Source organism: Microtus oregoni, unplaced genomic scaffold (assembly GCF_018167655.1).
Source record: "Microtus oregoni isolate MIOR12 unplaced genomic scaffold, Mior012 000043F_ref0000047, whole genome shotgun sequence".
Taxonomy (NCBI): domain Eukaryota; kingdom Metazoa; phylum Chordata; class Mammalia; order Rodentia; family Cricetidae; genus Microtus; species Microtus oregoni.
In genome coordinates this window covers 2,125,775-2,639,232 of record NW_024543210.1, presented here as the reverse complement: position 1 = coordinate 2,639,232, position 513,458 = coordinate 2,125,775, and the positions used below count along the sequence as shown (strand labels likewise).

Below are 513,458 nucleotides of genomic sequence, written 5' to 3'. Positions count from 1 at the left end.
CTAACCTACATGGGAAGTAGAAAGTAAAAAAAGACAAGATCTCCTGAGTAAATTGGGAGCATGGGGACTTTGGGGGAGGATTGAAAGGGGGAGGGGAGCAGAGGAAAATGTAGAGCTCAATAAATATCATGTGAAAAAAAATTTTAAAAAAAAGAATATTATAAGACAGGCAGTCATGGCACACACCTTTAGTCCCAGCACTCCAGAGGCAGAGGCAGGTGACTCTCTTAAGTTCGAGGCCAGCCTGGTCTACAAGAGCTAGTTCCAGGACAGCTGGGGCTACATAGTGACACCAACTTGGGGGGGGGGGATATTTCTAGGTTGGAAGTCTTTACACTCATAAATGATTTTGAAAGAATAGCAACAATAAAGTAAGTTTAAAAATTTCTTCAAAAAAAAAAAAAAAAGGAAAAGAGAAGAAAACTACCTGAAGGAAATCCTAGAAATCAATGCATCTACCTGAAGTTACCGAGAGTCTACCTCCAGGCAAGTTCTTTTGGGTTTTTTTTTTGGGGGGGGGGGGTTATTGAGAAAGAATTTCTCTGTGTAGCCCTGGCTGTCCTGGAACTCATTCTGTAGACCAGGCTGGCCTGAACTCACAGAGATCCACCTGCCTCTGCCTCCTGACTGCAGGGATTGAAGGTGTGCGCCACCACTATCCTGCTCAGCCTGCTTTTTCTTATGTAATGGACCACCTACACATGGGGGCTGGGTCTTCTCACATCAATCACTAAGCAAGAAAATGCCCATAGACTTGCTGGCTGGCAAATCTGGTGGAGCCAATGCCCTTTTCCAGGTGATAAAAACCAACCAGCACAAACCCTACCCCAAGAATCCAATTTAATATATATATTTACTTATTTATTATGTATACAGTTTCTGTCTGCATGTATGCCTGCAGGCCAGAAGAGGGCGCCAGATCTCAGTACAGATGGTTGGGAGCTACAATGTGGGTGCTTAGAATTGAACTCAGGACCTCTGGTAGAGCAGCCAGTGCTCTTAACTGCTAAGCCATCTCTCCAGTCCCCCAAGAATCCAATTTTTAAAATGTCTCAAAGCAGGTTGGAGAGGTGGTTCAGAGATTAAGAGTGCTTCCCATCCAGTCACGGGACCTTCAAATCCCCGCATCCATGGTGGTGCATGCCTTTAATCCCAGCACTCGGGAGGCAGAGGCAGGCGGATCTCTGTGAGTTTGAGGCCAGCCCAGTCTACAAAAACTAGTTACACAACAGACTCCAAAAGCAACACAGAGAAACCTTTCTCGAAAAACCAAAAAAGAAGAGGAAGAATTAGAAGAGGAAGAGGAAGAGGAAGGAGGGAGGGAGGGAGGGAGGGAGGGAGGGAGGGAGGAAGGAAGGAAGGAAGGAAGGAAGGAAAGAAGGAAGGAAGATGCCATGGCAGCTCAGCATTGGTGCTTGCTTACAAGCCTGAGATCCCAGGCTCAGCCCCTCACACAGCAGAAGTTCCCAGGAAGGGATTCTCACCAATCCACCACCAGCTCCTGTTCAAAGCCAGATGGCTTGTCCTTGCACTGACGCACACTCTGAGATTCCCTAAGCCCCTCACCGGTGTGGGAACTAAGAGGATTAATTTGAGTGCAGCCTGCAAATCTGAGATGGGTTCTCCTGGCACTGCTGACCTGGTCCACCCATCTCAAGATGCTTCGGGCAAAGGCCTGTCCACAATGAAGTTGCTACCAGAGTTCTAGTTCTCAGTCCAAGTAGCTTTGTCTAGCGGAAATTCCTCAGGGGAAAGGACAGTTTATTTAGAAGCCCCTCCCCACCCTGGCTTTGCTAATCCGGCACATTAATTTCAAGATGCCCCAGAATACTCCTATGGGTTCAAAGACGGGCAGAGGGTCCCTGCTCTCTGACAGTGGAGTAGGTCAATCCTAAGCATCTCCTAACCCTTCCCAAACCCCACGCTTTGTGCCCAGGGCAAATGAAGGGACCCCCTCCCATCTATCTATCTCACAGCAAGATCTCCTGTAAGGAGTAAGCTCCTGGAAAGGGCAGGAGGGCAGGGTTACCTACCCTGAGGAGTCACATCTTCATTCTCAAAAGATTGTGACCCCCACGTAGAATCGAGCAAAGCCTTCTTTTACAACCCTTCCGCATGCCCACCCTACCCTGTCCTTCACAGGTGCCCTTGTAGGGACAGTAGCTTCAGAAGACTGTCACACCCCTGGTGGAACACAGGTAGCCACATCTGTCCAGAGATCCAAGCTGCACCACACTTACTCTGAAAGTCAGCCCAGATTTAGCCTGCTATACAAGAGACCAGGAGCAGGCTGTGGTGGCACGCGCCTTTAATTTCAGCACTTGGGAGGCAGAGGCAGGTGGATCTCTGTAAGGTCAAGGCCAGCCTGATCTACAGAGTGAGTTCCAGGACAGCCAGGTCTACACAGTGAAACCTGTCTTGCAAAACCAAAAAAGAAAGAGAGCGAGAGACTGGGCCTGACAGTAGCTGGACAGGGGCCACTAAGTCAGGCCTCTAGGAACGTGGCGGCCAGTGTGACCTTGGGTAGATGTTCATTTAAAGCAGTTCACTGGCTTCAAGCTTCTGGTTTGAAGGGCGCAGGACTATCATTCTAGACTTACCTCCTGGATGGGATGTTCATTTTGGTCCCCAAGTTGTCACCCGTGAGTCAAGAAGAGAGGCAGTTGTCCTGTGCTTCAGGCCTGTGTGAGGTCACAGGTATCTCCATGGCAACCCAAAGTGCATGTTCCTGGGTCCACTCAGGGCCATAGGCCCTAAATCCCAGCTCCCACCACCCCTCCCTTAGTTTCCAGTGCCCAGAGTCCCGCTGTCTGCCTGCCCCTGCCTCATGTGCAGTCCCACCATCCTGTAACAGACCTGGTCTTCACAGACACAGGGACCCTGCACTCACCAGAGAGGCCTCTGTAAAGCCAAGACTTCAGGCCATCTTCCACACGGTTGGCCCTCCCCTCCAGCTGGTTTTGTCCCGGACAGTCACTCTGGCTTCCCTCAGACCACTCCCCTGCCAGCCAGCCACAGCTCTTCCGCGGGATGCTGCAGAAGCTGGAGCAAGTTACTATCTGCCTCCCACACCGCCATCCCCCAGCTGGCCTGGGGACTCTGAATCCCAGTTTCGGAGCCAACTTGAACTTCCAGGGCTGATGGATGAGAAAGGACATCCCTTGAACACCTGTGCATTTAAAGGTGGCCCCCCAGTTACTCTGAGATCGCAAGGATGGAGAGGCATCAGGGAAAGGTGGGACGAGATGAGGGAGTAACTCAGTAACTGAGGGAAGGAGGCCTAAGGAAATAAGAGTAATCTCAGCACTTGGAGCAAAGGCAGGGAGAGCTCTGTGAGTTCCAGGCCAGCCTGGTCTACAAGAGCTAGTTCCAGGACAGGCCCCCAAGAACACAGAGAAACCCTGTCTCAAAAAAGTTTTTTTTTAAAAAAAAATAATAATAAAAGAAAAAAAAACAGCATGGGGCTGGAGAGATGGCTCAGTGGTTAAGAGCATTGCCTGCTCTACCAAAGGTCCTGAGTTCAATTCCCAGCAACCACATGGTGGCTCACAACCATCTGTAATGAGGTCTGGTGCCCTCTTCTGGCCTGCAGACATACACACAGAAAGAATATTGTATACATAATAAATAAATAAATATTTAAAAAAAAAAAGAAAGAAAAAAAACAGCAATAACAACAAAAAAAGTGGACCATAAAAGGTCCCTTGGGAAACTGGATGTCTAAACAAGAAACTGGGGTACCTGCAGCCAATGACACCCATCTAGTGAGCCCACTATTGAGGTCCAGCACCTTGCAAGCTACAGGCCAAAGCACTAGTAGGCTACAACTGGTATTAGATACTCTGTAGTGTGGTTTTACTCTTTTGACTTTTTGCGGGGCCCACCACCTAGCTTCCAAATAAATCACACACTGAGACTTATTCTTAGTTATGAATGCCTGGCCTTACCTTGGCTGGTTTCTTGCCAGCTTTTCTTAAATTATCCCAACTACCTTTTGCCTCTGGGCTTTTTTCTTTCCTTATTTCTGTATATGCATATCTGTATCTCTATCTCCTCTATATCTAAATTTATCTTTTTTTTTTTTTTCAAGACAGGGTTTCTCCGTAGCTTTTTGGTTCCTGTCCTGGAACTAGCTCTTGTAGACCAGGCTGGCCTCGAACTCACAGAGATCCGCCTGCCTCTGCCTCCCGAGTGCTGGGATTAAAGTCGTGCACCCCCACCACCTGGTTTGTTTGTTTATTTTAAAGCAACTTTTATTTTTATTTTTTTCAAATAATTTAACTTTATTTTACGTGCATTGGCATAAAGGCATCAGATCCACTAGAACTGGAGTTTCAGACAGTTATGAGCTGCCATGTGGGTGCTGAGAATTGAACCCGGGTCCTCCGGAAGAGCAGCCAGTGCTCTAACAGCTGAGTCATCTCTCCAGCCCGGCCATTCAGCTCTTTATAGACCATCAGGTGTTTTAGACAGGCAAAGAATCACAGCTTCATAGAGTTAAACAAATGCAGCATAAACAAAAGCAACACGTCTTCACATGGTTAAACAAATGTTCCGCAGCATGAACAAAAGCAATACACAATACAAAGATAATATTCCCCAACATTACTCGGTGTCTCCTTTCTCCTTTTTAAAAGATTACTATTTTATTTTACTTTATGTGTCTGGGTGTTTTGCCCACGTCTCTGCATACCACAGCACCATTGATGCCAGAAGAGGTGTCAAGAGTCTCTGCAACTGGAGTTAGATGGTTGGGAGCCGCCATGTGGATGCTGGGAACTGAACCCATGGCTCCTGAGAGCAAGTGTCCCTAACTGCTGAGCCAGCCCCACTCCATGTTTTTCCCGCTAGAGAAGCAGCTAGCACCTTGACTAGGCCAGCACATGCTCCACCCCCCAGTGAATGACACCTCTGGCTGACTTAATTTCTGTTCTCCTTTTTCTGCACCTTTTATTCATTCTTTGCCAATTTCATCTGTGTATATACAGCGTATCTTGATCTTAGTCACCCCGGTTTCTTCCTCCCACCTCTTCTGACACCCCTTAACATGTCCACTTACCACTTTGAAGCCCCCTGAGTTTACCTAGTGCTGCAGCTGGACTGTTAGCTAACCTTTCGGACTTGTCTTGCTGGGGTTTTGTTCATGGGTGCAACAGCTGTCTGTGCAGAGACCATTTCACAGAACTTCTCCCCCATCCTCCAGCTCCTATGCTCTTTCTTTTTTTCTTTTTTCTTTTTTTTTTCTTTTTTTTTTTTTTTTTTGGTTTTTCGAGACAGGGTTTCTCTGTGGTTTTGGAGCCTGTCCTGGAACTAGCTCTTGTAGACCAGGCTGGTCTCGAACTCAGAGATCCACCTGCCTCTGCCTCCCGAGTGCTGGGATTAAAGGCGTGCGCCACCACTGCCCGGCTCCTATGCTCTTTCTGTCCCTCTTCATATTCCCGGACCTTGGGGAGTGTTGATAGAGAAGTCTTACTTAAGGCTCTCAACAGTCACTGATTCTCAGCACTTTGACCAGTTAGGTCTGCACCGCTGCCCACGCAGGAGGAGAAGCTTTATCTGGCTGAGGTTGAAAGCAGCACTAAGCTATGATATAAGCATAAAGTCTGATGAGTCCATTTAGCATTTAGATTCTTCCCAGGGCCTATGAACTCATAAGCCAGTGGTTCTCAACCTGGGGGTTGGGACCCCTTGGGGATGTTTCACAGGAGTGGCACATCAGATAGCCTGCATATCAGATAGCTACGTTATCATTCATAACAGTAAAATTACAGTTACGAGGTAGCAATGGCATAACTTTATGGCTGGGGTCACGACAACATGAGGAACTGTGTTAAAGGGTCACAGCATTAGAAAGGTTGAGAACCACTGTCCCGGGGATGATTTCTCTTCTGCAGGGCACAGCTTAGATCTGATCTGTCACCTTCACACTGCGCCAGGGTTGCCTGAGGTCTCCCCTCCTCCCCCACCTAGCTCTATTCTGCCCTGCCATAGGACAAAGCAGATTCTTTATTAACCAATGGTAATAAAACATATTCATAGCACACAGAGGGGAATCCCGCATCAGTCTTCAACAGGGTCTTACCAGTTGGTTATGGTGGGCAATAACTCGTTTGTTTGAAGGGCATTTGGGATCTCCTTGACCAATTATTTGGTACTTTTAATATCCTTTTTTTTTCTGGTTTATCAAGACAGGGTTTCTCTGCACTTTTGGAGCCTGTTCTGGAACTAGCTCTTGTAGACCAGGCTGGCCTCAAACTCACAGAGATCCTCCTGCCTCTTCCGCCCAAGTGCTTGGATTAAAGGTGTGCGCCACCACTGCCGGCTTTTGCACAGTTTGTATATGCCTAGAGTGCTTGTGGAGGACTGAAGAGGATATCAGATCCCCTAGAAATGAAGTTACAGACGATTGGGAGACACCAAGTGGGTACTGGGAATCAAACCCTGGTCTACTGGAAGAGCAGCCAGTTCTCTTTTGTTGTTGTTACGGAGCCTGTCCTGGAACTCACTCTGTAGCCCAGGCTGGCCTCAAACTCAGAGAGATCTGCCTGCCTCTGTCTTCTGAGTGCTGGGATTACAGGTGTGCGCCACCACTGCCTGGCTTAGCCAGTGTCCTTGAACACTGACCAATCTCTCCAGTCCCTAATAATTTTTTTTCTCAAAGCTAAGGATTCTGATCCCCAATAATTTTTTAAAAATAGGTTATTGGGTCTCATGGAGCCCTGACTGGTCTTGAATTCACTATGTGGCCCAAGGTGACCAGGCACTTCTGATTCTCCTGTCCCCCACTTCCGAGAGCTGGGATTATAGACATTTACCATCAGTCATATGGTGCTGAGTATACCACTCTGTGGTGGTGGGACCTGGAGGATGGAGCCTAAAAATGAGATGAACTAAAGTCTCAGCAACAGTCAATTTGTTCAGAGCATCAGATAGTTTATACTGGGGGTTAAGACAGGTCACCTGAGCCGGGTGATGATGGCGCATGCCTTTAATCCCAGCACTCGGGAGGCAGAGGCAGGCGGATCTCTGGGAGTTCGAGACCAGCCTGGTCTACTAGAGCTAGTTCCAAGACAGGCTCCAAAGCCACAGAGAAACCCTGTCTCGAAAAAACCAAAACAAACAAACAAACAAACAAACAAAAAGACAGGTCACCTGAGTCAAGTCCTCATGAGTTCAAGCTGCACATGGCAAAAACATGTGTTTCCATAGAGGTACATACACAACTCACCATAGCCAGTTGTAATGAATAACCTGGTGAGCTCGCTCCTATCTGCTACACTTGGAAGGGGCACGAAAGCACAGTCAAAGAACAATTCAGTGTTCTGAAGAAACTGAGGCCCCCGGTGTGAATGTGGGGGGGTCTCCTTCAGTTGAAACATTTGTTTTAGAATTTTTTCTTAAATCGTGTGTGTGTGTGTGTGTGTGAGTGTGTGTGTGTGTGAGTGTGTGTGTGTGTGTGTATGAGTGTGTGAGTGTGTGTGTGTGTGTGTGTGTGTGTGTGTGAGGGTTTGAGCATGTGATGAGGCACGATGGGGAGTCGGAAGACATGGACTTCCAGGCACTTGTGAGTTGCCTGATGCCAAGTCCTCTGCGAAAAGTATGCGCAGTTAATGCTGAACCACCTCTCCAGCCCGTGCATTTTCTGTCTGGTAGTTGGTTTTTATTAGTTTTGACAGGACTTTATGTGGTCCAAACTGGCTTCTAACTTCCTGCGTAACTTAAGATGACTTTTAACCCTTGTTCTTCCTGCTTCTACTTCCCAAGTTCTGGGATTACAGGCCTTTGCTATTTTGGTGTTTTGTTTTTAAGGCAGCATCCACTATGTAGCCCTGACTGGCCTTGACATCACCATGTAGTTCAACCTGAAACTCATGATGGTATCATCCTCCTGCCTCAGGCTCCGAGTGCTGGGATTACAGACCTGCTATCACACCTGGCAGAAAATACATTGAATGCATTTAATTTTTCTATATTGCAGTGTGTGTGTGCATGTACACATACATGTGCCACGTGTGGAGGTCAGAGGACAACTTTCAGGGGGTCCCATTCTCTTCTTCCATCATATGGGCTCCAGAAATCAAATCAAATTTAGGGCCAGGTTGCCAGGCTTGGCAGCAAGTGCTGTTACCTGTTGAGCCATTTCACTAGATCCAGAATGTGTTGGGGTTTTTTTGGTTTTTGGTTTTTGTTTTCCAAGACTGGGTTTCTCTGCGTAACAGCTCTAGCTGTCTGGAACTAGCTCTGTATCATGTTAGCCTCTAACTCACAGAGATCCGCCTGCCTCTGCCTCTCAAGTGCTGGGATTAAAGGCATGTGCACCACCATCACCTGGCCCAGGAAGTGCATTTTAAGATAGAGTTTGATGGCTGGGCTTAGTGGAGCCGTCCCTTTAACTCCAGCACTCAGGAACCAGAGTCAGACAGATCTCTGTGAGTTTGAGACCAGCGTGAGCTACAGAATAAGTTCAAGATGAGCCAGGCAGTACTACATAGTGAGACCTTGTCTCAAAACAAAAAAGACAGCACCAAAGTAAACATGATATGGCAATGCAAGCATACTCTGTCCTTCTGAAAGTGATCTTGGCATCAGCATAGAACAACTGAGAAGTTACAGTGCTTCCCCTGAGTGAGACCTTCCCCTGAGTGAGACCTGGCTTGAACTAGAGAAATGTTACCTGCTTGATCTTAGGAGAAACGTATAGATATGTTCCGTGTGGTTGGCATGGAAACTAGACAAGTCTGGTATTCTAGCTGATGGGAAGGAAATAAAAGGGATAGAGCTATCCTGAGCTACGCTGGAGAGGCATCCAGACAGAACTGAGGGATACACAGAGTATTGGGTCTCTCTTCTAACACACTTGGGAAACTGAAGAAGAGGATCTTGAGGCCAGTCTGGGATATAGTGAGACCCTGTCTCAAAGTAAAATGGAATAGAATAAAGCAAGTGCTGAAGATCAAAAGAAATTAAGGGTTGGAGTTGTAACTCCACTGGTAGAGCACTCACCTAGTGTGCAGTCCCAAGCAGCACTGTGGGGACACAGTCCAAGAACAGAATCATGCAATGGGAATGCTGAGTGCTTGTGAGAAAACTCGAAAACTTTTTTTTTTGTTTGTTTGTTTTTCGAGACAGGGTTTCTCTATAGCTTTGGAGCCTGTCCTGGAACTAGCTCTTACAGGCCAGGCTGGCCTCGAACTCACATAGATTTGCCTGCCTCTGCCTCCCAAGTGCTGGGATTAAAGGCGTGCGCCACCACCCAGCTTATTTTTATTCTTTTGGTTTTTCGAGACAGGGTTTCTCTATAGCTTTGGATCCTGTCCGGGAACTAGCTCTTTAGAACATGCTGGCTTCGAACTCAGAGAGATCCACCTGTCTCTGCCTCTTGAGTGATGGGATTAAAGGCATGTACCACCACCCAGCAGGGGTAAGTTTTAAGAAGAGAAAAAGGAGAGTCTGTGTTAGGATGGGCAAGGATGCAATGGTATATTTTGATTGGACATGTAAATTAGGTGAACCAAAGGGTTTATTTATTTATTTATTTATTTTGGTTTTTTGAGACAGGGTTTCTCTGTGGCTTTGGAGCCTGTCCTGGCACTAGCTCTTGTAGACCAGGCTGGTCTCGAACTCACAGAGATCCGCCTGCCTCTGCCTCCCGAGTGCTGGGATTAAAGGCGTGCGCCACCACCGCCTGGCAAGGGTTTATTTTTTGTTGTTTGTTGAGAAGGGTTTCTAGCCCTAGCTGTCCTGGAATTTGCTCTATAGACCAGGCTGGCCTTGAACTCAGAAATCCTCCTGAGTCTGACTACAGAGAGCTGGAATTAAAGACATGCACCACCACTGCCTGGCTCCAAATGGGGTTTTTGATTGCTGAACTTCAATGATAGCTGGACCTTGGTAGTCAGCTTCAGGAGGAAGTGGACAAATAAGGGAATAATCGTTGGTGGCTAGCTTTAGAAATATCATCTAGTGGTTTTAGCAAGACAGAGGGGATGGAGAATGCTGGCCAGAGTCCCTCCAGCGACACCTCCAGTCCCAGAATTTCCACTGGTCAAGTGTCAAGGCTTTGAAGCATGGTGCAGACCAACACTTGGCCGTCAGCTCAGCTTCTCGGCTCTGCAGTAACATACTAATCTTTGCCCAGACTTCAGTGGTGCTATTAATACAGTGACTCACCAGAAGTGCAGCTTCCTGGAATGTTCTTCCCAAGGAAGTGATGTTCCTTCCCATGGAAGACAACTATGTAAATCATGAGCACACCCAGAGCATTTAGGGGGAACAAAGCTTCCTAAATGATACAAAAGCATGCAATCAATTGCCCTCTGCACAGAGGTAAAGTATCAGTGTATTTACCCATTAATTCATCCCACAAATACCAGGCGCCTGCCTTGTGCACCAAGCCAGCAGTGAACAATTTCTGTCCACACCTTTATTTTTTCAAGACAGGGTTTCTCTGTAGCTTTGGAGCCTGTCCTGGAACTAGTTCTTGTAGACCAGGATGGCCTCGAACTCACAAAAGTCTGCCTGCCTCTGCCTCCCAAGGGCTGGGATTAAGGTGTGCGCCACCACCACCCGGCACCTTTCTTTTCAGTTGACAGTGGTTTCATTACAGTGTGCAATGCTACTATGGACGGTACAGGGTAGGTTGGGGTGTAGCGCTGTGGTAGAGCGCTAACCTACAATATGAGAGGTATTGGGTTACATCCCCAGTACCAAAGAGAGGGAGGGAGGGAGGGAGGAAGGGAGGGAGGGAGGGAGGGAGGGAGAGAATGCAAGAATATTCAGGGGCACATATCACAAAAAGATTTTCTCAAGAGAGTGGCATCTAAACAGAGGCAGAAAATGAAGAAGTGTTAGGCTGGAGCACAAAGGCAGAGACCACAGCAGCCAAGTTAGTGCTCACTCAATCAGGCCTGCTGTTTGTGGGTAATGAAATGTTTGAAAATAGTTGTGTGATCTGGACATGACGGCTCACACCTGTAATCCTGGCACTGAGTGTGGAGAGTCCAGTTATATAGCAACTTCAAAGACAGCCTGGGCTACATGGAGGTCTCACAAGAAAAAATAAGCTATGGTCCCAGCCATGGTGTTGAACACTTAGTCCTAGCACTTGGAATGTAGAGGCAGATGGATTTCTTTCTTTTTTTTTTTGAAACAGGGTTTCTCTGTGGTTTTGGAGCCTGTCCTGGAACTAGCTCTTGTAGACCAGGCTGGTCTCGAACTCAGAGATCCGCCTGCCTCTGCCTCCCGAGTGCTGGGATTAAAGGCGTGCGCCACCACCGCCCGGCGGCAGGTGGATTTCTTTGAGTTTGAGGTCAATCTGGTTTACAGAGTGAGTTCCAGGACAGCCAGGGCTACATTGAGAAACCCTGTCTCAGCCGGGCAATGGTGGTGCACACCTTTAATCCCAGCACTTGAGAGGCAGAGGCAGGTGGATCTCTGTAAGTTTGAGGCCAGCCTGGTCTACAAGAGCTAGTTCCAGGACAGGCTCCAAAGCTACATAGAAACCCTGTCTCGAAGAGCCAAAAAAACAAAACAAAAACCCAGCAGGGCGGTAGTGTCACATGCCTTTAATCCCAGTACTTGGGAGGCAGAAGCAGGTGGACCTCAATGAGTTTGAGGCTAGCCTGGTTTACAAAGTGAATTCCACAACAGTCAGGACTGTTACGGAGAGAAACCCTGTCTCAAAACACCAAAAATAAAAGACAAAACCCCCAACAACAAAACCTAAGGATGTAATTCAGCAGTGATAGAGCACTTAACATTCATGAGGTCCTATACTTAATGCCCGAGACTAAACACACCAAAAACATGGAATGATGGTGTATACTTGTAATGCCATGCTTGGGAGGACAAGAGCTCAAAGATATTTTTAGCTATGGGAAGTTCAGATTAGCCTTGGCTGTTAAGACCCTGTGTCAGACCGAAATTAGATCCTTTTGCTGGCTAGTTTGTGTCAACATCTGAGAGGAGGGAATCTCAGTTAAGACATCTGGAGGAGCCGGGCGATGGCGGCGCACGCCTTTAATCCCAGCACTCGGGAGGCAGAGGCAGGCGGATCTCTGTGAGTTCGAGACCAGCCTGGTCTACAGAGCTAATTCCAGGACAGGCTCCAAAGCCACAGAGAAACCCTGTCTCAAAAAAAAAAAAAAAAAAAAAAAGACATCTGGAGGAAATCAGATTAGTATGGGGGTAGGTCTGGAGGATTGTCTTGATAATTGCTATGCAAAGATCCAGCCCATTGTGGGAACACCATTTCCTATGTAAACACATATATTGCCCCCAAAATATAGACAGAGGAAACAGTTCAGCCCAGGAAAACAGGCAAATGGGCATTCACTACGCTCAACTGTAGATGTGATAGGACTAGCTGAAGTTTGTGCAGCTGGATTTTGCAAAATGGTGGTCTATATCTTGGTAGTCTAAAAAAGAGGCTTAAATTCCAGCACTTGGGTAAGGGCAGGCAGATCTCAGAATCCCATGCCGAACTAGTCCACAATTTTAGTATTTGTGCTGCCGAAGCGAGCACCCGAACTAGTCTACAAAGTGAGTTTCAGGACAGGCTCCAAAACCCTGTATCAAAAAACAAACATAACAGAGGTCTCCATAGGCAGATGGTGGCAGTACAGGTCTTTAATCCCAGCAGAGGTAGGCACAACTCTTGAGGCCCCTCAAGGTCTAGTTTTTTGTTTAAATATTTTATTATGTACAGAATTGTCTGCTTGTATGCCTGCAGACCAGAAGAGGGCGCCAGACCTCATTACAGATGGCTATGAGCCACCATGTGGTTGCTGGGAATTGAAGTGCTCTTAACCACTGAGACATCTCTCCAGCCCATCATTGGCTAGTTTCAGGACAGCCAGATGTTGTCAGTTGAAGGGGGGGAACCCTAAGATTGAGCTGTATGCAAGCCTGTAGGTCATCTTAGTAATAGATGGGGGAGCCCAGCCCACTCTGGGCAGTGCCACTCCTGGGCTGGTAGCCCAGGTTCCGTAAGCAGGCTGAGCAAGTTGACAAGAGTAATAGATACCCTCCAGGGCCTCTGCCTCCAGATTCCTTCCCTGTTGGGCTCCCGTCCTGACTTCTTTGATAACAAAGCTGTGGAGGTGTAAAAAAACAAACCCTATAATCCAAGTTGGTCATGGTGTTTTCATTGCAGAATAGTAAATTCCTAACTGTAATTAGGTCAGTAGACATGAGGACACAGCTGCTTCTAGTTTGTTAAACATCTTTCAAAACAGGGTTTCTAAAACAGGTTTTAGATACTCTGTACAACAGGCTGGCCTCAAGAGATCCACCTGTCTCTACTGAGTGCTAGGAAGGCGTGTAACATGTTTTTATGTAACTATACTGAAGGTGTCTTTACTGTATTAACTGCTAAGTATATGCACATTGTGCAATACCACCATCACCCGACTGCACTCGTATCAACCCAACTGTCTCCTTTTCTTTTACCATTTAACTTTCCAGATTCTCAAACCAGAGAAACCCTGTCTCAAAAAGGCAAAAATTATTTTTGTTGCTATTTTTTGAGACAGGGTTTCTCTGTAGCTTTTTGGTTCCTGTCCTGGAACTAGCTCTTGTAGACCAGGCTGGCCTCGAACTCAGAGATCCGCCTGTTTCTGCCTCCCGAGTGCTGCGATTAAAGGTGTGCACCACCACCGCACCCTGCTTGTTGCTACTTTATAACTGCAATTTGAGTCTTTAACATGTGTTTTTCCAATGGTCTTAGGTGACATCTGTGAAAGGGTCATTTTACTAACCAAGTTGATAACCACTGCCTTAGATAGACTTTCAAAAACTAAAATGTGACATGTAATAATGGTCCCTTAGTGCCTGATTCTACGCTACCACCCTCCCCAACCCATGCATTCAGATCAGGATCCTAATTTTATACATTGCTACTATTTCTATTTGCTATCTTCTCTATCCAGGGCTGCTTGTGTTAATAAGGATGAAAATTAAGATCTTGCACATAGTACATGCACTAGAGGATAGCTCTATCATCCCTACAGAAGTTTCACCTTGAACTCTGGACCCTGTTACCTACCTCTTCCTAACCCAGTTCCTTTAAATTCCTTCTACAATGTTAAGATTCTAGTTAAGAGCCAGCGGTAAGGCAGGCAAATCTTGAGTTTGAGACCAGCTTGGTCTACAAGAGCTAGTTCTAGGTCAGGCTCCAAAGCTACAGAGAAACCCTGTCTCAAAAACAAAAAAACCTAACAGTTCTATTAAGATTATGAGATTTGGAAAGAAACTTGATACATGGTCACAGAATTAAGGACTATATAGAACACCTAAACACTACCAGTTCTACCAGATAGCATACCAATACTAGACTTCATCCTGAAAATTTAAGGCTGGATATAATTTGGTATGTCAACATTTGGATGAAGATAAAAAATAAATACTTCTCTTGTGCCTACTAATGTACCACCTCACCCACACCACAAGTACCCAACTTTATATGAGATTTGAGAGCCCAGACTGACAGCAAACTCAACCATACAAAGATGACCTTGAACTCCAGGTCCTCCATCTACAAGGGATTGGCATAAATATGCCTTATTTATCAAGTGCTAGGACAATACCTAACCTAAGGTATTGTCCTAGCCTAAGCCTAAAGTTGGGCTTGAGAGTTAAATGGTTTTGAAAGATCTCAATATACAGTGAGGGCAGCCCAGTATTAAACTCTGTTCCACTGGGCAAATGGAGCAAATAAAAACCCAAATCCCCACATCTACTTAAAAAAACACACAGATGTCACACCTTTTTTCTCATCTGTATTTACCTTTTGAAGCAGAATGTGATTGGGCACTCTATTTCCACTCACAAGCCTTGCTCAGTTACAAGACCTAGGGAAGCTTAGGATTTTGTTCTTGGTACAAGCCACATGGGGAATTCCTGTTGTTTTAGCTTGTGTACTTACTTCTAAGACTAGTACATGCAGAATTATAGGGGATGAAAAATTTTAAGATGAAACTTAAGCCATCTTATTTTTTTTCTGTTTAAACATGAAGTTATCTCAGAACACTTCCAAGTGAAATTATTTGGTCTAAAATAAGGGATCCAGCTTGATAGACAGCTAAACACTTCAGACCACAAAGTTAATAGGTTACATTACGTCTTACAACAAACGTTCTACCAACCTATTGAATCAAACCTATAGTATCACAGTATCACACCAGTAGAAAGAAATTTTATCTTCCCCTTAAGTTTTCATGCCACACAGATGTCTTAATGTCAACAAAAATAAACAAAAATCCTGGGAAATATATTATCAGAAGGAATGATAATAAGCATCAAACATAAGAGTTCTGGTGAAGCTTAGTCTACTTCTTCCATGCGTGAAGTGTCGTCATCTCCTTCCAGGGGTGGCATTTCTTCAGTTACAGCAGCACTGGTATCATCCACAGTAGGATCATCTTCATCAATACCTGTTTTGGGGATAAAGTGTTACAGTTAATTCCAACTAAGGAGCCTCAATCATCCTGTAGATCCTGTTAGCGTGTGTCTGGGGATCTTCCAGACTGAAGCCAGAAGACAGGAGTGCAGTTTCATACAGCAAGATGACCATATCCTTCACAGATTTGTCATTCTTGTCGGCTTTAGACTGAGCATTAACAAAACCTCATACCAGGCAGGCCAAGTATATATGCCTATAAACCTAGCACCTGAGGGGGAGAATCATCGAGGGGCACCTTCAGCTGTATACACACACATGGCTGGTCTGGGCTAAATGTGACTATGCTAAACAGTAATAATCCATTTTTGTCTCACAGCTCAAAATGAACATATCCCATTCAACATGTTTCTTTTCCTTGAAACATGTAGTCTGCAGCTTACCTAGACCAAGCTTGATCATCCTGTAGATCCTGTTAGCGTGTGTCTGGGGATCTTCCAGACTGAAGCCAGAAGACAGGAGTGCAGTTTCATACAGCAAAATGACCAGATCCTTCACAGATTTGTCGTTCTTGTCGGCCTCTGCCTTTTGCCGGAGGGTTTCAATAATGGAGTGATCAGGGTTGATCTCCAGGTGTTTCTTTGCTGCCATGTAACCCATTGTTGAGTTGTCTCTGAGGGCTTGAGCTTTCATGATTCTTTCCATGTTTGCTGTCCACCCATATGTGCTTGTGACAATACAGCATGGGGATGTCACCAATCGGTTTGATACAACCACCTATAATGAAATCAAGCCATGACTAAGGTCTACAAAAATTGACCAGAAATAGTATTTGCAAATATAGGCATCAGTTATGGAACCCATCAAACTAAGTATTTCTAAGATAAAGACCAAGCAACTAGCCAGTGATAGCAACACAGGGAAACATTCACATACCTTTTCAACCTTTTTCTCCAAAATATCTTTCATAATTTTGCAGAGGTTTTCAAATTTTGCCTTTTTTTCTTCTTGCTTCTTTTTCTCCTCTTCATCTTCAGGAAGCTCCAGTCCTTCTTTGGTAACCGACACCAAGGTCTTGCCTTCAAATTCTTTCAGTTGTTGCACACAATATTCATCAATGGGCTCAATCATATATATTACTTCTAAGCCATGCTTTCGGAGGCGTTCTACAAAAGCTGAATTAGCAACTTGGTCCTTGGTCTCACCTGAGAAATATATTGTAGTTACATTTAGAAATGGTTTCAAGCTGGGTTATGATGGTACATTCCTCTAAATCCCAGCACTTGGGGGAAAAAGGTTTTCATGTTGCTGGGTAATGGCACTACCCGCCCTTAATTGCAACAGAGGCAGGCAAGATCTGATAGCTAGGGCTGTTACAGAAAAGAAAACCAGCTTTTTTAAAAAAATGGTTTCATTTACTCAAGTTTTCTACCTAGCAACAGGCTTAATTACTAGACTGGACATTCTTACTTACAGAAATGCTATACTGAGTATCACACAGGTAGAGAGAGCAGATATTTACCTGTAATAAAGTAGATGTGCTTCTGGTTTTCCTTCATTCGTGTGCAATAATCTTTGAGAGAAACCATCTCATCTCCAGAAGCAGATGTGTAGTATCGCAACAGCTCCGAAAGCTTCTTCCGATTTTGAGAGTCTTCATGAATTCCAAGCTGAAACAAAAAAGCATAAAAATATTTCCCATATATACAAATAGAACCAGTCTTCTATCCCAATTCTTGGGAGGCAGAGGGATTTAAGTTTGAGGTCGGCCTGATCCATCAAGTTCCACACAGCCAGAGTGCTACATAGTAAAAACCAACCACCAACCAAAAAACTGGAGCTAGTTTTTAAATGCTGCCAGTAGCAGGAAAACGTTGTCAACACCAACCTTTATATTTTTTGAGAACTGCTCGTAAAACTTTTTGTAGTTCTCTTTATCTTCTGCCAGCTCAGTGAATAGTTCTAAGCATTTCTTGACCAAATTCTTCCTGATAACTTTCAAAATTTTGCTTTGCTGCAACATTTCACGGGAGATATTTAGAGGAAGATCCTCAGAATCCACCACTCCTCTAATGAAATCTGGGGAGGAAAAGACCAAAGATAAATTGTTCTGAAACTCTAACTGATGTTCATTTTTTTCCTCCAGGGGATTGAACCCAGAGCCTCAAGTTAGACTAGGACTCTGTCAATAGGTTACCACTGTCAGTCCCCCAAACCAGTGCAGACCCCAGAAGTAATGGGATTACTTTTCTTGACTGTTGTTAACAGTGCTTTTTCTTTTTATTCATACTTACTCAGATACTCAGGAATTAACTCTTCACAGTTATCCATGATGAAAACTCTGCGCACATACAACTTGATGTTGTTCTTTTTCTTTCTGTTTTCAAACAGATCAAAAGGAGCACGTCTTGGGACAAAAAGGAGGGCCCGGAATTCCAATTGTCCTTCAACAGAAAAATGCTGCAATAGAATGAAATACTTTTAACTGCAAGACAAAATGAACTTACTTCTCCACTGAGCTATTTGACAGATACTCGACATAAAGGGGTTATGAAGATAATCCAACCCGACAAACTGTAAAGACAGACTGGCTTTAAGCACTCAGTAATCACTCACCTTTACTGCCAAATGTTCTTCCCAATCGTTGGTTAAGCTCTTGTAGAACTCTCCATATTCTTCATTAGTAATGTCATCAGGATTTCTGGTCCAAATAGGCTTTGTTTTGTTGAGCTCTTCCTGATCAATGTACTTTTCCTTTATCTTCTTCTTCTTCTTCTTGTCACCATCCTTCTTTTCTTCCTCTTCTTCATCGGAACCGACATCTTCTATTTCAGGCTTGTCGTCAGACTCCTTTTCTTCTTTTTCCTTCTCTTCCTCTTTATCTTCTTTTTCTTCAGCTTCATCATCACTGACTTCCTTATCACGTTCCTTCTCCACCTTCAAAGAAACATGTCAACATCTGCATTGTACATTATACACTAAAGGATAGACTAAGGAATGAATTAACTAGTCAAACCCAAGTGGCCTAGACTTTCTCAACAGCCCTTTTCAGTGTACAAAGACCTACCGAACTGGTTCCACATAGGCTTCAAGCTATCTCTAGTAAATGTTAGGTTCACTACTACTTTTAAGAACTAGGATCTTTTTGGGGAGAGGGAAGGGGAGCAGAGAAAAACAGCACACCAACAAAAAAAGGCAAAAAAAAAAAAAAAAAAAAACCCACCCCAAACTAGGATTTTAGTCTAAACTATCCTATAGAAATTTACTCTGCAGCCGGGCGGTGGTGGCGCACGCCTTTAATCGCAGCACTTGGGAGGCGGAGGCAGAGGCAGGTGGATCTGTGAGTTCGAGACCAGCCTGGTCTACAAGAGCTAGTTCCAGGGCTGGAGAGATGGCTCAGAGGTTAAGAGTACTGACTGCTCTTCCAGAGAGGTCCTGAGTTCAATTCCGAGCAACCACATGGTGGCTCACAGCCATCTATGGTGACATCTGGTGCCCTCTTCTGGCAAGCATACATGGAAGGAATGTTGTATACATAATAAATAAATAAAGAGCTAGTTCCAGAACAGGCTCCAAAACCAGAGAAACCCTGTCTTGAAAAAAACAAAACAAAAAAAATCTACTCTGCAGTTGAACGTCAAACTTACGAAGAGAGTAATGGGATAGCCAATAAACTGAGAGTGTTTCTTCACGATCTCTTTTATTCTCCTTTCCTCCAAGTACTCAGTTTGGTCTTCTTTCAGGTGTAAGATGACCTTTGTTCCTCGACCCATTGGCTCCCCTGGGGGGGGAAAAAAGGTAAAGGCCTAAATTTAAATGGCTATTAGTAACCTTAGCGATTGCTGGAGTATTGAGATGAATGAAAAACTAAAATAATGCATCACCACCTCACTGTTCCCAAAAGCAAACACTACAGATTCAAAGGCCCCACACCCCACAGCTTGCACCAGTGAGCTAACATTAGCTGTACAGTTCTGTACTTCCTCTAGCAGCCCAGCTCCTCCAACTCTCCCTTTAACAATTCTGTTGGAGGACTTCACATCTCACAGGGCGCTCGAACTCTGCAGTTCTCCCAGCTAACACAAACTCTGGCCTTTGCCTACCTGTGTCAGTCCTCACTGTGAAAGATCCCCCGGCTGAGGATTCCCAGGCGTACTGCTCATCGTCATTGTGTTTGGTGATCACGGTCACTTTCTCAGCGACCAAATACGCAGAGTAAAAACCAACACCAAACTGGCCAATCATAGAAATATCTGCACCAGCCTGCAAAGCCTCCATGAAGGCTTTGGTGCCAGACTTGGCAATGGTACCAAGGTTATTGATCAAGTCAGCCTTGGTCATTCCAATTCCAGTATCCACAATGGTGAGGGTTCGATCTTGTTTGTTGGGAATGAGATTAATGTGCAGCTCCTTCCCAGAGTCTAGTTTGCTAGGGTCTGTCAGACTCTCATATCGGATCTTGTCCAGAGCCTATTAAGAGAGCATGAAAAGCGTCAAGCATAAAGCCAAGCTCCCAGGTGAAATTTTTACTGCACCAAACCCCAATTCCCCAACGGTAAGACTCACATCTGATGAATTGGAAATGAGCTCCCTCAGAAAGATCTCTTTGTTCGAATAGAACGTGTTGATGATCAAGGACATCAACTGGGCAATTTCTGCCTGAAAGGCAAAAGTCTCGACCTCTTCCTCCTCCATTGGTTGGTCCTGGGTCTGGGTTTCCTCAGGCATCTAGAAAGGGCACAGCGCTGCTGTGAGCGTCACGGTATGCCTACAGTCTACAGCCGTGCTAATGACTTCCCACTCTGGAAATGTATTTTAAGACCAATATTCCGGATTAGGAAGGGGACGAAAGAGGGGAAGGCGAGAGGGGGAGGATGGATGACAAAGGGATGACCTCATTTCAGAATGCAGTAATTACGAGGCGCATGTGCGCGCCTCCGGGAGGGCGTTCGGACCCAAGCGGCCCCACGCACGCCGTCCCCAACGGCCACCCTCCCCCCCACAGCCCTCCGCTATGGCGCCTCCGTCCTCCGCCCGCGCCTCAGGAGCACCGGCGAGAGCCGCGGTGGCCTCGGCGTGAGGCAGGAGCCGAGCGCTAGCCTCGCCGCCGCCGCTCCGGCCCAGCAGCGCTCGCCGCATCCTGGGCCTGGGGCTGAGGCGTGGGGGCCGCCCGGGGCCTAGGGTCTGGGGCCATGGCCGCCCACCTCCGCGGGCTGAGGGAGCACGGAACGCGCCCCGGCCCCAGCCCCGCCGCCGCGCCGCCCGAGGAGACCACCTCGCTTCCCGGTCCCCACTAAACCCTTCGGAGAGGCCTCACCTTTGCTGAGTGACCACGCAAGAAACGAGACTATCCGCACCACGACACCGAAGCAACTGGCTCGCCGCCCCCCGCGCCGGCCTTATATAGACGCGGGCCCGCCCAGCGCGCGCGGAGCTTTTTCCAGAAGCCTCCCGAACCTTCCGGAAGAACCCTCCCCAACCGCCGCCGCGGCCGCGCGCCTGCGCCTGCGCCCTGGCAGGGTCCCGCCCCTCCGCCGGGAGCGCGCAGAACGAACGCAAGCCCCTCCTCCACAGCTAGGCGCTCTGCGCCTGCGTAGTGAGATGCCATCCGGGGCCGCGCGCCGCCGGGAGAGGCGCCATGTGTCGGGTCCGTCTCCTAGGTGCCCGTGAAAGGGACGTTCTGTTGTGAGCGCGCGGTCTGTGTGGACCTGCGGCCCGGCCTGTTCGCCGCATATGGCCCTTGCACTGGTTTGTGCTCAGTGAGAAGCGGAAAAGGGCGCCTGCCCTGGGGTCCTCATTGCAGACGAAGGCCCGCGGCAGGAGGCTGCGGGCCCCTGGCTTCCGCCCGGAACCGAGGATCCGCTTGTCGCAGCGGGCGGGCCTCCCAGGTCCACTGCGTGGCTGCCGCAGTCTGAATTTCAGGGCTGTTCCCGCCGGAGCCTGTCCCCAAGCCTTACTGTGGGCAGTGCATGGTGGATTCTCTAAATCCGGCCGTAGTGCCTGGGGCTTTCTCTTTAACCACCAAATTTCAGAGTCGTTCTGTCAGGGATTTAGTTAACAAACCGGTGCTAACCTTTTAACTTATCGTAATTTGGGGGCTGGAGAGATGGCTCATCCAGCAAAGGCGCTAGAGTTGGATACCTGGAAGCCACATGGCGGAAAATGAATTAGCCCTCAGCACCGTACATCCACGTGCTCCCCCCCCCCCCCACACACACACACAATGTAAAAATAAGCATAAAGGGCTGGAGAGACAGCTCAGCGGCTAAGAGCTCTTAGTGGTACCAGCACACTGTCAGGCAGCTCACTGGCACCTGGACCTCCGATTCTAGGAGACACAAAGTCTGCTAATGGCCTCTGCGGGCACCAGGAGCGGGACACACATGCTGCACTGACAAACATACAGTCTAAACACTCAAAACTCATTTAGAGCAACAACAAAAAGCCTATCTTGATTTTTGAAGCACCCTTAAAATGATTAAGATGACCCAAAGGTAATTTCCACCAGGCTGTGGTGCACACTTTAATCAGAACACCAGACGGAGGCAGGTGTTCTGAGTTTGAGGCCAGTTTGCTCTACAGAGCAAGTTCGTAAAGTAAAACTCAGTCTCGAAAAAACAAACAAAAACCCAAACCAAAAACAACAGTAATTTCTTCTTACAGGCTTTCCATATACTTTTCTTTTGGGCTACCCCCACCTCTATATCCTTCTATTTCCGTATCATTTCCTACCAGCAAAACACAATCATGAAGAGTAGGGAAAATGCCACTGTGGACAAAAATACAATAGGGAAATCCTCAGAGAAAGGAAGAGGATTGCCCTCCTTAAAGGAATGAGTCCCTCCGTAGCTGTTAAGAACAGACAGATGGCCTTCTCGCCCCACTCGAGTGGGGGTGATATTTAAATACAAGCAGCTTACTGTGTTGAGGTGGTAGTTTTTGTTCTTTTTTAGTTTATTTATTATACGAGCGTTGGTGTTTTGCCTGCATGTATGGCTGAGGGTGTTGGATCCAATGAAACTGGAGTTAGAGAGTTATGAGCCACCATATAGGTGCTGGGAATTGAACCCTGGTCCTCTGGAAGAGCAGCCAGCGCTGTGAGCCACTGAGCCATCTCTCCAACCCCAAGGTAGTAGTAGTGGTTTTGTTGTTGTTGTTGTTGTTTTTTTTTTTTTTTTTCTGAGACAGGGTTTCTCTGCGGCTTTGGAGCCTGTCCTGGAACTAGCTCTGTAGACCAGGCTGGTCTCAAACTCACAGAGATCCGCCTGCCTCTGCCTCCCGAGTGCTGGGATTAAAGGCGGTTTTGTTGTTGTTGTTGTTGGTTTGTTTTTTTTTTTTTTTAACTTTTTGACACAGGCTTCCACTTTGCAGCCTTGGGTGACTTGTGTTAATCCCAACAAGAATTTAAAAACAAAACTTAAAAAAATCAACCATGTGGTCACCTCCCATCTGATTAGGGAGAGGTCAGAGCAGTCAAGATATTCTAAAAAACAAATCAAGGTCATGGGTTGGGGAAGGTAAGGTTCCAGGAAACAGAAAGCAACTCAATTCTCACAATAAATAAAAACTTATTTTTAGCAAGGTGGTGGTGGTGCATGCCTTTAATCCCAGCATTCAGGAGGCAGAGGCAGGCAGATCTCTGTGAGTTCGAGGTCAGCCTGGTCTACAAGAGCTAGTTCCAGTGAGTTCGAGACCAGCCTGGTCTACAGAGCTAGTTCCAGGACAGGCTCCAAAGCCACAGAGAAACCCTGTCTCGAAAAACAAAAACCAACAAGCAAAAAACTTATTTTTAAAAATAATAGCTCCTGCCTTTAAAATAGAGTCAGGCAGGTTCCTCGCTTGCTATGTAGACCAGTCTGGCCCTGTAGACCAGGCTGGCCCACTGTCTCCTGAGGTGTGCACCACTGTACTGGGTGAGGTAGTCTTCACAGTGTCGCTTTCCCTAGAACTAGCCATTTGTGTTGGGTACCTGGACCATTAGCTGTTGGCCTTAACCGTGTGTAGCAAGCATCACAAATCAAGCTCCAAGATACAAAGGAGAATTTTGCTTCTTATTTTTGGCCTTTTGGTTTCCACACCAGGAATTGAACCCAAGGCTTCCTACATGCTATGCTAGGCAAGCTAGGTCCTACCACTCAGCTATATCCCCAGCTCTCTCTTCATTCTTATTTTGAGACAGGGTATCAGTTGCCGGTATTGGCTCTGAAGGAACGGTAGCTCAGGCAGACTGTGAATTTGCTATCCTCTTAGCTTTCAGGTGGATCTCTGTGAGATCAAGGCTAGCCTAGTCTACACAGTGAGCGCTTTGCCATCCAGGGATATGTAGAGAAACCCTGTTTCAAACGGAACAAAACCAAAGGCCATAGCTCTGGGGGCCAGAGAGGTGACTCCCTGGGTAAAAGGCTTGTCATGCAGTGCTGAGCTCAGATCTCTGGCAGCCATATAAATGCCAGGTGACCGCAGAGGCAATACCTAGTCCAAGAAAGACCACAAACTGAGACACCACCCGGGAATAGACCATCCAAAGGAAATTCCTAGGGTTCCAACCATTGTAGATAGGATCACCTGCCAGCACATACCCATCGTTTTTCACCAGGACACCCCTAGACAAATTGAACCGGTCACCCCACACCTTGCTAATGTAACTTTTCTGGGTTTTGTCTTTAAATAGTGTCCTCTAGAAGGGTGGGGTACCTCCTCTTGCTGCTGCTGTGCTGACGAGGTCCCTGCTGGCTTGTAATGCAATGTTCACACAATGAACCTTGCTTTTGCATTTCGGTGAGTCGGTCTCCCTGGTGATTTTGGGGGTCCCCACGGACTGGGCATAACAGTGATAATGGAAAGGAAACCTTCCCTCTGGAATCTAACTGAAGTCCCTCACCAGTTGAGAGTCAAGAACTTCAAAACAATTGACAGCATTTGCTGTGAAGGTTGCCTCCAGAGACAATATTCCTTGATATAGAGATATTTCAGATAAGAATTTCAAAAAGAGGGGCTGAATTGATAGCCTAGAAGCCAAGAACCCCGAACTTCCAGAGGACCAGGGTTCAGTTCCCAGCACACACATGACAGCTCTCTTCTGTCACTCCAGTCCCAGGGGATCTGACTCCTCAGGCACTATACATACATGGTACACAGACATCCATTGAGGTAAACACTCATACACACAAAAATAAAATCTAAAAAAATGTTAAAATGAACCATCCTTAAGACCTAAACATTGAGCCGGGCAGTGATGGCACATGCCTATAATCCCAGCACTTGGGAGGCAGAGGCTGGCAGATTTTTGTGAGTTCAAGGCCAGCCTGGTCTACAGAGCTAGTTCCAGGCCAGGCTCCAAAGCTACAGAGAAACAAAAAACAACAACAAAAAAAAAAAAAAAGAAAAAAAAAACAACCCTAAACATCAAGCTGCAGAGATGGCTCAGCAGTTAAGAGCATTGACTGCTCTTCCAGAGGATCCAGGCTCAACTCCCAGCACCTATGTGGCAGCTCACAACTGTCTGTAACTCCAGTTCCAGAGCTTTTGATACCCTCACACAGACAGACGTGCAGGCAAACACCAATGCATATTAAAACAAGCATACAAAGCCCTAAGCATCTGTATGACCTCACACTTTCTCTCTTCCCCTGCCCTCTTTTCTGAGGGGATTTTTGAGACAGGGTTTCTTTATGTAGCCCTGGCTGTCCTGGAACCCACCCTGTAGACCAGGCTGGCCTCGAACTCACAGATCTGCCTGCCTCTGCCTCTTGAGTGCTGGGATTACAGGTGTGCACCACCACTGCCCAGCTACCTCTCACCCTTTTCTAGATATGAACCTGAAATGTTCTGGAAATCTCAGACTAGACTAAAAACTTTGGTATATGGTAAAAACACCTGAACTGTGCCTGCCACTTTAGTGGCCTGTGGTTTTTAGCTTATATTTGTCATCTTATACAGTGCACCCCAGGATCTCACATAAGTTCTTCAGCACCCCTTTGAAACATGACTCTAGAAGCCACTGAGGATATATATATATATATATTACTTGAGATAATTCTCCTGGGAACTCTACACCTGTAGACCCAGCCAGGACAAGCTCAAAAGAGGCCTGAGTCTCAGCAGTTTACCCTAAGGTAATACCTGGTTCCAAGAAAGACCACAAACTGAGGCCACCCAGGCACCACCCAGGAACAGACCAGCTAAAGGAAATTCCTAAGGTTCCAATCATTGTAGATAGGATCACCTGCCAGCACACACCCATCGCTTTTCACTGGGACACCCCTAGACAAATGTCAGCCAATCAGGAGTCCTGAACCTTAGAAATCCCTCACCCCCCCCCCTTTGCTACTATAAAAACCCAACCCTAGCTGAGCTCGAGGCTCTTTGACCACTCCAATACGATGGACACTTGGAGAGTTTGAATTCGCAAACTTGTGTAAGAATAAAGGCTCTTTGCTTTTACATACAGAACTCAGTCTCCTAGTTGGTTTTGGGGGGATTCCATGATCATAACAACACCCATACTTGCCTGTGTCTTGAGCTTTCGTGAATGCCTATTAACTCCCATGCTTAAATGTATGTTAAAATTCTTAACTGCCTTAAATAATTCTCTTAAATTCTTAAATTCTCACTGTCTTTGATATTAGCTTGTCTCTAAATTTTTCATCAGTGAAGAATCCAGTTTCACCTAAGTGTCGTTATCTGAAAGAACTCAGGCAGCTGCAGGCCAGGCAGAAGCATGAGATTGTGGCCCATGTCCCAGTGTGGCTGACAATTATTGAGAACTAGATGGACTTGGGCAGGCACAATGACAGTTCAATGGAAAATAAGGGGGGAGAGACTAGGGTATAAGCGGGGTCCAATACTGGGGTATGCCCTGCTACAATGTGGGTGTAGAGAGAAGAGTTAGGATCTCCCCCCAACCTGTCTCTTTGACACCCCCCACCCCCCACCCCCCACCCACACCCGTCATCCTGTCAAGTAAGTCCAGTCTTATCTACCAGTGCTTATCTGGAGGCAGGGATAGGACAGTTGTGCCTGAGTCCCGCAATAGCAAATGCTCCAACCTCCAGTAGCACCCCTTAGAAGCTCTGAGAGAGGGGGGAACACACCAGAAAGAGGTGAACAACCAGTGGGGTTAGCTTAGCCAGGTTCTTCAGACCTGTGGGCCCAGAGGTCTTGGAGGAGACCTACAGCTTCTTTTTCCAGAAGGCAGCATGTTCCTCAAACCTGCTGAGTCATCCCATTCCTCAATCCCCTCTGCTTCCCTGAGGGCTGTGGGGCCTGCTGTGATTTTCCTTTGAATTGCTCTTTTTCCTATACTCAGGAGCTACTTTGAAACAATCCAAGCCTCTAGGAACCCACCCGAGGCCTTCCCTAGCCAGCTTTTGCTGGGCTGATTTGTGCCTTTCTCAGCTGCCATTTTTGGAAGCAGAAACCCCTCAGACACCATGCCCTCACTATCTAGGCTGTCAGCCCCAGGTCCCCACTAGCCAGCTCATTCCTCCTGGCCCCAGTATGGGACCCAGCCCACATATGCTCTGACTGGGAGAACCCCTCCTCTATCCATCTCCGTGTTAGATCCAAACCTGCAGGTCTGTCACCAGGTCACGACAGTACTGTCCACACTGGTGTGTGCTCAGTTTAGGACGGCCTGGTGGGACAGCTCTGTCAGCCCTGACCAAATTATCTGGCAAGCTTAAAAAGAATATAGAGAGTCAGGACCGCGAGGGGTCGGTCCACCAACTGAGGCAGTGTGCATCTTCTAATGAGAGCTCACCAAATCCAGCTGGACTGGGTCTGAATGAGCATGTGATCAAACTGGACTCTCTGACTGTGGCTGACAATGGGGGCTGACTGAGAAGCCATTGATAAAAGCACTGGGACTTGTTTTTACGGCATGTTCTGGCTTTTGGGGACCCTAGTCTATATGGATGCACAGCTCCCTAGGCCTGGATGTAGAGGGGGGGAGGACCTTGGACTTCCCACAGGGCAGGGTTTCCTGCCCTCTCTCAAGCAGGGTGGGAGGGGGAGGAGGGAGTGTGGGGGAGCGGGAGGGGATTGGGAGGAGGGAAGGAAGTGTAAATAATTGAATGGAAAAAAAAAACCTGTCTCAAAAAATAAAATAAATAAATAAATATTCCAAAAGGAAAAAAAAAAAGAATATAGAGGCTGGATTTGCTCAGTGGTAGAGGAGATGTTGAATTCGTGCAAGGCACTAAGTTCCAGCCCCAGCCCAGAGGCACACAGGTGCACGCAGAGCGAAGAAATGCGTTCAGGGAGAACCAGAACAGACTCTAAAGGGGACGTGGGCTGCTGCATAGCTTTCTGGTTTGTTCTAGTCTCTTCTTCTCTTGAGTTCCGTTTTTTCACCACTGCACAGGCTCTAAAGCAGCCCAGGTTTCGTAATGTTTACCGCTCTTGAGGCGGTGGGACCTGGGAGAGAGGGGCCTAAAAATCCAACTAAACAAAGTCTCACGGAATAGCCAGCTTTATTCGGAGCACCAGGCAATTTTTACTCTGAAGGTTAAGAAGCGTCACCGGAGTCGGATTTCAATCACAGGGACAAGCCACACCTGGTAAAAACACATTTTTCCTATAGAGGCACATAAATAACAAAAGCCGGTCATCGTGAATAATCTGAAGAGAACTCACTCCTATATGCCACACCTGGGAGAGGCACATAAATAACAAAAGCCGGTCATCGTGAATAATCTGAAGAGAACTCACTCCTATACGCCACATCTGGGAGCGGCACAAAAACACAGCCCAAGAACAATTCCTGTTTTTGAAGAAACAGGTCACAGGGGTCTTGTTTTCTTGAAGTTTTCTCACAAGCACTCAGAATTCCCCTCACAAGACTCGCTTCTTGGACCGTGTTCAGATATTGTAAACCCAACAGGGCCATTCGACATCTTCGCCACTCCTTCTTTTATTCAAGGGGCTACTGAGCTGACCTCTCTCCACCTTTTTCCTGACTTTTTATTGAGTTCAGCTCACACTAGGTGCCTGCTCCACCTCCCTAAGCTCACCGGGCTGAAGTGAACGTTTAGGTTGCCATCTCGTTATCCTAATGGCCACATCCAAACCCCGCAAAGGGCAGGCCGCTGTGCAAGTATATAGACCCCGGCAGCCCTAAAAGGAGGCGTGGTTGTTTAGCGCCACCTGCTGGCCAGCTGTTTGAGGACTTCCAATTGGAACCTTAAGGGAGAATCAGAGACTTAATTGAGCTCCAAAGGAGATGACTGTCGTTGGGGTCTTCACTCAGAGGAGTACAAAGCAAAGCTACTGGTAGCTCACTGAGTAAGGATAAGGCGCTGTGTGTGAGTGTGTGTGTGTGTGTGTGGCGGTGTTGTACCCAGATCATGGAGTCCCCCCAAAACCAACTAGGAGACGGGGAGTCCTGTATGTAAAAGCGAAGAGCCTCGATTCGTATACAAATTTGCAAACTCAGACTCTGCGTCTGCCCAGCATATTGGAGTGGTCTGAGAGCCCCCAGCTGAGCTGGGGTTGAGATTTTAGAGTAGCAAAGGTAGGGGTGAGGAATTTCTAAGGTTCAGGACCCCCGATTGGCTGACATTTGTCTAGGGGTGTCCTGGTGATTTCTAAGGTTCAGGACCCCTGATTGGCTGACATTTGTCTAAGGGTGTCCTGGTGAAAAGCAAAGGTATGTATGTGCTGGCTGGTGATCCGATCTACAAATGGTTGCAATGTTCGAGGAATTTCCTTTGGATGGTCTGTCTGTACCTGGGTGGTGCCAGCTTATGGTTGTCCTGGAAACTGGTGCTGCCTGCTACAGCAGCTATGTGACCTGGGCACCAAGTATGGCCAGGTTGCCCTGGGTCCCACGTGACCTGGGCCCCATTATGTGTGGCCAGGTTGCCCTGGGCCCCACGTGTGTGTATGTACATTAATTTGCATGCAAGACAGCCTAGAATTTTTGATATCCTTTCTGCCTCAGCCTCTCCAAAAGTGCTGGGACAACAGATATCCAACTGCAAGGTTTTGAAAGCAGCAAGCTTGGCTGAATTAGGTAGTGCGGAGAATATACCCCCAGCTATGCAAGAAGCTGAGACAGGAGAATGACAAGTCCCAGGCCTGCCAGAGCTATAAAGTGAGTTCTGGCCTCCCACACACCTAGAAGTGATCTGCTATTGAGCTATCTTCCTAGTCCCCTTTCGCGTTCCCATCGGCTGTTCATTGGGCGCGGGAGTGGAAGGAGTTGAGAAGAGGTCCAGTCTCCACCACTGAGCCATATTTCTTTTCCGTTTCCCTTTGAGACATGCTTTCACTAAGATGCCTGGGCTTGTCTGGAACTTTCCGTAACCAAGGCAGGCAATGAAATTTTAATCTTCGTGCCTCAGATGCTTGAGTCGTAGGGATTATAGACCTCTGTTATAATTTGGGAGAGGCAAGTTGCATGAAAAACAGGTCTCTTCCTTGAGAATCATGAAGGTATAGCCAGTAATGACCTCCCTTCTTGCCTGCCTACCTGGGCAATTCTGTACCAAACAGTTGTGAATGTATGGGTAGACATAGACAAGCTGAACACATTAGTGATGCAAACACCAGACATCTGTACTCCGTAGCCCCAAGCCCCGGGTTGACATGCAAACTGCCTTATCCTTGCTTCTCAAGTTTCCCCATATCTGTCTGACAGTAAAACAGTATCGACTTCCTGTGATTATTTCGGGGATTACATTTCCTGATGAGGAATGAATGTGGTCTCTGAACTAAGTCACTGGAACAGGATGGAGTTACTCAGAAGGAGCAAAGCTACCTAGGTCAGGCAATGCGGCCTGTGTGAGGGAAGCCATGGCGGGACCAATGAGGAATTCACGGGCGGCAGCTGTCTGCTGGCACAGTAAGTGGCTGTGGGCCACACACTGGGGGAAAGGACGGCAAGAGCAGAGGCTAAGAGCTGTTCCTTGGGGCTCAAGAGACTGTGTGAGGTGTGAGGGAGCAGCTGCGGAGTGAGGTGTGAGGGGAAGGATTAAGGGGTTCTTGATTGTGGAACTGAGGGCAGGGCCCACTAAGCCTGAGAAGTTCTAGTATTGTAGGCCATAATTTGGTCTTGCTTCTGTTATAGGGGTCCTCCTAATGTCCACTTCACACGTTAGGGTTCAGTGTCCACAGTGAGGCGGTGAAGAGACAGGACGGAGTGACTCCCCCAGGCGGGTAGATGCCTGTGGTTGCTTATTTCCCATCTTTCTGGTAGTATCAGTACTTTCGTTTCTTTGGGCACGCACCTTGCTAAACCGTACTGTGTTAACTCCGGAGGGGTAAATGATCTCAGAATCTCACCCTGTGACAGCCCCGCCAGACTTCAGCACAACTGACTCCATGGTGGAAGTACCATGCAGATAAAATCAGCACATAGATAGCACCACCTGCCAAAAACAAAGACCCAGGCCGGGCGGTGGTGACGCACGCCTTTAATCCCAGCACTTGGGAGGCAGAGGCAGTCGGATTTCTGTGAGTTCGAGACCAGCCTGGTCTACAAGAGCTAGTTCTAGGACAGGCTCCAAAACCACAGAGAAACCCTGTCTCAAAAAGCAAAAAAAAAAAAACAAAGACCCAGTCCATCAAAGTCTGTAGTTCTGGGAAAGTCTCTCAATGTACTAACCTTGTTTTTTGGTTTCTGTGGTTCTGCTTCTGGCTAACTGTTCTTGGTGACTGACCTATGTTAACCCAGAACATGGCTTTTGTGCTCCTAAGCTCACCCTGAGGAAGGCTTACTGCTACACTGGAATCACAAACACCCAGTGTAGGTACCATACCAGTCAGCCAATAAAGACTTTCTATTGGTTTAACCCCCCATGTCTGAGCAGTCCTCTCTCCACGACAACCCCACTCAGTAAGTACCTGCCCCGGCCCTTCAAGTATTCCTGCTTGGAACAGGATCAGATGGGAACAGGACCAATCATGTTTGCTTACTTCTCATTTTTTTAATGTGTTTATTTTTATTTAATGTGTATTTGTGTTTGCCTAAACATATGTCGGTGTGCCATGTGCAATCTGTGCCTGAAGGAGGCAGAAGCGGGTCAGCTCTCCTGGGGCTGGAGGCACAGCCAGGTGTGAGCCACCATGTGGGCGCTGGGAATTGAACTCAGGACCTTTGAGAAAGCCACCAGTGCTCTTGATGGCTGAGCCATTTCTCCAAGCCATCCTTTCCCCTTTGGGATTCAGGGTTATGAGGATGTAAGCCTGGAGCGGTGGAGGCTCTAAGTCTGGTGTCGTGGAGGATGAAACCACCAGGGAGGGAAAATCAGGGACAAGAAAAGGACAGTGAGAAGCTGGTGAGGGTCCGGTGCCCTGGAGGCTCAGCCTCTCCCCAGCATCATCTGCAGTTTAGCTGCAGGCTGATAATCTCTTTTTCATTTAGACTGATGAGAGCCGGGCTCCCGCTGCTGGTATCCATAGGAGTTCTGAGTGTAAACATCCTTCATCATTCCTGGGAATTAGTTGGGCAGAGGTAATGGCAAAAGATTAATTAATTTTCTTTCATAGAGCTCTGTGTCTTACACACTGAGGAGAGGGAGCCTTATTTGCTAGCGAGGCCGGACTCTTGGGTCAGATGAGAAGCTAGTCAGCGAGTGTTGATGCTGTCTGTGCTCAGTGGCAGACTCTCTGGTTGTCTGATCAGTAATCTTCAACAGCCTCTCCCTTGACAGCTCCACTGTCGGGGCTGGAAAGCTGAACCTCAAACTTGTTTTCCCAGCCTCTATGGGGCTAGAGAAGACCACGTGACCCTGCCCCAGGCAATAGGACATAAATAGGAATTGGGTACTTTGCAGGGAAGGGAGACAAGGGACATGTTTTAATGAATTTTTAAGTTGCCTCAATTTCTTTCTACATTTATTCGGCGTTTGTTGTGTGTATGCATGCCACAGCATGAGTGTGGAGGGCAGAGGGCAGCCTGAAGTAGTCACCTCTTCCCCCATGGGAGTCCTGAGAGAAGAAACTCAGGTTGCCAGGACTGGGGGGGGAAGGGCGTTCATCTGCTGAGTCCTTTTCGCAGTCCACCTCAGACAATTTTTTGGAAGATGGCAGAGATACAAAGATAAAAGGAAAAAACAACTGTTCACACTAGCACACACTTGTAACCCTAATGCTGGGGGTGGGGTAGGGGCAGGAGGACCCAGAGTTCAACGCCTTGGCTACATAGCACATAAAAAAAGAAAGGAAAAGGAAGGAAGGAAGGAAGGAAGGAAGGAAGGAAGGAAAGATTAAATTAAAAGTTTTTAACTTTCCTGAGATAGAGACTTGCTATATAGATATAGAGGTTAGTCTTGAACCCTGGACAACCCCCCCCCCCCAACCCCACCCCCCCCCCCCCCCCCCCGTCTCAGTCCTCCAGGTGCTGGGATTAGAGGCGTTGCCACTGTGCTTGACCCCTGCATGGTTTTTGTCTCACCGTATAGCCCAGGCTGGCCTGGAACTGCCGACCTTCTGAATGCTGGGGATTCCAAACAGCAACCACTGAGCCCAGCCTGACCTAGTTTTCTGCATGCCAGGGACTGGTTATGGGCTGGAGACAGAGATCCACAGGGCCAGCAGTTCCTGTTCCAGTGCAGCAGCTCACTGTGGGAAGGAGACCCAGGAAGAGGTAATTGTGTGCCCTGACATAAGTGTGATGCTAAAAATGGCTTAAGGTGTTATGGGCACAGTGAGGACCAGGGACGGTTTCCTGAGGGCAAACATCACTTGAACCAGCTTGGTGGCATCAGAGGGGCACACCGAATGGAGGGAACTGCACAGGCAAAGGTGTGAAGCCTTGTGATGGGTTCCATGGTAGCTACCACACACGGAGCCCAGGGGAGAGGTAGCACGCCAGTGTGTGAGTGTGACCTCCAGTTGGTAAGGGACAATGGAAGAGCCAGCCAGTAATTCTGAGATACCTCTTATCCTCTTAACTCCACCTCCCGAGAGCTGGAACTACAGGGGTGTGCCACCAAATCTTGTTGTTTTAGGAGATTTTGCTGTCAGGTGGAGTTTGCATTTAAGAGATACAGCCTACGCACAAGGAGACGGAAATCTGCTGTAGTGGTCCAAACAGCAGCTGGGGACGCTCTGTGAGTGAAGACATCTGGCAAGCTCTTGGCCTTCACTGCTTGTATTGGCATTGGAGAACCCGGCCTCTCCAGTCTTCAGAAACAGCCCTCCAAAATGATGCTTGTTGATGTCTTATTTGGTTTTGTTTTTTCCTACACAGGGTTTCTCTGTGTAGTCCTGACTGTCCTGGAACTCACTCTGTAGACCAGGCTGGCCTCAGTCTCGCAGAGTTCCGCCTGCCTCTGTCAGGATTAAAGGTGTGCATGCTACCTGGCTGCTGCTGACTTCTAAAAGCACTGCCCATACAATCACGCACTTGCTCCCGAGAGTTGATTTTTATTTTGTTTTTGCTTGTTTTTTTGTTGGTGCCTGGGGTACAACCCTGGGTCTCATCCCTACTAGGCAAGTACTCTACCACTTTGAAAGGAATACCCTCAACCCTAAATCCATTTTTTTTTTTGATTTTTCGAGACAGGGTTTCTCCGTAGCTTTTGGTTCCTGTCCTGGAACTAGCTCTTGTAGACCAGGCTGGCCTCGAACTCACAGAGATCCGCCTGCCTCTGCCTCCCGAGTGCTGGGATTAAAGGCGTGCGCCACCACCGCCCGGCCCCTAAATCCATTTTGCACAAAAAATCTATTTACAATCAAAGTGTTAGCTTTGACTTCAGTACTCAGCAAAGAGCCATCAAGACTGTTTTGTTACCAGGCGATGGTGGCACACGCCTTTTAATCCCAGCACTCGGGAGGCAGAGGCAGGCGGATCTCTGTGAGTTCGAGACCAGCCTGGTCTACAAGAGCTAGTTCCAGGACAGGCTCCTCAGCCACAGAGAAACCCTGTCTCGAAAAACCAAAAAAAAAAAAAAAAAAAAAAAAAAAGACTGTTTCGTTCTGTTAATCTGAGGTGGGTTTTTAAAGATTGTACAGACCGGGCAGTGGTGGCACATGCCTTTAATCCCAGCATTTGGGAGGCAGAGGCAGGTGGATCTCTGTGAGTTCGAGGCCAGCCTGGTCTACAAGAGCTAGTTTCAGGATAGGCTCCAAAGCTACAGAGAAACCCTGTCTTGAAAAAACATATTGTATGTGTGTCGAGGAGAGATTGGATCTTATGGTACTGAAGTTACAGGCAGTTGTGAGCCACCCGATGTGGGAGTTTGGGATTGAAATGAGTCCTCTGGAAGAATGGCAAGTACCCCTATTTGCTGAGTCATCGCTCTAGTCCATGAGGGAGGGCATAGGGTAGGAACTTTTTTGTAAAGAAAGTAAATTCCCAGTTTTACAATGACAAATTGACATAAAGATATAAGGAGGAACTTTAGTGAAAACTAAGTGCTCAACTCCCATTGAGCTGTTTTGAGGAATGGACAAAATATAAAGGCTACCCTGGTCTACATAGTGAGTTTCAAGATAGTCAGGGCTACACACAGAAACCCTGTCTTAAAAGAAAGCAAAAACATGCTGGGTGGTGGTGGCACATGCCGGGCGGTGGTGGCGCACGCCTTTAATCCCAGCACTCAGGAAGTAGAGGCAGGCGGATCTCTGTGAGTTTGAGGCTAGCCTGGTCTACAAGAGTTAGTTCCAGGATTTGATATATATATTTTTTAATGCTACAAGATCCCCAGTGGCAGTAGGCAGCAGAAATACTGTAGGTCCCAAATGGTGGTAGCAGACCATGTGGTGACAGGCAGCAGGCCCTGGGAGCAGCCAGTCCCCGGCAGAGATGGCTGCTGATCCCCCAGTGGCTGGTCCCAGGCAGGGAGACACATGGCGGGTGGGCAGGAGACATAGACATGGATAGACATGACTTGCAGAGTGAGGTTGAATATTTATTCAGGGGGTTGTGGAGGGGAAAGGGTGAAGGGAGGACAGAGAGAGAGAGAGAGAGAGAGAGAGAAAGAGAAAGAAAGAGAGAGAGGAGAAAGAGACAGAGAAGGGGGAAGTGGAGAAGTGGGGAGAGAGGCAGAAGCAAAGCTGCCTCTCTGAGAGGAAGATGGAAAAGAGAGCGAGCTCAGGCCCGAAGATGAAAATCAGCCTGCCTCAGTGGATGGGGGAGGAAGTAGGCGTGGCTGTCTCTTAAAGAGATAGAAAACCGTAACACAGGACAGCTAGGAATGTTACACAGAGAAACCCTGTCTTGAAAAACAAAAGCAGGGCTGGAGAGATGGCTCAGAGGTTAAGAGCATTGCCTGCTCTTCCAAAGGTCCTGAGTTCAATTCCCAGCAACCACATGGTGGCTCACAACCATCTGTGATGGGGTCTAGTGCCCTCTTCTGGTCTGCTAGCATACACACAAACAGAATATTGTATTCATAATAAATAAATAAATATTTAAAGAAAAACAAAAGCAAAACAACAACAAATAAAAAATACTTAAATCCCAGTACTAGGGAGGCAGAAGCAGGTGGATCTCTGTGAGTTGGAGGTCAGGCTGCCCTACAAAAGTGAATTCCAGGACAACCAGGACTACATAGAGAAACCCTGTCTTGAAACAAACAAACAAAAACAACCCCAATAAACCAATAACAAACAAGCAAACAAACCACAACAAAAAAGACACACTGGGGCTGGAGAGATGGCTCAGTGGTTAAGAGCATTGCCTGCTCTTCCAAAGGTCCTGAGTTCAATTCCCGGCAACCACATGGTGGCTCACAACCATCTGTAATGGGGTCTGGTGCCCTCTTCTGGCCAGCAGGCATACACAGACAGAATGTTGTATACATAACAAATAAATAAATAAATACATATTTAAAAAAAAAGACACACTGTCACACACAATGACTTCAGGAAGCACACACACTAGCAGCTGATGCGCTGCAACCTGCTAGGGCCTGGGAAGGAGGGATCTTCACACATGAAGTCCATGCAGGTCTGCTGACATTTTGGGGGCTCTGCTCACCACTTTTCCTTAGGTTAACCCCTGAGTTGCTGGTTTTTATGATTGATGATTTTAATTTTTATGAAAATGGGTACTGAATACAGGTCTTGTGCATGCTGATTGTTGTACTGAGATCTCTCCCAGCCCTATTTGATTTCGGAGCAGGTATCCTGTAGATTGGGTTAGCCTTGAACTCACTGTGTAGCCGAGGCTGACCTTAAACTCCTGATTCTCCTGTCTCTGTTTCCTAAATGCTAGGATTACAGGCGTTTGTCACAGGTAAACATCCAACCTCCAGCTGCAGGAAGAATTGAGCATTTCGTGTGCGACTCCAAGGAGAAAGGACTCCTTACTTGGGTCTGATTTCCTCTAGGCTTCTCCTTGCTGCCTCGTCCAGTGCTAGCTGGACTGCTTCTTCACTGAGCTAAGTCACAGCTGTGCTGAGACCTGTGTGTCAGAGCAGGTGACCGAGTCTGGAGGGAGGTGGTGTTTGGGCCTCAGGATACCACAACGCTTAGTACAGACACTGAGAACCATGGGGGCGCAGTTGGCTAGGCTGTGGCAAGGAGGAAATGATGTCTGTTTCCAAGGAGGGGCGTCAAGATATTATAGAGTGGGAGGAAGATTCTGCGGGTCAAGGCACGAGGTCTGGGGACCTGAGTTCAATCCCCAAAGCCTTATAAAGGGAGCAGGAGAGAGACAAACCTGAAAGTTGTCCTTTGATATCCGTAAGTGTACACACATACACATAGAATGTTTAAAAGATCAATGGGATTGTCTACATTTCTTCTCCTGGTTCATTCCAGCCTAGCTCCAGCTCTCAGGTCAGAATGTGTTTCCTAAAGGCACGGTCATAAGTACGTCCTTATCTGGCTCTGAAGGAGGGCAGGCATATCATGACTGTAAGGTTCCTACAGGCTGAGTCCAGGTCAGAATCTGGGGCACCCCACAACAGGCCATCCCACCCAGACAGAGCTCTGGGGCACCCCACAACAGGCCATCCCACTCAGACAGAGCTCTGGGCACCCCACAACAGGCCATCCCACCCAGACAGAGCTCTGGGGCACCCCACAACAGGCCATCCCACCCAGACAGAGCTCTGGGGCACCCCACAACAGGCCATCCCACCCAGACAGAGCTCTGGGGCACCCCACAACAGGCCATCCCACCCAGACAGAGCTCTGGGGCACCCCACAACAGGCCATCCCACCCAGACAGAGCTCTGGGGCACCCCACAACAGGCCATCCCACCCAGACAGAGCTCTGGGCACCCCACAACAGGCCATCCCACCCAGACAGAGCTCTGGTCCAGGAATCCTTCTCACCATGTCTTCTCAGCATTAGAGTCCAGTTCAGTATCTGTGTCTTTCTTCTTCTCTCTCTTTCTTTCAACAGTTTTACTACGTAGCCCTGGTTTTTCTGGAATTCAAGTTGTAGATCAGGTTGGAGAGGAACTCACAGAGGTCTGCTTGCCTCTGTCTCCTGAATGCTGGAATTAAAGGCATGTGCCACCACACTTGATATGTTGTCTGTCTTGAGTTTTTAAATCTTTTCTTTTAAAAAAAAAAGATTTATTTAGTTATTATGTATGCAGTGTTCTGTCTGCATATATGCCTACAGGCCAAAAGAGGGCGCCATATCTCAGTATAGAAGGGTGTGAGCCATTGTGCGGTTGCTGGGAATTGAACTCAGGACCTACAGAAGAGCAGTCAGTACTCAATCTCTGGGCCATCTCTCCAGCTTTGTCTTGATTTTTTTCCAAAAATAATCTCTTTATTGTGTGTATGTGTTTTGCCTGCATGCATGCCTGTGCTCTTTATTTTGTGTATGTGTTTTGCCTGCATGCACGCCTGTGCTTCACTTGTGTGCATGTATTTTGTGTATGTGTTTTGCCTGCATGCACGCCTGTGCTTCATTTGTGTGCATGTATTTTGCTTGCACGAGTGTCTGTGCACCACTTGTGTGCCTGGTGCTTCTGCAGACCAGAAGAGGACATCGGATCCCCTCGTGGACCCAACCTTAAAGATAGCTGTGACCGGGTGGATGCTGGGAATTGAACTGTGGTGCTCTGGAGGAGCAGCCAGTGGTTGGAACTGATGAGCCATCTCCCCACATCCAAGTTTCTTTAAAAAGATTCTTTATTTATTACTTTAGTTTTTGGTGTTTTATTTATTTTTTTAATTTTTTTTTTTTGTTTGAGACAGGGTTTCGCTGTAGTTTTAGAGCCTGTCCTGGAACTAGCTCTTGTAGCCCAGGTTGGCCTCAAACTCAGAGATCCACCTGCCTCTGCCTCCTGAGTGCTGGGATTAAAGGTGTGTGCCACCACTGCTCAGCCAGTTTTTGGTATTTTCAAGTCAGAGTTTTTCCCTGGGTAGCCATGGCTGTCCTGGAACTCACTCAGTAGACCAGGCTCATAGAGATCCACCTGCCTCTGCCTCCCAAGTGCTGGGATTAAAGAGGCATGTGCCACCACCACCTTTTTTTTTGTTTTTTGTTTTTTTGTTTTTTGTTTTTTGAGACAGGGTTTCTCCATGGCTTTGGAGCCTGTCCTGGAACTAGCTTTGTAGACCAGGCTGGTCTCGAACTCACAGAGATCCACCTGCCCCTGCCTCCCGAGTGCTGGGATTAAAGGCGTGTGCCACCATCGCCCGGCACCACCACCTTTTTTTTGTGTGTGTGAGGGGTTGAGACAGGGTTTAGTTGTCCTGGAACTAGCTCTGTAGACCAGGCTGGCCTCGAACTCACAGGGTTCCTCTAGCCTCTGCCTCCCAAGTGTTGTGCGCCACCATTGCCTGGTTGTTTTGGTTATTTGTCTTTAGACCAGGCCAGTGTGGGCTTCACCAAATAGCTAAGGGTGGCCTTGAATTCCAGGCATTCCTGCCTCACAGTTCCAAGTACTGAGGTGTCACCACACTCAGCAACTCTTACTTAAGAGTGTTTGAATTTTTGGTATGGTTTTGTTGTAACAAGCAAGGGTTCTAGTCTCAGGTATCCTAAGGATGGCTTTGAGTGTCAGATGTCTGGCTTCTGCTTCCTGAGTACGAGCATGCCTGAGATCACAGGCATGCACTACTGCACCTGGCTGGCTGTGTGTGTTTATTTTGGTTTTTGGAGACCTGGTCACTATGTAGCCTGGCCTGGCTTAGTATTTTCACTAATTCTCCTGCCTCAGTCTCCTGAGACCTGGTATTATGGGTATGTTATTGTTAGGAATTTTTTCTAACACAAAAATCCCAATCAAGCCAAATCACAACAAGCCAAATTAAAAAATATCCAGGTTTAATGAGATTCCTGCGCTCTCCGGTGGCCCAGAGGGGGGCAACTGCGAAGCTCTTAACACTGAGGGTGTGGTCAAGATTTTGGCGGGCTGGGGAGGGGTCAAGACTTGGCAGGCACTGGGACAGGGCCTCCAAAGATGGAGGCCAGAGACAGGCGCTTATAGTCACCATGCCCAGCTCACAATGATTCTTAAATAACTTGATCTTTTAAATTAAACTTAGAACAATTTAAACAAGTTTGGAAGAAAATTCTGTTTAGACTTGGATTATATTAATTTATTTTTAAAAGATCTTATTTTTATGTGTGTGTGAGTATGTGTGCATATCTCTATGTGTCGTGTGTGCAGGCTGTCTGTGAAGGCCAGAAGAGAACATTGGATCAGGTACTCCGTAGCAAGAATGATAGGCAGTTGGGAGTTGTGGATCTAAACACAGGTCATCTTCAAAAGCAGCAAGTGCTCCCAACAACTGAGCCATTCAGCCCCCCATTCAATTTTAAAAGCTTTTATCTATCTATCTATCTATCTATCTATCTATCTATCTATTCATTCATTTTGGTTTTTCAACCCAGAGTTTCTCTGTAGCTTTGGTGCCTGTTCTGGATCTAGCTCTTGTAGACCAGACTGGCCTCGAACTCACAGAGATCCACCTGCCTCTGCCTCCCAATGCTAGGATTAAAGGCTACTGCCCAACTCAGAAACTTTATTTTTGAGAAGGGTATCACTGTGTGGCACTGGCTGGCCTGGAATTAGCTATGCAGACCAGAGGACACTGAACTGAAAGAGCTCTCCCTGCCTCTGCCTTGGGAATGCTGGATTCGCAGTGTGGCCACCAGACCCGGCTGGCTCCATCGATTTTGTGCTATTACAGTCTTCCCAACAAATTTGCTACTCTACCCCACTAAATGGAAAGCCAACCATAAAAAGCCCCCACCAAAGGCAGAGCTTATTTCTAACTTTAAAAAGGATGTATCTTATTATTTTCTGTTGCATGAGTGCCACCAGGTGGGGCAGTGGTGGCGCACGCCTTAAATCACAGCACTCAGAAGGCAGAGGCAGGCGGATCTCTGAGTTTGAGGCCACCCTGGTCTAGAGTGAGTTCCAGGACATCCAGGGCTACACAAAGAAACTCTGTCTTGCTGGGCAGTGATGGCACATGCCTTTAATCCCAGCATTAGGGATGCAGAGGCAGGTGGATCTCAGAGTTCTAGGCCAGCCTGGTCTACAGAGCAAGTTCCAGTATAGTCAGGGCTGTTACACAGAGAAACCTTTCTTGAAAAACCAAAGGAAAAAAAAGAAAGAAAGAAAATAAAAAAGAAAGAAAGAAAGAAATCAACATGACAAAATTCAGATTTGCAGTATAAGGGAAAATCTCTCAGAGAAAGCAGCCATTAAGTTGTAACCTGAGAAATTAAGATGAGCTGAATGAACAGGGTGTCTGACACCTGTAATCTCAACACCTGGGAGCTGGGAGCAGGTGAGTCAGGGGTTCAAGGCTAGCCTTAGCTATATGAGACCCCATTCAAAAAGCTAAATCCTTCCCTAACACACACAAAATCCTCCAAACTGACTAAGAGGAATACAGACTGAAGAACATACGAGCTGAGGTGATTTTTAGAGTCAAGTCTTGCAGGATGAGTGGCATGTGACTGCCTCTGGTGAGGGGGAGGGAAAGAATCTGATTTATGTCGAGGCTGAAGGCACAGGTATGGCAGGTATGAGGAACCACAGCTGCCAATGCTGGGTAAGAGAGCGTGGAAAGGAAACACCAAGAGAATCAGGGGCAAAAAGACAGGCTGGATGGAGGACAAGCAAGCTAGGAGTTCCAGCCAGTGTATGTGAAGTATTTACTGTGTGCTTGCGGTTCTCAACCTGTGGTCACGACAGCCTCGGGGAGAGCAAAATTGAACAGTCCTTTTACAGGGTTAGCCTAAGACCATCAGAAAACATTATAATTCGTAACAGTAGCAAAATTACAGTTAAGAAGTAGCAATGAAAATAAGTTTCTGGTTGGGAGGTCACCATGATATGAAAAACTCTATTAAAAGGTCACAGTATGAGGAAGGTTGAGAACCACTGGCTTTGAGTAAACTGGAGGATTCTTCTTTATTATTGTGTGTGTGTGCGCACACACACATACCTCAACAAGCATGATGTGGAGCAAAGGACATCTTTGTGAGTCATTCTCCTTTACCTTTCCACAGACTCAGAGGATCAAATTCAGGTCACCAGGCTGCAGCACTGTGCACCAAGTGCTTTGACCGGCAGAACTATCTCACTGGTTCTCATGGTTCACAGTTGGTTTTGACACTGAGTGTCAGCAGCCGATGCTGGCCTTCCCTCCCAAATGGTCAGACTGCAGATGGGCACCACCACTCCCGGCTCATGTGCTGGGAAGCAGTTCCAGGGCTTTGTGCATGCTAGGCAAGCACTTTACTTACTGAGCTACATTCCCAGTCCTGAAATACATTTCTAAATGACCAAACGCAGCTTACATCCTGACAGATTCCCAACTAACTTCCCAGAAATCTGTAGCAAGAGGTCTGTCAGGTTTGGTGGCTGCTTCTCAACTCCCTGGCTGCAGTGATGCGGCTCTGCAGAGAATTACTGGGAACTTCCTCTAATTATATATAAGTAACACGTCAGTTTTTGTTGTGGAGGGGTGCTGGTAATTTTCTTTTGGGTGCCGATTTTTGAAAGCAGGGCTCTGCTCGTGATTGGCAAGACTACCAGCGAGCCACATCCCTTCCCAGCCAATGTTTTGGTTTAGTCTCTGTCTGTTTGTCTTTTTCTTCCTCCCTCTCCCTTTCCATCTATTTCTCTGACAGGGTCTTATATCAAAGCCCAGGCTGACTGGAATTCACTACTTAGCTCAATGGTTGGTCTCAAACTCACAGTGATCCTCTTCACCTCTGCCGACAAAGTGCAGGTATTTCAGGCACTCACCCCCCTACCTCCCTGGATTATAAAATATTTAATTTAAAGCTGGGTATAGTGGAAAGGTACATAGTGAATTCCAGGACAGCCATGGTTATAGAGACTTTGTCTCAAATAATAACAATAGTAATATAAATTCAAGTGTGTGCCTGTGTACATATGAGCACTAAGCCACTGCATGGGTGCTGGGAATTGAACCTGGGTCTTCTGCAAGAACAATAAGAACTCTTACTCACTGCGTCATCTCTCTAATAACCTTGCTTTCTTTTTTTTCTTTTTTTGTCTTTTTGAGTCAGAGTTTCTCTTTAGCTTTGGAACCTGCCCTGGAACTTGCTCTGTAGACCATGTTGGCTTTGTACTCACAGAGATCCACCTGCCTCTGCCTCCCGAGTGTTGGGATGAAAGGCGTGCGCCACCACTGCCCGGCTAGCCTTGCTTTCTTGATCCATTCTGACTGCAAATAAAATGGAATCCCAAACCAGTTTTAATTTAATTTGTATTTCCTCACTGCAAAGGATGCTGGGTGTAAAAATATTTATTGGTGCAGGTGTGGTAGCATCAGCCCCTGTCCCAGCTTCTTGAGGCAGAGGCAGAAGGATCACACTGGGTCCAGGAGTTCTGGGCTGTACTACATGCACTGTCGCGATCAGATACACAAGTTCAGCATCAGTATGGAGACTTCCTCGGGGACCACCAGGTTGCCTAGGGAGAGGTGAACTGGCCCAGGTAGGAAATGGAGGAGGTCAAAACTCCCATGATGATCAGAAAAACATTTATTGGTCACCCATGTTTCTTCTTTGAGAACTGTTCATTAGCCCATTTATTGGTTGGCAATTTTTTTTTTGGTTGGCAATTTTGTGTTTAATTTTCTGCAGTTTTTTTTTTTACACACTCTAGGCAGATATTTTGTTTCTAGCAAGATGATAATTTCCGAAGCACAGTTGGGAAGAATTTTTCCGTTTTGGAATCTGATCATTTTGGTTACCGTTTCTTTTGCTGTGCTGAGGCTTTTTGATTTCACGCAATTTTATTTGTCAGTTCTTTGGGGCTATTTCCTGCGCTACTGGAGAACTACTCAGAAAGGTTTTTGCCATAGCTATATTGCTGCTGCTGTTTGAGATAGGGTCTGTGTAGCACTGGCTGGTGTAGAACTCACTATGTATACCAAGATCCTCACGAACTGGAGTCTTCACATGGGTGCTGGGACTGAACCTGGGTCCTCTGGAAGAGGAGCCAAAGCTTTTAATCACTGAGCCATCTCTCCCAGCCCTACTTTGTTATTTTGATTCTATGGTTCTACAGTATAATTAAAAGTCGAGTATTGTGATACCACTAACAGTGTTGTTTAGAATTACTTTGGCCACTCATAGTCTTTGTGTTTCTGATGAATTTTAGGGTTATCATTTCTTTTCTCTTTTATGTGCATTGGTGTTTTGCCTTCATGAGGGTGTTGGATACCCTAGGACTGGACTTACAGACAGCTGTGAGCTGTAGGTACTGGAAATTGAATGTGGGTCCTCTGGAAGAACAGCCAGTGCCCTTAACTGCTGAACCATCTCCAGCCCCTGGAGTTATCTTTTCTAAGACTGTGAAGAATGCCATTGGAATTTTTGGTGAGGATTGCACTGCATTCCTTTTGATAATATAGCCATTTTTTTCTTTTTGAGACAGTGTTTCTCTGTGTAATGGCCCTAGCTACCCTGGAACTAGCTCTTATAGACCAGGCTGGCCTCAAACTTACAGAGATCTACCTGCCTGCTGCCTCTCAAGTGCTGGGATTAAAGGCATGCACCATCACTGCCTGGCAATAATATAGCCATTTTTTTTTCTTTTTTTTTTTTTTTTTTGGTTTTTTCGAGACAGGGTTTCTCTGCGGCTTTGGAGCCTGTCCGGGAACTAGCTCTGTAGACCAGGCTGGTCTCGAACTCACAGAGATCCGCCTGCCTCTGCCTCCCGAGTGCTGGGATTAAAGGCGTGCGCCACCACCGCCCAGCTAATATAGCCATTTTTACAATATTAATTCTGCCGATCCAGAAGCATGGAAGGTCTCTCCAATATCTAGTGTCTTCTACAATGCCTTTTTTCAGTGTTTTAAAGTTTTCATTGCAGAGGTATTTCATGTTTTTGGTTAAATTTATTTCTAGGTATTTTATTTAATTATTTATTTATTTAATTATTTATTTGTTTATTTGTTTTTTTCGAGACAGGGTTTCTCTGTGGCTTTGGAGCCTGTCCTGGAACTAGCTCTGTAGACCAGGCTGGTCTCGAACTCACAGAGATCCGCCAGCCTCTGCCTCCCGAGTGCTGGGTTTAAAGGCGTGCGCCACCATCGCCCGGCTTTATTTAATTTTTTTAATTAAAAAATTCCTTTACTTGCGGTTAGTTTCCCATCCACATTTAACCCAAGAGTGTTTTTAAAAATAATTCAAAAGGTAACTATCAAAGATGCCAAACAAGTCCTTACTAGGTAACTATACAAAAACATTCAGAAGTCAGGTTCTAAACTCATCAATGTCCTTATCTGGATCCTGTTCGGCAGCCTCTTTTTCTTCTTGCTGTTTCTTCCAAAGCTTGGCCGTTGCCAGAAGCTTGAGGTTAGGCTGGTTGGCAGCATCGTCTGGAAAGATGAAATCATTCTCCCCACCCGGCATCGGACCCATGGTCGGCTTGGACCTCTCATCTCTTCTTGACCTTCTCTGGCATGAGTTTGTCTACTCCTTCCTTGTCTGATACTGCTCCAAATTCATCTTCAAACCCCCCAGGATTCCAGCACTATAAGTCTCTCTTCCTTTTCTTCACAGTTTCTCATGGTTTTATTTGCCTCTTCATAAATCTGTCTGCATTTAGCCTCGCTTCCTTCTTTCCCTGAGGATAACTCAAACTGAACAAAACTGATCTGTACCTTGACATGCTGTGTTCGCTGAAGCAATTGTCGGTCTTTACTGTGTTCTTTCAGTTTCTTCCTGCTCAATTTCAGAATCAATATATGATTTCCAAAGTACCTCTGGCATGTCTAAGCATGGCTGGCTGATGGCAAATTCATAGATTGCCTGAGCTCTATCAATATCACCAAGGATTGTCTCTAGTTCTGCAAACGTAATCCATGAAGTACAATTTTCAGGTCCAAATTCCAAGAACTTCTCATAAACCTTCCGACATCTGTCAAATTCTCGAAGCTATAGTTCCAGTTCTATATAACCTTTGAATAATTTGCTCTTTGGACATTTACCTATGCAAGTCCCCAAAGCTCTTCTGGCAAACAGCAGATTTTCCTGTCGTGTTTCAAACTGTGCATAGTAGTATAATCACATTTTGTCAAATGTGAACTTTTTGTGAGGAATTAGTTCCAAAGATGCTTGATATACGTGTCTTGTCCTCTGGGGATCCTTGGCTTCCAGCTCTTCATAGAGCGCATAGTTGATCCAAAGATAGACCTAGCGCTTCCAGTGGCTCTTCTCCTGGCTGGGCGGCAGGCTGCCAATGGCTCCCTCATAGACATCCCGCATAGGGTCAGCTTCTGCGTCACTTTCCACCAGGCGTAAGTAATCAATCCATGCACCGTAATTGTATGGATTAGCTTTAACTTCCTCTTCAAACTGGAATCTCTGCTTGCTCCTGATATTTTCAATACTCCTGCCGTTCCCAAACTTCTTCTCAAAAATGGTGTAGTTTTTAAAGAGTTCTTGGGCCTCTTGTTTTAAAATTCTATCCAGGGCATATTTGTGGATAACTTGTACCCTTTCAATTTTTTTTCTGATTTTCCTTAAATTTAGCAAAGGCCACATACAGATGTTCGTCCATATGTTGATCTCCAAAGAACTCAACTGCTTTCTCGTAGACTTTCCGCGCATGGGCAAAATAAGCATATTTCTCTTCAAATTGGGCATATTTGATCTTCACAGTGGGGTGCACGAACACAAGGCGTTCATAAATGGTACGGGCCCGCTGCACGTCTTTGTACTTCAGCTGGAAGTTGATGTAGGAGTGCCAGGCCCGCTCCTCGGGCTGCCATTCCATCCAGCGCTCAAATACCTGGCGGGCACCAGCGACATTGCCCAACATCTCCACGCACGTGTACTTCTACCAGAACTGGTCAACTCGCGGCAGATTTTTATGGCTCAGTCCCAGATATTTCTGGCATGGTTGACCTGGGAGTTCTTCATTTCCGTTTCTGCATATTTCAACCAGAGTGTGATATTCCGATCGTCTACATCTAAAGCACGCTCGTATATGGATGGAGCCCTTTGAATTTCCTTTAGACTTTCCTCCCATTGTGCGTATTTTATTCAGTTACTAATCACAGTCCTATTTTTTCTTATGTTATCTTCAAAAGTCTTCCTTTTCCGCAGTTTATAATCATTTGGTTATTGTGATCTTCTGCTGAGGCGGAGGTGGAAGGAGCTCGAGTTCTCTTAGCCTCTCTTAAGAGCTGCTTGCCAGATATCTGTACCTCAGCCGGCGCTTTGGCTTTCACCTTGGCCACTTTTGGAATCTGCTCTTTCCCAGCCGCTGTAGAGACTGCCACATATGCAGCCCCTGAACTGGTGCAGCCTCTATCACACCCGAACCTCAGAAATTAGGTTTGAGAACCGGCCCACACCGGAGAGCTGGTCCACTCTGGGTATTTTCTTTTATTATGAGATATGATCTTATTTATTTAGCCTTGAGGCTGGTCTTGCATATCTGTAGCGGAGGATACCCTTAAACTACTGACTCTCCTATGTCCTTCCTTCCTTCCTCCTTCCTTCTTTCTATTTATTTATTTATTCATTCATTTTTGTGCTTTCTCATTTCAAAGTGGGGAATTTTCTGCAAGGCAGGGCAAACAAACATTCTACCAACTGAGCTAGGTAGCACGAATTCTAGTTGTTCTTAATAAAAACCTGGAGTCAGATACTAGGGAGAGAAAGCTGTGAGATGAGAGAAGCAGTGCCACCAGCCACTAGAGAGACCTTTCACCTCTACTAAATCCTCAGACCAAAAGACTCAGACTCAGCCTGCCCTGAGCTCCTCTCTCCTCCTGCCTTATAGTCCTCTCTGCCCATCCATATCACTCCTGTCTCCACCTCCCTACTGCTGGAATTAAAGACATGGGATCCTAAATGCTGGAATCACCTTTATGTGAGCTCTGTTTCTCTTTCAGACAGATTCAGTCTCCTGTAGCCCAGGGTGGCCCTGAACTCACAGAGATCTACCTCTGCCTCTGCCTCTCTGCCTCTGCCTCTCTGCCTCTCTGCCTCCCAAGTCCTGGGATTAAAGGTGTGTGACACCACTCCCTGGCTTCTAATGGCTTAGTTCTACACTGTGATTTTCAGGCAAGTTTTATTTGTTACCTAGACCAAAACAGATTATATTTTTTGGACTTTATAACGAATTAAGTGTTTTTCCTATTTTTTTCCCATTTTTATTTTAAGCATTTAGAAACATACTGGTTTTTATGTGTCGATTTTGTACCCTGCAATTTTAGTGAAAATATTCTTCAGGTTTAAGATTTTTCTGGCCGGGCAGTGGTGACATATGCCCTTAATCCCAGCACTCAGGAGTCTGAGGCAGGCAGATCTCTGTGAGTTTGAGGCCAGCCTGGTCTACAAGAGCTACCAGGACAGGCTCTAAACTGCTTGGTGATTGGTTCACCTTTTGGACACTCCTCTCATCATACAGGATGGATTTCTGCTTTTTCTCAGTGGCTAATTCTACACCATTTGTAGCTTTAATTCCCACTGAAGGGGCCCCTTCAGCTGCAGCAGCCAAAGCATACTCAACCTGGACAAGTTTCCCAGACGGCTGAACGTTGTCAGTGAAAAGCTGTAACCATGCTCTGCCACCCTTACCCAGGAAGTCAGGAAACAGCAATGTAAGAAATTTTTAAAATAGTCTTTTCTCATTTTACATAGTTATCTCTGTTCCCACGCCCTCCTCTCCTCCTGCCCCACTCTTCCTCCCCATCCAGCCATCCACTCCTCAGAAAGGATAAGTCTTCTCACAGGGAGTCAGTGGAATCCGACATTTCACTTCAAGGCAAGACCAAGCCCCTCCCCCACATCTAGGCTGAGCAAGATAACCCCCCAAAGATAATGTGCTTCAAGATGCCAGTTCAAGCACTAGGAATAAACCCTGGTCCCACTGCCAGTGGCCCCACAGACTGCCCAAGTCTGACAACTGTCCCCCACGTTCAGTAGACATAGATAGTTTGGTCCTATGCAGGATTCCCCCCTCCCTCATCCCCCTGGCTATCAGTCCAGAGTCAGTGAGCTCTCAGTAGCTCAGGTCAGCTGTCTCTGTGGGTATCACCATCATGGTCTTGACCCCTTTGCTCATATTATTGCTCCTCCCTCTCTTGGACTGGTCTCTGGAAACTTGGTCCAATGCTTTGCTGTGGATTTCTGTATCTGCTTCCATAAGTTGCCATTAAGGTAGCCATCAATCTGATTGTAGGGGAAGGCCTTTTTAGGCATCCTCTCCACTGACTTAAAAATAATGTGCCAGGCGGTGGTGTCGCATGCCCTTAATCCCAGCACTTGGGAGGCAGAGACAGGAGGCTCTCAGTGAGTTTGAGGCCAGCCTGGTCTACAAAGCAAGTTCCAGGGCAGCCAGAGTTACAGAGAAACCCAGTCTCAACAAACAAACAAACAAAAAAAACCCCCAAAAACAAACAAACAAACAAACAAACAACAAAAAAAACCAAACGAAACCCAGTGTGTGTGAGCCATGGTGGATGATGAGGTCCCAGTGACAACTCAAGTTGCTGGCACTCACCGTTACCTGCTGAACCATCTTTTACCCCAACTTCTTATTTGCATTTCTCTCTGTCTTATAGCTGTGAAACTTCAGCACAATTTGAACAAGAGTGGAGAAAGTAGGCATCCTTGTCTCTGTCCAGATCTTAGGACGATGCTTTCCGCTTGTCTGCACTTTCCCTGTTGGCTAAAGCTTCGTTACATGCAACTTTCTTATGCTCAGGTATGCTCCACCTGTTCCTAACTTCTTCAAGACTTTGCTTTTGTTTTTTGGTTTTTTTTGTTTGTTTGTTTGTTTTTTTTTTTGAGACAGGGTTTCTCTGTGTGGCCCAGACATTTTCTTTACAAGTGAAACTCTGGGAATTCAAAATTAACATTCTTGCCCATGAGCTTCTTTTTTTAAAAAAATATTTATTTATTTATTATGTATACATTATTCTGTATACATTATTCTGTCTGTGTGTATGCCTTCAGGCCAGAAGAGGGCACCAGACCCCATTACAGATGGTTGTGAGCCACCATGTGGTTGCTGGGAATTGAACTCAGGACCTTTGGAAGAGCAGACAATGCTCTTAACCTCTGGGCCATCTCTCCAGCCCCACCCATGAGCTTCTTACATACACAAGGAAAAGCCAGGAAAAGTTTCAACCTTGTGCTCCACGCTGTTCTGTTGCGCTTTGTCTAAATGAACCTTTATAAGCTGACGGCTTGCCAGAAAGTTGTAAAAGACTTTTCATTTTGAGTTTGATGTGGGTTCTGGGAAGCAAAGTCAAGTTTGCTGCGAGAGCAGCATGTGCTCTTTACTGTTCTTTCCAGCGCCCATGACTTAAAACATTTTATTTTGTGTGTGTGGCATGCACACGGAAGTCAGAAGGCAACTTACGGGAGTCAGTTCTCTTCTCCCGTGTCCGTTCTGGATGTTGACTCCCATGTCAGGCTTAGCAGCAATTGCTTTCAGCCACCGAGCCATCTCAAGACTTTAATCACGAAGGAATGTGAAACTCAGTCAAGTGCCTTTTTTTGTAGCTATTGAAAAGATCATGTGATCATTCTGTCCCAACATGTATTTATATGATGCGTTCCCATATACGGACTTGCATATGTTGAACCAATCCTGCATATCTGGATGGATACAACTGTGTAAGTTTTTCTGTGCAACACATATGTTCAATGCCTGCAGTGGCCAAAAGAGGGCAATAGAGCTCCTGGGGCTGGGATTTTACAGATAGAACTGCCCTTTGGGTTCTGGGAATTGAACCCAGGTCCTATGGAGAAGCAATCTGTTTTTTTTTTTTTTTTTTTTTTTTTTTTTGGTTTTTTGAGACAGGGTTTCTCTGTGGTTTTGTAGCCTGTCCTGGAACTAGCTCTTGTAGACCAGGCTGGCCTCGAACTCACAGAGATCTGCCTGTTTCTGCCTCCCGAGTGCTGGGATTAAAGGCGTATGCCACCACCACCTGGCACAATCAATGTTCTTATCTCCATCCATATTTCCTGCCCTAGTTTTGAATTTTTGTTTTATTAAAATGGCTGGGTTGTTTTGAATTTTATTTATTGGTGTGTGTGCAAGTGCAGGTGCCCACATGCCATGGGGCCCTTGTGGGGTAACTTCTCACCTTCCACCATGGGCTACGGGCCTTGAACTCATGCCATCAGGCTTGCGGAACAACTGCTTTTATCCACTAAGACATCCTCACTAGTTCTTTTAAAAGTCCTATTTATTTTTGTGTTTGTGTACACGAGTGGTGACTCCCATACCCTCAAACAACTTTCTGGATAACTTCGTTTTCTCAGTGTATTTAATCTGTGGTAGGATGCTTATGGGGCAAAAATAAAGGAAAACATGGCCCATAATAGTGACTGTATAGAAATCACTGTTTTCTGTGCTCTGCATGTTATGACTTTGAGGGCGGCCCTGTACACTCCTCATGGGGTTTCACCTCCCCAATGGTAGAAGTGCGCGGGAATTTAGTGTGCCAGGCACGTACCTTCTGTAGTCTTCTTAAACAAACACAGCTGTGAAAACAACAAACAAACAAACAAACAAACAAAAGCTCACTCTGTGGTCTGGGCTGGCTTCAAACTCATGGTGATCCTCCTGTTTCAGCCTCTGAGTGCTGAGATTACAGGTGTGAGCCATCATATCCAGTTTTGTTTCCTATTTTCCTCATATTTTATTGATTTTTTTTGTGAAGTAAGTTGTCATTTTAATTTTACATGTTACTGTGTTATGTGAGGAAAATTTCATACAAACATTGTATCTTTCTTGTTTTCAGAAAGAGGGTCTTGCTTAGGTAGCCCCGACTGGCCTGGAACTTGCTAGGATTCCCCTGCCTCTGGGGCAACAGGCATAGGCACTGTGCTCAAACTGCGTCCTTTCTTGCTTTGTTTTGTTTTGTTTTAAAAGTTCAAGGACAGCCTGGTCTGGGGAGTGAGTACTATAACAGCCAGGGTTACACAGAGAAACCCTGTCTCAAAAAACAAAAACAACAAAACAACACAACTATGGCTGGGCCGGGGAGATGGCTCAGTGGATAAAATAACTTGTTACCCGATCCTGACAATATGAGTAGCGCCTGTAATCTCAGCCCTGCTAAGGCGAGAGGAGAGGCTCCTGGGCCACAGGGCCTGAAGTACACTGTGACAAGACCCAGCCTCATCAAGGTGGAAGGCTGAAAGTCATCCTCTGACTGCCACACGAGTGCTGTGATTGTACAGGCTTGCACAAGTGCGTGTGCTCACACACCTAAACACAAGTAACTGGTTGAGGGGATGTGGAAATGACTCAGAAGATAAAGCACTTGCTATGTAAACATCTGGACCTAACTTCAATCACCAGTACCCACAAACAAGTCAGGCATAGCTGTGTGCCCGTAATCTCATCACTAAGGAAGCAGAGTCAGGAAGCTCTCTGGGGCTTGCCCACTAGCCAGTCTAGACCTTGTAGAACTAGCTCTTGTAGACCAGGCTGGTCTCGAACTCACAGAGATCCGCCTGCCTCTGCCTCCCAAGTGCTGGGATTAAAGGCGTGCGCCACCACCGCCCGGCTATATAAGTATCTTAATCAGAGGTAGAAATGTACACTGCAATATGGTAAATATATACAATATATATCAATACAATATATGTCAATACATAAAAAATATTTTATTTTTTTAATATTTATTTATTTATTTATTTATTTATTTATTCTGTATACAATATTCTGTCTGTGTGTATGCCTGAAGGCCAGAAGAGGGCTCCAGACCTCTTTACAGATGGTTGTGAGCCATCATGTGGTTGCTGGGAATTGAACTCAGGACCTTTGGAAGAGCAGGCAGTGCTCTTAACCTCTGAGCCATCTCCCCAACCCCATAAAAAATATTTTAAACAGAGGTAGAAACATGCATGCATACAATAGTCAATATAATTTAACTTTGTATCAATATACAAGAATCGATACCAATATATTTGTCTAAAAACAGTAACTCACAATTATAAATCTATTATCCCATCATCCCTCTTTTTTTTTTCCAAAATGATCCCTGAGCTTATAAAATTCCTCCCCCAACCCTCAACCGTATACTAATTATAATCAACCCCTAAATGATGTCCCTAAACCCAAGGGCAAACTTTACTGGGAGAGGGGACGTCGTCCTCTAGAATTACTTCCAGCTGTCATGGGGGCGACGTTCTTTCTGGGGATCCTGTGAAAGTAAAATGATGGTTAAATTTCAAGATCAATGTCTTTTAAAATTGCAAATAGTCTCTGAGTATTTTGTGCAGGTCTGGCCAAAATGTTGTATAAGATGTGCACCATTTCAGCTAACCAAGTTGGAACTGTCTTGTGCAGCTGGTACCCAAAGCAGGTCTTGTAGTAGCGCTATCAGTATCATGACGTCATATCAACCAGGTGGAGTTGTTGTTATGGGGCCCCATCTTCTTCCTGGAAACTTCAAATGTCACTTCAGGAAAAACTCATTGTTCATTGTGAAAAACTTAAACATTAATCATATAGACATATATATATTCACTGAAAGGCATGATAGATATATTCAATGAAAAGTATGATAGATATGAAGAAAAGCAAAGATGTTTTCTAAACTCATATTTCTTACTGTCCCATATCATGGCTCTTGACATGAGACAGGTTTGGTATTTGCTGTATGTTCTTGTACAGCCTGAATGGCTGGTGAACTTTTTCCATAATACCTCATCATATCTTTCCCAGAATTATGAGTTCCTGGAACTACAGGAATGTTAATCACGGTATTCCATTGCTGTAGCAGGTCACGGCCCCATAAATTTATGGTAATATTGGCTATATATGGCCTCAGTCTTCCTATTTGTCCTTCGGGCCCTATGCATTCAACCCATCTTGTGCTTTGTTTTACACGAGATAGGGTTCCAATTCCCAGAAACTGAACATCTACCTCTTGAAGAGGCCAATTTGGATGCCAAGATTCTGGGGTAATGATACTTACATCCGCACCTGTGTCTAATAAGCCTTCAATAAAAGTGCCATTTATACAGACTCTTAGCTTTGGTCTTTGATCGTTAATAGAGGTTAAAATAAAGCGCACAAAGATGGAAAATACACAGAGAATCTTGATACTGTATGCTATTATGCTCTCTTTGAATTGTTTGAATGCTGAGGAAGGAGCAACAGCTGCTAAAACATATTTGTTTTTAAATGCTGCTGAACTAATCCAACATAGATATTTTGAAAATGCCTTGACTTTGAAATTTGGATCTAAGGACATGATGCTTTGGAAAGGTGTTTCTTATTTTGTTTTCACAGAGGGTGAGAGTCTGTGGATTGCTTCTATCCCAATATGGTATGATGGACCACGCACTCCTGAAGGGTTGCTGTGAACACCTTCAGAAAATTGCTTCGCTCAACTGCCAACTGAGATGAAACTAGCACACAGGTTATACCATGAAAGACCTAATTAACGACGCCCTCATTCAGCAGGAAGCAGTTTGGAGAGAAAAAACTGCGCCCATGTTCCCAAATATGGTTTATAAACGTTCTTTTACATTTAAAGGGGGATATGATAGAGATATGAATAATTTGCATTGATATGGATTTTGCTTTAGTGATTTAAATTTAAGGTCAATTTTGTTATATGTATATGTATTTCTGATATTGATTAAGGTATTGTGATTGTGTAGTTCATGTAAAAATGTAATGTATATAGGTTGTTAATGGATAATCGTAATAGTCAAGTTTGTAGTCATGTTAGTTAAGATTTTCTAGATGTACATAGATATATTTTAGATAGGCATTCTTCATATCTTTCAAAGATTATAGAATATGGCATTTTAAATGTTTTAATAACTTAGGGTTTTTCATGACAATGAGACATGTCTGCTCCTAGCAGCACCAATCTACTTCAAGAGGAAGATGGGCATCGAAGAGGATCCTTATGGAGTTTGATAGCCATTTGGGCAAGAAACTGCTCTTGCCTGGACTGTTGCATAAACTGGACACAAAGAACCTGCAGAGAGAGGACTGCTGAACTTGCCTAAAGGTGAGATGATCTTTCGGGGTTCCTGATTCATGAAAGAATCTGCAAGACATTCTTCAGGACAAGCAGATAGTGACTGCCTTTGAAATTTCCTGCTTCATGGAAATGTCTCTGGATACTATGGGCCTGTAGGCTGAAGATGGATGCCCCAATGGTACAGAGGAAATTTGGGTGACTGTCCAGGCAGCGAGATATCTCTGTCATTTCTAGAGTTTTGAAAGTTGCTTATTTCTTGTTTGCTTAGGCAATATTGTATCTTTCTGGAGTCTTTGATGGAGTTGAAGAATAGTTAGTTATAGTTATAGTTTTCCTTAGTTATGATAAAGATAAAATAGATATAAATATTGTAATTTTTACTTGATAACTGTTTTATTATATGTAATTTTGTTATGTTAAAGTTAAAGCCTTCCTTTTTTTTTTGTTTAAACAGAAAAAGGGGAAATGATGGAGGAAGGTCATTGGTTAAAAAATAAAGAAACTGCCTTGGCTCATTTTATTGGTTAGAACATAGGTGGGTGGAGTAAACAGAACAGAATGCTGGGAGAAAGAGGAAGTGAGCTCAGAGACGGCATGCTCCCCTGTCCCGGGCAGACGCGACAGCTCTGCTCTCTGAGGCAGACGCATGAAGCTCAGACCCAGGATGGATGTAGGCTAGAATCTTTCCCGGTAAGACTGATGCTACACAGATTATTAGAGATTGGTTGATCGGGATATGAGAATTAGCCTGTAAGGGCTAGAGTTAATGGGCCAAGCAGTGTTTAAAAGAATACAGTGTCCGTGTAATTATTTCGAGGCATAAGCTAGCAGGCGGCCGGGGTGCTGGGGACACAACCCCGCCGCTCCTATTACTACACATACCCACATACAGACACATTTAATTATGAACAACAAAAATAAATTTGAAAAAGTAAGATGAAGAAACAACTGAGGAAGACACTTGATGTCCACCTCTGTCCTCCACTAGCACATGAATGTGTGTACACACAGATGTATACCACACACACATACACAATATACACACACAAACATGTATACCACATACACATGTACACCATACACACAAACATGCACACCACACACACACATACACACAACTTAAAAAACTGGTTGAGTCAGTCTGATTTGTTCTAGGCTACCTTAAAATCACAATCTTTCTGCTTCAATCTTCCAAGTGCTGAGATTACAGCCATTTATTACTGTGATGGTTACTCTTTTCTTAAAAAAAGATTTATTTATTTATTATGTATACAGTGCTCTGTCTGCACACCATAAGAAGGTATATCTCATGACAGATGGTTGTGAGCCACCATGTAGTTGATGGGAATTGAACTCAGGACCTCTGGAAGAGCAGCCAGTGCTCTTAACCTCTGAGCCATCTCTCCAGCCCGTGATGGTTACTATTAATTTTCATTTTGACTGGATTAAGAGCTACCCAAAGAATTAGTGAAGCAGATTTCCTGGTTTGTCTGCCAGAATATTCCCAGAGAACTGGTAAGTAATGCCTTGAATATAGGCAGCATCATCCAATAGGCTGGTTCCAGATGGAATAAAAGTGGAAGAAGAGAGGGGCTGGGGCTGTAGCTCAATGGTAGAGCATTTGCCCAGAATGAACAAGTTCCTAGGTTTGATCCCAGCATTATAAACACAAAGGTTTTCCAGCATGGTAGGCAGCACATGGCAATAGGAGGATCAAGTTCAGGGTTCAAGTTCAAAGACGTCATTGGCTAATAGCATGCTGTAGGCTAGTCTGAATTACATCAACTCTGCTGGAAAAAAGACAAAGGAATAGGAGGAAGATGAGAAAGACAACTGACACAAATATCCAAGCACCACTCTTCCTGGACGAGGGCTTCTATTTCAGTTGCTGTCCCCCAGGAACACCTCCAGCCATCTACGCTCATATTAATGGCTCCCACCCATCATCCAGGCCTTCACTAGGTCCAAGCTTGTAAAGCTAGCACTTGGGAGGCTGAGGCAGTTGAATTACCATGAGCTGGAAGCCAGATAGGGCTATAGTAATAGCCTGTCTCAAAAAAAACCAAACCAAACCAAACCAAACCCAGGCACGAGATGGACGAACTATGATGCGAATTTACCTCAGCCTCTAAGTGTACCTGCAGTTAAAGGTGTGGCTTACATTGTGACCCAGGAGGTGATGGAGGAAGGTCATTGGTTAAGTAATAAAGAAATGCTTGGCCTCATAGGTTAAAACATAGGTGGGAGGAGTAAAGAGAACAGAATGCTGGGAGGAAGAGGAAGTGAGGTCAGAGGCCATGCTCCCCTCTCCCGGACAGACACACGCGATGAAGCAAGCCGCCAGGTCAGACATGTAGCCAGGTAAAACCGGTGCTACACAGTTTATTAGAGATGGGTTGATCGGGATATCAGAATTAGCCAGTAAGGGCTAGAGCTAATGGGCCAAGCAATGTTTAAATGAATACAATTTGTGTGTTGTTATTTCTGGTGTAAAACTAGCCATGTGGGAGCCGGGCTGTGGGAAGAGGCCCGCAGCTCCTACTACAAGGAGGTGTATCACACTTCTCTGTTCCTAAAGAACTTTAGAGTTTAATTCATACAAGCAGGGGCCTGGGGAACAGGGATTGGGAGGAAAATAGATTTTAAGGTGTATGATAGTGGTGCATGGAACATGAAATTAGCTGGGCTTGAATTTATTGGTATGGGTCCACTGAGCAGAGATTCTGATTAGTTTACAAAGAGAGGCGCTAAAAAGGCAGCGGAGGCATATGGCTTTAATCCTAGAATTTGGGAGGCAGAGGCAGGCATCTCTCCAAGGAGGCCGGCCTGTGTCAAAAAACAAAACAACAACAAAACAAACAAAAGAAAAGAAAAGAAAAAAAAGAAAGAAAGAAAGAAAGGTAGGTAGGTAGGTAGGTGCTAAGAGCTTATCTGGTTGGCTTAGTGTAGGGCCAAAGGTGCTGTGAATGACCTGAACATGCTGGATATGCCTTGGTTTACTACTGATGGAGGTGTTTTTGGGTTTTTTGTTTGTTTGTTTTTTAAAAAGAGACAGGGTTTTTCTGTGTAACCGCCTTAGCTGTCCTGGAACTAGCTCTTGGAGATCCGCCTGCCTCTGCCTCCCGAGTGCTGGGATTAAAGGAGTGCTCCACCACCGCATGGCCTGATGGAGGTATTCCAAGATCCAAAAACTGGAATGGTGGAGTGGATGTGTTGTATAAAAGCTCCACAGTGGGAGGGTCCAGATGTGCCCTTATTGCTGCTTTAAGAAAGAGATCTGGGAGGAGCATCAGGACCTGAGGAGCTGTTGCTGCTCTCATTCTGACAGACCTTACAGTGAGAGCCACATACAACCTTGAAACTTAAATGCAATGGGCACGCTGGAACCTGGTGTGGTGGGACCCAGTGGTAGTATCCTATCACCAAAGACAAGGGGGACAGCAAAGGTCAAACAATGATTGAGTATTTGACTCATATAGACCTGTGGTGTTGGCTAACTGATCATCGTGTTCCCACAAGTTAAAGAGGTAAGAAGCCTACTGAATTATTTGGTCTGTATTAGGCAGACATTCCAGAGAACAAAATGATATTTTGGATCATAGAGGCAGAGAGATACAGGCCCTCAAATAGTTCTCAATCTTGAGCCAGTTTGTGGATCCAGAATTCTATGAATAAAGGTGATGCCAGGTCCTATGAAGGACATTTCACTGTCTTGTCCTTCCCTAAAGGGACTTGTGGTCTTTTACCAGGGAGACTGTGTAATGAGGAAAGAGAACACTAGCTCTGCACTGATGTTGACTTAGGGAGGAGCCAAACAGCACTGTAGCCCTCATAATTAGTCTTTGGGGGCTGGAGAGATGGCTCAGTGGTTAAGAGCACTGCCTGCTCTTCCAAAGGTCCTGAGTTCAATTCCCAGCAACCACATGGTGGCTCACAACCATCTGTAATGAGGTCTGGTGCCCTGTTCTGTCATGCAGGGATACATACATAATAAATTAATAAATCTTAAAAAAAAAACAAGTCATTGCTTAAAAAAAAAATTAGTCTTTGGAGGTCAGGAAACCAAAACCAAGTGTGTCCAGGGGGACTGTGAACCCATCCTGCAGTTATTTCTTCAGTCCCAGAATGCCTAATTGGAACAGTTATACTTAACGTGGCAAAATTGTTTTATTTGTTCTCTAACCTGTACCGTGAGGGCTATTATGATGGAAAAACCAAATGGAAGCCATTACGGTTACCTTTACTAGGAAAAAATGTGACCCCTAGACAATACTGTATTTCTGGTGGGATCAGAACTACAAGTACTACCATTAAGGGCTTGAAAGAAACAGAATGGCAGTTCTAACAGGCCTATTTAACTTTCCTATTTGGACTCTGCAGATCTTAGCGAATGCCACTTGATTACTGGAGACTTAGCTACATGGTGAACCCAATTTTAGTTGCTGTACCAGATGTGGTTTTCTTGCCTGGGTAGATTAACATGATATGCAGCTTCTGACCTGGCAAATGCCATTTTTTATATACTTGGCTATGAGGCTCACCAGAGGAGATTTGCTTTCAGCTGCCCAAGGTCAACAACACACCTCACTGACCAACCTCAGACACAGGAACTTACAGCTCTGTGTTATACAGTTTCAGGGATCTTGATCATCCTTCTCTCCCACAAATTATCACACTGGTCCATTACACTGATGACATCATGCTAACTGGATCACATGAGTCAGTCAGCAGCTACTCCAGACTTTTTGGTAAAGAACTTGTGTGTAGGAGAATGGGAAATAAATTCAACTAAATTCCAAGGGTCCACTCTCAGTGAAATTCCTAGGAGTCCAGTGCTGTAACACCTGCTGAGGTTTTGCAATTTAAGGTGGAGAATAAATAGTTGCATCCAGCCCTTACTTTAACTAGGAAAAAAGCACGGTAGCTAGTCTACTTGAATTTTGGAGGCAGCATATTCCTCACTTGGGTATGTTACTTCTGTCCACATACTAGGTAACTTTGAAAAATGCTGGTTTTGAAATTTTTTTATTTATTTTGTTGTGAGTGCACGTGCTCCTGTGCCATGATCTGAGTGTGGAGAGCAAAGGATAACTCTTGGGAGTAGATTCTCCTGTTAACTTCTGGGATTGGGAATCAAACTCAGGACAGCAGATCTGTCCCCATATATCTCTACTTGCTGAATCACCTCACTGCTCCCCTCCTTTGCAGGGTTTGAGTAAGGCCCTGCTGTTATCTGCAGATAACTACTCTCCTTTTAAGAGGGAGTTCTTGGGCAGCTATTGAGAACTTAGTAGAAACTGAATGCTTGACAATGGGCCGTTAAATTACCATGTAATCAAAGCTGCCCATCATGAACTGGCTGCTATCCATCTGATCCACAAAGACATAGAATCAGACATGAACATCAGTAAGCCATTATCAAAAGTTAGAATGGAGCCGGCGGTGGTGGCACAGGCCTTTAAATCCCAGCATTCGGGAGGCAGAGGCAGGCGGATCTCTGTGAGTTTGAGGCAAGCCTGGTCTACAAGAGCTAGTGCCAGGACAGGCTCCAAAGCTGCAGAAAAACCCTGTCTCAAAAAACAAAACAAAAAGTTAGACTGGGCTCAAGAAAATCCTGAGGCCCCTGTGAGTTACTCAGAGTGATGCCAATGCTCACATTTCTTACTCCCACATCCATGCCTTATGGAGTGTGCCCTATGATCAGCTGACAGAGGGAGAGAAGGCTAGTGCCTGATTGTAGATAGTTGTGCATGTTTTGTGAACACTAATGGGAAATATAAAGCAATTGGAACACTATGACCCATCTCTGGGCATTCCTGAGGGACAGTGGTGAGGAAAATCCCCACAAGGGGTAGAACTTTTGTGGTGCATCTTGTTAAACATTTTACTCAGAAGGAAAAATGGACAGATATGTAAATATAGACAGATCGATGAGATTTAGCCAATGATTTAGGTGGTTGAGCAGAAACTTAGAAGATCATGATTGAAAAATTGGTGAGAGTGTGTGTATAGACCTCTCCAAGGAAAAAAAGATGTGAAGATATTCGTGTTTTCTTGTAAACTCACCAAAAAGTGATCTCATCAGAAACAGCCTGTAATCAAGTAGATAAGATGACCTATTCTGTGGATAGCAGTCAATTATTTTCCCCAGTTATCCCTGTCATTGCCTAATGAGCTCATGAACAAGATGATCATGATGGCAGGAATGAAATTTCTTCAAGGGCTTAGAAAAATGTACAATGTGCGTTTGAATGAAAATGGTCTCCACAGGTTAATATATTTGAATGCTTGTTTCTCAGTTGGTGGAACTGTTTGGGAAGGATTAAGAGGTGTGGCCTTGATGGAGCAGGTGTATCACTGGGTGTGGGCTTTGAGGTTTCAAAAGCCCACACTTTCCAGTTAGTGCTCTCTGCCTCCTACTTACGGTCAAGGATATAGGTTCTCAGCCACTGCTACAGTGCCATGCCTGCCTTCTGCCATGCTCCCTGACATGACTGTCATAGACTATAACCCTTTGCAACTTTAAACCTCAAATTAAAGGTTTTCTCTTTTAAGGTGTCTTGGTCATGGTAACAGAGAAGTAAGAGTTCTACTCAGGAAGGGGGAACCTGGTTGTGACTGGCGCTGAGCAATCTGCCAGCAGCAGAGGCCAAACCCTGAGCCTAAGACAGCATCATTCCCTCAGGTAGCAGTTGATTACACTGTACCATTTCCACCTTGGAAGCAGCAGCACTCTGTCAAAAATACCATGGACTTATGAACTACTTATCCACTGTAATGACACTCCACACAGCACTCTTTCTAAGGTGCTCACCTCACAGCCGAAGCAGCGCAGTGGTGGGTTTACGATCCAGGGCCTCACTGGCCTTTCTATGTGCCCCATCCTCACCAGAAAGCACTGGCATCACAGAATCATCTCCGTCTTGAGCCACAGCAGCTGCAGTCACTCGCACAGGAATCTCACAAGATTGGGGCCACTGACAGTGCTATTTTGGAAGGCGGGGAGGGTGCACATCCCTGTCTGTAGGATTGCTATAATTAATAATTGCTTATAGAGAGGACACTGTTCCATTGTGGCATGGATGCCCTTGTTTATGTTCTTGTAAGTTATCTTTCACCTCTGCTCCTAAAAGTGATCACAGTTAAACTCACTGGTTCCCAAGCTGGACTTGGGTGAAGTTCTTTGTCATCCTCAGTCAGACTCCTCAGGAAGATCACGTACTATCCTGTGCCTGGACAGACACGAGAGCCAATAACAGATTTGGGAAGATCAGCTGCATGGCTCCGACTGTGAGTAAGAAGCCAGGCAAGCTGAGCCGTCTAAGGATGGAGCAAACATGGGGACAATCCTGACATGGCCTTCTTTCCCTTTATGCCACCGAATGGCATACCTTCTGCTCTGCCCCTGCTGTGGGTGAGAACACGTGCAACTGAGGTTGAGCTGTCTGCCCAGAGTTAACCTGTCTACACAGAAAGTGGAATTACAATGGGGAGCAGACAAGCACAGAGTGTCCTACACATTGGCCCTTGACTTGGTGGGTAAACTGGACAACATGTCAGACTGAAGTACTGGCTTTTCATACCTTCTTTTTTCCTTTTCGTTTTTTAGATACAAGTTTTCTCTATATAACAGCTTTGGGTGTCTTGGAATTTGATTTGTAGATCAGGAAGGCCTCGAACTCAGAGATCCACCTGCCTTTGCCTCCCAAGTGCTGGAATTATTTCCTTTAGAGGAGTCTAAAGTAGCCCAGGCTGGTTTCTCAACTGGACTGTGTTACTGACAATGTCCTTGAACTACTGATCCTCCTGCGCCCCCTTCCTAAGTACTGATATTTCAGGTATGTGCCACTGTGCTTGATTGGCTTTGAGTTCTCCACCCTCCTCTCTCAGTCTCTGGAAACGACAGGCATTCCAGGAGTATGCTACCACGTCTGGAAAAAAAAAAAAAAAGACAGAATAAAGCCTTAATATAAGCATTAAGACATGCTGGTTGTCTTAATTTTCTTTCTTTCTTTCTTTCTTTCTTTCTTTCTTTCTTGCCACCAACTATGTCCCAAATCATGACATGGAGACTTATTGTTTTATTAGTTTTGAATGCTCAGCCTAGTTAGCTCTTTTAAATTAACCTGTTTCTCTTTGTATCTCTCTTATTTATCTACTTACTCACTATGTATACAGTGGTCTGTCTGCATTATGCCTACAGACTAGAGAGGGCACCAGGCACCAGATCTCAGTACAGATGGTTGTGAGCCACTGTGTGGTTACTGAGAATTGAACTCAGAACCTCTGGAAGAGCAGTCAATGCTCTTAGAGTTTTGGGATTGGAGAGATGGCTCAGAGGATAAGAGCCCTCTTCTGGCGTGCAGGCATACATGGAGGCAGAATAATAAATAAATAAATCTTAAAAAAAAAAAAAGAGTTTTGCTATGTGGCCCTGAGTGGTCTGGGAGTCTTTGTGTAGACTAGGCTGGCCTTGGCATCTATTGCCCCTCTCTCCTAAGTGCTGAGATTAAGGCATTAACATCATGCCAGTGGGATATTGGCAACTGAATATTATGGTTGAAGGTAAACAAATTTTTTTTCAGTTTCTGCTTATTGAGGGTTTCCCTCCCAAAGTATATTTTCTGCTATTAACTAGAAAACCCAACCGAATACTTTTCAGATAATTGAGGCTGTTATTTATCCCTCAAGATGTCCATTATAAACATCTGTTTTTGGTTCAAAATAACATAACTATGGGAGATTGGGATTGCTCACTGAACATACCCTAGTATTTTTAAGAATTCTGATCCATATTTGTATTTTAGAAAAAGACAAATAACAACAAAATGAAATTTAATGTGTATTCTAAAAATGTATTAAGGATTTTCTAAAAAACTTATTTACTATGCATACAGTGCTCTACCTGCATGTCAGAGGGGGGCACCAGATCTCATTACAGATAAATGTGAGCCACCATGTGGGTGCTAGGAATTGAACTCAGGACCACTGGGAGAATAGCCAGTGCTCTTAACCTCTGAGCCATCTCTCCAACCACACATTAAGTATTTTAAACTGGGTGTGACGATCACATCTTTAATCCCAGCACTCAAAACCCAGCAGGAAGAATTTCCTATGGAGTTTCAGGACAGCTAGGGATATTTAGAGAGATAGTTTCAGGCCAGGTGGTGATGGCACATGCTTTTAATCCCAGCACTTGGGAAGCAGAGGCAGGTGGATCTCTGTGAGTTCGAGGCCAGCCTGGGCAGCATTTGGGAGGCAGAGGCAGACGGATCTCTGTGAGTTCAAGGCCAGTCTGGTCTCCAAGAGCTAGTTCCAGACTGGCTTCAAAGCTACAGAGAAACCCTGTCTCAAAAAACAAAAAAACGAGAGAGGAGAGAGAGATACAGTCTCCCAAAAGAAAAATTAACTAATTAATTACCGAACTAAAAGGATTTTATTGTAGTGCTATTTTTGTCAGCATGTATGAGCGCTACGAGGTGTTAGTGTCATGCATTTCTTCAGCACTGGCACAGTTTCTATCGTTTATGTTCTTGCTTTCTACTACACAAAATGTTTATGATTCAAATTTTAGAACTTTTTTGGAGGAGCGGTTTTGAGACAAGGTTTCTCTGTAGTTTTGGAGCCTGTCCTAGAACTAGCTCTTGGAGACCAGGCTGGCCTCCAACTCACAGAGATCCCCCTGCTTCTGCCTCCTGAGTGCTGGGATTAAAGGTGTGCGCCGCCACTGCCTGGCTGCTTCCCACTTTTTTACGATGAATTTTTGTTAGTTGGAGTCTTGCTCCGTGGGCAAGGCTAGCCTCCAACATCTGGGCTCAGGCTATTCTTCTTCCTGCACCTGCAAGTACCATGGTTTGCTTCACTGATTTTCACTTTACAGACATGACTTTTCAGGAGTACTCCATTCTTCATGGAATAATTTTTTTCCATTCTAGAATTCTGTTATAATGTTTATTACTTTAGAAGCATTCATATTCCAGTGCACATACCCAGAAATCGATATATCAAATGGTACTTGTTTAATGCAACTTTAATGTGTGAGCTTGTCCTTAGTATTTAAACTTTGAACGGAATATTCATGTAACTTTATGGTTCTCCTAGCAAACAACTTTAAGTTCCACTTGAGGCTTTAAAAAATTCATTAGCTTTAGCTGGGCGGTGGTGGTGCACGACTTTAATCCTAGCACTCGGGAGGCAGAGGCAGGTGGATCGCTGTGAGTTCGAGGCCAGCCTGGTCTACAAGAACTAGTTCCAGGACAGGCTCCAAAACTAGAGAGAAACTGTCTCGAAAAACAAAAACAAAAAACAAAAAATTAATTAGTTTTACCTTTATTACGCGGTATTAAGTACTAGACAAGAATATCATGCACAGATTCAATGTCGAGGTCCCGCAGCTAGGGGCTGTGACCCTCGCCCCTTCCTCTAGAAGTGACGGAGTGCCGATGTTAGCACAGGAGACACAAGTGCTAACACGACCAACTTTTTCAAGAACCAGTCAGTGCTCACCGGTCAGGTTTCAGGTGAGATTTGAAAACACAAGTCCTGTACATTTATTCTCTTCTTTCAACTCCGCTTTCAAACAAGCGGAAACAAAACCGTGGGGTGTAATAAAATCCCGTCCTTCTCTACTGCGAAACTGCGTCGGGGAGGCGAAGAGGGGCTCGGGACCCGGCACCCATCCCAGCTCACGCGGGAGGGCGAGCACAGCTGGGATGCACAGGTCCAAACACCGGACTTCCCCACCCGTCTCTCTCACGGTCCGCGGGACAACCAGCCGGCCGAGGTGAAGGCGGCGTCCTCCCTCGGTTTCTCCGGGTGAGGGTCCACTCAGCGAAGGTCAGAGCACCCACAGACTCAACTCACCTTAGCAATGCTTAACTTGAGCACTGCGCGCTCGCTCCCACAGGCACCGAGAGGGCGGCGCCCCAGGTGAGCACGCGTGCGCAGTGGGACCGTAAATCAGCCCTCCCCCTTCGCCTTGGCCCGCCTTCGAGGGGCGGGCTCGCGAATGGGCGGGGCCACGAGGAAGGGGGTGGGGAGTGGAGAATGAGCGGCCGAGGACGGCGCCTGCGCGGTGGGCGTGATCCGGGCACTTAGGGCAGGATGAACGCTGCTTTCCAAGATGGCGACGGAGGGAGGAGGGAAGGAGATGAACGAGATTAAGACCCAATTCACCACCCGGGAAGGTCTGTACAAGCTGCTGCCGCACTCGGAGTACAGCCGGCCCAACCGGGTGCCCTTCAACTCGCAGGGATCCAACCCTGTCCGCGTCTCCTTCGTAAACCTCAACGACCAGTCTGGCAACGGCGACCGCCTCTGCTTCAATGTGGGCCGGGAGCTCTACTTCTATATCTACAAGGGGGTCCGCAAGGTACCGACCCGAGCGTCACCGGGGGCACGCCAGCGGTGCGGGCCGAAGCCGGGAGCTGGGCGGTGACAGCGAGGCCGGGGTGACCGGTGGGGGCGGCCAGCGCTGGTACTTTTGAGTGGGCCGGTAACTCCGCCGGGGTACTCCGGAGTGAGGCGGGTGGCGGCAGCGGTGCCTCGAAGGGGAAGGGGCTCTGGAATTGGGGCCGGAGAGACCCTGGGAACGGTAGGGTCCGTCAGGTTCCGACACTGCCGGGGAGCGGGCCTGAGTCCCCGGAAGAGGTGCGGCGGCCGTCTTAGGTGGCCTCGCTTCCCTGGAGGCTCGAGAGTCCTACACTGAGTGAGAGGACCGGGGCGCGAGGCGGCTCGGAAAGGTCCGTAAGGCGGAACCGGGACAGGGAGGCGGAGGACTTGGAGACTAGGTCAGAAAGGACCTGCTCGGCACGCAGGGCTACTCCACCTGCTGCCGCACTGACACTTCCTCGGAGCCTCTCCTCCCGGTGTCAACACTGTTTCTAAAGTCCTTCCCGGGAGGACTGCTGTCATTGTCTTCGCCGAGGGAACCTTCTCCCGAAAGATTTTTGAAGAGGGTCATTCTGTCCCTTGTATTATGGCAGGGCTTGAGTACTCGCACATGGGAGGTGGCAATGATGTTTTCAATAGGCTAAGTTGCTTCAGAGGTGTTCTGTGTGAGCGTGCCTAGATTTATCTTGTCTGACGAGTCAGGCTATGCCCCAAACAGGGAGGGATGTGCCTTAAATGCTACTTTTAAGTAACCGGCCAAGAACTTAACAGTAATTCTGGGAAGCATGTCATCGTGTTTTAAAATGTCTCGTTAAAAGCAGCAATTTATTGACGCTTTTCTTTCTGTCATTGGCAATGTAACTATGTTCTGAGAGTTGCTTGTTTTTAACTTTTGGCTGTTGAGTGAGGAATGAATGTACCCCATAGCACCTCGGATGGAATGTGACAAGGTGATGAAAGATTAACTTATAAATGCTCAGTTAGTGGGAAAATAAATTGTTCATATCTAAGAGTACACATTACCAAGGATTAATATATCCAGAGGTTTTTTTCTTTTATGTTATTTTGTATGGTTATGAGAACAAGGAAGGATATAATGGTATGCAAATGTTGCGTGTTGTTTCTTTAGTCCAGGGTGAATCTTTGATTTGGGCTTAGTCAGTGTACTACGGTGTTGGGTGATTTTTGCAAATAGTTGGTTGACTCTTCTCTCTTTTGTGATTGGAAAATTTGCGGTTTATAGTGTAGGAGCTGAAGTTTTAGTGTTGACTTCCAACTTTGTTATTGACTCATTGGTGACTTTTGAAACTTTTCCTTGCATTTCTTTAAAAAGGAGAGGGTTCCAATGCACATTAGAATTCGTAATATAATAGCTACAATGGTCGTTAGAGTCCTGACACACTCAGTAGATGTAAATTATAGAAACAAGTACTAAGAGTAACTGTCAGAAAAGAAGCTGCTATCTCAACATTCCTTCTTTGAATACCAGATTATTAAGGTTTTTCTCTGGAAATAATTTTTTTTTTGGTTTTTTTCAAGACAGGGTTTCTCTGTGGTTTTGGAGCCTGTCCTGGAACTAGCTCTTGTAGACCAGGCTGGTCTCGAACTCACAGAGATCCGCCTGCCTCTGCCTCCTGAGTGCTGGGATTAAAGGCGTGTGCCACCACCGCCCGGCTGGAAATAATTTTAAAGGACTGTGTTATCTAAGCATGTTTAGGGGCTGGGGAGCTGGCTCAGTGATTTAAGAACTTGCACTGATCTCGCAGAGGACTCCAGTTTAGTTCCCAGAACCTGTGTCAGGCTATTCCCCAGTACCTGAAACTACAGGTTCAGCTGATACCCTTTTCGGAGTTCTGAGTACTCACTTAGAGCACACACACGTAATTTAAAAAAATAAAATAAATCTTAGAAAAATTAGAATTAGATCCTACTGTGGTTGTGCACACCTGCAATCTTGGCACTCAGTTTGTGATTTTTGTGGCCATCCAGGACTATAGTTAGCAGATTGAGGCCAGCCTGGGGTACAGTTAACAAGTTTGAGTCAAACATGGGCTATATAGCAGGAACCTACCTCAAAAAAAAAAAATCCAAAACCAGGTGGGTGTGGTGGTGACAGCACGCACCTTGACAGGTGGATCTCTTTGAGTTCAAGGCCAGCCTGGCCTACCTAGGCTCATTTGGGCTAAGTAATTAGAACCCATCTCAAAACTAAAAACCAAAATAATGATGATATAAAAATGCAGTGTGCTTCAAAGTTAAATTCACAGGGTCTGGAAGATTGATTGCTCAATAGAATTAAGAGTGCTTGGTGCTCTTCAGAGTCCAGATCCCAGCTCCCGCATCAGGCAGCTCAGAGCTGCCTGTAATCACTGCTCCAGAATATTCAAAGCCCTTCTTCAAACCTCTTTGGGCACCTGCGTACATGTGGCATTAACATATATATATATATATATATATATATAGAATGAAAAAGTTTAAAAAGTGAAATTTACGCCATGCGGTGGTGCACATACCTTTAAACCTAGCACTGGGAAGCAGAGGCAGGCAGATCTCAGCCTGTTCTACAGAGTGAGTTCCAGGGCTGGCTCCATAGCTACTGAGAAACCAAAAAAAAAAAAAAAGAAAGAAAGAAATTTACTTGCATTAATGATTACTAGTTTGGGTGTTGCTTCATTTCCCCCATTTTTTTTTGTGCCCCTTCCCCCCAGTGTTGGGTGTGGACAGAACCTCAGGGCCTCTGTCATTTGTTAGGCAAGTGCTCCCTTGCTATGTTAAGCATCCAGCCCTGAAAGTCTTTTCTGGATCATTCTTATGACAAACTTCATCTGGATCGAGTAGCTCTGGTTTGCATAGTAAGAAAAAGACCATTTGTTTAGAAGTATTCTTAAAATGGTGTTCTAAGAGCTTGAAAACTACACTACAGCTTTCTTGAAAACATGTCTGGAACACTTCCACACGCCTTTAATTATAGCATTTGGGAGGCAGAGGCAGATGAATATCTTAGTTTGAGGCCAGCCTGTTCTACAAAGTGAGTTCCAGGACAGCCAGGGCTACACAGAGAAACCCTGTCTCAAAAAGGAAAAAAAAAAAAGTCTGAAATACATAAGTTGCCTTTAACTGGGTGATTTGAGTGCTTTGATACTTTGTGTGTATAAAATTTTATCAATCTTGAGATACATTTGTATTTTTGACATTTAAACTCTTCTAGCTGTTGCAATTGAAGTTTTTCTTTCCATAAGTGAGTTTGTACTTATTGTCATTTCTGAATATAAGTGGCTTTTTGTTTGATGAGGTCTTAAATAGACCAGGCTGGCTTTGAACTTATCAGGTAGCAGAGGATAATCTTGAACTCCTGATTCTCCTTTCTTTTATCTTTCAAGTTCTAGGCCGGGTGGTGGTGGCATATGCCTTTAATCCCAGCACCTAGGAAGCAGAGGCAGGTGGATCTCTGTGAGTTTGAGGCCAGCCTGGTCTACAGAGCTAGTTCCAGGACAGGTCCCGAAGCTACAGAGAAACCCTGTCTTGAAAAACCAAATAAATAAAATGCAAAAAAAAAAACTTAAATAAATCAAATTCTAGGAATATAGATACCACAGGATGGTGGTGAGTTTTGGCTCTGATTTTAAAATAGAGCTAATAATTTGCCCTGTATAAGGAGGGTTGACAATTAGAGGCCACCCTTCACCATATAACCATATAGTGAGACCCTATCTCAATAAAGCAAAGTAGTCAGTTAGTTAGGAAGTCAGAACTTACTTTTAGGGTAAGTAGTAAATAGGTCTTTTACTGGCTATTTTGACATGTTTTTTGTTTTTTCAAAAAACTTTCTTCAAGAAATATAAGTTGTGTTTGTGTGTGAGAAAGAGAGAGAGAGCACAGGCGAACTGGGGCTCAAACCCAATGGTCTCATAATACATGTTAGGCAAGAACTCTTGCCACTGAGTCACATCCCTCAGCCCAAGACGGATGAAATTTTACAATTATTTAGATCACCTAGAAGCCCCAATTTGGTTGAGATTTACAACTAAATTAAACATGTGTAAAATGGATAGTATTGAACCCAGAGTCTTAATGTATCCTGGGCAAACACTACCACTGAACTGTCCATTCCCTTTGCGCACCCCCCCCCCTCAATTATATTTTGAGATAGGGTCTTACTATGTAGTCTAGGCTGACCTTGAATTCATGTTCTGCCTGTACAGGTCCTGGGATTACAGGCATTCACAAGCTAAGTGTATGTGTAGCACGAATTCTAATTGGTTTTAATAATAAAAACCCGGAATCAGATTTTGGAGTTAAATGCTGAAAGATCAGAGAAGCAGAGCAGTCAAGCGCTAGTTCTTACCTCTATTGAATCCTCAGACCAAAGGGGTGATCCTTCCTGTCCCTACAAATCCTCAGACTGAATGCTGCAAGCTCCTGTCTCCTCCCGCTTTATATTCCTTTCTCCACCCAGCCATATTACTCCTGTCTCAACAGCCCTAGTGCTGGGATTTAAGATGTGAGCCACCACTGTTTGACTCTGTTTCTCTTGGATGGATTCAATCTCTTATAGCCCAGATGGCCTTGAACTCACAGAAATCTGCTTGCCTCTCCCGAGCACTGCAATTCAAGGTGTGAGCCACCACTGTCTTGCCTCTGTGGCTAATTAGTGTGGCTAGCTCCACACTCTGATCTTCAGGCAAGCTTTATTTGTTAGAGCACACACAAGCAATCACCACATGTGTGTGTTCTCTTTCTTCAGAGGAAGCATGGGGAAGTAGTCCAACACTGAGGAGTACAATATGGGCTCTTTTAAATGCTTAGAGATCGGAGTCTAGCAGTAGATGATATAGGTATAGGTAATTTCATCTCCCTCAGAAAACCAAGGCTAGGGAGGAGATACGTTTATTAGTGGTTTTCATTATAAGGAAACGGAAGCACATGTGAGCATAAAAAATTATTTTAGACAGATCACACTTTTTTTTAAAAATTTTCAAACAGAGTTTCTTTGTATAACAGCTCCGGCTGTTCTGGAACTTGCTTTTAGACCAGGTTGGCCTAGAACTCACAGATATAAGCCTGCCTCTGCCTCCTAAGTGCTGGGATTTTATATATATATATATATTTTTTTTTTTGTTTGTTTGTTTGTTTGTTTTTCGAGACAGGATTTCTCTGTAGCTTTGGAGCCTGTCCTGGAACTAGTTCTTGTAGACCAGGCTGGCTTCGAACTCACAAAGATCTGCCTGCCTCTGCCTCCTGAGTGCTGGGATTAAAGGCGTGTGCTGGCCTTTAATCAAGCCTTTTAAATCCATACTGTAGGTACTTCAGAATTTACCCAGTGTTGAGTTACACATTATCTTACTGGGCTTTTTCCCTTCCTTCCTTCCTTCCTTCCTTCCTTCCTTCCTTCCTTCCTGATTTATTTATTAATTATGTATATATACATTGTTCCACCTGCATATATGCCTGTATTCCAGAAGAGGGCACCAGATCTCATTGTATAGGATTGTGAACCATCATGTTGGTGCTGGGAATTGAATTTAGGTCCTCTGGAAGTGCTCTTAACCTTTGAGCCATCTTTCCAGCCCCTACTTTTTCTTTTTTGACATAGGATCTCACTGTGTAGCTTTGGTAGGCTTGGAACTCACAGAGAGATCCGGTTGCCTCTCCTCCCCACCCCCCAGTTTTGGGTTTAAACATGCCAGGCCTTCACTGAATCAGCCTTATGCGGGAGATGGAAACACCTTTGATTTCTTATGTTCTGAGATAAAGTTTGTGAACTTGTTTTGCTTAGTTGAAGACAGCATGAACATCAGTATTATGGTGCACTAATCATTTCAGCAGATTTGAGTGACTACCGTAATCCTAGTAATATTGAGCAGGATGCTATGAGAGATGAGAAAGACACCTCCCACGGAACTGTGAACTACTAGCTTTTAAATATTTTATGAATTATTCTATTATTTTAAAGATTGTTTTAGGAAAAAGATCCCAAAGGTAACTATTTTATTGGACCTGTCTTTTTATTTTGTGGAGACTGTTTTTTTTTTTTTGGTTTTTCAAGACAGGGTTTCTCTGTGGTTTTGGAGCCTGTCCTGGAACTAGCTTTTGTAGACCAGGCTGGTCTCGAACTCACAGAGATCCACCTGCCTCTGCCTCCCAAGTGCTGGGATTAAAGGCGTGCGCCACCACCGCCCGGCAGTGGAGACTGTTTTTATATCAATGTGAATGAATGGTCTTCATTCAGATCTCAGTTTAACCATCACCTCCTTCGCAAATCCTTATGTGAATTCACAGGTTAGATCAGTTCCCCTTTACATGTTCTCACAGCACCCTGTACTTTGCCTTCCTGACATTTTCTCAGTTTGTAATTCCCTGTGAGAATATCTCTTTTGTAGACAAAGCTTCCTTACAGCGGATTGGGCTTTTCCTGCTGTCTTCTCTTTGCCCATTGCAGTGCTACATCATTGAGGCAGGACCTTTGCTGCCGTATCTCGAGTTGAATGACTCAATAAAGCTGTGTCTACTCATGCAGAACCTTCAAAAGGTGTCCAAGTGGGTCTAAAAGTAATATGGGTAATTTTTAGTAGTTCATATCTTAAAAAATTTCCCAGTACTACCAATAGGTAATAAAGTTAGAGACAGTAAACAAATGCTACAGATTACTTTATTGTTGTTTTTGAGACAGGGTTTTAATTTGTAGCCCTTGTAGGGCCTCCAGGCTCACTATGTAGACCAGGCTGGCGTGGAACTCATAGTGATCTGCCTGTATTTGCTTCCTCAATGCTGGGCTAAAATGTAATACCTCCACACCTGACTTGCAGATTGCTTTTATGTATTGCTATCAAATCACACTACCTACAAGACTCATGTACTAGGAACAATTGCTTTAAAGTTGTAGTCTGTGGGACATGGTGTTACACTCCTGTAATATCAGCAGTTGGAAGGGGAGGCAAAAGGACCAGGATTTTTTTTTTTTTTTTTTTGGTTTTTTCGAGACAAGGTTTCTCTGTGGTTTTGGAGCCTGTCCTGGAACTAGCTCTGTAGACCAGGCTGGTCTCGAACTCACAGAGATCCGCCTGCCTCTGCCTCCCGAGTGCTGGGATTACAGGCGTGCGCCACCACCACCCGGCAAGGACCAGGATTTTAAGGCCAACATTGGGTACATAAGACCCTGTCTCAAAAAGCTGAACCAAATCAAACCAACTATATTCAGATTTACTCAACATGCAGACCAAACCTCCTTGCTCCTTCCTCCCCTCCTATTTCAGACTCCACACCATGAATGTACTGCTCAGGACTTTATTGATGTGATGATTCCTGTGGTACATGGGAATTAAATTTTGATGGGTCTAAGACCTGTTATCTGTTAAGATTGTATGATTACATACTCAATTTTAAAAGTGAAAATAAATTCATCTTTCCATTGGGGAGATGCTGCTAATGTTTTTAGGTTCATTGCTTCTTTTTTTCCCCCAAACAAGGTTTTTTCTGTGTAGCCCTCCCTCCCTGGCTATCCTGGAACTTGATCTGTAGACCAGGCTGGCCTCGAACTCAAAGAATCCCTTGCCTCTGCCTCTATAACCTGGCAGTTCATTGCTTCTTTATTTTTTAAGTTTTTTTTTTTTATTATGTATACAATATTCTCAGTTCTTTGCCTGCAGGCCAGAAGAGGGCACCAGCTCTCATTAAAAGATGGTTGTGGGCCACATTGTGGTTGCTGGGAATTGAACTCAGGACTTTTGGAAGAGCAAGCAGTGCTCTTAACCACTGAGCTATCTCTCCAGCACACCAAATTTAAATTAAGAAGCAATGAACTGGGGCTGGAGAGATGGCTCAGTGGTTAAGAGCACTGCTTGCTCTTCCAAAGGTCCTGAGTTCAATTCCCAGCAACCACAATGTGGCCCACAACCATCTTTTAATGAGAGCTGGTGCATTCTTCCTATATAAACAGGCAGATCACTGTATACATAATAAATAAATAAGCAAGTTGAAAATACTGTGACTTCTAGGTCTTTATGCTAGTTAAGGTTTATACTTGTGTGCTTGAGTGAAGTTGGAGCCAAAAGAAGCAGCTGATGCCATTTAAGTTTTATTGAGGAAAGTGGATGGTGGACTGATTTGGAAGAGGAGGAACATTTTGTCTTGTCAAAAACTGCAGGACCACCTGTTGGTGATGTTGGAAAGATGCATGCTTTTTATGGAGGGTGAACTGGATGCCACACACACTCCTCCTGGCTTTAGATACTGGATGGCTTTAGGATGTCATATTCAAATCCTCTGTTCTTTTCTCCCTCCTTTCTCTCCCTCCCTTCTGTCCCTCTTCTTCCTTCCCTCCCATCAGTGTTTTTCTTTATCTGTATAGGTGATTAAACCTAAGCATGCTGCGCGAGCATTCTGCCTCCGAGCTATCTGCCTTTTTAAGTTTTGAGTTAAAAAATATTTTTAAGATTAATTTAACTGTATTGTTTTGCCAGCATATGTGGTTGTGCACCATGTGTGTTCCTGGTACCTGCGAAGGGTACCAGATCCTCCAGAACTTGAGTTAAGGATGGTTGTGAACTACCTACCATGCGGGTACTGAGAACTGAACCTGAGTTCCCTGCTAGAGCAAGAAGTGCTCTTATCTGATGAGTAGTCAACTATGTAGCCCCCTTCACCTTTGTTTTGGGTAGTTTTTGAGTCAAGGTATTAGTAACTTGCTCAGTCTCTTGGCTTTGAGCTTTTTTTTTTTTTTTTTTTTTTTTTTTTTTAAGACAGTTGGTTGTCTTGGAACGTGCTCTGTAGACCAGATTGGTCTTGAACTCAGGATCCACCTGCCTCTTCTAAATGCCTTGGCTTAATATTTTTTTTTTTTAAATTAAGTTTTGTGGTCGTTGTTTGGTGGTGCTGAAGGGAGAGAAGATGGGAAAAGAACACAAGGTCTTGCTGTATAGCCCGGACTGGGCTAGAGTTCGTGGCAGTCTCCCCACCCTAACTAAATTCTTAGGTGCTGGATGGATAGGTATACACCATCACACCAGGCTTACTTTAAGAAATTTTGTACATAATCTAGTAGGGCACACATTGAATTGCTTTTTTTCCATTGAGAATTGCTTTCTGACTTCTGAAATAGTGATTTTTTTTTAAACTTTAGAATCTTGCATCCTGAGTTATTATTTAAAGTAGTAAATACCTCTCTAGAGAACCTTGCATCTCTTGAACTCAAAGAGGGGTGTAGTAATGAATGATCCCTGAGTAGATTTGAGCAGCAATAAGAAGCACACAGTGGCCTGGAGAAATGACTCCATGGTTAAGAACACTACAACTCATGCAGAGAACCCAGGATTGATTCCTAGCACTCACATGGCAGCTCGCAGTCATCTGTAACTCCTGTCCCATGAGGAGTCTGACACATAAACAAATAATTCTAAAAAATCAAGACACAGAAAACATGTATGAAATCAATAAAAAAAAATCATGAATGTCATGTTTTTTCAAGTCTGGGTTTCACTTTTTTTTTTAAAGCTCTTGCTAATCTGTAACTCCTTGAACTCACAGATATCTCCTTACCTCTGCCTCCCAAGTGCTGGGATTAAAGGCGTGCACCACCACCACCCAATGAATATCATTCATTTTTTTAAGGCTTATTTTTACTATTTTTAATTATGTACTTGTGTGTGTGTGCACGTGCATATGAATGTGAGTGCTAGTAGAGGCTAGAGGCATTGGATTCTAGAGTTGGAGTGTTCCTGGAGCTGGAGTTATGTACATGGTTGTGAGCTGCTTGACTGGGTGCTGTCAATAGAGCACAAGTTTACACTCTAACTGCTGTGCCATCTCTCCACCCCCTGCATGCTGGTCTCACTGCAAGTGTTGTGAAGCATGTCTGTCAATTATTACATGCGTGTGTAGACCAAGTTCTGCCTTCAAGAAGCTTGTTGATGTAGGTACTATTTTGTGATTAATGCTAGTGACATAGTGGCACTGTGTTAGGAACAAGAACCATCACAGTGGACTTGTCATTATCTGGTTTGGCTGCAGAGCTAAAGAAACTTTTCAAATTAGGTAGTAATATGCCTGCCATACAAACAAGATCCCCAGGACCCCAATAAGAAGGCAGGCCTAGTAAGTAGTACTGTACCTGTAGCCCCAGTACTAGGGCGGGAAGGGAGAGATGGCAAGACAGGCAGATTCCCTGAAGCCCACTAGTTCATCTTGGAGAATCGAAGAGCCTCAGGCTCAAAAAATTTGACCATCTCAAAAATATAAAGGTGGTGAGTGGTCGAGGAAAGACACCAGTGTCAACCTCTGTCCTCCATCCAGTGCCCACATGCACTAACAGACGAATACATTGCACACACAGATTTTTTTTTATATTTTTTTATTTATTTATTATGTATACAATATTGTGTCTGTATATGCCTGCAGGCCAGAAGAGGGCACCAGACCTCATTACAGTTGGTTGTGAGCCACCATGTGGTTGCTGGGAATTGAACTCAGGACCTTTGGAAGAGCAGGCAATGCTCTTAACCACTGAGCCATCTCTCCAGCCCTGCACACACAGATTTAAAGAGCAATGTGAAGATTTTTGTATTTGATGTTTTAGAGAACATTTCTTTTCTGTTTTATTAGTGGGATTAGTTTGTACAGAATTATGAACTCTGGTCCTATTCGATTATTCAGCAGAAGGCATGCACCACCGAATCCTTTTTTTTTTTTTTTTTTTTTTCCGAGTCAGGGTTTCTCTGTAGCTTTGGAGTTCATCTTGGAATTCACTCTGCAGACTAGGCTGGCCTTGAATTTACAGAGATCCACTTGTTTCTGCCTCCCCAATGCTGGGATTAAAAGCATGCACTACCACCACCTGGCCTTAACCGAGTCATTTTTAGGTCCCTATTTTAATACAGTTTTGAGCCATAGTTACCAGTTTAACTAGTTGCTATTCTCCAAGGTTTATTATATAAGAGGTAAATGATTTATATTGTAATGGTTAGTGATGAAATTTAACAGTCTTTTGAAAACAAAAGATAAAAATTGAAGTGAAAATAGAGTTAGTGGGCTGATTGATTGGTTTATGAGTTATATACCTGAGTGTTTTGTAATGTTAGGAGGTTTTTGTAATAATACTAATAAGAAACCCACTTAGAGGGATGAATTAGCTTATATCATTGAATATTAGGCTGGGGAACCAGCTCTATTTGCTAAGATAGACTTATTTATTTATGTATTTTGGGGTTTGCTTTCCATCAGCTTGCCAGCCTAACTGCTGTGGCTAGATGCTGGAGAGGTGATAGGCTCTCATCTACCAGACAGGAAAGTGCTCTACAGACAGATGCTGAAGAGAGACATGAGCTACATTGAGGGTCTAGACTGGTTCGGGGACCTAGAAGGAATAACCCGTTTCCTCTTTTAGACTGACCTTGAGGGCAGAAACCATATCTTATTTATCCATATCCATTAGACTTCTACTACGTAGAGACAGGATCAGTATTTAACTCAGGCTCGCCTTAGACTTGACAATTCTGGTGGCACACGCCTTTAATTTCAGCACTCAGGGATAGAGGCAGACTGACCTCTATGAGCCTAAGGCCAGCCTAGTGTACAGAGTAAATTCTAGGCCAGAAAGGAATACAGAGACCTTGCCTCAATGAAGAAGAAAGGAAGGAAGGCAGGAAGAAAAGGAAGGAAGAAAGTAAGGAAGAAAGTAAGTTGGTTTATATAGTTCTCTAAGGACCCCTTTAAATGAGTCAGGTGATCTTCCCGTCCCTTTCAGCAGCCAGGTGTGCTCTCTGTTACTCGCCATTCGCCATTCGTGGAGATAGGCCAGCCCCCTTCAAAACGTTTAGAAATTAGTCAGCCGTCTGGCCTCTTGTACTATTGGATGTCTTCTGGGTTAACTCAGGAGGAAGCAGTGCCTAGTGTCCTGAATGCCTGACACTGGCTTTTTTGTTCCCTATCCTGGAGTCCTGGGGAGAAAAGTCCATACTTGACCTTCCAGAAAAAAATCCTGCTGCCCTCCAGTTCTTTCCTGTTGGATGCAGGAGTTGTACCGCTCCTTTCATTCCCCCTTCCCCTAGTCCTGGTCTAACTGTACATGTAGATAGCAAATTGAGGGAAGTAAGATCTCAGCTAACTAAAAAATAGTATCTGTTGTCCTCCTGGCTTCCCATGCTGTGCCCGAAGTCTTGGGTTTCCATGAGAGAGCTCAGAGGGTGGAGGTGGAGTGGCCTCTCAGAGCCTGAATAGACCAGTCACCTCTTGTGTCCCTCTAGAACCTCTCTTCTTAGACTTTGTCGTTTTTCTTTCTTTCTGGTGGCTCTGCTCTGACTTCTTGGCTGCCTCGGCTTGTGGTAGACTGTGTCGCCTGTCTCATGGTTGTCCCTTCGCTAGTGCCTATAAATCAGGTACTGCGATTTCATTTGTACTGTATGGCCATCTTGCACTGCGACTTCTTGGTTCCATGGTTTCTGTGGCCACCCTGAGGTTCCATGGTTTCAGTGGCCACCCTGAGGTCCCAGTCTACCTCTGGCATGCTCTATTGTAGTGACGCTTAGGGTCTTACCATCGGCTGGAGCATTTCAGCATCAGAATCTGAGTTTACACAAAGCCTTTACCTTTTTAGTGTGACTTTGGCTCTCAGTGTCAGATTCAACATGGCACTGGCTATTCAACTTCTTGCTGCCAAATCCACTGGCTACCATTCAGCTTTTCAGCAGCACTTGGCACCACTGTTTATTTACTTATTAATTATTAATTTTATACTTTTATTTATTTTAGTTTCTGTTTGGTGGGACATGCACACACCACAGCATGTACGCTTGTTAGGGGACAATTTCTGAGAGTTGGTACCTTCCTTCCACAAGGTGGATCCTAGGGACTAAACTTGGGTCTTTAGGCTTGGTTGTAAATGCCCGCCTTATCTGCTGAGCAATTTTACTGGGTGCCTGTTTGTTTATATATTTATTACTGTTAAGTTAGAGTCTTACTGTATAGCTCAGGTTAGCCTTGAATTTTTCTCTGTAGTCCGGGCTGCCCCATCTTTCCCTCCCTCCCTCCCTCCTTCCCTCCCTCCCTCCCTCCCCCCCCCCCTCTCTCTCTGTTTTCTTATTTTTTTTAATATTTATTTATTATGTATACAATATTCTATCTGTGTTTATGCCTTCAGGCCAGAAGAGGGCACCAGACCCCATTACAGATGGTTGTGAGTCACCATGTGGTTGCTGGGAATTGAACTCAAGACCTTTGGAAGAGTAGGCAATGCTCTTAACCTCTGAGCCATCTCCCCAGCCCCTCTCTGTTTTCTTGCCTGCTTCAACTTCCTGAATACTGGGATTACAGGTGTGTTTCACCTTGGTTTAACACTTGAAAATTTTACTTTACTGCCAGTGGTGGTGGCACACACCTTTAATTCCAGCACTCGGGAGGCAGGGACAGGCAGATTTCTGTGAATTCGAGGCCAGCCTGGGCTACAGAGTGAGGATCAGTACAGGCTCCAAAGTTACACAGAGAAACCCTGTCTCGAAAACCAAATAAATAAATAAATAAATTTACTATTATTATTGTGGTGTATATGTGTAGGAACACGTGTGCCTTGTGGAGGTCAGGGTGATTTTCAGGAATTGGTTCTTTCCTTTCCACTGTGTGGGTTTCAGGTTAGGGACAGCACTCAGGCTTGTGCAACAGCCTGCTGATCGGCTCACCCTCCCACCCTCCCCTCCCCCACCCCCCATTTTGTCACTTTAATCCTGAATTCACCTTTCTGGCCCATGCCTCTTTGGCTTCTTTTCTTGGTTCATTTCCTACTGTCTAGATTTTAATTGTTGGGTTTCCTCAATGACTTAGTCTTAATTCCTTTCTCAATTCTATTATGTTTCTTGGCTACATTTGAAATCATATTTCCCTTTTGTTCCTGAAATAGTTTGTTTATGTTCTTTTACCCCCAGGAAAAATGATTTATTTCAGTAAATGAACCCAGTGGGTATTTCTGTGAGAGCACAATTTAGTTAGGGCAATTAAAATTTGAACTAACATATGCTCTGGCCAATCTCGGCCTCGATCATCTTCAGCTGTAGATCTTCCTTCTTGATAGTGAGTGGCCTTGCCAGTTCTTTCTTCAGCTCCCGTTGCCATCTGCTTTTTGGGCTGTGTGTCTCTAGTCCTAGTATCCATCTCTGTGTTAAAACTACCTTTCCTCCTGCTCTAGACCTTGACTTTGGCCTAGGTGGTGCTAGGCCCTGTCACTGACCTGAACTTTATCCTTCTCATTCAGATTTGTTTTTCCCTAACAGATTTACAAGATTTGCTTGTTAAATATTTTTTTTCAAATTCAGTGTGGTGGCTAATGCTTATAATCTCAATACCCAGGAGACAGAGGCAGGAAGATTGCTGTAGGTTAAATGCCAGTTTGAGCCACATAGTGAGACACCCCCACCCTCCAAACACACACCCACCAACAAACATCAAGCTCATTTTTCTGTTTTATGCATGCTGCTGTGTTCTCTTTATTCCTTTAGTTTTCTTTAGGTTACTCTCTGTGTTTTTCCTTAGCTTACTGAATAAAAACATGTTTAATCTTTTCTTGTTTTTAAATGATAGGCTCAAAGTTCCTGTGAGCTTTATTGCTTTAGCAGCCTCCCATGTATTAGGTAAGTGGTAACAAGTATTTGGGATCTGAGTAGTTTTTTATTTCATTTCTTACTTCGTCCTTAACTCCTGATTCTAAATAGACAGTTTTAAGTTTCTATTAATGTGCCTTTCCTTTTAAAATTAATAAATTGATGAGTGTGTGTATGGCGTGTTTGTGCATGTGCATGCTATGGTATGTGTGTAGAAGTCAGAGGACAGCTTTGTGGAGTTCGTTCTAGAGCTTGAACTCAGGATGTCAGAATTGTATAGAGCCATCTCCCTAGCCCATACGTTTTTCTAATAGTTAAAGTTTTAAAAAAAAACCATGTTTATTTACTTGGTAGGGGATGAGGAAGGACACATGCATTACATGGCATACTAGTGGAGGTCTGAGGATAACTTTTGGGAGTCAGCTCTCCTATCATATGGGTCTTAGGAAAAGAACTCACTCTTCAGGGTTAGTGGTGAGCACCCTCACCTGCTGAGCCACCTCACTGACCCTTGGTGTGTCTTTGTCCTCTACAAAACATTTGAATTCCATTGTCATTGTGCTTCTTTCTCTCCCACTCTCCTAGTTTTACTGTTTCCTGCTGATTCCCATTTGAAAGTATGCCTTGAACAGACCTGTGTGTGTTTGCTTCTTTACTCAGCTCTCCTAGACAGCCTCTAGTCCCTTCTTGCCTCTTCTGTCCCTATTCTTCACAGTTACTAGAATCGTTATAGATGTGAATTCGATGTCATTCCTAGACTTGAAGCCATTCAATGACATTTATTTGTTTGTTTATTGAAACAAGGTCTCAGGTGGCCCAGGCTGGCCTCGCATGGGCTGTGTAGCTGAAGATGACCTTGAATTTATTATTCTCCTGCTGACACCTCCAAGTGCTACACTGCTTAGAGTACTGACCCCTGTTGAGTCTACCATGAGAAAGAAAAGGGGAAATGATGTAGGAGGTCCTTCTGTCTGTGTGTTGCTTTCACTGGTTAATAAAGAAACTGTTTTGGGCCTGTTAATATGGCAGAACTTAGGTAGGCAGGGAAAACTAAATGGCATGCTGGGAGGAAGAAGGGCAGAGTGAAGCGATGCCATGGACCCGCCACCGGAGATAGATGTTCTGAAGCTTTGCTGGTAGTCCACGACCTTGTGGCGATATACAGATTAATAGAAATGGCTTAAATTAATATGTAAAGTTAGCCAATAAGAAGTTAGAGCTAATGGGTCAAGCAGTGTTTTAATGAATATGGTTTCTGTGTGATTATTTTGGCTCTGGGTAGCTGGGACAAACAAGCAGCCTTCCTGTTAAATTTTTGCCAGGAATGTAGCTCAGTGGTAGACTACTTGTCTACCATGCCCAGCACGCATGATTCCATCCCCAGCAATACAGATGAACAGAAAAAACCCCCAAACCATGACCTATTCATATTGTATGAGCCAGCCCTTGCCTTCCTTATTTGCAGCTCTTTCATTTTCTTGCTGACTTACTGGCTTCCATTTAATCCCTCTGATTAGCATTAAACTTCTTTATACTTATTTTTATGTGCTATTTTCTCTGCCAGGAGTGTTGTTTTCCTTTTTTCCCTTCGATCTTCTCTAAAGGGGAGCTACACCCACCCTTTATTATCAGAGCAACAACATGAACTGTGTTCCCTCTGTGACTAGATCATTTCCCAGATAGCTACAAGGCTAGCTAGCTCCCTCACCTTTTCTGATATCTGCCTGTTGTGGTTTGAATGAAAATGGCCTCCATAGGCTCATGTTTGAGTAAATGGTCCCCAGTTGATGGAACTGTTTGGCAAGAATTGGCAGATGTGACCTTGTTGGAGGATGTGTGTCACTGGGGTATGCTTTGAGGTTTCAAAAGACTCAAACCATTCCTAGTTTCTCTGTCTTCATTTTATGAGTCAAGATGTAAGCTCTCAGTTGTTCCTGCCTCTGTGCCTTTGCTCTATCATCATGGGCTCTAACCCTCTGAAATGATAAGCCATAAATTAATGCTTTCTTTTATAAGTAGCCTTGGTCAATTGTTTTATCACAGCAATAGAAAAGTAACTAAGATAGTACCTAAATGTGATTCTGCTATTCCTTTCCAGACAGGGACTACATGAGGTAGGAGTAGCTTTTCCTTTCCACAGGGTTTCATTCTGTAGTCCAGGCAGTCTTAGAACTCATTCTGAGATGACTTTGATCTCATGGTAATCCTTTTGCATTAGCTGAGATTATGGACATGAGCAGCATAGACAGCTTAACTTTTTCGTAGTCCTTATTACTGTCTGATTCTCATCTAACTTGTTTGTCTTTTCTACAGGAAGAGGTAGTGATTATTATCTTCACTCCTGAGACCTAACTTAGAAGGAAATGTATCAGCTCAGGACCCCCAAGACCAAGTTCTCAGCACAAAGGAAATTTATTTGTCTTGGAGAGACAGAGGGCAGGGGTAAGGGACAAAGACAGGAGATTGAGGAAGAGGGAAGGGTACGGGAACAAGGAAAAGGGCACAGGGTTATTTGTCCTGGAGGGACAAAGGACTGCATCTAGATAGAGAGGAGACAGGTATGGCACATAGGAAAATCGTGGTTTATAAAGGGAAAGAGAGAAACCCCATGTTAGGATGAGGAGTTTAATTTTTGTTTTTGTTTTTAAGTCAGGGTTTCTCTGTGTAGTCCTGGTTGTTATGGAACTTTCTTTGTAGACCAGGGTGGTCTTGCATCTACAGAGATCCAACTGAGTGCTGGAATTAGAGGTGTGCTCCACCATGCCTTGTTTGAGTTGTTAATTTTATTTGGACATGTTAATTAGGTGAGCCAAAGGGCACTTTTGATTGCTGGACTTCAGTCCTTTGATAGCAGAACCTTGGTAGTCAGCCTTAGGAGAATGAAGTGGCCAAATAAGGGAATAGTTCTTGGTGGCTAGCTTTAGAAATATAGTGGGTTTTTAGCAAGACAGAGAGAATGGGAGAGAAGGACAAAGCCTGCTAGAGCTGTTTGCCAGGCCCGAGTAGAATTCAGCGAATACTGGTTGAGTGAACTGTGAAAGAATTTATCTGAGGCGAGTTAGTAAGACAGTCTCTGTCTAGGATGTAGGTATTATGGGTATTATGGCTTCTTGTTAGGCCTGTTTTGTTCTTTAAATAGTCAGTGCATTTGCATGGTTCAAAATTCAAAGGATATTAAAATGAAAAGTCTCTCAAATCTTGGCCCCATGCACCATGTTCTCTTCACAGATAGCCAGTACTGGAGCTAAGGATATGGACATGTGGCTTCATGGGTAGAATAGTTAATTGCTTATTATTTACACCAGAAATAACCAGCAGTAACTCATAGGTATATTCCATTTATATCAAAATGCAAATTTTAGCATCAGGATGTTTATACCTTGTCTTATTTTTGTTTTGTTTTGTTTGAGAACATTTCTCTGTGTAACAGATCTGGCTGTCCTGAAACTTGATTTGTAAACTAGACTGGCCTGAACTCAAAGAGATCCACCTGCTTCTGCCTCCCAAGTGCTGTAATTAAAAGCATGTGATGAGTGCACAGTCTTAATTTAATGAAATCCCTCCCTTGATGGAGATTGAATTATGCAGCTTATTGTAACCTTATATACAGCCATTTACCATGTGGGTGGAGTATCTGATAATAAATTATTCTAAGTAGAATATATGGGTCAAAGATATACATTTGTGATTTGGAGCTACACAGCCACAGTACCTTGTGCAGGGTGTACCAGTGTTGACTTCTGGCGCAGTGCGGCAGATGAGACATGGTGTCAGTGGAGATATTATGTCTCACGGTTGGAATCACACTGAGTGCATGTTTAAGAGCCTTTATATTTCCTTTTCCTCCTTTTGAGACAGGCTCTTACTTTGTAGCCATTGACTGACCTGGAATTCAAAAAGTTCTGCCTGCCTCTGTTGTCCACCACACCCCATGCCTGACACTGTTCTGCAATTTTGAGACATTAGTCCAGGCCCACCTTGTTATGTATATAGCTCACACGGGACTTGAGCATTTCTGATCCTTCTGATTCCCTTCTTAGTGCTGGGACTAAAGGGATGTGTCGTCACACCTCACCGAGAATCGTGAGTTTTTTGAGTTGTCCAGGTCTCCACCCATTCTTTTCTAGTAAGATTTTTGTCTTTTGTTTGTTTCTTGAGACAAATTTGCTCTGTCTTGGAAAGCACTATGTTGCCTAGGCTGGCCTTGAACTTGCTGGAAACTTCTGCCTGCCTCTCAGGGTCTCAAGTGATGAGAGTTACTGTGTGAGTCTGGCTTCTAATTGTCTTTTAAATTTACTGTTAGTATTTGTGTTTAATTTGCTGTTAGTATTTGTGTTGTGAGTGCATGATGTGAGTGTTGCATATATGGAGGTCAGAAGACAGCAGTGGTGTTGATTTGTTTCTTCCACTTTTGCCTAGTTCCCATTGTCTTTCTTACTGTTGTTGAGTTTAAAACAGTGCTGGATATACAACCTATGGCTGAACTTTGCGTCAAAACAAATTTTGTGAATGTTCAGGATGTAAATGAAGGTGGAAAGATCAGGAATAAGTGTAGTAATGGCTAAATAACATTATGTACCACATTTAAGGTACATAAAAAAAATTGAAGAAAACAAGCCAGTTTTTTCTTCTCCCTGCATTGGGGCAAATACCATTTGAGATCTCTTTACTAATTCCTGATTCCATCAGGGAAGCTGATTGTAGTTAGAATGAGGATTCTCTTGTACCTTTTGGGCAACAGTTTGCTCTGAGATTGTAACATTCCATCCTGCAGAGAAGCTCCTTCAGCAGGAAGATAACTCAAAATAGCTTCAGGAAGCCCCTAAAATTACCAGATTCACTAGGCCCCTCCCTTCAGAGTAAACAGTAAAGCTGCAAAGACAGACCACACGAGCTGCTTGGGAGAAGCACATACCATACTAGTTGTCTGGAAGAGGCTTAAACCACCCGAGGCTCCTGGAAAGGGCTTCTCCAGCCCGTAGAGGTCCCTGCAGGCTGTGAAGTGCGCTCCAGGTTCCCAGCTTTTTGTGAGTTGTCTGTCACCCATGGTGGAGTGGCTTTGGTGATGCAGCTGTCTTTGAGTCATTTCTGCTCCTGTAAGTGATGCCTCATCCATACTCCTGTAATTAACCCCAATAAAACTCACTGGTTCATCAAATTGGTCTTTGGTATTTGTATTCTGCTGTCATGGGTTCCCCATCTTCGGTGAATAGGCATGTGTTGCATCTCCCAGGAAAATTTGTGTCACAGAAGAAAAGTTTTGTCACACAATAGCATGTATATTCTCATGTGTTGTCGTCAGTCTTCATGGTAGAACGGAGGTCTAGTGTAGCTCTAGTGTTTAGACTGTGTTGTGTGGTCACCTGCATCAGAGCTGGTGATAATTCTTTCCTGCTATGCTCTTTGCTTCCTGTCTTCATGTTCATGTTGCTTAGCCTGGACTTAACCATGTCCAGTCTGTTTTTAGTCACCATTTTTATCAACTTGCCTGCGATGGCTCACTTTTCTAATAACATCAAATCCAAGCTGAGCCTACTAACTAAGCTCACCTGCCAGTGGCTTCCTCAGAATTTCCCATTTCTCTTGAGAAGATTGTCTCACCGAGATTGAACTGGTTGTGCTGAAATCATTGCTGCCTTTACACACCTCTTTTGTACCCATGTCTTAGTTTTCTCTTAGGCACCTTACCACACCTTTCTGCTTGCCTGTAGTACTTTGTTTACTTCTTACATATACAAAAACTCCCAGTCTAGCTGTTAAGAGAATTTTCTGCTCTTGTAGAAGACCAGTTTGGTTTCCAGCACCCACATGACAGCTCATAACTGTCCTTAATTCCAGATTAAAGGACACCCAGCAGCTATGTGTCCACTCCAGCAGAACTGTTTGTTGGTAAAGAAATAGACCTCTTGGAGCTGGAGAGATGGCTCAGAGGTTAAGAGCATTACCTGCTCTTCCAAAGGTCCTGAGTTCAATTCCCAGCAACCACATGGTGGCTCACAACCATCTGTAATGACGTCTGGTGCCCTCTTCTGGCCTGCAGACATACACCCAGACAGAATATTGCATACATAATAAAGAAAGAAAGAAAGAAAGAAAGAAATAGACCTCTTGCAGTTTCAGAAGTCTTAGTGATTATAGCCAGCATTGGCCCATCTGGGTTGCAGGTTCAGCCCTTTGAGATTAATCCCCACTTCAGACCCAGTTGCAAGTCAGCAGAGAGCTTCTGATGTATTGACTGCAAAGTCAAGTTTCCATAACTCTCTCCCAGGTTGGATTTATTATTTTTTTGTTTGTTTTGTTTTTCAAGACAGGGTTTCTCTTTGTCCATTATCTTGGAACTTACTTTGTAGATCAGGTTGGCCTTGAACGCTCAGAGATCTTTCTGTCTGCCTCCTGTGTATTTGGATTAAAAGTGTGTGCCACCACCACCCTGATTGATTTATTCTTAGGAAAACACGGTTTTCAACATTTGCTAATTTATTTTAAAGGGTTAAAAATTTTCTTTATTTACATTTTTGGTTTGTTTTGTGAGTGTGTGCATGCCATGAAAAGCATGTGGAAGTCAGAGGACAACTTGCAGACCTTCTCTCTTCCTGTGGTGTCTGGGGCTTGAACTCAGGTTATCAGGCTTAGCAGCAAGAGCCTTTCTTGCTGAGCCATTTCACTGGCTCTGTAAAAGATATTTTGAGCCGGGCGGTGGTGGCGCACGCCTTTAATCCCAGCACTTGGGAGGCAGAGGCAGGCGGATCTCTGTGAGTTCGAGACCAGCCTGGTCTACAAGAGCTAGTTCCAGGACAGGCTCCAAAACCACAGAGAAACCCTGTCTCGAAAAACCAAAAAAAAAAAAAATATTTTGAAGGTTACAAATAAACAAGTAGATGAGGTGGTACATAGGACAATGTGTGGAAAGGGGCTAAGCCCAGGGCTTCTGAATCAGTGGAGTTGAGGGGTACAGCACTTCCCTGCCAATGGGTGAGTTTTTGTTTACCCATAAACCTCCATGTATTTAATTGTCCAGATGCTCTCTGAACCCTGTTCTTTGGGTTTTTGTTTTATTTTGCCTTCTGTACTTGTTATTGCCCCCCCCCCCCCCTTTTTTTTGAAACAGGATTTCTCTGTGTAGCTTTGGAGCCTGTTCTGGAACTTGTCCTGTAGATCTGACTGGCCTTAAACTCACTGAGACCCACCTGCCTCTGCCTCCCAAGTGCTGGGTTTAAAGGTGTGTGCCATCACCACCCGGTGACTGTTGCTGCTGCTTTTGAAATAGTATTTCACTCCGTAGCCCAGCCTGGTTGGGAGCTTAATATGTAGCCTACCTAGGCTGACCTTCAGCCCTCAGTTATCCTCCTATCGTAGCCTCTTGAATGCTGAGATTACAGGTGTGTGCCACTATGATAGACACTCATTTGTGTTTCTTTGAGTCAGAGTCCTACTCTGTAGCCTAGGTTACTGGTCCTTCTAGTTCTTCCGATTTAGTTTCCGTAGTGCTGGGCTTCTGGCCATGACCTGCCACACCTAGATTTCACTTTACCTGTGTCCCAGGGTGGTCTTGACTTTATGGACTCAGATGATCCTATCATTTTGGCCTCCCAAGCAGTTGGAACTATAAGTGTGTGCCTCTATGTCTGGTTCTTTTGAGATTTCATTGGAGACATGGTGGCTGTTAGTAGATTAGATGAGGAAGCCCAGAACGGCCTGTCTGATGATACTCTAGCAATGCTTCCTCCAGCATATGGATGGCATATCATAATCTCAACACTTGGGGGTAGAGGCAGGAGGATCAGAAGTTCAGGATCATCATCAGCCACATAATTAAGACCAGTCTGGGCTTACACGAGACTCTGTTTCAAATAAACAAACCAAAAGAGAAATAGGGATCTTATCATCTGTTGTCAGGCAAGATGGGCCATGGAATTAAGATTAGTGTTTCTTATACTTTCCTGGGGGTTGGGAATGAGATGGATAGAGACACACATGGTAACAGGTACTCTGTTTTATGAACTAACTTGTACGTTCACTGATCAGACTTCTAAATTGATTTTATAACTTTAAAAAATTACACTATTGCCGGGTGATGGTGGTGCACGCCTTTAATCCCAGCACTCGGAAGGCAGAGGCAGGCAGATCTCTGTGAGTTCGAGACCAGCTTGGTCTACAGAGCTAGTTCCAGGGCAGGCTCCAAAGCCACAGAGAAAAACCCTGTCTCGAAAAACAAACAAAAAAAAAATTACACTATATCACCAAAAGCAATCTACAGATTCAATGCAATGCCCATCAAAATCTCAACAAAATTCTTCGAAAGAACAGTACTCAACTTTATTTGGAAAAGCAAAAAACCCAGAATAGCCCAAACAATCCTGTGCGATAAAAGAACTTCTGGAGGCATCACAATCCCTGACTTCAAACTACGGAAAACAGCCTGGTATTGGCATAAGAACAGGCAGGAGGACCAATGGAACCAAATAGAAGACCCAGATATCAATCCACACTACTGCGAACACCTGATCTTTGATAAAGAAGCAAAAAAATATCAAATGGAAAAAAGAAAGGATATTTAACAAGTGGTGCTGGCATAACTGGATATCAACATGTAGAAAAATGAAAATAGACCCATATCTATCACCATGCACAAAAATCAAGTCCAAATAGATCAAAGACCTCAACATAAAGCCAGCCACACTGAACTTTATAGAAGAGAAAGTGGGAAGTACACTCAAGCGCATTGGCACAGGAGATCACTTCCTAAGTATAACCCCAGCAGCACAGACACTGAGAGAAACAATTAATAAATGGGACCTCCTGAAACTGAAAAGCTTCTGTAAAGCAAAGGACACGGTCAACAAGACAAAATGACAGCCTACAGAATGGGAAAAAAATCTTCACTAACCCCACATCAGACAGAGGTCTGATCTCCAAAATATACAAATAACTCAAGAAACTGGACACCAAAAGATCACATAATCCAATAAAAAAAAATATGGAGTACAGACCTAAACAGAGAACTCTCAACAGAGGAATCTAAAATGGCTGAAAGACACTTAAGGAAATGTTCAACATCCTTAGTCATCAGAGAAATGCAAATCAAAACAACTCTGAGATTCCATCTTACACCTATAAGAATGGCCAAAGTCAAAAACACTGATGACAACTTATGCTGGAGAGGTTGTGGGGAAAAGGGAACACTTCTACATCACTGGTGGGAATACAAGCTGGTACAGCCCCTCTGGATGTCAGTGTGGCGATTTCTCAGAAAATTAGGAAACAACCTTCCAGTAATACCACTTTTGGGTATATATCCAAAGGATGCTCAATCATGCCACAAAGACATGTGCTCAACTATGTTCATAGCAGCATTGTTTGTCATAGCCAGAACCTGGAAACAACCTAAATGTCCCTCTATCGAAGAATGGATAAGAAAAATGTGGTACGTTTACACAATGGAGTACTACACAGCAGGAAAAAAATAACGACAGCTTGAATTTTGCAGGGAAATGGATGGAGCTAGAAAACATTTTTTTTTTTTTTTTGGTTTTTCGAGACAGGGTTTCTCTGTGGCTTTGGAGCCTGTCCTGGAACTAGCTCTGTAGACCAGGCTGGTCTCGAACTCACAGAGATCCGCCTACCTCTGCCTCCCGAGTGCTGGGATTAAAGGCGTGCGCCACCATCGCCCGGCTAGAAAACATTATTTTGTGTGAGGTAACCCAGACACACAAAGACAATTATCACATGTACTCAACTCTTAGGTGGTTTTTAAACATAAAGCAAAGAAAGCCAGCCTACAAACCACAATCCCAGAGAGCTTTTTTTTGTTGTTTGTTTGTTTGTTTATTTATTTATTAAAGATTTCTGTCTCTTCCCCACCACGGCCTCCCATTTCCCTCCCCCTCCCCCATTCAAGTCCCCCTCCCTCAGCACAAAGAGCAATCAGGGTTCCCTGCCCTGTGGGAAGTTCAAGGAACCCCCACCTCCATCCAGGTCTAGTAAGTTGAGCATCCAAACTGCCTAGGCTCCTACAAAGCCAGTACGTGCAGTAGGATCAGAAACCCATTGCCATTGTTCTTGAGTTCTCACCCAGAGAGCTTTGACAACAATGTGGACACTAAGAGAGACTTACATTCCCCCTCCCTCTCGAGAATGAAGAGCAGTCCAGATTCCCTGCCCTGCGGGAAGTCCAAGGTCCTCCCACTTCTATCCAGGACCAGGAAGGTGAACAGCCAAACAGGCTAGGCTCCCACAAAGCCAGTTCTGTATTAGGATCGAAACCTAGTGCCATTGTCCTTGGCTTCTCATCAGCCTTCAAGTGGGGGGGGGGGAGGGGGAGAGGGGTAGGGGAATAGGGGGAGGAGGCGATGTGTGGGAGGAGGGGGAGGGAAATGGGAAACGGGGAGGAGGCGATAATTTTTCAAAAAATATAAATAAATAAATTTAAAAAAAAGATTATGGTAGGGGCTAGTCCCAGTTTGGGGGGGGGGGGGGATAAGATCAACAGCATTAGTGATTAGGTCCTGAAGGGCCTGTAATAAACCTGGGAAGAGAGCAAAAAAAAAAAAGAGAGACTTACTTATGGGAAGTAGAAAAGTATAAAATGACAAGATCTGAGTAAATTGGGAGCATGGGGACCTTGGGGAAGGATTGAAAGGGGGAGGGGAGCAGAGAAAAATGTAGAGCTCAATAAATATCAATAAAATAAAAAGGTTACAAAATCTATAATAAAAAGTTAACTTAAAAAATTACACTATATCAAGTTCAGTAAATCATAAATAGCTAGAAAAATTTTGCTTACTTTGATTGTGTTGTAGTTTCAAATTTTACATTTTTAAATATACACATTTTTCAGCAGGCAACTGAACAGGAAATATTTTTAAAATGCAAGGGATATATTATTTGTTTCTAATTCTTGGTTGAATGCATTTAACAACTAGATATTTGTGTTATTTACTTAAAATGGTATATAGATTTGGATTTTGTGGGCATGGCCCACCATTCTTGAATTTCACTGAACTTGACCATGTTCCAAAACAGTGATGTCAGGAGCTACCAGGTTTTGGAGTATTTCAGATACTGGATTTTTAGGTTAGGAATGCCTGACTAGTAAAGTCTATGCAAGTGTTCCCAAATCTGAAAAAAACCTCAAATTTAGACCACCTCTGAACCATGGGCATTTAGGATAAGGGATTGGCAATCTGCAATTGCTAATGCCTTTATAGCACTTGCTTCATGCAAGGCATCTAGTCATTTTATAGACTGTAACTCCTGCAAACTCCTCAAGCCATATCTGCTAGGACTGTTGTGTTACCTCCCCTTTCCCTTGGTGCTATAGTGTGGAAGGCAGGTCGCTGGTTCAAGCTCACAGGTCAGACCTGGGTCTGTGTATCCTGATTGCTGCTCTATTTATTAATCACTCTTCTGTGTGTACTGCCGGTTTTCATCCAGGTCTTCTCTCCAGATGCCACTGTAATAGTGTCTCTGAAGTAGAGTGTATTTATATTGTTCATTTTGGAGTTTTCCCAGGTTAGGGTCTGTGTGGAGAATACATCTGAATCTACCACTCGGAGAAATCGATGGTTCCTTTTAAAGTGTTGCCAATCATGTTGTTTGCCAGGGATTGAGGCCCAGCAGTGTATCTGGCAGTAAAGGCAGGTGGCTTCTAGAATGGGACAGTTCCTGAGTGTGAATATCGGTCTGATGTGTGCCGAGTCATTCATTCCTGGCTGACTCGTGCTTTTTTCCTTCTTTGCTTCCATCATTATTCACATGGTGTGAGGTTTCAGGAGTTTGTGAAAACAGCATAAGTACTTGGACTTGCAGTGCACAGCAAGAAAATCAGACGGTGTTGTGTTATGTGTTTTCACACTGTCTGGGATCCTTTGTGAGGGACAGATCAGGTCTTCCCAGACCATTGTAAAGAGGCCTTTTCGGTCATAGGTGCTGTCTGTGGCCTCCTGCTTCTTGCAGCATTAGCCTTTGCTGGGTAGGTGTTGTTACCCCAAGCTGAGCTTCTTAGCTTTTTATAATTTTGCAGCATAGTTTTATTTTATTTTTTAAATTTTTTTAATTTATTTATTTATTAAAGATTTCTGTCTCTTCCCCACCACCGCCTCCCATTTCCCTCCCTCTCCCCCATCAAGTCCCCCTCCCTCGTCAGCCCAAAGAGCAATCAGGGTTCCCTGTCCTGTGGGAAGTCCAAGGACCACCTACCTCCATCCAGGTCTAGTAAGTTGAGCATCCAAACTGCCTAGGCTCCCACAAAGCCAGTACGTGCAGTAGGATCTCTAGAAACCCATTGCCATTGTTCTTGAGTTCTCAGTAGTCCTCATTGTCCACTATGTTCAGTGAGTCCGGTTTTATTCCAGGCCTTTTCAGATCCAGGCCAGCTGGCCTTTGTGAGTTCCCGATAGAACATTCCCATTGTCTCAGTGTGTGGGTGCACCCCTCGCAATCCTGAGTTCCTTGCTCGTGCTCTCTCTCCTTCTGCTCCTGATTTGGACCTTGAGATTTCTGTCCGGTGCTCCAATGTGGGTCTCTGTCTCTGTCTCCTTTCATCGCCTGATGAAGGTTAATATTCAGGAGGTTTGCAGCATAGTTTTAAAATGTTACCTACTAGCCGGGTGGTGGTGGTGCATGTCTTTAATCCCAGCACTGGGGAGATAGAGGCAGGCAGATCTCTGAGTTTGAGGACAGCTGGTCTAGTGAGTTCCACAGTAGTCAGCTACATAGTAAGACCCTGTCTCAACAAAAGAAAAAAAAGGGGGGGGGGTACCTATTCCTGCCATTCTCATATTTGCATGCAGAATTTAGAATTCTGCATATATTCTATTGATCAGAATTGTATTCGTCGTCATTTGCCTGAATTGTCGAGGTATGATGTTCCAGAAGCCCTCAGGAGCTTTGGAAAATACTGTGGGACTAGGCTTTAGCCATAATTGGTCAGGACACAACCAGCTTGAGAATTTGTCAAAAGGCAAGTAACTCCCTTGTCTCCTGATGCAGGTTGGCTTAGTCAGAACATACTTGTGAGCCTTGTTCCACCTAATGAGTATCATTTGCGTATCCTAGACTCCATGGGTTTTGCAAAGTTTCTGTGTTTATTTTGTGGTATAAGCACTATACTTGCAGGTTCTAACAATTAGTTGTTGCTGTTTGATGTAGTAACAAGAAAATCACAATGAAAGGCAAGGACATTAAGAAGTGAAGACTTTTGTTTGTTTCCTGAGATGGGTCCCAGTGTGGCCTAGGCTGGCTTTCTCCTGTAGCTTGCAGGGAGAGTGTTCTGGCTGTAGTACATTTACAGTGAAAAACTCAGAACTCTAAATTATCTTCAGTTTGATTCCTTGCAGTTTATTTCTTTTGTTTAAGTTGTGTATCTTGAGAGCAAATGTGGAGTTTTTATTTGGAAGTACTATTTCCTGAGGTTTCCTTCTGATCCCCTGGTGTCAGACTGACTGACATTAGTCACAGTGTTAAGTGAATTGCCTTTAAAAAAAAATGTAGCCTGTGTTGACCCTAAAGTTTATATATAGCCATCTTCTGTTCCGAGTGCTGGGATTGCAGGTGTGGGCCACCATACCTGGTTCACGTTAGGCAGGCACTCTGCCAACTGAGTCACATCTCCAGTAATATGTACAATATATTCAGTGACCTTTCCTGCTAGCCCTTTGCTGCTGCTTTGACAACACAACAACATAGTAAGTCTAAAAATGCCACCATTTAATATAAAATTTTTATCTGTGTTATTTATTTATCTTTGAGACAGGATTTCACTATGTGTAGCTTTGACTAGACCAGAACTCTGTATTTAGACCAGGCTGGCCTCGAACTCACAGAGATTGTCTGCCTCTCCTTTCTAAGCACTGTATTAAATTTTTTTTAATTATATTTATTTATATTTTATGTATGAGTGCCTGCATGTATACCTGCATGCCAGAAGAGGGCATCAGATCCCATTATAGATGGTTGTGAGCTACCATGTGGTTGCTGGGAATTGAACTCAGGACCTCTGGAAGAGCAGCTAATGCTCTTAACCATCAAGCCATCTCTCCAGCCCAGCCCCCAGCACCACCATTCCTGGTTTCTGTATTATTTTTTTGAAATTCTGTGTTAACTTACTCTACAGTTCACTGGTCCATCTGTATTGGGTACTTGAAAAGAACATGAGGTTGCCAGACTCCTGTTGCTCAGTGAAGTGCTCCTTGCAGCACATTCAGACATGGTTTTTAAAAAAGACACAAACTAACTGGATCTTGCACGTTCTTCTCCAGGGTCTAGCCTGATAAATGTAGTTCTTACCCTGCAGCAAGGAAGCTTCTTTGCAACTGAGGGCGCTCTACAGCCAATCAAAATTCAGAGTTGTGGAACCCAGTCCCAGTAGACACATTTACAACACAACTTCTGTACCAAAGGCTCAGGGGTCATTGTGGAAGAGGGCTCGGAAAGATTGGCAGAAGAACAGGTCGTTTGCTGTGAGATTTTGGTTTTCTAGGAATGTCAGAAGCCGCACCCATAAAGTCACATCGGAGTGGCTGCCTGAACACGAGCTGAACAAGGAGGACACATGGGACAGGAAAAGGTTGTGTAGGCCTTAGCTTTACACCAAGAGCTTCAGGCAACTGGGGGAGAAATAGTGTTCTCCAGGGAGGAGTACATCATTGGTTATCCAATACCAAATGGTCAGCCCTGAAAAATGTACTTACAGGTAACATTATATAGACTAAGCAGGTTGTAATTATGTATTTAGGAAAGTCTGTGTGTATAAGCATGTGCATGTACACATATATGCATGTAACAACAATTAATGGAAAAAGATCATGAATTTGAAAAAGTGCAAGAAAGGACATATGGGAAGGTTTGGAGGGAGGAAAGGGAAGGAGGAAATGATGTAATCACAACATTTTTAAGAAGTAAAACAAGTCCAGGTTTCTTTCTTTCTTTCTTTTTTTTTTTTTTTTAAAAAAAAAGGTATGGCAGGCAGGGTGTGGTGGCACATACCAACAAATACCAGTACCCAGGAGTCTGAGATATTGGGATTTCCGTGTCTGGCCTGTATGGCAAGTCAGACACTGTCTCAAAAAACAGAAAGAGAAGGCCAAATGTGGTGGCAAATACCTTTAATTTCAGCAATTGCAAGGCAGAAGCAGGAGGATCCCTGTGAGTTGAAGGCCAGCCAGCCAGCCAGGGCTACAAAGAGAGAGCTTCACCTAGAGAGGGCCTGTCTTAAAAAACAAACAAAACTGGGGCTGGAGACATGGCTCGGTGCTTGGGAGCACTGACTGCTCTTCCAGAGGACCTGGGTTCAATTCCCAGCACCCACATGGCTGCTCACAACTGTCTGTGAACTGTAGTTCCAGGGGATTGAAACCGTTATACATACATACATACATATCGGCAAAACACCAATGCACATAATAAAAATAAATCATTAAAAATTAAAAAAACAAAAAACTGAAAGAGGAAGAAAACACATTAAGTCTGCATAGTGTGGTTAAATGGCTAGATGTATGTTTCTATGAGGTAGTCCAGTGTGTAAAAAAAGCACTTGCCACCAAGCCTGGCAGTCTTGCATGGTGGAAGGAGAAAACTAATTCCCCCATTTTTTCCTCTGACCTCTACAGGTGCACACTCTCCTGTAGAGAAATTAATGAATGTAATAAAAAATTTAAAAAGTATGATGTGAGCACTGTGAAATCTCAGTCTGGTCACCACACATCCCTGGGCCTCTGGTTCTTGTAGAATAAGGAAGCAGAGAGGGTCTGAAGGGCTGCTACATAATTGGGGATTTGAGGATTGCTTGTGTTAGTCTGCAACTTGAATTGGAACATGTACAATACATCATATACGTGCCTTGCCAAATATAATAAGAAAAACACTAGCATGACACTTTAAGTAGCATATAGGAACTATGTTGCCTAGTGATTGCTGTTTGTTTGTTTCCTTGAGACAGGATTTCACTGTGTAGACCAGGCTGGCCTAGAACTCACAGAGCTTCTCTGCCTGTACCTCCCCAGTGCTGAGATTTTTTTTTTTTTTTTGGTTTTGTTGTTGTTTTGAGACAGGGTTTCTCTGTAGCTTTGGAACCTGTCCCGGAACTAGCTCTTGTAGACCAGGCTGGCCTTGAACTCACAGAGATCCACCTGCCTCTGCCTCCCAAGTGCTGGGATTAAAGGTGTGTGCCACCACCGCCTGGCTCCCAGTGCTGAGATTTAAAGCATGTGCCACCATGCCCAACCTACTCCCTGGTGTGTGATTACCTTTGATTTACTAGTATTAGCTCAGCACTTTTAGAAAGGCATAGGATTTTCCTTTCCCTGAAAAGTCCTCTTTCAAGGAGAACTTTATTGTAAATTGTTGTTGGTTTGTGATTTGTTGTTTGAGTCAGGGTTTCTCTGTCTAGTCTTGGGTGGCCTGGACTCACTCTGTAGACCAGGTTGGCCTCAAACTTGCTGCAGTACTTGGGCCTTTGTATCCTGGGTGTTGGAATTGTACCAGGGGTTATAGGTGTATGCTAGCGTGTCCAGCTTTTTCAGGGAGAGCCTTAATAATCCCTCACTCCCACCCCCAGCATGCAGTGTTATAGTAAGGATGATCCTTTTGCTTTCCAAGTGCTAGAATTTTAATCTTATTAACAATTCCTGTTTATATTGGGGTCAAAATGCTAGGCAAACATTCTGTTGACTGAGACCTTTCTCTAGCCTGTTTGATGGGTTTGAAACAGAGTCTCACATTTTAGTCCAGACTGGCCTGAAACTCAATGTGTTGTAGTCCAGGGTGACCTTGAATTTGTGGCAGTCTTCCTTTAGTCTCCAAAATACTGGAATTATAGGTGTGACCCACCACATCTTACAAAATAACTGTTTTCTTAAGAGTTTAAAATGGGTATCTTTTTGCAAAAATAAAAGTACTTTTCTTTCCTTCCATTTGAGATATTGGCAGTCTTTTTTGGACTAGAACTACATATCTCTGTGCATATTTAACAGAAGGGCTTATTAAACATAGGTCATTTGAATATGACAGTATTTTAATGTGATGAGATCTGGTGTTAGAATGTGTGCAAATTGAGTTTGCCTAATGTTTATTCATAGTTTTTCTTTAATGAAGAAATTGGTATTTCATTAGCCTAAGTGAGACACCAGGACAGTCATTTGTAATGAGTAACTCTTGTGTACACAAAGTGCCACAGAATGAAGAGGTGATAAAGATGCTGGTTAGCAGCTTATTACAGTACCTGGGCATGGTGGCACTTGCTAGTGGTATTCCCAGCATCTGGGAGGCTGAGGCAGAACAGTCTTGAGTTACAAGTTGGCTTGGGCTACATAGACACTTTTTAAAACAGAAAATTAGGGGGGCTGGAGAGATGGCTCAGCGGTTAAGAGCATTGCCTGCTCTTCCAAAGGTCCTGAGTTCAATTCCCAGCAACCACATGGTGGCTCACAACCATCTGTAACGAGGTCTGGTGCCCTCTCCTGGCCTGCAGGGATACACACAGACAGAACATTGTATATATACACAATAAATAAACAAATAATAAAAATAAATAAAACAGAAAATTAGGAGGGGGGGTGTGTGGACAAAAGAACTTAGAAGAAGAAAAACTATTCTGAGAAATAAAGGAGTAGATTTTAACATTGTTAAGTGTTTTCAGTGACAAGGTGCCTTGGGAAAAATGACATATGATAGCAACAGAAGTTTGTCATTTTAGCAGATAGCTGCTAGCACTACAGGGCCTGGAAGATGCTGGTTTGTCGTCCCAGCCCTCAACTTCTTCCTCTGCTGTCACCCCATCCTCCCTAAGAAACCTGTTTTTGAAGAACAGCAAGCCATTCTGTATGTCGTTGCTGGGAACTGATGTGCCTTTTGTGACTGTGGACCTCTTCCCACTTGAGGCTGACAAAAGGTGATGTGCTCACATCTGACCTCTCATTAGTGGCCTTAGCACTGCTCTTTGGCTCATTGTTTTCCTTCTGCCTAGTTGCCTGCCACACCTCTCACAGCCTTGTTGCTGCTGCACATGCGAAACAGCCCTGGCATGTGCATGGTAGGCACTCACTCACCCTGGTCAGCTCATCAGAGCATGCTGGCAGGCACCTTGCCAAGAATTTGTTTTGGGTAAATTGAATGGATCTGGAATGCCAGGCAGTGTGGGCTGTGTGCTTGTATGTACAAGGACAAAAGAAGGATTAAAACTAAGGGAAGCCACTGCCATGTTCTGCAAAGTCATATTGGAAGGAAAACACACCAGGACATGGTTTCTTCTTAAAAAATGTAGGGCAATAAGAATTATCCTGTCGTCCCCCCCCCCCAAGCCTGTAAAATGAGTAGTGGGTCTTCATGTGTGTTCAGAAGAGGAAATTACTTTCCTCCAGTGCCCCCCCCCCTTTTTTTTGGTTTTTTGAAACAGGGTTTCTCTGTAACTTTGAAGCCTGTCCTGGAACTTGCTTTGTAGATCAGGCTGGCCTTGAATTTACAGAGATCTGCCTGCCTGCTTCCCAAGTGCTGGGATTAAATGCGTGCGCCATCACCGCCCAGTTCCTCCAGTGCCTTTTAAGTGCCAGGTGTTTATGCTGGGAACTGTACTGTTATCACCCCACGTTAATGGGGTCAGTGCATTAGAAGGGAGGTCTGGAGTCTGGGCTAAACTGAGCAGGGTGGACTACACCTAACGCTGTTTCCATGTTTATGGAACAGGAGCTTCAGTAGTAGCTGTTGCATAGGCTTAGACTGCTGGGTAAGGACTGATGTGCAAATATGCTCTGCAAACTCTAAAGGCCTACCTATTTGCTTTGGAGGTTTTGTTTGTTTGTTTTTGTTTTCTGTTTTTACAGATGGGCACCCAAGAAGGCAATTAGTTGTTAGCATTTTAATCAGCAAAAGGATTATGTTTATGTCTGTGCAAGTGTTTTGTGTCTCTTAGGTCCTTTACCTTTATTCTTTTCATTCATTCATTCATTCATTCATTCATTCATTTATTTATTAAAGATTTCTGCCTCCTCCCCGCCACCGCCTCCCATTTCCCTCTCCCTCCCCCGATCAAGTCCCCCTCCATTGTCAGCCCAAAGAGCAATCAGGGTTCCCTGCCCTGTGGGAAGTCCAAGGACCATCCACCTCCATCCAGGTCTAATAAGGTGAGCATCCAAACTGCCTAGGCTCCCACAAAGCCAGTACGTGCAGTAGGATCAAAAACCCATTGCGAGTTCGAGACCAGCCTGGTCTACTAGAGCTAGTTCCAGGACAGACTCCAAAACCACAGAGAAACCCTGTCTCCAAAAACAAAAACAACAACAACAAAAAAACGATTGCCATTGTTCTTGAGTTCTCAGTAGTCCTCATTGTCCGCTATGTTCAGCAAGTCCGGTTTTATCCCATGCTTTTTCAGACCCAGGCCAGCTGGCCTTGGTGAGTTCCCGATAGAACATCCCCATTGTCTCAGTGTGTGGGTGCACCCCTCGCAATCCTGAGTTCCTTGCTCATGCTCTCTCTCCATCTGCTCCTGATTTGGACCTTGAGATTTCTGTCCGGTGCTCCAATGTGGGTCTCTGTCTCTGTCTCCTTTCATCGCCTGATGAAGGTTAATATTCAGGAGGATGCCTATATGTTTTTCTTTGGGTTCTCCTTATTTAGCTTCTCTAGGATCACTAATTATAGGCTCAATGTCCTTTATTTATGGCTAGAAACCAAATATGAATGAGTACATCCCATGTTCCTCTTTTTGGGTCTGGCTTACCTCACTCAGGATAGTGTTTTCTATTTTCGTCCGTTTGTATGCAAAATTCAAGAAGTCATTGTTTTTTACTGCTGAGTAGTACTCTAATATGTATATATTCCATACTTTCTTCATCCATTCTTCCATTGAAGGGCATCTCGGTTGTTTCCAGGTTCTGGCTATTACAAACAATGTTGCTATGAACATAATTGAGCATATACTTTTGTTGTATGATAGGGCATCTCTTGGGTATATTCCCAAGAGTGGTATTGCTGGGTCCAGGGGTAGGTTGATCCCGAATTTCCCGAGAAACCGCCACACTGCTTTCCAAAGTGGTTGCACAAGTTTGTATTCCCACCAGCAATGGATGAGTGTACCCCTTTCTCCACATCCTCTCCAGCAAAGGCTATCATTGGTGTTTTTTATTTTAGCCATTCTGACAGGTGTAAGATGGTATCTTAAAGTTGTCTTGATTTGCATTTCCCTGATCGCTAAGGAAAGTCGAGCATGATCTTAAGTGTTTTTTGGCCATTTGAACTTCTTCTGTTGAGAATTCTTTGTTCAGCTCAGTGCCCCATTTTATAATTGGGTTGATTAGCCTTTTACGGTCTAGTTTCTTGAGTTCTTTATATATTTTGGAAATCAGACCTTTGTCAGTTGCGGGGTTGGTGAAGATCTTCTCCCAGTCAGTGGGTTGCCTTTTTGTCTTAGTGACAGTGTCCTTTGCTTTACAGAAGCTTCTCAGTCTCAGGAGGTACCATTTATTCAATGATGCCCTTAGTGTCTGTGCTGCTGGGGTTATACATAGGAAGTGGTCTCCTGTGCCCATGTGCTGTAGAGTACTTCCCACTTTCTCTTCTATCAGGTTCAGTGTGTTCGGACTGATATTGAGGTCTTTAATCCATTTGGACTTGAGTTTTGTGCATGGTGATAGATATGGATCTATTTTCATTCTTCTACAGATTGACATCCAGTTTTGCCAGCACAATTTGTTGAAGATGCTCTCTTTTTTCCATTGTATACTTTTAGTTCCTTTATCAAAAATCAGGTGTTCATAGGTTTGTGGGTTAATGTCAGGGTCTTCTATTTGATTCCATTGGTCGACTTCTCTGTTTTTATGCCAATACCAAGCTGTTTTCAATACTGTAGCTCTGTAGTAGAATTTGAAGTCGGGGATGGTAATGCCTCCAGACGATCCTTTATTGTATAAGATTGTTTTGGCTATCCTGGGTTTTTGGTTTTTCCATATAAAGTTGATTATTGTCTTCTCCAGATCTGTGAAGAATTTTGATGGGATTTTGATGGGGATTGCATTGAATCTATAGATTGCTTTTGGTAGAATTGCCATTTTTACTATGTTGATCCTCCCAATCCAAGAGCAAGGGAGATCCTTCCATTTTCTGGTGTCCTCTTCAATTTCTTTCTTCAAAGACTTAAAGTTCTTGTCAAATAGATCTTTCACTTCCTTGGTCAGAGTTACCCCAAGATATTTTATGCTATTTGTGGCTATTGTGAAGGGTGATGCTTCTCTGATTTTCCTTTCTGCTTCCTTATCCTTAGTGTATAGGAAGGCAACTGAGTTTTTGGAGTTGATCTTGTATCCTGCCATATTACCAAAGGTGTTTATCAGCTGTAGGAGTTCTTTGGTAGAGTTTTTGGGGTCGCTTATGTATACTATCATATCATCTGCAAATAACAAAAGCTTAACTTCTTCCTTTCCAATACAAATCCCCTTTATCCCCTTATGTTGTCTTATTGCTATTGCTAGAACTTCAAGCACTATATTGAAGAGGTATGGAGAGAGTGGACATCCTTGTTGTGTTCCTGATTTTAGTGGGATGGCTTTGAGTTTTTCTCCGTTTAATTTAATGTTAGCTGTCGGCTTGTTGTAAATAGCTTTTATTATATTTAGGTATGACCCTTGTATCCCTAATCTCTCCAAGACCTTTATCATAAAGGGGTGTTGAATTTTGTCGAATGCTTTTTCAGCATCTAATGAAATGATCATATGGTTTTTTTCTTTCAGTTTATTTATATGGTGGATTACATTGATAGATTTGCGTATGTTGAACCAGCCCTGCATCTCTGGATGAAGCCTACTTGATCATAATGAATAATTTTTCTAATGTGTTCTTGGATTCAGTTTGCCAGTATTTTATTGAGAATTTTTGTGTCGATGTTCATGAGTGATATAGGCCTGTAATTCTCTTTCTTGGTTGGGTCTTTGTGTGGTTTTGGTATCAGGGTAACTGTAGCTTCATAAAAGGAATTTGGCAATGACTCTTCTGTTTCTATATTATGAAATACATTAAGGAGTATAGGTATTAGCTCGTCTTGGAAGTTCTGGTAGAATTCTGCATTGGAACCATCTGGTCCTGAGATTTTTTTGGAAGGGAAATTTTTGATAACAGTTTCTAATTCTTCACGACTAACAGGTCTATTTAGATCGTTCACCTGGTCTTGGTTTAGCTTTGGTATATGGTACCTATCTAAAAAAAAAGTCCATTTCTTTTGCGTTTTCCAGTTTTGTGGCATACAGGCTTTTGTAGTAAGATCTAATGATTTTCTGAATTTCCTCTGTTTCTGTTGTTCTGTCCCCCTTTTCATTTCTGATCTTATTTATTTGCGTGTTCTTTCTCTGTCGTTTAATTAGTTTGGATAGGGGTTTGTAGATCTTGTTGATTTTTCTCTAAGAACCAACTTTTCATTGATTCTTTGGACTGTTTTCTGTGTTTCTATTTTGTTGATTTCCGCCCTCAGTTTGATTATTTCTAGTCTTTTTTTTTTTTTTTTTTTTTGGTTTTTCGAGACAGGGTTTCTCTGTGGCTTTGGAGCCTGACCTGGAACTAGCTCTTGTAGACCAGGCTGGTCTCGAACTCACAGAGATCCGCCTGCCTCTGCCTCCCAAGTGCTGGGATTAAAGGCGTGCACCACCACCGCCCAGCTTATTTCTAGTCTTATACTCCTCCTGGGTGCGTCTGCTTCTTTTTTTTTCTAGAGCTCCCAGGTGTGCTGTTAAGTCTCCATTTTCTTTTTTTTTTTTTTTTTTGATTTTTCGAGACAGGGTTTCTCCTTAGCTTTTGGTTCCTGTCCTGGAACTAGCTCTTGTAGACCAGGCTGGCCTCGAACTCACAGAGATTCGCCTGCCTCTGCCTCCCGAGTGCTGGGATTAAAGGCGTGCGCCACCATCGCCCGGCTCTCCGTTTTCTTTAAGTGGGCACTTAGTGCTATGAACTTTCCTCTTAGCACTGCTTTCATCGTGTACCATAGGTTTGAGTATGTTGTCTCTTTATTTTCATTAAATTCAAGGAAGACTTTAATTTCTTTCTTAATTTCTTCCTTGACCCAGGTGTGGTTCAGTAGTTGACTGTTCAGTTTCCATGAGTTTGTCGGCTTTCTGGGGGTAGCATTGTTGTTGCCTTCTAACTTTAATCCATGGTGATCTGATAAGACGCAGGTGGACACTGATTTTTTTTTTTTGTATCTGTGGAGGTTTCCTTTGTTTCCGAGTATGTGGTCAATTTTCAAGAAGGTTCCATGAGCTGCAGATAAGAAGGTATATTCTTTCCTGTTTGGGTGGAGTGTTCTATAGATGTCTGTTAACTCCATTTGCTTCATTACCTCCAACAATTCTCTTAATTCTATATTAGGTTTCTGTCTGATTGACCTGTCCATTGGTGAGAGAGGTGTGTTGAAGTCTCCTACTACTAGTGTGTGTGGTTTGTCTGCCTTGAGTTTTAGTAATATTTCTTTTACATAAGTGGGTGCTTTTATATTAGGGGCGTAGATATTCAGGATTGAGACTTCATCCTGATGAATTGTTCCTGTTATGAGTATAAAGTGTCCATCTCGATCTCTTCTGATTGATTTTAGTTTGAAGTCAGTTTTGTTAGAAATTAGTATGGCCACACCTGCTTGTTTCTTAGGACCATTTGCTTGAAAAACCTTTTCCCAACCCTTTACTCTGAGTAGATGCCTGTCTTTGTGGTTGAGATGTGTTTCTTGCACACAGCAGAATGTTGGATCCTGTTTTCTTATCCAATCTCTTAGCCTGTGCCTTTTATATGTGAATTGAGACCATTAATATTAAGTGATATTAATGACCAGTGGTTGTTTACTCCGGTTATTCTTATTGTTTTTGGTAGTAGAGTTTGTGTGTCTCCCTTCTTTGAGTTGTGCTAGTGATGGGTCACTAGATGCCTGAGTTATTGTAGGCAGTGTTGGCAATGTTGGATTCCTTGGGTTGTGATTTTCCTTCTATTACTTTCTGTAGGGCTGGATTTGTGGCTACGTATTGTTTAAATTTGTTCTTATCCTGCAATGTCTTGTTTTCTCCATTGATAGTGAACGATAGCTTGGCTGGGTATAGTAGTTTGGGTTTGCATCCATGGTCTCTTAGTTTCTGCAGTACCTCTATCCAGGACCTTCTGGCTTTCATGGTTTCCAAAGAGAAGTCAGGTGTAAGTCTGATCGGTTTACCTTTATAAGTTACTTGGCTTTTTTCCTTTGCAGCTCTTTATATTCTTTCTGTAATCTGTATATTTTGTGTTTTGATTATTATATGGCGAGGGGATTTTTTTTTTGATCCAGTCTGTTTGGTGTTCTGTATGCTTCTTGAATATTCAAAGGAATATCTTTCTTTATGTTGGGAAAGTTTTCTTCCATAATTTTGTTAAAAATATTTTCTGGGCCTTTGAGCTGTGACTCTTCTTCTATCCCTATTATTCTTAGGTTTGGTCTTTCTATTGTGTCCCATATTTCCTGAATGTTTTGTGATGACAATTTGTTGGCTTTGCTGTTTTCTTTGATCAGTGCGTTTATTTTCTCTGTGGTGTCTTCAGAATCTGAGATTCTTTCTTCTATCTCTTGTATTCTATTGATTATGCTTGTTTCTGTAGTCTCTGCTCGTTGACCTAGATTTTCCATATCCAGCTGGTCCTCAGTTTGTGTTTTCTTCCTTGCTTCCATTTCAGTTTTCAATTCTTGAACTGTTTCCATTACCTGTTTGATCATTTTTTTCTTGGTTTCCCAGGGTATCATTTACGTATTTACTCATTTCTTCAAACTTTTTGTTATACTTCTCATCCATTTCTGTAAGGGTGTTTTTTTACATGTTGTTTAAGGGACTCTATTTCTTTCATAAAGTCAATTTTTTCCTCTTCTTCTGTGTTAGGGTGTTCAAGTCCTTCTGTTGTAAGATCATTGGGTTCTGGTGTTTTCATGCTGTTTTTCAGATTGTTGGGTGAATTCTTGCCTTGGCGCCTGCCCATCTCTTATCGATGCTATCTAATGGGGTCTTTTAAAACAGGATCTGGCTTCCCTGCTGGCCAGGGGCCCCGCTTACAAAATGCCCTCGCTCCGTTTCCTGGATCCCGCTGCTGGCCAAGATCCCTCTCACCACTCAGAAGGGTCTTCAGGACCAGGACCAGGCTCCCCGTTTGTCAGGAACCTCGCCAACAAAAGGCCTACCACTCTGCAGGCCAGCCACCAAAACAGAAACTCCTGCTGCCCTCTGCCCTGAGCTCCCGACCTAGTGCCCAAACAGGCTAAACTGGGTGATCCTGCAGCCCCGCAGAAGGGAGGGGGAGTGAAGGAGGCCCCTGGGCACAAGCTGGGGTGGGTCAGGGAGAGAGAGGTTGCAGCAGAGGAGGAGCAGCCCCGCAGAAGGGAGGGGGAGTGAAGGAGGCCCCTGGGCACAAGCTGGGGTGGGTCAGGGAGAGAGAGGTCGCAGCAGAGGAGGAGCAGCCCCAGCAGAGGGTACCAGCCCTCTCAGACTAACTGGGGGGTCAAGGGGGTCGGGGAATGCCCCCGCTCTGTTTCCTGTGTCCCACGGCAGGCCAAGAACAGTCTCCCCACTCAGGAGGATCTTCAGGGACAGGACCAGGCTCCCCGTTCTCCCGTGGACCTCGCCAATAAAAGGCCTACCACTCTGCAGGCCAGGCCCCAAAAAACCTACTTTATTTAATTGTAGTGGGGCGATCTGCTCTCAGAGTGGGGTTCATTGTTTCGTGCTTGGACTATCCCGCATCCTCCACGTCTGTGTGCTGGTCTCCGCCGCTGGGGCCTGTGCCACCTTTATTCTTTTCTATTACAGACATTTAATATATTTTGCCCATGTCAGGCCCACTACTAGAAGATGGTCAGTAATGTTGACAAGATCATGGCCCTTGAAACATTGATATGGGATGTCTCTCTATATGCTGTGAATATGTTTTATTACCTACCATTAGCTAATAAAAAAGCTGATTTGGCCAATAGCCGAGCAGAGTAGAGCCGAATGGGAAATCCAACAGAGATACAGGAAGAAAAGGGGTAGAGTCAGAGAGATGGCAGCAGCCACCAAAAAGCAAGATGTGAGGCAAGCCACAAGCCTCGTGATAAAATATAGGATAATAGAAATGGGCTAATTTAAGTTCTAGGAGCTAGTTAATAATAAGTCTGAGCTAATAGGCCAAACAGTTTGTAGTCAATATTAAGCCTCAGAGTGGTTATTCAGAAAAGGCTGGCAGGAGAGAGAAAAACGTCCGGTTACATACTTAAATGTACAGTTGTTTGGCATTATTTTTCTTGCTGAGATAACTGAGTCCAAGCATACTGATGCTGATATATAATATACTCATGGTTGCATTTTGTGTGTGTCTATCATTTAAGAGCTTGACTCTTTACATATGGGTTTTTCTTTGTTTTTTAAAACAGGGTTCTACTTGTGGCCCTTACTAGTCTGGAACTCACTTTATAGATCAAACTGGCTTTGAACTTGCAGAGAATGTCCACCTCTCTCTGCCTCCTGAGTTCTTTACATAGTATTATACTAATTGTGCAGGTCTTTGGATGTGACTGTTGAATTGAAGGGACTGTGACAGGGTGAATTGTGTGGCTGCTTTACAAAATTAAACTAGTTTTGTTTGTCTAAAGGACAGGTTGGACTGCTGACATCCACACATGTTGTACAGCTATTATTATTTATGTGTTACCTGCTTGCATCTATATTATATATGGATGTAATGAACATATTTGAGAATGTCTGTATGGTATTCTTATCACTAGGCAGTTATCCCACTCAACTCTGAATACTTGTGTCTCCTGTGGCTTAGAAATCTTTAGTGTTTCTTCAATTCCAGAAGATGTGGACTAGAAGGCCAGCCCCAGGCAGTAGACTATATGCTGAATCCTGGCAAGCACTAGAAGCTTCGAGTCTAACTAAATTAAAATTGTGGAACAATCTTTATAATGTACATAATGTGCTTTATTTTTGAGCCAAAGTTTTAAGGTAACACCCCTGTACTCCCCTGCTCCAAGTAGGTATTGTTTGTGACCTTGAAAAGAAAATTTTTATTCTTATTGACTGAGAGGTGATCATGAAGAATGGTGGTGGAGGAGGGCCAGTGAGATCTTAGTAGGTAACAGTGTCAGCCTGGCAATCTGAATGTGATCCTCAGGGAACTAACTACATAAAGGCCGAGGGAGAGAACCGACTCCACAAAGTTGTCTTCTGACCTCCACACTTGTGCTGTGGCATTAGTTGTCTCTCCAGCCCCATCTCATACAAACATACACACATTATACTAAAAATGTAAGATGATGATAATGAAAACAACAGTTCTTCAGATTTTCAAAATGGTGTAAGGGCGACCTTTGGAGCATTTAACTGCTGCTGCCCTTAGCGATATCCTTAGGTCGTTAGTGATTTGGCAGCCTTCTAACCATTTCCTTGACATTTTAAAAAGAAGTTGGGCTTTCACAGTGTATGGAGTATTATTAAAACATGTACCACTAATAATGTGTCCCACAGTGAGGGACCCTCTGAAGGTCAAGGAAAAGACAACCAAGGTCAGTGATGGGAGGAAGCTGCCTTGTGCAAACTGCCCAGAGCAAGTTTCCTAGTTAAAAACTGGAATAGGGGGCCAGGCTGGCAGGCATAGAAGTACACTGGCAATGCCTTAGGGGTAAGGAGGAGTAGGGGCGGTGCTAAAGCCTTCTGGGAGCTGGGATGACTGATCTGTCCTGTCTTGCAGAAAGAGCCCTGGAGGTTTTATATGAGAGTGATTCCACAAGATGGATCTGACAGATTGTGTGTGATAATTGGACAGGCTAGAAGTGGGCAGAAAGATACTGGTACAGAGCCAGGGAGGCCAAACTGGGCCAGAATGGAACAGGCAGGCCTTAGGTGGGCCATGAAACTGTCATTTGGGCAGGGAATGCTAGAAAAGAGCACTTCAGGAGGGAGGAGTGGGATTAGGTGTGAGAAAAGGGATTGCACACAAAGAATACACAGAGAGCACTCTCGTTTGAGCATTTTAATTGTTAAACTTACTAGTAAAAGGACATTTTTCTTGCAAAAGACTGGCTTGCCCTTGGGTGATTCTCAAATGTGGATGGGGAAGGAGATTAAATTCACCTTTATCACTTATACTGCTCCCCCTAACATGTTTAGGATCTGTCACTTAACACATTTTTCAAAAGAAGTCAAATGTTTTTCATACCATATCACATGCCCTGGACAGCCTAGAGGATCAAGTAGCAAGTTCCCACAAAGAGAGCCTCAGCTCAGTACCACGTGATGTGGCATGCTCACTACGCGTAGGCTCAAATTGTGGAACCAGGCTGCCTCTCACAGGCTCCAGGCAATGCTTAGCACCTGTGTTGACTCAGCAGCATTCTGCAAGGAGCCAGGAGGATGGGGTAGCAGTGTGTGCTAGGAGGAACAGTCCTCACCATATTTCAGCAAGATTCATCTGAAAAGGGGTTGGAGAGATGACTCAGAGGTTAAGAGCACTGACTGTTCTTCAAGAGGTTCTGAGTTCAATTCCCAGCAGCCACGTGGTAGCTCATGATCACCTGTGATGAGATCTGATGCCCTCATCTGGTATGCAGGCAAAGTGCAGATAGATTCATCTTAGAAAAGAATTCCCAAGGTGTCCATGGTCCAAGGAAGAAAGGAGATGTTTAAGAAGTCTTACTGGCTAGAACTTTGGCAGTTGACTCTGATTCCCTAGTGGGATTATTTTTATATAATTTAAAAAAGATTTGTTTATGTGCAAGAGTGTTTTACTTAACCAGGTATGGTGGTGTACGCCAAAAAAAGTGTTTTATTTGCATGTTTATGTGCACCATGTGTGTGCCTGGTGCCTGATGAGGCCAGAAGAGGGTGTTGGATTCCCCTAAACTGGAGTTAGTTGTAAGCTGCCATGAAGGTGCTAGAACTTGAACCCAGTTCCTCTGGGAGAAAAGCCTGTGCTCTTTACCACTGAGCCATTTCTCCAGCTCTCTTGTTTTTTTAAGAACTGGGATCGGGTCTCGCTACTGAACCCCGACTGGCCTTGGTTGATTGCCACAGCCTCCTAAGTGCTAGAGTTCAGTTCATGGGTAAGAGCATTTGTTGCCTTTCCAGAGGACCCAGGTTTGATTCCATGGGGTTCACAATGACCTGGATCTCCAGTCCTAGGAGATCTGACACCTCTTATGGGTTCCACCCATATACATAAAATAAAAATAAATAAATTTAAAGAACTAAAAATTCTTAAGCCATGCAAATGATTAAGCATTTAGACCTTGTGGGATTGTTTATGCATTTGGGAACTCAGATTAACTGAGGAGCACAGAGCAGTAGCCAGGAGAACGAGTGGGTCTTAGAAGTGACTGGCAGGATTCCTGAAGATGGCCAAGGAGACTACCCTAACTAGGGGCATGGTACATGAAAGCTGCAAAGAGAGGCCCTGTCAGCTGAGGCTTGGTGTGGTGTGGAGAATAACTGAAGGTAGAGACGAACACGGGACCTGAACCCCTGCATCCCTTCCTAGTTACCGCATCAGAGATGAAATGGGATAATGGGCATCAAGTTCCTGGTGTGGGCCTAGTCTTTAGTAACTGTTGCTTTGTGAGACCAGGGGGGAATGTGGCAGCGGGGGAGATCTTCATGCTTTAATAGATGGAAATGAGGGAGGGAGTGAAGCTTTGAACCTGAGGAACAGACAAGATGGTTGTGGTTACTATCTGAGAGCCTCTGCCTGTGGGGAAGCAGGGCTTGTTCTCTGAGGCTCAATGACAGAAAAAAGCTACCGGTCAAAAGGGAAGACAGCTTTAAGTCTAAGCTTGCCAAGTTATAAGGTCTAGACTTTCTCTGTCCTGCCAGATGGCCTCGAGCTCGGAAGCCATCTGCCAGAGAGTCAGGACCCCTTAACGAGAGATGGAGGCTGGCTCAGGTAGTGACTGCTGCTGTTAAAAGGGGTGTGAGCTCCAAGTAGTGCCACACACAAAGTAGGGAGTAAATAGGACAGAAATATATCGAGCTAGGCAGTGGTTGTTGAGAGAAGATGGGGAGACAGCTGTGCTGTGTGAACTGACAGACTGTGTGGTGAGCTTCTCTTTTGCCTGGGCTAGACTCCAGAGACCTCAAGTACCAATAGTAGAATCCATGAATACTTTCAGAGAAGTAATTTTTGTGTTGGGATGGGTGCCTAGGGAGTGGGGAGCAAGTCCTCTGGGTCCCTTCAGGCTTCACAGTAGTTCTGTTTGGTGTAGGCAACGTGTCGCCTGCTGTGCCATTAGGGAGCAAGGGGCTTGGACAGAATAGCCTGAGGTATAGAGGAAGTGTCCTAGGGGCCAGTTGTGCTTTTGTGTGTCCCACAAGTGATGGAGGACGAGCTTTAAAACACAACCACTGGCCGGGTGGTGGTGGCGCACTCCTTTAATCCCAGCACTTGGAAGGCAGAGGCAGGTGGATCTCTGTGAGTTTGAGGCCAGCCTGGTCTACAAGAGCTAGTTCCGGGACGGGCACCAAAGCTACAGAGAAACCCTGTCTCAGAAAAAACAAAAAACAAAACAAAACAAAAAACAAAAACAAAAACCCCCAAAAAAACCACAACCACTGTAACTCCAGGTCCAGGGCATCTAATACCCTCTTCTGTCCTCCTCAGACATGCCTGCGGTACACTGACACACGTGAGGCAAACACACACTTGAGTTCGTTCTTTCTTTCTTTCTTTCTTTCTTTCTTTCTTTCTTTCTTTCTTTTTGGTTTTTCGAGACAGGGTTTCTCTGTAGCTTTGGAACCTGTCCTGGAACTAGCTCTTGTAGACCAGGCTGGCCTCGAACTCACAGAGATCCGCCTGCCTCTGCCTCCCACGTGCGCCATCACCGCCCGGCTATGAAATATTTTTTAAAGTAATAATTTAGTGATTTGCACTTCTAAATGGAGTTTTATTCTTCAGCTGCCAGTTGTATCTTATTTCAGCCATTTTTCCTTCTGGTAACTTCATTGTTCTGGGATGGCTTACTCTCATTTCCACAGCCTGGGATCTTCTTGCCCAGCTCTTAGGGCCCAGCAGGAGCCTTCTGTCAAGTCTGTCTTGGGTCTCTTTTGGTGCTTTCTGGTTCTGATCTCTGACTCCACCCAGCTGTTGCCTCACAGCAGGTGCCTTCTCATCCGTTCTCCCTGCAGCAAGGTCAACACCCTTTGTTTTGAATTAGTGTCACCTACATTTATTTCAGAGCTGTTTCCTGGGCACACTCCCTTGTTTCACCCTCCTGACAATCCCACAGTAGGTAGAACAGAAAGTCTCATTTGTGGTTTTGGTTTTTTGGTTTGTTTGTTTGTTGATCTCATTGTGTAGCCCTGACTGGCTTGGAGCTTTCTTTAGACCAGGCTGGCCCTGAACTCAGAGATATTGCTTGCCTCTGCCTCTCACGTGCCTAGATTAAAGGCAAGACCTCTTGTGTGTTCTAATAGAGGCAAAGCTGGAAGGCTCGTCTATCTCCTTTGTGCTCATGGCCCTCCCGGGTACTGTGAAATCCTCTGTTTCCAGCTTGTTCAAAGTCACAATTTTGAAGTCCTCCTTTCTAGTTGGTATCTGTTCTTTGGGAGTGAAACAGAATAAGAAGTCATATGGTGTCACAGGCCCCTTTGGAAGAAGGAAGGAACCTGTGGATTTTCGATGGTGCCTGAGGTAAAGAGAAGAATGTTATAAAGAATAGACAGACAGAGCGACACGCAGAGGAATGATACTGTCTCCACCTGTGGTTTTACCTTTTCCTTTTTATCTGCTTTAAATGTGTCTGTGTCTGTGGAGGAGTGTATGTGCAGTCACTGGGCACCGAGGGGGTATGGCTGCCTTTGTTCAACAGAAACAGTTTAGCAGATTGCACTTAATGTGGGACATTTCTTCAAGAAAATAAGCATCTTGGGAAAAGGGGAAACGCATGGATCAGAGTTCAATCCCAGCGACCCGCATAGTGGAAGCAGAACTCTGACCTCTACAGCTTGTTCCTTGGCCTCCACACACTCCACATTGACCCGTGTGTACATACACTTGATGAATGTTAAAAACATTTTTTTTTAGCCAGGTGGTGATGACACACACCTTTAATCCCAGCACTGGGGAGGCAGAGGCAGGCAGATTTCAGTGAGTTCAAGGTTAGCCTGGTCTATGGAGTGAGTTTCAGGACAGCCAGTGCTACACAGAGAAACCCTCTCTTAGAAAAAACAAAAAGCAAAACAACAAAAAAACCAAAACAAGCTGAGCAGTGATATCACACGCCTTTAATCCCAGCCCTTGAGAGACAGAGAGGCAAGTGGATCCCTATGAGTTTGAGCCCAGCCTAGTCTACATAGTGAGTTACAGGACTAGCTCCATAGCTACTGAAAAACCCTGTCTCGAAAACCCAAAACCAAAGCAAAACAAACAACATTTTTTAATGGCAGAGTGGGGATGGGGGAGGAGGGAGTTGGGGACACATTGAAAAGTCACTATTTGCTTTTGACCTTAGAGTGTTGAATATATATTCTCCCCCATCTGCTTACAGTCAACAGAGCTAGGTTCCAAGTCCAGCTCTGCATTAACCAAGCAGGGCGGTGACTGCTCTCAATGTAGGATGTTGTAGGACTGCTGTAAGCAGTAGAGGCCATGGCAGCAGCAGGAGCCGCCCCTGGTGGTGGTTCTTAGATCATGGGCATCCGATCACCTGGGAGACTTGTAAAACTACAGCTTCTAGGCTACTCCCATCATTTCTAATGCACAGAGAATTTGCGTTCTGAGTTTCCAGTTAATGCTGCTGCCTGCCAGTCTGTAGTCCACAGTTTGAGTACCATTAACTCTAGGTAACTGAGCAGTGGGCTTTCAGGTACTCTAGACATACCTGAACTGTATGCGCATAGACTTACTCTGTTAGACTTCTTGCAATGCATTTGGAAATAATGGAATTTAGGATCAAAGGCGTTTTCCTTCTGAAGTTTGGAAGTCCTTGTTACACACATTTGAAGGAGGAAAAATTGTGGAAACAACAGTTCCAAATGAATATTTTACAGATAATCTAACATATCTAGTTGGCTACATATGTGAAATTGCTTTTATAAAACATGAGGTGAATTTAAGTCACAATTGAAGCAGTATTTTAAATAACTTTGCTTTTAAAATTGAAGTTTATAATGGAGTAGCGTATGAAATAGTTTAACTTAGCTTTTCTCACCTCAATATGCTGTTTACTGTATGTATTTTTCTCTTTCCTCCAGGCTGCTGACTTGAGTAAACCAATAGATAAAAGGATATACAAAGGAACACAGCCTACCTGTCATGACTTCAACCACCTAACAGCCACAGCAGAAAGTGTCTCTCTCCTAGTGGGCTTTTCCGCAGGCCAAGTCCAGCTCATAGACCCCATCAAAAAAGAAACTAGCAAGCTGTTTAATGAGGAAGTAAGTAGCACCCTGGGGGCCTGAGCTGTTGAACCCCTGTAAGAACTCTGTTCTTACTCAAGGGTAGTGGGCCTTATTTTACATGTTGAGCCAAGCCATTTTTCATCTGCTCTGCTGTCTTTACCTCGTATTATATCAGTTTAAATGTTGTGGATTAGTGTTCTGAACTTGTTTTTCCTCGAGGTAATTGTTTGTGCATTTGTGCAGAGAATGATCAGCTATCTACAGATACCTTAAACCCTTCTGCATGGGGGTGGGGAGATGCCTCCATGGATAAAGTGTGACTTGGGATTTCCAGCATCCACATAAAAGGCCAGGCATGGCCAATGTGTCTTTAATCCTAGTCTTGGGAAGAGGAGACCGAAGGATCCCAGGGATTCACCAGCCAGTTATTCTAGATGACAGTCAGTGAGCTCCAAGAGACCCTGTTTGAAGAAGAAAAGATAGAGACCAGTAGAGAGAGCTTCAGGATATTGACTTCTGATCTTCACAGGTGTGTGCCTCATGCATACATATGCATAAGCACACATCGCTTCAATAATAGAGGCAAGCATATTGATAACTTGAGGTGTGATTTTTGTTTTGTTTGGTTTTGAGGCAGGGGTCTTATTGTGTAGTCTTGGCTGTCCTGGAACTCACTCTGTAGACCAGGCTGACCTGGAACTCACAGAGATCCTTCTGCTTCTGCAGAACTGTAGGGATTAAAGGTGTGTACTTTATATCCGTTTCTTGATCTTGATATATATATATATATATATATATATATATATATATATATATATCAATACACATAGCAGGCAGAAGTTGTCAAATAGATTGTACTTATTCAAGCCATTATAGTAGATTTTCAGCTCCAAGTATTACCACATATTTGGTAGTCTTTCTTTCCTGTCTTAGCGTGACTTTCCTGGAACATGGCAGAGGTGAAGTAGACTTGATGAGGTAGACACTCTGTATTCTAATCTCCACCTTGTTACTCAGCCTTTTATGAATTGTTATTTGAAGGTGGCTTCATGTCAGAAGGACGAGTGGTTTGTCCTGCTGCCTGGTTTTAGTATCATGTTCCTGGAGCAGCATGCTCTCGTGTCTAATGTAAGAAGTGGTTTTGAGAAGGGAGAAGAAGAGCCCCAAACTCACACAAAACAGCTGTAGTTCTGATTCTTTGTAGTCCTTATGGCATTTGCTGTTTGTGTGTTCAGTACCATCCTGGGTCCTTTGGGTTTACTAGGAATAAACTTGTCCTCTACATTGACAGCTGAAGAGAAACGCTATTTGACTCCATTTCCTTTAAAAATCTTAATCAGAAAAGTATCTATTTACCCAAACATTTTACTAATGCCGTTAGAGGAAGTGATTTCTAAGTAACTGGGTGATTTTGTCTGTCTGTCTGTCTGTCCGTCTGTCTGTCTGTCTGTCTGTCTATGTTGATGAGGACTGGGAAAGATGACCCAAAGTTACTCTTCTGCATTGTTAACAGAAACTGCAGTTGGAATCATTATGGGGTTTTGCTTGTGTTTGGGTAGAAGAGCGTGTGATGGACTGGGAGTGGATTGAACCCCGTGCCAAGCTGTTGGTAAACAAGACCCAAAGGCAGTTCTGACAGAGGATGGCACAGAATGCCACTTAGAGAACAAGAAAGGTTTGTGTGTTGTGTTGGGGGAGGGTGGGGGAGTTAGAATCCACATGACTCTGATGGCCAGACCCCTTCTGTCCTGGTGATGGAGCTACAGGATCCTCCCTCTTCATGATGTAAGCACAAGTTCTTGCCTACTCTTTGATTGCAGCTGAAGTGGCTGTTCGGAATGTGAGACTGTGCAAGCTTTAATGCCAGGTTGGCATTTGGAGCTCGAGATTGAAACCAAGTGCCCTTCACAAGTCTTTGGTGGTGTGAATCCGTTTCTCCCAAGCACAAAGGCTGCACTTCTCAGAGTGCCAGAGATGTTGTAAAAAGATGTCCTTGTGCTACACTCAGCATTGGTGTGAGAGTTGGAGGTTCCTGTTACTTGTACATAGGAGGGTGGATGGTTGGTTTTCACTTTATGGATGAAGAAATCTGCAAAGAAATGCTAAGTCCGCATCAGCAAGTTCATAGAGTTATCATGATATTGCTGGAACCAGAAATTAATTCCAGAACCTTCCTGGTTGTAGGCTTGTAAGCCCCACTGGGTGTGGTTGCCAGTTTGACCTTGCCTTCTTAGCAACTCAGAAGGATGGACAGGTAGAGTCCACGCATGAACTCATCAATAAAGTACTGATGGGATACATGTTACTTGTGTTTTTGGTTGTTTTGAGACAGAATCTCATGTAAATCAAACTGGCCTAGAGCTCGCTATATAGACAGGCTAATGAACTCATAAAGTTCCATCTGCCCTCCTTTCCAAGTACTGGGATCAAGGGTGTGTACCAGCATACCCAACATGTGTATTCTTTAATATGTCGAATAAAAAAGTTTATAGATTCATTTATTTATGTATTTACTTATTTTATATATATATGGATGTTTTGGTTACATACATGTCTACATACCACATTCATAGTACCAAGGAGGCTAGAGGTTATCAGACCCCTGGAACTGAAGTTACAAACCATTATTAGCCACCATGTAGTTGCTGGGCGTTGAATTGATCCTTTACAAGCTCTTAGCCACTGAGGCATATATCTGACTCCCTTCCACCCCCCACTGGTATTTTAAATTTTTCTTAAAAGTCAGATTTATCTGGAAACACGGGGTGGCTTACTGAGAGGCTGAGGTAGGAGGATCACTGGTTTAAAGCCAGTCTGGACTTCACAGAGATCCTGTATCAATAGAAAAAGAAGAATTGAAGAAATTTAGTGAAAGGGCCTGAGAAGTACTTGCAGGGTACAGCACTGGTCTGGATCTTGAGGGCACTTGTAAGGGTAGGATGAAGGCAAGGATGCTCTTCAGAAGAAAAAAAATTAGGCATGGTGTTGCATGCCAGGAAGCCAGCCTGGGCTGCAGAACAAGACCCTGTTTAAAAACAAACAGGCAAACAAACAAGAACAAAAAAGTTGGAAAGAAAACCATTTGGCATTTTCTGTAACATCAAGTGACAACATAATCAAGTCACTGGGTGGAGTTGGTGGTAGTAGCAGAAGTCATCACCAAAGAGAGGAATTAAAACCAAATTATTCATGTCATGTGGAGAAACTTGGACTTAACATGGAAACTGTAGGGGAACTTTAGGCTTTTAATCAGGGGTCAAATGTGTTTTTTAGAACTCGTCAATTTTTGAAGGTAGATTGGACTGAAGGAAGAGACCACGAAGGTAGCACGACCAGTGAGAAGGCGCTAGTGGGTGTCAGGTGAGGGCTGGGGACTTGAACTAGACTTGGCAGTTCTTTACTTGTTCAGCATACCATGAGCACCTGCGGGGCTGTGTGTGCAGCAGATAAACCTGCCCCATGTCACCCTTTAGAGGATAGGGGTATAAACAACACCCACACATGCTAGCGGCCACAGATGGCGACCCACTGTGTTGTGGGAGGAGAGTGCAGACTGCTTTAAACTGGCAGGTGAGAAGCTCTCTTAGAGGAAGTGGTGTGCTTAGAGCTGAACCTCCTAGGAGGAGGCCACCAAAGGAAGGACTAGACAGGAGGCAAAGACAGATCATTCTCTGAGTTCCAGGACAGATAAGGCTACCTAGAGAAAACCTTGTCTTGAGGGAGAGGGAGAGAAGGAAAGAGAAAGAGAGAGTGGGGGGAATCCTATGGAGAGAACAGAAGCACAGTCAGATTGTCATGAGGTGTTTTTAAAGACTTTTGTGTTTGTGTGTGTGTGTGTATGTATGTGTGTATGTGTGTGTCTTTTCTCTGTGTACATAAGTGCAGTGCCTCATGAGTCCAGGAGAGGGCTTCAAGCTCTCTGGAGATGAGTTAGAGGCAGTTGTGAGTTGCCTGACATGAGCAGTAGGGGCACTTAACTTCTGAGCTTACTCTGCAGCTCCCAGGTTGGTGTTCAGGGAACTTACTGTGGAGGGAGATAGTAACAAGTCTGAAGGTGCTGGCTGCTACTGCATTGTGTGAGACTGAAAAGGGGGCAGGGCTCAGTAATGGAGGAAAAGATAGAGGCTGCATCTTGTATTTGGTTCATTTCAAAGATCCGCACATGCTTGCAGGTGTGCATCTGAAGGGCAGGTTGGTTGTTAGGTAGGGATACGTATGGGCAGGGTGTCTCAGAAAGTGCAGGTATTCCTGCCAAGCTGGATGACTTGAGTTCCATCCCTTCCACACATACATACACTGGATGGGTGGGTGGATGGATGGATGGATGGATGGATGGATGGATTGGTGGATGGATGGATGGGATAGAAATTTTAAGGAGGGATAAAAATTTGAGTTGCCAGTTTGTAGTCACAACTCTGAGATCCCAAGCAAGGGTCTATGGGGAGAGAGCTAAGAACAAAAGAATGCCTGAGACTGAGCTGATTGTACTCCAAGACTGTGGCCCTCTCATCCCATTCTGCAAAACATCAAATGGCCAGTTAATGGCCCAAAACCAACACAATTCAGTAGCACCAAGAACACAGACTTTGAATAGACTAGGGTTTAGAAGAACACTCCATTTGTTTGCTGTGTGTCTGTACCTTACCTCTCTTGGGCTGGCAAATGGCAAGAACAGTACCTGCATAGCTACTTGTGGAGCGGGAACAAGGCTAAGTAGTGAAGAAAGCGCCTAAGTGCTGGTCCAGTGTTGAACAGTCTTCAGAGCAGGGAAATGTCAAGGCTTCTTACTAGTAGGTGGGATTGGAAAGAAAGGCTTTCTTGGGAGGCTAGACACTGTTTTGAAGGATAAACCTTTTTTATTTTTAAATTTATTTTTCTAATTTTGCAGGGCAGAAATTCCTTTTGCCTGTGAAAGCCATGTGGTCTCTTTCTGTCTTCCTCACTAGTTCTCTGTGCTCACCCACCTGCTCCATCCATTCATGTGCACACACTTGGCATGCCCCATTTCTAATGTCTGGTGCTGGTACATGAAACTCAGATGTATGAAGAAAAATGGAATTGTAAGTTCTTGATATGTGATGTAGATTAAAGAGAGATGAAATTTTTATATCTGGAAGCAAGTATATGTTTAAAGGTGATTTTTTTTTTTTTGGCCTGCAAATTGAAACTGAGAAATTTAAGTGCTTGTGTACAGAAAAAATGGAAAATAGAGAACAAAAAAGCCAGGAAAACATCACCTATGAATCCTAGTGCTTACTGCTAACCATCATAGTCTGTCTGTCTGTCTCCCTGTCTCCCTCCTTCCTTCCTTCCATCTGTCCATCCTGAATGGGGCAGGAATTGAAGGATTCACACCTTCACTACATTTACGGTGACCTTGAGTTTGCCCTTGGTCACTCCAGGTCTCTGAGCAGAGGGGAGCTCTGTTCTTGTTCCTTACCTTGGACCTGTCCCCAGACACTATAGAGACTTTTGCAGTTCTGCCTGCTCCTGACCAGATGGAAGGAAAAATACCTAGTCCTTTTAGAGTCTTCTGGGAAGTGAAGTCCTCAGCTCCCTCCTGTCTCTGCCTTTTCTAGTCTCTCAAAGTGGATTTGAGGTTTCTGTTGCTTCCTGTATGTGCTTTGCCACACAGTGCATCAAGATGGTAGAGTCTGCCTTTGAAATGAGAGCCACCTTAACTTGTAGTCAATGTTTTGGACTTGCTGGAGCACCCAAGAGTTTATTTTTGTAACTACTGATCATCTATTTGGGGAGGAGATGTCACAAAGGGACAAGAAATACTTGCTATATTATAATAATCAAAACCTTTCTTTGTAAAAGTTACAGAATAGTAACTTAAAGGAATTTTGAAAGTGGTTTTGTTTGTTTGTTTGGTTTGTTTTTGAAACAAGGTTTCTCTGTGTACCTCTGGCTGTCTTGGAACTCACTCTGTAGACAGGGTGCCCTACAGACCTCAAACTCTGAGATCCACCTGCCTCTGCCTTGCCAGGGTTGGGATTAAAGGCGTGTGCCACCACCACCCAGCTTGAAAGTGGGTTTTTTTTTTCTCCATATATTAATAATACATAATAGTGAGTTTATTATGACATTTTATTTTTAAAGGTTTATTTTCATGTGTCTGTGTGCATGTATGTGCACATGTATGCAGGTAATATTGGAGGTCAAAGCAAGTATCAAATTCCCCTAGAGCTGAAGTTATAGGTGGTTGTGAGCCTCCAGGTGTGGGTGCAGGGAGAGGCCATGGGAAAGAAGCACTTTTAACTGCTTTTCCTCACTCCAGCTGTGTCATTGTGACATTTCCTTATGTATTCATGTGTTTTGATATTGTCACCCTTTTTCTCTCTGTTGTCCTTTGCACACTTGCTCATCCCTTTCCACTTCCCAGTGAGTTTCATTAGGATGGCTTAGGAGAACATGGATGTCTTGCCAGTGGCTGCACTACTGAAGACAGTGTCTTTCCTTCCCCTACTAGCTGCTTAATGCATAGCAATTCACAGAGCTGGCTAGGGCGCCATGAGCCCTTCCCCCTTCCATGAGACAGGTGTTAATGAGTCCGGTCTTGTGGAGATATTATGCAGGTAACTATAGCTACTATTTATATGAGTTGAAGACTGAAACCACTAGGTTTTGGAGATGGTGGAGCTGGTAAAGGCCCTTGCCACAAGTTGTCCTTTGACCTGCCATTTGTGAGCATGCGCACACATGCAGACTTTTTTTTTTTAATTGAGAAAAGGAAAAAAAAAAAGTTTCCGCCTCCTCCCAGCCTCCCATTTCCCTCCCCCTCCTCTCACCCTTCTCTCCCTCCCCCCACTCCTCTACCCCTCCCTCTCCAGTCCAAAGGCAGCTGAGGATAGGGAACCTGAAATGACCCTATCCTATAGCAATACTGACGAATATCTTGCATATCACCATAGAACCTTCATCTGGTGATGGATGGAGATAGAGACAGAGACCCACAGTGGAGCACTGGAATGAGCTCCTAAGGTCCTAATGAGGACATGCAAACTTTTTTATTTTTTCTTTTAAAATGGGCCTGGAGAGATGCCTTAGTGGCTAACAGCACTTGTTGCTCTTCTAGAAGGCCCAAATTTGGCTTCCATAGGTACCCTCAGAGAGATACATACATAATAAAAATAAAGATAAATCTTTAAAGAAACAAAGTTTGGAGGTAGGCCAGTGGTAGAATATGCCCTTTTCTGGCAGAGGACACGATTGTGCATTTTATCAGTTTTGGTTTTGCTGCTTTTTTTTTTTAATTGATGGAAAGAAATGAGCAACAATTACCTACAATTATCTACTTCTTAAAGTTTCAACTTTGGTAAAAATGACATCTAATCCTTGGTGGTTTTGAAATACCCATTTCTTTACTTCTGCGGGAGAGCTTCAGCCCTCTCCAATTATCTTTATGTTGCCTTTAAAAAAAAAAACTGTTCTTGCACTGTAGCTTTCTAACAATTGTTATGTGTATATTACAAGCTGATATCTGTATTGTAAAATGCATACTCACCCCCAAGTTGTTTTTTGTTTTGTTTTTGTTTTTGCTTGTCATGCTGGTAGAAGTAAGAAAAATAAAAATGAAATGCCTCAGAAAGCTTCAGTTCAGATTTATTTGTCATGGACACTTGGATGTGGCTGCAGATTTCTTTCTTTTCCCCTTCTAACTAGTCCGGAGGGCCTGGAGACCCCTTCTACTGCAGTGGACATGATGCCCTTTTCTTATGTAGTGCGATTTCTCTTTGAGTTACTCTCTGTATTAGAAGAGGAGTGAGCTCTGGCTGAGTGCTCCAAGGGTTCGTACTAACTTCTGAGTCTGCAGCTCTACACCTGACCCTTGACCTGGACACCGCAGTGTTCTGTTGTGCTTTGGCCAGGAGTTGGGCTGGGTTTTGTTATTTTCACAAAAGTGGTTTTAGAAATGGGCTCTGAGTCTTTTGGAAGCTGGCTCTTTCAAGGAGAGCTCTGTGGTCACCATAGTGAGTATGACAGCATGGCCTTACTGTGCTCCCTCTGGGTAGATTTTTCCAGAATCCTACACTCTACCTAGCTGAACCATCTTCCTCAGAGATCCCAGGATGTCCCAGGTTTGTAGCTCTCCATCTGCTTGACTTTTCTGCTCATTTTCACTGGCTACAGACTGACCTTCCCAGCTGTCTCTGGGGCTGAACTTAGGGGTCTTTATGAACTTTATACTCCTCTCATCGTCCCCACTACATTCACTGTCAACAGACGCACCTGACATTATCACTGGCTAGGTTGGAGACCAGTGACCTCCTGACCTCGTCTCCATTTGACCTTTTGTTCTTTCTGCTAGGATTTCCTCCTTGTTGTAGAGCCTGTGATGCCCCTTGTCTGCAGTAGCACTGTCAAGGAGAATGCAGAGTGAGCTGCACTCACATTTTCAAAGGATGGAAATCGGGCGAAATTAATTTTAAGAATACACTATATTTTTTCTCATACATTCAGATATTTCATTATATAATATTAAAACTAGGAATAAGATCTTTGACAATCTTTTTCCATACCACACCCGCAGAATCTAGTGTATATTCTACATTTATAACACATCTCCCACATGGAAGAGACAGTGTATGGCTTCTACAGCCTGGCCCCTATCCTAGGACCTCACAGTCCTGTGTCTCAGTTCACAGTTGTGTTCCAGGTGCTCCAGCCTTTCCTAATCCCCCGACTGCTCTGTGAGCCTTGACCCTTTCGCTCCTGCCTCACCCCCACCCACCCCTACCCACATGCAGTATGGCTTGGAGGAATAGGCCTTTGTAGGGTATCTTGCTAGTTAGATGAGGGTCTGCTCCAGTGAGAACTCAAAAGCAACAAAGGTATCCACCACCTACACTGGTTCTTAACTCTATTGGATTTTTTTTCTTTGTTTGTTTTTTATTTTTTAAATCAGACATTTTCTAAAATAAAAATGTAACCTTTTTGGCTGGGCTGTGTTAAAAAAAAATAATTTTTGAGACAGTCTTGCCATATCCTAGCTGTCCTGATGCTCCTTATGCAGCCTAGCCACGATGCCCACCTTCTATGTAATTTTTATTCTTATATTTATCAAGTAAAATGTTCCAGATGTTTCTGTTTCTTTATTTGAAAGATAGATGTAAGACACTTTTGTTCTTTCTCTGTTACACTCAAACTAGTAACAACCTAGAACAATTGAAGTCAGGTAACCGCTAGTCAAGGAGTTGTGTTTCCCACTTGCTGTGCAGTCTGCAGTCTGCACTAGGCTGGCGCTCTGTTGCAGGGACACTTGGCTAGTGGGCGTGGCAGGCTGGTCTCAGACCTCAGGTCTTCAGGACAGGGGACAGCTACCCATTTTGCAGCCACTCTCAGTAGCACACTGCTACTTCTACAGGGTCTGGAGCTCCTGCATCTGTTCCCTCGGCTACTCCAGTGTCTCCCCAGCACACTGTGTGCTGGCCTCACTTTGTGCCCAGCTAACTCTCACATATTAAGGGGCTTTTCTTAGCTGTCCTCTTAGACTGAAATTGCCAAGACATTCCATTCCCAGCACTTTGTTTTCCTTTCCTGGATAATTTTTCTGCACAGCATTTACCTCACTACATCTGCCATATAGATAGGGATGGCAGTTTTAATCAATGCTGTATAAATAAATGTCTGACATGTGGTATGTATTCAGTGTTGACTGAGTAAATGAATGGACGTGACTTCAGACAAGTTTGAAGACCTCTGAACTTTTCTGTCTCTTCATAGGCCATACCTTCTGGTAGGGAAAACAGGCCCTGGTGGGAGCATAAATTGTTATAGTCTTCATGGGAAACAATCTGGCTATTCCTCTGGAAAGCTTGTAAAGCTTATACCCCTTTGATCTGTACATACTGTTCACGCTTGTGAAAACTGCCCTGGCTCATGGTCGTTCACACTACATCAATACTGAACAGTAGGGTGATTGAGTGCTTTGTAATTTCAGAGAAGAATGAGGATGCACAGGGAAACAGGTGAGAGTTGATATATTTGTGCTCTATTTGGCAGTGTGTAAGCAAGCATTTTGGGTAGATGAGCTAATCCCAGTGACTGGGGCAGCAGGTCCTGAGTGCAGGAAAGGAGTCCAAGTGAGGCTTTCTGCTTGTAGTCTTGCACATGAATTATGAGTGCTCAGACTTGTGGAGTGTTTGGAGCACTAGGGGGTGGATGGAAAGCCTCTTGCCAACACCTGGCACCCAGAAATAGATCCTCGGGTCGGAAGTGAGGCTTGTCTTCCTGCTGTGCCACGCCCCTGACTCAGATGTGCTCCCTTGGATTTGGTCTGTCATTGCTACACTGGTGTGCCCAGTCCCCAGGGACAACAGTAAGGTCTGCATACAGTGGGTTGTTAGAGGTTTTCTCTGTCAGCTATATCCACAGATTGGCCTAGGGTGGTTGGAGTGCACATTTTAGTGAGTAAAACTTTCTGCACTGCATCTGCTCACCGCTGTCTGCACCTCCCCATCACACTGCACTGCACTGCATCTGCTCACCGCTGTCTGCACCTCCCCATCACACTGCACTGCATCTGCTCACCGCTGTCTGCACCTCCCCATCACACTGCACTGCATCTGCTCACCGCTGTCTGCACCTCCCCATCACACTGCACTGCATCTGCTCACCACTGTCTGCACCTCCCCATCACACTGCACTGCATCTGCTCACCGCTGTCTGCACCTCCCCATCACACTGCACTGCATCTGCTCACCACTGTCTGCACCTCCCCATCACTGTGCACTGCATCTGCTCACCGCTGTCTGCACCTCCCCATCACACTGCACTGCACTGCATCTGCTCACCGCTGTCTGCACCTCCCCATCACACAGCACTGCACTGCATCTGCTCACCGCTGTCTGCACCTCCCCATCACATAACAGCACTTCCTTTCTTACCAGAATTCCAGTGGAATTTTTCTGTTGTACTTTTTTTAAGTTTGTAGGTAAAAATTTACACTTAGTCATATTGCGAGAATCTTTAAATTTTCCACATGAATGGAGTAATAGTGACTGGAGAAAACAAGGCTAGGGTCAGGACATAGTCTGACTTTAGATCCAAGTTACATGTGCAAACCCACCTGGCATAGTCATGGCCCTGGACTCGGTGAGTGTGGAGCAGCCTGGCCTCGTGGAAGAGTTAGCAGTGAGCCTTCACGGTCATGTAGCTGGAGGCTCTTAATTTCTGCACCCTCCTAACACCCTCTTCCCCCATAGGCTGTGATCTAGCTATGAAGATTATGTGACCCCTTGTTAAGAAATCTCATAATTTATGACATTATGAAATAGTCGAATGGAAATCCTGCGGGACAGTGCTGGGTGTTTAGGCAGTTGACATTAACATAAGGCACGTGCCATTGACAGGCAGGTCACCAAGCAGGAAATGAAAACGGTAACTGTGTCATCAAGGGCAGTACGTACTGGCTAAGATGCCTGTCATGCTATTCTGTGCCAGTAAGCAGTGATAGCTCATGCTCCTTGCTCAGACTTGAGAACCTGGAACGCCAGGTCTCATACTGTGGGCATTCCGGCTCCTGTTTTCCCAGCAGAGTCATTTGTTACAACCCATTCCTTCTGAGTCTTATTTTTATGCAGTGAGCTCACATGATTCAGTTTCTTTTCTGTCCTATTGTTTATTATTACTGTTGTTGTACCTAGTGCTGTATATGAAAACCCAGATCCTCATGCACATTGCACCCCAGCTTCCATTCTTTTAAAGTCACATTATCTCATTTCTGTCCTCTTCTGTAAAGGAAACAGCACACATTGCTGACACATAGTCACCAAACCAATCAGGCAGATGGCTGTAGCTCAGGTCCGTACTAGTGTGCCCTGGTGACTCTCTGAGATTCATGTTGGGGAACCCCAACCAGTTAGGTAAAATGTCCCAGTAAAGAGTAAAGAAATAACAGAGAATACCTGGCAGGTATTCCAGGGAGTTCGAGGGCAGGATTGGGAACTTCTGGTGAGCTCTGTTGCCTGTGGAGGGTATGTGCTCTGATGAGTCCTATAGCAGGGTCTGCACAGAGAAGGGTACCCCTTCTGTACATCTGAGTGGCATTTGTGTCTGCTTCTATTTGTTTGGTTTTAAAGATTAGACACTGATACATGCATTTAAAGGGGCAACTAGGTCAGTGGACCAAAGATGAGCACGAAATAGATTGACAGTGGTGGAGTACAGGCTCCCAAGCCAGCCTCCACCTTCAACGGGAATCTGGGAGATGTGGGTTAAAAGACACAGTGAGTCCAGACTGTATCCTATCCAGGAAATGTGTTTTCAAGTCCTGTGTTCTGCTGGTCACAGGCTGCAGATGATTTCCTGTCCTGGAGCAGCCACAGAAAGGCCCATGGCCTAAAGTGACAAAGGCAAAGAAAGCTATGAGGACAGAAACTTGTCCTGTGAGTCCTTGTAGAGAGGGGATGTAGCCGTAGCAAGAAACATTCAGTTATTTCTACTGTAAGGGCCAAAGGCTGTCCCACACCAGTGTGCCTGGGGTCTGGCACAGAATAGGCTCTCAGCAGATATTTATCCATTGATTGATACCCTCAGTAAAAGACAGGGTCCTGACACCCAAATGCAATTCTAGAATGGGCCACAGGCTCTTCACTGGCCTGGCTGACACAGGATAAAATGGAGTGCCTGAATGGGCTCTTTTCTTCTTGCTGAGAAGCAGACAAGCTTTTGTTTGTTTGTTTGTTTTTGTTTGTTTGTTTCTGGAAAGTAGACGGTAACTTCTCCATTGTGATAACTTGTTCTCCTTTGTCTTCACAGAGACTAATAGACAAGTCACGCGTAACCTGTGTCAAATGGGTTCCTGGTTCGGAAAGCCTTTTCCTAGTAGCCCATTCAAGTGGGAACATGTACTTATATAATGTGGAGCACACTTGTGGCACCACAGCCCCCCACTACCAGCTTCTGAAGCAGGGAGAGAGCTTTGCCGTGCACACTTGCAAGAGCAAATCCACGAGGAACCCTCTCCTTAAGTGGACGGTGGGCGAGGGGGCCCTCAACGAGTTTGCTTTCTCCCCAGATGGCAAGTTCTTAGCATGTGTGAGCCAGGACGGGTTTCTGCGTGTGTTCAACTTTGACTCAGTGGAGCTGCACGGTACAATGAAAAGCTACTTTGGGGGCTTGCTTTGTGTGTGCTGGAGCCCAGATGGCAAGTACATTGTGACAGGTGGAGAGGACGACTTGGTGACAGTCTGGTCCTTTCTAGACTGCCGAGTAATAGCTAGAGGCCATGGGCACAAATCCTGGGTCAGTGTTGTAGCATTTGATCCCTATACTACTAGCGTAGAAGAAAGTGACCCTATGGAGTTTAGTGGCAGTGATGAGGACTTCCAGGACCTTCTTCATTTTGGCAGAGATCGAGCAAACAGTACACAGTCTAGGCTGTCCAAACGGAACTCTACAGACAGCCGCCCTGTAAGTGTTACCTATCGGTTTGGTTCAGTGGGTCAGGATACACAACTGTGTTTATGGGACCTTACAGAAGACATCCTTTTCCCTCACCAACCCCTCTCAAGAGCAAGGACACATACAAATGTCATGAATGCCACCAGTCCACCTGCTGGAAGCAATGGGAACAGTGTCACTACACCTGGAAACTCTGTGCCCCCTCCATTACCACGGTCCAATAGCCTTCCACATTCAGCAGTCTCCAATGCTGGTAGCAAAAGCAGCGTCATGGATGGGGCCATTGCCTCTGGGGTCAGCAAGTTTGCAACTCTGTCGCTGCACGACCGGAAGGAGAGACACCATGAAAAAGACCATAAACGAAATCATAGTATGGGACACATTTCCAGCAAGAGCAGTGACAAACTGAATCTAGTTACTAAAGCCAAAACGGACCCAGCTAAAACTCTGGGAACATCCCTGTGTCCTCGGATGGAAGATGTTCCTTTGTTAGAGCCGCTGATCTGTAAAAAGATAGCTCATGAAAGACTGACTGTATTGGTTTTTCTTGAAGACTGTATAGTCACTGCTTGTCAGGAGGGATTTATTTGCACATGGGCAAGGCCTGGTAAAGTGGTAAGTTTTAATCCTTAATGCTGCACCAGATCTAGAACTTGACTAGGTAGTGATTTTTTTTCTTGTGGGAGGGGTGGGATGTACAATGAATGTGAATGACACTTCTTAATGTAAATCTAAATGCATCAGAGCCATAATTTTGGATACTGCATGCCATGTAATTCTGAATCATTTGATAATCCACCTTAGAGCATTTAAAAATATATAATCAGACTAATTGCCAGCCAAGCCAGTCATCCCTCTGGGTATATAGAGTCCCAAAGTTAGCATTCCTGTATCAGACTATTCCGGTTATAGGGAAATCATGACAGTGTGGAAAAATAATGACATTAAAATGCTAACGTCGAAATTTATGCTTTAACTGGGATATTTCTGCGTAACTCCTCAACTAGATTGTTGTGCACCTGGTCAGTGTATGTTCAGTACAGATGGCCATTAATTATCACTTATGGTCCAACTTTTTTATCTTAAATCATAAAATGTTTAGGAATCTATGAAATTTAACTTAGGAACAAAGCGTTCATCAGGGTTGATTGATATTATTTTTACATTGTCTGGCAATCCACAGAAAGAAAAGAGCCTTAATTTTTAAAACCCATTTTAGTCATTTTATGACAATTAAAATTGTTTAATAAACATCGTTTTTCAAAGAAGCAGTTTGTAGAACTCTGATTGCAATTGTGCCCTAAACTCCCCACATGTCCAGAGCCTGGAGTTAGGATGCGGGGCCAAGGACACTGGCCGCAGCAGCCGAGACTTGTGTTAGATGTGCATAGCTTGTGTTTTCCCATAGGGAAAAGGAGGTTCTGTCTGTTTTGCTGGGGGGCGGGGGAGCTTTATTTTAGGGTCAGGAAGGTGTGGCTGGAAGTCAAGGGCAGGCTTCTCAGTTCTGCTTTGTGTGGGCTGTTAGGTTGTCCGGCTGCAAGATACCTTCTGACATGGCATTGGGGAGGGAGGCCAGTTCCCCCACAGGGAAAGCACAAAGCATCCACCCCTTTCGTGTTCTTGAATGGTCGCTGTGAGTCCAGGAGGACTCTTGGAGACAGATGCTGGTGCAGGACTCAGAGCCTACCCTTGGAGCCCTGTGTCCTGTGTCCCCTCAGGAGCAGTGCTGTGTGGCTTGCCCCTGTAGCAGGAAAGTGATGGGAATTGCAGTTTGTTTCCAGCTCCTTAGGTCCTCCTCAGCTGTTCAAGAATTCTTTTAATCTGTAGTTTTTACAGGTTTACTGGAGATTTTCCAGTTCTTTGAGCTGGGTATTTTGTGTCAGAATGATAGTTATTTTGTTAATTTGGAATATTTAGGATTATTTCTGTCTGGTACCCCTTTGTCATTAACTATAGCAGTAGTGACCATTTGTATTGCCCTGAGTAGTGGATATGACAGTAGCAAAGATCTGGCAGCTTTCATGTCCGCAGTGTCAAGACTCTGGTAGACAGCAGCCACCAACCCGGCTTTTCTCTCCAGAAGCCAGACCAGACCCAGGCCCCTTCTCATGCTCCTCCTTGTTCATGGCTAGACCAGTGTCCCCATCCCTGTCCTGTTTAATGTGACAGCCACTGAGACTGTCATGATGATGATGCCCATGAGATGATGGCAGCTTCCAGGGTATCTCACCTATATGCCAAGACATTTTTGTGTCCCTGAGCAGGTGCTCATGTCCCATCTGCCTTGGGAATATACTCCTTAGTTCTTAGGGTTAACTGATCTGAGGGAGCAAAGACCGCCGCCATGAAGACTGAACTTCAGAGGTCAAATTGGGCTGCCAGGTGGGCAGATTAGAAATGAACACTCGATGTGCAGTTTCTGAAATTCACTTTCAAATGCTTCTGAGGCATTGAGTATGCAGTTTCCAAATTCAGGACTTTGTATTTGGCCCAAATAGAGTGGCCAATCATAGGTAAGTAATATTTATGATGAAGATATGCTGATGTCTCAGTTGTGAAGCTATCTGCTGGCAAGGAAGCCATCACATGTGTGCTTGTGAACCCAGCACAGATAATGGGCCCTTATGGATCTGCCCTGGGAGCATGCCTAGCCCCATCTGCTGTGATGCAAGAGTCACTTGCTGTTGGGAATTGGGAGAGCAGAACAAGGGGGAATGAAAACGGGCCTCAGCTATATTGCCTGATAGAGGCCTGTAAATTCTTTTCTGCATCCCTATGATAATGTCACAGTTTGTGATTTGGGGTTTGGTCACAGTCTCTTCCAATTTCTGCTGCTAAGTATAGTATCTGTTAATGTCTATTCTGGAAACCCTGTTTGGGGCCCTCTGCTGTGTCTCTTAATCTCCTGGGCTTCCCTGCCCTGTTCAGGAACTGGTAAGAGTCCAGGGTCAGTTGTAAAGAGGCTGTCTTAGCTGCATGATCTGGCCCAGGCTGGCCCCTGCATGCAGGGCAATGCTGCCCCAGGCCCACTCTGCCCCCCTGACTGATTCCTGCCCCCCTTTCTTTGACAGCCGGCAGAGCAGTTCTGCAGGCAGGAGGACAGAGTGCAAGGTGTTCTCCAAGACCAGAACTAAAGGTGCGGCAGCTCCAGAAGAGGGCGCTGGAGGGCAGGGGCTCCTTCCTGGTGCCCTGCAGACAGAGGTGGTGGGCGTCATGGGGTTGTGTCATGATGGTTTCTGATCTCCAAAGAATGATGCACAGGGAGGGCTACCCTGCTTCCACAGTAGTCACCCAGAGAAATTTGGGGAGCATGTTTGTAGTTTCCTCACCAAACTTGGAGCTTCCTCATCAAAACTTCCCTGTTTCTCCGTTGAGCAGTCTATTTTTTAAATAATTTTTTTAAAAAAGATTTATTTATTATGTATACAGTGTTCTGTCTGCATGTATGCCTGTAGGCCAGAAGAGGACACCAGATCTCATTACAGATGGTTGTGAGTCATTATGTGTTTGCTGGGAATTGAACTCAGGACCTCTGGAAGAGCAGCCAGGGCCCTTAACCTCTGAGCCTTCTCTCCAGCCCTCTGTAGAGCATTTTCATGAACAAGAATGTCTCTGGTGGCTAGTCCCCGGAATAAAAGAGCTTTTGGCAAGAAGAGGGTCCTACAGGCAGGAGTCCAGTCCCCATGGTGTTGCCCCGCGAGGGCCCCGCTGTACAGGTAGAGCCTGCTGTCTGTCCTGCTCGCCCACCGCAGCTGCCAGCTGCACTGTAGCTGTGGTGAATCGGCTCCAGCCTGGTCCCACTTTCCTCCCCCTGCCGTGCCCGGGGACTTAGCCAAGGGACTCGACCCCTGCCGTGCTGGCTCTGCACTTCTGAGCCACAGCCGGGCCCTTTGAGAGGCTTGGAAGTTGTGCCTTCTTTGAAAAGCAAATGTCCCTGAGAGATTGGGTGACTCCTGCGGCCAGTAATTGGCCTCCAGATCAGCCTCCAGGGATAAAGAGCTTTAAGGTTGTCTGTTATGCTGATTGAGTTTAGTAGTGTTTTGAGAGCCACTTAGGTCAGGATGAAGAGTGAATGTTTTTAGAAAAGCCCACATTCTGAAATCAGGTGTGACAAGGACTATAAAACTTGGCAGTTTCTGTGGGGGTGTGTACACATCCCAGCCCAGGATGTCCCCTCTGGCGTTTTTCTTAAAACACCCTGGGCCATTTCTCCACATCACATTCTGAATTTTTAATAAATTTAACATTGAATTTGTGCTAAAATGAGTGAGCCTGCCTTAGCACAATGTGTGTCCCTGTCGGTAAGGTCCTCTCACTTCTCGCTGGAGGGAGATATTTTCTTCTTTGTTGAGCAAGCTCAAAGTGTGAGGAGGAACAAGACACAGGACATGTAGGGCCAGAAAAAGGTCCTGTGGAAACCCCAATGCCACCACCAGTCTATCGGACCACTTGAGAAAAACACTAGGACCAGCGTTTAGTGGTGGCTTTCCAGTGACTGATGTTAGAATGCAGGCTATGCTGTGGGCAGTCATGGCTGAAGGGGTCCATGGTCCCTTATGCCTCTTGGTTCAGAGCCAGCTGCACCATTGAGGCTTGTCCTCTGTTGAGGTCTCATCCGTCACCCATGGAGCCTCCATGCACCTTTCCAAGTAGGCCTGCTCCTGAACTTGGAAGGTTGGAGTTTGGTTTCTAAGGCTGAACATCCGGGGATGCATGGGGGAGCCCCACACCCACCAGGCCGTTTCTGTCCAGAACATGCTGTCTACTTGGGCTGACTGGACCACCACGAGCCGGCTTAGGTTAACAAGGTGCTCATCAAAGTGTTGTGCCGTGTCCCAGGGAGAGGACGGCAGTGTGGCATTAGTGAAGCCCGCGGCTCTCTGTGGAAAAGCACTTGTATGCAACCGTTACCTTGAGACTCTGATCCCAAGTTCAACTGTAAGAACATGCTCTTCTGGTGGAGCAATGTCACATTGATGCAGAACTTTTCATTCATGCTGCAACTGTTACATTATCTTTGTGTCATGGCTCAATTTCTGCCTCTTGAGTTAAAAGTGTGAAAGTCTTGCATTTTAACTTCTGTGTACTTGGCTTTTAAAGATTGTTATTAGGTGACATTGTGTAAAGTTGTATGAGTATTTATCTTCAGTGAGAGTCAAGGTAAATGTGTATTTCCTTTCTTACATTTTCATCTGATCTCTTCACAACTTGAATACGTTTCCTGAAGAGCCCTCCTGCTGTGAAACACAGGACCCGAGCTCCTACTGTTGCAATAACTACTGAAGTTGAATATCAGTGTTGTTACTCCTTAATCCTGAGAACCATGTTTCTGTTCATTGCTTTGTTTTTTAGCTGTTCGCTTGTCACTGTCGCAGAAAAGAGACTAACCACATACTTGACATTCTGCAGTACTGGGGGCTCTCTCTCCTCTGTATACTGACATTGAATAAACGTGTGAATGCATTGTAAATGTAGAGAATTTTCAATAAGTCATTTTCACATCTAAGCTTTACAAAAAAGAATCTCAGTGAGCCAAAAGAGAAAGCTGTTAAGTGCTGTAAAATTAAGAGCCTCGTTAACTTTTCTAGAACTAATAACCATGGAAGCCACCTCTTCCTACTGCTGTGTGGACCGCTGACGCTGAGCTCCAGAGCCGCAGTTGTGTGTGAGCTTGTCTGGATCAGGCCCTGGGTTCTCTTTGAAAAGGATCCAGTGTAATGTGAATGTTAACTCTGGAGGGAGCTAGGCTCTGCAGCCACCTAGGCAGCCTAGGGAGCCAAGGACACTGTGGGCCTCTGTAGGAGCTCTTCCCTCTCAGCACACTCCCACCTCACCCCTGCTGGGCGTCTGGGCTGGGGGGTGGCTTTTGTCTTCACCTAGAGCCCAGTGCAACAGGAGTGACGGAGCAGGCAGCAGGCGACACTCCACGGGGGTCAGGCGGATCAGCCCTGCATATGTCCCTCAGTACATAGACTTCACCAGTCACCCCCATCTCCAGATGTTTACATGCAGGAATTACAGGTGACATGCCGGGGTGACATGGGGAGAGAGAGCTGGACCAAGGTGCTCCCACTTACCCGTTAGCTCTTGTTTCCTGAGACACTGGGTTCTTGCTTAGCTGCCTCTCCTCCAAGCTGCTGTGGTCCTGTGCTCTCTGCCTCGGAGCCCCCACAGATAGTTCCAGGGTGTTTCCTTACTGCCTGACTCTGGGTGCAGATCAGGTTGACTGTGTGCTGCCGTGCAGGAGAGCTGTTCAAACCTGCAGCTCAAAGGGACCCCCCCACACACACACACGAGCAGCACAGGGGGGCTTTTTCTTAGAAACTAATTAGCTTTACAGGCCTAAAAGAGGCTAACGACGTTTTCTCCTTTGTTTAAAGAAAACCATACCATTTGATTTTTTAAGACATAGCTACTGTATACTTGGTGTCCAGGGCTACCTGTAGATGTGGGTGCCGTCAGTGTTGTAGTTAATGGTTCTGTAGCAGCTCTTGTCTTGGAGCCATGCCTCTAAAACCAGTCTCTGCTTTTGGGTGGACTCTGGGCAGCTCCTGCAGAGGGTAAGCCAGAGAAGATTTCCTCTGTGGCAAACTTCAGGGCCCAGAGGGTCACGGAATGAGGGCCTTAGCTGGCCCTTAACGTACAACCTCAAAGAAGCCTTCAGCCACTTGCACGGTTCATTTTCTGTCTTTCCCTGGGTGTCTGTAAAGAGTTTGACATTTCCCTTTTCTCACCAGAGATCAGGTTGTGTAGCCCCTTTGTGCTGCCTTCAGTGTGGCCTCTCAGGGCTAGCTTGTGAACAAGGCCCACAGCCCAGCAGGACCCAGGGTCCCGGGACAGTAAGTCACGACACCGAGTCTGGTTGCTCTGACCTCTTTCTACAGAAGGGTGCTTTCTTTCCAGGTTTTCTCTGGTCTTTGCTGTAGACTGTGTGGAATAGAGTAGTGAATTCTTAGGCTCAGACAGATAAGGGGAACACACCCAGGGCAAAGAGCAGAAGTCCAAGACATGTCTTTGCATGTACAGCATCCGACCAGCTATAATCCATCTCAGCAACATCTGCCAGGGCAGGCAGGAAAATGGACTTGTTCTTTGGTTGTTCTGGTTTCTAAGGCACAGTGTTGTTTTTATTGTATATCCTGGTGAAATAAGGCTTAATTCTATTAGCATTGTATTATTGTAAATTAGAATCTAACCCAAACCCAGACCTGGAGTATTTTGTTGTGTAATTTTAAAATGAAATATCCAGCAATGTTGGCAAATTTGGTGAGACCAGAAGAGCTCAGGTTCAAGAGTTGTCTTATCGCTGGGACTAGGGTCTCTGCTGGAGAGACCTCAGTTTTGTGAAGCCTGTACATAGGGCTAGGCTGGCCCAAGTGCACACACCCAGCAGTCACACAAGTTCTTCCTGGGTGCCATCTCTAATCTTGACTTGCCCATCCCCAAGCAGAGAAATCAGAGGAGGGATGCAGAACCACCACACTCTGGTACGAGAGTGGCTCTTTGCCTTGACCCCGCTCGACACTGCTTCAGTGGGGGTGTGGCCACTTCCCCTTTCACCTCCCAGGCTTTACACTATAGCATGGACTAATGGTGACAGGCTGGGGTGTAGCTTGGTGGAACTCAACCTCCCCCCAACCCCATAAAGGGTATATTTTACATTCTCTTCTTTAGGGGAACAGGCGTTTCATACAGGGTCTCCTGTAGCCCTTGCTGTGGCTGCAGGCCTCTGCTTCCCGCGTGCAGGAGTATTAGGCCTACACCACCGGACCCAGTGCCTCCACTGCAGATTCTGCAGAGACACATCCTAAGAGTAAACAGTGTGGAGGTCACTGTTCTAATGACGAGTAACAAAGCCAGGCGGTCTTGATCTGGGTGTTGGTGCTGGGCTAAGGCCCTTCCCTGCTCTACAGTTTTCAGTTTCTGGTGGCCTGTGCTGGCTTCACACATTCTTCTAGGGGCCAGCAGGCCAGTGTACTCAGGAGCCTGTGACCTCAGGGTCAGGGAACTGGAGGCCAGGTCTATCTGGTTCTCATTTCACCTTTGCAATAGTCTTCCTGTCTATGGTGGAGGGCCCCGAGGTCCTGGCCTCCACTTATGGCCAGGGCTGACATGGCAGAAGTGAACCCCCACTGAGACAGCCCAATTCTCTGACATTTGAGTGGGATTGCAGGAGTTGAAAGGTAGGTAGATGTGATGGGCTGGTTGAGGAGACCCGAGTGTGCTCACCTTGGCCTCGTGGCCAGGACAGTGCACATGATGGAGAGTAAGGACTCCTGAGCACACCGCGGACAATGAGGGCCTTGGGCTAGGACAGGGCAGATTCAGTGAGAGCTGTGTGTCACTGCGAGCTAGAACCCGGGAGGAAACTCATCATCCACAGAATTGCAAGGAAAGGGCACAGAGGCCACCAGAATGGGCATGTTCATTGTCAGGCTCATGTTGACTCTCATGGCAATCAGGAATCACTTGGCCACCAAATATCAAAGATGGGGCCTGTCCAAGTTGAAATGTGCACTGTTGCAAGCAGTGTGCTTCAAAGGCTCTTAACACCCGCCTCTGAGAGTTTTTATTTTATTATGTACTGTAGTAAGTTGGGCTATATTCAGTTAATATTTATTTCCCCTGGTTCCTAAGTCATTAACTATCATTTAAAATCATACGCCTCCCATATGGTTGGCATCACTTGTCCATTGGCAGGCCATGGCCATGGCAACACCTACAGAGACAGGGCAGGCCACCTCTGTCTGCAGTGCTGCTAAAGGCACAGAAGTGGCTGCTGTCCTCGACCTCAGCTTGGGTGGACCAGGGCCTGTTTGCATCTGCCTTCCCTCACTGGCGCGGTGGGTTTACAGGAGGTCTGAGGGGCGTGGCTCTTTGTGCACTGTCTGAACAAGGGTCTGAGGGGATAAGAGCTCCTACAGATGCAGATCAGGCCAGTTGTTATATTCCATCTGTTCTTGCCTCTTGGCTTTGTCTAGACCAATAGATTTCAACTCTGATAAGAAACTGCGGGTCAGATGGCTTGCAGTGGGCCAGCTGTTTCCTAGCTCCCTCCAGCAAGGTGTGGGGTGAAGCTGATGACCCATTTATGACTGTCAGCCTCATTTCTGCACGGAGTCTTTGAAAATGTAGCAGTGTTTACTTAGCATTAAATGTCATTTATAAATAATAACAAGTAAATAATTCTTCGGGACGGCTAAAGGATGTTTGTTTCCACGGAACCCCTACCTCCCATTTTAGTTCTAATGCTGCACTACTGTAATCTTCAGATTCCTCAGAAATGAGCACCAAGCTCTGCCATAACTGCCCGCAGAGTAGTGAGTGCTGAGGATTGTGTGTGCCCTTGGCTCTGAGGCAGCTCTGAGGGCACTGGGAGCTGTCTTACCATTGCAGCTGCAGGACTCCCCACCCAGGGCCTGAACTCCTCTCACGTACCGGTAGGGCCTCTTCACTGGAGGTCAGCTAAACTAAGGGAGAAGGAAAACGCCTTAAGTGCCACTAGACCCTGTGGTTTAGGAACTGGGCTGAGCTGACAAACCAGAGGTGGAGCTGGTGACCCTGTCTGCAGCTGCAGTATCTGAGCTATGCCTTCTAAAGGCTCCGATGGTCCTCAGTAGACACTTCTAACTGCTAGCTGGTGTTGGGGCACAGAATCTCATTCCAGGCACAGGACAGTTCTCTGAGAGGAATTAGCTAGGTGGAACAGAGAGTGTGTTAAAGCCTGGTTTCCGGCCCTTGGAAAGGCATGCAAGCCTGTGAAAAACGCTGGCCAAGGGTGAGTGCCGGGGCTGTCTGCGCTGCCCCCGTGTCTTGCTGGATTAATGTAAACTGCTTTGTTCGCAGGGCTTGTTGTCATCCCCAAACCAGGCCAGTTCTCCAGGTGGGACTGTAGTGTAGCAGCTGCACTGCTGCTCCCAGGCTCCCCCGGACACGTGTGGACTGAGGGAGTGACAGACGACAACGGAGCCATGAGCTGCGCTGGAGCCACATGCAGGCGGCAGGCAGCGGCAGCCTGTAGGGCTGTGTGGAGCTGCTAACCCAAAGAGTTGCTTCCATTTTTAAATCAGTCTGTTGGGGCTGCAGTAAAAAATGAGAAATGGAGTTTTCTTGCTTTTTACTCTAAAATTCAATGTAATTAAATCCCATATATAATATATATACATATATACATAGTGTAAAGTAAAATGTTTCTTGGACAAGAAACCTTAAATTCAACTGTTATGAATAGCACTTGGCTCTGGTTTTGCACTGATCTATTTTATACTTTAGGTAGTCACTAGACAGCCTGGGATGCACTCATGAAGACAGTTGTCACCTTCTGACTTAAATACATAATTCAGAAAGACAGATGCTGCAATCATAGATTTTAAAAAAAACTGTTTGCACTTAAAATAGTTTAATGCTAATAGAAAATGACTTTGAATATGGGGGTAGTGGACTCCCGGCTTCCACCACATGGAGTGAAGATGCCCTTTTTATCTGTTAACGTTTATTTTATTACTGTTGTTTCCAATGCAATCAAGCCTGTATTATATATGTAAATAATGTAATTCTGAAATGGGGGAGTTACTTCACTAGTAATTTTCATCATTTAAGAGTGATATTTCTAATTCACAAAAACATTAATATTAAAATTATCTTGAATATACTATTTGTTTATCCTTTTTTAACTGACGCTGTGTGATTTTTTTTGTTCTGGCCTCACCCATTGGTTGGTATGGAATTGCTCCATCCTTTGTCTGTCACATCCCTTGATCCCTCACTGCCAGTCCAGTGTAAGGCTGACTGAGAAACATGTCTCACTTGAGAATTCTTGGCTCTGGGCCAGTCCTCACAGTCCAGCACACCACGGGAGTCAGGCCTGCAGACTCTAGTGTAAGCACGTAGCCTTTTCCTTATGGTTTGGGGTCTACCTGCTGTCCTCCACCTCCCCAGTGCTGGGATTACAGGTATGAGTTACCAAGCCCAATCTTATATTTTGATTCATATAAAAAGTCACCTCAAATCCTTACATTATGAGGATGAAATAAACCCTTGAATGAGGTGGTTTTACAAATGTATTAAACTGGAACATCTGGTACAGCTGCTTTGGGTGGCAAACACACGGCTCCAGGCTGTGGGTACAGACGGGCTGCTGGGCAGCTTGTCCCTGGGCCACCAAGCATTGTCAGGACCACCAGCACACAGGGTATCCTCTGGCCCGTCCACTCTCAGCCGCAGGGGCCTAAGCCTGCTCATAGCGCCTGCCCTTGCTCTCCAAAAGGGTGACCAGGTGGTGTGCTGCTCAGTATTCGCCCCCTTTCCTGTTGATCGTAGGCAGGTGATACTGTTTCAGGTGAGGTTTGATGTCCTTCTGTGTGTCTGTCTGGTAAAGAAGAACCACAGACACTGAATGGAGACTGAGTCCAGGCCCTAGAGCAGCCCCACAGAAAAGCTAGAGACTACTACCTTCTTGTTCACACCAGCACACTTCAGGGGTCTCAACACAGGGATTCTTCCGTTTGCTCCAGTGCCTAACACTGACCGCAGCGCAGGACTGGAACACGATGACAGTCTGGTCACTCCGGACAGCCTCAGTTTAGGCAGTTCCATCAAGCTGGCTGGCCCTTGTCTTCTGGCACGGCACTCCTCTTGCCTCAGGGGCTGCTTCTTGAAACAGAACACTGATCAGTTCCCCTTCAGGAATCAGCTCAAGCAAAGGACACTCTTTGCCTGATCAAACTGCCTGGCTAGTGCCAGGATGGAAAGTACGGTAAACAGCCAGCCACGAGTGTATGGCAGCCTTCCTACAGCCCACCAGTAAAAGGAGAGCCCCCAGGAATCCTCCTCTGTTCTGCAGATCCTACCAAGCACTGGCCCTCAGCACAGCCTTAAGGCTGTGCTTTGGCCAACTTGAAGTGAGGTGGTGGGCCAGTGCAGGCTTAAAACACTGAGCTATGACTGGGCTTTCTAGGCCCTGTTCACCCCAATAGGCCTTTGTACAGCTTCAGGGTAAGAATTCATTTGTTTGCTTGTTTGCTTTTGAGATAAGGTCTCCCTGTGTAGCCCTGGCTGGCCTGGAACTTGCCCTGTAGACCAAGATCTGCCTGCTTCTGCCTCCTGAGTGCTGGGATTAAAGGTGTGTTCCACCATGCCCAGTAGTTTCTGCATTGTTTAAGTACTAGAAAAAAATGCCTAGCATGTGAAGATTTGTGGAAAACAGTGCGCAGCTCCCTGGAATAAGATTCTTCCACACTGGATGCCCTCATCGAGGTGTGGCTTGCAAGCCGCAGCCAGGAGACAGGCATAGCCTTCAGTAACTAGTGCTCATCTTGGATGTGACTACACAATTGGGGGTGAGGTGGGATGGAGAGATGCCAGCAGACGACATGAGGGTAGAGGGTGACATAGTTGAGCACGCAGTTTGGAGGCCATTTATGGTCGTAGGAGCTGAGGGAGAGGAGATTACCATGTGGGCCTGGGCATGTGAGGCCCCCTGGGAAAGACAGCCATGGGGAATGCAGGAGATACTGCACAAGTACACTTGGTTCCTGGCCAAAGCTCTGGGAGACACTGGCTGCAGTGGCCCCATGTGATCAGAGCTGCCATGCATGGTAAAGATGTGAGAAACAACTGACTGGTGAGAGGCTACAGCTAGAGTTAGATACTAGCTCCAGGCTGTACGGCCGGCAGAGCCAATGGGTACCACAGGTCAGGATGCAACAGGATAGGTGGAAAGGAAGACAGAGAGAGTGCACGGTGAAGCTGTCATGTCTGAGGAGGAAGAATGGCTTCTCAGTACCTCCTGTTGGGCTCATTCTCAGGACATACGTGACCACATTGTGATGTGACCACAAAGGGCTTTGGTGCAGAACAGGTACTTGCACATGGCTATCAGATCAGATCAGATCAGATACCCATGGAATGGTCCCCTGTCTGGGCTTACACACATGTTCTAGTAGGTAGTGAGGCAGAAAGGGCTTAGGTAGTTGGAGGCAGGTCCATACTACCTGGAGCAATTAGAATATTCCTAACATGAGACTGTAATCGCATGGTGTTCAGGACTCAGTTGACATGGTGCCCTCTGGAACGGGTGTGTCACCAACCTCCACACCTTGTGGCCTCCTCAGAAACAAGTTATGTAAAGGTTTCCAGTCTACCCAGCTCACTGATTTCAGCTCATACCTGCTTTCTGCCCTCCTTTGAGAATGACCAGTTTTGCCTGGATGACTCTGGCACCATGGGGTACTTCGGGAAGAAAGCTCTTCTGTGGTTGGCTAGGGTCTGTGTCTCAGCGGCCCTACAGGGGAGGAAAAGAATGTGGCCATCTCTGATAATGGCTCCAGAGCTTAGCTGTTTCCTTCAGCTACAAATATGCCCTTATGAGTGGCCATTCATGCTGTTTTCCACAGAACTAAAGGGTCCTTTTTCTTCCCTTCCTGTACAAATTCAGTGCTGTCTGGGCTGGGAACAAAAGTTATCTTAATCGTGCAGTATTGTATGTGGCCTTAGTAGGGCCAAACAGTCAAATTCAGGAGTGTATAGATGTGTGAGGTTAGGTGCCCTCGGTAAGTCCCTCCCGCCAAGCACTTAGAAAACCCTCTAGAGCTAGGTGGCATACAGACCACTCAGTGAACTTATGCTGACTATCCTGGATGTGCCCCAGGCTCTTCTAGGGATACTAGAGCTTTGACATCTAACCCCAAAGCAGCTCCTTGTCCCATGGGTCTCATAAACCAAGACTTCCCACTCATCATTCGGCAGTCTACCAGAAATCCTACCTCTGCACCTGGAAATAGGGGTGCTGAAGGGCTTGGTGAGCCGCGATTCGGTCATCAGGGTCATAGGCCACCATTGCATGCAGGAGGGAGAGGCATTGCGGGGACAAATTGGTTGTCAGTAGAGGTATTCCTGATCCCTTTTTAAAAGGAAAATCAAAACTCATAGCTCTCGACCTGTATTGAAAGCCCAATGATAATAAATCATCATGCCATTATTAGAGCACTGGTGGCCGCCACCCTGCCTCTAAGGGCCCTGCACTGAAGGTAAGAGCTCACAATCCTCAAGGGAGCAAGTCAGGATGGCTGTGGTAGAACATGTCTACAAGCCTACACTGCAATGTAGCACTATGAGGATCAGGTGTGCAAGGCCAGCCCAGGCTACATAAAGAGTCTGAGGCCAACCTGGACTTTGAAAAAGGGTAACGGAGCTGGGCATGGTGGTGCATGCCTTTAATCCCAGCACTCAGGAAGCAGAGGCAGGATATCTCTGTGAATTTGAGGTCAGTCTGGTCTACAGAGTGAGTTCCAGGACAGCCAAAGATACACGGAGAAACCCTGTCTCCAAAAAAAAAAAAAAAAAAAACCAAAACAAAACCAAACCAAAAAGGGTGATGGAATAAGAGAACACACAACTCCTGAACTCCAAGAGAGAATCCTGCTAAGCCAATGGCTCTGCGAGACCCAACCATCAGTGCAGCTCAACTGCCGGATAAAACACTTGGCTCTGAGCTGGAGGGAGGCTGTACAAGGGACGATTTCTGCATTTCCAGTTCAATTATGCTGTAAACTAAACCTAATAAATAGGGATGTGTGTGCTATAAATGTACGAGACTCCCTTGCCTGTAAAAGCAGAAACCTTACCTTCCCATGTGACTAGAATTAAAGGTGAATAGGAGAAAACAAGGTGGGTGGCTTTTCTACTGACCTTTCTTGGACCATGGGGCTTCTGGGAGATCTTTTCTAGCAAGTTTCCCACTCCCTACAGGCCTCAGCTTCATCTCTCATCAAATTAAAACTCCAATGGGGCTGCAAGGGCTGGGCACATTGTTACCCTCTGACTGCTGACTGCAGCCTCAGGAAGTCATCACAGACGGCCTTTCTGACAAGAAACCTTCTCTCTCACCCAAGCAGACCCAAGTCCCATATAAATGCTCTGGGGACGAAACCCAGTACCAGGCCTTCCTGAGAGACGGGGAGAGCTTTTTGTGACTCAGGAAGAGTAGGGCTCCCTGAGCCCCCAAGAGACATGGCTGGCTCCCCTCTCACAGTGGGTGACTCAGAAAATGTCACGGGGTCATGGAAACAGCTCTCGGCACTATCCCTGGCCTGCTGTAGAAAGGCTGGGGCCCAGACAGAGTGCACACTTACTGTTTGAACTTGGTGAGCGTCTTCTGACAAGGTGTACCAATAACATCATGGATTTTTGAGATCTGGTCCAGTTCATTCACACCAGGGAAGAGGGGCTGCAGGCTGCAGGGGCACAAGGAGGTGTGCTGCAGTGAGGCAGGCCTCCCCCACACAGGCTGTCCCCAAGTAACCTCTGATCTGGAGACTGTTGCTCTTTCTTTGGCCTGGGCTTTCCCTTCTACCCCAAGTATTTCTTTTTTTCTTCTTTCATTTTTTTTGTAAGACATGTCTAAGCTTAATTTTTTTGCTTGGTTTTTGTTTTTCAAGACAGGGTTTCTCTATGTCCTGGCTGTCCTGGAACTAGCTCTGTAGACCAGGCTGGCCTCAAACTCAGAGATCTGCCTGTCTCTGCCTCCCAAGCACTAGGATTAAAGGTGTGCACCACCACCTCCTGGCCTAAACTTATACTTTCTAAAAATGTTTTTAAAGATTTATTTATTTATTATGTATACAGTGTTCTGTCTGTATGTCTGCCTACAGGCCAGAAGAGGGCACCAGATCTCATTACAGATGGGAATTGAACTCAGCACCTCTGGGAGAGCAGCCAGTGCTCTTAACCACTAAGTCATTTCTTCAGCCCAATTTTTAAAATTTTTAAAAATTCTGTGTATTTTTGCCTGCATGCATGTCTGTGCACCATGTGCCTGCTAGGTACCCGAGGATGCCCAGAGGATGACATCAGACCCCTTGGAACTAGAATTATGGATGGTTTGAGCCACCATAGGGGTGCTGGGAACTGAATCCAGGTCTTTCGGAAGAACTTCTGAATCATCTCTCCAGCCCCCTAGGAATTTCTTAAGAGACGGTCTGTGGATCTCACTCCTCAGTCCAGCACCCTAGTTTCTCTACTATGAAATGCCATAAACTACACAGAACCTCCTGTCAACCCACAGGAGTTTGGTTGAGAAACTCCAGGTGGCCGAAGTCAAGTATGCTGGCAAATTAGTTTCAGGAAGCCTTCAGTTCAGAGCTGTTCTGATTTGGGGACATGATCCGTATTCCATGCCACAACAAAAACTTAAAATACAACGTTGGCAGTAGGACTCTTTAACTTCATGGCCAAAGGGGACATTGTGAGAGATTAAAAAACTGCTCTGAGGGGCTGGAGAGATGGCTCAGAGGTTAAGAGCACTGGTTGCTCTTCCAGAGGTCCTGAGTTCAATTCCCAGCAACCACATGGTGGCTCACCACCATCTGTAATGAGACCTGGCGCCCTCTTCTGGCATGCATACTTGAAAGCAGAATGTTGTATAAATAATTAATAAGTAAATAAATAATCTTAAAAAAAACTGCTCTGAGCAGAGGATATGATTATTAATGGCTCGCCTGCGGCTATCTGAAATTTTGCTCAGATGTCACGGGCTACTGTACTCTTAATTATCCTTAAATACCCTTCCAGACTAACTCATGGATCTTAGCACGTGACAAAGAATTGTCTGCTGGCGTTTACAGCCCCAGTAAAGTCACCGCTGGGTTTCCCAAATGACATTATTCATCTATACAGACTAGAACCGAAGAAGGCCTGAAGTGCATGTCCACACCATTATTCCACAGCAGTTAAAAGAACAGGTGGAACTGCTGACCCCTGGGTCCCTGCCTGTGTTGATACTTCACCTCAAGATCCCCCAGAAGCAAAGGCTGCGCCCACCCCTCCCTGGGCCTGATCAAGAAAGATAAGACTCACTTCTGAGTGAGACCCCCAGTCTGTTCTCAGCCACTGTTCTTCCCAGGGATGGTATCAAAAAGTCAGAGGAGGTGTGAGCTGGGGCTTTCTAGAGAAGTCCAATTGTGCCAGGAGGAGCCTCATGCCCACACTGTGGCAGGGTGGTGCTACCTTGTTTCTCTGATCTTGCCTCTAGTCCCTGCATGATCAAGTCCTATCACCAGCCCCACCCTGCCATGGGGCCTGCCAGTACTACTGCCCAGGCCATGCAAGTAAGGGCAAGTACTTAGCAAGAAGTGAGATGAAAACCTAGTCAGTTGCCTGCTGATGGAGAGCCCAGTGCAGTAGCAACTGAGCAGAAACCAGAATGATCTCATCCTGGAACTTAAAGGAAGGAGCTGGCAAGTGCCTTGCCCAGCCTCATCATGTGACCTGCCCACATCACCGCAGGCTCAGGTGCTGGCCCTGCTCTACCTGGCAATCTCGTAGAACACACAGCCAGCGCTCCACAGGTCCATCTTGTACGTGTAGAACCCATCGGTGAGAAGACACTCTGGGGCCCGGTACCACCGGGTAGAGATGTACTCTGTGTAGGGTTGCTTGGAATAGACACTCCGGCATGACCCAAAGTCCCCTAGTTTCAGGACATCCTGCTGTAAGGGAGAGAGAGCAGGGTTGGCTCTGTGTCAGTCTATAGCCACCGTAACACAAACCATTTAAACATATAAACTAGGGAAAATTCAGCATCTAAGCAGCTCACAGCACACTGTGTACAGGCTTTCTAAGAGACTCTAGTGAAGAATGTGCTGGAAGAATACACTGTAATGCAAGAACACGAAGTTCCCTGTGTCTAGAAGGCACCCAAATCCAGATGAGTGCCGTCACCAGTCACAGACACCCTGCTGCAGCAGCTCCAAGGCCATCTGTTCTGGGTGGCTCAGTTCTAGCCTCGCTGCACACAGGCTTCCTGCAGCCATGTGGTGCAAGTCAGTTAGAGGGACCATGCACGGTACACTTTAAATTTGGGTAGTAAGGAGATTTCAAGTCTGAGAAATCTCAGATTTGGAAGGCCCCCAAACCCGCTCTTTCCCAAGCTGACATTCAGCACAGAGAATGGCTATCTTCATTTCCGGTCAGGGAGCAGCTGTCTATTGAGCAAACTGCCTCTTTATATTGCATTCTTCCAGGAGAAAGTCAACAATGCAGGCAGCATTTGCTAAAGCAAGCCTCCTTTTACAAACCTGGAGGGAGAACCAAGTCTAACCCAGGCCAGGGTAGACAGTCTAGGATGGACAAGGCCCTAGCTTCTATTCCAGCACCGCGAAACCCAAAGCCAAACCATACTTTCCAGCTATCTGGAAGAGAAGAGATATCCAGTGAATCCAAGTTTATATTATGAGTCTAGAGAGATGGCTCAGTGGTAAAGAGTGTGTATTGCTTTTGCAAGAGGATCCAGGTTCGGTTCCCGGCACCCACATGGCAGCTCCAGAGGTCTTGAATCTTGGCTTCTAAGGCTGCCTACACTTTTGTGCACATACCCACACTCAGACAAACACATACACTTTTTTCTTCCCTTTTTTTTTCAAGAAAAGGTTTTTCTGTGTAGCTCTGGCTGTCCTGGAACTCACTCTGTCGAGCAGGCTGGCCTAGAACTCACAAAGATTCACCGGCCTCTGCCTACCGAGGCTGAGATTAAGGGCATGTGCCACCACTGCCCAGCCAAACACACATACTTAATTAAAAATAAAAAATAAATCTAGAAAAAAGAAAACTTCAAAACTTTATATTCTGATGGAGGAAGGTCATTGGCTAATAAAGGAACTGCCTTGGCCCATTTTATTGGTTAGAGGATAGATGGGAGGAGTAAACAGAACAGAACGCTGGGAGGAAGAGGAAGTGAGCTCAGACTCCGCCCTTATTACTACAATATTCTACCTTTATTTTGATATCAAGTTTCTATATAAAAGTTTTTACCTTTACTAGTATATTTTCTGGTTTTACATCTCTGTGAAATATCCCGTTTCTGCATTGAGTATTAAAGAAAGAATGAAGAGAATGACTTGCACCTCACTGATCCAAAGTCTCCGCCTAGAGCCGTGTCCCTGCACGCTGGAGGGGGGATCCACCCCTTCCCAGCTACCTGTGCATGTGGTCGAGTGATTTGCATAGCTGGTACATATAATGCATGATCTTTTTCTCTGACAGTGGATGTCTTCTTCCTGTGCAGTCAAGGAAATGGCCAATATGTTTACTAATGCCACACACACACACACACACACACACACACACACACCACTTTATGAATAGGCAATAGAGAACACATGTATAAAACTCCATCGAACTTTGAAACCTTTACTCGGGAAGGCACAGGCACGGCACAGCGTGTGTGTCAGTCAGACGACAAACTGGGAACCAGTGCTCTCAAAACAACAAAAGAAAATAACTTAGTTTTCAGATCTCTAAATCACCAGGTGGTGGTAGCTAGCACACACCTTTAAGCACTTGGGAGGCAGAGGCAGGTGGATCTCTGTGAGTTTGAGGTCAGCCTAGTTTACAGAGCAAGTTCCAGGACAGGCTCCTGTCCCGAAAAACAAAACAATCTCTAAGTGCAACTAACTTTTCATTCAACACCATAATCATTTTTATTAGACTGTTTCACATGACATTATAATTTACTAGAATTATAAAATCAGTTAGGGCAATGAGGACACTAAGAGAGACTTACATAGATCTAATCTACATGGGAAGTAGAAAGTAGAAAAAGACAAGATCTCCTGAGTAACTTGGGAGCATGAGGACCTTGGGGGAGGGCTGAAGGGGAGGGTGAGGCAGGGAGGAGAGCAGAGAAAAATGTAGAGCTCAATAAAAATCAATTTAAAAAAAAACAAAAAATCAGTTAGGGACTGGGGAAGAGGGCTCAGCAATTGAGAGCGCTTACTCTCTTGCACTCCACTGGGCAGCAGTCTCAGGGGGTTCAGACACCCTCTTCTGGGCTCTGCAGCTTACACACATTCATTCAGACACTCACACATACACATAAAACAACTCTTAAAAATATAAAAGAAAACTGGCTGCTCTTGCAGAGTACCAGGCTTTGGTTCCCAGCACCCACAAGGTTGCTCACAACCATTCATAACTACAGTTCCAAGTAACCTGATGCCCTCTTCTTCTGCCTTCCATTTGCATCTGGCACAGGCATGGTGCACAAACATATATGCAGGCAAAATACTTATACACATAAATTTTAAAAGTTAATTGAGATTTTGAGCTGGACGGTGGTGGTGCGTACCTTTAATCCTAGCACTTAAAGGTGGAATTCTGAATTCAAGACCAGCCTGGTCTACACAGTGAGTTCCAGTAACCCAGTCTCAAAAACAAAACAAAAAATCAAACAACAACAACAAAATTTAAGATTTTAGTTAGCTTTCTTAAGCTTGGGGGATTTTATAACCTACTATCTACAGCGTTGGAGAAGTAGCTCAGCTGCAGATCACTTGCCCAGAGTGCTTAGGCTCTAGGGGCATTCCCCAGTACAAAAATAAAACAAACCAACCAACCAAAAAACAAACAAACAACCCAAAAGCCAGTTGTAACTAGTGCCCTATGTCTTTAATTTCAGCACTTGGGAAGCTGAGGCAGGAGGATCCCCACAGGTTTGAGGCAAGCTTGGACTACAGAATCAGATCCTGTATCAAAAACCCTTTTTCTATATAAAGAAAACAGAGACCAAGTATAATGACATAAATGTGAAATCCCAGTACTGGGAGGGCTGAGGCAGGAAAAGCCCCTGTTTCAGGGCAGCCTCAGCATGTAACTTCCATCTCCTGCACACCTGCTGGAGCTGGGCTCTCCTTAGGTCCTGGGCTCACAAAGGAATTAGCCAGAGTCCCTCCCCACCAATTCCCTCTGCCCTGTGCATCCCAGAGCTCCAGCTTCAGACCTACTTCACACTGTTCCACTTATGAGAGTGCACTTGGCAGTCTTGTTCGTTCATGTATCCAAATCTTTTGTCTATTTGTCTTATTTATTTATTTATCCTTTTATATCTATCTATCTATCTATCTATCTATCTATCTATCTATCTATCTATCTATCTATCTATCTACTTTTGGGTATTGTTGAGACAGGGTCTCTCTATAGACCAGGCTGGCCTCAAACTCACAAAGATCCATAGGCCTCTACTTGCTATGTGTTAGGATTAAAGGCCTGCGCCACCATGTCTGGGCAACTGTTACTTTTTTAAATTAACGTGTGCGTGAGTGTGTCTGTGTGTGTGTGTGTGTGTGTGTGTGTGTGTGTGTGTGTGTGTGTGTACATAAGCCACAAGTGCGGTGGAGGTCAGAGGACAACGCATGCCTTTAATCCCAGCACTCAGAAGGCAGAGGCAGGCAGATCTCTGTGAGTTCAAGGCCAGCCTGGTCTATAAGAGCTAGTTCCAGGACAGATTTCAAAGCTACAGAGAAACCCTGTCTTGGAAAAAAAAAAAAAAGAAAGAAAAAGAAAACCTCCAACTCAGGAAAGTCAACAGGTTTGGCAGCAAAGTAAGTTCAGTCATCTCATAAGCACACATCCAGATCTTTTTTTGTTTGTTTGTTTTGGTTTTTTGTTTGTTTTTTTCAAGACAGGGTTTCTCTGTGTAACACCCCTGGATGTCCTGGAGCTTGTTTTGTAGAGCAGGCTGGCCCCAAACTCACTGAGCCTTCCTCGGCCCCTCAAGTGCATGAAGCTGGCTGGTATTATAATCTGAACTGGACTCAGGAGCTTGGGCTGTTGGGAAGTCTCTGCTGTGCACCACAACTATAGAGAGATGGGTTAGTCTCTGCTGTGCACCACAGCCATAGGGAGATGGGTTAGTCTGTGCTGTGCACCACAGCCATAGGGAGATGGGTTAGTCTGTACTGTGCACCACAGCCATAGGGAGATGGGTTAGTCTCTGCTGTGCACCACAGCTATAGGGAGATGGGTTAGTCTCTGCTGTGCACCACAGCCATAGGGAGATGGGTTAGTCTGTGCTGTGCACCACAGCCATAGGGAGATGGGTTAGTCTGTGCTGTGCACCACAGCCATAGGGAGATGGGTTAGTCTGTACTGTGCACCACAGCCATAGGGAGATGGGTTAGTCTGTGCTGTGCATCATAGCCATAGGGTGATCAGTTGGAGAGGCAGATGTTAAGGCCCTCACTCAGGTCTAGGAAGTTCTGAGCATGGGTACAGGATCCAAGAATCTAGTTTCTTAGCTGCCTGGGCCCCAGCATGAGTCCTGGTCAGCTACCCAGCCCTCACTATTCCTTAATCCCTTCACCAAAGCCCAGGGGATGAGGGCAGCTCTTTTCCCTAGGAGGGTGTCCTCATGGAAGCTAAGCACCAGAGGAATGGTGTAAGACCGGTGTTCGAGCCACTGAGAGTTCACACCCATAAAAGGAGTGGGCTAGCCACCCATTGTCCAGTCATCTCACACAGATCCCAGCCCCCCAGGCTCAGTGAATGTCTGATTTCTACCAGTTTCTTCTTTTTGGTCTAAAGAAAGGTCATTAGTAAACCACTGGAGAACCTCCTGTCTGTACTTCCCTCGTCTGCATAGCTGGAGTCTTCTAAAGTACATTTTCAGAGTACTATCCCTCAGAAAGCTCAGGGGAATGTCACATGCAATCTCAGAATGTAAAACATGTAAGTAAGCAGTGACAGCTGTTCACTGTGAGTCGGCATCTGAAGGAAAACTGGCTGCACTGTGACAGGCTCTCCAGCACACACACACTCCCATAAACCCCTGACCTCCAGCCAAAGCATGGCATTCTGATCAGGCTTGGAGGCTGCATGCTGGGCCCAGCTCAGCCCGGCCAATGGCCCTCCATATCGGAGGCCCAGAGGTCATGCCCACAGCATGTGTGTACACAAGCATGTATATATGTAGATACCAGGAACACCTGGTATCTCACAAATGCTCCTAGAGACACATGTCAGAGAAGTGAGGGCCAGAGCAGAGACATGATGTAGGTAGGATGCCAGTCTGAGCAGAGCCTGAGTGATCTGGGCTGCCCTTTTTGTCAGCCATGGCAAATGCAAGGACACAGTCCTTCTGCTTCTCTGCTCTGAAGCCGCGTCATGTCAGGTGACTGAAAATGGAAATATTTCAGTTTTGTTTGAAGAAACTGAGTTTCTTCACCCCTCAAACAGGGCTTGGCTCACTGAATAAGATCAATATAGTGGTCTATTATTTGTGTTTGAGTAAATAAAGCTTGCCTGAAGATCAGAGAGCAAAGCAGTCACACTAGTCAGCCATACAGGCCAGGCAGTAGTGACACATACCTTTAATTCCAGCACTAGAGAGGAATATAAAATAGGAGGAGACAGGCCTCAGGCCCAGTCTCAAGCCTGAGGATTCATGGAGGCAGGATCGCCATTGCAGTCTGAGGTAGAGGGAAGAGCCAGTGGCTGGCCACTTTGCATTTCTGATCTTCAGCTTGAACCCTATTATCTGTCTCTGGGTTTTCATTATTTGTGCTACAGATCACATTGCTAAGAACCACACTGCCTTCTGTAACGCTCTGCTTACATAAGAACTACACCACACACTGGTCACTGAAGACACTGCTCTTCACACTTTACACATGCGACTTAAGCGTCAAGCAACCTTCAGAGGTAGACGCTAAGAGCTCTCCATCTTCGGCCTAATAGTAACGCAGAGAAGCCCAAGGAGGATCCCAAAAGTACACGGCTGAATATGGACTCTGAGCCACATGCTGTATCATAAACAGTAGATCCACACTTCCCCAAACACAGCTGGTGAAGTGCTCAGATAGGCCACTGCTCGACTCAGCCACAACAGACAAACTGCCAAGGTTCAAGCAACATTGTACAATGGAGAGGGGAAGGAACGAAGGAGCCAGGTGGAGTAGAGTGCCGTGGACACTGTCTCCCAGGCGTGACAAGGCCACAGAACTACCGACTGCACTTCAGCCCCCCATCAGTGTCCTGTTATGGAAGGACGAGGAGCTCTGTAGGCCCTCAATGGAGACATTTTGTTCAGTGGTGAATCTTCTGGTAAGGTGCTCCTGTAGATAACCTCTCGCCCGGAGCCGGAGCCGAGCTCCTATAAACAACCGAGACTCACTGGGTCTCACACACAGGAAGAAATAAGCACACCCCTGATGCAAACACATACATGCAAGCAAACACTCAAACACATAAAATAAAAATAAATATTATTTAAAGATATGAAACTATAGCCTAGTCTACAAAGCAAGGTCCAGGTCAGCCATGGCTACACAGAAAAACAGTCCAAAACAAAACATAAGAAAGTACAAGAAGGAAGGGGCTAGTTGTTTTTCTGTTTGAGTTTTGTTGTTGTTTCAAGACAGTTTTACTGTGCTGCCCTGGCTGCCCTGGGACTCACTCTGTAGTCCAGGCTGGCCTTGAACTCACAGAAACCAGTACCTCTGCCTCCCAGGTGCTGGAAATAAAGGCGTGCGCCACCACCACCCAGTTTAAAAGAGGGATTAGTTGGGAACAGGAATGGGATTAGCAGGAGTTAGGGAGGGAAAAAAATGGCAGAGAGGGCAAATAAGATCAAAACACATTATAGACACGTATGAAAATGTCAAATGAAATCTATCATTATTTACAATTAATATAGGCCAATAAAAAACAACCATAATGCCAGGCAGTGGTGGCACACACCTTCAATCCTTGTACAGGAAGGCAGAGGTGGGCGGAGCTCTGTGAGTTCAAGGTCAGCCTGGTCTGTCTGTGGAATGAATTCTAGGACAGTCCAAACCGTACAGAGAAACCCTGTCTCGAAAAACAAAAAACAGGCCGGGCAGTGGTGGCGCACGCCTTTAATCCCAACACTTGGGAGGCAGAAGCAGGCGGATCTCTGTGAGTTTGAGACCAGCCCCAAACCTCAATTAGCTCATCTGTAGCGATGACAGAAACAGGACCAATGGCAGTTTGTTCTCAGCAGTGTGCATGTACTTGAAAATATGGACTCTGAAGCCGGGCTCAGTTCAAGTCTGAGTTCTGCTGCTTACCAGGCAAGGTGCTTTTTTCCCTGCTCTTTGATTTCCTCATCTATAAAGTGGGGATATGAACAACAGGCAGGGGTGCAGGGGATCTTGGGCAGTGTATTTCTATAAGTATTAGAACAGAGCCTGAGCAGTGTGAAGAGCCATGAGCAGTGCAGCAGCAACCTATACTTCTTGTGTTACTAATTCTGGGATCATAGTGTGTATTTCAATAATAAATGCCTTGCAAATGCTGCCAGCTTTTATCCAGATTTTAACATCTAGGGTGCCTGGTATAGCTGGCAACAACTTAGATTCAGTGCAGACAATAGAGCCCCTGGCCTGTGAAAGATACGCAACACTCACGATAAAGGCCATGAGCTTCTATTAGGTATTTACAGAAAAGTGCTCATCATTGTAAAATGGTATCTTTCAAAGCTCAGAAACAACTTGTAAGGACTGTGAGCCATTCTCAATAATGTAACCATTGGTCAAGCATGGTGACATAGGCCTTTAATCTTAGCACCGAGCACTTGGGAGGCAGAGGCAGTTAGATGTCTGTGAGTTTGAGGCCAGCCTGGTCTACATGTCTACATACTGAATTCCAGGACAGCTAGTACTATATAGAGAGAACCTGTGTCAAAAGAGAGAGAGACAGAGAGAGAGAGAGAGAGAGAGAGAGAGAGACAGAGAGACAGAGAGACAGAGAGAGACAGAGAGACACATAGAGAGAATGTAACCACAGCAGCACTCAGAATCCCCCCAACTCTAGGCATAACCAGCCCGTGAACACACTGGGTCCTTCCCTGTACACGAAACACCCTCGGCACTGTCTTCCTTCTGAGCCTCAGGTTTCCTCTTGGCTACTTGCTTTTAGATAGCTCCAAAAACCTCTCATTTTGGAGGTCCTGCGGGCAAGCAAATGAAGCACTATTTTCCCTGCTGTTTTGTTGTAGTTAATCTGACTGGCGGACCATGGTGAAAACAGCTGCCTACTTTCCTTTTTTGGGGGATCCGAAGGCCTCTTTGTGAAAAATCACTGACTCTTCACTTGGGCATGTCACAGTATCCAGGGGTATGTTTCATACTTTAGGAGGATGGAAACGCCACCTTCAGACCATACTGATGCCCTCACTTCTGAACTTGTGTCCCAGAAAAAGCCATCAAGTTGGATTACCTGTGCACAGACGTCTGACTGCTCTACCCCAACACTTTCTCCCACCTACCTCTGTCCCGAAAATAGACCCAGGTACGGTAAACACACTTGAGGATTTGAGTTTCCATCATACTTGGCCACCTTAAGAAAAAATTGCCTTTTGCAAACCTTTCAGTGATTGTCACCCTGCATAGCAGGCAGATAAGACAGACCTGTTTGGGTAACTGTCAACAATGATTATCTGTTGGTCTAACTGCAAGTCTTTCACAGTCTCTGAAGGTAGATATAGAAAGAAATGCTTCAGTTTCTTCAATGACACAATCTCCTGGCTATTGGGAATTAAATAAATAATTTTCTAAATATACCTTTCTCAAATGTCTAAACACATAGCAACACAGACATTTCTCCTCCCCTTGAGCATAAAGCATAAATATAGCACACCCCAGAAGTCAAAAAAAGGTTTCTAACATTAGGTATGTATCTTACAGTATCTTACAGATACAGAGAATTGTCATTAAACAACCAAGAAAGGGACGTGTGCAGGCTCCCTTGTTTTGTTTTCTGAGATGTGCCCTTATTATGTAGCTAAGGACTTGCTATTCTATAGTCTATACTAGCCTCTGGATTCCTGTCATTCTGCCTCAGCCACCGGTACTCTGGGACTGCAGGTGTGAACTGCCATCAGCCCTATACAGATTCTTTAAAATGTAAAGTGTTGGGGATGGGTGTCACTAGGTGACAAAGCACGTGCCAGAATCAGCTGTTTGAGGCAAAGGTTTAAGTTATCTCTGATGCTTTCACCAGAGCGCCATCACAAAGACGGTGTTCACAAGACTCTACGGCAATTGTCTGCTCCTTTTCCATTTCTTTCTTTCTCTTTTCTTTATGTATTTATATTCCTCCAGTACTAGGGATTAGACCCAAGGCTTTTCACATGCTAGGCAAGCGTTATACCACTGAGCTAATATCCTTAGGCCTTTCTTCTTTAACATTTGAGACAGAGTCTTGCAACTTAGCCATGGTTAGTCTTGGCAATCTTCCTTCCTCCATCTCTCAATAAGCCTGGATTACAGGTATGTCCTACCAGGTCTGGAAGCTGTTTTGCTTGGTTCTGCTTCTCATTTGTCCTTTGGGTATTACGTGATCTAGAAAATAGACTGTCTCCTATATCGCTTTCATAGTTGCATTTCATCATGACATCTAACATAACCTTGAAATCAGATACTCAGGGACATCTGCTCAACAAAAGCCAAAGCTCTGCTTCCTGGCACCCTCAGGACACTCTGCACACATCCAAGGCCATAACAGGCCATCTCAGCAAGTGAGCTGTCACCAAACAGTGCTTTACTGCTCAGAGGGAAGGAATGAAGGCGCATCCTGGAATATGACAAATGCAAGGAGGGACGATCCTCCCTATGGCAGTCCAGGGGAGAGCTCGGCTTCTTGGGAGCACAGGAGGGAATGGTGAGCAAGGGAGGAGCTGGGGACAACACACCCTCAGAGTGAAGCCTTGTGAGGAGGGCATGCCTTCAGCCTAGCCTCACCCAAATCACAGGATCTCCCAGAAAGCTTGTGGCTTCTTCAGTCATCACTAAGAGGCTGTCAGAACAATGCCTCCTGGGCCCAGTGCAGCAGCTCCGTACTGCACACTTCCCTGTTACTATAGTCACTACAGCAGTGCAGTGGCTACAACACATAGGGGACCCCAAACATTTCTTACAAGGTCATCTCAGGTTACATTTCAAAATTCTCTACATACCTCGTATTAGCTCATAAATATTCATGTCCATAAGTTCACATATTAGTGCAAGAGAACCAGATTTCCTGTCGCTGCGGAAGAAAGCAGACTTTACTTTTTCTTGTCTTAATCAGAAAACATAGTCAAGTCCTTTAATATGCATTTGTACACGTTTCTGGTAAATAAGGCATTCTTACAAGAGACATTAATGGCCATGAGATTATTAAGATGGCACAGATTTTGACTTTGAATCAACATTTAGGCTAAAACCAATATAAAATACTATGAAAACTCTAAAGCAAAGCTCTAAAATCACCTTTAAAAAAGATACATCATGAAAATAGAACATTAATTACCAGCAGAAAGAAGAGAAAAGCTTGGGAGTTAATGAATTTAGATCAAGCTTTGTGGCTGCCTGATTAGTTTTTCTGTTTGTTTATTTTGTTTTACTGTTTGAGACAGGGTCTCTCCATTATGTAGCTCTGGCTGTCTTGGAACTCATGTACACCAGGTTGGCCTCAAATTCATAAAGCCTTGAATTCATGGAGATCCACCTGCCTCACCTCCCAAGTGCTGGGATTAAAGGCATGTGCCACCATGCCCAGCTACACGTTTAGTTTTGATTGTTCTATGTTATATATTACTTCAATAAAATCAAGATAACTTACAATGGGGGTGGGGGCAAAACCCAAAACCCATCAGAGGAAAGAAGAAAGACAAATGCTATCACTTACACGGGGTCCGGGTTTGAAAGTGAGTGGCGCAGAGGCCTGGGAATACCAACAAGCTTCTGAGTTTACTCAGACCCAAGTCATGAAACTACATTGCCCCAGATGCTGCTCTGTGCACCTCTAGTCTGCCTGGCAGGGCTCCCTTTGCCTATGCAGCCTGTCCTGCACTCACAGAACTTGGCACTGTGCACATCACAAATGAATGCTCACCTCCCATATGTGGCTGAGATGACTTCCAAGAACACTGCAGGCCAAGAGGCCACACAGCTATGACAAGACTCAGCATTTTGATTTTAAACTACATTGTGCCATGACTGACATCTACTATACTTTTGTTGGCAGATGTGTTCCTTTGAGACTTTGATAGGCCAGGTCCCTGAAAGCTGTACATGGCTTCTATACCTAGGGCACCAACCCACAGAATGGCAGGTCCTGGAACCTGCAGCCTGACTTCCCAGCTCAGTGAGTTCAGAAGCACAATGCAAATACAGTGGCGGGTGGGGGTCCCATGGCTGTGGCCATGCTCTGCTTTCTTGATTGACAGGTAAACTTTATGCAAATTATTCTATGAACATGAATGAAAAACATCGTGAAACTGTATCAATTATGATAAGAATTATGATAAGGTGCTATGCATTCATAAGAAAGTAATTCACAACAAGGCATAGAGATCTGACTAAGCTGCAGGAGCCAAACCTTGGAGATACAGGCTTTCCAAACATGGGTAAACCAAAACATTTTCATATCTGGAATGAGACACAACTTGCTCAAGTAAAAATAAAATGAAGTGATAACTGTCACCCTCTCAGCTACGAGACAAATGTTTTAAATGTCTAGCCACGATAAAAAATAATCTTTAGTATTAAGTTTTCTACTTTCGATAACTTTCCAAGCTCAAATATACTTACAAAACCACTTCATGCAACGTAAGAATGTTTGGGTGTGGATTCAGGCGCCTCAGTGCTTGTATCTCTCGTAGATTGTTCACTTGCTCAATACTATTATGTAGGCAAAAATGCACAACTAATTTACAATTAGGTCAACTATAAAATTAAGAGTTATGAAATCACATTTATTTCCCATGATCAAAATGTAAAACCTCACTCATACTTCAAGTTAATCAAGTTTTATTTTTTCCACCAAAAATTTAAATTAAGAATAAATTAGTCATACATCTTCATTATCTTACAAGATTCAAAGTTTCTTTTTTGGTGCTGGGACTCAAACATATGCATGAGAGATGGGAGACATCAAATCAAGGCTTTTTTCTTTTCTTTCTTTTTAAAATTTTTTCAAGACAAGGTTTCTCTGTGTAGTCCTGGTTCTCCTAGAACTTGTTTTGTAGACCAGGCTGGCCTCAGACTCAGAGATTTGCCTGCCTCTGCTTCCTGAGTTCTGGGCTGGGATCAAAGATGTGAGCCAGTACCACCCGCCTTAAATAAAGGTTTTATCATTTAGGACATAAAATTTTATCATCTATTATCACAAAAAGATTTTTGGTTGTTTAACATAGAAATATATAAAATTTTAATTAAATGTGTTGAAAATATTTATTAATAATTTATGTTAAAGAAAATTTACTAACTCATGAGAACTAAGCAACTAAATAAGTGCACACTAGCTGAAAGTCAGCACTTCAAAGTTCTGGGGTACAGAACTCTCATTAGCATGGAAAAAGTCTGCTTTCTCAGCATTCATTTACCTGGAGACAGGTGAGTCCACCCCAGGCTCTTCCTGGATGAAGGGCACTGCATTTACTGCTCACATTTTGAAGCCTATCAAAACCAGTGCACGGCCATGAGCTGGCTATTGGTGCCGAAAAGTCCTTTGAAGAAACCACTCCATTTTGGGCTATGAGGATCACACCCAGCCAAATAACCCATTGTTCCAGAGTCTTCCATCTCTGAGTCTCCAAAAAAAACTAGGGATGTCTATCTTCCTGACTGCTGGCTGAGTTCTGTTCTACCAACTTTTCCCATGTGGAAAGTTCAGCATGTTTAGTTTCTTTGAGAGGTTGTGCCTATCCGCACATTAGTACATTTCTGCTTCTTCTGAAACACATTTATTGAGAAATGCAGGATGCTACCCAGAAAAAGGCGCAGGACCCAGGAAAAATTCCCACAACCAGCTGCATCCCAGAGCTAGGTGTCAGCTGGAAGGCTGAGCAGCTAGCTAACTGGAAGCCTGCTATAGTCCGAGAGTATTTTTGACTGCCTTTCTCTGTTTCCTCCCTTGACCCAGCACAGTATTCAAAGATCTGTGTGTTTACACCTGCCCGTGGCTCCCTGGCTGAGTAACCCCGACCCCACCAACATCCTCTGCCACAGCAAAAGTGCCTCCCTAAATGCTTTTTGTAACTTATCCATTTTTAGTTTATGTGCATTGGTGCTTTGCCTGCATGTCTGTGTGAGAGTATCACATTTTGAGTTACAGACAGTTGTGAGCTGCCACGTGGGTAAATGTGAATTGAACCTGGGTCCTCTGGAAGAACAGTCAGTGCTCTTAACTGCTGAGCCATCTCTCCAGCCCCCCAAATGCTTTTAAAATAGAGCTTCCTACAACGTATTCTATAGAACATAATTATCAGGAATTTTTTATTATTGTTATTATCATTACATTCATCTATTGTATATGTGTACATGTGTGTCTATGTGTGTATGAGCACATGTACATGCACCTGTACTATGTATTCTATAGAACATGATTTATCAGGAAAATGGATTTTTATTATTGTTATTATCATTACATTCATCTATTGTATATGTGTACGTGTGTGTGTGTGTGTGTGTGTGTGTATGAGCACATGTACATGCACCTGTACTATGTATTCTATAGAACATGATTTACCAGGAAAATGGATTTTTTTATTATTGTTATTATCATTACATTCATCTGTTGTATTTGTTCCCCAGACAGTTTCTTTTCTATTTTGGGGTCATATAGACATATATAACTGAAGGTATCTATAAAAATCTAGGAATTGCAAATGAGAGAAACAGGCAATATTTGTCTTTCTGAGACACAAACTTAGCTATCTGTCTGCCTCTGCCTCCGAAGTGCTGGGACTAAAGGCATGTGCGACCATACCCAGCTATTTATCATGAGGAGATTATGTTCATAAATTGCTGAGATATGAATTTTTGGGGTTGGGGATGCTGTTCAGTTTGTAAAGTGCCTGCCTAGCATTCATGAGGCCCCAGGTTCAGTGCCTACCACCACATGAACCCACTGAGTTCACAGAATTATTATCTTCTTGTTTGTTCTCTGCTTATCTAAGAATGCAAAGGTTGTCAATGCAAATGCACAGCTCTCACCTCAAAGAGAGGAAGAGACTGTTTATTCTGGAGTCACATAGGTGTGACCGTGGCTCAGAGAGAGGAAGAGACTGTTTATTCTGGAGTCACATAGGTGTGACCGTGGCTCAGAGAGAGGAAGAGACTGTTTATTCTGGAGTCACACAGGTGTGACCATGGCTCAGAGGGAGGAAGAGACTGTTTATTCTGGAGTCACATAGGTGTGACTCTGGCTCAGAGGGAGGAAGAGACTGTTTATTCTGGTGACCGTGGCTCAGAGAGAGGAAGAGACTGTTTATTCTGGAGTCACACAGGTGTGACCGTGGCTCAGAGTTAGGAAGAGACTGTTTATTCTGGAGTCACATAGGTGTGACCGTGGCTCAGAGTTAGGAAGAGACTGTTTATTCTGGAGTCACATAGGTGTGACTGTGGCTCAGAGTTAGGAAGAGACTGTTTATTCTGGAGTCACACACGTGTGACCGTGGCTCAGAGGGAGGAAGAGACTGTTTATTCTGGAGTCACACAGGTGTGACCGTGGCTCAGAGGGAGGAAGAGACTGTTTATTCTGGAGTCACATAGGTGTGACCGTGGCTCAGAGTTTGACTCAGATACCATGTTCCAATGTGGATAACATTTTCCTGAAGTTCTTATAGTAACAGAACAAAGAAAATCTTTAATCAGTGTACTTTAAAATACAGTAATGGAGAGAAGGCTCAACAGTTAAAAGCACTTTGCTGTTATTACAGAGGACCTGGGTTGGTTGACGGCCACCCGTGACTACAGCTCCAGAGGATCTGACCCCTTCTCTGGCTTCCAAGCGTACCTGCACACATTTGCTACACATACACACACCCAGGCCTACATAAACACACATGAAAATACACTGCTGGGAACATCAGGTAGGCAGGCTCCAGCAAAGCAAAGAGATTTCTGCAATAGGCCTCAGATGCAATCCGATGACATTCTTAGCCTTTGGTGGTGGAAAATCGTGGTCTTTTAGTACATTCCAGAAAGGATTTTTCCAAACAGTAAAAGAGCTGTTGATCAAATGAAGAGGTGAGCAATGAGTGGCTATGTAGGAGGCTAACAACTCTCTGTACTCCAGTTCCAGAAGACCCGATGCCCTCCTGGCCTCTATAGGCACCAGGCCCACACAAATGCAGACAAAACACCCCTACACACAAACAACAACAATAATAAAGACGGGCCGGGCAGTGGTGGCACACACCTTTAATCCCAGCACTCGGGAGGCAGAGGCAGGCAGATCTCTGTGAGTTCGAGACCAGCCTGGTCTACAAGAGCTAGTTCCAGGACAGGCTCCAAAGCCACAGAGAAACCCTGTCTTGAAAAAAAAAAAATAATAATGACGGCAACAACAGTAACAATAGGGGTTGGGGAGATGGCTCAGTGGTTAAGAGCACTTGCTACTCTCGCAGAGGACTGGGTTCAGTTTCCAGTACACACATGGTGGTTCACAACTATTCATAATTATAGTTCCAGGGGATCTGACCTCTGCAGGCACCTGGCATGCATGTGGTGCATATATACATGCAGGCAAACACTCAAACACATAAAATAAATCTAAAAAATAACATAATAATAAAATAACCAAAAGTAAAGAGGTTCTATATTAATATGGGGAAGTTACCAAGTTGTCTTCATAACTTCTTTGTATGTTTAAAATAGTAATTTCTTTGATATAAAAACAAATCCATCTAGTCTAAAACCTCTTACTGCAATATTTCTTGGTTACAATGAGGCCAGCAATCATACAACAGGTTTTGACTCCTTGGTGTGATGTTCCCGGAGAAGCTGAGACTTTAATGTGGGACGAGGCCACAGCAAAGGAAGTATCACCCAGGACCTGGAGAGATGGCTTGGTGGGTAAGAGCACTGACTACCCTTCAATCCCCAGCACTCACATGGCAGCTAACAGCTGTTTCTAGCTCCAATTCCAAGGGGACCTGATGCCCTCATCTGGTCTCTATGGGCATTGCATGCACATGGTACACAGATATACATGCAGGCAAAATACTCACACACAAAAGATAAAAATAATGTAAAAAATTATAAAAGAAAGAAGCATCACACATTAGAAACTATAGCTCTAGGGTCACCACTTCCCACAAAGAGCGGAAGACCGCTTCTGGGGACTAAATTTCTCTCTTCCTATCTGCAGATTGTTTTCCCAATATATTAATACATTAATTGATTCATGTAAATAAGTTTCCAGGTACTCTATGACATTTCGCTGAGGTTTGATTTATAAAAACTCACCATACACATACTGTGTGAAGTATAGCACACTTTTACAAGCATGTTGTCGGTGTTAACACTGACATCACTGTAAACTTGGACAAGAGAAACCCGGTGTATTAAACACTTTAGCTCACAATCTTAACTGGCCAAGGAGGTGTTATAGCCTACACACCTCTAAATGAATAGCAGCTTCCCACTGACATAAGATGTCTATGGTTCCGTCCTGTCTGGTCACATACCTTTCAAAGTGCTGCTTCATCTGTTTACAGGCATAGTAGTTTCCATCTCTCAGGCTCTGCATCTTCATAACTTCAGAAAACGTTCCCTCTCCTATCTTGCCAATTGCTTTGTAGTCTATAAGTAGAAATAAAGCTTAATTTACGCATATATTTCATAATACTTCCCAACAAACAATCTATCTCTGTGTAATTTCTCAACAACACACTAGATCAGTTTTCCTAGCTCCTCACAGTCCCAGAGCTATGTTGTGTTGGCAACAAGGCGCCAACTCCTGCTCTTGCAGTATCTGCTCTCCCTGGAGAGAAGGGATGGCATCACTGTTCCTGAAAGAGGTGAAAGGCTCTCAACAGCTCCAGCAGGAGGAACAGGACATGGGCTGTGGCTCCAGGCAGATGTCAGAGCATCTGAGCAGTCTTCTGAAAGTCACCCCCCCACACACACACCCGGTCCTGCAGAGCACCCAGTCCCTCTGCAGCTGTCTCCTAACATTCTCACGTGACCTAATTTTCTGAACACTATCAACAGCTGTCCCTGATTTTGCAGCCGCTACCACCACCCCCATGCTGGGCAACGGTTTATGCTTCTGACCCAACTGTGTGACACACCTCTCTGCTTTAAATGTTTGGAGTTTCCCAGGTAACAGCAATGTGAGCTTAAAAAGGAATGTGCCTGTGAACGAAGCCCTAGAGGCACATGGCTCTAGTGGCTGTGGAAGCAGCAAGAAGGCGGTGAAGGGCTGCCTGTCCTCGACCAAACGTCCATGGTCTCCTGGCACAGGGGAGGTGATAGGGAGTCAGGTGATATGACTAGACACCTTCACAGGGTGTCTCAAGGAAAACGCAGGCACAGCCAAGAATCACCATTTTCCAAGCAGAAATGGAGGAATGGGAACATGCTGGGAGCACCAGGCCCATGGGCAGGAACAGTTTCTACAGACCAAATAACAGACGGCTGAGACAAAACCCTTTGGCAAAGGGCAGGCCAAGAGCCTTCTCAGTAGGGCTGGGAAACTGCTCAGCGGGTAGAGTGCTTACCTAGGGCAGGAGGCCCCGAGTTCCATCTTTGGTACCACAAAAGACAAAGCCATGTGAGTAAATATGGTGGGCAGAAAGTTACCACCCCAGTGGCAGAGCTTTGAGGAAGCTTCTGTAACTGAGAAGCAGAGGAAGAAGCCAGGAAGAAAGCAAGGTGGAGAGCTGGATCTGCCTACCAGAGAACATGGAGGGGTGCAGAGCAGAAGCAACTGTGGGAAGCAGCTGCACAGAAGCAAGCCTGACTAGGCCAGCCTTGGCCTTCAGACCTAGGGTGCATCCACACAGCAGCCTTGACCGAGGCAGCCCGAAAGGAGGCATCGCATCTGTAGGCATGCACACTTGCATCCTTGGCCAAATTTCTTTTTCTGTTTGTTTACTGAGACAGGATCTTTCTATGTAGCACTGGGTGTCCTGAAACTCACTATGTAGACCAGGCTGGCCTTAAACTCGCAGCAATCTGCCTGCCTCTGCCTCCCGAGTGCTGCGGTTAAAGGTGTGCATCATCAGCCTGGCTTGGAATTCATTCTGTTGTTTTTGCTTTTTGCATTGTTTAAATAATTTTAATTGCTGGGCAGTGGTGGTGCACACCTTTAATCCCAGCACTAGGGAGGCAGAGGTAGAAAGAACTCTGTGAGTTTGAGGCCAGCCTGATCTACAGAGCGGGTTTCAGGACAATCAAGGCTATACAGAGAAACCCTGTTTTAAAAAAAACAAAAAATTTCTTTTTATGTTATGCATATGGGTGCTTTCTCTGCACATATGTCTGTACCACATGCTTGTCTGGTGTCCACAGAGGCAGAAGAGGCTGTTGGAGTCCCTGGGACTGGAATTCATATTTGAACACATAAAATGTACGAGAAAGGGTAGGTCATCTGCAAAGATGTCCAACAAACTATGAATTCAATCTAGAGCATGCCACAACTGATGGGGAAACCAATGTTAGTGAACAGCAGCACCCCAGCGACACCCTCCGCCCTCTCAGAGTGCTTCCTGGGGACAGGTGCGATCAGCTTTTGCATTCTGCTGACTCATTTCTGCCCCATGTGAGCATTCCACACTAAGCACACAATACATGTACAGGTAGGAGGAAGGTGCTGGAAAGAAAGAGTCCACACTTCCGCAATTATTAGTTTCCACTCTCAGGAGACATGCCACAGATAACATTTAGAGACAAAGACAGCTATCATATGTTACAATAGCAAAACTAGGCTTATAAGATCATTTCCAATTTTTTTTTTTTTTTTTTGGTTTTTCGAGACAGGGTTTCTCTGTGGTTTTGGAGCCTGTCCTGGAACTAGCTCTTGTAGACCAGGCTGGTCTTGAACTCACAAAGATTCGCCTGCCTCTGCCTCCCAAGTGCTGGGATTAAAGGCGTGCGCCACCACCGCCCGGCCATTTCCAATTATTAAGGAGGTATTATGGAACAGCTATAAGTTGAAACATTATATTTTGCTGACTGTACTTTCAACTAATAATTAGAAAGATGGGAAAATGTGCAGACATGATGCCAAGAAAAATAAAATAGCAATGAGCTTACATATGTATGCATAAGAAAAACTGAATGCAAAAATTCCATGTTTTGCATTTATATCTAGGTAGGAATAAAGGTGACTTTAATCTTCTTCCTAACTCTTTTCTATATTGTTCAATGCTCAAATACATTTATCTCAAATGTTTGTAAAGATGGGCATTTCTCCAGACGGTGGTGGTGGATGCCTTTAATCCCAGCACTCAGGAAGCAGAGGCAAGCGGATCTCTGTGAGTTCGAGGCCAACCTGGTTTAAAAAAAAAAAAAAGATGGGCATTTCAAGACCTTTAAGAAATCAAGGAACTTGCTTGTGTGGGAGCTCCTTTGGCCAATAGTGTTTTTGTTTTTTGGGGTTTTTTTTTTGGATTTTCGAGACAGGGTTTCTCCGTACCTTTTTGGTTCCTGTCCTGGAACTAGCTCTTGTAGACCAGGCTGGCCTCGAACTCACAGAGATCCACCTGCCTCTGCCTCCCAAGTGCTGGGATTAAAGGCGTGCGCCACCACTGCCCGGTGGCCAATAGTGTTTTTAAGATAGCAGCCCACTTGGACTATTGGGCAAAGGGGCTCCACAGCACTTGCTGACTAAGAACCAACAGAAAATAAAGCGAACTGTCTTAAAGGTGAGACCAGTGTAGAGCGGTCTTCCATGGGCAGGCTGCATATGAGAGCTCAACTTTAGGAGGAGGAATCTAACACTATCAGTTCCAAAGTGTTTCACCACAAGTAAATTGAGCAGGCTTGCTTTGAAAATGGGGGGAGGGGGGTGTCAACTGTGAACTTTAAAATGTTAAGTGCACAAACAGCATCCTAGCTGGCTCCAGACCATTGAACCAGCAACAAACTGAACCCGCTCCCCCACTGATGGCTGGAATAGATAAAGGGTCACTTGTTTCCCCCTGGCTCTGCTGGCAGACACAAGGTCTGGGGTATAAAATAAGAATGACAGGTAGGAAGAGAGAAAGCAAGAGCCCCATGGGAAAACACCAGGAAAAGCACCTTTCCTGCCAAGGGAATCTGACCTATTTCACAGGCCTTCGAAATAAAACATGGCCTGCAAGGAGGGCACAAGACAGTTGGGAAGGGGGCACAGAGCTGTGCTATTTGAACAAAAGCCTGATCCCATGCTCAGTTATCTAGGGAGAAAACCACAAGAGTCAAAGCAGAGAAAAGTAAACCATGGCCTACAGAGGGCTACATCTGGGCTAATTAAAATTCTACTCATTCTTGTTCAATTAAATCTGTGGATGTGGAATTCAAACCTATTAGCACTTGAAAAGTGAGGTCAAACTTGCCTTTCCTGAAACCTGTGTGTTGAGTGTAACACTTTCATTGGCAGTTGCTCCCAGCCACGGTGGGCCAGGCCACACCCACCGTGCAACCCAGACCAGCGGCTGGGTGAGAAGGGCTGAAGAGGTTAATGCTGAGGGCAGCCGGATCTACAGGAAGAGAATTCCACCCACTCAAAGCTTTCTGGGAGATTAAGTAGTTCAAACCACACTGCTAAAACCAGATCAGGGCTCTGAACAAAAAAGGCTGTACCCAATTAATTATTTCTGTGGTGAGCAATATTGTGACCTGAATTGCCAAACATGGCAAAAACACAAAAGGACACAAAATTATTCAAGAGCTAGTAACCATCTAAATTTAAACCACATTTACTAACCCAGGTAGTCTACTACTAGGAATGTATGGCACTGGTAACCCTGCAGCCCCCAAGAAAATCTGTATTGCAATGTGTGTATACACAGAAAACTGATACACTTTAAGAATACTAAACAGGACCAACTGTGTCAAGTCGGGAAGATCCTGGAACTAACAAAAAATTTACTGGTTGAATTTATTACAAAGCCAGCATCGCTTTCATTTATTTTTATTTCAAAAGTTGATACTGGTGGATATGTTTGTAAAAACAGAAGGTGATGTGCATACTAGGAAGAAAATGGGAAAGGGTGACTGAGAAAGCTTGCAGCCCCTATGAAAGCAGTGGCAGCAGCGGTAGTGTGTAAATCTCCCCAGTGAGCACACATGCCAGCTGCTCTTCTCAGAGGGCACTGAATAAACTTCTTTCAAAACACAAATCTCTGATATAATAGCAAATCATTATCACCCTTTAGTAGTATAATTTTGCTTTTGTTTTTGTAGGTATGTCTAAATAATCCATTAGAAAGTCCAGACAGGCCAGTGGTGGTGGCGCAGGCCTTTGATCCCAGTACTTGGTGGATCTCTGTGAGTTCGAGGTCAGCCTGGTCTACAGCGAGAGTTACAGGACACTCAGTGCTATATAGAGAAACTCTGTCTTGAAAACCAAAACAAGGGCTGGAGAGATGGCTCAGCGGTTAAGAGCATTGCCTGCTCTTCCAAAGGTCCTGAGATTAATTCCCAGCAACCACATGGTGGCTCACAACCATCTATAATAAGATCTGGTGCCCTCTTCTGTCCTGAAAGGATACATGCAGGCAGAACACTATACATGATAAATAATTAAATCTTTACTTACAAAAAAGAAAAACAAAACAAAAGTAAATAATAAAATTAATAATTCCAGACAGGAGGCTGGGCGGTGGTGATGCACGCCTTTAATCCCAGCACTTGGAGGCAAAGGCAGATGAATCTCTGAAGTTTGAGGCCAGCCTGGTCTACAAGAGCTAGTTCCAGGACAGCTAGGAGGACTGTTACACAGGGTAACCCTGTCTCAAAAAACCAAAACCAAATATATATATATATATATATATATATATATATATATACACACACATATATACATACATACATATATATATATATATATATAAAATCTCCAGTCTGGATAAAAGATGAGGATTAGATGAGGACAGAAAAAGTCTGAATTTTCCACTTTCATTCTTTCCTTCTCATGTCTTCCACCCACTGGACAGCAAGGCATTCACTCCTAACTTCCGTGTGTCAGACACAATGCATGACACATCCACCATCTCCTCTGACCCTTGAACAAATCCTCTGAGATGGTTGTCACTATTCCTGTTTCTACGTAAGGGCTGAGGGGACTGGAGAGATGGCAGCTAAGAGCACTTACTGTTCTTCCACAGAACCCAGATTTGATTCCTAGCAGACTGGAATGATTTATTCTGATATGGAAACGAGAGCCATGAAGAAAACCAGTGTAACAAAGGTCAGTAATGGGCCTGTGGCTGCCATATTTGCTTAGCTCCGTGCCTGGCAGCTGTGTCCACCTAGCTCCTGGCTGCAGAGTACACTTAGCTCCATGCCTGGCTGCAGCATCCACCTAGCTCCTGAGCCCATGCTCTTAACTTCACCCTAGGACACCTTGCTACTCACTGTGCAAACAATGCACAAGGCAAAGAAAAAGGACAGAAAAACTGACTAAACATGATTGTCACCAAAAACTTGGCCACGATTAATTTCCGAACACACAATGACCGCCAATGATTCAAAATCAAACAAATCATAAAGCTGAGGTGCGTTTAGTACCTAGCCATGCTGCATCATACCGTGACTTTCCAGAGCCTTGGTACTGAACAGACAACTGGGTGCCAGCTCAGCAAACGCCATCATAACCCACAGCACCAGTGAGCCCTTGCTGGGTTCTTACTAAATTTACAAAGATTTCTGTTTGTACAGGAATATAATGAACTGGTTACAGAAAACAAGACTCTTCATATTTTCCTGTCATCATTTCTCAGCACATGAGTATTAGTATTATTTCTGAACTGTACTGTATTAGAACAGGGTTCTCAACCTGTGGGTCATGACCCATTTTGGGGGTCAAATATCAGATATCCTGCATAGCAGATATTTACATTACAACTCATAACAGTAGCAAAATTATAGTTGTAGATACAAGTTTCTGTCCTGTCTGTCCTGCAGCCTGGTCCCGCAGCCATTCAGTCCCAAATAAACACACAGAGGGTTATATTAATTACAAACTGTTTGATCTATTGTTCAGGCTTATTATTAAGTAGCTCTTGCAACTTAAATTAACCCATAACTCTTGTCTATATTCAGCCACGTGACTTGGTATCTTTTCTCAGTAAAGCATTCTCATCCTGCTTCCCCTGCATCTGGCTGGTGACTGACTCTGTGCCTTTCTTCTTCCCAGAATTCTTAGTCTGGTGGCCCATCCTATACTTTTTGTCTGGCTACTGGTCAATCAACATTTTATTAAACTAATATGGGTGACAAATCTTTACAGTGTAAAGATCCTATAATATTAGTTATGAAGTAGCAATGAGATAATTTTATGGTTGGGGGGTCATCACAACATGAGGAATTGTGTTAAAGACTACAGCATTAGGAAGGCTGAGAACCACTGGATTAGGAAGTCAAATTGCCATTTGAGTAGCTGACAAGTTGTACTTCAAAAAAAATTGTTAAATATGGTTGGAGAGATGGCTCAGTGGTTCTCTTGCAGAGAACTGGGATTTGGTTCCCAGCACCTATGTGGTGGCTCAAAAATGACTGTAACACCAGTTCTAAAGGATCCCTGTTCTGACCTTTCCAGGCACTGAATGCACTCAGAAATGACTGTAACTCCAGTTCTAAAGGATCCCTGTTCTGACCTTTCAGGCACTGAATGCACATGGTGCACAGGCATACAAGCAGGCAAAACACCCACACGTATAAGAAAAAATATTTAAAGATTAAGTTTGCATATATAATTTGCATTTTATCATGTATCTGTTTTTAACTTTTCTGAGCTTTTGTTTCTTCTTTTTTAAGTGTGTATAAACGGTGCTTGTGTGTGTGTGTGTGTGAGAGAGAGAGAGAGAGAGAGAGAGAAGAAAGAGAGAGAGAGAGAGAGAGAGAGAGAGAGAGAGGGAGAGGGGATATCATAGCTGAGCTGGGAGGAAAAGCTCTGGTGTTGGCCTAAATCGTCTACCTTATTTGTAGCAAGGTCTCTTGTGTTTACCACTGCATATGCCTGACCTGCAAGCTTTTGGGGAATATCCTATCTCTGCCTCCAATCCCACAGTAAGAATGCTGGGATTGCAGGTACACGTTATTGCATAAGACTTTGTTCTGTTCTGTTTTGTTTTGTTTGTTGCGACAGCAGCTCTCTAGAGTGTAGCCTTGGCTGTCCTGGAACTTGCTATGTAGACCATGCTGGCCTCAAAGTCAAAGAAATTCGACTACCTCTGTCTCTGAGTATATAAAGGTAGTCTTCCAGCCAGGCGGTGGTGGCGCACGCCTTTAATCCCAGCACTCGGGAGGCAGAGGCAGGCGGATCTCTGTGAGTTCGAGACCAGCCTGGTCTACATGAGCTAGTTCCAGGATAGGCTCCAAAACCACAGAGAAACCCTGTCTCGAAAAAACCAAACCAAAACAAAAAAAAAAAAAACAAAAACAAAAAGGTAGTCTTCCTTCCTCCCTCCTTCCCTCCCTCCCTCTATCCCTCTCTCCTTCCCTTCCTTTTTTTTTTTCTCTAGACTGGGTTTCTCTGTGTAACAGTCTTGGCTATCTTAGAACTCACTCTGTAGACCAGGCTGGCCTCGATCTCACAGAGATCCGCCTGCCTCTGCCTCCCGAGTACCACATCACTCGGCGGTAATCTTTCTTAAAGGAAGGAATACAGTGGCACAAGACTGTATAGAAGGCAGAGGAAGAGGGACTGCCCCAACTTTGAGGCTAGTTTGGTGTACACAGTGAGTTCTAGGCTCTAGCCAGGGCTGTCTCAATCAACAATAAAACTAAAAGCAGAAAAGTTAAAAATAAAATGAATACGAGGGATTGATAGATACACATACAAGCATACACAGGACATGGTAAGAGTGGTCACCTCTAGAGCCTGGAACACAAAGGGTCCAGAAGGAAAGATGGACAAACAGAATGCCCAAATGATCACTTCTACCCAGTAAAACAGCTGACCCCAGGTACTCTGGAAGAAAAAGGCGACATATCACCCGACATACGACTTACAAGGTACTTAATTAAACTACAGTTAATCATGAGAAAACCATCAACTGAATCCAAATTTGGAAACCAAAGAAATATGACACCAAAATATAATTTGTGATTCTGGAAACAAAACAACCGTAATGACAATTCCTGAGTTAATGGAAAAGACTGAACTAGGAACCGTATATTGAGTATCAGTTGCAGTGAGGTCCCATTTTCCAAACACATCTGCCATGGGTAATGTGTGGATCAGCATGTGGCAATATGGCCATATGTGACTATGTAGGGAATGCCCTCGTTCTGTGTGAGGGAAGTGAATGTTCACAGGCACATACATGCCATGCTATGTGTGTGGAGGTCAGAGGCAACCTCAGGTATTGGTCTTCACAGAGTCTCTTGTTGGCTTCCGAGTGGCCAACGCAAAGGCTCGTAGGCTCCCAGGGCTTCCTGTCTCCACCTCCCATCCTCCTGGAAGAGTACAGTAATTAGAGACAGGTGCTACTGCCTCTGGCTTTCCGGCAGAGAGGACAGAGCTCAAATTCCCATACTGGTAGAGTAAGCACTTTATCCACTGAGCCATCTCCCTAGCCTCTGGACCTTACATATACTTGCTGAATTAGTAGTGGCGAAATGTTATGATGTCTACAACTAACTCAGTGCAAAGAAACAAATCTGTCAATTAAACAAACAACACCAGAGCAAAAATGAGTATGCAAAAGAAGACAAAATAATGAAAAGACTTAGAAATATGCAGGGTACCCTCTTAATTCTTCTGCACATTTGAAAATGAAATACTTGGGCCGGGCGGTGGTGGCGCACGCCTTTAATCCCAGCACTCGGGAGGCAGAGGCAGGTGGATCTCTGTGAGTTCGGAACCAGCCTGGTCTACAAGAGCTAGTTCCAGGACAGGCTCCAAAGCCACAGAGAAACCCTGTCTTGAAAAACCAAAAAAAAAAAAAGAAAATGAAATACTTGGGAAGGAAAAGATGAATATATAGATATCATGTGTCTATACGTGTGCACTACGAAGTAACAGTATAAAGATCTTTTTAATTGCAGCTTTGTGAGGCATTAATGAAAATGATAACCATGCTGGACTTGGTAGCACAGCCTGTAATGCCAGCACTTGAAATATGGAGGCAAGACGATCAGGAGTTCAAAGCCGATCTCAGCTACATATCTAGTTCAAGGTCAGCCTGGGCTAAGTGAGATCCTGCTCTCAAAGAAAATTCCCCCAAACAAAGCGATAACCATATAAACACTATTGGACAGAAGAAATGAAAATGCATGATAAGGAGTGAATGAGATCACTTATTTTTTAAATATTATGTAATTTATGTTACATAGAAATTACTGCATGGTAATCAAAATATAATACTACAATAGTATAATATATTCTTTTTTTTTTTTTTTTTTCGAGACAGGGTTTCTCTGTAGCTTTGGTGCCTGTCCCGGAACTAGCTCTGTAGACCAGGCTGGTCTCGAACAGCATAATATATTCTTAATAGCAAAAGGAACTGTAATTTTTTGCACCTCTGGCTACAACTACAAAAGGCAATCATAACTGTATAGCTGTGCAAACCAAACAGCCGTTCCAACAAAGCCAACCTGGCTATCAGTCGCACTAGGATTTAAGTTACCCACAATCCCCCAAATAAGTCAATTTTTCCAGTCCCTCTACTTTCTAGAATGACTGCCTCAGTTCCCAACTTTTGAGTGACCGTTTTAAATTCCGCTGAAAGGTTGCTTCAAAAACACTAACTTAACTCAAAAAGACACAACCCAGCTATGATCGCGAATGCCTTTTAAGCCGCTCTCCGCAAAGGGCCGGGAGAAACTGAGCGCTCAGAGCCCACAGCCGAAGGTCTGAGAATTTCAACTGCGACCTAACACGAACGAACGAACGAACGAACGAGTTAATGAATGAAATTACACTCAGGTGCCCAAGCTCCAGCATAACCGCCTTGACCCAGGTGCCTGAGCCGGAACGGCCTCAGGGCGGCGCCGCCACACAGGCCCGGGACCCTCGGCCCTTCCTCGGCCCCACTCACTCTTCATCCTGAACGCGGATGACGGCGACAGTCCGTGGTCGGACCCGGGCCGAAAAGAGACTAGACTGTGGTACCGGCCTTCTGTTTTCCTGAGGCGGCTTCCGGCTCGTGGACCTTCGCGGTGGTCCCTGGCTGGAGAGCGTTAGGATCCGGCCGCCATATTGTATTCCTGTTGCCCTAGCAACCGCCATATCGCCCCCCCGGAGCGGAAGGGGGGGACTGGGCGTGAGGCTGCCGCCCACACATGCGCAGAAGAGAACCACTGCTGTCTGTTCACGCATGCGCAGTGAGACCAGCCACCTCAGTTTGGTCGCTAAGCAACCTTTCTCCCTCTCCCTCTCTCCTTTAAATTTAAATACAGTTTCTTACCTTAGTGCGTTGGCGTACTTGGCGGGGCAGACTCTTCTCAGCTCTCCTGAGAATGTAGCGCTGTGAAACCTGATGCACGAACCACGTCCTTGAGCTTTCACTGACTGCAACACCTCTTGGCACCTGTTCTGTGCCAACACCTACTGTTGAGCCTCTACCAGCGGGGTTTATAGCGACTGTTATGTAAACGTTTCACTTTTTCAGCAAACATTCGTTTGCTCCAAGCACTGTTGCAGGCATTAGGGATATGATGAAAAGCAGTGTGGTAGAGATCCTACGTTATCTATCTATCTATCTATCTATCTATTTATTTATTTATGTCAGGGATGTCTGTTTTTGTTTTTGTTTACCAAGACGGGGTTTCTCTGTGTAGCTCTGGTTGTCCTGGAACTCACTACGTAGAACAGGCTGGCCTTGAACTCATAGAGATCCACCTGCTGGGATTAAAGGCCACGCCATCACACCCGACCCCCTAAATTGTTACTGTGAAGTTGAAAAATCCTCATCCCAAGGGGCTGCAGTGAGGACAAATGAGACATCCCTGGGGCTTTACCCAATTTCTTGCTGGCTTTTGCCTGAGACCTGAGAGGTCTGACGCACCGCAAATGCTCGATAAATGTTTGTCCAAAACCAGGTCGCTTCGGCACCTGCCGCTTCTCTGATATTCCTGTCTGGCTAGGGGCAAGCCTGGTTTTATGCCAGTGTTGAGGATGCAGGACAAATTTTACCCTTGAGCCAGTTACACAGGTAAATGAGAGAAGCGCTTAGCTGACTTGGGCTGCAGAAGCCATTGCGCTGTTGTGGGAGTCCCAGAGTGACAGAAGGCTTGGTCAAGGTCACCTACTGGTGGTCGCTGAGCTCGGAGATTAGTCCGTGGTTTCTAACTCCCTGTGCTTCTGCCACATTCAGACGAGAAACTGTGCAAAAGGCTTTCGACAGTGTGCATGTTTTAGGGAGGAGAGGCGTGTTTCAAACGGGTCCCTGAACAACTGATTTGTTTTAGCAAGTTAGAAACAACATCTGCAAAACCTTTCTGTTTGCCTACTTTTCGTTTTTATTCTCTAACAGTTTTGATATAACACATGTACGATAAAACATTTAAATTCCGATTTCCCGTTCAGCTTTCCATTTCTCTCCCCACCCCCACCCAATAATTAACAAGCAGGAGTTTAGTTTCTATACGGAACATTTCACAGGTCCTAAGACAGGAGTGTGGTCTTGTGATTGCTGAGGGACAGTGGGTCTCTATTCTGGAATTCTCTAGTTGATGGTCTGCCGGGGGGTGGGGGGCAGAAGCAAAACGTGATCAGACAAGCAAGGACTCAACACTTGCCAGGAGCCGCCAATGGATAATGGATGTCTAGAGTCCAAAGGAAAGATAAACAAGGGAGGAAAGACCCTGGGATGAGAGGAAGGAGATCCAACACAGGCAAGGAGGAATGGGATTCAAAGCTTGTGGGTGAAGGCTGGGGAGATGCGCAGGGCAGTGGGTGTGCAGAACAGCCAACCCAGATTATAGCAGGAAGCTCTGGAAGGGAGCCTCCTCCAACTGGGAACAACAAACGAAACAAAATAATACAACTGCTCTCTGATCATGCGTTTGACTGCTTTAAAAAGGAATTCAACAGTCCAATCAAATCAGTGACTCTCATGTAGAAAACTAAGCAAAGAAACACAGGACAACACAAAAAGTTCTACCAGAGAGAAATAAATAGCTGGAGGTGTGCTCATTTAATAGTTTGTTTAGCCCGCATGAAGCCCTGGGCATAGCCCAACCCCCAGCACAACACAGCCTAGGCTGTGAGTGCCTGTATTCCCAGGGAACCGCTGGGGGATGGAAACAGGAGTTAAGTGCCATTCTCAGCTGTGAAGCTAGCCTGCGTTATATGTTATTCTCAAAAAAGCGAACAAGTAAAAATTCAGAATGTGGTCTATTTAAAATGCTGCATATAAAGACACACATTCACTCCCTTAAGAAAACTTAATATTTGGTACCATTTATTTTGCCTAATGGCTTCTGAGTTTCGTGGGTCTCGGGTTCCCCCTAGCGTTCACCATTAGTCATTGCGCCTGGCGGTGTTCAAGCCTTGGGGATGCTTAGTGCTGTCCCCCAACCCGCAAACCCCTCCCACCACCACCACCAGGTTCCGACCAGACCCTTGGGAAAGTGAGCTCGCACTCCCAGTGTCTTCTAAGGTTCGCTTGGCTGCGGCTTTCTGGAGAGCACGACGTGGTGGGGGAAGATGATTTATGGTATAAACCTGGAGATGAAGCAGGGACTGTGAAGCAGATTGCAAACAGGGGCGTAGGGAAGCCTGCCCGCAGTGACATTAGGAGTCTTGCTAAAGTGTGGGGTGTCGGGAAGCGCAAAAGTCACGTGGCCTCAAACTCACCTGCACCACCGTGAACACTGACCCCCCCCCCCCCCCCCACACCCTGCCTCTACTTCTCAAAATCCGGGGTTTTATACCTGCTAGCGCTGCCTCGCCCAGCTATTTACCGGCTTGCAGAGACAGGTTCTGTCCGGAACTTACGTAGAACCTCCTGTCTCTGCCTCACGAGCGAGCCACCTCTCTGAGTTTGGTTTTAGAGGAATCTGTAAAGTGACTTATTCTGGGCACGGGGTTACCAGGCACAAAATAGTTACTATTTTAGTCTAAGTCCGCGTTCTTGCCCGAATTTACACTAAAATGCTAGGGTGGTGGCTCAGTCTTCTGTTTTATTTTGTATTTGAGAAAAGCTTATGTCCTATTCACTCCATGTCTTACTGTACTTAGGAACGATTTATAATGGCATTTTCGAGCCAGACGGAGGGGCGCGTGCCTGTAATCTCAGTATTTGGAAAGCTGAGGCGGGGGAATTGCCGCAAGTTGAAAGTAAGTTAGACGTGAATATCAGACCCTTTTGGGATGAAGTTGAATATCTTTCTAGCCATCGGCTGTCAGAAACTCAGTGAAGTGGACAATGAGTACAAGCTTCGTACAGACGCTAGGGGAAAACGAGGAGTCTTTTGAATACGCTAAACGTTTGGACAAGAGAATGAAGGAAGCCAAAGAAAAACGCCAGGAGCAAATTTCTAAGATACGTAAACTTACTAAGAGTTTCTGCTTCTGAGTCCTGTCAAAATTCAGTCTTTAAGAGCAACAAATAAATAATCAGACAAGAAAGGAAGGAAAGAAGAACAAAAGAAAGAGGAAGGAAGAAAGAGAAAAGAAGGAAGGGAGGGAGGGGAAGAGAGAGAGAATGAATAGGGAGACAGGATTCATATCCGCAAAGGAGGAAGCCAAGGTCCTAGCTGCTGCTGGTGACTGAATGCTGGGGAATTCGGTGGTTCTTTGCATTTGTCTGGATTTCCGTGCCCTAAGTTTGATTTAGCTATACTAAAGGCGCCAGTAGACCTAAAGGTTTCTGGCTGCAAAGATTTTCGGAACTCTGACCTGGGATATTTGAAAGTTTCCTTACTGCAGAGTCAGGCCTTGAACAGGCAGCTGGCATTTTCCTTGGGGAAGTCTGGGTTCTCTGTAGGTGGTCGCCTTCCCTGGAGCCCTGGGTGACGGTTTTTCCTTCCGGTCAAGGGGTAATACACAGAGAATGAGCTAGGGTGAAGCCGTAGCTCAAGGGAAAGCCGGCTGCTTGGAACTCGGGAGAGGAAGAGGAGGAGCCAAACAGCGGGGCACAGGACGCCAGAACAAACCTTGTAGGCGATCTGAGAGGGCCTGTCTCTCGTCTGGCCGGTTAGCTCAGTTGGTTAGAGCGTGGTGCTAATAACGCCAAGGTCGCGGGTTCGATCCCCGTACGGGCCAGAGGGTTCAATCCTTTTACAAGAAACTTGAAAATGAAAGTGACTACCTATCTCAACTCTGAAAGTTGTCTAACCTCCTGCGTCTTGTCGCCGGCCGCAGAAGTCCGCTCTTTAGGACATCATAGGTTAAGCTTCAAATAATCTGCGGTCTTAAACGCTGCTCCTGTCATCCCGGACCTTTTCCAAGGTTCCAGCTCCTCTGGCGACGCCGGTTTACCTCAGTGTTTTTGGAGTTCATGCTGAAAATGCAAGTCAGGACAACGCATTCCGCAGGTATTTCCCGCAAGCTGAGCGGTCCGGGCAGGGCCAGCCAAGGAACGCTAAGGGGTTTTCAGAGATTGACCATAGATCTAGAAACCTTCGCCTCTCTCCTGTCAAAGATTTTCAGCCACTCACTTCTTCCTCTTGGTTCTGAATTTGGAGGCAGAGAACACATTTCTCACGGAATGCTCGAGTCTCTGGGCCGGTCAGCGCTGTTTAGTTTAACAAACAACAACAACAACAAAAACCTCTTAGCTCCTATGTGGGTACAGGGGTTGAATTTTGTTTTCCGTAGCTCAGGCTCACCTTAAACACAAGATCCTCCTGCCCTCACCGCCTGAGAGCTGAGACTACAGTATGGACCTCTACACCTGGCTGCTCTACCCCTTTCTCAAATGTAGAAGAACTCCGAATTAAACAGCAGCAGCTGAAGTCTTGGTAAGCGCTTGAGATGTAGTAAGAACTATGGATTCCATACCAGTGAGTAGGACTGTTGTTATTACAGACAAAAATGACGGACTATTGGCATCCATAATAAGGTGTCTGCACATGCTGTGTCTTGGGTATAAGTTCCTGGTATTGGTTAGATCCAGGGACACAGTAGGGAGTGGAGCTGGGCACAGAGACTAGATCTCGACCTTGCGCCCTCACCTGACTATTGCTTTCTACCATGGGGGAGGGGCAACGATCCCTCTACTGTAAACTTGGCCTTCTGCACAGAAGGGTTGTGGATGTGAAACTGTGGTAACCAAGCCGCGACAACCTTCGTTCGGTTTTCATTTTTAGAGCTAAGGGCCCTTACAGCTGGACCCTGCTGGTGTCCGGTGACCTCTAAGAAGCTGTGTTCCAGCCCTTTTGACATGACTTTTCTGTAGTAAACATGGAGGAGAAGAGATGGTGAAGGGATTGGCTCTTTTTCTTTTTTAGTTTTATTGACTTATTTAGTTAGTTTGTATACCATGTTCTGCCATCAGAAGAGGGCACCAGATCTCATCAAAGATGATGTGAGCCACCATGTGGTTCTGGGGAATTGAACTCAGGACCTTTGGAAGAGCAGGCTATGCTCTTAACCACTGAGCCATCTCTCCCTTGACTATTTTAACTTTGTGTAGGGAGATAGAGTAGATGTGGAAAACCGTGGTGGCCTTAAGAGGTGGGAATGTGCCCCTTAGGAGCTAGAGGTGCCTTTTTGCCAACTGTATGCTTCCTGTGGGGTCACCCTACTCCCAGAGTTTGTGGACTTCACCCTCAGGGTTTGTTTTCTGGCATCCTACCCCCAGCCTGGCCTCTCAGAGCTGGGCGTGGTGGTGGCATACATAGGCACAGCTAGGAAGTGAAGGAAACGCTGGCCACTGCCCTCTTGTGGGGGTGAGGACCTCAGCTCCCTGTCTCCAGGTTTGTTTTCTGCTTTCCGTGCCATTGCCTCGGTTTACATGCTGCTCATCTTCATCCTCACAAAGGTTGAGAGACTCCTGGAGTGAAGCCTTTCTTTCCTGCTGTGTACAAGGAGTTTGAAGAATTGCATGAGGTGGTGAAGAGAATGTGTCAGGATTACCTCAGCAGCTCTGACCTGTGTCTTCAGGAGCCCCTGGAGATAAACAATGATGAGGTGCCATCTCGAGGGGCAAAGCACTGCTCTTAGTTAGCCGAAGGAAGGAGTCTGTGAACAAGGGAGGGTGTTACTAGTAAGACATCTTCATATTTAGCTACTGTGTGGCTTTGTCCTGGCAAGGTAAGTTCTGTTTTATTAATATAAGGGCTATAACCCCTTGTTCCAGAACACTGAAAATTATAATAGTTCAAAGAATATTGAGAACACCACGGGGCTAAACTCACTGTCTCTGCCTCTCAAGTGCTGGGATTAAAGGTGTGCACCAATGCCACCAGTTTTGTTTTTTTTTTTTTTGTTTTTGTTTTTTTTGTTTTTCGAGACAGGGTTTCTCTGTGGTTTTGGAGCCTGTCCTGGAACTAGCTCTTGTAGACCAGGCTGGTTTCGAACTCACAGAGATCCGCCTGCCTCTGCCTCCCAAGTGCTGGGATTAAAGGCGTGCGCCACCACCGCCCGGCTCAGTTTTTTTTTTTTTTAAAAAAAAACTTTTTAATAGATTTATTTTATTTTTGTCTTATGTGTATGAGTGTTTTACCTACATCTGTGTCTGTGCGGCATGTTTGTACCTCGTACCCAGGGAGTACAGAAGAGAGTGTTGTAACCATCAAGACTAGAGTTACAGGTAGTTGCTAGCCATCAGGTAGGTGTTGGGAAGGCCCCAGAGCCTCTGCCAGGGCAGCAGGTGCACTTACCTGTGCTTTCTCTGTGGGCTGGTTTCCTGTACATTAGAGGACCAGTGGTTATGCTTGTGGCTATTCTGACACAATTCTTATTTCATCACCCAGCTGCCTTTGGCTAGATTGAGCTTTCTTCAAAACATTAGTTTGGGGCTAATAGGGTTTGGCTTGTTTTGGATAAACTTCTTTTGGAACTCAGCCCTGGCCCACTGTATGTGAAACAAGCCCCCTCACCAACCCTGACAGACCTGCGCCCGCCCCTGGGTCTGAGTCCTCTTCTCAGAAGACTTAAGTGGTACTTCCTCACTTTCTGGCTCTCACAGTGCTGCCAAGGGTCAACATAGTCCCCTTTATTGAAAACTCAGTTTCACATGTAGCGTGAATGCTTAGAAGGGCAGTATAGAGGCCTGAAGAGATTGCTCAGAAGGAAAGGGCACTTATTGTTCTTGTAGAGGACTCAGGTTCAATTCCTAAAACTCACATGGTAGCTCACAACCATCTATAACTCCAGTTCCAGGGGATCCGATACCTTCTTCAGACCTCCACGGGCAACAGGCATGCACATGGTGCATATGTGAGCTAAACACTCATACACTTAAAGTAAGTCTTGAAAAGAAAAAAAAAAAGAAAGACTGTGTGGCCCCTAGCTGCCTAGCTGCGTTTCCCCCCACCACCACCACCACTCACCTAATGGAGCTGCCTGTCTGCGGTGAGTAGGTGCTGACATGATACTGGTTTCCATGGCGAGCTACCGCAGCCTGTACTGTAATAGGGAGTCTTAGTTACTTTTCTATTGCTGTGATAAAACACTATGATCAAGGCAACTTGTTTTAAAGAAAGCATTTGGCCGGGTGGTGGTGGCACATTCCTTTAATCCCAGCATTCAGGAGGCAGAGGCCTGTAGATCTCTGTGAGTTACAGGACAGCCAGGGCTACACAGAGAAACCTTGTCTTAAAAAGCAAAACAATAGGGGCTGGAGAGATGGCTCAGAGGTTAAGAGCATTGCCTGCTCTTCCAAAGGTCCTGAGTTCAATTCCCAGCAACCACATGGTGGCTCACAACCATCTGTAATGGAATCTGGTGCCCTCTTCTGGCCTGCAGCATACACACAGACAGAATATTGTATACATAATAAATAAATATTTAAAAAAAAAGCAAAACAATAGCAGGGCGGTGGTGGCTCACGCCTTTAATCCCAACACTCGGGAGGCAGAGGCAGGAGGATCTCTGTGAGTTTGAGGATAGCCTGGTCTACAAGAGCTAGTTCCAGGACAGGCCCCAAAGCTTCAGGGAAACCCTGTCTCGGAAAACCAAAAAAAAAAAAAAAAAGCAAAACAACAAAACAATAAAAATAAATATATAAAAAGTAAAAAAAAAAAAGACATTTAATTGGCTTGTGGTTTCAGAAAGTAGAGGCCACGACGGTGGAGCAAAGGCATGGCAACAGAAATGCCTAAGAGGCTCATATCAGAGAGGACACTGAGAAGGGCATGATCTTTTCAAATTTCAAGCCCATCCCCAATGACACAGCTCCTCCAACAAGACCACACCCCCAGTCCTTCTCAGACTGTTCTAGCAGCAGGAACTAAGCAGTCAAGTGTGAGCCCATGGAGCATTCTCATTCAGACCACAACAGTTGGTATGTGCTGGTTGGAGGTTTTTTGGTGGTTGGGGGAGCTGTCATTGGTCATCATTGTTAGTCTGGAATTTTTTATGTAGAGAAGGATGACCTTGGACGCTAAAAAGAATATTTTTATGTATGGGTGTTCTGTCTACACAAATTAGGGTTTTGATTGAGATGATAGCCCTATGACCAACACTTGGGAGAAAGAAGTTTATTTCAGCTTAGAGCTGACATCCCACCTCTGAGAAAAGTCAGACCAGGAAACTGGAGGCAGGAACTGAAGCAGAGGCTATGAAGGGGTGTTGCTTACTGGCTCGCTACCCATCAATTGCTCAGCCTGTTTTATTTAATTAAATTTATTTTTTTAAAGAAAACAAACTATCTTTTTTCATTTTACATATCAATCCCAGTTCCACTCCCTCCCCTCCACCTAACTCCCCTGTCCCACCTCCCCACCCATTCCCAGAGAGGGTAAGGCACATGGCTTTTGGGAAGGTCCAAGGCCCTCCCTACTATATCTAGGCTGAACAAGGTGTCCATTGTTGTCTGAGGTTTTCTGTCCTGCCTGGTTCCAGCAATCGTTAAGTCCCAAAGAAATCACACAGAGGTCTACATTAGTTATAAACTGATTGGCTAGTAGCCAGGCAGGAAGTATAGGCAGGACAACCAGACAGGAAGTAGAGGTGGGTCAATGAGAACAGGAGAATTCTGGGAAGAGGAAAGCCCATTCCTTTCTGCAGTCCTAGCCCAGCCACAGAAGAAGCAAGATGTGACTGCCTCACTGAAAAAGGTACTGAGCCATGTGGCTAACACAGATAAGAATAATGGGCTAATGTAAGTTGTAAGAGTTAATAGGGACGGGGCTGTGGTGGTGCACGCCTTTAATCCCAGCATTTGGGAGGCAGAGGTAGGTGGATCTCTGTGAGTTCGAGACCAGTCTGGTCTACAAGAGCTAGTTCCAAGACAGGCTCCAAAACCACAGAGAAACCCTGTCTTGAAAAAAAAAAAAAAACAAAAACAAAAAAAAAGAGTCAATAGGAAGCTGAGCTAATGGGCCAATCAGCTTATAACTAATGTAGACTTCTGTGTGATTTCTTTGGGACTTAATGATTACGGGAACTGGGCAGGACAGAAACAATCCATTTAAAGGACTAGGTTTCCAAAAAGCCAGTATAAGCAGTAGGGATGAATCCTGGTGTCACTACCAGTGTCCCTGAAGTCTGCCCCAGCCATGCAACTGTCACCTACATTCAGAGGGACTAGTTTGGACCTATGTTGGTTCCTTCCCCATCCGGCTGGATTTGGTGAGCTCCCATTAGTTCAGGTAAACTATTTCAGTGGGTGTCCCCATTATGGTCTTGACCTCTTTGCTCATATTCTCATTCTTCCCACTCTTCAACTGGACTTTGGGAACTCAGCCCAGTGCTTCACTGTGGGTCTCTTCCTCTGTTTCCATCAGTTGCTTGATGAAGGTTCTATGGTGATATTTAAGATATTTATCACTCTGACTACAGGGCAAGGCCAGTTCAGGAGCCCTCTCCTCTATTGCTTAGGGCCATCCTTGTCCTGGGAATTTCTCTAGTGCCAGGTTTCTTATTAGCCCCATAATGGCTCTCTTAATCAAGATATCTCTTTCCCTGCTCTCATCTCTGTCCTTCCTTCATCTCAACTATCCCGTTCCCTCAAGTTCTTCTCCCCTGTCCCTTTCTTCCCTCCTCTTCCCCTTCTGCCTTCTCTTCTCCCCCCACCCCCATGCTCCAAATTTTGTCAGGTGATTTTGTCTATTTCCCTTCTTCAGGTGGATCTATGTATGTTTTGCTTGGGGTTTACCTTGTTACTTAGATTCTCTAGGATCATGAATTATAGGATCATGAACTATATCCTTTGCTTTACAGCTAGTATCTACTTAGAGTGGATATATACCATGTTCATCTTTCTGGGTCTGGGTTACCCCACTCAGGATGGTTTTTTCTAGTTCCATTCATTTGCATGCAAATTTCAAGATGTCCTTGTTTTTTTTTTGTTGTTGTTGTTGTTTTCTCACTGAGTAGTACTTTAATGTGTAAATGTGCCACATTTTCTTTATCCATTCTTGGGTTGAGGGGCATTTAGGTTGTTTCCGGTTTCTGGCTATTACAAATAATGCTGCTATGAACATAGTTGAACAAATGTTCTTGTAGTATGATTGAGCATCTTTTGGGTATTTGCCCAAGAGTGGTATTGTGGTAGGTTGATTCTCAATTTTCAGAGAAACCACTGTACTGATTTCCAGAGTGGTTGTACAAGTTTGCATTCCCACCAGCAATGGACAAGTGTTCCCCTTACTCCACATCCTCTCCAGCATAAGCTATCATTGGTGTTTTTGATCTTAACCATTCTAACTGGTATAAGATGATATCTCAGAGTTGTTTTGATTCGCATTTACCTGATGGCTAAGGATGATGAATATTTTCTTAAGTGTCTTTCAGCCATTTGAGATTCTTTTGTTGAGAATTCTGTTTAGTTCTGAACCCCATTTTTAATTGGGTTAAAAAATTCCAAATAATTTTGGAATTTTGATATCGAATTTCTTGAGTTTTTTTTCAGATTTATTTATTTATTATGTATAAAACATTTTGCCTCCATGTATGCCTGCAGGCCAGAATAGGGCACCAGATCTCATTACAGATGGTTGTGAGCCACCATGTGGTTTCTGGGAATTGAACTCAGGTCCTCTGGAAGAGGAAGAGGTCCTCTTAACCTCTGAGCCATTTCTCCAGCCCGAGTTGTTTGTTTATATATATGACATCAATCCTTTGTTTGATGTGGGTTGGTGAAGATCTTTTCCCATTCAGTAGACTGCCTTTTTGTCTTATTTCCTGTGTTTTTTGCTTTACAGAAAAAGTTTTAGAGGTCCCATTTATTTATTGTTGCTCTCAATGCCTGTGCTAACATATAACACCAGTAGGTGTTATATTTAGAAAGTGGTCTCCCATGTCCATGCATTGAAGGCTACTTCCCACTTTCTCTTCTATCAGGTTCAGTGTGGTCAGATTTATATTGAGGTCTTTAATCCATTTGGACCTGAGTTTTGTACATGGTGATAGATATGGATCTATTTTCATTCTTCTATATGTTGACACCCAGTTATTCCAGCACCATTTTTGAAGATACTTTCTTTTTTCCATTGTGTAATTTTAGCTTTTTTGTCAAAAATCTGGTGTTCATAGGTGTGTGGATGAATATCTGGGTCTTTGATTCAATTCCATTGGTCAACCTGTTTGTTTTTATGCCAATACCAAGCTGTTTTCATTGCTGTAGCTCTGTAATAGAGCTTGATGTCAGGGATGGTAATGCCTCTGGAAGTTCCTTTATTGTACAGGATTGTTTTGGCTATTCTGGAATTTTTGTTTTTCCATGTGAAATTGATTATTGTTCTTTAAAGGTCTGTGAAGTATTGTGCTGGGATTTTAATGGGGACTGCACTGAATCTGTAGATCGATTTTAGTAGGTTTGCCATTTTTATTATGTTGACTTTATGTAACTAAGAGCATTGGGAGATCTTTCCATTTTCTGGTATCTTCTTCACTTTCTTTCTCCAAAGACTTAACGTTCTTATCGAACAGGTCTTTCATTTCTTCGGTTAGTGTTACCCCAAGGTATTTTATGTTATTTGTGACTATTGTGAAGGGTGATGTTTCTCCGATTTCTTCCTCAGCTTCTTTATCATTTATATGTATCAGCCTGCTTTCTTATACCATCCAGGTTAACGTTCCCAGTAATCTGGGCTCTTCCACATTACCTTTAATCAGGAAAATTCCCCACAGTCTTGCCTACAGGTTAATTTTTTTTTAAATATTTATTTATTATGCATACAATATTCTTTCTGTGTATATACTTGCAGGCCAGAAGAGGGCACCAGACCTCATTACAGATGGTTGTGAGCCACCATGTGGTTGCTGGGAATTGAACTCAGGACCTTTGGAAGAGCAGGCAATGCTCTTAACCACTGAGCCATCTCTCCAGCCCCTTTTTGTTTGTTTTTTGAGACAGGGTTTCTCTGTAGTTTTGGAGCCTGTCCTGGAAGTAGCTCCTATAGACCAGGCTGGCCTCGAACTCACAGAGATTCGCCTGCCTCTGCCTCCCGAGTGCTGGGATTAAAGGCATGTGCCACCAGCACCATTGCCTACAGGTTAATTTTATGGAGACATTTTCTCAATTAAAATGACTTCTTCCTGGATATGTCTAGGTTTGTATCACACTGCCACAGAAACCAACCAGTACAATGTATGTCTGTGTACTGTGTGTGTCTGATTCCTGAAGAGGACACCAGGTCTCCTGGGTCTGGAGTTGCACCTTCTTACCTGCCATATGGTGCTGGGAATTGAACCCAGGTCCTCTCGAAGAGCAACAGATACTCTTAACTACTGAGCCTTTTCTTCAGCCTCAACCCTGACATTTTGATTTTCTTGCCTCCACCTCCTGAGTGCTGAGATGATCAGTATTTACCACTGTGTCCTAGGTGTGCAGTGCTGGAAATTAAACTCAGCATAGTACATGGGAGGCAAGCACTATACCGACTTAGTTACATTCCAAGCCTCTGAATATATATATATTTTTTTGAGACAGGGTTTCTCTGTAGCTTTGGAGCCTGTTCTGTTCTGGAACTAGCTCTTGTAGACCAGGCTGGCCTCGAACTCACAGAGATCCGCCTGCCTCTGCCTCCCGAGTGTTGGGATTAAAGGTATGCGCCACCACCACCCGGCTTCTGAATATATTCTTAACAAGGCTTTGGATTTTATTTTTTTAATTATGCATTATAAATATATTGGATTATTTTGCAAAGCCTTTTGCAGATTCCCCATATATGATAATAGTCACCCATGCTGTGATTTATTTTTATTTTATGTGTGCTTTAGAGTAGTGGCTGTGACTGACTTCGTAAGGGGACACTGTTTAGCGTGGGCAGGGCTATACTCACCTAGCCCAATTGTCTGCATTAGTCATGTTCTGCTATCCTTCCTACTGGTCCTCACCCTGTCTTACACCTACGGTTGTTCTCCTTTTAAAGTCCAGTGTAAAGGACATTAGCTGTGTCTACACCTTTACATTTGCTAGATATACATGCATATGTATGTGTACACACACGTGTGTTTTGTAGATGGAAGACACACTGAGCTTCATAAAAACTTTGTAAGGCAGCTGAAACTCAGGTATCCAGATAAGGGGGGAGCATAAGGAGTTAGATGAGGGAGAAAAAGATCACTAAGAATTGATTTTTCAAGACAGGGTTTCTCTGTAGCTTTGGAACTTGCTCTGTAGACCAGGCTGGCCTCAAACTCACACAGATCCACCTGTCTTTGTCTCCTGAGTGCTGGTCAGCATCACCTGACCAGAATTGAAACAGAAGGTAAAAAGAGGAACAACTGGCAAGAAAGGAACCTTGGTTGCCTTAGCATTAGTAAGGTAGGCACTGAGGAAGAGAGGTTCAAGTCCACCCTCACTGACACAGATCCTGCGAGCTTTGGTGAGGCTGGGTTCCACCCTTGCTGCTCCGCACACCTTTGCATCTGCCGTCTTTCTCCTTGTTAACTGCACCTCACTGTACAAAGGAACCGCTTGGATTTCTACTCAGGTGTAGACAGGAATTAACACACTTGCTACACTCTCTGCTCTAAGCAGAGCTTATTTCTCCTGTTTCCCCTAAGGTTGCCAGATCATTAGGAATCACAGAATACCTGAGGAAGAAAGAGACACACCCAAGCAGTGCACCTGAGTGCTCCAGCCAGGAGATGAAGGGAAAGCTGCAGGAAACCAGTGTACAGAAGAGGGAGAGGGAGCAGGCTGTGGTGGTAAGTGGTGCAGAGTTGGCGTCTGTGTAGACGTTGGTTCATGATCTGACCTTTCAGCCACTGCTCCTTGGCCTAGAGGCTGTTCCGGAAAGGTGCCGTTATGCTTTTTCTACTCTCTCTGTAGGCCGGCTACAGTGAAGGGGAGGGGCTGGCCACAGTGAAGAAGGCCCGAACAGCAGCTCTGCCTACAGATGTCCCTGAGTGTCCTGCCGCCATCAGTGGATGTCAGCAGAAGCCTGGGTCCTCCCGCGCTCCAGCCAGCCAGGGTAAACCACATATTTTGTGGGTTGCCCCATGCTCAGTGGTCCCAAGGCACCAGATGTACCCAAGTCCATCACTTTTAGGGGCTGGGGATCCCTTCAGCCCGATTTGAGAGACCCCTCTGGTCTCTTGGATTTTGTCTCTAGCTTCCAACACTTTATTGTTCCATGTTGATGCCCATGTCATAGATGTTGGGGTCTCCTAGAGTCCTTTATTAACTAAGAGTTACTTCATAGTGGTGTCTCAGGCTAGTAGACCCCGGCTGGTCTGAGAGGTTGGGCAGAGTTAGGTCCCAAGGACACATGTATCAGTGGCTTAGCATCTGAGACAAGGCTGCCCCGAACATGTGAGACTTAACACTTGAAAAGAAGACATTTTCGTTTTAGTTCTGGCTGTAATCAGAACCCTCTACTAGGTACTTTGAACATAAAGTATTGCCAGTTCTCACATGTCTTTACAAAGACTTAGCAGCACTGCCTGGTTTCTGGCCTGACGCTAGGGTCTGCAGTGGAAGAGGCCTTGCCCATTTTAGAACTTCCGTGCAGCTCTGCCCTAGGGGAAGGCAGTTGTGTTGGGTGGGAACAGTGACCCCTCTGGCGCCTGTGTGGAGCACCGCCCTCCTCAATCACCTTTCTTTTTTAGCTTCTTCATTTTATAGTTAAGTGATCCGCCTCACGGTTCACTTCCTCTCAGCAAATGGTCCTTTAGCATCTGCAGATGTTCTACATTCCTGGGGCCCAGTGACGGTCCTTGACCTCGAGACAAGGTTCTTAGCTGTTCCAGATGGATAGGTCATCTGGAAATAACCTTTCAGCTTTTCCAGGGGTGGGGTTGGGCTGGGGGTTGTCTGTAGATCTGTTTTGAAAGGCCCCTCTTACCCTTGAGCTCCCCTCCAGAAACCCGCTCTTCTTTCATTCAGTGAAGTCAGCCTGCTAAACTCTTTTGAACAAAGATTTTTAATACAAAATCTACCTTTCTGAGTAGATACAGTAGCCAATAAAAACCTGCTGCCCAGCCCAAGTAGCAAAGAGAGCTGCTTTACTGCTTCTCTGAGGGAAGGTCATTTGGACCAGCTCATCGTGGTGATGAGTGTGTGACTGCTGTTTTTCCCAACTATTCAGGTTCTGCCTCCGCAGCCACTGAGAACCCTTCTCCCTGCTCTGAGGGAAGCTGTGGGGAAATGGCTCCTGCTAGTGATGGAAGTGTGCTGCCTGTAGGCCAGCAGCTGTCAGTGATGGCGTCTGCTAACTTGGAAGCCAGGAGTGTCTCTACAGATCCTGCTCTTCTGTATCAGGATGTCAGCTCTTTATTTCCAGGTAGCAGAGCCCAGAGGGCTGCCCCCAGCCCAGTCATCAGTGTTTCCTGAAGAGAATGCTCCAGAACACACTGCAAAGCAGGATTCTGAGGCCATCCAGAGAAGCAACGGTGTCTGTGGTACCCCATCATCAGGTGAAGAAATGGAGTTCCTGCTTCTTGAAGAATCAGGAAATGCAGAGGCAGGAGACCTCAGAGAAATGAGCCAACCCTACCTCAGTAGGCAGCAGGCCAGCCTCAGCCATGCCCTGCCTAGAGGCTGCAGCCTTTCCACTCCAGAAAACTTTGCCTATGAATGTCCTGCCAGCTGCCTGTGTTTCCAGGACTATGCCCGAGCCAGGGTCTCATCCTGGACCAGATGGGTCACTACCCACTAATGGGGGTCCCAGTGTTGGAAGCGAAGCTGGGAACGTAAGCTGGTTCCTCTCCAGGATGGAGGCAGATGGCCAGAGAGAGCTGGAGACTGTGGCTGCTGTGGGGGAAGCCCTGGCTTCTGAGCTTTCCTATCTATGCCAGGAAGTGTTGTCTCAGGGACAGGAGCAGGTTTCTATTCCAACTTCCAATGGGCTTATTTTGTCCTGTCCAAGTACTTCAGTGTCTCAGAAGAGAATGCTGTCATAGTGACTAACGCAAAGGGTTCTATCGTGAGGTTTGGCCCGCTGGAAGGGGTTGCTTTTGAAGCCATAGAGGCCTTCCACACTGTGGAGGCAGAGCCCTCTCAGTGACCAGGAGTCAAGTCAGGTGTGTGTGTGTGAAAGTATAGGATGTTGTTTTCTGGGGCAGTATAGCCCAGATTGGCCTTGAACTTGATCACCTAACCAAGGCTGGCCTTGAACTCCTAATCTTCTTGCCTCCATCTTCTGAATGATGGGGTGACAGGGGTGTCCCACCATGCTGGGACTTTGAGCTTATATTTGAATGGATTTTACTCATAGAAGGTCTGTTTCAGGCAGTATATTTTTTTTTTTTTTTTTTTTTTTTGGTTTTTCGAGACAGGGTTTCGTTGTGGCTTTGGAGCCTGTCCTGGAACTAGCTCTTGTAGACCAGGCTGGCCTCGAACTCAGAGATCCGCCTGCCTCTGCCTCCCGAGTGCTGGGATTAAAGGCGTGCGCCACCATCGCCCGGCTAGTATATATTTTTCTAATGTGAATACTGATACAAATGAGCTATTTATAAAGGATAATGTCTGTCCTGCTAGCTCTTTCTAAGGAGTTCATCTATCTATCTATCTATCTATCTATCTATCTATCTATCTATATATGATTTGTTGTCTGTTTTTGGAAGCAGCCAAGGCTGGCCTTGAACTCCTGATCCTCTGCCTCAGTCCCCTCTTACACAGCTGTATAATTTGTTGGCTATTGAGGTAAGGACATTCTACTTTTACTTGCCAGCCTTGCTCCCACTTCCGTATCATGCCTGCTCCTCCCTCCTGGTGACGTCCTCTGCACTTTTGGATTCAGTTAGAAAACTTCACAAGCCAGCCATTTTGGCAGCATTCTAATGAGAAGTGAAACAGAAAGCCATTTCTGTTTGTTTTCTTGGCGTCTATGGGGATTGAACCCAGAGCCTGGAAATTGCTGGGCAAGGCTCTATCACTGAGCTCATCCCTAAGACAGTCTCACTAAGTAGCCCAAGCAGGCCTCAAGTCTCTGGCCTTCCTGTGTTAGCATCTCCAGTAGCTGCATTGATGGGCTAGACAGTCAGGGCTTTTGAGAAGGGACTCACTACTGTTGTCCTCTCTCTAATGGTTGCTGCCTTTTAAGCTATGGCTATTCTAGTCAGCTCTGCAACTCTGCCGCTACCAGCAGTGGCTAGGCTGCAAGAGCCACAGCCTGAGGTTCCCGCAGGCACTGACTCTTTTAAAGCTTTTTTGATTTCCATTTGACAAATACATTTTTTTTTTGATTTTTTTTTTAAAGTTAAGGCATTCTTCAAATATCCAGGCTGGTTTATTTCAACAGTCCCTCTTTCAAATCCAGGTCTCTTAGAAGCTGTCCTTTGCTTTTCAGCAATCAGAAAATTCAAAATCAGCACAATACAGGATCTAGACTCCCTGTTTGTATCCCATCCTTATGTGGCTTTTTTTCTTTTACATTATTTTTACTGTCTCTTTAAAGACTTTCTTTCTTTCTTTCTTTCTTTCTTTCTTTCTTTCTTTCTACAGGGTTTCTCTGTAGCTTTGGTGCCTGTCCTGGAACTAGCTCTGTAGACCAGGCTGGCCTCGAACTCACGGAGATCTGCCTGCCTCTGCCTCCTGAGTGCTGGGATTAAAGGCCTATGTCACTGTAGCCTGGCTGACTTTATTATTTTTAATCTACTTATTTCTTTCTATGACTGCCTATACCCATCTTTTTTCTTTCTTAAGCCTACACACATTGTAAAGCACACTAGAACCTGTTTAGAGTTTTTTTTTGTCTTGACCTCTTACTGCATATCTTTTAGCCTTTCTGAGCGTGCTCTAGCAACTGGCTCAGACTACTCTCAGGTTGGACTGTGAAAGCCAGCCCTAAAGCTGGTGGGGAATTCCTGACTGAGAACTGCATCAAACCTTCCTAGCTGTGGAAACCAGTACTTGCATTGCTACAAGTAGTTTTTATTTAGCTTGTCATTTCTAGTTTCTATTTAGCCCTGCCTGCTGAACGTCTTAAAGGAGCCATGTCCTTTGTTTTTTTTTTTTTTTTCTAAATTTTCTCAGGGCCGGGCGATGGTGGCACGCGCCTTTAATCCCAGCACTCGGGAGGCAGAGGCAGGCGGATCTCTGTGAGTTTGAGGCCAGCCTGGTCTACAGAGCTAGTTCCAGAACAGGCTCCAAAGCCACAGAGAAACCCTGTCTCGAAAAACCAAAAAAAGAAAAAAAAAATTCCCAGGCCCTGCATGGAAATATGGCCCCACACTGGGGAACATAACATTGTGTGACATTTTATTTTTCTGGTTTTTTTGGGGAGGGGTACCACCCAGCTCCCAGATAAATCTTACGCAGAGGCTTATTCTTAGTTATGAATGCCTGGCCTTAGCTTGGCTTGTTTCTTAAATTATCCCAGCTATCTTTTGCCTCTGTACTTTTATCTTTCCCTATTTCTGTATTCCATTCTTTACTTCATTCTCTGTGGCTTGCTGTGTAGCTGGATGACTGGCCCTGGTGTCCTCCTCTCCTCTCATTCTTCCCAGATTTCTCCTATTTATACTCTGCCTGCCAGCCCCACCTATCCTTGTTCCTGCTTGCTATTGGCTATTCCGCTCTTAGACAATCAGGTGTTTTAGATAGGCAAAGAATCACAGCTTCACAGTTAATTAGATGTAGCATTACAAAGGTAACACACCTGATAATAATATTCCCCAACACACTACCTAGACCAGACTGGCTTCAAACTCAGAGATCCACCTGCCCCTTCCTTTTGAGTGGTGGGATCAAAGGCATGCACCACCATGCCCAGCTTCCTTCCAGTCCATCCTTTATATGGATTCCAGGGCTGGAACTCAGGTCGCCAGACTTGCAAACCAAGTACCTTTAACTACTTAACCATCTCACCAACCCACCACTTAAATTTTATGTTCACCATTTTTTTTTTTACCCTTAAGACTGGGTCTTGCTATATAAGTCAGGTTGGTCTTGAACTTAGGATCCTCCTAATTCTGCAGGGTTGGGATGCCAAGCTCTATCTACTTGGATTTTTTTGATGAGGAAAAGACTTTTGTGATAGTATGATTTACTGGCTTTTACAGAAACCTAAAGCTCATTGAAAGTCCAGGCATTTTGATGTCCCAGCTGTAAAGAAATCTCAGGATTTCTTTGTATAGTCCATGGCTATACTGTGGGCCAAAGGGAAGGTCATTTGTCCACATTAGACAGGAGCATTGGTTCTCAGCTGTCCTCTTCTCTTCCCTGGCACTTAGGAGAGACCAGGACACCGAGATAATGCTGCAGGTCAGAGCTGGGGATCATGGCTGTTCCTCATGCAGGTCCTGTGCGTAAGCATGACTGCTGTTCCTGCAGCCCTTGCGACATCCCCAGGCACTTCCTGTTCTCAATAGATCGCAGGGCATATCGTAGGGATAAACAGGCAGGTTTCCTAACAGGAACTGGGGGCATCCAAGTGGCTTAGGCAGAGCTGTGTCCTGTGGACTGGGCCACTTCTCAAAAGCCCAGAGCTTCTCCACTGTCTAAATCATTAATCTGCATTTGGAGTATGTGGACATTTATTATATTATCTTCAATACTTTCTGATTTTCCTGGAAATGCTTTATAATAGCAATTTTAAAAAGACAGCACCAGCCACCCTTTTTCTCAAGGTATTCACCATGAATTCATCCTCAAACCCTCTCAATCCAGTTCAGGTAAATCCCAAGCTTTTTATTTCCTTCTCTGTTAATTGGGCAGGATTTGAGATTGTAGAGGACATATTTGTGTGACTCACTACTATGTTCACCTTGACGTACTATACTGACTTCTGATGACATCCTTGTTCTGTTCCGATACAGTACTCTGCAGAATCAATATTTTATCTTTAGTTCCTTTGTTTCTGCTTGTCCTTGGCAGTATTGATCTTTCCATTAGCTCTTTCGAACAACTTGCTAATGGGTGTCTGGGGAACAAATTACCAAGAATACACAAGAGCCGGGCATGGTGTGTCCGTCCGTAATCCCAGCATTTGGGGAGTGGAGGCAGGAGTATAGTGATTCTGAAGTCATTATCAGTTCTCTATCCCAGGATACCTTAAAAAACGTCTAAGAGTACATACTACTCTTAAAAAGGGCTGAGTTTGATTCCCAGCATTTGTTCAAGCTGGACAGCTCACAACTGCTTAAAAGATCCAGCTCCAAAGGCTCCAACACCCTCCTCTGGCTTGTGTGAGTATCTCAAGCTAAACAGATACACAGTATCCAGGCCCCAGACATAAACAGTCATGATCACTGGAATTTTTACCGGCTTGGCCCATCATTTCATGCAAACAGCAGCAATTTTTGGTAAGTGGTTTTCACTTCTATGAAATTCTAAACTCAGTTAACTCTACAGGACTAAAAAAAATCTATTAAAAATATATTTATTAATATATATTATAGAATATATTTAATATATCACTTCAGCCATAGGTGAGCAAGAACTGGTCTCCCAGAGGACTCGAGTTTGGTTCCTAACAACGAGGTCAAGTGTGTGGCTCCAAGGATCCCATGCCTGTTTGTGGCTGCCCTGGTCTTCTGTACATGTGGCACCGACACAGTAAAAGTAAAATCTTAAAAAGTGACAAGATTTTTAAACCTTAAATATTTATGGGATTTTACTTATAATTATAGAACTAAAACATTCTCTTCAAATTTTAAGTCCAGGGTTGGAGATATGGTACAGTGGTTAAACAATTCAGCTTGTGTGAAATCTGGGTTGATACCCAGTACCACAAAAACCAACCAAACATGCTGGGCGGTGGTGGCGCACGCCTTTAATCCCAGCACTCGGGAGGCAGAGGCAGGCGGGTCTCTGTGAGTTTGAGACCAGCCTGGTCTACAAGAGCTAGTTCCAGTACAGGCTCCAAAACCACAGAGAAACTCTGTCTAGAAAAAGCAAAAACAACAACAACAACAACAACAACAAAAAAACCCAAAAACAAAAAAGGTGGAATAGGCACAAAGCAAAAATAGGAAACTCGGGTTTCCTATAGAGGTGTAATATGTAAAGTATACTCAGTTTACAAAATGAGGCCCTCAGCCACTCTTCTTATTTATTTCACTCCATGGTGGTCACATGATGATCTGGGACAGGGCAGAAAGGGAGGACGGCTGCATAAGTGCTTTTGTGTCTGGAGAGGCTGCAGTAGCTGGCCCTCGGGCCAACAGTTCCCACCCTAGTGACTGTCCAGCCAGTGGTCTGAGCCCTGAGGCTGAGGTCACAGGTAAGGTGACAGGTGAGTTACAGGGCCCGGTGCCCTGTTTCCAGGAGCATGCTCTCCAGCTGCAGCTTGCTGTCGCTCTCTATGTACGGCTGGTGGAGCCACATGGACAGGTAGGTCAGGATGAGGTTGCGGTCCACAGTGTGGGCCAGCTCAGCACCAATGGTGTGCTTCAGGAGGAGCTCCTTCTTGTATGCATTGGAGAGCCGGTGGGAGACCTCATCTGCAACAGACCAGGTACTGTGCTGCATGAGAATGCACTCTCCTAGACTCAAGCCGTGCTTTCACAGGCTTCTGGTTAAAAGCCAGAGTCAGAGCTGGCCAAGTGACTCATCTGGTAGAGCACCAACATGCGTGAAGCCCTATGTTCAATCCCTGACACCCCATACACTGGGCGTAGTGGTGAATACTTGCAATCCCAGCATATGGAAGTTGAGCACAGACTGGAGGCAGAAGGAAGGATGAAAAATACAAGATCATCCTCAGCACATAAAACTCTCCTCAAAACAAATCAGAACAGCACTGGGATAAAGAAGGACCAAGCCAGTTGAGGGTAGTTAATTGGTAAGAAACACAATGCCACACAACCCTCAAGTGTAATTGGAGTTTTCTTTGGGCCACCATTCAGCTCCCAAATAAAGACACAGACAACTTATTGTTAATTGTGAATGCTTGGCTTTAGCTCAGGCTTGTCCCACTAGCTCTTTTAACTTAATGTAATCAGCTTCTATTCATTTACATTTTACCTCTCTTCCATTCTGTATGTCCTACTTTCCTGCTGCTTCTGTGTCTGTCTAGCTGGCTGGTCACTGGCATGTCCCTGGCATTTCCTTTTCTTTCTTCCTCAAGCCTAAATTCTTCCTATTTATTCTCCCTGCCCGGAAGTTCCACCTATAACTCCTCCCTTGCTATTGGTCATTCAGCTTTTTATTAGACCAATCAGGTGCCTTAAGTAGGCAAGATAAAACATCAACACAGTTTTTCATAATTAAAACAAATACAACACATCTTTACATAGTTAAACAAATATTCTACAACACTCAAGTAACTTGCCATAGCTATAAAGAGTCACCTCATCAATAACAGCTCTTGAAGGACTGAAGCAGGGGGACTGCTACAAGTTGGAGGCATGCTTGGGCTACAAAGTGAGTACCAGTTCAGCCTAAGATATATATTAAGACTGTTTTAAAAAGTAAGGATGGAACTGGAGAAATGTCCTAGCAGTTGAAGAGCACTGGATGCTCTTCTAGGAGTTGGGTTTAATTCTCAGCACTCACACCAGGCAGCTCACAAATACATATAACTCCAGCACCAGGAGGACACAAGGCCTCTGGTTTCCAAGGGCACCCACATTCATGTATATGCATATATCTACACACAGATACAAATAATTACAAATAAATCTTTAAAAAAATAAGCCAACATCAACTAGCCTTGCCTTAAATAATACTGCGTTTTGTGTATATGTATACAAGCTGCAGTGTGTGTAGAGGTCAGAGGGCAGTTTTCAGGCATGTGGGGCCAATGGGGGAAAATCAGGTCATCAGACCCAGAGGCAAGGGCCTCTACCTGCTGAGCCATCTTACCTGCTCCCTTAGCCCTGAATTTGAGCCCAAACCGCCCTTAAAATCGCTGTGATCCTCCTCCCAAATACTAGAATCACCAGCTTGCGCCCATGTGCTGGTTAGTTTTATGTCAACGTGACACAAGATAGCCTTCCATGTTTGCTTCCATGTCTGTCTAGCTGGCTGGTCACTGGCATGTCCCTGGCATTTCCTTTTCTTTCTTCCTCAAGCCTAAACTCTTCCTATTTATTCTCCCTGCCCGGAAGTTCCACCTATAACTCCTCCCTTGCTATTGGTCATTCAGCTTTTTATTAGACTAATCAGGTGCCTTAAGTAGGCAAGATAAAACAAGATATCCATTAAGTTGACCAGTGGGGCATTTCCTTAGTGATTGATGGGGGAGGGGCTGGGCCCACTGTGGATGGTGTCATCCCTGGGTGGTGATATGGGTTCTTTAAAATGGCAGGCTGAGCAAGCCATGGACAGGAAGCCATTAGGCAGCACTCCTCTATGGCGTCTGTGCTAGTTCCTGCCTCCAGGTTTCTGCCCTGTTGAGTTCCTGTCCTAATGTCCCTTGATGATGAACAGGGAATGTGGAAATGTAAGTCAAATAAACCCTTTCTTTCCAAGTCACTTTTGGTCATGGTGCTTCATCACAGCAGTAGAAGTCCTAACTAGGACTGACCATCATGCTCAATTTCATCTTTCTAAATGGTCTCCTTTTATGAGGCGTATCCTTAGCTGATGGCTGATTTATTTCTTTATTTTGCCCTTGAACTGACAGTTTTCCTGTTTTTGCGTCTCCATTACTGGCATTATAGGAATCTGCATTACTACTTCTGTAATTTTTATATTTATATTTTATATATCTATATATCTGTATCTATATATTTTTTTGTTTAAGACAGGGTTTCTCTGTATAATAGCTCCGGCTGTCCTGGAACTCATTTTGTAGACCAGGGTGGCTTCAAACTCACAGAGATCTTCTTCCTACCTCTGCCTCCCAAATTTTGGGATTAAAGGTGTGTGACACCACTGGCTGGCTCATTTATTTATATTTTAAAAGACAGACAGACAGATGGATGCCCCGTTTCCATTCCTAAGGACTAGAGCTAACCAATGCTGTTGTTCCTCTTAAAACCACCCCCAGAGGTGGGTGGTGGTGGTGCATGCCTTTAATTCCAGCACTCGGGAGGCAGAGGCAGAGAAACTGAGTTCCAGGACAGCCAAGGCTACACAGAGAAACTGTCTCCAAAAACCAAAAAAAAAAAAAAAAAAAAAAAAAAAAACCAAAAAACCCAACAACAACAACAAAAAACAAAGACACCTTCAGGAGAACTACTTACAAAAGAAGGCCGTAGGCCATGTGTGAAACAGAAGGGGCCGGTTACTTTCTTCCCTGTAATGGTAATTTTCTAGTTCACAAATTCCCTTGGTGGTTGAAGACAGCTTTTCCATTTTCATTTGTATTTTAGTCTGAAAAAGATATTAATTTAGAGTATGAGAATATTGCTTAGAATTTCTAATCTCAGATTTAATAGCTACAAAATATTTGAAGGCTATGATGTATAGTTCTGGTGGGGCTAAGATTCTAGTAACTCACCCCATTACCGCCACAGACAGATTTCCAGGGTGTGTGAGCAGGTGGGTATTCTGGGTTTGTTACTCAGAGAGAAGAAAGCTTGGTGATTCCCACCCCAGTAAGATCTCTAAGCAGCACTAGTGTTTAGCTCCAAAGACCCAGCAGGCCACCATTATGGAGTGAGATAGGCAGAGAGGCACTCAGCAGGTGCATTTCCGAGTTCATTGCAGCCTCTGTGAGCCTCCTATCCACACAGAGAGCACAATGAGAATCTGAAACCCACAGATCTCCCTCCCTCTGCAGCTGTGTCCTCCGTCAGGAAACACCAGCACCATCTCCACAGTGACAAGAAAGGATGGCACGGATGAAGGGCAGGGAAGCACCCGATTAGTTATAGGAGTGATCACTAAGATAAACAGAATTAACTAGGATTCCATGTAGACTTAGGTAGCAAAGGTTTATTAAAACCAAATATCTAACCCCTGAGTACAGTTAACTGCTGCGGAAGCTCCTTCCGCTCCCTCAGCCAATAGCCTTTAAGATACCAGCCCACTTAGGTGTGGTCTACTCGCTCTCTCCCAGCTACTAGACTCCTTTTCTGGTCGTGCAGAGGGCTGTTGTCTAGGATGGTGATCTGTACATTTTTCCCTTTAAATAAATAACCCTTTTATTAATCACAATTCCAAACTGGTGTGGGATTGTTTTGTGACTTACGCCGTCAGTTAACTGCTATGTGCTTGGGGGAATAAAAGCAATATACAGCATCAAAATCATAATATCTTGTACTTGATCCTCCCAACCACCCATCCCCTGGTTTTATCTAGAGTGGCATACACTAAATTCAGCAAATGTTAATATTTAAAGGTCTCTACTTTCTGCTCAAATCAATTTATGTTTAATATTTCACTTGGCTTAACCTCCAGACGGGTTCAATCATTTCTAGTCTCCGATGGGAAGATTCTTAAGGTTAGGTGAGGAGGCGGGGCCAGTAAGGGATCTGAGCTTTCTGTGCGGGAGGCGGGGCCAGTAAGGGATCTGAGCTTTCTGTGCATCCCATGGCAGATCCCTCCTAGTTCTAGAAAAGCTCAGAAGGATTCGGAGAGGAGGAAAATCTGGGGGTTCCTGACCTGTCATCTGTGTGTGTTTTGTTGAGCTAACAGTGTAAGAACAGTCCACTCATACATAGCATCTGAGTGTCTTCCACTGTAACACAGAACACACTTAAATGGGGGTGCATCTTAAGGGGAAAGGCTGCACCAATCCCCCAAGAAAAGATATGTAAAGCCAAACCTCTTTAATGGCCAGGTAAACAAGAAAAGCAGCATTCACAGTCTCCAACCCTAGCTTTTGGGCTTGAACACAGAATGAGAATACTTTTCCAAGACAGTTTAAGACAAATTCAAACCAGGCAGTGGTGGCGCACACCTTTTAATCCCAGCACTCAGGCGCAAAGGCAGGTGGATCTCTGTGAATTTAAGGCCAGGCTGGTCTACAGAGTGAGTTCCAGAACAGTCAGGGCTACACAGAGAAAACTGTCTCAAAAAACAAAAACAAACCTGAGTCAGGATCGCCAGAACAAAGTTTCTTTCTTTTAAAAAGATTTATTTATTATGTATAGTGTTCTTCTTGCATGTATGCTTAGATGCCAGAAGAGGGCACCAGATCTCATTATAGATGTGGTTGCTGGGAATGGAACTCAGGAAGAGCAGCCCTGAGAGTTAGTGTGTAGAGCTTACTTTCTCTAATAAGATTTATTATTTATGTGTGTGGATGCCTGTGGAAGCCAAAATTGGGTACTGAATTCCCTGAATCTGGAGTTAGAGACAGTTGTGAGCTGCCCGATATGGGTGCTGGGAACTGAACTGTGGTCCTTAGAAAGAGTAGCAAGTGCTCATAATACTTAAGACATCTCTTTAGCCCCAGGGCAACAGGTTTCTTCTTCTTTTCTTGATACAGGGTTTCTCTGTGTAAAGGCCTGGCTGTCCTGGAACTCACTATGTAGACCAGGCTGGCCTTGAACTCACAGAGATCTGCTTGTCTCTGCCTCCCGAGTGCTGGTATTAAAGGTGAGGGCCACCACCACCCGGCTCTTTCTCTCTCTCTCTCTCTTCCTTCCTTTATGGGGAGGGGGGCGGCTAACAGGTTTCCAACAGGACTTTCCTATACAAGGGATCTGGGCACCTTGGGGAAAGGCTAACTCTAGGACAGAGGCAGGAAATATTCAAAGTAAATCCGGAACAGCTTTCAGTGCTAGTTAGGAAGGAAATGTCAGAAACATTCCCAAGCTAGAGCTGTACTGTGGGGACAATATTTCAGCCAGAACTTCCAATGCCAGTGTGCAAACAATCTGAACAAGAAATACAGGACACAATCTGAAATAAGACCTGCTCTGTCCACACTGATAACTAGTGACCACGGCTGCTTCAGTATTGTGTGGCAGTACGGAGAAGTCACCATGACACAGATAGTCTGGGCCCTAAAGTCTAAATACTTACTCAATGGACCCTTCAAGTGGTTGAAACTGCCCAGAACAGTGTACTGGGCAGCATCTTGAGAGCTTCAGGATTTGTTAGGTAGGTGGAAGAGGAGGCTGAGGAGGAGAAAGGGCCTCTCACAGCTTGAACACCCCCATGGTCAAACAAACCCCAAACCGTTCCATTAGGCCTGAGTGACAGTGATGTAGGTGACCTGCACCTTTAGGTCTTACCAAGGCATCCAAGGTGACCTGCAGCTCCTCACACAGCGCTTCAAGTTCCTTATCATATTCCAGATTTGTCTTCTCTCCCTTTCCACTGGAAGCTGGGCTGCTGCTCTCTAATTCAACCTTCTCTTTACTCCTGGACAAAGCAGGAGATAATGGGTACAAATTACAAGCTTTAAACTCATCTCATGCTGGGTGACCAAATGTCTTTATCCCAAGGCTTGAGGAGGAAGAAGAGTTCATAGTCAGCCTGGCTCATAAAAAGAAAAACAAACTGGGAGGTGGTTGCACACGCCTTTAATCCCAGAAGCACCCAGGAGGCAGAGGCAGGCAGATCTATGTGAGTTTGAGGCCAACCTGGTCTACAGAGTGAGTTCCAAAGCTACACAAAGAAACCCTGTCTCAAAAAGCCAAAGGAAAAAAAAATTGTTATAATAAATTCTATAAAAGTCATTAGCCATGTTAGATATTTTACATACATGTTGCAAATGTTATTATAGTAGATGTTTATTTGCATACACATTGAGCATATCCATCCATCACTCAAGTTTGCTATGCTCAGATAGAACTGAGGGCCTCCAGTGTGCTATAAATGCTCTGCTGCAAAGCTATACTCCAGCCCTGGGCATCCTTGGTGTAGGGCTTAGTGCCAGAGTACAAAGACGCATAAGACATGGGTCATTTCCTGAAGGAGTCAAGAGTTGGTGAATGGTTTTTAAACTGAAGTATGTGATCCATACAGTTTGGACATTAAAGGCTTGGTTTTCAGCCTATGGTGATGGTAGGAGGAAGTGCAACGATTAAGGTTAGGGTCTAGTGGGGAGACATCTATCTATGTGATGGTATACCCTTCACAGGATTTTGGGAACTCAATATCTTCTTTCTGGCTCGGCCATAAGCATGCACTATGACGTATGCCACCTGCCACAAGCGCTTACAAAACCAGGAGTTAATCTCTGGTGTTCCTCAAGAGCCATCTACCTTTTTGAAGACATGGATTCCCATCACTAGAACCTGGGGCTCAAAGACTAACTAGGCTGGGGTGGTGGCCTGTCTCTTTCATCTCAGTCCTGGGATTACAAACACACATTGGGGGCTGGAGAGATGGCTCAGAGGTTAAGAGCACTTCCAAGGGTCCTGAGTTTAATACCAGTAATGAGAACTGGTGCCCTCTTCTGGCCTGCAGGTGTATATGCAAGCAAAACACTGCATACATAATAAATAAATCTTTAAAATACAAAGCAAAACAACAAACAAACAAAAAACTCAAACACACATTGGGCGTTGAAGTCTGAATTCAGGTTTTTGTGTTTGCATGGTGAGTTCCTGACTGACTGAGCTACCTCTCCAACTCCTCCTTTGTCTTTTTTTTTTTTTTTTTTAAAGATTGGACTTCACTATGTAGTCCTAGCTGGCTTGAAACTTGCTATATAGTCCAGATCAGCCTCAAACCCAGAGATCCAATTGCTTCTGCCTCCCAAGTGCTGGGACTGAGGGAATGAGCCACCACACTTACTTCTTCCCCACCTCCCAGACAGGGTTTCTCTGGGTAGCTTTGGCTGTCCTGGAACTTACTCTGTAGACCAGGCTGTCCTCAAACTAACATAGATCTATCTGCATCTGCCTCCTGAGTGCTGGAATTAAAGGTATGCACCATCATTTGTTTCCTTTGTTTTTTTTTCAATTTTTAAAAAATTTATGTGTATGAGTATTTGTCTGTCTGTGTATATGTGTACTATGTGTTTGCAGTGCCCACAGAGACCAGAAGAGGACATCAGATCATTTGTAGTTGTAGTTACAGACAGCTGTTAGCTGCCATATGGATGCCGGGAACTGAACCCACTTCCTCTGTAATACAGTAGAAAATACTTTTTCTTATTTTTCTCCTTTACAATGGAGATTTTATTGGTTGAGGAGCAAAGTACACAGTCTTTTCAATTCTTAAAACATGTACCCAAACTCTGAAGTCATACATTGTGTTCACGTACCCAAGAGCCATGTGTTGTTTCTCTGTGATCACATTCCAAGTGATGCTCCATCCTCACGTTTGGCAAATCTTCCTTAAGACCTCACATAGTCAAGTGCTCACAATCCTCAGTCCCACTGACCCACCATTTTATGCCAGGCACAGTGCACACTCAAAAGTTCATCCCTCACAGCACATTATACCCTGGTTAGGAAGACGGGCTGCCATGAGGACAGTTCTGACAGGGCAAGGGCCGAGGAGTAGTTTAGGCAACAGTTCTACTAGAAACACGAGACCAGATATAACTGAAAATATTCCAGAGACAAATGCACAACCAAGACTCCAAATTGCCATTTAGTATGCTTTGTGCAGTAGGATATAAGACGAGCCCCCTCTATGGAATGTTATGGTGACCCCCGAGACAGTCATAGCCTCTCCTGATTCAGTTATCCTGCTATTTTCTGGTTGCACCAAAAAATAAACAACCACAAGTGATTTAATCTCTTAAAAAAATCATTTATACTTAAAAAATCGGATGAAGCGGGATTTCTCCCCACCTTTTAAAAATGTTTCTAGAGCTACTAAAAAACTCACATTTACAAAATAGTTGATAAAAAATATTCCTCTGGATTGTAGAAGAAGGGAGGTGGGGACACGGACAGACATGATGGATGGTTCTTTCTCTTCTCCTCCAGAGGCTGGACTCTGGTGTTCTGCAGGCAGAGCTGTGGTTTGCTGGTCGGTCACTTCAGCTTGTTTGCCTTTGCTCCCCTCTTCCTTTTGTTTGCACATTTTTATCTGATGATTTATCTTTTCCCGAGGCCTTGTTCTGGCACTCGTCCACCTCGGCAGGGGCAGGCTTGGCCGACAGCCTCGCGGAACTAACCTTCCTCTTGGGCATAGTGGCGGCGCTGGATGGGAGGCACATGTGAAGCTGAACCTGTCATGGAGCCACCGTACAAACTCTAGAAAATACTCTTAGCCATGGAGTCATTTTTCTAGTCTCCCCACCCCAACTTTGTCTTTTTTAGGAAAACAAATGAAGCTGGAGGTGGTGGCAAACACCTATAATTCCCGTTCTTGGGAGATGAAGGCAAAATGATAAGAAGTTGAAGGTCATTGCAACTACGTAGTGAGTCTGAGGTCTGCCTGGGCCTACAGAAGTCTCTGTCTCGGGGCTGGAGAGATGGCTCAGTGGTTAAGAGCATTGCCTGTTCTTCCAAAGGTCCTGAGTTCAATTCCCGGCAACCACATGGTGGCTCACAACCATCTGTAATGAGATCTGGCGCCCTCTTCTGGTCTGTAGGCATACAGACAGAACATTGTATACTAAATAAATAAATATTAAAAAAAAAAAAAAAAAAAAAAAAAAGAAGTCTCTGTCTCAAAACTAATAAGGGATGGAGGCTGGAGAGAGGGTTCAGTGGTTAGGAGCACTTGCTGCTCTTTCAGAGATCCCAGGTTCCATTCTCAGTATCCACATGGAGGCTCACACCCTTTTCTGGCCTTTTTAGGAACTGCACCTATGTGATGCACATACATACATGCAGGCAAAACACTCATATGCATAAAGTTAATAAACCTAAAAAACAATAATAAGCTCTGGCCAGAGAAAGAAAGCTTAGTTGCTAGGTACACTGACTGCTCTTCCAGAAGACCCAAGCATCCACATGGCAGCTCACAATCATCTGTAATTCTAGTTCCAGAGTAATGCTCTCTTCTGGCCTCTGTGGGCAGCAGACACACAAGCAGTACACACACACACACACACACACACACACACACACACACATATACAGGCACAATATCCATATATACTAACAAAAAGGTATATAAAAATGAACTGGGTGCAATGGTTCTGGTGGGTGCAACCTGTGATTCCAACTCCTGAAGGAGGTTATGGCAACATAGTGAGGTCCTGCCAAAAATGTAAATAAGCCAGGTATGGTGCACACATGTAACCCCAGCAAGTTAGGAGATCCAGGTAGGAAGGCCTCTGGGTGTTCAGGGTCAGCTTAGAGGAGGGAAACTGTTACAAAAGAAAAAGGGCCAGCTTGGCGGAAGAAAACTGTAACATGAGCAGGGCCAGCTTCCTTGTTGGGGTTTCTGTCCGCCTGGTACCCCACAGCCGGCAAGCCCCAAAGAAAATAATCACACAGAGATCTCTATAAAGATGATTGGCCCATTAGCTCAGGCTTCTTATTAGCTCTTATGACTTATATTAACCCATTATTCTGATCTATTTTAGCCATATGGCTTGGAACCTTTTTCAGCTGGCAGGTCACATGTTGCTTCTTTGGAGTCTGGGCAGGAGTGGGAGGAATGGGCTTCCTCCTTCCCAGAATTCTGTTCTCATGGCCCCCACCTCTACTTCCTGCCTGGTTGACCTACCTATACTTCCTGCCTGGCCAATCAGCATTTATTCAAAACATGATTGACAGAATACAGACAATTCTCCTGCACCAGGAAACTATTTAAAAAAGAACCAAAAAGCAACCAAACAGAATCAATAAATGGAAGGGAGGGAGGAAGGGCTAAATGGTAGGCAGCAGTGGTGTAGGAGGCCCTCTGTATTTGTGTTGCTTTCTTTGGTTGAATAAAGAAACTGCCTTGGCCTTTTGATAGGGCCAAGCACTTAGATGGGCAGAGTGGACAGAACAGAATTCTGGGAAGACAGATGCCATGAATCTCCGGCCCGAGAAGGACGTAGGTTAGAATCTTGCGGGTGGCGGGGGCTGGAGAGATGGCTCAGCGGTTAAGAGCACTGCCTGCTCTTCCAAAGGTCCTGAGTTCGATTCCCAGCAACCACATGGTGGCTCACAACCATCTGTAATGATATCTGGCGCCCTCTTCTGGCCGCAGGCATACATGCAGACAGAATACTGAGAATACTGTACACATAATAATAATAAATAAATAAATAAATAAATCTTTAAAAAAAAAAAGAATCTTGCGGGTGAACCACAGTCACGTGGTGATATACAGATTTAATAGAAATGGGTTAATCAAGATGTGAGAGTTAGCCAATAAGAGGCTAGAGCTAATGGGCCAGGCAGTAATTTAATTAATATAATCTGTGTGATTATATCGGGGTTAAACTAGCTGGGTGGTGGGATGCAGCCCGCTCCCCCTACTACACAGCAGTATACACATGAAATCCCATTTACCTACCATCCCACATTCCTAAGGACAGTATCATGTCTTCCTCTTCCCAATCTTTTCCTAACTTTATAAACAGATATGTAGTATAATTTTATATTTACTTTTACATTTATTTGTGTGTATATAAAAATGGACCCATTTATGCCATGGTGTGATGGGCAAGGATAACTTGCACAGTTTGGTTCTATCCTTCTACCATGTGGGTTGTGAGGACTGCACTCAGGCTTGTGGTAAGCACCTATACTCACTGAGCCATGTTCCTAGCCCAAGGTGTCAAATGTGTAATCCTCCTGTCCCTGCCTTTTCAGCATATCTTACCAATGTGGACCACAACACCTGGCACACATTTGCATTTAAATGTATATATATGGTTCATATTTGTATGTATCATTTTGTCATTCTTTTGGTTCAATATTTTGTTTTACTTTATTTCACCAATAAATTCTCACTCCCTTGATTCTTAGGCCCAATGGTTAAATGTGACAATACAGAGCATGGGAACTCCACATGTACTTACAATAAGCTGACTTTCAAGTTGGCAATATTGCTCGCGGTGGTAAAACCGGCGTCATTGAGGCTTTCCCACTTCAGGATTAAGTTATGCCAATCAGCTGCATTGTCCTTAATTTTCCTTGCACTGACAGATAAGACAGGTTTCCTGGGTGTTGCAATTCCAGGAGTCTTTGCTGAGAGGAACCAAAAGAAACATGACTATTAAGGAACACATGATCACAGCCATTCATAATAAAATGGTCTGAAATGTCACACAAACTGGATAAACCAATGTTCCAGAATCTAAGAGGCTGTTCACAGCTCATGGCTCCATAAACACTTGTCTACTTTTCTTTTTAAGACAGTGTCTCATCTGCAAAGTGGTGATAAAACAGCATCTACTCCATAGGGCTGTTAGAAGTGGATATACGAGTTTGAGGCAGACTGGTCTATGTACTGAGTTCCAGGCTGGCCAGGGCTACACAGTGAGACCCTGTCTCTAAATAAATAAATAAATAAATAGAAGTATATTAGTAATATACGCTGTGAGGGCCTGACATAAAACAACCTGTATCACAAGGCCTACTACTAGTACCCAAGTCTGCCTATCCCTTCTCCAATACGGTCTTTAATTCACTCTTTTGTGCCTCAATGCTGGCTCTGTACCATTCCAACTTGGGTCACACTAATTCTTGTGTGTCTTCACTCACCTAGTTAACTCAGTATTATTTAGGGCCCTGGTCTTTGTTTTAATGGTATTGGGACTGAACTAGGGTTATAGTCCCAGCCCATTTTACTGTATGAGACGGTATCACCAAGTTGCCCAGGCAGGCAGAAGCTATTTTATAGCTCAGACAGACTTTGAACTTTCTATCTTCCTGCCTCTGCCTCCCTAGTAGCTTGGATTGCAGCCTGTACAACCATACCTAGCCCATAGCTCATCTTTTAAATATACTGATTTTTTTTTCATTCATTCTTTACTTAAACAACTAACAAATATCAGTAGGCTACCTTCAATATGTCAAGTATGAAGAACGAAGTGACTGAATGAGACTAGGGCCTTTCCCATGGCACTCACCTTCCAAAAGAGAGTCAAACAACACCCACGGAAATGATCTTAGCCAGTTCAGATCGTAAGTACTATGCAAAAACTGGAACAGGAAGCCAGGTGTCATGTCCTCCAGAGAGTGAGGCAAGAGGATTACTAAGAGTCCAAGGCCAGACAACCACTGTGAGTTAAAAAGAGGCTAATGTGGGCTGTGTAATAGGACTCTGTCTTGTGTTAGCATGAATATGAGGTGTGAATTTATGAATATGAGGTGTGAAGCCAGGGAGAGGGAGTCAGCATGGGCCCTAATATGACCATGAACTTGGTGAGTATAACAGACAGGACAAACCAGCATTACCAGGCTAAAATGGAGAAAAAGAGGCAAATACGGAGGAGCTCATACAAGTAGAGCGGCACATGACAAACAGGACAAACTAAGCACAGTGAAGAGCGGGCAATGAATAAGCTTGGGGCAGAACAGTGACATAATGTCCATATCTTATATCCTACCCTCATTGCCAAAACAAGTAAAAATTGGTTAAAAATACTCCCCCTTGCTGGGCGGTGGTGGCGCACGCCTTTAATCCCAGCACTCGGGAGGCAGAGGCAAGCGGATCTCTGTGAGTTCGAGAACAGCCTGGTCTACAGAGCTAGTTCCAGGACAGGCTCCAAAGCCACAGAGAAACCCTGTCTCGAAAAACCAAAAAAATAAATAAGTAAATACTCCCCCATGAGATAAGAAAGTGGAAGGGGATGCTGGGTAAGAGGGTATCATTAGAGATGGGGGACAGAATCAAAAGAGGGCCAACCAAAATTAAGTATTAATATTAATTACTTATACTTAATTAATATTAAGTATTAAGTATGAAATGCCATAAAGAAACCTGCTACTTTGTAAGTTACTTAAAATGAATAAATAAATGAAAATTTAAATTCTCCTGTATAAGGACCAGATGGTAATGAGGACAGAAGGAACTATTTAAAATTGGACTGGAGGAGAGTAACAGAATTCTTGTCATTTTTTTTTTTTTACTTTAATCTTAAATGTTAAGGCCCCCTCCCATGAAAGAAAATCCTTAGGGTTTTAAGTGGAATATTCCATATGCTAAAGTCTTGTAATGGTGCTCTAAGTGTCAATGTGCACACAGGTAAAATGTCCACTTTTGAGACATGAAATGTGGTAACTTCTATTTGTATCTTGACCTCAAACTATCAGATTTTAAAGATTCGTTTGTGTGCTTCTGTTGGAGTGTCTGCCAAGGCCAGAAGGTGACTTATCTCCTGGAGCCAGCAGTGTAGGTGTTTGTGATATGCCTAATGTGGATGCTGGGGACCAAACTCCAAGACTCTAGAAAGGCAGGAAGTGCTCTTAACTGCTAAGCCACCTCTCCCACTTCAAATTTTATTTTTCGATAATTTAACCTCACCTTCATCAGGGGACTAGAATATTTTGAGACCCATTTTTTTCTTTTTTCTTTCTTTTTTTTTAGTTTTTCAAGACAGGGTTTCTCTGTAGCTTTGGAGCCTGTCCTGGCATTAGCTCTTGTAGACCAGGCTGGCCTCGAACTCACAGAGATCCACCTGCCTCTGCCTCCTGAGTGCTGGGATTAAAGGTGTGCGCCACCACCGCCTGGCAAGACCCATTTTTTTCTGATGCAAAAAAATTATAGCTAAAATTCTATTTGTTATTGACTTATATTAACGTATCTGTAAATTGCAATAAATATATCTACAATAGTTAAATGCAAAAATGAAACAAAAAAAGAAAGGTATTGCCCTGGTCAGTTTCGCTGTTAACTTGATATTACCTGGGGAGAGCCACACTGAAGAAGAGCTGTTTGTGGGGATATGTCTGTGTGATGAATGACAGAAAGGGCCTAGCTCTTGGTGCCACCCTCGAGAAGTGGTTCTGGGCTGTATAAGAAGACTATCTGAGGGCCTGAGGATGGCTTAGAAGTTAAGAGCACTTCCTGCTCTTCTGGAGGACCCAGCACTCACATGGTGTCTCACAATTCCAAGGGATATTATAGCCTCTCTGGCCTCTGTGAACACTGCACACATACAGTGCACTTAGATAAATGCAGGCAAACACTCATACAAATAAAATAATAAATGAAATCTTATAGAGACAAAGTAAGATAGCTGGCTGTGCGTGAGCCTGGGAGGGAGCTGGAGAACAAGCTGGTGAGCAGCCTTCCCTCACTATTCCTGCTTGGGTTCCTACCCATTTCCCTCAGTGATGGACTGTGTCCTGTTAGGGTAAACCAAATAAAATAATCCCTTTCCTTCCAAAGAGCTTTCTAGTAGGGGTACTTTACCACAGCAACGGGAGGCACATTTGAAGAGTTCCATCAAATACCTCGGTTACATTAGGAATCACCGCAGTAGACGTTTGTCATCTATACCTTGGCTGTCATCACATTCACCAGTGAATCTAGTTATCCGCTTAATTTTATATTCCCCGCTGGACTGAGTTCAACCAAACTAGTTCAGTCTCGTTTCCTCCCATATCTTGCACATAGTATATGCTGAATCAAACATGTTACATGGAGGAACTGCTCTTACTACCTGTATTTATCCCTAGGTGGTGGTTCCTAAGAGCGAGGATCACATCGGACGCAGTTTGCAGGCCCCACTTAGGAACTCAAAGCACAGCTCCGAGGTCTAGATACTCACAGCCAAGTAGGGAGCTATCAGTGATCGGTCACAGGCCAGGGCGGTACTGAAGTTACTCCATGAGACCACTGCCATACGCACCAATCGGCACACAGAGACAGCCTTTATTACAAGCTGCAAGCTCCACGGCCGGTGTTCCTGACTGCCGGAGTTCAAGCAAGGGTTTCTGGAGGGGCAGGCATGTTGGGCCAATGTGCTCCGGAATGCTCTGAGCGTCACACCTCTGACAAATACTTCACGTACATCGCCACACTCAGATCTCACACGGGAAAGAATAGGCTCCGGACAGCCCGCGAGGTTCATGCGCGCCCCGCAAGTCACACGGCGATCTCCCGACCTTCCCCCAGACCTGCAGCCTCACCACAATAGGGGAAGCACAGCCCTCGCACGCACCTTCCATGCGGTCCACAGGTAGATATCAACAAGGAGACCCGAGGCCCCGCCCTCGGACTGAGGAAGTGACGTCACTTCCGCTCCACGGGTCGGCCAACACTTGTGGCTCTGTCACTCTAGCTCTCCTCCGCGGAGTCGGAGCTGCTCTCGGAGGCCCAACCCGTTGCCCAGGCAACAGGCTCCCGGCAGCCCCTGCGGCCCAGAGTGCATCCCGCCTCCTCCGGGCTGGCGGGGTTGACGAGTCCTGAGGGGCTGCCGCCGGAGGTGAGTCCGGGAGCGCGCTGGCGGGTCCCCGATGCCGCCGTCGTCCCCGACGCGGGCCCCGCGCTGTTCCTCCTCCTGGCAGAGCCGCCCCTCCCTGTCTCAGCCGTCGGGGCTCCACAGTCGCGTCGCCGCCCCTCTGGCAGCCACCGCGCGCGGCACGTCTGTCACAGCCCGCGTCCGTGCCGGGCACCGGGCGTGGCGGCGTTCGCACACCGCCCGGGGCCGCGGCGGCGCCCCAGCTCCCCTTGCTCCTCCCCTCCTGCCCCACCCTGTATCCCTCTTGCGGCGGGCTCCAGGCTCCTCAGCCTGGAGATTGACGTTTCGTTCTGTTCTGTCCCTCCGACCCTCAGCAGGAAACCCTTCCGTTCGCCCACCAGCGCCAAGCAGCTGGCTTGGGCACCCACTAGGAGTTCAGTAAGTGCTGGTTAAATGCATAAGCGGTTGCCTCCCGGTTAATAAGGACTGTGTGGCCTCGGAGGCGGAATGGGCAGTGAGGGTTAAAGAATGGGATGACCCCGGGGTCAGACCCGAGGTCTGGTCACTGCACTTCCCTTTCTTATCAGTTTGCTGGAGCAAGTGTCAACTTCCTAGCTTTAATTTCGTCATCCGTAAAACGGAGGTGATAAGTTTTTATCTTGGGGTGGTGGAACGTTAAATGGGTCAGTGCATGCACAGTTAAGTACAGGGTCTGGCTGATCGATCTCAATAAAGGATAGTTTGACCTGTTGTCACCCACACGACTCTGCTGGCTTCGCAGCCTTTTTCCTCGAGTCCATTTAAGTCTCTGGCTTTCCAGTACTTTATCGTTTCCCTTCTCAACTTTGCTTCTTTTTCCTACCCTTTTGTGCTTTCTCTTTCTCACTGATATTCAGGGACTTTTCTGTTCCATTTGTTGGCAGAATGTGAAGGGTATTGTTTTGTCATTGACTGGAAAGATCATTTGCAGCCGAGATTTTATTTATTTTTTTATTTTTTTGGTTTTTTTTTCGAGACAGGGGTTCTCTGTGGCTTTGGAGCCTGTCCTGGAACTAGCTCTGTAGACCAGGCTGGTCTCTAACTCACAGAGATCCACCTGTCTCTGCCTCCCGAGTGCTGGTAGATTTTAGAAACTTTTGAAGAAGGGAGCTGCGGAAAAGCCGGGTCCTAGGTATGAAGCTGCTCTAGTCCCTTATCTCCAGAGTCTGTCTAAGCTGTAACCCTTTTTGTACCTTCTTGTATTCAGCTGTAATGCTGATATGCACTGGGACCGTTTTGTTTGCTTTTGTTACCTGACTGACAGCCAGTCACTACCCTCAGGAAGGGTGTAGCCTGGCTCTTGAGATTTCAAACCTGCGAATCCCATTTGATTTTCGGGGTGGACTTGGGAATCAGGGATGGAGAGGATGAAATCTGGTCATTTTTTTCCTAAGTTTAAAAACTTATTTTATGTATATGGGTGTTTTGCCTCCTTGTGTATTTGTGCACCCATGTGTGCAGTGCCTGCAGAGGTCAGGAGAGGGCATCAAATCCCCCAGAACTAAAGTGATCTGTCAGGTGGGTGCTGGGAATTGAACCCTGGTCCTGTGGAAGAGCAGCCCTTGCTCCGAAGGGTTGAGCTACCTCTCCAGCGCCAAGCAAGTTTGTTTTGATGTCTTTTTCATTGTCTTTTTAAATGTTTTTTGTTTGTTTGTTTTTGTTTTTTTCAAGACAGGGTTTCTCTGTAGCTTCGGAGCCTGTCCTGGAACTAGTTCTTGTAGATCAGGCTGGCCTTGAACTCACAGAGATCCACCTGCCTCTGCCTCTACTGGGATTAAAGGCGTGAGCCACCACCGCCCAGCCTTTTCAATGGTTTTTAATGGACTTGTTTTCAGGTTTTTCTGAGGAAGTTATTCTTTGGGTTGAGAAAGTAGCTTCTATATAATTTGAACCAAATGACTCCTAGAACTTAATAGGGAAAAAGGAAAGAAGCAGACAACAACTGTTGATTGAATTTGGAGAGATGAGGAATGGAATAGGAGATAGTTATACAAATAATAAAAATGGGCTTTGGGGTCAAGCCTAGAGAATTCTGCCAGTATTGACCCAGGAACTTGGGAGAGTCAGAGGACAGATAATAGGTGGTGTGTTTTTTCTGCTGTTGTTTTGTTTTATTTTCTGAGACGAGGTTTCTCTGTGTGACAGCCCTAGCTGACCTGGAACTAGCTCTATAGGCTGGCCAACCAGGCTGGCCTCAAAATCATAGAGATCCTACTGCCTCTGCTTCCCTACTGCTGGGACTAAAGGTGTGTACCTTTAGTTTCAGGAGTCGGGATAGGTCTTTCTTTTCTTTTTCTTTCTTTCTTTCTTTTTTTTAAATGAATTGTTGAGGCAGAAGCAAGTTTAGATTGCATGTTTGTTTCCCGTGCATGTACGCTTTGGATCTGGTCGTAATAGTTACAGTGAATCTTTGCTGTAGTCTTGGGGCAGCGTGGCATAGTTTTTTGTTTGTTTTGTTTTGGGGACAGGCTCTCGCTATAAAGCCCAGATTATCCACAGACTTGCCCTCAGCACAGGGTTTTTGAGAGAGAGATTAATACAACAAAGATGAGTACAGTGTTGATTGTACTGTACTCTAGTAGTTGTTTGTGGGTTTGTTTTAGTTCATTGGTTGGGGGTGGAGGTTGGCAGAATCTGGCTGTGTAAACTTTGATTGGTTTGTGAACTGTCAGTGTAGACCAAGCTGGCCTTGAATTTATGGCAATCATCCTTCCTCTACCTCCCATGTCCTGGGAATTCAAGCTCATTTAGGGGCCAGCATGCTGCCTCATGGGGGAAGAGCACTTGCCTTGCAAACCTGGTAACTTGAGTTCAATTCCTGGAACCCATGTAAAGGCAGACAAAGAACTGACTCCACAGTGTTGTCCTCTGGATTTCACTTGAGAAACCATGGTACAGATACACCTACATATGTGCATTTCTCTCTCTCTCTCTCTCTCTCTCTCACACTACACACACACACACACACACACGCACACACACACACACTGATAACAAATAAATAAGAATGTAAAGTTTGCAACTGGAGCAGAAAATGTAGATGGAGATGAAGTTAGATATGGAGCTTTCTTCAGATGTCTGCTTTCAACGCTTGGGTTGGGTTTAACCTGTGAACAGTTGGCTAGCCAGCAGGGACAGAAGCAGGGAAACAACAGCATTTCATTTCTTTTCTTCTTTTTTTTTTTTTTTTTTTTTTTTTCGAGTCAGGGTTTCTCTGTGGTTTTGGAGCCTGTCCTGGAACTAGCTCTTGTAGACCAAGCTGGTCTCGAACTCACAGAGATCCGCCTGCCTCTGCCTCCCGAGTGCTGGGATTAAAGGCGTGTGCCACCACCGCCCGGCCTCAGCATTTCATTTCTAAGACAAATTATTCCCCGATCCTTTGCATTCCACCATAAAATCTTTGTTTGTTTATTTTCAAGACAAGTTTCTATGTATAGTCCTGGTGGTCCTGGAACTCATTCTGTAGACCAGGCTGGCCTCGAACTCACAAAGATCCTCCTGCCTCTGTCTCCTGAGTGCTGGGATTAAAGGTATTAATCTTAATACATCATCTACTGGCCATGGTAATGTATGATTGTACTTCCAGCAGACATGAAGTTAAACTAGATGATCCCTGGGAGTTCTAGGCCAGCCAAAGCTATGGTGTGAGACTGTATATCAAAATAAATGAATAACTTAAAAGCCACACTAAAGATGGATTGTAAGAGCCATTTGTGATTACACTAAATGGTCTTAGCAGATTGTATTTACAAACTTATACACACACGTATATGTAACAATTATAATTAAAGAGTAAAGAAGCCCAGGAGGTGGTGGCTCACATCTTTAATCCTAACACTCAGAAGGCAGAGGCAGGCAGATCTCTGTAAATTCTGACCAGTCTAATCTACAGAGCAAGTTCCAGGATTGCCAGAATGGCACAGAGAAACCCTCAAGAAAAGAAAGCAAGCCTGGCAATGGTGGCGCACGCCTTTAATCCCAGCATTCGGGAGGCAGAGGCAGGCGGATCTCTGTGAGTTCGAGACCAGCCTGGTCTACAAGAGCTAGTTCCAGGACAGGCTCCAAAACCACAGAGAAACCCTGACTCAAAAAAACCAAAAAAAAAAAAAAAAAAAAAAAAAGAAAAAAAAGAAAAGAAAGCAAAACCAAAACAAAACAAAATCCCAAAAACCACACAACCAACAAAGAATAAGACGCTATGGGGGGGGGGTGGCTGGAGAGATGGCTCAGAGGTTGAGAGCGTTGCCTGCTCTTCCGGAGGTCCTGGGTTCAATTCCCAGCAACCACATGGTGACTCACAACCATCTGTGGAGGGGTCTGGTGCCCTCTTCTGACCTGCAGACATACACACAGACAGAATATTGTATACATAATAAATAAATATTTAAAAAAATTAAGGTCAATGTAAAACACTGTCACTTAAAAAAAAAAAAAAAAGAAGCTATGGGGGCAAAAAAGCTGGGCATGGATGGAGGTCCCTGCCCGTAATCTCAGCACTTGGAAGAAGTGTGAGGACCATGGGCTACTGAGACAAAACAAAACAAAACAAAATAAAACAACAACAAAAATTGTACAGGAATACTAATTATTACTTTGTATTGAGTTTAGAGAAGGTCCTTGAGACATAAATGCTATCAGAGCCTCTAGTGACAGGTGACAATTACACTGCTGAGTGCATAATCCTGTTCTGGGTTACACCTGGCTCTGGGTTTGGGAAATGCTCATTAAAATGATGGTTGGATATAGCCCACCTTTCATGTTTATGAAATTGATGGGGGATGGGAAGAAAAATTATAACTTTCTTTTTTTTAAATATTTATTCATTTATTATGTATACAATATTCTGTCTGTGTGTATGCCTGCAGGCCAGAAGAGGGCACCAGACCTCGTTACAGATGGTTGTGAGCCACCATGTGGTTGTTGGGAATTGAACTCAGGACCTTTGGAAGAGCAGGCAATGCTCTTAACTGCTGAGCCATCTCTCCAGCCCCTATAACTTTCTTTTTAAAAAAAGTTTTACTTGATGTATGTATTTGTTTTGTGCATTCCCCCAGTATGTGGGTGCCTATGGAGCTAGGAGAGGGTGTTAGATCCCCTGGAGCTAGAGTTACAAGAAGTTGTGAGCCATCCAAAGTGGGTATTTGTACTCAGGTCCTCTGGAAGAGCAGCAAGCACTCTTAACCACTGATCTGTCTCTCTAGCCCGTAACTTTTAACTTCACTTTTGTGTTTTAAACTGAAAAACTCATAGCCAAGGAAGCATTGCTTATATATTTTTATGCATTATATGTGTCTGCCTATCCGTATGTGTACCATATACATGCAATGCCTGAAGAGGCCAAAGAGGGCATCAGATTCCTTAGTACTGGAGTGCTGCCAAGTTGGTGGATAGGTGCTAAGAACCAAATCCATGTCCTTTGGAAGAGCAGCAAGTGCTCTCACCTGCTGAGCCATCTCTCCGATCCTAGCATTATTTATCTTAAAGACTGGAATAAAAGGGCTGGGGTATAACACTAGCAAGAACAAGGGCCTTGTGTTTGATATCAAGCAGAGAAAAAACAGAGGCAGGGCAGAGGGAAGGGGATTGCATTGAGAATATTCTTTCTCAAGACTAGAAGTTAACATTTTATTTATTCATTCAACAATTATTTATAGACATCTTCTCTGTGCTAAACTGGCATTCCTTCTCACAGAAGAGGTTATTTAGCAAGTGAAGAATCAGAAGCTGTGATGAGGATTATGAAGGCCATGTGGATGGAAAGGAGAGTTTAGATATTCATAAGTGATCTGGCCTGGGAAGGCCTTTCTGTAGCTGAGCCCCCAGGGATGAAAAGAAACCACATCTGTGGGGGAGAGCATTCTGTGTAGAGGGATAGTGAATTCTAAAGCCTGAGTGGGGAGAAGGCGTCCTTGGTGTTAGCGCTTAGAGAATAAGTGAAGGTGAGCTGGAGGGGAAATTAGGGTTAGTAAGTGCCAGGGTTTCAACCTGAGCAGCATTTGGTTCAGAGTCTGGCTTTGCCCACCTACTCAGAACTGTGGCCATTTTCAGTAAGTTATTTTTAGTAGTGTGATTACATTCCAGGATTACAGGTGTGTGCCACCGTACCTGGCTTATATTCCGAACCATTTTCAGATGGGTAAATGGCAACCTAGAGCCATTAAATAATTTCCCCAGGGTCCCACAGCTAATTTTAGGAGATCCTTGGGACTTCAGCCCCAGTCATTTCCCCCTCTGATGTCATTAGCTACTCCAATGTGCTGCTGTTTTTCTGCAGCAGAAAGTCTCAGTTTAGTTATGGCAGTGGGTCTGAACCTGAGGTAGGGCAAAATGGGACTTTAGGCTTGTGTGAAAATTAGGCAGCGTAGGAAATGCAAAAACACTAGTCAGGAGTGTTCGTTGAGTCTAAATGGTTTTCATCAAATGTGTCACAGGACAGGGAGGAAACAACTCTTGATTTCTCCCAAGCCCACCCCAGACATGCCTTCTGTTGGCCGGTTTTGTCAGTCAACTTCAGCCCATTTCCCATCTGCCCATTAGATGAAAGGAACAGATCTGGTGCTGAGTTCTCCCAGAACCCCACCTAAAGAGATTCAGTGGGCCTCCTGGCTGTCTTACTCTTGGGTTCTGTGTCTTATTGACCTCAGAAAGTCCTTTGGAGAAACATGTTTAAAGCATAAATCATTATGAAAGCTGTGGAAGACAGTTTGGCAATGCATTTTACAATTTCGATATCTTTTTTTTTTAATATTTATTTATTTATTGTGTATACAATATTCTGTCTATGTGTGTGTCTGCAGGCCAGAAGAGGGCACCTCATTACAGATGGTTGTGAGCCACCATGTGGTTGCTGGGAATTGAACTCAGGACCTTTGGAAGAGCAGGCAATGCTCTTAACCACTGAGCCATCTCTCCAGCCCCCAATTTCGATATCTTGACCTCTTGAAGCTCCTGTTAGTATTACTAATTCACTTCCACTGGACCAGCCTTTTGCTACCTTCTGAAATATTTACAAGGGTCTGGAGAAAGGGCTTAGAGGTTAAGAGTACTTGTTACTTCTGCAGAGGACCTGGGTTAGGTTCCCAGCACCCATCTCAAGTGGCTCACAACTGCTTGTAACTCTGGTTCTGGCCTCCAATGGTGCCTTCAAGTGCATGTGCATACAGACATGTGTATATACTCAGACACTCACATACACACCATTAAAATTAAAAATAGGGGCTGGAGAGATGGGTCAGCAGGTAAGATACTTCTCTGCTCTTGCAGAGAACCTAAGTTTGACTCCCAGCGTATGGTGGCTCACAATTGTCTGTAACTTCTGTTCTAGGGGATTCATAACCTCTTCTGGCCTCTGCAGGTACCAGACATGGTACACAGATATACATGCAGGCAAAACTCCCACACTTGTAATATTAATAATGATAATAATACATTTTTAAAAATAAAAATATCTTTAAAACCGGTTCCCAACAATATGCTTGGATATGTATCTGCTACTTATAATGGTAAAATCAAAATATTTATGATAAGAGAATTTTAGTTGATCCATATAATGTATTCTTTTTGTTTTGTCTTGTCAGTGTCTACTGTGTAGCCCAGGCTGGCCTGGGATTCACTTTGTAGTTCCCACTGGCCTCTAATTGGGGAGCCTTGCAGACTAGGCTGTCTTGTAGACCAGGCTTGCCTCAAACTCACAGAGATTCATCTGCCTCTGTCTCCTGAGTGCTGGGATTAAAGACGTGCACCACCATCACCCAACAAAAGATGATATTTTGCTGCTGTTCCATTTCTGTCACTCATTCTTTCCCTATCTGTTGTCCTTTCTCATCATTTGTTCATCTGTTCAGTGCGTAGTTGCTGAGTGCCTCTGACATTCCTAGCCTTTTTCTGATGCTGGTCTGGAGGGTGTAAGTGAGGCATTGTGGCCTCTGCTCTCATGGGACTTACAAAGCTGTGTGCGTGTGTGCTCGCGCATACATGCGTGCACGTACATGCTTACATGTACAACAAAGCAAGAAGATATGTTGACAAGCATGATCGTGCTGTGCTGGGGTTGGTGGCCAGGCATATCTTCTGTATTTTAGTAGAGACGCTTTGTTGAGGCCCTTTATGTCAAAAGCCGAATAATACTTAGAGAGATCATTCAAGACCATCAGGTAAGAATGAATTTGATGGGGCTGGAGAGATGGCTCAGCGGTTAAGAGCACTGACTGCTCTTCCAGAGGACCCGGGTTCGATTCCCAGCACCCACATGGCAGCTCACAACTGTCTGAAAATGCAGTTCCATGAGATCTGACACCTTCACACCAACAAACATAATAAAGTTAAATAAATAAAAAAAAGTTAAAAAAAAAAAAGAATGAATTTGATGGCCGGGTGGTGGCGTACACCTTTAATCTCAGCACTCAGGAGGCAGAGGCAGGTGGATCTCGGTGAGTACAAGGCCAACCTGGTCTACAAGAGCTAGTTCCAGGACAGACTCCAAAGCTACAGAGAAACCCTGTTTCGAAAAACGAAACAAAATAAATAAATAAATAAAAAATAATGAGTTTGATGAACCTGATCAGAGGAGGACTAAGGGCTCAGTCACTCAAGCATATAGTAATAGAAAACTCAAAATGTCAGTGAATTAGGCATACAAAAAGTTTCTTGAATTTGTACTGGCTAATTTTATGTTTATTTGGCACAAGCTATAGCTATCAGATTGGAGGAAGCCTCAGTTGAGAAGATGCCTCCATAAGTAATGGGCTGTGGGGCATTTTCTAAATTACTGATTGATGGGAGTGGACTCAGCCCATTATGGGTGATGCCACCCCTAGGCTGGTGGTTCTGGGTTATTTAAGAAAGCTAGTCCTCTGCATCAGTTCCTGCCTCCAGGTTCCTGTCTCTGACTTAATCTAGTGATGAGTAGCAATGTGGAATTGTCAGTCAAATCTTTTTCCTCCCCAGTTTGCTTTTAGTCATGGTGTTTCATCACAGCAGTAGTGACCCTAACTAGGACAGAACCTGAAGATGTAAACTATACCTCCAGGTTGAATCAGACAGAATGACAATGTGCACCTGTTGGTTATATCAGGGTGATGTCCAAGGGCTGTGGACTAAGGGGAAAGACTGAGATTCAAGGTTCAGCTCAGTGGTCTCAACTGAGTCTCTCACTTCAGTGCCGTCTTCTGAAAGTTGGGGAAGAGGCCACCTCATGCCCGGGCAGGGCAGGGCTTCAAACGAGTGCGTGAACTTGGTTAACCACAGGTGCTGGTGAGTGTAGAGTATCTTGATTTAGTGCATGGATGAGCAGGTAGGAGCTGCAGGGTGCGTGGGTTCAAACACTGACATGGCTGATCTCTATGGGAACCAGACATTAACGAGGAGGGGGTTATTTCTTTAGAGTGGGCTTATTGTTCTAATACAGGCTTTCTCGTGTGTCCTACTCAGACAGGTGGGACTTCATTGCTGGATGTTTTTGGTGGAGTCTTTACAAGACTCTTTTTCTGGGGGGGTGGGGATTGAAGCAGAGCTAGAGTCAGTTGAGAAAAGTTGGAGATTGATTTGTTTTGAGATTGTTTTCACTGTAGCCCAGGCTAACCTGAAGCTTACTGTCTAAATTTGAACTTACAGCAATATACTTGCTGCAGTCTTCTGAGTGCTGGGATTACAAGTATTCTTCTGACTATTAAAGAAGTATGAAAATGAATTTAGGCATGACTATTGGGACCATTTATGAGAGAGAGAGGAGAGAGAGGTGCACTTAGGAAAAGGACAGCACATACTTGAGTTCTGGAGTCTTCTCAAGAGAGCTGCCTCCTGGCTCACTTTAGTTCACACTAATCCTGATCTTCTCATGGATGCCCATGATTAATTCCTATAGTTTTGTATCTGTTTGTTGTTGCACTGCCTTTCTGGCTAGATCATAAACTCCTTGAAAAGAATTATGCTTTATGCTCTTCTGTTCCACCACTGTGTTGACTATAGCATCAGTAATTCATTTTTCTTTATAATATCATTATTATTTCACATGTATGGATTTTGCCTGCATGTAAATCTGCAGCACATCCATGCTTTGCCTATAGAGGCCAAAAGAGAGCTTCAGTCCCCTGGAACTGGAGCCACATGATTGTGAGCCATAATGAGGGTGCTGGTGATTCAGCCCAGGTCCTCTGGAAGAACAGTCAGTTCTCGTAACCACTGAGCTGTCTCTATCATCCCAGTTTGTTTGTTTATTTTGTTTTTTTGGGACAGGGTTTCTCTGTAGCTTTGAAGCCTGTCTTGGAACCAACTCTTATAGTTCAGGCTGGCCTCAAACTCACAGAGATCAGACTGGCTATACCTCCCAAGTGCTGGGATTAGATTAAAGGCATGCACCACCACCGCCCGGCTTATTTTAAATTATGTGAATGTGCCTTTGTCTGTATGGTTGGTATGTGCATGTGAGTGCAATATGAGTGGTGGCCAATAGAGGACATCCCGTGGAGCTGGAGTTACAGGAGGTTGTAGGCTACCTGACATGGGTATTTCCCAAAGTTGAGTGAGTATTCTGCAAGTGGGTTGCATGCTTTTAACCATTAAGACATCTTTGCTACCCCCTCGCCTCCCAACCATGATTCTTTCCTGTTGAAAATATCATGTTTCCATTATTAAACATTGTGGCTTTTTGGTATGACGAGGCACTGAAAGAGTTACAATGCTGTATTCTGTAGCCTGCAGGTTTCCCTAGATGATGAATAATCATTCCTTCTGCCTGAAGAACATCGGTGGAAACCTTGACCATGGCATCGATATCAGAACCTGTAACATTCCGAGAATTCTGCCCTTTGTACTATCTCCTCAATGCCATTCCCACAAAGATCCAGAGGGGCTTTCGCTCTATTCTGGTCTACCTCACAGCCCTGGATGCCAATGGGGACTACATTGCGGTGGGCAGCAGCATCGGCATGCTCTACTTGTACTGTCGGCACCTCAACCAGATGAAGAAGTACAACTTTGAAGTAAGTCTTGTTTTCCTTTGCATCTGATTATGTGCCAGCCGTAGCTGCTGTTTCTCCACTGTGTTCTACCTGTGCTACATGGGGCACTTTACCTTTGACTTGCTGGCCTCCAGCTTCATACCTCACTCCAACTAAATATTGGTGTTTTTCTTTCCCCACCTCTGTCAGGGGCCAGCCTCGACAAAAATACCTTTCTTCCAAAGATGAAGCCTGCGAATTTAGAAATATAGTAAAGAATACAAAGACGTGTACAAAAATAATAAAACACAGAAACACATAGGATAGTATCGGGAGGGAATTTCAGTGACTACTGAAAATTCAACCGCGTTTAATTTCCAACAGTTTAATATACCCCTAATTTCAAAAGGTAGGAGTAGAACAAAAGGACTTACATTAACAGACAAATTGAAAGGCCTGGGGTACAGTCATCACTTCTGCCCTTGACTCCTGCCCTCGACTGAACACTCTGTATGCAAACCACTCCCTGAGTGGAATCCCAAGTTATTTTCATAAAGGGAACAGAGCTTAGTTGGATCCTTAGACTTTTGTTTTAGGTAGGAACCAACTACTTCCCTGTTTCAGGAGCATGAGGGCTGGCAACTAGCCACACCTGTTTACAATAGCCATGAGAGAGCAGAACTCTTGATTTACAACTAGGTGGGACTTTTGTTTGAATTAGAAGCACAAAACAAGTCTCTCTAACCTTTGGCCTATATGGGCCCCCACAGACCTCGGTCTCTAAAAATCTTTCCTCATTTTACAAGGACATTTAAATGTTTACCAATTACACCAGGCAGTGGTGGCACACACCTTTAGTCCCAGCACTCAGGAGGCAGAGGCAGGCAGATCTCTGAGTCTGAGGCCAGCTTGGTCTACATAGTGAGTTCCAGGACAGCCAGGGCTACACCAAGAAACTCTTGAAAAACAAACAGAACAATGTTTACCAATTGCTAACAAAGTTTGTTTCTCAGTGTTGTGCCCAGATTACGGCCCCATAGAGAGACCACCAGAGAGGCCCAGACTGTAATAAGCAAGGTTTAATTAGCATAATACAAGTATAATACTGCAGTGAGGTAGAGAGGAGTTGTATATCCTCTGTGGGGTAAGTTTTTAAAGGTGTAACTACAAAGAGGCTTTTTGAAGCTGCTGTTGGCACGGGTGCAAGGTCTTTTGCTCTGTCCCATCCTGCTTCTTTATCACCAGGTGACAGGCTGGCTGGGCTAAGTGACATTGTGCTTGGAATCTCCCGGGTAGGAGTGGGGAAGGCCACTATCTTCCTGGGAAAACATTCTGCTAGGAAATTTCTTCTCGCCCCTTTGAGAATAAGGGGTGAGGGTCCCACACTCAGTATCTAACTTAAATTCTACTCTCTTGAGATTATTCTACAAAAGATTTACGGTAATCATTGACATAGTCCCAGACTATACACATCTTAAATAAAGTGACTTCTATACACAGAGCTCCTGATTCTCATATGTTGACTCAAGAATTTCTGAGTGCTGTATGGGTATGTGAATGGCCTGGTACAGCTGTCACCCTTTAGTGAGCTTCTGTACCTTACCAAGTACATAGCTTTAGTCTTAAAAATAAAAACAAGCTGGGAGGTGGTACCACATGCCTTTTACCCCAGCATCCAGGATGCAGAGGCCAGCTTGATCTATAGAGTTAGTTCTAGGACAGCCAGGGTTATACAAAGGATTCCTGTCTTGAAAAACAAAACAAACAAACAAAAAACCCCACAAAACAAAAACTATGTATATAGTGTTGTTCTTTTTTTAAAAATGCTGCAAGATCCCCGCGGCTGTAGGCAGCAGAAATGCTGTAGGTCCCAAATGGTGGTAGCGGGCCATGTGGTAGCAGGCAGCGGGCCCTGGGAGCAGCCAGTCCCGGGCAGAAATGGCTGCCGGTCCCAGAGTGGTGGCCTGAGCGGTGGCGGCAGGCCATGTGGCGCCAGACAGCGGGCCCTGGGAGCAGCCAGTCCCAGGCAGAGACAGCTGCTGGTCCCAGAGCAGTGGTGGCGGGCCATGTGGCAGCAGGCAGTGGGCCCCAGGCAGAGACAGCTGCTGGTCCCTGAGCAATGGCTGGTCCCAGGCAGGGAGACACATGGCGGGTGGGCAGGCAGAAGACAGAAACATGGATAGACACAACATGCAGGGTGAGGTTGAATGTTTATTCAGGGGGTTATGGAGGAGGAAGGGTGAAGGGGGGGACAGAGAGAGGGAGAGAGAGAGAGAGAGAGAGAGAGAGAAGAGGAGAAAGAAACAGAGAAGGGGGGGGAGCAGAGAAGTGGGGAGAGAGGCAGAAGCGAAGCTGCCTCTCTGAGAGGAAGATGGAAAAGAGAGCGAGCTCAGGCCAGAAGCTGAAGATCAGCCTGCCTCAGGGGATGGGGAGGGGAATGGGTGTGGCTTGTCTCTTAAAGGGACCAAAACCCTAACATTCCCAGGTCTTCCTTATAATGAAAAGCAGGCATGTCAAGGAAGCAGAAAAGGAAGGGCCCAAGGTGGCGGTGGCCAGGTCAGAGGTAATGGGAGTGGGCGTGGCTTGTCCCATAAAGCGACAGGAAAGCACAACATATAGCTCTGGAACCCATGACCTTATGACTTATTCTGAGTTAAGATTCCAGGTGCCCTAAGTTATGCCTGGTTGATAATGATAGTAAGTGGTGACACTGGCATTTGAACTTGGCAGACTCTGTAGTTTGAACTAATGTAGCTTAGCAGTGGCATGCTTGCCTAGATTCATACAAGCCTCTGGGTTCAGTCCTCAGTACTGAAAACAACAATAGCAACAAAACTATTGTAGAGGCTAGAGAGATGGCCCAGCAGTTAAGGCCTTTTGTAGAGGACCTGGGTTCGGTTTCCAGCACCCTCATAGTGACGCACAACCATCCCTAATTCTAGTTCCAGGGAATCTTCTGAACTCCCAAGAGCACCAGCCATGCATGTGGTACACATATGTATATATAAGCAAAACGCTTATACACATATGCATTATATAACTTAAAAAGAAAAACTGTTGCTCTTGTTGTTTTTAGTTAGTTAGGTAGGCGGTTCAATATACCATCCTGATGTAGCCCAAACTAGCCTGGAATTCACCATGTAGCTTAAACTAGCCTCAAGCTTGTGATCCTCCTACGTTGGCCTCTTAAGTTCTGGGATTGTTGGCAAGCACCACCATGCCCATTTCCCATTGCTATTTACTTATTTATTTATTTGGTGGATAATATTTCACAGATTCGACTGCTCAAGTCCCCCAAACATTGAAGATAATCATATTTAATATTTAAACTATAATTACAGATTTAATATATCAAAAATTTCTCAAATCTTCAAACAGTTAACAAAGAAGAGTTATGAATGAAAGATGAACCCTAGCAAAATAAACTGAAGTTACTGACAGAGACATAGAGCTTAAACTGCTAAGGATAAGAAAAACTCTTAGGCTGCACATGGTGGCACCGCATGTAGTTAATCCTAGCACTGGTGTGACAAAGGCAAGTGGATCTCTGTGAGTTCAAGGGCAACCTGTTCTACAGAGCGAGTTCCAGGATAACCAGGCCTATTAGAGAGTCCCCGTCTCAAACAGAACAAACAAACAAAAACAAAACTCTTAAAGATAACTAGAAAAAGTAGCCTATTACCTGTAGGGGGTGGTGATTTGAATGACTGTACATTTCCCTTAGAAATCAGAAGACAGTAGCATATATTCTGAAAGAACTACCCGGCTGAGAATGGTAGCACACACTTGTCTCAGCTACGTGAGAACCTGTGGTAACAGGATCACTTGAGTCCCCAAACAACACAGCAAGACCTCTCTTAAACAAAACTTTCAAGAATTTCCTAGCCTCGAAATGTCTGTTATAAACAAGAGATATCTGGGTGTCATAGCTCACACCTGGAATCCTAGTACTTGACAGGCTAGACAGGCAGATTGCTGTGATTTTAAGGTTAACCTGGACTACTGAGTGAGACCCTCTCTCAGAAAAACCAATGTAAAAACCTGTGATCCTAGCTTTCAGGAGGCTGAGGTAGCCTCCTGAGATTGTGAGTGAGGCCAGCCAGTTCTACACAGCAGTTCAGACCTGCCAGAGTTTTATACAACAAATAATTAAACAAATAGAAGAGAAAGAAAAGAAGGGATGGGAAGCAAAGTTTTCTTAGTTAAAGAAAAACAGAATATTAATTTTCAATATCTGCTCTGAAGTTATTGTTTAAGGAAATCCTTCAGAGGGAACAGCATCAGGAATGAAAGAACAGTTAGAGTAAATTCTTTTTTTTTTAATATTTATTTATTTATTAAGTATACAGTATTCTGTCTGCGTGTATGCCTGCAGGCCAGCAGAGGGCACCAGACCTCATTACAGATGGTTGTGAGCCACCATGTGGTTGCTGGGAATTGAACTCAGGACCTTTGGAAAAGCAGGCAGTGCTCTTAACCTCTGAGCCATCTCTCCAGCCCCTAGAGTAAATTCTTAAGGAAATAAAATAGGTTATTTTTTCTATATTGAGTTCTTTAAGATATATTTGACAGTTGAAATCGATGTGTGTAGATATAGTCATATGAAAGACAGTTATAACATCAGTGGGATATGGTGCTAAGGATCATATATTCTGTTTGCAGAGGTGAAAAGTATATGTGAGTTAGGGATGCAGCTCAGTGTGGTAGAGCACATGCTTAGCAAGTACAAGCCTTTGCACCCCCTGGGTTAAATATGCATATTTATTTACTACATATACAAGTATTTAAGTGCAAATGATTCAAATATATCTAAAAGACAGAAATTGTCAGAGCAAATTCACAAAAAGATGAAGGCAAGGCATAGAAGCATGTGCCTGTTACTTTGTGGTGTGTGTGTGTGTGTGTGTTTGATCCCTGAAGCTCATGGCCAGCCAGAGGTTCAGTTTCAGTGAGAGACCCTGCTGAAAACAAAGATGATGAACTGGGAGTATGATCCTCAGGTAAAGGCACTTGCTGGTTGGAACCCGTGTAGTGGAAGGAGAGAACCAGTTTCTACAGTTTGTCCTTAGACCTCTACATGTGTACATAGGATGTGCTTATTCACACACACAAAATAAACAAGTAAATGTAAAGCAATTTTTAAAACAATTGAAGAAAGACACCCACATCAACCTCTGAGGCTCTACATGCATGCACACACATACTCATGTGTACCCACATGTACACATCAACACTAACAGGTACATACACCATGCACAGTACAACACATACATACTGTACCATACTCAAACAGAAAGAGTGAAATAAATATAGCACTAGGCAGAAATTCAATTAAAATGCAATGATACAAAGTAAGTTAAAAGTAACAGGATAGGGCTGGGATGATAGCCTAGTTGGGGAAGTACTTGCTGCACAAAGCAGGAAGATTCAAATTCGGATCTACAACACTACACAGAGGGATTCTGAGAGCTTGTGGACCAGCCAGACAGTCTAGCTGAAAAGGTGAGCTCCAAGTTCAGCTAGAGATCCTGTCTTAGAAAATGAGTTAAAGGAGCTGGAGAGATGGCTCATCCGTTAAGAGCACCGGCTGCTTATCCAGAGACCTGGATTCAATTCTCAGCACCCACATGGCAGCTCACAACTGCCTGTAACTCCACTTCCTCAGGATCTCACATCTTCACACCAAATGCACATAAAATAAAGTTAAAGTAAAAATTGTTAAAAAAAAAAAAGAAAAGAAAAGAAAATAGGTTAAAGAGTGTACTGGTTAGGTTCATGTCAACTTCATACAAGCTAGAGTTCTTTTGAAAGACGGAACTTCAACTGAGCAATGTACCCACTAGGGTAAGCACTCCCCTCCCCTGCTTTGGTTTTTCAGGACAGGGTTTTTCTGTGTAGGCTGTCCTAGAACTAGCTCTGTACACCAGGCTTGCCTCAAGCTCTGAGCTCCACCTGCCTCTGCTTCACAACTATCTGGCATGGTGCATCTCTTGATTGATGACTGATGAAGATTCCATCTCACTGTAGTCTTTGCTACCCATTGGCTAGTAGTCCTGGGTGCCATAAGACAGTAGACTGAGCACGCCGTCATGAGGAACAAGCCAGGAAGCATAGATGCACTGATGTCTATGGCTTCTGCATCAGCTCCTGTCTCCAAGTTCCTGCCTTGTTCACCTGCCCTGGCTTCCTTCATGATTGACTGTAATAGGGACAAGTAAGCTGAAATAAATCTCCTCCCTTTCCCCATGCTTTTGGGCATAGTGTTTTATCACAGCAATATAAACCCTAACTGAGACAGAGGGCAATAGAAGAGGATATAGTAAGTTCCAGTTCAGCCAGAGTTATACACCCTGTTTTAAAAAAGGCATGGGGAAAGCCATGGAAGCTGGGCGTGGTGACGGTGAGAAAGCCTATAATTCAGCACAGCAGGACCAGAATTCAAGGGCAGTTTGTCTGCTTAGTGAGTCCCAGGCTTGCCTGGGCTGTGTTAGAACTTGATTCAACAACACCACCAACAACAAAGTAAAACGATACACCATGTATGTAAATACTGATCAATAGAAAGTTAGAGTAGATGTGTTAATATCAAGACTGTTTTCTAAGCAAGGAGGTTACAGGATAAAAAGGGATGTTACATAATGACAGTGGTTCACAAAGAAGACATAGGAGTCTAAGTGTGTCAGTCTCTAATGACAGAGCTTCATCATACATGAAGGCTAAAACAAGTCAGTATTTATAAGAAACTTGGAGTCTCTCAGTAATAAAAGTAGAAACTAGGAAAACAAGAATATAGAAGAATTGAGGACTCACCGTCAGCCAGCTTCATCTAAATTGACATCTATAGAGCTGAATACACATTTTAAAAAAAACATAAAAGGCAGGGTATCAGTCTCATTCTGTGGACTTGGCTAGTCTGGAATTTACTAGTAGACCAGGCTGTCCTTGAACTCAGAGATTAGCCTGCCACCATCCCACCTGGGTGCGTACTCTTCAAATACACCTGGGGCATTCACCAAGATTGTGAGTGATAAAATGTTCCACCACAAGTTTAAGTTAGACTGCACTGTTTTGCTGTTTTGTGGAAACATAATTATATAAAGTGTACAGCTTGATGAATACACACATACACACCATCCCTGGTAATCACCTAGATTGGATAAAGAACATGTATATGGGGGCCAAAAAGAGCATCAATCATCTTCCTCTGTCTCTCTTTGCTTTGTTGCCTTGAAACAGAGTCTTTTACTGAACCAGAAACTGGCCATGTTGCATAGGCTAGCTGACCATTGAGGTCCCAGGATCCATCTATCTCAGCACTTCAGGGCTGGGGTTATAGTCATATACACACATTCCTGTCTTTTTTTTTTTTTTTAACTTGGGTGCTAGGGAGTTGAACTCAGATCCCCAAGCTTAAGCATTCTTAATCACTGAGTCATCTCCTCAATCCCTTGAAATAGCATCTTTTTTGTTTCGTTTTTTTCAAGACAGGGTTTCTTTGTGTAGCTCTGGCTGTCTTGGAATTTGCTGTGTAGACCAGGCTGGCCTCGAACTCAGAGATCTGCCTGTCTTTGCCTCCTGAGTGCTAGGATTAAAGGCATGCACCAACACTGTCCAGCCAAATGGCATCTTTTAAAATGAAGTTATGTCCTAAAGAAGGAAGCAGACCTTTAATGTGGTAAATATAGCTAGTATGTGCTTTTGTGAGTAGTATCTTTGGAATTCCACCACCAGCTCCCCATCCCCAGGTGGTGGGAGGGGGCAGATGGAAACACAAGAATTTCTTCTTTCTTATTGTCCAAAAGTATGATGATGATGGACTAGAGTTTCCAACTGTCTGATTTGAAGCTAAATACATGATGTCTCTTTGCTTAGTCTTCAGCTTGTAATTTCTTGGCCTCTCCTTCAGGTTCCTCTATGGTTTGATACCCAAGGGGGGTTCCTAGCTTTCAGTTTCACAATGTCTCCATGCTTATTCTCCCAGCAAATTGAGTCAGCAGCTATCTTTGGAGTCAGTATTCTCTCTCATGCCAGGTCCTCGATTGTGTAAAACACACTGTGGGCAGTCTCTGCCTTTGTGGAGCTACAAGTCTAAAGAAAAGACCAGAAAAATAAGAGAAGTAAGCTAAGTAAAATATCAAGCAAATGAAGCAGAACAAACCGGTCAAGGGGCTAACGGTGTCAAGAGGTGTGGTAGCAATTAGCAGGAAGTCCAAGGAACATCCAGCTGAGAACATGACACTTAACAAACATTTCATGAGCATGCCCAACACAGTATGTTGATCCTCCTGTAGTGGTCCATTCTAGCAGGAGGATTGTAAAGCCCCTGAGCCTGGTCATGTCCATTCTGTTTTTCAGTCCAAAGAGTCAGGGTTCAGAAAGTGATGAATGTTTCATTCAGTTCAATCTGGTATAGTTTCTAAAGTGATGCAGAAATTTGTCTCTCCATGCAGCTAAAGGTGTGTTTGTTTAATGTCTTCCTTTGCCATTCCCTATGAAAGTAACTCCTGGATCTGGTGATTAGAGGCCTATGATGTCTGCTAATTGATGTGTTGGTATCATTGTAACATGGAGGCCCTCACGTGTCCTTACCATGGGTTGTTCCAATTCATTTATGGCTAGGTGTAGTGATATTTCATTTGTATTTTAATAAATAAAGCTTGCCTGAAGTTCAGAGAGTGAAACAGCAGCACTGATCAGTCTTACAGACCAGGCAGTGGTGACACACACCTCTAATCCCAGTAGCCACACTAGTTTGCTATAGAAATCAAGGTGGTGCACACCTTTAATTCCAGCCCTACAGAAGAATATAAGACAGGAGAAGACAGCTCACATACACAGTCTCATTCTGAGATTCCTGGAGGCACAATCGCCATTTTAGACTGAGGTAGAAGTAAGAGTCAATGGCTGGCTGTTTTGCTTTTCTGACCTTCAGGTTGGACCCCAATTTCTGTCTCTCTTTTTTATTATTATTATTAATTGTGCTACAGCTAGGAATTTAATTTTCAAAAATTTTTGATAATGGCTCCTGTCTCCTTATTTAGGAGTCTGAGGCAGAAGATCGATCTGTTTAAAGCCATTGTGTGCTATGTAATACGTTCCAGGCCAGCCTGGGCTATCTGTCTTGGCACACCCTCATTTTGGATTTCTTGGAACTGGAATCACAGATGATTGTGAGCTGTCTTGTGGGTACTGGGTACTGATCCCAGGTTCTCCAGAAGAGTAGCCAGTGCACTATTAACCTCTAACATCTTAAAGTCTTTCCATTCCAACCACATAATAGTTCTTCATTCCCCTAGTTCAGTTTAATTCCAAATTTATGTCTGTGTGTGCATGTGAGGACTTTTGTTGTTGTTATTTTTCTTTTTCAGAGAGGATCTTGTATGCATTCACTGTATAGTCAAGGATATCTTTTAACTCCTGGTCTTTCTTCCTGTGCCCCCCAAGTGCTGGGATTACAGATGTATGTTACCATACTTGGTTTATGTAGTGGGGGGGGGGAGGTCAAACCCAGGACTTTATGTGTGCCAAGCAAGTACTCTACCAAATTGAGCCATGTTCTTGGCACCCCCACACATTTGTTTTTCATGGAAATTAACAAACTGATTTTAAAGTGTAGATGAAATTGTAACAAGTAAAATAGCCAGTATAGTAGTTCAAAAGAACGAGATGTGAGACAATGAGCTCATTGGAAACAAATTACAAAACTTCAGTAGCTAAGGCAGTGTGGCATTAGTACAAACAAGGCACAGAGCCAAGGGGAGACAGCCACAGTGTATTTGGACACTGGAGCCATTGTAGCTGTGTATAGGCTGAGGATCACTTGTCTAAACTATTTGAGACCACTGTTGGTTCCACTTTTTGAGTTTGAATTGGGCTGGAGCTGGGACTGGGCAAGCTGTACTGCAGGATGTTTTCTGATAAATGGCCTCCAGCATTGAATATGGACATAGAAGGAAAATGAGTTTGGATCCTGCTTCACTTCACATGGTGATTTTGTCAGCATTTTAAGTATTGGGGTTGTGTGCTGGCAATCTAGGTGTCCCCCTTCCTGAGTCATTTGCCTCATCCTGTTGTTTAGGCTCTCTGAGCTTCAGGCCTGTGCTTCCCCTTCAGCCAGTATCACTCCTTACTTCATTGTGAGTTAAGGAAGTTGCCAGAGGAGGCAGCAAGGTTGTGTGAGAACTCTTAACAGTTGCTCTTTGTTAGTGAAGAAGGAAAAAGGCAAATTTTATGAAACTCTATCTTATTTGGCCTTCTTAACTATGTCAGAATATTTTGCACATACCAGGTATTTGATATGCTAGCAGGTTCTGCTGAAGTTTAAGCTTTGGCTCACCACAAGATGCTCATAATGAAAGCTTTGTCAGACTTCATGGTTCCCATGAGCCAGCTCACAAAGAGCGCTTTCTCCTGATGTGGTTTTGTCCACATATAAAGGAAAAGCAGCCTGCCAAGGTGCCTGAGAAGGTGGGTGGAGCCAGCCTGATGCTTTGGTGTAGGCCCAGAAAGCCAGTCCAGGCACCTTTCAAATCAAATCTTCCTTAACAGCTTTGTTTCCTTTTGAGACAGTCTCACTTTATTGTTCAGGCTGGCCTTGAACTCATGGCAGTCCTCTTGGCTCAATCTCCTGAGTACTGGGAGTTGCCAATTTGCATCTTCCCAGTCTTCACATTTTTTATTACTAGATTTCTGTTTCAGGAGGTTTTATTGCTAGTCAGAAGACAGCAATATGTGGTATAGGAAGTTGAGAATAAGGGAGGCAGGAGATTTAACACACAATAGATTAGATCACAGAAGGCCAGAGTTATCTGAAAGAAACAGCAAGGTGACTTGATGGGTAAGGACCTGTGACCTGAGTTCAATCTGGAGGACCCACATAGAGGAAGAAGAAAACCTATTCCTGCAAGTTATCCTCTCACCTGTACCCAGCGTACACAGCGTGTGTGCACAGATACACATCCCAAATAAGCAAGGACTGCTTTTATACTAGAAAAGAGAATGACAGAAGGAAGGGACTGTCTGCTGTGTCCACAGAGGGACAGCTCTATTCAAGGTCTGTGCTTCAAGCAGCTCTCATGGTGGAACCCTTGTGGTCTGTGAGCGTGATGTTTGATCAGAAATTGTTCCCTTCTTGCCAAGTATTCCACAGAACTTGTTGATAGACTGTGGGGGTAGAATACGTAGGTCACTCCTCTGGGCATTCTTTGCATAGCCATTCATTTATTATAAAATAACAAGGTGGCTTTTTTACTTAATCTTTAATCTCTCAAATATCGTCATTAGTCAGTCTCCTTGGCTGATGAACAGCAGACACCAAAAAGATGAAGGTTAGGGCCAGACCTTCATGTGCTAAATCACCAATAGGAATGATCCACTCCAGTGCTCAAGGGGGCATATACTTTAGGAAAAGCTATAATTAAAAACAAGGGAAGACTTAATCCCATTTTGAAAGCAGGGTTTTGGTGAGATGGATATGTAGTCAGAGAGAGGTACATCAGAGCTACGGAGATGCTGATGACAATGTCTTCCCAATGTGTCGTATATGCAAGATCACATTTCATATTCACACATGAAAACAGAATTTTAACTGAGTGTGGTGGTACACTCTGTAATCCCAACACTTGTGATACAGCCAGGGCTACACAGAGAAACCCTATCTCGAAAAGAATGAGACCAGCCTGGGTAACATAGGGTCAGTAACAGCCAAGAAGAATATCATATCAAAGCATTTTGTGTTGTTTGACTGACTGTCATCCAGAGCAGCAACATTACCTATATGTCTTTCTGTACCTGTCAGGCCTGACCATATTCTCCTATGACCTCCCTCTCATACTCGATCTATTTGATAGAAAAGTATGAGAATCCAGACTTCTCTACAGATGGGTTTATTTGCCTCTGCAAGTGAGATTACAACACAGGCTCTCTTCAGATTAATTGTCTGGCTGTAGCATCTTTAAAGTGAGAGAAAAACTCAGTGCTTGATGCTGAATGGAGCAGATTATTATTGTTACTGCTTGTAATTGGATGTTTCCTGCTCCTACTGCCCGGTCCAAATAACTGATTCAGAGGCTTAATATAAATTATAAATGCTCAGCCAATAGTTTAGGCTTATTACTAACTAACTCTTATATTTAAATAAACCCATATTGATATTTATGCTTTGCTACAAGGTTTGTGGCTTGTTATCTCACTTTTCTTTTTTTTTTAATATTTATTTATTTATTTATTATGCATACAATATTCTGTCTGTGTGCATGCCTGCAGGCCAGAAGAGGGCAGCAGACCTCTTTACAGATGGTTGTGAGCCACCATGTGGTTTCTGGGAATTGAACTCAGGACCTTTGGAAGAACAGGCAATGCTCTTAACCACTGAGCCATCTCTCCAGCCCCCTATCTCACTTTTCTTAAGATTGATTTATTCATTGTTTTTGTTTTTGTTTTGTTTTGTTTTGGTTTTTGGTTTTTTGAGACAGGGTTTCTCTGTGACTTTGGAGCCTGTCCTGGAACTAGCTCTGTAGACCAGGCTGGTCTCGAACTCACAGAGATCCGCCTGCCTCTGCCTCCCAAGTGCTGGGATTAAAGGCGTGCGCCACCATCGCCCGGCTGATTGATTTATTCATTATGTATACAGTGTTCTGAAGGTTAGAAGAGGGCACCAGGTCTTCCTACAGATGGTTGTGAGCCACCATGTGGTTGCTGGGAATTGAACTCAGGACCTCTGAAACCGTAGGCAGTGCTCTTAACTGCTGAGCCATCTCTCCAGCCCCATTATCTCACTTTTTACATGTCCTGCTTGCTGGCTGCCTGGCATCTTCTTTAACTCCCCTGACTCTGCTCTCCTTCCTCCCATCATTCTGTTTGGCTTTTCCGCCTAACTTCTTGCAACTGGCCTGATAGCTTTTTATTAACCAATGAACATAGTCCACAGCAGCTCCTCCTCTTCTCCCTTATACCAGGGCCTTGTGCATGTACTTTACTACTGAGCACCATCCTTTCATTCATTCATTCATTCATTCCAGTCAGTGCCTGGGAGAAGACATACCCCTTTGGAGTTCATTTGCCAGCCGAGTGATCTGGCGTACTCTTAGGGTGAGATCCTGGGAGTTACAGCTCTTGCAGAGGTTGTACATCCCAGCTTCTCTCTGTGTCTCACTTGGAGTCTATTCTCCTCAGCTCTCCTTAGCTGAGATCTCAAGGCTCTGGGTGGCAGCTAGCAGCTGGGAAGGCAGTCCCAGGGCATTTGTGGCTTCAGCGCTGCTTTCTGCCTGCTTTGGCTGCATTGTCTTTATTTTTGGTGCTGCAGATTTTCCTTACTTTTGTGAAAATGCAGCAGTACATTTCAAAGGGCTCTTTTCTTTTCTGTCTTAGTATCTCCAGGTGTGCTTGCTTGTACTGTGTGAGGTTGAAGCCTCGTAGTCTGTTTCTGTCTAAACCATGGTTGAGTGCTGGTAGTCTGATTCTTGGGGTAATTTTGAAAGACCCTCAGAGAGGACTGAGGAGACCCCTAAACCCAAGGGACAGTCCAAGACCACTGGCTGCAACAGCAAGAGGTTTTTTTTTTTTTTTTTTTTTTTTTTATTGAGAAGTGCACAGGTACCTGTGGGTGTCAGAGTCTATTTGAAAGACTTGTGGCCCTCAGGCTGGGCAGGGGGTCTTTTATATGGAAACGGGTGGCAGAAGCAGGCATACAGAAGCAGATGCATGGTTACAGGGATCCCATTGGTCAGTTCGAATGAGGCGATGGGTTCACTTGGGGACAAGTTCCTCGGGGACATGAAGGTCTGATAATAGCTGACTTGGCTCTATCTAGGGCACATGTAGTTTTTCCCAGAACTTTTCATTCCCCTCCTAGGCCTGATGTCTGACCACAGATATCCTGTTTGGCAGCCTAGGAATACCGACTTTACCTTGAACTTATACTTGTTTGTGTGAAAGCCTTGCAAAATGGCGTTGCAGCAGCTAAGCTGGGGTCTTTCAATTTGGTTCTTAGAAACTATGACATTTATTAATGTTCAATTAATATTAAATCAAGCTTAGCAATAGGCTTATTAGAAAACACATGTATACATACTGCAGTGGAGACTGAATGATTATTTTTATTTTGAAACTATTCAGAAAAATTATAAACTGTTCTAAGTTTGTGCTATGGCAAACACGATCTCTAACAAGCTACTTAGCTTCCCTGTGTACTGTGGTTTTTCTACTTAAATATTCTTAGGGAAAATGTTCTTTCAGTAAGAATTTGTATATCCAAAACGTATTATGTCACCTTCTACCTTAGAAGCAGTGTCAGTGAATTTTTCTGGTGTCACCAGATAATAGAATTCCTTTTATCCTCTTTCCTCTTCACACCCCTAACAGACTATCTATCAGCAAGATCTTTGACTTTACTCAGAGAAGGCCCAGAGCCCAGAGCCTAGCAGATTCTAGAGACAGTCATACTTGCTTGTGGACCCTGACTTGATTCTGACTGCCTTTGACAAGTCATGCAGCTTCTTGGAGCTCAGCCCCTCATTATAACACAAAGACAGCGATAGCATCTCCCTTCATGGTTGACTGTAGATTCAGCAATGCAGGTACAGTGCTTAGCAAGGTACCTATCACAGTCAATAAAAAAGGTTGGCACATGCCTTTAAACCCATTACTCAGGAGACAGAGACAGATGGAGCTCTGCGAGTTTGAGGCCAGCCTGGTCTACATAGTGAGTATGAGTTCCAGGCTACCCAGAACTATGTAGAGAGACACTGCCTTAAAAAAGAAGTTGCTAGGGGGCTGGAGAGATGGCTCAGAGGTTAAGAGCATTGCCTGCTCTTCTAAAGGTCCTGAGTTCAATTCCCAGCAACCACATGGTGGCTCATAACCATCTGTAATGGGGTCTAGTGCCCTCTTCTGGCCTGAAGGCATACACACAGACAGACTATTGTATACATAATAAATAAATATTAAAAAAAAAAAAAGGAGTTGCTACACTGTTGTGTTGTTATCACCATTCCCAAAGATAATGATGGAGTTTGTCAGCATTGTGGCTCTACTGCCTGGGGAACCCATTTCATTAACTGTGCTTTGCTCGACTTGACACTTGCTAATTTGCTAACTTTGTTTCTTTTGCTGGGGAAGGGGACTTGAGACGGGGTTTCATTCTGTAGACCAGGCTGGCCTTATACTCACAGGGATCCGCCTGCCTCTGCCTCTCAGAGTGCTGGGATTAAAGGCATGCACCACCACCACCCAGCAACTCTTGCTAACTTTGGCCTGAACTACTGCAGCAGACTTAAGCTGGTCTTCCTGTGTAGCCCCACTCCCTTGTTCCGCCTGCCTGCTTCTAATCATGCTTAAGACAGACCTGACTGATAACACTAGCAAGATCAAGCATCTTCAAAGGCTCCCTCTGTTCCCTATTGCTTAAGATCTGGATTTGTTAACCTGCATCACCATCTGGCATTGGATTTATTTATAGCCCATGAAAATATCCTGAAGGCTGTAAAGAACAAAATGAAAATGAGCTGTCGGGTACCACCCCCAGCTGCTGTAGGCAGCTTTTTCATGTGCATGTCTCATAGCTCATCTATTAAGAGAACCAGGACTATAACCTACTTTGGTAAACCATAGCTTCACTTGGTCCCTAGAATTTGGAGGGTTTTCTCACATATTTGGCAGGATAACTACTGTAAAAATTACTACATCAGAAATTAAGGGGTTTGCCAAAAGGGAAAACAGTCGTGTGATTTTTGTGAATAAATAATTTCAAAATAAAAGGTAATTTCACAAAGGATTTGAAGCTTGAATATTTGTTTGCTGTGCCATGGATTTAATAAGCTCACCTGAAGATTGAGTCAGTGTTAGTTAATAATATATTGATCTAAGAACTAAACATGCCAGAAATCAGTTAGAAATTCTTTTCAGGTATATTGTTTAATAACTGGGCAATCCTGGGAAAGATAGGACAAGCATCATCTCTTAGTGACTCTGTGCTTGTCCACGCAGACATCTAGTTGGTCTTGGCTCTGAAGTAGGCTCTGGAGTGGACTCTTCTGACTTCAGACTCCCCGCCCTCCCCCCTCTCTTTGAGACAGGGTCTCTCCTAGCCTTGACTGTCCTGTAACTTGCAGGACTAGGCTGGCCTTGAACTCACAGAGATCCACCTGCCTCTGCCTTCTGAGTGCTGAGATTAAAGGTGTGTGCCACCACCACCTGGCCAGACCTTTCTTTTTATGTTTATTTATATTGTTTGGGAAATAACCTCTTGTGAGAACTCCTTCATCACGTTCTCTTTCCCTTGGGTTTTTGAGACAGTCCTGATTATTCTGGAACTCACTCTGTAGACCAGGCTGGCCTCCAGTTTACAGAAATCCCCTCTTTTTGCCTTCAAATGCTGGAATTAAAATCTTGTACTACTACTTCTGATTCTCTCTCAATAAGGGCTCAGTTTATTCATGATTAATCAGCATTTCTATCATTAGAAATGGCGTCTTTAAATTTTTGTTATTTTGGAGATTAAAAATTTTAAATGGAAAATGTGATTTCTGGGAAAATAGTGGATGGTAGGAAACCACTAGGCATTGCTCCCTTTTTTTAGCTTGAAGTTGTTTGTGTAGAATCTTTCTAATTGATTTGAAACTCAAGTCTGTTAGCTTGTGACTTCTAGACAGCTTGATGGTAAAATGTGGTAGATTTGGTCAATTTTAGTTTTTAACATAATAGCAGATACCTATGTTTCATCCCTTGCCCTGTGGAGCAGTTATGTTCTTGGAACACCTTGTGTTTCAGGATCCAGAGTACTGTTGTACCTGTATCACAAGACCCTCAAACAAGACCACCATAGAGCTAGTATCTGATGCAAACACACATACATACCCTAACCCTAACCCTAACCCACATACATAAAATTTAAAAGTAAAATAAATTTTAAGAAAAAAATAGTGGGGGCTGGAGGGATGGCTCAGTGGTTAAGAGCATTGCCTGCTCTTCCAAAGGTCCTGAGTTCAATTCCCGGCAACCACATGGTGGCTCACAACCATCTGTAATGAGGTCTGGTGCCCTCTTCTGGCCTGCAGACATACACACAGACAGAATATTGTACATAATAAATAAATAAATATTAAAAAAAAAGAAAAAAATAGTGGGGCTGGAGAGATGGCTCAGTGGTTAAGAGCACTGGCTGTTCTTGTAGAGGACCTGGGTTCAATTCCCAGCACCTGCATGGCGGTTTATGTCTGTCTGCTTCCAAATCCATGGGATCTCATATGAATTCCTCACACCAACCCACATCAAATAAACTTAAAAAAAATAAAATTTCCATTAAAAAAAGAAAAAATAGTACACCTCTGTTATTAGTAGGGGCATCAAATTGGTAAACATTTGAATTACAGTAAGGTGGCTCAGTGAGTAAAGGCACTTGTTGCCACACCTGATGACTTAAGTGCAGTCTGGAACCCACATGGTGGAAGAAAAGACCCAACTCTAACAGATTGTCCTCTAACCTACACATGCTGTGTCACATCCTCCTTTACACACAAAATAAATAAATGTTAGTAATTTAATATTTAAGCCAGGCGGTGGTGGCACACACCTTTAATCCCAGCACTTGGGAGGCAGAGACAGGTGGATCTTTGTGAGTTCGAGGCCAGCCTGGTCTACAGAGAGAGTTCTAGGACAGGCTCCAAAAATGAAGAGAAACCATGTCCCAAAATAACCAAAAAAAAAATTTTTTTTAATTAGGTAGAGGGAATATAGCTTATTGGTGGAAATTTTACCTAACATGCCCAAGAACATTGTTTCAATACTTAATACTGAAAACACAAAGCAAAAAAGGTCAATTTTTGGCACAACTAATAACATAAATCACTGTAAAAAATACATAAAAGAGCAGGAGAGATTGCTTAGAGAGTAGTAACACTAATGTCTCTTACAGAAGACCTGAGTTCTGTTCCCAGAACCTATATGGGACTATTCACAAGCAGCTGCAGCTTCAGCTCCAAGGAGATCTGACATCTTTGTCCTCCATGGGCACTGTATTCATAAGTGCATGCACATGTGTGTACAAACATACATAATTAAAATAATAAAAATAAATCTTAAAAAAACTCACACTAACTTTACTTTGATAACAAAGCCTGACAGAGATACCAGGTAAAACCATAAATCATCATAAATAAAGATAAAAGCACCATCCTTTGTGAACAAATTACAGATATGCTCAACAAAATGCTAGCAAACTAAAATCAGCAGGCTCAGCAGATATATAACTAAATTATTTATCATGATCAAAGTGAAACTGATGAATGTAAGGATAGTACAGTATATGAAGATCACTGTAAGGACTGGGATGTAACTCAGTTGGTAGGGTTCTTACCTAACATGTATGAATTCTGGGTTTGATCCCTGGCACTGCATCAAACCAAGCAAAGTGGCATATTCCTGTAATCCTTCCACTTGGAGGTAGAAGTAGGAGGATCAAGAAGTTCAAAGGTGCTAGGTGGTGGTGCATGCCTTTAGTCCCAACACTCAGGGAGGCAGAGGCAGGCAGATCTTTATGAATTTGAGGCCATCCCAGTCTACAAATCAAGCTCCAGAACAGCCTGTGCTGTTATACAGAGAAACTGTGTCTCAAAAAAGCCATAAATAAATAAATAAATAAATAAATAAATGTTTCTGGGTGGTGGTGGTGCACACCTGTAATTCCAGTTCCAGCAGAGGCAGAGGCAGGTGGAACCCTCTGAGTTCAAGGCCAGCCTGGTCTAGAGAGCAAGTTCCAGGGTAGTCAGGGTTACACAGAGAAACCGTATTTCAAAAAACTTAAATAAATATAAAGACATGAAAAAAAAACAGAAATTGAAAGTCATCCTCAAGTTTGAAGCCACCCCTGACTCCATGTGACTGTCTCAGAAAATTACAAATGAAGTAATTCGTGTTGAGGAATTATAGACATGCACTGTCACAGTTGTCTCAAAAGCACGGGTTCAAGAGATATTTGTATATTCTTCATAGCATTAGTTACATTATCTAAAGTGGGAAACAGTTTAAGTCTTCATTAAAACATGAGTGGATAGCTGGGTGTGGAGGCAGAGGCAGGTGGATCTTGAGACCAGTGTGGTCTACATAGTGAATTCCAAGTCAGCCAGGGAAAGTGAAACCACATAGTGAGACCCTGCCTGGAAAAAAGAAAGAGGCAGATAAGATAATGGAATACCTGTGGCTTGAAAATGCAAGAAGGATATGGGGGGGGGGGGGAAGGGCATGTGTGAAAATGCTATGAGGAAACCATTGGCTTTATGTGCTAACTTAAAAAAAATGATTAATTAAAAAAGAACAAGAGTGGATAAAGCCAGGCATGGTGGCAAATGAGCAATAATCCCACCATGTTAGAAGCTGAATGGGGAGGATGGGCAGTTTGTTCAAGGTCGTCTTAGGTAGTATAGAAAGACCCAGTCTCAAAAACAAAAACATGCAGGACGATGAGGAAAAAAGATTAATGAACAAGCAAACTGTATGGCTGTATAAAGAGATGATGTAGTGTGGAGCTGTGGGCTGCGTTCCTGCTGCCCAGCTCCCGGCCGCCTGGCTAGCTTATGCCCCCAAATAACAACACACAAACTGTATTCATATAAACACTGCCTGGCCCATTAGCTCTAGCCTCTTACTGGCTAACTCTCGTGTCTTGACTAACCCATTTCTAATAATGTGTATAGCACCACGAGGTGGTGGCTTACCAAGAAGATTCTAGCGTATGTCCATCTTGGGCCGGAGCTTCATCGCGTCTGCCCCAGAGAGGAGAGGCATGGTGTCTGCCTCACTTCCTCCCAGCATTCTGTTCTGTCTACTCCACCCACCTATGTTCTGACCTATCAGGCCAAGCAGTTTCTTTATTAATTAACCAATGACCTTCCCACATCAAGATGAAATGAAGGAAATTCTAATGATTGCCTTAACATGCTTCATAGACTTTATAGACATTGTGTTAGGTAACATTGCAGTCAGAAAAAGACAATAGGGTCATTAGAATCATGGAGGTCTAAGTAAAATGAAGTTGCCATCAATTGGATGGGGAGGTGTTCAGTGGGAGAATGGGGCTTATTGGTTTTGTGTGGTGATATTTTATTTGTGCTCTAACAAATAAAGCTTGCCTAAAGATCAGAGGGCAGAGCTACTCATTAGTTAACCATAGACGTCTGGAGGTCTGTACAGACAGACAGGAAGTGATATGGCTGGGCAAAGAGAGAAATATAAGGTGGGAAGAGACAGGAGCCTGGCCCATTTTTGGTTGAGAAGTTAGCAAGGTAAGCGTTGGCTGTGGCTTGCTCCTTTGTCTCTCTGATTGTTCAGCATTTACCCCAATATCTAGCTTTGGGTTTTTATTATTAAAGACCAATTAGAACACGTGCAACAATTGACACCCAACTTAGGGCATGAATTCACATAAAAGCACATGCCAGAGCTGTACTGGGGGCTCCCGCCATAGTCACCACTCTGCTGGCTCAGCTCCCCCGCCTCAAGCTTCTGAGCGAGTTTGGGACGTTCCTGTTGCAACCTCCCTACAAGTCTTCAGCTGCCACCCAAACGTCAAACACCACTGGACTTACCCTTCCTAGATCAGTTGACTGCCTTCAGGCAGCTCCTGCCACACATGCTTCTTCTGTACAATCCCATGTGTGTTTCTCAGACAGCCGTCTCACTCTCCCTTGTGTCCTCTTGCCCTAGACCCCCCTCCTCAGGCTGCCACTCTCAGCTCACAGCTACATGCTAGCAGCTGCAGCTGTCCTCAGTCAGACTGTGCACTGCCTGTATTCTCTGCTCAGATGTGCTACATCTCACATTTCACCGACAGCAGCAGCACATTTGTGAATCAATTGGTGTTGGTGGAGGCTGCTTGTTTGTTTCCCTACTGACCTGGCTCAAAATAATCACTCAGAAACTATATTATTTGCAATACTGTTTGGCCAATATTTTGAGTGTATTGCTAGGTAGCTCTTACATCTAGAATGAACCCATTTCCATTATTTTATATTTTACCAAGAAGCTTGTGGCCTACCAGCAAGGTTCTGACTGGTGGCTTGCATCTTTCTCCTCTGGCAGCTCCATGACTTCTCCCTGGTTCTGCCTTCTTTCTCCCAACATTCATTTTAGTTTTCCCCCCGCCTAGCTCTATTCTACCTTTTCACAGGCCAAAGCAGCTTCTTTATTCATTGGCCAATAAAAGCAACACATATACAGAAGGACTACCCATACCAAACTGGGAATTTTTTTTAATATTTATTTATTCATTCATTATGTATACAGTGTTCTGCCTGCGTGCGTGCCTGCCGACCGGAAGAGGGCACCAGATCTCATTATAGATGGTTGTGAACTACCATGTAGTTGCTGGGAATTGAACTCAGGACCTCTGGAAGAACAGCCAGTGCTTTTAACCTCTGAGCCATCTCTCCAGCCCCCCTAATTGGAAATTTTTTTTTTTGATTTTTCGAGACAGGGTTTCTCCGTAGCTTTTGGTTCCTGTCCTGGAACTAGCTCTTGTAGACCAGGCTGGCCTCGAACTCATAGAGATCCGCCTGCCTCTGCCTCCCGAGTGCTGGGATTAAAGGCGTGCGCCACCACCACCCGGCTAGTTGGAAATTCTTAAAGGGGAAATTTTGTTTTTTAAAAGAAGTTCTTTCCCATGTTAAAAAATAAGAAACAAGGGGGAGGGAAATGAGAGGTGGTGGCAGGGAAGAGACAGAAATCTTTGATAAATAAATAAATAAATAAATGAAAAAAATAAAAAAGAGAAACATTATTATAATGGAGGGAGTTAGGTCTCTGTGTGATTGCACAATGGATGCGTTAAAATTGGAACAATTAAATGAAGGGATTATCAATTTTACCAGGATTGACATGTTAAGTATAATTTTGATAATTTTTATTGTTGGTTTGATACTCCTTCGTATATCCTTTTATAAGGTTGTTGATAAGAGTGCCAAGATACAGGTCTTAGAAAACTTATTAAAACAGATCATAAATATATTTAGACCCAGACAGAGTAATTTAAAGGGGAACCAATCTCAGCATTGAACTTTAAGGTTAGAGAGGAACAGCCTAAAGCTTTCAAACAGGCAACTTTAATTTATCCAGTAATCTTACAGGAACAACTGCCAAATGATAGATATCCCCAAGGCTGTGCAAGAGCTGAGTGGACTCCTAGGGAAGTTTTGTTTTTTTTTTGTTTTTTGGTTTTTTTTTTGGTTTTTCGAGACAGGGTTTCTCTGTGGCTTTGGAGCCTGTCCTGGAACTAGCTCTGTAGACCAGGCTGGTCTCGAACTCACAGAGAAATATTATATTTCAGGAGATTCAAGGAAGTGATAATCTCATATGGAACGCATTCACCTTTTGTAAAGCAGATGTTAAACTCGTCAACTTGTAATAAAATTATTACTCAAGACTGGAGAGATTTGGTTACAGCAGTCTTGGAGCCTGGATTTCATTTATAGTGGGGGACCTGGTGGAAAGATGAGGCTTCGACTATTGAACAATGACGTAGGGCTAGAGGAATGAAAATCTCCCAAGACCAACTTCTTGGAGAGACAGATTATGCTAACGTATATACAAAGGCAGTCTCTATATGATGACCACACGTTGGGTACAGAAGCTTTGAATGGTTGGGGCAGAATTGGAAAAGTAGGAAAGAAAATTGCGTCATTTACTAGCATTATACAGATCCCAGAAGAAACTTTCACAGGTTTCTTACAAAGACTGACTTCGGCAGTAAATAGAATGATAGACAGCAAGTTCAGAAGCTAGACAAATAAGAATTGAATCTCTGGCTTTTGAAAATAATTATGCACAATGCAAAGGGATAATTAGGCTGTTACAGACAAAACCAGAGAGATAGAATCAGTATTGAATCTCATGACCATGATGATGCTTGGATAGGAAAGGTGATTTCCAGAGGTTTGAAAAAAAATAGAAATGTCAAATGTTATAATTGTGGCAAAAAAGGTCACCTTAAAAGGGATTATAGACAGAGTGTTCCTAGAAACAATGTTTTTTCTTTTTCTTTTAGATTTATTTATTTATTTTCTTTACAGTGTTCTGTCTGCATGTATGCCTGCAAGCCAGAAGGGGGCACCAGATTTCATTACAGATGGTTGTGAGCCACCATGTGGTTGCTGGGAATTGAACTCAGGACCTCTGAAAGAACAATCAGTGCTCTTTTTTTAGAGCTGGCTTTGGAGTTGGAGTATGGCTCTCTCCTTCTAGAAATCCAAGCATTCTTGTTGAAGTAAAATCCCAAATTTCTGTCTCATGACAGAAGAGCCACCTGATATGAAAGAGGAGAAAAGCCAAAATTTTGGAACTATTCTATTGCACTAATCTCTTAATCCTTTAGTTTTATTTTGACTCTTTAAAGCTTTTCTTAAGGTATAACTATTATCTCAGAATTTTCAATATATATATATTTTTTAAAATTTTTGTTATGATATTAATGGTTTTATAGAGTACTAATTAATTCTAGAAAAAGGCCTCCTCTAGTTTCCTGTACATGATTTTGGGTTTGAGTCTCTATTGGGTAACTAGAAATTAAATTTTTGTACTCTGGATGTATGTACATAATGAACTATGATCCTTTAACCTCTTTGAGATCTGCTGCATATCTCATTTAAAATATTTAAGTTTTCTGCAGTTCGCCAATATCATACCTAATAGCGACTTTTGAAGTTTCCAAAAGGAGCATGAGGCCCCACAATGATGATTCCATCAGTCCTAGGCAAACACCACTAAGCTGAAAACACCACCTAAGGATTGGCTTTGGACTACAAACTGCTCAGGACAATTTCTATGTGGCTAGTGATCTAACCTAACAGACTACTCTACCCAGGACTTGAGACAAGCCCTACACTTTCCCATTACACAGAGACTTGATAACCAATGATAGAGCTTCCTCTCCCAGGACTTGGCAATTAACCCAGATTTTTCTTTTTAGGATCCCCTAAAGATACCATTGCCCCCAGACAGTGGAAGTAAATTTGATAACATGACACCCACATTCTCAAGGGCTGGGAATGGGTGGGTGGTTTTTGGTCTTTCATTTGGTTATGGAATTTGTTATTGTTTAGGGGGATTGGTTAAAAGTTGTTATTGGTAATGGTCAGGAAAAATGCTAAACAAAGGGGTTTAGATCCAGGGTTCTTGTTTTGAAAAGAAAAACAGGGGATATAGATATGATAGGATGGATAGGTAGATGATTGAGTCTACTCTGAAAAGAAAAAGGAGGAGATATAGAAATATCATAAAAAGGTAGATTATTGAATCTACTTTTAAACCAAAAACAACTATTAGTTTTAAATATTTTGCATTGATATGAATTTTTGTAATTGATATAAATTTAAGATTATTTTTGTTAGAACATACTGTATGTACGTTTTTAATCTTTTTTTTTACATTTTTAATCTTTTTCAAGGTATTGTAACTATATAACTCACTTAGCAATATATTAGAAATTTCTAGTCCTTGAAAGTTAACATTATCAACTAATTAGGGTATAAAGAAATGCAAGTTAGTAGTTAGTCATTACAATCAAACTTGTATCATATTAGGTATGTTTTCAAAATAAAACAGAGATATATTTTAGATAGACAGGTTGTCTTCAAACACTTCAGAGATCTGCAGATTATGGCATTTAAGATGTTTTAATAACATGTTTCTTTTTTATATATGACAATGAGACATGTCTATGCCTCACAGCACCAGTCTACTTCAGAGAGGATGATGGGCATCAAAGAAACTCCATATGGAGTTTACTTTCTTTGTGGCAAAAGTAAGCCATTGGGCAAGAAAGTGCTCTTGCCTTGACTGCTGACAGTGTACTCTCCAAATTGGACAAGCAGGGCACAAAAGAAAGTGATTGCCAAACTTTGCCAAGACAAGCCCTTAACTATATTCTGCTTAACAAAAAAGTCTGTCAGATATGCTAGGCCTGTAGGCTGAGGATGGATGCTCCAATGTTGCAGAGGAACCTTGGGTGACTATCCAGGCAGCCAGCTGTTTTTGTCATTTCTCATGTTTTTTTTGGAGAGAAACTATTACCTGCTTACTCTGGTAATATTATTTTCTTCTCAGGTCAGATGGATTTGAAGACTTTAAAGTTATAGTTTTCTTTTTTTACTGGATTCAGAACTAAATTCACTAAAGAGGTGTAAAGTGTGTAAAGGTTGAGAAACATTAAAAGATAGTTTGGGTATTGCAAGTTAGAACAGAAAGTGAATTAGGTACAACCTTTTGAACTCATCAAGATAGGATAGATATGGAGTATTTTCTATGAATTTATCATTTGCTAATGGACTAGACTTATTATACTTATTGCCTATATATTGTATATAGTTATTTTACTTATTGTATATAGTTTTTCTTATATTAGTTATAAGCTTTTTTATTTTAGGCAAAAAAGGGGACAAATGCTTGCCTGAAGATCAGCAGGCGGAGCTAGCCACTAGTTAACCGTAGAGGTCTGGAGGTCTGTACAGACAGACAGGAAGTGATATGGCTGGGCAGAAAAAGGAATATAAGGTGGGAGGAGGCAGGAATTCAGCCCTTTTTCAACTAAGGAGTTAGCAAAATAAGAGTTGGCTGTTTCTTGCTCCTTTGTCTCTTACCTTTCTGCATTTACTCCCATAATCTGGCTCTGGGTTTTTATTATTAAGACCAAATAGAACTCTTGCAACAGTTTTGTGGGTTTTGTTGTTGTTTGCATGCTTGTTTTGGTTTTTCATAGCCCTGCATAGCCCTGACCGCCCTAGAACTCTCTCCTTATTCCAGCTTGGCCTTGAACTCGGAGATCTGCTGGCCTCTTACCTCCCTAGTGCTGGAATTAAAAGCGTGCTCCACCACCACCTAGTGGGGCTTATTATTTGGTAGGTGTAAAGTTCCCACTTCACAACATGAAAATAATTCTGGAAATGGATGATGACTATGCATTATGGATATACTGTACCAAAATGTATGCAAAATCATAATTTGGGCTTCTATTAATAGTAACAGTAATAACAGTAAGGCAGAGATCCTAGACTCATTTGTTTTCTGACTTGTACACATTTCCAGCCCGGAATTTATATGCTGCAGCCCAGGGATCTAGTTTCATGTTTCCGGCTTTACATCTAGTTTTCTTTTTTTCATCTAAGTGCCTCTGGTGATTTGTTTTTGGCATGTCCTCCTTCAGGGAAAGACTGAGTCTATCACTGTGGTGAAGCTGCTGAGCTGCTTTGATGACCTTGTGGCAGCAGGCACTGCCTCTGGGAGGGTTGCTGTTTTCCAGCTCGTGTCTTCCTTGCCGGGGAGGAACAAGCAGGTGAGTGCTCAGGTTCTAGCACTGCTTCCCTTCTTGGCAGGGTCCTCATGCATCTTTAAGATGAGAAATCCTCAGAGCTGGGTGTGGTGGGCACACCTTTGATCCTTGCACTCCCAAAGCTGAGACAGGTGGGTCCCACCTGGTCTACATAGTCAGAAAGGTGTGGTGATACTTACCTGCTTAGAAATCACGTGATTCAACATGACATTGTGCTGCTTATAACTAGGTGATGTCTTTGTCCCTGTGTGGGGTATTGATCATAAAGCACAGATCAGTGCTCTTCTTTTTACTTATTTCCTTGTGTGCTCTTTGTGAGGCTTTTTAAAAAATTGTATTTGTGTGTGTATGTGTGTGTGTGTGCGCGCACACACATACACAATGTACTACAGTTCATGTATAGAGGTCATAGAACATCTTGGAGGAGTCAGTTCTCTTTTTCTACCACATGAGTTCCAGAAATCAAACTCACATCCCCAGGCTTGGCCACAGTTACTGTTATCCAATGAGCCATCTTGTTGGCCCATCTCAGTTTAGTAGACATAGGGAACCTTGTGAACAGTTCTATGTGGAAAACCAGCTCCTCCTAGAGGAGGAGTGACATTCCCATAACTGCAGTCACTCACCTCTCCTTTCCTGTGCTCTGTTGTCACCTATAGCTTCGGAGATTTGATGTCACTGGTGTTCACAAAACCAGCATTACAGCTCTGGCTTGGAGCCCCAATGGGATGAAGCTGTTCTCCGGAGATGACAAGGGGAAGATCGTCTACTCCTCTCTCGATCTAGACCAGGTGAGGTGATTTTCAGAGATCTGTAGCATATTGCCGTCTTGCTTCCTTTCCAGCGGCTCGTGCTCTCCACCACTGTGCCTTACACTGCCAAGTGTCACTTACAGAGTTTTCTCTTGGACATCGGCAGCGTTTTATAAACTTCTACAGTGACTAATGAGGTGGCCTGCAAAACCAACAGTAAAAATTGTACGTACTTGAGTCAGACGTGATGCTCTGTAATTTCAGCACCTGAGAGCTGAAGTAGGAGGGTCTTCTTGAGGTTAAGGCCAGCTTGGGCTGCATAGGAAATACCAAGCCAGCTAGAGTTGAATAGTAAAAGTTTGTCCAAATGAATAAAGGAACAAGTTGTACAAGTTTCTAGTCATGTCTGTGGACTGAGGGTAGTGATCCAGTGAACAGAGAACTTACCTCCAGCCAACACAGAAGACCTGTGGGAGAGGTGGTAGGAGGAAAGACTTGACAGTAGCATCATGTTCTACCTCCATCACATGTCACTTTAGATGCCCCATCATAGCACCTGGGCTGTCTATCATTTAAACTTTTTTTTTCACTTTTATTTATTTTATGTGTGGGGCTTGTGACCTTACACACTTTCCACAGTGTTTGTGTGGAGGTCAAAGCACAACTTGCAGCCGTCATCTCTCCTTCCACCGTATGGGTCCTAGGGATCAAACTCAGGTCATCAGACTAGACAGCAAAGCACCTTTACCCACTGGGCCATCTTGGCAGCTTCTCAGTATGTTCTTATTTCCAGGATTCAATCCAGGGGCACAAGCACAAACCTAGCAGACTCATTTCAAATAGGTTCTGCTCCAAAGCCTGTGGCTTTCCTTCTGCAGGTCAGGCTTTATGATGCCCATTTTTTGTTTGGCCATGTGCCTGCCAGATGGACTAAACATTTGATGGACTACCCGTTTTTCCTCTTCATTCCCTGTGTTAGATTCTAAGAACTTAGTGGAATTTGTTTATTTGGTTTTTGTTATGTTTTGAGATACCCACTATGCCTAGCAGAACTGGCTGTTTTATTAGCCCTCTAATTTAAGACAAATTCTCCCTAGTAGTAGTTTCTAAGCTTTCTGGCCTCAGACCTTTTGTGCTCTTAGAAAGATAACCCCAAAAGTTTTTGTTTTGTATGGATTATATCTATAAAATATACCCTATTGGAAATTAAAGCTCAGGCTGGGCGATGGTGGTGCATGCCTTTAATCCTAGTACCCAGGAGGTAGAGGCAAGCAGATATTCTGTGAGTTTGAGGCCAGCCTAGTATACAGAGCTAGTTCCAGGACAGCCAGGGCTATGCAGAGAAATCTTGCTTGAAAAAAACCCAAACCAAAACAAACAAAAAATTACATGGAATTTCCTTTCTCTTCCCTTCCCTTCCCTTCCCTTCCCTTCCTTTCCTTCTTTCCCTTTTTCCTTCCCCTCCCTTCCCTCCCTCTCACCCCCCTCACTCACTCTTTTTTTTTCTTGTATGTGACCTAATGAGTTTAATTAGGGCTGCTTACATAAACATGAATATCAGAGGTTATTTACAATAGCATGGACAATGTACTAGTGACTACACCACTGAAGAAAATCTGTCTCTCCCCAAGCAATCATTGACTGCCAGTAGTTCCTTATGGGGAGGTAGGGTCTTGTGATTCCCTCCCCTGTCCATTTTGTAAGGTTGATGAGCCCAGTCTTACACTGGTCTTGTGTAGATAGTTGTAGCTACTATGAGTTTATGACCGTATTATGCCCAGAAAATAACATTTCACAATACTCTTCCCTATCTTGAGGTGCCTATATCCTTTCTGTCCCCATCTTCTGAGATGTTCCTTGAACCTTGAAGGGGATAATATAGATGTCCTATTTAGGGCTTGGCATTCAATAGTCATGTATTCTCAGCACTTTAACCAATTTTGAATTTTTGCAGTTAACTTCTACCCACTGGGGGGGGGGGCTTCTTTGACTAACACTAAGAGAAGCACTAATCTAAGGGCATAAACACAAATATTTACAAGGTAGTTTGACCCAGCAGTGGTGACGTATGCCTTTAATCCCAGCACTTGGGAGGCAGAGGCAGGCAGATCTCTGTGAGTTCGAGGCCAGCCTGATCTACAAGAGTTAGTTCCAGGACAGGCCCCAAAGCTACAGAGAAACCATGTCTCAAAAAACCAGGGGGAAAAAAAGGTAGTTTTATGGGTATGACATGTCCATTTAGCAAAAGTACAACAATAGCTTCCCTGCCAATGCCTATGACCTTTCCAGCTATGGGCTTTTGACCAGATTTAGAATAGCAGGCATGAATTCCTTCCTGTGATGTGGGCTTAGACCTAAGCAGAAACTGGTTGGTTACCCCTGTAATAATCACACCACTGTTGTACTAGTGCATACCATGCCTGACAGGTATGGTACACAAGGCCCAGAATTGGGTAGGGCTGATGACTTTTTTCTCTTGAAACCTGGATTGCACCACCTTTTGGCTCTCTGAAAACTAGGTGGCAAGGAGTAAGCTTCCAGCTCACTTCTTGATTTCTTTATGCCTGGTAACCTAAGCATGTAGTGTCTTCAGTAGTAGGGACTATCATCTAGTTTTAGTGGGCAGCCAAAAGCACTGGTAGGGTTGGAGAGATGCTTTCTTAATCAATGTTCTCTTGCTCTGAAGAGACACCATGATCAGGCAACTCTTATAAAAGAAAGCATTTAGCCGGGCGATGGTGGCGCACGCCTTTAATCCCAGCACTTGGGAGGCAGAGGCAGGCGGATCTCTGTGAGTTCGAGACCAGCCTGGTCTACAGAGCTAGTTCCAGAACAGGCTCCACAGCCACAGAGAAACCCTGTCTCGAAAAACCAAAAAAAAAAAAAAAAAGAAAGAAAGCATTTAGTTGGGGGCTTGCTTATAGTTTCAGCGGGAAGCAGACAGGCATGGCACTGCTGCAGTAGCTGACAGCTTTCTACCCTAATCTGTAGGCAGTAGGAAGAGGGAGGGAAGAAGAGCTTGGAATGGGTTTTTGAAACCTTAAAGCCCACTGCAGTGACACATTTCCTCTAGCAATGCCACACCTATATGATGAGCCTGTGTGGGCCATTCTTATTCAAACCACCACAGATATCTTAGAGATTAAGAGTGCTGGGTGCTCTACCAGAGGAGCTGGGTTCTATTCCCAGCACTCACAGTGGTAGTTCACAGGTCTCTGTAACTCAGTCCCAGGGGATCCAGCACCCTCTCTGGCATCTGGGAACTAGGCACCCAAGTGGTGCATAGACCTGCATCCAGGCAAAGCACTCATACACATAAAATAAAAAGTAATGGCAGTAGCATATATTGTTTCTAAGGCCTCTGAAGAGAGCACTCATAGAGAGGAGCCTACACTGTGGCCTCAAGGAGCAGCTCTATCACAGGGGGGTTTCTGAAACCCTTGGTGGGTTTTTCCTATCTTATTACATTAAAACTTGTTAGTTTATCTTCTACTTTGAGTAGATCTTTTACCCTTGCATAATTTTCAGTATCAAGTACCAGTCACTTAGTAGAATAGGAATCTCAGAGGGTGCTAATCTTCCAGATGTTGACACATGTATTATATAATATCAGAAGGCGGGGGCTGGTGAAATGACTCAGCAGTTGAGAGGAGCACTGGGTGCTCTTCCAGAGGACCTGGGTTCAGTTTCCAGCACCCACACAATGGCTCACAACTGTCCAACTCTAGTTCTATGTAATCTGACACCTTCTTCTGGGCTGTTGGGGCACCAAGCATACACTTAGTGCATAGGTGTTTGTGCAAACTAAACACCTATATTTCATAAAATAAGTAAATAAATAGTTTTTAAAAAGAAAGAAAAGTACCATTATTAATATCTTCATCATTCTAGTAAAAAATTCTTCAGCTTTTAGAATCTCGTCTAATTTATATAGATACAAGTTTTCTAGATTCTCATCTTCAGTTAAAGATAACAAATACTGAACCAACAGGCTCTCATTGTTTACATAGATAATGTCTGCCAATACCTCCTCATTCCCTGTAATTACAGTGTTTCAAGTAAAAATGGTGTGTGAAAACAGTATCTCATTTGAATTACACTCCTCCCATGGCAGAGATTTGTCCCCTCCCTCCCTCCCTCCCTTCCTTCCTTTCTTCCCTCCCTCCTTCCTTCCCTCCCTCCCTCTCTTCTTCCTTTCTTTCTTTTCTTTCTCTCTATTTATTTATTTTGGTTCTTTAAAACAAGGTTTCTCTGTGTAGTCCTGGCTGTTGTGGAACTTTCTCTTAGATCAGGCTGGCCTCGAACTCAGAGTTCCTCTCTGCCTTTGTCTCTTGAGTGCTTGGACTAAAGGCATGATGTGCCACCACCAGCTACAGGTTTGTCTTTTTTGTTTTTGTTTTTTTTCCTTGAGACCCATTGTGCATCATTTTTCAGAAGGTCTGTGTGTGCACATCCAATTTGTTGATATCTAGTGCAAAAGCACCATTCCTTAGGGGTGAAATTACCATTTTTCTTTATCAAGATGTTCTTCATTGGAACTCATATTTTTAGTGTGAGTGTGTGGTGGTGAATGGTGACCTTTGTAGTTTGGTGCAATGGTCCTGGTTCATAATGAGGTTCCAAGTGGCTCCATACACAGTGTTTCCTGTGCTTTCAGTGAAAGCACTTAGAGGGCATTTTGTTGGGCATGTCACATCTATTTAGCAAAGTGACAGTAGTGATGGAAAGGGCATGCGAATGGAGGGATGGTGTTAGTACCAAAGATGCAAGGAGAAAGACCATCAACCCAAATCATCGTGGCCAAATTAACTAAAGCAAGTGTTTTTAATTTGTGTACATAGGCTGTCTCCCTCTAAAGGTGGGGTTCAAGAGATCAGTGTTGAACATGGGCAAGAAAAGGGTTTTTATAGCACCAAGGTAAGGGGTTTCCAAATGGGCAATTTGGCACACAAATAGGCAAGAGTTACAGGAGCCGCATAACAAGGTTCAAAGGCATGGTTACCATTCCTGGAACAGGCAGTATGGAAGGAACCATTTGTAGTTAAGGTTGCAGGTGAGGCATAACCCAATCCTTGAGAAACAGATTTAATCATAAACGTGAATGAACCTAGTTTATCTTTACTATTAGATGACTTTAAGCCTAAGATGGAGGCAGACTGGTTAATCAGTGACTCAGAGGTTAGGAGCACAGGCTGCTTTACCAAAAGACCTAGGTTCAATTCCCAGCAGTCACATGATAGCTCATAACCATTTGTAACTCTAGTTCCAGGGGATCTGACACCCTCTTCAGGCCTCTGTGGCTATCAGGTACATATATGATTTACAGACATACATCAGGAAAAACACCCATATGCATAAAAATTTTAAGATAAAAGACGTATAACAACATCTCAGTATTCTATGAAATGTTTTTGGCCTGGCATATGCTATGAGAGAGTCTTAGTCTTAGGGACCTAGGGTTATGCAGACCCCACATAGAACAGCTGCTCTGTGGGAACATCTCTTGTCAAGGTTATCAAGTGTTCAGTCTGTAGAGCATGAGACTCTTAATCCCAGGGTCATGGGTTCAAGCCCCATGTTGGGCGCCACTCTGTTGTAGTGTAGAGCAGCAGACCGCTTCCTGCCGCCCAACTCCTGGCTAGCTTATGCCCGAAATAATCACACGGAGATCTGTATTAATTAAATTGCTGCCTGGCCCATTATCTCCAGCCCCTTATTGGCTAACTCTCACATATTGATCTAACCCATTTCTAATAAACTGTATTGCCACTTGACTGTGGCTTACCAGCATGAGCCTAACCAGTGCCTGTCTCAGAGAGGAGAGCCATGGTGTCTGCCACACTGCCTTCTTCCTCCCAGCATTCTGTTCTCTCTACTCCACCCACCTAAGGGCTGGCCTATCAAAAGGCCAAGGCAACTTCTTTATTTAACCAATAAAAGTAACACATAGACAAAAGACCCTTCTACACCAACTTGTGGCTCATCCTCCCCTCTCTTTGTGAGTTGTTTGCCGATGGAGCCCAGAGAAGGACACTGAGGGGAAGAGAGGCAGAAACAGGCTTTTTGATGCTGGGTCTTCATATATAGCCCAGGCTGGCTTTGAACTCACCACAAAGCCTGTCTCAGCCTCCTGAATGCTGGGATTAAAAGCATGTACCACTGTACTTGGATTAAAATTCGATTTCTGATACATGAATGTGTTTTGTATTAGCAGTAAAATGCCTTTAGAAAGTCACTGTGTGTCTAGTAAATGCTATAATCATGTATTTTAATACATTATGTGTGTGTAAGGAGGGGTGTGGAGAATTCAAGTTCATGTCAAGGTCAGAGGACGACTTTCAAGAGTCAGTTTTCTACTTCAATAACGGGTTCCTAGGGTTTGAACTCCGGTTATCAGACTTGTGTGACAAACCCAGTTTGTCTGCTTAGCCGTCCCATCAGCCTTCAATTTCTTTCTAACATCTTTTCTGTGACCCTTCTAGTTGAAGGATAGTGCCCGTAGGGTTGCTTGAGGCTCCTTGTGGAGAGACTGTGGGAGCAGGTCACAGTCACTGCTTTCATAGACAGTCATGCTCTCCTGTGTTAGAAGATACTTAGTATATGTGGTATGGCCTATTTCTATGGATTCTTCATTGAGTTATTTATAAGAAAACTATTAGAGAAATGTGTAGGTTTTTAATATTTCTTTTCAACCCTGGTATATTACGAGATATATATTAATATTACTGTTTTCTTGTTAGTAAGGAATCTTCCAAATGTCATAGCAGTAGGTTAACAATGAATCTGGAGAAAATTAAAATATACTTTTTGTTGGTTTTTTTTTTGTTTTGTTGAGATAGGGTCTCATGTAGCCCAGGCTTACTTCAGACTCACCATATGGTCAAGAATGACTTTGAACTCTTGATCTTCTTGCCTCAAGTGCGGAGATTATAGCTATGCACACCATGCTCAACACCACAGAATACTTTTGAGTTCAATACAGTTAGCAAGACGTATCTGCGTAAGCACTGTGAGGGAGGCTGGGCAGTTTTGACCCACCATGGCCTGGCTCTCTTGCAGGGTATCTGCAACTCACACCTTGTGTTGGAGGAGCCATCTTCCATTGTGCAGCTGGATTACAGCCAGAAAGTGCTGCTCGTGTCCACCTTGCAGAGGAGTCTGCTCTTTTACACCGAGGAAAAGGCTGTCAAGCAGATTGGATCCCAGCCAAGGAAGAGGTAAGCTTCAGGCATATCCATGTGGTTCTCAGTACTGGCCCTTAAGTTCTCCTAGGTTTCCTGGTAGCCAGATGTGAGACCACAGACACATCATCTGGGGTTCCTGGTAGCTTGTGCTTGCCAAAAGTGCTTCATGGAGCCTGATGGGAACAGGGAATCTTCTAGTTGAGGAGATTCAGGGGCCTGGGAGCATAGCCACTGCAACCCAGGACTGAGTCTGAGGAGCCTAGGAGACAGTGTTGTGTGTCCGCTCCAGGTGTGGTTTCTCTCTGTAGCCTTCTCTTGTGCACACTAGCAGGTTGGGCAGATGAGACTGGGTAGCCTAGCAGATGTGGACCTCTCCCATCATGGAGACCAAAAGACAGACCCATGACTAACTGATGGTCTTGCCAATGGCTTTGGAGTCCAGTTCAGAGTACTATAGAAATTTAAGCTGGGGCAGAGTGGCAGTGGTACGTGTCTTTAATCCCAGCTCTTGGGAGGCAGAGGGAGGCAGAGTTTGAGGCCGGCTTGGTCTACAGAATAAGTTCTAGAACAGTCAGGACTATGCAAGAGAAACCTTGTCTCGAAAAACAGAGCAAAGAAATTTAAGCAGGCTTCCACTCATCCTGGGGTCAGAGAAAAGTTTCTGCAGGTGTGAGGACTACGTGCCAAGTAGGAGAGGCTAAGAAGGGGATGGTTCTGGACTGAAAGAGTGTATCTGTCCTTTGATAACTGTCAGAGAAAGGACAACAAAGAGAAGGCTGAGGACCTAGGACTGCCGTAGAAGGAGCATATGCATCCTTCATATCACTGTCCTGAAAGGAAGGCAAAGACAAGATCTCATTGCCCTCTGTAGCGACTTTGTGTGGAGGTATAGGGTAAGGAGGTGAAGGACCTTACCTGGGAAGGAGGTCCGGGAAGGAGCCAAGTGTGTGTTGGAAGGTTGCTGTTAAATAGTTTTGGGAGTTAGAGGGTTCCCATCTTGTACCCTCCTTTCAGTAAAGGAATATTGTTTCCTGCATCGGTTTGGGATGGGATGGCAGTGGATTGGAGAATGTCAAGAGGATTTGAGACAGACTGGAGAGTAAGGAGACTGACAGGCATTGGGAGGGCCTCCCCGGGGCTGGTGGTGCCATTGGTGACAAGCGTGAAGGGAGTGGAGAGTGAGGTCAGACAGTCTGGTGCAGCCATGATCTGTCATTTGTCTTCTGTTTTGTGGCAACACTAGGTTTATTCTCTTCTCTGCTTGGCAGTCTTCCTGTTGGAAGATTCTCTCACACCCACTCTTTGGCTCCTGTGTTCTTTTCTCAATACCTTCTTAATGCCATCAATAGTCTGGCCTCTTTATAATAGGGATCTTCCTGTTGGCCCTGGAAACCTGAGATTATGCAGCCTGGTTCTGCAGAACTGAGTTCTGACTTTATCTCTGTGGATATCCCCTTCTGCTTGATGCCAAGTCCTAGCTCATTGGAAGAATTGAGGACTGTAAAGAAAGTCCTGGCTTCCTTATCTTGTTCTTGGAAACTTTCTGTGCCTGTCATAAGTATGGTATGGTAGGATCTCTTGGCAGCTGGTCCTTTCCAGCTAAATACCTTCTGTCAGCTCCCTCACAGAACCCCCTGAACACACAGACATCCTCAAAGCCAGCTCTCCGTAGGACCCCTCTTCATGATGCCCACCTCTCCTCTGCAAATGCCTGCTGTCCTGTGGGGTGAGCCCTGGTGAAGAGCTCATCTTCATCGCTCACACACATACCCTCTAGCATCACAGTTTTGTAGAAGGTTTCTGCTCACTGAGTACATGTTAAAACACATGCTCTGATAACATACAGTGAACAAAACAGAAGTGACAAAAGAGTAAAGAGGTCCCATAAATAGAAAGAAAACAGACTTAAAAATTGGATCCTCAAACAGATGATTTGACAGGTAAGAAGAAGCAGCACTGGGTTGCCTAACTAGTATTCCTTTGGGCTTTTTTGTTTAGGGGGCCTCACCAGAACAAACTCACTAAAGGCAAGAATCAGACACAGTCCTATTACATAGTTGTCTATAAAAACTCTGTGGACTCAAAACAGTTGATTAGTCTAATGATCTTTGTTCTAAGCTGCATCTGACATATGATATCCTCCCTGGATCCTTTCCACGGGGATTTAATTATTAAACTTCCAGTGGTGCCTAGGGAGACATGCAGAGGAGATTCCCCACCCCCAGATAACTATCCCCCTAGGGGTGATGGGGAGTGAAAGGAGATGGGCTGTGAATGGATGGGACAAGGTGGCTTCTCAGGCAGGAGGCTGAGAATGTCGCAGGCTTGGTTTTGAGCTGTACTGTAGCTTTTTCATTCAGTCTCCACTTGTTCCTGTGTATGGACGTTATGCTTCCTACAGATTAGCACAGGGAGATCTCAAAAGGTCAATAACTATACACTCAAGCCAGTGCCCTTTCTGTTGTCTACATTCAAGAAAGAACTGTTTAGGAAAAGAATCATCAAGGCTTAGAGTTGAGCTAAAGCTCTTCAATTTGAACTCTGGTAGAAACCTGAGCATTGATAAAGATATAAAAATCATAATAATTCAAATACCAGATGGGTAACACAGTGTCAGAGTACTTGCCTAGCATGGATGAGGCCCTGAGTTCAATCTCCAGCCATATGTGAAAGAAAAAGAAAAGGAACAAAATGTCTTAGGTGGGCTCAGTGGTACACACCTGTAGTCCCAGTTCTTGGGAAGTGGAGACAAGAGGATCAGAAGTTCAAGGTCATCCTGGGTTATATAGCAATCATTACAGACTAGCAAGTTCCATGCTAGTATTGGCTTCTTGAGATCCTATTTCAAAACCAACAAATTAACAACAGCAACACTCCAGTAATAAGATTGAATAAATTATTTAGTTTTAAAGATTTTATTTAGAGTTGGGCATAATAGTGCACATCTTTAATCCTAGCCCTCTGTGAGTTTCAGGACAGCAGGGCTGTTAGACAGAGAAACCCTGTCTAGGGGGCAAAGAAAGAGAGAGAGAAAGAGAGAGAGAAAGTTTTATTTAGTTGTTTTTAGTTAGGCGTGTGTGTTAATGTGAGTACAGATATCTGAGGAGGCCAAAGAGGGCATTGTTCCCCGGTTATAGTTTGTAAGCTGCCTTGGTGTGGGTGCTAGGCATTGAATTCAGGTCCACCATGAGAACAGCAAGTGTTCTTAACCACTGAAACATCTCTCTAGCCCCAGAATAAATTATTTTTAAAAAATGCTTCACATGTAACTCAGTAGTAGGGTGCTTACCTACCATGTTCAAGGCCCATGGTCCAATTTGAAGTACCATAAAAACTAAATAAGTATTAGATTTATAGATATGCATACTTTCCCAAACCCATGCATATTCCAGTATCCCAAGGAAACATTTTGTAGCAATATTTATGTACTTTTTAAAAATAATATAAAGCCGGGTGATGGTGGCGCACGCCTTTAATCCCAGCACTTGGGAGGCAGAGGCAGGCGGATCTCTGAGTTCGAGACCAGCCTGGTCTACAGAGCTAGTTCCAGGCCAGGCTCCAAAGCCACAGAGAAACCCTGTTTCGAAAAACCAAAATTAAATAAATAAATAAATAAAAATAATTTAAAGTCAGGTGTAGTGGCTATAGAATCGGAAAGTAAGACAGTAGAATTTTGAGTTTGGGGTCACTCTGAGATATACAATGAGATCTTATCTCAAAAGAGGGATAATTTTAAAAAATTGAATAAATTGCGAAAAAACTATTCAGCAGTCAAAATTAATAAGCACTGTCATTTCCTTTTTTAAGTCAAAGATTAAATCTTAGAAACAATGGTAAGTATTAAAGACAAGTTACTTAAAATTATCAAGTAGTGGGGTGTGTATGTGCACTCTATGTATTTATGTATGTGTGGAGGCGAGGGGTCCTTCAACAGTGAAGAGCACATAACTGTTCTTACTGAGGCCATCTTCTGGCCTCCACTGGCACTTGCTCTCATGTGTATGCAAACACATGCAAAAGCACACAATTAAAAAAAAAATATGCTGGGGACTAGAGAGATGTCTCAGGGTTACAAACACTGGCTGCTTTTCCAGAGGACCCGAGTTCAATTCCCAGTAACCACATGGTTACTTACAACCATCTATAATGAGATCTGGTGCCCTCTTCTGTCATGCAGGGATACATGCAGGCAGCTGTACATCATAAATAAATAAATCTAAGACCGGGTGGTGGTGGTGCACTCCTTTGATCCCTGCACTCAGGAGGCAGAGGCAGGCAGATCTCTGAGTTTGAGGCAAAAAAGAGAGAGAGAAAGAAAAAAGAAAAGAAAAAAATTATCCCCTAAATTAAAAATATTTTAAAAAGTCAAGCTATAAAATTATACAGATGGCATCATTCATTAAAATAAAAGTGCTAAATTGGTGTTGGGGTAAATAAATATGTGCTTGACGACGTATCAATAAAAATGAGAGTGAGAGCTCAGCCGTTAAAGGCTAGGCTCACAACTAAAAATGAGTGATACACATAAAATTTAGTCCATTGGTGTGAATTTTGGCCAGGACAAATTATTAGGAACCCAAAGTGCATGCATGATGCACCTGTTGACTTGTTCTGGTGGTAGAGGATGCGTCCCTGGTGCACATTACATTTATTGCAAACACTCTTTTTTGTTTTTTGGTTTTTCGAAACTGGGTTTCTCTATGTAGCTCTGACTGTCCTGGAACTTACTCTGTAGACCAGTCTGGGCCTCGAACTCACAGAGATCCACCTGTCTTTGCCTCCCTAGTGCTGGGATTAAAAGTGTGTGCCAACACTGCCCAGTACAAATACTCTTTTAAAATTTTTTGTTGTTGTTAAATTTGTTTATTTTATTTATTTAAATTTTTTTGGGGGGGCAGGATTTCTCTGTATAGTTCTGACTGTCCTAGAACTTGTTTTGTATACTAGATTGTCCTTGAACACAAAGATCTGCCTGCCTCTGCCTTTTGAGTGCTGGGATTAAAGAAGTGTGCCACTACTGCCCAGCAATTTTTTAAAAATACTTATTGCTGTGTGTGGTTTTGAACACCTTTAATTCCAGTATTTGGGAGACAGAGGCAGGTAGAGTTCTGTGAGTTTGAAGCCAGTCTGGTCTACAGATCAAAACACCAAAAAAATTATTTTATGTATATGAGTATTGTTCCTGCATAAATGTATATGCAGCACATGAATTCCTGGTACCTGAGTAGGTCAGAAGTGGGCATCAGATCCCCTGGAACTAGAGTTACAGCTCATTGTGAGCCCCCATGTGGGTGCTGGGAACCAAATCGGGGTCCTCTACAAAAGCAACAGTACTTTACCACTGGGCCATCTCTCCAGCTCCCGCATATACTTTACCACTGTACTTTACCACTGGGCCATCTCTCCAGCTCCCGCATATACTCTTCTGTGTGGGTTGGTATGTCATAGTTTTATAAGAATACCAAGCTTGAGAATGGGAAGAGAAACTGGTACACTTGATGGCTTTGGGGAAACTTTGAAAGAGATATGGATGAGCTACTCTAGATGTAAAGCTTGTCATTCAAGAAGCAAAGCAGACCACAGGCTCAGACTTCAGAGCAGCGTTAGCAGGGACGGCCCTACATTCATCACATTCTGTTCTGTAACAGAAATTATAACAGTTGCCTCATGAAATTGCAGCAAGGATTAAAGGGAGAGTGGACGGAAGTATGGGACACAGGCAAGCTGCAGTGGGCACCGTTGATTGTCCTCAGAACCTAGGCTATACAGCTCTGGGTGCTGTGTACTTGTGAAGGCGTGGTGGGGCCTGGGTCGCACAGGGTGCCAGGCGACTTAGTGACTGACACACAGTAGACAGAACAATGATTTGTGTTAGTCTGCAGATTCTTAGAGCTGATATTAGGAGCTGACAATTATATCTCTTCAAGTCAGTCCATGCCTGTTTTGTTTTTGTTTTTGTTTTTTTCTTTCTTTCTTTCATTTTTTTCTTCCGATTTTAGTACTGGGAAATTTGGTGCTTGTTTTATACCAGGACTATGTAAGCAAAGTGACCTAACCCTGTATGCAGCCCAGCCTGGGCTCCGGCTGTGGAAGGCTGATGTCCATGGGACCGTTCAAGCCACGTTTATCCTCAAGGATGTCTTTGCTGGAGGAGTCACACCTTTTGAGCTCTACCCTCGTCTGGAGCCCTCTGATGGGGGAAGTTGCAGCTCTCCTGAGAAACACCTGGGGCTCGTTTCGTGCTTCTTCCGGGAAGGCTGGGTGTTGAGCTGGAATGAGTACAGTATCTATCTTCTGGACACCGTCAACCAGGTGTGTGGGAGAACTGCACCTGCTGTGGGGTCACAGGGCAAGAGGAGGGTGCAGGTCCATAGGTGTTCAGCCGTTGGGCTCCTGGAAAGAGGACAGGAGCAGCATTAACTGATGCTTACTTGTTTTTTTCTTTTCCTTTGAGACAATCAAGGAAATCAAATGGAGCTCGGTAATTTTTGTAGATTTGAAAAATAATTTGCTTTTGACATCCATAGTCCTACTCTCCCAAGAAATTAGATGTTTCTGGGGGAGGTCTTTAAAGCCCCAAATTAAACATGTTCATTATAACCTTTCTAGGTTGTTTTTTAAAATTATATTTATTTGTGTATGGTGTATGTGTATGTTTGCACACACGTGTGCAAACTTGTGATCACACTTGTGTGTCCTAGCACTTATGCAGAGGTCAGAGGACAACTTGTGGAGTTGTTTCTCTCCATCCACATCAGGTCCCAGGGATTGGACTCGGGTCATCTGGTCTGATGGTCAGCACCTTTACCTTTGCTGCCAAGCCTCTCACGAACCCACCCTTCCCATCCATCCATACTTGTCTGTATGTATTCATGTATGCATACTTTTTTTTGTTTGTTTTTGAATTCAGGGTATTTGCGCATGTTAAGCACATGCTCTGCCTCTTAGCTACACCCCTCACTTCTGGGTTGTGTGTTTTGTTTTAGTTTGACATTTTGCAGTATGTGGGGTTGAACTCAGGGCTCATGAATGCTAGTCAAATGCTCTACCACTGAGTTATATCATCAGCCCTGTTTTGTTTTGTTTTTTACTTTTTATTTTGAGATGGGACTCACTAAGCTACCCAGGCTTGTCTTGAACCCTTACTGTAGCTCAGGTAGACCTTAAACTTGATCGCCTTGACTCAGTCTGCCAAGTACCTGGGATTACTCCTGTGCTACTCAGACACGACAGAAACTCTGAGGACTAACTCCCAGGCCTCACACGGGTGGTACCTTTCCAGGAACAGGGTCCCCCCACTCCAGTGTGCTCATCCCCTGTTGCTGTTTTTGGTTTTTTTCTTATTTTACTGTGCTTCTTCTTATCCAAAGTCAGCTATATTATTTTGCCTTTTTCCTTTTCTTTTATAAACTTACTAGCATATCTTAGCAACTTCCCAGGATCGTTAACTCACGGTAGAAAACAAGTTATGCCTGAATCAGGGTGATAAAAGGTCACTCCTAGAATCTGATTTAGGACTTTAAATAAAGTTGTTTGGTTTCAGTTACTTCTTGTTCTAAGATCAGAGCTTCTGGCCTGCCCCCCTCCCTACTCCGCCTCCAGAATCCAGGCCAGGCTCTCTTCCTCCACATGAGCTCTGTGGGCCTGTGGCACAGCATCTTTAGAGAGAGCATCCGCAGAGAATCAAAATCACTTGCCCCCATTGACACCTCCCTAGCTACCAGCCGTGCTTGATGACGCTTGGTGCAGAGGTAACTTGGCGCTGTAAGGGGTCGTCACCTTCTAACCCTTCACTTGTTTATTTGGATTCTCCCATTATAGATGACTTAACTTTTCTCCTGGGTTCCTGTTGAACTTCTTAATTATTGGCTTTAAGACATGTTGCAATTATGCATCAGTTCTTTTCATCTGAGCACTTCCCCTGTGCCTCTCATCGCAGTTATAATTAACTTCACTTCATATGCAGGGAAATGGAGACACTGTGTCCGAACAGACACTGCCTCCACCATCAGAGTCTGCCCCTCCCTGAAGCACCATGATTGGCAGCTTTGGGAACCTAGTGTTTTGTTTCCAGCTTTCTGTCAAGGCTGCCTAAAAATTAGCCTAGGTTCAGTCTTTCCTGCGGTGAACTAATCTTTCAAGCATACTGTCAACTGAAAAGCAAGAACTGGTTTAGATTTGTGTGGACTCAGGAAAGTCCTTTGCAGTACCACCTGCTTTGAGGCAGGCATCTTTTTCCTTCTTTCCTTCACTCAAAAGTCTCCCATAGGAAGACACACAATAGGAGCACTTGTTGGCTGGTGTATCACTCCTAGCCAGTCCAAGAGAGATGCATGGCAGAGGTTTGTGCTGTCGACCATTGAGGAGTCTTAGTCGTTGCTCAAGATGGCAGTGCTCAAGCAGCACTTGCTGAGGCTGAGGCTGAGGCTGAGGCTTCCCAGTGATTAGGAAAGGAAGCTCAGCAGGAGAAAACCTGTGCTGTGTGCATAGCCCACAAGGAGCAGGCTAGGCTTTGGCACAACATAGGTGGGATGCCAGGCAGGTCAGAATGTCCAGACCTCCTGCCCTGACAAGGAGTGTGAGCTTCGTGTCATAAGAAGGCTGAGAGCAGCAGCTCCAGGAAGAGAATGACTGAGAGGTGGGAGAAACTGTGCACCTCAGTGGCCCCAGCATGGCACCTCAGTGCTGAGTTATGTGGCTTATGTCCCAGATATCAAATACTACCCAACTATGGATTAAATTACTTTTAAGAGTTCTCCAGAAACTGCCATAATAAAATCCAACAATTACAGTTATTTGGATTATCACACCTGCTTGATTATGGTTTTGTTTTTATTGCCTTGTTTCATATTTGTTTGTTTTTGACAGGCCACCGTTGCTGGTTTGGAAGGACTGGGTGATATTGTGTCTGTTTCCTGCACAGAAAATGAAATATTTTTCCTAAAGGGAGATAGGAACATTATAAGGATTTCAAGCAGGCCTGAAGGACTGGCATCCATAGGTTTGTATTCACCGCAAGTATGCTGTTCGTGCTGAGTCCTTACCACAAGTCCTGCTTGTGGTAAGATAAATGCAGTTTAAAACAGCAGAGTGCCTTTATTCCCAGCATTCAGGGAGGCGGAAGTAGGTGAGGCCAGCTGGCTCTTCAGAGGAAGTTCCAGGACAGCCAAGGATACACAGAGAAACTCTGTATTGAAAAACAAAACCAAATAACAACAACAACAGAAAGACAAAGAAAGAAGAAAGGAAGGAAGGAAGGAAGGAGAGAGAAAGGAAGGAAGGAAGGAGAAAGAAAGAAAGAAAGAAAGAAGAAAGAAAAGAAAAGAAAGAAGAAAGATAGATAGTTTGGGGTTTGCTTAAACATGGAAGTATTTGGAGGCTTAGGATCCTGAAAACGTTCAGGATGCTTGTCATGGAAATGTCCTCTTTAAGATAAATACCAGGCAGTCTTACTGTGGTGCAGCTGCCTTTAAATGTGAAGGTGTGTGGTTGAGTGAGTAGGGAAGAGAAACCAGAAACCACTTTCCTGGCCCCAGGTGTCCTGTCTGAGGTACTGGGTGTAGTTAATGTCTCTGAGACACAGATCTGTAGAATTTTAAAACAATGAAACTTGTAATCTGATATATATATCTTGCCCTAGACATAGCCTGGCCTTTGGGATTGATGTTTTCCCCTGTGCTTTGTTGTTTGTTTTTGTTTTTGTTTTGTTTTTGATACAGGGCTTCTCTGTGTAACAGCACTAGCTGTCCTGGAACTTGCTTTGTAGACCGGGCTGGCCTTGAACTCACTGAGATCTGCCTGCCTCTGCCTTTCAAGTGCAGGAATTAAAGGCGTGCGCCACCACTGCCAAGCTCATGTGTCTTTTTGACTGCTGTTACATGGCACTTGTGCAGAACATGGTACCTAGTAGATACCTGATAGTGAAAGGATAGCTGCGCTTGTCGAAGTGCACAGCAGTTTCTTGCTGACGGTGTTAAAATCGAGGCCCTAGCCCTGGAGACCTCAGTAGTGCTATGTTGAAGGAAGGGAGGCGCCACTGCGGGGGGACATTTACTGGCTCTTTATCACAGGGACCCATGTTACCCTGCTTTCTGCTTGCATTGACACTGACCTCCTATGTTCTTCTCTGGTGAACCTATCCTATTGGGAATTTCACTTCTCTTCCTTGAATTTCAAGGAATTTGATTATAAGACACATGCATTTTTAATGTCTCTTAAATATTACGGTATAATGAAGGCATAGTATAAATAGGAAATTTAACGTAACTGTTCTTGAAACAGAAAACTTGATAAAGAACTTGTAAAATGGAAATGAGAAGTGCTTTATGTTTCGTGGTGTTCTGTTACTGGTAATGTTTACAAAAGACAACTGCAGTTCATTATTTTACTGATTTTAATATATGAGCTGGCTGAAGCACAAAGGCCCCTTGATTCTCTCTGGGTTTGGGCTATTTGGAGTTACTCAGTTTTTTTTTTTTTTTTAAATATTTTATTTATTTATTATGTATACAATTTTCTGTCTGTGTGTATGCCTGAAGGCCAGAAGAGGGCGCCAGACCTCTTTACAGATGGTTGTGAGCCACCATGTGGTTGCTGGGAATCGAACTCGGGTCCTTTGGAAGAGCAGGCAATGCTCTTAACCACTGAGCCATCTCTCCAGCCCTGAGTTACTCAGTTTTTATCAGGAGAAAGTCCTTGTTGTCCCGTGACTGCTGGTGCCCAGGCTAGCACACTGAGTGATGCACACCGATGTCGCTGAAAGCACCACAGTAAAACTAAACTCTTCTTTCTCAGCAAGAGATGGTCTGGAGACGCGATGTTCAGATCAGGTCCGTGGGCAGCATTTGGAAAAGTCACTTGGGGACACTGTTTGTGAGACAAGACTTCGAGGCTCTTCTGTGGCCAGTTCTGTGGCCAGTGGGCAGCGGAGCAGGAGCAGTTCATTCAACTCCACGGATAGTGGCTCTGGGCTGCTGTTGCCCGGACTTCAGGCCCCCCCTGAGCTGGACCAGGGTGGCCAGCCATCCTCACAGAGATTCAGTGTTATCAGCTCTGAAGACTTTGACCAGGAGCTTATTGTGAAACCCATCAAAGTGAAGAAGAGGAGGAGGAAGAGAAAGACAGGTACTGTCCATGGACAAGTGCACACTGACTCATGCAGCACCTAGGCCTGGACCTTTGGGGATTTACCAAGAAGGGATGATAGTTCTCATGAAAGGGGTGCTTGCTGCTCTTGGTGGAACAGAGGACTTCACACATTGAAAGCACTCGCCCCACAAAGTGACAGTGCACACATACACACATGGGCATCTCTATAGGACTTGTGTTGGTAGTGGTCAAGCCCTGATTAAATGGTCTGGAGTTAGCTTTTTTGTTGTTGTTGTTGTTGTTTTTTGTTTGTTTGTTTTTCAAGACAGGGTTTCTCTGTGGCTTTGGAGCCTGTCCTGGAACTAGCTCTATAGACCAGGCTGGCCTCAAACTCACAGAGATCCGCCTGCCTCTGCCTTCCGAGTGCTGGAATTAAAGGCGTGCACCACCACCAACTGGCGAGTTTGCTCTTTTTAATGTTTAAGATAATATCTACTGTCTTGGGATTTTTATATCTGTGAAGAGACACTATGACCATGGCAACTCTTATACAAAAAAGACATTTAATTGGTGTGCCTTGTTTACAGTTTCAGAGGTTCAGTCCATTATCATCATGATGGAGAGCATGGCGGCGTGCAGGCAGATGTGGTGCTGGAGTAGTATGTAGTAGCTAAGAGTCCTATATCTTGCAGGCAACAGGAAGTAGATTGAAACACTGGACAGTATCCTGAGCATAGGAAACCTCAAAGCCCGCCCCCACAGTGGCATACTTCCTCCAACAAAGCCATACCTCCTAATAGTGCCACTTCCTATGAAGTTATGAAGGCCAATTGCATTCACACTACCACATCCATATATACCATTTATTAGACCAGAGACCCTACAGACATATGCACAGTCATTGAAACAGGGATTTATGCTGGCGTATTTGTTGGACACCTTACATTTTGTGTTGACATGTTACCAAATAGGGGATTTAACTCAGAACTTTTTTTAAAGGTGGATCTCTCTGGGTAGCCCAGGTTGTCCCAGAACTTACTGAATAGACCAGGCTAGCCTTGAGATCTTGCTGCCTCTGGCTCCCAAGGGCTGGGATCGAAGGTGTGCACTACCCTGACTGGCCACATAGAACTTCTTGAGCTACTCACTCCTTGGTGCCTATTGATCCTTCTAGCTAAAGGTTATCACATTATTGAAGAAAAACATTATTGAACTCTTACGCATTTTGACAATTTAAAAAAATTGGCCTATGTTGCATGGTGCTTCATCCCTACCCCACTTTCCTTGCATTTCTTTAAGGAGGCTTCTGGGCATTTCTGCATTTTTGACATGAGATAATTTCTACTTTTTTTTTTTTTCCCTCCAAGACGGGGTTTCTCTTTGAAGCCTAGCCTGTCCTGGAACTTGCTCTATAGACCAGGCTGGCTTCCAGCTTAGAGATCCTCCTGCGTCTGTGTCCCGAGTGCTGGGAGTACTGCCCGGCTTCTTCCTTTTATGGGACTGTGGTCTCTGTAAGTCGTTGAGGCTGGCCTGGAACTTACTATATAGCTGAGACTGGCTTCAGACTCTTGAGCTTCCAGTCTCTAACTCCCAAGTTCCGGGACTATAGAGATTAATTTATGCCTTACAGAATAGCCTTCATTTAAAATATTTCTTTCTTCAGCCAAATGTTTTCCCATACTCTGGTTATTTACATGGATTCATGCCATATTTTGAATTTTCTCATTTTAAATTAGAAGGTGGAACCAAGAGCACCTGCCAAAGTTCCCTCGAGTCAACTCCCTGCTCCGAGTTCCCTGGTGAGAGCCCCCAGTCCTTGAACACAGACCTCTTGTCCATGACCTCAAGTGCTCTGGGCAGTAGTGTGGATCAGTTGAGCACAGGATCTCCAGACCAGGAGAGCAACCCCAGTGCTGAGGTGAATGGGATCATTCAGGAAGACAGTGGCCCTGAAGCATTCAGTGTTCTGGAGGTTCCTGAATCTGCCTCTGACCCAGTGGATGAAGAAAACAGTACTGGAAAGAAAATTTACCAGTGTGAACACACACAGGACATGGGCCTGCTCAATGGAGTGTTGAATTTACCCTTTCAGCCAGGGGAGGATGGGGGAGGTGATGACATCGTCTCAGGACCCGAAGAGGAGCCTGGTGCTGTTGATGGTGTACATGCACAGGTGTGCCTGCGGAAACAGGAGGTGAACACCGTGGAGCTCAGTGATCCCCAGAGCACTTTTTCTGAAGCTCCTCTTCTGGACTCACTTACAGTACCTTCCAGCCTCAGCTGGCCCCCAGGCGCTGAGCAGTGGCTGCCTGGGCTTGGAGTTTATGAAGTTAGCACTGAGGAGGCCAGCCCAGAACCAGACATCCTGGCCCATGTGGACGTCCCTAGCCACCCAAGCTCAAATCCTTGGCATATAGTCACCAATAATGATACAGATCACAAAGAAATACCTGCTTCTGAATGTGACATAGGAAATGTGGAAGGACAGGTGACTCCTCTTGTCTCTGCCTTGGTGGCCAGCACCCATGATCATTTGCTGGACAAATCTTTCCAGGACCAGGCCGTGACATCCAGTGATGAGGAAGACATTTATGCCCATGGACTCCCATCTTCATCCTCAGAGACGAGTGTGGCAGACCTTGGAGCTGGTCGCTCTCTGCAGGACCTGAGTCAACCAGGGACTGATGACACCACACTGCTCAAGACAGATCAGGTCTGTGTGCTGATGGAGGATGCATAGCTAAGGTGGCAGCTGCGGCAGCTTCTTCTTTTCCTTTAAGGGGCATCCTTGGCTCATTTATTTTCCTTCTTATGGAAATCATACTCTTGCAAAACCTGCAGCTCTGAAGTCTGTGTTTGGGGCAATTTCCTTTGCAGAGGCCCTGAATAATTGGAATTGTAGTAATTCTGACCCTGCTCAGTTGACCTCTTACTGACAAAAGTGGTGTCTTGCAAGGTCAGACCATTTTGGGCACTTAAGGTAGGCCGGGCCATTGGAATACCACTGGGCAGAGGACTGTTTGCTCTGGGCACATATAAGGTGGGTAGTTCCTGCCCTTCTCCGCAGTCCATTGACTCCTTGGAACATGAATATGAATTGGGGCCCTTCCCAGAAATGCTGTTTCCTCAGCGTCTGCACAGTGCCCCCGGGACACCCTGCAGAATGAAACCCCTAATCTGCTATGGGGCTTCTCAGCCAGTGTAATTTATTGTTCTTAGGACTTTTATATTAAAAATGATTTTTTTAAAAAACAAAAACAGGGTCTCGCTACATCGCCTTGGCTGTCCTGGAGCTCACTATATAGACCAGGCTGGCCTTGAACTCAGAGATCCACCTGCCTTTGTCTCCCAAGTGCTTGGGTTAAAGTCTTGCACCACCATGCCCAGCCCTAAAAATGATTTCAAGTACTTCTTTTCTTTATCATGTAAATCTTAGCAAATGTATTTGTCTTCAGAACTAACTGCTTACACTGCATCCCCACATTCCCTGCCTTCAGAGCTAAGAGCATGCGATGTGTATCAGTTCTCACCATGTACAGATCTGTGCTGAGCACTAAGTCACTCCTTTAAGAGCAAAACAAACTGGGACACGGGTGCACATTGTATGGAGAAGGAAATTGAAGCTAAGAAAAGTAAAGTGATGTATGCACTAGGTCACATTACAGGTGACATTCGGAGTTGCCCAGGATTCTCTCCCATTCTGTGTTGTCTCAAGAGTGAATGGGCCAGAAGTTGGACTGCTTGTTCAGCATCCTGCATTCATCTCTCAGTGTATCGCTCCTTAAGTGCCCTAAATGGCACTGCATGTGTTCATGCTGGTGAGCTCAGTGCAAGTGACAGCTAGCCGGGCACACGTTTAGAGGACCAGGTGAATGGGACTTGAACCGAGTGTGAGCTGTGGGAAGCCCCAGTAGGAGGTCACCTGATATAGAGTATTGGCTGGCAGATCATAACTGTGGTATATGTTAGGACTACTTGGAAGCTTAGGAAAGCCCTCGCCTGTGGAGAATGATCCTGGACCTCTGAAGTTACCTTCCAAGTTTTGCCACACCTGTTCTTGCTCTAAATAGCAGAAAAGGTTAGAAATGTTGCTTGTTGTTTTGTTTGGGAGGACAAGGGCTAGAAGAAAATTCTCTTTCATACCCTAGCTTCCGTATCAGGTATTTGTGCAACTACATAGAATAGCTTTGGCTTTTGAACAGATCCCTGGCAACATGGGGCCAGCATGACAGGTCATGGGAAATAATGCCTGATAACCTGAGTTCCGTGTCTAGGACCCCTCCCTGTGATGGAAAGAGAGGACCAGCTCACAAGCTGTCTTCTGATCAGCACACGTATGCTATATTACACTCATGTGTGCACATACATAATTACATTAAATTACTGTACTACAAATGAGAAAAATATAGCAACAAAACCTTAGTGTACAAAATTCAGGCAGCGTCTCTTCCACACTTCCCCCAGCTGTTCCCATACAACATGCCAGGTGTCCAAAGGTTAGAACAACGTTTGAAAAACTAATGAGGACAGTGGTAGTTCTGTTCCCATACTACATCTGTCATAATTAAGTACTCAGAAGTTGATTTTCATGTGTGTGTTGATGAGCACGCCCCCTTGTGTAAAGTAAGGTATGCGCTGACTAAAGCCAGGTCTCTATGGTGTGATGTCATGCCCCACCAGCAGGTGCAGCCTGTAGCCTATGTGGAGCATGTGTGCCTGGACAGCTATAAGCACAGCCCAAAGTACAATCGTAAACTTACTTAAAATGCTGAGGGCTTTTGTTTTTTGTTGTTTTGTTTTGTTTTTTGATTTTTTTTGGTGGGACTGGGTAACTCAGTTGTATGGTTTCTGAGTGTGGACTTACTAGTTCTGTGAAGTGGTTGGATACACCTTCAAGCATTACTTAGGAAGGGTGCTGTGCCATGAAAAAGTGTTATCCAGGGATGTTATGGGGTCTTCCATGAGAACCACAGCATCCGATTCAAGAATGTTTTCTAAGGTTGGATCCAAGGAGAGCTTTAACAGTCTGCCCACGTCTCTTGTTGGTAATAGTATGATGACACTGTGTCTCTTGTCACAGAACTCACTGGCCTCTGTCCTTGTTAGTTTGCAGAGAGCTGGATGGGCTACTCGGGTCCTGGCTATGGCATCCTCAGCTTGGCGGTCTCGGAAAAGTTTATCTGGTGTCTGGACTACAAAGGTGGCCTATTCTGCAGTGCCCTTCCTGGTGCAGGGCTGCGCTGGCAGAGGTTTGAAGATGCTGTCCAGCAGGTGGCAGTCTCTCCCTCAGGTTCGTCTCCCAGCTCCCATTTCCCAACCCCCAACCGGGCTCCCAGCTCATAGGCAGCTCTCCTCTGGCAAAAGCATGCTGTCATCAGATGGCCCTTCGTGCCAGCTTAGGCGGGGCAGGTTCTGCAAAGATCATGAATGCTTTCTTTGACACTGACCTAGGGTAATGGGTATTCAGCATACTTGCTTGAATTTTTGGGTTTTTTATTTCATTAATTGCAGTGATAACACATGAACATATTTTTGTAAGCTCTACAGATAATTTGAATATTGAGGTGTTTTTTTTTTAGTCATGTTGGCACACTAAATCCTCATAAAAATAACATGTATTTCTGTTTGTCAGTGTTGCTATAAAGCAGCTGAACTAGTGAAGACAGGCCTGTGGATGTATGCTGGATATGTTCCAGTCATCCGATTTCTTTTTCAGAATTTTTTTCCCTGCCTGCACTAGGGAAAGTCCTCAGATTTTCATGCCATTCTTTGGCATTTTAGTGAACCCAAGGAGACTTTTTAGAGTACAGCTCTTTGGCCAGGCAGTGCTGGTGCACGCCTTTAATCCCTGAACTAGTGCCGTGAATTCAAGGTCAGCCTGGGCTACTAAGTAAGTTCTAGGACAGCCAGAGCTGACACACTGAGAAACCTTGTCTTGAAAAAATGCAGTTCTGCTAGGCTGAGATTATTCTCTTATCTACCTAGACTTATTTACTTGTTTGTTAGTCAGGTGTTTGTTTGTTTTGTGTTTAGACTTGACCTTGCTATCTGTCACAGGCTGGAGTCCATCCAGGCTGCTCAGCCTTCCAAGAGCTGGGGTTACAGGCATAACCCCCACTAGGCTTCATTTGCTTTTTCCTAATGCTGGATATATGTTTATCTGTTCTGAAGCAATGGAATCATGACAGAGAAGCAGAAGAGGAAAGTTCTTGTTAAAATGTCAGCTTATTCAGGCTCATTTGCTCTTTCTCTGCTTGCTTGAAAGTCATTTTCTCCGAGACTGGCTGAGAACGCCATTAGGGGCATTGTGTAATTGTATGTCTTACTTTTTTTCCTGTTTTGGTCACATACTTTTGGAAGCATTCTCTTGGCTATTTAGAAACATTGGTTCTCTGCTGATTGTATTATTTTTTACTTTCCAACCATTCCTTGGTCTCTCTGGTTGAAGCTATCTGTCTCTGTGAGGTTGGTTTTATTTTGTTGTTGTTGTTGTTGTTGTTTTAATGGCTGCCTTCCAGGCTCACATCTTTGGATGCCTCCGGGTCTGTGCTATGTGGTGTTGCAGAGTGAGGGTAGGGGAGGAAGCTATATACATGAGCACTCTGTAGACCTTCTTGGTTAGCTCAGTTCATACTCATTCATTCCTTAGTGATTCTTCACCTCCCCCAATGTCATAGCCTCCTTCCAAGAGCCGTTGACCTGCCCTTCCCCCTTCCCTTGCCTCCTCTTTCTGTTCCTCTGAATTCTTTTCATGACAGCATGCCCACCTAACTCAGTGCATACTTTCCTGTAAGTGGTCCAGAAGAGGCCCTACCCTGTGAGTCCCCAGGGTTAGTATTTGGGCACTAATTGTGCCTCACTTAACTGGTCAAACCTATAGTACTGTCACTTTTCTCCCCGTCATGAGTGGCTGCCTCTGTGCTCTGTGCTGGATTTCTTCTCACATCTAACCTTCAGGTCAGTCCCAGAAGGTAGAAATGACTCCATTTTTCTATTGAGGAAAATGAGGATTGGATACATTTACAATGATGTCCAACAACAGACAGCTGATGGTTTCAGACTCTGGCATGGTGAGCTCTGCCCAGAGTGGAGTTTTTGTGTAGGTGATCTCATGTTTGTTGAGCAGTGAGTAGAATTTTTTTTTTCTCCTAGGGGCCCTTCTCTGGAAGATTGAGCAGAAATCTAACCGTGCTTTTGCGTGTGGCAAAGTGACCATCAAGGGAAAGCGGCACTGGTACGAAGCTCTGCCCCAGGCTGTGTTTGTTGCCCTGAGTGATGACACAGCCTGGATCATCAGGACCAATGGAGATCTGTACCTTCAGACAGGTACATTGTCCTTGTCGTTTGCTGAGTCTGCTGCTAGTCACATTCTGACTGCAGTCATGGGATACAGAGACTGAAAAACCTAGTTAAGTAAAAACATTTCTAGAAGCCCAGTGTTTGCCATGGAAGGGCAGTTCTCCCACCCCATCCCACGGACTGGGCCTGTACAGGAGTGAACAGATGATTGAGTGCAGTGCAGAGTGCCTTGCAGGAGCAGCGCCCTGCGCTTCTGCAGCTACCTACCGATGCCTTTGCATACCCTGCAGTATCCATTCCTAAGAGGAATGAGTGATAGGCAGGACTCGACATCCCCTCCCTTTTCCCCAGCTGGTCAAACCCAGAACCTGTACATGTGTTTACATGTGAATTTGGGGGAAAGACAACAATAAGTAATTTGCTGTAAATAGCAGATTGACTCGTCCTAGGAAACTGCCCTTAGGGAAACCTTTAGCTGCTAGAACGGGCACAGTGGGACTTGTTATTAAAAATAAACTGTAATGAGTCAGTGTTTGTGTACTGTCAGCACAAGGGAAATGTCCAGCAGCGGGCAGGGGTTGTGTTTGGGCTGTCAAGAGGCCATATTGGATTTACACGAAGAATGGTGTAGTCATTTAATAATCCTGATTCTGAGAGCTTGGTTTCATCTTTGGAATGAATCATCAGTCAGGAAAGCTCCTCATTGAAAGCTCATTTCTCATCTGGCTGTCCAGGTGTGTAGGAGCCCCACACTGGTGAGAAGCTCTGCCAGCTTCATGAATGTGTGGGGCTGGAGCCTTGAGTTTAGTTAGTTCTTGTATCTTTGAGTGGAAATGGGCTGCTCTGAAAAGCACTTGCACATCCAGCTTCCAGGGCATTCAATTTTGGTCCTGGCAGAAAAAGCGATACCTTGAGTCTATAGGTAAGGAGCAAGTGGCCTCCTAACCATTATGCCAGAGCAGGCACCAGAGCAATTTCAGATTACCCTGACCCTCCCCAGACCTGCTAGATTAGTGTGGGCTTGGCGAGGGTTTGCAGAAGGAAATCCTGCAGGCAAGTCCGTGCAGTTGCATATGCTGTAGGTGCCTTTGTGCTTGTACTGCTTCGGCCTGCTTGCAAGCCAAGGCTGTGGAACATGAGGTTTAGATGTTAGCTGTTCTGCATGCTCCCTCAGTAGTTGCCTTTGACCTCGTGTAGGTGCATGACACACATTACTGAAAGGCCTCAGAGATGTGAGGGAAGTATTTAGAGCCCTGACTGTCACAAGCATTGCAGTATGACAGATCTCAGGTTTTACCTAGGGAGTGGGGATCTGCACTTTAGCTGGGTAGCCCCATACTGTAAGCAGAGAATGGGAGCAGAGCTGCCTGAGCTACTGGGGCTGCAGCTGCAGATAGACCTCTTGTCACCCGAGGGCCTGAGGAGCACAGCCTTGCTGGCTGAAGGGAAGCCCTCCATGCTCTTCTGCTAGGCTGCTGCTTTCCTCCCCTGGGCTGCCCTGTCTTGAGAACTTCTTAAGCTACTTTGGAACACCAGAAAATTCTGAATTGTATTTCTTTTCTCTCCAAATGATACCCAATTTGCCTCAGACAGATGTGAACTTGAAGCATAATTTACTTTTGTTGTTGTTGTTGTTGATAAAAATCTCAAAATGGAGCCAGGCAGTGGTGGCGCACGCCTTTAATCCCAGCACTCAGGAAGCAGAGGCAGGTGGATCTCTGTGAGTTCGAGGCCAGCCTGGTCTACAAGAGCTAGTTCCAGGATAGGCTCTAAAACTACAGCGAAACCTTGTCTTGAAAAACCAAATAGGGGGGCTGGAGAGATGGCTCAGTGGTTAAGAGCATTGCCTGCTCTTCCAAAGGTCCTGAGTTCAATTCCCAGCAACCACATGGTGGCTCACAACCATCTGTAATGGGGTCTGGTGCCCTCTTCTGGCCTGCAGACATACACACAGACAGAACATTGTATACATAATAAATAAATAAATATTTAAAAAAAAAAAAAGAAAAACCAAATAGATAGATAGATAGATAGATAGATAGATAGATAGATAGATAGGAACAGTGTCTATTATGGAAGCCCATAGATAGCAAAAATACCCCCAATAAAAGAAAATCGCAGATCAGCATAGGGTATGACATGCTGCTGATGAGTCTAAGTCTTCTCCTTTCGCTACAGGTCTCAGTGTGGATCGGCCCTGTGCCCGAGCTGTGAGGGTTGACTGCCCCTACCCGCTGTCCCAGATCACTGCCCGGAACAATGTGGTATGGGCACTGACGGAGCAGAGGGCCCTCCTGTACCGGGAGGGCGTGAGTAGCTTCTGTCCTGAAGGGGAACAGTGGAAGTGTGATATTGTCAGGTATGGGACCCAGCACTGTCACATTTATCTCTGACTAGGCACCTAGGTGAGCCTTGTCTGGCAAAGCCAATACCTACAGGTTCCATGGTGATGTCAGCCTTGACAGGTTGGCCTTGGGAATACTCCATGCTCCTTGCTGGCATCACATTGCAACATGTGGTAGAGCTCAATTGGTAGAGTATTTGCCTAGCATGCCCAAGGCCCTGAGTTCTGTCCTCAGTACTACATAAATTGGGCTAAATGGCACATATCTATAGTCTCATCTCTTGGGAGATACAGGCAAGAAAACCAGAGTGCTTTGGATACACATCTCAGAGAGAGAGAGAGAGAGAGAGAGACAGAAGAAAAAAATAAGTGTATCCCTGAACATTAGAGTCACAGTTCTCATAATGTCCATTCAGAGCTACCTGCTGTCACATGCTTCTGTTGAGAGTCTGTGATGGTGTAGCTACAAATGCTCATTTGCATTTTATCCTAGTCAGTTGAAATTATTTGTTCTGGGCAGCAGGGGCACATACCTTTAATCCCAGGGCTTGGGAGGCAGAGGCAGGCAGATCTCTGAGTTCAAGGCCAGCCTGGTATACGGAGTGAGTTCCAGGACAACCAGGGCAACACAGAGAAACCCTGTCTAGAAAAACAATAAAACAAAAAACAAAACAAAACCAAAATTGTCCTTTATGTATACCATATCAGGATGGTGTTGGTTAGGTTCAGCTAGGCAATAAATCTTTACAGAACCCTTGCTGGGAACCACAGGACTCTGGGGCCTGAGTGTTCCAATATGGTGAAGATGCAACCCTTCCAGCTTAGTGGGAGCCATGCAGCAGCCAGTTGGGTACCAGTTGGTGTGAGAATACTGAGAAAGAAGGAGGGCACATAGCAGCGGGGAGCTGTTGCCTGCCAGTAGTGCTTGGGTAGGCAGCATGCCAAAGCTAGCCTCAACTGAGCCTCAAAGCTGCCAAGGATGTCCCCAGGTGGAAGAAGTAAAGGTTTGATGTAGGCGGAGATCACTTGTTCATTTCCTGGCCGCCCAGACTCCTGAAATAATCACACAGAAACTGTATTATTTGCAGTACTGTTTGGCTAGTAGCTTAAGCATAGTGCTTACATCTAGAATTAACCCATTTTTATTATTTTATATTTTATATATTAATATAAAATATTAAATATATTTAAAATTCATATTTAATATTTTATATTATTGTTTTTTTTTTTTAATTTTCGAGACAGGGTTTCTCCATAGCTTCTTGGTTCCTGTCCTGGAACTAGATCTTCTAGACCAGGCTGGCCTCGAACTCACAGAGATCCGCCTGCCTCTGCCTCCCGAGTGCTGGGATTAAAGGCGTGAGCCACCACTGCCCGGCTATTGTTATATTTTTTATATTAGGTTTGTGGCCTACCGGCAAGGTTCCAACTAGCAACTCATGTCTTTCCCCTCTGGTGGCTACATGGCATCTTGCAATTCTGCCTTCCTTCTCTTAGCATTTAGTTTAGTTGTGCCCCCCTCCCCGCGCCCAGCTCTATTCTGCCTTCTCACAGGCCAAGCCAGCTTCTTTATTCATTAACCAATAAAAGCAACACATATACAGAAGGACTTCCCACACCAGGTAGACTCATCAGAAAAGATAGGCCTGCCCAGAGATAGCTATACATCACAGCATGCAGGGGAAGAGGAACAGGGGACGTAGAGGTGCTCTTGACGTAGGTGCCTGCTCATTTGTGACTGGTAGTTTTTTTTTTTTCTATGAACTTTCCCCACCATCTGGGCTTTTAATGTGTCTTTCCAAAACAGCCACATGTATAGACAGCATGTATTACCCAGCAGTGTAACTTAGACTCTCAGTTTCTTCCTTGTCACTCAATAATTCACTCTTCTGAGCAGAATTCATTTCTTCTCAATGCCAAGCCTGAACAGAGACACTCAGTGAGGTAGCCTTCTGTACATTGTGCCTCCTGGGTGGAAGCTGATGCTGTTTTCTCTCACTCCCAGTGAAAGGCAAACTCTGGAGCCTGTCTGCATAACTCTCGGGGATCAGCATACTCTCTGGGCACTGGACATTCATGGAAAGCTGTGGTTCAGAACTGGCGTGATTCCCAAGAAGCCTCAAGGGGATGATGACCATTGGTGGCAGGTAGGTGATGGTACTTTCTGGCTTAGAGACCCACGGTTTCTGCCTTCTCTTTTTCCTTAAGAAACTGGATTAAATTAGTAGTACTGCTTCTAACATTGGGTAGATAGACTTTCCTTTGGCTGAGTATACTAAACACACACACACACAAACCTTTCCCTCATAGAAAATAGCTTGTAAAGTTTTCTTTGCTTTGATACAGCCTGGAATTTATTTATTTATTTAAATGTTATTTAGGCATTCATCATTATAGGCTAAATAAACCCAGTGACATCCATTTAAAGAAAGACCTGGGTAATAATGATGCTTAATTCTGAACAAATGGTGCTAAGAAAAGAGACTAAACAATAGGTTTGAAACCCAACCCACAATTAAAACTCATCTATCTCTACTTGCTTGAAAGGCCTTTAAGTAAATGATATTTCAACAAAGAACAAAGAACTGAGCATTTCCCACATGTTCCCACAGAGGAGAACACTGTGAGAAGTAAGGGGTGGAATAAAGCCAACTTCCCATGGTTCCAGCCCAACTATGGGTGGATTTTGCAAGGAACATCTACTTTTCCCTCTTGGTACCATGGTACCATTCAAGGTTAAGCTCCTTACCCCCCACATTGGACCTAAGATTGCTCTGACAGATGTACAGTGTGATGCCTTACGTCTATGTCTATAATTAGATATTCTAGGTGATATTTGAGGTTATTTATAATTTAACAATACCCACCATATACTTATAGCCATATATGAACACTCACATGTATACAGCAGATATATATATATATATATATATATATATATATATATATATGCTAAATTCCAGAGGGAATTTTTCATGTGTCCATGTATAATGTGCATACATATGTATATGCATATGTGGGGGCATAGGTGTATATGTGCATGTGTCTAGCAGCCAGAGTTGATGTTGAGGCTCCTACTTGATTGCTTTCCACTTTATCTACTGAGATAGGGTCTCTTGCTGAACCCGAAGCTTGCTCACAGATGTGGCTAGTCTAGCTAGCCAGCGTGAACCAAGAATCTGGTCTCTACTTTTCAAGCACTGAGATTACAAGCAGGTCTCTTTGCCTGCCAGTATTTTACATGAATGTTGGGGATCCAGACTCCAGTCCTGACACTGGTGTGCTCAGCACTTTACCACTAAACCTTTAATCTGTTGGTTTTGCATGTTGAGGTGATATGTTTAAGCCTGGGCCATGTTCTACCATTGTGCTGCATCCCCCTATCCCTAAGTAGCACAAAGAAAACTCTTATCATTTTTTCATAACACATGAACTTTAGCTGGACAGAACTGTCATGAGGCATAGAAGCAGAGTAAAGTAGTTCCTTGCTTCTTTGGCTCTTATGTTTGGCTGCTAGGTGTTTTCTTTCTCTTTCAGTTGAAGACCTGCTTACAATGTCTGTCTGTCTGGGGTGTCACAGGCTTGGTGAGTGACTTTGGTATGGTCACTGCCAGATCTCCCATGGGCACTGGCCCTGGGTTGCATAGCATATGCACTTGAGTCTCTAAGTAGAGCTCATTCTTCAGCACTCAAGGAGTCACAAAACCAGGCTGGACAGAACTCAGAATGCTAAATATGGCCACAGGCTCTGCAATGGGGCTATCTATTCCAGCTTCAGTGAGGACAGCATTCACAACTATCCTGTTCCTTCACAGACAGAAGGGCAGCATTTAGGTGTGATATACTAACTTCTAATGATTTATTTCGTGTTTATTTTGTTTTTTATAAATTTAAGAGCCCTGTAATACTTTCACTTAGTATTTCATTTCATTGTATGAACTGGGCATGTGTCCTAGGAATATTTGGTGTTTATGCCAATGTCTGTGATAAATAAATCCAACAGGCAAAAGTACTAGAGAGAAGATGGAAGATTGCTCAACATATTGAAGTGTCTGCTAAGCCTGATGACCTGAGTTCATTCCCTAGGGCCCACAAGGTGGGAGAGAAGTGACTCCTGAAAGTTGTCCTTCTGCATGTGTGCTGTAGCGTGCATACCCACACACATACATAATACATACATAAATAGAAATAAATGGGATGTAATCTTAAATTACTGCATAAAGTTATGCTGAGCCAGGCTTGCACCTGCTTCATAAAGAGCTCTGACACAGGGCTGGAGAGAAGGTTCAGAGGTTAAGAGCACTGGCTTCTCATGCAGAGGACCTATGCTCAGTTCCCAGCACCCACATGGTGGCTCACAACCCCTGTAACTCCAGCTTCAGAGGTTCCTGTGCCCTCTTCTGGCCTCTGTAAGTACCACACTGGTATACACACACACACACATATGCAGGCAAAACACTTGGACACATAAAATATAAATAATAATTTTTAAAAATTTTAAAAAGAACTCTGTCACAATTGGCTGCCAGTAAGGGAGAAGTTTCCTTCAGGGAGATAGTTGTCCCAAAGTGTCTCTAGAGCTGTCTGTACAGAGACTTTTCAGGAATGTTGTCAAGGGTTACACATCAGAGCCAGATGGCTTCCAGAATCTTGGGATTATCTTGCTTAAGCTGATGTAATTGGTAATATTCACAATTATAGCTTAAGTCATTGCATCACCCAACTGATAACCTTTTTTAATGCTCATATTATGATTCTAACTATTATACATTATTGTCTATTGGCAGCACCTGAATTTTAAAAGGAAATTATTCTTTATCACTTTGACTAGAGTAAAAGGTTTCTTAGGTGAGGCAGGTGCTATTTTAATCAAAAAAATAATACATAAACAGACCCATGTGATGAAACAGCAGCCCTTTCTTCCTTGCCCTTCAGCTCAGCCTGTGGATTTAATGACAGCTGCTTAGTAACGCCAGTCCTTGTGCAGAGAGGTGTGTGCAGGAACTTGGTCACTTGGTGGCCTTGCTACTGGGTACTTGGATTTGGGTGTTGAAAAGTTGCCTCTGCAGGTAGGTGGTCTTCAGGGCCTGCACTGACAGAGGGCTCAGCTGGTATCCTTCCTGCAGGTGAGCATCACGGACTATGTGGTGTTTGACCAGTGCAGCTTGTTCCAGACCATCATGCATGCCACACACTCAGTAGCGTCAGCAGCTCAAGCCCCTGTGGAAAAGGTAGCAGATAAGTTGCGCATGGCATTTTGGTCTCAGCAGCTTCAGTGCCAGCCCAGCCTACTAGGGGTTAACAACAGTGGTGTCTGGATCTCCTCAGGCAAGAATGAATTCCATGTTGCTAAAGGAAGTCTCATAGGTGAGTCCATTACTCTTGTTTTCACATTATTTCTACTTTATTTATTTATTTATTTTTCATCAAGACGGGGTTTCTCTGTGTTGCTCTGACTTTCCTGGACCTCACTCTGTAGATTAAAGGTTTGCACCACCACTCCCAGCTCTCAGTGGAGGGTTAGAGAGCTAGCTCTGTGGTTAAGAGCAGTGCCTCTGTTCCCTGCACTGCATGGCAGCTAACAAATGTCTGTAACTCTGATTCAAGGGGATCCAAGTGACCTCTGGTGTGGAGACCAGACACACAAGTGGTACACAGACATACGTGCAGGCAAATAGAGCTCATTTTTGTGATCGTTGTGTTTGAGTCAGAGTCTCATATAGCCCAAGCTGCCAGATTGGTCTTGAACTCCTAATCCTCTGTCTGTACCTCCCAAGTGCCAGGATTTCAGGCACATACCATCACACCTGGCTGCAGCTCAATTTTAGAATTTCAAAATCCATGCAGGGTAGGCAGTGAGACAGCTCTGCAGGTAAAGACATGCCACACACACCTGTAGACCTGTGTGCAGGCCTGGTCTACTTAGTGAGTTCTAGGACAGCCAGGGCTATGTAGAGGAAATTCTGTCTCAAAAAACCAAAACCAAAAACAACAACAACAAAAAAAACCACACACACACAAAAACAAAAAAGAAGAAAAAGAAAACAAAGAACAACAACCAAAAAAGCCAGATACAATGAACGCTCATGTCAGCAGTCCTGTGAGGAAATAGGGGCAGGCAGGGACAGAAGTGACCAGGAGTTTACATACATAGCCCAATGGTAGAAATAAGAGAGGCCCTGTCCCCAAAACAAGGAGAAAATTAAAAACCAACTTCTGGAAAGTTGTTCTCTGATCGCCACACACACACCTGCCACACTTGTAGATACCTGCGTGGAATCTTTTCAAAAGGGAGCATGTGGTTGAGTAGCAATGGCTTAACAGTTAAGAATATGGGGGCAGGAGTTCAGATCCCAGCACCCACACAACAAGCCAAACGTCCCACACATGCCTGTAGTCCAGCAGCAAGGTGCAGAGAGGCAGGAGAATCTTTGGGACTTGCTGACTTCTAAGCTGACAGAGAGAACTTGATCCCGAGGATCAGGAGAGACCTTGTGTCAAATATGTGGATGATAGATGAGAACACCCAGTGCCCTCTTCAGGGCTTCATGAACATGCTTAGGCAATACCGCCACGATAACACATGCGTGTATACTTACACAGACACATATATAATAAGTAACTATTTTTTAAAAGTCCACAAACCTATTGAGAGGAAATAGTCCATTTGCAGTGGGGAAATTATGGCCACTGTTGAACACACAAGATGTTGGCCATGTCTGTGGATGAGCTGGGTGTTCATTTCTGAATGATTCCCTCTTGATGGATTTCCTCCTGCTCTGTCCGCTGTGTAGCCCCCTCGGGCTTCGTCTTGATGATGCTTAGAGGAATGAGCAGCTCATGCCGCTTTGTTTAAGGACACTAGAAATCACTGTGAGAGCTCTGAAGGCCAGCTGGAGTGTAGAACCAAAACTGAAGTGTTAGAGGGTTTTTTTCTTACCTTAACCCACTTTTATATTTATTCTCTCTAGGAACTTACTGGAATAACGTTGTTCCCCGGGGAACAGCTTCGGCCACAAAATGGGCCTTTGTGTTGGCTTCTCCTGCTCCTACCCAGGATGGTGAGTCAGTCTTAGCCTGGCTGAGAAACCTGGCACACAAGTTAGTCAGCAGCTGAGAACTTCAGACCAGCATCTGACTCTGACCCTGTGGCTGTGGAGATGTGGCCTCAGACCTTGAGACAGGGGATGGATATGGCTGTGTTCTGAGCCAGCAGTCCTGTGAGCTAAGCTGAAGGCTTTTAGCTGGATTGGTGTGTTCAGGAGAGCCACTGAGGGGGAGCAAGAGTGGCAAAACTGAATCTGAGATGGTATCCTTTGGAAGGAGGTCACCGTGCAGTGTGGTCCTAGGAGCCAGCAGCAGATGACTGTCAGTGTCAGTTTGCATGGCCATAATTTCCTGAGGTTCTTTCCCATTTCTTCTGGAGAATTCTGTCACTTCCAAGTAGCTTCATTCTCTAGTGCTTCTTGCTGCTGGCTCCTCTTTGCCCTGTGAAGGTCTCATACCTCAGGCTTATCTTATCCCTGCAGAGTTGGGGCTTCTACTGCAGAGCCACCCAATTAGCTAGAGTTCCTAGGCAGCCAGGTGGCCTGTTTGAGAAGGAGCCAAAGCCTGTTTCAAGGATTATATGGAGGGCTAAATGAGAAAGTTCCATGATACCTACGATGAAGAGGAAACAGTTTGGTCATTGAAGCCATCAGTTGCCCCAGCCCTGAATAACTTGATTCATATAGTAAACACCTGCCCCCTGGACTCTACTGACCACAATCCTACCTGGAGTTTCATAAGGCAGGAAATTGTTTCCTGAGCCTGACACAGCTGCTTTGACCCTAGCTGAGGGAGGTGGCCTGCAGCCTTCACTAATGTTCTGCTCTAGCAGACACAAGCATGCACAGGTACTACTTCCCTGGGGAACTCTTGACTCGCTGGCTGACTCTTTCACTACTTTATCAAGATCTTTGTTTGTTTGTTGTTTTTTAAGACAGGGTCTCTCTCTGTAGCCTTGGCTGTCCTGGAACTTGCTTTGTAGACCAGGTAGACCTCAAACTCAGAACTCAGAGATCCACCTGCCTCTGCCTCCTCATTACTGGGGCTAAAGGTGTGTGCTACCAACCAGCCAAAGTTTTTAAATTAAAAAAAAAAAGAGGGTTGGAGAGATGACTCCATGGTTAAGAGCACTGGATTCTTTTTCAGAGGTCCTAGGTTTGATTCCCAGTGCCCCCATGGCAGCTCACCACTGCCTCAAATTCAAGTTCCAAGAGATACATATGATACCTTCTGTCTTCCATGGCATGGGTCCTGGGAAAGCACACGATGCAGATATACATGCAGAGAAAACATTCATGCACATAAAATAAAAAGAAATATATCTTAAAAATAAATAAATAAGAATTCCATAATATCTGGTCACAAGTTACAGATAATATTTAACATTATGCAGTGTAGCCAGGATTTGAGTCCCTAAGGATGCTGGGCATTTCAAGAAGATACTACTAAACCTGCAAGTTCTAGAACAACAGAGGACTACATGTATAACTCTTGAGGCCAGGGCAGGAGGAGAAGGATTTCTGCCTTCAGCATCCCACTGCCAAGCCCATTAGCAGAGGAACTAGGGAAGCACCTTCCCAGGGACTGCTGGCCCCTCTCCTTCCTGGGTTTTGGCAAGGTTGACAGTCCTAATATTCTGTATTAAAAATACACTCTGAGGCCTTGATTCATGTTCCTGGGCCATAAGAAATGGAGGTCAAAGCCACTACCCCAGCCAGCTAGCCTTTATAATGTTCCATAGGCCCTGCTTTCTTCCCAGTTCTTTAAAATGTCTCAGGCTTGATCTTTGAAATGCCTATGGTGGTATTTTTCTATTGCAGAGATGTGGCATACCTACGGTAGCCTGTAAGGTAATGGTGAGTGTTCAAGCAGAGGCTGTGGCCAGTTTTCAGGGCTCTGCCTGAAGAGAAGGGCTAGGGCTGTGCAGTGCACTGTGGGCAGGTGGCTCAGTGAAGCAGTGTTTGATGACAAGTGTGACCCTTTTCTGTAGGAAGCTCCTTGTGGCTGTGCCAGAGCAGCAAGGACCTGTGTAGCATCAGTGCCCAGAGTGTGCAGTGCCGCCCCTCCACAGTGCAGTTGCCTCCCGACGCCGAGATGAGGACCTACGCTGCATGCCAGGATGCTCTGTGGGCCTTGGACAACCTTGGGCAGGTGTTCATCAGGACGCTTTCTAAGAGCTGCCCCACAGGCATGCACTGGACGAAACTGGACCTTACCCAGCTAGGTACGGCTAGTGTGTGAGTGCTTCCCTCGGGTGGAAAGTGGGTTTATGTGACGTATGTCAGTTGCTGGGTTTATAGCTCAAATGGCCACTTGCCAGGTTAAATGAGCTTCTTAAATTTGGGAAGGGGGGAACTTTACCTCTCTTACTCCTTGTGGTTTGTACTGCTCAGAACCACAAGAGCTGTAAGGTGTCCAGAAGGTGCCACTAAGATCTGCTGAAAATTATGACAGTCTTTTCTCTCTGATCTTTAAGTTTGAAATGGTGTCTGTGACCTGTGATTGAAAGAGCCCACTGTGGGCTGCTGCACACAAAGGTGCGTAGTGCGGCTTCTCTTTCAGTGGTTAAGGGGGTACTGTGCTGTTAGTAGTCACTTTTCTGTGACCTGTCCCAAGAGTTACAGTAGGCATAGCCTATGGTGACATGTGGAGACACTTCAGTCTAAGAGATGATAAAGTGAGCATACAATAGTATAGTCTCAGTTGACTCAGCAACTCAAATGTGGTTCATCTGATACTGGAGATAGAAACTATACCAGGCAGCTCTCAAGGTCAGAGTGAGCTTGAACTTCAATAGTACTGTCTAGGAACTGGACATTGTTGTACACTGACAACCAGTATTTTGTGGACTTGAATAAGTGTTTAATGTAAAATAACTCAGCTATATGAGAGAGGGTGGGGGAAGAGTAGGAAGGGCTGCTTCCTACATTAACCTATACATATCACCACCCTTGTAGTGGGCCTGGGCCAGGCCAGTGACTCTTAGCAATGGGGTTTCTGCAAACTGTTAGAAGAGATAAGGCCCTGAACATAACCCAGTCTGCTGTGAAAACTGCATGGCACCACTAGGAACTTCACAGGAATTGAGATCATTTATGCCTTGGGCTTCATACCTGTGTTCCAGGTCATCTATCTTTCCAAGGGCATTTGTCAGCCTGATAAGACTGCAGCTAGTTGTGGCCTGGATATGGGTGCCAGTTGAGCCTGTCTCCAGTAGTCTCTGCCAGACCGTGGAGAGAGGCTGTTATTATCTCTGAGAAAAACCAGGGTTTAGTGTGTATTCTCCTCACTACCAAACCTTGAGGTCTAGGGAAGTCTATGCTCATTCAGCTGGAAATGGAGTCATTTCCCCCAAATCAGTCCCTCCATACGGTCACCCCACCAGTTGTCACCCCATCCCAAAGGACCCCAGCGAATCTCCTGTCTAAATGTGAGGTGTCTCATCTTATTGTGGAAGACTCCTGGGCCTTTGGTTATAGCATTGGCCTGCAGGCTAGTGGAGTATGCACTTGAATCCCTTGATTTGCACCACCATATTGTATACTGAAGCCCTGCCTCTCTTAAGTCTCTCTATCTTGCTCTGTGGTCTCATTTGTTGTGTTATATGACTGATATATATATAATCAGTATATAAAAGAAATAGACTCTCGACACTATTTTCTCTGCATCCTGAAACGATGGCTTAAGTCTAGCTGGTAGGATTGGTGTTGGCCAGGGGATCAGACAGAACTTAATAGGAAAGGGGTTGGCCCTTATGCTAGAAGCCTTCCCTTGTGCCATTTAGGGCACTGAACTGTACCTGAGGGCACTAGGCTGTCCTGTACTGCATTCTCTCAAGGTATGGCTTGTGTATCCAGTAGGGAAAGCAGGTGTCTCAAGAGATAATTTTAGCCAGACATAGTGGCCCATACTATTAATCCCAGAACACATAGAGAATTCTAGGCAAGCCAAGGCTATACACAATGAGACCATGTCTCCAAACAGAGTCAGTTTATTATTTTTATTTTATGTGTATGGATGTTTTGCCTGTGTATTGTATACCACATTTGCACCTGGTACCCACGGAGGCCAGAAGAGGGCTTTGGATCCCCTAGAACCAGAGTTATAGATGATTATGGGTACTGGGAATTAAGCGTCTGGGAGAGCAGCCAGTGCTTTTAATCACTGAGTCATCTCTCCAGCCACAAGAAATATTTTTAAGTAGTTAATTAAGACCAGCAAGATGGCTCTGAAGGTAAAGGCTCTTGACAGCACACCTGATGACCTGCGTTTGATCCCTGGAACTCACATGGTGGAAGGAGAGAACCAACTCCTACTGGTTGTCCTTTGACTTTTGCACATGAACCACGGCACATGTGTACCCCCATCCAAAAGTGATGTCAGCCTAAAACCATCGCATCTGTCTCCTTTTCACCTTTCAAACTATGTGACTGCCAAAACAGTGGCTGCGCCTGTAATTGAGAGAGCTGAGGCATTAGCATCACCATTTCAAGGCCAGCCTAGACTAACAAAACAGAGCCACAGCAGCGGGGGTGTGTGTGTGTGTGTGTGTGTGTGTGTGTGTGTGTGTGTTAGTTAAGAGACTTATTAAATGGCTGTCAATTGAACCCAGTTAAAAAGGTGGAATATAAAATTTTACAGTGATTTATTACAATCCTGGTTTTTGGAAGAAAATGTGCATCACTTAGCAAATATTTAAGATGCTCATAACATTTCAGTTCTCATTATTCATAAATATGCATGTCAAATACTAGACCATTTAACAAACTAACACAATTTGTAGTTTAATTCATTTGGTCACAGTGTAATGAAAACATATTCAGTGTGAGTTTTGTGCCTTTAGGTCACAAATAAGATTATGCCATGCAATAATTTATATGGAAAGTGTTTTATAATTTAGGAAACAACAAGCAAATGCTACTATTATTAGTAGTAGTAGTATTATAGCACATACTTAAAAAGATTCTATAGTAGGGGACGGTGGAGCATTCATGCAATCCCAACTGAGGCAGGGCATGTGCAAGCTTGAGGATAGGCTGTGCTGTATAGTCATGCACACACACATACACACTTTCTTTAAAAAGCAGTTTTAAGAAGAAAGTGTTGCTTTTGGGTTTTGTTTTGTTTTGTTTTGTTTTTGAGAAAGGGTTTCTCTGTGTAGCTTTGGAGCCTGTTCTGGAACTCATTCTGTAGACCTGGCTGACTTTGAACTCACAGAGATTCTCTTGCCTCTGCCTCCTGAGTGCTGGGATTAAAGGCGTGTGTCACTACTGCCGGGCGAAAGTGTCTTTTTGTGAATAAAGTAACTAAAGCATTATCTCCTTGATTAAGCAAATCAAATGGAAGTTGTCAGGGTGGGCTCCCTCTCAGCCACAAGCCCCAGGCATCAGCAACTTTGGGGAGCTGACCAGCTTCCTGTTCCCATGGAGCACACTGGAGATCTCGGACGCCCTGGGTGCTTTGCTCTGCTGCTGCTCATCTTATCCCTTCAGGAGGAAAGAGCCGAGGAGGAAGTGCACTGACTTGATAGTGGAGCTGAGAAGTAGCAGGTCCCTCTTGTTTACTAGAACCTGTCACAGCTGCTAACTCTGCAGGAATGTGAGGAATCAAAGAGGGTTTGCAGGGAGGAGCTTCTGCCACCCTACCCTGTGGAACAGACTTAACAACATCTAAAGTAAAACCTTCTTTCAAAAACATAAGCCCTCAACTAAGTCGTGGTTGTCTTTAACCTGGTTCTTGGATTCTGAGTGTATTCTGAAGGGTGTGTGCTGTAGGCTTCATTTCCTCCAAATGCATATCTTATATGAACTCCTGTCTCACGGTAGTGTTAGCAGTAGTTATCAACTCGGAGAGGCCAGCCCAGTGTGCTTTTGTCCCCCATAGCTGGCCAGCTATACCTGAAGTTCTGCACTGGCAGATTATAGATTCAGCATAAAATTGTCATCGGTCTCAGCCTTTTGTACTGTATATTATTGTGGAAGTGCCTTATCATGGACTTCCCACATCTGACAACAGAACTCTAAGAAGTTCATCTTAACTCCTTGGTAAGACATCAAGGAAAGAAAAATACACTTTATCTTAGAATAAGAGAAATCATCAGGTTTAAGAAGTGTGCAAAAGCCGGGCGGTGGTGGCGCATGCCTTTAATCCCAGCAGAGGCAGGTGGATCTCTGTGAGTTCGAGGCCAGCCTGGTCTACAAGAGCTAGTTCCAGGACAGGAACCAAAAGCTATGGAGAAACCCTGTCTCGAAAATAAAATAAAAAAAAAAAAAGTATGCAAAAGGGTACTATCATCCTTTGGTATTCTGGGGTAATTGGTCCTTTCTAGATACTGTAGTGCAAGGATACACAAATCCCTTATATAAAATATTGCTGAATTTCCTATCACCTGTGTGCCTTACACCTTAAAGTCACCTCTGGATTACTCACAAAACCTAATACAGCACAAGTGCCGTGGGAAGAATTTTCACACTGCCTTCCTTGTTTAAGGAACAATAACAAGAAAACATCTGTGCATACAGGTCAGATCAGGTCAGTACAGCTTTTTCAGGTATATGTTTGTATATAGTGTGCACGTGTGGACATGTGTAATGGGCACACATATGCAGGGGCACATGAATATGTGGGGAGCAAAGGTGAACACTGGGTATCTTCCTTGATTACTCTCCACCTTAGATATAGAAGCAGGCTCTTTCATTTGAACCCAGAGCACACCGGTTTGATTGCTCTAGCCAGCTTGCTCCGGAGATCCACTGACTCCATTTCTAATGTGCTGGGCCACCACACTGGTCTAGCATTGATGTGCTGGGGATCCACACTCCAGGCCTCAACCTGTACAGCAAGCTTTTTACCCTCTGAGCCATTTTCCCAGCCCTTTTTTGATTTAATGTTTACAATAGTTAGTTGAAACTGTAGATGAGGAACCCAAGATACAGGGACATTTCTGACAATTGTTGTGTAGGAAGGAAGAAGTGGTTAAAGCTTATGTCATGAAGGTAGCTAACTTTCCACATGGCAGACCTGCTGTGTTCTGATATAGTCACAGGGTTGTCCACAGCATTGCCAGTTGAACTAATGGTGCCATCTTTTTGCCATGCACACAGGTCAAAATGACTCAACAAAATTAAAAACTTCTCATCAGACAATAATTAAGAAAATGACGGAGTAAGCCACTCATAGCAAACATGCTTGGCAGACTTGCATCAAGACCATGCGGAGAACTCCTCTAGCCTTTTTCTGATCACAGGACTGCTTTTAAAGTGCAGTGAAGACTTGGACAAGCATTTTTCAATGGACACGTTATGCTCTGGAGCTCTAGCTGCCCTGAAATTTGCTTTTCAGACAAAGCTAACCTCAAACTTGTGGCAGTCTTTCTGTCTCTACTTCTTGAGCAACACTTCTCAATCTGGGGTCACGATGGGTTTGGGGGTCATATGACCCTTTCACAGGGTCACATAGCAGATATTTACATTAAGATCCATAACAGCAGCAAAATTACAGTTATGAAATAGCAACAAAAATAATTTTATCATTTGGGTCACCATGTTGGACTCTAGCGTCCAAACACCGAGGAGGAGTCACCCCCAGAGACCATCTCATATACCACAGCCGATGCAAAGCATGAGGATTTTATTAATTCTGTCATGACAGGGTCCCTTAGCATTCGGGAAGCCGAGAGACCTCGGATAGCTGGTACAGTCTACTTTTAAAGGGGCCACAGAAGCAAGGGGGGTTGTTCTTTGACTATTCTGATTGGCTTATTCGAAAGGGCTATTACCAATAATTGACTGGAGAGCTGTTGCCAGATCAGATGAGGTAAGAGGTCATTTTGACCCCGTTTCCCAGGGAACCAAACCAAAACATACGTATATGGGTAATTGTTCAGGAACTGAGTACATGCATGTGTAGCTGTTAGGTCCTTGGTTCCCAGAGGAGGAGGGGAAGCACTATGGCACGGAGGCTGAGATGATTCAGAATTGTCAGAAATGGCTTCAGAATTGTCTTAAAGTCTTACAACCACAATATGAGGAACTGTATTAAAGGGTTGCCCCATTAGGAAAGTTGAGAACCACTGGTCTAAAGTGATGGGATTATAGGTATACATCACCACACATGTGTTCATGCAATCAGAGGTTTCTCTGTCCTGCCCTGTCCCACAACCACTTCTAAATAATCATTCAGATTATTAATCATAGAATGTTTGACCTATAGTTCAGACTTATTACTAACCAGCCCTTACATTAAAATTAATCCATTTCTATTAAGCTATGTATTGCCATGTTGCCATGGCTTTTCCCAGTCTGCTGGCATCTTGTTTCTTGGGTGGCTGTCTCACGTCTCCTGCGACTCTGCACTTCTTTCTCCCTGTATTCAGTTTGACTTTCCAGCCTAGCTATAATCTGCCTTGCTATAGGCCAAAGAGGGTGTCCTCCATTATCCTCCATTGTGCAAAAGGCCTGCTAGGATCCCAACAGGACTAATGATATTGTCAGTGCCAGCTCCCATCAGCAGATCCAAAAGCTGATCAAACATGGGCTGATCATCCACAGCCCCATGACATCATCCTATGGCTTGGTGTTACAAAAACACCTTGGTTTGTTGGTCAGGTGGAGAGTGCAGTCAGTGCTCTGATGTCCACTGTCTGCTGGGTGGAGAGGATGTGGAGTGTGCAGTGGCTACTCAGGAGATACTGCTGTGAATCTGAGAGCTGATTGAGAGCTGTGTCCCAGCCCATCCTTTCAGGGGAAGGAGAACATACTCAAGACAAATTTTCAGAGATAGACCAACAAGCTGAAGCTAGACAGCCTGCCAGAAGTTTTTGGCCATCCTCACACGATGCAGCCTGCACGAGGAGCACCTTGAGGCCAGGGAGGAGATCCAAGATTGGAGGTACATACTTCTAATCAGGAGTCAAGGCCATCTCTTGGCTACACAGTGAATTGGAGGCCAGCTCAGGTTATGTGAGACCCTGTCTCAAAACAAATGGAAAGGGCTCTGTCTAAGAAAGAAAAGGAGGAAAAAAAAGATGCCTTTCTCCTTTCTGTATGTGGCTATAGAAGTAATACAGGTAAGTCAGTAGACTAAAACAAGCTTTTATTAACTTTAAGACTCGTGTGGGGAAGCTGAGAATTAGCTCAGTTGGTCAAGTGCTTGCCTAGCGTGAGTTCTACATTCACTTCCCAGCACCACATAAACTGAGTGTGCTGGTGAGTGCTTGTGATCCCAGCACTGGAGGTGGAGGCAGGAGCCTTAAAAATTCAAGGTCATCTTTAGCAGTTAGGCTAGTTGCAACCAGCCTGAGATACACAAGGAGACAGGGTTTCTCTGTGTAGTCCTGGCTGTCCTGGAACTCTGTAGACCAGGCTGGCCTTGAGCTCACAGAGATCTGCCTGCCTCTGCCCCCCCCCCCAAGTACTGGGATTAAAAGTGTGTGACATCACTGCCCAGCTTTTCATGAGACACTGTCTTAAAAAACAAACAAAGAAGAAAACTAAATGTTAACAAGTGCTGTGAGCCACAGCATTGTAGAGTAAAAGCACAGCTGACAGATCTACAGACAGAGCCTCCAGAGTGTGATCTGGTGGAGAACCCAATCTGCACAGCGTCGGGAACACTTGTTTTTTTGGATAGTCACTGTCAGTTCTGTAAAATCTTGTGACGCCTTGGCTCTTCTCCCGTCCATAATGGGATTCATTCCAAAATACCACAGCAGTGTGTAGATCATTCCTTGAGATAACTTCCTTCTGTACTGGCCCTCATTGTGGGGCACCGGTTTGAAAGCATTCACTCAGCCAAACCTTTGTTCTCATAGTCAAATCTACATAAAGCTAGTCCTCTCCAATTATGCTTACCTACAGGAATTACTGACAGGAAAGGAGCCCTGAGTAGGAGGCGCTGATTAGGAGAGGCAGTATGTCTGCTCTTACTGATAAACAGGTCTGGATGGCTCTGAATTCTCTAACTGCCAACTCAGGAGAGTGTAACCTACTGGTCTTTGCTCTTCCCTAACCAGCTATTAATATCTGTACTTACCTTCACCTTTCACTTGACACAAGGTCTTAGTCTAGGAAATTAACTGATCCTTTACCCATAAAATATACAGGAAAAAAGCTTAGGTTACTAAACTAGCCCCAGAGAAAGAAATTCCTTCTCACCTGGGTGCCAGTGGATACAGCACTCTGATACTTAGCCTGTCTCAATCCTAATCCTAATCCTCCCAGTGTCTGCTGGGGAACTTCACAGTCGCTCCTTCTGAGACATAAGATACCCACCTTGTCAGTCTTTTATCCATCCTGTTAGCCCTAAGAAGTGCATGCTTGGTATCATTGTTATTAACTATGTCTGTGTGGGTATATAAACTGGAAACCTTGCAGGATGGGTAGAATAGCAAGGAATATCGAGAGAGCATTAGAGAGAGCATAGTAAGGATAAATGGGACATGATAAAAATACTGACGTGAGCGAATTTATTTTATTTACCCACAGACCTTATTAGTCAGGTTTTCGCCTGTTATAGCAATCCTTCTGCATCCTGAGAGGTTTAGTGAGACTTAATCCCAACAGAAACCTTGATAAATAGGATGTAAGCAACTGGACTTCACAGGACAGTGCTAATCAGTTTGTAAAGTTGGAGAAACTCATTCTGTTTAAAAGTGATGCTGCCAATCCTAAACCACGTGGTAAAAGGAAAGAACCAACTCTTACAAGTTGTCCCTGACTTACGACTTACACACATACACACATGTGAGTGTAGGGGCTGGAGAGATGGCTCAGTGTCTAAGAGCTTCCTGCTCTTGTGGAAGACCCAACTTCAGTTTCTAGAGCCTATGTCAGGTGGCTCACAAACATCCAGGGAGGAATCTGATGCCTCTGGTTTCTGCCAGGACTCACACAATCACACACAACCTCCCTCCCTCTCTATCTCTTAATTTAAAATACAATAAAAATAAATTTGATAAAAATTAAAAACTGTTTTACTTTAAGACATTTAAATTTTTTCTAATTTTTTAAATGTCTTAAAGTAAAACCTATGTTCTGACAGTTCTATATGAAAAAAAAAATAGGGGATGGAAAGATGACTTAATGGCTAAAAGCCTGGGTTCAGCTCCCAACACCCACATGGTGACTCACAACCATCTGTCATCTACTTACAGGGGCTCCACCTCCCTCTGCCCTCTTCAGGCATTGTACACACATGGCATACTCGCATACATGCAGGCAAAACACACACATGTAAAAAATAATTTAAAAATCTTCTTTGAAATAAAAGAAAAGTAATACAGGTTTCTGCTCCCCTCACTCTCCTTTTGAGACCTGGCCTCAGTGTGCAGTCCAGGACAGCTATTCCTATTCCTTCCGCCTCTCAAGGGCTGAGACTACACTGTCAGGCCTAGCTCGCCACAAGAAAACAAAACGTATGCAAGAATGGCCATAGCACTTTTGCTCTGGTAGCAAAGCATGGAAATGGCCCAGATGCCCACCCGTAAATACAGAAGCTAAGTGTGGTGTTTGTGTGCAACACAATGATGCTTAGCAACAAGGGGAAGTGACTCCTGCCTCGGGCTGCTTCCTCTGTAGCTCTGGCGGTAGAAGTCAGTTCAGGATCCATCCTTGGCTACATAACAAATTTGAGGGCAGCTTGGGAGACTTGAGAACCTGGCCTAAAGCAGAGGCCATGGGCAGGGAGGGACCTGAGAAAATTCTTAGGGAGACAGAATGTTCTGTATCTTGATAAGGTATGGGTTGTTCTGGTAGATTAATTTGTCAAATCTGGACTTGAACCTGAACTTGAACTTGAATCTTTACATTTGTTGTTTATGGACTTGGAGGTCAGAGGTAGCTGGCCTGGGTTCAAATCTGCTGTCCCCTTTTGCTTCCTGGGTTTGCCACCACCTGCCTGTGATCCAGGATAAATTTCCTAATTTCTCCAGTGCAGACCATCTATCTGTTGTTTCTGTAAGGTTTGAAGTGAGGTTGTGGGAAACCAGTCTAGAAGAGCTAGTTCTAGTTCCAGGACAGGAACCAAAAAGCTACAGAGAAACCCTGTCTCGAAAAACCAAAAAAAAAAAAAAAAAAAAAAAAAGGCAGATTCTGTTTCACACAAGGTTTTACCAGGCTTTTAAAAAGATTTTTTTATTTATTATATATGCAGTGTTATACTGTATATATGTATATACAGTGTTATGCCTGCCTGCAGGCAAGAAGAGGGTACCAGATCTCATCACAGCTGGTTGTGAGCCACCCTGTAGTTGCTGGGAATTGAACTCAAGACCTCTGGAAGAACAGCCAGTACTCTTAATCTCTGAGCCATCTCTCCAGCCCCCAGGAGATTTAGTCTTAATTCTGGTAAATATGCGTCCCCATTCCACACATCCAGAATTTACTACAATGGCCCCATGTTGGATGAAGCTAATGGGGGAACTCACATGGAGATGTGTATCCCCAGGCTTGATATCTCAGGGTACTGTGTTTGATAGCATCATGGCTACCTAGCCAGCAACCTACACAGGATACTCTGAGGTACCTGGCAGCCAAGCCAAGGCTCCGTACCCCATTTGGAAGGACAGCCAGGTGACATACGCCAGCATTCAGCTGCAGAGGTAGCCTCCTGTCCTCCTCTGAAGTAGTTTATATACCAGGTGAAAGAGCAGTCATTTGACAAAATAATTACAGTGTGTATTGTTTCTCTGCAGGAACTGTAAGACTGACCAGTTTGGCATGTGGAAATCAGCACATCTGGGCCTGTGACTCCAAGGGTGGAGTTTACTTCCGTGTTGGAACCCAGCCTCTGAATCCCAGTCTGATGCTTCCGGCCTGGATCATGATTGAGCCACCTGTCCAGGTAAGCAAAGCCAGCTGGACAGAACTCGCTTTTATTAAGAGGGAAGCTGTTAGGATGCCTCCCGGGGCACATGGAGAGGTGTGCCCTGTCAGTACTCCGGTCACTTGACAGTCCACGCTTGGAATTTGGTATTTGTTAAGTTTATAGCTAAACAGGTTATTCAAGATTATCTGAAGCATCACAAGTTTTTTTTTCTTTTAAAATAAATATATTTGATTTCTCACCAAATGAAAATTACCCTTTAAAAAAAATTAAACACTATTCAGAATACAAAGAAGAAAGTAAAATTTACATAAAGTGTTACCATGGAGATAATCTATTCTCAGTGGGTTTTGTTGTTTTCCCTAGCAATACTGGAGACTGAACCTAGGGCTCACAAATGCCAAGCACTCTACCCTGACCTGCAGCCGTGGTCCTGTTATTAGTGTTCAGTGAGTGCCTTCCCTAGCCTTTAGAAGTTTTGTTTCCCAGGTTAGTGGAGCGTTGCCTATCATGTGTGGGGATTTAGTTCAAGCACTGCCTTTCCCAAACCTACTGCCCGGCTCCTGTGGATTTCAGGTTATAGAGTGTTCTCACGTGGTTGTTTGTCAGGTTATAGAGTGTTCTCACGTGGTTGTTTGTCAGGTTATAGTGTGTTCTCACTGGTTGTTTGTCAGGTTATAGAGTGTTCTCACGTGGTTGTTTGTCAGGTTATAGTGTGTTCTCACGTGGTTGTTTGTCAGGTTATAGAGTGTTCTCACGTGGTTGTTTGTCAGGTTATAGTGTGTTCTCACTGGTTGTTTGTCAGGTTATAGAGTGTTCTCACGTGGTTGTTTGTCAGGTTATAGTGTGTTCTCACGTGGTTGTTTGTCAGGTTATAGTGTGTTCTCACGTGGTTGTTAGATAGTTGCTCCCAAAGACCTCAATAGGCTTGGTTTATGTACTAGATATGTTTCTCTTAAACTATGTAAGGAGAGATAGCTCAGCAGTTAAGACCACTGACTGTTCTGCTAGAGGACAGGGCCTCAACGTCCAGCATCCACATGGTGACCCACTAACCACCCCTGACTCCAGTTTAAGGTGATCCAACATCCTCTTCTGGCCTTGGTGGGCATCAGGCACACGTGTGATGCATAGACATACATGCAGACAGAACACTTTATACACATAAAAACACAAACATAGGCCAGGCAGTGGTAGCCCACACTTTTAATCCCAGCACTCAGGAGGCACAGGCAGGTGGATATCTCGAGGCCAGCCTGGTCTACAGAGTGAGTTCCAGGACAGCCAGGGATACACAGAAAAACAAACAGAAAAAAGCCTTTATGTGAGGGGCCATAACATCTCCAGAGTTATTTTCTCAGACTTCTGTGAGTTTACAGGGACTTTTCCTGTCTCTGCCTCCCATCTCTCCATGGAGAGCTAGGATTAGGGATGCATATAACCACCTCTGACTGTGTGGGCTCTGAGGTCCAAAAAGTTAGTCAACTTCATCGTTCTTTCAAAATACCCTCTTTGGTTTTATTGATATTCTATATTTTCCTATGCTTTATATATTGCTATTCTAACTTTTCTCATTTCTTCCTCTCATTCTGTGTACCGTGCTTTGCTTCATATTGATGTCCCACTGATAGCTCTGAGCTGTATTTATTACAGTTGTGCATTTTTGAAGCCCCAGGATCACAGTTGGCTGTATGCAGGCTTTGGCACATAGCAGTGTCATAATAAGTAAAGAGCTAGACCGCACATTATGGTGGCAAAGACCCTGTCCTCAGCCTCCGCCACAGGAACCTCTCTGCTTGCTGGACAGCGTGAACAACAGTGTTGCAGGAAGGACTGTGTCAAGTCACAGACTTCTGCTTCTGTCTCCGTCTAGACTCCGCAATAACCTCAAGAAAGCAAAACTAAAATGGAGACGAGAGTTTTAACATAAGTGACTATAGTGATGGACAGCTGGACACAGGAAAACACCAGAATAGAATAAAGTCACCTGAAAGAACTTTAAAACTGTGCTGAGTAAAGCAGACTGTTAATGGCTGTAAAGCACACACCCTTCAGTAGCTCTGCTGAGCTGAGCTGCATTTTCTCATTTTGTACATTTTGTTGTAGAAGGAATTCACTATGCCTGGGAATTTGGAACTATAAATGCTTTCTCATTTGTTCCTAGGGGAAACTTTGTTTGTGTGTTACCCTTCACACTGCACCTTTCCAGGACCTGCCCTATCCTTAATCCTGCTTTTGCCCCAACAAGCAGAAGCCAGAGGGGTTCCATCTTTATAAGGAAATGGTTTTGTTTAGAGCAGTTTAGCAGCCTGCCCAGCATCACAACCCTGCTATATGAGGCCGACTATAGTGGACCCAGTCCTGCTCCCGCTAACTGCAAGGCTTCTGATGGACAGGACTATGTCATTTCTAAGGTTAGAGGCAACAATGAGCTATTACCGCTTGTCTCCTTGTACCAGCCTAAATGCTTTAAGCACGTGTGTCCTCCCTCATGGCAACCCAAAAAAGCAGTTACTTCTGTCCTTTTCTCCCTCCCCGCCAACCCCCTTCAGCCAGTGGGGCCTGGGACCCCCAAGCGCCTGAGGCTCCCCACCCCCCACAACTCCCCACCCCTCCCAGCTCCCAGCCTGCCTGCTCCCCCCCACCACCGCAGGCCACCCCTGAGCCCCGCACCTCAACCTCAGCCCTGCCTGGGATCAGCTGGAGCCCGGTCGTGCCAGAGGGACAGGCAGCTGCCCCCTTTCTCCTTTTTGTTTGGATTGGTTTCTTTTTTTAAAGACAGGGTCCATATCATTTAGACTAATCTCAAATTTACTGTGTAGCCAAAGATATGTTTGACTCCTGGTCCTCCAGCTTCTCTATCCTGAGTGGTGAGATTATAGGTTCGTACCACCCTGCTTGGCTAAGGTTGACCTTGACCTTGGTGTGTCTTCCTGCTCCAGTCTTCCTGGTGCTGAGGGGACAGAGAAGACAGTCCAGCTCAAAATGATTCAGGAAGTTGCCAGAGGCGTTATCTCTAGTAGGTGGCCTAGGGTTGCCCTAGGCCTTTGCCCTAAAACACCAAGGTTTATGATTCATGTGGGACCAGGCCTGTTGGGAAAATGGAAACTGAACTTTCTCCAGTTCTCAGAAGTTTGCTGACTGCTTGTCTTAGCAGAACAGCCCAACCACGGCCTCCTGCTGTTCTAAAGGCCAGAGCTCCCAATACACACACACACACACACACACACACACACACACACACTTGGCTTTTTGCAGTCCCCTTTGCCTGCAGCGGTTCCTTCTTCCTTATTGCTCTCCTACCACACTCCCGTCCAACTGAAAACACCCTGTAAAACCCAAACTTCTCTGGGGACAGCCCAGCAGTTCATACCCTGAGTAAAGCTTCAGTGGGTTCTGGTTCTCTCTCTAAGCCATGCAAGTGGCAGAGCTAGAGCGCAGAGTTGGGTGCCGCCGGATTTGGTTCCTTCCTATGGCGCTAGGGTCCTAGACCTATGCTGGGACACTGACTCCAGGCGCTGTGAGGGTGGCCATGATGCTCCCTTGAGCTCACTGACATCACTCACAGGTTAGTGATGAAGCCAACAGTTAGCAGTGAGAGGGATGGTGAGGATTCAGTAAAAAGATCCAATAGTCAGGAAGATTTTTCTGAATCTAAACTTTAGGAATTATGTAGAAGATCCATACCAGACTGTAACTGACCTGTGTGCCCGTGGTGCCTCTGCACCTCTGCTCAGGCTTCGTATCTGGTGAAGGACGTCCTCAGAGCTGAGCAGAGGAGGAACCACCGAGGGTGCCCAGTCACATGAAGTGAGCAACAAAGCCTCTCCAGTTAGCAGCAGCTCCTCTATTTTTGTTTCCTGGTCTTTGGTAAAACCTCCCTCTTATAATGGTTTTGGGGTGAAGTTTTTACAAAGTATTCAAAACAAATGAGTCAGTTTTCAGACTTGCTAGTGTTTGGGAGGCCTTGGAGGAAATATTTTTAGTTGTATTTAGCAGCTTTCAGAAGTGGAGTTTGCAGGGTTTTCTGTCCATATTCAGGGTGCCTCTAAGGCGAGCACAAGTAATGGTGTGTTCATTGCACTACGGGCTCTGTGGGCTGCATAAAAGAGGAGTCCTCAGTGCTGGAGACATGGCTCAGTGGTTAAGAGCACTGGCTGCTCTTCTGGAGATCCTGAATTCAATTCCCAGCAACCACATGGTGACTCACAATCCTCTTCTGACATAAAACCTGACATGCAGATAGAGTACTTATAGACATCAGATAGATAGATAGATAGATAGATAGATAGATAGATAGATAGATAGATGATAGATAGAAGTCCTCAAGTAATTACATCCCACTTGAGGCTGAATCTTCTTCCAGGAGAACCCTCCTTAGCATTCGTTGGGTCACTCTGCGCAGGTGCTGCTTCTTCCTGATTCATCTCCATTGCTCAGCTGCGGAGCCATCTGCCCCAAGTTGTCTCTGCTACGTAGTGTCCTTACTGGACACCCAGTGTTACTTACTAGACTGTGGAGACTTGGCCTGGCTGAGTGAACTGTATAACACAACCTCCATAGAGCTGGCAAGTAGCCAGACTAACATGTAAAATGTTACTTAAATTTCACTGCTGTTACTGTTACTATGTTGTGGTTCTCTGAAGTTTCATTGGGCTGTGCTGGTCTGTGAACATGGGAGGTCTTCCCATCTTCCAATTCTTTCCTTAGTGTTGTAATGTTTTCATTGCAGAGGTCTCTTACCTCCTTGGGTAGTTTAGTTCATTTCAGTTTTTATATCATATATTGTCACTTTTTGCTTGGTTTTTGAAGCTATTGTGAATAGGTCTTTTACACTTTACATACATACACTTTGTGTATGTGGTATGTACATGCATGCACATCTGGAAACCAGACCTCGGCATCTTGTGCCACTCCATAGCCCTCTGCTTTTTTGTTGTTGTTGTTGTTGTTTTGTTTGTTTGAGACAGTATCTTTCACAGGAGCCAACACATAAGCTAGACTGGCTAACCAATGAGCCGTCGGGGTCAGTCTGCTTCTCTGCTGTACCCTAGCACTGGGTTAGAGGTGCATGCTGCCATGCCCAGCTTTCCCCGGGTGCTGGGTTTTTTTATTTATTTTTTTATTTATTTTTTATTTTTTGGTTTTTCGAGACAGGGTTTCTCTGTGGCTTTGGAGCCTGTCCTGGAACTAGCTATGTAGACCAGGCTGGCCTCGAACTCCCAGAGATCCGCCTGCCTCTGCCTCCCGAGTGCTGGGATTAAAGGCATGCGCCACCACCGCGGTACTGGGGTTCTGAACTCACATCTCTATGCTTGTGGAAAGTGCCTCACTAACTGAGTCAGCGACCTGTTCCCCCTGATTTTTTTTAGAAGGTTCTCTCTCTCTCTCTCTCTCTCTCTCTCTCTCTCTCTCCTCTCTCTCTCTCAGGCTCGCCTGCATGTGTATATGCGCATTACATTCATGCAGTGCCAGTGGAATCCAGAAGAGAACATGAGGCTCCTTGGAACTGAAATTATAACTGGTTTGAGCCACCATATGGGTGCTGGGAACTGAACCCTGCCAGGTCCAATGTAAAAGTAGAGCAGTCGGGTGGTGTAAACTGCCTGGCAGGTCAGTGAGTCTAGGGATTGTAACCCGCCTAGCTGATCAGTTATTCCAGGGTCCCGGAGAGGCGCTATCTGGAAGATATGGGTGGGGGGAAAAAGGAAGGAGGCCAAGCAGATTTGTCGAAGCCTTCGTTTATTAGAGTCATGTTTACAGCTTATATAGGATGAGGAATTGGGGGGGGGGGGGCAGGGGCATGACCAGAGCAGGAAGGGATCTTGTAGCATGGTCCAAGCCGGTCACGAGGTCATCAGCCAGGAGGTTACAATCCACGATTCCTCGGTCAGGAAGTCAGGAGTTGACACCTAGTTCTCTAGATAGTTTGGGATGTGGGGTGGGTTCTGCTAACAGATAGCTCTCTATTAACAGATAATTGGGTGTGAGGTGGGCTCTGCCAATAAAACAATTCTCAATACAATTGGGAAGTGGGGTTCTCTGCAAATTCCTTAGGACAATGATTCCTTTTTTTTTTTTTTTTTTTTTTTTTTTGGTTTTTCGAGACAGGGTTTCTCTGTGGTTTTGGAGCCTGTCCTGGAACTAGCTCTGTAGACCAGGCTGGTCTCACAGAGATCCGCCTGCCTCTGCCTCCCGAGTGCTGGGATTAAAGGCGTGCGCCACCATCGCCCGGCAGGACAATGGTTCCTGCAATAATTTTGGGGGGAAACGGCTCCTGACAGGGTGGTGGTGGCTCACTCCTTCAATCCCATCATTCAGGAGAGAGGCAGGTTGATTTTCATGAGTTCGAGGCCAGCCTGGTCTACCAAGTGAGTTCCAGGACAGGTTCCAAAGCTACACAGAGAAACCCTGTCTGGGGGAGGGGCAGGCAGGGCAAGTAGAAAGAGCTCTTAACTGCCAAGTCATCTCTCTAGCTCCTTTTATAAAGTTTGGAGACAAAGTTTCATGTACCCAGATTGGTCTCAAATATAGGTCCTGGTGACCTAGAAGTACTGATCCACTTAACCTCCACCTCTCAAATGCATGAATTACAGGTGTAATCCATTCCCAGCTTCTATGATTTCTTTCTCAGCAAATTTGTTATTAGTTTATAGAAAAGCTTGTAAGTTTTTAAAAGAGTTTTTTATGTGTATGCACACCTTCATGAATTTATATTCTCCACGCGTGTTCAAGTGCCTGCAGAGACCAGAAAGCACCAGGTCCTCTGGAACTGGAGTCACAGCAGTATGAACTCCCATGTGGGTGCTTGAACTGAGCTTTCAGTGCTCTTAATGCCTGAGCCATTTCATTTCTCCAGTTCCATAAAACAGGTTCTTTTTGTTTTTTGGATTTTTTTTTTGGCTTTTCGAGACAGGATTTCTCTGTGTAGCACTGGCTGTCCTGGAACTCTCTCTGTAGACCAGGCTGACCTCGAACTCACAGAGATTTGTCTGCCTCTGCTGGGATTAAAGGCATGCGTCACCACCGCCTGGCTAAATTCCTAATTTTTGTGTTGATTTTGTATCCCACTACTTTGCTGAAAGTGTTTGTTGGTTCTCTCTCTCTCTCTCTCTCTCTCTCTCTCTCTCTCTCTGTGTGGCTTTCAGGATCATTTAATATAGAATCATACTTGAAAATTGGGGATAATTCAGCTTCTTCATTTTCTATACATATCCATTTTATTTATTTATCTTGCTTTATTTCAGTCTGACTGAAATTCAAGCACTATATTGAGCAAGAGTGAAGAGTCCACATCCTTGTCTTGTCTGTAATTTTAAAAGAAATGCTCTCAGTTTTTATCCGTTTATATAATGTTGGCAATAGATTTGTTAGATAGAGCTTTTATTATATTGAGGTATGCTCCTTCTGTTCCTGCTTTCTTTGGAGCTTTTATTATGAAGTGATATTTAATTTGTCTACATCTTCAGAGATGTGATGTCTGTCTTATCTATATACTGTAATTTATTGGCTTGCATATGATGAACCACTCCTGCATCCTTGGATGGAAACCCACTTGATGGTGATATATGGTGTTTTGTTTTGTTGGGTTTTTTTTTTTGTTTTGTTTTTTGTTTTTTTTTCGAGACAGGATTTCTCTGTGGCTTTGGAGCCTGTCCTGGAACTAGCTCTGTAGACCAGGCTGGTCTCGAACTCACAGAGATCCGCCTGCCTCTGCCTCCCGAGTGCTGGGATTAAGATATATGGTGTTTTTATGTGTTGTTGAATTCACTTTGTACGTCTGTGTTCATCAGGGAAGTTGTAGTGTAGTTTCTCATTTTATTTTGTCATCTGGTTTTGGTAGGAGTAGACGGGCTAACTCCACAGAATGTATTTGGTATATTCTGTTCCTCTCTGTCTTGTGGGGTGCTTTCAAGAGCTTGCTGTTTGTTCTTTTTAGAGATCTGTTAGAAGGAAACCACAAAGCCATCTACTCTGGGCTTTTCTGTTTGAGGAGCCATTCCTGCTTGTGTCTCATTTCTTGTCAAGGCATTTGTTTGCTTTATCTTCTTGAGTTGTTTTGTATGTCATATATGTCAGCCACCCTAGCCCGCAAAGGCTGTTTTGTGAAGAATCTTCTCCTACATGGTCCCTGGATGGTTTAGATGTCCCCAGCTTGCCTTCTTGTGTGTGTTCTCACTCTTTAATAGTCTTCTCCTTTCTGTAAGTAAGGGTGTAGTCAAATCACCAAAACCTTGTGGTTATAAAGAATGGTTTATTGGGGACCAAACTGCCAAGATCTTGCAGAGGAAAACAAAATGCTGGGAAAGCAGGTTTTATGTGACAGTCAGCAGAGTGGGGCCTTTGTTCTAACACAGGCGGTTCCAACTGACTAATGCCCTTGTCAAAGTGAGCTTAGGGCAGTTTGAGAAGGGTCCCTCAGAATACAGGCCATTGCTGATGGGTTAAAAGAGGCTCCCTCCTAAAAATCAGAAACCCTCTTAAGGTTTCCATCTATGCATAACAATCCTTAGGACAGAGTTCCACTGGGGGAGGGGGCCAGTTGTTCTAACACTTCCCTCCCTCCCTTCCTTATTTTTGTTGTTTGCTCTTTGGTGTATGGCTGGGGATGAATTGATAGTGCTGTGAACTCACCTACTGGGTGAGTACTGACTGCTGAGCCATATCCCCCGGGTCTAATTTTATGGATTTTGTTATTTTCATTGGTTTTTAAACAGGGTTTCTCTGTGCAGACCTGGCTGTCCTAGAACTGGCTCTGTAGACCAGGCTGGTCTTGAATTCAGAGACACACCCGCCTCTGCTTCAGAGTCCTGGGATGAAAGGAGTGTGCCACCACTAATTTCACAGTTTTGTGGTTTGTTTGGTTGTTTGTTTTGAGACAGGATCTTGCTAAGGGCATGCAAACCTTGAACTCACTGTGCAACTCGGGTGACTTTGAACTGGTGATCGACCTTCAAGTTGCTGGGACACTGATCTGCCCTGCCGGATCTAGCTTTGTGTTTTCATAGCAGACATTTTCTTTAAATGTTACAAATTCTTGATTTTAAAGAATGAGGCAAGAAGGGCTGAAAGAAGCTCTGCCAGGTTAGAATGAAGCTCAGTGTGAACACTGGCCTGGCGTGCAGGAGGCCTGGGTTCTATCTGCAGCAGCCAGGGCAGGGTAGGCCAGAATGTAGATCAGTGATAGAGCACATGCCTAGCATGAGTGAGGGCCTGAGTTTGATCCCCGTACCATATAAATCACATGCATAGTGGCACATGCCTATAATCCTAGCAAGGTAGAGGCAGGAGAATTCAAGGCCAGCCTGAGTTATATACTTTTTGCTAAAAAAAAAAAAAAAAAAAAAAATTAGCTGGATGATTTTAGTCCCAGCACTTGGGAAGTACAGGCAGGCAGATCTCAGTTTGAGACCAGACTGATGTACAAAGTGATTTCCAGGACAGCCAGAGCTAGACTACATAGAGAGAATTTGTCTTTAAAAACCTAAATAAAAGATAGATAGATAGATAGATAGATAGATAGATAGATAGATAGATAGATGGATGATGCTGTCATTTCCAGGGACACCCTCCCCCCCAGCTAGCCACAAGTTGTTTATGTGAGGGCCCCTTTAGCAGCCCCCTAACGAGCTGTAAGGAACACGGGGTGGGGGTGGGGAGGCAGTGCTGCATGCTGACAGTATCTCAGCCACAGCAGTGGGCAGATAGTGCTCCAGTTGGTTTTACCTACCAACTCAGGAAAGACAGGATGTCGGAGTTGCCCAAGAAACCTATTTCTAAGCGTGTTTTTGCAGCATATCCCCTATAACTAGCAAATGCTGCTCTTTGCTGGGTTCTGAGACATGCTGTAGTCCAGATGGGAAGTCCACTGGCATTAGCATCTAGGTTTCAAGCTTTTCTGAAAAGGGAAGAGACCAGAAGCAGAAGAGTGTTTGCCAGAGAAAACAAGGGACTAAGGAACAAATCAATGTAGGTGCCACCACCATGGAGCCCGTAGGTGAACCTATACACCTCAGTGTCTTAAGGCTTAAACCTGCGAACATCAGAGTACACAGCAGAGACCCTGAGTCCTCTGGGAAAAGGAAAGTTTAGGGCTGTGTCACCTTTCAAATGGAGTAAAGGTTAAAAGAGAGAAAGTTGGAGAGTGAACCCAAGGAGAAAGAAAAGGAAGTCTTTAAGGTGCCACTGGCCTCAGGCCACTCTGCTTGGGTAACGGTTCCTCTGCTGGGCTCAGGGTGAGGGTATGCAGGCATGTACATGCTCGTTAAATTCCTGGTTGTAGGTAGGCATATTGAGATAAGGCTCAGCTTGGCAGTTTGAAGGACTCTGGTTTGAGCCCAGTCACTGCAGCTCCAGGTGCTAGTGCTGTAGTTTTTCTTACCAGAATATAAAGGAGTTGGGCTGGACTGACCTCGTGGGTCACTTTGGAGCCAAGAGGCTAGGAAGCAGAAAAGCGAGTTTGTGTTAAACGGAGTCCGTTTGCTCTTCTGCTGAAGTGAATTGTACTGTCCATTGTTATTGTGGGGTTTCCCCAGGCTTCGCGCCTCTGCTCTGCTCATCTTGTTAACATCTCTCAAGCAGCAAAAGCTTAAACACAGGAGCTATTTGAGGGGAAATACAAAGCATGGCTTGCCTTCCCTAGGAACCTGTCAGTCAGGGGGAGAGCGAGTGGCACAGAGGGAGCTAAGGAGCTGGCAGAGGACCACCCTGACGGTGGTGATTGTGGAGGCCCTGGAGCCATCCTGATGGCTCTTTGGACTTAGCATGCACCAGGGCCATGGAGCACTGGAGCAAGCCGCACAGCCTGTCCAACAGGGCCTGTTGCCTGTGATAGCAGTGGAAATGGCCTCTAGTGGTAACTGCCAGTGAGTAGGCCGGGAACACATACAGACTGTGCCTTTCCACTGACAGAGGTGTGGCTGTGCCTCCTGTCACAGCAGCCTCTTCTCTTGAAAAATCAGTTAAGTCCTTCCCACGGGTGTGTGCCACATGGGAAGGTACCAAGCCCAGTGTGCTAATTCATACCTGCTGGGCATGGTGCTGCACCTTGAAATCCCAGCACTCAGGGCAGATTATGATTTAAAGGCCAACTTGGCATGGCATGACCCTATCTCAAAGAGCTTAGGGCTGGGGATATAGTTCAGTGGTAGAGAGTTTGCTTAGAATACACAGGGTCCTGGATTTTCCTATAAACACATGAACATACACACACACACTAGGACCAGGCTTTGTCTATGGTAACTAACCTAATATAAATGGAGCAGAACTTAACTGCACCTGATGCCTAGGGATCCCCCTTTTTTGTTTTGTTTTGTTTTTGAAACAGGGTTTCTCTGTGCAACGTTGACAGTCCTAGAACTCACTATGTAGACCAGGTTGGCCTTGAACCTGGAGGTCTGCCTGCCTCTTACTCCCCGAGTGCTGGGACTAAAGGTGTACTCTACCATGCCTGGCTCAGGTGACCCTCTTATTTCAGGACCTGAGACCCTCACTGTGGCCCCAAACAGCTTCCTCAGCCCACATTGGGGCTTTTCTTCTCAGCTTAGGAAAGTGTCCACAGAGCTGCTGTGTCTAGATCATAGTGATACCATCTGTAACCTGATAATGGGGAGAATGGCTACTCCTGCAAAGGGGGTGCTTAGGAGGAAGAAAATGTGGCCTTGGTTGTTTCTAGTGATGAGGGATGACTCTGGGGCTTTATCATTTGGGGGTGTGGGACAGCATCCCCTACCATACTGTATTTAAAGGAAGCTCTAGTCACCAGCAGTCCCTTTGATCTATAATCATTTAAGCATATTGATGGCTATAATTAAACTGCTCCAGAAAGGGGCCTTGGTTCCTCCCACCTGTAGCCTGTAGCCTTTTAAATGACAACAAGTGTGTGCATGTACACACAGGTAGCTGCTCCTTCTCTCAGCTCACCAAGATTCTATGTGGGCTTTAATGTTCCCATGTTGTTCTTGAATTTTTAAAAACTGCCTTCACATTTAGCTGTCTTGTGGGAGGGGGTCATGCTGCAGCACACATGTGAGATCAGGAGACAACTTGCCGGAGTTAGTTCTCTTCTTCTGCCATTTGGGTCCTGGGACTTGGCTTGGTGACAAGTGCCTTTACCAGTGAGCTACCTCACTGTCCTTATTCTTAAATTATTTACTCTATTGTACAACTTGTATTCTTTCTTCCTTTTTTTCTTTTAATTTATATGAAGTTTTAAAGCTAAATAAGCCAAAATTCTAGCTTTTTACTTTTCTTTTTAATAACTTATTTTTATTTTACATGCATTGATGTTTTGCCTGATGCATGTCTGTGTGAGGATGTCAGATCTCCTGGAACTAGAGTTACAGACAGATGTCAGATGGCACCTACTGCCATGTGGATGCTGGGAATTGAACAATGCTCTTAACCCCTGAGCCGTCTCTCCACCCCGCTTAACTTCTGTATGCACAGTATGAAGTGTTTGTAATTGTAGATTCATAGGTGCTTATGGCTAGTGTGGTAAATAGAAACAGCACTGATGTGTTGGCAGGCTGGGCCCAGGACCCCTCCTCTGTGTCAGTGCTTTGGGGCCCAGCAGCCCGCCTTCCTCACTCTGCCCAGTGTATAGTGGGACAGCCTCTTCCATCCCTACTCTTGTGCCTGTCACCCTGTAGGACTGGGACTTGACCTAGAACAGCCCTCCTCAAGATCTGTACCCTATGATCCCAGACTATGGGGTAGAAATAGGAATCGTGTGCTCAAACTGTAGAGTAAGCATATTGCTCAGAGAGATTCCCTAAGGTGTATTATTTGGGCACAACCAGCACTGTAAAGCTGGGCATGAGCAGCAGGCCCAGGCACTGAGCTGGTCACCGTACAGAAGTCCTGGTGACCAAATCAGTGTCTGGCAAGAGCAGCACTGGGAAGGGTGCGCTGTCCAGTGTCTTCCAGAGATGAGCTGATACCCAGTGGTGATCCATGGGCATTCAACTGCAGATCTAGAATAGGCAGACCCTCTGTGACATATTTGACCCTGCAGGCCTAGAAGGTGACTTTTGAAATAACTCTGGTTTCTTCTGCTGCTGTTTTATGTTCTCTATGACACTGCAGGGTCGTACAGAGCCCTGTGGCATCCTGCTACAGCCCTGTACTCTACAGCCTTGACTCTGACAACCCTTCTTTCCCTACCATCCATATAACACAGGTGCCTAATCTACCTTCTCTTCCTACCCCTCCACCCTCACACTCCTTCTGTACTTGGTGCTCTGCTCATCCAGTCAGATGAGCCTGATGATGGGTAGAAAGCCACCACTGAGAATGGCCAGTGGGTGAGAAGTTGGCAGGTTCTGAGTGCTTCAGTAGACATTGGGGATGCGTAGCTCTCCACAGAGGGAGAGAGAGTCTGGCAGCTCGAGCCAGCAGGGGTGTGATGTCAACATCGTGACATGAGCTAAGTGGAATGTGGCTTGAAGCATGCATCATAACCACATAGTGACAGAGCAGAGACCACCCGTCGGAGAGTAACTGGCCAGAACTCGGGAAACTAGAGCCATGAGAGGGCATGCAGCAGGGAAGCATCGGCACCGGGGACGGCCAGTCCTTCAAGGCTTTGGTTATTTACCTGGACTCTAGGTCACTCTGCTCTCCGAAACATTGGGGCTTTGTTACTCTGCAGAGTGGCCTGCTCCAGCAAAGCAAGCGACATTGCAGGGATGTGCTCTAGCCTTTGAAGAGCTGACAGCACACCATGGCATGCACAGCCAGCCTGGCGCCTACCTAAGGGCCAGCTCCTGTCAGCATTCTCCCCTCCATCTCCATACCACAGGAAATGTCACCTGCAGCGAAGGTGCGACAGGAGGACTCAGAGTTAAGGGAGAGTCTCCAGGTAGATGTCAGGGCCAAGGTGAGCTGGCCAGGCGAGGCTGCCCATGTGTTTAGTGAACATTAGGAAGACCAAGGGCAGGTTGTACCCAAGCAAGCTGCAGTACCTTTTCTGCTGGTGTAGCGGCTGCCTGCAGCATCAGATGGGGTCGTCCCAACGCGGCTTCTCTGTGTGCTGCAGTTCCAGCTTTTCCTCATGTCAGTCACTCCCCTATCCAGACCACGCTGCCTCTCTGTCGCCAGCTGAAGATGTCTGGTACGGTGTCCCATAATCTTGTTTGTGTAACATTATGAGGATCGCCTGGTAAATGTCTTTCTTTCCTGTGAGACAGAATGCCAAGTGCAGAACACCAAGGAGCCACCCCAACTTTGCCTCTTCTGCTGTGACTGCCGCTCCACCCAGCCGCATGCTGAGCTGGCCTGCTGCAGTTCCTGGTGTGCCTCCGGCTCCCTAAAGCTCTTGCCCTTCTCTGAGGACTGTCCCTTCTTGTTTCCAGCCTGCTGGGGTTACCTTGGTCAGCGTCCATTCTAGCCCCAATGACCAGATGCTGTGGGCCCTGGATAGCAGATGGAATGTGCACGTGCGAACTGGGATCACTGAGGAGATGCCTGTGGGGACAGACTGGGAGCATGTGCCAGGTAGGGACAATCCAAAGAGTGTCCCATTGTCCCCCACACAGTGGGAATACAGCTTTCTCAGTGCGCAGGCCCATCTGTGGCTGGGCTAGCCTGCTTGGGGCACCCTTTCCCTTGGTACCCAGAATCATACAGTGTCACCGTACAGAAGTCCTGGTGACCAAATCAGTGTCTGGCAAGAGCAGCACTGGGAAGGGTGCGCTGTCCAATGTCTTCCAGAGATGAGCTGATACCCAGTTTGCCCACAGGGTTACAGGCCTGCCAGTTGGCATTGAGCACCAGAACCGTGTGGGCCCGCTGTCCAAATGGTGACCTCGCCCGCCGCTATGGAATCACAGACAAAAATCCTGCAGGGGACTACTGGAAGAAAATTCCTGGAAGTGTCTCATGTTTCACAGGCAAGTGCTGGGGACTTGGTATCTCCTGGGGGTAGGTGGTAAATACAGAAAGAGCTGCCCCAACTCAGCTCCACACCCTACAGCCAGACCAAGGACAAGGTCACCTGTGGGAGGGCTAGACATGGGTTCTGAAGTCACCTGACAGGAACAGGTGCTGCCCTGCTTGAAACAAACTGCTGGTGCAGCTACGTACACTTGTAGTCCCAGCACTTGAAAGGCTGTGGGGGAGATTGTTGTGAGTTCTAGGCTAACCTGGGCTACATGGTGGGTTCCAGGCCAATCTGGGATACAATGTGAGTCTCAAAAAACAGCTAAGAAGTTAAATTGAGTGAACAAAGCTCAAATCGGGAAATGACTGGCTCTTCCTATCTCTGAGCCAGAATGTCACCAAGTCCAGACTGGACCAGGGCCCTACTCAGCAGCTATGTGCTTTGTCTCAGACTGACTGGCTGTCATCTTTGCAGTGACCTCATCAGACGAGCTATGGGCAGTGGGCTCCTCTGGCTATCTTCTCCAGCGACTGACAAAGACGTTCAGCCATTCACACAGTACCCAGAAGAACAGCCAGGCAGTCACCTCCCACCCTGAGGACCTGGAGGACGAGTGGGAGGTCATCTGAAGGAGCCCCAGGCAGCCATCAGGGAGGAGCTGAGGCTCTGTGGAGGACGCTGCTGATTCCCAGTGGCTCGCTTATGGGCACGCCTCTTCCACCAGGCTGGACACCCCACACGGGCTTTCATCTGTATTTGTTTCCACCTCATCCAGAACTCACAGCCTCAGCCGTGCACCGGAGCTGTCGCTGGAGCAGCGGCACCTTTGACAGCTCGCCAAGGTCACCTCCAAGTGGGCGCAGCGGCTGCTGCTGCTCCTTCGCATGCACTAGTCACCTGTGCACCACAGTAAATTATCTTCAGCAACTCCAGATCCTGGTGTGGGGCCAACAGGGACACCGCCACAGGCAGATGAGTCAAAGCCAGGAAGTGTCAGGCACATGTCCATACCAGAACCCAGGCCAAACAGGCCTGCACACAGAGCTCGCAGCCATTAGATGTGTCTGGTGACAGTGTTGACTTCCTCACAGGGTCCCTCACATCTCTCCGAGAGATACAGGCCACAGTGTACATCCCACACCAGACATCCCGGTGAGAAGTACCCGTCCAGGATAGAGGGGTACTGGACTGTGCAGGGTAAGGGTATACACGCACATACCCTCGCCTCATCATGTTGCCCACACTCAGGGTAGCTGCCCACCTCCTGCCCACATGGTCCATTTAGTCCAGCACAGGATGCTGATCAGATTTGGGGCTGACCAATCTAGAGACATCTTGGGGAAGACTTTGACTAGTGTGCAAGTGGGCACCCTAAACCAGGCACCTCCAGAAGATGTAGTGATTGCCTCTCATTACCACATCACAGACCTGAATAAGATACCTCATCTGAGATGCAACCTCCAAACAGAAGATGGGTCTATCTTCTGGAAACAGTGAAGGTCTTTTGTTCCTTCAGGAGGTTTATCCTAAGTCCACCTTGTCTTGGCTATAGCTTTGCAAGCGTGGCCATCCCCTATCATGTCCTCAACCCAAGAGTAGCCAGTATCCAGTGGGCATAGCATTGACTTCCCCAGCAGGTGGAAACAGTGTCTCCTGCTCACAGGTGCCATGTTCCAATCACAGCTGGGACAGCGGCATTCTTTGCTCAGGCATCTGAGCTTCAGGGCAGGCTGTCCACTGTGTGTCCTTCCCTGAGCCTGCTGCCCCCACCCAGGAGGTCCCTGTCACTACTCCACACTGGCTGCCTTTTTTTAGTCCGCCTGGTCCAGGCAGTTATTTGATGTCTGTTTTCCACTAAGCACCAGGTCAAGGCCCTAGCAGTCATGAAGCAGAGGCTCCCAGGTCTGAGCAGTGACGAGCTGCTGAGAGTCCTGGTTGCACTTAGTTATAGACTTTGTTGACAGCAGAGGCAGCCCCACCTGGGCTGCACCTCTTCTGTGAACAGCGTGCCTTGCCTGGCCCCTCACAATGGCAGCAGCCCCCTAAGCCCACGGGACAATAGTGCAATTAAACCCAAGTTAAACAGACACTTTTAAACTACTTTGAGCTTCTGTGCTTTCTATGATTTTTTGTTTTGTTTTGTTTTGTTTTTCGAGACAGGGTTTCTCTGTAGCTTTGGTTCCAGTCCTGGAACTAGCTCTGTAGACCAGGCTGGCCTCGAACTCCCAGAGATCCGCCTGCCTCTGCCTCCCGAGTGCTCGGATTAAAGGTGTGCGCCACCACCGCCCGGCTATGATTTTCTTTTTGGTTTTGTTTTGTTGTGTTGTGCTTTGAGATCATGCAGAATCTTAGACGTTTCTCAAATGTTGAGTATAGTGACTGAGCGAGGAGGCCTGCAGAAGCCCAGCCCAGCCACACTGCAGCAGAGCCCCTCTGCCTGGTCTCAGAACCTGGATGGTGTTGAGCCAGCTTCCCCGGATGGTATAGTGGGCAGTGGCTATTCCACAGATGGACACACCCACTGGCAGCCCTAGAGAGAATGCCCCCAAAGAAGGCAGAACGAAGGGCTGTCCTTGGACATCAGCCTTTTGTTGTTGTTTTGAGACAGTTTTATGAGGCCCAGGCTGGCCTCCAATTCACTATTTAGCTAGCCACAGATTGCTTTTTCTAATCCTCCTGCCTCCACCTTTCAGTTCTGGGATTACAGGTGTGCTCCACCATGTCCTGCTAAGATGTCAGACTCCATGCAATGAAGTCTTTGAGACTTTGAGAATCCCCACTGGGATCTCTCTATTAGACAGGGGAATTCTTAAAATCATGGTAGTGCCCACATAGACCCCGATTTACTGCTCAAGTCTCCTAGCTTGTCCCCTCCCAGGAAGGAGAGCATGGTTAGCCAGTGAGTCTTAGAGAGGCTGGGTACCTTATTCACAATCACACAGTGAACATGGGCCAGGACCTAGCTTGGCGAATCTGCTGACCTGTGCTGATGCCAGCATGGCTGGGCTTGCACAGCTGCTGTGCCTACTGTTTCCACTTAGCACGGGAAACCTGCCTTTGCCTTCCGGAGGGCAAGTGCTTTGTACACCCAAATGCTGGGACAACCACACGAAACCCATATGGAGATCTTTACAGATCAAAGTGTAGAACCTGTAAGTCAGAAATTCGTGTGGGGCTGGAGATGTGGCTTAGTAGTGATGAACTGAGCGTGCACACCACAGCACAGACCAGAAACCCTACAGGGACCCACAGCGTGCCTGCATTCCGGACCATCCTGGACCACACAGTAAGAGCCTGTCTCAAAAACACTAAACTTAAAAAGGGACATGATCGCCACAAGTGTGGTCCCCATGTTGAATGTTTACTGCAGGAACTTGTCTTAACTCATAGGCACAAACATTTCTGGGAAAGCCTCTGAAGGGTCTTTGAACCAAAAGCCTCACTTTGGCCTCCTCTGAGCTGTCGAGAACCGTCAGCTGGGACGTGTGTCTATAGCCCTGGCCTGCACGCTGCTGCCCCAGGTTCAGTACTCAGAATGTCAACGAATAATAAAACAGAGAAGGTGACACTGTCTGTGGACTTGAACACAGGCCTGTAAGGCCACAGGATGTATGCCAGCAGGGCATCTCACGGTGAAACTTCTAACCTGTCAGTACAGCGTGGTTTGCAGAGAGAGGAGGACACTGTGGTGGGGGTGCTTCTTGTGCCTCGCCCTTCAGGAGGGGCAGAGACAAGTTCTCACTTGGGACAAGCAGCTGGCCAGTGATTGTTTCCAAGTCTGTGTCTTTTTTATCCTTTGAATGTTGAGCCATGTAAATGTATTATTTATTTCAAAACTAAATAAAATTTACATTTTAGAAACTCAATTCTCTTAATTTTTCAGTATTAACAGTACTTGAGTCAAATACCACAAAATCAACACCACACACGTTTTTAAAATCCTTTTCATAAAATACTGGGAAATGCTTATACCATGGTGACTTTTTTAATGATTTGTTTTTATGTGCATTGGTGTTTTGCCTGCATGTATTTCTGTGTGAGAGTGCCAGGTCCCCTGGAACTGGAGTTACAGAAGGTGTGAGCTGCCATGTGGGTGCTGGGCATTGAACCCCAGTCCTCTGGAAGAGCAGCCAGTGCTCTTAACTGCTGAACTATTTCTACAGCCCCTACCATGATGATCTTAAAAATACTGAGTTGTGGGGTGGGGGGGATGGTTCAGTGTGGAACACTTGGCATAGTATGTTTCCACCTCCTCAGCATTGTCCTTCACACTACCACACCCCCAGAAAAAAAAAAAAAAAAAAAAAAAAAAAAAAAAACCTCTGTAAGAAAACACCAAGCTGCTTGGGCAGGCAGCTAGCGGTGAGCAGTGTGACAAGTGTGTCTCAACAGAAGCCTAGCCATGCTCAGGCATGGACTTCCCCCACAATCCCACTGTCCATTTGTATGTTTTGTGCTGTGTGTGTGGATGTGCATGCTAGCACAAGTCAGAGAGCAACATTGTGGAGTCAGTCCTGCGTCCTTCCCCTTCACACATGTTCCAGGGATTAACTCAGGATTCCAGGCTTGGGGGGCAAGCACCTTTACCCACAGGAAAAAATTAAATGTCTAGATTTCACTGGAGGTAGAAATTTCCACTTCCTCCTTGACTGGGATAGTGGTTACATCTGTGCAGACATTAGTCATAACTCATCAAGTCACAAATTGATGCCTTTGTGTTTTATCATGCAGAAGTCAAATCTCAAGTTTTTATAGTCAGAGCCAAGTCATCAAAGGGTGGGGGCGTGGCACCAGTACCAATTACTGATGTTTACTTTTTTGAAACAGAGAGGGGCAGGAGTAGCCTAGAACTCATTATGTAGCCTAGGCTGACCTTGATAATCTTTTGAGACAGTCTCACATAACTAAAGCTGATTTCAAACTGGAGACATAGCCAATGATAACCTTGAACTCTGCCTCACCCCGGTGAGTGCTGGGATCACAGGTGTGCACCATATGTGTGCCTGGTGTCTAAGGTGAGGTCAGAAGAGGGCATCAGATCCCCTGGAGATAGTTACAGACTGTTTAAGCTGTATGTGGGTGCTGGGAATTGAACATGGGTCTGGAAGAGCTCTTACGCACTGAGCCCCTCCAGCCCTTGGCTATGAACTCTTGATCCTCTGTGCTGGGATCACAGCCAAGCACTACTGTGGTGGTCTGCAGTTGGTCCAGCCTATGTGCTTCCTTCCTGCCTCCTGGGGAGCCACCTTGTCTGTAAAGGGTTTGAAGTCAAGTACTGCCAAAGCTGCGACTAGCACAGAAACAAAGCCAAGGTTAAAGCAGATGGAGTCGGTGTGGAAAGTGGCACAAGCCAAGGGTGGAGGCGGCAGCAGGCCACAGCACCAGGGCAGGTCTGCCCTTCCAAGTCCAGGGGAGGCACTGAGTAATGAGCCTCACTGTGGCTCAGTTTCTGTCCTTCCAAAGAGGCATCAGGGGCCAGATAATCTAGCTCCTGAATTCCCTAACTGGGGTGTGGTACAGATCTCCTGGGGACACATTTAACATTTTGTTGGGGCAGGATACATTGGTGAAAGGTGAAATTCATGAAGCGAGCAAATAAACCAAGGGAAGAACAGACGTGATCACCTCCTACTAGCTGGTAGTGGATGTCAGCACAGAGCCTGGCATAGCCCCCTCCAGATCTGCTCAGTACTGCAAGCTCATGGCCTGGATGGCAACACCCAACAAGGTGGCCCTTCCTGGGGCTGGGGAGCCTAGGGGACAGATAAGCCACACACGCTGGGGCCACCCACCCTTCCGCTCTCAGAAACTACCACCGGATGATAAGTGAGGCTGTGCTTATCAGAGAGGCACCACCTCTCCAGGCCTTCTGCTTCCCGAAGTGCAGCTGTGACAGATCTGGAACAGGAACCAGGCCTTCCTCTGAGGAGGCTGGTGAGGCTTCTCCACCCCTCCCAGTAGTGAGGCCCCACCAAATCAGTGTCCCAAGTGAGTCTTTGTCTTTGTACCCACCCAAGGCACAGGAGCTGGGGCCCAATCAGCAATGGTGACTACCATGACACCTATGTGCTTGTCACCATGAGCCAAGCCCTATGGTGCCAATTCCTCCCACAAGGTTCCACCCTGCATCTTCCCTGATGCTACCACAAGGCCTAAATAGTGCACTGCCCCTCCTCCAGGTCAGGCAGCTCAGGAGAGGCCATCAACAAAGCAGCAGTCTGTCTACCTGAAGGAGACAGGTGCACCTAGCCCTCACCAGCAGACCCCAAAGGGCACTGGGCTAAGAAGACACGAGGGCAAGTCAACATTCTCAACGGGGGCCCAGATTTCTAGGCTCCCCCAGGAGCTACTGCAAGCCATTGTTCCCGTCCTGTAAATAAGGAAACACCACCATCAATGACATGCTTTTTTTTTTTTTTTTTCGAGACAGGGTTTCTCTGTGGCTTTGGAGCCTGTCCTGGAACTAGCTCTGTAGACCAGGCCAGTCTCGAACTCAGAGATCTGCCTGCCTCTGCTGGGATTAAAGGCATGCGCCACCACTGCCCGGCTATCAATGACATCCTTAATCTGGACCTGGAACCTCCCAGAAGTCCAGGGGGACTAACCGTGAATGGACCAAACCTGGAGTTGGGGAAGACATTAGCATCCATCACCCACAACTGCCAGGGCTTAGAGAAGCAAGTTAGGCAGAAGTAAAGCTTCCGATCTAGATGTAGGATCAGTACCTGCTGGTAACTTCTTCACCTTATGGAATTAATAGGGTGTGTGTCACATTTTTAGGCCTGAGAAATGACCTGAAATCCCTTGGCAGTAATAGTAGGGCCCAGAACAGAGGCAGCAAGGTCTAGGGCCCTTCCCGCTCGCCAGGCTCTCCCGGCTCTCCCCACCCTCCCTCCTGTGGCCCAGTACCCCGGACTTTCCCACCCCCAAGCATGCTGTACTCAGGAGCACTGAGCAGCAGGTGCCCCAGCCAGGCTGGCCAATACAGCGGACTGCTGGCTTCTACTCCCGGCAGCACATCATGGCCCACAAGCCCATGCCACAGAGGTTGAATTTCACAGTCCAGCGAAATCCCTGGTCAGGGTGATCCGGCCCTCCTCCCCAGTCCTGAAAGATGATGGTGCATTCATAACAAGCCCCCAATCTTCACAAGTTCCCAGCAAAAGCCAGCTCTCCAGGCCTGCCAAGAAGCTCGCCTAGGGTGACGACAACCAGCCCTGAGCCCCATAAGCACCACGACATCCACTGCGAGAGGGGGAGGAGCCCATCCCTGGGGCTGGGAAGGAGGCCTGGAAGGCACTCCTGGTCCTGATGGGACAGAATGCTGGGAACCCTCAGCCCATGGTGGAGCAGGTGCAGTGCCAGAGCTGAGCTCAGAGGCCCAGGGCGAGCACTTGCCAATCCTGAGGGCAAAAGGGGATGACAGGGCCAATTCCAGGCCGGGGTGGGGAAACCTATGATTCAGAGTGAGATACTACAAACACACACAGGGCCTGGCTCCTCCTCTCCACTCCTGTCACAGCTGCCTGCTCAGCCCTGCTCGTCCTGGACACAGAATCAAGTCCAACTCCAAGGGCCATTCATGAGGCTGACAGCACAGGGCAGGTCAGTCCTGCACAAGCCTGTGCTCTCGCCTCAGCACATTCTGTCCTCTTGCTCAGTCATGTCAGTCCCCACCCTCTGTCCCCGCTCCTCTCCTGTTTGGGTCAGCTGTCACCTCCCCTGGACTCTAGGTCCTCACCCATATCCTTAGCTGAGCAGTGAGCCAGTGCACTTGAGCGGGAGTGTGAAGAGCCAAGGCTCTCTTAAGAGCCTGCCTGACTTGGCAGCCCTAGCCAAAATGCATGCGACAGACCAGGCAGGTTCTTCTGTACAGAGATCCATATATGTAAAGTGCTGGGTACAATACTCTCAAAAATACTTCTGTCCCCAAATACAGTGCCAAGGGTGCCCCTGAGTTTAGGTTTTGCCTGTGAGGTCCAATGGCTGCAAAAAGGGTGGTAGAGGCAGCTCATCCAAGGCCTCGGGGAAGCGGCCGGGTGAGATGGTGGTGACCAGCACCTGCATAGCTCGCACAAAGAGGGAGGGTGGCGCCAGCCCTGCTAGCCACTGGAACTTGTCCTCACCCAGCAGCCTCTGCCAGCGTAGCCGGTCTCCCAACAGCTCACGTCGAGCTGGGCCCGCAGCACCCCCCGTGGTGTACAGTGCCAGCAGGTCAAGCAGCAGCAGGCGACGCTGACATAGCTCCCCAGGCGGAGTGGTGCTGGAGGTGGCAGCGTTGACGGTGGCAGAGGCGGCCTCAGCAGCAGTAGGGACTGAGCTGGCGTCCCGGCCCAGCTGGCGCAGCAGCAGCTCCAATGGTGTAAAGCCACCACCGTCTTGCAGGCCTGGAGAAGCTCCATGGCCAAGCAGCAGAAAGAGGCACTCGGGGCGCGCAAGCTCACAGGCCACATGCAGCGACGTGCCACCACCCTCCACACGGCTGCATCCACGTCGGTCCAGAAGGCGCATGCGTTCTTCGAGTGGAAAATCCCGCACAGTTCGCAGGATGCGCCGCAGGATGCCCACACGGTTGTAGCGCACCGCCAGCGCCACATGCGGTCCCGGTGCGTTGCAACATCGGAAACCCGCACTAGGTGGAGCGAGGGCGCGCCGGGGGAAGGTGGCCAGCAGGTAGTGAGCATAGGCTTGGTGGTCGTGCACGAGCGCGTACAGCAGGGCCTCCGACGGCGAATAGGCGGTGGCGCGCCCGCGCTCGTCCCAGTGGAAGGCCTCGCTGGCACGCATGTCCTCGAGTAGCCACACGGGCAGCAGGTCGCGCACTGCCTGGTAAAAGGCGAAGGACGACTTCCTGCACTGCTTCTGCACCCGCAAACGAGCTGAGCCCGCGCCCTCGGGCGCGCCATTGGCACTGCGTCCTGGCCTGGCATCCCATGGCATGCTGGTCTCTGGGAGTCTCCTGGCCTTAAGGCATGGGTCACACCACCCAGACCAACCTGTGGGGCGAAGGAGCCAAGTGAAGCCTTGGTCACAACTCCCTCAGCCTGAGAAATGGCACCCACCCTCAAGTCTTTGACGCCTCTGTCAAGAGCCCCTTTTCCTATCACCAGCCTCGCCTCTACTAGTCACTGCCCCCAGCTCTGTTCTCTCCTAGGTCCAGAGTCATGCTTGAATTTCGACGTCTGCACCCCGTCTCTCTAGTTTCTGCTAGAAAAGGCTGGACCTGCCGGAGCCTTCAAGTCTCCCAACCCTCTGCAGCTCTGGGACCTTCAGGAAGAGTGCCTGCTCACAGCTGAGCCAGGTCCCGCCAGCTGCAAATAAAGAGGAATCCATGTGACACCCAAGACTCATGCCCATAGCACAAGCAGTGGAGCCCAACTCATCCAGCCTCAAACCTATCCCCAACTCCACTTCTACCCTGGCCCCCAGCAGAGTACCCTTGAGAGCTTCTTTCCAAGAAGGTCATGGATGTAACTGTTCATTCACACAGACCTACCCGGTTCCTGCAGGCGGCCCTGGGTTCTACAGATGTGGTTTTTCACTTTGCCGCACCAGACCCCAGCTTCCTCACCAGCAAAAAAGTGGTGGCCGGTGGTGGCCAGTGCGCCAAGCAGCCCGAGTAGGGGAGTGGCTCTGGTCCTTCATCCACAAACACTTTTGCTGCCCATAGGAATGAGCGCCTGGGAGGAGAGAAAAGATGAAGACAACAGAGGGATCGGAGCGTTTACTATCTGCAGTTCACGCCGGGTCCATTCACATGAGGCCAGTACCACCACCCCATTTTCAACAGAGGACAAGCTAGTCCAAGGTCAGTCACCAAGTCAGGCTGGGCCAGGATAAGAATTTAGGTCTCCTGCGTTCCAGACACTGCAGACCCCGGCTTAAACCCCGCCTCAGCCCCTGGCCACCAACCTAGCCCGGCCCAAGTGCCCTGCCACCTCGGGCAAGGGTAAAGCCCTAGGTCACAAAGGACACGGGACGGCGAGTGGGCCTTGTCCACACACTGTGTATCACGACCATTCGTGGTAATTGGGTTGCAGAGGTGGGCACTAGGGAGTGGGCTGCGGCAGCCGCCCCTCTGGGGCGATGCCATGACTGCAGCGCCTTCCCGAGCCTGGGCCCCCGCGCCCCAGGTATACTGTGTGGGCACGCGTGGGGTGCAGGGTGGGTTACGTAAAGTTCGGCCGCCCCACGTCACTGGGCAGAGTCACGGCCGCGGCTCCGTGACTGGAGGTTGGGCCGCCGGCCAGATCCTCCCTGACCCTTCCCGGCAAGGACCGACCGACCTCGACCGTGGCGGCTCCGGGGCGCGCCCGAGTGTCTGCTGGCCAATGGCCAGGATCGGGGCTGCACCTGCGCGCGGGGACGCCCGGGACAGGCGACTCACCAAGCCGCGCGACCCTGTCCCTGCGGCGAGTCGGAGCGCGCCGTCCGTGCACCGGCGAGCAGACGGAGATCCCACGATGCCGGACGTGGAGACAGCCGCCGCCGCCCGCACCCGCCGCACTCTGATTCACCGCGACCGGGTCTCCGGGTGCTGGTGCCGGTGCGGCCCAGAGGCGGGCGGCGGGCGGCGCAGTGCGGCCGGGGCCGGGCAACACCGCGGGACAGGCCGCCGCCTCCATTGGCTCAGGCTGCCGGCCCCCGCCGCAACCCATTGGCCGCTGCGCTGCACCATTGTTACGTCACGGGCCAAGGGGCGGGGCGCTCAGCGGGGCCCGCGGAAAACTTCGGAGAAACTTACCGGCGCGGGGGTGGAGGGTGAGAGAGGCCGGGGACGGGGCGGAACTTGGAGGGCGGGGCATGAAGGGGGGGCGGGGGGGGGGGGCGAGTCCGGGCAGTCACCTGGAGCTGGTTTTGTGAGGTTCAAGTATTTGACGACAGGAATGTGCTCCCTACCATGCATCGAATGTGGCTGTCTTTGCTCTTCATCTGAAGCAAGAATCGTTTTCTGGGAACGAAGCTGGCATTTTAGGTTGTTTTTCACTCAGGAGGAACTGGGCAGGCTACCTAGCCTTCCCACAAAGGACCCTGAAGCTTGAGGTCCTGACTTTGGGAGGTTTAGGAGCTCAAAGTCCATTCCAAAAGCACTAACTGTTACACCTAGGCCTTGGATCTCCTTACCCCCACATTATCCGAGGCCAGGACCTTCCTGGTGAAGAAGTCCCAAATTCCATCCACAGGCTCTTCTGTCTTCTCCCAGAATGTCTTAGCAGCCCCGTCTTGGCGCCTGTGTTCCTCCCTGAGGGACTTAACTAGGCTGAAGTCTGTCTCACCTGGGTTCTCTGAGCAAACCCAAGCAGGCATCTGCCCAGAACCCCAGGCACACCCACACTTTCATACACACGTGCGCACTTTGGGGGGCATCCTGTAACCCTATACCCCAGAAGGCCAGACAAACAGTCCCAAGAGAGGACAGACAGCTTGGTATGCGGGCATCTTTGTAACCGAGACCACAAAACATGTTTACACCAGGCTGCCAGCTGTGATCCAGGACCCCTCACCACCTCAAGACAGTGTCACCTTGTAGACTAAACCAACTCCTAGGAGACCCATGGCAGTCCCCAGGCATGGCCAGGAGGGAGAAGCCAGGGTGCACTAGGCTTGGAGTCCAAGCCTTTCTTTTCCTGGCCTCAGCTGTCAACAAGTCGTCTATGTTTTTTTCTTCAAGATGTCTCAATATGAGGGGGAGTGTGGTAAAGTGAATAGCCTTTGGGAGCCCCCAGCTTCTCCATCCTAGGGAGACATAGGGGGGAGGGCGTCTGCAGTTCATCACGTGACTCCTTACCCAGTTCTTTTCCAAGCTTAAGGTGAGGCTTAGCTCCTTCCCAGCAGTTGTGTAAGGAGGGGTAAAGGACACAGGCTGCAAGACCACGGGGTACTTGGCTTCAGGGACTCCGTGTTGTCCTCTGACTTCCTCTCCTAGCTGGGGTTCCCTGAGGACTCTAAGTCCAGCCTGATCCCACTTCTCCACCGCTCAGAAGCATTGTGTGCACAGGGACTTAGCCAAAATGTCCAGGTGGTTTGCCGAAAGGAACCTTCCAGAAGAGTATTCAGAAGGAACCTGTGCTAGAGAGCAGGAGGGGAGGCTGAGGTCAGGGGCCACAGCTAGTCCTGTGGGCCTTCCCTGCTGAGACAGGAGCATGGATGTAGGCTGCAGACCTGGGGTGCAGGTAGAGCTGGAAAGTTATTTTGCTTGTTAGTTTAGGCATAACACAAAAATAATACTGGCTCCAAAGCTACAGAGAAACTCTGTCTCGAAGAAAACAAATAATAATAGTACCGGCTCCCTGAGAAGCAGTGAACTGGGTAGGACGATGTAGAGACACAAAGCTAGCATTTAACCGGCTGGGAGAGGTGGGTTGCCATTAGTTCTGAAAGACCTCTGGAGTGGGGAGACTCTCAAGTCTCAGGATAGCATGACCCCCCAGGAACTCACGAGAGACTGTCCTTGCTGCAATCACACGAGGTTTATTGACAGGACAGGAACCAGTGCACGGGGGCCAAAACTCATTTCCCACATAGGGGTAGAGAGTTGACCCCAAGTAGCTGGGAGGAGTATTTAAGGGAAGAAACCATAAAATTCCGAAAATACCAGTGATAATCACAAGGGGGTAACTCCCTGTTTCTCAAGATTATGATCTAACTTTATCTTCAGCTAGTTCCTGAAACAGAGTCACTGAACCGGCTAATCTAGATTTTTGATTCTTCTCTCCCTGCTTAGATTTTTGGCTCTATTTTTTCTGCTGGAGGGGTCTGGATTTATCCAGGTCTTTTCAGTCTCGACCCCAGGGACGAGAGACACAAGACCCCAGGGAAGCTGGTAGCTCTGACAGTTGGGTGGGCAGATTGGCCTTTAGTCTAAGGCCATCCTGAGCCCCACAGTAAGTCACCAGAGAGGAGAGGGACAAGAGGCAGATAGCTGATGTCTGAGAGCCGACAGCTACCCTGTCACCTAGACCCATACCCTGCCTTGCGGCTCTTAGGTGGCAGACAACTTTGTAACATTCTCCGTCACAGCACCAAACAGTCCCTACCCTCAGCAACTTGCCTTTTTCCCAAGGTCACTGCCATGGCTTGAACTTGTCCCTTGGGCTCCTGCATTGGACTCCAAGTCCCCAGTGCAACCGTGTTGAGAGGTGGTAAACCAGGCTTTGACCCCCAGCAGTGGCTGATGGTTTTTTTCTGGAGAGGCCACTTGATAAAAAGCTCCACCTTTCGGTCTCCCTCTGCTCTCTCCTCCTCTCTGGCTCCTTGTTCCCTAGCCTGGAACTATAAGGATATTCTTGCTCCTTCAAAGTTGCCCTGTTTCAGTGCTCTGTGGCTGCAAGAGCAGCCTGTGACAGCCGACACCACCCATCCTCAAGACCTGCCACTGCTCTTGGGTGAGAGGCTTGCTGGGCAAAGTGCCCTGGCATGAAGGATTCCAGTGCTGTGAACATCCTGCCCACATCCGTAGGGACCACAGCGAGGTCCAACCATGACCCCACCCCCAACATGTCATTGCTGCCCTCCAGGGCTACCCAGGTGACACTGTAGATAGTCGTGAAGTGAAGTGATTCCCAAAGAGTCAAAGGAGGCCCCAGAGTTAGGGTGGGGTGGAGATAAAAGAGAAAGTTTTGCTAACTGGACAAAGAGTTTGACCTTTGACCCTGATATGTGTTTGCTGAGACCTGACCCAAGGCACACTTTCCTCCCTCGTGGAGAGCTTGTCCCCTGCCAGGGTAAAAGCTGCTGAGTCTGCATGGGCAGCTGAGCTGCTGGTGAGGGCGGAGTGAGGGAAGCGGGGAAGGGAGGACGAACCGAGGACCAGTACAGGCGAGTGCTAGGACCCAGGACGCTGAGAGACTAAGCAGGAGGGCTCTGAGCAGAGAGGGCACGTGGGCCACTCTCTCAGCTCTGAGTGGCTGCTGAGGGGCCACTGCAGAGGAAGCAGAACAACCTACGTAGAGGTCGGGATGACTGAGGGGCCACATAGTGCATGGGTTCCACTGGTTTGGGTGTGTGAGGAAAGTCCAAAGTTTCAGGCTAAGTACCTGGAAGCTGGAAAAAACCAAGATAGGAGCTGGGTTCTTCTGACCTCCACTCGAGCTGTGGCATGCACGTGTGTACATGCACATGTGTGTACATGCACATACATACCCACACACAGCAGAGACAGCATAGAGGAGAAGTGAAGCCCAAAGCAAGAACCTCGTACTTCCAGCAAATGCAATGGGCCTTCAGAAGCAGAAAAAATACTAGGGATCCTGGAAGTCAAAGAGGCCTCAGAGAAAGGTATGGTCAGCAGAGGTACCAGGCAGCCAGGACTAGAACATTGCCACACGTAGGTCACTGTGTCCTTTACCAAGGTAGGGTGGAGTAAGGATCCTATTTGGACAGGGTTCTGAACTCAGCAAGCAGAGGGCTGGGTAGCAAGGAGGGTGAAATAAGGTAACAATAACAGGCTCTTGCAGTGTGTAAACGTGCCCAAGAGTGGGGGTGGCTGCACACGGGCACCCAAATCCATCCAGTCACGCTCTGCCCTCACGTGCCTGCTCATCCCTCCTGAGACACCTCCTTAGCGCAGTCCCCAGGCAGCCTCAAAGGGAAACCGTAAAGCTGCTGGGGAGAGTGCGTGTGGCCCGCCCTGGTGTGGAAACCTTTAAGAACAATGTCTTGAAAAGACTAGCAGGGCTGGCACCTGCCTGGAGGGAAGGGGGTCTCAGCTGGGGACAGACGCACACTGCTTTTTGTGGATGCCAGGGAGGACACAGGTACGAGTGACATTATATTACACCTACTCTGATAGTTTCTTTTTAATATTTTACTTACACTAATGGGTGTATCATGACATTTTCATACATGAACATAATGTATGGCAATTATATTCACCCCATTACCCTTCCTTGGTTCCCTTCTGTGCCCATTCATCCCTTCGTCTTCCTGCCTTATCCTCTTATTGCTCACCTTTTTTTTATTTCTATCTTTACCTGTATATGCATGTGTGTAGTGCCTGAGAAAGCCCAGAAGAGGGTGTCTGATCCTCTGGGACCGGAGTTACAGATGGTTGTGAGCCACCGTATGGGTGCTGGGAATCAAACTTGGGATGTTTGGGAGAGCAGACCACTGAGCCATTTCTCCAGTCCCCACACTGTGTGTGTGTGTGTGTGTGTGTGTGTGTGTGTGTCCCACTGAGTTTTACCAGGTTGTTTCTGGGACTTGAGAACACCCTACAAGTGACTGCACTCCCTTCCCTATCAGGTGATAACAGCACTAGACACTGTGGGAGAGGTGGGTCCCCAATAAGCCATTCATTCTTTTTTGAGACATGGTTGTATATATCCTAGGCTGGCCTCAAAGTCATCATATATTGAGTAGGATGGCCTCAAACTTACGAGAATCCTGCCTTCACTTCCCAAACTCTGGGATTACATGCCGTGCTGTTTCTATAATGCTGGGGGTTGAGCCTAGGGCCTCCGCATGCTAGGGAAGCACTCTAGCAACTGAGCTGCATCCATGGGCTTAGTTTTCACTGCTCAGTGAGGAGGGGTGGAACTGAAGAATCCATCCACTGACTACCTAGAGGTGTTCCCTGACCTGAGCTCCCGCACAGCCCGTGGAGCCTGACACAGGTCGGGGACATTCTGGTCCAAGGAGCCTGACACAAGCCGGGGACAGCCCATGGAAGCACAGTGCAGGCTCAGTGACATACAGAGGGTGACAGCAATTGCAGCACATGGAGGCACTGGTGCCAGACTTGCTGGGTTCTACATAGCCAGCCCCCCACCAGCTGAGGACATGGGCTAGGTGACTGCACATGTCAGATGCTAGCCACATCCCTGCAATATGAGTCAAGTGCAATATCAGCCAGGGAGGTCCTCAGAGATTAAGAAGGTGTCCTAGGGCATACCTTCCCAGGGGCAGGATGGGCAGAACCAGGGAAGGAAGTGGCCAGGAGCCTGTGAGTCAGTAGGGGGCCTCCCGTGGTTGTCCCCACCTCAGCCAGGTCCTGTCTTTCTGCCACCTGGCTGAGCTAAAACTTGCTTGGTCTTTAAGGATGAACCCGTGCCCCACCCCTGCGGCCTTTCTCAGAGCAGAGAGCCTCCATGCCTCCCATCGTCCTCTTGGTCCATCCCACTGGTCTTTCAAGCTCAGTCTGAGCTGTCAGTGAGACGGGAGATCGGACAAAACCAGGTAGACACAAGGAGCTCACTAGAGGAGCAGGGTCTGATGTGCACAGCAGAGGAATGGCGAGTCAAAGCCAGCTGGATCAACTCAGACCAGTGCTCCAGTATGAATAGGCAGCTCCCACACTAGCCAATAAAGATGTGCCGCTGTGCCGGAGTCCATAAATGGGCAACCTCTTGCTTTGCCTAGTGAGGCCAGCCTGTACCAGTCAGGTGGGCACTATGGACAAGCCAAGTGGGAAGTCCTACAGTCATCTGCAGGAAGCTAAAGGGGAGGGGCTCCTTGGAGGGCCTTGGCAGTGCCTAGAAAGGCCACATTATTTCTTTGCAGTGCTGGGGATGGAACCTCACATCCGACCACCCCTTTGTAGGCGTCCTATTCCGGTTAATCCTTGGCTCTCGTGTCGTTACACACGTGATGCTCACTGCAGTGGCTCTAACGTCTCCTAAAAGAACTGAGTCCTTGCCAGGCAGTGGTGGCGCACGCCTTTAATCCTAGCACTCGGGAGGCAGAGGCAGGTGGATTTCTGTGAGTTCGAGGCCAGCCTGGTCTGCAAGAGCTAATTCCAGGACAGGCTCCAAAGCTGCAAGAGAAACCCTGTCTCGAAAAACCAAACCAAACAAACAAACAAAAACAAAAAACTGGGCTGGAGAGATGGCTCAGCGGTTAAGAGCATTGCCTGCTTTTCCAAATGTCCTGGGTTCAATTCCCAGCAACAACATGGTGGCTCACAACCATCTGTAATGAGGTCTGGTGCCCTCTTCTGGCCTTCAGTCATACACGCAGGAAGAATATTGAATACATAATAAATAAATATTTTTTATAAAAAAACTAAAAAAGAACTGAGACCTGGGAGTAGAGGTGGCTCATCAGTTAAGAACACTTGATGCTCTTGCTGAGAACCTGAGTTTGGCTCCCAGCACTCATGCTGGATGATCACAGCTACTCTAGTTCCAGGGGATTTGACACCCTCTGCTGGTTTCTGCAGGCACCTCCACTCACTTGTACATACACTCACACATAATTAAAAATAATCTTCAAAACCACACTTGAGCCTGAACTTCATATTCAAATTCATAACTGCTATTACATGGGATTTTTTTTGTTTTGTTTTGTTTTTGTTTTTTCGAGACAGGGTTTCTCTGTGGCTTTGGTTCCTGTCCTGGAACTAGCTCTGTAGACCAGGCTGGTCTCGAACTCACAGAGATCCACCTGCCTCTGCCTCCCGAGTGCTGGGATTAAAGGCGTGCGCCACCATCGCCCGGCTGCTATTACATGGTTAAACAGAATATAGGCATCAGCCAAGTACCCAGGAGATGCATTATTTTGCTGTGTAGCCTGCATTCCTGCATTCTGTGAGCTAGGCCCTATGGCCTCTCTCTTTTGTGTCTTTGTAGGATTCCCGAATCCAGCCATGCCTGATCACCCAGGCCTTTCCGTTTTGTGAGCTGGTAAATTATGGTGTTTTTTTTTTTCCTTACACCAGTTGGAGAAACACTGCACTCATGGGATTGGCTGTGACATCCCTGTTCTCGTGCCGTAGTGATGGTCGTGCTCTGTGTTCTCAGCAGGTGACTCATGGCATGCCAGCTACGGCACAGCCACAGGCAATATCAGAACCTACACTACATCTCACCTGCCCTGTGGAGACATCAAATCTTTTGTTAGAGGGCGGTGAGGGTCCACTGGGTCCCCATGGGCACAGCCCTGCCAGCCACAGACACTGCCCCAGTAAATAAATTGCTATGCCTTCTTTCTTATTTTAACACTTACTTGTCTTTATTTTATGAGTATCAGTGTTTACCTGCATGTATGAATGTGCACCATATATGTGCTGGTTCCCATGGAGACCAGAATAGGGTGCGAAGTCCCCTTGAAGCTGGAGTTACAGATGTTTGTGAGCCATCATGTGGGTGAGTGGAAATGAACCCAGAGCCTCTGCAAAAGCAGCAAGTGCCCTGAGCCCTTGCTCCAGCCACAGGGTTCCCGTATATTTCCACAGGGGAAAGAGTGTTGAAAGAAAAACAAGCATGAAGCCTCGGCCTACAAGGCTGGGGCTATCATAGCCCTCAATAGGAAAGCACTTTCGTAGCAGACAGGTCCATCCCCCAGGGGCTGTTGTCACAACCTACAGGATGGAAATGCCTCTGTCAACTGTATATTCAATAGTTCCAACAGTGGACTAATATCAACAATCTATAAAGAACTATAAAAATTAAAACAGCAAAGAGAAGTCACCCAGTCGATAGGCTTAACCAACTGAATACCCAATTCTCAAAAGAGGAACTATAAACACATTCCCCTAAATATTTGAAAAAGTGGTCAACATCTTTACTCAGCAGGAAAAATGCAAAGTAAAGCTTATTTGAGATTCCATCTCACCCCAGTCAGAATGGCTACACTCAAGGAGGCAAATGGCATCAGATGCTAGCAAGGATTGGGAAGGTGGGACTCTTAATTCACTGCTGGTGGAAGTGTAGACTGGCGGGCCACTGTGGAAGTCAGTATGGAGGTTTCCCAGGGACCTAAATAGAACACTATGTTGGCCAGCTGTGCCGCTTCTGGGTATATATCTGAAGGATCTATGTCCTTTGAAAGAGCCACACAGTCAACAGTTACTGGTCTAATTGAGTTTTTAAAGAGAAAGGGCCCATTGACAATATGCTGTATCATTGTCCTTATCCCATCTTCTAATGTGTGCTAGGTCAGGATAGGTAGGCTATTTTACAGGTAGGGACTGAGGCTGGCAGGAAGGACATAGTAACACTGTTGATCAGCAATTTCCTCCTGGAAAAAGTCCCTTAAGACTCAAGAAGCAAACTCAGAAACCTTAGGAAGTCCCTGAAACATACCAGATTCCCACGGCCTCCATCTCCCTAGTGTTCCATGAACCGTGAGGATTGCTGAGGATGGGAGACCCCCAGAACCGTGGAGCTGCCTGCAAGGAGTGCAGAGAGCTCCAGGTCTGCAGCTCCTATGAGTCATTGCACACGTGGGGTCACCTTGGTGGCACAGCTGCCTTTGAGTCACTCATGCTCCTGTAAGGAACCCTAATAAACTCACTGGCTCACCAAATTGGACTTTGGTGGCATCATTCCTTTGATGTCATTGGTTCCCTTTCTGGAATGAGTATGTGTTTGTTCACATCTCCCCAGGGATGGGCATCATCACTGCCTTCATTCCCTCCCAGGAAGGGGAGGTTTTAGGTAGGTACATTCTGAATAATCCCATTGGGGTCTTCTGTTCTGCCTGGTTCCCGGAGTCGTTAGGTCCCAAAGAAATCACACAGAGGTCTACATTAGTTATAAACTGATTGGCCCATTAGCTCAGACTTCTTATTAACTCTTACAACTTATATTAGCCCATTATTCTTGTCTATGTTAGCCATGTGGCTAGGTACCTTATTCAGAGAGGCAGTCACATCTTGCTTCTTCTGTGGCTGGGTCAGGACTGCACACCAAGCTTTCCTCTTCCCAGAATTATCCTATTCTCATTGACCCGCTTCTACTTCCTGTCTGGTTGTCCTGCCTATACTTCCTGCCTGGCTACTGACCAATCAGCGTTTATTTAAAATATAATTGACAGGCCGGGCAGTGGTGGCGCATGCCTTTAATCCCAGCACTTGGGAGGCAGAGATAGGCGGATCTCTGTGAGTTCGAGACCAGCCTGGTCTACAAGAGCTAGTTCCAGGACAGGCTCCAAAACCACAGAGAAACCCTGTCTCGAAAAACCAAAAAAAAAAAAAAAAAAAAAAATATATATATATATATATATATATATATATATATATATATATAATTGACAGAATGTAGACAATTGCCCCAAGCAGGGTCTGTCTCTCCCATCATAGGTCCCCATCTTGCCAGGTGGTGGTGGCACATGCCTTAATTGCAGCACTTCTGAAGCAAAGGCAGGTAGATCTCCATGAGTTCAAGGTCAGCCTGGTCTACAGAGTGAGTTCCAGGACAGCCAGGGCTACACAAAGAAACCCTGTCTCAAAAGAGAAGTCCCTACTACATGACACAAGACAGGTAGAGATGGTGAGCTAGACTCTTCCATCTCTGGCAGGGGAGATTGGTTGTCACAATATTTCTGAGTAATGGTGTTGGTTTTCTTTACAAACAGGCCCTTGGACCTGAACTAAGACCTCTAGGTGTGTGGACATGGAGATTTCCAAGAGGACAAGGAGACATCTTGTAACATCTATAACTAGCCAAAGCCAATGCCTAAAGCCCTGGTGGCATCCTCCCAGGGGCAGCCTTCAGCCTCCAGGAACTTGAAGATGCTACAGAGTGATCTTGATTGGCAACTTGACTGAATTGAGAGCCACCTAGGAGATTTGTAGGGAAAACTTTTAGTGTGTCTGCAAGGGCATTCCCAGTGCCAGCTGACTTGTGGGCCAGAAATCGGATGTATGCAGCACCACCCAATAGACTAGAGACCTAGGTGGAATAAAAGAGGGAGCTGCTGGGTGTGGTAGCCTGTGTTTTTAATCCCAGCACTATGGAGGCAGAGCCAGGCAGGTCTCGGTGAGTTCAAGGCCAGCCTGATCTATGTAAGGAAGACTAGGCCAGCTAGGGCTACACTGACCCTGTCCTAGGGGTGAGGGGGAGAAGAAAGGAAACATAGGAGAAAGCCACCAACATGGGCAAGCTCCACTTTTCTAAATCAGTGCCCCCATGGTATCTTGAGTGGGCTTGCTTGTTTGTTGGGTTGTTTGGGTTTGGAGACAGTCTCACATTGCAGCCTCAGCTGATCTTAAATTCAGGATCTGATACTCCTGCCTCAGGCGCTCTGAGGGCACGTGATGACAGCCGTGTATCTTTAGTCTCTTTGTCGGTTCAGTGCCCATTCAACAAGGGACTCCCAGGAAACATCCAGGCTTTCATCCTGACAGTGGGAACACTTCATGTGAGGTGCCTGTCTGAGACTGAGCCTGCAGACGGCAATGCTCAAACTCCTGAGCCTTCAATCCTAAACTAATATAGTGAATGCCCTTTTATAATTACGTATGTCCCATACAATTATATACAATATGGCCTACACATATTCCTTTGGTTCTGTTCCCCTAGAGACTCCTAATAAATATACCAGCCACACCAAAGTCAGATATGAACCCTCTTTTTCTCCCAGCCATCTCCACCCCATTTTTCAAACTGAAACCTCCATGTACCCTGAACCTTAGCATTCAGGCCTCAGGCCCTTTGCACGTGCTGGTCCCTCCGCCAGATATGCTTTTCCACAGAAGCCAGCTGGTTTCATTTCTGAAGTGGCCTGGCAAAAGGAGTACACCTACCCCACCCTACCCCACCCCCAAGCATCCTGCCTAGAAGGTGGTGATTCCTTTAGGTCAACTCAGAGGGTGGGGCCTGCCTATCCTGCCAAGAAGGTGGAAGTTGCCCCATATATGAGGATGACTAAGTGGAGAGAGAGTTAATCATGGTGTGTGTGTGGGGTGACCCTGAGGTGCTAGGACAGAGGTGGAGAAGAGAGTGTGAGTAGGGGGCTGGAAGCAGGAAGTACTCATTCCTCTCTCACCTGCTGTGTCTGAGGGGCAGACTCTGCGCACAGCTAGGCTTCCGGGAAAAGAAGCTGCAGTGGCCCAGACGGATCCTGACCAGGACTCAGACCTGCCGGGCTCCTACCAGTGGAGGCACAAACTCTGATGCCCTGGGGGCCGGGAAGTTAGTAGGTCAGGAAGGCGAGGAGGAGAAAGCCTGAGCGCCTCACACCCCCTGACCTTCCCAGCACCTAGCCCTGGATTTCTGCCGGGCTGTGTGACTTTGAGCGTGCTGCTGGCTGGAGAGCTCAGCTGCTCTGAGGAAACAGCCCCACCTCTCTGGACCGTGAACCGCGGGGCCGGAAGGTCAGACACAGTTTTGCACATATAGCCGCCACATCTTCTGAGCTACCTATCATATTTACTCAGTGCCATTCTGAGCTGCCAACTCGAGGAGGAGCGGCAACCGGCAGTAAAGCAAGGCAGAAGAATAAACGGAGGCCGGGGTCGGGGGCAGGACTAGCCCAGGTCACACAAATCAGAAAAGTCTTAATGATACAATGGCCCCTGCATGTCAACCTGCCGTCGAGAGCAGCTTTACTCAGCAGTCGCTCACAACCCAAGCGGCCCGCATCCTTACATCTTCACTGTCTCGCGTGGTGCAAAGGGACACTCTACAAGTACCTAAGGCAAGGAGAGGCGTCCAACCCGCCCATCCAACGCGTGGGGCCACGAAGAGCTCACGGGGAGGGGCAGCATTGTCCAACAGCTCCGCCAGGGAGAAGGCGAGGCGTGGCCTCTGTACTCCTGTCTGTGCAGCCGAGCAGCGGCCAGCACTGCCCCCTAGCGGTAGAGGTGGGCATCGCGAAGCCTCCAGGGCGCGGCGCCTGGGAGGGTGCCAGGTCCCCGGCCGCCGAGCTCCAGGAATCCGCTGGATCGGCTGGTTCGGGACCCACTGCTGGCAGCGCTACCCATTCCTCCAGCCATGCACTCTCCGCAAGCCCCTTTCTATGCAAGTATGCCTCCTGCACTCAAATCAGGCCCGGTCCTGGCTACCCCACCCTGCGGCCGGGGCCCCTCCGCATCCTGCGCAGGCCTTCCTGTCCTCCACGACCCGCTCCCCTCGTGGCAAGACTGGTCCTGCCAATTAGTTTATCCACCTCTCCTTGGGATTCCCATAGACTCCCAGGCTTTAGGTTGTGCAACACTTAAATCTACAGTGCTTCAAGGTGCCGGCGAGGGCTGTGTCGACATGCCATTAAGGCGTTTACCCCTACTGGCCAAGAAACACACTAGCCTGTGTCTGCACATTGCCCTCTGCCTGCAGGCGAAGGTGGCCCGAGTCCAGCCCTCTGCACAATTCCACCTCGCTTCCGGTCACAGAGCCAACCGTGCTCTTCACCTGGAATGCTGTGCTCCCAGCCTAGCGTGCTCGCCTAACTACACCTCCAGGGAGCTTCCTTGGTCCCCTTAGGCCCTGGCCTGGCCTTCCCCAGGTGCACATTTATGAGGCTCCTGGGCGCCTGCAGGGCTGAAGGCTGAGAAGATGCAGACATTGGAGTCAGACAGCCTAAGGAGCAAGGTTCCCCGTACCCACCTGGCACCTAAGAGGTGACGTCGGTTGTGACACTGACTGCTTCGGGGCAGGTACCCCCAATGACATACCAAGAGCACATAAAGTGTTCACTGCTGTCTAGATAAGACCTCAAGGTTCTTTGGGAAGCTATCTCCAAGAGGGACCAAATCAGGAAAAAAGTCTGGGAGGGGATCCCCAGCGGGGGGAAAAAAGGGTATTTGGTCAAACTGTCAGCCTACCTTTCAGGCCTTTAACCCCAGCCCTGGGAACACAGGGGCCGGCTTGGGCTCCTTAGAGAGTTGTAGGCCACCAAGAGATACACAGTGAGACCAGCCTGGTCTACAAGAGCAAGATCTGGGAGAGGCACCAAAGCTACACAGAGAAACCCTGCTTCAAAAGACAAAAAAGAGAGAGCATTGACTGCCCATCCAGAGGACCTGGGTCCAGTTCCCAGCACCCATGTGGCAGATCACAGCTGTCCATAATAATTCCAGTTCTAGGGGATTTGACACAATGCAGGTAAGTAAAACTAAATTAATTAAAAAATAAAATATAAACAAAAATAAAACAAGCAAACAAACCAACGAAAGGGCTAGACTGAGCCAGGTCTGGTGGCTCATACCTGCAATTCCCACACTCAGGAAGCTGAAGCAGGAGAATTGTGAAAGTTTGAGGTCAGCCTGGGCTACAGAGTAAAACCCTGTCTCAAAACAAAGAAAACAAAACTAATGAAGAAAATGCTGGACTAGAAGGGGAAGGAGGGTGAGAGAGAAGCCTGCACATTGGTATGGCAGTGACCCCTGAGAGGCAATGAAATTCCATCACGGTAGCAGTTACTCAGCACTGTGTAAGAACCAGCCCTGCAGGGCGGCTGAAGACAGCAATGTTTGTTATTTCTCATTGTTCTTCAGTGTCCTGGATGGTTCTACCTTCTGTGGTATCAGCCAAGATCACTCATAGAGCTGCAGTTATCTGGAGGCTCACTAGGTGAAAAGTCCCACCAGGCTTCACCTGTTTGAGATGATTCTGGATAATGACGGGGTGAGCTGGCTCTTTCATACTCTGCTGGGGTCCTAAGAAGGGCTTTGGCTCCCCCGTGCGTGCGTGGCTTCTCCCCATGGCTTACTTGTGCTTCCTTACAGCCTGGCAGCCTGGATTTCTTTGATCGGCATCTTTGGTTGACGGAGGAGGCAAAGTGGTCAGGGCCAGATTCTCAGAAATGGAATGTGGTAGTGTTCGGGCTGAGCTGGAGGAGAAAAAAGCCAAGAACCCTAGGCCATGAGAGCAGAACCAAAAACAGTCTGAACTATCAAGTTGGTACATTTGAGACCTGACAGAAAAGCCGGGGGGGGGGGGCAGGCAAGTAGGTTCGGTGGGCAGGGCCAGGTGTGTGATACGACTAGATGCTGCTGTGTGAGGTGGGTGGGCCAGGTAGGTACTGAGATACTGTGTCCTTAGGCTGGGTGCAGTTGAGACAGCATCCTGCCCTCCTGGACCATCATCTGGCTCGGGAATTGAAGAAAAGCATCACACTACTGGGTGTGATGACACAGACCTTTAGTTCTAGCACAGTAGGGAGACAGAACCAAGTACGTCTTTGTGAGTTCAAGGCTGGCCTGGTCTATAGAGAGAGTTCAGGCCTGCCAAGGCTATCTAGTGAGACCCTCTCTCAAAACAAAATAAAACAAAAAACAAAGAGGGAGGCGGGCTGGAGAGATGGCTCAGTGGTTAAGAGCACTGCTGCTCTTGCAGAGGACCCCAGTTCGATTCCTAATACCTACATGATGGTTTACAACTCAACTCCAGGGAATCTCACATCCTTCTGTCCAGGTGTGCACAATACATGCACCAAGGCAAAAAAAACCTCATACATATAAATCTAAAAAGAATTAGTTCCAGCATGGGAGCGGGGGCAGAGGCTGGCAGATCTCTGTGAGTTCAAGGCCACTGGTCTACATAGAAAACTTTAGGACACCCAAGGTTATATAGTGAGACCCTGTCTCAAAAAATTTTTGATTAGGGGCTGGAGAGATGGCTCAGCGGTTAAGAGCATTGCCTGCTCTTCCAAAGGTCCCGAGTTCAATTCCCAGCAACCACATGGTGGCTCACAACCATCTGTAATGAGGTCTGGTGCCCTCTTCTGGCCTGCAGGCATACACACAAAACAGAATATTGTATACATAATAAATAAATATTTAAAGAAAAAAGTAAGTCTGTGGGGGACTATAAATTTTTTTTTATTAAAGTATATCTATAAAGAATATGCCGAATACGTGTGTGCGTGTGTGTGTGTGTGTGTGTGTGTGTGTGTGTGTGTGTGTGTGTTTTACTGGATTGAATTCAATGTTTTCAAGTTGAAAACCTTGGTATTAAAGTCAACATCGAGAAGACTGTGATACAACACATGGGAAGGGCGCACAAGGATTTTAACATTGGACAACAAACAATCTAAGCTACTGACCCCTTTCTCCAGCCCTAAGAATCCCGAGACAGGGTTTCTCTGTGTAACCCCTGGCTATCCCGGATATCACTTCGTAGACCAGGTTGACCTCAAACTCAGAGATCTGCCTTCCTCGATCTCCTGAGTGCTGGGGTTAAAGGTGTGCATCACCACTGCCCAGGCCCCTAAGAATTCTTAAAGTGGTCTGTGTGTGTGTGTGTGTGTGTGTGTGCGTGTGTGTGTGTGTGTGTGTATTGCCTCTGCCTCACAGGTGTTGGGCTTAAAGGCATATACAACCACGCCCAGCTTTAATGTGTCATTTTTAAAGAAGTTATATTTTTATTGTATGCTTATGATTATTTTGCCTATACTCTATGTCTGTGCATACAGTGACCATAGAGGACAGAAGAGGGTGTTGGATCCCCTAGAACTGGAGTTGCAGACAGTTGTGAGCCACCATGTGGTTGCTGGGAACCGAACCTTGGTACACTGGAGAGCAGCCAGTACCCTTAATGACCGAGCCATCTCTCCAGACTCAATGTGTCAATTTTTTAAGGGCCAAAGATGTAAACAGACATTACTAAAGGAGATACACAGACTCTGGTAAACTCCTGACAACATGCTTTACATGCCATTAGTCATCGAAGAGATACTGGGAGACAGGCATTGAAATATCTAAAATTAACAGACAGTGATAGTGCATGCCTTGAATCCCAGCACTTGGGAGGAAAGAGGCAGGAGGAACTCTATGAGTTCAAGGTTAACATAGCCTACAAAGCAAGTTCCTGGACAGTCGAAGCTACACAGAAAGAAAAGACCCTGTCTCAAACAAACTAAAAAGAACATCTAAAATGAAATGGGCTGAACATTGAAGCACATGCTGACACGGAGCAATTGGAGCTCTCATTCATTGCTGGGTGGAATACAGGCTGAAGTAAGGACTTCAGAGAACAATGTGATGGGTTTTACACAAGCTGTATGACTCAAGAGAAATGAAAACATTTTCTCCACAAAGCATGAACATTTGTTGCAGCATTATTCGTAATGTCCCAAACATGGAAGCACATGCATGGCTGCATATCCATTAATTGGTTAATAGGTAAAGAAATTGTTATATAGCCCTACAATAGAAAGTGCATGCCAGGGGCTGGAGAGATGGCTCAGTGGTTAAGAGCATTGCCTGCTCTTCCAAAGGTCATGAGTTCAATTCCCAGTAACCACATGGTGGCTCACAACCATCTGTAATGAGGTCTGGTGCCCTCTTCTGGCCTGCAGGCATACATGCAGACAGAATATTGTATACATAAAGAAAAAAGATTGCTTTATTTAAAAAAAAAAAAAAAGAAAGTGCATGCCATAGCAGAGATGATCTTCAAAACTATGCTAGACCTGGCACTCAGGAGGCAGAGGCAGGAAGATCTCTGTGAGTTCAAGGTCAACCTTGCTAGTGAACACAATTATGTACTCTTTTAATTGTTTCTTTTTTGTTTTTGTTTGTTTCTGTGTTTTTTTTTTTTCAAGACAGGATTTCTCTGTGTAACAGCTATGGCTCTCCTGGAACTTGCTTTGCAGACCTGGATGGTCTCAAATTTACAGAGATCTTCCTGCCTCTTCCTCTCAAGGGCTGGGACTAATGGCTTGTGTCACAACCACCAAGCTAATTGCACACTCTTTAATCCCAGCACTTGAAGGGCTAATGAAGGAAGATTGTGAATTAAAGGGCAACCTGGACTATTTGATGAGACCCTTTCTCAAAAAACAAAAACAAGGGGCTGGAGAGTTGGCTCAGTGGTTAAGAGCACTCTTCCACAGGACCTGAGTTCAATTCCCAGCACCCACATGGCAGCTCACAACTGTCTGTAACTCCAGTTCCAGGGGACTCAGAATCTATGGCAAAACACTAATACATATAAAATAAAATTTAAAAAAAGAACCCCACCAAAAATGGATGCTGGAGATGGCCCAGTGGTCCAGAACATTTGCTGTTCTAGGACCCTGACCCTGGTAGGTTCCCAGCACATATTTCTGATGACTCACTACTGCCTATAACTCCAACTCCAGGGGTTCCATTTCCTCTTCTGGTCTCCTTGGACACATATCTGCAAGCATGTGCACACACACACACACACACACACACACACACACGACTAAAAATTAAAAATATTCTAAGGGGGAAGACATAAAGAGCCAAACCAGGCTCATCCCTGAAATCCCAGCGTCACATCATTCAGGAGGCGGAGGTAGGGAGATCATCGGTCAAGGTAGCCTGATGAGCCATCTAGTGAGACCACGGTGAAAATGACCTAGTGAGCATGCTTTGTTATTTCATTTACATCAGCTATTCAGGAAAGGCAATCTATAGGCAGAGAAAGCAAACCGGTGCAGCGGTGGCCTGCAGGGATTGGCTGTAAGCAGGCTTAGGGGACCTCGGTGAGGTGACAGAAAAGATGTAAGCATGGTCACGGGCATTAGTTTGCACAACTCTATAAATGTATTAAAGATGTAAATGTAAAATGTGGATTTTGTAGTATCTAAATATACATCAACAAAATTCTTAAAAGGAAAGAGCCGGGGCTTGGGCAGCCCTGAGCCTTCCCAGTGCCAGAGCGCATACACCAGCCATTTCTGGCAGGCCAGGACCTCCGCTGGGCTGGGAAAAGCCTGGTGAGTTGTTGAGGAATTGATGCCATTTTGAGAAAATACTCCAAGTGACAAGTGTGTCCCCCGAGCTGAATTCTTCCAAGCTGGGGAACTCAGTTAACTTCCAACAACAAGTTCTGCCTCCTGGGAGCTCGGCCCAGCTGCACAGGTGAGGCAAGCAATTAGCGCAGGGCAATTAGGGGCACGCCTCATTTGGTAGGACCCTGGTGGAGCAGATCTGGTGGGAAAAGCAGAAGGGGCTACCCACAAACGACTGAGCAGTCCTCTCCTTTTCCTCCACCCGAGAACCAAAGACGGGGTTGGGGACCAGGGCCGTTGCAGAAGGCCACCTAAGGACTTGAGGCGAGGTTAGGGATCACAGAGTGATAAAAGGAGTGGCCTGTTGCTTAGGGGTGAAAAGGAATGTGGGCTTCCCCATCCCGCACCAATCAAGGGTCAAGTGCCAAGTCCCAGGTGCCTTGCTAGAAGGTGTTGGGATTTCCATCCTTGGTTTCCCTCAAGCTTGTGGTTCGAGGAGCCGGGAGATGAGCCATTTTCACACCTTGACTGTCACCTTTCAGGCTCCCTGGAGTCCCTTCAGAGCTGGGCAAGTCATGGAAGGGAGCCCATCCTTTGGCTGATCACCACCTGTAGGGAGCGGCCTGGAGATGGCATAGCCTATCAGATGCCTCCCTGCATCTAAGACAGATCCTAAGGGGCTGGTGAGCAGGACTTAGTCCAGGTTGGCTATGTGGAGCGATGAAGCCAAACACCTTGGGACGTGAAGAGCGGACTGGAACCAGGGGTGCCCACTGGCCCTTGGTGATTTTAACCCGGCCACCATCAGCGCTAAATGTCTGTTTAAGCCAACTGTTCCACTTCAGCCAACCCGAACCATTCAAGCTTCACTATGCTGAGCTGAATTCACCATCGTCAAAACGCTGCCCCTCCACAAGCACATACACAGCCTCAGTGTTCACAATGACCAGAAGGCAGAGGCCGTGCCTCATCCTTGGAAGGACGTTTGGATAAACTTGGAATGGTAGTGAGCCCTCAAAGGGAAGGCAGTTCTCGGCACGCTTCAGCAAGGATGGACCTCGAGGACAGCGTCTTTCCCCAGTTCTTAAAGCTGGACACGAAAGGATTGAGAATTCAAGGGGAAATGGCTCTGTGGTTAAGAACTCTTGCTGCCCAGCACACAGGAGTCAGAGGCAGCTGGATCTCTGTGAGTTCAAGGCCAACCTGGAACTGATGAGTTCCAGGACAGTCAGGGCTACACAGAGAAACTTTGTCTTAAAACAAACAAACAACAAACAAACAAAAACAGAATAAGAAAAATAGTAAAGAAAGGATCCGGACATGGTATACACCTGTAATTCTAGCACCCAGGAGGTGAGTTCTAGGTCAGCCTGAGCTATATAGTATTTCAGGCAAACTTGGGCTACAGAATGAGACCCTGTCTCATCTTAATAAAAACAAGCCTGGCATGGTGGTGCACCAGCTTTTTAAACCCAGCACTAGGAAGCAGAGGCAGGCAAATCTCTGAGTTTAAGGCCAGCCTAGTTTGAGTTTCAAGCCAGCCAGGACTCCATTTTTTTTCCTCCCAGATTGCTTAGAATTCTGAGCTTACTTCCTAGAAGAAGCCGAGGTCCAGAGGGATGCAGGCCCCCAGGTTTACACAGACAGAGGTATGCTTCCGTGAGGTCTAGGATCACCTTCAACTTAGAAAGGAGGTTGCTATGCCTGGAGCCATAGGTGGGGCAGGGTCCTGACAGGAGAGTCCTGCCTGTGAAGTCTCCTCCTCAGGTTTTGGCCTCTATTCCTTGGTTATCCCAGCAGGATGTTCCCCGCAGCCGCCTCAGGTATGTCAGGACTGTGTGCACGCCATTGATCCCCGCGTATACTCCTAGGCTACAGATGGCGGAGGCTGGTCTCCTGAGACAGCTAAGCACAGGTCTACCATTCTACCCCCTCAGAAGGGGGTGGGGGAGGGGAGCGTTCCCTGTGCCTGAAGGGCGGCCAGAGCACAAGGCAGAAACATTTCGTGCTTTGCCTGCTGTGGACGTGTGGCTGGTTGTGTATGTTACCAGACAGTGTCTAAATGAATGGGCTAGGCGTGTGCCTTGAGATGATAAATCTCTGTCATGCACACACAAACACTCAGGCACACAAGTACTGTGACACACACACACTGTCTTGTCTGATGTTTTGCCCCTTCAGCATCTCCCCGGGATGACATATTCCTGAGATTGAGGGACTGCAGCCGAGCATGGGCTGGAGCTAGTGTCACGCAAAGGCCAGGACCTGGGCAAAGGATGTCTTGTCCATCCTTGAACTCCCACGCCTGGATGCAGGTATTCTGGAATCTGTGCCTGCATCTAATACGTGTGTGCTCAGTAAGTACCCAGCTACCCTTGGGTGAACTGGGATAACATGCAGCTGCAAGAGGAAGAGGCCTGGCCCCTCTGCCCTGCCTTCTGGAAGCACTCTTTGCCAGAGGTGTCTGTTACCAGGGTGCCCTTTCCAGCAGGGGACAGTGAAGAAGGACCACCGTGGCTCCCCCAACCAGCTACCTCAAGATCCATCCAGAGATCTCTGCCCTGTGGGAAGATGGAGGACCACAGGGCCAACAGACAGCCATGCCAGACAACCAAACCTGAATGAACCATGTGTTCACACCCATTTGGAGGGAGAAACTGAGGCTCAGCCCTGCCAGAGTGCAGAGGGTTCACTGCCTCTCGTGAGACCCATTCTTCTGCTCCCTTCCCTTCCCTCTGAAGAGTGTGAACATCTTATTTATGATACAGTGGTGTGAACATCTTATTTATGATACAGTGGTGTGAACATCTTATTTATGATACAGTGGTATGAACATCTTATTTATGATACAGTGGTGTGAACATCTTATTTATGATACAGTGGTGTGAACATCTTATTTATGATACAGTGGTGTGAACATCTTATTTATGATACAGTGGTGTGAACATCTTATTTATGATACAGTGGTGTGAAGGTGAACACAATGATGTTATAACATCTACTTATACCCCCAGATTCATGTTTTCTTTCTGACTTTACATAAAATTAACCCACTTCAGTGCCTGGCATTCAGAACTGGAAAGGAAGTTCTGGAAGAATGGATGCTGGGACAGAGACAAAAGATACCCAGGAAAGGGCAGGGTGGTGGTTCACACACCTGTGTACTCCTAGCATTCTAGCACTCCAGAGGCAGAGGCTGGTGGAGCTCAGTTAGTTCAAGGCCAGCCTGGTCTACAAAGTGAACTCCAGGACAGCTGATGGAGGAAGGTCATTGGTTAAGTAATAAAGAAACTGCTTGGCCTCATAGGTTAAAACATAGGTGGGAGGAGTAAACAGAACAGAATGCTGGGTGGAAAAGGAAGTGAGCTCAGAGGCCATGCTCCCCTCTCCCTGGCAGACGCCATGAAGCAAGCTACCAGGTCAGACATGCTGAATCTTTCCCGGTAAGACTGATGTTACACAGATTATTAGAGATGGGTTGATCGGGATATGAGAATTAGCCTGTAAGGGCTAGAGTTAATGGGCCATGCAGTGTTTAAAAGAATACAGTTTGTGTGTTGTTATTTTGGGGCATAAGCTAGCCAGGCGGTCGAGCTGGGCGGCAGGAATGCAGCCCACAGCTCCTACTACAGACAACCAGGACTGTTGCACAGAGAAACTCTGATTTGGCACCTGCACAACAGATTGAGGCAGGAGGCTGCCTGGGTGTTCATGGCCACACTGGGTAATGAAGGGCACAACAACAGAGATGTGGCAGCTGATGGGACATGAATAAGTGGGAGAGGACTTTGACAGAGAGAGTGAAGCTCTCTGGGGCCCCAGAGGCTGGCTATGGTGAGCCCATTGCACCCACAGGCAACTCAACATGGCGCTGCAGCTGAAGCTTTCTTTTTTTTTTGGTTTTTCGAGACAGGGTTTCTCTGTGGTTTTGGAGCCTGTCCTGGAACTAGCTCTTGTAGACCAGGCTGGTCTCGAACTCACAGAGATCCGCCTGCCTCTGCCTCCCGAGTGCTGGAATTAAAGGCGTGCGCCACCACCGCCCGGCCCAGCTGAAGCTTTCTTAACCCTCACAGAGGTCATCGGCAACATCTCTAAAGGACATGGGCTTGCTCTAAAAGCTTCAGACTACTTACTCTTGGCCATTCCAAAAGGCACACGTGCCCATCCGGACTTATAAGATAAGATCACTTTCCAGGAGCTCCTGGGACCTCTGGGCCTATGCCCGGCCCCACCCACTAATTAAAAATTCTTTATTTAGTGATGGCGCACACCTGTAATCCCAGCACTCAGGAGACAGAGGCAGGAGGATCTCTGTGAGTTCGAGGCCAGCCTGGTCTACAGAGTGAGTTCCAGGACAGGCCACAAAGCTACAGAGAAACCCTGTCTCGAAAAAACAAAAAACAGAAAACAAAAACGGGGGGACTGGAGAGATGGCTCAGAGGTTAAGAGCACTGGCTGCTCTTCCAGAGGTCCTGAGTTCAATTCCAGCAACCACATGGTTCACAGCCATCTGTAATGAGATCTGGTGCCAACAATGTATTCAAAATAAATAAACAAATAAATAAATGGTTTTTTTTTAAAAATAAAGAAGCAAAAAGTTCTGATTGATCTTGGATTAATGACTCAAACCGTTAATCCCAGAACTCCAAAAGCAGAGGCAGGTAGAACTCTGAGTTCAAGGCCACCCTGGTGCACAGAGCAAATTCCTGGTCAGCCTGGGCTGCATAGTAAGCCTCTGTGTCAGGGGAAAAAATTTTTTAAATCTTTAATTTTATGTGTACAAGTGTTTGGTCTGCATGTATGTGTGTGCACAACACGCATGCCTGGTAGGTGAGGTGGTCAGAAGAGGACATTAGCTCCCATGAAACCAGAGTCATGGGTGGTTGTGAGCCACCATGTGGATGCTGGAAATTGAAGCTGTGTCCTCTGTTGAAGCAGCAAATGCTCTTAACTGCTGAGCCACTTCTCCAGTCCCAGTAATTTCTTTTTTTTTTTTTTTTTTTTTTTTGTTAGGGCAAAGAGAGAATTTTATTTGGTGAAGACAGACATCCAGAAGAGACCAGATGGCAAGGTGCTGTGACAAGGGAGCCTAGGAGGGGCCACAGGGAGATCCCACACTGGGCAAGGCACAGGCTCGGGGTCTGGAAATGTCCTCAGCCATTCAGCACCATCCGGACAAGCTCTTCATAGTTGATACAACCGTTACTGTCCTCATGACCTGCCACCAGCGTCTCCACTTCCTCCTCTGTCATCTTCTCTCCCAGTGTGACGAGGACATGCCGGATTTCAGCACCCATGACGGTACCATTCCCTTCCTTGTCGAACACACGAAGGCCTTCGACATAGTCCTCATAAGTTCCCTGGTCCTTGTTCTTGGCCACAGTCTGCAGCATGGGCAGGAAGTGCTCGAAGTCCAGCACCTTCACATTCATCTCATCGCTCTTGGGGTTCCCCAGGACCTTGAGCACCTCGGCGTTGGTAGGGTTCTGGCCCAGGGCCCTCATCACGTCCCCACATTGGCTGTACAGGATCTTGCCATCACCTGTTCGGTCAAACAGCTGGAAAGCCTCCTTGAACTCTGCGGTCTGGTCCTCGGTGAAGTCACACATCTTGGCTGCTCAGCTCCGCAGGACCTTTTCCGGCAGTAATGGCCCAGTAATTTCTGATTAGGACTGCAACAAGTCTGCTCGGAACCTCGGCTCATCCACCACTTGAGAGCCACGTGCTCCATTCCTAACCTCTGGACACATGTTAAACATAATGGCGTGAACCCTTAAACAGCAACCCAGCTGCCGAAGAGAATGCACACAGCAGCTGCAGTTCTTAGGAACACTGTTGCTGAATCGAGGCCTGGCATGCCTGTGGTCTTAGTAGTAAGAAAATGGAGACAGGAGCTTATCTACTGGGAGCTCACCAAGGCCAGCTGGACTGTGACTGAAAAAGCATGGGTTAAAACTGGACTCTCTGAACATGGCGAACAATGAGGGCTGATGAGAAGCCAAGGACAATGGCACAGGGTTTTGATCCTACGCAATGTGCTGGCTTTGTGGGAGCCTAGCCAGTTTGGATGTTCACCTTCCTAGATATGGACAGAGGGGGGAGGACCTAGGACTTACCACAGGGCAGGGAACCCTGACTGCTCTTTGGACTGGAGAGGGAGGGGGAGAGGAGTGGGAGGAGGGGGAGAAGGATGGGAGGAGGGGGAGAAGAGTGGGAGGAGGGGGAGGGAAGTGGGAGGCTGGGAGGAGGTGGAAACTTGTTTTTTTTTCTTTCTTTTCTCAATAATAAAAAAAAAAGAAAATGGAGAGAGAAGAATCTGTAGTTCAAGGTCATCCTCCCCAACACATGAATTGAGACACTGCCCAAAACAATAACAGTGACCCTAAGTTGATGTTTTCCAATGGTATTTGGAGTAATTTAACCTTCAGATGGCTGTGGAATTGGGTATAAAGAGCCCATTGTGAAGGGGGAGTGGGAAATGTCAGAATTCAAAGGCTGCTGTCTCTAAGTTCTGTGTTCACCGAAGAGGCAATGGCCCCCAACAGACTTGGCCACAGTCACAGAGGTCCAACAGCTCTGGTATGTGGGACAGGGCAACTCCTGTAGGTTCAGAAGGTGCTGGTGAATATGCATGCTAAAAAAGCATGGTGAGGGGCTGGAGAGATGGCTCAGAGGTTAAGAGCATTGCCTGCTCTTCCAAAGGTCCTGAGTTCAATTCCCAGCAACCACATGGTGGCTCACAACCATCTGTAATGGGGTCTGGTGTCCTCTTCAGGCCTGCAGGCGTACACACAGACAGAATATTGTATAGATAATAAATAAATAAATAAATAAATAAATAAATAAATATTTTTTTAAAAAAAGCATGGTGAATCAGGCAGTGGTGGGCACGCCTTTAATCCTAACACTTGGAAGGCAGAAGCAGGTGGATCTCTAATGAGTTTGAGGCCAGCCAGGTCTACAGAGCGAGTTCCAGGACAAGTTAGGGCTACATAGAAAAACTCTGTCTCAAAAAACCAACAATAACAACAACCTCATGGTGAGCCCTTTACTCACTAGCCTTCAAGAGATATTTTGTTGTTGTTGTTGTTTTGAGAAAACCTCACCATGTAGTTCAGGCTAGCTTCAAACACAGTGATCTTGCCTCCTGGGTGCTGGAATTGCAGGTGCAAGCCACCATGGTTCTAAGTGACATTTTATTTTGTTGTTGTTTTGAGACAGAGTCCTCTGTAGCCCAGGCTAGCCTTTAACTCACTAAGAAGTCAAGGATATCCTTGAATTCCTCATCCTCCTGCTTTCACTTCTCAAGTGTTGGGATTACAGGTGTGTACCAGGTGTGTGTGCAAATGTGTACCAGGTGTGTGTGCAGGTGTGTACCAGGTATGTGTGCAGGTGTGTACCAGGTATGTGTGCAGGTGTGTGCCAGGTACATGTGCTGGTATGTACCAAGTATATGTGCAGGTGTGTACCAGGTGTGTGTGCAGATGTGTGCCAGGTACATGTGCTGGTATGTACCAAGTATATGTGCAGGTGTGTACCAGGTGTGTGTGCAGGTGTGTACTACTACACTAAGCTCTTAGTTGACATCTGACATTTACTATCTCACAGTTCAGGCAGGTCAGGAACCCAGAGGTGACTCAGCCCACTCAACTCAGGGTGTGGTGGAAATGGCACCTGCTGGTAGCTTTAGGTTCTGGCCATGTGGGCCTCCTCAGTGCTGCTCAGTGCTGTGGCTTCTGATGCCCTCTAACTTCCTAAACAAGAGGTTGAAGCAAGCTCCCAAAATAGAAGTCACGTTCAACCTACTCGTAGAGGGATAGCATCGTCCACCCTATCCTGTTTACTAGTCAGCCTTTCCCAGGACCCAAGGCCTCTCGAAGGCTGCCTCTCACTATTCCCCAGTGACAGTTCTGGTTGGGCAAGGGTTTACTGTTTAGGACTGGGTGCCTGGCACTTTCTCTCAGCCATTCCAGGAACTTGGTGTCTAGAGGGCATCTGTCCTAGGAACAGAGAAGGTCAGTATTCTGTCCCCACAGCCTACAACACTAGAAGCTGGAGCTGGCCAGGTTTCTAAGGCCATGTGTTAGAACCCGAAGAGGAAGCTGAGTGAAGAGGCTGTGCCTGAGGGGCCTGCAGGACAGGCATGAGCAGTAAGTGCATGCTACCTGAGGGGCCTGCAGGACAGCAGTGAGTGCATGCTGTCTGAGGGGCTGCAGGACATGCAGTGAGTGCATGCTGTCTGAGGGGCCTGCAGGACAGGCATGAGCAGTAAGTGCATGCTGTCTGAGGAGCTGCAGGACATGCAGTGAGTGCATGCTGTCTGAGGGGCCTGCAGGACAGGCAGTGAGTGCATGCTGTCTGAGGAGCTGCAGGACATGCAGTGAGTGCATGCTGTCTGGGGGCCTGCAGTACAGGCAGTGAGTGCATGCTGTCTGAGGGGCTTCAGGACAGGCAGTGAGTGCATGCCCCATAGGAGCTGGGTGTCCTTGAAGTCTGAAACTGGGAAGCTTTGGGGTACCTTAAGTTGGTGTTTGGGGTAGAAGGGGTGAAATGGGAGGGCAGAGTTCATGCCAGATTACTGAGCCTTCTAGATTACAGCAGACAGCTGAGGCCAGAGCCCTGGGGCTCTGCAGCCAAGTGCAAGGGACAGCTGAGTAAGTGGCTGGGAACAGAGGGGAGGAGCAGCAAGGGAGAAGGAGAAAGTCCTGCTGGAGTGGGGACACCCTTGTGTGGGCCTGCACAGGGTGAGGTGGCTGTTGAGGCAGAATGAAGTCAAGGCTAGGGCAGGGAAATGTTCCCGTTTGGGCTGGGTAGGTAAGGGCTGGAAGTCTGGTACTGGCTTAGTGGGTCAGTACTGCCTTAGGCTCCACCCAAGCTGAACATAGCCAGGTGTCTCCTCCCAGGTGGAGGCAAGTCAGGTGTGCCACCCAGAGGTGGGACTCCTGCCTCAGCAGGCCCAACCTGTTTGCCCTAAACCCTGCCCAGTACAGCACCACAGCCCCCAGTCCAGTCTCTTCTACCTGGGAACTAACACCCTTCACAGAGCCAGGCTGGCACACTCCTCCAGGAAGTCTACCGGTCTCTAGACCCTTCCCAGATCTCCTGAGTGTATGAGGGAAGTTGTGAGAGAGATGTAAGCCTCCAGGTGCTCCCCAAGGGCAGACATTTGGTTTCTTTGCAGAATGAACTCCCAACACTCACTGTGATAGTACCACAGCACTAGAAAGTCCTGCCCTCGTCAGATTCTCTGACACCTCCCCTGTAAAACATCTCTAATAGCTGGACTGGGCATTGTCTGGGGATGGGCTAGATTGGCCTGAGGATGGGGGTGGACTGGGATGGGTCAGGGGCTGGGTTGGTCTGGGAGTGGGGGTGGGGTGGGGCTGGATTGACCTTGAGATTGGGTTGGGTTGGCCTGGGGATGAGGGTGGGCTCAATTGGCCTGAGGATGGAATGGGTTGGCTGAGGAAGAGCTAGGTTGGGGATGGAATGGGTTGGCTGGGGAAAGAGCTAGGTTGGGGGATGGCCTGGGCTGGGGTTGGGCTGGGAATGGGCTGGGCTGGGGCTAGGCAAGGGTTGGGCCTGGGCTGGGCTGGGAATGGGTGGTAGAGCTCTTGCTGAGAACACACCAGTCCATTGTTCAACCCCCAGCACCACACTCAAACAAGAGATCCCCTCCAGCAAACACAGGACACCCCCTTGCACCCAACTGTCCCTGAGCAGAGTTCTCCAGAAGCCTCCTCACTGCTTCCACACTGCCCTGACGCTGGCCTCACCCGTGGTGGCCTTCCTCTAGGACTCTACACTCAGACCTGTCTAGTCTACTTGTCTGTGCCCAAGATGTTTCCTCTCCTAACCCGCCTTCCTCCCCCTCTCCAGATGACTAGCTCTTCCTGGCCTTTCTGTCATCTCAAGCTCAAAGCCTGCCTGCTGAGCTTGAGAGAGCGAACTCTCGCTGGCCTCATTTCCTTGGCTGTTGACTGGAGGTAAAAGGAATCTCTCTCCTCTACAGAGGCATTGGGAGGAGGGCACAGGAGGAGAGTGGGGGGGGGGGGGGGCAGCACAAAGATGTGCTCTCGGACTTTGGGCCCTGCTGGCCAACCCACTCTTCATGGTCGGTGGTGCTCTCATGGGGTTCTCCAGGTGTGTGAACCCACCAAGGGTCCCCACTGAAAGTGGAAGCCAGTGCCAAGGGACGCTGCTCTCCACTACTTTCCAGCTGGAAAACAAGACTGCTGAGCCCCAAGAGGACTCCAACCAGAACTGCAGTTCCACAGGGGCCTTAGATGCTGAAAGCCCAGGCAGGACTTCTTCGATGTGGACCCAGACCCAGCCAGCTGGTCTGCACACAGCAGCCCCCTTTGAGGGTTCCAAACTTCACAGTGGGTCGCCAAGATCACCTCCCTGATCCCTCTGGCCTTGGTGGGACATCCAGGCTCAGGCTCCCAGTGTTGGTGTGTGGCCCTGTACACTCAGACATTTCCCCTGTGGGGCTCTGACTGTGCGAAACCGCAGCTCACAATTATGAGGGGACTTTGAACCCTGTCACAGCTCTGATGTGGAAAGTAACTCTGGTGGCTTCTCAAATCTAATCTCTCCCTCCCTAACCCTCTAGCCCTTGGCCTCATGGGAGGAGCCTGAGGACCCATTTTATAAGTGGCATGTGAGGTCGGACAATGTTTTAGCCAGGAACTCAACTTCCGGTGTTCATTCCTGTGTAAGCCTGCCGCACGCAAATCTACCCCCCTCTCCCTGGAAACCCGCCTCCATTTAGTGACTCACTGCAAATCTAGATAGTCTTTGTTAGTGCCCTGGAGCTGCTGGGGGGATGGACACACTCAGGACCATTCCTGTCTCCATTTCCCCAGCACTACCTCGGTGGGACCTCCTCCGTGGGGTCTGAGGCAGGCTGGAGAAGCGCCCGTTTCTCCACTGCTGTCCTGAGTAGCCCGAGGGCTCCCCGAAGCTGGATCTCCTGAGGTCTGAGAACTGCTCCTTCCTCTAGGCTCACCCTCACGGGTCCCTTGCCTGTGTCCACTGCTCGCTGCTTGCTTCTTCCCTCAAAGGCATCAAAGTTTTCCAGGAACACATCACCTGCCCACTGTGCTGATGGCAAACCACAGTGCCCCATGTCTGCCAGTACTGGGCCCAGTCATTAGCAAAACCTCATTAGTTTATAGCCAGTCTCTAGGCCCTACAGGCAGCAAGGACTGACTCATCCCCACTGAGGCCTCTTCATTCAGGGAGCTCCCCCATGGGGTGGGAGATGAGCAGCGAGGCTCCTGGTGCCAGTCACAGGACACTCAGGTTCCGCCAGGACTTAGGCTGGTGGCGCGGCCTGACCTTGGCCCTTCAATCACAGACTGCAGCTTGTTTAGTCTCCAAGTGGTCCCTGGCCTTGGTGTATTTCCTGCAGCCAAGCTGAGTAGCACAGCTAGCCTCAAGGTCCCTTCTTTACAGGTGCTGTCTGAAATAGCCTTTGGCATGTCTCCAGCGACACAGACCCTTGGTGTGCTCCATCAGCAGGTGTGGGCTTGGAGCAGGGAGGGCTGCAGCCTGGGACCACACCCTGTCAATTACAGGGGTGATCCGTGTCACAGAACCAGAATGATGAGGGTGGGGCAGAGAGTGCAGCCGCCAGGGAGTCCAGGGACTCGAAGCATAAATTTGAGCGGGCAGTGAAGGGGTGGGAGTTGAGGGATAGAAAGCTAGGAGCTATGGGCTCTGAGACAGGATTCCCCAGCTCCCTGGGAGGTGGGGTGGGGGAGGGGAGGGAGGCTGATCCCTAGGAGCATTGTGGGCCATATGCAGCCTTTGGATTTGAGCCCAGCAGCTCGGAGGAGCCCGGCCAGGGTGTTGCCAGACTGCTTTAGTGCATCCCTCTGGCCTCAGTGCCTTCCCCCGGCTCTGCCAGCTTAGGAGAGAAATCCTGCTTCATTGTTCGGCACGACACCCATGCCGCCTCACTCCGGGCAACTGTGGGGACAAGAAGGGAGGTGGGCGCAAGGCCCTGGTTTGCAGATGTTTGTAGACTCCAGTTAGAAGCTTGGCCAGCCAAGGAAAGGGGCCAAGTTCTGCCTTCACCACTTGGGGAAGTTCCCAGGAAGGTGCCTGAGGCGGAACGAGTGGAGTTTAAGAGGGAGAGGTGCCAAGAGGCAGGGTAGCAGGGGGGGGTCCCGAGAGAGGGTGGAACCCAGGCAGAAAGAGCCCGGACATGCTCTGCCTGTGTGTCTGTCTCCTTGCCCAAGGCTGCCAAGGTGCCACAGGGAGCACTCAGAGGCTCCTGTGCTCAGGGAGCTCAAAGACTAGGGTGTGTGTGTGGGGGGGGGGGGGGGGTTGTCAGATCCCGAACAGAAATGGGGCAGGAAAGATCACATCAAAACCAACACCTGTGTGATTAAAGAAGCTTAGCCACGGACAGGGGAGGAGTTCGGCTAGACAAGGAGACCTTGTTCAAATCTGTTTTTTCTTGAAGCTCACTAAAAACAACAGCAACCCCCCACCACTGCCATAGTCAAAAAAAAAAAAAAGTTAAAGGAATATAAACGTAAGAAGAAGAGATGATGTGGTCCTGCACTTGTTGTCAATAGAAAACGGATGGAACTCAACAGAACAGAAGCAATCCATAACCCTGCAGTCCCAGCAGACCAGGTTGGGGTGCTGGGCCCTGGTAGCGGAGGGAGGTGGGGGTGGGACGTGACAGCCCGCTGACAGAGGGAATAGGCTGCCCGCCCTCTGGCAGACGCCCCTAAGGAGCCTTCTGGTTTCTGTAGCTTGGACTGATTTCTCCTGGAGTCAGAAAGGCCTAAGCGTCTCTTCTAACCAGTGGAACCATGGCGGCAGGAGGTCTTTGGTGGTTTCATTATGTCATGCCTAGGCTGCCTTAGCAGAATAGAAAGCCAACTGCTAGGCAGAATCTCTGTAGGAGAAAGCCACGTTGAGGAGCCCACGGCCTGTAGCCTCCAGCCAGTCAGAGCCATAGCCCTGCTTGGTGAAGACATCAAGCCTGCTGACAGCCCAGCATTCAGGAGGCTGAGACAGGAGGGCTGCTGTAAGCTTGAGGTCAATCTGGGGTCCATAGAGAGTACAAGAACGGTTGTTAACTAGAGAGAAACCAACAGAGGCTGTAGAGAGGGCTCACTGAGCAAGAGTGAGGGCCTGAGAGTCATCGCCGGCACCCGTAAAAAGCTGCGCATGCGTCAGCCATTGCGGCATCCGCCTTGAATCCCAGCGCTCAGGAGGCTGAGGCAGGCAGGCCTCTGGTCTACATAACAAGTTCCAGGCTGGAACTTGTTCCACGGCTACATAGTGACATAGGAAGAGCTTGTCTAAAGAGAAAAAGCAAAGAAAGCCGGGCATGGCGCCTTTAACCTCAGCACTCGGGAGGCAGAGGCAGGTGGATCTCTGTGAGTTCAAGGCCAGCCTGGTCTACGGGAACTAGTTCCAGGACAAGCTTCAAAGCTACAGAGAAACCCCGTCTTGAAAAAAACAAACAACACCCCACCACCACCACCAAAAAAGAAAGAAAGAAAGAAAGAAAGAAAGAAAGAAAGACAAAGCTAGGCATGGTGGAGCATGCTTGAAACCCCAGTGCAGAGTCAAGTGAACCCCTGGAGTTTGTTGGCCAGTCAGCCTAATTAAGGAACCCCAAGATCCCAGTAAGAAGGGATTTTTTTTTCAAAAAGCAAGTTCAATAGCTCCTGAGCAATGACACCCAAGGGTGATCTCTGGCCTCTATATGCAGGGACACATACATGCATGCTCATCTACACACATATGCACTGTACATATGTGAACATGCTTGTGCACCTACCTAGAAAAACACACATACACCTATATACATAAAAGCACACAATGAGGACCAGGCGTGGTGGCAGACCTCTGTGAGTTTTAGGCCTGCCTGGTTTATAGAGCGAGTTCCAAGACAGCCAGAGCTACACAGAGAAACCCTGTCTCAAAAAACCAAAAAAAGCTGGGCGGTGGTGGCGCATGCCTTTAATCCCAGCACTTGGAAGGCAGAGACAGGCAGATCTCTGTGAGTTCAAGACCAGCCTGGTCTACAAGAGCTAGTTCCAGGACAGGCACCAAAACCACAGAGTAAATCCTGTCTCGAAAAAAACAAAACAGAAAAAAACAAAACAAAACAAACAAATAAAAAAAACAAAAAGAAAAGCACACAAGTGGACTTATTCACAAAGCCTAGAATAGCGGAAGCTGAGACAGGTGGATCCACAAATTTGAGGATAGCCTGGGCTACATAGTGAGTCACCAGGCCAGCCTGGTCTGTAAAATAGGATTCTGTCTCAAAAAACTAAAATAAGTAAGTAAATGAGATCTAAATGAGAATAAAAAGTGACAAGGAAACAGGAAATAGGAAAAGGCGATGGCAATGGGCTCGCCTCAAGAGCAAGCCTAGAGATGATGGGGTCGAGCTATCAGGGTCTCGGATGCGCATGACTGAAGGGCACAGACCTGCAGGGTGCAGGGCTCACTGTGCCCTGGAAAAGTCTCAGAAAGACCTAAACCAAGGCACATCATGGAGCTCTGGGGCACCGAGATTTGTTAAAGCTTTACAAAGGGAGAATACAGAAAAAGGCCCTAGCCTCATCAGCAGTAGCACCCAGCCAGTCACGGTGGCTGCAACCCATAAGCTCACCAATCAGAAGGCAGAGGTGAGCTATAAAAAAAGGCAAAGTAATAAAAGTGATGTTATAAAGGATTTACCAAGAGGTTTGCTTAGGAGACATTAAATCAACAAAGCAGAACTCAGCTAAGCAAGTGCTGCCTCCCCAACACTCAAAGACAAGTAGTGTGTTAACTGGGCCTGCCAGAGATAAGCTGAATTTACAGTGGAGGCTGGTAAATGTCTGTTTACGGTATTGACAGCCATTTGAACCATCCTCGGTGATGTTCTGTTTGTGCTAAAACAAAGCTTGCCTGAGGAACAGAGTGTGAAACTAGCCACTAGTTAACCATAGAGGCCAGGCAGTGGAGGCTCACACCTTTAATCCCAACACTTGGGAGGCAGAGGCAGACGGATCTCTGTGAGTTTAAGAACACCCTGGGCTACACAAGTGGTGTGGGAGTGTCATATCAATCTGTTGCTTTCATTGGTTAATTAATAAAGAAACTGCTTGGCCTGATAGGTTAGAACTTAGGTGGGTGGAGTAAACAGAACAGAATGCTGGGAGGAAGAGGAAGTGAGCTCAGACGTCATACCTCTGCTCTCAAGGGCAGACGCAATGAAGCAAGCCACCAGGTCAGACATGCTGAATCTTTCCCGGTAAGACTGGTGCTATACAGATTACTAAATATGGGTTAGGCAAGATAAGTCACCACCTCGTGGTGCTACACACATTAATTGAAATGGGTCAAGCAGTGTTTAAAAGAATACAGCTTCTGTGTTGTTATTTCGGGGCATAAGCTAGCCAGGCGGGCCTGGAGCCGGTGGCAGGAACATGGCCCATAGCTCCTACTACACACAAGATCAATCCAGGCTAAAAGAGAATCAGAGCCCAGCACTAGAGGTGGAGACAGGACAGGATATGGCTGGGCAGAAAGAGAAATTTAAGGTGGAAAGAGACAGGAGCTCAAGACATTCAGTTTGAGGATTTGTAGAGACAGGCTCTTGCCCCCTTGGTTCTGAGGATTTTGAGGAGGTAAAAACTAGTGGCTGACTGCTCTGCTTCTCTGACCCCTAATGTCTGACTCCAGGGTTTTGTTATTATGACCAATTAGAATTTGCTCTACAATCCCCAGATAACATGGTTCTTAACAGGCCACTCTAGGGGCAGTGCAGGCTCACAAGCAAAGTTAAGTCCTGGCCTTCCATGAAGCCTCCAGCCATCATTCTGACTGGTGGGCAAGACGACCCCAGGTAACAACACTGGTGTCCTTAAAATAATTCTGGCCCTATGCAATATCATTGCTGTGTAAATCTCCCTAAGTGGTCAGACTTGTTTAAAATTGTTCAAACTCTAACCTGGGGCCAGGATCTGAATGAGATTTAAGGATGACAGAGAATATGGAATGCATAAACCTATGGTGTATGTAAGTCAGTAAAATCTTCTTCGTGGCTGTTTCTCTTTGAGCACCAGCTGAGCCAGACATGAACCACATTAAAGATGTCTTTATTGAGTGTACAGGGTGGTTTCTCACTGGGAAGGCATATTAATTCTATAGCCACGGCAAAGAGGAGTCCAAGGTTATCTGCAGCTACGTAGGGTATCTGGCACACGTACACTCTGTCTCTAAACAAACAAAAAGTTGCACCAGAAGCTGGAGGGGAATGGAGAAATGCCTTCAAAATGCTAGGGAGAAAGGATTTTTCAATTTGAGTTTCTATACCCAGCCAAACTATCATCAAGCAAAAAGTTGGTATCCAGACTTCTCAGACATACAAAGATTAAACAAATCAATCTGTTACATACCTTTTATTGGGAATGACTAAAGGATACTCTCCAGTGAAGGAGGAAGCCAAGAAAAAGAAAAACATAGGCTCCGAGAAACAGATCCAAGAGAGAAAAAGAGGCAAAGGGGGAAATCCCCATCACCAGTAGCTGCTGTTAGCCCAGAGAGCAACAATGTGGGCCAGTGGGCTTCTGTGAGAAAGTGAGGACAGCGGTGAGGAGGTGTGTGGGGAATACCAGACATGCTGAGGTAGTGGTAAACACTGAGGTGAACAAAAAAAGGCTTCTTATTAGTCATCTCTTGCTACATAACAGATTTCCACACATTTTATCGGCTCAGTACATCAGGAGCCTGGGCATGACTTGTCTGTATCCTTTGCTTCACACGCTCCTGGCACTCCAGTCTAACTCAAGGTGTGGCTGCAGGAGAGGCTGCCCCTGGGCTTTCTTAAGTCATGAACAGAACTTAGTTGTAATTATCCTTTTTAAAAAAAGAATTATTTTAAAACTATGTCAAGGGGCTGGAGAGATGTCTCAGAGGTTAAAAGCACTGACTGCTCTTCCAGAGGTCCCAAGTTCAATTCCCAGCAACCATATGGTAGCTCACAACCATCCATAATGAGATCTGATGTCCTCTTATGGTATACAGGCATGCATGTAGGCAGAACACTGTAGACATAGTAAATAAATAAAATCTTTTTTAAAAAGCTATGTCAATATGTGTGTCTCTGCATAGCTAGTATGGTTAGTTTTAACGTCAATTTGCCACAAATTAGGATCACTGAGTAGGGACCCTTACGTGAAGAGTGTCCTAACTGCTTTGATTGACCTGGGAAGACCAACCTGATTGTGAGTGGCACCTTCTGGTTTTCAGGAAGAAATTTTTTGACTGTGAAGGAGCTAAGTACAGAGAAACATTTCATTGTATGTGCTGCTAAGCTAAACCAGCTTATATGTTCTAAAGGTATCATGATTTCCAAATTTGGGTCTAAGGATATGGTACTTTGGAAAAGAGGTTCTTCTTTTGTTTTCACAGAAAATGAGATCCTGTGGATTGCCTCCAGGTGAATATGGTTTATGGACCACGGCCTCCTGAAAGGTTGCCATGAACACCCTCAACAACTTACTTTGCTCAACTGCTGACTGAGATGAACCTGGCACACAGGATACACCATGAAAGACCTGATTAACAGCATCCCTATATAGCAGGAAGAAGTTTGGAGAGAAAAAACTACACCCATATTCCCAAATATTGTTTATAAATGTTCTTTTACATTTAAAGGGGGCTATAATATAGAGATGGATAATTTGCATTGGTATAAATCTTGATTTATTGATACAAATTTAAGGTCAATTTTGTTAAATGTATATGTATTTCTGATCCTGATTAAGGTATTGTGATTGTGTAGCTCACTTAAAAATGTAATGCATAATTAAGAAATATAGGTTAATAGATAATCATCTATAATAGTCAAGTTTGTAGTCATGTTAGTCAGATTTTCTGGATGTGCATAGATATATTTCAGATAGGCATTCTTCATATCTTTCAAAGACTACAGAATATGGCATTTAAAATGTTTTAATAACAGGATTTTTCATGACAATAAGACACATCTGCTCCTGGCAGCACCAAGCTACTTCCTGAGGAAGATGGGCATCAAAGAAGCTCCTTATGTAGTTGGTTAGCCATTCGGGCAAGAAACTACTCTTGCTTGAACTATTCCATAAAATGGACATGCAGAACCCACAGAGAAATAACAGCTGAACTTGCCTAAAGGTGAGATGATCCTTCAGGGTTCCTGCTTCATGAAAGAGTCTGCGAGACATTCTATAGGATACAGAAGAAAGTGACTGAACTGTCTTTGAAATCTCCTGCTTCATGAAAAAGTCTGCTGGATACTATGGGCCTGTGGGCTGAAGAAGGGTACCCTAATGGTACAGAAGAACTTTGGGTGACTGTCCAGGCAGCGAGATATCTCTGTCAATTCTAGAGTTTTGGAAGTTGCTTACAAGGTAGTTCTTGTTTACTTAGGTACTATTATATCCTTCTGAGGTCTCTGATGGAGTTGAAGAATAGATAGTAATAATACAGTTTTCCTTAGTTATAATAAGAGATAAAGTAGTTATAAATATTGTAACTGTAATTCTTGCTTGATAACTGTTTTTTTTCCTAATGAGGTCAATTTTTTTTAATTAATTTATTTTTTTAATTTATTTATTTATTAATGATTTCTGCCTCGTCCCCGCAACCGCTTCCCATTTCCCTCCCCCTCCCCCGATCAAGTCCCCCTCCCTCATCTGCTCGAAGAGCAATCAGGGTTCCCTGACCTGTGGAAGCCCAAGGACTGCCCACCTCTATCCAGGTCTCGTAAGGTGAGCATCCAAACTGCCTAGGCTCTCACAAAGCCAGTACGTGCAGTAGGATCAAAAACCCACTGCGATTGTTCTTGAATTCTCAGTATTCCTCATTGTCCGCTATGTTCAGCTAGTCCGGATTTATCCCATGCTTTTTCAGACCTAGGCCAGCTGGCCTTGGTGAGTTCCCAATAGAACATCCCCATTGTCTTAGTGTGTGGGTGCACCCCTCGTGGTCCTGAGTTCCTTGCTCGTGCTCCGTCTCCTTCTGTTCCTGATTTGGACCTTGAGATTTCTGTCCGGTGCTCCCATGTGGGTCTCTGTCTCTGTCTCCTTTCATCGCCTGATGAAGGTTAATATTCTTGAGGATGCCTATGTGTTTGTCTTTGGATTCACCTTCTTATTTAGCTTCTCTAGGAACATGAATTATAAGCTCAATGTCCTTTATTTATGGCTAGAAACCAAATATGAGTGAGTACATCCCATGTTCCTCTTTTTGGGTCTGGCTTACCTCACTCAGGATAGTGTTTTCTATTTCCATCCATTTGTATGTAAAATTCAAGAAGTCCTTGTTTTTTACTGCTGAGTAATACTCTAATATGTATATATTCCATACTTTCTTCATCCATTCTTCCGTTGAAGGGCATCTAGGTTGTTTCCAGGTTCTGGCTATTACAAACAATGCTGCCATGAACATAGTTGAGCATATACTTTTGTTGTATGATAGGGCCTCTCTTGGGTATATTCCCAAGAGTGGTATTGCTGGATCCAGGGGTAGGTTGATCCCGAATTTCCTGAGAAACCGAAACACTGCTTTCCAGAGTGGTTGCACAAGTTTGCATTCCCACCAGCAATGGGTGAGTGTACCCCTTTCTCCACATCCTCTCCAGCAAAGGCTATCATTGGTGTTTTTTATTTTAGTCATTCTGACAGGTGTAAGATGGTATCTTAAAGTTGTCTTGATTTGCATTTCCCTGATCGCTAAGGAAGTTGAGCATGACCTTAAGTGTCTTTTGGCCATTTGAAGTTCTTCTGTTGAGAATTCTCTGTTCAGCTCAGTGCCCCATTTTATAATTGGGTTGATTAGCCTTTTGTGGTCTAGTTTCTTGAGTTCTTTATATATTTTGGAGATCAGACCTTTGTCAGTTGCGGGGTTGGTGAAGATCTTCTCCCAGTCAGTGGGTTGCCTTTTTGTCTTAGTGACAGTGTCCTTTGCTTTACAGAAGCTTCTCAGCCTCAGGAGGTCCCATTTATTCAATGATGCCCTTATTGTCTGTGCTGCTGGGGTTATACGTAGGAAGTGGTCTCCTGTGCCCATGTGCTGCAGAGTACTTCCCACTTTCTCTTCTATCAGGTTCAGTGTGTTCGGACTGATATTGAGGTCTTTAATCCATTTGGACTTGAGTTTTGTGCATGGTGATAGATATGGATCTATTTTCATTCTTCTACAGATTGACATCCAGTTTTGCCAGCACAATTTGTTGAAGATGCTCTCTTTTTTCCATTGTATACTTTTAGCTCCTTTATCGAAAATCAGGTGTTCATAGGTTTGTGGGTTAAAGTCAGGGTCTTCTATTCGATTCCATTGGTCGACTTCTCTGTTTTTATCCCAATACCAAGCTGTTTTCAATACTGTAGCTCTGTAATAGAGTTTGAAGTCAGGGATGGTAATGCCTCCAGACAATCCTTTATTGTATAAGATAGCCTGGGTTTTTTGTTTTTCCATATAAAGTTGATTATTGTCTTCTCCAGATCTGTGAAGAATTTTGATGGGATTTTGATGGGGATTGCATTGAAGATAACTGTTTTTTAAATTTTTTTAAAGACTTATTTATTAATTATGTATACAGGGTTCTTCCTGCATATATCCCTTTAAGCCAGTAGAGGGCACCAGATCTCATTACAGATGGTTGTGAGCCACCATGAGGTTGCTGGGAATTGAACTCAGAACCTTTGGAAGAGCAGACAGTACTCTTAACCTCTGAGCCATCTCTCTAGCCCAATAACTATTTTGTTATATGTAATTTTACTATGTTAAAGTTAAAGCCTTCCTTTGTGTTTAAACAGAAAAGGGGAAATGGTGTAGGAGGTCCTTCTGTTTGTGTGTTGCTTTCCTTGGTTAATGAATAAAGAAACTGCCTTGACCTAGTTGATAAGGCAGAATTTAGGTAGGCAGAGAAAATAGAACTGCACGCTGGGAGGAAGAAGGACAGAGTCAGAGATGCCATGGATTTTCTTCCTGAGACAGTCACGTGGTGATACACAGATCAATGGAAATGGGTTAAACTAATATGTAAGAGTTAGCTAATAAAAAGCTAGAGCTAATGGCCAAGCAGTGTTTAATTAATACAGTTTCTGTGTGGTTATTTCGGGTATAAGCTAGCCGGGCGGCCGGGACAAACAAGGGCTGCCTCTTCCTTATAACAGCATCCTACCTTTTTTCTTAACTTTCCCTGTTGCTACTGGGTTGCTATGTCTATCGCTGCCACTGCTGCTGAGTTCTTTGTTGACAGAACCAGCGCTTCCAAGCTTTCATCCTGGAATAGGCACCAGTGATCCTCAAGGCTTTTCCAGGCTCCCAGCTCCAGACTGGGACTACCAAGTGACTACTGATTGCTGCCCAGCAGTGTGAGACAACTATTCTGGGCGCATGTGTCATGGGTCCCCTTGATTTACCAGGAAGTGTTATATTCAACAGAGGAGCTGGGAACCGAACTTGGGTCTTTTTGTGAGGACAGGAAACGTTCTTACAACTGAGCCATCTCTTCAGCCCCTGTTTTTATATAAAACACTAATTGGTTGGAGAGATGGCTCTGTGGGTAAGAGTATTAGCTGTTTTTCCAGAGAACCACAGTTGAATTCCCAGCACCAACATAGTGGCTTGCAACTCTAGTTCCAGGGACTCAGATGCCCTCTTCTGAATGCCACAGCACCAGGCATGTAGGTGGTGCACAAACATACAGGCAGGCAAAGCATTCATACACAAGCGTAAAGGTTAAAAAATCTTTAAAAATAAAATATTTAAAATGAAATGTGGCATCTCTGGGGAGCAAGGCAGAGAGCCTGGGTGGGGGTGAAGGGTAATGACATGGCTTTTCATTCTAGGCCATATTATATGTGTGTATCACATGATAAGTATGTGTTATATTATATGTGTGTATTTATTTTTTTTGAGTCAGGGTCTCTATATTATGCTTATCCCAGACATCACTCTGTAGACCAGACTGACCTTGAACTCACAGAGATCTGTAGACAGAGACTACTCATGCCACCCAGACCCAAATAATCACACCAAAACTGTGTTAAATACAACACTGCTTGGCCGATGACTCAGGCGTATTTCTAGCTAGCTCTTACATCTTAAATTAACCCATTTCTATTATTTTATATTTTACCACAAGGCTCGTGGTTTACTAGTAAGGTTCCGGCATCCTTCTCCTTTCGAAGCTACATGGCATCTCTTTGACTCTGCCTACTCTCTCTATATGTCTCTGTTCGGATCTCCTGCCTGGCTTTACTCTGCTAAGCCATTGACTGAAACAACTTCATTCATCAACCAATGAAAGTAACACATATACAGAAGGACACCCCACATCAAAGATTCACCTGACTCTGCCTCGCAAAAGGCATGCACCACCACACCCGGCAGCAGCAGGCTTTTTTGGACTGTCAACCCCAAATCATGACACAGAGACTGATTATTAATTATGAAAGCTTGGCTTTAGCTTAGGCTTGTCCCATTAGTTCTGACAACTTAAATTAACCCATTTCTATTCATCTGTGTGCTGTCACGTGACCCGTGGCTTTTTACCTCTCCTGCATGTCCTGCTTCTTCCACATACAGCTGGTGACCAATCCCCCTCCAGATTCAGCTCCTCCTCTTTTCTCTCTGCTGGGTAGTACCTCTTCCTGCCTAGCTATTGGCCATTCAGTTTGTTATTAAACCAATAAGAAGGAACCTTGGAAGACACATAGTCACAGTGTATGTTGCAGAAGGTCCTTCCGCTCCTCCAGCCTATAGCCGCTGAGATACTAGCCCATTGGGGCGTGGTCTCTCTCCCTTTAAAAAAGCCGCTACTTCCCTTCTCACTCTCTTCGCTTCCTGCTCCGTTTCCGGCGACTAGACTCCTTCCTGATTGCACAGAGGGCTGTTGTCTGGGATGGTTATCTGTAAGTTTTTTTCCCCTTTAAATAAATATCACCCTATTAATCATAATTCCAAACTGGTGTGGTCTTGTTTGCGACTTACGCCTTAAAGTGTACAAAAAGATTATTCCACAACACCTGGCCAAAAGAAACACATTATTTTAAAAGAGATTTAAGTCATCATTTAGAACATAAAAATAACTTAATAACTGACAGTCATACACACGTGGCATGTACACACAATACACACATAAATAAAAATAAATCTTTTTGTTTTGCTTTGTTTTTTTGAGACAGGGTTTCTCTGTGCAACAGCTCTGGCTGTCCTGAAACTTGCTTTGCAGACCAGGCTGGCCTCAAACTCATGGAGATCCATCTCTTTCTGCCTCTCGAGTACTGGGATTAAATGCATGCACCACCACCAACTGGCCAAAAGAAATCTTTTTTTTTTTTGAGACCAAAATAAATCTTAATGCCCATCAAAATCCCAGTAAAATTCTTCAAAGACCTCGAAAGAACGATACTCAACTTCATTTGTAAAAGCAAAAAACCCAGGATAGCCAACAATCCTGTGCAATAAAAGAACTTCTGGAGGCATCACAATCCCTAACTTCAAACTCTACTACAGAGCTACAATACTGAAAACAGCCTGGTACTGGCATAAGAACAGAGGAGGACCAATGGAACCGAATAGAAGACCCAGTTATCAATCCACACATCTTCGAACACCTGATTTTTGACAAAGAAGCAAAAAATATCAAATGAAATAAAGAAAGCATATTTAACAAGGGGTGCTGGCATAACTGGATATCAACATGTAGAAGAATGAAAACAGACCCATGTCTATCACCATGCACAAAACTCAAGTCCAAATGGATCAAAGACCTCAACATAAAGCCAGCCACACTGAACCTTATAGAGGAGAAAGTGGGAAGTACACTTGAACGTATTGGCACAGGAGACCACTTCCTAAATAGAACCCCAGCAGCACAGACACTGAGAGAAACAATTAATAAATGGGACCTCCTGAAACCGAAAAGCTTCTGTAAAGTAAAGGACTTGGTCAACAAGACAAAACAACAGCCTACAGAATGAGAAAAGATCTTCACTAACCCCACATCAGACAGAGGTCTGATCTCCAAAATATACAAATAACTCAAGAAACTCGACACCAAAAGAACACATAATCCAATGAAAAAAAAAATGGAGTAAAGACCTAAACAGAGAACTCTCAACAGAGGAATCTAAAATGGCTGAAAGACATTTAAGGAAATGTTCAACATCCTTAGTCATCAGAGAAATGCAAATCAAAACAACTCTGAGATTCCATCTTACACCTGTAAGAATGGCCAAGACCAAAAAGACTGATGACAACTTATGCTGGAGAGGTTGTGGGGAAAAGGGAACACTCCTGCATTGCTGGTGGGAATGCAAGCTGGTACAGCCCCTTTGGATGTCAGTGTGGTGATTTCTCAGAAAATTAGGAAACAACCTTCCTCAAGACCCAGTAATACCACTTTTGGGTATATATCCAAAGGATGCTCAATTGTGCCACAAGGACATGTGCTCAACTATGTTCACAGCAGCTTTGTTTGTCATAGCCAGAACCTGGAAACAACCTAAATGTCCCTCGACAGAAGAATGGATGAAAAAAATGTGGTACATTTACACAATGGAGTATTACACAGCAGGAAAATATAACGACAGCTTGAATTTTGCAGGAAAATGGATGGAGCTAGTAAACATTATTTTGAGTGCGGTAACCCAGACACAGAAAGACACTTATCACATGTACTCACTCATAGGTGGTTTTAAAACATAAAGCAAAGAAAGCCAGCCTACAAACCACAATCCCAGAGAACTTAGACAACAATATGGACACTAAGAGAGACTCACATAGATATAATCTACACGGGAAGTAGAAAGTAGACAAAGACAAGATCTCCTGAGTAAATTGAAAGCATGGGGACCTTGGGGGAGGATTGAAGAGGGGAGAGGCAGGGAGGGGAGCAGAGAAAAATGTAGAGCTCAATAAATATCAATAAACAAACAAACAAAAAGAAAAAATAAATCTTCAAAAGTAATAATAAAATTAAAAAAATCTATAAGAAGAAATTATACTAAAAAGAAAATATGAGCATATTGTTCAGTTACAAACAAGTTCATATACTCATAGTGGCTAGAACTGAGTATCAGCTCAACTGAAAATCATTACATAGTGATAAAGTAAGGCAACTTGGAGCATATCTACAGTGTGCAGGAGGAGATGTGAGAAAGCCAAATTCATCTTCTAGAAGATCCCTAACTTGCATTTGAAGTAGAGAAACACACCAGAGCCCAGAATGTGGCAACTCTAGGGCGGGAGCAAGACAGAGAACCCAGTGGTGGTAGTGCGCATTACTTTCCATTCTAGATCTATTTGCCTTTTAACATTCTGCACAAACCACATGTGTGCTCTGGAAACTGGTATTACATGACTAAAAATATACACTAATGAATACAGAAAGAAATAGGAGGGAGACAGCCCTTAAGAGTGAATGGTGACAATAAATTCCCCAAAATCCTGAACTGCACCAATCACCTCTCCCCTGGAATGGGAGGGCCTTCTGTCCCCTCCACCTCCCGCAAAAAAACAAACAAACAAAAAAACAGATCTAGGGAGGAATAGGTGCCCCAGGGAACTCAAACTGTTGCTTATCTAGGAGTGGGAACTGGCATTTCTACCTTAAAAATAAATTGCTTGCGTATGAGCAATGTGAGGCTCAGAACTCCCCCGTGCAGTCGAGTTGGGATCCTTCCAAGGAGAAGGGAAGGAGCCACAGGCCCAGGACAGGATGCTTCTGGAGAGACTGTCACAGACATTTCCTAGGTTTAGTCTGAAAGCCCTGACCAGGTTTGGTTTTATTTATTTAAAAAGACTTATTTAATGTATCTAGTGTTTCTGCAGGTGTCAGATGGAAGAAGAGAACCAGCTCTCACAAGTTGCCCTCTGAGAGCCAAGGGATGATTGTGCACACACCTTTGATCCTAGCACTCCAAATGCAGAGGCAGATGGTTCTCTGTGAATTCAAGGCCAGCCTGGTCTACTGAGTGAGTTACAGGACAGCCAGGGCTACACAGAGAAACCCTATCTCAAAAAAACAAATAAAACGTTCCCTCTGGGGGTTGGAGAGATGGCTCAGAGGTTAAGAGCATTGCCTGCTCTTCCAAAGGTCCTGAGTTCAATTCCCAGCAACCACATGGTGGCTCACAACCATCTGTAATGAGGTCTGGTGCCCTCTTCTGGCCTGCAGGCACACAGACAGAATATTGTATACATAATAAATAAATAAATATTTAAAAAAAAAAACAAAAAAAACGTTCCCTCTGATACACACACACACACACACACACACCACAAGTCTTGTGGAATGTTGTTTTAACTATGGAAAGATGTGTTACATTTATTTATGCTGCAGACTATTGTTTTAACTGTGTAAAGGTGTGTTACATTTGTTTCACCTTGCCTGCCTGAGGCACCTGATTTGTCCTGTAAGAAGCTGAAGGGCCAATAGCTAGGTAAGAGAGGGATAGACAGGGTGGCAGATAGAGAGAATAAGTAGAAGAAGAAATCTAGGCAAAGGAGGAAAAGAAGGAGAAACGAACCAGGGAGAAAGGGACACGCTCAGGGCCAGAAGCCAGGCAGCTGCCAGCTAGACGTGTAGACAGCAAAAAAGTAAAATATACAGAAAAACAGAAAGGTAAAAGGGCCCAAGGAAAAACATAAAGAGAAACAGATTAAAACAAGAACTAAGCTAAGGAAGATCATTCAAATCTAATAAGTTTCCACTTGGCAACTAGTTGGTGGCCTAAAAGCAAGCCTACTGCATCAAGACCTTCACCTGAGACCCCAGCCACTTGCTCCTCCATCCTCTCAGCTGTGGCAACCTGCTGAGGTGGTTTGGGAAGCCAAGGATACAGCGTGAAAGGGTAAACCAGCATCATCTGTGTAGCCGTGTGGAGGGCAGCATCGATGCTAGGGTAGACTTCCAGTGATATGGCCGCTTTGAGGCCACCCCAAGATTTCTAAATGACCCCTCTATAATGACCTGAGCTCTGTAAATAAACCCAAATAAACTCATTAGTTCAATGGGTTGAATCTTTCGAATGAATGGTGAAATCATTGCTTTGGTCTGTTATGGTACCCAGTCTGAGGTATATAAACATTGCTTTTTGTCACCCTAGGAAAACGTCATACAACAGTGAGTCACCAACTCACAGGCTCTAGGGGATCATGGCATAGGTCCTGGCAAGGAAGAGAGCACTTACTGAAGGCCTGGGGGTTCCAGCACCAGATCAGAAACTGTCTAGCCTGAACCCCTCCCCACTCCTATGGGAGTCCATAGCAAGGCCTGCAGAATTCCACTGCGTGCTCTCATCTGCAGGGGTCCAGGGACACGGGGCCTCTGCCACTTGAGCTTGCTTTCCCATGATGGCCACAGGGCACACAATAGTGTGAAAGTACTCAGTGTTCAATTGCAGGCTTAAGAACTACTTAAGGGCCGGGCGGTGGTGGCGCACGCCTTTAATCCCATCACTCGGGAGGCAGAGGCAGGCGGATCTCTGTGAGTTCGAGACCAGCCTGGTCTACAAGAGCTAGTTCCAGGACAGGCTCCAAAACCACAGAGAAACCCTGTCTCGAAAAACCAAAAAAAAAAAAAAAAAAAAGAACTACTTAAATGCCGGGTGGTGGTGGTGCAGGCCTTTAATCCTAGCACTCCAAAGGCAGAGGCAAGCAGATCTCTATGAGTTCGAGGCCGGCCTGGTCTACAAGAGCTAGTTCCAGGGTAGGCTCCAAAGCTACAGAGAAACCCTGTCACGAAAAAAAAAAATCACTATAGCTTTTTGTTTTGTTTTGATTTTTCGTTTTTGTTTGTTTTTAATTACAACTCAGTGTGATGACACAGACCCTTGATTCTCGGAAACAAAGTCAGAGGTTTCTGTGAATTCAAGGCCATCCTGAGATGTACAAAGTTCAAAGCCAGCTTAGAATATGTAGAGTGAAACTACATCTAAAAAACAAATAAAAGGGCTGGAGAGATGGCTCAACGTTTAAGAACACAGACTGTCCTTTTCAGATTCCCAGCGCCCATGTCAGGTGGCTCACAAATGCCTGTAACTTCAGATACAGGAAAATCCAACTCCGCTGGCCTCTGTGAATACCTTCATCCCAGCCGAGCGGTGGTGGCGCACACCTTTAATCCCAGCACTCGGGAGGCAGAGACAGGAGGATGTCTGTGAGTTCGAGACGAGCCTGCTCTACAAGAGCTAGTTCCAGGACAGGCTCCAAAACTACAGAGAAACCCTGTCTCGAAAAACCAAAAAAAAAAAAAAAAAAAAAAAAAACCCTTCATTCCTGGGAATCCACACAGGCACCTATACATACACAGAATTAAAAATAATATAAATCTTTTTAGCTGGGCACCTTTAATCCTAGCACTTGGGAGGCAGAGGCAGGGGGATCTCTGTGTTCAAGCGCAGCCTGGATAGCCAGGACTACACAGAGAAACCCTGTCTTGTAAACTAAAACCAAACAAAACAGAGGGGCAGTAGAGAAAGCAGCTGTAATGTTTGGAAAACTAGTATCATTAAAGAGAAGTTGATTGTTCTTCACTGAGACAATAGGAAAGGTTCCCTCAGGGCAAAGCCCCTTCCTTGGAAGGCTCCAGCTTCAAATTCATCTGAAAGAAGAGGTGGGGGAGAGAAAGTCTTTACAGGTCTGCCCTGCAAGGTGCGGAGACGCCCCCACAGCTTTGCTCCAAGGGACCGGACTCCTCTCAGGCTGGCAGCAGAATTTGGTAGCATGGTGCCAGTTTTGTAGACATGCAAGATGCAAGGGCTGTGGAGGCTTGCACCTAACTTCCAGAAAACTGAAAATCAGACAGTGTGTGGCAAGGTCCCTGGATGGAGGCTCCAAGAGGTAACTGTGTGAAACTGTGAAGCCTGTGTTGTGATGGGACTCAGGATGCTAGAGACATCAGGACCTTGGGGTCCCTGCCAAGGGCGGCTGCAGGCACAGAGTGGAGCTCGCCTACATAAGAGGCTTTTTGTGCTGCAGGCAGCGGAGCTGAAGGGGTGAGTCCACCCAAGGCTATTCACATCTAGATCTGACCATCGTGAGATCCCCAGATGTCACACATGGTACTTCAGGGTTTGAAGTTTTCACCGCTGGGTTCTGGTCTTGTTTTGGTCTTTCCTTGCTATGCCTCTTCTGGAGTGGGGGGTTTGCTGCGTGCCACCGTGTGTCGGAAGTATGGAACTTACTCTCATATTTTACAGAGACTTACAGTCCTGAGCCTCAGAAGAAATTTGGAGTTTGAGCTTGTTTATAAAGATTTTTTTTATGTATATGAGTGCTCTATCTGCATGTACATCTTTATTCCAAAAGAGGGCGTCAGATCCCACTAGAGATGGTTGTGAGCCAACCCTGTGGGTCCTGGGAATTGAACTCAGGACCTCTGGAAGAGCAGTTAGAATTCTTAATTGATAAGCCATTTCTCCAGCCCCTGGAGTTTGGACTTTTGAACAGTTAGATGGGTTAGGACTTTACACCCTCTTGTAGATGAAATGTACATTTTGTATTCTTAATGTCTACAAGTCTTTAAGGTGTGGCATGAAATATTATAGTTTAAAAGTAATTTGGGATCTGGCGGTGGTGGCAAACACCTTTAATCCCCACACTCCAGAGGCAGAGACAGGGGATCTCCAGGAGTTTGACGTCAGCCTGTTCTTACCCAGTGCACAAGCTGCTAGGAGTGGACCACATCTGTAATCAGCACTCCGGAGTTCAAGGCCATCCTCAGCCTCACACCAGTTTTAAGGCCAGCCTGAAACACACAAGATCCTCCATAAAAAAGGAGCAGGAACATAGTGTTTAGTTATCAAGTTGGAAAGGAGTAGATTTGTGATGATTTGGTTGTTTACTTATCATAAAAGTATCCTAACCCTGAATTTGGGATAGCTGATCTTCACTGTCAACTTGGCTGAACTTAGAGCCACCTAGGAGACACATCCTGAGAGTGTCTGTGAAAGTGGGTCCAGAGAGGTTAACCAAGGAGGTAAGATCCACCCTGTCAGCATCATTCCTTGGGCGAGGGTCCCCAACACTCACTTCTGATAGTCCTCTTGCTTTCTGAGGGTGGCTGAAAGAGGGGGAGGGCGTAACTGGGCTGAGCTGGAGATCCTGAAGGAAGGGAGCTTTGTGCCGAGGGTCAAGTGCAGTCAGCCTAGGTGAGAGGCGCAGGCCTTCAGGGCCTCTGCAGCACTGGTCCCGTGCTGTGTGCCCCTGCTCTGAGTAGGTACCGACTGGACAGACGGACGAATATATAGATGGAGGAAGAGGAGCAGTGCTTCACTGCCGTCTGAGTCGTGTGTGTGCTGCCTCCAGAACCGGTCCACAAGAAGCTGTGATTCCCTCAACCCCAGACCAGGATCCGAAAGCTGGGGCCTGGGAGACTGGAAGCTCTGCTGTGGTTTTATTTGGGGACCCAGCTGCTGCCTGTCTGTCTAGGAAGCCATAGCTGTCCTCCTGGGTAAGGCAGGGGTGGAGGAGGGAGATGCTTGCCGTCACTTAGCCGCTCTCTCAGACCACCTCATGAGCTACAGCGAAGGAGGGGCCCTGGGTTAGCGTCACCAGAGTCCCTGATCCACAGCACACAGCCAGTCTTGCTCACAAGCAGTGTGGTCTGGAGAAGCCCTTAACCCTCCTTAGGTGGCACACTGGACAAGTTAGGAGCAGAACCAGGGAAGCCAGTGGTATAACTCTCAGGGAGGGAATCTGAATGCCAAAGGCCTGGAATCCTGACATTCGAGTGTCCTGTAATAAGAATGCCAAGCTGTGGAAAGGAGAGAAGGAATTTCTCTTCTTCCCCTTTATTTCCATCTGGACCTACTGATTGAACAATGCAACCTAAGGGCTAGCCCAAGCTGTGTGAGACTCTGCTTAAAAAGAAAAAAATTAAAAAAAAAAAACAGGCTAGTAATGATGGCGCACGCCTTTAATCTCAGCATTTAGGAGACAGACAGAGGCAGGTAGATCTGAGTTTTAGGCCAGCCTGGTCTACAAGACAGCCATCACCCAGTGCTACACAGAGAAACATTGTCTCAAAAAAAAAAAAAAAAAAAGACAAAAACAAAACCAAAACCAACCAATCAAAAAAGGCTTATCAATTGTTTCTTTCTTGTAACACAATGTTTTTAAGATTTATCTATGTTCAAGGATTATCTATGTTGCCTGTCATTATATATATGATATATAAAACATGATAAATAATTTATATATTAGTATATTAATATTATACATTACTCTATTATATAATATTGGGCTGGAGAGAGCACTGGCTACACTTTCAGGGGTTCCGAGTTCAGTTCCCAGCAACCACATGGTGGCTCACAGCCATCCAAAGTGAGATCTAGTGCCCTCTTCTTGTCTGAAGGCATATATCTGTAGACAAAATATTGTATACATAATAAATAAAGAAATAATATAAAATATTATTATAATATAGGTATGTATGTTTGTACACACACACACACACACACACACACACATTTTGGGGGGTTTCCAAGACAGGGTTTCTTTGTGTAGCTCTGGTTGTCCTGGCACTAGCTCTTGTAGACCAGGCTGGCCTCGAACTCATAGAGATCCGTCTGCCTCCCGAGTGCTGGGATTAAAGGTGTTGCACCACCACTGCCCGGCTTTAATATACATAATATTATATATATAATGCTTTCATTCACATACACATACACTCACACAGATTTTTACCCTTTGATTTATTTTTTATTAGTCTGTGTATGTGTAGGTGAGTGTGGGCATAAGTGTATGTGCGTGCTATGCACAAGGGAAGGTCAGAGGACAACCTCTGGTGTAGTCTTCACTTTCCACCCTATTTGAGGCAGGGTCTCATTGCTGCTACAAACCTCAGGCTTGGTGACCAGAGGGCTTCCAGGGGTCTGTCTCCACCTCCCATCTCAGCTTGGGAAGGCTCATCATAAGGAGGTGTTACCTTGTCCAGCTTTGTGGATCTGTCAGTTCTTGTAGGAAAACACTTTACCTGATCGGCCACTCCCCGGCCTGATGAAGTGGTATCCCTCCGTGCTTTTATTTGTGTTTCCCTGGTGATGGATGATGATTCTCTTCTTCGGAGAAATATCTGTAGGTCCTATGTTCTGTTTTCTTTCTTTCTTTCTTTCTTTCTTTCTTTCTTTCTTTCTTCCTTCCTTCCTTTCTTTCTTTCTTTCTTCCTTAAGATGCCATTATTTTCCATGTTATTATTCTTTAATTTTTGCAATGAGTGAAAAAGATTTTATTTTTTAGTTTCACAGCAAAACTGAGTGGAAAGCACAAAGGTTTGCCATACACTGTTCCTGGCATGATTTGCCATACACCGTCCCTGGCATGGTTTGCCATGCACCGTCCCTGGCATGGTTTGCCATGCACCGTCCCTGGCATGGTTTGCCATGCACCGTCCCTGGCATGGTTTGCCATGCACCGTTCCTGGCATGGTTTGCCATGCACTGTTCCTGGCATGGTTTGCCATACACTGTTCCTGGCATGTTTCCAAGAGGTCCAGCAAGGGGCAGCTTGCTCTTGCTTTCTGTCCATCACATGTAAGCAGCATGTCTTTCTTTTTTATTGTTTGAAAATTTTATACATACATACACACATACATACATACGTTATGTTTGATCAAGTCCACTCCCATTCCCTCTACTCCAATTCCTTTTCCTTCCTGCCCTCCCCTCCCTCCTCCCCTGTTTTCCCTTGAGCTACCCCTCCACCCCCAGCCTAGGTATTTGCGTGTTCTTTGTGTCCCTTGTAGTCTCAAGCTGAGGAAGCATTTTCTCCAGGGTAGGGGGAGGATGAGGAAGTGACTGGTCACCCACTGGTTCTTAGCTCTCCTGCTAAGCTAATGCCTGGCACCTCCACGCACATTTCCACAGCAAAATAATCAGGAAGTCACATCTAATTTGAAGCTAACATGCGATTTTCTCCTGAGCCTCAAACTAGAGGCTCTGGAAGTCTGGGAGTGTCTCTAATGACTCACAGATTAAACACAGCTCCTCTGTACAGGACTGGTGAGCGCTTTTCTATGCCACGATTCTCCATTCTTCTCTAGGGGAAGTGGGCCAAACCAGGTGGAGCCATCCAAGCTTGGCTAAGGAGATCATTTCTCCAACAGTGTCTCCTGTTTCCTAGGATTCCTTGGGGGGCCTGCGGTCTTCTTATGACTACTTCCTAGAGAAAAGGTAGGCAAACCTTTTGCAAAGGACCAGAAAATAAATATTCAGCCTTTTGGAACCACATGACTAGCTGTTCCACTCTGCCGTTGTAATGCAAAAGCAGCTATGTGTGATATGCAAATGAACAGGGATGGCTGTGTGCCAATAAACTTGTATTTATAGACACTGAAATTTGAATTATATAATTTTGTGCTACCACACCTAGCTTCCTGTGTCACAAAATATTATTTTTTTCAACCATTTGAGAAATGTATGGCTGGGTATGGTAGTTCATACCTGTGATCCCAGAACTCAGGAGGATGAGATAGGAAAATTGCCTGGCATTCAAGGCCGGCCTGGACTATATAGCAAGACAGTATATTTTTGATAAACAAATAAATAAACAAAATGGAAAGAGTGGGCCTGAGGAGATGGCTCAGTAGGTAAAGTGCCTGACTTACACATTGAGGCGCTGAGTTCAAATTCCTAATACCCACATTAAAACTGGGGCACAGTAGCAGGTGTCTGTAACCCCAACATTGGAGGCATGGAGACATACCAGTGCCCAAGGCTTGTTGCCAGCTAACCTAGCCAAATGCTAAGTGCCATGTCTTTGAGACTCTGTTTCCAAAATATAAGGTGGACAGTAATGATGACCTCCTTTCTTTCTGGCCTCCACACGTGCGCCCTTCACACGTGAGCATACACATATAGAAACAGGAAAAGCCATTCTTAACTCGTGGCTGTGCAGACACAGGGGATGAGCCCATCTGGTCAGTGGGCTGTGGCCTCAGCTCGTTTCCCTAACATCCATGTCCCTCCCAGTCCCAAAGCCCTGACTGCTGCTGAGCCACAGCTTCTCCCACCAGCTCCGCTCACAGCAGCATGGTGTTCCTCCAGGACTATTTCCCATTCTCTCACCCTCTGCACAGGCCGTTCTGCATCTGGGACTGTCCTTCCCTTCCTACTCTGCTCCGTGGGAACCACAGCCTCTATTGCTCGGAATACAGTCAGGTCTCATGGCTCTGCATACTCTCCCCCATCACCTTGTCATGTTATACCCAGATATTTACAGATGTATTAGCTTCTTTAGCAGCACCAAGAGCTCCAGGGAAGCAAGGGACCTTACCCTCCTGTGATCTGAGCCCAAGCTGCTGTGGTTTGAATGTGGGAAACTCCATCCCCAAGTCAGCCTCTGGTGAGTGGACACGGGGCCTGGAGTGTTAACACTGCTACTGTGAGTTTTGGAAATGTGCTCACTATCAAACTGAATGCAGTCTCTCTTTCCCTCCCCTTTTCTTGCCCTTCTGTGCTTACACCTGGGCTGACACAGTAAGCCAGTCCTGGTCAGAGGCAGGGCCCTTGGCTTCCTAGCCTCAGACCTCCCAGCTTCCAGAGTCAGTGTAGTCCAGCTAGCAGGGAATTGCAAGTCAAGGCCTGCCTGGCTACACCTGAGTTCAAGGCCAACCAAAGAAACTTAGATCCTGTCTTAAAATATAGGTTTAAGAGCTGGAGGGATGGTTCAGCAATTAAGAGCACACTGACTGCTCTTCCAGAGGACCAGGGTTCAGTCCCCAGCACCCACATGGCAGCTCACAACTGTCTGTAACTCCAAGATCTGATACCCTTGCACAGACACATACGTAGGCAAAACACCAATGTAAATAAAAATAAGTAAATTATTTAAAAAAATAAAAGTTTACAAAAGGGCTGTGGACACAGCTCAGTGGTAAAGCACTTACTGTCAAGGCAAAGCCTGGATGCAATCCCCAGCAACACAAAACCCCCAAATAACAACAACAGCAAACCAAACAAAACAAAACCCATGGTAACCCTTCTAGGATATATGATTCAGTAGCCTGAAGTAATCCACACTTCTCTCTAGCCCAGCACACTTCCTGCCCCACCAGCACTGGGAAGGCAGAGGTGGGAGGATCTCTGAGTTTGAGGCTAGCCTGATCTACAAAGTGAGTTCCAGGACAGCCAGGGCTACACAGAAAAACTCTGTCTCAAAAAGCAACAACTGTATGTATGTATGTATGTGTGTGTACTTATTATTATGTATATATTAATTAAATCAATGTTTGTTTTATTCACTCTTTTTTGATTTATTTTTATTTTAGGTATATGGATGTTTTGCCTACATGTATGTCTATGCACCATGTATGTGCAGTGCCTGCAGAAGCCAGAAGAGGGGACCAGGGCCCCTGGAACTGGAGTGATAGACAGTTGGCTGCCATTTAGGAGCTGTGACTAGAACCCAGGTCCTTTGGCAGAGTAGCAGGAACTCTTAAAGGCTGAATCATCTCTCCAGACACCAATTTTATTTAATTTTTGAGAGCGGGTTTCATTGTACAGCTGGGGCTGACCTGGAATTGCATATCTTAGATTACAGCTGAGAACCCACCACATCTGTCTGTTCCTTCATTCGTCATTCTTTTTGTTGGTTTGTTCTTATTTTTTCAAGACAGGGTTTCTCTGTGTAGCACTGGCTGTCCTGGAGCTTGCTCTATAGACCAGGCTGGCCTTGAGCCTCCTGAGTGCTGGGATTAAAGGCGTGCAGCACCACTCCTGGCTCAGTGTTTATTGTTTATTTATTTAAGAAGGGGTCTAACAGACCCCAAGCTTACCTCACTACACAACTGAAGAGGACCTTGACCTTCTGATCTCCTGCCTCTACTACCAACTGTTGGAGACAGTGGGTGTGCCAGCTGCTACACCTGGTTCATGCCGCGCCAGGGATCAGGTGCAACTCCAGGCTGTCCCCTCTGCTCTTATTTGTTCCTAGCAATCCAAGGGTGGGCTGGAACCCACTAGGTAGCCCAGGCTTGTCTTGAACTCATGGTAATCCTGCTGTTCAAAGTCCTGAGTCCTGGGATTACCAACAGGAGCCTTCACATCTAGCAGTCTCCTGTATCAGCCCTGTGACCCTGAGCAAGCAATTGTCTACAGTGGGCAATCTCTGCTTCCTCAGGATGCTCAAGCAGCAGGTCACCTTGGCACATCCATTCTACCCTCTGCCAATGGAGCAGGCTTCGAGGACATTGGAGGGCTTTCCTCCGCCCTCTCAGTAGCCCTTCACAATCTGGTTGTTTGTCTCTGCTCCTTTATTTTTCATTTTGTAGAGTTGGGCTCAAATCTGAGGAAATGAATTGACTATATCATATCCCACTCCCCACTGTTTCCAAAGATTCTTCCTTTCTTCCCCCCAATCCTTTTATCTTTTTTTTTTTCTTTCTAAAGACAGGGTCTCTTACAGTTTAGGTTGACCCTTAACCAAGTGCTGGGACCATACCTGGTTCTCCTCCAGGGATTTCTAAGGTTTCCTAAGCAGCACCTCGAGACAGGCCCCGCCCCTTCCTCGGAGACGCCTAAAGTCCAGGAAGTGAGGGTTAAATGGAAGGCTGGCCTGCCTGAGTCCTGCCGTGCCTCGGCTAACGAGGATGTTAGGTAAAGGAGAAGGTCCCTCCGCTACCACCAAGAGCCCTACACTTGCTGTGGCCAATTGTCCCTAGGAGAGGTGGCCCAGGGACACCAGTAAAGCAGACACTATGAGCTGCAGGGGGACCCCTGGGGAGGTGGTAGTAACTTCCCACATTACCCTTGCTGGGAGGACCCCAGATGCATTATCTTTGGTGGGGGATCCACTTGGTAGCAAGAGAGCGGGCAGGCAAACTAGCTCTGTGTGTGCGTGTTGGGGCGTCTAGCGATAACAAACCAGAGCTAAGAGTCACTCAGATAATGCTGAGAATGGCGGTGGGGGAGGGGCAGGGAAATGGGAAGTGTCCGGGCGGAGGAGGCGCGCGCGCGCGCGTGTGTGTGTGTGTGTGTGTGTGTGTGTGTGTGTGTGATGAGGTACAAACCTGGGAAGATCTGGGATAAGGTGTTCTAGGCTGAGGAATAGCGCACGCTGGATGCGCTGGGCAGCTTTAGCGAGTGAAGGTCATGGATCGAGTGGGGCCAGCTGTCCCCCGCCCCCCCCCCCCCCGCCCCCCGCGCCCCCCCCCCCCCCCCCCCCCCCCGTGCCGTAGGAAGCCCGGTGTAGATGAAGCAGGGAACGATGAGATCCTGCTTTCCTTCTGTTTTTCATTTTTGAGACTTGGTAACACACAGTCCAGGTTGATCTTGAAGAATGATCTTGAACTTATTTTTATTATTTGTGTGAGGGAGGGTTGTGGGAGAGGGAGTGAGTGAGAAGGACATTTGCAGGAAGGTCAGAGGACAACTTCATGGAGTTGGTTTTCTTTGTCCACTTTCACATGGGTTGGGGGATCAAGCTAGGTTTCCAGGCCCTCCAACTTCTGGTCCTCTTCCCTCCCCCTCTCTAATGCTGGAGGGTAGGTGTGCCCTGGTGTGAGGTGCTGGGGTGTGTGTGTGCTAGGCAAGTGCTCTACCAGTGGGGCTACATCTCCATGCCCAGTCTCCCCCACTCCCCACCTCCACTCTCAGTCCTAGTCTCTGTGTCTTTTCTGGCTATCTTGTGGAGAAGAGATGGCTCCTTGGGAGGGTGTCCTGTTGAGCCTTGAGGAAGGTCTCATCTGTCACTCCTAAAGGCAGGCACTTGTAAGCAAGGGACAAAAAGAGGTTAATTTAACTGGGCCTGGACATAGTTGGCGGTCTCGAGGAATGAGTATAGACAGCTGCATCTTGTTCCAGACCAGGAACTGTGACCTTGTCTCCACCTCCACCTGTCTGTCTTAGGAAGGGTGAGCTAGTTGCCTTTTTTTTCTCTCTTTCTTGTCTTTCTTTTTCTTCTTCGAGACAGGGTTTCCCTGTGTAGCTTTGGAGCCTGTCTTGAAACTCGCTCTCTAGACCAGGTTAGTCTCGAACTCACAGAGATCCACCTGCCTCTGCCCCCAAGTGCTGGGACTAAAGGTGTGCCAGGTTTGGTTTGTCTTTTTTCTAATCCAGCAAACTCAGGGAGGGGAGGGGAGGTGAGGGGAGGGGAAGGAGCTATCAATTTTGTGGACAAGGGGTGGGTCCTCAGACAGGAAACCACAAGTTGGAAGGCAGTTTCTAGATGGAGAAAACAGTCCTCTCTGATGGTCTGAGAGCCAGCATTAGCCCACTCTGGGCAGGCTCCTGGGAGGCCAGAGCTAGGGTCAGCATTTTTTCCCCTGGCAATGAATTTATCCTCTAGTGTATTTTCTATTCCAGCCTGACCCCTTAACAAAGCCAGCAGGGTTGACTTAATGAGCCCCTGCCATGTGCTGAGCCTGGAGAACTTAGTTTCAGTGCAGAGCAGACCATCGGCCAGGCAGGTTGTCACAGCCATAGCCATAGCCATGATCATTTCAGAATGGATGGCTATGCAGGGAGTGGAGGCCATCAGTAGCAGAAAGACTCCTTGCCCTTGGGGGGTAGTCTGTGAGCTGAGCCAGAGAGATACCATGTGGACATATGAACTCTGGCAGGGGAACCCCACACAACTCCAAGAAGGATGAGGTTCCAAACTGGGGAATCTCAAGCTAGATATGTAGTGGGGGACCATTCCATTCCTGTGGGAACTGCTCTGAGTCTCCGGTTGGGGCCCTTTCCTTCCTGGTGCTAGGACCCTTCCAAGGAGTCTATAGGCTCCAAAGGCATATGTCCCAGAACCATTTTCATGGGCAACTCCTTAGAGGTAGTCAGAAGGGTTCTGGGGCTAGATGGTGACACAGGCATAGACTGCCAGGGCTCGGGGGCTGAAGCAGTAGGTCGTGAGTTTGAGGCCAGTTTGGGCTCTACAGTGAGGGCCTATCTCAAAACAAAAAGAACAAGCAAATAAGTAAAAAGGAAAGCTCACTGGGGTGTCTAAATAAAGGGTGGGTGACTGGACAGGAAAAGACATGAGCTCATCACTTCCCTCTGAGCCTTCGGTGCCTCCTCCCCAGCTGCCCCTGCTTACCGAGTGAGTGCTTGATAGGGTAGAAAGTAGGTAGGGGTCTGGTGGAAGAGGAACCTGTGAGACAAAAATGCCCTAGGGTGGCTTCCTACACTGGTCCTGGTGCCCTGCCATGCTGGGGCTTCCCAGCAGCCCTGAACAACAACAGAGAGCCAGGACTGGCACACTGAGGCTGAGGGGAGGCCTGTCCCACTCCAGCAGCCCAAACAACACGTGGGATCAACAGCAACCAAATCTGTGAAAACTCACACACTTCTTCTCCATTGTTCAGTCATGTGTTCCCTGTGTGCATAGGTCAGGGGACAACCTGCCATGTCATTCCTCCAGGGATGTCCACTTTTTATTATTTTTTAAAATATTTATTTATTATGTATACAACATTCTGCCTCCATGTATGCCCGCACGCCAGAAAAGGGCACCAGATCTCATTACAGATGGCTGTGAGCCACCATGTGGTTGCTGGGAATTGAACTCAGGACCTCTGGAAGAGCAGCCAGTGCTCTTAACCACTGAGCCATCTCTCCAGCCCCCCTTTTTTTTAAAAAAAAATATTTATTTATTTATTTATTTATTATCTATACAATATTCTGTCTGTGTGTATGTCTGCAGGCCAGAAGAGGGCACCAGACATCATTACAGATGGTTGTGAGCCACCATGTGGTTGCTGGGAATTGAACTCAGGACGTTTGGAAGAGCAGGCAATGCTCTTAACCATTGAGCCATCTCTCCAGCCCCTCCACTTTTTCTTATCTTCCTTTCTTTTTTTGCGACAGGGTTTCTCTGTGTAGCCCTGGCTGTCCTGGAACTTACTCTGTAGACCAAGATGGCCTCGGATTTACTCAGGGATCTGCCTACCTCTGCCTTCTGAGCACTAGGATTACAGGCATGTGCCACCACCCCTGGAGCTGCTGCTTATTTATTTATTTATTGGGACAGGATCTCTCTGTGTAACCCTGGTTCCACTTCCTGAGTTGTAAGATTACAGGTATATGCTACCATGCTTGGTTTATTCAGTGCTAGGAATCAAACCCAGGGCTTTGTGCATGATGAACAAGTACTCTCCCGACTGAGATATAGCTTCAGCTTTACTCCTTCTTCCTTCCTTCCTTCTTCCTTCCTTCCTTCCTTCCTTCCTTTCAATTTTATCTGTATGGGTGTGTTGCCTGTATGTATGTCTGTGCGCCACTTGCATGCCTTGTGCCAATGGAGGCAAGAAGAGGGCATGAGATCCCCTGTAACTGGAGTTACAGATGGTTATGAGTCACTGTGTGAATGCTGGGAGTTGAACCTGGGTTCTCTGTAAGAGCAGCAACTGCTCTTAATAGTTGGGTAGTCTCTCCAAGCCCTGTTTCTTAAGCAGCTTTATTGACTTGTAATTCATCTAATTCACAGTATACAGTTGATTCTTGGTATATTCATAGAGTTAAGTACCCATCACCATAATCAATACTAGAGTAGTCCATTACCTCAAAAAGAAACCCGAGGGCTGGCAAGATGGCTCAGTAGGTAAAAGTTCTTGCCTTGAAAGCCTGCTGACCTGAGATCAATCCCTGAAATCAGTTGTGGAAGGGGAGAGCCTCTGTCTTCCACATGTGCACTATGGCACGTGCCCAACTGTATGGGGAAGGGGGAGGAGAGAGAGATGCCCTAGAAAGCAACAGGGGGCTTGCATACACAACAGGGAGTGAGACCCTGGGTTTGACCCCATTAGTGGCCATAATTGTCCCCCACCTTCAGTCTAGGAACCATCCATGTATTTTCTCTGTACACATCAGCCTGTCCCAGACTTTTGGACTCATACAAAATCATCACATTTCAAGGGTTTTATGAGGGACCCTCTTTACATCCTATAACGTTTTCCAGGTCCTTCCCTAGTGAGGCAACAAACTTTGTTCCTTTCTATGGCTGAGTGGTATTCCAGTGTGTGAACAAACCACATCTAACCACTCCTCCATATGACAGTCATTGTGCTTTTGACTTTATGGCTATTATGAATGGGACTTCTAAGAGCATATGTACACATGCTTCTACACAGACATGCTTTCAGTCCTCTGGGCTGATATGTTAGAATGGGCTTTATGGGTGAAATGGTAGCTCTATGTTTAACTTTCTGAGAATCTGCCCAAGTGTTTCCCAAAGCAGATGTGCCATTTTAAATTTCCACTTGCAGAGGGTTCCGATTTCTTCATGTTTTCACGGCAGTTGTTATTGTCTGTCTTTCTGGTAACAGCTGTCAGAGCAGGCAAGACAAGGCTGCCCATTGTGGGGTGGGTTTTAGTTTTTGTAGCATTGGGGACTGAATCCAGGGTCTGACACATGCCAGGCAAGCACTCCAACACTGAATTGCTGTAAGTTCAAAGCCAGTCTGGTCTACATAACTTCCAGGACAATCTGATACACACAGACTTCCAGGCCAGTATGGGCTGCAACATAAGACTCTTTCTCAGAAAACCAATATACACATGATATATGTGTGTGGATATGCACACACACACACACACACTACATATGATAAGAAGCTTGCTCCTAGGTTTTCTTCTGTTTTATGGTTTTAGTTCTTTCTTATAATTAGGTCTATGATTCACTTCACTTGTTGAGTTGTTAGCGTATTAAGCAACAAGCCAGTGGCAGGTCGAGTATCTCTTTTGACTCTGAAGGTAAGTGCAGATGCTCTTCTAAGATGCTGCCAGTACAGTGGGACAGGGTTCTGGGCACCGCTAATGCTGTCTACTTTCTGGGATTCTTTTCCCAGGTTCGTGGGCTTCTGAATTCTTTACATTCAGCTCAGATTTAAACTGGTTTACTAAAAGTCTCAGTTTCTATACTTTTTTTTTTTTTGGCCACCCACCAGCCATGTCTGACTGTCTCCATCTCTGTAGAATGTTCTAATAATGAGTCATCTAAATTAGTAATAAAGTATCAACATGAGCCATCGACATTTTATTTTTTATTTATTTGATTGTTTTGAGGTTGGCTTCAAACTCTCAGGACTGAACTTGAACTCTTGATCCCCTGCCTCTACATCCTGAGTTGCTGTGGTTACTGGTGGGTGTAGCCATGCCTGGTTTCTGTGATGCAGGGGAAATGAACACAGGGCTTTCCACATGCTAGGCTAGGTAACAACTCTATCAATTGGGTTATAGCCCTAGTCTGCAACATTGTATTTCTCTGTGGTTTTGGAGCCTGTCCTGGAACTAGCTCTGTAGACCAGGCTGGTCTCGAACTCAGAGATCGCCTGCCTCTGCCTCCCAAGTGCTGGGATTAAACGCGTGTGCCACCACCGCCCGACTTCATATAGATTCTTGCTGCTGGCCCCAGCATTCGCCTCCTGGTCCACAGCTCTGTGGCTTAGATGTGTCCCTTTTTCCACTACTCTTTAAGTCTATGACTTTGAGCAAATCAGTCACCTCTCACTGCCTCAGTTTCCTTATCTGCTCCACTGGGATGATGACATAATTGTACTTACTGAGGGGCTCTTGATTTCAGTGCTAACAGAGCTCTATACACAGATACCTATTCTATGTATAGGGAAGGCTAGCTTTTTTGACTGCATGCTCCTGACATTTATATCCTTCAGTATTTTTGAGTTGTAACAGAAATCCAAAGCAATCAGTTCAAAGGCTAAGATTTCATGCCTGTAATATAGGATGTAGGCAGTAGGGAGAGTTCAGAGGGGTCTAGGTTCCTTCAGCGTAAGCTCACCCTCTATTATGAGTGATGGAAGTATGGGGAAGGGTTTCCTAGAGAAGGGACCAAATTAGGGTGAGGAAGGCAGGATGTCCTAGATGTATCATAGTAGCGGAAAATCCTGGAATCTTGGCTTACCTTATTCAGCTAGGCTCTGGGCTCCTCCTCTTAGTTCTAGAAAGGGCAGTGGCTGTTCTGGCGGTGTCATATACCCATGCCTGAGCCCATCACTCCTGGACCGGGGACCAGGAACATTTTAATGTCAACCAATTCTGGGTCACATGTAGGTCAGGAATTCCGGTCTCTAGGAGCCAAGCAACTGGAAGAGGAAATAGGGGACAGAAGAGGATAGAGACTGGTAGTAAGAGCTTCCCCATGTAGCCAACATTTCAGGAGGATTTCACCTGTTCTAGGGGATCCCGTTTCTCCTCTGGGATTTGTTTCAGCTCTGTGCACCCATAGTAGCTTGTACTCCACATCACCCTTCCCTTAACATCTAGTGAGTACCTACTGTGCTGTAGGCACAGAGAAGAGGAAAGCACAGACCAGGAACAGAGCAATTATAGGTTAGGAGGAAGGGGCGGAGCTGTGAGGGGGAGGGGAGAGGCTGTCTGTGAGGCAGAACAAGTGAGAGAGTGAGGATGTCCAGAGAGACCATGGAGTTCTGGGAGGAATGGTCTGCTCAGGTGCTTCTGGAAGGCTCAGTGCTACCAATAATTGCTACTGTACAGGGTAGCAAGGAGGGAGGGGTGAAGGCAGGGTCCTTCAGGTGGGGTGAGGAGAGACTGGTGAGAGGGAACAGAGAAGACAAGTGTAGATCAGCTTCTGAGGACTTTGTTGGCCAGGGGAATAGAGACGTGGAGCCAAGGCTAGAGGGTCCTAGGAAGCAGGTCTATTTTGAAAATACTGGTCCAGTGTTAGCCTGGAGTGGGGCTGAAGGCATGGAGGCAGTGTAAGGAAGATAGCAGGGGGGGGGGGGGAGAGTCTGAGGGGGGGAGTGCAAGGCAGGGGACACCTGTCAGTTTGGGGACTCAGGAGCACTCCGCCTGAGGGCTTTAGCTTTTCTCAAGGTACTAGGTGAATCTTGGCCTAGGAGTTTAGGAACAGAGGCTGTGGAGCTACAGTGAGAGTATAGGGCTGAAGTTGTTTTGGACACTGATACAGTAGATTTATTAGTGTATGAAGTATCATTTTTAATACGTGGTTGCATATTTTCCCCCATCAAGGAGTTATGTGTGGGATCACCCCAACAGCAATAAGAAAGAGGGTTTCCTTCATTCAGGTTGAGGGCTCCTTATGGCAGAGGGAGGGAACATAAGCCTGGAGGAGATGAGGTGGTATAAAACATCCACCAGGAAGCCAGTCATGGTGACTCATGCCTTTACCACCAGCACTGAGGAGGCAGAGGACAGCTTGGTCTCAATAGTGAGTTCCAGGCCAGCCCGGGCTACTACTGAGACCCTGTCAAAGAAAAATATAAACAAAAACCAATAAGTCAATCAGTGTTGTCACCTGTTTTTTAGTGAGTGGAAACACCAGCCGACAGGTTGCAGGCCAATTGGTACCCATGTGGCTTTGTGTATTATGTTAGGAGCATATCTGTTGAAAAAAAAAATACAAAGCAGATATGGTGGCTTTTGTTTTCACACCACTCACTTGGTGGTGGTGGAAGCAGAAGGTTTGCTGTAAGTTTGAGGTTAGTCTTAGCTACAGTATGAGACCTTGTCTCAAAAAACCAACCATAGCTGGCAGTGGTGGTGCAGACCTTTAGGGAGGCAGAAGCAGGTGGATCTCTGTGAGTGTGAGGTCAGCCTGGGCTACAAATGAGTTCCAGAACAGCCAGGACTATACAGAGAAAGCCCATCTTAAGAAAACAAAAACAAAAAACCCAACCTCGGGCTGGAGAGGTGGCCTAGTGGTTAGGGGGGTGAACTGCTCTTGCAGATGACCTGAGTTTCCTTCTTAAAGCTTAGTGGGACAAACTTCAGTAACTCCAGCTCCAGGAGACCCAACACCCTCTTCTGACCTCTGCAGGCACCTGCCCATAGGTGACATTCTCTCTTACACACATATATATAACTCTAAATAATATCTTTTAAAAAACCATTATAAATTAAGCCAGGCATGGCAACACATACCTGTAATCCCAGTACTTGGGAGGTAGATGCAGAGGGGTCAGGGGTTGAAGGTCATCCTCAGCTATGTAGGGAGTACAAGACCTGCCTGAGTTAAAGGAGAACCTGTCTGAAATAATAAAACCCAACCAACCAACCAATCAAATAACCAACTGGAACGTTCACTGAGGCACCCGAAGTTACAAACTAGCAAGATTTCAGGGCTGGCAGGTAGGGTGGGGGTAGGCAGTAGAGTTCAAATGATCTCAGCTTCCTTCTTCCCAAACCCATTCTCCCTTTCAGTGACTGGTGGGGTGGGGGAGGACACGCTGGATCAGGGCCTAGCCTTGGGTGAGGAAGGCAAGGTGCAACATAGTAGCTGAGAGTTGAGAGCCAGGGGATCCTGGCTTGCCTTAGCCAGCCAGGCCTGCCCTAGAGGCTGTGGGCTTCCCTTTCTGGGGTCCTGATTCCAGAAAGAGGAGGCACTTTTTAGGAAGTGGCTGAAAGCTTGGGGTTCCAGTGGGTAGGGAAGGTGACCCTTGTGTTGGGTCACTCCATCTGTCCTACTAAGTAACTGAAATCACCGTTGTGCTCTGTAGGTAACCTCAATCTATGGTACATCTCAGAAGGCAGGGAAGGAGTAGGGCAGAGTGCCTCCAGCCTCAAAGGTTCAGCTCTGCAGAAGTCATGACTTCATCCGGGTACCTGTACCAGAAGCTCACCTCTGATTCTCACCTCTGATTTTGCAGATATCCTGGGGCTCATGCTTGCAGAGCCCTGGGTTCTCTAAGTAAAGGGGTGTCCTTCAGAGTGCAGTCCAAGAGCAAGACTAGGAACTTGGTGGGGGCAGGGATCTGCTACCGGGAGGCTCTGGGCCCTGTTCTTAAAGGCTACTTAAAAGTGAACGTGGTCACTTCAGCGAAGTTTAAAATGATTCGCGCTGCAGAAAATGTGGAAGAGAAAACCCTGCTTATTTATTCAAGCTTTAAAGCCATAAAACTCTCGTTTTCTCCCTGCAGCTATTTATATCCTGAGCGGGTGTAAAAACTGTCCCCATGTGAAGCCCAGGTCTAAAGTAACTTAAACGAAAAATAGCCATCTCTCTCTTTTCTTTCTTTCTCTTTTTTTAAAGCAATGGTTTCATGTATAGTCCCCAGGTCTGGCTGGCTGCTGGCGCGGGGGGTGGGGCAGCCCACCCAGCCCCACAGGCAGCTGTCACACAGTGACGGCCCCTCGCTGATCACTCCAGGGACAAGGACGCCCGAGGCTGGGTGTCACCGACTCCTACGCGTTCAGGCCCTCGGACCTGCGGGGTGGGGGAAGGGCCAGGGTCTCGGGAAGTGACCCTCTTCCCGCGCCGAGCTGGGGACCCAAGCCCCTTCCTTTTCCTCGCGGTGGGGCCCCCAGCCGGTCTAAGTCCCGCCGCCTCCTCGGGGCCCGCTCGGCACCTCCCCTCACCCCGACGGCTTCGAGGTGCTTCCTGGCTGATCGTCCCGACTCCTCCCGCTGCCCCTGGGGCAATGCGGGGACACGGTGGCCCCCAACCCAATTAGCGGAGAGCGTCATGGATTCTTAGCACAACTGCTTTCTTTCCCTCGGGGGACACTGCCACCCGAGAGCCTCGTCCCCAGGTTCCCTTGCCCTAGTACACCCAATCCCCCTGGGCGACGCGGGGGCGCAATTAGTTTCTTCCAATTAGTTTCCCCTCTTTGTATAGAACCCATTCAAACTGTGTGCGTACTCCTCCGCGCGAGGGGGAAAGTAGTCCCGACCTTGCCCGCGATTTCTCTTCTCGCGTCGGGCACATTCACTTTGGGAAGCCGATGGGACGCTCGGCGGGATCCCTGGGGGAGGTGACGCGGGGCCCACGGGGTGCGCGCGGAGGGAGCGGGGCGCCGGGGGAGGGGGAGGGGGCTAGCAGGGCGGCTAACTCCTCGCTGTTGCCTCGAGAGATGGATCATGGGGCGTAGAGCGATCGCAAACCTCAAACCACGTACAGTGGGCGATACGCGTCAACCTAACCTGGCCAACGGAAGCGCGGAGCCTCCCCCCTTCCCGTGATCCCGCCCCCGAAGCCTGACGGACGCACCCGAGGACCTACCATAAAGCCTCTGGCCGCCCGGATCTCGTGAGAGCCAATGGAAGTGCGCGAAGGCGGAGCCTCCGCGCGACGGGTTAGGCTGCGCGCGGCCCTCCTCCGCCCAGGCCCCGCCCCTCCCCCCGCCCGCGGCTCCCGGAGTAGTTAGAGCCAGCGAAGTGCGGGCGGCGATGAGAGCCAAAGTTGCGCTCCGTTCGGCGTCGGGGGCTTGAGGCGGCTCGTTGCTCCGCCCGTCTGGGCCTCCTCTAGCCCCAACTCGCGCCAGCGGATCCCGCGCGCCCGCCCGGCCCGGCGCCCACCTGCGCTCCCTGCCCGCGGCCCGCCGCCCGCGCCGCACGAGCCGGGGTCCCCGTCACTTTGGCCCGGCCCCGGGCCCCGCCGATGCCGGCCATGGTGGAGAAGGGCCCCGAGGTCTCAGGGAAGCGGCGAGGAAGGAACACGGCGGCCGCCGCCGCCTCGGCCGCTGCCTCGGCCGCCTCGGCCGCCGCCTCAGCCGCCGCCTCAGCCGGCACCGCCTCCGCCTCGGCCGCCGCCGCCGCCTCGGCCGCCGCCGCCCCCAATAATGGCCAGAATAAAAGTTTGGCGGCGGCGGCTCCCAACGGGAACAGCGGCAGCAACTCCTGGGAGGAAGGCAGCTCGGGCTCGTCCAGCGACGAGGAGCACGGTAGGTGGCAGCCGCCCCCGCGCCCGGCTCGAGCCCGCGCCCGCGCTGACCGCCGTGCTCTGCTTCCCCGCAGGTGGCGGCGGCATGCGGGTGGGACCCCAGTACCAGGCGGCTGTGCCCGACTTCGATCCCGGTGAGTAGCGAGCGGCGGGAGCCCGGCGACAACTTTGTTTTTGTGCGTGTTGGCCTACGGTCCGCGGGGGCACACGGGGCGCGAGGGCAGGCGGCGCCGCACGCTCGCACACGAGTGTGCTGCAGATCCGGGTGCGGGGAGGCCGCGGGCCCGAGTGGGGACAGTACCCGCCCGCTGCGCCCCTGGCTCTGAGGAGGCCACACCTGGCCGGGCCGGATGGGGTGTCGGTGTCCCTGCGTCCAGGTGAGGTGCACTGGGGCCAGGACGGGATCCCGGGTGGCAGTGCTGGAGAGTTGGCGTCCTGGGGCGCTCGGACTCAGGGCTCCGCGGAGACTTCTTACTTCGAACCGTCTCCCAGTGTTACCCTGCCAACCCTGAGCTCTCGCTACCTCTTGACTACTGTCCCATCCCATCCTGAGGGCCAGTGGAGTAACGATCCCCCCCCCCCCCCGTCCCTCCACCCCAACCAGGTAATAAAAGAAGTGTGCTTTCCAGAGAGCATCTGCCTCGATAAGAGAGCCTCGCTTGTGGCTGCTATTTTGGGATCTATTTGTAAATGTGTGTGTTTCCTTTATTTCTTTTTCTTTTGGGGGGTGGGGTGGGGAGGAAGAGGTTGTGAAAGAATAGAACCATCAAAAAGCCTTAGCTAACCGACCATCTCCATCTACTAGAAATCCCTGTCCCCAAGAATAGGGCATTTTACTTCCCTTGCTGCTGATCTGTGTGGAAGAAAATTTAAAGTGATACGGGGGGGGGGGGGGGATCTTATCAGACAAAGGAATTCACTGGCTTTTAATGCCCACGATCCTATCCCTTCTCAGTATGAGACTGACTTTAAAGGTGGTTGTTACAGGAAATGTTTGAAGGAACGTGGGTTTTGTTTCAGAAATAAAATTCAAAAGACAGTCTCGTACAGCTAGAGTGAACCGTCCTGGCTGGAGGGCTTCAGAACAGGAGGCTTTTTTTCTAAGTAGGTTATACCACTAGTTTGAAAAGATAAACGTTTTTCCTTGGAAACAAGACTGCAGAAAATTGCAAGGATCTGGCCCTTGGAGAAAGAGATTGCTTTTAAGTTGTTATTAAGGGACTGAACTCTATGTTTAGGTAAAAGTGAAAATATAGGAGAGAGGAATTCTGGGTGAGCGATTGGACACCCCAAGAATAAATGACGTTCAGATTTGTAACTCCAATCCCTCACATTTATGTAGTCTAACTCCCCTTTCCCCGATTTCCATTTTGTAAACTCATGTTAGTGTTTTGGGATGGTTTTCCCTTTCCCCACATCTTTTTCTGGGACTCACTTCTCATGTGTGAGTGACAGAACAACCAGTTTTTTTTTTTTTTTCTGTTTTTTTTTTTTTTTTTCTTTCCTCTTCTGTACAGGGCTCCATTCCTGGGTTGGCCACCAGGGGAAGCATACTGTTTTTGGTTACAGTTGACCCTATCCTTATTTTGTAGGTCAAGTCTATCTGCAGTGATACATAGAACATAAAGCTTGCCACAAATCTCTCATGTATTCTTCTTAAATACTGAATTGATCAGACCTCTCAGAAACTTGGTCTTTTTTCAACACATTTTTGTTACATATTTTGAAAGTTTATCTAAATGTTTGTATGACCACATGCTCAGCGGCCATAGGATTTAGATCTCTTAATCTCTGCACTGTCATTAACAACTCTGGTGCCTTCAAAATTAGACTTTTCTTTGAAACATCAAGTGTAATAGGATAGATAATTTTTGAACTCTTGGGACTTTTTTTTCTTGGTTTTTCAAGACAGGGTTTCTCAATGTAGCCTTGGCTGCCCTTGAACTCACTCTGTAGACCAGGCTGGTCTCGAACTCATCCACCTCTCTCTTTCTCTTGGATTAAAGGTGTGTACCACCACCACCACCTGGCAACACAGGGTGTCTTTATACTCCAGGCTGATTTGAAATTTGCTGTGTGGCCCAAATTTGACTTAAATTTGCCATCATCCTACTAAAGCACCTTTGGACTTACTTTGGTTATTAATATTTTTTTGGATCTTGTACATATTGTATATTTCAGGATGTAATAGTTAATTTTATGTATTTTTGCCATGCTGGGATTGAACCCAGGCTCTTAAACATGTTAGACAAGCACTCTGCTACTGAGCTACATTCTCAGCTTGTCTTTGGACTTTTGATGGGGAATATATTTTCTAGAGTCTTAATAGACTAGGAAGTAAAGCACTGTAAATGTTCTTATGCATAGCTTTGTTGCCAGTTCATCGTTCACATTGACATTTCTAAATTTCCTATTTTTTGTTTTAATGTGGAAAGGAATTTAACTGTTATGGAATTATTTCATACCTTGTTTTGTCATTCTGAGCACTTGGACACATTTGTTTATTATTTTTAAGTGATTTTTCATGTTGTGTTTATGGGTTTTTTGTTTGTTTGTTTTATTTTTTGAGACAGGGTTTCTCTGTGTAACAGTCCTGGCTATCCTGGAACTCCCTTTGTAGACGAGGCTGTCCTTGAACTCACATATTTACCTGCCTCTGCCTCCCAAGTCCGGGATTAAAAGCCTGTGTCACCATGCCTGGCATGTGCTTTCATTTAATGTAAAATCAAAAAAGAGTCTTGCTGGTTTTTTTCTTGTTTGTTTATTGAGTGATTTATTTTGTTGTTTTGTTTTTTTTTTGTTTTTTTTTTTTCGAGACAGGGTTTCTCTGTGGTTTTGGAGCCTGTCCTGGAACTAGCTCTTGTAGACCAGGCTGGTCTCGAACTCACAGAGATCCGCCTGCCTCTGCCTCCCAGAGTGCTGGGATTAAAGGTGTGCGCCACCACCGCCCGGCTTATTGATTGATTTATTTTGAGGCAGGGTCTAGTAGCCCTAGCTGTCCTTAAATGTACTAAGTAGGCTAGGCTGGCCTTGAAATCACAGAGCTCTCTACGTGTTTCTGGTTCCAGAGTGCTGGTTTTAAACGTGTGTGCCACCAAACCTGACTGAGACTTGTGTTTTAGAACAGAAATGGTGCAGCATCTTTGTTTACACCAGTTTGCCTTTAGACACAAGACAGTTGTTCCCGATCCCACCCCAATACAGGGTTTCTCTGTGTAGCTCTGAGACCATGGAACTCACTCCATAGACCAGGCTAGACTCAAATTCAGAGATCTGCCTCCTTCCTCTGTTTCCCCCTCCCATCCATCTTTTTTTTTTTTTTTTGAAATGTGTGTGTTTTGCCTGCTCTTAATGTCTATGTACCACATGTGTGCAGTGTCTTCTGAGGTCAGAAGAGGGCGCAAGATCCCTGGAACTGGAATTAGAGATGGATGTTAGTATCAGTGCCAAGAATCATACTCAGGTTCTCAGAGCAATCAGTGCTCATAACTTATGAGCCATTTCTCCAGAACTATAAGACAGGGTCTTTATGAACTTATAAGAAGTTTGGGGTGTCAGGTAAGGGAGCATACACTTGTAATCCCACCACCTGGAAGGCTGAAGCAGGCTAATGAGCTCAAGGCCCTTTCTTAAAAACAGAAACAAGACTGGGGAGATACTTGGCATGAGTACTTGTTATGAAAGCAAGAGGACCTGAGTTCAAATTTCTAACACTTACGTGAAAAAGGTGGGCATGGTCACACATGTCTAGCTAAGCATCCATGTTCAGTGAGAGGACCCTGACTCAAACCAAAAAAAAAAAAAAAAAAGTAGAAATTGATAGGGAAAAATCCTAACATCCAGATTGCCCTGGCCCCCGCTTCCTGTAAACACACCCAAGGATGAAGAGGACAAATGTGAAATCAAGGATATTGTTACTGCTCTTTCTTCCTGATGAGTGCATTGTTCTTTCCTTCTGGTGCTGGGGATTGTCCATGCTAATTACATGCTGCTGTACAGCTGTATTTTCCAGAGATCTGCCTGCTTCTGCCGCTAAGTTTTGAAAGCATCTTGTTTTTAAATTTTGTTTTGCTTCCTGTTTTAGTGAGCAGAAAGCTGCCACCCCTCCCCTGCCACTCTTCTTTTTAAGACATGGTTTTCCCAAGTAGCTCTGGCATGCTGACCCGGAACTATTGGTGATCTTCCTTCTCTACAGGCAGGAGCCACCACATTTGGCCAGAAAAGTTTTAAAAACCAAGCAACCAAACAAACAAATACTATGTCGGAAGATGTGTGAATGGAACAACCTCCCCTCCCACGAGAGGTAGATCAGGCTGACCTTGAACTCACAGAGATCTACCTGTCTCTAAAGGTGTTAAAGGTGTGTGCCACCACTACCTGGCTGGACATTTTTTTTAAAGTCTTTTTAATAAAAACTGGCCTCATACTCATTGTAGTCCTCCTGCCTCAGCTTCTTATGCATTAGCATGAGTCATCAAGCCTATCTTTATGATAATTTTTTTTTAAAGTCTGTTTTGCTTATTTGTAGACCTCAGCTTGAACTAATTTCTAGAGTGGTTGAAACTAAGAGTGCCTTACCTTGTCCAAGGAGGATTTAATTGTGTCATCCCTCACAAATAGCTGATGAGGTGGATAGAGTGCCATAGTTCCGAAATGCTCCGTGTCCTTAGAACCTAAGGCCCGGGCTAGGCTTAGGACCTGGCATAGTTAGGGATGAATAACATAGTTAGAGAAATATTCCTTCTCTCTGTTCACAAGGACAGTCTTGACCCTATGGGGTTAAACACAGTTCAGCGCACAGCCTCCCCTTTGACTCAGATTTTCCTGCCATAGGTGGTGTCCAGACTTGTCAGATTATGCTCTTAGATTTAGTATTTAAGGAAGAGTGAGGGGGAGAACGCTTTACTTTATTGCTCCTTTGTCTGTTCTACGTTAGCAGAGCACCTCTTATTTTGATGGTCAATAATGTTTTTCTATTAAATAAGGTGAAGGTTCCCCCCATCCCCCCACTTTTTTGTTTTTTCTAGATAGTTTCTCAAGAGCTCTGGCATATTGTGTGTGTGTGTGGGGGGGGGTGCGCACTTGCGCCACAAAAACAATTAGAGGGCACTTTGGAGAATTGTTTCTCTCCACCATGTGAGTTCCAGTGATAGAACTCCGGTCCTTAGGCTCGGTGGCAAGTTCACTAAGCCATTTCGCTGGTCCTTTTTTGAACTAATAGTCCTGGGACGATCAAGCTTAGTTTTATGTGGTGCTAACAATTGAAACAAGGTTTAATACATACTAGGCAAGAACTTGCTAACTGAGCTACATCCCCAAACCCTGGCCTCTATTATATTTCTTTGATTATTTGTATGATGCGCTTTGTAGTTTTTTAGCCAGAGGAACACAGTGATAAGATGTACAGTTGGCTTCAGCTTTCTTAGACATGTGTTATGAGTAAAGTTTATACTGTGTTAGTTTTTTTTTATCGTAGTTCAGACATGCTAAAATTATGATGAAGGGAAAGAATTGGGATAGGTGCAGGGAATCAATCTCACAAATGCTGTGCAAGTGCTCTGCCACCAAGGACAGCCTCCCACTGTAAGACTTCTGTTATTCGTTTTGAGGAAGTCTTTTATTGTAGCATCAGCCAGCCTTGAGATTGCCATCATCCTCTTAGGTCTGCCTCCAGAGTTTATGGTTAGCACTGACTTTACCTTGTCAGCTGACTTGTAAAGGTGTTATGCCTTGTGCAGAGTAGGCAGCTGACGTTTTTTTTTGTTTTATTTCTGGGAACTGAACTTATGGCTGATCAGGTACTCTTTTACTGAGTTACCTCCATAACCACTTCCCCCCTATTACTTTAAAAAAAAAAAAAACCATTCGCCGGGCGGTGGTGCACGCCTTTAATCCCAGCACTCGTGACGCAGAGGCAGGCAGATCTCTGGGAGTTCGAGGCCAGCCTGGTCTACAACAGCTAGTTCGGGGACAGGCACAAAAGCTACAGAGAAACCCTCTCTCGAAAAAACCAAAAAAAAAAAAAAAAAAAAAACCAAAAACCACTCATCCATCCAGTGTATAAATTTGAAGGTCATAGAGCAACCTTCGGGAATTGATGTTCTCCACCATGTGGGTCCCAAGAATTAATTCTGGTTTGGCAAATGTCCTTCCTTACCTGCTGAGCCCCACCTTCATCTCAGTCTTCTGTAGCTTATACTAGCCTTGAACTCACTGTGTAGCTGAGGATGGCCTAGTTCTTTTGCCTCCGTCTCCCAAGTGTTGGGATTACAGGTGTGTGCCACTACCCTGGCAGCTATTCTGTTTCTACATGAGGGAAATAGAGGCCTGGAACGTTATAGTAGTCTATATTTGTCTTTAATTTCCTAGTCATTAAAACTGTCTCAAGGTTGGTAGGGCCATCTGAACCAAACCTTATGTTTTATTGTTTTAGGGCCTTGTTATTGGGTTCAGTTAGTAGTGTGAGTCAACTCTACATGCTTAGAATTTTGGAAAGAGAAGAGTTTTAAGACTATTAAAAATTGAAATTCTGGGCTGGCGAGATGGCTCAGTGGTTAAGAGCACTGACTGCTCTTCCAGAGGACCCAGGGTTCGATTCCTAGCACCCACATGGCAGCTCACAACTCTCTGAAAATGCAGTTCCATGAGATCTGACACCTTCACACCAATGAACATAATAAAGTTAAATAAAAAAAAAGTTTAAAAAAAAATAAAAATTGAAATTCTACCTGGCGGTGGTGGCGCACGTCTTTAATCCCAGCGCTCGGGAGGCAGAGGCAGGCGGATCTCTGGGAGTTCGAGGCCACCCTGGTCTACAAGAGCTAGTGCCAGGACAGGCTCCAAAGCTACAGAGAAACCCTGTCCCAAAAAACTTAAAAAAAAAAATTGAAATTCTAAGATAGTTATTATATATAATTTGATGGTGCCTTTTTATTTTACAAATCACCATAAGGTAAGATAGAATTATGAATACAGAATTATTAGTTAGGTGTGGTGGTACATGTCTGTAGTCCTCATTCAGGAGGGCAGAGGCAGAATAATTGTCATGAATTTGAGGCCAGCTTGCACTAGATAGTGAAACCCTGCTTCAGAACATCAGATAAGTCAGGGGCAATTGGAGAGACAACTCATTCATTAGGAGTGCATAGTGCTCCAGAGTTCAGTTCCCAGCACCCACACTCGGTGGCTTACAACCACCTGTAACCCCAGCTTCAGGGAAATCCAACACTTGATCTCATCGGCATATGCCCTCCTCCAACATACATAATTAAAAAATAAAATAAGTCATAAAACAAAAGCAAACAAAGAGTTCAAGAGAAAACATTTCAAATGGAATAGTGCTCTCCCCTGAGACTGACCATTGTTACATAAACCATATCCGGTCCAGTTAAAGTTGTACCTTCTCATTTTATTTATTAGCTTGAATTGAGTTGCATTATTTATTTCTGTGATTGTTTACATCCCTCAAGAAGCAGACAAAATTAGATGTGCAAATGATTCATTGGGATAGATGCTTGTGAGGATAATGAGGAAAGAAGCCAGGACCTGTTGTGCATGCAGGTTGTGACACCTGTGAAAGAGAGGCTTGAGATGGCAGGGCACTTGTAACAGGACTGTTGAGGGCAGGGACAAGAATCACTATGGTTTAGATAACTTGCTGACTCAGCCATTGGCTGGGGCAACTTCTCTTTTACATGGATGTTGGAGAAGACCTGAAGGTTCCGGGCAGCTTGGACTGTTTGGGGACCCACTTCCTGTAGAAGGGAAATAAAGCAGCATACTTCAAGGATTCTAGAACTCTGAATGTTGTTTGATTAGTAGATTGATTTTTGTGGTGCTGGGATCAAACCCAAGGTCTTGTTCATGCCAGGCAAATATTCCACCCCTGAGTTACAGCCCCTGCCTTTTTGCTTTGAGACCAGGCCTGGATGTGCAGTCCAGATTGATTTTGAAATAAGATCTTGGCTCTCTCTCCAGTACTGGGTTTATAGTTATGTGCCACTACATTCAACTGATTATGTTTTTATATTTTAGGAAATACTTAGGTGTAATAAGTTCTCTCTCCAGACCTTTTCTGGTTTTTAAAAATATTTTCTCATTTTAAGATGATTCCTAACTCAAGATGCTTATCTTTGCTCTATAGCAGAGGATGACCTTGAACTGTTGATCCTAAGTAGGAGTATGGTACACACCAGGTTGACTTTGAGCTTGTGACAGTCTTTTTTTTCTGTTTGAATCTTTTGTGATGAGAGATGTGTACCATTCTGTCCACTTTCTAGTTTTTATCTAAAAAGAATTATTTGTGCATGTCCATCTATTTTTGATACTTTTCAAACAAGGCATACACACTATGAAGCTAGCCAGGTAGGTAGATAGTTAGGCAAATTGATTTCTTTCCTCTTTCCCTTTAGAGACTAGGACTGCTTACTGGGTGGTGGTGGTGCACGCCTTTAATTCCAGCAGTCAAGGCAGGCAAATCTGTGATTTTGAGGCTAGTCTAGTCTACAGAGTAAGAATAGCCAGAGCTACACAGAGAACCCCTGTCACAAAAAACCAAATAAATAAGTAAGTAAATAATTTTTTTTTTTTTGATTTTCGAGACAGGGTTTCTCCGTAGCTTTTGGTTCCTGTCCTGGAACTAGCTCTTGTAGACCAGGCTGGCCTCGAACTCCCAGAGATCCGCCTGCCTCTGCCTCCCGAGTACTGGGATTAAAGGCGTGCGCCACCACCGCCCAGCCAAGTAAATAAATTATTAAAGACAAGGACTCCCCATGTATCCCTGGTTGGTTTGGAACTGGCTATGTAGACCAGTGTGGCCTCCACTTCTCCTCCCTCTGCCTTCTGAGTTGTGATTACAGGTGTGCACCACCATGTCCAGCCCCCAGTTCCTTTTCTTCATGTATTAGTTATACCTTTTTTTTCTTTTTCATTTTGAGACATCTCATTATGTAGCCCTGGCTGACTTGGTATTCACTCTGTAGATCTTGCTGGCCTCAAACTCAACAGTCTACCTTTCTTTATCTCTTGTGTGCTGGGATTAAAAGTGTGTGTTACCAGGTCTGGCTTAGATTTATTAATTTATGAAACATGGTTCTTTGTTTTATTTTGTATTTTCCTAATTATACGAAATTAGTGAGGCTGAGTTGCTCTTTTTGTTTGTTTTTGTTTTGTTTTTCAAGACAGGGTTGGTTCCTCTGTGTAACAGCCATGGCTGTCCTGGAACTCACTTTGTAGACGAGCCTGACTTCAAACTCAGAGATTCTGCCTTCCCCTGCCTCCCAAGTGCTGGCGTTAAAGTGTGTGCCACCATGCCCATTGAGTGTCTTTATTATTTCAAAAAATTATCTTTTTATTTTATGTGTGTTTTGCCTGCATGTGTATGTATGACCATTGGTGTGCAAGTAGGTGCCCATAGAGGCCAGAGGAGGGTACCAGATACATCTGTAACAGGAGTTGTAAACTACCTTGTGGGTACTTGGAACCAAACTTAGATCCTCTGCAAGAACAACAGATGTTCTTAACTGCTGATCCATCTTTACAGCCCCCTCTTTATTTATTTTCTAAATTTGTATTATGTGTGTGTGTAAACAAGGGCATGTGGAGGTAGGAAGACAGTTTTCAGAAATTGATTCTGCTGTGGGTTCTGGAGTCACGGCTCAGGTCTTCAGGCACATGCAGCAGTATTTCTAACTGCTGTGCCAGCTCATCAGCCCACCTTTGCTGTTTTTTCTGTAGTGTTGGTAATTTTTATTGTATTGTATGTTTTAAATAATGAAGTTTTTGAAGACAGGGTCTCATTGTGTAGCTCAGGCTGGCCTGGAACATGCAATGTAGCTCAGGCTGGCCTGAACTTACAGAGATCTGCCTGTTTTTCTTGACTGAATGCTAGCATTAAAAGCGTGAGACACTGTGTTAAGCTTCTGTTTTATGTTTTGAAACATTCTCTTGTTGTCTAGCAAGCCCTTCTTTGGTAGCTCTTTTTTTTTTTTTTTTGCTGTTGTTTTGTTTTTTGTTTTGAGACGGGGTTTCTCTGTGTAGCAATGGTCCTGGAACTCACTTTGTAGAACAAACTAGCCTCGAACTCACAGAGATATGCCTGCTTCTGCCTCCCAAATGCTGGAATTAAAAGAATCCACTGCCACCACCAGACTTTTTGGTGTCTGTTTTTAAAAAAGAGTGTCTTATACATAGCTCAAACTGGCTTTTCAAGAACTTCTAAGCTATGCCACCATGATTGATTTGTTGGTCCTCCCTTAACAGTTTATGTAAATTCGTGTATTTGGATGTTAATCTTTAATAGTTGCATATGTGGTTTTTGTTTTTAATTTTGATTATGGGAGCCGGGCGGTGGAGGCGCACGCCATTAATCCCAGCACTTTAATCCCAGGCAGAGGCAGGTGGATCTCTGTGAGTTCGAGACCAGCCTGGTCTACAAGAGCTAGTTCCAGGACAGGCTCCAAAACCACAGAGAAACCCTGTCTTGAAAAACCAAAAAAAAAAATAATAATAATAATTTTAATTATGGGAGAAGGATTTTAATTTCTTTGATTAGGAAGGAATAAAAATATTTCCTTGGTTGGGGATTGTACTCATACTGGTGTTGGTGCTTAGCTCCTATAATGTGTCACTGTAGGACTCTTGGTTTCTGAGATGCCTGTCTCCAAGAATTGAGACCTTCTGGTGTTTCAGAATCCTCTTCAGTTTATGTTGTTGGTATGTTATTAACTGGTTGACCCAAATTACAGTGCCAGGTAGTAGCTCTGATTTAATGTCTGTCTGCCTCGCATGCAGTTATAGTAGCATATTAGAGGTTAAAGTGAAGGCTTTGATTCCTGGAATGGTCAGTTATTTTCTCAGAAGGGGTTAAAGTGCTGTCTTGACCATTTGCCGCTGGTGCACAAGAGAACGACGGAGCGTGTGGATAGAGAGATGCAACTTATCATCACTAACAGGAGACTAACAAAGTAATGACCTGTCAGGGCCAGGTCAGGTTAGCACTCATTTGTTCCAGACTTGTTTTTATACTATTTGATTATTTAATCCTTCCCAAAGTCACAGCAGGGAAAGATACTATCTTCATTTTCTATATTTAGAACCCAAATAGTTAGTTATGGTTCAATCTGGAAATGTTCAGTAAGTTATTAACTCAGTGTTGTCATTAGCTTTAAGAGACAATGTTAAGAATGGGCCAGGAGGCCGGGCGGTGGTGGCGCACGCCTTTAATCCCAGCACTCGGGAGGCAGAGGCAGGTGGATCTCTGTGAGTTCGAGACCAGCCTGGTCTACAAGAGCTAGTTCCAGGACAGGCTCCAAAAAAACCCACAGAGAAACCGTGTCTCAAAAAACCAAAAAAAAAAAAAAAAAAAAAAAAAAGAATGGGCCAGGAATAACTTATTAACAAGGTAATCATTAATATCAAGATTTCAGTCTAGTATGAAACCAGAAAACCTCTTAAGGAAAACATTTGGTAGCAACATTTTGTTGTATCCATAGGTTAGTTCTTTCCTTGTGACCTAAATGGTTAGATAGAGCGTCTGTTTATTTATAAGTAGGGTCATCCTGTGTGGCTCAGGCTAGCCTTCTAATGCTCTATATTCAGACTCCTAAATTTGGGGATTATAGGCATGTTTCATTGTAGTAACTGAGGATCTATCTATCTATCTATCTATCTATCTATCTATCGTCCATCTACCTACTTATCTACCTACCTACCTACCTACCAATGTTGTTTTCAAGGCAGGGTTTCTCTGTGTAGCCCTGTACTTACTCTGTAGACAATGCTACTGTACTAGAACTTGGAGATCAGCCTGCCTCTACCTGTGCTGGGGTTAAAGGTGTGTCCACCACCACAGTGGTTGAGTTTTATGTTTAGAGTTGCCAAGCTAGCTTCATGTTAAATTTTAATTCTTCTAATTGGCAGTGAAATTAGATGAATTGGAAGCATCTAGCTTGGTGACTGGAGGCAAATTGTTGGTAGCTTTAAAGTTTAGAATGCACTGGAAGGGTTTATTTTTAAAGATGTATTTTTTTTATTTTATGTGTATATCGCCTACATGTATGTATTTACACCACATGTGTGCCTGTGGAGGAGGAGGTCAGAAGAGGGTATCAGACTCCCTGGAACTGAAATTCAGTTGCTATGTGGAGTACTTGGACCTGAACCTGGGTCCTTGCAGAAGTAACAGTTGCTCTTAGTTGAACCATCTCTCCAGCCTCACTGGAGATTGTTTGAAGGGAGCAAGCAGCTAGTGTGGTTGTATAATAACTTAAGGTTGAAGTCTAGCAGTGTGGACTGCTCTTTAACATTAGAGATCTCTCTCCCCTCTGGAGTGTGGTGTACAGGACTACATTGAACCTGAGCTGTGGAATGACTTTAAGGTCTTTTTCTTGCTGGGGATGGTTGTGCATGTCACTGATCCCAGGATTTTAAGAGGCTGAAGCAAGAGTATTGATCAAGTTTGAGGCCAACCTAGGCTACAGAGAAAAATACTGATTTAAAAACAAAAATAAAACGAAAAAAACTAGACGATTTTTTTGAATAGGATATGAAATAATCTCACATTTACAGATATAATCAGATACCTCAGTAGTATTGTTCTGCAGCAAATTTCTTTCCTTTTCATATTGCTCACGTTCTTCCTTCAGAACTTAAGCTCTTCCTTCACCATTGAAACCAATGTACATACACATGTCTTAGTCAGTACTTGGGCTGTATTTTTCAGGGTAGTATGTACAGCTGACCCTTGAGTGGTACAGTTGAACAGCATGGCCTACAAGCAGATTCGTAGATTGGATTTTTGTGACAATTAGAAAAAGCACACAGGTGAACTGTGTAGCCTAGAGAAACTGAAAAATTTAAAACAAAGTTGTCATGAACATTGATGATATAGATGAAACCTGCGCATTCAAACATACAAGAAGTTGACATTAGGTGGGGTGGTGGTACAAACTTGTAATCTCAGTACCTGAGAGGCTGATTGAGGCAGGATTGTTGAGGGTTCGAGGATAATATAGTGAGTGCCAGACCAGTCAGAGCTATGCTAAACTAGGTTGGGGAAAAGAAAATTGAAATTTATTAAAACTTAATGCATACACAGACTGAACAGTGTCAGTCAGTCTAAAGAAACACAAAATGTTGGGCTTGGAAGGTCTAGGCCAGCTTGGGCATTCTGAGCCCCCTCCTTCCCTCCTTCCTTCAAATGTAAATCAACATAAGGTATATTATCATACTATAATAAGATAAAATCGACTAGTGCATATTTTACTACTGTAATAGCTGTGGCTGCTTCCTGGGTTTCATGTTAAACCATATGTGAGTTCATCATCACCCAAGCAGGATCTTGCAGTAAACTGTGTTGTAGTAAAACATGGTATCTTGACATTCTTGTTTATTTTTCTATTATATAGAATGCATATACTATACAAAATATGTGTTATTGATTGTTCCCAGTAATGCTTCCAGGCAGAGACTGGTAGTAGTTGAGTTTTTGTCAAGTAGGGCCAGAGAGAAGGCTCAGCTGTTAAAGGCTAGGCTCACAATCCAAAATATAAGTTTTTGTCAAGTCAAAGTAATGAGTAGATAGAGCTGAGGTGAATAGCTCATGGTAAGGCACTTAAGAGTTGGCTACAAGACCCAATACTGCAAAAAGAAAGAAAAAATTTCATTGAATGAGAAGTCTCTCTTGAATTTTGAGCATTTCTGTTTTGTATTACCCATACTCACTGACTGTGTTACTCTCATTAGCATAGAGGTTTCTCAGCCTGATGTTCTGCTTTTCTGAAATTCTTAAAAATTATGTGTGCAAGTTTTACCTGCATGTATGTCTGCACTGTCTACATGCCTGGTGCCTTCCAAAGCTAGGAGAAGGCATTGAATCCCCTGGACTTGGAGTTAGAGATGATTACAGCCCCCATGTTGTTGCTGGGAATCAACCCCAGGTTCTCTGGAAGAGTGACGTGTGTTCTTAACTCTTAGTCCCTGATGTTCTGCTTTTAAACTTAACGTGGGAAATGGCTGGATAGATGGTTCAGTTAAAAGTGCTTTCAGAAGACCTAGGTTCAGATCCCAGCACCCATATGATGCCTCATAGTCATCCCTAACTCCAGTTCCAGGAGACTGGATGCACTCTTCTGAACTCTGAAGGCACCAGGCAGGTAAAATAGTCACATGCATAAAATAAAATTAAAAATTCTAAAGTAAAATAAAAAGCACTAAAATCGGGACACTATTTGTGTGAAAAAGAGCTGACTTAATCTTACCTGATCTTAAAAGTGTGAAATTTTCTGGAAGATAGTAATTATATCACATAGTTCAGGTTTCTTCTAGGGAGACGTCTAAACAGAAGGAATGATGCAAGTTCAAGGCTAATGTGGGATATATAGTGAATTCTAGGCTAGCTTGAGGTATGAGACCGTATCTCAAAAAGTCAACCAAACAATAAAAATCAAACCATTTCTTTGTGATCCACAAAGTCAGGTATCTTTTTCTTTTCTTTTCTTTTCTTTTCTTTTCTTGTCTTGTCTTGTCTTGTCTTGTCTTTTCTTTTCTTTTTTCCCTTTCCTTTCCTCCCTCTTTCTTTCTTTCTTTCTTTCTTTCTTTCTTTCTTTCTTTCTTTCTTTCTTGTTTTCGTGATAGGGTTTCTTTGTGTAACATACCTGGCTGTCTTGGAACTAGTTTTTATAGACCAGGCTGACCTCACAGATATCCTCCCGCCCCTGCCTCACAATTGCTAGGATTAAAAGTTTCTTTTTTTAATTGCATCAGATAAGTATCTGAACCTCATCTTCTGTCCATTTATCACAGTTGGTTCTGAGGTGCGAGTGGAGAGTGGTTTTTTAAAATTTCATTTTTATATGTGTGTACCTATTTATGTGTATGTCCACTGTGTGTGTGCAGGTGATTAAGGAGGCCAGAGGAGGAATTGGATTCTCTAGAATTGGAGTCAGAAATTGTTGTGAGCTTTCCAGGTGGGTGCTGGGAGCTGAACCCAAGTCCTATGCAGGAGCGACATAATATGCTCTTGACCACTGAACCATCTATTTACATTTTAAATTAATAATCTTTAGCTGGGTATGGCACACACCTTTAATTCCAGTACTTAGGAGACCAAAACAGGCAGATCTCAACCTGGTCTACATTCTGCGTTCAGGACAACCAGGACTGCATAGAGAGACCTTGTCTCAAAAACAACAACAAAAACCCAACCAAAGAAACAAACAAAAAAAACTATATAAACAAGCATGATCTTCAGGTTTTTTGCTTTTTTGTATATTTGTTTTTTGGTTTTTTTGAGACAGGGTTTCTCTGTGTAACTCTAGCTGTCCTGGAACCCACTCTGTAGACCTAACTGTGCCTCCTGAGTGCTGGGATTAAAGCTGTGCGCCACCACTACCGGCGATCTTCATGTATCCCATAGCCAATGTGTGGAGGTTAGCTTTTGGATGTCTGTTGCTTCCTTCTACTGTGTGGGTTCCTGGGATCAAACTCATGTCATTAGGCTTGGCAGCAGGTGCCTTTACTCACTGAACCATATTACAGTGCCTCTCCTCCAAAAAAGATCCATTATTATTATTTAATTATGTCTGTCTTTATAGGTATGTGCACTTGAGTGAAGGTGCTGAGGGACAAGATGCCCTGGAGCTGGAGTTACAGGCAGCTATGAATGGCTGATGTGGGTTCTTGGAACTGAACTGAAGTCCTTTGCAGGAGCAGGATATGCACTTGATAGCTGAGCCATCTGTCCAACCCCTCTAGTTTTGTTTGCCTGTTTTTGAGACAGGGCCTCATACATTCGAGCCTGGCCTCAAACTGTCTGGTGTAATTGAGGATGATCCTGAACTGAGGATGATTTTGAATTTTGCTTTATGTGTACAAGTGTTTTTCCTGAATGTATGATGTGCACCGTGTGTATGTCTGATGCCAATGGAGATCAGATCGGGAACTAGAGTTTACTGGTGGTTGTAAGCTATATGTGGATTTTGGAAACTGAATCCAGGATTCTCTGTAAGAGCAACAAGTGCTTTAACTGTTAAGACATAACTTCAGTCCCAACTTTGCATTTCTAATCCAATTGTCTCCACCTCCTGGGGACACAATTATGTTTGCACAATTATGCCTGGATTTTTTTTTTAAAGATTTATTTATTTATTATTATGTGTACAGTATTCTCAGTATCCTGTCTGCATGTATGCCTGCGGCCAGAAGAGGGCGCCAGATATCATTACAGATGGTTGTGAGCCACCATGTGGTTGCTGGGAATCGAACTCAGGACCTTTGGAAGAGCAGGCAGTGCTCTTAACCGCTGAGCCATCTCTCCAGCCCCCTATGCCTGGATTTTTTGCTATTCTCAGGATTGAACCCAAAACCTCATGAGAGGCAAGCACTCTATAACTGAGGTCCTTCATCCCAGTTCTTCCTTTATTATATTATTCCAGAGGTCCTGAGTTCAATTCCCAGCACCCATATGGCAGCTCACAACTGTCTGTAATTCTAGTTCCAGGGGTCAAACACCCATGGCAAAACACCAATGCACATAAAATAAAAATAAGTAAATTATTTAAAGATTTAATTTTGGGACAAGAGAGATTTAAGATGCAAGAGCATTTAAGAGCATGTACTGCTCTTCTAGAAGGCAGCAACTTCATTCTCAGCAACTTCATCAGGTGGCTCACAACTGTCTGGAACTCTAGCTTTAGGCCAGAGCCTCTAAGGGTACCTGCACTTGTGTACATATTTATGCATATGGAAAAGTAAATCTTAAAAATCTTTAAAAATTTATATTCCTGCTCGTGTGTATGTCATGTGCATGTGCACACACACATACACATGCACACACATACACACCCATGTGTGCTTTATGAACCTGGAGACCAGAAGATGAAGTTGGAGATTTTGGAACAGGAATTACAGATATTTGTGAGTTACCCAATATGGGTTTTGGGAACTCAATCCAGGATGCCCTTCACTCCAGCTCCTCCTGCATCCACTTTGCAGATACTGGGATTTAGGTGTATGTTGTCATGCTGGCTCTCAGCCTGGTTTAGTAAAACCAGAATAACATATGTTTTGATAGCTATTGTTTCAGTATTTGTAATAAAGGTTATGATCTGATATAATTGAAATCTGATTACTAATTGATCATTATAATCTAGATTTCTTCAAAATATAGTCATTTTGAATTCAAAAGTTAAGAAAAAAATAAAAAATACCCCCTGGACTGATTGGACCTCACTTTTTGCTTAGAAGGGGTTGGGGAAAGAATATTCCTTTTAGTAACCTTCTTAGGAACTTTGCCTCATAGTCATTTTCAGTAACTTGTTTGCCGCATATATCAATACTCATAAGCTGAACTGGGATTTTGTGTATCAGCTGATACACCTCATTCTGGTTTGTTGCTTGGCTTTCTGCTTGCTTGGCAACAGGTCAGTTTCCATAGTATTGCCATTTCTGTATAGAACTCTTAGTGAGCTGAGAGGTTGGGGTTGGTGCTATAGTCCTCTTACCCTGATATAGCTGATATAAACTTCAGTATCTGAGATTTCATATCGTCTTGAAAATTAAATTTATGAATATTTTTGTTGTTGTTTTGTTTTTGTTTTTTTTCAGGACAGGGTTTCTCTGTAGCCAGGCTGGCCTCGAACTCAGAGATCCGCCTACTCTGTCTCCCAAGTTCTGGAATTAAAGGCGTGCATGCCACTCCCACCCAGCAATTTCTGAATGTTCTTTAAGAAAGGGTTTGTTTCTGTAGAAAAAGAAGATTGAAATCCAAATTTTTTGTCTTACTAAGTGCATGGCAAGAGAAAAGTAGATGTTTTAATATTAATCACTTGGAATGTAAGTCCTGTAAAACTATATTTGAGACAAAGCTAGCAATAGCCTTTAGGCATTCCTAAAACACTCAGCTTTTACCGTAGATACTTAGTTGGTTGTCTCTTTAGTGGAAAAGGAAACATAACAATTTGAAATATTACATTTGGCTGAAGAGACTGCTCTGCAGGTTAAGAGCACTTGCTACTCTCACAAGGACCTGAGTTTGATTCCCAGCACCCACATGGTATCTCACAATGTAACTTCTAGTTTGGGAATCCAGTGCCCTTTTTTTGGCCTCCATAGGAACCAGGCACACATGTGGTATACACATATACATGTGGGCAAAACACATATACATATAGGCATTAAAAAAGCCTAAAGTTTACAAATGAAATTACCTTGTTGAAATAAGATGATGTACATTTAAGTATTTTGTATTTTTCAAGAGCCTGATTTCCCCCATGGCATGTCTGTTGCCTTACTTTTCACACATTCCATTTTTGTGCATGTTTTCAGGACCCATTATGTAAGGAGGTGACGGACTCCTTACAGTCCAGCAGTGCACAGACACTGTGTACATTCTCTGTTACTATTACACTGGCAACTCTCCTAAAGTGTGCTTTTTTGCTTATGAAAAAAATTAACATCAGAAAAATAGAATATTAGTGAGTTACATGACCAATTGCCAGTAATTTATATATTTGTAGTTAAGATTTTTGTAGTCAGGCATGGCGGTGCATGCTTTTAACGTGGTGGTTCTCAACCTTTCTAAAGTTGTTACCCTTTAATACATTTTCTCATTGTGGTGACCCCCAACCATAAAATTGCTTTCATTACTACTTCATAACTAATTTTGCTATTGTTATGAATCATACTATAAATATTTGATATGCAGGATATCTGATATGCGACCCCTATGTAAGGGGTCAAAAAACAACCAAAGAGATGGCAACCCACAGGCTGAGAACCGGTTCTTTAATCCCTGCAGAGGTTGGTGGATCTCAGATCTCTTAGTTTGAGGCTAGCCTGGTCTACAGAGTAAATTCCAGGATAGTCAGAGCTACACAGAGAAACCTAGTCTTAAAATACAACAAAGACCGGTAAGTGTAAGATTATGCATAATTATATATGATATATTATTAGCTTATGATTTTTTTGGTGTATTTCCTTTAAAAATTTTCTGGCTGAAGTTTTCTAAATGTGCTTTGTGTGTGGGTGTGGTGTGAGGTATTGATCCTCTACATCGAGCTATATTCTGCCTATAAGGTGGTGTGTATGCATGCATCATAGCACATAACTTTGGATATTAAATAGAATTATTTAATGGGTACTTTTCTGTCATAGAATTCCTAGTCTGATAGAGTAAAAGCCATGGAACAGTGTATCTCTGTGCTTTAGAATTTAGGGCCATGGTGAATCTAGTAAGATGATTGAAATGGGGTGCAGAGGGAAGACTTTCCAAAGATGCCTCTAGTTTTGAACCAGGATCTGTCATGTAGATCAGGATGGCATTGAGTTCCAGATATTTTTTTTTTTTTAAACTTCCAGATTTTTTCCCCCCAGACTCACAGAAGTGCACCTGCCTCTGTCTCACCTGTGCTAAGATTAAAGGCATGGTCACAATACCTGGCAAGTTCCAGATCTTTTTTGGCTCCTCCTGATAGCTTAAATTAAAAGTGTATGCCAAAGTCTTTGGTTTCAGAAAGGAAGATACTGCAGGCTGATGATGCAGGCTCATGCTTTGATTGAATCCCATAGGTAAAGAGGCTTGTGTTTTTGGTTTTTGAGACAGTCTCACTTTGTAGTTCTGAATTTCACTGAGATCCATCTACTTTGCCTTGTGAATGCTAGATTTAAAGGTGTGACCACCACATCCTGTGGGCTTGTGTGTGTATTTTTTTTAGAACCCCATTAAGTAATGGGGACACATTCTAAAGAAGAAAGGAAATGTTAGATGATATCTCAGTTTAAGTGCAATGGAGTTCATTTAGAGAAGCTACTATGGTACCTGTTGATCACTTGACGTGGCTTCAATGGATTCTCCCTTTCTCACAGTGCTGGGGATAGAAGCCATGAAGGTACTCTAACACTGGTCTACATCCCCTAGTCTCACTGCAGGGGCCTCTCTCAGGCTAGATATGTAGTTAGGGATAGAGCGCTTGCATGCTTGCTTTCTATGTCTGAAACCGTAATTTCTTTCCGGGCACTACAAAGGAAAATAAAAGGATAGTAAACAGGAGGTGTGTGAAGCTGGTGCAGACGGTTTCATGGTAAATTTTAAAAGCTGAAGAAAATAGACTCTATAATAACGGATAATGTAAAGTAAAACATTACCACAATGATTTATGAAATATGTATTTTGCATACTTGTATGTATTGTAGTTTTTTCCTCCTCATCCTTCCCTTCCCTATTTTCTTTTCTTTACCTAATTTTATTTATTTATTTTGAAATTGTTTGTATATGCCCTGGAACACATATGCCCTGGGGTAAATGTGAAGGTGTCTCCCTCTGTTGTGGGTTCTGGGAACCATTCAGGCCATCAGGCTTGCATGGCAAGCAATTTTACCTGCTGAGCCATCTGTGGATCTTAACTTTCTGTTTTAAAACTACATTCTCTACCTTTGAAAATCATTACCCTTTAGTCCAGGGCACTGAAAAAGCTTAAGCCAGAGAGTGATAGAATTGAAGTTGGAAGGACGTGATGAGAGGATGTAAGGAAGGGTTCGCTGAAGTTGGAGGAGACTATTGGCTCAACTTTGTTTTTAGGACAGTCTTTTGCTCTGGCCAATGTTGTTTTTGGCTTAGTAGTGCCGCCCCAGCCTCCCTCTAGCTATCGCTAATGGTACTGGTCTACAGTGCAGGAACTTTGCACATAGGACATGCTCACCTGTGCAGAGGCCTGCTGAGGCCCAGGGTCAGTGTTGGGATTGCTTCTCCACCTAATTTTTTTTAAGATTTATTTTATTAGAACGAGAGCGTCTGTCTGTCTATCTGTGTACATGATTGAGTACCCATGGAGACCAGAAGAGGATGCCATCTCCTTTGGAGTCAGAGTTACAGGCAGTTTGAGCTGCCTGACTTTGTTTCTGAAAAGAACAGTTCATATTCTTAACTGCTGGGCAATCTCTCTAGCCATCCACCTTATTTTTTTTTAGTAAGTCTCTTACTGAACCTGAAACTCACTGTTCACATAGACTGGATGGTCAGCAGGCCACTGGGATCTGCCTGCCTCTGTCTGCTGTACTAGAGTTACAGACTCAAACTTCTGTGCCTACTTTTCACAGGGGTCCTCATGTTTGCATGGCAAGCATTTTACCTACTGAGCTAGCTCTCCAGCTTGGCAGTGAGCATCTGCTATATGCTAGGCTCTGTCCTAGGTGTCATATAAAGCACTGAGCAAAATGTACACCGGGCCCTCAGGGAATTAAGTTCTTGTGAGGGAATGCTGCTGGAATACTTCAGGAGAGTGAGAAAAATGTATTTGAAACTTCCATCTATTAACATAGAGACTTTTATCTCTGTTCACATGTTTGTTTGGTGACAACTTGCATTGTGTTAAAGAGTTTATATTTCTTTATTGTCAGGCCCTCCATATGTAGCCCAGGCTGGCCACGAATTTTTATCTCCCGAGTTTATGCCTAGCTATAGAACTTTATAAATACCTTATTTAGTCAACTTTGATTATTATGTACCACCTTCTAGATACAAATATGTATCTAATATTTTTATTGATTTTTTTTTTTTATTGAGCTCTATATTTTTCTCTGCTCCCCTCCCTGCCTTTCTCCTCCTCCCGTCAACCCTCCCCCAAGGTCCCGATGCTCCCAATTTAAGTAAATTAAAGAGATCTTGTCTTTTTCTACTTTCTGTAGTAGAAGGAGTGGGCTGCGTCTTGCCGCCTGGCTAGCTTAACCCCCAAAATAACCACAAAGAAATTGTATTAATTAAATTACTGCTTGGCCCATTAGTTTTAGCCTCTTATTGGCTAACTCTTATATCTTGATTTAGCCCATTTTTAATAATCTGTTTGTCACCATGAAGTCATGGCTTATCGGGAAAGATTCAGCATGTCTGATCTGGAAGCTCCATGGCAGCTCTCTCTCCTTCTTCCTCCCAGCATTCAGTTCTGTCATCCCTGCCTACCTCAGCTCTGCCCTATCAAAAGGCCAAGGCAGTTTTTTTTTTATTCAACCAATAAAAGCAACACAAATGCAGAAGGGACCTCCTACACCAACTTCCCACATAGATTAGATCTATGTAAGTCTCTCTTAGTGTCCTCATTGTTGTCTAAGTTTTCTGGGATTGTGGATTGTAGGCTGGCTTTCTTTGATTTATGTTTAAAAACCACCTATGAGTGAGTACATGTGATAATTGTCTTTCTGGGTCTGGGTTACCTCACTCAAAATAATGTTTTCTAGCTCTATCCATTTTCCTGCAAAATTCAAACTGTCGTTATTTTTTTCTGCTGTGTAATTGTACGACATTTTTTTTCTCCATTGTGTAATTGTACCACATTTTCCTTATCCATTCTTCGATCAAGGGACATTTAGGTTGTTTCCAGGTTCTGTCTATGACAAACAAAGTTGCTACGAACATGTTTGAGCACATGTCCTTGTGGCACAATTGAGAATCCTTGGGTTATATACCCAAAAGTGGTATTACTAGGTCTTGAGGAAGGTTGTTTCCTAATTTTCTGAGAAATCACCACACTGACATCTAAAGGGGCTGTACCAGCTTGCATTCCCACCAGTAATGCAGGAGTGTTCCCTTTTCCCCACAACCACTCCAGCATAAGTTGTCATCAGTGTTTTTGATCTTGGCCATTCTTACAGGTGTAAGATGGAATCTCAGAGTTGTTTTGATTTGCATTTCTTTGATGACTAAGGATGTTGAACATTTCCTTAAATGTCTCTCAGCCATTTTAGATTCCTCTGTTGAGAGTTCTCTGTTTAGGTCTTTACTCCATTTTTTTTCATTGGATTATGTGTTCTTTTGGTGTCGAGTTTCTTGAGTTATTTGTATATTTTGGAGATCAGACCTCTGTCTGATGTGGGGTTAGTGAAGATCTTTTCTCATTCTGTAGGCTGTTGTTTTGTCTTGTTGACTGTGTCCTTTACTTTACAGAAGCTTTTCAGTTTCAGGAGGTCCCATTTATTAATTGTTTCTCTCAGTGTCTGTGCTGCTGGGGTTCTATTTAGGAAGTGGTCTCCTGTGCCAATGCGTTCAAGTGTACTTCTCACTTTCTCCTCTATAAGGTTCAGTGTGGCTGGCTTTATGTTGAGGTCTTTGATCCATTTGGACTTGAGTTTTGTGCATGGTGATAGACATGGGTCTGTTTTCATTCTTCTACATGTTGATATCCAGTTATGCCAGCACCACTTGTTAAATATGCTTTCTTTTTTCCATTTGATATTTTTTGCTTCTTTGTCAAAAATCAGGTGTTCGAAGATGTGTGGATTGATATCTGGGTCTTCTATTTGGTTCCATTGGTTCTCCTGTCTGTTCTTATGCCAGTACCAGGCTGTTTTCAGTATTGTAGCTCTGTAGTAGAGTTTGAAGTTAGGGGTTGTGATGCCTCCAGAAGTTCTTTTATTGCACAGGATTGTTTTGGCTATCTTGGGTTTTTTGCTTTTCCATATGAAGTTGAGTACCGTTCTTTGAGGTTTCTCTGTGTTACATACAGCTCTAGCTGTCCTGGAACTCACTTTGTGGACCAGGCTGACCTCAAACTCACAGAGACCTGCCTGCCTCCTGAGTGCTGGGATTAAAGGCGTGCATCACCACTGCCTGGCATTTTGTTGCATTTTAATTATTTAACACATATGTTTTCAGTCAGGTGTGTGCCTTCTTTTGCGTGTGGTTCTATTGTTTCTAATTTCTAAGTTGCTTACTCTGTCTCATTTCTCCCAAATTCTCCTGACAGAAGATAGTTTAAGGTAATACATGTTTATTAAAATCTATCTATCTATCTATCTATCTATCTATCTATCTATAGAAATGAACTAATGCTAGCTATATTTTTAATTTTTAAATTTTATTGATCATTATATGTATGTGCATTTATGTGTGGTGAGTCGGTGCCTGTGCCTTGGTGATGTGTGGGGCTCAGAGGACAGTTTTCCGGAGTTTGTTCCTTCTGCTGTAGGTTCCCAGGTTGAACTCAGCTTATCAAGCCTGCTTGAAAAGTACTTTCTCTTGTTGAGTCAACTTGCTAGCCATCTTTCTGTTTTTCTTCTTTGGTGCTGGGGATGGAAACTAGTTTCTTTGCTTTCTTAGGACAGTGCTCCACCACAGAGTATGCCCTCTGCATTTCCATATAATGACAGCATAGTGTTTGTATGGATATAACCAGAGCCTGAACCTACTGATGGGTGTTTTCTGTTTCTAGTATTCTAAATGGCAAGTGATTGTGCTTACTTGGGTTAACTTTTCTCCAGAGCAGAATTGCTGGATTAGAATTTGTATATAAGTGCCTGAATTTTTTCTGTAGAGGTTAATTTTGATTTCTTACAGATGTTGAAAAGTGCTTTTACTTTTAGAGTAAGTTGGGTCCATCTAGCTAAGCATTTTATATTTTTGGATCATTGGTTTTCTTTTTTCTTTTGTTGACCCTCGCTTATTTTATTCAGTTTTTTAATTTTATTTATTTATTTATTTATTTAATTAATTAATTTATTATGTATACAATATTCTGTCTGTGTGTATGCCTGCAGGCCAGAAAGGGCACCAGATCTCATTACAGATGGTCGTGAGCCACCATGTGGTTGCTGGGAATTGAACTCAGGACCTTTGGAAGAGCAGGCAATGCTCTTAACCGCTGAGCCATCTCTCCAGCCCCTGTCTTCAATTTTTTATTGACTGTAAAAAAAAAAAAACTGAGCCGGGCGGTGGTGGCGCACGCCTTTAATCCCAGCACTCGGAGGCAGAGGCAGGCGGATCTCTGTGAGTTCGAGGCCAGCCTGGTCTAGAAGAGCTAGTTCCAGGACAGGAACCAAAAAGCTACGGAGAAACCCTGTCTCGAAAATGAAAAAAAAAAAAAATCTGTGTATTAAAGGAAGAAGTTGCTGGACAGGGAGTTCATGCTTGTAATCCCAGCTCTTGAAGCAGAGGCAAGATTACTGCTACTTCAAGGACAGCCTATATAGCATTTCAGGCCAGCCAGGGCTACATTCAGTAAGTAGCTCTAAGACATATACTGGGCACATGTTTTTCTTTTGATGGTGAGATGCTGTGTCTGTGCAAAAGTTTTTTTTTTTTTTTTTTTGGGTTTTTCGAGACAGGGTTTCTCTGTGGTTTTGTAGCCTGTCCTGGAACTAGATCTTGTAGACCAGGCTGGTCTCGAACTCACAGAGATCCGCCTGCCTCTGCCTCCCAGAGTGCTGGGATTAAAGGCGTGTGCCACCACCGCTCGGCTGTGCAAAAGTTTTAACTGAAACTTTTTTCTTTTTTAAACAAGATTTCACAGTGTAGCCCGGGCTGCCTCAAGTTTACTTTGTTGTTTAGGCTGACTTTGGACTCTCAGTCCTCTGATCTAAGATTCTCAGTTAAAGTTTCAAATTTTATGTAGATAAATTTATCATATTTTTGAATTCTAGGCTCCCCCTGAGACATGGTTTTTCTCAATGTATCAGCCCTGGTTGTCCTGGAACTTGCCCTGTAGACCGTGCGGGCCTTGAACTTACAAAGATCTCCCTGCTTTTGCCTACTGAGTGCTGGAATTAAAGACTTGCACCACCACTGCCTAGCGAATTCTAGGTATTATTAAACTTGGTTTTTCCTTGCCAGGAGGAAGATGATTTTTTAAAGAAGTTTTTACTTATCAATAATTCCTTTTTGTGCCGGGCGGTGGTGGCGAACGCCTTTAATCCCAGCACTCGGGAGGCAGAGGCAGGCGGATCTCTGTGAGTTCGAGACCAGCCTGGTCTACAAGAGCTAGTTCCAGGACAGGCTCTAAAACCACAGAGAAACCCTGTCTTGAAAAACAAACAAACAAAAAATTCCTTTTTGTTTTTAGTATTTTTACAGCTTATGAGAAAGTTATTTAGCTCAAGTATGGTGACCAACATGTATACCCTGCAACAAAGAGGTGAATGCAAGAAGAGAATTACAGGTTTGAGGCCAGTGGACCACAGGGTAGGATAAAGTGGTTTCTACCTTTTGACAAGTTTGCTACATCATAAATATCAAGAATCTGTGCACCAATTGTGGTAGTAGAACATGCAAAAAGCCTGAGGTCATTGTCAGTTCAGGCACAAAAGTCGCTGCTGAAGGCAGTGGGCAGGCAACAGGTTTAAAAAAGGAAATCATGGGGCTGGAGAGATGGCTCAGTGGTTGGGAGCGCTGATTGCTCTTTCAGAGGACCCGAGTTCAATTCCCAGCACCAACATGGCGGCTCACAACTGTCTGAAGATCCATTTGCAGGGGATCTGACACCTTCACACCAATGTACATAAAATAAAGTTAAATAAACCATAAAAATATTTTAAAAAAATAAATAAAAAAGGAAATCATGATGAAAGACTTTGAGATTTGTGGGGCAGGGAGAGGTGGGTTCTAATGAGAATATGCTGGACAATATGTTTACGTTTAGAGCATTGCCTTCTGCTCAAGTTGGTGATGATTCCCTTAGGATTCTTTTCTTGATTCCTACAGCTGCCACTGCACTGTTCATGACTGTATCCATGGGAACATAAGTAGGATAACATAAGTTTATAACTTGTTGCTAGGCAGATGTAGCTCACCATGTATTAAAATGTTCTCATTAAAAAGTGTTTGAAGGGCTGGGGTTTAACTCTGGTAGAGAGTTTGCGTAGCATGCAGGGTATGGGTTTGGTCCTTAGTACTGCAGATGAATGAACGAATGAATGTATGAATGAATGATAAAAAAGGCAAAGCGTTTGGTATTTGCTTCTAGTAGGGGAAGGTAAACAGGGCAGTTTAAAATTACCACTCCAAAATTACATAAATCTTTTATCATAGAAATGGTTAGTCTTGTTTTTATTTGATTGGATGTTTGAAATGAAGGCAAATATTTGGAAGCCTAGTCCCTTAGACATAAAGTTCTAGTGTGTGTAGACTTTAATGTGACACTTGGCCTGTCCCATTGTGTATGTCAGCTCTCAAAGTGGTTTTTCCCACATCTTCTGCCTCAGACTTGAACAATCAGCAGGGGAGGCCTTATGGGCATTAAGATAACCTGTCTCTTTCTTTGGTTAATTCTTTTGAATTATAATTTTTAAGTAGGTAATAATAGCATTGATAGAAAGATGACTTTTTTTCTGTCCTGGAACTAGCTCTTGTAGACCAGACTGGCCTTGAACTCAGAGATCCATCTGCCTCTGCCTCCCAAGTGTTGGGATTAAAGGTGTGTGCCACCACTGCCTGGCAAAGATGACTTAATTTTAAAAGGCATATCATGAATTGTAATTGGCCTCCAGTTGTGTTGTCCATGCAGGCACATGCAGCACTCATATTTTAAAAAACAAGGCTGAAGCCGGCGGTGGTGGCGCACGCCTTTAATCCCAGCACTCGGGAGGCAGAGGCAGGCGGATCTCTGTGAGTTCGAGACCAGCCTGGTCTACAAGAGCTAGTTCCAGGACAGGCTCCAAAACCACAGAGAAACCCTGTCTCGAAAAACCAAAAAAAAAAACAAGGCTGAGAGATGTTAAGTAATTTGTACAAGGTGTAGCCTTTTTGTCTCACAGCTGATACTTTCCAAGAAAGCAGGGTCCATAATTCTGCTGTGTGCCCTGTGTCAAGTCAGTTTCTGCGGGGTAGAAGTTTATGTAGGGTAAAGGCTGGTTTTACAATGATAGTTGATATGCTTTTCATTTATTAGCTTTGAATTTATATGGCTGTGAATCAGATCTCTTTTTGCATAGCACTTCTTTTCTTTTTTTTCTCTCTCTCTTGTTTTTGTGTTTTCAAGACAGGGTTTCTTTGTGTAATGGTCCTGGTTGTCCTGGAATTTACTCTGTAGACCAGCCTGAACTCACAGAGATCTGCTTGCTTCTGCCTCCTGAATGCTGGAATCATGCCCCATCATGCCCAGCACACTGATTTGTATATTTAACAAAAGAACCTTATATAATTTCTGGATTTTATACTGGGAACATTTGAAAATGTGTCATTTCTCATTATTTTCTCCCTCCCTTCTTTCCTTCCCTCCCTCCCTCCCTCCCTTCCTTCCTTCCTTCCTTCCTTCTTATTTTGGTTTTTCGAGACAGGGTTTGTCTGTATATCCCCGAGTTCTAGGACAGCCAGGGCTACACAGAGAAACTGTCTTGAAAAACTGAAAAAAAAAAAAAAAAACCAAAAACAAACAAAAAAACTTTATGATTAATCTGCTACGTAGGGATTGGATTGTTTAGCTGGCTTCAAATGAGAACACTGAGCAGTTGTTTTTGTTATTTAAGATACTCTCAGAGATCCACCTGCCTCTGTCTCTGGAGTGCTAGTATTAAAGGCGTGCACCACTCCTGGCTGTAACATCATTTTAAATGTGCTTATAAAACTCAACTGTTAGCACTGGCAGAAGCCCTAAACTGAGGTCTCGGCATCCACATCACACGGTGGTGCACAACCATTTTTAACTCCAGTTCCAAGGGATTTGATGCTCTCCTGTGGTTTTCAGAGGACAGGACTCACTTGTAGTGTACATAGACATGCAAGTGAATCACTCTTAAATGTAAAAGTCAAAATAAATTTGAAAAAAAAATATTACAATTGAATCTAGTCCTGGTGTCTAGGTTACTGTTTTAAACTGCTCTTGCATCTGGTCTTAGGAGGTGTTTTGTTAAGCTCTGGAGAAGGATCTGTTCCCTTCGTTTTGACAGAAATCTGAGTCCTTTTGCCATGAGGGAAGTCTGCTTCAGTCTTCCTGGTAGAGCTGGGGTTCTCTTTAGGAACATTGTAAATGTTTGCAGCCTTAAGGAATGGCTGGGTGGTAAGTAGATGAAAGACCTGCTCAGGAGACCTCTCCTACCTGTCATCTCTTGGCAGTGATCACATTTCTCTCACTTCTACTAAGTCTTGTATTCTCAGAAGCAGTGTTTCTCGTTATGGTCCTCACATGAGTGTCAGCTTGTCAGTCTCTGGACCATTTAACCTATAACTATTCTATCATCTACTCACCTGCCTCTGTCTCCCAGGTGCGGGATTAAACGTGTGCTCCACCATGCCTGTCCTCAAGATTTAGTTTTAATTCAAGTTTAGTAATATTTAGTAACTGATAACTCCTGGCTATGGATGGAGTGTGGTGTAGCCCTCCCGTGGTGTGGGAGCTCTAGAGAAGAGTGTTAGTTAGGACCACAGTTTCTGGCAGAAAGAGGGACATTGTCATATTGGGTGGATATCAGTTAGAATTGGTGGTCTTAGGGTCATTTCATTCCTGTGGTTGACTCTTTAGAAAAGTTAAGCAATTGAATATTTAAGTAGGTAGTGCAGGCATATGGTACAAATCCAAAAGATGTTAAATGGTTTGCATGGCACAAATATCTTTTTTCTTCACTCCCACTCTGTTTCCTGTAGCTGGAAACTGCCATTTTTACCTGATTAACTGGCTTCCTGGGGCTCCTGTTCAGGTATGGGAATGTTTGGGCTGCTGTGGTAGGTGCAGAATGATTCTGGAGCAGTTTGTCTTGTGATGCTCCATGACATTCCTTCCTCTCAGTATGTTCCCTATGGCCACTTGTGCCTCTTAACTCTCCTCCACCCCCCTTTCTTATGACATCTTAATTCTACCCCTCTTTTTTGGTTTGTTTGAGATAAGGTCTTTTGATTGTCTTTGAATTTGTTATTCTGTCTCCATTCCAAGTCTATATGCATGTGTGTGTGTGTGAGACGGTTTTCTAGGTAGCACAAGCTTGTCTTGAATTCAAAATTATTGTGCCTCAGTTTCTCTAGAGCTGGAATTGCAGGTGTGTGCCATTATGTTAAATGTTTTTCTTTGTTTTATAATTTATTTTGCCTATGTAAACAGTGGACATTTGCAAAAATGGTTTCTGAAGATAGTTTTGTAAAATGTTCTGTGTTGAATGGTGGATATTGCACATGTAGCAGAGACAGGATTCTGTGTGTGCATTTGTCTTTGGCTGGAGCTCTTAGGTGACTTCTGTTCTCATATTTAAGGTGCAGTTACAGGTCTATCTATTGACCCTTTTCTTTTTGTTCTTTGGGGTTTCAGATAATTTCTCTTGCTCTTTTTATTTGTGTATGAGAAGGGCATGTGTGTGATAAGAGGACAATTTCTTGAATTAGTTTTTTCCTCCTCCCAAGTTAGCTGTGGGCATTGATCTCAGTTGTCAGTCTTGGTGGCAAATACCATTGTCTTGAAAAACAAAAAACAATACTAAAACCACACAAAAAAATCACAGGCCATTTCATCCTTCCATCGTCAAGTCTTCAAGTCTAATATCAGAACAGATATTTCTTTAAAAACTATTATAAGTTTAAGTAAATTACAGTGTTACAAATTAGTTTCCCTTTTTTATTTTAAGAGAGCTTAGTTCAGTGATAGCAGGTGCCAGGTCTTGGGTTCAGTTGCTAGTACCCCTCCTACCTTCCTATCTCTTCAAAGGATAAAGCAGTATAGAATTTGAGGAGCAGGGGGGCTGGAGAGATGGCTCAGTGGTTAAGAGCACTGACTGCTCTTCCAGAGGTCGTGAGTTCAATTCCCAGCAACCATATGATGGCTCACAACCATCTGTAATGAGATCTGGTGCCCTTTTCTGGTGTGTGGGTATACATGGAAGCAAAATGTTGTATACATAATAAATAAATAAATAAATCTTTTAAAAAAATTTGAGGAGCAGGAGAATCTAATATAGTCCTCACAAATCTGGATTAGTTACAGAAAGTCATTTGTTATGCAGGGCTAGGGAGGTCTGATAAGACAGTGATACTGTTCATTCCACCCTGTAACAGACCGGTCCACTCTTTGCTCTTTCATATTGTATTATTTCCTAACAACTTAAGACTCAGAGTTTCTCATTAGGAAGAGGAAACATGTAATCCAGGCGTAGCCTGTAACCCAGTCCTAGGATTGGAAGCGATCAGATTTCGTGGTCTAGGCCACCTTGGGCTTCATAGTAGTCAGACCCTGGTTTCAAAAAAATGAGATAGAAGAATGCAGTAACATAACTTGTTAAGTGTTTTGGGGATTGCTGGAGAGGTGACTGAGCACTGGCTGCTCTTCCAGAAGCCTGGGTTCTACTCCCAGATCCAACGTGGTGGCTGACAAGTACCTCTAACTCCACTTTTAGGAAATCTGATGTCTTTTTCTGGCCTTCTCAATCACCAGGCACACAAGTGGTACACACACACACACACACACACACACACACGCAGGCAAAAGATCCATGCACATAAAATAATAAAAAAATATGTTTTGGGAGAAGCATAGCATGAAGGGGGCACTTCTGTTAGAAGAGGGGACATGCAGTGACAGACAGCAAGCAGGGCCATCTGTAGGTGAGCCTGGCGGAGGCAGCTGGCATGTTAGTAAGTGTCCATGTTAGACCACAGGTCTTGCTGCTGTTCTCTCCCTGAAAACCAGACCCTGTCTCCCTGCACAGGCTTCTATAGTGAGCTGACCTTGCAGTTGTAGGTAAGGCCTGCTCTCTGTACTGCTCAGACCCAGGGTGGTGTGGAGTTACCTGTGCCTTCCTTACCTAGACTTATATAGACTGGGTCACATGGATTAACCTTTGTTTCTTTGATCTAAAGGGAACTGACAAAACTGAAGGATCTGCCTCTCCTTTTACACCCTGCCATTCTGCTTGTGCTTTCCTAATACTAAAGGAATTGAAGGGTTTGTCTCTCCCTCAGGATCCCTGTCACACTGTCTGTGATGGTGATCTCTTCTAATGAAGCTGCTCCCTGGACATGATGCTTGCTCCCCCACCCACTTCAGGTGCTGGTGCTGCAACTCTCTCCTAGTAAAGTTCATCTAAGGGGTAATTTCACCTCAGCTTCCTTTCTGCAAACCTGCCCTGTTTTTATAACTGTCATGTATGGGAACCTACTTCAAGATGGGCATGAGCTATCGCTAAGGATGACTATGTGTACTCCTGCTTTGTTCTTTGCCTACATTTGCTTTATGTGTTGTTTCCTTACTGCTTAAATGCACCTGTCCAATATCAATTCTGGTGCATGTAGTATTCACTGTATGGTTCCTTCAGACTGAATCTCTTGCTGGACGTTTGAGTTCATTCCAACTTACTGCTATTATCAACAACATTTGATGAGTAATTGTGTAGTCCACAGTGACTGTGTAAGGGACAGAATCTATTTTTGAGATAAAAAAGAAAGAATGGTAGTGACAGTAAGTAGTACTAGTCACACTGAAGGAAAAGCTCAGTTTAAACATGTTGAGTCGGAGATACTTTTGAGTGACTGAATTTAAATATTCCAAAGCTATTAACAGAAATGGTTGAAGAAATCTCAAGTGTAAATATGGTATAGGAAGAATAATTGTTACCTGGTTAAAAAGAAATACCCTGGAGGAAACATGTCTAATACAGGAGCAGAACAAAAACAATCAAAAGTCAATTTAAATTTATTTGTGGGGGCACATGGAGGGTCTCATGCAGCCCAGGCTGGCCTTAAACTTGCCGGGTAACCAAGGATGACCTTCAGCTTCTGATCCTCCATCCTGAGAATTGACATTATTGGTGAGTGATACCACGCTCAGTTTATGCCATACTGGAGATTAAACACAGTGCTTTCATGTATGTTAGCAAGCACTCTACCAACTCTGCTATATCCTGACTTAACCCCTCTCCTCTTAAATAGAGGGTCTCAGCTGCAGCCTTACTTACTTTAAGCTAAGACGTTCCAAGTGCTGCTCTGATTACAGGTCTGAGCTACCACACTCAATGCACTTTATTTCTTTCTAATTTTTTTTTTTTGTGAGACCAATTGTAACTTTATTTCCCCTGTATCCATCTTTATTTTCTATTTTGCTCTCCCCCACCCCCAATTTTCCTTGCTTTTTGTTTTCTTTGGTTTATAGTAAAATGATTTTAGTTAGGAAAAAAAAAACCTGAGTATGTCAGTCCAGATTCTAGTGTGGATAGCAGACTAGCAATTGGCCTGCATAGAAACTCTTAAGAGGAAAAACACCGTCAGAAAGTGAGGGACGTACATTTTAGGGGTCCTAAGTAAGTTGTAGGCGTTCTGCTTCTGCCGCTTAGTTCCCAGACTTGTCAGTGGGGTAGACTGCTGTGGTGTAGGGAGGGAAACAGGGTACTGTCCCCTTTCTGGAACTTTTCAGTGGTTAGCTCCCTGTACCCTTTATCAATTCAACATTTATGAAACACTTGTAGTGTGACAATTTGTAGAGATGCCATGGCTAAGGACTAGGATTTAACAGTGGAGGCAGAAAAAAATAATTGGTATTATTTATGAGTTGTAACTAAACACTCACCAGGCATGTAACACTTTTTCTATCCTCACAAACCTGGGCAAGGTTTACATCATGCTTACTATTCTTTGTAGACAGCAGAGTCCTCCAATGGCTCATGATAAAAGTCTGAATGGGGATAAAGATATCCCTGTGTTGTATAAATACAGAGAGGCTGTGTGCGTTTTGTGTGTGTGTGTGTGTGTGTGTGTGTGTGTGTTGGCCTGGGCTGGGAGGAGATCAGACACTAAAAATAATGATCTCCAAGTCTGTCATAGTTGGTGGTTACAACAGGGAGGAAGAAATTGGCAAGAAGAGCCGGGCGGTGGTGGCGCACGCCTTTAATCCCAGCACTCTGGGAGGCAGAGGCAGGTGGATCTCTGTGAGTTCGAGACCAGCCTGGTCTACAAGAGCTAGTTCCAGGACAGGCTCCAAAGCCACAGAGAAACCCTGTCTCGAAAAACCAAAAAAAAAAAAAAAAAAAAAAAAAAAAAAAGAAAGAAAGAAATTGGCAAGAAGAATTGATTGCAGTAGGAGAGAGAGCCAAGGCATGAGTGGAAATAGGCTGGTAGGATTGGGTACCTCATGTATCTAAATGCATGGGGAGATGACAAGGAGATTTCCTTTCCAACTTTCAGTTAACCTTTTATATATAATATAATGTATAGTTATTATGTTATATAATATACTATATAAACAGTTCTAGATTTACAGAAAAGCTACAAAGATAACATGGGGAATTTCTCTACCCCACACACCCAGTTTCCCTTCCCAATTGCTTAATTGCTAAGCCATTTCTCTAGCCCCAGTGTTTTTCAATTCATTCATGAGAAAAAGAATGTAAAACCAATCATCCAGGTGTAGTGGCATGTGCCCTACACGTAGTCAGGAGACAGAAGCAGGCAGATCACTTAAGTTGAGCACAGTCTAGTCTACATATAAGTTCCAGGCCAGAACTACATGGTGAAACACTCCCACCCCTAAAAAAGGCAATTAGAACCCATATCCCACGTTTTCCATTTGTTGTGTGTAGGTATATGAGGGCACATGCTAGTGTGTTTGTTGTATGTACTTGTAAATGTAGATATGTGCATGTGTGGCTGCCAACATGTGTAGAGCGAAAAGTTGATTTTGAATGTCTTTGTTCCATCATCTTTTATTTTTTTAGACAGTGTCTCTTTGAGACCCTGAAAATTCATCGATTTATCTGGATTGGTAGACTGGCTGGCCAGTGAGCTTCAGGGAGTCTGCCTGTTAACACCCTTTCCAGTGTTCCCGACAGATGCCACTGTGCCCTGCTTTTCATGGAGACTCTGGAGATTTGAACTCAGATTTTCATGCATGTGTGGCAAGCACTTTACTGACTGAGACTGAACGAGCCCCATTTTCTCATCCCCTGACTTTCAGTCTTATTTGTTCGTTCATTCATTCATTCATTCATTGAGACAGGCTTTCTCTGTGTTGCCTTGGCTGTCCTGGAACTCGTGCTGTAGACGAGAAATCCACCTATTTCTGCTTCCTGGGTGGTGGGATCAAAGGCGTGTGCCACTACCACCTGTTTTATTTTTTGTTTGTTTGTTTTGTTTTGTTTTAAATGACATCTTTAGGCAGGTGTGAAGATATCTTTAATCTTAGCACTAAGGAAGCAGAGACCTCTGAATTTGAGACCATTGTGGTATACACAGTTTCAGGACAGCCAGCGAGGGCCACATAAAGACCCTGTCTCAAACAAGCAAACACATACAGCCTTTGGTTTTTCTAGGCATGGTTGTGCTACTTCTAACCTTAGCACTTGGGAGGCAGAGGCAGGCAGATCTCTGTGAGGCCTCCAGAGCTACGCAGTGAGACTATCTCAGAAACAAAAGACAAAAACCCCAAACAGCCAACCAGCCAAATTAAACAACAACAACAACAACAAAACAGCTTTGTGGCTGGAGGTAAGGGTAGTGGTTTAAAGTACATACAGCTCTTACACATAACACTATTTTGACCAATTCAAATTGCCTGTAACTCCAGCTCCAGGTGATGTGTTGGCCCTCTTTTGTCTTCACACACATAGGCACACACATGTCGATAATAAAATCTTTAAAATAGCAGCTTTATTGATATAATTCATTAACACAATTTATTTATCTAAATGTGGAATCCAGTCATCTTGATTGTATTCACTGATCATGCAGCTGTTTGCCAGTGGGTAGAGCATTCAGAATATTCATAGGCCGTGTGTGGTGGCACACATTTAATCCCAGCACCCGGAGGCATAGTCAGAGGCAGGTGGATCTCTGAGTTTGAGGCCAGCCTGGTCTTCAGAGTGAGTTCCAGGACAGCCAGGGCTATGCAGAGAAACCCTGTTTCAAAAAATAAAACAAAAAAATTCTGAACTTAGTAACAATGATCTTGCATTTCTCCCATACCTAACAGTTCTTTGCAACCACTAGTCTATTATGTCTTTTATTTTTCTTTTAGATTAATTTCATGCATATGGTTCTGTTGTCTGTGTGTATGTATTTGCATGTGTGTGCCTAGTGCTTTTAAAGGTCAGAAGAGAGTATTGGATTTTCCTGAGACTGGAGTTACAGACAGTTGGGAGCTACCATATGGGAGCTGGAAATCAAAAACTCCAGTTGTCTGCAAGTTTTCTCCAGTCCTATTATGTCTTTATGATCACCTCTTCATATACTGTCAAGTTTTGTTTTGTAACTTGCTATAATTTGGCATAATACCTTATACATTTTTATGGCAGTATAAACTATCTTATGAATGTACTACATTTTGTGTTTCCATTTGGTTAATGGACATTTGGGATCATTTTTGTTTCTTGCCTATTATTCCTAATGGTGCTATGACTATTTATGTACAAGTTTTCAGGTGGCTATATAGTGATCAAGTGTTTTGAAGAATCAGTTCCACTTTATATTCCCAGTACTCCAGACAAATAACCTAATTTGAAAATGGACGTAGTGGCTGGTGCTATGACTCAGGAAGTAAAAGTGCTTGCCATGCAAGCCTGATGACCAGAGTTCAACCCCACTCACATAAAAGAAGGGGAGAACTGGCTCCAGAGTTGTCCTCTGACTCCTACTTGTGCTTGGTGGTACATGTGCCCACATATGTCCCCCCAACATGGACATACATAAAAATAATAATAAATAGTAAATCATTTAAAACTATAAATATGGAAATATTAAAGAATCGAATTAGACATATGTCCAGAAAAGATGTTCACAAATTGCCAGCGAATGCACCCACTATTTGTCATCAGGGAATTGCCATTGAGATACTACATCCTGTTTACTTGAGCCAGAGATCAGACAGTAACAGGTATTGGCCAACATGGGGAGAAATAGGAACCAATGTCACTGGGAATATAAAATGGAAGTTGAGGGGCTGGAGAGATGGCTCAGTGGTTAAGAGCACTATCTGCTCTTCCAGAGGTCCTGAGTTCAATTCCTAGCAACCACATGGTGGCTCACAACCATCTGTAATGAGATCGGATGCTAACACTGTGCACACAATAAATAAATCTTTTTAAAAAAATGGAAGTTGATGCTCTCTTTCCAAACAGTTGACAAAATATGGCCCTATATGGCAGGAAAATTACTTCATGGTTTCAAATCATAACCAGAAAATACGCTAGAAGGATATTGTAGGACTAAATGATTTCAAATTGAAAACACTGTGGTTAGAAAACATTGAATCAAACATTCAGAGTTTTGTTTCTTTTTTCTTTTCCTTTTTTTTTTTTAAGATTTAGTTTTAGTTATGTGTCTGTGTGGGTATATTCACGTGAGCATATTTGGCTAGAGAGTACAGAAGAGGGTGCTGGATCCTTTAGAGCCGGTGACAGGCAGTTGTGAACCACCGAGTATGAGAGCTGGAAGCTCAGCTTGGAGTCCATGCGAGAGCAGTACGTGTTTTTAACTGCTGAGCCATTACTCCAGACCAGTTTTACTTCATGTGTCCATATGTTGTGTATGTGTGCATGTTTTCATGGGTGAATGTATATATGTCCGTATGCACATGTTTATGTGGAGACTTTAAGTCGACATCAGTGTCTTCCTTGATTATTCTTCACCTAAAACTGAGGCAGGTTCTGTTGCTAAACTTAAAACTTAATGGCTAGTCTGGTTAGTCAACTTGCTCCAGGGATTACAAATGGCTGTCACTCTTTTATATAGGTTCTGGAGATGAAGTTCAGCTTTCACACTTGGACAACAAGCACTTTGTCCACTGAGCCATTTTCACAGCCCCTTAAGCAGGAGTTCTTAAAATCACACATGATCAAAGACATAATAATGGGCTGGATAGACTCAGTGGTTATAAGCACTGGCTGCTCTTTTATAGAACCTGAGCTCAATTCCCAGCACGTGTATAGCAGCTCACAACTGTAATCTTATTCCCAGGGGATCCAGCACCCTCTTCTGGCCTTTGTAAACACTGAATGCATGTAGTGCGTATGCATGTAGTGCGCAAACATGTAGGCAAAACACACCTCTCCACAAAATAACAGTGAACTGTTTTTAGATAAATATATAGTAATTATTAACTTTATTTTTTTTAAAGATTTATTTATTTATTATGTATACAACATTCCTTCCATGTATGTTTGTATGCCAGAAGAGGGCACCAGATTTCACTATAGATGGTTGTGAGCCACCATGTGGTTGCTGGGAATTGAACTCAGGACCTCTGGAAGAGCAATCAGTGCTCTTAACCTCTGATAATTATTAACTTTAATAAATTAATTGATACTTTTATTGTGAGGAATGATAGTAGGAAAATAATTACAGTCTTTGGCTTCTTTGTGTAGTTCTGACTGTCCTGGAACTAGCTCTGTAGACCAGGCTGGCCTCTAACTCACAGAGATTTGCCTGCTTCTGCCTCCCAAGTGCTAGGATTAAAGGCATGTGCCACCACCATCCAGCCATACAGTAGTTTTTAAAATCTGAGTGGAGTAATTGAGTGTTGGCTGGCATTGGGTGCTATGATAGGCACAGCTCAGTATACACAGGGTGAGAGTTCAGATGCAAGACTGCTTACTGTGATGTCACATGATGCACATGGGCTAGCAATACAGAAACACCTCTGGCATTACATGTTTGAATTTCAATTGATTTCTGGCTATTGTATGTTCAGAAACCATTTTATTTGCTAAACTTTTAGAGACCCTGTCTTAAGAAGCTGGGAAGGGCCAATTTTACTTTAATATTTGTAAATAATATTGCTATAATATATACTTCCTTTAACTTGAGCTTTGTAATGAAACTGGTGTAGAGTTAATTTTTGTCTTTAATTCCTTAAGATTCCATAGTTTATTTCATACCTGTCAATGAAGATTAAATATTTTTCTATATTTTGTACTACAACAAGTTCTATAGTTACTATCCTAATGAGTCAAGGCTTCTTTGAGAGATGTGTATGCACATGTCATGTGTGTAGAAATTTGGAGGTCTATTTTAAGGAATTTATCTGACTGGGGAACTGACTGATTTGAATCTGTAGGGCAGTCTTAAGGGAGGAGTTGATTCATCATTCTCAGTACCTTCTCCCAATATCCCAGTATTTTCTCATAGACCAGACTTTCAGTGGACTTTATGGAACATAAATTCTTTTCTGGGTGTAGATATTAACCTAATCTACCTAATACTTTATAGCAATACCTACTTCACCCCACTAAGGATGAAGAACCTGGGGGAAGGCTTGAGCTGAGGAAAGTAAGGCCGGCAGAGGCATAGTCAATACCCCACAAAACTAAACAGTACATACCAATGTTCATTTGAAGCCCTCTTAGTGTGTCTAGGCCAGGGCTTTGATGGTTTACAAGCTCTGACACTATTTATACATATACCAAATGATGCTGTAGGAGGTGTTCTGCTTTTGTTTTTCTTTGAAATGCTTATTAAGATGCAGTCATCTCTGTAGGTCTGACTAGCAGTGTGACACCCTTGCTGTGTGTCCGTGCATTTAGGTGAGGAGTTGCTAGGGTGCATTCATTACCTAATGTCAGTTCTTGTAAGATAGCACTTGCACACTGCAGTTCCTGTCATTGGTGTAAGCCTTCTCTCTGTTGGTGCAGCTATTGGTAATTTCTGCTTTCTTGTGCTCCTTGTTCCAGGCAGGTCTGAGTTTATTTTGAATCTCCAAATACTTGACATCTACTAACTGGAAACAACAGCCTTAGAGTTAGCACCTTTAGTGTACCAGTTTGTATCTAGAAATAGTGGTAAGTGCTTTCTTTTCATCTTACAGTTCCTCGGTGTTCATAAAGCAGAGCAGATGAACTTCTGTTATCTTTGATCCCTTCAAGAAACAACTGTATGACTTTCTTTCTTCCCTCTCCTATCCTTCCCCCTTCTCTCTTTCTCTATAGCTTGAACTCATTATATAGCCCGGGCTGACCTCAATTTCATGTTGATCTTCATGCCTCAGCTCAATGCTGGAGTCCTTGAGCTTTTCTTAATCCCCCCTCACCTGGAAACCATTGGTCTCTGCGCTCTCTCTCTCTCTCTCTCTCTCTCTCTCTCTCGCTCTCTCGCTCTCTCGCTCTCATCTTGCCATTTTCTAAATGCTGTATGAATAGAGAAGTCAGCCTTTGGCCTTGTCTTCTTGTCTTGCTTTTCTATTGTAACCATGACCAAGGCAATTTATAAAAGAAAATATTTAATTGGGAGCTTTCTTACAATTTCAGAGGGTGAGTCCATAACTATCATGGCAGGGAACATGATGGTAGGCAGGCATGGCACTGGAGCGGTAAGTGAGAGAGCTTAAGACTGATCCACAGGCAGGGGGCAGAGAGAGTGAGTGAGGCTGGGCTTGGAATGGACTTTTAGAACCTAATGCTAACAAGGCCACACTTTCCAATCCTTCCTAAACAGTCCACCAACTGGAAACCAAGCATTCAAATTTGGTCCTGTGGAGGCCATTCTCATTCAGACCATCACATTTCTTTTCTTCAGGTTTTATCCTGAAGACAGAACCTTGTGCAAATGAATAGCTACTGCTTATTTTTATTGCTGTGTGAAAATACTGCCGCCATTCGCTCATGTCTCATAGATATTTGTGTGTTTTCTAGTTTCTGGTGGTTGTGAATAAAGCTTCTTTAATGTATATGAGTGTTTTGCATGTATGTCTCTGCATCATGTCGCCAAAAGAGGGCATCAGATCTCCTCTAATTGGAGTTAGAGAGGATCATAAGCCACCATATTGATGTTGGGAATTCAGTCTGGGTCTTCTGGAAGAGCACTAAGTACTCTGAACTACTGATCCATCTCTCTAGTCTCACCTCCTAAATTCCGTATTTTGATTAACAACCTTTATTCTACAAAACACACTGTTGAGAGATATACTGCATACTTGAGAAAACATTTGCATATTCATATCTAACATAAGTCTGCATAAAGAATTCTCATACTCAGTAAGTCAATAAGCCATTTTTTAAAAAAGAAAATGGGCTAAAAGTCTATAAACAGTTATATAACCCAAAAATACAGGCAGCATGTCATGAAAAGCTATTCAGTATTACTGAGCATCACTGTGGATGTGCTGTGTGGATGCACCGTGTGGATGCACTGTGTGGGTGCACTATGTGAAAGTGAGGACTCAGTAGTCCCAAAAGCCAAGCTTCTGCTCTTAGAACTGGGGTGCTCTTCTGGGTATTGCACCAGGATGTGACTGGGAGAGAGCCTTGAGTGTGGGCAAGAACTCCCAAGGGCTGGGCAGAGGGCGACTACAGATACTCTGAGCTTGTGATTTGGTTGGATATGAGCCTTGCTGTGTGTGTTAGGTGAGCTGTGTGTCTGTGGGGGTTGGGGAGTTAGTAGGGTGCAAGATGCTAGGTTCAATGCCTAGTGTCTCCAGATAGGGAAGTAGTTTTCTAGCTCGCAGCAGTGACACAGTAGGTGTTGGAGATCTAAGGCTGCTGACTCCTGCTCTGTTCTGATACATAGCTATCAAATTGAGATTAAGAACAGTGGGCTGTTTTATAGATTATGGTTCTGTTATCATATCTAATGATACTTTCCTTAAAGCAAATTTGTGTTTTTTTCTATGTATTTTTCTAAAAGTTGTATAATTTCTTGTTCATTTATAGAGTCCTCATTTCCAAGGTACATTTTGAAAGACTCATTCAACTCTCCTTCTCTTCCTCCCTTCTTGCTCCCATTTTCTCTTTCTGTCATAGTCTCAGTCTGTAGCTCAAATTTGTGGCAATTCTCATGCCTCAGCCTTACAAATGCTAGTGTTGTAGGTGTGAGCCACCATCACCATTTTTGTTTGTATTGTTTTGATACAGGGTCGTACTATGTATCCTTGACTGACCTGGAGCTCACTAAGTAGACCAGGATGTCCTCAAACTTTTCAAGAGATATCCTCCTGCCTCTGCCTCCCTCAAGTGCTGGGATTGAAGGGTTGACAACCGTGCCCACTTTAAAGTTTCTGTTACCTTTTTTTTTCTCAAATTGTTCTAGATTTGACTAGTGGAAGTTAGAATCTATTGTTCTTTAAAAATCTTATTTTGTGGTGTAACAAAAACATTCTAGGGTCATCTTGTAATCTTGTGAGCCCTGAAATAAAACATTTTTTTTTCAAGATATCTTAGTTATTCAATTGGAAACATGTTTAGAACTCCCATCTGGGAGTTAATGTGTTTAGTTTTAACTTCCTTTAACTTTCTCAGTGGGCAGATGGGAACTAAATGTGTTGATGCACATGTACACAAAGCTCTAATTCTTTTGGTGATAGAACTCATGAGTGCATATGATTACCAACAGTTCCTGCCCACCACGGTGGGATTCTTTTTAAGAGCCTCCCCTTTTCTATATTTGTGACACTTCTTTAGCTTAACTATTTTGAGGTTCATTCATGTTCTTTTTATTTGTTTGTTTTTGTTTTTCAAGTCAGGATTTCTTTGTGTACTTTGGAGCCTGTTCTGGAACTCTGTTCTGTAGTCTGCGCTGGCCTCTGCCTTCTGAGTGCTGGGATTAAAGGTGTGCACCACCACTACCCAGCTCATTCGTGTTCTAAGTGTTAGTTGCATTTCATATTGCCACTGTCAGTACAGAGAGTTTCATTCTCTCCCCATTATCACCAAACTTGGGCATTTTGTACTTATATTTTTGGTTGTGAGCTTAGCCTTTTAGCGGCTGCACCATCTCTCCAGCCTAGATTTTGTACTTTTAGTAAGCATACTAGTCATTCATGGAGCTTCAGTTTGCCTTTCCCCTCATCTATTGGCTTTTAACCCTGCCCTCCCTCCTTTACTCTCTTTCTCTCTCTCTCTCTCTCTTTGGTTGGTTGGAAGGTTTTTTGTTTTGTTTTGTTTAGTTTTTTAATCAGATCTGACCTAACTGTATAGTTCTGGCTGACTGAGAACTTCCTCAGCCTCCCAAATGTTGAGGTTGTAGATATGCATAATCACACATGACTTTTGCTAAACACTTTCTTTGTTGATAATATTGTTTTGGCTTGAATGTTTGTCTACTCATGCTAATATCTATAAGGCTAGTATATTGGGCAGTGGATTTTTTTTTTGGTTATTCAGAATGAACATTTTTATAAACAGTGTTATTTAAAAAGGCATTCTGGGCCAGGTGTGGGGTACATATTTTTAATCTCAACACTTGGTAAGCAGAGACAGGTGTAGTTCAAGACCAATCTGGTCTACATAGCAAGTTCCAGACCCTTCAGGAATACATACTGAGACCCTGTCTCAACAAAAACAAAATTAAAAATATATATTCAAAGGTACATGCTATTCCATCTGTTTGTCACTTTTCTTTCTTTATCCTTTAGACCAGTGGTTCTCAACACTGCGATCCTTTAACACAGTTCCTCATGCTATGGTGACTCCCACCATAAAATTATTATGTTGCTACTTCATAAGTGTAGTTTTGATATTGTTATGAGTCATATGCAGGATATCCAGGGTGGTCTTAGGGCGACCCACGCGAAAAGATCATTCAGCTGTCAACAATAGTTGTAGCCCCCAGGTTAAGAACTGCTGCTTTAGACTCTTGGTTCCTTCCCCATGTAATTTATTCTAGTGGACTTTATGAATTTCTTAAGACACTTATAAGTTATTTTATTCATTATTATTGTAAGGGTATAAGGTAAAGGGTAGGTGATGTCATTATTCTAAGGCTAGAAGACCAGAGTAGTGGTGGTATTTACTGCTTATTACAGTTACTAACTTATAATAATACAGTTTTTATTTTCTTTCTACTAAGCCAAACTGGCAAGGCGCAGTCAAGAACGAGACAATCTTGGCATGTTGGTCTGGTCACCTAATCAGAATCTTTCAGAAGCAAAACGTAAGTCTTGAATCTCCTTTATTTCTCATTTTCTTAGATAATGCAAAATCTTAAAGGCATTGTTGTAACTCAGAATTTCTCTATTACAGCTCTCTCACAGTTTCAAATAGAGTGTAGAAGTATATATTTTAATTTTTTACTATGGTCAATTTAAATATTATCCAGCCTGTGATTTTATTTTCTATAACAGTTTCCTGAATTCTGTGTAAGGTAGTAATGAGTGTGACTAAGGACATTGTATCAGAGTAGAAAGGGCTGGAGAGATGGCTCAGCAATCAGAAATCACTTGCAGAGGACCTGGTTCCAGGGATCTGATGACCCCTTCTGACTTCTGTGGTGCACACATACCAATAGGTGAAACATTCTAGCACAGAAAATAACAATGAAATGTGTAACCCCTCAGCTGGGAATGCATAGAATGAACCCAGGGTTCACAGTCCTAGGCCAGTTACTCTACCAGTGAGCTGTACCTCCAGCCTAGCTGGCACATACCCTGAGTATACTAACCTTTGTTTTGGAGAGGGAAGAATAGAGAGGTTCTGTTAGGGATATTAATTGTATTTTCTGTCTATTCATGTTACCTTTCTTTAAAAGTTTTTTTAAAAGATTTATTTATTATGTATACAGTGTTCTGTATGCCTGCAGGCCGGAAGAGGGCACCAGATCTCATCTTCTATGTTTGTGAGCCACCATGTGGTTGCTGGGAGTTGAACTCAGGACCTTTGGAAGAACAGCCAGTGCTCTTAACCTCTGAGCCATCTCTCCAGCCCTTCATGTTACCTTTTAAGACTAATTTTTTAATCTACTGTATTACCATAATTCCTTGCTGTTTGAAGGCTTTATTTTCATTATAACTAAGAAATAAAACAAATTCTTCATTTGAGAAATTTTCAGTGGAGTTTATGGATGGCATTTATGGAGTTTGTTAACTGCATTCACATCACAGTTTTTGGTATTATGCACATCTGGCCTGGAACTCACCTGCTGGGATTAAAGGTGTGCACCACCATACCCCACCTTAGCATTTCTGATCCTTATCGTGATACAGAGAGCTTTCTGCGTAATTTGTAGTATGTTTTGTTTTTCATCCTTCTTACAATGATTTATAAAATCAATTCATGTCATTTTGAATGTGCTCTTTCTTACAGAGCAGAGAAAAAAAAACTGAAAAATCTATCTCCTTAAGATCTGTAAAGCTTTGTTTCCCTGAGTCAGTCTGCTTCCTTGAGATTCTTAGGCACCCAGTGTACCTGTCTCCCTTACTGTTGGAGTTGTTTTACTTTCATGTGATTTGATTCTGGAAGTCTCGCTTCATCTCAGTTGCCCCCTTGGATGCCCATGGAGTAGAGCAAGAATTTCTGAGCCTTATGCCCAGCACAACACATGATTATGCTACCCATGTCATGCAGCTTTCACTCTCCATAGTAGCACACGGGAGTTCTCTAAATCTTGAGTGTAGAAACTTTCCACAGCTTAAGAGACAAGGAATGAAATAAGAGCCCAAGGTCAATGACCTTGTGCTGCTCTAAACCTGCTCCTCTGAATCTGAGCTCCTAGATTTTTGTTGTTGTTTATTTCATTTTTGGTGGTTTTTTTTTTTTTTTTTTTTTGTGCAGGGCTTGGAAGCCTAGCCTTTAACAGTTGAGCCAGTCTCTCCATCCACTAGGATTTCTCTGTGTAGACCAGGCTGGGATCAAAGGTGTGCACGGCACCCTCACTCCTGGCCTGTTCCGAGTCTTGATTCTCTTTCATTCACAGTACTTCTTCTAGTTCAGGATTATATTAGTACCTTTTCTCTTTTCTTTATCTCACCTCTTTCCTTTCTTTCTTTCTCTCTCTTTCTTTCTTTCTTTCTTTCTTTCTTTCTTATTAGCATCTCTTGTATCTTGACATTACATGCTAGAATCTTTGCGATCAGAATTTAACTTTAATATTTATTCTTACTAGACATACAAGAAAACCACCGAATATATAAAGTTAATGTCACCCCTCCCCCAAGACTGAAACTTGCTGTGTAGATTGGCTTCAACACTGGGATCCTTTTGCCTCAGCCTCCTGAGTAGTGACCTATAAGTGTGCACAGAACACCTGGTTGAGATTTTTAAACACCAGTATTGTGTAAATTGAATTTCAGTTTCACTGTTAAGCTCTACTCAGTATTAGTTAAAAGTTGAACTTTAAAAGTTAATCTAAACTGGTGGTGGTGCACACCTTTAATCCCAATACTTAGTAGAGACAGGGAGATCTCTGAGTTTGAGGCCAACCTGGTTCCTAGAGGTAGTTCAAGGACAGGTGTGGGTGGGTGGGGTGGAAACATACAAACAAACAAAAACTAATCTAAAAGTAACAATTATGCCTACTGTTATTTAGAAGACACAGAAAAGAAAAACAGAAAAAAATCCATGTTTCTTATTCAGAAACAACTGCTTAGTGTTAGAATATTTCTGTAAATCATTTTTTTTAAAGATTTATTTGTTATGTATACAGTGTTCTGCCTGCAGGCCAGACTGTGAGCCACCACGTGTTTGCTGGGAATTGAACTCAGGACCTGGAAGAGCAGCCAGTGTTCTGAGTACCATCTCTCTAGCCCTCTGTAAATCTTTTTATCGTGCACTACTGCATTCCCCAAATGCACCTTATTTTTGATGGTGCTGAGCACTGAGCCCAATGGATTGTGTATACTAGATAAATCTATACCTCCAGGACATCCTCAGTTCTCATTTATATTGAGATGATGGTATAGCATTTAATGTGCATGTTTCTGTATTCTGACCCCGACCATTTCCCACGTTGTTAAAATACCTTGTAAACCTTTAGTTCCCTTTTAAGAAAAGTTTTTATTTTTATTTTTTGTGTGTATGTTTGCCTACATCTATATTGTGTGTTATATGTGTACCTGGTGCCTAAGGATGTCAGAAAAAGGTATTAGATCCTCTGGAACTGGAGTAACAGATGGTTGCCAGACACATGTAAGTGCTGGGAATTAAACGTACATCTTCTGCAAAAATAGCAGCTGCACTCAACTGTTGAGCCATTGTTTTAATGATGCCCCCCAATACCCACTCCCCTCCCCCCTTCTCCCTCCCTCCTTCTCTCTTCTCGATAGGTTTCATACTGTAGCCTAGGCTGGCTTGGAATCCACTGTAAATTCTTGCCTTCTCTGTATCACCTGAAAACCTTTTGTCCCTTTATTTATAATTACCAAACTTTTACCATAACTATGTATGGATATTCTATAGTTTATACATTTAACAGCAAAAGCAGGCTGTAGAGATGAGTCAGAGGTTAAAAGTACTTGCTACTCTTGCAGAGGACTTGGGTTCATTCCAAATTTATTTTTTAGTTATTTGTATGCTGGCATGAGTTTATGTGTACTATGTATATGCAGATGCCCACACAGACCTGCAGATGACATGGAATCCTCCAGAGCTGGAGCTGCAGCTGTTTGGTTATAAGATGCCACGTGGGAGCAGGGAACTGAACATGGATCCTCTGCAAGTGCAGTAAATGCTCTTAGCCATGGGAGCCCTCTCTCCTGCTTATGGCCACATGCAACTTAATATTTCCATAAACACATATATCATGCTCCCAAAGATGATTGATAGATTCCTATTGCTTAGACCTTGTAGCCATCTTGTTACTTGTGCATCCATTGTGATGCTGGTACAAATTTACCTACTATGCTGTCAGTTTTATGAGAGAGTAAATATATGAATGTATTAGAGTGACTTACAGGCTGCAATCCAACAATGGCTAGTTATGAGTGGGATGTCCAAGAATCTTAGGAGTTTTTCAGTCCCGTGAGGATGGGTGTCTCAGCTGGTCTGCTGGAATCCAGAAGAAGGAATGGATGTACTGACTAGGTGAGGGCAAACAGGTGAAGAACAAAAGAACAAAGCCTCTTTCTTTCATTGTTCTTATAGGCTTCCAGTGGAAGGTGTGGCCCAAATTAAAAGTGTGCCTTCCAGCCTCAAGGTCTGGATTACAAGTGTGCTGTCCATTTCTCTCTTACAGTTCATTCTAGTTATAGTCATTTGATAACTAAGAATAGCCATCACACTTTGTCTCTTTATTGCATTGTTTTCTCTTGTGTTCAATTTAATGTCATGCTTTTCTTCATGAATCAAGGAACATTTGGCTGTACCATGTATCTCCTGTCACATAGCACATGTTTGTAGTAGGCTTATATACCATCTGGGTATGTGAAATATACTCTGGGCTGGAGAGATGGCTCAGTGGTTAAGAACACTGGTTGCTCTTTCAGAGATCCTGAGTTCAATTCCCAGCAACCACATGGTGGCTCACAACCATCGGTAATGCAATCTGGTGCCCTCTTCTGGTGTGCAGGTAGAACACATAAATAATCTTTAAAAAAAGACAAAAGAAAACAAAACCTTCAAAAACAGAAAGAAAATATACTCTGCATAAAACAAAAAGAAAAAAAAGAAAAGAAAAAAAAACTGGGTGGTGGCAGTGCACACCTTTAATCCCAGCACGCAGGAGGCAGACACAGGTGGATTTCTGTGATTTCGAGGTCTACAGAACGAGCAGGAGAACAGCTAGGGCTGTTACACAGAGAAACCCTGTCAGAGAGAGAGAGAGAGAGAGAGAGAGAGAGAGAGAGAAGAAAAAAAACATGACAGGATAGACTAATGACTTAGTCTACTTCAAAGACAGAATAAGAAATTAATTGATTTACTTTATGTATGTGAGTGTTCTATCTGCGTATATGCCTTTATACTAGAAGAGAGCACATCAGATCCCACTACAGATGGTTGTGAGCCACCATGTGGTTGCTAGAAAATGAACTCAGGACCTCTGGAAGAGAAGCCAGTGCTCTTAACCACTGAGCCATCTTTCCATCCCCTGATTATATATATTTTTGAGACTAAATAGAATTCGTAGGTTAAAGAGTAAATAAGTCATTTCTTCTTTTCTATTTTAAGGGGAAAAATTGGGCAAATTTTAGGTACATAGTATATCAAGCAGGAAGTCAAGACTATCTATATACACTTATAGCCTACCCTGCTGTAAAAATCTTTCACTTGTAGAGTTGGGGTGCGTCTGCACGAATACCTTATTACCACTCAGAGTACGTTGACAGTAGAGCTCTCTGCCATGTTGTATATGATTGTTGTTCAGAATAGCTTCACTGTGCTAAGAATCCTTCTTTTTCCTTTTTTTGTTTCATCCTAACTGTTGACTTTTTATTGTCTCCATAGATTTGTCTTTTCTAGAATGTTATTGAGCTGTATTATCAGAATAGCTTTTTAAGATCGATTTTGTTTGTCTCTCCCCACCACCTTTTCTCCCAAGACAGGGTTCCTTTGTGTAACTGCTTGACCTGGAATTCACTCTGTAGACCAGGCTGGCCTTGAACTCTGAGATTGGCCTGCCCCTGCCTCCCAAGTGTTGGGATTAAACGTGTGTGCCAGTACTAGTTCTGGGTGTTTTTTCTCCTTACTCAGTAGTATTTTCATTCCCTCTTCCCAGCTCAAATTTATTCTCTTAGGTAAGCCCATTGTATGTGTAGCTTTCTACCATAATGTCTTCTTAGGGTTGTTTTGAGTGAGTTTTTTTTTTTTTTATGTGAGGTTAATTTTTATTCATATTTTTGGTGGCAGTTTTACATGTTTGGTAGTGTTCCAGTAGTAAAGAATCTGGGAGGGAAGTTTGTACTCCATTGGCAATGAGGAAATGAACGTTTTCCCCCTGCCTTTTCCTATCAGATGTTTTTAGTCTCATAGGTAGTTAGTTGTCAATTTAGGACTAGATCTTAGGTCTCTAGACTACATTTACTACACACATCTGCTTTCATGTGTGTATAATTAAGTGCTTAAAACATTACTAATATTTCACAAGTTGCTTTGGGTTATGTCTAAGTAAAAATCATTTAGTGGGAGATGCAGCCTGTGGGATGTGTCGAGAAAATGTACCTTATAGAGACACAATTGGGGAAGAATAAATAATTCCTAGGAGCATAAACAAGAACCACAGAGTTGAAACACTACTCCATTAATGAACATATTACTTGAGAAACAGTGGTTTGATAGGTAAGGGACAAAGCGAGAGTGTCATTTACAGTTTGCCATGGTGTAGTGAGAATTAAAGAGCGGCAGCTTGTTAGACTTAAATCCTCACTAGTTGGAAGAAGGGTATTTGAGCTTTAACCTATTTGGCACCAAGTATCTCCTGTATTCACTCAGTTATGATGATTCCCTTGATCACCAGAAGTGCCTCTTCCTAGTGGAAAAACTCAGTGTTTTAGAGAATAGTTGAAATGTGAGTAGAAATTTGCTAGCTGGACAAGGGAAGAGGAGGGCATTTGTATCAAGGATTGAGACAGAAATATAGTGCTTAATTTGCAGACTGTCTTTTCTGAGACACGCTGTCTTTGAGATAGTGAGAAGTAAAACAGCTGGGAAGCAAGTGTTGATATGAGATGGGCAAGGTAGATCAGTGTCTAAAAGCCCTTGCTGAGTAAACTTGACTACCTGAATTCAATCCCTGTAGACGGATATTTCTGTCCTTCCTGCCAGCTTCCAGATCATGACACAGAGACTTGTTAATTACAAAAGCTTGACTAGTAGCTTAGGCTTTTTCCTAACTAGCTCTTATAATTTAAATTAACCCATATTTTTATTGATCTACCTTCTACCACGTAGCTTTTACCTCTATCCCATTTTGTGTGTCTAAACCGCTCCAAGTTTAGTGTGTCTGTGGCTCCTGACGACGGCACTCTTCTTCCCAAGGTTCTCTCTTTCTGGCTCTCCCACCTATACCTCCTGACTAGCTAATGGCTTTTTAGCTTTTTATTAAACCAATCAGAAAACACCTTGGCAAAGACACATCTTTACAGTGTACCAAAAGATTATTTCACACCAAATCTCTGGATACCACAGTGCAAGGACAGAATGACAAACTTGTAGACGATGTATTCTGACCTGCACAGACATGCTGCAACTTGAGCACATACACATACACTAACAGTAATAGTAGTGATGAAAGGTGGGGGTGGATGAGAGAGCCCTTAAAGAATTTTTAGCTGGAAATGATAGTCATTACCATTAGAAAGTTCTTGATAGCTTGTGATTTAGAAAAGAAATAGGTACTGAGGAGTAACCCGTGCTGTTGAAGGTCAGAGAGGTGATAGCTCTAACCCTGCCAGTACCTAGGATGCAAGGTTAAAGTTCAAGAAGTCAAAAATATAGAAAGGAGCCTTTGAACTTTTCAGAAGTGGAGACCACATGATTGTGGATTGGGTAGGTGTTCCTTAACATAACTAGTGCATACATTCCGTTTATGCTATGCCGTTGTCTGTGTACTCTTTACCCACTTCTGGGCATCATCCTTACACTTTTGGCTACCCTGTCTTCCAGACTTGTTAATTCCCACAGGGTTTCCTACCCCACCCCCGAGTTCCTTTTTGTTGGCATTTTTCATACTGCTCCTGTGCTTGTATGCAAACCTGTCAAGATTTGGATTTGGCCCATGAAAGCAAGATAGATGCATTAGTAACATTAAGTTCTCATAGATCCGTGCACACTGCACACCAAAAAGACTTGAGTTCTTTTTGTTTGTTTTGGGTTTTTTTGGTACACTATATGTACATTTCTACTCTTGTTTAAGGTATTATGTTTATGCAGCTCATTTAAAATGTAATGTATAGTTAAGAAATACAAATTAAAAATCATCTGTAATAGTAAAACTTATAATCATGTTAGGTTTTCTAGATATGCAGAGTTATATTTCAGATGGATAGGTATTCGTCAGACACTTCAAAGACATATAGAATATCGCATTTAATATGTTTTAAGAACTTAGACTTTTCTTGACAGTGAGAGACGTGTCCTCCTGGCAGCACCAGTTACTTTAAGAGGATGATGGGCATCAAAGAAGCTCCTTATGGAGTTTGCTTTCAATGTGGCAAATATAACCATTTAGGGCAAGAAATTGCTTTTGTCTGGACTGCCAGAGAAGCAAGATGTGAGGTAACATCACAGCCATGTGGCAGTACATAGATTAATAAAAAATGGGTTAATTTTAGATATAAAAACTAGTTAGTAATAAGCCTGAGCAATAGTCTATAAACAGTTTATAATTAATATAAGCCAATGTGTGTTTATTTGGGACTGAACTACTGCAGGACCGGGTGGGATGGAAACTTCCAACTACATCTTCTGTTCTTGCAGGGGACTTGGGTTTGATTCCCAGCACCTACAAGACTCTCAACCATCCATATGATGGGTGTTATGATCTCAAAAGGTCACACCAGATGAACAAGTGGTGTACATACACACATGCAGCCAAAATACTCATATACACAAAATAAATCATAAAAAGTCATCCTGTTGCATTATACATTTTCTGAACTATTATAGTGTTGAATATTTTTTAAATATTTATTTATTTATTATGTATGCAATATTCTGTCTGTGTATATCTCTACAGGCCAGAAGAGGGCACCAGATCTCATTACAGGTGGTTGTGAGCTACCATGTGGTTGCTGGGAATTGAACTCAGGACCTTTGGAAGGGCAGGCAATGCTCTTAACCACTGAGCCATCTCTCCAGCCCATGTTGAATATTTTTTAATTTTAATAATTTATTTTTATTTATATGTGGGGGCTTGGAGGCCAAAAGATGTCAGATTCCCTGAAGCTGGAGGTACAGGTCGTTATGAGTCTACCTACATGTGTGCTGGGAACCTAACCCAGGTTCTCTGGAAAAGTAGCAAATGCCCCTAACCACTGAGTCATCTCTCCAGACCCATAGTATGTTTACCATTCTAAATTTTTTTGGAGGGGGGGGTGTGGTTTTTCGAGATAGGGTTTCTCTGTAGCTTTGGAGCCTGTCCTGGCTTCCAAAGGTCCTGAGTTCAATTCCCAGCAACCACATGGTGGCTCACAACCACCTGTAATGAGATCTGGTGCCCTCTTCTGGCCTGTAGAGATATACACAGACAGAATATTGTATACATAATAAATAAATAAATATTTAAAAAAATATTCAACACTATAATAGTTCAGAAAATGTAGCCCAGGCTGGCCTCAAGCTCACAGAGATCCTCCTCCCTCTGCCTCCTGAGTGCTGGGATTAAAGGTGTGTTCCACCACTGCCCCGGCTACCATTCTAAATTTCTACATAGATACACTGTAAATATATACCTACTATCTAGATACATTTTGAATTGTTTCTATTCAAGATATCCCAGTGGCTTTCTAGTTCCTAACATGTTTTAAATTGGAAGTTAAAAGTTGCAACATGACCCTGAATTGTGTAACTAGTATTTGCCCTTGTGACCTTCTTTAGAGTACTCTCATTAGTGCCTTCCTAGTTCTCTTGTCTGGAGTACAAGTATTCTTCTCCCAGGTGTCCAGTTCCTTAGGTGAGACTACCAGAGAGGTCTTTCACACCCTATGAAATAGGAACCACTCACTGTCTTACCTCACTTGATTTCCTTCCATCTTATTACACAACATACTGTTTATTGTATGCTCCTCTATACTGTAAGACTGAATGTAGGAACTTGTTATGTTTGGTCTGTTTGTTTAATTCTGTTCTCTCCTTTGGTATGTGGTGAGTAAATGTGCAGTATCAGTTGAAGGGAGAAATAGGAGGAGTATGAAAATTCCTCAGCATACAGTCGCAAATTCAGGATTTTTATCTGTTATGCAGCTTGGATCATCTGGAGTCTTCTAATTTCCTTGTGGTCATCAGTTTACTCAATAAATAATTTTTGTTCCTGTTTATGATGTACTAGGCACTGTTTGAACCTGACAGCCCTGCTTAAATGTGGCTTTAGTTTGATGGGAAGCTGCCTTGTGAGTGTTGGAATGTACCCACTACAATTCTGGTCCCTAATAAATGCTCTAGAAGAGCTGGGGAGAATGGACAAAGCTTATTGAACAGAGCTGAGCGCAGTGCTGAGTTAACACTCTCTGACACGTCTGGCTTCTTTTGCTTCTACTCATTATTATGCCTTACCTTCTTCTTTCTACATTTGGATCTCATCTGGCTACTGTTAGAATTTGTTTATTCTTTCTGCCAACTGAGGAAAGTTACTTTAAGTTTTCACTGCGGACATTACTACAGAAACATTCTTTGACCTGTTTTTGTGTCTCATCTGTTTAGCTGAGAAGTCAGTGCCAAATAATTTTCTAAAGTGTCATATTAGTTTACCACTGCTACCAGAAAAAGACAGAAAAAAAGGAATTTACTCTTTCTCTGGTGTTACTGCTGGAGTTAGATTTATACATTGTAGATAGTCTAATGGGCGTAACATTGTTGCTCATACCCAGGAATTATACTACTTTTGTTAGGTATGATTATTATATGACTTTCTGTTATATAAAATGTACTTTTTTAAAAAGCATGCATCTGTAGGGATGAAATTAACTGAAAATTTTTTTAAATTAATAAACTATAAAGCAATTTGGGTTCAACTAGCCAGATTGGACTATGAACAAAGATTAAAGTATTGTCAATAATTTAATTTATTTACTTTTCTGTGAACCACAGAAAATATCCTTTGATTGTAAATACCGCTTAATATTTAAGATTGGGTTTTAAGATGTGAAAATTAATCTCAAATGGTTTTGGGGGAAATTACATACATACATACAAGTTTTTTTTATTATTATTAAAAATAATCGATGACCTAGTGTTGGTAGCAGCAAGGACATATGCCTTTAATCCCAGCTCTTGGGAGGCAGAAGCAGGTGGATCTCTGTGAGTTCAAGGCCAGCCTGAGCTGTAGAGTGAGTTCTGGGACAGCCAGGCTACACAAAGAAGCCCTGTCTTGAAAAATACACCCCTCCAAAACAAAACAAAACAAAACAAAAAACACTGATAATCCTTCATCCTATCATATGGACATCTTTTGTTTGGGGAGATGCTGTGGCTCACAAATGCTAACACCTTCCACCCCCACTGTGTGACTGCTAATCACTGTTAGTTTGCTTTCTAATCTCTACTCTGTGATGCTGTGCACTATGGTATCGCTCCATAATTTTTAAACTATCATTTTCCTGCCTTTAAAAATGAAAGTAGGTGCTTGGTAGTGGTGGCACACATCCAGGCCTTTAATGTCAGCACTCAGAAGATAGAGGCAGGCACATCTCTGAGTTCGAGACCAGAATTACAGAGCAAGTTCCAAGACAGCCAGGGCTACACAGAGAAACCCTGTCTTGGTGTAGGGGTGGGGAATGAACAATGCTAGGTGTAGTCATTCAGGCCAGTAATCCCAGAAACCTGGAAGCTAAAGTGTGGGAATCAAGATTTTGAGGTCAACTGGCCTACACAATGAGACTTTATCTCAATGGAAAACAAAAAAACAAAACAAAAAAAAAAAATGGAAGCTGGGCATAATGGCTCATGCCTGTAATCCCAGCAAACCAGAAGGCAGAGGCAAGAATATTAATGTGAGTTTATGGCCAGCCTGGTCTATATGGGTAAATTCCAGGCCAACCTGGATGATAAAGTGAAATTCTGCCTCAAACAACAAAAAATAAATCTCACACAAACAATACTCTACCACCAACAAAAAATGAAGATGTGAATTTTGAGCTGTTATATTCATCTTGTAGCCTAATTTACTTAGCCAGTTTTTTAAAAATCAAACACTTAGTTTCTTTTTCTTTCTTTTTTCTGGTTTCCTTACTCTAAATAACACTTGTAAAGTTGAAAGCATGGTGTCTTACCCCTGCGGGAAAGGACTTCCTTCATTCTGAAGAGTAGGCTGCCTAGAGAAATGTATTCATAGTTCCTTCTTTGTACTTGAGACAGTTATAGTGAGCTAAGTTATTTCTCTCTTCAGCTGTAAGGAGAATTGCAGAAGGCCTCAGATCACATGTGCAGGAGCAGCACTAGCCACAAAGGAGACCTGAGAGATCCAGTGTACAGTAGACTAGTTCATTCTCCACTGTGTTGCTGCAGTCTGCCCTGAGCTCAAGACCCTTTTCTCTAGCGCTGTCACCTAGAGGGCCTGTGCTGCACAAAGAAAACATCCCTGCAAGATAACCAGTCAGAGAGAGGAAGTGACTTGGGAGCAGCATATGTGGCAGAACTTCCTGTGTGATACAGCTTGTTTCCCTCACTGTCCCGCCACGGCTTAAAGACTGATAAGCCACTCAAAATATGGGATTTAGAGGCCAAAAACAACCTTTTGATTGACACCATCCTCCATAGGTGGCCTTGAAATGAGTCTATTTTTTTTTTTAAGATTTATTTATTTTGTACACAGTGTTCTGTCTGCAGGCCAGAAGAGGGCACCGGATTTTGTTACAGATGGTTGTGAACCACCATGTGGTTGCTGGGAATTGAACTCAGGACCTCTGGAAGAACAATCAGTGCTCTTAACCTCTGAGCCATCTCTCCAGCCGCTATTTTTTTTTTAAGGCAGTCTCTATCCGTGAAAAGGAAGTTTGGGGCATTAATATACATTAGATACTGAAGGTGTTAACTCAGTGGTAGAGAATCAATTTAATATAGGAAAGATCTGGCTTCAGTTCTGAGCACTGAGGAAAGTAGCTTAAAAAGTATGTTTCTTACGTAGAAATACAACTCAATGGGAAAACACTTGCCTAGCATGCATGAAACTGCAGGTTTGATTTCTAGCACTGCAAAAAGGAAATGTTTATGACAATTCATTTAATAGTTGTTACATTTGATTATTTTAAATGTTCTCCTAACATTCTATGAAGGACTGAAGAAAAGTCTCATTCTTGTCCTGTAGTTTGAGCAAAGGAGTTCAACTATCAGGCCCTTAGCTGAAGCCAAGGCCTTTGACTTGGATGGGGTCCAGGACTCTCTTATAATCAGCTATGAGAAGTAGATACATGATCAGCCTATCTTCCTCTCTGCCTTTCTCTACTCCTCCTTTCCTTTCTGTTATGATTTTACAGATCTTGATTCTTTCCTTTGGATTATAGTGTAATAGCCAAGTACGAATTGAAATCAATAAGATTGCCTTGAGTATTCTACTTCTTGCTGAGGGACAAGTAAAGTAAGTTGACTTGATATGGAAGAGTTAGAGGAGTGTTGTAGTTTAACATTAGATTTTTGTTTGTTAGTTTGCTTGTTTTTGTTTTTGAGATAGTGTCTCACCATGTAGCTTTGTTTGGTCTGGAACTCACTGTGTGGACCAGGCTGGCCTCAGACTCAGAGATTCACTTGCACCACACTCAGCCCTAGTCTGCTTACTCTTACACTGATAAATGGAAACTTGAGTTCTAGAAAAGAGGACAGAATTATTCTAGCTACGCAATAAGTTGGTGTAGGACACAGCGGTATGGTTTAGATCAGAATAGAACATGACATGCATGGCCTTGTATGGAACAGTCATCTGTCTGTTTCTGCTATTGTATTGACTGGGTAGCCAGGGAGGGGTATTCTATGCAGTGGGATTTTCTTTTATAAGACCAGACTAAGAAATAGCGTGGTTCATCTGACTTGTGTCGTCGTGTCCCTGTCTTCTCCCCCCACCCTTTACCCTTAAAGATATTCAAGCTTCAAGTGTTAGCTGTAATATTGTCTGTGTCCACCAGGTGGCAGAACTGCTGTACTTAAATGTTCCTATTGCTTCTGTGTGAGTCTTTTTTTTTTTTTTTGTTTTGTTTTGTTTTGTTTTGTTTTTAAGACAGGGTTTCTCTGTGGCTTTGGAGCCTGTCCTGGAACTAGCTCTGTAGACCAGCCTGGTCTCAAACTCACAGAGATCCGCCTGCCTCTGCCTCCCGAGTGCTGGGATTAAAGGCGTGCGCCACCAACGCCCGGCCTTCTGTGTGAGTCTTAAGGATAACTTCTTTAATAATAATAAAAGAAGATGCCATGGTATTTATCATACTCTGTTGTGCTGGGAATTGAACCCAGAACCTTATGCATGCTGGACAGAGCACTCTTTTGAGCAACATCTCCAATCTTACTACATTTTTAAAAAATGTTTGGCGTGTTCAGTTTGTGCTGTGAGAGAAATTGCTGTCATGTTTCCTTTGCAGTATCTAATGCCAGTGCAAATCTTGACTGTATTTTTTTTTTTTTTTTTGATTTTCGAGACAGGGTTTCTCTGTGGCTTTGGAGCCTGTCCTGGAACTAGCTCTCTAGACCAGGCTGGTCTCGAACTCACAGAGATCCGCCTACCTCTGCCTCCCGAGTGCTGGGATTAAAGGTGTGCGCCACCATCGCCCGGCTTGACTGTATTTTTAAAGCTCCATTAAGGCCATAAGCTTTGTCCTCAACCTGCCTCATGGTGTCAGCCTATTACTCTGTAGAATATTCAGAATCTGATTTTCTGAATCTCTGCAGTGTCTGGGGAAGGGAAGGGTGAATTAAGGTTACCATAGCAGTTTTCATCTGTATCTTTTGTCCTTTGCAATTACATTTCAAGTTCTTACTACTTGATACTAAAGACATGTTTTATTAGGTTAAAAGCATTAATTAAAAACAAAGCTTAACACCAGCAATTTTCTATTACTTGCCCTCAGCTTCTATCAAATGCTTCTGATCATGGCTGTATTTTCTTACTCTGTTCAGGCTACAGCAAAATAAGTGAGTATCCCAACCCCTAAAAAGCCATTGACTAATATACTCTGTTTTACAATCACGATGGTACATATCTGTGACTACTACAAATAACATCAGATGGCTTTCCATGTTTGTTTTGATAGTCATTAAGAAGCGAACAATTGCAATGTGCTGTAATGGCTTTACTTTCGAGCATAGTGAGTTTGCCCACTGGCTGATTTTAATGCTTCTGACCTGCAGGCTGGTGTCAGTTCTAACAATCAAAGGCGGCCTCCTCTCGAGTGAACAGGATGCACTGGGGAAGGCTGCAGTAGTATGTGTGCCCACAGCAGGGAATTGTGCTTCTGTGACCTTTGTAAATGGTCCTGACCTGGTTCCCTGGTTCCTCTGCACAGGACTCACTCACTCCCACACTGAAATGAGCTCTCTGTAAGCTTTGGACAGAATCAGAGATTATTGTGACTCAGACACAGTATTGAAGAGGACCTGGTGACACATGCCTTTAATCCCAGCATTCGGGAGTCAGAGGCAGGTGTCTACTGTGAGTTCTAGGACAGCCAGACTACACAGAGAAAACCCGTCTCGAAAAACAAACAAAAAATCATTTCGAGAGCCGGAAGTGTTACACAGAGAAGGTATTGGAAAAGTCTTCCGAGCCCTCATCTTTTAGAGTACGGGGAAACCTGTGCTTTTATTTCCACTGTCAGCTCTGGTGAGTGTAAACTTGATGTCCTCAGGCTGCTCACTGTTGTCCTCTGTTTTCCAGTGGACGAGTACATCGCTATCGCCAAAGAGAAGCACGGGTACAACATGGAGCAGGTAACAGCATGTGTGTTGCCACTGACCCCTTCAAGTGTTTTCTTCTGTGTGCTGAGTGGGCATATGGTAGTAGATACCAGCTAGTTCGGTTTTCTCATTGGAATGTGTGATTGGTTTCTCATCCTGGTTGTATAATGTCTATGATGTGATTGTATAATGACTTATGGTACTATGCTCAGACTTGTTGCTTACACTATCCAACAGAAACTGACTGGATAATTTGAGGTATTCAGCTAGGGTTCAGTTGAGCTGAACTTCTAACTTTGCAGGCACTTTGTATGGTGGGGTAAGTGATAGTGATAATGAAAATGGTTTGCCTTCTATGATTTCAGACATAGTGATTTTGTCTTGGGCTATTTGCTGTTCCCTCTCTATAATAGAGTTGGAAACATCTCCAGCCCATCTCCTGAGAAGAGCCATAAGACATCGTAAGGTGAACATACATGAGTTTAATAAGGGAGGGGGGAACCACACACAGACTGGCTTCTAGAGCCAGTTTCTCAGTGAGCTCAAACAACATATAACAAGTTAGCAACTTGTATATTTCAGCAGAGTGGGAAGCGCCTGTTAACAACTGTTGGTACATTTGATCTGTAAAGACATAGAGCTTCGAATTGTTCCCACCCATAGAAAGGTATAGCTGTCCACATCTCGCCTGTAGCTCTACTTTAAGCACCTGCACATGTATTCTGGCAGCAGCTTGCATGTAGTTTGTAGGAACTGGGGTACACAGAAACATACCCTGTCACCCATGTGAAAATCTATGACGAACACTTGATCTTTGAGATATGACTTATTACTGTTGTGATTACAAAAGCCAGGCAAAGGAGCCAGTGGCCATTATGCTCAGCCTTGCTGCTCTTGAGCTCTTCTCCCAGCTGAAGTGACCGAGGAAGTAAAGGGACCAGTGCCCTCAACTTCTTGCTCTCTGCACTTTTCATTTCCAAGAGGTCGACATTAAAGATGAAGACAATCAAATGGAGCAACATGTGAGGAGAAAATTAGAGAGAAGCTGTCCGTGTCCAGGGAAAGAAATATGCTCAGAAAAGATCTAAGAAATCATACCTTGGCTGGGTGGTGGTGGCGGTGGCGCAGGCCTTTAATCCCAGCAAAGGCAGGTGGATCTCTGTGAGTTCAAGGCCAGCCTGGTCTACAAGAGCTAGTTTCAGGACAGGCTCCAAAGCTACAGAAAAACCCTGTCTCGAAAACAAACAAACAAAAATATCACACCTTGGGCTGGTTCTTGGCACACAGACAGATAGCAACTATAAAAAAAAATGTAACAAAATCACCACAGGGGAAGCAAGCATCTATTCGCCATTGCTAATGCATGATTAAGTCCAGATGTCCAGTTTCTGAAAGGAATCACAACGCATACATCAAATCAGGAAAGTATGGCGACTGGATAAAAAACCTTTTGTGAGTTTTCCTTAGGAGGCATGAACTTTTCTTTTTACCCCAGTTAAAACACCAATGACAGAGCAAAGCACAGTTTCCACCAAGCTTGTGTAGTGAGCCAGTGAGCTTGCTGGGGTTACTTTCAGGAGCATGAATTTGCTAGTTTTATGAATTTATCTTGACAAAAACCAAAAAACTGAGGAAGGAAAATTTTATTTTAGCTCAAAATTTCAGGTAACAGTCCATCATGTAGAGAAGTCAAAGTGGGAACTTTAGACAGCTAGTCACGTCATATCCACAGTAAGGATCAGACAGAAATGAGCTTGCAAGCTTACTTACTTGCTTGTTTATGCTCAGCTGGATTTCTCCACTTAGGATCCCTGCTCAGGGAATGTCACTGCCCACAGTGTGCTTGGGTTTCCCACATCAGGTAGCTAAGGCAATCCCCCACATAGGCAAGCCACAGACCAATCCAGTGTAGAAAAATTTCTCCCTGAGATTCTCTAGATTCTCTAGATTGTGTTAAGTTGACATTTAAAACAAGCCATCATTACAGGTGACTCAGAGGCAGTTGCATCACTGAAAAGCCCATGAGGGACAGCTCACAAAAACTGCTTCTTTGGAGCTCCTGGAATAATTTCCAGGCAGCTTGACAGGTCACAGTCTTCTCTCCCTAGTATTCCTTACTATGCACAAAGCCTGAAATGTGGATGAGGATGCTTATGAATCTTGTAACATTTAGGAACTTCCTGAAACTTACTTATTTACTTCTCACACCTCAAGGAGGCTTCCTTTAGGATAGAACTTTAAATTTTGAAAAATTGATGCACAGAAAGAACCTTGAGCATGCTTGGCAAATGCTCTATCACTTAACTGTATCCCTTAAGTCTTAAATCTTACCTTAAGACTTTAAAGTAGTTATATTGCAATTGCTCAAAAAGGCCATTTTGGCTGGGCAGTCGTGGCACATGCCTTTAATCCCAGCACTCAGGAGGCAGAGACTAGATCTCTGTAAGTTTTAGGCCAGCCTGGTCTACAAGAGCCAGGACAGGCTCCAAAGCTACAGAGAAACACAATTTCGAAAAACAAAACAAAACAAAAGGCCATTTTGAATAGGCAGATAATGAATTTGAACATAGGGCAATTTGTTTTATTGTTTGTGGTACTGGATGGTGGAAGATCAGGACATCCTGCATGCTAAAGAAGTATTTTACTACTGAACTATACCCCTAGCCCAAAAAACTTAAACTTTAAACTGAGTTTAAAGGGTAGGGGAGGTGAACAAGAGTGAACAGTACCTAGGAGTCCTGTGGGACATCTTCAAGGAGAAACAATGTAAGTAATTTAGAAATTTCAGGAGAAGATGGAGGGAAGGAATAGGGAGAGACTTTGAAGGGAGGAGGAAGGGTAGAACCTCCTGAAGTTGATATGTCATCCAAAAACAACTCAACATACTTCAGAATGAACTCACCCACACCAAGATTCAGTATGAGACACTCAAAAAAGCCAAAGATGCAAGAAAAAAGCCATTTGTGACATGCAAGAGATCACCAGTAAGGTTATCAGATTTGTCATCAGGAATTTTGGAGTTCCAAAGACAGTGAGTGATCTGATATATTTGAAGTGGAAAGAAAAAAGTCAAAAACTTTCAGCCAAGAATTGTCTGTATAGATCAGATAGATAGATGTTCAGCTCAGTGGAGGGAATGCATGCCTAGTATACACAGGATCCTGGGTTCCCTCACGTGAGGCTACAGAAAAAGGAAAGAGAAAAAGAGTCCTATACTTGACAGAACTTGACTTTCAAAAACAAAAAGAGGGGCTGGTGAGATGGCTCAGTTGAGTAAGGATATTTGTCACCAAGTATGATGACCTGAGTCCACATGCCGGAAGGAGAAAGTCTAGTCATTCAGTTGTCCTTTGTCGTCCACATGAGTTCTTTGGCATGCATGCACACATGCACACAAGGGAATCTGCATGTACACACACCCAACTAATTTTGTTATGTTTTGTTTTTTGTTTGTTTTTGTTTTTTTGAGACAAGGTTTCTCTGTGTAGTCCTATTCACAGAGATCTACCTTTCTCTGCCTCCTGAGTGCTGGGATTAAAGGCTTGCACCACCACCACCCAGCTAAATAAAATTTTTAATTTATTTACAGATCAAAAAAAAAAAAAGGACTCACCATGTCCTCTCTCCTAAATTTTTTCTTCAAGAATGCTGTAGGAAACCTGCAGTAGAAATAGGGTATTAAACAGTATTCAGAGCCAGATGAAGGGATAAGACTAGAATCAAGGTAACAAGCTGGGTAAAGCTAGTATCAATATCATTACCTTAGTGTTTCTAACTCTGCATTTTTCCAAGTAGCCCAAGTAATTTATTTAAAACAAAGTTAGCTTCCTCCCCCCTTTTTTAAACATATGATATAGAAAGATAGAATTCTGTCATTTCTACAACTGAAAGGGGTGGAATGACTGTAAAAGAAGCTTGCTTTTTTTTTATTTTATTGAAGCTATTTATATAAAAATTCAAACCCAAGTCTCACAACTTGAGAATGTTTAATGTGATCCCTGTGGCAATCAAAAGGAATAGCTAGAAACCTGTGGACCCAGCACTTGGGAGACTGAGTCAGAAGGATTGAGAGTTTGAAAGCAAGCATAGACTTCATCAGGAGAATCTTGAAGGACAGAAATGCTAGTTTTCCACTTTTTTTGAGACACTCACTAAGAGTAGTCAGAATCTAGGCAGTTGCTGGGGCCTGGAACAGAGGAGACAGAGGGAAGAGAGCTACTATTGAGCCGGCAATGTTTGCTTCGCAAGATGAGTCTTGGGAATCGGTATTATACCTGTGCATGTTTTCAGTACCATGGAGTTGTGTGCTGAAAAGAGCTTGGAATTATATATACTAGGTGTTAACATGTATCTTCACAGAAACTGGGATGGGGTTGATGCCTGTAACTTCACAGTGTTATATGCGACATTCTTCTTTCTCACTTATCTGATAAAAACATGCTGATCTCACTCCCATTTTAATATTTCCTTTATTTGTTCTAAAATTTCACTGAACATTTTTCTAGGCTCTTGGGATGCTTTTTTGGCATAAGCATAATATTGAAAAATCATTGGCAGATTTGCCCAACTTCACCCCCTTTCCAGATGAATGGACTGTAGAAGATAAAGTCTTATTTGAACAAGCTTTTAGTTTTCATGGGAAAACTTTTCACAGAATCCAGCAAATGGTAAGCAGGTTTCTTTGACAGTTTTTGTTTTGTTTTGTTTTGTTTGTTTGTTTGTCTTGCTTTTTATATCTTAGAGTATATGTGAGCTACGGTTATCATCAACTTCAAACATCTCATTTATTATTTGTTTGTTTTATATGTGTGGGTGTTTTGCTTGTATGTATGTCTACATACCACTTGTGTGTCTGTTGCTATCCGAGACCAGAAGAGGGCATCAGATTCCTGGAATGGGAATTAGAAACATTTGTGAACTGATATCTGGGTGCTGGGTATTGAACCCAGGCCTTTTGAAAGAGCAGCCAGTTCTTAACTGCTGACCTCCCTCTCCAGCAGCTAATATCTTCTTTTGAATAAAGTTCCTTTGGACAAAGCAGCTAACTACACTCACTGCTCTGTAGCTCAGCAGTTAGGTATAGAGCAAAGCATTCTCTTTTTCAAGTTTATAGTCTACACTTCCACGTCATCACCCAACCCTATAGCTGCAGTCCTCACAAGGTTAAGCCAATGGAAAGGATCTTTGATTGTTTTGGAAGGAATATCTCAAATCCCTGTCTGTCTGTAGAAGGTGTACTTATTTTTTCCTCTTCAGAAAGCTATTGATACACTTCAGGCTAACATTTACTCATGCTTTCATTGAATGTTAAAATGAATTTGTAGAAGTTAAACCTGGAGCTGGAGAGATGACTCAGAGTTTCCTTCACTTGGTCATGAAGACCAAAATTTAGACCCTAGAACCCACATAACAAGCTAGACATTTTATACATATCTATAACTACAGCCTCGATGGGGGAGGTCACAGATTTGCTGGCACTTGCTATCTTAGAGTGGCTGGGCATGGTAGTCTGCACCTTTAATCCCAGCATTTAAAGGCAGAGGCAGATGGAACTCTCTGAATTTAAGGCCAGCCTGGTCTGTGGAGTGAGTTCTAGGACTACACAGGGACCTGAAAAACCAAAAAAGAAAGAAAATGTCTTATTTTGAAAAATGCAAAACAAGCTAATTGTTTTTGTAGTTATTTTTTTTTTTGTAGTTCTAACTCTGTTATGGATTTTCCTTTTTTCATAGTGGATAGATCATAAAAATATTCAATATTGAAAGCATAAAATACTATGTGAAACTCCATAACTTCAGTTCTGAATAGCTGTTCTAACTGCAAAGAAGTTCATTGAATTGTATGGTTTTGAGTCTGGTTAATTTTACTATGTGATTTTTGTTGTTGTTGCAACCTTTTTATAATAATGTTTAAAAATTTTTAAAAAGAAATGCATTTTAAGAGGATTTTTTTCCCTTCCATACATTTTATGTTTTTTTTCAAGACAGGGTTTCTCTGTAGCCCTGACTGCCCTGAAACTCATTATGTAGACCAGGCTGGCCTCAAACTTGCATACATTTTAAAATATAGGAAAATAATCCTTATGAAATATGTCTTAAGCACATTTGATTAGTACTAGCTTCACATGTACACCAACTTACTTTTTGCATTTAGCTTCCTGATAAGTCCATAGCAAGTCTGGTGAAGTTTTACTACTCTTGGAAGAAAACAAGAACTAAAACCAGCGTGATGGATCGTCATGCTCGGAAGCAAAAACGGGAGAGAGAAGAGAGGTAAGTGTTCTGCTCGGGATGTCATCTGAGCACTTGGTTCTAAGAGCTGGGGGGACAGAGAGGACAGGCAGTATGACAGGGTTTCCCTTGTACCAGAACTCACACAAAGTTCTTCAGTTGCCTTCCTCTGAGAGACTGTAGATATGAAAGTCCCTCTGTAGATCTCTGTTCTGCAGTTGGTGAACTTTTAACATGTTCCTTCCTTCCCCTTAAAGGTGACACCCTTAATTAAAAAGGGATTTTGTTGTTGTTTCGTGGGCCAGATGTTTTTATTTTAGGTATTGACTATGATAACAAAAGTCATTTGGTTTGTGCTTATGTTTAACTTGCTATAAAAGGAAGAAAAACAATTTAGATTTTTATATCTGTTCCTTACGTTGTTGCTGTAACAGAAGCATCTCAGGGAAGAGGAGAGCAGGGCTGGTGGCAGGAGCTTGAGGCAGCTGATGTCCTTCTTGTTAGTTAGCCCACAGACGGTGTCGCCATAGTCACAGTATATAGTTTCCCTGTGACCAACCTGATGTAGAGAATCTCCTGGTGAGTCTAGATCCTGTCAAGTGGAAAACGAGTATTGACCAGTACAGTCCTTCTGCCCTTGACTATCTGTGTCTGGTGCGAGTAACAGAATCACTTCATTATCTCTTAGAAGGAAGGGTATTGGTTTGTTGTTACTATTAGTTTTGATTTCTTTTTCACGCGCACATGCACGTTCTTGCTCTCTCTCTCTTGTTTTCTCAGCTTCGCAGTGCTAGGGTGCTGAACCTAGAGCTTTACACATTGCTAGGACTCTACCCCTGAGCCTGCCTCCCAGCCTGGACATTGATTGTAAGGCTAACTCATTAAGCTGTAGGAAGGAAGGATGTGTCTTACCTCTTGCTTCCTCAGTTTACATACAGCACAGAACAGTGGAAATGGGTGGTGGTTTGGGGGAGTGCAACATGGAGTTGGGGCTCCCCTGGGAAGGATTCCTGAGACACAGTGTGAGGTTGGCACTGAAGACATTGTGTTCTGCCCCTACTGCTGCTCCCCTGGTTTTAACTGGGCAAATTAGGATAACTGCTTGACTTCTGAGAGACTCAATTATCTCTTTTTTAAAGATGGAGTTCTTTACTACCTCAGGCAAAAGCATTTGAAGTGCCATACCAATGTATTTATAAAACTTAATTTGAAAATATCAATTATACAAGCCATTAGAAGCCATGAGTAGAGAGCACAGTCTGTTTGCAGCGAGGTGGAAGCTCATACTGCACAGCTTTCAGTGTTGTCAGGAGATCTTTCCTGCCCGTGCAGTAAATAACTATGAGGAAAAGTAGACGCTTTCTGCGCTTGATAATTTAGCTGAAAATTAAAAACACTTGATAATACAGAGGAACAACATTTTATTTAGATTTGATTTGGGCAATTAGAAACGAACTAGTAGTTCTTCATCACTGAGACTAAAACAGTGGTTCTCAATCTGTGGGTCGCAACCCCTTTTTGGTTAGGGGCAAACAACCCTTTCATAGGGGTCACCTAAGACATCCTGCATATCAGGTATTTACATAATGATTCATAACAGTATCAAAATTACAATTATGAAGTATCAAGGAACAGTATTAAAGTGTTACAGCATTAGGAAAGTTGAGAAACAGTGCCCTAAAAGAACTACAAGGTTGGGAATCTATATGAATTGAAAAAAGTTCATCCTAGCAGTCTTTAGATGTATAGAACAATTTTAGAATAAATCTTTGTTTTGTTTTGTTTTTGATTTGGTTCCTCTGTGTAGCCCTAGCTGTCCTGGAACTTGCTTTGTAGATCACGCTAGCCTCAAACACAAGAGGTCTGCCCGCCTGTCTACCAGTGCTGATATCAAAGGCGTGTACCACCTCACCTGGCCATATGTTATGTTTTTATGTGAAATAGAGTTAATACAGAATAAACTTTCAGTAATTTGTTCTTATCTTCCAGTGAGGATGAACTGGAAGAAACAAATGGAAGTAACCCCATTGACATTGAGATTGATCCAAACAAGGAAAGCAAAAAGGAGGTATATTTCTCCCTAATACTCATAGGCAGTAAATGTCATAACTAGTTCTACCAGTGTCTCCTGCCTCTTGTGCAGTGGTGTATTAAGTGCTGAGTCCAAAGGTTCACATGGAGCGTTATAGATAGTAAGTCCTTGCTACTGTGAGCAGTACTGAATTAATGAGTCATATATCTAAATATTTGTACACTTTTTCCACTAAAATCATTCCTGAAAGTTGAACTGTTGCCTCAATATATCCTATATGCGTATTACAGCTCCTTAAAGTAGACTCACTGAAGTAGGGTTCATGCATCCTCTATGGATGACCAGTCTTCAGGGACTCACAGAAGTCCCTGAATAACTTGGTCCTCAGGGATAATAGAGTGAGATTGTTTGGAGAATGAAGTGTATTTGGGGTTCTGCTTTGTTTTGGTATATTGTTATTTGTTAGGTTTTTCAATAACACATTTTAAATGAACAATTTTTTTGTAATTTTGCCATATTTCGTAATTCTTTTTTTAAAAGATTTATTTATTTATTATGTATACAGTATTCTCAGTGCTCTGACTGCAGGCCAGAAGAGGGCACCAGATCTCATTACAGATGGTTGTGAGCCACCATGCGGTTGCTGGGAATTGAACTCAAGACCTTTGGAAGAGCAGGTGGTGCTCTTAACCACTGAGCCATCTCTCCAGGCTTGTAATTCTTTTTTATGTGGCACGAGTCTAACTGAAAAAGAAAATAGGTTAAATCTTAGTTTAAGTGTAAAATGTTATTAAAACACATGTGACCAATAAGTAATCTTTATGAAATAGCATAATGCTACACAGAATATAGTTTATTCTACTCATTACTTATTACCACAAATTTAAGGAATTTTTATTACCATCATTGTTTGATTATGTTTCATTATTTCATTTTAGTCTTTTAAAATATAAAGCAAAAGGTTTACTAAGTGTTTGGCTTTATCCTTGAGTATTACCCCCACACACACCGTTTTTTTTGAGACAAGGTCTGCTATGACCCAGGTTGGTCCCAGCCTTAATATGTAACTGAGACTGACCTTGAAATTCTGATTCTCCTGTCTACCAAATGTTGGAATTACAGATATGTCTCCACCATGCCCAAATTAAAATCTTATGCTTAAATGATGCCTGTAAAACAGTCATTTTATTACCAAGATTTTGTATTTTTTGTTACTGAAGGTTTTCTTATTAGAGAAAGCACTCAAAAAATTAGCTCAATGATTTTAAAAATGAGAGCACATTTGTAGGGAAAATTATGTAAGCCAATCGAAAAGCTAAATTGTATATATCTTAATGGAAAGGTTAACAACCTCCCCTCCCCATCCCCCCACACTCACCATAGGTGATCTATGTCATACAGTCTGCTTTGCTGGAGGTCAGAGTACTCACTCATCCGCATGTAATATAAACAGCTCGTAAGAAAGCACAATTGTTTTTTCTTTCCTTGTGTTCTTATTATCAGAGGCCTGAAGTAGAAAAGAGTGTTCCTGAAGTGAAGTGTTCACAGATAGCTTCCCTTTAGGATGCTCAGATAAGAATGGTGATTGTTTTAGGTTGTTTGGGGCCATGTTAAAGACACACACTACCATCCATTTGACATTTTTGTTTTTTAATTTCATTTATCAAATATGTATATCATACAGGTGCCCCCTACAGAGACAGTTCCTCAGGTCAAAAAAGAAAAGCATAGTACACAAGCTAAAAATAGAGCAAAAAGGAAACCTCCAAAAGGAATGTTTCTTTCCCAAGAAGATGTGGAGGCTGTGTCTGCTAATGCTACTGCTGCAACCACGGTGCTGAGACAGCTGGACATGGAGCTGGTCTCCATCAAACGACAGGTACCTGCCAGCCTGGCTTGGTGAAAAGTTGGCTTGCACACTAGAATGTCCTCACTGTTTATGCAGGCCTTCCAGTCTTAGAGATGTCAGAAGAACATTTCATTTCTCTTTTTAAAATATATGTTTATTAACATTAAGAGTGGTGAATATGCTGTGATATGTGTGGAGGTCAGAAGACAGCTTTGGGGGGTTATTCTCTGCTTCTGCCTTGTCATGGAGTCTAGGGATTGAACTCAGGTTGCCAGGCTCGCAAGGCAACTGCTTTTACCTGCTGATCTCTCTTAATGCATCACCAAGAACATTTTATTTCCAAGGATTTAGGCAGAAGATTTTGAGTACGTCCCTTCCCTTTTAAAAATCACTTTTAAATTGAGCTATTTTATAGAGAGAAATGCATATGGCATTTATATAAATTAAATTATATAATTTATATAAATTAAAAGTTGCTGTGTATGTGTATACACCAATGATTTTTACAGCATCAACCCACTCAATTAACCTGTCTGGGCCAGGACATGGAACGTTTTCTTTAGTACCCCTTTACCAATATTCTCCTCAAGCCTCAGAAGCTCCATTGTGCCCCTCATTCCTGACCCACCTCCCAGGAGAGGACCACTCTTATTATTTGTTTGGGTTCTGTTTTGTTTCAAGGCAGGGTTTTTTTATGTAGCTCTGGTCGTCCTAGATTTCACTTTGTAGACCAGGCTGCCCTCAAACTCAGAGATCCGCCTCTGCCTCCAAGTGCTAGGATTAAAGGTTATGCCACTACTGCATGGTTGTGTGTTGTAGAAGGAGCAGCGAACTTCCTGCCGCTCGGCTAGCTTAACCCCGAAATAATTACACAGAAACTGTATTCATTTAAACACTGCCTGGCCCATTATATCTAGTCTCTTTTTGGCTAACTCATACATCTTGCTTTAACCCGTATCTAGTAATCTGTGTATCACCATGGGGTCGTGGCTTGCCGGGAAGATTCTAACCTATGTCTGTCTTGAGTCAGAGAATCATGGCACCTGCCACACTTCCCTTCTTCCCAGCATCCTATTCTGTCTACTCCTCCCACCTAATTTTTGCCCTATCAAAAGGCCAAGGCAGTTTTCTTTATGCAACCAATGAAAGCAACACATAGAAAGAAGACCCTTCTACACCAGTTGTGTGTGCCAGTTACCTTGGTTTCCCTCCCTCCCTCCCTCCCTCCCTCCCTCCCTCCCTCCCTCCCTCCCTCCTTTGTGTTATTTTGTTTGTTTGTTTTTTTTCTTTTCCGGAGCTGAGCACTAGAAAAGCGCTCACCACTGAGCTAAACCACCAACCCCCACTATTCTGAAACACAGAGTCTTGACTGACTGAGGCTTGTAGTGTGGTCAGTGGTAGAGCACTTGCTCAGTGTGTGGGCACCTTGGGTGTGGTTTCCACCATCATCAAAAGAAACTTCACAGATTGTTTCAGTCTACTTTTTCACATTATCAAAAAGTAAACATAAGATAATAATTATTTTATGGCTTTCTCTCAGCGTGTAAGATGTGCCTGTGTTTTATAAAGCAGTTACTTTTGATCTATTCTTTTTCTTTGCTATGTAAATAGCCTACTAGCAATACATTATGCTATGGCAAGCATTTGGGTTGTTTCTATTTGGGGCCATTACACAAACTGTTATCATGAATGTTATGTATCTGGTGCATTATGCATGTGTCTCTGTAGAGCACATTTCTGTTGGATTCCCTTTAGAGTCGAACTGACAGATCATATGTGTGGGGAAAATAGTCTTGTCAGTGTGTATGTATTTTGGTTGTACCATACCAGCATTTCCCACCTACATCCACTTTGGACTAAGTTGTGTGTTACAGGTGAAACCTCCCTGACCTCTACTCACATGTACCACCTTCACCCTACTAGTTATGACAACAGAAATATCCCCAGGCATTGTTGAATCTCCTCAGGGTGACACAGTTGTCTCTGTTGATAATAGCAGTTTTACATTGTTGCAACCAGTTGTCTTTAAATTGTGGCTTTTCTCCTTGGGCTTTGTTGCCATGTCTACCCTGTTAGTTATTGGTTGGCCCTTGGGCTGTCCTCTTTTTATAGTATGTCTGCCCAGTCTTTGTCCTTGGTCTCTTACTGGACTGTTGATGTTTGAATGATTGAGGCCTCAAACTCACCATGTTCCCGTCTCTGCTTCTATATTTCCTTATTGAATTTTTTTTCAGGTTGTGGGTTGTTTCCTACCTGTCTCATTAGATCATTCACCACTGTGTCCTGTCCTTCCACTCTCTTAATGTCATTTTCTGAAATTCATTAGTACAGTTTTCAGTCTTTCATCTCAGGTTGGTAGTTTTAAGTCCTGGTCAAAACCTTCCCCAGGGACTGGAGAGCTGACTCAGGGGTTAAGAGCACTTGTTCTTACATAGGACATGAGTTTGATTTCTAGCACCAACAATGGTAGTTAACAACCATCTGTAACTCCAGTTTCTGGGGAACCAGTAAATCAAGGGAATCTTCTGACCTTCACTGACACCAGGCATGTACAGGATGCAGAGACAGGCCAAACACCTACGCACGTAAAACAAAAATAAAGAAATCTTTTTAAAATAAACCTTTCCCCAGGTGGTGAAGATTTGTTGAGCATCATCTTAGCATCATTGTTTCAGCTTCTGCATTTTGATTTCAGTCTAGTTAGAAATGTGTTCCTGGGTGTGGGTGTGAGTGTGTAACTATGGGCATCGATTTCACAAGATTCTTTTTACTGAGAGGGCTTTTGTTTATTCCCTGCAGTGCAGTGAGACCTTTGTCTAAAGACAGATAAGTCGATTTTGTGTTCTTTGTTCTGTTGTTCGTCCTTCACAAATGCATAGTGTCCTGATGTGTGTTTTACAAATTTGTTTGTGTAGCAGTCCTTGGCCCTTTGTATTCCCATATCAAATTTGTAGCACTTTTCAATTTTCAGGAAAAAAGGAATTCTACTAGAATTTTGATTGAGATTTTGTTAATAGCTATCAAATTAATTTTTTTTTGTTTTGTTTTGTTTTGTTTTGTTTTTTTGAGACAGGATTTCTCTGTGGTTTTGGAGCCTGACCTGGAACTAGCTCTTGTAGACCAGGCTGGTCTCGAACTCACAGAGATCCGCCTGCCTCTGCTTCCCAAGTGCTGGGATTAAAGGCGTGCGCCACCACCGCCCGTCAAATTAATATCTTTATTGGGTTTTTTGTTGAGTAGAGATGGTGTGCCCCTCCACCTATTCAGATCTTTAATTTTTTTATGTTGTGTCATTTTTGATGTGCAAGGCTTAGAATTATTCCAAGATATTTGGTACATTTTGGGATATTCTTATAATAGAAGTTTTTTGGTGGGAATGGGTTTGTGATAGGAGTTGTGCTGGAGATTTCACACAAGGCAAGTACTCTACCACTAGCCATATAGCTGGGTCATGGATTTTTTTTTTAATTATTTTTATGGTTATTTGTGCCTTCTTTGTAGAAAGAGTTCATTACTTTAATTTGATTGCATAGTGGCATTTAAGTGGAAAAGTCAGCCTCACAATCTAGAATAATAGGCCTTTCCTCACCTCAGGGTTTCTTTCTTCCCCTTCCCTCTTCTCCTTACCTTCTCTTCTTCTTTTCCTCTTTCTCCTTCCACCTCTTGATTAGTTAAGAGTAAGTGGAAACCAGCAGTCAAAGGTGGTCAGACCTTGCTGGTGGTCTCCAGAATGGTGGAATTGATAACTCTGTCTTTCCTTTGATTCAAGGAGGCACAGAACAGGGAGCCAATCATCATTCCAGAGTTAGGAAGTTACAGCTCTGTAGCCTGCTGCCAGCACAGCCATGCTTGGATCCTAGGAGAATCACTTAATCTTCCTAGAGCCCTCTTTTCAAATGAGGAGATTAATCTATGAGGGCTGATCCTTGCATTGTCAGTGTTGCTTTTAGTGGGAGAGCTCTGCTGAACACGGCTCCAGTGGTGAGGAAAGAAGAGGCTCCCCTCTGTTACTAGTTGTGCAGGAAAAAAACATTCTTTCGGTTTTTCTCAGCAGGGTCAAGGACAAGAGTGTTTTTAATTTGAACTAATTACTCAGGTTGGCACCGTGTAGGGGGAGGGCTTAGAGCCTATCAAGGTAGTGAGGAGGCAGGTGCTTAGCAGCACTTCTAGAGTTAACATGACAGTTGATAGTCAGTCACAGGGATGGTTACTTTGGGAACCCTAAGTTCACTGGTACATCAAGGAAACACCTCAGAGAAAAAGAAAACCTGATTAGCATCAGTTCAAGGAGTTCCACTGTCAGGCTGTCATAGTTGCTATTGTAAGTTCTTCTATCCAGGGACACTTAGGGCTCCAGTTTTTTTTCTTTTTTTCTTTTTTAGTCTGTTTCCTCTGAGAGTCTCAGCTTTTTGCTGTTGCCTCCTATGAAAGCTGCAGAAGCCATTTTGTAATGCTCGAATCTATATTCAGGGAAGTAAGAAAAGGAGCCGGAGGAAGGGAAAACAAAGGCCTATACCAGAAGCCCAGATAGCTGCTTGCCAGCATTCATGCTCTTCTGGTGTTTAGAAACAGGACACCTTTGAAGACAGTGAAGTGCAAAGTGTCAGCTTCCTCAATGGCTAAGCTTGTGGCAGGATATCTTCTCTGAGTGGAGAATGAATGATCTCACAGGAAAGAAGGGTCCCTGTGAACAAGATAAAGGTAAAACAAATAGTATATTTACCTGGGAGGTCCAAGTAGGCCACTAGGCCAGCCACGTATGTTACTTTGTTTGTTTTCTCCTTAAATGCTATACACAGCCATATTCTGATTCTTTTTTTTTCTTTTTCTCATTTTTTTAATTGATATTTATTGAGCTCTACATTTTTCTCTGTTCCCTTCCCTGCTTCTCCCCTCCCCTTTCTGCCTTCCCCCAAGGTCCCCATGCTCCCAATTTACTCAGGAGATCTTGTCTTTTTCTACTTTCAACTTCCCATGTAGATCAGAACTATGTAAGGTCTCTCTTAGTGTCCGCATTGTTGTCTAAGTTCTCTGGGATTGTGGATTGTAGGCTGGCTTTCTTTGATTTATGTTTAAAAACCACCTATGAGTGAGTACATGTAATAATTGTCTTTGTGTGTCTGGGTTACCGCACTCAAAATAATGTTTTCTAGTTCCATCCATTTTCCTGCAAAATTCAAGCTGGTGTTATTTTTTTCTGCTGTGTAATACTCCATTGTGTAAATATACCACATTTTTCTTATCCATTCTTCTGTCGAGGGACATTTAGGTTGTTTCCAGGTTCTGGCTATGACAAACAAAGCTGCTATGAACATAGTTGAGCACATGTCCTTGTGGCACGATTGAGCATCCTTTGGATATATACCCAAAAGTGGTATTACTAGGTCTTGAGGAAGGTTGTTTCCTAATTTTCTGAGAAATCACCACACTGACATCCAAAGGAGTTGTATCACCTTGCATTCCCACCAGCAATGCAGAAGTGTTCCCTTTTCCCCACAACCTCTCCACCATAAGTTGTCATCAGTGTTTTTGATCTTGGCCATTCTTACAGGTGTAAGATGGAATCTCAGAGTTGTTTTGATTTGCATTTTTCTGATGACTAAGGATGTTGAACATTTCCTTAAATGTCTTTCAGCCATTTTAGATTCCTCTGTTGAGAGTTCTCTGTTTAGGTCTTCATTTTTTTCATTGGATTATGTGTTCTTTTGGTGTCCAGTTTCTTGAGTTATTTGTATATTTTGGAGATTAGACCTCTGTCTGATGTGGGGTTAGTGAAGATCTTTTCCCATTCTGTAGGCTGTCGTTTTGTCTTGTTGACCGTGTCCTTTACTTTACAGAAGCTTTTCAGTTTCAGGAGGTCCCATTTATTAGTTGTTTCTCTCAGTGTCTGTGCTGCTGGGGTTCTATTTAGGAAGTGGTTCTCTGTGCCAATGCGTTCAATTGTATTTCCCACTTTCTCTTCTATAAGGTTCAGTGTGGCTGGCTTTCTTTGGTCCATATGGACTTGAGTTATGTGCATGGTGATATATATGGGTCTGTTTTCATTTTTCTACATGTTGATATCCAGTTATGCCAGCACCACTTGTTAAATATGCTTTCTTTTTTCCATTTGATATTTTTTGCTTCCTTGTTAAAGATCAGGTGTTCGAAGATGTGTGGATTGACATCTGGGTCTTCTATTCCGTTCCATTGGTCCTCCTGTCTGTTCTTATGCCAATACAAGGCTGTTTTTAGTACTGTAGCTCTGTAATAGAGTTTGAAGTTAGGGATTGTGATGCCTCCAGAAGTTCTTTTATTGCACAGGATTGTTTTGGCTATCCTGGGTTTTTTGTTTTTCCATATGAAGTTGAGTACCGTTCTTTCGAGATCTTTGAAGAATTTTTCTGGGATTTTGATGGGCATTGCGTTGAACATATTCTGATTCTTAACTTGGTTTCCTTTCCAGTTGACAAAATGTTGACAACTAACCTCTTTTACTCTTACTCCAGATTCTAGATTCCACCTCTCCACCCATCTCTGCTGATTTTTCTGGAGACAAGGTTTACTCTCTATCTCAGGCCAGCTTCCAACTCTTATTCCTAGTCCCAAACTTATGAGTGTAAGACATGATTTCCATAAGTGTGGGACCAACCTGGGCTACAGAATAAGACCCTGTCTCTAAAAACAATCTACCCCATAAGCACTTGACAAAAATTAAATTTTAAAAGATTATGTGTCATGCACACCTTCATTTCCTAGCACTTAGGAGGTGTAGATAGGAGGATCTCTTGAGTTTGAGCCAGCTTTATCTACAGAATGAGTTCCAGGCTTGCCAAGGCTACATAGCAAGACTCTGTCTTGAGAAAATAAGACAAATATACCAAAAAAACCAAAAAGGTAGGGGTGTGTGTGTGTGTGTGTGTGTGTGTGTGTGTAAAAGGCTGTTTAGCCTGGGTATCTGAATTCCCCACAGCCTACATGACAGGAGAGAAGCAGCTGGGTAAAGTTGACTTCTGACCTCCACATGTAAGCATGCTCTCACACACATAATACTCACATACAAAGTATTTTTGTTTTTGTTTTTTTTTGTTTGTTTGTTTGTTTTTTCAAGACAGGGTTTTTCTGTAGCTTTTGTGCCTCCTCCTGGAACTCACTCTGTAGACCAGGCTGGTCTCAAACTCACAGAGATCCACCTGCCTCTGCCTCCTGAGTGCTGGGATTAAAGGCGTGTGCCACCACTGCCCACCTAGTAATTTTTGAAAAAAAGAAAAAAATAAACAGGCTAGGAAGCAGAGCCTGATGACATACACAGGCTTGTAATTCCACTATTGCAGAGGCTGAGACATGTTCAAGGCTAGTCTAGAGTACACTGCAAGTTCCAAGTTAGTCTAGGCGATTCAACAAGACTCTTGTCTTAAAAGTAAAAAAAAGGGCTGCATGCACATGTATGTTGCTATGTATTAGTGGTAGAGTAAGGTCTTTGGCTGGTCTCCAGGGATAGGGTATGCCTTGCCTTTCCTACTCTAAAGTCTCTCTTTGAGTTTGAATGTTCCTTTGCTGGTAAGATTTCTTTTTTAGTGAAAAAAAAAATTATCTGCTGCTACTGAGTATCTTTGTTTTATTTATCAAAATCAACCTGTTCTTTCCTTGGCTTTCTTACTGCTTCTATGGTTTTTTAAAAACGAAAGCTGTTAAAAGTTCAGAGTTCCATTCCCTCACACAATGTGGAAATGCCCCATTCTTGAAGCTCCAGGGCAAGGGCATGCCCGTTGTCTGTCCTCTGCTGTCTGTGGGAAAGTTATAGTAACACGGCTTGCTTCCTGTCCTTGTCTTTCTCTCCTTTCTCATGATTGGGCAGAAATATAAAAACTAGGTATGCTGAGTAAGCAAAAATATAGGAAAAAGATAATTTGTGAGAAGATAAAGATGGTATACTTGGTCAGTTAGGTTTGTGGGAATTTTGCCATTTTCCCCACCAAAGATGTCTTTTCTAGTATTTTTTTTTTAATGAAACTCTTTTCTCTCTTAGATTCAGAACATCAAGCAGACGAATAGTGCTCTTAAAGAAAAGCTTGATGGTGGAATAGAGCCGTACCGACTTCCAGAGGTAGGATTGTTTATCTCAGAATCAGGGCTGAGTTTTTGTGCTTGAAATTCTGAGTTTACATGTCTGTTTTGAAAAGATAGAGACAATTTTAGGAACCTAGTTTATATCAAAATCCAGGCACAAAAATATGTTGATTAAGCTGCCATAAAGATGCGTGTAATAAGTTGACAATCCATTTGGATATCTAGGTCATTCAGAAATGCAACGCGCGATGGACTACAGAGGAGCAGCTTCTCGCCGTTCAAGGTATGGGGGCTCTGCTACACACGGGAACTGTGGTCAGTGTAAGGGGAGTATTAAGTTCTTCTCTACCTTTACTCGTGGAAGATTACAGTATCATAGCTGTATCTGTCTCCTTGATCCATGCATGTGTTATTGAGGATTGAGCCTAAGACTATGCGAGGCAGATGCTGTACCACTGTGAAACATCCTCATTCCGTGTTTTTAATTTTTGAGACAAAGTCTCACCTTTTGCTCAGGCTGGCCTTGAACTCTAAATCTTCCAGCCTCAAACCCTCAAGTTTCAGGCCTGTGTAACCCTTTCCCATTTTTAAAAATTAACCTGAAAGCCACAGTTGTCTAGGAGTGTGAGTGTAGTCTATTTTAGAATTGCTTATTGCAGTCTGAGCGGGTGAGTACACATCTCAACTGACAATGAGTTTTCACTTTATTTATTCATTTATTCATTTGCTATTTTTGATTTTTCAAGATAGGGTTTCTCTATGTAGCCTTAACTGTCCTGGAATTTGTAGTCTAGGCTGTCCTCCCACTCACAGAGATCTGTCTGCCTCTGCCTCCTAAATTCTGTGATTAAAGGTGTGTGCCACCACCACTGAGTATTTCTTTTTTTTTTTTTTTTCCGAGACAGGGTTTCTCTGTAGCTTTTGGTTCCTGTCCTGGAACTAGCTCTTGTAGACCAGGCTGGCCTCGAACTCGCAGAGAGATCCACCTGCCTCTGTCTCCCGAGTGCTGGGATTAAAGGTGTGCGCCACCACCGCCTGGTGGAGTATTAACATTTTAAGACGGGAAATGTTTCTTAAACTTAAGATTCTGAAAAGGCAAAACAGAATTCCACAGCCATGAGGCACTTGACTGAAACCTCAGGAATTTGTATGATAATAACGTGCTTTAAGAAAGGTTTCTAGGTGCTGGAGAGAAGGCTCAGAGGTTAAGAGCACCGGCTGCTCTTCCAGAGGTCCTGAGTTCAATTCCCAGCAACCACATGGTAGCTCACAACCATCTGTAATGAGATCTGATGCCCTCTTCTGGCCTGCAGACATACATGTAGGCAAAACACTGTATACTTAATAACAAATAAATAAACCTTTTTAAAAAAGGTTTCTAATGGACAGGATTTTTACTAAACTTCTGTGCTGTCATCTTTAAGTTATCACTAAAGGTGATTGCCGTGCTTTTTATGCTCCTGTAACATGCTAAGATAGTGTCTGTGGTTAAAAGCCTCTATGGTATGTTACTAGGATAAAGAGGTAAGCGGCAGTTGGGTTTTTTGTTTTGTTTTGCTTTGGGGGATTTGGGGTTTTTTTTTTTGGTGGGCTTTAAGTAGTGAACGCAGGTCCTTAGCAAGTGCTTTACACATTCAGCCATCTCACCAACATGAGTTGTGGTCTTTAAAATGGCTAAGAGCACTGGCTGCTCTTGAGAGGACCAAGGTTCAATTCCCAGGACCTACATGGCAGCTTATAACCATTTGTAACTCTAGTTCCAGAAGATCTGAAAACTCCTCTGGCCTCTGCAAGCATGAGGGACATATGTGGTACACAGATACACATGTGGGGAAAAACTCTCATATATATACACACACACACACATACATATATATACACACACACACACACAAATTTAAAGATGGTTTTTATCTTATACTAAAAATTATTTTTAAATAATATTCTCTTCTGTCCTTAGCCATCAGGAAATATGGGCGAGATTTTCAGGCAATCTCAGATGTGATTGGGAACAAGTCAGTCGTTCAGGTGAAAAACTTTTTTGTAAATTATCGGCGCCGCTTCAACATAGATGAAGTTTTACAAGAATGGGAAGCAGAACATGGTAAAGACGAGACCAATGGACCCAGTAACCAGAAACCTGTCAAGTCCCCTGATAGCTCCGTCAAGATCCCCGAGGAAGAAGATGAGGTAAGTCTGAAAGGGGTGGTCTCCCTGCAGACCATGCTCAGGGCTGCTGAAATATCTTATATCACTCAGCAGCTTTTACCTATAAATAGAGTAGTGTGTGTCCTAACTCAGGTAGCGCATTACTGTGGCCTGCAGATACCATAACTCCATTCTAGCTTCCTTCCACACTTATAGTAATGAGTGGTGTCCTACAACTCAGGCAAGTCTTAAGTGTTAGGCCATTGTTAGGGGCTGCTGTCCTTCTGGATGGGTCTGCATGCCTTTAGAAGCTCTTGAGGGATGTCCAGCAGCCACCTTCCAGCTCTTGATGCTGTCCAGGATTGGCTAGCTTAAGCTGGTAAAGACACTTCTAGGTCCTGTGGCTGCTGGGACTTCTCTGACAACTGGCATTGCGATTTTGGAGATGGTGACCCTGTTTTCATCAGAACTGTCAGGAAGGAAGATGGCTAACCTAGAGACATCTGTCCACTTCCGCTTCCTGTGTTAGGATTGCTTACCTGCTGCCTCTACCCAACCCTCTACATTTCTGCCTCCTCTCCTACAGAAGATGTACATGAAGCCAAGGCCAGACAGTCATTATAAACCTGGATTTGTTCAGTAGTCCAATAACTTAAGGATTGATTTACCTTTCTGGGGAAATTTGCTTTCTCTGTCTTCCTTAAACCACCCAGGTGTGATTTGGAGTTGATTGGCTTGTAATGTTTGTATGCTCTGGCCTGGAGAGCACACTAACGAATACATTGAAGGAAAGTGAGGTCACTTCCATATAGGGCCTCAAGATGATTCTCTCTGTAAGGAAAGCATTGCAACATAGCCACTCTGAGACTAGATTCTTGAGTACTTTCTGCACTACAGTCTGTATAGTGTGTGCACTGAATCTACACATTTCCAGTATGAGCAACACTCAGTCTCAAATTATCCTGGTGTAGGGCCAGTCCAAGACCCAGGAAATAGAACATCTAAGCAAAGGGAGGTATTTTCACCTTTAGCAGTAAGTTTGCCTAAGTATTAATTGTTGCTTTAGAAACACATTAACTTCTCTAAATACCCTGGGCTTTTTCTTGTAGGAAATATAGAAAAGTTAGGGGCAAGAAGGGCATGTAATTATTGCTAGAAATACCTGAGCAGCCATGTTTTCCAGGTACTGTGTTGACATGCCCCTTAGCTATTTTATCTAACCTTATGGAGGAAGCATCATTATTGTACAGCCTCTGCAGATAGGGAAGCTCAGAAAGAGAAAAACTGGTCGAAGGTGGACTAGCACTCCCCGCCCTGGGAGCATGAGTGCTTGCAGTGCAGGTTTGCTGAATGTAGGCTGCTCTTGTTGGAGTGCACCAGAGCTAGTGTGTGCTGATTGCTGTTCTCACTCCTTCCTTTCTTTTTCTCCTCTTTCAGGCTGCTTCTGTCCTTGACGTAAGATATGCATCTGCCTCATGAAAACTGCTGGTAGCTTTGAACACTTGGTATGGACGACATGTTATCCAGATATCAGGTATTACAAGACATCACCTAGCCATCTGCATCACATCTCTGTGGACAAGCAGCTATTACCAAAAAAGGCATACACTTCCAGTCCTGTGCTACATCTGCCTTAATTCTTTGCTCGTTCCTCCATGTTGGCACGACTTCCCAGAGAGCTCCGTTGCATCTCATTCTGCCTAAGGGCTGGGGGACCCACGGCCTGCACACCTCCCACAAGTCTGGGACCTACCCTCCAGTTGGCTCCCCTGAGCCCCATCAGTGGCAGCTCTCCCAGTCAACAGCTTCAGAACAGGTAGTCTTGAAAGGCCCAGCTGTGTTCCTGCATGGCCTGCAGTTTCTACTTTGTGCATAATGTAATTCTCAGAAGGCCCTGTAGACCTTCTAGAAAATTTCTCCCCTTCTTTTGTGGGGCAGCCACCTAAGTAATATCATGCTTCTTTGGAAATCACAATCCATTGGCAGACCACATCGTAACGTTTATCATACTAACATAACTCCCGTTTTTCCCTAAACAGAGGCAGAATTATGGCTTATAAATCAGGTGGCTCCTCCTCCTCTTTCTCTCTTCCTTAACTCTTTCCCTTTTCTCCTTTTCCAAGAGGTAAAAGCTCATTTGCAGCAACTGTCCTTGGACATTGTAGCTTAATGGGAACGTGGACCTCAATGCTTTCTGCCTCCAACCTTCAGCATTGGAATCCCAGGATGTGGGTGCACCCCATCTCTTGATTCCCCAGCTACCACTATCATCACCCAACTCGGAGAGATTTGGTTCATATCACTGTATCTGGTGCTTGTACATTTGGAATTGGTGCCTTCTCCTTCTGGCAACCATGTTATCAATCGCTTTTCTGTTCAAGTGTCTTATTTAAAGTTTATTGCTTGCCAAAGATGACATCATTGAGGTGTAGCAGATGGGGAGAGCTTCTGCAGATTTGACTCGAAATGTCAGGTCAGCTCAGTAGAGGACATGAGGGGAGTGAGGATGGTCTTCTAGATGCTACACACCATTAGCTCTCGTTTTCTTGGTGTGCCTGGCCATTGTATGTCACTCCATGTGTCCTTTTGTGTCATTTGTATACTAGTGTGATCATACACACACCGTCCCCTCTCTTTTAGCAGCAGATAGGACAGAAAAGTGATGGATGTGTTGCTTAGTGAGACCAGGATGAGAAGAAACAATCTACAGAGTGGTATGTGATGCCATCTGTTTAGACTGGGAACAAGCAAAGATTTCTGATAAATGTTCTGAGATTTCCAGAATCACTTTTGCTCTCTTACCAGACTGTGGGCCTGCAGGGGGTTGAGGAGCAGCCGGTCAGACAGCATTCATGGCCAGCTGAGACTGGACTAACCATGTGGAAATATCTTGCGTTGTTGTTTGCAGTGTTTGAATATTTTTTCTGCTTTCAATACCAAAAAGAAAAAAAAAGTAGATGCTTTAAGGTATGAACGGAATCCTTAAGAGTTTAAAATATGCAATTAAAATTCGATGTTTTTACTCCTAAGCACCTTCCTTTTTCTTTTTTTTTTCTTTTTTTTTTTTTTAAAGTTAGCTGATTTTCTCTTCAGAAAGAGGTTCAGCTATAGAAATCTAGATTGGGGGTGGGGTGTACATTCTTTCTGAAAAGTCTGGAGAAGGGTCATTCCAAAGGTGAGTACAGAGGGACTTTATCCTGTCCCACACCAGGTGCCCATTGGTCAAGAAGAGCCTGTGTAGCAGTGCCGAGGCACAGCCCACTGTCCTGTGTAGGAACTGGTAACAGAGTAACACTAGTAACAAGTCAGCTTTTCTTTGTGTTTTTACCATAAACCTGCTGTGTAACAGAAAGGGGAAGGAAAACATGATGGGGTCAGGCGTCAGCCTACACTTTGCATATCACTCACAGGGACACTAAGGCTCCTGATAAAGCCCTGTTCGCCTAGCTTTTGGCATGTCCTGTCTCCAGTGAGCAGAAGCAGTGTGGGTAGTTGCTACAATGGCTTTCTCGTTCTGCCAGTGGCTCTATATCCGTCTTTGTGCCCGGGCTACTTTCCTTAAGATTTGTTCTCGGCAGTGCTTAGACTTGATGATCCTTGGACAGTGTGGTAAGCAGAGCGCTCATTCTGTACTGTCTCCTCCTGGTTCCTAGCACTGATGGCCTCCAGCCATGAAGTCCCTTGAAGTCAGGCATCAGAATGATTATGGTCAGAGGAGCTGGTTTTGGCTTTTTCTCCAAGGGAAAGAGGCATACCATTTTCATTTGACAAAGGGGAAGTGGTCTTTGCCTGGCTGCTGTTGGAATGGTCTTCATGTTTTAAACGTTTCATGACACAGTCTGCAGTGATATAAATCCAAGAAATCACTTAGCTTTCAAAGCTGAGGACTCTGGTCTTGAACTGTGACTGTTCAACATGTCAAAAATTAGGTGTATCAGCAGGTTAGGTTTGGACATGATGCCTGCTTCTGATGGAATGTCACTTAAGCTTTGTGTTCTTAAAAATTATCAATGTGAATGTCATAATTATATATTTTTGTGGGAAAATCTAAATATAAGTTATTGTGCAAAATATAGTATCATGGACACAAATAATAGTCTAACTTTTAGTTTAGAGATCCCTAAAGATATAAACTGTATTGCATATGCATTAAAAGTTTGTTTTATTTAATTTTATGTAGACATGTAAAGTGTTTAGGTAATTCTTTTTGCGTATCCACTTTTTAAACACCCTGTTACTTGAATATTATGTTGACTGGTCAGCATCAGTGATCAATTCTGTAACATAGCTCTTTAGCTGGGTTCCCCATGCCTGGGTTGTGCTGATCAGTGTAGTGCTGTCACAGTCAGGTGCTGTATCAGCAGGAGCAGAGGTTCGTGTAGCACTCCCACTGCCTCTTTGTTTATCAAGATGGCTCCCTAAAGACGGCTTTTGACAGTTTTTATAAGACCCACCCAATGACGGTCACAAACCTTAATCAACAAACAAAAGGCGAAAAGCTTAGTGTGGTGGTCTAATTAAGCAGTTATTTTCTGTTTATATACAATTTCCTCAGTACTACACACCACTCTGAGTGAGCTCATTGTCACTTTAAAATTGCAAATATACCCTGCTTTTATCTTTCTGAATATCAGATGTACTATGGTATAATTGCACACCAAAAATAAGCCCAACAGTGCATTACACTAACTGGATCCCTGCTTCCATGTGAGCAAAGGAAAGACAGAGCAGAGCCTGTCTTCCTCTCGTCTCTATCCTGTTTGTACACCTAGTGACCCAGGATTCAAATTTTTAACATCAAGTCAACTTTGCCTCAGATTGACTAAAGACAGTTAGATCATCCGAGCCTAATGACCGTGTGCAATGCTCCTCCCGCCACTCCCTGGGTCTTTGCAGCTTCTCCTCACTGTAGTAAAGCACAATTGCAGGAAGTTACAATTCAGAAGGAAGGTCAGTAGAGTCTATGCATGTTGTAAAATAATGAGTGTTTACAGTCACCTTCTCTAAAATGAAAATTTATACTGGAGTGGATAGCATTCCATTATGTAGACTTAAAACTTTGCTAAGTGCTTTTTAGATTGCTTAAAAGTTTTTCAAGATTTTAAAAGATGTATAAGGTTAAGTTTGCAAATATAACGGAAATGCTGTATATCTTTTGGAGTGATAAAATTCATGTTAAAATTTTAAAGAAAATATGTTGTAATAATGCTGTTGTAAGTAATATTTCCATGTCTCTCTTTGCTTGTTTTCTAGTTCAGCACAGTCATTGTGGTGAATGTCCATAGCATTATAACTGCTTAGCCATTGGATTATAACATTTGTTAGTGGAGATTGGGAAATTTATTTGTGAAATTCTGCAGAATTCATTTTTCTATTTCCAATATTTGCTGAAGTTAAATAAAAATTTTCAAGCCATTGATGTAATAAAATATGAAACAAAACAATTTTATGCATCCCCATGTTTTCCTTACTACAGAGTGGAGTGTTCTCCTCGCTTTCCAAGCAGGCCTTGGGTTTCTGATTGTATTATTGCCCCAGCGCTAGACCCTGTGAGATAGACAGCTTGGGAGGGTGCCCGTGGCTGTTGCTCTTAGCTTTTAGATAGAGCAGACTTCCTGTCTGAAATGGGGTCAAGAAAGAGCCAAAAGGAAGACTAAAGGCCTGCACTCCCATAATCCCTTGTAAGGTCCTAGTCCCCAGTGACCTAAAGACTTTTGCTAGGCCCCACCTTTCAAAGGTTCCCACCTCACTTCCTGTCAGTTCCAAGCTGGGGCCTAAACCTTTATTTAACAAATGAGCCATTGGGTGGCACTTGGTCTACACTGCAGCAGGTCACTGCTACAGGAATCTAAGGTCCAAAGCTAAGGTTGCCTCACACAAAATTTGCAGTAAGTGGGTGGAGTCGGATCTTCCTTGGGTGACTCTGCATCAGCTAGGAAGTTGTGTAAGAGTGGGGGGGGGCCACCCACTCCCACCCACTCCCACCCAGCAGCCTCAGGACTAAGTCTAGAATAGCAGAGAGGAAAAGCCCATAGTCCAGGGGTAGCAGTGAGCAGGTGGCTCAGAGCCAGTGCTGCAGGAGCGCATGACAGGAACGGTGTAGCAAATTTGTGTCTGCAGAGTCTTCTTGGAGTTTATCCTGAGAAGATGCCATGTGTTGGGGGGAGTCCCAGAGACAAGATAAGGCTCTAAGAGTTGTGTGTCAGACTGGTGGTGGTGGCAAGAGGGGACAAGTATAGAGGATAGAACCTGGTGCTTCCTAGCAGGAGACAGAGAAATAGCCAACACCTCTCCTGTCACAGATCTCCACGTATCTGTTAGGACAGCTACATAGAAGGGTTCATTTAAGTTTAAGCTGTAGAACACTAGCTTGAGCTGGGCAGTGGTGCACGCCTTTAGTCCCTGCATTTGGGAGGCAGAGGCAGGCGGATCTCTGTGAGTTTGAGGGCGAGCTCCAGGACAGCCAGCTGTTACACAGAGAAACCTTGTCTTGGAAAACAAAAAACAAACAAAAGACCAGCTTGAATGGGAACAACTCTTTCAAAGACTGGCAGAGTGTATATAAGCTTCAGGTAGTCAAGGGAAAGCCATGGGTCCCCAAGTCAGAAACAAGAAGACTTCAGGTCCAGGCCTACTTCCTCCAGTCTAAACATAAAGGGCAGGTAACTGCAGGGTCTCCTCTTGTTTCTTACCTCACGTGAGATTGCTGCTTGCTCCTGGCCTTGACTTCAGCGCTCCCATGTGGGAGACCACTGGGAACTCTCCAGAGCTCCAGGACTGCCTAAAAGATGAGTTATGTCTTTAAAGCCTTCTCTGGTTTGTACTCTATGAGAATGGAGCAGTATTAAAGAAAGGGCTAGGGGCTGCTATAGCTGCTGGCCCACAGCCCCCATGCTCCATGTACTTAACTAGTAGCCAGTGTCTTGTGAGGTGCTCGTTTTAAAGGGAGGGTTGTGTGTGCCATTCCACATGGTCAGATCTCTTGCCATAGCATCAAGGCCATAACTGCTGTGCATTCCACTGACTTCACACTTAGGCTGGCAAGGCTCCCTTATAGGGGAATCTCAGTTTATTCTCTGGTTCTGGGCTATGTGTCCTTTCTCGTTCAGTCGTTCTCCTTCTCACCACCTGTGAAAACATGCTCATGCAACGTTCACCATTGTCCTCTTTTTGAGCTGCTTTCCTCAGTGATGTCTAAACCCTCAGCATTGCTCGCCTCTCTCCTCTTCACCATAATCAGGAACCTGCCTGTCATTTATTTTATATTTATATATACATTTATTTATATTTGTTATGTATATGGTTATTTGTGTGCACTCCAGAAGAGAGCTTTAGAGTTCATGGTACTAGGTTATAGACAGTTGTGAGCCGCCGTTGTAGGTGCTGAGAATTGAACCCAGGAACTCTGTAAGAAGAGCCAGTGCTCTGAACCATTAGACCAACTCTCCAACCCCAGTCAGGAACCTCTCAACATAATTCATCTGTCTCAGAAAAATACATAGCCCTTCTTGGATCCTGCCTTTAAGGACTGACTTTCTATGCTTTTCTCCACCAATGCAGTCCTTTTCATGGTCCCCCTTCCGCTTTCTGCACACAGCAGATTCCTGGGCTTCAGCCTCTGAATGTCACTTGGCTGCACTGATTTCTGCTGCTTATAAAGAAGTGTTTTAGGGGCTGGAGAGATGGCTCAGAGGTTAAGAGCATTGCCTGCTCTTCCAAAGGTCCTGAGTTCAATTCCCAGCAACCACATGGTGGCTCACAACCATCTATAATGGGGTCTGGTGCCTTCTTCTGGCCTGCAGGCATACACGCAGAATATTGTATACATAATAAATAAATAAATATTAAAAAAAAAAGAAGAAGTGTTTCACCCAACATTTAGTTGAAGGCCACCCCGGGCTATATAGCAAGACTCTGTTTCAAAAAAAACCAAAAACTAAAGGCTAGGTGGGACTTGGCTCAGTGACAGGGCATTTGCCTAGTGTGTACAAGGCCTGGGCTCCACCCCTAGCAGTGGCACACACGTGTGTGTAAATACACACACACAAGTTACTTAGGTTCAGAAGTTCCTCACGGCACCTTAACAGCCCAGTTCTCCGTACAGTGTTGCCTGTGACCAGTCTCCCTCACAGCCCCTCAGTTACTGTGCAGCAGACATGCTTACTATCCCTCCTTTGTGGAAGAAGAAACTGAGACTTGGAAAAGCATGTGCTGCTGTATTTTGCAGTAACTTGGGATAAGGGCTGTCCTAGTCCACAGCTAAGCTCCCTTCAGACTGCACTGCACTACTTGAGCCCTGGGTCGTGAAGTCTTGTGACCTTGCTCACTCCCGTAACCATTTCAAGCTCTTCTCTTTACCTGTAAACAGGAATAGGGACTACTTTGTAGAACAGTGAGCTTGTCCAGGGCCAGCCCCGTTGTCCTGTGTGGAGTGGAACAGAAGCTGAGTTTAAAAACTAGTTTTGTGTTTTTTTGTTTGTTTGTTTGTTTTTTTTTTTTTTTTTGCAGGGCCCCGTAGGGTGAGCTGCATCCTTCACTGATGTTTAGATGAATCCCTCACTTTGATGTTCACTACTCCACTGCCATTACACCCTGAATAAGAGAGGCCCTCAAGGGCTTTATTGACACTCACCAGCCATTCTCTGACTTTATAGTGTGTGTGTTTTGAAGATTTGCTGTTTGTTCAGATTGGTAAAACCCAGCAAAATTATTCTCTCCTCCACCATGTCTCCCCTCCCATAGCTCAGGGCTACAGCTACAGTTCCCACGCTGGCCTTTTCAGGCAGGTCCTTGAGATACTCTGAAGCCCTAGAGGTCATCCTCCCAGCCCTTGGTTCCAAAGTGTGAGCCCTGACTCCTGTGGTCCGAGGTTGCCTAGTGATCGTCAATCATCTTCAGTGAGGCCAGAGTCTGTATGAATCCTGTGTGCCACCAGACAGCGTTAGCAGGATCAGTATGGAATTTGGACTATGACTGCCCTGTCTGCAGGGTTCTCTGGTGACATTTCTTTCTCAACCTTTCTAAGTAAGAACACCATGGTTATGGCTCCCCATGAAATCCCCTCCCGTTATGTGTGCCTTGTTTTTCCCTGACTGTTAGTATGGTTTTTTGTTTGCTGTAAAATATCTGGTGCAGACTACTTAGGAAGAAAAGTAGACTTATTTCCCTTAGAATTTTTTTTTTTTTAATTTTGGGTTTTTGAAACAAGGTTTCTCTAGCTTTGGAGCCTGTCCTGTCCTGGAACTTGCACTGTAGACCAAACTGGCCTCAAACTCCCAGATCCACCTGCCTTTGCCTCTTCTGAGTGCTGGGATTAAAGGCGTGTGTCACCACTGCCCAGCCTTTCCCTTAGAATTTAAAGGCTGAAACTGCACATACCACAACAAAGGTTTAGATGAGGGCCTGTGAGCTACAACCCATCAAGATGGTTGACAGTGGCAAGAATGTTTGAGAGAGTGAGATGTCATGGAGACGCTGAAAGCCGAGGTGCATTCTCATGACAAACAGCTCACCATCCACAAGCGCTGCCTGGCTTCAAGAGCAAAGCCTCCCAGCCTGAGGATCTCGACTAGGCTCTCATGCCACTGCACTGGCCTCCAGTTTCCCATACACGAACTGTTTAACTAACTGGGTCAGAGTTGTCTTGGTCAGTGGAACGAACCTTCACAGGCATGGCAAAGAGACTGGACTTTCCTCCTGCTGCCGCGAACTCTCCATCCTGTAAAGAAGTTTGAGACAACCTGCTAGAGATGACTGACAAGGCCACCAGAGGTATGGCACCCTGAAAGTGCTGAGGGGCTACATAAGTGACCTGGCAAGACCAGCACAAGGTTGTCGTCCTTTGGTGGAGCTGGTCATAGTCACAGATGACAGTTGGAGAGGATGGGACAAAATTCAGGTTGCAGGAAAGTGCTAAGCACTTGAGTTTTAGAGCTGGGGGTGCTGTATGTGAAGCCCTCAGAGACGTGGTCCCAGGTCATCCTCAGAAGCAGATTTAGCTTAGTACGTGGAAAGTGTAGGCCCTGCTTCTGAGACTGGGCCGCCACTCTGACTCCCTAAGGCATGAGACACCCACTGCATAGAAATACTAGCCACTTCTTGGGATCATACCTTCGACATCCAAGTTCAGGAGTGGAAATACACTCTGGTCAGCCCTCTCAGGTTGCATCTGCATCTATCCTGGTGGTTGAATACTTTACATTAAGGAGATTCAAAGTGTAAGTGCTTCCCCGCCCTGGGCAACAGAATTTTCCTGCCAGATGTATCTGCTGGGATGGGAGCACAAAAGAGCATGGGTTCAGCCCGTTTCCAGTCAGAATGAGAATGGACTCTGGGCCAATTTCACAAGGTGTGGGAGTCAGCATGCCCTCTGACAGCACCTGCAGGTACCCCTGGTTCCAGTCCCTAGGCAGCAGGGAGGATGGGGTGCCCAGCCTGCAGGTACTCCTGGTCCCAGTCCCTAGGCAGCAGGGAGGATGGGGTGCCCGGCCTGCAGGTACTCCTGGTCCCAGTCCCTAGGCAGCAGGGAGGATGGGGTGTCCAGCCTGCAGGTACTCCTGGTCCCAGTCCCTAGGCAGCAGGGAGGATGGGGTGCCTTCTACGTGTACTCCTGGGCCCTATCTATCCCTAGGCAACAGGGCTGCCTTAGAAGCAAGATCCTACTTGAGCTCTGGTGGGTCATTTAAGATGTTAACTTCCTTGAGTTTAGTCATGAGGTATTTCTGGAGCCCACATGATAGCACCTGCAGTAGAAGAAGCAGCAAACACTCAGATTCCAGTCAGGGAGACAAGGAAATGGGATCCTTCGAGCAGGGGGAGAGAATTGCATTTGCTGTGACCTAATTGGCTGGTACCTGGAGTGATGCGGGTCTGGAATGGGCCAGAAGACAGCAGCATCTTCCCTGCCTACCCAGACCCTTCCTGGCTTTGTTAGCGGCTCTCGAGTTCACTTCAAGAGTCTGAGCCTAGGGCTCACGATTCATCCATGCGCCAACTTGTAGCATGAGAGGCAGGACTAGCAGACCCCAGCCTGGGGCATACAACTTGTCCCAAAGGCCAGGTCATGGTCTCTGGGTGCTGTTTCCCGCTGAAGTGGCTGGGTTCAGGTGTGGGGGATCTGGGACTCTTGCTAAAGACTCAAGGAGTACCCAGAATGATGGGGTCTTATCCAAACAGCTCAGGTGTCAGTTTAAGGCCTCCTACTGGTCAAATAGGATAGCTGCCACTTAAAAAGCCATGAAAACTGTGTAAGAATCCAAAGGATCATAATGGTATTTTGAAGTTGATCTTGGGGAGGAAGGCACACATGCCTGAAACATGGATGTGGAAGTAGAAGGCAGTTCTTTTGGACCTTCATGTGGCATCTGAGAGCACTCGGGTTGGCAGCTACCATGGCAAGCACCTTTACCCACTGACCCGTCTCACCAGCCTGATGGTATTTTTATAAACCCTTGTTAAGCACTTTTGGAGATAAAAGGTACATCAAACATGGATTGAACTTTTATCCAACATGTTTCAAAACAATTAAATCATTGGGTAAAAAAGTTATTCTTTAGAACTCTACCGTACCACATGCTGGGGATTTAGGAAACCCTCGGTTTGTCTGTAAAGCATGGATAGTCTCATCAGATCAGTGACTGACAGAACTATCAGGAGGCTTGATGGAGGAGGCCCCAACAGAGCTAGCTGGGCCTGAGCCCCTCATACCTGTGACATGGGCCCTGCCCTTCAGGACTCAGGAATCTGTCAGTCGAAGTCTCTCCCTCTCCCTCTCCGCCCTTGGCCTACAGCAGCTCCAAGAGCATTTTAATTCCCCTTCAGCTGAAAATAGCGACACACCTGTAACCCCAGTGCTTGGGAGCTAAGGCAGGAGGATTATTAATTACTATGACTTTGAGGCTCACCTGGGCTTCAAAGCAAGCCTGTCTAAACAAACACAGTTTTTCTTCCCTTGTGGAGGCCAGCTGAGAGCAAAACATCCACATGAAGACAAAGCAGCATAAATTGGGCGATCCGACACCCTCTGGCCTCTGAAAAGACCTGCACTCGTGCACAAACCCATATACAGATACATAATTAAAAATAATTCTTTAAAAGGGGATGTTCGTGCTATGGTGGCAATAGCCTTTAATTCTAGAATTCAGAAGCTGAGACAAATAGACTTCTGTGAGTTCAAAGCCAGCATGGTCTACATAGTGAATCTCAGGACAGCCAGGGCTATGTAGAGAGACCCTGTCTAGGAGTTTTGGGGACTCTGAAGATGGCTCAGCAGTTAAGAGCACTTGCTCTTTATTTGCTGTCCTTGTAGACCAAGGTTTGGATCCCTGCCCTCAGAAACTAGAGAAATGATTCCTCAAGCTATAATTTTGGTGTAGGTCATAATCATCTGTAACTCCATTTTTTTGGCTTCTGTAGGACCAGGCATGCGTGTGATGCATAGACAGGTATGCAGGCAAAAACTCATAGGGAACAAAAATTAAAAACTTTAAAGAACACTAGCTTCAACATGATTCATAATGACAAAGATGTGAAAGCAAAGAGTGCTGTTGACGGTGACTGGACAGAGAGATGTGTGCATGTTAGCTTACTAACCCGCGGTGTGGCCCAGACTCCCTGATCTCAGGTTCACTATGACCCTTCTGGCTTAGTCTCCTGCACCCTGGAGTCACAGGTGTCAGCCACACCTAGCTCCAGACGATTTACACTTTTTTTGGTAGGGTCTCACTATATAGCTCAGGCTGGCCTTGAATTTGCCCAGGCTGGCCTCGAACCTCCTAATCCTGTGCCTGCTGCCTGTGTATGGGTGTCATAGGCTTCTGCTGTCATGTCCGATTCAGATACAGTGGATTTTTGAGCCATAAACGGTTGTTTTTGCAGTGGACAGATGACTGCATAAGGATAGCTGCAGTGGTTTTTTTTTTCTTTGTCAGCTTGATGGACTTTATAGTTACCATGGAAACACATCTAGGCATGTTTAAGAAGACCTTTTCAGAAAGGTTTATAACGAGAGGGAAAAGCCACCGTGAATGTGGGTGGCACCATCAATGGGGTAAGGTTCTGAATAGAAGGGAGGAGACAAGCGTGCAGGGGAGCAGCTCAGTGGGCAGAGTGCTTGCTGAGCAAGCACAGGGGCCATAATCTTGATTCCCAGCACCAGCAGAAACTAGAGGGACAGCATGTGTCTCATTCCAGATGGGGAGGCAGATACGTGGATCCCACGGGAACTCATTGCCAGTCTAGCCAAAATAACTCACTCAGATTCAGTGAGACTGTCTCAAGTGGTAACGTGGAGAAGCCATTACACCTGCACGGATAAGTGCACCTCACATACATGCCTATAGCATGTGTGCGAGAGCTCACACGCACATGGAGAAGTGAGCTAGCGAGCTGCGCACCAGCCTTCTCTGTACCTGCTGCCGTGTGCCTCCCCGCCTTCCTACCTCTCCCACGTCAGCAGGGTGTACTGTACCCCAAAACAGCCAGCCGAAAACAAGCCCTTGCCCTCTCATCTTCTTTCCAGTTTTCTAAAAATGTATTTTTACTTTATGCTTGTGAATGTTTTGCTTGCACATGGCTGTCAGAAAGGGAACTGGAGTTACAGATGGCCATGAGCTTCCATATCGGTCCTGGAAGCTGAGTCCAGGTCTTTTGTAAGAACAGCAAGTGCTCTTACCTATCAGGCTGTCTCTGCAGCCCTCAAGTTACGTCTTGTCAAGCATTTGAATGTAGTAAGAATTAAATAACCGGTACAGTAACAGTTCTTTGAGAGATAGAATCATTGTGGGTGCATGTGCTCACTTGGGCACCCAGATACATTACACAAATAGTAAAATCAAAGATGACCTAGCAAGAGACTTCAGGACCATTTTTAAATAATAAGTCAGATCACTGCGATGGGAAATCCACAGGATGGCCGCTTTGGACCTGATGGACCAGCATATTCGTGCCGCAGATAAGATGACTCTCCTTAGGCACACACAGACTACAGAATAGAGACCTCAGACGAAGTCCGTGCATCTGTGGTCAGTTACGCCTCATCGGGCGGGTCAGGAGCACACGCTGGGGGAGGGGTAGTCTCGCCAGTATTGGCACTGAAAAAACCATAGTTATCACCCCATATTCAGTCAAAGTGGATTGAAGACTTAAATATAAGGCCCCAGGCTGGAGCCGCATGGACTGGGCTGAGCCAGCAGCTGAGATATTGAACTCTGTAGTGGTGGTGGATCAGCTCCTCCCGTGTTTGAGAGCCTTCTCTTAGCACTTGTTTTCTAGGTGGCTGGGTATCACTGGGGAGTCAGGGACCCTCATCCCTTGTCACCTTACTTGCCCTGGAGTCTCTGACCAGCATTACTATAGCTATGTTGACTGTGTTGACTTTCAATTTAATTATGTTTTTGTTCTTGTGGCACACAGTAGGTGAGAAGACAGCTTGCAGGATTCAGTTCTACTGCACCGTGGGGGTCCTGGGGATTGAACTCAAGTTGTCAGGCTTGACAGCAAGTGCCTTTATCTTCTGAGCCTTCTCCTCAGCCCCATTGTTTTTGAGACAGGTATCATATAACACAGGCTAACTTCAAAATGACCTTTTGAATTGACCCTCTGGCCTCTACTTCCTGGGTCTCTAGATTGCAAGCCTGGGCTATACCTGACTTCCCCGTGACTCTTGATTGTATTATCTAGGTGTTTATTTCTGCATCCAGTCTCTTTTTTTCATACTTAATATATGTACCTTGTGGATCATGTAGAGTTTGGTCTTCTATTTTAATCCAATCTTGGTAATTTTGGCATTTTGTTTTGTTTTGTTGGCTTTTTTTTTTTTCAATTGGAGACAGGGTCTCCCAGAACTTGCTTTGTAGACCAGGCTGGCCCTGAACTCAGAGATCCACCAGCCTCTGCCTTCCAAGTGCTGGGATTAAAGGTGTGTGCCACCACGTCTGGCAATAATCTTGTTCTTTAAAAAAAATTATTGTGTATGTGCACTGTGTGCATGTAGGAGCCCATAAATATTGGAAGAGGCATTGGAGTTACGGATGGTTTTGAGCCTATGGGTGCTGGGAATAGAACGTGGTGCTTTCAACTGTTGACGTCTCTCCAGCCCTGATAATCTCTTTTAATTGGCACATTTATAATGTTGATGTTCAAGCAAGTCTGTTGAGCATGGCAGCACATACCTGGAACCCCAGACTTTGGAGTTGGAAGCTGGGAGATTAGGCGTTCAGGGTCATTTTAGCTACACAGTGACTTGTGGTCCACAAGGGACCCAGTTTGAAAAGCAAACATGGGGGCTGGAGAGATGGCTCAGTGGTTAAGAGCATTGCCTGCTCTTCCAAAGGTCCTGAGTTCAATTCCCAGCAACCACATGGTGGCTCACAACCATCTGTGAGGTCTGGTGCCCTCTTCTGGCCTGCAGACATACACACAGACAGAACATTGTATACATAATAAATAAATAAATATTTAAAAAAAAAAAGAAAAGCAAACATGGGGCTAGAGAGATGCCTCAGCGCTGGCTGCTCTTCCAGAGGTCCTGAGTTCAAGTCCCAACAACCACATGGTGACTCACCACCACCTGTAATGAGATCTGGCGCCCTCTTCTGGCTGACAGGCATACATGCAGGCAGAACACTGTATACACAATAAATAATTTTTTTTTTTTAAAGAACAAAGCAAACATACAAACTTAAAAAATGAAATGAAGGGCTGGAGAGATGGCTCAGCGGTTAAGAGCACCGACTGTTCTTCCAGAGGACCCGAGTTTGATTCCCAGCACCCACATGGCAGCTCACAACTGTCTATAATTCTAGTTCCAGGGGACCCAACACCCGTGGCAAATCACCAATGCACATAAATAAATATTTATTTAAAAAAAAAATGAAATGAAATGCCTGCCCTAAAACAAGCACAGCTGAGAACCAAAGTACGTCCTGGCCCTGTTGGGCCGCAGTGCGCTCTGCCTGCTTGTCTCTCATCTGTTGCCTCTCCCTCCTGGTTTTATCTTCTGCTTTGTTCCTGTTTCTTCTGGGTTTTTGAGTGTGTGACTCAGTTTTCTTCTTTCACATTAATTAGTATTTCCTGTAATTTGCAATATGCATTTACAGCTAATTCATGCATGCCCACTTTCAAGTAACACTTCACGGGGCAGGGTAAGCATCCTATTCTGATAGCGCTGATTGCCCCGTCCTACGTATAGACCATTGCAGCAGCGGCTTTGCTTATACAGAAGTGTGTGTGTACACCTGTCTATGCAATGCCAGCAAAAGCTAACATAACACACCTCTATTAAATCCAGGTGGCACTTGGAAGACTGAGACAGAAGACCACCATTGTTATTTTAAGGCCAGCCTGGTCTAAAGAGTAAGATTAAGATGTCTTGATGGGGGTAAGAGGAGGGGGGTGAAGAGAAGGAAGGAAATAGAAAAGGATGGAGAGACGAAAGAGAGAGAAGGAAAGGAGGAAGAAAGAATAAGAGGGGTTAGAGGAATGGCTCACCATTAAGAGTACCGACTGCTCTTGCAGAGGACCCCGGTCCAGTGCCCAGAACACACATGGCACCTCACAATTGCCCATAACTTCAGTTCCAAGGGGACCTGAACCCTCTTCTGGCTTCCATAGGCTTCCAGCTTAGAATATGTGCAATTCTGCAGTACAGAAATTTCTCTTTGGGCTGGAGAGATGGCTCAGAGGTTAAGAGCATTGCCTGCTCTTCCAAAGGTCCTGAGTTCAATTCCCAGCAACCACATGGTGGCTCACAACCATCTGTAATGGGGTCTGGTGCCCTCTTCTGGCCTGCAGGCATACACACAGAGAGAATATTGTATACATAATAAATAAATAAATATTAAAAAAAAAGAAATTTCTCTTTTCCAAGTTAATATCATAAAAAAGGCATGAAGGAAGCCAGCGAGCTGTCTCAGCAGGCGAAGGTGCGCCAAGCCCAATGACCTGAGTTTGACCCCGGGACCCGCATGGTAGAAGGAGAGAACCACAAGTTGTCCCCTGAGCTCAGCACACACGTGTTCTAACATTAGCCCCTCCTCCCTAAAGTGAATTAAAAACAGTGAAGGCATAGCAGCCCCGCCTTTAACCAAAGCAGTGAGCAGATTTCATTTCCTTGCTGATGGGACCACCCATAAAGATGGATTTGGGGCCATAATAATGCAATCTGAATATGACCTGGGAAGTTAACCGCTTTAAGAAAAGATTGGTCATCTTTCTGTGAAACTGACAAGATGGTAAATGCCAGTTCCTTCTAAAGAGCTGGGGTTGCCGCTCAGTGCTGGAGCCCTTGCCGCACAGGCTGGAGGCCCTGCATTCCAACCCTGGGACTTGAAAAAATGAATTGCAGATCAGTTAGCAGTGCAAACAAACCACGGGTATCTGTGGAAGAAGACTGTGGAACCTAGGGTTTGCCCTGCAGTACTCCAGCGGAGCAGCCAGCATTGCCCACGGCTGATGTCACTGTAGACACAGCAGCCAGCCTTGTCCCACAGATGATGTCACTGTAGACACAGCAGCCAGCATTGCCCATGGCTGATGTCACTGTACACACAGCAGCCAGCATTGCCTCACAGATGATGTCACTGTACACACAGCAGCCAGCATTGCCTCACGGATGATGTCACTGTAGACACAGCAGCCAGCATTGCCTCACGGATGATGTCACTGTAGACAGCAGCCAGCATTGCTCATGGTTGATGTCACTGTAGACACAGCAGCCAGCATTGCCCATGGCTGATGTCACTGTACACACAGCAGCCAGCATTGCCCATGGCTGATGTCATTGTACACACAGCAGCCAGCATTGCCCATGGTTGATGTCACTGTAGACACAGCAGCCAGCATTGCCCATGGCTGATGTCACTGTACACACAGCAGCCAGCCTTGTCCCACAGATGATGTCACTGTAGACACAGCAGCCAGCATTGCCTCACGGATGATGTCACTGTAGACACAGCAGCCATGTTTTCTAGGAGCCAGAAAAACAGTTAAGACCACCAGCTGCTCCTCCAGAGGACGTGGGTTCAATTCCCAGCACACACATGGTGGCTCACAACTGGTTCCAAGTAATCTGATTCTCTCTTCTGACCTATGAGGGTCACGCATATAATTTACAAACATTCATGTAGGTAAAACATCCATACACTTAAAAAATATATTTTAAAAATACTGCTTTCTTTAAAATGGTGACTCACCTGGCATCCTGGAAAAGCACTCATTTAATGGGCACGATTTGATGGCGTTTAGCATGCCATTGCGGGCACAGCCACCACCGCCATCTCAGTCTTCACCCACTGAGAACTGACTGCCATCCTCCCTTCTCATCCTTAGCAATTACGAATCTGTTTTCCATTTCTGTGGGAAATTGCTGCCTATTTGAAGCTGGCTTATTATGCCATTTTCTTTTGTGTATATTTGAATTATCATCATTAAAATATTTACAGCTTGCAGTACCCACTTCCTGGATCACTGAGGTTGTTTTGGCTGAAAGAAAAGAAAAGCCACACACACAGACATGGGGAATGCAATTGGAGGTTAGAACAGACTCGGGAGTGGCAGGCAGTGGGACCTGAGTCTTGATGGTGCCGCAGGGGTTCTGGTGTAGCCGGATAACTTCAGATGCCATCTTTGGGGTCCACCTGGTCTAGCACATGGTCTTGCTGTTTCTTGAACCCCCACCCCACGCTATGTGATCACCCCCCCATTCTGTTCCCTTGAGAGCTTTCTGAACCTTACCTCCTCCCTAAGCACTTGGAGTCACCAGTACTTTCTTTTGCTGCCTGTGATGATCTGGATGAGAATGGCTGCCATAGACCCGTTTATTTGAATGGTTGCTGGTTAGTCTGAGGAAGTGTTTGGGAAGGATTAGTGCAAGTTGTGGCCTTGTTAGAAGAGGTATGTCACTGGTGGTACACTTTGAGGTTTCAAAAGTCTATGCCATTTCCAGTGTTCTCATTTCCTTCTCTCTGGTTATGCCTTAAAAAGTAAGCTCTGGGGGCTGGAGAAGTGGCTCCATGGTTAAGAGCACTGGTTACTCTTCCAGAGGACCCAGGTTCAATTCCCAGTATTCACATGGCTGCTCACAACTGTCTGTAACTCTAGGTCCAGGGGACCTGACACCCATGGCAAAACATCAATACACATTAAATGAATAAAATAAAAAAAGAAGGAAGAGGAAGAAGGAGAAGAAGAAGGAAAGAAGAAGGATGAGGAGGAAGAGGAAGAAAAGGAGGAGGAGGAGAAAGAAGGAAGAAGAGGAAGGGGAAGGAGGAGAAGAAGGAGGAGGAGGAAATGGAAGAAAAGGAGGAGGAAGAGGAGAAGAAGCTACTGCCATGCTCCCCACCACAGTGGTGGTAGACTCTAGTCCTCTAAAACCGTAAGCCCCAAATAGACATCACTGCAAGTGTTCTTCGTCATGGTGTTTTATCGTAGCAGTAGAAAAGTAACTAAGACATCATGATGCTTAGCCAAGCTTTACTAAATTTGACTTATTTCTAAAACAAAGGTGCAGTGCTAGGCAATGGTGGCGCACGCCTTTAATCCGAGCAAGCGGATCTCTGTGAGTTCGAGGCCAACCTGGCCTACAGAGTGAGTTCCAGGACAGCTAGGACTGTTACATGGAGAAACTGTCTCAGAGAAAATAAAGATGCAGAAGGCCTGAGACTGAAGAGGCCCCAGGACACTGATCTTGACATGGGCCCAGCCTCTACAGTCTGTTTTTTAGATTAACTGTAGGCCCTTACACTGTATTTTGTCATAGAAACGTGGAATGTAATACAAAGGAAACAGTACCAAGAGTGGGTGTGCTGCTCTGATTAACTTTGTAGTAGCTCCCAAGAGGAATGTGGAAGAGGGTAGGGCTGTGAGCTACCGAAGCCCTAAAACACTGTAAGCAGAACTTAGTGGGGCATTCTGGTGGGAGCTCAGAATGCCAAGAGAAATGTTGACAGTGGAAGCCGAGCTCAAGAAGAATCAGAGAAGCAAGGGCTGTGGTGGGAACCGGGTAAGGTCATCCATGTTACTTCTGGCAGAACCAACCAATGAGACTGCTTTCTGCTTGTGTCCTGAGAACTTGCTTCAAAACAATGAACTAGGCTGTTTGGCAGAGGACGTTTCATAGGGTAACATCCCAGGTGTGGTGTGGTGAGGGGAGAAAATGAAGAATGCAGTCAGGCAGCGAGTGCCTTTACAGGCTAGGCCTTCTCTCAGACCCAAGCACTAAGTTTATAACACACAGGCAAAATAGTTTGGAGGGCAAAGGCACCTGCTGCCAAGCCTGGTGATTCAGTTCCTGAATCCACATGTTAGCAGACTGGGAATCTATTGAAATATTTTCTTCTTTTGTTTTTGTTTTTTGAGAAAGGGTTTCTCTGTGTTGCTTTGGAGCCTGTCCTGGAACTAGCTCTTGTAGATCAGGCTGGCCTCAAACTCATAGAAATCCGCCTGCCTCTGCCTCTCGAGTGCTGGGATTAAAGGCATGTGCCACCACCACCTGGCTCAGTTTAGCCTTTTTCTTAATGGTGCAGTCCTCATTCCCCAGGTGTAGACACATCTGGACTCTTAACTAAAGGCTGGGTTTTTCCTCAGCTCATCTCCTCTGAGTTCATGGAAGCCTCCCAGAGTCTCCCTCTGCTCATGTGCAGATTAAAAGTTGACCAAGTGCCTCCAAGAAAATTTCAAGGAGATTTTCAGGTACCCTTTCTGTTCTACAAAGTGCTTCAAATCCTACACCAGTCACTGACAAAGCATGACCACACTGACATATGATCAGTGGCTAGATCACCTTCACTATAAAGAAGCCGACAGTGGCTGTTCTTGCTTGTCAACTTGACTATATCTAGAATTAATTAAATTCCAAAAATGGCTGGGCACACCTGTGAGGATTTTTTTTCCTTAGTCAGATCATTTGGAGGGGGAGGATCCACTTCTAATCCAGGTCTTTGAGATGGGAAGATCCACCTTTCATCTGGGCCACGCTTTCTGTTGCCCCCTATATAAGGACATGGAAGAAGGACATATGCTCGCTTTGCCTCCTTGCTTTGCCTGCTCGCTCTCACCCTTGCCAGCAAGTCCAGTTCCTCTCTGGCATTAGAGCCTACTTCTTTGAGATCCCAGGGTGTACTAAATGTTTGGTTTAATCTTAAGAAAAAGCCGCTCCACTAGCACAAATAAACTCCAATTAGACCAGATTAGACCAAATTAAAATGCCCATGTTTAATAAATGTAGCGCTCTCAGGTGGAGACAGCATGGCAGGGAGAGGAGCCCACGCAAACCCTGGAGATCACGTATTCCTTTTACTAGTTCGAGCCTTAATACTCTGTGGGAGTGGTCCTGACCCTTCCTGGGGAGGGGTCAGCACTTGGCAGGCTGGGAGTTGGAGTCTGGACCAATGCAACTCCCAGGCCAGGGGCCAAGGTAACGCTTCCAATCATTCATCCCAGACTCCTTGGATATAGGGGTGTTAGAGGGCTGGGGTCTCACTTTCAATCAAACACTGAAGACCAGCTGAGACATCCAGCCTCGTGGACTGAACAACTACTAGATTCTTGGACCCTCTGTTCACAGGTAGCCATTGTTGAATTAGCTGGACCACAGTCTTTAAGTCATTCTAATAAATCCCATATATACAGCAAGAGAGAGAGAGAGAAAGAGATTCATTCTATGCATTCTCTTCCTCTAGAGAACACTGACTACACAGACCCCTTCTTGGACCGTGCTATTGTTGTCTGTGCCCTTGTCCCCCGTGAACCTCAGAACCTTTGCTGGTCACACACCAGAATGAGATGGAACCTGCCTCCCTCAGCTGACACAGTCCCTGGTGTGCCCTGCACGTGTTTTATTTGTGTATCTTTGTCTCCCTCCTTTGGAATATTGTTGGTCACTGTTCTATTGCTATGAAGAAACACCATGATCAAGGCAAATCTTATATAAGAAAGCACTTTTTTGAGACAGAATCTTACTATGTGACTCTGGCTGTCCTGGAACTTGCTCTGTAGACTAGGCTGGCCTCAAACTCACAGAGATCTACCTGCATCTGCCTCCCAAGTGCTGGGATTAAAGGCGTGCACTACTACCACCTGGCAAAAGAAAGTATTTAATTGGGGGCTTGCTTATAATTTCAAAGGTTTAGTTCATTATCTCGCAATAGGGAGCCTGGCCTCACATGTGCTGGAGCAGAAACTGAGAAGTACAAGTAGACAGACATACCATGGGATTGGCATGGGCTTTTAAACCTCAAAGCCCACCCTCAGTGACACATCCTTCAACAAGACCACACCTCCTAATCCTTCTAATCCTTTCAAATAGCACCTTACTTTCTGGTAACTAAGCATTCAAATATATGAACTTATGGGGGATTCTTCTTAATCAAACACTAAAAAATAGAAGGTTTTGATGCAAAGACCTGTGTTTTAGCTGTTGCTTCACCGATAGCACCAGGATTCCTGGCTCACAGCAGGTACCCAGGAAGTGCTGATTAAGTAGATGGATCATGAATCACATTCAGGATAGGACCAGGCCTCAACACCCTTTATCCCCAACAATACCAGGCTCCATGGCAACAGACTCAGATAAAGTCACTGCCCTTCTCAGAGTCCGTATTAGGTGGATAAACCTGAAAATTCAACTGGACTCAGATGGCAAGAAAGGGGAAGAGTAGTCAAGAAACATTAAGTACCCCCTCCCTGTCACACACTGCAGTGGGAGGGGACAGCCTTCCTCCCTCTGGAGTCATCCTCAAAGGCTACTCAGTCCTCTTCATGTTGTTTGTGAGGCAAGGAGGGAGTGCTCATGGGTAGGGCCCAGGCTGATGATGGGCACATCTGGCAGAAGGAGAGAGCAGGAATTCTCTGGTTGCCATGACTTGTGAGGTACTGCCAACTGGCCCACCCAGGTGCAGACACCCCTGTCAGTCTTCTGGGTGATAGAGTACCACAGTAGGCAAGGCTCAGCCTAGTGGGAAGCAGTGTCTAGGTGGAACAGAGAAAGGTGGACTTTATACATTAAGCACAGTCAGAGAGGAGGAGTCTCAGACAATGGCAGTAGGGGCACAGCCAGGGAGCCAGAGCCAGCCTGGCACCAGCCTGGAACACGAGCTGTTGTCTGGGGCTATTGGGAAGAGAGCCACATGCTGCAGTTTCTTCATGGCGAGGGGGGAGGGTGGGAGGCTGCACCTCCTCTCTTGTATCCTCCTGAGAGGCTGTTGGTTTGCTCTGCCAGCAAACAGAGGCTTTGAGCCAGAATGCAGAGCGTTAGTCACACCCATTCCTATTCCAGGGACTTGTAGATGTTGGGAGCTGATGCTTGTGCACTGGCAGGCCTGGAATCCCAGCTCCTCCCCCTCCTCATCGGCCAGGAGCTGGGGCTGTCTGAGACCTTGCACTGTGACCCCCAAAAGGATCACACTATCTTCCATGGTGTTTCTCTAAACTCTCCCCTGTGTCCCCGTGGAACTTAGTTCTTGGGCACACCAGAGCCATGGGTATAGACACCTATGGAGCAGTTCCATAGGCTCCTGCCCCTGTGGGGCTCTGTGGGATAATGCTACAGTCCCAGCAGTCAGCTCTGCGTGCCCAGACTCCAGAGCCTGTCTCCCTGGGATGACCCCAAGTGCTGCTGGGATTTGCTTTTCCTGCAGGTTCTAGAACTCTGTCACTTCAGGGGCACTGGCTGGCTCTCATCCACAACTGCATCCGATCACACCTCATACACACTGCATTCCTGAGCGTCCAATCACACCCCATACACACTGCATCCTTGAGCATCCGATCACACCCTCATCCGCACTGCATCCCTGAGCATCCGATCCCACCCTCATCCACACTGCATGCCTGAGCATCCCATCACACCTCATACACACTGCATCCCTGAGCATCCGATCACACCCTCATCCGCACTGCATCCCTGAGCGTCCGATCACACCTCATCCGCACTGCATGCCTGAGCATCCCATCACACCTCATACACACTGCATTCCTGAGCATCCAATCACACCCTCATCCGCACTATTCCTTTTGCTCTCCACCTTGCAGCTTTGTGATTCCTTCCTGGCTCACAGCTCCCTGGATCCTGACCCAGGCTGGGCTGTCCACTGATAGTACCTCACTTCATTCCCGGCCTTTGTGCCTCCCCTCCAGGCCTGGGACCATCCCTCCACTCTCCCAGTGCTACTGACGCATGTGTGGCCAGGAACTGCCACAGGAGTCAGCAGCCAGTAGATGCTGAGTTGGCTAATTCTCCCTTTTTCCCACTCAGAACCATTCAGATGGACAGTATCTGCTACGGAGCCCGTCAGTGTGTCCTAGGACCACCGACCGTTCTGCCCTTGCCTTCCTCTGCTTGCTCCGGGGCCTCTCTCTCCTGCTTCCTCGGACTATGAGAATCAGCTGCAAGCTTTCACCCTGGCTCTGCTTTCCTAGGAGGCTAGGCTGCAGGCCTCCGCTTGCTGCTCTGGGGAGCAGAGCCCACTGCACACTGGAGCTGGGCACACGCATTCTGCCACTTGCATAATTCTGGTCCATTTGAGCAGAGAGGGTCTTACTGAAAGGGTATTGAGTTCCTCCCAAAAAATTGAAAATGGAATTACCATATGGTCCAGCAATTCCTTTTCTGGGCACATACCCAAAAAATTGAAAGCAATTGAATTGAAAGCAAGGGCTGGCTGGAGAAGACGTTTTTCCTCTTGTGCTCACAGCAGTTGATAGGCAGAAACGCACAGCTGAATGGAGAAACTGATGTGGGCTAGGCAGACAGTGGAAGGAAACCCTGATGAGCTAGAGAAGGAATGAACCAGCGTATTTAGCATCTCCCATAAGAAGAGATGGAGAAACCAGATGTGGTGGTGCACGCCTTTAATCCCAAAATTTGGGAAGCAGAGGCAGGCAGATTTTTGTGAGTTTGAGGTCAGCCTGGTCTACAGAACAAGTTCCAGGACAGCCAGAGGTACACTAAGAAACCCTGTCTTATAAAAATCTAATTAATTAATTAGTTAAACTATCACAGATTTGATGAGAAACATTACATTTTAAATCCAGGAATCTTCACCTGGGGGGGGCAGTGGTGCTGGGGGCAACTGGGCTGGGGGAAGCTGGCTTCTCAACAGACCCTGAGGAGAGAGAGTGTCGGTACAGAACAGAATCTGCACAACCAGAGCCCTGCCTCCATAAAAGAGGGGTGTTCCTAAAACAGAAATGGGGCAATTGCCCCCAGCAGCCTCTCATTGTAGGAGATGCTGAGGTGTGCCGACCGCTATGGCCCTGGCCTGGGCCACGTTCTAGCATTCTGGAGGTGGAGACAGGAGGACCCTGAGCTGGAAGGGAGACATTGTCTCAAACAGACAAGGATCGGGACTGGAGAGGTGGATTAGCAGTGGAGAGCACCGGTTAGGTTGAATTCCCAGCACCCACATGGCATCTTGAAATAATCTGTAATTCTAGTTCCCGGGGATCCGGGGCATACCTGGTGGTGCACAGGCATCCATGCAGGCAAAACACTGATGCGTGTTAATTTTTTTTAAACCAAGAAACAAGGGAGGAAGAGATGAAGGGAAAGAGAGAAGGGGGAGAGAGAGGGAGTAGGGATGATCCCAGGGGTTACACAGATTTATAGTCAACTATGCTTGTAATTTGGATAGGAAGGTTTTTAAATTTTTTTAATGAATTTTTATGATAGCATACAAAGTCACGAGTTTCATCCTGGTGCCTTTGTCTGTGTGTGTGTGTGTGTGTGTGTGTGTGTGTGTGTAAGAGAAAGATTGGAAGATTATACTTTGTTCTCATTCTTTGTTACAACTGAGAGATCTTAACAAAGAATTACAAGCTCATAAAGAAGATAGCTCTGGGCTGGAAAGATGGCTCAGAGGTTAAGAGCACCACTGACTGTTCTTCCAGAGGTCCTGAGTTCAATTCCCAGCAACCACATGGTGGCTCACAACCATCTGTAATGAGGTCTAGTGCTCTCTTCTGACCTGCAGGCAGACATAATGAATAAATCAATCTTTAAAAAAAATAGTTAGCTCATAAAATGGTCAAAGAGGTCCTAAAGAAAGGCAGGAACCATTGGTGCAATGTTGGGAAGTATGCAGGGCTTGTCACAGGTTACCCTGCCCCTGGCCAGATGCAGGCTTTCAAGATTCTGGGGCCTGGAGCCACCTGAAGCCACCTGGACTGGAGAAGCAGCTTCACAGACCTTGCTGGCTAAGTCTGGTATTGGAAATGAGAGACCCACTGCTTCACCGAGGCTCTCACTGAAGATAGCAGTGTCCCTGCAGCGCCCTCTATTGGCAACACCCAGCATTGCTCCAGTGGGCCGAGGAGCCCTGAGTTCATTGATAAAGCATTGGCAAAGGGTAGTACTGAAGACAACAGGCATCATTACATATTTGATGCTAGTGTTGGTTTCTTTCCTTTTTTGAGGCAGTTTGCTGTTGTTTTGCTGCTGCTGCTGCTGCTGCTGCAGACGCTGCTGCTGCTGTTTATTGGTTGAGACAGGGCCTCACCATGTATGCCTGCCTAGCCTGGAACATTTCATGGCTGTGTGGACAAGGCTGGCCTCAAACTCACATGATACTTTTGCTTCTGTCTCCCAAGTATTTGGATTAAAGTCATGCACCATCACATGGGGTCTGAACCAGGGTCTCATGTCCCTGAATTTTCTCTATAGCTCTCTGAGGGTGACCTTGAACATCTGATCCTCCTGCCTCCATCTCCCAAGTTTGGGAATTGCTGCCACCATGTCTAGTTTTGTTGTTTTTGTTTGCTTCTTTGTTTGTTTTGATTTGGTTTGGTTTTTTGAGACAGGGTTTCTCTATAGGTTACAGCTTTGGAGCCTGTCCTGGAACTCGCTCTGTAGACCAGGCTGGTCTCGAACTCACAGAGATCTCCCCGTCTCTGCCTCTCGAGTGCTGGGATTAAAGGCATGCACCACCACCACCGGGCTTGTTGTTTTGTTTTTAATGTGTGTCTATTTATTGATTTGTGTTGTGGAGGTCAGAGAATGAGCTGATTACTTTTTTTCAACTTGACCCAAGCTAGAATCTGAGGGAACATTTTCTTTTCTGTTTAAACCTTTTTCATTAGATTTATTCATTTTATTTTATAGGTATCTTGCCTTCATGCATGTATGTACACCACACATGTGCTTGGTGGCCATGGAGGTCAGAAGAGTGTTGTAGGGAGGCCGTTAGTTTGTTTCCCGGCTGCCCAGACTCCTGAAATAACCACACGAAAACTGTATTAATTAAATCACTGCTTGGCCCATTAGCTCTAGCTTCTTGTTGGCTTGTCTTGGTCAGACATATTAATTTGACCCATCTCCATTAATCTATATATCGCTATGTGGCAGTGCCTTACCAGCAAAATTTTGGCGTGTCTGTCTCTGGCGGCAGCTCCATGGCTTCTCTCTGACCCCTCCTCCTTTCTCTCAGCATTCAGTTTAGTTTTCCCCGCCTAGCTCTGCTCTACCCTATCACAGGTCTAAAACAGCTTCTTTATTCACCAATGGTATTCACGGTATACAGAGGGGAATCCCACATCAGAAGAGGGCATCAGATCCTGTGGAACTGGAGTTATGGATAGCTGTGAAGTGCAATGTGGGTGCTGGGAATTGAACCCAAGTCCTCTGCAGAATTACCAAGTGCTCTTAACTGCTGAGCCATCTCTCCAGCCCCAGGAATATTTTCTTGGTTAATGATTGATGTGGGCAGTCACCCTTGCGGTGGTGGTCCTGGGCTGTATTAAAAAGCAAGCCGAGCAAGGGAGGAGAATCAAACCAGTAAGCAGTACCCCTCCACAGCCTCTGCTTCAGTTCCTGCCTCCAGGTTCCTACCTGCTTGAGATCCTGCCCTGAATCCCTTCATGTGACCTGTGACATGTAAGCAAAATAAACCCTTTTTTATCCAAGTCACCTTTGGTCATGGTCTTTATCTGAGCCACAGACACCAAACTAGGGCAGAGAACGGCTTGTAGGAGTCAGTTCTTCCCTTCCACTAAGGAGCATATCCTGGAGATCAGGCTTGGCAACACCCTTACCTAATGGGACACTTCACCGACTCCATCCTGGCTTTGTGTAGTGTTGAGACTCAAACCTAGCGCCTCATGCACGCTAGGCAAACATTCGACCAACTGAGCTACATCGTCAACAACCCCTATTTCTGGCTTTCCTTTCTACTTTCTTTCTTTTTCTTTTTTTTTTTGTTTGTTTTGTTTTGTTCTGTTTCTCTGTAGCTTTGGAGCCTGTCCTGGAACTTACTCTGTAGACCAGGCTGGCCTCGAACTCACAGAGATCCGCCTGTCTCTGCCTCCCAAGTGCTGGGATTAAAGGCATGCACTACCAAGCCTGCCTTCCTTCCTTCCTTCCTTCCTTCCTCCTTTTTTTTTAGGTTGATTTTCATTATTTTAAAGTATGTGTGTGGCAGTTTGAATAAGAATGGCTCCCATGGGCTCATATGCTTCAATACTTGGTCTTGAGCTGGTAGAACTATCTGGGAAGGATTAGGAGGTGTGGCTTTGTTGGAGGAGGTGTGTCACTGGGGGCAGGCTCTGAGATTTCAAGAGTCCAACCATTCCCAGTCTCCCTCTCTCTGTTTCATTGTTGTGTCTTAAGATGTGAGCTCTCGGCTACTGCTCCAGCACCATCCCTACCTGTCTGCCTGCTGCCACACCTCCTTCTATGATGGTCATGAACTCTAACCCTCTGGAACTGTAAGCCCCAAATTAGATACCTTCACTCATACCTTTCCTACCTCATGGTGTCTTATCACAGCAGTGAAGGAGTAACTACGACAGTCTGTGTGTGGGTATGTTCATGATGGTGCATGTGCCCTCAGAAGCCAGAGGCATAGGAGTTCAGTGAAGCTGAAGTCACAGGCCACTATGAAGTGCTGGGGACTGAGCTTGAGTCTTCTGCAAGAGCAGTATATGCTTCTAGCCCCCGAGCTGTCTCTCTAGTACCCTCGATTTCTTTCTTTCTTTCTTTATTTTTATTTATTTTTATTTTTTTTAATTTATTTATTTATTAAGGATTTCTGCCTCCTCCCCGCCACCGCCTCCCATTTCCCTCCCCTTCCCCCGATCAAGTCCCTCTCCCTCATCAGCTCAAAGAGCAATCAGGGTTCCCTGACCTGTGGAAAGTCCAAGGACAGCCCACCTCCATCCAGGTTTAGTAAGGTGAGCATCCAAACTGCCTAGGCTCCCCCAAAGCCAGTACGTGCAATAGGATCAAAACCCATTGCCATTGTTCTTGAGTTCTCAGTAGTCCTCATTGTCCGCTATGTTCAGCAAGTCCGGTTTTATCCCATGCTTTTTCAGACCCAGGCCAGCTGGCCTTGGTGAGTTCCCAATAGAACATCCCCATTGTCTCAGTGTGTGGGTGTACCCCTCGCAGTCCTGAGTTCCTTGCTCGTGCTCCCTCTCCTTCTGCTCCTGATTTGGACCTTACCCTCGATTTCTTTAAAAGAGAGAACACTAACTAGGTGTGATGCAATCCTAGCATTTGAGAAGCAGAGGCAGGAGGAATGTCACAAGTTCAAAGCCAACCTGGACTACCTAGTGAGCTTGGGCAAGCCTGGGCCGCAGACTGAGGCCCTGTCTCAACACACACAAAGGACAAACAGTCGTGCTGTGCTGACTTTCTAATATAAACGTGACAGATGGAAACAGCACTGAGGGCAGAGCCAATGAACACTCACTGTTGCTATATTTTACTTGAAGAAATTTGATTCTAATTCTGAGTATGCTGGGATAAACTCGAGTTTAATCTCTGGAGCCATCATTAAAAATATCTGTAACCACTCATAATAGGAAAATTACAGAATACTGAAAAATATCACATCAGCACAAGAGGAAGGAACAGCTGCAGAGAGAAGGCGTTGAGAGGCGGGACAGCTGAGTCACCAGAATCCAGGTGAGTCCAGCGGATGGAGAGGCACTTCAGCCCAAGGGCAGAGATCTCACATGCCTGTGGTTCCTACTCTTGGGAGGCCGAGGCCGGAGGATGACGGCTTTGAGATGTTGCTACAGAGTATGACCTTGTCACAACACAAAAGGACTGGGCATGTAACTCAGTGGCAGAACACTTGTCTAGCATTTGCAAGGTCCTGTGTCCTGTTCCCATCATCACATACACCATGCATACATGAGCGCTCACATATGTAAGTAGGTAAAGACTATCACACTGGATTGTTAAAAGGTGTTTACTTCTACTTTGTCTTATGAGTGCTTTGCTGTATGCATGTGTATACACCACATGCCTTGTGCTTTTGGAGGCCTCAAGAAGGTGCCAGATCCCTGGAGCTGGAGTTAGCAGTGGTTGTTTTAGCTGCCATGTGGGTGCTGGGAACCCAACCTGGGTCCTCTGCAAGAGCTCTTAACTACTGAACTCCTCTCCAGTCCCAGATTTTTTTTTTTTTTAAGCTAGCATGTTACTGGGTGTGATGGCTGTTTTTGGTTGTCAACTTGACTGCATCTGGAATTAACTGATATCTGAGAGGCTGGGGGGATCCATGAGGGATTTTTTTTTCTTAATTAAATCATCTGAAGTGGGAAAAGCCATTTTGAATCTGGATCTTTTGAGGTGGGAAAACCCACTCTTAAGCTCAGCCACACTGTCTGCCTGTGGCCTATACAAAAGGACATGGAAAAGGAAGCTTTTCTTTCTTTGCCCGCTTGCTCTCAGCTCACTGGCAAGTCTATCCCCTTCCTGGCATTACCCGGCCTACTTCTTTGGAATCTAGTGCACACTAAAGACCAGCTAAGACCCCCAGCCTTGTGGGCTGAACAACTTCTGAATTCTTGGACCTTCTATTGGTAGGCAGCCATTGTTGGGCTAGCCGAACCGCAATTTGTAAGCCGCTCTAATAAACCCCCTTTCATACATATCTGCCTATATTCACTGCATCTGTGCTGTTCCTCTAGAGAACTCTGGCCAAGACACTAGGGATGTGGCTTAGTGGTAGAGGGCTTTCCAATCATGCGTGAGGCCCTGAGTTCAGTCCCCAGTACTGGAAGAGAACCAAACAGTAAAGAGTTAGGCTCTGGCACGTTATCCTTAAGAGATGCACTGTATATGATTCTCTTTCGTTTTTCTTTGAGACAGAGTCTCATGTGGTCCAGGCTGTCTTCAACTCACTATGTAACCAAAGATGGCCTTGAACTTCTGGTTTTCCTGCTTCCCCCTCCACTGCAGGCGTCTGCTAGCACACTTAGTTTACACAGCACTAGGAGCAGAATCCAGGCTTCCACTCTGCCAGCCGAGCTACGGCCCCAGCCCAGAGATGGCACAGAAAGGTTGGAAGGAAAAGCATGTGGAAGGACCTCCACACACATGGAGCCTGGCAGCTGGCAGGCTGGTAAGTGCTGCAGGAAATAGGCTTCCAGGCAAACACAGTTGTGCGAGGCAGAAAGGGAGCCCTCTCCACAATAGAAAGGTCAGCTCATCAGAAGGACTCGGTGGCTATGAATATGCATATCTCTGTAAGGAGCTCGGGAGCAGAGGAAGCAGGGGCCTTGGAACAAAAGAGAGGCAAGAACAAATGTGTAATTGCTGGAGATTTTAACAGCCCGCTCCCAGCATTGACAGAACAGCTAATAAATAAAGCATTGACGCTGGAGCACTCTGGGAGCCTACAGACTGAGGGCGTGAGAACTGGCCTAGTACCCCCTGCTGGGAACCCTTGGCTTCCTGATGTGCCTGCCACTATGTCCTGTCTCCTCCAGTCACAGGGCCAGGTAGAGCTTGGGCTTCCGCCTGAGGACAGCTTTGTCAGTGCAAAAGCAGCTCATCTGCCAGCGTTTCCAGTGGAAGGAGAAAGGCTGTGATGGGGACAAGTGGGTCTGGGTTACATCACAAACCCCACATTAGCCTTCGGGCCTCTAGTCAGCTTGTGCAGGAGGCAGACCTGTGCCTCCCAGTGCCGTAAGGTACAGCGCAGGGGGCACACGCCTGTCCTGGGTCTCCAGGTGCCTGGTGCTGTGGGGTCCAGCTCCAGGCCCTGGAGCTGGTTGCTCTCACTGACAAAAAGCCCCGCTCCTCTGGCCAAGCCGGAAATAGTCACAAGGGGTGATATTTTGAAAACATGAGCTCGACGTCTGAGAGTGTGGCCTGGGCCTCTACCCGGACGCCTGGCGCCCTGGTGGCTGTGTTTTGGTGACGGAACCTTTTTAGCCGGCAGAGCACGTCACTTAAGAAGTTTGAGAGCGAAAATCTAACAGGCAGCAGGCAGTTCTCATCAGCTGTTGGGGTGTTCTTTGCGAGATCTCGGCTCTGTGCCCTTGGTTCCCAAGGCCTGCAACTTTACCCCTTCACAGGGATATTGCCTGTTACCGTTCCCACTCAGTTCTGGAAACGTCAGCTCCAAGGAGCCTAGTCCTCTGCTGACCCTCAAGCCTTGGGCCAGCGCCAACCCTCTGCTCTCTGCAGCCCTCACCTGCTTCCCGCCCATGAGGTCAGTCCAATGGGTGCCCAGGGTGTGAGTGAGGACTCAGCTTGGACATAGCAGTCCAGGGACCACGACCCTAGTTCCAGCTCTGGAGTCCCAGCAAGATGGGATGGGGCCCTTGGGTTCTCTGAGCTAGCCCTTCACCAACTCTTCAGCCCGTGTGGCCTGCCACTTCCTTCCTCTGTCTGGGTCATTCTCTACTTGGTACCCACTGGGAAGCTCAAAAGGAGCCACACATGGCTACCCCTTTTTAGGGTCTGCTTGCTCATTCCAGTGCTACCACCTGTGGCATGGCTGGGCAGAGCTACTTACAAGGCTCTATTTTTAACCCCAAGGATGTTGTAAACATGTCCCCTCAGTATGCCACAGCCTCTGAGGCCCCGAAGGCCTCTCTTCCCCAGGGCTATCCCTGTGGCTGTCACATTTTCCTGCAAGGCCCTGAGGAGGGTAAGGGAGCACCCAGCCTCTCTTCCCACTCCAGCAGTAGAAGGTAACCCTGCACTTCCATCTCTGGTCTGAGGCCTGCGGTCCAGGACAGGCACTTGGGAACGCTCTAAGAAGCTGCAGTATCTACAGGTCATGTCCTCAAGAATCAATATGCCCAATATCAGGACCCTGTGCAGTAGGCACTTCAGGGGAGCACTCGACTCCCTTGGGGACTCTGTATGGCAGCAGCCAGGAACCTGAGCCAGCTGACTCTAACGTGGGTCAGTACAGCCTCTGATCTCACCCCGCACAGAGTCTCTAATGCCCCTGTGTGAAGAGAGTCCAGCCCCGTTTTAAGGAGCCCGTCTTCAGACCGGAACTGGGGAGGGGGGACAGCATCGCATGCCACTGCCCATTAGTGCTTGTCCCCGTAGCAGGTGGGCCCAATCACTGAAGCTCTGGCTTCCTGAGTGTTCCAGGAGCTGACATCTCTGTATGGCTTCCCTCCCGCCTGGCCGCCAGCTTTATGGGGCTAATCATGCTGTTTGTTTTCCCAGAGCAGGTGGGGGCAGGGCCTGTCATCCATTTTCCAGCTTGTGCTGTGACAGCGGCTGAGTGCATGCAAGGCAGAACCTTCTGGTTTTGCCTGAATTAGGCAGGAAGCAGTGGGGAGCGTGGTTGGAGAGATCTGTGCAAACCCAAAGGCAGCAAATAGGCATCAGCAAGTCAACAGTTACCCCACAAATCAGCAAATGCTCCCTGGACCCTGGGGCCAGGGGCATGGCTCACCTTCTCTCCCTCACCTGGTTTGGATGTGTCCGAGCCACGACCACTCTAAGGAGTCTCTTACAGGGCTGGTCTTACAGGCCCTTCTTAGACCCCTTTCCAGGTGAGGAAGGGGAAGTTCGGAGAGGTCAGAGGTCAGAGAGCTGACAAGCACCCTAAGAAACCAGGCCTGGTGCCGCAGTTCATGTGGGGAATAGGAAAGGCTTTGGGAGGGCCACGGAAGCTTGGAGGCAGGGGTGGTCTCCTCTGTGAGTACCCAGTGTCGCTGTCCTGGGGGGAGTGAAGAGACACTGGTGCCTCTCCTTGGGGAGCAGGCTATTGAGACAACAAACCCCGAGGAAGTGGAATGTCCATGGAAATCTCACACTGGGGAAGGGAAGGAGCTTGTCTTGGTCACAGTCTGACAACTTGCTGGATAGATGGGAAGCCAGGAGCCCAAACCAGATAGAACAAAGAAGGATGAGACCACACCTTAACTGGGACTGCTTACGGTTAGACATAGCTCTTGTCCTCTGTTTGAGATAAACCTCATGCTCGGTCCCCAAAGATGGGCCTGGAGTCGCTGGCCCTCTTTCCCATGTGGCCGCAGTCAACGAGTCTCCTTTCTCTGCTTTTTCCCATAACTTGCTTTTCAGTTGGTGGATTGAGGAAGAATGGCAGAGCCTAGCCTGTTAGGGCCTCTAGGGCCCCAACTTTGACGCTACTCCCAGGAACAGTGGGGCAGACCCATGTCCACTGCAGCATCCTAGCAAGGCCAGATCCTCATGGGGCCCAAGGGGCAGTTCTGCGGTTCCCGCAGCACCCCCATCTCAGCCCACTAGAAGGGCGAGGTGCCTACCTATGACTGCTGGTGCAGGGGCTGAGGTGTCCTGGGGTCAGGTTACCCTGCCACTCTCGAAGGGTCTTGCCTTTAAGCAGAAAAATTTAGGCCCATCTAGCCTGGTGGTACAGGCCTATAATCCCAGCTACTTGGGAGACTAGGCAAGAGGGTCAAGGCCAGCCTGGACCACTGAGTGAGATCCTGTATCAAACTAAAAGAAAGAAGAGGGCTGGAGGGATAGTTCAGTGGGTTCCAAATATATTTTTGGAAAGAATAAGAAAGGAAGGAAGGAGGATGGAGGGAAAGAAAGGAAGGAGGAAGGAAGGAAAGAAGGGAGAGAGAAGAAAGGGGGAGCAAGTAAGCAAGGAAAGGGAAGAAACCTGGCCCTGAGAGTCTAGGCTACTCCTGGCCTGGTCCTGTGGTCATATCCACCATATCCTTGCAGAAATTGGGGCATAGGACAGGGACATTGAGAACCCAGATCAGAATCCCCAGACTCAGGGCCCTGCTCAGGCAGGGTCCTCACCAGCACAGCTTCTGAGAAAGAAGGTGATAGTGTCTGGATGTGGTGACCCCAATGGAAAAGTCTGTAGACATGAAACCTCCCTAAGAGGCTAAAGCTCAATAAAACCACTGAAATCCAGGACCCTGCTGCATGGCCTATTGGGACCTCCTGCCCTGGTCTGAGCCAAGCCTGGTGGAGACCGGGCTGCTCATCAGGATGAGGAGGTGGTCAGTGAGCACAGCTGCTCCCAGCAGCAAATATGCAGGCCTGGGGACCAGCCCCAGATCTGTCAGGGCTAGAGAGAGGAAGGGGAGAGTTCTCTCTCTCTCTCTCTCTCTCTCTCTCTCTCTTTCTTTCTCTCTCTCTCACACACACCATCTCTCACACACATACACAAACACACACACCATCTGTCTCTCTCTCTCACACACACACACCATCTCTTTCTCTCACACACACATACACACACATACATACACACACACACACACACACACACACACACACACACCAGCTCACTGCTTAGCAGCTGTGTGACCCATGACAAGCAGACTTTCAGTTTTCTGAAAGTCTTTCCCTAGACTTCAGATTCCTTATCTCTAAACAGAGATAACAGAACTCATTCCATCGGAGTGGGGATGAAGGGAGCAGGGGGATGGGCTCATCTCAGAAGACCTCCTGCTGCAGGAGGCTGCCATCTTAACTGTCATCAGCATCCATTGACCAGGGGCCCTCCCTTCCCAGATGCACTACGTGACTTTCTCCTCTGAGCATCTCAGGACCCAGTTGAGCCAACACCTATGAGTCCAGGAGGTGCCAAGCTGCCCACCCCTTCCCTCCATGAGTACAGGCTGTAGGCAGCTGGTTGCCACTAGGAGTCAGGTGGAATCGGGGGACAGAAGTGAGACCCCAAGCATTCACTTCAGGATACAAGGAAGAGCCCCTTTTAATCCTGAGTCCACACAGGAAAATGAACATTCATGATTTTCACCTTTCCTCAGCTTAAAGTAAAAATAACTGTATTGGGACCCGCAGTCATAAGTTCTGTGCTTCCAACAATAATACCTTAAGACTGTTCCCCAGAGGGGCTAGAAAGACGGCTCAGCAGTTAAGAGCACAGGCTGCTCTTCCTGAGGACCTGAGTTCAATTCCCAGCATCTACATGGCAGTTTACAACTGTCTGTGATCCAGCTCCAAGTGATTTGACACCCTCACACAGACATACATGCAAGCTTGGACCGGGCACTGAGCCACTGGCTCTCCTGGAGCATAACTGAGCCTGGATCCTCACTAGGCTTCTGGGACAGGGCCCACAATATGGCTGAGTCCAAGGTTTTGAATACAAGTGAGAAGGAGGTGGTACAGAATGAAGAGACCCCAGGAGAGAAATAACCCAATTACACACACACACACACACACACACACACACACACACACACACACACTCACTCACTCTTGTCCTGGTCCCTGGCAGCATCATATCCTCCCTGGGTCATTGCCAGTTAATGGGACTGTAGATGTAACTGTTGGTACAGTGTTTGCCCAGCGTGCATGAGGTTTAATTCCTTCTGGGTTTAATTCCCTGTACCATACAAAACTGATTGTCTAGTGTTCTTGGGTAGTGGAGGCAGAAGGATTGAGGTTCAAGGTCATCCTCAGCTATGCAGTAAATGTGAAGCTAACCAAGCCTACATGAAACTCTGTCTCAAAGCCAAATCAGATTGGCCAGGGCTGGGCACCACAGCCTCCTCCAGTCTCATCACCTTCGTGGTGCCCCTGCACTGGGCCTGCCCTCAGGACCTCTGTCCCCTCCTGGAACCAACTCTGCTCTGGGTCCTCCTGCACCCACCCCACCCCACTTTACCAGTCTGTTTCTTTGCTCCATTTCAGGGCGCTGTGCCCCAGGCCCAGCTCTTCTAACCCTGACTCTGGCCCCAGAAGCACCCCACTGGCTGCCCGGAGGGGTCTCAGATCTATACTCCAGGTCACCCGCAACTTCCTGGTTGACAAATGCAAGTCTGATTCTGTTGCCCCTTGAGGCTTCTAGGTGTGAATTAGGAAGGGAATGGGAAAGGGTCATAATGTACCAATGAGTTTGCGTGCAGCCCTTTGCTGCACGTGGGTCTGAGATAGTGGTTCTCGATCTTCCCAATGCTATGGCCCTTTAATACAGGTCCTCATGTTGTGGTGACCCCCCCCCAACCATAAGATTATTTTTGTCACTACTTCATAACTAACTTTGTTACTGTTATGAATCATGATGTAAACATCTGATGGACAGGATATGCGACCCCCGTGAAAGGGTCAGTTGACCCCCCAAGGGTCGCAACCCACAGGGTTGAGAGCTACTGTTCTAAGGGTTCTACACTGAGAACAGCAACCCCTTCGATGTCAGCCACCAGTCTAACTGCATGGAGCAGCCACAGCTAGGCGCTTTTCGGCTTTCATCCCATCCTTCCTTGGAAGCATCTCCTGTAGTTTTTCATTTGTCCCCATGGTTACCATCATGTCAGTGCATATTTGCCTGGGAGATTTGCAAAGAGCCTTACACGGCACCACCAAGTACCCAGTTGACACTCAGTAGGACACCAATAACTACAGGACAGCCACACTCAGAGTATGGTATGAGACGCTCTCTTTCGAGGGACGCTCAGACCCAAACCACCAGGGTGTGTGGGGATGTCCTGCGTGTCCCTTGCAGAGACTGTGTAAATATCAAGTGAAATGACTCAGCGTGAGCTACATTTCTCCCCTCTCTCTGCTTGCCCTCGCCACACCTCCACTAATGGGTTGCTCAGAGGACCCTGACACCCTGGCGGTGTCCACAGACTGATACGATGGGGACGGGGTTCCCAGAGGCCAGCGAGACCAAAATCCACATCCTCAGTACAGCTGTTGCTGCATGTCTAGAATATATATAAACTTATATTTTGGGATTGGCCGGCGGCTATCAGCATCTGGTCGACCTGTCTGTGCATCAGCAGATGGCTGATATATTGGGAAGGTCAGTGACTTGGCCAGTGATGCCAGGAACAGCTCTGGCCTGAGAGAAGAAGAAAATGAGTTTAGAAAGCCCAGGATGTGTAAATCAATCTGGTGACAGAGGGTGCAACAAAGAGCAGTGGCCCCAGGAGTCAGTCGAGGACACCAGGGCCAAGCCTTTCCCCATTTATTTAGATAGGTGAAACTTAGCTTTAATTATGGAGGAGAGTACGGCATGAGATATTTTCAAAGAGAAATGAGATCGTAATAATCTGGGCTTGCAGACCTCAGCTGTTACATCTTTAAACGTCTCTACTGGAAAAGCAGAGCAGCCACTGTGGAGATCTGAGGACTGAAGGAAGCATGTGTGAGTGTCACTGCGTGGGCGAAATAACCACGAGGAGCAATTCCAAGAATGATGGCTGCAGTAGGGGAAACTGAGGCAGAGGTGAATGCAGACGTTGGAACTCGAGAACCTGTCTTGTGAGACCTGAAAACTGCCCTACCCCAACCTGACTGATTTCAATGGAGCTAAACCTTAATTCCCTCTAGGAGCAGTGAACTCTGGTCTCGGGTGGGGAGGTCAGTTTGGAGGTATTTCGTCTTGCTGTAGTTTGAAGAATTAGAGAGATTAGATTCCGTTTCCTACCTCCAGTTAACTGATGCCTGGAAACTAACTGCGCCACTGGGCTCATCCCCACCTTTTCGGTGGTGTTCAGACTCACAGGGTCACGAGCCTTGGGGACCTTGGCAGTGGTTTCTGTTTTTGCATGGTTCCTGTCATTCCCTGAAGTCCCCCATCCCTGAGATCCCCACTATAATGTCCCCATCCCTTGGCAGTACTTTGGGGTCCCCTCCACAGAGAGAAGGATGTGTGCTGGCTCAGGCTTTAGACCCTGAGAGGCCTTCTGGAAGGTTGGAGGCCGTGGAACTAATGGCATTTATCTCTACTGTTTGGTGTGAAGCTGGGGCTCCCACAGAGAAAGGTCAATGGCTGGCAGCCATTTTTCTTTTCTGACAGCCAGTCCTAGGCCACAGCATACATCTTAGTGCAGTCTGGTTCAGCAGGCCTGTGCTAGGAGTGGGAACACATATCCAAAGGTAACTAACCAGGAGCTGAGTTAGAAACCCTGTGGAAACCATCCTGACTTTTGTGCCTAATACTCTTGGCTACAGTTGGTAACTTCAGCATCTCCAAAGGCCTGGATGATGGAGGCTTAGTCCCCAGGGTGGTACTGTCGGGATGTGATGGAACCAAGATGCAGGGCCTAGTGTGAAGGCAACAGGCATGGGGGTATGCCCTTTGTAATGGTCTGCCCTGTCCCTTTAAGAGACAAGCCACTCCCACTCCCTCCACCCCCACCCCCACCTTTGAGACAAGCTGATCTTCAGCTTCCAGCTTGCTCTTTTCCTTTCAGTTTCTCTCCCAAAGAGGTAGCTGCTGCAGTGGCTCCTCTCCTCTCCCCCCTCCTTCCCCCTTCTCTCTCTGCCTCTCTGCTCTTCTCCCTTCTCCCTTCACCTCCTTTCCCCTTTCCCTTCCATAACCCACTAAATAAATATCCAACCTCACTCTGCATGGTGTGCCTATCCATGTCTCTGTCTCTCACCTGCAGCTTGTCTTCCTGCCTGGGACCAGCCGCCTTCTGGACCTGTGGCATGGTCTTGTGGCACCCCCATCTGTCTGTCTCTCTGCGTGGGACTCTCTGCCCCTCGTGGCCTACTGCACACTTGGGAACTGCGCCATCCCTGCCTGGGATTGGCTGCTCTCGGGACCCGCTGCCCACTGCCACCACTTTGGGACCTGCAGCATTTCTGCTGCTGCAGCCACGCAGGGATCCACAGCATTTTACTTAATCCAATTCACACTTGAATGGGTCCTGGTCTCTTTTTCTCTTTTTGTTCCCTGGTTGGGTTGGTTAATCTTGACCGTAATCTTGATAGAACTCAGAATCACCTAGGATACCAAACTCTGGGCATGTCTGTGAGGGGGAAGGTCATAGATGGTGACATTGCATGGGCTAGGGGTCCTAGGAGGAATGAAAAGAAGAAGGGAGCACTGGCAGTCACCTGTCTCCTGACTGGTCAATGTGGTCAGTGGCCACACACTCCCACCGCTGCAGCCAGGGCTGCTGGGCCGTGTCCCCTCCATCAGGGCCTTGTACCTAGAACTGTAAGCTAAAATAAGCCCTTCCTGCTGTGATGGACCTCTACAGGCCCCAAGCAGCAGGACCAATCAATAGTGGACTGAAATTCCAATCATGAACCAAAACAAATGGTTTCTCATTAGGAACCGAGTCTCTTCAGTTTTTGCTATGGTGGGTGAGAGCTCAGACATCTCTATCAGCAAACTGCTCAGTCCTTCCGGACTGGTGAACCCCGACCCCCTCATCATCAGGTGACTCAGCTATGCCAGGATGCATCTGGGACAGCAGCTTTTGTCGTGAGAGGACGCTGAAGGGCGTCCCCTTGAGCTGCTCATTTGTTGCCTGGCCTTGTGCATACTAAACAAATGCGCTGTCACCCTGGTCTTAGATTGATAAGTTAGAGTTTCACTATGTAGCCCAGTCTGGCCTTGACTTTTCCATCCTCCTGCTTCAGTCTCCCAAGTATTGTAACTAAGTGTGTCTACCACCATACCTAACACTTCAGTGTCCTCTTTTATATTTTTTTAATTTTTAAAAAGATTTATTTAACGTACATTAGAATTTTTCCTGCATGTATGTCTGTGTGAGGGCGTCAGATTCCCTGGAACTGGAGTTACAGACAGTTGTAAGCTGCCATGTAGGTGCTGGGAGTTGAACCAGGTTTATTTGCAAGAGCAGCCAGTGCTCTTGACCTCTGAGCCGTCTCTCCCACCCCTTCGCTATGCTGTTGAAAGGCCATTCTTTCACCTTTTTGCTCTGGCTCATTTGGAAAACAAGGCTCTCACAGTTCTCTGCCGACTCTCAGCAGCAGGAGAGAGGCCATCTTTGGGCCTGTTTATCTGTGGTTTTATATCCTGTTATTCCTCAGAAGCCGTCCCCTCATTTCTTATTGGCTAGGACTGAGTCACATGACCCAAGTTAAGCCAATAACTGGATAGTAAAATCATTGATTTACTCAGAGCCTAACCTCAAGGCATACAGAGTCTGGACCCAGGACAAAACTGTGTCTGAAGGAAGAAAGGGCAGATCCCGAGTGAGGGATGTCAATCTGTCCTCAGGCCTGCTGATGGTGGCACACACCTTTAATTCCAGCACTTGGGAGGCAGAGGCAAGCAGATCCTTGAGTTCAAGGCCAGCCTGGTCTGCGGAGCTAGTTCCAGAACAGTCAGGGCTACAAAGAGAAACCCTGTCTTGAAAAACAAACCAAACAAAATTGAAACAAATCTGTCCCCAGAATCCCGCTCTGTCAAAGGCCTTGATAAAAGCTCCATTTCTAATCTATCACAGCAAGATCTTGTTGGTCCTGCCAGGGTCTGAGTCGGCTTGAGGTCTCAATATCCCAATAAGAGGAAAAGGCTACTAAAGTATTCCCTGCTGACCACTGCTGAGTGCCTCTGAGACCACCGGTCACCATCCTGTGTCTGGAGAAGCTATGCAGTCCTGCAGGCTTCCGGGAACTGTCCTCTCCTGCCCTAGTTTAACTGTGCGTGTATCCACTTCCCCCTGAGGTGCTCATCTGATCTTGCCTGACTCTCTGGGAGGTGTGTCCCCACATGGCAATGAGAACTCTCTTAATCCTCACCTGCTGCGGTTGGCAATACTCCGGAGCTGGGCATAGGACTCCAGGGAAACTGAGGTACGCCCCACAGGGTCCTACCTAGAGCTTACACTGCCTCCCTGGTCTTTCTTCACACACGTCACCCCCGTTTCAGTCACATGTCCCAAGAGCCACCTCACGTCCTACTGTCCAGGCGGCCCACCTTGTTTGTGCCTTTCTGGTCACCAGTCTGATGACCATTTAGAGGTAGAAACACTATCTACCTACCAACACGAACACTACCAACACCTCTCGGTATTGCCAAGAGTGTCAGTCTGAGCACCAATGTGCACACACTCGTGTGAACACAAGTTTCCCTTCTGTCTAGAACAAATACCCAGGAAGGCGAATTGCTGGCCAATTCATATGGAAGGACATCCATATTTCAGAGGTTAATGGGTGGCATCAGAGGATCCAGAGGGGCTGTGGTATGAACTGGACTGTCCCCTCACCACAGAGATTGGCCCAAGGCCTGCTCTATATTGGTCTCCATTGGGGGGACCTTGTTATTCAAGGGTCCTAAAGTGGATGTGCCCAGCCCTGAGCAGGAACCTGTAAGCCCAGTGGAGAGAACAGTTCTTTGACACTGGTCCTGGGTAGAGATGATGTGGCCTTCTACCAAGGACAGAGACGAGCTAGGATGTGGGCGTTTGCTCTGACTCCTTTGCTGCTCAGGACAGGAAGCCCTCACCTGCTCTGCTGTACCAAACACTAATATTTCCTTTGAGTTTTCATGTCTATACCATTTTATTCTATTGTATCCTTTTAGACTTGAAAGCAAATCTTAGCTAATTCCAATAAGAGCCACGTATGGATTGCCCAGAATTTAATTATCTTTATTAAACAGCTAATAAATATTTACTACAAACCCCATTGCACCATAAAATTGAAAATGGTACCATTGCATGCTTGCTGGGCTGCGAGACTGGAGCCGGGCTGGGAAGGACAGGCTTGCCGCTGAGGTGTGCAGCTCTGCGCAGTGCGTTCTGTAATGAGGGCTGATTGCTTGCCAGTGCCTTTGATCGGGTTTGATCATTTCATCCAGCAAGCAGGCACTCATGCAGGCCTCTCCTCAGCTGCAGCTCTAAAGCGGTTCCCTTGGCTCACCCGAGGAAAGCATTTTCCACCGAGATGGCTTGTAAATTAACTGAAAACTTAGTGGTTTCATAATTTTTGAATTGTAGATTTCAGCTCCCCTTCTTGGTCTCTTAAATCAATTTTTTTTCCTTCCCTTAAATCTTAAATTTGCCATGGGTTGTATCCTCAGAGAGAGATATATACACCTGACAATTCAAAATGTATGAAAAAATTACTAAATCCCTTCGAATGTTACATTGAAATATAGTCGCCCACTCGTGCGCGCGCGTGTGTGAGTGTGTGTGTGTGTGTGTGTGTGTGTGTGTGTGCGCACCCAGTGAAAATGTAATCTTGGGAAAATTCTTAAATATTAAAATACTTATCCAAGGGACCCAAAAATGTTCTGCAATCAGTAGTTTGGCATTCAGCAAGGTTCTCCAGCTCTAGTTTAAAGCTGTTTTAACCAGGGATTGGGTGACCCTGGGTGACCCTGGGTGACCCTGTCCTTTCTCGAAACTCGAAGTTCATCTCAAGGTCAAAAGCAAGGATTGGGGCTATCTGGAAACCTTTCAGGGGCTGTGCCTATCTCTTTTGTATTAGGCAGAGTAGAAGAACACCAGTGGAATGTACACATAGTATTGAATGGGACTCGCTAGGTCGACTTATACAATAGAGTTGGGCAGTCCACAGTGGCCCTCTGCTCCCTGGAGAGGCTGAGGACCCAGGAGCTGCTCAGTCCAAGAAGTTCCATTAGTAGACATGGGGACAGACATGTTCACCAGCCAGTGAAGGAAAGCCACGCAGCTTTACCCTCAGACCCCGGGCTGACCGTTGGAGGTGCCATGCACTCTGAAGAAGGGTCTTCTTGGCTCAGTTGATTCTCCCTGGAGCGCCTTTGCAGACCTGCCCAGGGTGTCTATTAGTTGACTTCAGGACCTTCAAGTTGACAACCCAGATTAACCCCACCAAACCTCAAGAATCCCTGAAGCCCATCTCGGGCTGGCCGCAGCCTTGCTTTCAGTGGTGGTGACATCTCCATAGGTCAGAATGAGGGGCAAGGGGCTGGCAGTCAGGAGACCAAGGACCAGGTCTTAGTATGCAGTTATCAAGGAAAGCGACTTGGGCTGGAGAGTCAGCAGTTAAGAGCACTGGCTGGCCTTCTCTTCCAGAGTACCTGGATTGCATTCCGAGCGCCCACACGGTGGCTGTTCTAGGATATACAACACACTCTACTGGCCTCCGTGGGCATCGCATATGATCCACAGATGTAAGTGGTGCCAAGATGTAAATAAATCTTTCCAAAAAGTGTGTGTGTGCGTGTGCAAGTGCGCACACGCGTGCACAGTGCACACACAGACCTCTGGGCCACCAGGTTTCTGAGTAGGGCACTAGTTAGTGTGTTTTGCTGAACAGTATTCAGAAAGTGCCTATGTAGCAGCCAAGACTGGCTCCTACTTACGTGTGTTGGCAGTTTGGGCTGGCTCAGTGACTCTGACAGGGCTGGGTATTACAGGATGGAGTTCAGGCGTCTACCAGGTGTACACTGCTCACTAGGATGTCCGGATTCTCCTCTAGGATGTCACTGAGGACTCACGGCCCCCTGTAGAGTTCCCGTGTAATCAGAGAGTGGCCCTAGCACACTAGCCCTTTCTAAGCCTCTGCCTGAGTCACAGGTGCCAGCATGTGGACACCGGGAGCAAATGTACCTTGAAGATCACAGTCATATTGGTGTTTTACATTTTTTCATTATATTGCTTTTATGTATATGGGTATTTTGGCTACATGTATACATGTGGGTATAACGGCTACATGTGTGCCATGTCCATGTAGGCCAAAAGAAGGCATTGGACTGGGCAGTAGTAGCATATGCCTTTAATCCCAGCACTTGGGAGGCAGAGGCAGGCAGATCTCTGTGAGTTCAAGGCCAGCCTGGTCTATAAGAGCTAGTTACAGGACAGGCTCCAAAGGTACAGAGAGGCCAGGCGGTGGTGGCGCACGCCTTTAATCCCATCACTCTGGAGGCAGAGGCAGGCGGATCTCTGTGAGTTCAAGACCAGCCTGGTCTACAAGAGCTAGTTCCAGGACAGGCTCCAAAACCACAGAGAAACCCTGTCTCAAAAAAAAAAAAAAAAAAAAAACCCCAAAGGTACAGAGAAACCCTGTCTCAAAACACCAAAAAAAAAAAAAAAAAAAAAAAAAAAAGGAGGAGAAGAAGGAGGAGGAGGAGGCATTGTATTCTTTGGAACTGGAGTTTTATAACTCTTATGATGGTTGTGAGTTGCCATGTGTGCTGGGAATCAAACCCTGGTCTTCTAGAAGACCAGCCAGTGCTCTTACATGCTGAGCCATCTTTCTAGCCCCGTTTTCAACAGATCTTAAAGCAAACAGAGCATGGAGGGAAAATGAAAGCCACATTCTAGATGAAACATTCTCATTTTCTTAAATCTTACTCTAACTTTTTTTTTTTTTTTTTTTTTTTTTTTTTTGTCTTTGGGATTCAGAGTATTCCCGTCCACCCACAGGAACATTCAGGTCCCTTGGCTTAGGTACCCTGGGGACTTGAGAGAGGATATCACAGAGGAGGCCTAGAGCCCCGTGTCATCCTTCCAGGGTGATCTTGGTTCTGAGGCCTGGTGTTCAGTTTCTATATTTAGAGACAGAACAAAGTGCTTGTCCCAACAGCAAAAAAAACCCCACGCTGAATTAGAGCCCCCAATTTCGGTTCTTCAACCATCCGTGAGGGAATTTTTTAGTTTGCCACATACTCAAAAAGAAACAGCAAGAGAGAAAAAGCCATTTCCTGGGATTAACTCACTAGCTCAGCCACCTGAGGGCCCCAGGGAGTAACTGGAGGGCCTCACTTCTGCCAGTGACCTCTTGAGGTGCCCCTTTGGGAGTCTTGCCTTTGGGCTCCTAAATGTCTTCAAATGGTTGATCAGCCATAGGGCAATGAGAGCCTGGGTTTGCCCTGGCAACCAAGAAAGGGAGGAGGAGGATCCAGTTTAGATCCCACTAGGCACCCACCCTGGACAGCACACACCTCTGGAAGGGTCATGATCAGATGGCCTGGGTCCCACACGCACAACTTCTGATGACCCTGGACCATCAAGATCTCAGTTTCTGGAGATTCTAGCTGAACCAAATTTATCGATTATAGCTTACCTGTTGCAGGGGCTCAGACGCAGGACAGCCTGGCGGCTGAGAGTGTCATTTAGGTGGTGACAACACAGGAGCAAACAAGCCTGGCCCGGAATTGTTGTTCTTTTTTTCCCTCCCTCATCCTTCCCTTTCCCTGTCCCTCTCCCTATTCCCTTCTTATTTATTTGTTATTGTGCATGTGTTTGTGTGAAGACAGGTGCATGAGCGTTGTGGCGTGTGTGTAGAGGTCAGAGGGTAACTTTCAGGAGTCTGTTCTCGCCTTCCACAAACCTTGTAGAAGCAGGGTCTGTTTGTTCCTGCCCTTGCCCAGTGCACTCCGGGCAAGCTCCAGCAGCTTCGCCTCCTGACTCTCTGTAAGAACCTTAGGATGACGAGTGGACACCACCACATCAGATGGAGCTCGTCTGGCTTGCACTTTGCCCATTAAGCCATCTTCTCTGCCTTCTTTCTTTGCTAGTCTGGTAATGATCTTTCGACCTCCGCCTCTCAGGTAGTGGGATTACAGGTATGGGCCACCAGGCCTGTCTTTGAGTTCCTTTTCCATCTACTCCACTTGGCCAATCTTCCATAGCTCCCCAAATCACCTATTAAATAAAGAGGTCAGGGTCGGTGGCTATGAGAATGCAGGACAACGTCTGTAGACATTCTAGAGACATTCGACCTGCCGTGGGTATCCAGCTGTGGTTTGGACACAGCCTGTGTCCTCCTGTGGTGGGGAGAGAACAGGGATGGGCGCTGGAGAGAATGCTCAGTGCACTGGCTGCCCTTCCAGAAGACCTGAGTTTGATTCCCAGAACCTATGTGGCAGCTCATAGTACTCTGTAAAGCCAGTCGCAGGGGATCCAGTGCTCTTTTCTGGTTTTCCTGCTCACCAGGCATGCACGTGGTACACAGATATAAACACAGACCCCTTTTGTCACACCCATTCATATAAAATTGATAAAATTTTATTTAAATTGCATCAGACAGGGTCTTTATGCATAGGCCTGATTGTTCTATTAAAGAATATTTTTGTTGTTTTTTTCTGTTTTTTGAGACAGGATTTCTCTGTGTAGCTCTGGCTGTCCTAGAATTCACTCTGTAGACCAGGTTGGCCTCAGACTCACAGAGATCCTACTGCCTTTGCCTCCTGAGTGCTGGGATTAAAGGCGTGTGCCACCATTGCCAGCAGGGAGTTTTTTCCTGAGACTAGAGAGCTGGCTCAGTGGTTAAGAGGACCATAGCTTCTTGGTTACGGGTGGCACTTTTTGCCTATTGGTCCTGTTGCCTCTGGGAGGCATTGTTTCCCTAGAGTCTTCCAACATCTCTGGTCCTCCTCTTCACACAGATCCCTGTGCCTTGAGGAGATAGGTGGGATAAGATACTCCATTAAGTGAGTGATCTAGTGTCTCACCCTGCACACTGCCCACTTGTGGAGCTCCTGGTAATTACCGTCTACCTGGAGAAGACGGTTCTCTGATGAGGCTTGAGCCGTGTGCATGGTTTGCTGCTAGCTGTGGATTCCTGCTAGAGAGAGTTTTGTGGGTTGGAGGTGCCACAAAGTCCTGGAAATGAGCTAGAAGGAAAGGCTGCCAGGGCTGCCAGAGAGAACAAGGGAGACCCCAGGTCTGCCCAAGTTTTAAAATTTAAGAGAGTGGAAATGAACCAGCCATGGTACGTAGTGTAGGGCCTTTGAAAAGGGACAAGGGTTAGGTGGAGTCATTTGGATGGTGGCTTTATAAGAAGGAGAGACTAGAAGGGACATGCAAACTTCCTGGTTTTAGCCACACAGCACCTTTTGACATTTTGGTACTCTGTGAGTTCCAAAGGTCAACGCTAGATGTGGCCCTTTCTACCTCACATCTCCAGAGTGGGGAGCCAGAATCAACCTCTTTAAGTTAAAGGTTCTGTAACCTGCTAGGCGGTGGTGTCGCACACCTTTAATCCCAGCACTCAGGAGGCAGAGGTGGGTGAATCTCTGTGAGTTCGAGACCAGCCTGGTCTACAGAATGAGTTCCAGGACAGGCTCCAAGGTTACACAAAGAAACCCTGTCTCA

At 45.1% G+C, this 513,458-nt stretch overlaps 9 protein-coding genes, 1 non-coding gene and 1 pseudogene across 28 annotated transcripts; 5 read left to right on the top strand and 6 right to left on the bottom strand.

Moving 5' to 3' along the window:
* Positions 1 to 14,760: 14,760 nt before the first annotated feature.
* On the bottom strand, positions 14,761 to 20,874 carry Hsp90aa1 (heat shock protein 90 alpha family class A member 1). The gene is made up of 11 exons (XM_041633253.1): positions 20,715 to 20,874; positions 19,964 to 20,125; positions 19,501 to 19,867; positions 19,045 to 19,178; positions 18,014 to 18,334; positions 17,692 to 17,857; positions 17,286 to 17,476; positions 16,920 to 17,067; positions 16,334 to 16,602; positions 15,841 to 16,174; positions 14,761 to 15,431 (listed from the first exon to the last, which is right to left on the bottom strand). Exons 2-11 carry the CDS (start codon positions 20,123 to 20,125, stop codon positions 15,322 to 15,324), a joined length of 2,202 nt encoding a protein of 733 aa, XP_041489187.1. The 5' UTR covers positions 20,715 to 20,874; the 3' UTR covers positions 14,761 to 15,321.
* A 24,137-nt stretch (positions 20,875 to 45,011) lies between these two features.
* Positions 45,012 to 50,226, bottom strand: LOC121434285 (annotated as a pseudogene).
* Positions 50,227 to 65,807: 15,581 nt separating this feature from the next.
* Wdr20 (WD repeat domain 20) lies at positions 65,808 to 138,118 on the top strand. 6 transcript variants are annotated; one of them, XM_041633451.1, is made up of 4 exons: positions 65,809 to 66,110; positions 113,910 to 114,092; positions 126,822 to 128,081; positions 137,313 to 138,118. In XM_041633451.1, exons 1-4 carry the CDS (start codon positions 65,862 to 65,864, stop codon positions 137,364 to 137,366), a joined length of 1,746 nt encoding a protein of 581 aa, XP_041489385.1. In that variant the 5' UTR covers positions 65,809 to 65,861; the 3' UTR covers positions 137,367 to 138,118. The 6 variants fall into 6 exon arrangements, with proteins under 6 accessions (XP_041489386.1, XP_041489385.1, XP_041489390.1 ...); XM_041633456.1 differs by lacking the exon at positions 137,313 to 138,118 and adding an exon at positions 130,538 to 137,306; XM_041633453.1 differs by having other exon boundaries at positions 65,850 to 65,925.
* Mok (MOK protein kinase) lies at positions 138,100 to 172,669 on the bottom strand. Of its 12 annotated transcripts, none has more exons than XM_041633461.1 (12): positions 172,591 to 172,669; positions 161,716 to 161,830; positions 156,833 to 156,922; positions 155,215 to 155,285; positions 146,440 to 146,518; positions 146,274 to 146,322; positions 144,774 to 144,952; positions 142,598 to 142,699; positions 141,230 to 141,403; positions 140,634 to 140,748; positions 138,918 to 139,118; positions 138,100 to 138,834 (listed from the first exon to the last, which is right to left on the bottom strand). In XM_041633461.1, the coding sequence occupies exons 2-12, from the start codon at positions 161,781 to 161,783 to the stop codon at positions 138,754 to 138,756; spliced, it is 1,209 nt and encodes a 402-aa protein (XP_041489395.1). In that variant the 5' UTR covers positions 161,784 to 161,830; positions 172,591 to 172,669; the 3' UTR covers positions 138,100 to 138,753. The 12 variants fall into 12 exon arrangements, with proteins under 12 accessions (XP_041489395.1, XP_041489392.1, XP_041489393.1 ...); XM_041633458.1 differs by lacking the exon at positions 172,591 to 172,669 and adding an exon at positions 172,222 to 172,403; XM_041633459.1 differs by lacking the exon at positions 172,591 to 172,669 and adding an exon at positions 172,222 to 172,403 and having other exon boundaries at positions 138,918 to 139,115.
* A 2,885-nt stretch (positions 172,670 to 175,554) lies between these two features.
* Positions 175,555 to 188,695, top strand: Znf839 (zinc finger protein 839). The gene is given in 9 exon segments (XM_041633093.1): positions 175,555 to 175,675; positions 178,049 to 178,120; positions 178,123 to 178,262; positions 186,252 to 186,389; positions 186,541 to 186,661; positions 187,778 to 187,952; positions 187,954 to 188,220; positions 188,222 to 188,568; positions 188,571 to 188,695. Coding segments are annotated over 9 exon segments (1,506 nt in total).
* On the top strand, positions 176,320 to 176,393 carry Trnai-aau. The gene has a single exon. It is a non-coding gene; the product is annotated as a tRNA-Ile (tRNA).
* Positions 188,696 to 193,666: 4,971 nt separating the features above from the next.
* Positions 193,667 to 209,818, bottom strand: LOC121434324 (cyclin dependent kinase 2 interacting protein). The gene is made up of 5 exons (XM_041633166.1): positions 209,438 to 209,818; positions 205,346 to 205,514; positions 199,707 to 199,836; positions 196,764 to 196,893; positions 193,667 to 194,075 (listed from the first exon to the last, which is right to left on the bottom strand). Exons 1-5 carry the CDS (start codon positions 209,442 to 209,444, stop codon positions 193,873 to 193,875), a joined length of 639 nt encoding a protein of 212 aa, XP_041489100.1. The 5' UTR covers positions 209,445 to 209,818; the 3' UTR covers positions 193,667 to 193,872.
* Tecpr2 (tectonin beta-propeller repeat containing 2) lies at positions 209,566 to 314,387 on the top strand. 3 transcript variants are annotated; one of them, XM_041633162.1, is made up of 20 exons: positions 209,566 to 209,701; positions 220,408 to 220,695; positions 246,839 to 246,967; positions 247,624 to 247,755; positions 254,776 to 254,933; positions 260,900 to 261,212; positions 263,769 to 263,901; positions 265,695 to 266,024; positions 267,725 to 268,701; positions 271,095 to 271,278; positions 273,141 to 273,314; positions 275,466 to 275,646; positions 277,637 to 277,778; positions 280,758 to 280,998; positions 282,603 to 282,692; positions 284,669 to 284,902; positions 295,370 to 295,518; positions 309,855 to 309,996; positions 310,242 to 310,391; positions 310,856 to 314,387. In XM_041633162.1, the coding sequence occupies exons 2-20, from the start codon at positions 220,477 to 220,479 to the stop codon at positions 311,008 to 311,010; spliced, it is 4,233 nt and encodes a 1,410-aa protein (XP_041489096.1). In that variant the 5' UTR covers positions 209,566 to 209,701; positions 220,408 to 220,476; the 3' UTR covers positions 311,011 to 314,387. The 3 variants fall into 3 exon arrangements, with proteins under 3 accessions (XP_041489096.1, XP_041489098.1, XP_041489097.1); XM_041633163.1 differs by lacking the exon at positions 209,566 to 209,701 and adding an exon at positions 209,978 to 210,115; XM_041633164.1 differs by lacking the exon at positions 265,695 to 266,024.
* Positions 314,388 to 318,247: 3,860 nt separating this feature from the next.
* Positions 318,248 to 320,982, bottom strand: Ankrd9 (ankyrin repeat domain 9). Its single transcript, XM_041633165.1, has 3 exons — positions 320,769 to 320,982; positions 319,878 to 320,061; positions 318,248 to 319,377 (listed from the first exon to the last, which is right to left on the bottom strand). Exon 3 carries the CDS (start codon positions 319,319 to 319,321, stop codon positions 318,341 to 318,343), a length of 981 nt encoding a protein of 326 aa, XP_041489099.1. The 5' UTR covers positions 319,322 to 319,377; positions 319,878 to 320,061; positions 320,769 to 320,982; the 3' UTR covers positions 318,248 to 318,340.
* Positions 320,983 to 343,755: 22,773 nt separating this feature from the next.
* LOC121434397 (myosin light polypeptide 6-like) lies at positions 343,756 to 344,392 on the bottom strand. Its single transcript, XM_041633306.1, has one exon. The coding sequence runs from the start codon at positions 344,353 to 344,355 to the stop codon at positions 343,900 to 343,902; it is 456 nt and encodes a 151-aa protein (XP_041489240.1). The 5' UTR covers positions 344,356 to 344,392; the 3' UTR covers positions 343,756 to 343,899.
* Positions 344,393 to 385,848: 41,456 nt separating this feature from the next.
* Positions 385,849 to 470,936, top strand: Rcor1 (REST corepressor 1). The gene is made up of 12 exons (XM_041633123.1): positions 385,849 to 386,366; positions 386,440 to 386,499; positions 429,801 to 429,884; positions 445,170 to 445,222; positions 449,695 to 449,856; positions 451,343 to 451,461; positions 453,409 to 453,487; positions 455,136 to 455,330; positions 463,309 to 463,386; positions 463,575 to 463,632; positions 465,310 to 465,539; positions 466,935 to 470,936. The coding sequence occupies exons 1-12, from the start codon at positions 386,084 to 386,086 to the stop codon at positions 466,974 to 466,976; spliced, it is 1,443 nt and encodes a 480-aa protein (XP_041489057.1). The 5' UTR covers positions 385,849 to 386,083; the 3' UTR covers positions 466,977 to 470,936.
* The last annotated feature ends 42,522 nt before the right edge of the window (positions 470,937 to 513,458 follow it).

What these genes read in the sequence shown, in the direction of transcription:
- Hsp90aa1 (XM_041633253.1), bottom strand. Translation starts at nt 20,125, where the DNA reads ATGCCTGAGGAAACCCAGACCCAGGACCAACCAATGGAGGAGGAAGAG. An exon ending in TCATTTCCAATTCATCAGAT is followed by an intron (nt 19,868 to 19,963) that starts GTGAGTCTTACC and finishes CTCTCTTAATAG; the next exon opens with GCTCTGGACAAGATCCGATA. An exon ending in CACAGTGAGGACTGACACAG is followed by an intron (nt 19,179 to 19,500) that starts GTAGGCAAAGGC and finishes TTCCCCCCCCAG; the next exon opens with GGGAGCCAATGGGTCGAGGA.
- Wdr20 (XM_041633456.1), top strand. Translation starts at nt 65,862, where the DNA reads ATGGCGACGGAGGGAGGAGGGAAGGAGATGAACGAGATTAAGACCCAA. An exon ending in TCTACAAGGGGGTCCGCAAG is followed by an intron (nt 66,111 to 113,909) that starts GTACCGACCCGA and finishes TCTTTCCTCCAG; the next exon opens with GCTGCTGACTTGAGTAAACC. An exon ending in GGGCAAGGCCTGGTAAAGTG is followed by an intron (nt 128,082 to 130,537) that starts GTAAGTTTTAAT and finishes TTTCTTTGACAG; the next exon opens with CCGGCAGAGCAGTTCTGCAG.
- Mok (XM_041633458.1), bottom strand. An exon ending in ATGAAGCAGCACTTTGAAAG is followed by an intron (nt 156,923 to 161,715) that starts GTATGTGACCAG and finishes CCTACATAATAG; the next exon opens with TATTGAGCAAGTGAACAATC. An exon ending in GTGTTCTACGAGATTGCCAG is followed by an intron (nt 142,700 to 144,773) that starts GTAGAGCAGGGC and finishes GTGCCCCTGCAG; the next exon opens with CCTGCAGCCCCTCTTCCCTG.
- LOC121434324 (XM_041633166.1), bottom strand. An exon ending in AACTTGAAAGTCAGCTTATT is followed by an intron (nt 199,837 to 205,345) that starts GTAAGTACATGT and finishes TGCTTTGTCCAG; the next exon opens with GAGTAAAGAGAAGGTTGAAT. An exon ending in ATGGCCTACGGCCTTCTTTT is followed by an intron (nt 194,076 to 196,763) that starts GTAAGTAGTTCT and finishes GGTCTGTTGCAG; the next exon opens with ATGAGGTCTCCCACCGGCTC.
- Tecpr2 (XM_041633162.1), top strand. Translation starts at nt 220,477, where the DNA reads ATGGCATCGATATCAGAACCTGTAACATTCCGAGAATTCTGCCCTTTG. An exon ending in TTCTGGACACCGTCAACCAG is followed by an intron (nt 261,213 to 263,768) that starts GTGTGTGGGAGA and finishes TGTTTTTGACAG; the next exon opens with GCCACCGTTGCTGGTTTGGA. An exon ending in ACTGGACCTTACCCAGCTAG is followed by an intron (nt 284,903 to 295,369) that starts GTACGGCTAGTG and finishes GTTTCTCTGCAG; the next exon opens with GAACTGTAAGACTGACCAGT.
- Ankrd9 (XM_041633165.1), bottom strand. Translation starts at nt 319,321, where the DNA reads ATGCCATGGGATGCCAGGCCAGGACGCAGTGCCAATGGCGCGCCCGAG.
- LOC121434397 (XM_041633306.1), bottom strand. Translation starts at nt 344,355, where the DNA reads ATGTGTGACTTCACCGAGGACCAGACCGCAGAGTTCAAGGAGGCTTTC.
- Rcor1 (XM_041633123.1), top strand. Translation starts at nt 386,084, where the DNA reads ATGCCGGCCATGGTGGAGAAGGGCCCCGAGGTCTCAGGGAAGCGGCGA. An exon ending in GTCCAGCGACGAGGAGCACG is followed by an intron (nt 386,367 to 386,439) that starts GTAGGTGGCAGC and finishes GCTTCCCCGCAG; the next exon opens with GTGGCGGCGGCATGCGGGTG. An exon ending in TGGTCTCCATCAAACGACAG is followed by an intron (nt 455,331 to 463,308) that starts GTACCTGCCAGC and finishes TTTCTCTCTTAG; the next exon opens with ATTCAGAACATCAAGCAGAC.